The sequence below is a fragment of the Miniopterus schreibersii genome, assembly GCF_964146895.1.
Source record: "Miniopterus schreibersii genome assembly, chromosome: 1".
NCBI lineage: Eukaryota > Metazoa > Chordata > Mammalia > Chiroptera > Miniopteridae > Miniopterus > Miniopterus schreibersii.
Window position 1 is genome coordinate 50,878,736 of NC_138101.1, and position 576,716 is coordinate 51,455,451.

Consider the following 576,716-nt stretch of genomic DNA (forward strand, 5'->3'; position numbering starts at 1 on the left):
AAAGTTGCCACCAGGGGAGGGGAGGGGACCTTCTCCAATGTGGAACTGGGACAGGATGTGGGGTTATCACACATGGCTAATTGTGATCTCTCCGGCACAAAGGGCCCAGGGTTGTGGGAGGCTGGAGTTGTATAGTATGAGGAGGAGGCTGGACACCTGGCCAGGGAGCCACAGCAAAAGTTCCAGCATATAATATAGAACAGCTCTATAGATATAGAAGACATATGTAGATCGATATAGACATAGATGATAGAGATATAGATAGATATAGATATAGATATGTAGTATAGAGATATAGAGGTAGAAACTGGGCTCCTCCTACTGTTTCTACTGTTCACAAATAGTAGAAAACACATTTATAGAGAACCCATGAGGCCACCAACTAGTCAGACAAGTCCAAACAGAAAATGAAAACAGCTAAATTACATCTGCTTTATGACTAATATAGATATCATTTTTTATAGAAGCACCAGCTTCTGTGATTCGAAGAAAAAGAAATTATGTTTGTTGCCCTTATGTTAAGTAACTTGTTCGGGATTTCACAGGAGAAAATATGCAGAAGGGTGATTCATTCCTCAGAGTTTCTTTCTTTCTTTCTTTCTTTCTTTCTTTCTTTCTTTCTTTCTTTCTTTCTTTCTTTCTTTCTTTCTTTCTTTCTTTCTTTCTTTCTTTCTTTCTTTCTTTCTTTCTTTCTTCTTTCTTCCTAGCCTTTGTGAGCTGCCACTGAAAGACTACTGGCATGTAAAGACGGGTAATCTGGTGTCAGGTTTCTCTTCAAATTCTTCCGTCTCGTCCAGGCCTAGGAGAGAAATGCCTTTGGTTACCTCATCACCTCAACGTTGGAATAACTCCCCCACTCGTCAACTGCCTCCCTTTTCCCTACTCATTCATATCAGATTAGTCTTCCTAAATTATAGCCTTGACCATTTCACCCCATTCTCCCATCTAAAACCCTTGATCTAATACCATAGCATTCAAAGGATGTTTACTGAGGAACTAAGAAGTTCAGGACGTTGTGCTTACACTCTGAGGGACACGAGCGTGAATCTAACAGCTCTGCCTTCAGGCAGTTTATATTTTCATAGGAGATACAGACATTTCCCAACCTACTATAAGGGAAAGTATACTAACTGTTCTCATTAAGGTCAAGATTAAGGCTTAGAAGTCAAGGCAAAGGAAAGAATAAAGCTGGCTCCTTTTATGATAATGTCCATTGCTTACAAAATAATTTTAACCATTTATCTGGCAATAGCTGCACTCTGCAAACCGATACCATCAGCCTACTCCTATCTCCTTCTGCATTGCATACAAACCTACAGATTCAGCCAGACTGGTCTATTCAGATCCAAAAGCATCTTGCAGTTTCCACCTCTCTCTCTTAATGCCCCTTCCTCTGAGTAGATCACCACCTGAGTTCTCTCTGCCTGTCCAAATGCTACCCACTTTATATACTATCTTTTTGCATGAAAACTTGCCTACATCAACCAGCCGGAGTGGCCTCTCCCTCCTTGGCACCTGAGTCACTAACTGGAGTCTTTCCCTCCACCTTCCTGAATCTAGCGTCACCCGCATATACACGAGGGCTCTGGGGCTCACAGGATTCGGGGTCCTTCCTGTCTGATTCCTCTGCCCCAGTCCAGCATCCTAGCCTTGCCCCACTGGCCTCGGCCTTGTGGTGCAGTGAGTTGCTGCCCACATCCCAGTGCTAGGCCTGGTCCTCAGTCTCCAACTCTGCCTCCAAAGTGGGGTCCCAGTTTTAGCTACCTCAGCTTCCTGTCCCTCCTGTGGATGCTACACACCCTTCTCCTCCAACACGTGCTTCGTGTGTCTTCCAGTTCACCTCAGCCTAAGAAACTGCCTGAGGGAGAAAAAACAAATAATTAAAGTGTTCCTACTTTAGCAGTGAAAGTATAGCACCACGACATGGATGAACCCTGACAAACATTACGCCAGGCGAAACAGCCCTACACTAAAGGTCAGACATTGCACGCGTCTACCTCGATGAGGCACCTAAAGCCACCAGATACACAGAGACAGAAGGTAGAAGAGTGGTGACCAGGGGCTGGGGTGGAGAGGGGAACGGAAGGTTAATGTTTAAGGGGTACGGGGCTTCAGGGTGGAATGAAGAGTAAGTCCTGGAGATGAGTGTGGTGATGGTTACACAGCAATGTGAATGTCCTTAATACCGCTCAACTCCACACTTGAAAATAATTAAAACGGTAAGTTGTACGTTATGTCTATTTTACCGTGATAAAACAAATACATAAAAATTTTAAATGAACCAGCCACACATGAAAAAAGTACATCACCAAGAGTCTGGTAGAAAATCAAAATACAGATCTGCACCAGCCCACGTTCTCTCAAGCTTCCTAACTAGCTGGCCGGATGCTTCCCCCACAAAGATTTCATCAGACCGAGTATTTGCTCTGGATGTACCTTTGTTCTTTCTCGTTCTTGGCTCTAGTTTCTTCTAGGCCACTTTGTGGCCTGATTCTGAATAATGTACTTTAAAATGATGTGTAAAGAGGTTTAAAGCCAAGGGTTACTGAACAAATGTATTTCGCCGAGGCCCTGCTTCCTGCTCACGGTCCTACTGTTTGATCTTCTCACCCCCTACGGACTTCATGCCCCATGGACTCAACCTCATTTGCTCCCTGACTAGTAAGCATGTTTCTCCCATGGGCGAGAGGAACCAGCCTCCTCCACCACCTCAGTGCTTCTTCCCATCCCATCCCACACACGCACCCCCCCCAACCCCGGCTTAGAAGCACGAGCCCTTGGTGCCTCTAAACACACAGCCCTCTACAGCCTCCTCGGGGACCCTGTTCTCATAGCCACTGAATGTACTACCTCACAGCACCCAAGGCTCTTCATTAAAACTTCTCTTTCCTGCTACATAATGTTTCCTTGAGTTACTTACCTCCCTGAAAGGCAGGGACACTGTCTTATATATGTCTTTATATTTTTTATAGTGCCTTTGACTATACATGCCACATGTATATATATAAATATAATACTACATATAAATATAAAACTAGGTGTGTGTGTGTGTGTGTGTATATATACATAAAACTAGAATGTCAAAGTTTGTGCCTGCTGGTCTCAGAGTCCACCGAACCCCACTGCAGTGCCTCTCAGGCATGAATCACAGAGACTGGCTATGCTGTCAGTTTGATAAATCCGGCTCACTCTCAAGAAAATTTCCAAGACTATATGAGCATTGTTCTTCAGTCTTATATCTCACTTGTTTGCCTTTGGTGTAATTTTCATAAAAATTCCTCAGTTGGGTAATTTCTGGTAAAATTCCCAGACTTTGGATCATGCCATGGATCACTGTTGTGAAAATTATCGGAGCTCTACCTGCCCAAGCCTACCTAGACTGTAATGCATTACAAAAATTCATCCAAACATCATTCTCTGGTAAATAACCAGGACTTCTCAGAGAATACTGATTTTAGGGCTGGGGTAGGACAAATATAAGATGAGCTCAGAGCATCGTGTGCCAAAAAGCTCAAAACCCAAAAGGATGGGGCATGTCAAAGGTACATAGAAACCAGCCTGAAAGAGTTCCCAAAAGCAGGAACAATTTTGCAACAAATTAACAGAGCACTCAATTATAATCCAAAGTTAAAATACAAGAGTCTATACTAATATAAATGAGTGAGTGAATAAATAAATGGAAAAGAGATGAATTTTTCTTACATATGACTTCCAAATATATGTAAATACTCTCCCTTCTGGGAGGTAAAGATTAATTTCCCACACTCTCCCTCCCTCTTGAGTGTGAACTAAACTTGGTGACTTGCTTCCAAATGGTAGGGTTTGGAAATGGAAAAATAGTAACTTTCCAATGGAGAAACCTGGCAAACAACTGATATAGTTAGCATCACCGGGATTAGTCATGATGATTGCATGTACTCCTGATAAACTGTGATGAGAAGGATGCTTCATGCATTATATTCTTTCCAAAAACCTATAACCTCAATCTAATCATGAAAAAACATCAAATGAACTCAGATTAAGAGATATTCTACAAAATACCTGACTGATGCACCACAAAACTGCCCAGTTCTTGAAAAACAAGGAAAATTTGAGAAGTTAGCACAGGGCAGAGGCTTATGGAGACACGATGATTGAATGTAATGTGGTAACCCTAAACACATTTGCCAAGGATGTATCTGCTAAGGGGCTAATTTCCAAAGTGTACAAAGAACTCACACTACTCAGTAAGAGGAAGACAAACAACCCAATTAAGAAATGGGAAAAGGACCTGAATAGACACTTCTCCAAAGAGGACATACAGATGGCCAAGAGACACATGAGAAAATGCTCAACATCGCTAATCGTCAGAGAGATGCAAATTAAAAGCACAATGAGGTATCACTTCACACATGTCAGAATGGCTCCATCAACAAATCAACAAATGACATGTGCTGGCGAGGGTGTGGAGAAAGGGGAACCCTAGTGCCCTGCTGGTGGGAATGCAGACTGGGGCAGCCACTATGGAAACAGTATGGAGGTTCCTCAAAAAATTAAAAATGGAGCTGCCGTTTGACCCAGTGATCCCACTGCTAGGAATGTATCCTAAGAATCCTGAAACATTCATCAGAAAGAATATATGTACCCCGATGTTCATAGCAGCGCAGTTTACAATAGCTGAGATCTGGAAACAGCCCAAGTGCCCATCAGTAGATGAGCGGATAAAAAAGCTGTGAGACATTCACACCATGGAATACTACGCAGCTGTAAAGAAGGATCTCGTACCCTTTGGGACAGTATGGATGGACCTGGAGAATATTATGCTAAGTGAAATAAGCCAGGCAGCGAAAGACAAACATCACATGATCTCGCTTATATGTGGAATCTGAAGAACTTAATAAACTGATGAACAGAATAGATTCAATGACATGGAAGCATGGATGAGTCTGACGAATGTCAGAGGGATGGAGGAGGGCGGGAGGGGGAGGGGGAGAGAGTAACCGAAGAATTTATGTGCATATATGCACAACCCAAGGACACGGACAATGGTGGGGAGAGGGACTGGGGAGGGGGAAGGAACGGGTGGAACGGGTCATTGGGGAGAAAAAGGGACATCTGTAATATTTTAAACAAAAATAAAATTTAAAAAAAAAAGTAATGTGGTGTTCCAGATTAGAACCTGGAACAGAAAAAAGATATTACTGGGAAAACTAGTGAATTCACACAAAGTATGAAGTTTAATAAATAGTGATGTACTGACGCTGGCATCTTCGCTGTGACATGTCCAATGGTGCTGTAAGATATTATCATTAAGGGGAACTGACGGGGAGTATATGCGAACCCTGCATTATCTTTGCAACTCTGTGAATCTAAAATTATTTCACAATAAGAAGCTAAATCTAAAAAATTTACTAGTACTTGCTCGAGTCATCTTCAGAAGCAAATGGAAGAGTTTCTGAGCCTGCTCATGGGAGAGGCCCCTTTACTATCCTGCAGCTTACAAAACCAACATGACAGAATCGCGCCCATCTGTACATATGGCTTAATATGTTCTCCCAACATTATCATAACTGGCTTTTTGGGTCTTTGTTTCCATCTTGAGTTTTCTTGGTGACTAAAAAGAAATGGTCCCTTCAACTTTGTATCTGAGAAGTGAGCACTGGAGTTTCTTCTGCCAAAGCTGGCAAATTCCAGAAGTTCACAAAATTCCAAAATGGACTAGAAAATAATTTAAGCTAATTACCGCCTAAACAGATTTAATGACTTATTCAGAATGGACAATCCAAGAATCACTTGAAAACACAATTTAAGTTAACTATATTCTTTTCTATCACTAATATAATTAATTAATCCAAGAATACATTTAAATGTATGTACTCGTCACACTGTGAGATAGCCATGACTCCATAAACTCTTTAATCTACCTTGGAAGTAAAACAATTCTCAAAGGGGAAAATGCAAAACAGGCTGAGCTAAAAGAAGACCTGTCAAATTCCCAGAACGGAATTTTTGAAGTGTGTGTTTGTTATAATATAGTGGAAAACACTTCAAAACATTTTACCAAATATGATCAACATAATCCCAGGAAATTGTTATCAGGTCCATGGCCATTTACCCTTAGGAATAAAGTATACCCAAGAGAGTCACGGGCTGCATCCCAGAAGTTCACAGGGAGTCCACAGTAATGCAATAAGGAAGAATTGTAATAGGGACATTTAATTTCCCCATGTCCTCAGAGATTGTCAACTGTGAGGGTCTAGTCAATGGAAAATTGACGTAGGAAAACTAGAGGAGACAGTCTGGCTCAAGGCAAGACTGAGGCAATAACAGCATCTACTAAATAATTTAGGGATATATAGAAGAGTGTAATCTACACTAAAAAGCTCTCGAACACGCAGCAAACAGTCTTCTTACATAATACTTACCATAGTAAATATGCTCGTATAAATCCATGCTTTCTTTGGACAGTTTTTGGTTTTCCAATGTTTAATTTTACTTGACATAATTCAAAGAAGTGGAGCCAAGGGTAAGAGAGGGCTTTTTTGTTTATTTTTCTAGATGGAAACAGATGTGTATTAGAGAACAATCCCTTGTGAGCAACTAATGTACTGCAGTCCCAGAGCCCCAGACATGATTACATTTATTCATCCTGAGGTTTCACATTTTAGTGGATAGCTTTCTCTATTTAATTTTAACTTTAAAACTTTCTTAAGTTGACTTTATATATTGTCTTCTTAAAACAAAAATTCAACCTTGTTAAAATTCAACTTTTTTTTTCCCTTCAGTAGATGAAATCTCAAACAAATTAGCTTTCTTGCTCCCAGGGTTGTCTTTCAACCATGCTCCTAGGGTTGTCTTTCAACCACTGTCTTCAAACATAAAAGTTTTCATTTATTTCAACATTGTATATCAAACTAATCAAAAATATATTTATATGGAATACAATTATATAGTAAATAATGGTTTGATACAAGTAAAATTAACTTTAAATCATACTATATTTCTATGGATTAAAGAGGTAATTATATAAAAAACACAAACACATGAAACCATAAAGATCTAGAAGTGCCTTAGCCAGGCAGCAAAGTTGGTTGGAGACTCATCTTAATTCAACAAGGTTGCCAGTTCGATCCCTGGTCAGGGCACATGCAATTATCAACCAATGAAAGCATAAATAAGTACAGCAACAAATCGATGTTTCTCTCTCTCTCTCCCCCCCCCCTGCTTCCTCTCTCTCTAAAATCAATCAATTTAAAAAAGTAAAATTATAAAGAATTTAAAAAAGTAAAATTTAAAACAATTTAAAAAAGTAAAATTATAAAGTTCTTCTTTCCTCCTTCCTCTTCTCTTCTTTTCCAGAACAACTAAGTCATAAAACTATTAGGTAGAGAAAAGCAGTAGGCATTGCACCAGGACAGGGAAAGCCGTGGTGGCCCAGAATGAGGTAAGATGAGCGTCTGCACAGGAGGAAAGCCTGGCACAGGTACTGGAGACTGAGCAGGGTGAGGAGGGTGCCCATGCATGAGGGTAGCCAGGCACAGGTGTTGGAGACTGGGTAGGATGAAGAGGCAGTCCATGTGGTGGCACCCAACTGCACCAGCCCTGCAGTCCAAGTGGGGTAAGGCAGTCATCGTGGTAAAGAAGGTGGTTGTGGTGGCAAAGAGACATTGGTGCGTATAAGGGAACTGATTAAATAAGTAAAGGTATTAAGGATAATGAGATCCAGGGAGGAAAAACAGATTGAACTTTGTGGTGATGAATTGGAATTGGAGGTTTCAGTTTGAACATAATAGTTTTCAATATTATAGGTATATATGGACATAAACATAGATGCAACGTGTATGTGTATATACATGCATGTATGTGTGTGTATGTGTATGTAAATATTTTCTACCTCTGTCCACAGAGAGGAAATGGGACCAACCACACCACGACAGTAATATTTGCACCTTGCACACAGATCTTGGTTCCAAATACAATTCTCCCCTAAAAGGAGTCAAGGATCCTTGGAGAAATGGTTAATTCTATGGCGGAGAAAGAAAAAGTGCAAATGAGCTTGGAACATCTTTTTGTGGAATTAATAAGGAAGTGCTCAAACAATGATGGGTGACATGTTAAAAGGACAGAGAAGCCAGCTTATAGGGACTCAAGCCTCCCTAAGAAATACAGTTTCTATCTGTTGTTTAATTTCCTATAAGGTTGTCTGTGTCTTTACCATATTGCTTTTGAGATACTTTCTGTAAGCCATTTCTTTCTAGATTATACATACAGAAAATGTCTTCTCATTTGTGACTTATCTGGTCACTATCTTTTTATAAAAAGCCATTTTTTAATTTTAATATGGTTGAATCTATCAGTTTTTTTCTTTCTGTTTTGTGTTTTGTGGACCTTGTTTTATAAATTTTTTCCTACCCATATTCATAAAGATAGTGAACTAGACTGTCTTCTAAGTTTAAGTTTTTACCTTTCATAGATGGGTCTTTAATCACACAGAATCTTTGTTTATATATGGAGCAATTAGAGACATAATTCCTTTATTTGCATAAGGATGACCCATTAATTATCCAAGCACCATTTACTATTCACTCTAAGGAATAGGAACCCCTTTTCCCACCTGACTGTTCTATCCCAACACCAACTCTACACTGTTTTCATTACTATAACCTTATAATAAATCTTACTTTTGGTAAAGCAAATCTCCCTGTTTTGCTTATTTACTTTTAGTATATTTTGGATAATTTTAGTTCTTTCCTCTTCCATATAAATTTTAGAAGAAAATTGTAAGGTGTCACATACAATCTTTTTAGATTTTGGTTGTCACTGCATTGGATCCACAAACTAAATTGGCAATAGAGATGTGTTCACATATTCACTGTTCCTATCCATGAACATGGTACTTCACATAAATGTTAAAACTTGGTACATATAAAGATAAAATGAAAGAAAGGGGGAGGCACAGCCAGTGTGGCTCAGTGGTTGAGCATCGACCTATGAGCCAGGAGATCACGGTTCTATCTCCAGTCAGGTCACATGCCTGGGTTTGGGCTTGGTTCCCAGTGGGGGGAGTGCAAGGGGCAGTAGTGACTCTCTCATCATTGATGTTTCTATCTCTCTCTCCCTCTCCCTTTCTCTCTCTGAAATCAATAAAGTGTTGTGTTTTTTTCTAAAAAGGGGAAACTATTTCTAACAAATATGGTAGTTCAAAGGTTTATACATCAAATATTTTTTAATCTCCTATGAAAACACCACGGGATAATGAGAAGGGATTTGACCAGACAATTTGTCAGAAAGAAACACAAATTAGAAATAAGCATATAGAAAAATGTTTGGCTTAATTAATAGTAAATAAATGCAAATTTAAATACCCACAAGATACTATTTCACCTATCAAATTAACAACCTTTTTTAAAAAATCTATAATAAACACATCAGCTTGAGTCTAAGTGAAAATTAGCTCCCATCAGGGTCCAGGTCATGGGGTGAGCTTGCTAAAAACCTATTTATATGCAAATTGAAGAGCCTCTCTGAAAAGAACACATTGGAAGAAAGAAATTAGGAATAATGAGTTTATTCCAGTAAGACAGCAGTTGTCACTGGTACAATCTGGTCTTTCTTTCAGATCTGTCTTCTAGTCCAGTTCCCCCAATGCATTCCTTCAGAGGAAGTGAGAGAGGCCATGGGGGGTGAGGGGAAGAAGAACAGAGCAATTTCATCATTTTGAAGCTGGAATCTCCAGCACAGCTTAGGGCCTGTTAGTGACACACTGCAGGAGGCATCATCCTGCACTTTGCACAGAACACTCTGAAGCCCCAAACCTCAGCCACTGGGCTGAGGCAAAGCCAGTCACAAGGAGACTGGTGTGTGAGCACAAGAGTGAAGCCCCCGGCACTTGTAGAAAAACTTGATCACGGGATTTAAGGAGAATTTTCAAAAGCACCAGAAGCCCCACATCAACCAGCAAGGGGGGAAAAAAGCAATATTGAAGTTACTAGTTTTTAATATGGCCCTCTTCTGTTCCCATAAGCAAGTGAGGGCTGGGAGAAGCTAAAATTAAACCTTTATTCAAAATCAGAAAGTATGTAATAAGTCACATACCATCATATACTGTTGGTAAGTGTAGAAATGAGAAACTTTATGGGATAACATTTTGCAAAATATATCAAGATTATTTTTAAACATTTAACTTTTTGACCCAAACATTGTCCCACTAAAAATCATGTCCAATAAAATAAGTAAAGAGACATACATAAATGTATGTCCAGGAATATTTGTTGTAGTATTAAAGACAATAATAAAATCTCAAAATAATCTAAATATTTAACGATAGGAGAAAGGTTAAATGAGTTCTGGAATAACTAAACAAATGGGTAGACGATTAAATACTATGCAGCTCTGTATTAGAAAATTCTTTTGACAGCAGAAAACACAGGGGATCAAATTGAATGTACAAAGATAAACCTATAGTTGGAAATTTTAAACTGAAGTGTTGTTGTTTTTTCTTTCACTAAAGTATTTCTTTTGCCCTGCAGCTCTCTCCACCTATTGGACCAATCGGAACCACTGCCTTGGAGAGCAGGAACCCACTGGCGTGCTTGAATGCATTTGTGACTCACAGCAGACTTACCACTCTAAAGCAAGCACCTTTGATGCTTAAGAACTAGGCCACTGAGAGAGATTTAATTTTATTTTGAATTAATAAAAAGGACATGATTGGAATATTGAGGCAGGATCTAGAAGACTAGCACATAGAAATGATAAAAGTTAATCACAAATGAAAATAATGCCATTTTTAACACAAAGTCAGTTTCCTGCCTGGTAGGAAGGAAGAAGAAAAATTCCCTCCTGGGCTGCAGGGAAGAGACTGGAGGAAGAGGGAAAGAGGAGAAGAAAAGCCAGATGTGAGACGAGTCCCTGGGGGGACTGCCCCCCTTCCTGGGCTGAAATTCAAGATGGATACTAACGCTCCAAATAAGCTTTAGGATTTGAGAAAAGTAAGTACTTTTGTTCCACTTCCTCCATAAAATCGGAGAGAAGCCACTTTCAGAAGGCCCATGAGAACGTAAAGTGGCTGCAGGAGGGTATGAATGGCAGCGGGTCAGGACTAGGGACAGAGGTGGCCTGAGAGAGCCACCCGCCCCCACAATCCCCATGGCTCCCGAGAGGGGAATGGAAGGGAGCTGGGAACAGTGGGACAGCCAGCATGGGGGGGGGGACCACAGCAGGGGATAAGAAGGCCCCATACTAAAGCCTGGGGCAGTTGGCTCTAAGCAGCGGCAGGAAGATGACAAAACTCCCAGCAGCAATCACCCTGCAAGGCACTGCCCATGCCCAGGGCATAAAGAACGGGCTAGTTAGCAGCGGACCAGTGGGGCCAGGGACCCACAGGCAAAATCCACACAAGGCAAGACCACAACCAAAAGGGTCTGGAGAGTAACACAAGGACCAGATACCCATCCCCTGCTGGCAGGATGGCAGCAAGAACTTCCTCTGCTCCCAGAGGCTGCCGCAGGCGGTGAGGAAGGCCGGGTGGAAAGGAAGGTGGAGGGAGCCTGAACTTGGAATGTAACAATAACCTAGAAGGAAGTTACCCTCAACTGGCAACAAATTGACTTCAGTTACGGAGAAATTTAAAGTTATTCTTTACTCACCCCAGATGCAACTACACATTTCAAAAGTAGGACATCTACATTCAGTGCTATTTTGGCCTCTTCTGAGAAAAGCAGGTGCATTCCCTGGGTCCTATCTTTCCAAAGCCTAGGTGTTTCTTTGGTTTTATAACCTGCCAGGAAATTCCTTTCCTTCCTTAAATTTCAAATGAGGTTAGTTTGTTTTATTTGCAACCAAAGAACTCCACCTGATACAAAATATATAATCCCAATTTTGTGAACACACAAAATAACATTGGTGCGTTCAGGCACACACACACACACACACATACATCTATATGTGGAAAAAGATCAGAGGGAAATGAAATGTTAATAGTGATCATCTCTGGGTGTCAAGATTACAAAATATTTTTTTTTTCTCCCTGCATTTCTAAATTTTCTATTCTCCACAATGAGCATGTATTATATTGCTATTCAGAATATGGAGAGATAAAGGTATTATCCACGGTGTCCAGAGAAAAAGCATTAGGAAGCCCAATTACATCAAAAAGTCTTGGCCTCCCGAGCCCGCCAGCAGCTGCAGGCCAAGAACTACAACAACAATAGCTGACTATTTTCCATCTTGCTTACATGGCATCTCTGTCAGAAAGGACACTTTACAACCCAGACTTGCCGGTCACCAGCACGATCTGAGGCTGGTGTCAGGGCCAGACACTAGCTGTGGCACCGTCCTGACCACCGCCATGCCGGAGGGTGCCACAGCTCCTCCTACCCTTAGCATGCTGCCTGGCTCCTCATGAAGTCTGTCGTCGGGCCCAAGCCCACAGGGATGGCCTCCCAAGGGACCCAGTGAGAGGAGGGTTCACTGCTGCTGCCTCCGTCCAGGAAATCGCAAAGCCAAGGAAACCCAGAGGGGTGTGCTGCAATTGTCGCTCCACAGCCTCAGTTAGCGGTGGTCTTTCTTGGGTGGGCACCTAGATGGAGCCCAGATGAAGTAGGTGCCCACAGAGTGGTGCAGCAGGGACTGGAGCTGTAAGAACAAAGACCGAACTCACAACTCCTACATCTGTTCTAAACGAACCATGACTTCACCAAACTAATTTCTCAGCCTTTCTTCCCTTCTTCTATACTTACATCCACGCCTTGCATCTTCCTCTGGGAATTTTCTTCCTCTCCCATATATAATGTCTAAACGTCCTCTTTGGCTTATTGGGGACAAACTCCCCATTCACCAGAGTGATGCTTGACCTGAGATTCTCAGTCATGTCTCGGGGGACAACTAACTCACAGGGTTCTAAGGAAGATGTAAGCCCTAAACACTTTAACTCTGTAAACACCCACTGCCCTTTTTTCCTGTTCATCTTAATTTCTAACCTAAGAGAAGAAAATAGAAATGGAAATGGGCTGGGTAACCTTTTCCAAGAAAAACTTGAATTTTTTTAAACACTTAAAAAGAGAGGAACGAAAAATTGAATGTAGAAAAGATATAATTAAGGACACTTGCAACCTCGGCAAGTTAAGTACATTAAGGGGAGTGTAAAGGGAATTAGACTGTGTGGGAGTCGGGCTCAGTCCAAAGAAAACAGGCCCAGGAATGTTTCAAGATGGGATCTGAAGAGATGGAGTGAGTCACTAAGTGAAGAAGGGAAAGGCGAACGGAAAACACCAGAAGACGCCGTCCTTCCGGCGAAAGAAACCCCGTAACTAGCAGCGAGGAGGCTTCAAGGGTAGAAACATCCTTTAAACTAAGACTGGAGAAAAGCAAAGAGGGAGAAATGGTGATGTATCTCCTTGGCAAATTCAACGTTGCTGATGGGGAGGGAAGAGAACAGGGAATGTGGGAGGAATTGAGGAATGCTAATAAGAAGGTTATCTCCCCCAAAGAATGCCTGAGGAGGGTTTTTTCCGTGAGAGATTAAGTCATTCCTAAATAACCCAAGAGGTCATGTGTTGCCTTTCTGGTGCTACCAGTATAATCCCTGAGCAGAAAGCAATTTTCTAATATGAAGTAAGGGTAACGCAGGAGGTAACGCAGAAAAGATAAAGATACCTTAAATTAAAAACAAGAAGGCATTTAAATGGTTTACAGTTAAAAAAAAAAATGTTAAGAGAAACTGCTGAGTGCAGGCGAGGCTGACACTCCAGACTGCATCATGGCTAACTGCCTACCAACTGCTCTTGCTGAAGATGCCGCAGCCTAGGAAGCCGCCAACATCTAAATAGTCATCTCTCCCTCTCTGTCTCTCTCGTAAACTGCTTCAAGTCATAAATGTAGTTTTAACTCAGAGAATCAAAGCATCACCTGCTTGCAGTCTCTCCAGTTTCAAATCATCAAAATTACTGAGCGATGCAAGCTAATGTGATAAACAGAGGCCGTGAATAACACAGAATGTAGCCACTTGGAAAGAAGTTTGGTGTGGTGATTATAAAAAAGATCGTTTCTTTGTTGCTGCCAATGGGGATTTCTGGTAGCGGGTCCATCTGATAAGCCTCAGAGACAATAGCTCCATTGAAGGGCTGAAAAGGAAGTTGTTGTGACCGGATTGCTTCCTGTGGTGAACAAAGGGCTTCTGCTGACATAGCAGCTTGGTGGTGACGGAGCCGAGCCCACAAGCTTGGTCTTTCTAAACTGAAAGTTGTGGGGTTCTGTGTGTGTGTTTTTAATTTCACTATTTCAAAAGGAAACAAAACCTTTAGACTTGCTTCCTAAGGAAGCATTTTAAAAAGAAGAGTAGAAGGAAGGGACAAAGGGAGGGTTAGGGTAAGAAGGAAAGAATGAAGAGAGCAAAGCAGCAGCCAAACGATGGCACCATCGTGTTTCTGAGTGTTGTTTTTTTCTGTAACAAAATATTAAGATGTTGGATACTAAAGGGGCCAAAAAATGTTACAAGGCTCATGTGTGTACCATGATAAGACTAAGAGTGAGAATACAGTCCTAGCCAGTTTGGTTAGAGCGTCAGCCTGAGGACTGAAGGGTCCTGGGTTCGAGTCCCACCAAGGGCACGTACCTCGGTTGCAGGCTTGACCCCCAGCCCCGATTGGGGCTCGTGCAGGAGGCAACCAACCTACGTGTCTCTCCCACATCGATGTTTCTCTCTCTCCCTCTCCCTTCCACTCTTTCTGAAAAGCAATGGAAAAAATATCCTTGGGTGAGGATTCAAAAAAAAAAAATATATATATATATATACACACACATATACATATACATATACATATACACATACACATACATATACATATACATATACACATACACATACACATATACATATACATATACATATTATATATACACATACACATACACATACAAGGCAAGGCCCCCAGGGCCAAGGATACAGTTTTGAAATGACTGCTAGGATTGGTTCACCTGAAAACTTTAATGAGCAGAATGGGCGTGTCATGTTAAAAGGCTAAACCCTGGGAATGAGCGCCTTGAGAAACAGGACACCTTCGTGGCCTTCATTTCCTTCCCCCTTCCTTGCTGTGGAGGGGTCTTTGGTAAGACAATAAAGGAGGCCACTTCAGTGAGGACCAGGGGAGCCCTGAGGCAGGTGTGCCCTCCCCTGAGCACTTTCTCCAGATCAAACACCTTTTCCGTGGCCGTTAAGGCCGTGATGAAAAGACCTCAGAGGAATTACTGAAATACCATCTGAGGTTGCTTTCCAATAGCACTGTGTAGGTCTCTACGGTAATGGAAGAGAAAGCAACTAATGTCTTGAATGTCTCTAAATGGAAAAATATATACAGGGTGGGGCAAGAGTAGGTTTACATTTGTGAGTACGCGAAACAATGAGATAGCTCAAAGGACATCACTTATAGCTCTCAGGTATGCCAAAGGTTGAAAACATGCTCTGCATAGTTTGGTTTCTTTGAAATAGCTTTATATCCTTGTAATACTGTCAGGCCCAACAAAAACTATGCTTTCTCTGTTATGGTTTAATGATTTCTGTTCTGGAACAAAGTGAAAATACCACTGGTAATCCACTGTTTATGTCATGTAATGCTAAAATACCGGTATCAAAATTTAAAAATCAGTGAAACAAAACCTTTAATACATTTAAAATATAAAAGTTTATAAATATATTGTAAAACATCAAATAAAAATATAAATGTTAACCACTTATTACCATTCTGATAAAAATTATCCATAAATGAAATTACTTAAAATATTCAAAAATGTATTAAGCACTGTTCGAATTAAAATAATTGAATTAACCATAAAAAGCTGGAAATGAAACAATACACTTTTAATTAAATGCAGTATAAAAGCAAAGTCATCAATTTTGTCATGATTAATCCTTGAGCAAAATTTTGTGCAATTTCTTCCACCTGCTAAAAAAGTATTCTGACTATATATTAGGTGGAGGACTGCTGAGAAATAATTTCATGTAATAACTCCAAATAATTTCCTCTGGCCTTCATTTTCAATTAAGTATATTTATTATTTGATAACTTTGAGATGAACTTTGGGACAACTTTTTTTCAGGGACTACAATGTTTTGATTGATAATGATTGTTTTGTTTTATTAATATTTTAAAAGAATTAAAGTTCATTTTCATTTTCTTCTATTTTATCATCTATAAATGAACACTCTGAAGCAGAGTTAGCTACATCACTTTTAAAACTATTTATTTTTATATTCCACCTGTCTAGAAAAATCTTTAAACTGGTGTGAATATTAATTTCACAACAGACACTTTGCAATACCACACTATGGTTGCTCACTGAGACTCACATAAATTCATACCTGTCTAAAGTAGAAGGATTGAGAAAAAAAGGGAAAAAAAAAAGAGAGAGAAAGAACTCATGGACACATAAAACAGTACGGTGATTGCAGGGGATGGGGGTATAGTGGAGATCTATGGTGGTGGAACAAATAAAATAAAATATACAAGAAGTAAATAAATAAATACCATCAGACTAATTGATTTCCAAAAAAAAGAAAAAAAGTAGAGTTACCTTTCTGTATAAATTGAATTGGGTCATTGATCTTGATCTCCAATCACAAATGACTCAGACTTCAATTTTTTTAAAATAATAAAATAATGGTATTACATTAGCAAAAATATCAGTATGTAGGGAATTACAAATGTCACTACAGAGAAAAGTAGCAGGTTGCCAAACTCCAGTTTTGCCATCATTATTATGGTTCACTTGCTTTTGTAATCCAGTCCTTCACGGATACACAAAAGTTCACTTTATTTTGAAAATTTCAAGGTTATGCTTGAGAAAAGTACAGCTATTCTGTAGAAAAAAAAAAAAAGCAAAACAAAACTCAGAGGTTAGAATTATCACAATGGAATTTCAGATCAACAAGCAATTAATAAATATTTCTGTTTTAAGACAGGCACAGTGTGACAAAGGGCACAACGCAGACAATCGCCACCGCCAACCTATTTCTCATTCTTTGACAGTAGCCAGCTTGGCCTGTGAGGTAACCTTGGGAACAGAGGCGCACTCACCACGGAACAAGATAGAAGGACCTTGGATCCCCCACGCTGCGGAGTGCCAAACCAGCCTTGTACTAACTACTTCAGGACGTTTACAACAAAGAAAAAACTATTTTTAGCCCACTATTATTTGAGATTTTCTGCCACTCAGAGTCCAATCTAATACAAAATTCTGTGTACAAAATGGGCTGTTTCACATACAGACCCTAAAATATGTGACACTGGCTCAATGAAAGAGGTCGGAATTCTTTCCTAAGAGCTAGAAAGGTAGCAACTCTTCTTATGTCTTAAAGAAAACATTTAATAAAACTGTTACCTATGATAACTTGGAAGGCAGACCACTCACAAACTAAGAATGTAGTACTTGGGAAATGATTAGAAAAAATCAGAGTACTGGTACTTGTTGACCGCATCAGATTCCTACGGGCTTGAGCTAGCGCTGGCCATACCTGCAGCAAAGGTGGAGAGGGCTGCAGGTCTGCCGAGAGGCCTGCTCTGCCTGCAACCTGCAATCAAAGGGAACTGGACATCTAATGAATTAGGGCCTCCCCAGATTTCAAAAGCCACGACTTCTATCCCCCAACCAAAGCAGTTTTAAGCAGTATTTTAGAAACTACAATCTTAACAGTATATATGCCCCATATTATACCAAGGATGCTTAAAGAGCTGGATTTAAGATTTTGCCTTCTCCAGCTGGCCCATTGCTTTAGTTGATTTCATAGCCACCGTTAAGCTGAGCGATGGGAATGAGCTGAACTATACCAACAGAAACCAGAATCTTCATGCAAAAAATTATGTCTAGACAAGTAGTATTTTGGTTGTGGTTACTGGCCTATGAAGCTGACCAGTAGCAAACTGATTAGAAGTCTACTAAATTGTTGAGAATTTTTTTTTTTACCAAAAAAATTCCCACAAGTCTAGCCTGCAAAAGGCTGTGATTATTCAACTGCTAAAGCACACTGGACATCTAATTCTGAACCAGCCGAAAGTAACGAATATGCTCTCCAACGCCTACCTCATTGCGGCCGTGGAGGATAACAAACAAGGAAGACTCTCCAGAGGGCAGTGATGGGGCTCCAGAGGGTGATCGGCAGGGGACCTTTTCCAAGGGAGCAGAATCAGGGCTTCCAATAGAGGGCAGGGGGCAGGGGGCAGGGGGCAGGGGGCAGGGGGCAGGGGGCAGGGGGCAGGGGGCAGGGGACAAGGGATGGGGTGGGAGGAGAGAACGTGGGCTAACTCAGAAGCTTACTCTACTCTCAGGGAAGACAGCCCTCCCTCTTTCTGCATATTGGGATCTGGGCACCACCCGTTCCCTCCTTTCCCAAATGGGTGTTTCTATTTTAGTTACCCTGTTCCCGTACAACTGTAGTATAGGAAAAGGGAAGCAAAAAACCTTATCTGTTATGGGTCACGGGTGATTTGTACCCCGTGGGTTCTGCAGCAATAGAACTCCTGACTTATATCTAGTCACACAGCCACCTGAACTAAAAGCTACATTTCCCCACCTCCCTACAGTTAACTGTCTGGTCTTCAAGTCATATGGCCAAATCCTGACCAAGAGGATGCAGATAAAGGCGGTAGATACATTTCCAGGAAGTAGCCTTGAAAGGGAAAAACCATAGCTTTCTCTTTCCCTGTCTTCCTCTCTGCTAACGGGAAGGCAGCCGTGATCGACGGAGCTGCATCAGCCACTCTAGACTAAGAAGTGACCTTGTAAGTGGAGGCCACACGGAAGAAGCCCGGGTCTCTGATACTTCAAAATGCTCCGTCAGCCCCAGGCCTCCCGCCTTTAGACTTGTGCTGTTCCGCATAGTGCCTCTCAACCATACGTAGCTATTGAACATTTGAAATATGGCTAGTCCAGGCTGAGCTGTGCTCAGCATGTATAAATTACACATCAGGTTTTGAAGACAGTGTGAGAAAAGAAGTAAAACAGCTCATTAATAACTTTATATTGATTACATGTCCAGTCATACACTTTGTGTATATACACTCTGTATATATTGGGTAAAGTAAAGTACATTATTATAATTAATTTCAACTGTTTCTTTTCCTTTTTTAACATGGCTAATTAAAATTTTTTAATTACATATATGGCTCACATTGTATTTCTGTTGGACAGCACTGTTCTAAACTTTTATGTGGGAAAAATCTTCTTAAGCTCTTGATATTTTGGATTTTCTCTCATTTGCAGTTGAACTTAATCTTAATGAATTATCTTCAAATACATTTTTTAAAATTCTATCTCAAGTCTTTGATCTCTCATCTGAACTCCAAATATATATTCTCAAATGTTTACTTAACATTTCCCTTGAATAACTCAAAGGCATTTCAAACCTACAAATCTCAGGCTGAATTCATGATCCTTTCCTACATACACCCCGTTCACACCAGTTTCTTTTCCACTGTAACCTCAATGAAAATGATCACCATCCATTCAGTAATGCAAGTCAGGGAACTGGGAGTCTTCCTTGAGAGCCACTGTTCGTTCCCTCACCCAGGATACTTCATGAAGTGCTAGAAACTGAATCTGCAGTGTGCCCCTAGCAGTCCACCACCGGTGGCTGCCACGGCACTAGTCCTACCACCTCCGCTTCTTCCCTGGCCCACCACGACAGTCCCTTAACTGGTCTCCTCGACCACGCAGCCCGGGCCCCTCCCAGGACATTTTCATGCTGCCAACAGAACGCCCTTTTCAAAAACTTAATCTAGTCCCGTTAGCCTCAGGTTTAAGATATTTCAATGACTTCTTAATTACTCTTAAGATAAAGACCAATCTCCATTAAAAAGGCCCTAGAACGCTATGTGCCCGGTGCGCTCTTCCCTCACTCCTGCGTTCCCGCTTCTTGGACGGCGCCTGGCTCTCCGAGGGCCTCTGCCTGCACTGTTCCCCCAGCCCAGAACCTGCTTCCAAGCCTCTTCTTCATCTTCCGTTTGCCTAGCGGACTCATTCGTACTGTGGAAATCAGGAAAACCATTTCTTACCTACAGTCTAGGTTAGCTCTCTTCATTATATGTCCTCACAGAACTGGGTAACTCTCTCAGACTACAGTCTCAGTTTATAATTATATATTCACTATGATGACGATGATGATTTATGTCTGGCTGCCTGAAAACTGGAACTGTGTCTGGTTTTATTCTCTATTATATTCCGAGTGCTTGGCACAGTTTGTGTGTGTGTGTGTGTGTAACTGATTTGAGAGAGAGAGACAGAGAGAGAGAGAGAAGCTGATTTGTCGTTCCACTTACTCAAGCACTCATCATTTGATTCTTGTATGGCCCTCACCATGATCAAACTCACAACCTTGGTATGTCAGGGTGATGTCCCAACCAAAGGAGCTACCTGGCCAGGGCCTTAGCACAGTTTTCAGTAGAAAATAGGCACTTGATAAATATTAGGTGAAAGAATTAATGAATTTTCATTTAGTATTCCCATTCATAAACATTTTATTTTAAATACAATGGGACAAAAGGACCAAAAACATTATAACACGTCATTTCAAATTCATTTAAGTTTATTTAAATAAAATAGCTTTCTTGAAACTATATCCCCATCAAAGAAGAGCACCTTGGGGGGGAAAAAAGACATAAGGCATATTACACCCTAAAAGTCAGGCTGCTCAGAACTTCTCAGGGCAGAAATGAAATAAATCTCACAAGTGATCTGTAAGTTACTATGTATTACTATCAGTGCCTTTCAATGCAGCTTTCAAGCCACCACAACTGCCTGATGTATAGATTTTCCATCTGCTTCAAGGAAAAAAAAACTTTTCCATGTAAATACATACTAAGAGACATCTTTCTCACAAACATTTTGAGCTTATACCCAAGGTGCACTAGTTCATTCAGAACACAAGAGCACACGGATAGAGCTAATATCCACAGCCCCTGAGGAGACTAGATCCTACAAGGAGATCTGAGATCCATGGCATAAAGTATGACAAATTAAAAGGTGCAGTAGCATCATTATAAAGTGGAGCTTTGGTTAAAAAAAAAGAAGAAAAAAAGCAAAACCCCAAATAGAATTAACGGAATTAAGTCAAGCTTCATTCTTGCTCACGTGAAGTCCTCTGAGGCTCGCTTTCTTTGTGTGCTGGTCCACTTTCTAGGCTGTTTTGGTATTATAGCACCTCCCACTCAGCCCATGTTTCCATAACACTGGTAATAAACGCTTCCTCCTGAAAGTGACACGCAATTTACAGGCCAAAGCTCCCACGTGGCTACGCCTCACTTCAAGGAGGAGGGTAAGCACAAAACTCTTATTAACCAGAAAACAGAGGAAAAGAAGAACGAAGGGAACAGCAATAATGCTGCCCACAGTGCACTGTAGTCATCCAGACTTACGGCAGTTTGTACAGTTTGACCGCAATCTTCTAAAATTTATAGTAAAAATAATGGGCATTAAACAAACTGTATGTGTATGTGTTAGACCATCAAACGAAACTACTTCATTCATATTATTTTACAGAAATTTATTTTTTTACTATTTAATGATCACATTATTTATGCTAGATTCACTCATGTCAGTTTTTAAATGTTTAAATTTTCTAATTTAAAATGAAATTTCTAACTAAGCAAAAACAGATTTTAAAAAATTGTTGTGATTATAGAAATTGCTTTTACTCAGTGAATAATTGTGATCAAGCTTATCTCATAACCAGTGCGTGAAATCTTACCAGAAATATCATTCTTGATTTTTATTTTTTGTTAAGGTTACTAAAATTAATACTTTAAAAATACAGCCTAAGTTTTCCTTTTTCTGAGTATTCTCTTTTAACTTCTTGCTGCCATAACAGTTTGGGCCTGAATTTTATTTTCATAGATTTAAAGATAGATTTTTATTTCTGCTGAATTTTTTCATTAGAGGATACCTATTTTTAAAAAACAATTTTAGTAGATTAAACTGTATCTTAAAAGGAAACAAAGAGGAAGAAATAAGAAACACAAAACAAGATGGTTTATCAGAGGAAGAAAGAACACACAGAACCTACTTCTTGGGAAACAGTTCTCCATGGGTCTCTCGCATTTCTGCACGTCGCGCAGGCAGAGGCACTGACTTGTTTTCTGGATAATGTTTTAAAGGATGTTTGTATAGAGAACAACCTTGAGAGACAGAAGAGTATCTCTTGGGAGCAGAGGGCAGGTTTGTTTGCTGCACAGTATAATTAAGATAATGTTTCCCACTGGGGCAAAGGTTGGACAGGCTTGCTTGCAGCCCCTCATAATTGGGGTTTCCTGAACTCCGGGGTACTCAGTTACATGTGTAGCACTCATGTGAGCTATTGCACATCACTTCCATGAGACTCATGGGAGCATGAATGACACGATGCTTGATGTGTTATGAGAACAAAGTCCTTTTTCTCTGACATAGGAGTCTCATATTTTTTGCCAGCACCCACAAAGCTATGGCAAGCTAATTTGACAGATTTTGGAAACAAGAATGGAATATTGACCAACATGGCTTTCTGGAAGGGAAAGAAAAGGATCTTAGGACTGAATTAGGGATTATAAGAAGAACACCCAGGACCCACTAGTGAAGTTCTTGCCCAGACAGTAAGCAAAGGCAGATGGGCCGGGGGTGGAGTCTCCTACTGTCCTACCTGGTCATGAATATTTACAGTCTGAGTGGCAAAAGGTAGGATTGAAACAAGTCTCCTAAATGATGCTTTAGTCTCTGCTCACTCTTCTCTAGTAGGGAGGGGAAAGGGTCAAGGAACCACCAAACTGATAGAGGGCATTGGGTGGTCGGCAAACATTGGAACTGTGCCCTGAGCAGTCTCTCGGTCACTCAAAATGGAAAGCAAACATACTTTAACTACTGGCGTGTAACCACTCTCTCCCTACACACCCCCAGATTCCTCCCTGGATTCCTTCTACTCTGACCTCAGCTGCTTTCAAGAGAAAGATAACAAGAGGTGGGGTTGAGTCTCCCTGTCCCCAAGAAGGAATAAAAACTATATGCACACTTCCAAGTATGCTGGGGAAGTCAAGGGAGGGGAAGACTCAAACCTCTGTGGCTCTGTTGGACATAGGTACCCAAGTCACCCACTCTACCCAGTTCCAAGGGGAAAGACAGTGTCCACATTCAATTTATATGACTTGTTCAGGGTTCGCAGTAGGAGGTGAAGCCAACATGAACTTGTCTTCTAAGACATTATTTACTCCTGGTTTTCCTTCTACTTCTCTAAGAGGCCCTCGGTCTTCTTCAACGGTTCCTTCTTCAGACCACTGCTTCAATTAGAAATTCTTAAAAGAAATAGAAGTCGGAAGAGTTTAGGAAGAGGGGGCTGTATCAGTCTTTAAGGAAAAATATCTGAATTTCCATGATTAGAGGTAAGCTGAAATATTTATATTTTCACAGAGGCATGGGTTAAAAGTGAATGCTGGACATTGTCATTAATGCCCATGTTTTCCAGTTTCATCTTTGGTGGCCTTTCTTTCTACACTATTAGATATATGATTTCATCCACATTGTAGAATCGATTTATATGCTTATGGTTCTCAAGTCTGTACCTCCAGTTCTAACATATCAACTTCCAAATCAGCTTTTTCAAATGCTTATCAACTTGGTTTTTCCACAGGCACGTCAACCTAATACATTTAAAAAAACCTGAAATAATCCTTATCTGCCTTTCCCAGCACATTTAATAGAGTCAATATCCTCTAATCTCCCCAGTAAGAGATTTATTCTGGAGTCCCTCCTCTTCTTAACCATCCATACCCAAATCCTATCCATTTTCTTTCAAAAATATATCCAAAATATGGCCATTCTTCCCCATTTCCCCATTTCTACTGCCTGATTCAACTCAGCCTCTTATGATTTCTATCCAAGACTAACGACACAGTGCCCTAGCTGGTCCCTCAGCCCATCATTCTCCTCTATAATCCATTTCTACCCTCCTGCCATGATTATCTTCTTATCAAATAAATATGATTATGCCCGTCTCTCTTTCTCTCTCTCTCTCCCCCCCTTTAATAATTTCTCCCTATTTCCCACTAGCTGCCCTATAAAGGCCAAGTTCTTTTGTCTGAGTACAGTGCTTCATGATGTAACCCTAATATACTCTTCCAATTTCATTTCCTTCTACTCCCCACCACAATCCTAAGCTCCAAACCACAATGAACTTCTCACATATCTTTTCAAAACTCTATGCCTTTGCACATTTTATTCTCTTTGCCTGAAATGCCCTTTCTTCCTCTTCTGCATATAGCAAATTCCCATTCTGTATTCAAGACTGCCCAGAGCTTACCTCCTCTGTCACGCTTTCTCTGATGCTTCCAGCTTCTACCACAGTGCTTATTTCTGTGTATCCAGTTCATTTCTCCCTGTGTTCACCTCTTCCACTAGACTGAATTCATTAAGAGTAAGGATCACAGGTTTTTCATTTTTGAGTCCTGGATGCCTGGGCAAGGTCTTGAATATGTATGAACAAATGCTTATTGACTTAGTAACCTAATGTCCCATGGCAAGTCAGAATCCAGTGAATGCCTTGGCCTGGAATTATTCTTGAACAACCGAATGCTGATATTTTCAATATTTTCCATATTCTATACATTTTATTCATTGAAAACTTCATTCCTTGACAACCTACATTTTGGTAATTTTTTTCTTTTTCCTTTTTTTAAACTTTGAGAAAGAGCGAGATCAAATTGTTGTTTGATTTATTTATGCATTCACTGTTTGTTTATTGTATGTGCCCTGACCAGGGATCAAACCCGCAGCCTTGTGTATGGGGGTGACACTCCAACCAACTGAGCTACCCAGCCAGGGTGGTTATTTTTTTCTATTTTTATTTACATTTTTTCTTCTTTTAAAATTAAGGTATAATTGATGCTTAACAAATGAGGGGCAAGACGCAATTCATGAAGAGGGGGAGGAAATACCAACGCAACATGTGTTTTTACATTTAATGTGACCTGGTCCGTATCCCATAGGTTGATGAAACGTGAAGAAATCTGAGTTTTAGCTGCATTAGCTATCCTAGGAAATCACAAGTTCCTTGAGGACAGACAGCTTTTACTCATCTCGCCTTTTCTCCAGGTAAAACATTCTGAATAATTTGCAGAATTGTATTAAATGGAATGCTTTACTCTTTCCTTACAAAACTTTAGATGATTTTCTAATAAAGCATACTCATCTGTTGTCTGATATAATAAAATATAACACATGTGCATCAAAAAGAATGAAAAGAATTGCTTTTACTCTTATGTAATATTTAACAGAAATAGGGAAATATTTTTAGACAGTCTTGGGACAGAGGAACCTGCAAAGTGATTGCTGATTCAGTCACTGAAGATGAAAAGAGTTTATTTCTGTCAACTAAAAGAGATAGTACGTAAAGCAGACCCCAGGGAAAGGAGAATATTTTGTTTCACTGAACAGAGAGCTGTGGCTGCAGAGTGAATGAGTTGGGGAGGAAAGCGACACGATCGTGTTTGTTTATGGCAGAGCCCTTGTAAGGCTGAGATGCAAGAAGAATAACTAAACCGAAATAACTTGGAAAATACCTTCTAAAGCCTCCTAAAATTTAACAATGTGAAAAAGGAGAACCATTCTTACAACATTGGAAAGAAAATCAAGTTATAAGATGGCCTCACAATTTCATGCCCAGTCTGTACAACTTTTGTTTTTTCTGAGCGGGCTGGGCAGTGACACCCGTAAGGTTCGCCCTCTGGAGCGGAGCCATTTTCAATACAGTGCGCGGCCTGCTCCTCAGACACAAAAAAGCAGTGAATCATTCATCTTCTAACCAAAAGTAAGCTGGTTAATTGCATAGCTATCAACCCTGACAGTTAATGTTTACATTCAAAATTTGGGGTAAAAGATAAATGAGTTTTTAACAAAAAAATATGAAGTGGACCATTAATGAAATTCTAACTAGAGTGAAACTAAATCTCTCTCTTTCTCTCTCTCTCTTTAAAAATAGCAGTAGTCAATGTTTTAAAGATGTATTGCTTCTTGTTTTCCAGTCTGTATTTTTCTTGACCACAACCAGTGTAGGATATAATAATTCTAAAATAACAACCTCCTAAGTTATGTTATTGTAGAGTCGTTTTAGAGCCCAACCCAAGGCAAAATAAACATCAGTAATGAATTGTTCCCATGAACTGACCTAAGGAAAGACTGTCACTAAAAACTAGTACATTTTGAAAAGCCTAAGCAAGGTAGAAATCTGAGATATGATAGTTTCATTGCTAATTTATGTCATCCAAGATTTCATCCCACTAAGGGCAATTATTTAATTAGGAAATAATATCTCAAGAATCATACTGACTCTAGATGTAATCATTTACAAACTACTGATAAACTTAGTAATATTTCAAAGAGTAAAATTGTTCGTTTATTCAGCAATAGCTGTTGAAATTTAATGAAACCAAGATCCTGTTTAGTTTCAGCCAAAAGTAGGTGACAAATATTTTTCCTTATTACAGAGCATAGAGGTGACTGATTCATCACAATGGTTTTTTTGTTTTGTTTTCATATTAGTCATTTGAAATCCAAGAAACTCAGTATGTCATAGGGGAAGGGGTGCAATAGGAGTCATATCTGAAAATGAAATTGCTATTTTTACATACTCGTTCTGTTGGCTCCTAAATTCAGGCATTTAGAGAAACATACTACCCTTGGTTAAGTGACCTGACTTGTGTAGAATTTAATAACGTTTATTCTAAACTGAATTGTATTACCTTGATGCTAAATGTTGGCAGCAAATTAAATGTTTTGTTCTTTCGTGTACCCCCAAGAAGCGTTTCTAGACTCAGTCATTCTTTGGAAACAAATACCTGATTAGCTTATTGATGAAATACCGAGGTGAACTAAAAAGTAAATTAAATATATACTTTTTATTCTAAATGGCTATATTTTCTATTTTCAAACTAGGATTCTCTTAAATTCTTCATTAGCCTAGGTTGAAAAATTAAATATAGAGTACCAAATAAAACATTTATGAAGCAATTCATAAATTTAAGTCACATAAATCAGGAAAGTGCATTCTTATTTGATGTTTTAGAATTTTTCTATCAATAAATGAGTTTTTATAGTCCATTCACTTCAGGGCTAAGGATGAGACTTTGTACTTAGTATGGTGTCTTTCATCTTTGGCCTTTGAGTCCCTTTACGGGCCTTAATTAATTCTCACCACACCCCTCTGAGACAGGTTGGTGTCATTATCCCCTTTTTATAGTTGAGGAAACAAAGACAAAGAGAGATTAGTGTGAGGCCTGCTCAGGGACATAGAATAAACCAGGAACTCATTCGCTGAGCTACAAAACTCAACAGACAACCATGCTGTTAGCCTCTTCCTTTCTCCTTCCCATCAGCATCAATGTTTCAACATCCTCAACAGAAAAAGTTTCTCATTTAGCAACATAGTTAAGTTGAGTTACTTTCTCACTCTGAAAAATTTACATTGCCTCTCTGAAGATGTATTTTATTGCTCTCTCTTTGCTACAAAATGGATTTTTGACATTTCATAATAAAATGTACAAGCTGGTGCCCTGAGGAAACTAGATTATGCATTACTTACAGTTATACAGAAAACTTTTAGGAAATGTCTAGCACACAGTATCAGATCATTTATAAGAACATCTTAGAGTCCACATAGGCCATTCACCCAGAAATCCTTATGGTAATATTCTTATGATACAACCTCCTGAAGTGACTCGTGTTGGCTTGTTCAGGCTTGTGCTCTTCGTGAACTGAAGACCTGCCACAAACCCAGTTACAACTAGTTTGTCTGCTATTGCATTATGTCTCACATTGACAGAGAAAGTAAACCGGCATCTCCATTTTCTATCTGAGTTCAATGGCAAATGTCTGCTACTGAAGAAAAATGAAAAGAAAAAAACAACACTTTTTCTATCACTTGCCTCTCCCTCCCTCCCTCTCTCTCTCCTTCTCTCTCTCAGTTGAAACATCCCAAAAAGTTAATTTTAAGGCTTAACCAAATCCAGTGACTTTGTTTTTCTACCTTCACATGACTAACATCTCTTATTAAAAGGGAAAATGCCATTTTTCATAAAATTATTAATCATCACAGGATTTTAAAAATTATATTTTAATTGCCTTGTCTAGATGAAAATGCTTATTGGGAGATGTCTCTATTATTAGATTTATTCTAAGTTTGGTTTGTTTATGCTGCTTGGTTACAATGTCCTACTAATCCATTAACTCTATCAGATCATGCCACCAACAAATGGTCTCTCTCTCTCTTCACAATAATGAACTTTTCCTTCTTGCCCCTGGTCTACTTTGAATAATTTGTATAAAATACAATGCAATGATTACCTTTGTGGAAAAGGTAAAAAAAGGAAAGGCAAAACAACACCATTTTAATTTTGAAACTACACTATTCAAATATTTTATTCTTCACCCTTCATGCCCATTCACCTGCCTTATATAAAACCAACGATTTTTAAATTTAGGATATTATTAGTCATACGATTTCAGCAGTAAAATATTTTGTTTTAAACTTCTGCTATACTAAATTAAATCATAGTATAGTTAAAGTTCACCATCATATATAAAGTTCACTATATATGGTTTAAGAAAAAATAGCAAGGCTTTTCAATATGAATGAATTACTCCAAGTCTCAGGGTCAGAATGAGCCCTGTTAAGCAAATCTCAATCGCTGGATATTTTAAATATTTTCCAAAGTCCACCAGTGCCCACATAGCTTGGACATGTTAAAAAATCACTTCCTCTTAAAATAGAAATATGTTCTATTTTCCTCAAATGAGAGTTTTCAAAAGAAGGACACATCTTTTGATGTTTATTGCAACTTATAATGGAATTCTTATTCTAAGGTTTGGATAGAATCAGTTATACTTATTTGTCATAGACTTCCAAATATTTATTTTAGGGAGTAGTTGATAAACCTGCCTGTTCTATCTGGTAGCTTAAAACTGGGTCAATTTCACCATTTGGTGCTAAGAACCATTCATCACCCTTATCTCTCTAACAGCTAATCTAAAGTAGTTAAGTAGTAATATATTAGCATTCCCCCTTTTAACTCAGGTAGCAAGCCATACACTCAGCATTGCAAAACAGAAAGAAAGAGAGAAAAACTGCAATAACCCTTACTGATTTCGGGGTAGAAGGCTTGGTAAACTATTTTCAATTCAAAATAGAGTCTTAAAATCATTTCCATACAGTTAGATTCTTTCCTGAGCAATACTAGGGCATCATAGAGTACAGTGAGCTGCGCAAGGAATGAAGCCTTTTTTGCTCTTTCAAAGTTCATGTCAGAGATAGAGCAGAGCACACTGAATTCTCACATTGCAGTCAAAGCCCTGTTCAGTGTCCTAGATGAGCGTCAGTTAATGTGTACCGTGACTTTTTACGAACAATGTGAACCTGCAGTCGTGGTAGTATTTCTAATAAACATTCTATCTGCCTTAGTACACTAGACTCTCGTGTGCTTCGGGCATATTCGAGCTCACTCTCAAAAGCTCTTTCAGTTTTTACTGAATGCAATTCACCAAAACCTCCTCCCTCTTTTCCAGAATCAACTCTTCATTGTTGCTTCTCTTGTTGACTTACAGTGAATGAAAACCTGCCCTGGTATCCTTGAAGTCTGCTTTTACGGAAAATTAGCTGTGTTGAGTATAGATATACATGTATACTTAGTTGAAATATATTATGAAGATATATATACTTATTTACTAGAAAGCTGACAATATGAAAGTGGATGTAGATAATAAATGAAAGTATTCATCATAAAACATTTCTCTGTGCCAAGCAATGTACCGGAGAGACAAGATGCAGACACAATCCTTGCTCTCAGAAAACTGACAATCTAGTTAGAACAGAAACTGTTTTTCTTCCTTTGCAATTCATGACAGACCATTCATTTCCCACCCACCCACTCCCTTCTAATTTTTATCTCCCTAGTTTGGGCACTGGCCACTTTGTTTTAGATCACTACAGTAGCCTCCTCTAAAAGGTCTTCCAGTCTCTGGTAAATCCATCGTCTTGATCTTCCTGGACTGATTACTCATCCTAACTTCTACTTTGATCCTACTCCTACAGGTTTGAAAAATTCAAGAATCAATGCCTTTGGAATAAAGTTTTAATTTCTTAGTCTAGCCTCAACCTCAATGCTTTTAAAATCAGATTCCAGTCTACCCAGTTTCCTATATATGACACATACTTTCCCATATTTCCACCCTGAATTATACTGTTCCCAGCATTCAGAGGTCCTTCTATTGAGATCCTATCCATTAAAGGCAAGTTCCTATGCTGCTTCTTCCATGAAGCCTACCGAGAATCCTCAGCAGAAACTGATCTCTCTCTCTCTCAATCTCATCTAAGTGCTTTAAGTTCTTTCTTTGTATCACTCTTGTGGCGCCAGTCAAATACTACCTTGTATTATTATGTTTACTTCTTTCTTCCTTACAAGCATATAAAACCACCACATAACTCTTGGCCTGTGTCATACTTACTGAGCACTCAGTAAACACGTGTGAGGTGTTGAATGAATACAGTAAGAGGAACAAGCAGAGATGAGAGTAAGTGTGTAGGTGGAGATAAATGCAATGGAAAGCCGTGTTAAAGTAAAAGAAGTGAAACTTTAATATTAAAGAGAGGAATTTTGTTCATAATTGTATCTTGATTTATAGTTCCCATACAACAAATTTCCAATTTGTCACATAAACAGTTCATTGTTTTACAAAATATGGGGAAGGTTCAAAAAGGTGTTGAGGTCAGTGGGTAAAACCACTGTGAAAATTCCAGGAGAGAGGAAAATCAGAACATCTCATGAAGAGCTTGCTCAAATTGGCAGCAATTTTTGTATCCAGACAACAAATGGCCAGACTGTGCTGAAATACCTAATCACCTTTGTCTTCTACGTTTATGGTGTCATTGTGGTAAGTAGGCCCATTTGAGATTGGAGTAACTTTTTTGATTACTTGATACACATAGTCACATACCTTTGGTTCACATAGCTTTGAGGTGAACAGTCTTCTGACCACTAAAAGGCATTGGATGTATAGTGTTTTGAAAAGCATATACAAGGAGAGGACAGGAAAGAGACTGCAACTGTTGTAAGTACTACAGGTGTTGCCTCCTCCTAAAAGCAACTAGTTTCTGAGCCTTTTGCCAACTTCCTCAGTGCAGTCTTTCTTCCTTCCCTCTCTTAAGATATAGTACATGATTCAAAAGGGATGCTAGGAGGTAATAAACAGTGTATAAAGCATTTACTTGCCTATAGAAGGAGAAATGCTGAGATACTACCAAATTAATCCCACTCTCCCCCTCTCCACTCTGCAAGAGAGAGGAGTCTGTGTGATCCTGCCCAGGTATAAAGCCATGAGAGAAGGTCCTTCCCCTCTCCCACCACCATTCTAAGGAGATGAAACAAGTAAATGTCCTTTAGTCTGTACTTAGGCCTCAAAACTCTGAAAAGGGTGGATTTCTGGTAGGGCAAGATAGTCTTGGGGAGGAATTATTCAAGCATAAAGGTCAAAATACTCCAGAGAATAACACAATAAAGTATTTGCCTAGGCTTGTGGAACAATTTGCATTTATTCAAGCAGGAGATAATGGGGGAGGTTCGAGAGCCTCCCACACTGGAAAGTGTGCTTAATGACTTGGCATCCTGAGAACTCATCCAGACTAGCGGGAGGATGTCAAACTCTACAAATGAGCTTCTGTGAGGATTCTTTTTACATTTCCCATGTTGAGAATGGAGCTGGCTGCACATGTGGCAGCCAGATGGCCCCCCAGTTCACTCAAAAGATTAGGTGGCTGGGACACAACGGAAGATGGGTCAGCCTCCTACTGTATGCTAACACAAAGCCAAATATACAACTTCATTTTTTAATAGCTTGGAGTAATACCTTTTTATTGATGAAATTCAGAGTACTGTATATTTTCAAATTACACATACACTCATTTCACACTCTGCTCAGAAGAATAAATCCATGTTAAAATAAACTAAAAGTTTCAGGCCCTGGCCAGGTAGCTCAGTTGGTTAGAGAGTCATCCCGATAGGCCAAGGTTGTGGGTTCAATCCCAAGGCAAGGCACATACAAGAGTCAACCAATGAATGCATAAATAAGTGGAACAACAAATCAATGTCTCTCTCTCTTCTTCTCTCTCTCTCTAAAGTCAATTTTAAAAAGATTAACTAATTTATTTTTAAGTCCTGGCATTTTTATTATGTTGTAATGATTTTAAAACAGTAGACAGGATACACAAATTTTAAATATTTCTGAACACTATGACAGACTATAAAGAAGGTTTCAAACACACAAATTTTCTCTAAAAGTTAGTACTTCAGCTCATCCACAATAATTAATCCAAAACTAGTCAACATAGTTGAAGCACTGAAATGATTCAAGTTCCTTCTGAATCATTAGAGGTAAACTTATGTTTAGTTTTTTGAAAACCAATTTTAAGGGAAATAAAGCAAAATGAAAAACAAGTACACGGATGTAACATTTTTATGCACCACACTTTGTGTTACAAAAATAATCCAGTATTTCGTGCTTCAGCCCAGGAATAGTTGAGATTCGGCATGCCCACAACACTTGTTGTCTATTCCATCCCCATATTCCTGTTTAAATTCCTTTGACAGCCCACCATTTTCTACATTAAACTTTCAAGCTCCTTTACCTGGCATTTCTCCTCATAATCCTTCATAACACTGCAACTGTATCTAGTCATTTCCTCACCTAGAATTCCTGCTCAAGATAAACTGGTCTATTTATTGTTTCTTGAACACATCAGTCACATTCTTTCTACCTTCATGATTTAACTCAAACCCTTCCATAAGTATTTTCTCACTTCTCTGTTATCTTTCTTGAAGATGTAGTTTAAGGGCTACCTCTTCCAGGAAGCCTTTTCCAACCAACTCCCTGCCAACAGATCCACACACATCCATACTCCATGGAACCCCCGTCCCTGTACTCCTCTGGCAAGTACTGTCTGCACTGTCATTGGGCCTTTACTAAATGCCTCCATCCATTGCTATACTGCAGATATTTATTCCCTTTCCCAAGATCAAGGTTCAGGTCTACTGTCTATTTTATTCCCAGAAAGTAGAACTTAAAAGTGCTCAAATACTGTTGCTGATAATAATGTTGATGGGATGATAATGGACCTATGGAAAACAAAGACTAGGGTGGAATCTCTTAGGAAATTATTGGCCACACACACACACGAGTTTACCTCAGTGAAAACACCCTGCTCCTTTCCTAAATTCAACAGACATAAAAGTAACTTATACTATGTTTTGATCAATAATCACCTATACATCTTTTAAGACTGCATTTAAAAATTACCTATATTGAACACTATACATAAAAATGTTATTCGAAAGTAGTGTCTCACACTTGAAAACTCAGTAGAGAACACTATTTCTAGGGATTTTGTTTCAGTCAAATTTTTATTGTTTTCCCCCCCGCATGTGCTATAGTAATTTCCTTATCTATGTCAACCCATAATGGTTTACTTACACCTCTGAGTTGTCTGATAATTCACAATTCTTGAAATGGACAAGAGACATATATACCTGAGAATGTGATCTGTCACCCTTTGAAAACCCTCTCTCTGAGGACCAGAATTCCTTAATTCTAGTCTTGGCTCTACTATTATGTCACTTTCTTATCAGTAAAATGGGAATAAGAACATCAATCCTTTTCTTATTACATATTAGATAATAGATATGAGGTAACTGATCTGAAGATCCTTATAGGAAAGGTAGTATATGAAGTCAAGGTATTAGCCATTAAGATGAAAGTATAAGATAACCAAGAATCAAATCTCTTCATTGCTTGACAAAAACTTTTTAAAAGTTACTAAGCACCTATAATGTGCCACGTAGAGTGTTGCCTGGGAATTCAAAGATAAATAAGACCCAGGACAGATCCCAGATCGCAAAATATAGTAGAGACAAAAGAGTTAAACAAATAGATCAAAGGTCAGCAAATTACACTGCCTGTCTTTGTAAGGTTCGTGAGCTAAGAATGTTTTTACAGGTAAACTTTGGCAGTCAGTTTGATGAATGGGCACACTAACTTTGAACCATAGTTAAGAGAATTGTTATCTTCTCCAAAAGAATTCCATTCTTCTGATGAGTTTATCTGTATTACAAAAAATTGTACTCAATTGTTATTAAATTTTTAATTTTGTCAATAAAAAATAATTGAAATTTGTTTTCTTTCTTATTATATAAGTTGTGGTTACATGCCATTGAGTCAGTTCCTACTCCTGGTGATTCTATGAATGAATAAAGTCCACCAGGCCCTGTCCTCAACACTCCTCAGCTACTGCAGCCTCATGCCTATGGCTTCTTTTATGGAGTCAATTCATCTCATATTTGGTCTTCCTCTCTTTCTGCTGCCTTTTATTTTTCCCAGCATTATTGTCTTTTCTAAACAATACTGCCTTCTCATGATGAGCCCAAAGTAGGATGCAACCTTTCCTCCTCATGATGTGTGCAAAGTAGGACACCTACATAATATTCTTGATTTGCCTATTGACCTGCAAAGCCTAAAATATTTACTAACTGTAAACTTTACAGAAAATGTACGCTAACCCCTAAAATTAAACATATAATTAAAATATAATGTGGTAAATACAGTGACAGAGAATATAACTTGAGAATTATGGTTATTATGAAAATATTGGGGAGTAACAGCTAAGTAAGTCAGCTTGGTGTGACGGTCAGAAGTCAGCTTGACCTACTCCCAGAGCAGGCTTCTGGGAACAGATGGCATCAGAAAGAGTCTGAAAAGCTAACTAGGAGTAAACAAAACAAGGGGGATGGGCAGAGGGGTCACCAAGGGTTGCTGGGGTAATTTTAGTCACCCATGGTCAGTTCAGGTCCTCAGATAAGCAGATGTTCAGATGGGATCAGATATTATTAGTTTCAGGTGCTGGCGACTCTTAAGTCTATACTCCTACCATAGACTCAATTCCAATTACAACCAGCTACCTGATGGTGCTCTGTGAGTAGGGCTAGAGATCTCCACTGAGAGGACACTATAACCACTATTCCTCCTATGGACAGGGGTCCTTGTTACATATTCTCTTATCTCTGCGGCCTGTCCTGCCCTCAGTGTGTTCACTATTCACTTGTTAAAGTTGCACTGTCTTATATAAAAGGATAAAATACTTAATCTTTTGTGATAGAAGTGTGTAGAAAATAAAATAAACTTTAAAAAAAAACACATAAAGTCTTTGCCATGACATACAAATTTTAAATATATATATCCAATAACAGATAAAACATAGTTATCCCCTCTCCCTCTCAAAACATCACAAAAAAATGGCAGGAAAGGGATTTTTAAATATATAAAACCTCAAAGAAAAGAAGAACTGGAGAGAAAATAGCAGAGAGAACTGTCAAACATAACTTGAAAGCTGAAAAGCATATGATAAAGTAAGTAGTAATTGACGTCTTAGCAAACAAGAGGAACTGAAAGTGCTTGTCCCTGGGAAAGTCAAGAAGCAAAGTATTCCCAGAAAAGAAAAATAGCTGAAGGAGTTCATCACCACCAAACCAGTATTACTAGAAATGTTAAAGGAACTTCTTTAAGAAGAAGAAAAGAAAATCAAAAACATGACTAAGAAAATAGCACAAAGAAAAAATATTCCCACTGACAAAGGCAAACATAATAAAAGCAGTGGATCAAACACCGTTAAAGTTAGTACAAAGGTAAAAGGCAAAATAGGGAGGTCATGTGTAGTAACAAAAGTAAATCAAGAGATACACACAAACACATACACAGAAGTAGTAAAAAATAATGACAAAAACATAAACATAGAGGGGTGAGTAAAAATGGTAGTGATCTGAGAATGTGTTCAAACTCAAGCGACCATCAACCTAGACTGCTATAAAATAGCTTGGTGTGCATGAAGCTACATGTGCGTTCTGGGATACCTGGCTGGGTATCTCTTGGTAATCCTACATTAAAGCGCAACAATTGTTTTATTGGTCATATGGTAAGTGTACAATTTAAGTTATATGCTTTTAAGCATATAATTTAAATGTATAATCAATTTATACAGGGTCAGCTATATAATGTGTCAGGCTCCTTGTTCAAAAACAGGAAAATGTGTCATTAAAAAACACAGGGACATATCTTGAAAGTATTATGCTAAGTGAAATAAGCCAGACAGAAAAGGGCAAAAACTATATGATTTCACTCATACGTGGAATATAAAACAAAAAGTAACAAACTAATGAAACAAAGAAAAACAAACTCATAAATATGGACAACAGAATGTGGTTAACAGAATGGAAGAGGGGGAGGGAAGGGGAAATGGATAAACGGGGTCAAATATATGGTAATAGGAGACTGGATTTTGGGTGGGGAGAATACAATAGAGTACACAAATGTTGAATTATCACCTTGTACACCTGAAAATTATGTATTTATTAACCCATGTTACCCCAATAAATTTAATTTTAAAAAAATATTAAAATATAAAGCCGTTTCCTTTCTTTCTCAGTCACTCTTTTGACTTGCAATGGTGGTTTACTTATTTATTTATTTGCTATTTAATATTTTTCTAAGAAAAGAAAAATTTTAAATTTAAATTACTACCCCAAATTTCACCTTTCATCTTTATATTGTGTAATGCCAGTTTTAAATGCAAATATGAGAGCATTTACTTAACATACAGAATAATTAAAATATACAATTCATATTTTGTAGCTCATACATGCATATGTATTTTGTTTTTACCAAAACAGTAGAACACTACATAAAGCTAATTAAGTTGTTTATTTCATCTTTTTTTAATTGATTTTTTTTTTTTTAAGAGAGAAAGAGGGAGGGAGGGAGAGAAACATCAATTTGTTGTTCCGCTTATTTATGCATTCATTGGTTGCTTTTTGTGAGCCCTGACAGGGGATGAAACCTGCAACCCTGGTGCATTGGGACAATGCTCCAACCAACTGAGCTAGCCGGGCAGGGCTATTTCATCTTGATAAGCACACAATCTACCAACACTTTCTACTTTTGCCTTATTGGCATCATCATTTTCAGCATCAGTGATTGGCAAGTACTGGGAAGTAACAGAAGTGATTCTTAGACTGCCATTGCCTTCCTTCTACATTAGAAGCAATTCTGGCTCAAGCAGAAAATGTGGCCTCTAGGGTTTGTCTGCCTGCTTACTCAATTGTAAATGTAACCTACTTACCTTGTACTGCCTTTGAGTCTCAATAAACACTCATGCATCATGGGTCTACTGGAGTTATGTGTTTATGGGACATCTTGAACACTATATTCTAATGAGGCAACAAGTACTGGCAGATATACTGAGCATGTTCCAGTATTTCAACGAACTTTAATTACAAAACCTAAGTTCAAAGATAAAATTACTAAGAATTTCAAGATAGCAACAGTACAATATTTAAGCAACAGTACAATATTCTGAGTATGAGGCCTTATTTGTTGCACCCGTCTCATCTCCATGAAGCTGGGTCTAACTTTATGAGAAAGTGTCAAGTTGTCTTCCAACAACGTTGAACCATATTGCATTTCAATCCATAATGTTTGAAAATTACAGTGATCTGCATCCTTGCCAGTAATGAGTTGAGGCAAAGGTGATATTTTAACAATTCTCAGAAAATAGAGGGGAAATAACAGAGAAAAAAATTAAGGTGGGGAGATAGAGGCATAAGAAACATAGAGGTTCAGCATATGATTAATGGTGGCTCCACAAAAAGAAAGCAGAGATATTGGAAGGGTGGGGACAGGCAGAGAAATTAATGAAGCTATATTACAAGAAAATTTCCCTTAAAAGCCTGAATTTCCAGTACCCAGCATATCTATATCAAAAAGACCTATACTATGCTTGTTATTGTAGAATTTCAGAGCTCCAAGGACAAAATAAACAAAGATCCCAAATATTTTCCACTGAGGGAAAACAATTTACATACAAAGCCTCAGGAATTGCAATAACATCAAACTTTTCAACTGTAACACTGCAAGTTAAGAGACAATGGAACAACACCTTTAATATTTTTAAGGGGAAAATTTTTCAACATTATATTTAGAATAAATATACTTTTAGACACTCAAAGGGTCTACTGGAGGGTGCATTCCATAAAAATCAAGGGAGTAAACTAGAGAGAAAAAGGTATAAGATACAGAAATAAGGGATTGACACATAATAAAGGTAAGGGACATCCTAGGACAATGCTGCAAAGAAATTCCAGATACAATCTATGCAGCAGGCCTAGAGAACAACAAGTCCATATAACTCCATATGGGAGCAGAGAATGTAAAGCTCTAGGAAGAATGTCTCCAAGGGGGGGAAATTATGTAAATTTGCCACATGTGCCCAGTCTTATTGACTGCAGATGTATGTTTCTAATAGACAGTTTAGGGATAGTTAGCTACACAGAAAACTAAGCAAACAAAAAAGAGACAATTATTTTCTCTAGGAGGAAAAAAAAACAGTACAAAAAAATGAATATACTGAATATAAATGAAGATACTAATACACTATGTGACTCAGTTAAGTAATTACATGGTAATAATCATTATAAAGGCTGAATATTGACATACAGAAATTGTTATGATTGCATTGGGGAGATGGGAGGAATTGAAGTCTAATGGATAAAACAGAAAGCTGAAAAATGAAAGATATAATTGTATTTATTTAGCAAATATTTCTAGAATTCTTACTGTGTGCTAAGCAGTAAGTGCTTCACAAATGGTATTTATTTAAAACTCATGTTGGTTCTATTTAAAACTCATAATGGTTCTATGAGTTGGTACTATTATTAATTCCAATTTGCTGATGAGAGAACAAAGTCACAGAAAACTTAGTTAACTTCCCCAAGAGCAGGGATTTCCAATAGGGGGTAATTTTGTTCCTCCAGGGGACATTTGGCAATTCCTGGAGGCATTTTTAGTTGTTAAAGCTGGGGGGAGGGGGTGCACTACTGGCATCCAATGAGTCAAAACCAGGGATACTGGTACACATTCTACAATGCACAAGACAACTTCTTACAATAAAAAATTATCTGTCACTAAATGTCAATTCTGCCTGTTAAGAAACACTGCCCAAGATAAACAGAAATGGTGAGTGGCACAGCTGGGATGTGAATCCCAGCGGCTCTTGACCATCTTACTATGCTGCTTCTCAATAGCAACCTAAGGATGTCATTTACAAACACAAAGGTTAATATCAGAAGAAAGAGCTAGAAAAGTTTAAAGTAGTTGCCTCTACAGAGAGAGAACACGGGAGGGAGAATGAAGGCTACAGGGCTATTTTTTTTAGTGGACTATTTCTTTTTTTAATATATCTTTATTGATTTCAGAGAGAGGAAGGGAGAGGGAGAGAGAGAAACATCAATGATGAGAGTCATTGACTGAGCCCACAACCCGGGCATGTGCTCTGACCAGGAATCAAACCCCGATCGCCTGGATCCTAGGTCGACGCTCAACCGCTGAGCCACGCCCGGCCGGGCATTTTTTTTTTATGTGTTGTTTGTTGTTGTTGTTTTGTTTTTGCTGTTCTTGTAAAAGACTTGAAGAACTATTTGGATTATAATATATTTATTTTTAAATGTTAAAGTAATTTTGAACATTCAAATCATAGATTATTTTCAGCTTAATCACTATTTCCCATATTTTAGAAGTGTTAGTAAAATGCACTTTATAACAGCTGACTCGGTAAATTTTGGTTGATTGAATGAAAAGAAGAAAAAATGTTCATAAAGGACAGAATATACAAAAAGAAAAGTTCTGTCTTGATTGTCATCTTGCACATCAAGTTCCAACTTGCAACATAATAAAGCATTTCAGACAGAAAATCTTGAAGATCCAGATTCCTAACAGAAAAGCTATTTCAGGCCTTATTATAGGCAAACAAGAAAAAATGCCTTTACTAGATAATGACAGATTGCCAACTCTATCATTACATATATATAAAAATCCATATTGGAGTAACAATTAAGTTACTTTTAAAAACATTGACAACAAGTGAAATGACACTGTTATTCTTAGTAACTTTTTAAAGTCTCAAATATCACACAATGTTTAAAAACCCATATAGAAAATACAAATCTAACTTGAAAATTCATCCAACTTCCAATATCCTGTGCCAGTAACAATATATCTTTAATAGGATATACTGCAGAGAAAAGGAAGAAAGATACCTAGTTTATGTCATCACTACAGCAATACATTGGATCAGCAGATTATCTCCCTCTTGACTCTCAGAGAAACAAGCCATATGCATGAATCTTCCCCATCTCTCTTTTTCCCCCTCAGGTATCCTGTTTAAGGTTTTTCTATATATGCCATGTTATAATAATTATTTAATAATTTTTAAAGTCTTTCAGTTCTTAGGTACACCAAAAGAAAAATATTTTTTAAATCAAGTGTATATTTTCTATGTTTTTAGGATGTTTTTAAGAGTTTCTAGTTAAGCCAACTTGAAGAAAATTCACAACTAAACAAATAGTATGTTTGGAAACAAATTCATAGTAAGACCTAACAGTACCCTTTGTATAAAAGTAAATCAGTAGATTTGACTAAATTTTGTATCATTTTCTGTACTGCTAAACAGTAATTACTCAAATTTTAAATAATATGCTGCTTTATGGAATATTTTAATTTCCCATATTTAGAAATTATAATTTCAGTATAGTCAAAGATAACAGAACAAATGCTAAAAGTCTAAATAATCACATAAAATAATTTTTTTTTCCAATAAGATTTTAATGGTAAGCTAAGAGTCTTGGAATTGTGTAAATAATTAAACCCTTCCATCTTTCTTTCCACCACCTATTTCCCATCCTCCAACCCAATGCGACCTGGACAGCTCATTTCTTTGAGTAGCACTCAGAATGGGGGCTTGGTAGAGGAGAGAAAGAAAAATGCAGCACACGGCAACGTTCCCCCAAATTAACCCAGGAACACCCCTCTTCACGGGGCTTCACAGTCAGGCTAACTTGGCCTGGATTTGTGAAATCAAAGGAAAGTGTGAGTTTCTCCAAGACCCTCCCCCTTTTTTTCAATTACAGTTGACATTCAAAATTATATTAGTTTCAGGTGTACAACATAGTGGTTAGACATTTATATAACTTATGATGTGATCCACCCAATAAGTCTAGTGCCCACCTGGCACCGACATAGTTATTACAATATTGTTGACTGTATTCCCTATACTGTACTTTACATCCCCGTGACTATTTCCTAACTGCCAATTTGTACTTCTTTCTCCCTTTACCTTTTACACCTAGCCCCAAGACCACGACCCATCTGGCAAACATCAGTTTTTTCTCTGTATCTATAAGTCTGTTTCTGTTTTGTTTGTTCATTTATTTTGTTTTTCAGATTCCATATATAAGTGAAATCATATGGTATTTGTCTTTCTCTGTCTGACTTATATCACTTAGCATAATACTCTCTAGGTCTATCCATGTTGTCACAAATGGAAAGATTCCATTCGTTTTTATGGCCAAGTAATATTCCATTGTATATATGTATCTCATCTTCTTTAACCAATTGTCTGTCGATAGACACTTAGGTTCTCTGTGGCCCTTTTAAGATTCTTCCCAAGAAAAAAGACTATTCTATATCCATAGGTAAATCACTATTCTATGGTCAATGGTTTTTTTACTCCAAATTAATATAATCTTTAGGGAGGTGAACATTAAATTTTCTAGCCCTTTTCTATTTCAAGTGAGAAAAAAATTACTTTGACTTTTATGGATTCAACATACTTCCCAGAACATAGGGAGAATGACCTAGCAGAGAGTCAGAAGGCATTGCACCATGTCTGTTTAAATTTCTTAAGGTATATGGACATAACCTCACCTCAGATAAAAGACTACAGAAAGGCCAAGCACACCAAGCTAGAATTATCATTCCATGTATAATTTACTGCCCTTCTAGAAAGCAAACTCCTAGAAGGTACGAGTATACACCAATACTGCAGCGGCACCAGGAGCTAACAGTTACACAGAGTTTAAATTGCCAGGGACCCTGGCAAATCACAGCCTCTTCTTCATTTAATCCTCACAATAACTCTATAAGATAGGTACTGTTATAGCATTCATTTTATAAATGAGGAAACTGGGGCACAAGAAGGCTGAAGTGATTTGTCCAGGGTCACATCACCAGTTTAAGAAAAAAAAAAAAAAAAAAAAGTGTACAGAAAGGTAAAGATCAGCTGCGTACCTCAAAATGGGGAGAGAGAAAAATTCAACATGTGTAAAATAATTAGAAGTTACATATCTATTGAATAACTACCATAAGCAAAGAAGGCATTTGCTCCTTCCAGCCTTCCACAGGTAAAAAATAATAATGTGCTATCAGAAATATGATGAAAAACTGTCAAATACAGATTATATCAGCTCTCTAAGAAAACTAAATCAAGACTCTGCCATGAAAATTATGTATACTCACAAGCAGGAAGAGAAAAACAGTAAGCGCTTCATCAAAACTCCACCAATGATATTTCAGTGCTATCAAATCCTCCCAGTGGGTGTTCTGGCTGAGTGAATTTGTATGTCTACTCTTGCTCAGTTTTGCAGAGCCAAGTTATCTTTCTTTGAGTTGTTTGTTATTGTGTGTATGTTTGCTGCTTTTTGACAAAGATATGGAATAAGAACTTGAAATTCTTTATACAATCCCTATCCATGCATCTTTGAATAGAATATCAATTTTAAAAACATTAATAGGAATAAAAGCACAACATAACAGTTTAATTGCATGTTCTTGCTTGTTATTAGCTGGCAATGAGAAGTTTCTAGAAATTATGAGAACATGGTAAGTCGTTCATGCATATCTTCAAACACTGAGGTGGCATGTGTATGAAGTGATAGGCAGAACTGATACCCAAATAGGAATTTATTTTCTGTTAAAATATTATTAGTCAGGTGCCAAGTATAATAGGAATTCTCAAGAGCTTCACAGTAAATCTATAGGCTTTTTTTCTTTGTCTTCAAAATTACAAGAAATATTTATCACCTGTAAATATGAAAGTAATAACAAATATCAAATCCATTTATGAAAGAATAGAAAAGATAAGCCAAAAGTAATCTCCAATTCTTTCAAAGAATTGTTCTTGTCAATTTGTTCTTGTCAAAAACCCTTTGGGGAAGAAGAAATTTAAAAGTTTAAGGTTAATTAGCTAATATATTTTTCTTTAGAAGTACGGTATAAAATTATATTATTTTCAAGGGCCAGCTGCCATATTATCAATATAAATACATGCTTTTCAGAGGATGAATACAATAGTAGTATGAAACAGAATTAAGCAAGACTTTTTGTCCATTTCATGCAAATATAAATTCAGAACTTTTATCAAAAATATAAAAATGTTACCCTCATTAACGATCATATCCAATTAACTAGTTTAGCACTTGTTTTCCATTCCAAAATACAACTCTTGCACCTTAGAGCTATTACATTTTACTTGGCTTAATCTATAACTAGAGAAAGGCTAAAATAATCATCTGTGTCATCTGCAAACACACAATTATACGACACTGTGGGGGAAGAGGGAGGCAGTGGCTCGGCGCTGACGACCATCAAAAAGAAATTGGGAACTAAACCGATGGACCTTGAAAAGATTAGTAATTTGATAGGAAACTTTCCATAGTAACTAGAAACCAATGGTATTTTACACAAAATGTAATCCCTTTTTATAAGACTTTTGCATTTTAGTTGATGACTTACATTTATATTTTCATCTTACCACTGTGGTTATAGTTGAACATGTTACTCATACAATTGTTTAGGTGATGTTAAAAATTAATACATTTTTAATGAAAATATTGTATTATATTAAAAATAATTCATTTAAAATTTGTTTCAACTTGAAATAGTGTATGAAGTTCTTGTTTGTTTCCTTAAAGATTCCATGGAAAAAGTTATCCATATAACCTGTTCACCCTGCTCTCACCACCCCCTGAGCCTTAACTCTGCTCATAGTACCCATGCTGGGGATAATCAAGTGTAGACACTGATGACTGCCTAAATAAACCAATATACATTTCCAAACCCTATTTTCTGTGCCTCCCTTCACTAGAGACTAGAAAAGCTAACTACTTTCTTCCCTGTTTTCCTTGTAATTAGAAGGACACAATTCTGGCCTATTACTTGTAGGTGAAAGAATACTGAAGCAAAGTCTTTTGGGAAAAGTTTTACATATACCTATTTACATATATGTATAAAATACATATAAATATGTGAACAACCAAGTGTGACCCCACACTTCTCCATCTTCCTTTTGGTCTTAAAAGAGAACCGGATGTCTGGAGTTGCAGCAGTCCTCTTATAGATTATACGAGGGAGGCAAAGAGAATTGCAATGGCCCTGACTTGGACATCAGAAGCAGTTGCCTATCACCTGATTTCCTGTGTGAGAAAATAACCCTTTCTGTTTAGCTGCTGCTTATCAGCTATTCTAGTACTTGAAGCCGATAGCCTTTTTGATGCACTGCCTTCAAAGAGTTCATACTCTACTGAGAAAAACACGGTCAGATGCCCAAATGACTATCTTTATAAGATAGCTCTCTTATCCTAATTAATACCCACCCATTGCATCTTCCTGCTATATTCTGATTATCAGAGCCTGGTTGTAATAAAAGAAAGGGCTGGTAACCTCTCAAAGCATCTATATGAATAAGTTTATGCATAGAAGTGCTTTTCCTTTTGGCTGAAGAAAACAGGGAAAGAGTATGTGTGTTAATGTGAGTGTGAGTATGTGCATGTGTGTGTGTATTTGGTGACGACAGTAAAAGAAAAAGCATGGCATCGAGACTGTCTTCCTTCACCTTCATTCACTTAAAATAGTTAATTTCATCTGAAACTTTGTGACATAATAGTGAACACAAGCTGCGCTGCTCCGAGAACCAGGTGACGAAAGCAGCCGTGGCCTTGCTTCTGCAGTGGGGCCCAGCCAGCTCTGACTCATGGCGGGCAGCTGTGAGAGCACCGAGAGGCAACCCCTGGATACTAACATCGTTTCTCTCATGGAGGGTATGAGCAGCAGCGAAAGTGACAAGCTCCTGACTGTAAGTGATGCTCAGCCATTAGATTTTCAGGAAAGGTGTGAGTACTAGAACAAAGACCAACATTACAGAGCACACATGAACTATCCCTTGAGGAATCCTGGAAATCCGGGGAGTAGGTGAGAAATTATTAGGAGTCTGGAGGTCCTATGGGAGCAGATGAGGCTAAATTTGAATTATTAATGTAATTGGAATCTAGTCTGTTGCTCAAACTGGCAAGAGTTCTAAAGGTGGTGATTTCTGGGTAACAGAGGTTTGTGGCTAACTGTAACTCTGCATTTAATTCAAGTTGCCATTAGTGGTATTGAGAAGACTTTCCCATTTAGAGAACTAGACAAGAGAAAGAAGGATTATTCAAACAACAATGAAGCAAGAGAATGCTTATTGCAAGCTGAGTACTTGGAATACATTCTCTGATCAAAGGGAATAGAGTTCATTCTGCTTTGAATTCATATTATTCACATAACTTAGAACTGTTTTGAGAGGGTAGAAAATTCTCTTTTCCCCTCCACACTCCCAGACTGTGTATGCAACATTAAAAGCTCTTCTTTTTGCCCTTCCTCTTTCCTTCTCTCTCTCCCTCTTAAACTCCTTCCCACTTGCTCTCTCCTTCCCTCCCTCAACAGAGTAACAAGAACAAAGAAATCAACCAACAGCCCTGGCACAGTGTGGCTCAGTTGGTGGGGTGTCATCTCATGCACCAAAAGGTCACTCAATTCCCTGTCAGGGCACATGCCTAGGTTGTGGCTTGATCCCCAGCAGGACGGAGCCCATCTTCTCTCTCTCTCCCACTCCCTTCCTCTCTCTCTAAAATCAATAAAAACATATTTTTAGAAAAGAAATCAATCAACAATCAACAAAGATTAATATTTACAGAACATGAATTGTGCATAAGGCTTGCTAAGCAGCATATGGGGATTTTTCTAAATAAAATAGAAGCTCTATTAAATGAATTCCACTTAATCAAACCACTAGATTTTATAGAGGGAATGTTCTCCATTCCCTCTATAAGACACACAGATGAATGCTCATAGTCTCTGAACACTTACCGATGGGCTATATCATAATATACCTGCACACTTATGCTTCCTCCCTCTGAGTTATAACTACCAAGAGCCATTTATTCCCTTAATAGTGTCTGAGCACCTACTATGTGACAGGTGCTGTTCTAGGAGCTAAGGACATAGCAGTGAATAAAAAACAATCTTGTCCTTATAAAACTTACATAAAAATCAATCGTTTTAATTTTCCAAACTCTTAATGTTATTATTACAAATGTAATCAGGTAATTTAATTTTTATATACTTTATTAAAAATAACTACAGGGGGAGAAACAAGCTGGCGGCGTAGGTAACAGCTGCACCCGCTGCCTCCCGCAACCACATCAAAATTACAACTAAAATACAGAACCACCATCACTCAGAACCTCCTGAAATCTGGCTGAACAGAAGCCCCACAACCAGGGACCTGAAGAACCATGGAGGCAGTAGGAGGGGCGGACACACGGGAAGATCGGGGTGAATCCCAGAGATGCGGCTGCAGGCCCACACCCGGTGCCACGGGTTAAACCCAGGAGGGTATTTCGGCGGCAGAGGTTTCTCAGAGGAGTGAGGGTTCCCAGCCCCACATCAGGCCCGCAGCCCAGGGCTCCATGGCCAGGAAGAGAAGTCCCCACACTTTCGGGGTGTGAAAACCAGTGGGGACTGTCCCTGAGGGTCGCGGAGGCTGCGGGAGCCCCAGCAGCTCCTCTCAAAGGGCCCGGCACGGACTCACTCAGACGCGCTTCCTCTGAGCCCCAGCACCAGGCAGCAGCTTAAATGGAACTTGGGACATTTGGGGAGGAACTAACCTGCCTGAAGTTGGGGCGAGAGGTAGAGGGAAGCTTTCTCTCAGGCAGAAGAGCTGGCAGAGGCCATGGCTCCTGTGGCGAGTCCTCCCTACACACAGCCGGCAGGCAGGCGCTATATTTGAATCCCCTGCACCTCACACCTTTGGCCCCGCCCCGTGATTTCAGGAGGCCCTGCCCCTCCCCACCTGCAGGCTCATCCAGGCCATTTCCAGTGGCTTTTCTATGCAAGTGGCCTCTCGAGCCTTATGCTTAGGACTTTCCTAAACTCTCTCAAACAAGCAGCAGCGTGCCCCACAGGGCTTGATAAGGGGCCCCAGACCTGGCACTAGTGACAGCCTGCATTGGTTCATAGCTTGGCCTCTCCTGGGCACCTCTAAGCCCAGCACAAGTAGCAGCCAACTAAGGTTTGCTGAGTAGTTCATGCTGGGTGTCCACGGGCAAGGCACTGGCAGAGGCTGACTCTGCACCTCGCTGGAGGCCCCAGAGACAGTGCACCTAGTGGTCAGACTCCACCACGCTGGATTACAACCCTACCACATCCACGAGTGACACACTCAAGGGGCGCACTTGGTGAACACCAAAGCTCCACTGAAGTAAATCCTGCTCAACAGAGGTGTCTCCAGCACAGCAGGTCTTTGGCTGTAGTTGCAGCTGGTCCTCACAGCTGATTGACCTGGGGGTCAATTCCTCCCAGTGATGCTAACAGTAATCAAGGCTCAACTACAACAGGACAGAGCACACAGCTCACACAGGGGAGCACCTAAAAGGCCCAGCTCAGGTGACTGGGGAGGCTGAGCCACTGGACCATACGGGACACTTACTGCACAAAGCCACTCTACAAATTCCAGGAGATATAGCAGCTCTACCTAATACATAACACCTGGAAACAGGCAAAATGTGGAGGCAAAGAAACATGTCACAAAGGAAAGAACAGAAGAAATATCCAGAAAAGGAACTAAATGAAATAGAACCAAGCAAGCTACTAGATACAGAGTGCAGAATTATGGTTATAAGGATGCTCAAGCATATTAGTAAGAGTATTCCGAAAACAAGTGAGACCACCAATGACATAATAAAGTACCAATCAGAAGTGAAGGCTAAATGAATTGAAATGAAGAATAATTTACAAGGAATCAACAGTACAGTAGAGGATGCTGAGAATCAAATCAGCAATTTGGAATATGAGGAAACAAAAAACACCCAACCAGAAGAGCAAAAAGAAAAAAGAATCCAGAAACATGAAGATAGTATAAGGAGCCTCTGGGACAACTTCAAGTGGCTCAACATTCGTATTATTTGGGAGCCAGAAGGAGAAGAAATAGAGCAAGAAATTGAAAACCTATTTGAAAAAATAATTACAGAAAACTTCCCCTACCTGGGGAAAGAAATAGACTTACAAGTCCAGAAAGAACAGAGAGTTTCAAACAAGAGGAACCCAAAGAGGCCCACAGCAAGACACATCATAATTAAAATGCCAAAAGTTAAAGACAAAGAGAGAATCTTAAAAGCAGCAAGAGAAAAGCAATTAGTTACCCACACGGGAGCACCCATATGACTGTCAGCTGATTTCTCAACAGAAACTTGGCAGGCCAGCAGGGAGTGGCAAGAAATATTCAAAGTGATGAAAAACAAGGACATATAACCAAAGGACCTACAACCAAGGTTGCTCTACCCAGCAAAGCTATCATTTAGAACTGAAGGTCAGATAAAGAGCTTCACAATAAGAAAAAAAGAATTCATCACCACCAGATCAGCACCACATGAAATGTTGAAGGGTCTTCTTTAAGAAGAAGCAAATGAACAAAAGAATCTGACAAACTAAACAGATCCAGAGACATTGAAGCATACAACAGACGGTCCTATCTCAGAAGGAAGAGGGAAGGGGGGGTGGAGGGTGGGAAGAGATTAACCAAAGAAGTTATATGCATATATGCATAACCCATGGACACAGTAAATAACAGGGTGAAGGCCTGGGGAGAGGGTGGGAGCAAGGTGGAAGGGGTTAATTGGGGGGGAAAATGGGATACCTGTAATACTTTCAATAATAAAGATAAATTTTTTTATTTTTTTATTTTTTTAAAATATATCTTTATTGATTTCAGAGAGAGGAAAGGAGAGGGAGAGAGGGAGATAGAAACATCAATGATGAGAGTCATTGATCAAGCCCACAACCCGGGCATGTGCCCTGACCAGGAATCAAACCCCGATCACCTGGATCCTAGGTCACCGCTCAACCGCTGAGCCACGCCCGGCCGCGCTAGATAAATTTTTTTAAAAGGTACAAAATATATTTTTCCTGTTGAAAATGAAATTGAAACTTTAAAATGGCTAAAGTGGTACTTTTTTAAAAAAAATGTTTTTATTGATTTTTTTAGAGAGTGAGATGGAGAGGGAAAAAGAAATATCAATTAGCTGCCTCCTATTGGGGATTGAGCCCACATAGAGCTGAACCTGCAACCCAGGCATGTGCTCTGACCGGGAATGTCTCCACGCACAGGACAACGCTCAACCAACTGAGCCACACCAGCTGGGACCTAAAGTGATAAATTTTATGTTATATATGTTTTACCACAATTGTTATTTTATTTTATTATTGATTATTAGAAGTGGGGGGGGAGAAAGAGAAACATCAATGTGAGAGTGATCAGCTGTCTCCTGCATGCTCCCTCCCGGGGATCAAGCCCACAAACCGGGCATGTGCCCCGACCGGGATTTAAACTAGTGACTTTTCACTGCACTGGAGGATGCCCAACCAACTAAACCACACCAGCCAGAGCCATTGGTTGATTCTTGTATGTGTCCTGATTAGGGATAGAACCTGTAACCTTGGTATACAGGGATGATGCTCCAACCAACTGAGCTACCCAACCAAGGCTTGATTTAACCACACTTTTTAAAAAGTGGAGTTGAGTGTTGTGGAAAGACAAATTACTGCCACCAATTATCATGGGCAAGAAAACTGGAATATATTACACAAATGTAGAAGTATTCTAAACTTATATTATTTTATATACGTCCTCTAGTTCTGGGTTTCCTTTAACAAAAACCAAAACAGAACATTGTACATTTTGCACCGGGGAGGGGTTTATGTAAAAAAGACAACCTGGAACTCTCAACAGCAGACTCACAGATGGGCCCAGCATGGAAAGATTGGCTAATAAATGCATGATAGGTTTTTAGTAAAAACAAAATACTTGTTACATGTGTATAATTTTTTATAGTTCTCTATTGTAACTTTTTAGATGCGCCAAAGAACTACTCATCCTAACAGCTTAAATTCTCTAAGACATATTCCCTCTCTTCATGTGATTATAAAAAGCATTTTTTGCATTTATATGAATATCATCTATCAGGATTTGGCTCTAAACTGATAATCGGTTTCTATAAATAAGATCATTTTTCTCCTAAGTTTTCCATTAGACATTATAGAGGAAAATGCAAAATCAAGGCACTCAACTCTTAAGAAATATTTCACAAAGTAATGCTTTGTTTTATTTAGCACTCCAACTCCACTTAAAGCCTTTAATGATCAACTTTCTTGCACAGCAGCTCACTCAGTGTGAAATCACCCTCTTTAAAACGGAACATTAACTAGAAAGCTTAACTTCTGATTTGACCTCCATTTCTGAGGACACTTAAAAATTCAACATTAGCAGTCATGGACCCTAAGGCAAATCCCTGTAGGTCAGATTTAGATGACAGCATATTCATATTAAATTACTCTGTGTATGTTCGAACATGGCAAAGTTTCAAACAACAGAAGGGTTATGCTTATTTGCCATACTCCCTTCATCCAAATTGAATAGGCGGTTACATAACTTGCCAGGACAAGTAGTAAAATGAGTCAGACCGAACCAGCCCTAGTAAAAATTGTGAATTAGGCAGTTTGATTTCAGTGCCACACCCCTTTAGTACTACATAGACTTCCCTGATCCTCTCCCGTGGTATCATCGCCCTGAGGGTCAACCTCATTCCGCATACCTTTCCCCATCAAATACCTCTCTTTCCCTGTTTCTGTTCCACTCACACCGAAACTAGCTTTCCCTCTCTCGTCTTTCCCCGTCATTAATTAAAATTTACCTCTCCAGTATCTCTGGCCCTCAGGGTTTAAAGTGACAACTACCTAATCTGATAAACCTATCTCTGTTCAAAGAGAGAAAGCTGAAAGGTAAAGTGAATTTAAGCCTCCACCTTCTAAAGTTAACACCTTTGGAGATTAACTCATTGGTGACTAAAAGTGAGAGTTTCCAGCAGCAGCATTCGGGAGAAACATTTCGGTTCAGGTACAGCCCCGAAGCACCTGGCAAATCAAGTGGGAGTAGATAAGTGCTTTTAGCCTAACAGGCAGCCAGCCCTGTTCTGAGTAACTAACAGGCCCTAGCTAGTTTGGGGTCAGTAGGGGGGAACTGGGAAAGAGCTAAGAATCTTTGGTTGGCTAAGAAAGTGAAAGTGACAGGAGCACCACAATTAAAATTTTCTGACTTAACCTTTCATAGGACTAGCTAGCCTTGGTACCTAATAACTATTTTTTAAAGTTTCTCCTCAGAATAAAAGAATTTGAAAAAAATTTTCTCAAGTCTAAAACACTGATTCCAAAAATCTGTATAGCTATTGTTGTTGCTGCTGTTGTTTAATTTTTTTAAATAATGCTTTAAAGTTTATAAATAACCCTGGCCAGTTTGGCTCAGCCGTGAGAGCGTCAGCCTGTGGACTGAAGGGTCCCAGGTTCGATTCCAGCCAATCAATGTCTCTCACATCGATGCCTCTCTCTCTCTCCCCCTCTCTCCCTCTCTCCCCCTTCCACTCTCTCTGAAAAGCTATGGAAAAAATATCTGCAGGTGAGGATAAAAGAAATAAATAAATGAAGTTTATAAATAGTCTTCATTTACATATTTCATTTAATCTTGTTGAATACTGAAAGAACATTACCAGCTATTTTTATTTTTTTCACTTTATAAATGAGGAAAATGATGCTCAAAGAAGTGTCTTGTCAAGATTTGTACTTGGGTCTTCTGAGTGCAGATACTTTGCTCTTTCATTGTCCTGAGCTACCAGGCTGCCTCCCAACATTTAGAGTTATCTGTGCCATTGCTGTCATGTAACTCCACATCCTAGGGGAATTCTCACATTTTAAAGAGAGTTCAGCTACCTCCAAAAGAAAATAACCTGTTTATTCAATGGGCCTGAGGGTAATTGTAGTCCTATCTGGTTTCCATCGCTGCATTTTTTCCCTAGCTAATTCTTGGTTCACTTGGAAGTGTTACCATTGCCTCACAAAGTCTTCCTTAAGCACTTGTCAGAGTTTGTGCTCCAATTACCTGCTCATGTTTTGGTGGATTACTTATCTGGCTTCTGCTCTCACCTGGGCAAAGTTCCCATCATAGTCCTTATTCTGTAAGCAAGAAAGGATAACATGTTTCTGGGCTTAAAGGGGAGAAAACACTAACATAGTTGGTACAAGCCAGAATACAAATATTTCACATTGAGACGAACACAAGAAGCCAGCTGGGAAAACATTGCTATTTACAGATTAAATTAGCCCAGAATTCGTTTCACCCTTTGAGGTAAAAAGTGGTATTTTTAAATCACTGGCATTTAAAGAACACAATCTCACCATTTTGGAGAGATATAAACCCCTTTCTGAGTTTATTGAAACATATAGATGATCTCTCTAGAAAACTGCACAAACACACATACTTGGAATATAGTTTCAAGGGGTCCATTATGGGGTGATCCATGGGTTCTACATAAAATATTCCTGACTTAGAGTGTGTCACAAGTATGGCCCCTAAGTGATGAACATTCTGAAGCCCATGGACCACTTGGGAGCCCAACTAAATTTGTGTTATGGTAAGCTATCTAATTTTTTTATTATTAGTAGTAAAAATCTACGCTGACCTTTTATAACAAAAGTAACACATGCTTGTTATAAGGATTCTAAATAAAAACATTTCAGAAATGCCATATTTTCTGTAATTCTAATCCTCTGAGAAACCATTGTTAACAGTATAAATATTGTCATATACATAGGTATATGAACTTTTGAATAGAAATCAGATCATACTGTACTACAACATGGTTTTGTCATAGATAATATATATGAATAGACCATAGTTTATGTAATCATTTCACTATTATGGACATTTATTTTTTTAATATTATAATTGCCAATAATACTGCAATAAATATTCTTGATCATATCTCTGGGTATGTATGTAAATATTTCTTTAGGATAAATTTCTAAAATGTAATAAGTTAAAGGATATAAACATTATGAATTATGAAAGACATTGCAATTGCACTCCCAAATGAAAGAAGCCGACCTACAATCTTACCAACAATCATGGGGTATTAGCTATTTCACATATTTTCACCATTAGCAGATATTATAAGTCTTTAAAAATATGTTTCCAATTTGATAACTATATATAATAGTTCATTTTTATTTTAATTTTAATTTACACACTTGTTTTACTTTCAAATATTAGTTGCTTTTCTGAATTTCTTCTTTTGTAAATTTCCTAATCATTTTTATTACTATATAAAAGCTTTATATTTTATGAAGTAAAACTTACAAATTCTTTTAAGGTTTGTGGGGACAACTGGGTAGCTGTTGCTACAACCAAAATAAATTCCATGTGAATCAAAGAATAAAATGTAAAACACAAAGCCATAAAAGTTCTAGAAGAAAACGTGAGAGAATATTTTTAGTAGTGGAAAACAAATGGCTTGTAAGCATACAAAAAGATATTCATAATAGAAATGAAAATTATTCCTGTAATGAGATAGCATTTTGTACCTACTAGATTGGCAAAGGTCAATTGACATACCATTTGTAATGTAGTTCTGGGTTCTATTTGTTAGTATTGTATTTTAATTTTATATTATATCTGAAAGGAGATTAACCAGTAGATTTCTCTTTTGTGTATTCTTTATCAAGTTTTAGTATCATAGCCTTTTTTTTTTAAAAAAAAACAGCCTTTCAGCTCATAGAAAACCGAAGGACTATTGGTGAAAAAGCTTTGAAGGCAACCACTTGAAATGACCCAAAAGAAAGGGGGGGGGGAGAGAAGAGAGAAAGAAAGATGCTCACAATCCTGTGGTTTGTCTACTTTTGTGAAAATATCAAACAAAATACTCTTTATACCTCCTTCCTGACATGAACTCATAAGCCATTCCAAGTATTACGGACATGGCTCTTCTTTCCAATAAATACATGAACTCCCAGTGGCAAACAGAAGCAGATGTTCCATGAAGGTTTTTCTTCTCACAAACCTACCTCACCTCCCTATCTTACCAGCCCGATACCTAAACAAGAACATTTAAAAACTCCTATTTCAGAAAATGGGGAAAGGCTAGGAAATGAGCACCAAGCCTTCGCCTCTGTCTCCAGTTCAGCTAGGCCGGTCTCCTCGCTGTTACTTATTTCCGCCGCTCTATTCCTGCTCTCTGACTGTATAACCTGAGAATGTGCCTGTTCTTTCCTTCAAGTGTCTGTCCCCATCTTTGATTCATTTAGCCCACCACCTGCCCTTCAAAACCCAATTTAAATTTCCTTCCTCCATAATCCGTCTAATCCTGCCCATCCCACATACCGCAGACTTCCATTTGTTAATGTACTTCAAGTTTGGCTGTCCATTCCAGCTATAGTGTCCTCAAATTGTTTCTAAGAGTGCTAGTTTTCTCTCTTAGGCTTTGTGGTTAGCTCCTCCAGGGCAGGGACCTTATCTGAAAATTCTGCTGGCATTTCTCACTGTGTTTAGCACTGTGAGTAAATGCATTCAATGCAGACTTGCAAGGCCTATCTGACTGACGACATCCATCCCAGTTATTTATTTAGTAAATGAGATAATGAAAATTCAAGTGCTAGCCAAAGGTAAATCATTACTATTAATTCCCCCATTCATCATACAGGTACCTGAGCCTCAGGGGCTAGGGAACCTAGGATTGCAGCTCTAACTTTTGTCTCAGATCTCCGCCTTTTGGAGCCAACCATGCAGTTTAGATTTACTTAGGGCCCAACACGAAGGGTCTAGGACTCCATTTACCCCCCCCCCCCCCAAAGTGGACCAGGTAACCTTGGATCTCTCAGAATAAACCCAAACAACCGAAACTCAAATGACAAGATGCCACTGTCTCCTGAGCTCAGCGGGATTTCCTCGTGAATTGCTGAGACCCTCATCTTTCCGCCTGCGGGAGGTGGGCCGGCTGCTGGGACACAGCTTGGCCGAGCTGCAACGCGCAGTCCTACACAGAGAAGTGGACGGTCTTCATTTTATTCGATGACGGTCCATGTTTTACTTACATTTTTAATCTTTAAGATCGCTTTCTCTTCAGAAGGGAAAATAACAGGGCAAAAAACTTACATACTTTTTTCAAAAATATGAAAATCTGAGTTTTCCAGAGGGCATTCGGGGTTGACGAGTGTCGCCACCGCACCTTCTAAGGTGACTTTCCAAGTGTGGGGAGGCTCGCCCAGCTGTGTGCGCCAGGTCCCAGCGGCTATACTGCTGGGGGAGCGGGCACAGCCCTGCTGGTTCCCTCGCCTCTCCTCCCCGCCCCTGCAAAGCCAAATCCGCCCGGTGAGAATTTGGAAACGGGGCTGGAGACCAGAGAGGGCAAGGGGGGAGGGGCTCTTTCGACCGAGAGGGGCCGAGCAACCGGTTAGGCATTGTTCACGTTCCCTCACGCTCCCCGGAGCCTTCGGGTTCTGTTTCCGAAGGTGCAAGTGTGGGGGCGGCTTGCTGCCTTCTCACCTGGGCCTGCAGCGAGGGGAGCGCGCCCCGCAGGGGCCCAGAACGTCGCGGCGCGGCCATCAACCTGAGCCGCCGGCTCGTCGGAAGAACGCGAGAGCCAGGCCCCGGGCACCGGTTGTCATGGGAACCGGAGCGCCGGTCTCCCCGGCGACCTCGTCCCCAGGGAGAGGGCGGGGCCGGAGGCCTAGCGCGCCAATCAGGCGGAGGGGAGCGCAGGGGTTAGAGAGCCGCGCTCCTCCTGGAGCTCGGGACGGGTTGAGTGACAGGAGCGGGGGGCGGGGCCGACGCGGCCGCCTGAGGTGGAGCCGAAGTTTTGTGAATACCTCTCGCGGCCGCGGCGCGGCGAGGGTGACACACCATGGTCGCGGCCCCTGGAGACCGTCGTGCTGGCGAGCAGCACTCCCTGGCTGCCCCGTCCGCCTCAGCCATCTCGGCAGCGCTCGGAGCCGGCTGCAGGAGCTGAGCCACCCCCGCCGGAGGGGTCTGGCGGAGCGTGTGGCGCCGCGCCGAGCACCGGAGGGCGGAGAGGCTGCGCGAGCGCTCCGCGGTCGGGCGGTCGGCCGGGGTCGCCGCTGGAGGGGAGTTTCCGAGGCGCGGAGGAGGAGGAGGAGATGCTGCTCCCCCTCTGCCGCTGCTCAGGCTCCTGCTCCGGCTCCTTCGGCCCACGCCCGCAGCCGCTTGGGGGAGAGGAGGTGGTGGCTCTCGGCGCCCACGGCGGCTGCCGGCGGCCCGCCCCGTCGCCGCGTCCCGGCCGCGCGCCGCAGTAGCTGGACCCGGTCTGCAGCCGAGCCGGTAAGGACGGGGGCGGCCCTGGGCTCGGGCGGGATGTGCAGAAGTGCCAAGCGGAGCACCCCGCGCTCGCCCTCTCTCTGCTCGCTCTGCTTTTTCCTCCAGCCCCTACCGCCAGCTCCTCTGTTGCCCTGGTGGAAGAAACTTTCCTTTGGTTTTCGCGGTGGGGCGTGTTTGTATGTTAGAGTGGGGGCAGGGGCAGGATGAGATGAAATTTCATTTTGAGCGCGGTAGATCCACCTCTTCCGCGGAGGAAAGCCGGGTTCTTGGGAATGAAACCCGCCGAGGGCGAGTCGGAGACGGCGGGGTGCTAGGGAGTGACATTGTCCCATCCTGCTAGCGCTGCTCTGCCCCGTGCGTGCTAAGGGGAGGGCTCCCGGAGTCTGTTTCTAATTTTTGTAAATGATTGTGGACATGGTGTGGTTAGAGGCCGCCCAGAAGAATGTGTGTGTGTAAGGGCTCGGGGAAGAGGGGGTGGGGGTGGGGGGTGGGACCTGGGGCGGTGGGGGCAGAGGGAGACACCGCCTGATGCAAGCTCTTACTGCTGTTCTTCTTCGTGCGCGAGTTAGCACCCCCTCCCCCTCCGCTCATTACTTGATCTTGTAGCACGGGAAGCTGGAAGGCTAAAGTTTGGTCAAGTCGAGCAAGTTCTTGCGACGTTTAATTTCCTTCTGTTGTGAATATATTAGAGGAGGGGAAATGGGGGGAAAATGTTACCACTCAAATAGACTTAACAGCAGGCAGTACAGGTTTCATTGGCCTTACACGTCCAGGAGCGACCCCCCCACGCACGTCGAGCTAATCTCTAAGGCAGCCTTGTGTCATTTTCGTTTAATTGCATCTCTGAAACAACAAACGCGGTGACTTCATAGGGAGCTGCCCCGAGCTGAGTTTACCTCTCAGAAAATGGGGCAATCGGGTTTGTTTTCAAGGCGGGGACCTAAACAAAATGTAGGACACCTGATCTGTGGGTTGAAGGGCGCTGGTAACTAATTAGCAAGGTTTTAAAATTTAGATCCACAGAGTTTACTAAAAGATTGGGGCGGGGGGGGGGGAGTTGCTGTATTATGAAACAAGCGTTGGTATTTTCCCAAGTTCTTGATGACTGGGGTTCCCAGGGTCCAAATGAAAACTTGCTTCATGCTCATTGGTGGCTTGTGGTAGTGCTATGATATAAATTATTTCTTGTTTTAATGTCATTAGCATTTTTAAGTTAAATGCATGCATACGTTGGTTCAGTACATTCATACAGAGGCAAGTTGAATGCTTTATCATCCAATCCTAAATTTATTATACTTTTTCATAATAACATTGTGTTCTAACTTTGATGTTGTAGAGGCTTTGTGGGAGTATGTGTGGGGGAGAGGGTAGGATGGAAGCTGGAATTAAAAATAGAAAAGTAACTAAGGTTAGTTATTAAGAAAAGAGACTGATTTATAGCATCTTTCACTTTTACAATTGCAGAATTATGACTTCCTCTACCATTATGTAGGATTGTCTTTTGAATTTACATTTGTCCCACCAAAATTTTTACTTGCATGTAAAGCCTGCTTAATTTTTGCAGGGTGATTACCAGCATCCAAAAATATTTATAAATAGCTTTTCATGTCACCTGTAACACACATATACACAAACCATTGAAACCAGTGTCAATTTAAAGGATAGATTTCGATACTATGGTAGGAGTCAAAAGCTGTAAATACTTACATTGTCTTTTTCTGTAGGTGTGCCTCATAAATGCAGGACATGAATTTGAGAATTGTATAATCAGTTTTTGGGTCAATGATAGGTGTCAATCTTTAAATGAATGGAATTTATGTGTTATTTATTATTAAGGAAAACAGGTCAAATCCTCGCTTTATTTCACTTTCATAGGTTAAGAATTAGATGGAAGAGCATTGTAGCTTCTCCAATGTCAATTGAATATATATTTTTCCAGCTCATCTTATTGCCCAGCCCCAAACATAATGGAGAAAAGGACTGTTGGGGGTAAGCTGCCACTGCTTCGTCTGCTTTTTTGACAGAGTTTGTAATTTTTAAATAAGTTACAAAAGATTTTTGGGGGTATAATTAAACTGAATTTAATACCATTTGAAATAGAAAAGAAACACTACCCCACTCCAAGTCAGTGCGTTGAGTTGCTCCTGTCAATATACTCTTATTTGGCATATACTTTGTGCTATTAATTAGAGTAGTACATTGAAGGTATTCTGTCTGGCCTCTGATTTAACCAAGTGTGACTCATTTGTGTTAATGTCACTTTACAAGGTAGGGGCCTGAAAAAGGAGAAAAGATATTGGGTCTCAAGACAGAAGGATTAGTGCTGATGCGGAAGGGTGAGGGTTCATTGCTCTGGATTTCCCCATTTTTCTCTGAGAACCTTTCTCTTTTAATTTGAAAATTAAGATGGGTTGAACAACTCAGGAACTGGATTTTAAAATTTTTAATGAGTAAATTAATATAGGACTTTAAATGACCTAAGTTAAAGTTTCATATTCACTGTAAGAAATGAGTGTACCTACGAGCAAAGAAATGTCTTTGGCTGCATACTGCATCTATGCCTAATAAACAGTTTTCCTATCTTATTTCTGGTTGAGTGGCTGTACATTAGAATCAACCTGAGTAGCTTTGATATATCTTTATGCCCAGGACTCAACCCAGACCAGTTAAACCAGAATCTTTAGGGGGGTAGGGTGGGGGCAGGGGATGAGACCCATGCATCCATATTTTTGGAAGCTCCCTAAGAAATTAAACGTAGAGCCAACTTGTGGACCAATATTCTAGTCCTCTCTTGAAGGTCAGTATTAGAAAACTGTACTCCCACAAATGCAACAACATTTTTATATTGAGTTATAGTTCTTCCTTCAATATAAATCACAAGTATTTTTTTAAAAAGTCTCAGAAGCATCTATATATATGCCCATATATAGGACTTTTTATTATTTGAATCAAAATTTAAGATACAAATACTTACCTCCAGTTTCTTAATGCTGCACTCTCCAGTGCAGTAGTCTCAGCCATAAGTGGCTAAATTTAAATTAATTAGATAATAATTTAAAACAGTTCCTTTTTCCCACTAGCCATATTTTATTTTAATTTTTATTTATTTTTTTAAAAGATATGCTCTATTTATTTTTATTTTTTAAAATGTTTTCATTGATTTTTAGAGAGAGAGAAAGGGAGAGGAAGAGAGAGAGAAACCGATGGGATTAGCAGCCTCCTGCATGCCCCTCACTGGGGATGGAACCTGCAACCCGGCCATGTGCTATGCCCAGGAATCGAGCCAGTGACCTTCCGGTGCATGGGACAGTGCTCAACCAGCTGAGCCACACAGGCAGCCTGCCATATTGTAAATGTTCAATAGCCACTTGTGGCTAGTAGCTACTATATTGGATATCATCGCAGAAAATTCTGTATTATCTATAGGTTTTAAAATTTGTATTCCAATTTCTCATCACCTGAAATAGAATATATATATATTCATTTCCTTCAGATTTACAGTTTAAAAGTATGTATTTTTTTTTTTAATATATCTTTATTGATTTCAGAGAGAGGAAAGGAGAGGGAGAGAGAGAGAGAGAAACATCAATGATGAGTGAGTCATTGATGGGCTGCCTCCTGCACATCCGGGATCGAACCCACAACCCGGACAGGTGCCCTGACTGGGAATTGAATCGGGATCTCCTGTATCATAGGTTGATGCTCAACCTCTGAGCCATGCTGGCCAGGTGGGAATTTTTTTTAAAATAAGGGAACCCTTTTAAAAAATTTTGTTCCTCTTAGCACTGCTTAAGTATTACTTAAGCACTATTTCTATAAAAGTGTAATTTTAAAAATAAACATTTAAACTATTAAGGAATGATTAATTGTTTTACATCTTAATGTAGTCAAATGTCTCTTCTGGAAAATATAATGTAATTCAGTTTTTGAAGTGAAAAGAAATGATTAGTATTTGGGTACAGGAATTCCCCTTTTTATAAAGTTCTGAATAATAGATTCATTTCCTCCTTGTTATCTTTCATATTCTTGATTTGTGCTGAGATGTAATTTCATGGAATTATCTGAACATAATGTTGATTAAATTCATTCTTTACACAATCTGTTCTAATTTTACTCTGATGATAGCTTCTGCGCTTAAAGAATGAGCTTGAAGCATGAGTCAAATGTAACACATCTCAATTTCCTATGCACTATATGAAAACTCACCAAAGCTAAAGTGTATCCCGATAGCTGAACTTGAAAACTGGAATAGCTGTTTTGTTAAAATAAAACAAGCCCTGGCTGGTGTGGCTCAGTTGGTTGAGCATCGACCTGTGAACCAGGAGGTCAACGTTCGGTTCCTGGTCAGGGCACAAGCCTGGATTTCAGGCTCAATCCCTAGTAGGGAGCATGCAGGAGGCAGCCGATCAATGACTCTCTCATCATTGAAGTTTCTGTCTCTCTCTTCCTCTCCCTTCCTCTCTCTGAAATCAGTAAAAACATATTTCTTAAAAAAAACAAAACCTAAAAATTTAAAAAATAATAAATATAACAGAAACTGTAGTTCTGGAATCTTCAGTTATTAAATCAAAACTAGATAATGCTATATTGTAGATATATACCATTTGGTTGAGTTCAATTGGAACTTTGAAATTCTGGCACTGCTTTGAGGTGTATGGAAATGAATAAAAAATAGGATATAGTACTTGGCAATACTGTTACTTCACTTATAATTCAAGTCAACATATCCTCCAATGTTTATAGTTATAGAATTCTTCTAGTTACAATTTAAAAATGTAGACTGTGTTATTCTCTGTTATTAAAAGTTAGTGGGGATCTCCTTCAGCTTTTAAATAAAAGAAAATATTTTAATGTGGTCACATAATATATCACACCCATTGTGTAACTGAAGACCAAACTGAGCTGTTTTTAAAATTTTTATCTGAATCTTTCTCATTATGTTAGTACATCAAGATTTCTAACTACAAAGGGATTTTAAGATTGTACTGAGAAACTAAAATTTAATTGACAAATGGATAATACTGTTCTTCCACCTAAAGGGATACTAACAAATCACTTTTGGTGAGCCAAACCAATTAGTTGGCTGTTTTTTAGTAGCAGTAGTGATGAATCTGAACTGATCTATCCACATCCTGATGCCCAGCTCCCTTTTTGATTGTTCTGTGTTCTGTAAATATGCAATGAATTCCTAAATTCTTACAGGCACTTTACTAGGCACTGGTGATTCATAGAGAGGACACATTTCCAAGACAGCAGATAAATCAAATAGTCTCTGGCCACATAGCTTTTATCATCTGAGTTCATGCCAAGTAAATCGATCTATTGACAGGATATATTGACACAGAACAGTTGTGAAGAGAAAAATAAATAACTTGTAAACTTGTAAAACTTGACAAACACTCAGGTAACTATCTGAATGTGTATGAATTGTTTTTAGACGCAGCTGCACATGGTGTTTGACCACTCTTATTTGATTTAGAGAGACAGGTATAGCATGGTAGTTAGAGCATAGACTCTGGAGCCAGGCTCCCTGGGTTTTGATTTCTGACTCTGATTGACCAACTCTCTGACCTTGTATAAGTCTCTTAAGCACCTCACTGTGCTTTAGTTTCTTCATCTGCAAAATGAGTATAATAACCAGTCTTCTTTTATTTTTAATATATATTTTTATTGATTTTGGAGAGAGGAAGGGGGAGAGAGAGAAACATGGATTTGTTGTTCCACTTATTTATGCAATCATTGGTTGATTCTTGTATGTGTCCTGACTGGGGACCAAACCTGCAATCTTGGTGCATCAGGACGATGCTCTAACCAGCTGAGCTACTAAGCCGGGGCTAACCAGTCTTTTTTTATGGGATTGCTATAAGGACCAAATGAGTTAATACATATAAAGCACTTATAGTAGTACCTAGTACATACCAAGTATTTGATAAATATTAGCTATTATTATTTTTGGTATGTGTTTGATTTGTAACAGGTTTTTTTAAAAAACACTACCACCACACTGGGTAAAGGTAATATATGAACTTAAATGTGTGGTTTTTGTTTCAAAGTTATGACTCTACTTTGTTCTTTGGGCTACATGTTTCTTCTACTCATTACTTGGGCTCCTTGATATATGTAATGTGTTCCTGATTTTGAGATATTTCATGGAACTTGTGAAAATAAATGTCCTCTTCAAACTACTCATTTTAAGAACAGTTCATCTCCTGTTTTGGAGTTACTTTTAGACTCTAAAGCATATGGGATGTTGTTTTGAATATCTTTTCTAGTGGCACACCTGTTCTTTGAGAGTGGGTTTGATTCAATTAAATGATGTATTTATTCATGTTTTAGAAAGGTGAGTGCTTAAGTTGTATACTTTGAATTAAAGTGAAAAATGATTATAAAGTAAAAGGAGTTATTTTAAAAATACGACTAAACATAATTAGAAAAGACAGTCCCAGAAATGTTTTTGAGAATATTGTGTTTGAGGACATGGGTATGTATCCTCCCAAAGTGTCTATTTTGAAAGATAACACTCCCAGAGTTATAAATTCTAGTATATTTAAATACACATGGTCACAATTTAACAAACACAGAGATATTATTTAATATTTATGAATCTTAGGTTGCTATGCCTCTGGGAGTAAGTATTGTGTATCATAACCTAAAATTTTTTAGAAAGTATTTGTGGCACATTTCCCAACAGATCCCATGCACACTTTAGAACCTTTGGTATGTTAACATACCTTGTGAATCTTCAAGATGATGTCGTATATATCACTTTTCATTTATTTGACAATTTAGCTACAGAATTCATAGTAGATCTTCTAACATGTCTTATAATAGGGGCACTGATCTGGGGATGCTGCTCGAGATATTGTGTGTGTGTACCCTTTCCAAGACCATTGCAATGACTTGTTCTACTTCTTCCAGTTAGAAATTGCATTGGGCTGCCAATACAAGAGACCTAGCATGACAAGGGACTAAAAGAAAGTAGGGATTTATTTTTCCTATAACATGTCATGAAGTACAGGCATAATTCTCCAGAGCCGACCCGGATGTCTTCTAGTGTTCTCCTCCACCTGCTTAGTGCATGGCTTTTGTCCTCAAGGTGGCCTCGGGTCACAAAGGCTCCTCACATTCCATTCAGAGTGTCCTTGCAGGCAGACAGAATATGGAAGAAATTGGGAAAATGGCAAAAATGGTGTGCCTTCCAGCTGAGTCAGATCCTTTTAAAGAATTTTCTTAAGAGCCTTACCCAATGACTTCTGTTTACATTAAAGAGAAGCACTTCAGAAAGTGCTTTTGAAGGAGGCAAGATTATCTGCTTTTAAGTACGATTTGGGTAAAGAATTGGAGGTTTGAGGAGCGAGGTGAAGGTTGGAAGTCATCGCTGTTGAGAAAGGAAAGGGAGAGTGATGACGGGCTTACAGGCCTTATCAGTTTGAAACTGAATAATTTGAAGCTGGGAATTATAGTTCTTTATTGGGCACTTGATTGTCCCAAAACTAATTGAAGAGAGTATATATTAGGGATCTGATTATTTTCTCTCCAGACTTCTTAATATCTGATCTCCATTTGTTTCCAGTTTAGTGAAATTTCATTGTGATACCCATAGATGGGGGGTTGGTGTTATTGACTTCCCACTTGCTAGGTAACACATAAATGATGCTGAATAAAGTGTCATGCCTAGAGGATATTTAAGAAGCTGGATTCACTTCCTGTGGAGGCTGATTAATGGCCATTAAAATTATACTTTGCATGGTTTGACACTTAATTCTTTGAAATAATATGCCTCATTTATACAATTAAAAAAACAGTATTCAGTCTACCATTGAAAAATTAAATTGAGTTATTGTTAACCTTTAACAAGAGAAAATTAATCTATTTATATCCATTCTTAAATGTTAGTGTTTGTGAAAACTAAATCTAGATAGTATTATGATTTGTTTACTTTCATTCAAACATAAATTAGGAAGCATAGTGTATTAGAAAGAACACAGGTTTTGAATTTAGATACTTTTTGGGTTGTGCTTTAGCTCTTTTAGTAATTAGTGTCATTCTGGATAAGTCATCTAATCACTCTGTGTCTAATCTTTAAAATGGAAGTGATAATACCTACCATACGGTTTTGTGAGCTTTATTCCTAAATTACTACACATATAAAATTATTGGACACAGCCCACTGATCCAATTTATAAGAATTCTTTACCTTTCACTTCTCTCTTCAGCTGTGTATATTAGGGGAAATAGTAACCTAAGAAATACGATTAGTGATACTGAGACAACAGCATTTACTACTTTCTCTAGTATACATTGTTTTGATTAGGTCACGGACTGCTTTTATTAGACTGTTATATATGTAAGATCTTTTTAGACGTGGTAGCTACATATGGGCCACTTTAAGACTAAAATGTTTGAAATTTTAAAGGAAATAAAATGGGCTAATCTGCCATGACCTCTTGAATATGTGAAAAATATAGAAATTGGTAAAAAAATATCCATAGGATTATTTTACTGTAGTTAAAATAGCAACAATTAGAAATGTTTTACGAGCAATATAAATTTATTTTTGTTTTGAATGTCTTTTGTTTCTTGTCTAAACTAATTATACAGCTTATAGTCTTTGTTCAGAATTGTATTCTGTATTTTAAGAAAAACTGAAAAATAAAAGGAAAGTGCTTTTTTACCAAGAAACTTTAAATCTAGGTTTAAAAAAGACAGATAAGAAAGATAGGAAACCACTATATATTACAAAACAGTGAATAAGTGCAATAAAACTTTTAAGGAAGTGTAAAGAGTAAAAGAAACAGGAAAGTATATGTGAAAGAAAGTGTTTTAGGAGAGTCTGTCAAGGAGTATGTGACCAATAGTGCCAGATGCCACAGGGAGCCAAAGAAAGGTGACTAAAGAAAATAGAAGGCCCTGACCAGGTAGCTCAGTTGGTTAGAGCATTGTCCCAATACGCCACGGTTGTGGGTTCAACCTCCAGTCAGGGCACATACAAGAATCAACCAGTGAATGCATAAATAAGTGGAACAGAAAATCGATGTTTTTCTCTTTCTCCCTAACTTTCTTTCTAAAATCAATAAATAAATTTTAAAAAAGAAAGAAAAGTAGAAGTAACAGAACAGCGTGATCAGTTGAATGTTATTACCATTAAAATGGAGGATGGTATTTGGTTGCAAAATAGATGAGATTTCATAGGTCAGAGGAAAAACTTTTTAAGATTAAAGATAGTGAAAGAACAGATTCTATGAGATTAAGAGATTTAAAATGCCAGAAGAGTGAAAAAGGGTCATCTCCTTTTACGGGGCTCGCTCTGGATGTGAAGGAATGAGCCCTAGGTAAGGTTGCTAGCTGCAGCCATGAGGAAAGCAACATTTTTCTGTAAGATTGAAGTGAAGTCCACAAAGATAGATACGGGCCTGCTGATGAATACAAATGAAAATAAGGTTTTGTAAGACAAATACACGCTTAATGCTGTTATCTTCAGAAGGTGCTGTCGGAGGAGGCAAGATTATCTGCTTTTAAGTATGATTTTGGTAGCGGTGAAGACTTGGAAGGTTGAGGAGCGGAGCAAGTTAAGGTTAGAAGTGGGATAATTGGAACAGTGATGGCCTAAATCCACATCTGCAGAAAACGAAGAGTAAGGTGTAGGGGTTATTGCAACCTGTGGTGGGCAAGTGAAACATGCGGCCTCCAGGAAGGAGGAAGCCTCACTGAGGCAGGGAGGATTGGATGAAGTGGGAAGTGATTTTATTCAGCACTTTCTGAGTTTGCTTCATTAGCCAGCTATTGATTGAGTCAAAGATATTTATCATTTGCTGCTCTCTGCCACTTTGTCAGAACAAGCTGACAAAGGATCTTGACTCTAAGTAGTGTGTGTGATATTTGTTCAACTGAAAATACTATGTGGATTATTTACTTCTTGGTTTACTTAATCTGGAGTTGAGGGTTATAGTTAAAAGGAGCCATCTAAACTATACATTCAGGAAAAGTGTTTAAGTAAAAATCTCATCCTGTTGTGTATTACTCTGTTATGGTAGTTGGGTATTTTATTTGCCACTCGTGTGACTTTACTGTCATCCTTTATACATATTTAGTCTTGTGATAGTTATCACTAGGATTTAGAATTTAAAATTAATTGGGAATGTTTTCTACAAATTGCTTTGGCTACAAAATAATTTCCTACCCTCTTCTTAGATGTTGGCATTATACTGGGCAGATAAAAAGTTTTGAAATGAACCCCATCCTTCCATTTTTAATTCAATAAGTGTTTTATCTACTATACCTAGTAGGATGTAAGAAGTACAATTCACAAATATACATTATTTTACCAATTCAGGACTTGATGTATTTTTTGATTCCTGAAACAGCATGTTACGAAACTTGTTGGCTATCTACAAATAATGGTGGATTGCTTAAAGTCACCTACTTGAATGTTAAGTAACAGCAAATCTAGTGTAGAACTCTAAAAATAGTGTCTTAGCTGACCAAATCTTCTAAAGGATTAACTGCCATTGCCTTGATTAATCAAGTGTACATAATGGTGGCTGGTATATTTTTCTTTTCTGCTACTTTTTATATTACCACATACTTCTAAGCAAACAAAAAACAAGAAACATCTAGAAGAAAGAATGTTACTCTAGCTTATAAATTACTCCTAGTTCACTTAGAGAGCATGCTGTTAAATATACTTGTCCTTGCTCTGGCCAGTGTGGCTCAGTTGGGTGTTGTCCCATTCACCAAGAGGTTGCTGGTTCAATTCCCCATCAGGGCACATGCCCCAGCTGTAGGCTTGATCCCTGGGGGGGGGGGGGGGGGCGCGCAGTTTCTCTCTCTCATTGATGTTTCTCTCTCTTGCTCCCTCTCTTTAAAATCAATAAAATCATATTTTAAATAAATTTGACACGTAGGATATCATTTATCTTCACAACAGTCCTGTGAGATAGATGCTATTTTTTTTTTTTTTACAGGTGACAAAACTGAGGCTTAGTGAGTTACAGTAAGTCACACAGCTAGTTGGTGGTGGAGCAGAGATTTTGAATCCATGTCTGACTTCAAAGTCAGTTGTCTTAACCATAACTTCTCATGTGAATAGTATCTTTTAAAATGAGCAGTATCTCTGTTCTGTTCCATTGATCTATATGCCTGTTGTTGTACCAATACCAGGCCGTTTTGATTACAATGGCTTTGTAATACAGTTTGAAGTCTGGTAATGTGATCCCTCCCACTCCGTTCTTTTTTCTCAAGATGGCTGCAGCTATTTGGGGTCTTTTTTGGTTCCATATAAATTTTCAAAATGTTTGTTCTAGGTCTGTGAAATATGCTGTTGGTATTTTCATAGGAATTGCATTAAATTTATAAATTGCTTTGGGTAGTATAGACATTTTAGGGATGGAGGAGGGCAGGTGGGTGGAGGGGGAGAGAGTAACCAAAGAATTTATGTGCATATATACACAACCCAAGGACATGGACAATGGTGGGGAGAGGGACTGGGGAGGGGGAAGGAACGGGGTGGAACAGGTCATTGGGGAGAAAAAGGGACATCTGTAATATTTTAAACAATAATAAAATTAAAAAAAAAATTGTTCAAGAAAAAATAAAAAGTAAAAAAAATAAAATAAAATGAGCAGTATCAAGGAGGAGCAAAATATTACCTCAGTTTACACAGCAAATATGAAAGAGAACTCAACAGGTTATGTTGGAATTGTCATGAGCTTCTTAAATAATTGTTCTTGCAAAGGTGGTGTATTTTCAACTCCCCCCCAGCCCCCCACACAAATTCTCCCTCTGCTAACCTGTGGTCTTCATAGCATCAAGTTACTATAAACTGTTGAGTAAAGATAATAAAGTGTCCTTTTGAAAATCTTTAAAAGATGTTTAAGTGCTCATCACAGCATTATTTGTAATGGTATAAAGTTGGAAGCAACACAAATAGTTCACAGAAGAGGAGTGGTTTAAAATATTCTAAATCTTTACAATAGAGGGTGTGAAAAAAAATTAGGTTGATGAGAGGTTTTTTATAATGTGGAAATATATTAAATAGAAAAAAGATAAAACAGGAAATAAAGCATGATTATAACCATAGTTTACGTTTTGCTCTATTTTTAATGAAGACTTTTTTTAAAAAAAGGCCAAAAAGAAACAAAAGTGCCCAAAATGGTGATACATAAGGGAAAACTAACCTGTTTTAGGAGTAGAAGGATTAGATTATGAAGAATTCATGACATATAGAATCTATTCTGTTGAGCGGAGAAACAGATTATGATATTTTGCCTGAAGATCTTTTTAAAAAATATGGGCGAACCAGCATTTTAGATGTAATTATGCTGTCTGGTTCCAAAGTTCCCAAAGCCTGTGTAATCACTACACACTATATATTTTAATTGTGAAAATCATCTATATAACTTTTAGTTCAGGGTTAGAAGTAATGATCTTATGAAGGTGTGGTCATTAGGAATAGTTATGACCAACTCTCCTTTCCATTCTTAATGCATTAAAAAAAAAGTCCTTTGGTTTGGTTGACAGCTGTTATTTACAGAACCCCAAACTGTTGGTAACTCCTAACAAAGTTTCTTTTCTTCTCCTCTGAATCAACTCTTTGAGTAGGCTTAGATGCTTTGTATGTGGTGGTATAAAGAGTGTCTGATAGGAGAACTACATAAGTTTCTAAATTTTAGTTCATCATATGGTTTTAAAATTCATTTGCAATATAATTAGTTGCCATTTGCTTTTATTTGGAGAAGTGGGATTTATTTCCTAGAGTTCTTTGAGACATAAAATTAAAATCAGTATTAACCCTTTTCCTTAACTGTCTTCAGTTCCTTTTTTTTCCACTTACGAATTGTATTCTCATGTAGATAGTTTAGATGATTATGCAGTTCTTTTGTTAAGTAAACAGTTTTGTTGCCCTCAGAAGGGGATGGGTTGTGCAGACTTTAATTATTATATCAGGTAGTTTGTTTTCTTATTTTTAAGTATCTTATTTTTTCATTGAAAAGTCATCTTTCTATTCCTACTTCCAGCTCCCCTCCATGGGATGCTCTTCTGTAACCTTCAATAATATTACCATATCCAGGAGGAAACATTAATGAATAATAATAATGATGCCAAACTGATGTGAAACTTTGCATGTCCTTATTAGTTTGCAAAAAAAAGTTCTTTGCTTTTGAAAAAAATAGTGCATAAAATATTTTTTATATAATGAAGTATATCTTCATATTTCTGATTTTCTTTCCCCCCCTCAAATTACCTAGTTAGACATTTCTCACACTTTTGACCTGTTAATCTCCACTTTTTTTATTAGCAGTTAAAAATCTGTTAATAATAAAAGCAAACATGGATGTCTTATACTGTTTTGTTTGTGAAGTTGAAAAAACTTTTTAACTGAAGTTGACAAATATTGGGTATAGCTGAAGTTGGTTCATCTATTTTATAGAGCACTGGGGTACAAATTAACCTCAATATACAGAAATTTTTGGTGTATAACATTGTTTTAAAACATGTTTGCTGTTCCGATTTTCCTTTCTTGGCTTAATAATGAATACTGAAGACTAAATACAGAGTAACTCTTATTGTGTACCTAAAGTTTAGATTTTTTTCCTACTTAAATAGAGTGCATTGGGAGGAAAAGTGTGCCAGAGCATAATATTCTAATAACATTGTTTTAGCTCTTTCTAATTATGCTTCCTTTTATGTGTATTTTTTTAAATGTAGGCAAAGGTACAGTACGTTGTGGTTTCCAAAGTGAGTTATATCCAAATTACCTATGAATTTGTTAAAAATAAGCATTTTGAGATACTTCCTAGATCCCCAGGAACCTATAGTTAAAAATGTGCCCCAAATACAGTGTTCATACAATTAGTAGAAAATAAGTACTCTTTTCAATGTATCTTTCTAGAAATCCTATCTTCCCTTTAGAAAATAATAGATATTTTGGTAATGATTTTATACATTTGTTCTGTAAGTTGGGCTGTTATTATATGTACCCTTGGTCAGTTGTCACTAGCCTAAAAATACCTATAGGGGCAGGAAGGGCAAGGGGTAGTTGAGGAGGGAGGAAAACAATAATAATAGACACTGTAGTCGACAAGGACTCAGACTCTGCTACCCACTTGGACCACTGTTATACCTCCTTTTTCTTCAAGATTTTTATATGAAATCTCTCCAATTTGTGAAATCTAATTTATAAATATTAGCCACTAATTCACACCTTTGTAAAATATGCTGTGGGCCATCACTCTATAGGCCAAATACAACATGACTGCAAGCCAAGTAAAGCCCGTGGGCCACCAGTAAGCAACCTGTGCCATAGATTATTATCTTAACTACCTTACACTTGCGTGAACTTGCCATATTTTCTTTTGACATTTATTAAGGGATAATAATGATAATGCTTTCCAGCTGTCTGCTTTGATTAATACTTCACCTTAGCATATTAGTTAAGCAAACATTGGATTTTTGTGTAGGAAGAAAGAAAAGAACAAAATGTATAGAGAGAATGTCTTATGTGTAAATATCTCAGACTTGGCTCCCGTGAGTTTTCTTAGAAAAATTTTTATTCTCAGTTCCTTTCTTTCTCAAGATCTGCCATTTTTCCTTTTCCTGCCTACACATTCAATATCTCCCATGAATGTTCTTTTCATTTGCAAGAATTAATAAAAGAGAAATCTTTCTTATAGAAACTCTATAGAATGAAAATCACTTTGTGACTTACTAAGCTGCACAAACTTTAAGCTATGCTTCCCCATAGCATTAAAATTCCTTAGCCTTAATACTGTTTCTTTCAAATGTGCTTTTTAAACAGAAGAATGACTGCCTTTAAGATGGTTAGTGAAAAGACCCACACAGAAACAATCTTGAGGGGCAGCTTCATAACCATGTAAGATTTGACCCCAATCCATCAGGGATGATTGAATGAGATGCCATTCACAGTGGTTCAGTACAGAAAAAAATAAACAAAATAAGCAAGCAAAACTTCTAGCCAGGTTGAAGTAACAGAGACAAGATTTACCCTCCTGCCCACAACTAAAAAATGGACAAAAATATGTGAAGCAACAATTTTCAAGACCCTGGAGATCAAGCAATGAAACACAGTGATATCCCTGAGAGATGAAAACAAAGTGAGCCTTATGATTGCCCATCTTACTAAGTTGAAGAGATTTTCTAGACTGTTGGTGCATGCAGGCTGTGGGAAACCAGGTGAAGAATGGTAGACTTTCTGAATTTAGGAGATGTTGCTTAAAGCCTAGGGAGACACAGGCAGCTAGAGTTAACAGGTCAGAGTACTGGAGATGTAAGAACACGGAGAGAGAACCCTGGAGATCTATAGAGTTCCCTTTTGAGTATTCAGCTGAGTACTCAGTAGCACTTACATGTGAGGAAACTTCTTGAGCTGGATTAGAGGGAACAGTATTTTTGTATGCAGGGCCAGGAATAGTTCCTGTTTCCACAAACCACACTGGAAAACCTCAAGATTCATGAGACACTAGGTAGAGTACACAGGATAATTTTCCCCCAGTATTGAGAAATAATTAGCCCAAGACTGAGCATTGTTCTGGACCAGCCTAACAAATCTTAAAAGCTAGACCCAAAAGGATCAAACTTCCAAGTTTTCAAATAATTTAACTTCATCCATGAGCAAAATTCAACTATATTTATAAACATATAAACATAAGCATCTAGCCCTGGCTGGTGTGGCTTGGTTGGTTGGAATATCATCCTGTGCACCAAAGGGTCGTGGGTTTGGTTCTGGGTCAGGGCATGTGCCCAGGTCGTGGGTTCTATCCCTGGTTGGGGCATATAAGGGAGGCAAAATTCACAACATATGGCATCCAATAAAAAATTTCCAGGTATGCAAAGATGCAGGAAAATGTTACCTATAATGATAAATCAATCAAAATGATGTACAACTAACAGATTGAAATTAGCAGATAAGTGTATTAAAATTACTTTTATAAGTGATTTCCAAATGTTCAAAAGTTAAATAGGAACACATTGAACTTCTAAAGATGAAAACTATAATGTCTAAGATGAAAATTACACTGGATGGAATTAATAGCAGATTAACCATTATGGAAGAAAAGGTTAGTGAACTTGAAGACATACTAACATAAATTATTCAAAATTAAACAAAAAAATAATTTTTAAAATGAATAGTACATCAATGAATTTTGGAATAACACGTGCCTAATATATATGACATTTGAGTCACTAGAGGAGAGGAGAAAGAAGGCATGATGGAAAAGATATTTGAATAAATAATGGCTGAAGCTTTTCCAAATTTGATGAAAACTATAAACCCACAAATTCGGTGAACTCCAAGCATAAGAAATGTGAAGAAAATTACACCAAGGCACTGTTCAAAACCTGTAATAAAAAGAAAACCTTAAAGGCAGCCAAAGAATAAAAGATCATGTAAAGAGGAAGATAAGGATGACTTTATATTTCTTGTCAGAAACAATGCATACAAGAAAACAATGCAGCAATATCTTTAAAGTACTGAAACTGTCAACCTAGAATTCTCTACCCACTGAAAACATCTTTTAAAAACTAGGTGAAATTAAGACTTTTTCAGAGATAGAATAGCTGAAAGAATTCAGTAGAAGACCTGCAGTACAAGAAATGTTGAAATCCTTAAGGCAAAAGGGAAATGATGCTAAATGGACCTTCACAACAAAATGAAAAATACTGGAAATGCTAACTACATTGGTAAATATATATGATATTTTTCTTACTATTTACATGTCTTTAAAAGGGAATTGATAAAAGGCTGAGAAAAGTAGATTAATAGGCCCACTTTACAAGAATCTCAAGATGCAATAATGAAATAATAATGACTAACGTTTTGACCACTATTATGGGCAAGGAGTTTCACCTATATCATTTCACTTAATCCATCTAACAACCCTATGATTAAGTACCATTATTTTTCTATTACAAAGGAGGAAAGTAAGCTATAGGAAGGTGAAATAACTAGTTCAAGATTACACAACTATTAAGTGGATGGGCTGGGCTTAAACTCATTCTGCCTGACTCTAAATCTTAGGTACTTTACTATTTTTCTACACTTCCATCAGAGAAGTAGGAAATAGCATAGAACAGGTGCTAAGTCCACGAGGATCAAGTCAAGAGTCAAGGAGGAGGAAATAAAGAAGAGTTGGCAGACGCCTGGCAGATGTCATCAGTTCCTCACATGTATCATAGATTGTTTTCAGTTGGATGGTCAAGGCCATTCAAGTTGTCACTTTTAACTGTGATATTCTTTTAATTCAAAATTTACACAGATGTGGGAGCGAATGAGTCCAGATCTCCTTTTCTAGCTTAACGTAGTCCAGAATGTGCCTTCTTCAGTTATGAAATGGGGAAAAACATATGCTCATCTGTTCCTGGGGGTGATGAACCCTCTCCTCAGGGAGCCAGCCCTTGTATCACCTCAGCCAGGTCTCTTACCAGTTGGTTGGACTATAGACCTAAGTGATTTAACAACTTTTCTCTTTCATATTTAATAACAGCTGTAACATTTTATGACTTGACTTACAAGATCAGCTAACTGGGAAAAAAAGGTTAAGTTTGGGTAATTTGACTTGTACTACTACTAATGTTGAAATCACATAGGAATGGTTTAAAAAACACCTATGGGTAAAGATTGGTACTTTTTAAAAGTATATATGTATTTTTATTTTTAGAGAGAGAGGAGGAAGGGAGAGGGAGAGAGAAACATTGAAGTGAGGCTGCCTCCTGCACACCCTCTCCCAGGGAATCAAGCCCATAATCTGGGTATGTACCCCAACTTGAAACCTTTGGGTACACGGGACAACACCTAATCAACTGAGCCACACCGGCCAAGGATAAGATTGTTACTTTTTAATGAGCTTATATTTTCTTATTTACAGTAAACTTTTTTAAAAAGATAATTGACTTTAAACAAAAATAACACTGCAGTATGGCAGTTATAACACATGTAAAAGTAAAATGCATGGCAATGGCACAAAGGTTGGGAAGGGATAAATGGAAGAATAGAATTATAGGTTCTTATATGAAGTGGTATATCACTTGAAGGTAGACTATGATAAGTTAAAGTGTATACTATAAACCCTATAATAATGACTATCAAAACAGTTATAGCTAAAAGCTAACAAAGAAGATAAAATGGAATTACAAAAATTACTATTAGGGCAGAAAAAGAAAAAATGGGAAAAATCAGTAGGGACAAATAAAAAATAGCAAAATGATAAAACCAACTATATCAATAATTACATTTAGCCCGGCTGGGCGTGGAGATCACGGTTCAATTCCTGGTCCGTCAGGGCACATGCCTGGGTTGTGGGCTCGATCCCCAGTCAGGGGCATGCAGGAGGCAGCCAGTGAATGACTCTCTCATCATTGATGTTTCTGTTTCTTTCTTCCTCTCCCTTCCTCTCTCTGAAATCAATAAAGATATATTAAAAAAATAATAATTACATTTACTGTAAGTTGCTTAAATGCCCCAATGAAATGGCAGAACTTGTCAGGTTAGATTAAAAAATCAAAACTCAACTATGTACAATCTTGGTTAAAAGTAAAAGGATGGAAACGATCTACTATGTTAACACTAATTTTTTAAAAAGAAAAAACTGTGTTAATATCAGACAAAGCATATCTCAGAACGAAGAATATTGCCAGGGTAAAAAAATATTTCATAATGACAGTGGGGTCAATTCATCAAGATGTAATAATTCTAAATATTTATTCCCCTATAAAAAAGTGCACAAAGAAAATAACTGTAAGGAGACATTTTCAAATCCACAAATGTAGTTGGAGATTTCAATATGTTTCTCTAAATAGTTGACAGAAGAACTAGAAAATCAGTAAGTTATAGAAGACTTGAACAACACAATCAACTAACTTGACCTAATATCTATAGAACACTCCACCCAACAACAGCAGAGTGCACTTTCTTTTCCACTGTACACAGAATATTTACCAAGATAGTTCATATTCTGGGCCATAAAACAAGGTTAATGCATTTAAATATATTTATGTCATAAAAAGCATCTCTGGGAAATCCTCAAATATTTGAAAACTAAATAACACATGGCTCAAAAAGGAAATGAGAAAGTATATTGTTTGGGATACAAATGAAAACACAATATATCAATGTGTGGGATGCAAGCTGCTAAAGCAAGACTTAGGGAAAATCTTATAGCACTAAAGTTCTCAAACCAGTGACCTAGGTTTTCACCTAGAAAAAGATCAAAGTAGAAATTAGTAGAAAAGTAAGTAGAAAATGTATAAAGATCAGAGGACAAATCAAATAGAAAACAGAAGAAAAAAAAGAAAGAAAATTAATGAAACCAAAAGCCGATTCTTTGAGAGAAGCAATTAGTATAAACCTCTAGGAAGACTGATTAGGAAAAAGAGAAGACACTAATTACCAATATCAGGAATGAGAGAGGTAACATCACTACAGATTCTGCACTTATTAAAAAAATAATAAAGGACTTAGAAATGATGTTATGCTCACCCTGGCCATTGTGGCTCAGTTGGGTGAGCATCATCCCATGCACCAAAAGGCTGACTGTTTGATTCCCAGTCAGGGCACATAACCAAGTTTTGGGTTCTTCCCTGGTTGGGGTATGTATGGGAGGCAGCCGAATGGTGTTTCTCTCTCACATAGATGTTTCTCTCTCTCTCCCTTTCCCTTCCTCTCTAAAAATGAATAAAAACATTTAAATTTTTTTTTTAAATGCTTATATGCCAACAAATTCAGTGACTTTGATGAAATGGACAGTGCTTTGAATAACTTAATGAAATATAGGCACTCTCCAACCTTAGATAGTACTATATAAAGAGGTGTTAAGAAATAAAAAATTGCCCTGGCTGCTGTGGCTCAGTGGATAGAGCATTGGCCTGCACACCAGTGGGTCCCAGGTTCGATTCCCAGTCAAGGGCATGTACCTGGGTTGCAGGTTTGACCCCCAGCCCCCATTGGGGTGTATGCGGGAGGCAACCAATCGATGTCTCTCTCACATTGATGTTTCTCTCTCCTTACTTCTCTCCAATCTGATTACTAGATTAGATAATCTAGTACTTGCTTTTTTCCTACTATTCTTCTGTATCTTGAATCTTTTAGGTTTATCCTCTAGTATTTGCAAGAAATATGGCTGCCACAGCTCCAGATATCGCCCATATGTAGCCCACTGGCTAGTGTGTTGGGGCTCCCAAGACCAATAGAGGTTCCATGATTTGCTAGGACTCATAGGACTCAACACAGTAGATCTATTAGGACAAAAGGATACACAGCAAAATCAATGGGCAGAAGGCAACCATGCGAATCCTGGCGGAAACCAGGTGCAAACTTCTAAGAGTCCTCTTTCCGTAGATTCATGTAGGAGGTAATTCCCTCAGCAGTGAGTTGTTACAACAGGTGTGAAATGTTGTCTATCAGGGAAGCTCATTAGAGACTCAGGCTCGAGGTTTTTAGTGGGGCTTGATTATGTGGCTAACTCAGACTAACATGTACCAAAATTCCAGACTCCCAGAAGAAAAGCAGATGTTCATCATAAACCACACTGTGTGCACAGTTTAGATATAGTAAGACACTCTTATGAGTTCTGGGAATGATGGGAATCCTCCTGCAATCTAAGTTCCCAGACTCTAGCCAAAGGCTATCTTTTCCAGCAGGCTGGTTATGTTAACTCTTTTTCTGAGTAGCTAGACCAAGATAAAAAACATTTCATGTATCTTTTTATTAGGAAGAAAAATCTTTCCTGTTTCCCTCTCACTGGAATCTGTCTTGGTACCATTAGCTAGGTTGGGTTGTTGCCTATATCCTAACTGCAGTGAGGCTGGGGTGTTAAATATCTGGATTTTCCAGCCTTTATAGTGGAAAACAGATTCTTCCAAGAAGGAAGAGGATCAGTGGGAGTGTGGGGGGCATGTTAGAAAGTTGAATGTTTTTCTGACTCATAATCGTCAATCCTAGTTTTTTTAAGAGTAAGATACTAAGAGACATATGGCTAGGAAAAGTAAGTGCTGTGGCCATTTACTTTTATTTTGAAGGATAATAGTAACAAATTTTTAGTTATTAAGAGTAGTTTTTGTTGTATTTTAATGTTCAAGACAGATATGTATACAAGACAAATTAAGACAAAATCTTTACTCTTTTTAATGAAACCTTAGTAGGTAAATCAAGAAACCAAGGCATAAGTGTGTTATTATTCTAATGGTAACTGTTACGGGCTAAATTGTATCTCTCCAAAATTCATATGTTGACTTCCTAAACCCCAGTACCTGAGAGTGTGACTACATTGGAACTTAGGGCTTTTAAAGAGTTAATTAAGTTAAAACTGGTTTCAGGGTGAGCCCTAATCCAGTATGATTGGTGTCCTTTTATAAGAAGATATTAGGACACAGACAATATAGACAGAAAGAAACCACATGAAGACAGCTATCTATAAGTCAAGAAGAGAGACTTCAGAAGAAATCAACCCTTCCAACCTCTTGATTTTGGATTTCTACTCTCCAGAACTAGGAGAAAATAAATTTCTGTTGTTTAAGCCACCCAATCTGAGAGATTTATTATGGCAATCCTAGCAAGCTAATACAGTAACTAAACTCAGAACCTTAATGTTCAACCTCACTAGTCATTACAAAAATGTAAATTGCAACTATAGGGTAATACCATTTCATATCCATCAGTTTGATATAAAAAACTCTGAATATCTAGTCCTGGAATTTTTATAACAAAGTCTCTTATGCTACTTGTTGGAATACAAATGGATATAATCACTTTGAAAAGCAACTTGCTTTTTCCAAATGTCAAAGATATGCATACTTTATTATTAAAAAATTTGATTTTTTTAGAGAGAGGAAGGGAGAGATACATACACACATAAATTTGTTGTTCCACTTATTTATGCACTCATTGGTTGAATTTTTTTTTAAGAAAAAAATTTTTTAATATATCTTTATTGATTTCAGAGAGAGGAAAAGAGAAGGAGATAGAAACATCAATGATGAGAGTCATTGATCGGCTGCCTCCTGCATGCCCCCACTGGGGATTGAGCCTGTAACCCAGGCATGTGCCTGACCAGGAATGGAACAGCAATCCCCTGGATCATACATAGGTTGACACTAACCCACTGAGCTATGCTGGCCCGGCTCATTGGTTGATTCTTGTATGTGCCCTGACTGGAAATCGAACTCACAGCCTTGGTGTATCAAGATGATACTCTAACCAACTGAACTACCTGGCTAGGGCCAAGATGTGCATACTTTATAACCAAGACTTTCTATTCAATTTATGCACACAGGTACAAATATATTTATAGCAACATTATTTTTATTAACAAAGAAGCACCTAGAAACAACCCAAATACCAACAATGGAATCCTAATCAACAGTGAAAGTGAATAAGCAACACAAGTGAACATGGATCAATCTCATGATATCATTTGAGGTGAAGAAAGCAAGTCATGGAAGCATATTTGCAGAATAATTACTATTTTTTTAAATCCTCAAAAATATTTATATATACAAAATGAGGAGAAGAAATGGATTACAGAGAAAGTGAGACTTGAAAGATGAATTTGAGAAAAGATTAAGAATGAATAAGCAGCCCAGCTGGCGTGGCTCAGCGGTTGAGCATCAACCTAGGATCCAGGAGATCAAGGTTCAATTCCTGGTCAGGGCACATGCCCAGCTTGTGGGCTCGGTCTCCAGCAGGGGGCATGCAGGAGGCAGCTGATCAATGACTCTCTCATCATTGATGTTTCTCTCTCTTTCTCTCCCTCTCCCTTCCTCTCTCTGAAATCAATAAAGATGTACTTTTTAAAAAAATGAATAAGCAACAGTTCTTAGTGACAAGGCTAAGGGGGGGGGGGGGGGAGAAATTAAAGAAGAGGGACTTTGAGCCTGGTACTTAGAGGAATAGTGGTCCCATTAATCGTTTGGAACAGTGAGCGTGGCTAATTAGGAGAAATGATTCTCCCCTCCTCCCCCAGATTTATTGAATTTGATATAAGAGGACATTATCTATCCAGGCAAAAATGTACAGTACATAGTTAAAATTGAAAATAGAGACTTTGAAGCAAGGCTATCTCAGGGCTGGAGATAGATTTAGGAATAATCCACCCTCAGGTGATTAGGTAAACTCTTGGTGGTAGATGAATTCTCCTATAGAAACTGGATATAGAGAACACTAGCTTCATGAGAATGGATGGAAAATGTGTAACTAAAAATTAATTTTGACTTGACAGTGATTAGAGTTAAAGAAGATGGTGTGAGGTAATCAGAAATTCATAATTTTGATAAGTGAGTTGTAGAGAAGTACATTATTCCACTTTTTCTAATCTGTAATACTTTAATATTAAATTTGAATATCCAAAATGATTTTGTCATTATCTGTCTATAAGCCAGAATTCCTTTATCTTCTGATGTGAAAACGGCTCCAGTACTTTTACATATTAGTCATTCTTACTTATGACAGTTGCATGCAGTGCTGTGTAATTAATTAAAATGAAAATTGTAGATATAACTATACCTTGAGAAACACATCTTTATAGAGTTAGTTGGGTTGCCACAAAATAAGGGAGTAGCCCAAGCCACATGGTTTGAGATTAGGTTTATTAGTTCTTGCAAGTTGTCATTATTTAAATTATAGGCAATAATCTAATTTTGTTGTCACAATGATATGTGAAATAATATGAAAATGGCATATGAACAACAGTATTCAATATTAATGTTTCTTGTGTAGCTGCTTATATATAAAATTAGATATTTTAAAAATTGAAATGTAATAAAATATTTCAAAATGCAAATTGTTAACAAAAAAAATCATTTTTAGAATAGAACAGTTTGAGTAGAAATTTTGACTGTCTCCAAATATTGAAACTATTCTTGCAATCACTGAAGTATGCCTAGATTTATTATGCTTCATCTATCACTTATAAAGTTATTTGGGCTTCCTCTTTTCATTTGTTTTCTGTGGAATCAGAGTTGATTTTGTCCCACATTAATATGAATGATACCTGCTACTTTATTTTACCACAATATAAATTTACCAAAAACATTTTAGATTTAGTAGACTTGTAAGAAAGAACAAGAGGAGAAGACAGAATATTTGAAGTATTGAAGGTTTAACTAACCTTCAGTATTTCAACTTCTAGTATTTGCTGAGTAGATAGTGTTTGTTGCCTTCTGCTTTCTAATACCTATAATAGCTGGCTTCTTATTTATCAGTTAGATCATGACCTCAGAAATATTGCCTGATCTTGGGAACACTAAATGGTGGAAAATCAGAAAAGTGGCAGGAAACTCTCTAATAGACTGTCACTGTTTGTCTTGCTTATTTAGTTACTTTACCTTTGCCTGGAGTGAGTTTTTGTCAACCTTTCTGGACCATCTAACCTGACATCCCAAACGGAAAGACAATGATTGATTACCCAGAATGTTCCCAGTCTTAGAAGATCCTTTTTAATGGTCTGAAAGCATTATCCAGAAAACCTGGATAAAGAGTAGAAGTATAATAAGAGGGCTTACTTTGGTATATTTTCTTCAAAATCTATACTCTGTATTTGTTTTCTATTGCTATATAACAAGTTATCACAAAGTTAGTAGCTTAAAACAACACAAATTTATTATCTTACAGTTCCTGTGGGTCAAAAGTCCAGGTGCGTGTTAACTGGATCCTTGGATTAGGGTTGTAGCGGACATAAATCAGGGTGTTTACCAGAACAGAAATCTCATCTGAGTTTACAGTCTTTTTCTAAACTGGTTATTGGCAGGATTTAGTTCCTTGCAGCCATAGGTCTGAAGTTCCCATTTTCTTGCTGGCTATCAGCTTGGGTATGTTCTCAGCTCATCAATGCTATTATCAGGTCACTGGTTTTGAGTCTTTCCTGTCAGCTGCAACAGTCTTTTATAACATAACCTAACCAAGTGAGTAACTATTCCTTGATATTTACAAGTTCTACCCACATTCAAGGGGAGGAGATTACTCAGGACTGTTGTACCAGTGGGCAGGAATCTTGGGGGCCATCCCAGAATTTTGCCAACCACAATAATTAGCCATTCACACACACACACACACACGTCCGTCCCCCGCCCCACATGCAAGCAAAGTATTCCTATAGTTTTCAGGGTTCTCATCCCATTAAAGCATCAGTTTAAAGTCCAAAATCTTATCTAAATCATCTAAATTAGGTGTGTTTTATCTATCTGTGAATCTGTAAAACTATAGAGACTGCCCCAACATTCTCAGCATAAAATGGTGGGACAGGCATGGGATAACTATTACATACATCTCGTTCAAAAGGGAGAAGGGAAGACTTAAAAGTAAAAAGAGGAGTCACTGGTCCATAACAATTTTGAAATCCAGGTTGGCAGACTCCAGCTGGAGTTTTTAATTAAAAATAATCCTTCATGACTGTTGACTCTGCCATCTGAGTCTTGGTTCTGTCCCCTGAACCCTTTTTCCTTTTTCAAGGAAGATGGCACGTGTTTGGTGATGAATAGTTTTATCAGCCTTCTTCCTGCCAATAGAATTTGGGAGGGTCCAAATTCTGTTTCCTTTTAGTCCAAGTTGGAAGTGTTTATGCTAAAGCAATTAAGATAATAGTTTTTCTGGTTCCTTTGTCTTTAATAGCTCTTTCCTCAACTTACCTCTGTCTTCTTGCATTTTACCCTAAGAAGCAAGAGGAAATAGTGTTAAGGTATCACCCTTAACACTATATTTGGAAGTCTCCTTAGCTATATATACAGCCTTGTCACTTATAAGTTGTTTTCCATGTAACTACAGGACATAATGTTACCAAGCTTTCTGCTGCTATATAACAAAGATCCCCCTTCACTTTCTAGGGGCGTGTCCCTCATTTCCTTTGAGCCCTCACCAGTTTCATCTATATTAAAGTTCAAATGTCTATTAAAAATCTGCTGAAGGCAAGTTTGGCTTTCTCTATTATTATTATTAAAATTTTTTCCAGTTTTTGCTTGCTATGTAATTCCAAAGCCATGCTCACATTTTTAGTTACTGTTATAGGAGCATTCCGCTTTCAGGTACCAAAATCTGTACTAGTTTTTTATTGCTATGTGACAAATTACCACAAATTTACTGGTTTAAATCAACACAAATTTATTGTCTTACACTTCTTTTTGCTCAGGAGCCTGGGTTCAGATTAGCTGGTTCCCCTTTTCAGGATCTCACCAGGCTGAAATCAAGATGTCATCTGGAACTGTGATATTATCTGAGGCTCACAATTATATGCCAAGCTCATTGGTTGTTGGTAGAATTCAGTTCCTTGTGGTTGTAGGATCATTTTCTTGCTGGTTGTTGGCTAGGGTACACTGTCTGCTCCTAGAGGTCACCCTCAGGTCCTTGCCATGTGCCCTTCTACTTAGGCAACATGGAAGGAATCTTCAGGGCAATCCCAGAATTCTGTCTATCACCCTAATTTGTTTACCACAATATAAAGGACAAATATGAAATGTTTTACTTGGTCTTCTGTGCTTTATACATATTTATTTCCTTTCATACTTGTCCACTCTGAGATATTTTAAGTCTATATTTCTTGAGGAAGACCAACAAGTTTCCTAAAATTGATCTTAATAAAAGTCAGTGGGTGTAGAGGAGGAGTTGCTGTAGAAAGACAATTCTCAAAATCAAAATTCTACCATTACATTGTTCTGTTGGTACCTCTCAGTCGGTGAAGAGAAATATAACAAATGTGAAATTCAGAATTTTACTTTATTCCTCAGTTTAAATGATACAGAGAGGGACTGAAGAATTCCAGAGTTTTTCTTCTGGTTTTTTGAAGCTGTCCTTTGAAAGCAAGGAGCAGGCATATATGATTTCTATTTAGATAAGTAGTTGACATGAGCCAGAGACCCAGAAAGGCAATTTAGACTTGTATTTGTTTTAGTTTCTTTTCTCTCACTGAGAAAGTACAATGGAAAAGTTGACAAATATTATGCATTGCTCCAACTTCAATAAAAATATTTAGACACATGCTGTTTTCTACCTTGAGCAATGTCCAGTTAAAACACTGTTTTCTCTCTTTTTCTCCTTAAAAATTCCAGTTCTTTCCAAGTCCTTCCTAACTATATTAGGCAATAATGTTTTTTTCTCTACCTGATCTCTATACCTTTCCCTAAAGGAAAAAAATATTAATATATTTATTTTATCAGAGAGATTAGCTTTAGTCTTTTAGAGCTCTAATAGCGCTTTTAGTATTTCTACTTTGTATACATCTGTCTTTGTGTTGATAATTCTGGGTCAAAATTTAAAAGGTAGAAATAACATCACGTTATTTAAATTGTCCTGGAATTATTGTAGTTATTTTATCTTTAAATGCTTTGGGAAATTAGAAATTAAGAGAAAAACAAGAGATTGCTGTCTTGAGTAATGGATTTTAAAAAAAGATTGTGTCACCAATGCACAAATTCTAACTTTATAAACATAAGCTACATGGCATCTTAAATATGCTTTGACCGTCTAAGGAGGGAAAATCTTATACCTTCGCCATGAATTTTGGTTTCTTTAGTTTTATAATTGTTGTTTTTTTAATGGGAAAAGTTAACTTTTAAAAAACAAATTTAAAAAACAATTAAAACAAACAAAACCTGTGTATTACCTGAAGTTGGGGCTTGGTTTCTTCTGACAATTAAAAAAAAAATCCAGACAGGTTCATGGGACAAAGAAAAGGAATGCTTCTCTGGCTTTGGTCTGTTTCAGTTTTTGTTTTCTCTTTTTAATAGCTTTATTGGGACATAGTTGACATAAAATACACTGTATATATTTAAAGTGTACAATTTAGTAAATTTTGACATACGTATGCACTGTGAAACCATTATCACAATCGAGGTAATGAATATATTCATCGTTCCCAGACCTTTTCTCATGCCCCTTTGTAATCACTCTCATAGGCCTCTCCATAGGACAGTGCCACTCTCAGATAACTGATCTGCGCTCTGTAACTACAAATCAGTTTGCATTTTTTATAGTTTTGTACAAATGTAATCATAAAGCATATACTTTTGTCTAGCTTCCTTTACTCAGCATAATTATTTTGAGATCCATATTTTTTATGTATCAATAATAGTTTATTTCTTTTTATTGCTTAGTATCCCACTGTGGAAGTATACTAAAATCTACTTATCCATTCACCTGTTAATAGACATTTGCTTATTTCTAGTTTTTCTCAGTTACAAATAAAGCTGCTATGAACATTTGTGTATAAGTCTGTATGGCTATGTGCTTTAATTTCTGGTGGAAAAATACCTTGAAGTGGAATGCCTAGCTCATATCATAGGCTTATATTTAGCTTTTTAAGAAACTCTTTAAACAAGCAGTTTTACAAAGAGTACCATTTTATATCCCCACTAGCAATGTATGGATTCATCCTTGTCAACACTTCGTATGGTCAGTCTTTTTTCATTTTAACTATTCTGATAGCTCTGTATTTGTGTGTCATTATTTTAATTTTTATTTGTTTGATGACTAGTAATGTTGAGCATCTTTTCACGTGCTCATTTGCCATTTCTATATCTTCTTTGATGAAGTGTCTATTCAAATCTTTTGCCCGTTTAAAAAACTGGGATTGTTTATTTTCCTATAATTGAGTTTTGGGGAGTTCTTTATATATTCTGGATACAAGTCCTTCATCAGTTATGTGATCCAAAAATATTTTCCTTTAATTTATGGGCTGTCTTTTCAATCTTTTGACAGTTCTTTTTAAAGAATAGAAGTTTTAATTTTGAAGAAGCTCAATTTGTCTTTTTTTCTTTTATTGTTCACACATTTAGTGCTGTATCTAAGAAATTTGTCTAGTCAGGATTTCAATGATTTTTCTCCTAACTTAAGAAAAAAGGCCTCCGAGGTATTACACATGTAAAAGTTTAATTTAAAAATATTTAAAAATAAATATTCTTAATGAAAAATTCTCAGACCTGGTTCTTAAGCTGTTATGGTCAATTTTATTATTTTATTCTACTTGTATATAATTTTAAGTCAGTTTGAAAGGGTGTTTTTGATTGAGTGTATTATCCAATTCTCAAACTTTGTTAATTAAAATCCCTTAAATATTTTTAAACTGCCTTTGTATAATTTAAAACCTATTTTTAAAGTGTGCAGTAGTCTGACCAAAAAAACCTTCCCAAATACTTAAGTAAATCTTCTAATGAATGAAAATTTATAAGTATGTTAAGACTTAAATTCTCATATATATATGTTTCAGTGGTATTTTACACATTTTAAAATATTTCATTTTCTTAATTAACATTATTTAATTTGGAATCACAAGGCTAATCCATTATTCTAACTGACCTTATTCTAAAATATCAAATATGTACAGATTCTTTAATTACTAATATATGTGTTTGCTTCTCATAAACTTTTATAAACTTAATTGTGAATCATCCTGGGTAAAAGATGCTTACAATTTGGGGGGTTGCCTTCTCAACTCACTATGGTTTCTTACTGCTTAGTAAGAAGTCCTTAGCTAGGATGGTGATCTTTGCCCAAAACTAGTGGCCACACAAGAGCTCTATTTTATAGTAGCTTTGTTCTTGAAACAGGGTACTCGTATGGCCCTATTTCCTTAAAATCAATTTAAACATTTCTAATTCATTAGTTTACTCCTGGGCAGGTTGTTATACCACTTGATTGGATTCAGTTAATCTGTTTACTATTTCATTCTGTTATAATTACTTATGTACTTTCTATCTGTGAATGCCACAAATCCTTCAGGATTAAAATGACATCTGTTAGAATCCCTTTGTGGCTCTAAATGTAGGCACAGTTTTAGGATCATGACAATAATAGGTATGTTAACCAAAAACATAATAATGATTCTGGTTATGTAATGTAAATATTTTTTCTTATTTGAAAGTCCAAAAACTGTCTAGTTACCACATAGCCCACAACTTTCAAGGAAATAAAAGTAAATGATATGGTTATGTTTATTGTAAAGCAGGACCATTTTGATAATAAAATATGACAGTCATATATCTGTACCCAAAGTTATCTAGTGCTGTGTCTAAAGGAAATAATTGAAATAATAGACTTAAGAATTGTTTCCCTCATCTGTTGGTTGACTTCAAGCTATTTTTTCTCCACTTTTTTTTTTTTTTGCATCCCTTTTCCACTTCTACATCTTTCATTCCCTTGTCTTCTTTTTTATTTGGAGGTAATGATCTGGAGAGCTATAATAAAAGTGAATAAAAATAATGGAGAGAAATGATAATGGTAGGTAATTGCCAAAGATAGTGATGGAGGACAACTTATAAAGTATAGTTTTGTTGTTTGATTTTTAGAAAGTTGCTTTAACATCACATTAAATCTTGAGATTAAGTGGTTACAGGGGTATGGCAGTTTTTTAAAATCTTAAACATATTTTCTAGCGTAGCTAGCTATAAATTAAAAGTATCAAATCTATCATTAGATGACATTGCTTTACAAAAAGAAATGTTCCTTCTGTGTTTCAGAATTCTAACAAGTTTCAACCAGAGATGCATAAAGATCCTTTACTGAATAGACAAAAATTTTTATAAATAGAAGTTAACAGAAGATTAATAAAACATAATTAAGACCTGATTGAATCAAGCAATGAAAAATTGTGTTAAGAATCCTGAAACATTAATCAGAAAGAATATATGTACCCCGATGTTCATAGCAGCACAGTTTACAATAGCCAAGATCTGGAAACAGCCCAAGTGCCCATCAGTAGATGAGTGGATAAAAAAGCTATGGGACATTTACACCATGGAATACTACGCAGCTGTAAAGAGGAAGGATCTCGTACCCTTTGGGACAGTATGGATAGACCTGGAGAATATTATGCTAAGTGAAATAAGCCAGGCAGAGAAAGACAAACATCACATGATCTCGCTTATACGTGGAATCTAAAGAACTTAATAAACTGATGAACAGAATAAATTCAATGACATGGAAGCATAGATGAGACTGATGAATGTCAGAGGGATGGAGGAGGGCAGGTGGGTGGAGGGGGAAAGAGTAACCAAGGACTTTATATGCATATATGCACAACCCAAGGACACGGACAGTGGTGGGGAGAGGGACTGGGGAGGGGGAAGGGACGGGGTGGGATGGGTCATTGGGGAGAAAAAGGGACATCTATAATATTTTAAACAAAAATAAAATTTAAAAAAATAATTTTTTTTTTTAAAAAGTTACTTTTTCATTTTCTTATAGAAAAAATAATATTTGAAAAACCTATTTCTTTAAAAATAAGTAAAACCTATATATTAAGATTTTAAACTTTGTGTATGTACAGGGTGGGGCAAAAGTGGGTTTATAGTTGTTTGAATGGAAAATAATACAATAATTAAAAAATAGTAATACAAGAATAAACTATTTCACGTACTCACAACTGTAAATGTACTTTTGCCCCACCCTGTATATTATCATTTGCTTTACAATACAATACAGAAGATATAATCAAAAAGCAATTTACTTGCCCATCAGTCTTTCTTTCCTCCTTCCTTCCTCCTTCCTTCCTCCTCCCTCCCTCCCTCCCTCCCTCCCTCCCTCCCTCCCTCCCTCCCTTCCTTCCTTCCTTCCTTCCTTCCTTCCTTCCTTCCTAGTTGTCCCCTTGCTTCTATGTGAAAACTCATGCCCATAATTTTTTTTTTACCCTTTTATAATAATAACTATAGTCACTTAACTACAAACGCAATGTCAATTCCATAATGAAAAGTGCCTAGTCAGTATATTAACCAACACTGCAACCTCCACTCAAAACTAAAACTTCCCTTTCCTTAGCTGGGATTAGCTGTAGGAGGGCGCCGGTGGGGTTGGCGTCTCTTTTTCTTGCCTCTCTCCTCACCCATGTGCAAGTTGCTGTCTCACCCCCCAGGACTTAACCTGCGAGAAGGAAGGAAGGTAGAAGGCTAGCTATTTTGTACCTGATTCCTGTTGTAAACTGGCTTCATTCGTTTTGAACTTGATATGTGCTGCAGGGTGGCTCTTTTACTTGTACTTTTCTGGGTTCTTCAGAATTCTTCACTCAAACCAAAATACCTGTGAGACTTAATTTTTCCCCTCCTCCTCCTCTTCCTCTCCCTTCATTCTTCCTCCCCCCCATCCTCCCCCTCCCCCATTCTCCTTCTGTTGGTACTCTGGGAACCTTGAGTGGTACCCTGGTTAGGATTTTTAAAAACAACTTTATTGAAATGTAATTCACATACCATAAAATTCAGTCTTTTAAAATGTACCTTTAGTGTTTTTTAGTGTAAGCACAGAGCTATAGATCAATTACCGCAGTATAAATTTTTGGGACCTTTTGAATCATCTGGATAGGATTTCATAGCTCCAGGCTGACCCTCTGTATAGCCCTGCTTCTTGCCCCACCCCACTAATGAAAGAGTAGTAGGAGGTTTTGACTAGCTGCATTTCTCCCTTCCAAAATGAAAATAGGATTATTGAGACCCATAGAAAACCCATAGATTACCTACTTAGTTGAATACCACTGAAAAAATTAACCCTACAAAAATGTTACCACGAAGGCACCTTTCTGAATTTTTGTACTTAGATTATGAAACATGCTTATAGGCATAACCTGTTTCCTTGTCATAGTCACCCCAAAGTAGCATTATTATTATTATTCCTATGTCACAAATGGGAAACTGAGGTTTAGAGGTGAAATGACTTTCCCAGGGGCAAATGGTAAATTGGCAGTTTGGGGGAGGAAGAAACTTCCCTTTGTTCTTTAAGGTTTTTTTCCATTAGTCTAATAATTAAATCTACATGAGACAGATTAACAAGAGAAAATAAACCAATTTAATTACATATGTACATATGGGAACCTCGCACACATGAGAGAGTCAGAGACAGAAAGTTAAGATGAGGTATATATGGCATTCTGAACTCAGGATGAGGTAAGGCAACTTGGGGCTTCAGAGGGGAAGAAGGTCATTTAAAGGACAATAAGAACAGATGTTCAGTAATTAGATGTTTGCCCTGCCCTCTAAATAGCTCAAAAAAAGTAATCTCTAGTAATAACTCTTTCTATGGGCAAAGCTCCAAATTTAAATTCTTTAAGGAGAAGTAAAAGTTTCTCGGGCTTAAAGGGTCTCAGTTTGCCATCAGCTCAAAATAATTCACATGCCAAAGTGGCACATTTTGGGGAGCAAAGCTGGTTCTAGAAATAGTTAAGTCCATTCAGTATACAATTTATAGTTATAGTATATATATATTGGAGATACGGAATCCGTCAATGATATATTCCATCTTATTCGCAACTTCTCCCACTATGAGTATAGGGTCTTCTCTTTACTCCTCGTACTCTTTTTACCTGGATGGGAAGGGTGAAGCCTGGAACTGTGATCTGAAAGGCCTTCAATTTAGTCTGGCTGCTTTGATTTAATCATCTGCACTTTGGCCTTTTGAGACCCTGCGATCTCTCTGTCTTCTCCCATGAAACAGTCAGCACCACTATTCTGTAGTCCTGTCTCTGAGGTTGACACTGTTGTGCTAGGGAAAGTGGTTGCTTTGAGGTTTTTCCCCCCTTCAATTCTTTTACCCTCTATGAGTTTAAATGTAAGATTATATTTAGATAGAAAACCATATTGAAAAATTAGGTAGACAGGAACCTCATAGTCTCTCATCACTGATGTAGAACTTTCACTACAGCAAGTGCAGTAAAGTTGATGATGGGTAGATCATCTTTACCTTTGTTTCCTAGGTAATATGCACGTGTCACTAGCTGAGGCCCTGGAGGTTCGTGGTGGACCCCTGCAGGAGGAAGAAATATGGGCTGTATTAAATCAAAGTGCTGAAAGTCTCCAAGAATTATTCAGGAAAGGTAAGTCTTTTTTTTTCTTTCCTAATTTTGAATATTGGGTAGCTGAAAATCCGTAAAGGGGAAGAGTATAGAAGAGTACTTTCTCTTACCTCTCTTAGGGCTAAAAAAGCTCAGATCTTGTCTGCCTTTATTCGAACATCTTTGATATGCCTGATATTGTGCTAGGGACTGGAAATATAATGATGATTAAAAACATTCTTTGTAGGGAGCTTGTTGTCCAGTGTAGAAAACTGCTATTAATAAAATATTTATATAAATAAATGTAAAAAATTCAAGCATGACAAGGACTACACAGGAGGGGATTCAGGGACTCTATGAGAACCCATAGTAGGAAGGTTTGACATGGTCATGAGGAAGAAATGGAACGCCACCTTGCATAAGTCGCCCCTAAGCTAAGACCTGAAAGAAAAGGTGAAGTTAACCAGGTAAGAGGGAGGGGAAAACATTCCTGGCAGAGAGAATAGTATGTGCATCTCTGTAATAAATTAAGATAATGTATACTGAATAACTTCTTTGGTGCTTCCCTGTAGAGGTAGTCGCCTGCTCCAAATGGTTGTGTGGCATTTTGGAGCTGGAAAAATTAAGGAGTCACCCCTTGGTTACCCAAAAACATTTGATTTCATGCTGAAAACCTCCACACAAAGATGATGTTTGCCATTTACACCATATGACCAACACCTGTTTAGAACAGTAGGTAAAGAAACCAAGCTTCATCTAAAAAGGAAGAATAAATCTTTGATATGAATGAATTAATCAGGCACAATAAACATAACAAAAATAGATGAAGTAGTAGTTCTCAAAGTATGGTCCCCGGATGAGTGGCATCAGCATCACCTGCAAATATGTTAGAAATGCAAATACTTAGGCCCACTGTAGACCTAATTGAATAAGAAACTCTTAGGGGCACAGCCCAGCAATTTGTGTTTTAACAAGTTTTTAAGGATGTTCTGATGCATAAGTTTGAATTGCTTAAGACCAAGAACATGGGAACCTTTTAGAAGTTGTAGGAGTGACCACTGATTGAGTACAGATTGGGACAAATGGTAAGCTTTGTCATCGTTCTTGTTGTTGCTGTAGTTTTCCCATTCAGGGACTGGAACTTAAACAAAACAGTGTTAGGTCCCACCCAATTCTGCTATAACCTAGGTATTTGAAGACTTTTGATTAGAATTAGGATAAATCTAAAGAAAAGTAATTCATTTTATTTAATGCCACTTACCTAAAATCTAGCTATTTTAATAGACCTTATAGTTTTGTTTGCTTTATTTTAGTGTTTCAGAACATTTGAAAGTATAGGCACTCTAGAATTTAAAACAGTTAGCCATGCTGCAGAGGTGATGTTGAAGAAAGGATATGCTTGGTGGCATTACTAAGTTAATTAACAATAGTCAATATTTAAGAAACATCTAGTTGTGAAGTAGTGTATGAAAGATCCTAATAAGAAGATGTCACTGTTGCCCTAAAGGGATTTATTCAGATCAGAAGCATGTGTGAAAAGTTTACTATTTCAAAACTGTGTGCCAAATGAGTGACAGCAACAAGAAGTACCACAGATGTTCATTCAGAGGAGGGAGAGATAATACTTTTTTATTGTACGAATGGCAAGGTAACTGCCCTAGCCATGACTCAGAGAATATAAAGCATCTTGCACACTCTGAGTACCTCAGGGTTTTCTTTCTTTCAAATATCACAATTTTAATAGAGATTGAATGTCTAAATATAAAGTACTTGTCATTGAGATGTAATTATTGCATAATGTATTGGCACATTACAATAAAGAGACTTACTGGCTGTGTTATAAAATTAATTGTAAGGCAGCTATGCCTTAAACACTGTCCAATGGGAGCTGGTTACCAGAAGGCCTTCAATCCAATTCACAGAGGAGCATCAGTAATATAGACATACTGAATTTGGATTCTTTGACGGTCTGGAGATTATCAGCTCTTATAATTGCCAATTAGAAATTTCTATTTATTTGGAGAAAAATTATGCTTATTTGATTTTGTTTATCTGAAATATATGATTTTTTATTTCTTGTATTTGATAGCACACTATCTTTTTTTGCCACAAGTTTTTTTTCTTACTCTTATAACAAAATGAAATAAAATAATGACAGGTTTCCCCTTCTGTACGAAAGCAAAGCGTTCCTCTGAAACTTTGTGTTAAGACAAAAATGCATAAATCGAAGAAGCTGGTGCTATTAATTAGTAAGGAAACATTTCTGAGTTATTCCCGGATCCCCCAAATAACCTACAAGATCATACCAAATGTGCTTAGTTGCATCTTGTTCCTTGGGGAGTGTTAAGTAACACCTTTACAGGCTCTCCTAGGCTTTTCTCATTACCTGAGGACACACTTTTGTAGCAGATACACAAAGTAAATGGAGGTAAAGCTCAGATGTTCAAAGACACAGTTAAGAGCTATGGGACCGTGATATTGAGTGTGGTTCCCAGGTGTTCTAGAATAGAAAGAGTTCATCCAAAGGGCACTAACAGAGCCAAACTCTAAACATTGAGAATTGCAGTGGAGACGCCATGCAGGAGAATAGGAAGTTGATTCTCTAAAGCCCAAACTCCCCAATGACGTGTAACTTAGAGTATATAGTGCAAAATCACAAGACACTGTGGGTTAGGAGGGTGGGTTCATGCTGGGAACTGATTGGTTAGAGGTGAGGAAGAGTAATAAATCATTTATTTTGGTCTTGAGAACAGTTTTGAGATCTGTTCCCTTGTCCTTCTGTCCAGTCTCATGGGAAAGTAGCCAGGGGGCCCTTCCACCTTAGGACTAAGGCACTGAAACATAACTTTGGTCAAGATGTTATCTTTAGCCTGCCAGAGGTCCAGACTTTGTGACCATTAGTCAGATCCAGGCTACTGTCTTCTGCTGCCTCCAGGGTTGCTGATTACCCAGGGAGAAGGCTAGGTCTTGAGGGGTAGAGAGATAGATGATTTCTAGAGCTAGGATTTAAAGCTAAATTTAATCAATGTCATAAGGACCCTCAGTTTCACTGGGAAGAGCTTGGCAGTGCCATTCTCACTGCCCCAGATGCACTGCCCCTATAATGGCTCTCTGCAGAACAAATGCTGAATGCTATATTTTCGCCTTTTTTTGTAAAAGTGAAAATCTCTTTGGATTTCTTTCAGTCAGCGAAAACAAGTATTAATATAGATCTTTAATAAAAGCCAAGTGGAGTAAAACAGATTTTCAAAAAGCAGGGGATACCTGTATTAGTTTGCTTATTTTGTGGTTTTCTAGTAAACACCTTTATGAATAGTGTTCTTAGGGGGGAAAAAACAGTTAAAATGGTCTCTAAGAAGTTTGTTTTTCTAAAATGTGTTTTCTTCTCCTTTCTGTGTCTTAGTTTTTGTCCTTATGAATGGCTTTTTCTTCCTATCTTTTTGAACCTGTATATTGTTCCTGTGTGTTTTTCAGTATTTAAGTGAAAGTTGACATTCCTATGAATAAAAGACTGGTAATAAACATTTCTGCTGGGGGAGGGGTCAAGAAAATTATTACTTCATCGTTTTGAGCCTCCTTGAAATTTTAGCCTTTTTTTTTTTTTTAAATAAACTTGTGGTTATTATTTATAGGATAATCATACTTAAGCTTGACTTTGTTGAAAGACACCATATTCAAACAATTTCTCTTTAGAGGAGGAAAAGTAAAACTTTTTTCAAATGTATAATTCTAAACTTTTAGATGATAGTGATAATAATCGATTTTCTTTGTGTTATATATAAGTTTCTTAGTTTTATTGTCTTGTGATTATTAAAATGTGTGATCTATGTGATTAGGTTTTAGAATTTTTTGAGATTTGGTTGTGGTCTTTCACCTGGTCTAATTTTGTAAATAATCTGTGGGAATTTGGAAAGAATATATTTTCTGTTTCTAGGGTATGACTTAAGCCTGTTCATGCAGGTGCTTTGAAATTTTCTCTAGGTTTTTATTACTTTGTATACTTGATCTGTCAGATCCTTAGGGAAAGTTAAAATCTTCTACTAGAATGATGTTTTTGTCTGTCTTACTACTGTCATCATGTGTTTTATGCAGTTTTGTGTGATGTGTATAATGGCTAATGACTAATATAAATAGATTGGATCTTTTATCAATATAAATTAAGCCTTTCTTTTCTTTTTACTCTTCTCCTTAAATTGTATGTAGTCTGCTCTTAACATTGCTACCTCTGCTTCCTTTTCCTTGCCATTTACTAGAATATCTTTCCTCCTTCATCTTCAAATGATCCGTGTTGAAACTTAGGTATTTCTTATAAACAGTAGATAGCTGGATTTCACTTTTTTGCCCAGCTGAGGAGATGCTGTTTGTTAATTTGAAAATTAAATGTGGCCATTGAAATAAAAATTCTGGAGAAATTTTATTGAGTGTCCTCCCTTCCTAATTATATGCTTCTTATTCCATGTTATTAACCTATTAGAAAGCCTAGCTTATGACAGAATGCATACACATTTAAGATTTTAGCTTTCACATTATGGATGAACTCATGCAGAGGCTTAGTGGTCCTAGAAAATAAAAATGTCATTCTCATACACATTCTGGATAGTCTTTAAAACTGAAATTGTTGTGCCCTTGGAAAAATAAACTTACAATTATATTAGTTGCCCAAAACAGTAATTTTTTAAAAAATTATGGAACTATCGCTCTTTGCAAAATATAGATCTTTTGAATCTGAGATTTTAAGGTATTAGAATTGATTGGTTGTTGTGAAAATTGCCTCTTCATAACTAAAAAGAGGAAAAAACCCCAATCTCCTTTGCTTAGGCAAGGATATAAATCCCTTTTACTATGTCTGTGGTCATTTCTGTTTCCCTGTTTAATAAATAAAATAATAAATTCATGAAATTAGTAAATGAAACAGATAAAAAGATAATAGAATGAAGCATTTTGATAAAGAGAAGTACCAAAAAAAAAAAAAGCAAAGTTGCTGTAACTCCAAATTTAAAAAATTCAGCGTTACCAGCAAGTGTCCTGGGAAAATTGAGAAGACCATGTCACATTTCTTATTGTTTTTGGAAAAAAATTTGGGTATGGTTGCAGAGAACAGGGCATATAGAATCCTTTGGCCGTATTTCGTTATAAATACTTTTTATATGCGTGAGTGAAAACTACAAGTTACTACAGATAGCTAGGACAGATATAAAATAAATGTCTCTGCTCTTCACTCATTAAGAAGTGTTTCAAAATTAGAATTTGTAGGTACCCGTTTAAACAAACAATTTTACTAGAGAATAAATGGTCTATTATTTTTTATCAGCAGAATTATATGAAATATTAAGTTCTTCCTGTTTTTGTTGTATAGAATTGCTTTCATTGAATAAATACTTTCATGGAAATACCCTTGCTATTGAAACAGAAAAAATATGTAAAGAATATATAAACTCAGAACCACACATACACATATATTTTTATTTATGAAATGAAACTCTTTGAGCTGGAAAGATCTTAATCCATTTGACCTAATAATTTTTAGAAATAAGGAAACAAGGCCTAGTTTAAATGACTTATAAGAATTAATATTGGCAGAACAGAAATGATATAACTATTTTAAAGTAAGTCTTTATGAGCAATACCTATTTAGAGCTGTAAAGTCACTTTATGTATACATTACAATAAACTATTAAAATTGATAGCTTCACAGGATTTTAGAAAAATATCTGGTGACAAAGTGCCATCACTTTGTATTATACAGATATTAAAAATAATAAGGAAAAGTTATTAAGTTATTGGAAAATTTAATAACTTACATGAAATGGATACCTGAAAAGACATAAATTACCAAAAGCTTACTCACCAAAAAACAGACAACCTGAATTGCCTATATCTATTAAGATGATTGCATATAGTTTTAAATGTCCCACGAAGAAAACTCTAGGCCCATATTGCTTCACTAGGGAATTTTAAAAATTTAAAGAAGAAAAGGCAATTCTCTCTCAAATGCTTGAAGAAGATTGAAAATGAGAAAATACTTCTGAACTAACTCTATGAGGTCAACAGTACTGTAATATAAAAAATCAGACAAAGACAGGGAAAACAAAACTATAAGTCAATATACTTTATGAGCATTAATGCAAAAGTCATTAATAAAACTTTTAACAAATTGAATCCAACAATATATAAAAGGGATAATACACTATAATTAAGTAGATCATAGGAGTACAAGATTTGTTTAACATTCATAAATCAATCAGTATCATTCACTGTGCTTATAAACTAAATAGAAGCAAAATCATACGATCATCTCAGTAGATACAGAAGAAACATTTAATAAAATCCAACATCCGTTCCTGATTTTTTTAAAACCTGCCAATAAAAAAGAACTATCTCTACCTGATAAAGGGTACATACAAAAAACTTATAGGTAACATCATACTTAGTGGTGAAACATTAAACCTTTCCCCCTAAGAGCATAGTAAGGATTTCTGCTCTTGTTACTTATATTCAGCATTGTACTCAAAGGTCTGAACAGTGTAATAAGGCAAGAAGAAGAAATAAAAGGCATCCGGATTACAAAGAAAGCAGTTAAACAGTATTTATTTGAAAATTACATAAATGCTTACATAGAAAATTTGATGGAATCCACAAAAAGAAGTCTCTGGAACTGAGTTCAGCAAGTTGCAGAATACAAGATCAATATACAAAAGTCAGCTGTATTCATACATAGTAGCAATGAACAGTTGGAAACTGAAATTTTAAAATGCCATTTCATTTTATTTTTTTTAATTATTTTTGAATTCTTATAAGAGTTTATTTGAGTGAAACATATGCCGAGGAGCAAGATCTCAAATGCTCCCAAGAATAACAGTTTTGCAGCTCCTTTTATGTATTTGAAATTAAGGAGGGAAATAAGGAAGGTTGCATGAAGGCTAGGAAGGCGACAGGAAGCAGTTTGGGAATGGGACTGCAAAATAATTAAAATTATGGGCTGTCTTGGGGTGGTCATGTGAAGATTGGATTACAGGGTAGTTAAGATTATGTGCTCTCTTGAGGGGCCTGAAAGGGGGCATTTCAAAGGTTTGTTAACCTAGATGCACAGAAGCAATGTACAGGGCTGCTTAGGAAAAGATAAACCTTTTAGTAAAGTTGTATGCCTGGGGCATGACTACCCACCATGACCTGCCCAGATAGGAATTTATAATCAGATCACCCTGTGAGGCTACTTTCTATAGAACCCCTTTCTTTTGTCCACAAGAAAACAACCTATCCAGATAAAGCAAAATTATTCTTTGCTATAGGTACACACATGGCCTGCTCCCCCACCAGAAATTTCAAATCAGTTCTCAAGGTCCATTAGTAGAAGAATGAGAAGTGAAATTGAATTATACTCTGAGAGCTGAGTTTTGGGTCTTGAGTTGCTTTTAGTGATTGGTTTCTGAAAAGTCTTCTATTCTCTGAGCTGCAGAACAACTCTGGTCTTCTCCTTGGTCATATGAGGGTTATGACCCCCAGTGAGGAAACTTGCCTTCTGCTAAGGAAGAAGCTTGAGATTTTTTCCACAGGTAGTACAGAGGAATCAGGAAGCAGGAGTGGGGAATGTCCCCTTGACCTGTGATATAAAGAAACAAACAAAGCTATCCGAGGCAGGAATGGCATACCTCTGATGCCTAATTTTAGAAGCAGAATATGAGGAGATGAGTTGGAGCACACATGAGCAACTCCAATAAAAAGCTGAGATAGAAGATTCTTTCTCTAGCTGTGAATGATGGGCTGTGGAACCAAAGTGCACAGGGTTTTTCAAACATAATTGCTGAGAAATCATAGTTTTCTACTAGAAGATCTGAGATAGTCTAGCTGGCTCTCTGTGAACAAGGAAATAGACTTGGTAGGAACTGAAAGATTAAAAGTAACTTTTTGTAGCCCTGGTGGATGGCTCAGGTGGTTGGAGCATTGACCTGTACACCAAAAAAGGTTGTGGGTTCAGGGCGTGTGCGGGAGGCAACTGCTCGATGTTTCTCTCTCTCATCAGTGTTTGTCTCTCTCTCTCTCTCTCTCTCAAAATCAATAAAAACACATCCTCGAGTAAGGATTAAAAAAAAGAAAAGGTAACTTTTCATACATTAGTCATCCAGGAAGCAAAAGGAAGTGGAAAACCCCCAGAGGATGACTCCCTTGATTGAATCTTCATGATGCTCTGTAATTAGGAACCCTAAAGAGGTTTCTGCACATTAAAACAAAACAAAACTGGAAGACTAAAAGCTGTCTAGATTAGGGATGGCAGATACATAGCATATATGCCATCCTCTGCCTCCCCATGCCATGACAAACATCACCAGTTAATCATTGTACTTTTTCCTGATAAGATTGCAATTTTTCTTATGTTGAGATCTACAAAATTGTGAAGGCCACCTCTCCCTGTCTGAGATCTCACTTTATCCTTTCAGTTGAAATATTACTGGACAGGGACAGGTCCCAGAATGGGTCTGCCTCGGGTCAGCCTATAGCGTGTGGGTTTTTGACTTCGTGCAGCAAAGATTTCACAAACAAGTCCAGATGATTTTGAGAGTACATTTATTAAAGCTAAGGACAGTGAAACAAAGAAGGGCTTAGGATAGAAGAAGCAACATAGAGCCTAGGCTGGGCTGCTTTGGCTCACTGAGAAGTAAGAAAAAAAGGGTTTCTTGGAGACAGGTTCAGGGGGTTAGCCCCAGGATGAGCTGCCACTATCCATTGCTCCCCTGTAAAATACCATTTTAAATTGGTAAAAATGTAGAGTACAAATTATGAAATAATTTGGAATAAATCTGACAAAAGATGTGAAGATCTGTATAATGAAAACTAAAAAACAATGCTGAGAGAAAATAAAGAAGACCTAAAAAAATGGGAGGGCTATGTTGTGCTCCTGGATCAGAAGACTCAATATTGTTGTCAATATTCTCTAAATCCTTTATATATCCAATTGTAATCCCAATGGTTGTTTTTTTTTTTTGTAGAATTTGTGGATTGATTCTAAAGTCCATAAGGCAATTCAGTGGATTTAGACTAGATAAAACAACATTGAAATAGAAAAAGTTTGACGGCTCACATTAGTTTATTTCAACATTTATTATAAAGCTACATTAATCAAAATAGACAAATAGATCAATGGAACATTAGAGAGTCCAAAAGAGATCCACATTTATATGGTCAATTGATTTTTGAGAAAGATGCAAAGGATAGTCTTTTCCAGGAATGGTACAGTGATAATTGGGTATCTCTATACTAAAAAAAATGTTTTAAATAATTTTGATTATTACTCCACAGTACATACAAAAATTAATTCAAAATGGGTCATAGATTTAAATATAAAACTTAAAATTGTAAAAGTTCTAGAGGAAAGCATAGGAGATAATAATTGTGACCATGGGTTAGTGAAATAGTTCTTAGGATACCAAATGCATGATTCATAAAACAAAAAAAATGATAAAATGGACTTGATTCAACTTAGAAACATCTCTTCTAAACACATTAAGAGAATGAAAGGAGGAGTCAAAGGGTGGGAGAAATATTTGCAATTTATATAATGGATAAAGGACTTATATCCAGAATATATAAAGAACTCTTAAAACTCAGTAGTAAGAAACAACCCCCAAAAAATTGGGCAAAAGATTGGAACAGATACTTTATCAAAGAAGATATACAAATTTCAGATTTCAAATAACAACATGAAACTATTAGTCATGGGGGAAATACAGAAGTCTTAATATCATCAATCATCAACAAGATGCAAATTAAAACCTCAGCAGCTAGCACTAGAATGTTTAAAATTAGAATGTTTAAGCATTAGAATGTTTAAAATTTAAGAGACTGACCATACCAAGAATTAGCAAAGATTTGGTTGCAATTAGAACTTTCTACATGGCTGGTGAGAATGTAAAATGGTATGGTTTTTACATTTTGGAAACTGTTTAGCAGTTTCTTAAAAAGTTAAATATACATATACCACCCAAAAGAAATGAAAATATATGTCCATACAAAGACTTGTACATGAATGTTCATTGCAACTTTATTTGCAGTAGCCAAAAGCTATAAACAAACCAAATATCTATCAACAGGTGAATGGATAAACAAATTGTGATAATTCCATGTAATGAATCACTATACAGCAATAAAAATTAGTGAACTGTTGATTCATGCAACAACATAATTTCAAAATAATGAATTACACTGAGTGAAGGAAATCAGACAAAAATAATACATGTTGTATGATTCTAATCTAAAATTCTAAAAAATGCAAACTGAATTAAAATGATAAAGGTGATCAATGGTTACTTGGGGATGAGAGTTACACAAGGGGCTAGAAGCTGGGATGACAGGAGCGTATGAGGGCCTGTCTGTGTGGCTCAGTGGGCTGAGCATCGTCCATGCCCCAGGAGGTCGCCGGTTTGCTTCCCAGTCAGAGCACATGCCCAGGTTTCGGGTTCAATTCCCAGTAGGGGGCATGCAGGAGGCAGCAGATCAATGATTCTCTCTCACTGATATTTTTCCCTCCCCCTTCCTCTTTTTCTCCAAATCAATAAAAACATTTTTTTGTTTTAAAGTGTATGAGGAAAGGTTTGGGTGGTGGATATGTTTATTATCTTGATTGTGGTAATAGTTTCACAGGTATATTCTATCAGAACATCAGATTGCACTCTTTTAGTATGTGCAGTTATGCCTTAATTAAAGCTGCTTTTAAAAATATATCAAATATTTTCCAAAAATTGTTTAGTTTTTAAATTCAGAGCTTGACCTTTTTCCTTATTAATTTGAAACTCTTTGTTTTTTAAAAAATGTTTTCCAATCAAAAGTCACATGTGGCTAATGGCTACTGCACTGGAATGCGCAGATAGAATTTGATGTTTTGCTAAATTACAGTTCAAGAAAAAAGTCAAGCCCGGCAGGGCGTGGCTCAGCGGTTGAGCATCGACCTAGGATCCGGGCGATTGGGGTTCGATTCCCGGTCAGGGCACATGCCCGGGTTGCGGGATCGATCAATGACTCTCTCATCATTGATGTTTCTGTCTCTCTCCCTCTCCTTTCCTCTCTCTGAAATCAATAAAGATATATTTTTTTAAAAAAATCAAAACAACACATTTTCATATGAAAACTGAGAGTATTTATTATCAGGGAAGCCCTCATTGAACAAATTAGTAAAAGATGTATTTTAGGCAGCAGGAAGAAGGAATGATAAGCAGACGAATCAGTCAGCATGATGGTAAATCTAAACAGTCATTAGCTGTATAAAAGCTTGATAATAATGACGTAACTTCAAAACTATAAATAAAATAACGTTTAGATTGGTGTAAATGATAGGAGTTAAAACAGTTTAAGGGTTTGACTCCGTTCATGAGAATGGTAGAGACGTTGACTTTAGAGTTATCATCGTCAAATATCCTTAAAGTTGGTAAGGATCATCATAAAACCAAAGAAGGAAAATGTAAAACTTTCAATCTGGTGGAACCAAAGGAGAGTAACTAACTCAGTGCATTAGAAGGGATACACAGCACTGAACTTAAAATTTAATTCCTGATTTTTTTAAAGCCTTTATAGGAAATATAGAAAGTTCTTACGGTGTAAAAGCTTCGCATAAATATTTGTATAGTGTATGCAGCTTTTAAAAGACCTAAACCTAACTCATCTATATTACATTTCTAATTACCTACAATCATAATTTTGTTGTTTAACAGGGTGCATCAGTTGTCTTTGACATGCTACATCTTGCCCTGCTTTTATTAGGCCAGAATTAACAGGTTCTTCAAGTTACATGTGTTTGAACCTGATAAAATTACCCTATTTGTCCCCTAGAAACAAACTATAAAACATGAAATTAATTTAATCTCTAGCATTTTAAAAATGAATAATGTGGGTTGTTTAACAAATGTTTAAAACAGAGTAAACATCTCCTGTCCCACAAATACACAGTAAATATACTTGTTTTGATTTGAAATTATTTGGCTCTAGATTTTACACACAGACCATTTTATAAATTTAAAGAGTCATACATTTAGAAGGGAAAGTTGCTACGGGTCATGCTCTCTACCTCTAGTGCCATACTTGCTGATATCTGTAATTTTACTCTAATTTTACTGTATTTATTGTTTTAATTTATATACTTATAGAGATTTTTTAAAATATTGAGATATAATGTATACTGTAAAAAGCATTATTCCTAATTGCACAACTTGATGAATTTTATGAATGTATACACTCATATAACCACCACCATCTGACCACTGGGTGCTAGAACATTTCTAGCACCCAGGAAGGCCCCCTCATGTTCCATTGTAGTCAGTCAATTCTGAGTTACCAAAGGTAATCTTTATTATGACGTATCATGTAGATTAAGTTTTGCCTAAAAATAAACATCACACAAATAGAATAATACAATGTGAACTCTTTAGTGTTGTCTGCCTTCTTTCACTCAACATTCTGAGATTTACCCACTTTATGTAACCAAGCTTTTTAAAGAATACATATCATAATTACTTCACTCTTTTCTCAAATAAAGGAATTAAAAGGTGGCTTTGTGCCTTGTATCATTTAGTAACAATTAAGATTTTTACTTTTTTAGGGTTATGTGCAGTGGCCATGGTTAACATTTTTATGAGAAATGTATCCTTAATTTTTCTTTTTGAAAAATGAAATTGTTTATCACTCAAATTAGCCTCCTTTCCCCTTTTTGCTTTGAGAAGGAAAATTTCTTTACAGTGTAAACAGGGGGGTGATATATGATGATCAGGAGAGAATAGTATTAGTGATCACAAAAATATTTTTCATAAGTAGTTACAGGTCAAGATTATGTGGAATCATGTCATCATAAGTAAAGCAACTTCCTTTCTAGAAAGTTGTATATTTTCTTCCCCTCTGAAAGCTGAATATAGATACTGATCTTCACTGACCTTTCATCCAGTTCTTTGAAAATGAGATAAATGCTAGTCGCCCCTGGCTATTACTGGGTTTTCAGTCTTTATATAGATTCCAGGGCCTTAAAAGTAAAGAGAAGTTGCTAAGATCATTTTTTAAATTTTGTTTTCTTTTTTCCCCTGGCTTTATGCAGATAGCAGGGGTCAAAGAAGATCTCCTTTAACTTGAAGCTTCATACTGAATAACAAAAACCTGCGGCTTTATTAAAGGCCTTTACCATAAAACTTACTTCTGGTTTATTTTGTCTGGCAAAATATAATGTGGCAGCTGTGTGATCTACAGAGGCTGTCATGAAGTTGTTAGGTGGCAAAATAAGTGCCAGTGCTTTAAGAAGTTTAGTACTTGGTTCCAAAGTTGCTTCAACAAAATTGATAAGCCAGCAATAAAATCATGTTTTTAAATAGACTTTACCATTCACAATTAACATTTTTACTACTGCTTGAATAGGATGGTCAAATAAGATATGACTGGTGTATTTTAAGAAAGAAGCTACCTTAGAGCAAATTCTTTTAGAAGTCTGCTGCCTAAAATATTACATTTATGTGGAATAATTTTGCTCTCAAAGTTTGGATGTTCCCTGGAAAAATAGAAATTGGTATTAATCCCAGGCTCTTTTCTAGGTGCTGGCTTTATGTGTAATGATATATTCATCCATCAGACAGGGTGGAAGAGACCAAAGGTGCTCACTCCAGGGCTTGAGGAGATACAGTATAGATATTAGTGGGATTTATAGAAAGTGTCAGAGAAGAAACAAAATGTGTAGGCAGTTATTTGTAGTTGGCTTTATTTTAGGAGTGTGATTTTTTTTTTTTAAGCCAAATAAAGATACTATTTTAGGTGGGTAAGGCAATTTATTTCTAAATCCATAGTCAGTGACATCCTGAGTTTGGTGTGATTTATTCAGCTTCCTCCTTATAAACAGAGAACTATTTAGGTCTCACTTCTAGTTTAAAATTATTTTGGATAGTCATTTTGACTTTCTAATAGGAAATGACTTTATTATAATTTGTATAAAACAGTTACTTGTAACACTTTCTGGCTTGCCACAACTCTTGTAAAATGCCTCCCTGGTGAAAAAGAAATTTTTTTAAGCATTAGGGAAGGATATAAGTCATAAATACTGTGTTTCATGATATTCTTAGTATCAGTCCATTGGCATAGAAATGGAACAAGTACAAGTTCAAGAAGCAAGTTAATTGAGCCGTGATACCATTTTATTAGTGGTCCATATGTGTGTGTTGGATAGATTGGTATGCACATCTAAATCCCCAGGAAGCTTTAAAAAAAATACTGTGCAGCCTGGTCAGGTGTGGCTCAGCAGTTGAGCATCGACCTAGGATCCAGGAGATCGTGATTCGATTCCCAGTCAGGGCACATGCCCGGGTTGCAGGCTCGATCCCCAGTTGGGCACGTGCAGGAGGTAGCCGATCAGTGACGACTCTCTCATCATTGCCTTTTCTATCTTCCTCCCTCTCCCTTCCTCTATTTGAAATCAATAAAGATATATTAAAAAAAAAAAAAATACTGTGCAGAATGTTGTGCCCCTTCTCCAGAATTGACATAAAAGTTCTCAGTGATTTGGGAGACAGAAGGCCTGTGTGCTTTCTTAATTACCCCAAAGCCCAAAGTCAGATGCTTTGGGAATAACTTTGTTTCAATATTACAATTAACAAAGTTGACACTTCCTTTGACTCATACTTGAAAAAATAACTAAAAGTAATAGAGACTGGAGAATAAAATTAAAGATCCAGAATATACTCTGGTTGAATAATTTAGAGATCTTAGTATTTGAAAGTTGAAAGAAAATTTTGTTTTCTTCATAATAGAGCTCTAAAATAACCTTTTTGTGTGTGTATAACCAGCACAATCTAAATTGTTAAGTTATCGTCAGAGCAGAGTGGAGCAGAAGGACACCTTTAAAAGGTTACAGACCTATGGAATATAGTTGGAATTGTAAACATTTATTATTTTCAAGTATTTCAATTACATTATTATAATGGCATTGTACCTGATTTAGGAAATTCATAATTCCTATCCTTAGGCCACTTGTATTCTAGAAAAAATATGTGAAAACAGAGTTACAAAAGCATTTTGGCATGTAATTTTTGGGTGTGTACTTTTTACTGTTGAGGATAAAGAAGGTTGCTGAGAAAGGTGGAAACCAAAGGAAAAACAAAGAGGAGGAACTTAATATATCAAAGGAGTAAAGTGGGCATATTCCTCAGAATATCACTCGTTAAACTCAGATCTCATTAGTGTTTTGTTACCAGGATGCGTGGTTTGGAATTGCCTTGAGTCTTACATGTATGTAACAAAATAAAAACTACTAGCAACCTAATTGATCAGAAGCCATACCAAGATGCCAGGGTTTGTGGCTTGGTTGGATTGGTGACTTGAATGTGTTTAGTGTTTAGGAAAAAAAGGAATAAAAATTAAAATATTATGTGTGTTTCTGCAGCAAAGGATCATTACTAAGAAATAAAAATATATTTTGTCTTCTATTCTAGTGAAGAAAAACTCATAAAATATCAATTTGGAATGACAAGTTTGCATAATTTCATGTTAATCAAAATGCTATAACTTCTATTATAAATAACATTTTTCTAAAAGTATATGCTGACATTAATATATTAATATACAGGGTGTTTCAAAAAAGTGTATACACATTTTAACAGCTAAAAGCTCAGTTTTGAAAACGAAATGTATTTTAATAAACACTGCCTTTATAATTATTCAAAGTGTGTGTATACATTTTGGGGGTACACCCTGTATAGTACATTCAAATAAATATCTTCATTTGCTAATTTGTGTTATACCTAAAGATAATGACTAAATATAGTAAAATACCTATTTCATATGTGTAGATACTCAATAAGTATTAATTGGCTTGATTGTAAAATTTTAAACCAGTTTTTCTAAATTGGGGATCTAGGTTAACTAGGAATAACGTGTAATAAATAGAACACTTATAGAAGTATATTCCCCCCAAGGAATTAAAGTAAAAATTAGTACTATTTAAGGATACTTTGTACTTTAAATCATCTGTATTTATAATAGGACTTCTAGGTAAGAAATCTGTATGATAAGCAAGGTCTGGAAACCTACTACATCGGGAAGTAAGTTCTTGGGGACAAAAGGCTTACAAATGCTTGGCTATATCAAGAAAATTTACATGAAGTAAAATGTCTTTGAAGAGACTATCATCAATTTACATTGTATAGATGTCTTAATTTCAATCATTAACACAATGTTATTTTCAAAAAGGGATTGTTCTTCTGTTTTGTTTCATATTAGAGAAACTGAAGTTTTAAAAATGGAGTAACAATTTTTATGAGGAATTAATAAAATTTGAGTTGGGAATCAATCTGTAGCATATATTATAATTTTCAGTGAGCCTTCAATAATTTATCACAAAGTTTTACTATCAAGCAGGGGAAATATTCTAAACAATTTATTTTTGTTTATTTGTGCATTTATATACCAGATGATTGATTTAACTACAGATATATTTTTATGCCCACATGAACTAAATGTTTTAGAGAATTCTGTATTATAGTGTGACTTCATCAAATCCTTCAGAGTTTGAAACTGGCCTCTGCATAGATTTTTGCCAAGAGCCCTGATATATAAAACGGGAAGACTACTACAAGTTCTCTATTTGTGCCTGCATAGCAAAGGGATTTTCTGATGCTTTTGATTAGTATTCCCTTATCATGTTTGATACCCAGTTCTGATCATTTCCCTAATTTTCATACCATAAGTGGAAAGCCAAGAAAATAAATTGAAGAGAGCCATTTAAAGGACATGGTGAGATCTCTGAAGAAAAAAATGCATAGAGCTGTGTCTTAGTTGAAGGGAACGATGGAAGGAAGCTCTAAGACCTTCCTTTGCATATCAAATTTCTGTTTATTTCTAACTTTGCTTCTAGCTGCTTGAAATTCTGTTTAAGCAACTCTTTCTGTGGAATGTTGGTAAAGTCTATAAATAGGATCATTTGACTACTGGAATCAGTTCACATCAGATTTACTCTTTCATAATAATAGCATTCTTGAGGGCAATCATCACACAACTAAAATATTATAGGACATTAAATTACAAGCTTCTGACTTTCCATTTTTAAATATTCTTTTGTTAGCATTCTTTGAAGGATTTTGAATACATTTGCTTGAAATTCCTTCCTTTTAGTTAGACAATGAGAGTAAATTAGACTGATTCTAGCCATGATTCTAAATGTCCTCACTTGTACATCTGCATAACACTTTACAATTATTTAAAAATATATTTTGTGGTTTAATTGTTTTCTAAAGAATTCAGTACTTAAAGTTGTGTGTGTGTGTAGGGAATTTGACAGCAATGTAATTTGTTGTCACAGGTGCTTTTAGCTTTATTACAAGACATTTAAAATCATATATGAAGACAATGAAAATATTTGTGCCTAGTATGTGTTTTTTAACAAGCAGAAATATGATCAACCTTGGCAATTGTTTCTCATGTTCTTCTCCACCATCCCTCTGTCCCAAATCCCTGCCCTCCCAGGTACAAACTTAATAATTTCCTGTCTGCATGCCTTTGCTTTGGCAGTTTCTTCTCTTTGGAATCCTCCCTTAACCATGGTCAAATCTTAACTCATCTAAAGGGCCACATATAAAAAAAGAAATTATTTCTCTTTTCATTGTAGTTGAGGTAATTTTGCTATCATCTAAATCACTTTTATATTCTTTTTTTTTCTATATATACATTTAATCTCCTGAATAGTACTATGGACTCTGTGAGCAAATGACCTGTATGTAATGTTTGTAAGATTATGTTTAAATAGGTATAGTGCTTAAATGATGGTTTACTGTAGATGTTCAGTAAAAACAAACACACAAACAAATACCTACTATACAAAGCAAAAGTTAAAGATACAGTTCTTGCCAGGTAATAGTTTTGCTGACCTTGGTTGTGCTGGTAAGTGACTAAATCCCTTAGCCATTTCAGAGTGATAAGCAAGTATGGATTACTTTCACCCTCAGCAGTTTCTGTTGCCTGCCACCCTGTCAGGGAGGGTATAGTCCGTGGCCAGGGATAAGAAGTGTACAAACTCTTTTCTGGTCTGGGTAAGTACCAGCATCTAGGATGGCCCGATAGGACATAGCATTTAGACTTTTGGAAGGCATCCATGCCTCTGTTACCTGTGATTCCCAATAATTTATAAATTCAAATGGTAATAGAGATACCAGAAACCATAGTTCTGTCCCCAAATAAGGAATTAAGCATGAGCGTTAGAATCCCAGCCTCCTATCCTAGGTTCAGGGGTGGATACTGGGGAACTTGATAGAAAGGCTAATAAAAAGATTTAATTAAAATAGCAGGGTGGAGGTTGATGGTGGTGAGTGAAAGTGTGATAGGGAGATTACAGCAGGATACTTGCGCGGGTACCTGAGAGAAGAACCACATGGGAGAAAGGACTGAGAAGGAACAGTCTTAATGTTGGTGTACACCAGGGCTCAGTCTTTGCTCTTGATTTCTTTTCAGTCATAACTCACTTTTTGGTGATCTCATCCACTCACAGGGTTTTAAATAGCATCTATTAGTCCATTTACTTCCAAAATATGCTTCTTGACACCTTTTCTAAAACTCCAGATCCAGCTGCCCAGCTTGACACCCCATTTGAGTGTCTGACAGGTATCTTAAACTTAATAAGTTCCAAAGTAAAGTTCTAATTCCAACCACCATCTCCCAGCCGCTACCTCCGCAACCTGCATTATCTGTAGTCTCTTCTGTCTCAGTTAATGGTTCTCCGTTCTTTCCGTTACTGAGACCAAAATCTTGGAGTCATCCTGATTCCTCTCTTTCTCATTCCACATCCAGTCTGTCAGAAAATCCTGTTGTCACTGCCTCTACTGCTCTATCTCCACAAAAATACATCGCGTTTCCAGCAGGTTCTCACTACCTCTGCCGCGGCCATTCTGGTTGCAGGCCATCATCGCCTCATACCAGATATTAATGCACTGCCTTTCTGACTGGTCTCCTAGTGTTTGTTCCCTTTAGTTGCTAATTTGAAAGGAATGTATTGTAGACTCCTTTATAATGCTATGACATGTGATATCTCAATATTTTGGAGAGCAGTCTTTGGCAAAGAAAAGATTGTTCTGCCTTGTTCTGCTGAGTTCTCTGGCTAGATTGTATGGTACTTGTTCTTGAGATACCTAAGAATTGTTTAACATAAAATGCATAAAGTGGCTGCGAAAGGCAACAGTCTACCTAGGTTTACCAGCTGGGATTATTCATTGAACTATATTTTGCCATAAGACTTGTGGACCATATTTTTTAGCAGCCTAATGTGTGGATGGGTGGGACTGTGAGGACCATTGGTCTGTAACTCAGCTCCAATGCAACGTAAGATGTTCTGACTGATTAAAAGATGTGCTCAAACACATGTTTCTTCCTCGACATAGTTATTCAAGACCTATTTGAGGTTCATAAAAATACAAGAGAATATATAGAGTTGGCTTTTTAATCTTCAAAGGAGGAATTAATTTTAATAGTTTACTTTTTTATTGACATAAAGATCAGAATCTTGGCCATAAGAGGTTAAAAACTCAGAAAGGATAAATGATTCCGTTCCAATAAAAGTCATTTTCAGGAATACATAGGTACTGTATGTGTGGAAAACTGTTGCGTAGACTTTTGTCAGTGTCTTATGGTTTGGCCTGGATATCTGTATGCCCGTTCAGATTGAATAATGATGGCATTGGCAGTTACAGGCCTTTCATGACTTTCCTGTAGCAGCTTCTTGAGTCTATATTCCAGTCCACTTAGCAGTTACCTTAAAACCTATAGGAACTTGTTTTTGAAATGGGAAGACAAAGTAAAATTTCCTTTAATAAGCCTGTTTTGTTTAGCCTAATAGCTTTACTTTTGGAAGGGGAACTGCTGAAATCTTAAGGAATTTTTTTAATACTTCTATACATGAGCTCTTAGGCATCCATACAGGTAAACATTAAAATAAAAGTAGAGACCCATTATCACATTCGATAATATACAAGCTGCCTGAAATTCTAGTGAAACAGTGAACAAATGCTAACAAAACCAAATCCAAGTTGAGATAAAGATATCGTTTGACACAAAAAAGAGACTTTCATTGTACTTGAAAGCTTTACTAATCCAAATCTGATGAATTAGCAAATGAATTATTTTCTATCAGTTTCAGACCACTATAATCTAAATCAGGGAATCTTAACCTGGAGTCAACAGATGGGCTACAAGAAGGTCTATGAACCCCTTTTGTATACAGAGTTTTGTTTTTATAGGCAGTTTCCTTGAAAGGGAGATCGTAGTGTTCACCATATTCTCAAAGGAATCCATGATCCCCTGCAAAAAAAAAGCTTAAGAACTACTGATCCTTATCCCTCTCTGTCTGTCTGTCTATCATCTATCTATCTGTCTCACTGTGATGAAGTGCTTAAACCAGTTTAGTCTTAGGACTGACAGTGAAATTTCTCTATAATTTCTAAGATCTACCATCTAGGTTTTTGAAAGATAAGCCAAATCAAGGCATTGTTAGTAATGCTAGCAGTGATTGATATATGAAGCTCTCCTTTGACTTGGTGTATGTAACTATAGTTGCCCTATAATATAAATAGGCTGGGATACTCATTTAAGTGATCTGTAGTGCCTCTGATTATAATTTTAAGCAATTTTCTTTCCTTTTTTCTTTTATTTTGTGTGGTTACAAACCAGTAAGCATAGCTGATCCTGCTGCCCTTGGCTTTATCATTTCTCCATGGTCCCTGCTGTTGCTGCCATCTGGTAGTGTGTCATTTACAGATGAAAATATTTCCAATCAGGACCTTCGAGCATTCACTGCACCAGAGGTTCTTCAAAATCAATCACTAACTTCTCTCTCAGATGTTGAAAAGGTAACTGTTAAGTCTATTATGCTTGATTTTGTTTTTTATTTTGTTGGGGTAGGAAAAATAAAGACACTTGGCTACCCTACCTCCACCCTTTGATGAACAATGCATTGATTTTAAAATGATCGTGTGTTTTGAGAAGTTCATATTTATATTAATAATTCAAAATTGTTTTATAAAACTTTATGGATCTAAGAAACATGAAAAAATGTGAGCCATTATTAACTGACGTTTACAAATACTTATTAAATACCCTCTGTGTATAAAACATTGTGCTCATAAGGAAGGTAAAAAGTAACTACTGAATCAATCCTGGTAACATGTATAGAACAATCTGTAATATACGGTGGAATGAAGTAAATGCTGTATAGAGGTATAAAGTATTTGAGAATCTAGAGGAGGAACAACTTTTAGTGTAGAACGAAATCACAGCAAAGGTGGTATTTATGATGGGCTTTGTAGAATGATTAGAAATTAGAAAAGTGAAAATAGGTAGACATGGTCATTTCACCCAGGGTTATTAGTATGAGAATGACAGGTAAGAAATTATCCGCTGTGATGGGGGGATATTTGGTGGAACCAAGTAGGCTAGAGTGTTAGCTACCTGGAAGGCTGTGGTTAGGGAAAGAAAGGTGAGCTATAGGTCTGAGTAAGGAAGACTCCAAATGCCAGAACTTGAGACTTTCTTCTGAGGCAGTGGCGAGCTGTCCTAATTTTAGGAGAGTAATATGATGGGATTTCTTATTTCAGAGGGTAAGTGTGGGAAAAGTGGATAACTAGGTGCGATGAAAGACAGTGTAGGAATCTAACTGAAGAGTTTAGTAATATAGGGAAAATAACTGAATACAGGATACAGTACAGTGGAAGCAAAGCCAACAGAGTGTGTCAATTCATTTGATGGAATAATGAAGAAGGAAAAGTTTAATGATAGAAATATTCAGTCTGAGGATGGTGATGCCATTGGCATCAGAAGAAGATCTGATTTTATTGTCAAGGCTATTAAAAGAACTGGGGACAAATATAGTATATGTAGCAGGCTGTAATAATTTAGATATGGAACCTTGGAGAATTCAGTATTGGCTATGAATATCATTTCTCATACAACATTCCACAGAAGTGTAAAAATTAACATAATAAATTGCTAGTAGTAAAATTGTTAAATCAAAAAGTGTGAAATCTTGTTTTGACCCTGCTTTGTTCTCCATCTACTACCCTCATGCATTCACAGTAAGAAAAAAATGCTAATCAAAACAGTGAGATTTTTTTCTCACTTTTCAGATTGTCAAAAATCCAAATATTTGTAACACATTCTTTGGACAAGGCTTGTGAAAAACCTCATATTTGCTGGTAGAAATACAAAACAATACAACTTCTGTGTAGGGAAATCTGACACCATGTATCAGAACTGCAGACGATTTACCCTTTATCCATAATTTCAGAAAATCATTTCAAGAGAAATACCTGCAGGTACAAAATGACATATCACAATACTGTTTGCTGAAACATTATTTATAATAGCAAAAGTCTGGGAAAATCCTAATTGCCTATTAATAACAGTGCTACAGCCACAGAATGGAGTTCTATGCAATACTGAAAAAGGATGAGACGATTTCTAAGCATTGATATGGAAATATCTCTCTTATTAAATTAAAAATGCAAGTAATTTTTAAAGTTTCTGACCTTTTGTAAAAGAAGGTGAAAATAAGAATGTATATTCCTTTTTGCTTGAGTTTGTTTAAAGAAGCTTTTTAATAAGAACTAATAAAAATGGTTGCTCATAGAGGATGGGCTGGGGAATTGGGGTGGGGGGAAGTCTTCCATTAATTTCTAGTCTTATTTCCTATTTCAGAAGCTCACACTTTTATAAAAAATACAAAATGATTTTCTTAAATCATGTGTTATACTTTCTTTGGAACAAATGATCATGAATATATAGTACTTGCCAAATTTTAAAATTTTGTTTTACCATAAAATGACTTTTTTTAAAACTTCTCTTCTCTAGATCCATATTTATTCTCTTGGAATGACATTGTATTGGGGGGCTGATCATGAAGTACCTCAGAGCCAAGTAAGTCAAGTCATCACATTTGTGCAACTTTACACTTTTTACAAAGCTCTTTTATATATTCATTGCAGTGTTGTTTACAATAGCCAAGATATGGAAGCAACCCAAGTGCTCATCAGTAGACCAGTGGATAAAAAAGCTGTGGTACATATATACAATGAAATATTACTTGGCCATGAAAAAGAATGAAATCTTACCATTTGCAACAGCATAGATGGACCTAGATAATATTATGCTAAGTGAAATAAGTCAGTCAAAGGAAGACAAATACGATTTCATTTATATGTGGAATCTAAAGAACTATAAAAATGAACAAACAAAACAGAAATAGACTCATAGATACAGAGAAGAGTCTGATGGTTGCTAGAGGGGAGGAGGAGTGGGGGACTAGGTGAAAAATATAAGGGATTAAGAAGTACAGATTGGCAGTTACAAAATAGTCACAGGGATATAAAGTACAGCATAGGGAAATATAGTCAATAATAATTGTAATAACTATGTATGGTGCAGGTGGGTACCAGAAATATCAGGGAAAACATTTTTGTAAAGTATATGATTGTCTAATCACTATACTGTACACCTGAAACTAATACAAAATAACATTGAAGGTAAACTGTAATTGAAAAAATAAAATAAAATTTTCAAAAAAGCTCTTAAACACATTTATGTGTTCTACAGCATACTGTCAGGCACACCAGCTTTTCTATGCTGGTCATTCACATTAATAATGTCACAAAATAAAAAGCTTCTGCACAGCAGTAGAAACCATCAACAAAACGAAAAGGGAGCCCACTGTATGGGAGAACATATTTGCCAATGACACATCGGATAAAGGGTTAATATCCAAAATATATAAGGAACTCATACAATTTAACAAAAGGAAGACAAACAATCCAATTGAAAAATGGGCAAAGGACCTAAATAGACACTTCTCCAAAGAGGACATACAAATGGCTAAGAGACATATGAAAAAATGCTCAACATCGCTAATAATCAGAGAGATGCAAATTAAAACCACAGTGAGGTATCACTTCACACCTGTAGGAATGGCTGCCATCAAGTCAACAAACAAGTGCTGGCAAAGGTGTGGAGAGAGGGGAACCCTAGTACACTGCTGGTGGGAATGCAGACTGGTGCAGCCTCTATGGAAAACAGTATGGAGTTTCCTCAAAAGATTAAAAATTGACCTGCGATTTGACCCAATGATCCCACTTCTAGGAATATATCCTAAGGAATCCGAAACACCAATCAGAAAGGACTTATGCACCCCTATGTGCATAGCAGCACAATTCACAATAGCTAAGATTTGGAAACAGCCCAAGTGCCCATGAGTAGATGAGTGGATAAAAAAGCTGTGGCATATTTACGCCATGGAATACTATGCAGCTGTAAAGAGGAAAGACCTTTTATCCTTTGGCACAGCATGGGGGGAACTAGAAAGTATTATGCTAAGTGAAATAAGCCAGTCAGAGAAAGACAAGTACCACATGATCTCACTTATATGTGGAATGTAATAAAATAAACTGATGAACAAAGTGGATCCAGAGACATAGAAGCATGGAACAGACTGAGGGATCTCAGAGGGAAGGTGGGGGTGAGGGAGGAAAAAAATAAAAAATAAAGCACACGTGTTTTATATATAAAAATATAAAAATAAATAATGTTACACTCTCAGAGCAAAATAACAATAAAGTACTAAAGAAATTATTTTTTTTAGAATGTTCTTAGAATTATAGCAGTCATTAAGCAGGTTTCAATAATTCAGTCTCTTCAAAAATTATAGCAAGAGAAACAGGAGTGTACTTTGTTTTTCTAATTTAATTACTGATAAAGAAGGATTGTAAATGTCTTTGATAATTCATTCTTGTGCTGAAAGTGATAATCTTTTTTGGTGCAAAAACTGTATGAATACTAACTCTGAGTATCAGAGGATGATTACTACTCCATTGCTTTTTCTCTTTTCACATTAAAAATTATACTTCACTGCCCCTTCGGCAGCAGACACAGATACTAAAGTAACACTGAGATCTCAGATTCTGATGACAATTGGGCTGCTTTTAGTTTTTATTTTCTACAATAATCCTAATTCCTAAAAACCCTATGGAAACATAGTAGTAAATAGTAATTGAAAATTATTAAATCACTATATTTCATCAAAGCAGAGATGTAGCATATTAGAATTGGGTTTTATTATGCACATTTAGAAGTCAAAAACAAAAATAACTAGGTGTGTCTTTCATTAAATTAAGAAGTTAGAAACATTCTGTATTTTATTCTAAAATGTATACATCTTAAGGTGTATGAAAGAGGAATGATAGTCTTCAACTTGATTGGGTCTCAGTTTACATCATGGAAAATACTGTGTATTTGAGAAAGTTAAATTATTACTGGATATATTGGTGTCATATATTAAATAACTTAACTTGCATGTAAAATGTGATCACAGCCTATAACTAACACTTTATACTCTTTTCTGGTAACTGAAAATAAAGTCAATATCAATAATGCATAAGTTGGAGGGGAAGTATAAACTTTCATTTGTATTTTCCTATCAGAAATAATAATTATTTTGGAAATATTTAATATTAATTCAAAAGTATTGATTAAATGCCTACCTGTTTTAGACACTGTACTAGACACTAGGAATATACTGGCCCATGCCTATAGAATTCATTCATGGGTACAGATAACTAAACCAATTACAACACAGTGTGGTGAATGCTATGTTAGGGGAAATGAAGGGTGCTATGGAAAACCAGAACTAGAGCCTCTAACTAGACTTGCAGGGTTAGAATATAAAAGAGATCCCATCTAAGCTGTATCTAAAATATGACATAATGTCCAAATGGAGGAGAGGTGAAAGGGTCACAGGGAAAGCATATGTTTAAACCGGAGTGGATGCATCAGTTTTAACATCCGTCGGTAATGCTCCAGTCCTCCAATACTTCTTTTATCAGCCTTTTTATTTTTAATCATTCTGTCAAGTGTGTAATAGTTTCTTTTTGTGATTTTAATTTGCATTTCTTGGTATGCTTATTGGACATTTGAATATAATCTACAAATTATGTCAGCTAATTAAAAGTATCACATTTTGTCTTGTCTGTTTCACCAGCATAATGAAAACGTATTTAAATGATCTTTAGTCACTGCAATAGTTGAAATCTCTTCTAAGTATCAATTTATACTAAATATATATTGAGTATATTACATTTTATTGAATATTAGGAAATTGTTTATTCCCCCAAAGTGGTATATATACATTAAATGCTGACCAAAATACTTGAATAAAGAATTCCATTTTTTTATATACAGAAAAAAACCAGTTTTTCTGTAATACTTCCTATGTTAGAAGATGTATATTAACAATCTTCTGCTAATAATTTTTTTTGAATATCAAAAGGTAAAGTGCAGTAAAATATATACACGACTAGATAAGGAGCTACTTTCCTCCAAGTATTTGAAGTATGTGTGTTGTGGTTCCTATGACTCCTAGAATTCTTGTCTCATTAGATTTGTAAGATTTACTCACACCTGTCAATGTGACTTATCTTTTTTTTATATTCAGCCTATCAAGCTTGGAGATCATCTCAACAGCATACTGCTTGGCATGTGTGAGGATGTTATCTATGCTCGTGTTTCTGTTCGGACTGTGCTGGATGCCTGCAGTGCCCACATTAGAAATAGCAATTGTGCACCTTCGTTTTCCTACGTGAAACAGTTGGTAAAACTGGTTCTGGGAAATATTTCTGGGGTAAGCTATAGTTCCAGTTGGTACATATAGTCATATTTTTAAATTTAGCATATCACAAAATTTCCTTTGAAGATATTTTATAGGTAGCATTTTCTCATTGAGGACTAGCAACAGGAGATTGAATTTCTTTTCCTAATGTTAAGTGTTTATTTGAAACAATAATTAAAATTTACAAGCCTAGTGCAATAACTTAGTCTCCTAGATTTTACAGGAGCTAGTCTTTACTTAGACCTTTAATTCAGCAGGTGTCATAGAATCACAGCATATTAGAGCTGAAAACGTCTGCTCTTGCCTCTTGGTTCTGTATATTGTGAAAAACGCATTGATATGCAAAATGAGTTTTAGAATTATTTAAATGTACTTTCTGTTACTTAATTCTTTCTTGACCACTTATTTGTCCAGGCCCTTTAGGTATTCCCAAACCTCTCCCCTCCTTTGCTGGACACTGGCACCTGGTGTGTGTGTGTAGGGGGGGGTATATGCATATACAGTGTTCCTGCCATGTTGCCCCAAACCTTCCCTCTTCCACTGTCCCTCTTGTCTTGGATATGAAGAATCCCAAGAATGACAAACTGTACCTAGTAGTCCCCCCCTGCATTTCCTAGGCCATATTCTGTCCTATTTGCCTAGTTTGGATACACCTTGGGTTTTGATACCTGATCTAGATCTAAACTTTATCTGTCCTCACCCTTTAGGGTTATTGTCCCTGAGTAGGGCCCTGTCCTTTGTGTGAGCTACTCATTTACCACCTTCACACGTGTTCCTGCTGGCTTCCTCTCGCTAGGGGTTTAGTTCTGCCGTCTTAACCAGGATGTGTATGGCTGGCAGGAGTATACCCACATTCCACATTCTTTGTCAGTTGATAAGAAACAGGTTCAGAGATTCTTCTGGGTAAATGGTTTTTAAACTGTACCCCATGGACATGCCTTTACGATTCTGTAATGAAAGGGAATGCAGGTAATAGAGGCTGAGTGAATGGGGTTCTTAGCTGCTTACTTCCCCTCCTTAACTACAGCTGCTCCACTTTTATTTGATTTACTTGTTTGTATCCCTGCATGTCATTTTTTGAACAAAGGTAAAGTTACTAAAAATCTATGAATGCCCTCTATCTAAACCAAAGTTTCCTACATATTTTCAAGCATATTTTTGTTTTTTAAAAATCCTTTATGATTATATAAGCTTGAGGAAAAACTATTTAAGGGAAATTGTGTTTTCACTGCACAACTTCTCAGAGCCTTTATTACACTAGACTTATTATTAACCCTCAAGGGAGATGGGCATGTAAGTGAAACATATCCCAAACTTACTTGGATCTTTTTTCAGATATTCTCATAACAATCCCTTTGAGAAACATTTATCAACATTAATTCCTTCACTTTATAAATAAGAAAACTGAAACAAAGAAACACTGCTTATGGGACTTAATGTTTCTTATTAGTCAGTCCAGGGATCTTTCTGTTCTCCCATACCTCCCCTAAGACTTTTGTCCTGTTTGCTGACTTTACTCCTACAGTAAAATTGCTGACAATATTTTTCCTTCTATTTCCATGAAGAAATGTTTCTCCATGAAGTTCTTTTCCATCCAGTAATTGCCCATATTAGATAAAAGACTCCATCCCTTTTAGTATTTAGTTCAGTTTATTATAGTAGCTGTATATTGCTCATCTACTTATGAAACCTGTGCTGGATACTATATGAGAAACAAATTTGAATAGAATATGCTCTACCTTCTAAGGGCTCTTACTTAAAGTCCTACAACCATTTGCTTAATTATAAAATGCAAAAGTAAGAAAAGTAACATAGTAAAAATTATCAAAATTATGAGAGCTTGAGGGGAAGGGATACAAGTTATGACCGCATTGAAAAATAGCACTTTGCCCGGCCGGGCGTGGCTTAGCGGTTGAGCATCGACCTAGGATCCAGACGATCGGGGTTCGATTCCCGGTCAGGGCGCATGCCCGGGTTGCGGGCTCGATCAATGACTCTCTCATCATTGATGTTTCTCTCTCTCTCTCTCCTTCTCCTTTCCTCTCTCTGAATTCAATAAAGATATATATTTTTTAAAAATAAAAAGAAAAATAGCACTTTGAACTAGATCCCATAGACCAGGTAGAAAGAGTAATCCCAGCAGAAGGAAGCAAACTTGAATAAATGCCGTGGAATGGGAAAGAGCAGGGTGTGTTTGAGGAACAGTAATAAGTCTGGTATGGGGTGTGGGGGGGTTGTTTAGTGGGAGAGAATAGGAGGGTCAGTTGGACTCAGTATATAGTTTCTACCAAGTAGAAATAACAGTGCTCCCCTCACCTTTCCAGTGCTCTTGCTTATCTCCTGGACGTCACTGGACAGCAGTAACCGACAGTGACCATTTTCTAAGGGTTTACTTGGTGCCAGGCACTGTGCTAAATGGCTTATGTGCTTTTCCCATCTAGTCGTCATAACAACCCAGGTTACAAGAGATCATTTTAATTTTATCCTCATGTTGGAGATAATGAAACTAAAGCTCAGAGAGATTAAGTAACCTGCCCATGGCTACATACATGGTAAATGAGAGACACAGTTGGAACCTGGATTTCAGCGACCCCAAGCCCTGCTGTTAGCTGTTACGCATCTCTGCCGCTGTTGTTGCATCCAGTTGCTGGTAGAATGAGTTAGTCTCTCACTCATTGTGAGATTAATTATAAGTGACCATAATTCTTACTTAAAATTAATTATCATAGAGTAAAAGTCAGCAGGCTAGCTTACTTGTCCTGGTTCTTCCACTAGTTTAATGTTATATTTTTGCCTCAATTTTACTTCTCTCTAAAATAGGAAAAGTAATACATACCATCCACCCATATTACTGAACAGTTGTAATGATAATTATTTCAGTGTTAATGAGCTGCTTGAAGGTTCTTAGAAATTTTCTTGCTATTATAAGAGAATAATTGTCCTCAAAAAACTGCTACCACATGAGGTGTTGTTTTTTTTTTAATATGTTTTTATTGATTTTTGGAGAGAGAGGAAGGGAGAGGAATAGAGAGATAGAAGCATCGACAAGATTGGCTGCCTCCTGCATGCCCTCTGCTGAGCATGTGCCCTGGCCAGGAATCACACTGGTGACCTCTTGGTTCCTGGGTCGACACTCAACTGCTGAGCCACACTGGCTGGGCTACCACAGGAGGTTTTTTGAGGACTAAATAACAAAGTATGTAACGCACTAAGGTAGGCCTCCCTGATAGTAATTGCTCAGTGAATGACAGCAGGGATTCCCAAAGATGCAGGATGTTCTTTATCTCTTTAGTTACTGACAGTAGAGTGCAATCTGGACTAACATCATTTATGTAACTTAAATGATAACATCATTTCAGAAATATATTCATTTAAATCTTCCTATAGATAGGAAACATAATGCCTTGAATATACCACCTTAAGCAGTTTTTTAATTCATACTCAAAAAAGTTTCACTAGAGGAATGTTGGGGGGGGGGGGGTGTATGTGTAAACAGATGTGTGTATATGTTCTTGGTGCCAGATCTAAGTAATTTCTCTTCACCATTCTCTCTCCTTCCATTTATTTCTTGAAATTTTTACTCTAATAATCATCTAAATAAACCCAGTGTTCTAACTTTTCATCTCTTATAATGTGGAATATGATCCGATTTGACATGCTTTATTTTAAACCAAGTACCCTTGGTTAAAATTACTGAGGTTTAAGACTACTAAAACATTTTGTTATAAAGGTTACTCAAAAGAGCATTGATTTAAATTAAATTGCCATCCCTTAATATGTCCGTTTACTTTTTTTTTTTTTAATATATCTTTATTGATTTCAGAGAGAGAAAGGGAGAGGGAGAGAGAAAGAAACATCAATGATGAGAATCATTGATCGTCTGCCTCCTGCACACCCCCTGTTGGGGATCGAGCCTTAAACCCGGGCATGTGCTGTGACTGGGAATTGAACCTGGATCATAGGTCATTGCTCAACTGCTGAGCCAGCACTGGCAGGGCTGTCCATTTATTTTACATTTCTCAAATGTAATTCCTGGCAGGGAAAGTCTAGAAAATTATTTTGGAAAATAATTCATTTCCATACCCTCAGTGCATAGTTACAATCAGGTGAAAGCTTTATTATACCAGAATTAATACAGTTTTAAAATTGTAATCTTACTTGAGAGATGAACGTAGTTATCAGTTTTTAGAAAAAAGAACTCTTCAAGTTGACTGTTTTCAAATGGAACTCATTTTAACTACTTTAATTTGGCTAACTTTGTTCCTTAGTTAGCAGATTAGTCTTTGATAACTGTTTCTTGACTTGTATTTCCTGAGGATGAATTGGCCAGAACTGAGCTACATAAATCTTACCCAAGGAATACAGATTAACAGTAGCAAATGTGAAGTGTCTTTACTTAATGCTACACCCTCCAAATATTGTCTAACTAGTGTCATTCTGTAGCCAGTTACCAAGAAAAAAAATGATTCTTTTGTCAAACTTAACTTTTGATTACCTGCGTACAGACGGATCAGCTTTGCTGTAACAGTGAACAAAAGCCTGATCGAAGCCAGGCTATTCGAGACCGATTGAGAGGAAAAGGATTACCAACAGGTAAGAGTATAATATTAGGAAGTTTTTTGGCTTAAACCTTATTTTATGGTTTCCTTTACAAAATCATACTTACCTGGCTTGAAAATCTGGTAATTGTGACCATAATTAGAATATAGGTATGCAAAATAGAGGCAGGGAACAGATAGGAATGGTACCCTTATTAATGTATCAATTCATTAAAGTTATGCATAAAGCATAATTAATGTACTCAAGACTCCCACAGTAAGTCATTTCATTTCGCATGTTTTTATTATAGCAGTAATATCAATTATTTACTTTATCATGGTATTTTACATTAAAAATGCATTTTAAAGCACAATGAAAACTACACATTTATGAATATAAACCTACTGAAACAAGAGTTTTGGAGAACAACATTATTCTTACTACACTTCATTTTCTATTTCTTTTTTTAATGCTAGTCACAGCCCACTAAATTGATTTCATGACCCACTAATTTTGTGACTTGCAGTTATAAATACTGTCTTAGGTTATATGATACTTAGTAAAAAAAAAAAAAAATGATGAAGAATGATTCTGCTGTTTGCCAGTAGCATTAGATAATTATGGGTTCTATATAATCATTGAATATATTTTTTAAGGAAATGAATAGAAATTCCAAACATGCGAAATTAAAGTTAAGTTTTGGGCTTGGCTTATTTATAAAATGAACTTCTGTTTTCTTTTATTATCTTTGTTCTCTATTTCTTATCAAGCAGTATTGATAATTATGATAATCTACACATTAACAAAGATATTTTGTGGATGAAATATTTTGTCTTATGGGGGTCTGGGAAGAAGTAAATATAAAAATGGCTTAAATATATTCTGATAAAACATTCTAATTGATGCCGTCAGATTAGAAAGCTAAGACACCTAACTTTTCAGTTTAATCACTTAATCAGAGCCCAGCTATCTTATTTAAAACCCATGAGAAACTCTAATTGTGAAAACTAAATATAGATGATTTGCTTTCTGGACCAAGTGTTTGCAGAGTTCAGAACTCTCATGTATCTGAGAGGGAGGGATGTGCCCTCAGCAAGTGCACTGTTCTTGTAGAAGTCAAAGAAAAGCAACAAAATGATTCTAATGGAGTGGTTCCGTAATGATGCAGTTAGCTAAGTGTCTATTTTGGTACTTTTATTTTATTTATTGTGAATAACGACTGCTTTTCTGAAAAGTTATCTTAGCTTTCACGTCATCACTGTAGTCAGTTTATTTCTGGTTGCATACGGTTACTTTCCTAATATGTATACTATTAGTTTATGTGGAAGTTAAAAAGAAGCAAAACAGAAGGCAGACTTTAACTTAGTTCTGACAGTGCTTTGATGGTAATTCAAAAAGAACTTTTAACCCTTTCCTGTGTTTCTTCAATGTACTTATATTCCCATATTAGAGACACACCTTCTTGTAGGTAAAAATCTGTTCCCCTTTATTTTAAAACTATACTAGGATTTGAAATGCGATATAGTGTGAAACGTGGTGCTAAGAATAGCAGCACTTTGTTAATTCATCAAATTTCCAGTCAGTCTCCTGTTTTAGAACTGAAGGATGGCGGAAAATTACAGCGGGGTGTCAACGGCAAGCTGAAGGTCTTTTTCAGGATGACATAATGAATACTTTAGCAACTGAAACTTTACATTTAAAAGAAATGATTTCTTTTCTCTAATGTATTCTCTTTCTAGTTTGTTACCCTCTCCTCTCCTCCTTGCTTCCTTATTTCTTTTCTGTACTTTAATCTCTTTCTAGAATTCCTTTCTATCATCTACTATCAGTTAAGCCGCCATGTTATGAAATCAGGTTTTTTCTTGTTTGTTACATGTTTACTTAATAAATATTATATTATTAATTTTTAATTTTTAAAGACAGTTTGTCTTTTCTGACAATAAAAATGTTCTCTATAGGAGAACCTTGTTTCATCCCTATCCATTATGAATCTATAGAAAAGAGAAAAATCACCCTACCATAGTTAGTTTATTAAGTTTAAACACTCTCCAGTGTTAATATAGTTTAGATTACATTACCTTCGGTGATTCAATCTTATTACAGATATTAATTATTACATAATATTTTAGAGGTAGGAACTAGAGATTGAACTGAATATATACCTACTATATAACATACCTTAAATAGCAGGGTATTTATTTGTCATTTACATATATACATGCATTTTTTAATAAAAAGTAAATAAAAGTAAAGCTTACTAGACATGTAGATGTTAAGGACAGGGAAAACCTACTATATTAAATACATTAGTTTTTGTAGGTATTTAATGAATATTTGTTGATTGGGTGTGAAAAAAGTTTAAAAATTATTAGAATAATATATTTGTAATATAATTTTTAATGGTTGCATGAAGAAAATATATTACTATCATTTATTTTTTTAGATAATCTGTTTTAAACCTTACGTTGTACAAAGTAAAAAGAGAAACTATAGTTCACCATATTGACTCATATTTTTAGACTGTTTTCTTATTATAACAACAAATATATCATAAGTTTTAAACATAGTTATTATTGTCTTTTACTTGTGACTTTATTTTTATACTATTGAGAAAGATTTAGTATTATTGTCCAACAGTTCTTTAAAATTCTATGACTAACAGACTGTCCAAATGCAGATAATCTAGGATTAACAGTAATGACTTAAAAAAATTAACACATCTTCAAATAGACTCTCCATTGATTTTATTCTCTAACAGTCCTGTCTCTTTTTTGGAGAATAAAATCTCCCTTAAATGTAACTCAAGGGAACTTGTAAGGAATTAGGTGTCACTCAGAATAAACCAAATTTTGTTTACATTTGTATTTTGGGTAGAATTAGATCCCCTGATGCTTAAAGAAACAATAGTCTTTGGGATGGAGTGTAATGTAAGAAAATTCCTCAGCTTGTCTTAGCCATAGCTTTCCACAATAGTACTGCTCAAGGGCTTTCTTAATTTACCTTTATCAAATTTATAAAACCACATCTCAAAAACAGAATCAAAATAGTATACCAGTTATAACCATTGCCAGACAGAAGCAATGAGCAGCTAAGAGTCAGTGGTGTATAATATAAAAGCTTTAAGATTAAGAAAAAATTTCCTCATGAAGGAGGAAATACTCCTAGAGTATTTCTGGTGTCACCCTGGGCAGTGCCGCTTCTCAGCTGTCAGTGGTCACTTGCAGCAGAGCAACCTTGTCACACCACATTAGTAGGAAGGCATTCTCTTTGATGTGAACCAACCTAAAACCTCTGTGTAGTGACAGCTTTAGTTTTTTAATTAGACTCCTGATCACAATTTTTAATAAAGAAAATGTCAAAATGGACAGTGGGGTACAGATTTAGATTAAGAGAAGTAAACAATTTTAGGGACAATGCCTTGTATCTATGTGATTTGATTGTTTAAAACTTAACAATAACATTTTTCATCTATGAGTAAATGACCTTTAAAGGTCCCTCCTTATATCTTACCTCTGAGATCTGTCAAAGAAGCTAAAGCCCAAACTAGTGGGCTGTCTGCCCCCACTTTGTTATTTAATACTGCCAATGCCGATAAAATGGCTTCACTAAGCAGAAAGAAAGCAAACATTTCCTGCCAAGCTTACAGTGGAAACCTACACCATGATCAGATCAGCATGATATAGCTTCAGAACTTCGGCGTATTGATAATATCATGTTTCTTTTTTTATGTTCTTGAACATGTTTGTAAGTACAGACAGATGGGGAATCGAGGAGCCTCTTTTAATACTGAAATGTCATTTTGAAGTTAGCTTCTAAGAGATGCTGTGAGTTTTTTGAGTGTGTGAGGGGAAAGGTAAATGATGATATGATATCCAATTAGAGATAATGTTAATCATTTATAACCAAAATAGTTAAAATACAATGTACTTTACAAGGAAGATTTTTTTCAACTTAACTAAAATGGAATGTGTTTTATTATGAAAATCTTTTATGTTCTTAAAATTCTTTGTTCATAGCTCTTCAAAGTGTATTCATTGTTCCCCTTTTAGTATTTAGCAAGCCGTGTGCTCTCCAAAAGGAAAATGTTTATGGTTTCATTTTAAATTTGGGTGCTTGTAATTATATATAATCTAATGTTGTCTGTAACCTCTCTATGAACTCAGAGCCTCCTTAAGAAATAGAAAGTCAACCTATAGTCACTATTCTATTTTAAATAATGTGATTTTTTAAAATTGTAGAATAAACCTAAAATTTTTGTAGGAGATCTTTTGATTTTCAGTTTTGTGATTTCTTTTCAAAAGAACTTTTAAGTTCCCCCTCAGGAGACTATTATATGCTGAGGAGAATAAAGCAGAAACAAAAGGAAGGCAAAATTAGAATTTTATGTTGCCCTTGTTCAGAAGAGCTCATAATAAATAGTTCATATGAGTTAGTTCATTTATTCTGTCATCTCCAAGAAGAAGGCATAACAAATTATGTCCACATTTTTGTAGATGAAGGAAGTGCTAAACATGGGTATTAAGTGGCTTGCCCAAGCTCATGGATTGAATGGTAAAGCTAGAATTGAAACCCAGGGTTTTTTTTACAGTAATCCTTCTAGTAGATTAAGCTTTTGCTTTAAAGGTTTCAAAAAGCTGTGATCAATCCATTCTACAAGCATTCTTTTGAAATCTCTGTTATCGGGAACTGGAAATACAAAAACAGATAAGACATGTTCCCTTATATTATTGTTCCAATTGGGGGTGGAGAAATGAGTGGGAGTGATGACAGATATATAATATAAAGGATAATTTTAATACAGCGAAAGAAATGTCCAAATAGAGGTCTAGCATGCCCTGTGAGTATAGTGGAAGAAGGTGCTAACTCTACTAGGATGGGGAAATATCAGGGAAGTTTTCACCTGAAATCTTTTAAGAGTAGCTCCAAAGTCATTGCTTTGAGAAATAACATTCCTTCTAATCAAAATGGATAGTAAGCAGTCATTAGGTGTACTTAATGATTTCAGTGTTGTCTATTGCCTGTTACATAAAATAATTATAATAGCCTGGGATATGTTTAGAAAGATCTGGAAAGCAGTTGAAGACATTGCATTTTCTCTTGTCTCAGATGCTGTTATTTAGTAAGTAGCACTAGTGTTAACAGTACATGGTTTCACTGGTCTAGTGGACTCAAGCATCTAATAAATGAGCCTAAAATTCCGTGTTTCTCATTTATATGGCCAGATTCTATATTTGCACTTCATTTTGAGTTTTCAGATTAGTGAAATTTTTTCCCTAGTGCCTCAGCAACTTGAAGCAACCATGATACTGTATTACAACATGTGATACTATATGTAGTATTCACCTATGACGTGTTAGGCAAGTACATAACTGGTTGTGTAGTTAAAGATAGTGAGTATCATTAACATGACAATAAAAACCTAGCATTTATAAAGAAGTAGTTATCCAAGAGCCACCTTATTAGCAGTTATTCTTAGGCCTCATGGCTAGTGAGAAGACATGGCTTTCTTAGGATACCATGGTCCACTGATACATTGTTAGTAAATACTAATGACCTGAAAGAGAATGATAAATGTACCTATTACAAATGGAATAGACTTATGGTACATTTGGAAAGTGCTCTGTTTCAGTAGTGGTCGGGGTAGGCTTCACTAAAGAAGTCATGTTTAAAATAAAACTCTATGCAAAGCCCATGGACACAGTAGTGTGGTGGAGGCCTGGGGGGTGGGGGCTAGGTGGAGGGTGGGGAGGAGGAAGATGGGAGACATCTACATCTGTAAGACTGTCAGCAATAAAAATATATTTAAAAAGAAAGAAACACCTAACCATGAGAAAGGTCAGGAATAGACCATTCCAGGACAGAGAGAAAAGTATGTACAAAGGCCCTAACATACAGGAGAGCTTAACAGAGAAAAACTTGTGGCCTGGATGGAATAAGGGAAGTGGAGATGAAATGGAAAAGGGTTCAAGTGGCACATCAGAAAGGAGTCCAGATTTTATTTAGAGGCAGTCTTATGCCTTTGAGATTTACAGAGCAGGGTAGTGGCATCATGGGATTTATATTTTGAAAAGATAATTCTGTCTGCTGAGTAAAGTTGGATGAAGGAAATAAAAGCAGCAGGGAGGCCTATTCAGAAGCCATTGCAATTATCTAGTCAAGTGATGATGTTAATTGGGAATGGGGTGATGATAGGAATTGGAAGGAATCACGTGGAGTAAGATATCTTCGAGATTTAAGTAGCCAGCACACTCTGATGGATTTGATATGGGGAAGAAGGATGACGAAGGATTTCAGGATGGTGCCCATACTTCTGTTTTGAGTAGTTGGTTTGTTACTGGTGCCACTGATTTATTGGGAGGACGGGGGGTAGAATGGACATCTGTGGATGTGGGAAGTAAAAGATTAGTTTTAAGCATGTTCAGTTTGAGGTGCTTCTGATCTATACCAACAGCAGTTCCAATTGTAGAAGGTTAGAGCTCCCAGAAGAGATCAGTACCAAGAATATAAATTTGGGAGATGTTAGTATGTAGATAATATTTAGAAGCCTTGTTAATGATGAAATTATATAAAGAAAGAATGAAAAGATAGGGCTCTAAAACTGGTCCCTGAGGAAACCCAACATTTGGATATCCAGTAGAGGAAGAGAAAAAATCAGAGATTGAGGATGAGCTGTCTGAGAAGTCAGAGGAAGCCAGGCTTGTAAGGAGAGAAGTGATTCGCACAGGGGTTGCCATCACTGACAGTTGTTGCTGGTAAGTAAGATATGGATAGAAAAGTGTCCATTAGATCTGGCAATATGGTGGTCATTAGTGATACATGACAAAGGCTTCCAGGTGTGGGGGAGTTGGAAGTTGACTAAAGTAGGCAGAATAACAAATGGGAGGTGAGAAATTGGAGAGAGCAATCACTAGAGGGAAGAACATGGGTGGGCAAAAGCAGATTTACATTTGTAATACAAATAAATAATAGAATGAACAATAAATAATACAAAAATAAACTCTGTTTTGTGTACTCAGAACTGTAAGCCTATTTTTGCCCACCCCTGTATTGTGACTTAGGGAGAGGTTTCTTTAGTTTGATTTTTTTAATGTAGATATTAGAGCATGTTTGTGTACTCATGGGAAGGACTCAGTAGAAAGGGAGAGTAATAAAGATGTAAGCAGAGAGGGGAGAAGTTAACCCAAGAAGCGAAATCTTTGATAAAGTAAAGGAGGGGGGATTGAACAGGTATTGGGAACCGGCCCTCGAATGGTAGGAAATGCCATCCTTTGAGACTACAGGGAAAAGATTTGCAGGCCCACGTAGACATGTAGAATTAGCTGTGGGGAAATGAGGAAGCTCTCTTCTGACAGCTTCTCTCCTTTTTTGGTGGAATGTGAGATAGACTATCAGGTAAAAGAGGAGTTGATGTGGGAAATCTGAAGAATGAGGAAAAGTGAAACAGTCGCTGTGGAGAGTAGGTGACATACCGTAACATGTAGTGCGAAGTGTCCGAAGGCTCACCGGGCATCATGGCGCTGCCAGAATATCCGCTTACCTGATCTTCTCCATTTGACTGCCTGTTGGTAGTAGGATAGTAAAAGAAGACAGATTGTTGAGCTTACCTGTGGTTGTATGAGCCTTAAGCCCTTTCAATTCCTATTTTTTATCGAATGTATTCTATTAAATGTCTGTATTTTTAATAAAATTTTAAATGAATGAGTTTCAATATGTGGTTTGTCTAAGAATGTAATTTACCCCTAAAATACTGTAATACAGGCTGTTACAGACTCTAGCTTCTAATTTAACTTTAAAATTATAAACATATGTCTGTGTGTCTGGATGTGGTATGTTTCTCCGTATTCTTTACATGGCATGCCCCAGATGCTGTTATCCTCATTAGCACTCAAGTGGACATGTGCAGGAAAGGATGAGTTGCGTGAAAAGCAAAACGTTTGAACCTAATTCTCAAGTAAGCAAGTACTTGTTTCCATTCTGAAATGAATTCACTTTTCTAAGATTTTTAAGGTAAATTTTGTGGTCAGGGAATTAAAGGTTATAGCTGTTACCCTGAAGAGGCAATTGACTTTTTCAAACGAATTAATAAGCAATTTATTACTCGGAAGGTTTTAGTCATTATTTTATACTGGATATATAGCAACAAGGTAATCAAAGAGGCATCACAGATGGCCACATGGGAAATCTTCAGTGTTTATGAGCTATTGGGTTAGTAAACATAAAGTATTCTTCAGTGTTTCTTTTTTCAGTAGTAGAACAGTATATGTGATTGTTTTGTTCTTGAACTATGAATTCAAAAAATTAATTTCTGGTTGGGCATTTTTGCCATGTCTCAATGCATTTACAGACCACTGCCTTAAAAAATTAGAATGGCTTGCTGGTTTGAACTACAGGGACTAAAGAATAAATAAGAATTGGCATTTTATTCCAATTAATAAATATTGCTACATTATGTTTGAGAGTAAAAAGTATCTTAGTACATGATAGTCTGTCATGAAAAAAATTAAGTTTTTTACATAACTGAAACACAATCATATTATCTGGATTTCAAACACAATGAAATTTTCCGAAAATATATCTAATCATAATAAAACTTTGATGCTGAAGAATTCCAAATACTACAATCTTTTTATTCCATTCAGAATATAGCAGGGATTTATTGTTTCTTCTTTAAACATATTTATTTAAATGACCAGAGAATAATTCCAGGGCTTTGTGTTGAAGTAACATATGTTTGAAGTAATAGTGTTTGAAGTTAGAGTAAACTATACGTTCTATTATTACTCTCAGTCGTTTCATGGATAATTAATATTCTGCTAAACTGGATAGTATCAGACATGTTTGTCCATTTTTAAAAACCAGTAATTCACCTCTAATGAATATCAAATGTTACTACTCAAAAAATAAAATTGAAAATATTGATTTCATTAGATAAGAAATACTGGACTATGAAAAGTTAAACATCACATCTCTTTTCACTTCCACCGTCACCACCACCATGACCATTGCGTTCCGCCCTATTCCATCTCTGATCCTCCATGTGGAGCATTCAGAGCATTTTCACCACTTTCATTGTCAATAGTAAGGTTACATTCTAGTTATTTTCTAAAAATTCTGTGCATACATGATAGATTCTTATCATTCCAGGAAGAAGCTCTACTTCTGATGCACTAGACATACACAAGTCTCCATTCTCTCATCAGACCTTTCTAAACAAAGGGCTTAGTAAATCTATGGGATTTCTGTCCATCAGAGACACACAAGATGAGGAAGATTATTTCAAGGACATTTTATCAGATAATAATTCTGGACACGAAGAGTCTGAAAATACCTGCTCTCCTTACCAGTTCAAAACTAGTAGCCCAGAAAAAAAAGCTATCCCTGGCATTGATGTGCTTCCCAAGAAGAAGATTTGGGCTTCCTCCATGGACTTGCTCTGCACAGCCGACAGGGACTGCTGTCCCGGGGAGGCCGGCGGGCCCCCTCGCTGTCCCCCGGGGGCAGTAACGGCGCGGACCGCCACGGCGCCCAGGAGAAAGGAGGCCAGGTACTCGGATGGAAGCGTGGCCTTGGATATCTTTGGCCCTCAGAAGATGGAGCCTGTGTTTCACACGCGAGAGTCGCCCACCTCCTCAGCAATATCAAGCGCTTTGGACCGAATCCGAGAGAGGCAAAAGAAGCTTCAGGTTCTGAGAGAAGCCATGAATGTAGAAGGTTAGTAATTCTGTGTGTGTGTGAGGGAGAAGTGAATTGAAACATTTAAAAATGTGTTTTGAAATAAAGAAGGGTTATTCAACAATTCCCCCAGTCTTGTTTCCACTGCCAAGCCGTAGCACTCGGGTTAGCCTCACTTCTCTATGAGTTTCTGCTCTGCTGTCTACCCAAAGCCTAACAGAATCGTCCCTACCAAACACACCCCATCCGGTCACTTTCCTGTCTCAATATCTGGGGTACTGTACTTTTAGATTGTAAGCTTCTCAGGGGCAGGCGCCATGTGTCCTACTTCTTTTTAATCCTGCAGTACCGTGTGTCACGCCCTGTCTTGTGGAACCGTGTGTCACACTCAGCCTTGTGGGACCGTGTGTCATGCTCTGTGTTGTGGAACCGTGTGTCACGCTCAGCCTTGTGGGACCGTGTGTCACGCCCTGTCTTGTGGAACTGTGTGTCACGCTCAGCCTTGTGGGACCGTGTGTCACGCTCAGCCTTGTGGGACCGTGTGTCACGCTCAGCCTTGTGGGAGTCTTCCGTCAAGGACTGGTTCCTAGAAGTGAGGCGCAGGCAGGGTAGTGGAGGTAGTGCAGTGGTTCCCAAACCACCAGCTTCAAAAAACAAAACTGGGGACACAGCTCCTGGAGATTTTGTTTGCTCTGGAATGAAGTTTTCAATCTATATTTTAAAAATCATAGTATTTAACTTTATAGATTTAGAGTCAGACAGCCTAGGTGTGAATTATTTACTCCATTCAATAGCTATGTGATCCTTCAGCAGTTGGACTTAATCATTCTTAAGTTACCCCATTTGTAAAATGTTAACAAAAATGGATTAATTGGGTAATGAATGTAAAGTGATTAATAAATCAGATTTTTACATTATTAGTGTGAAGGCATAAAATAACATTATAAATGATAAATTCTTATTATTTGCTGGAAAAACCTTTGTTTCCACAATACCCAATTCACATACAAAGCTCAGTATATTGAATGGGATAAAGTTGTGTTCTAGGCATGGATAGAGGCTATTTTTTAAAAATTTATCTTTATTGTTGAGAGTATTACAACTGTCTCCCATTACCCCACCCACCCTGCTCCTGCCCCACCCCAGGCCTTCACCAAGACAGAGGCTATTTTTAATATAAATAAATGAAAGAGAAAACAAAATAAGATAGAGTTGTTTATCTAATCCCCTGCATTTTTGAGAATTAAACTTTTATAACTACACTTTGCCTTCTAGACAAATCCTGGGACATAGCTGATGAAGGGGAACCTAAAGGAGCTTTCTAGTTTAATGAGATTAGTCACATCATCAAGGGTCATATTCATTTTTAAGGTCATTATTCTAGTAGAATATTTTGGAATCATAGACTGCCCTTAAAGTACTCTGTCTTTAAAGGTTTATTTGTTCCTTAAGTTTTAAGCAGAGTTCTGGAACTGAACATATTTTCTATGTTGTACTTCTAGTAAAAGAAGTTTCACAATTTTTTTTTTAATTCAGGAATTGCAAATAGTAAATAATTTGAAATTCCTGAGGAAATTATTGAACACTTAACTGATATTAAGGGTGTATATACATGCATTTTCAAAAAACATTAGCTATCTTTATGAGATGGTCATATGTAACCTTGATCTGAAAACTTTTACATACAGAAAATAAAAACTTAAAAATTTGTTTTATGCATGATTTCACTGTTTAACTTCGATAAGTAAATTTTTAGAGTTTTGACAGCAAAGCATAGGCACTTCCTGCAGCTTAAAATACTCTCCCCTTTCAGAAGTTTTATTCCATGACTATTTAGTGTTGCACAACAGCTAGCATTTGAATAGTAGTTTAGCCTGACCTTCTTATGAGCATGCCTTCAAGGATACATTAATGTAAAGAAATCTTGCTCGTTTGTGGAATAAAAAACCAAAACCCAGATTATTCAAATCGATAAGCCATGATAGTCTCAGAATGTAAATAGTGAAGATAGATGCCAATATAGATGACTGTGTCTGACATTTAAGAGGTTGAATAATTTCTTAACATGAGAATATTACAAATAAAGTAATTTATAATGTTCTCAAAAGACTGACATAATGTTTGATAAATTAGTAGTGTGGATTAGTGACACTGGAGAAAGTGCTTTTTACACTTGACCTTTTGTTCGAAAGTTAAACAGTAAAGATATCAAACATTAATGAAAATATATTTAATCTGTTAAATTATGCTACAGTATTCTATTTAATATATATTGTTTGAATAGGTGATTTTGTTTTGATTGCCTGTAAAATAAATATTAAGCCAAATTATATCTTGGTTTGCATATGAGCCATTTATCTTCTCAGGCAATGTGTGTATGGCATGTGTGTTAAGGAAACTCAAAGAGACCAAATTATTTCCAAACGTGTATATATTTGCAAAGATGATGTATAATCTTTGTAGACCCTTATTTGTTAAAAATGGTATTGTTATAAAACACAATTTTCAGTTTTAGAAATTTTAGATTCATTACAAGAGGTACAAGAAAAGGAAAAAATCCTTTTAAAAATTAAATGTGCTTTGAATTGTTTGACACAGGACAGTTTTCATCCTGAAATCTTTCTTTGCTATTGAAGAGTTTTCAAAAGCATTTGCTCCCACAAAGAACCTACGTATTTTTCCCCAGAGAATATTTTATAACCAAGTTAAATAAAACACCTTAAAAATGTTGCTTTTTTATGGAAACGCTTACACCACTTTAAGTAAACTCCATTATTATATACTAACTTGCAAGTAATAATAAATTATATTTGTTTTAGACTAAAAGCATTATTTGAAAGGAATGTTTGATGTTTGGAATTCAAAAGCAATAATTCTCTAGTTATTTAGTTGAGTAACTTGTTGGTTTTGTACTGTGGTGTCTTTTTCTAAAGGTGAGATAATTTATTAGCTGTGCAAACAAAAGTACAGATTGCTAATAGAAGATTTTAGCTAGTATACAAAACATAAAGAACAGAAAATAATATAAATCCCGTGTATCTCATTTAATTCTCATGAAAAGCAGGCTCCACAAATCCCTTTTATGTGGGACAAATCAAGCAGAACAGTAGATGTTGTTAATGTGCACATTTTCTTATGTACATTTCTTTTAAAAATTCTTGTTGATTCATAAATACAGGGAACAAACTCATAGTTGCCACAGGGTTGGGTGGTGGGAGGATTGGCAAAAAGATGAAGGAGATTAAGAAGTACAAGACTTACAGTTATAGCTTAAGTCAGTCACAGGGATGTGTAGTGTACAACATAGGGAATGCTGTCAGTAATGCCGTAGTAAGCTTGTGTGGTGGTAGATGGTTACTAGACTTCTCGTGGTGATCACTTTGGAAGGTATATAAATGTCAGATCACTATTTTGTACACCTGAAAGTAATGTAATATTGTTTGTCAGCTACACTTTAATTAAAAAGAGCTTTGCATTCCAGAATGAAGATTTAAAACTATATATTCTTGTTTTAAAGCATTTTAAAATCTTGCTAATGCTCTGTAGAATTTTTGTGATTTTTAAATTTGGCATTTGCTACCAGGCATGAGTAATTTTAGAAGTAGAAGAGGTCTTAGAGTACATGTTCTTGGGCTTGTGAAGATTTAATAATGTACCCAAGATTACATAACAAGCTCATGATAGAGTTTTCATCATTATAGGAGATTGTAGATTTCCATCATCAATTTCAGAGTTCCAGTCTAAGGATTTCCCACTACATGTCACTTCCTAATATTTTTAAATTTCAAGTTTTAAATTACAGTTGGCGTTCAATATTATATTAGTTTCAGGTGTACAGCATAGTGGTTAGACATTTATATAACTTACAAAGTGATTTCCCTTCCCAATAAGTCTTGCACCCACCTGAAACTATATATGGTGATTAAAATATTATTGACAAAGGTGCACTTTACATCCCCATGACTATTTTGTAACTGCCGATTTATACTTCTTAATCCCTTCACCTTTTACACCCAGCCCCCCAACCTCCCGTCTGGCAACCATCAGTTTGTTCTATGTATGTATGAGTTTGTTCCTGTTCTGTTTGTTCATTTATTTTGGTTTTTTACATTCCACATACAAGTGAAATAATATGGTATTTGTCTTTCTCTGACATTTCACTTAGCATAATACCAGTGTTCACTGGCTTAATATAACAATCGGAAGAAAAGAAATTACTGAATTTCAGTTTGTCCTTTTGGGACTTCAAGGAAACTCATTGAACTATAGGAAAGACAGCTGTCCTTCAACCTCAGACGTATAGCCCTTTCCTTAGCCCATCCTCTTGAAAGGAGACTTTACCTAAATCACCTCCACAGCTTCTCCTCAGCTGACATCAACGAGCCAACATCACAGGGAGAACAAACCTTGAAATCATGGAGTTAGGTACTGGAAGGAATCTGGATACCATTTAAACCAAACATCTCATTTTCAGAGGCCCAGAGTAAACTAGTTTGCCAAAGGAGATGCATAATTCATAACAGAGCTGTATTTAGAATGCAGGTCTCTTGAGCCCCAGAATAAGATTTTTTTCCACTGCTATTCTGATTTCAAGCAGAAACCAGATACATTGTCAGGAAAACTTTTTTACTGCCAGAGAAGTTGGACATTCAACTAACTGCCTCACAAACCTCTTCAGTCTCTTTCTGACCTAATAAAATTATATCTCTCTTAATACAGGAAAACATGATAGTATTGTACAAGAAAGGTTGAAAATGAGGCACTTTTGGTTCTTTCTACAGTAAATCGCACTGGGAGGGGGTTAAGATGAAGCTCCATTGTGGCACATGCTCTGTTGTAGGGGATGGTGTTTTGTTGGGGCTTTGCTAAGGTAGGTTCTGTAAGGTGGGCATCCTGTAACTGACCAGAAAAGGGAGGAAGCTCTCAGAAAGCAGTGGTTGCCACTGAGTGCTCTGATCTTTCTTTCTTTCTTTTTCTTCCTTCCTTCCTTCCTTCCTTCCTTCCTTTCTTTCTTTCTTTCTTTCTTTCTTTCTTTCTTTCTTTCTTTCTTTCTTTCTTTCTTTCTTTCTTTCTTTCTTTCTCTCTCTCTCTCTCTCTCTCTCTCTCTCTCTCTCTCTCTCTCTCTCTCTTTCTCTTTCTCTCTCTCTTTCTCTCTCTCTCTCTCTCTCTCTCTCTTTCTCTTTCTCTTCCCTCCCTCCCTCCCTCCCTCCCTCCCTCCCTCCCTCCCTCCCTCCCTCCCTTCCTTCCTTCCTTCCTTCCTTCCTTCCTTCCTTCCTTCCTTCCTTCCTTCCTTCCTTCCTTCCTTCCTTCCTTTGAAATATGTTTTTTACTGAATTTTAGAGAGAGAGGAAGGGAGAGGAAGAGAGAGATGGAAATATTGATGAGAGAGAAACACAAGCGGCTGCCTCCTTCATGCCCCCACCGGGGATCAAGCCGGTTACTTCCTGGCTCGTGGTGGACGCTCAGCCACTGAGCAGCACCAGCCGCGCTGAGTGCTCTGTTCTTTGTGAACAAAATAACAAAGTTAGGAACAAAAAGGATCCCAGGAAAGAAACTATAGTTTAAGTTTACAAATTATAAATATAAGATTATTACCATGATTATTAAGTTAACACCTAAACTTCCAGATACTTCTCTGTATACATAAAGCAGTAGGAAAGGGGCAGGAAGAAACATAACCAATTTCTCTTGTGAAACTAATTTTTAAAATTTGATGTCACTCTCTTTTATTGCTTTATTCTTTTCATTCCACTTTTCTCACCTCACCATAGTACTCTCCTCTTCTACTCTTTTATTTTTCCTTCCTTGTTCTCTGTATTTTCCTTTCTACCTTTCTCTACTTCATCTCAAGATCTGAGACAGTTGTCTATTTTCTAACAGGAGTATTTGTTGTCATCTCTCTTATGATATAATCACCGCACATTCCCCATTCTTTACTCTCGGGGCTGGCAGCACATTCCTGATTATGAGACAGTGACTTGGAACCAGTGCTGTGAGTGTAGATGAACAGCACTCCACACCCTGGGTGGGGACCATGAATAGCATTTTGCTTCCAACAGTCAAAACTCCTCTGTATTCTGTATAATACTAGAAGCAAAAGTATGAAGAACAGATATAATTAAATCCTACAAAAGTGACTGTTGTGAAATATTACTTATTTAAGGAGTCTTAAGTCAATCTACTTTACATCAAATTCAATATTGTTTCCTTTCTTTCAACACTGTGCCCTCTCGTCCAGCCTAGTTTGCTGTTCTGTGACTGCCCCGTGAATACAGATTGAAGTCTTGAGCTCTGCAGCTAGAATATGTAAACACTCAAGTATGTGAGCCTCTTCTCATTTTTGAGGTGCCTTAATGTTTCATTTCCATAAGAAGATTGAATTTGGAAGTTCAGATATGATTGAGTTGTTATTTAGATACTCCAAGAACTAAATTAAATATTATTAATACTCAGTTTTTATTTTGCTCAGTTCCACAGAACTAAATATGAATAAGCAGGGATTTTATGTGCTGTTGGTTAAATAACACATTTTTTTAGGTATTAATGACTTAATTATTATACTACTAAGATACAAATATATTTTGTGTCTCCAAAGAGCACACTCTCACAGATGAATCCCTCTTAGCCAGAAGGAAGCAAGTGCCTATTGTGTTTCCAGGCTGAGTTATAAAGAGATTTATATTTTAGACCAGCATTGTCCAGTAGGACTTCTTCAGTGGAGGAAATGTTCTCTATCTACAGAGCCCAATTCAGTAGTTACAAGTCACATGTGACTATTGAGTGCTTGCATTTTGGCTAATGCAACTGAGGAACCGAGTATTTTATTTAAGTTTACATAGCTACATGTGGCTAGTGGCTACTGTATTAGAATAGTGCAGTTTCAGACCATTCTAATATAAAGCTAGTCCAGTATAAGATGCTAATTAGTGTTCAACTGAGGAAAGATTGGTTTGAGGAGAGTTGTACAATAAGTTATTTTTTAGTTAAAATACAAATGAGAACAGACATTTACTACTTTTGATTTATCCAAGGGGGGGGAAAGAAAGTGTATTTTTAAACACCAAGGAAAGTTAAAAGTGAAACTAATACTGATTTTGGAATCCACAGGAATAGACTACTTTATCATAAATTAGGGACCTAATTTAAATCTAACTCATACATAGTTAACATAGACCCATTTTGGCTTCAACAGTGACACCTTCTGGGAAGCATGGGTTGATATGCTTTATTTAAGAAAGGTTTAAAATGGATCTCACTAGCACTGGATATCCTTGTGATTTTTAAGACCCAACAGTTGTAACCTCCAAAATGTTTTTTATTCCATCCCAGTCAATACCTTCTTGTCCCTGGACTAGGGAAATCGCTTTCTAAACTGACCTCATAGCTGCCTTGTCCTCCACTTCCCTGCCATTCGTTCTTCTCTTCCTTCAGCCATTTAATCACTTGCCGTGATCTGAGCAGGATAGAATTTTAGCCCCTTTTAGATCATGGCATATGAGGCTCTCCATGACTGTCTCTCGAATCTCATCCTTTAGCACTTCCCATCTCGCACCTCACTCCAACACCAGGTACATGTTCTGTCATCTGTCTCCCTATCCCCACCTCTTTTCCCCCCCTCTCCCTCCCTTCAGACAGGCAACTTTATATTTCTATGCCTTTATCCATGCAGCTTTCTGCCTGGAGACTATCAAAGCTTTCAGTCATTGCCTGGTTCAGGAAGCTTTCTCTCAGCTTCCTAGTTTAGGACGATGGCTTGTGTTTTTCACTGAAATTATTTGTTTGGAAGAGCTTGTTTCTCCTCTTGTAGGACATCAATTTTTTGGCCTAGTCTAATTCATAACTGTATCCTTAGCATCTACCTATAATAGACAGTCATAATTGTTTGTTAATCTAAACTGAGTATTGCATTGTGGCTATTAATATTACATATTTAGTCTATTCAGGCGTGCTGTTTCTGATATTGGATACAACAGTGTTCTCTGATGAATTATAGTGAGGAGAAATCCGCTTCCTTCTCTGTTTTGTCCGACTCTAGGTGAAAGTCACATACTTGTCAGTCATAGCCTGACCAACAAATGTAATCATTTTCCTTTAGAGCACTATACTGTTTGAAAGCTTTAGAACAGGTGGTGCAGGATCCTGGAGGGTGTTGGAAGAGTGGTACAGCCAAGGCAGATACAAGTCATAGCCCAGATTTGTGGTTGCTGCATTACACAAGACCCCCACAGAGGAGAGGAAATTGGAGGCTATTCATTCCTATTCTGCACAAATTTTACATCTATAAAGTATGGTTCTGAGCATTTCCCATATAATCTTCCTCATTTACATATATTCATGCTTGCATAATTTATGTTCCTGGTTAAAATTTTTATTGATCATGCCTAGCTCTCAAGGAATTAGAATATATTCTATTCCTATATTTTGCAGCATGCTATAATATAGAATGCAGTGGACTCCAGTGAACATCTAAAAGGCACAATGTCTAATCTCCCGAGATTAATTCCTTGAAAAGAAAGCATAGAGAAAAACACTTCATACGTGAATACATAACGCTATTATTTTTGTTTCTCCACTTTATTTGAAAATTGAAATATTTTTATTTGTTAGGGCCCATAACCTTAAAAATGCAGGGTTTTAAAATTTTGTAGTTCTGAGCTACAAAACCAGTCATTTGGGTCATTTCTCTTTGAATCTTGTATCTATAATTTGAGTCATGTATTAAAGGTAAATAAGCGCCAAGCAAAAAGTGGTTATTTAATTCTTGATGTTGCAGTTGGCTGAGTTTTACGTTGCTTGTCTGAGCTTGAACATGTGTCCCCTGTAAATGGTGTTTTTAGATTGCAGTTTGTGCCAGCTTAGATTCCTCTTAGTGTGAAGACTGTAGATGTGAGTATTTCATCTGAAGTAGCTCAGAATATCATGCAAATCCTTATAACTTCCCAACCATTAAAAATATAGTGTTCATAATCACATGCCATGGCTTTATATGTTTCAAGTATGTTCAGTGGTGATGGAAATTGTGACTCTTAGTTGTCAAGAACCCAGAACAAACATTCTAGCCTATTGAAAAGCTGCTTTTTATTGTTACTACTTAAGTGACTTTTGTTTAAAGAATCAGATTGCAGTTAAAGGGTAACAAAATGTTTGTCTTGTATTTGACAAAAAAATAGTATACTCTTAATTAGGAGATATTAATAGAAATTTAAAGATATCTTTAAATGTCAAAGTATGTATAATTATGAAATCTCTATAACTAGATTTCTATCCAAATATTAATTCTTTAATCCATTCTTCTGTAGTCCCTATTCCTCTCACCACTGTTCCACAAAATGTATTTTGGAGAGCATATATTCCCAAATGTTTTATGTATTTATATACATACATACGCACACACCCAATTTGGTTCTTCTGGTTTGGAGATATGTGCCCAGGCTGATTTTATGTACCCATTTGTACTTATTATTATTTCTACACTAGGATTCCTTCCTACCACTTCATTTTCCACATCTGTAAACTAAGTACTCTTTTGAAGTCAGAGAAGGAAATTTTCTAGTGATACAAGGAAAATGGACCCTGGTACACTTATGTGTACAATGTACGTTTCATCAAAATATTTACTAGCTGAGATTAGAAATTTGCAAACCAAAAATTAGATATTAAAAGTCTAATTTTATCCCACAAAGGGCAAATAAATTATTGTAATAGTGAAAGCTTAAATTTATAAAGCATGTATTTGAATATTCTTAATAGGTCCATTGCACATGATTTAAGAATTTTGGCATTCAAAAAAACCTTGTAATATATAAATACTTAGGAGCACCTCTTTGTTTAAAAAATAGTCTGACACTTTCTAATTAAAATAACAATCACTAGGTTTTGTTCATGCTAGGAGATTGCTACACAAGGACTTTATTCTGTTTTCTTGTCTGTTCAGAAGTTTTCATAATAAGAAATTTGGTTTTTTTAATCACACAGTTAATACCACATTCCTGGGATCTGGACCAAATCTAAAGTGCTAATATTATACATTTAAATATAAATAGAAAACATTGTGGTATCTGGGTCTTCCAAAAAGAAAAGTTGTTAATAATGTTAGGACAGCTCATGGAAAATGAGGGATTTTGCAGACCAGAACAGGGGGAAAACTGCTCTCTTTCTACTTAATATCTACAGGTTGCCTTTATGTAGGTCATCTCAAAAAGCCAGTAATTTTTCTTGCCCAAATGATCTGTAAGCATGGTAAATGTTGCCACTTTGTATACACCAATAATGCAAGATACTCATAAAAGACTTGTAATTTTATAATAATTTCTGAAATTATTAAAGTTGCTATTTAATTCAGAAATGGAAAGTCTGTACTTACAAGGGCTAACCTTTCTTGTAAGCGTAAGTAGTAAATTTTGGCTGAGAACTTTAATCTGATTATAACCTTCTTATAAGCATGACTTGAATAGTAACTATGGCCTGGGAACTTTAATCTGGTTATATCTGCTGTGCCATTACATGAAAGGAACATGGATAACAACATTTCAATAGATACAGTTCAGAATACAGAAGCTCACAAAAAGCATCCCTACTGCTTTAATTAACGTAGATACCCACCCCTACCCCAATTTAGGGAAAAAGGATCTCCTTACCCCTAACAGTGCTGCCAAGCTAGTCATCTAGTTTGTGTTTCTGGATGCTAGCGCCCTATTTCTATAAAGCGGTAAAGCATCATTAAGGCAGTTCCTTTCTGCCCCCAGGTGTGGTACTGAGAACATTTACAAACCAATAGTTCATAAAGGGAAGATGATTTATTGCTATATTTTAAAAAGGGGATCATCAGAGTTACCTTAATTTGTCTCACAGAAGGAGCCCAAGAATTTAAAAAGTTTACTAGTATTGTCAGAGTAAACTAAAAAAGGAAACAAAACATCGGCTAGCAGAGGAGAGGGAATACGGGCGCATAAAATAGTATAAGAACAGCTATAAAGTGCCACTGAACAATGGAAATTAATTTACTTACTATTTTACAGCCACTTTGCAGAAATAGTAATGAAACAGCAAATTAGCATGGCGTGTGAAATTATGATTGCATGGTACAACATCCAAGTGACAGAAGTGCTGTACTTCAGTCCTACAATAGGCTTATTGTGACTTCCTGTTTTTCTTTGTAAGGTAGAACTTGCCTCTGTACATCTGGGCCCTCTCCTTGGCCTTGTTCATTTTACTGCCCTGTCTGTTGCAATGCTGGGTCCGTAATTTGGTCAAGTTACCTTGGGAAAATTTTAGCATGGGAGTTCTATAAAAGTAAACAAAAAATTCTTTGGTACCCCTTGAAAAAAATAACCATTCTTCTTAAGTAATAATTTAACTATGCTTATTAAAGTTAAACAGTACTAGATAAAATTGTTTGTCGTCTTCTGCAATCCTTTCAAATCACATTAATCTTAAACCAGAGGATTTTTAAAATATTATATATTTTTTCATAAGATTTCCCTGTGTGGTACAATGGAATCATTTTGGGGGGAAAAAACAACCAAACACTGGTAAATACTTGGATTATCAATTCCAAAACTCTTTGCATTTATTTTAGTATTATCTGATAGTCATGTTCACTATATACAAAGCTGGACAAAGGAGGAGTCTGCTGTATTATTCCTACTTTTCCAGGTAAACGTAGCCATAGAACAATTCTCAGCTTCCTCTTCACCAGGCCCACGGCCAGTCATTTCTTCTCCTCTTATTTAAAGCTTTGTTTCAGCCTGATCTCCCAGTTCTCCCAGCCATTCTTTCAGTTCTGTCCCACAAGCCTCATTCTTAGGGTGCCGTTTAACTAGCTTGCGCTCGCTCTCGCTCTCTCTCTCCCTCTCTCATTCATTCATTCATTCATTCATTCATTCATTCATTCATTCATCTCTTTTTCTCTTAACATCCTCTATTGAACAACTTGTAGCACAAGGAATAATTCATTTTGTGATATCCCTGTTCTCAAGTTTGCTAACTAGTGAAACAGACTCCCTCACATACCTTGGTTATCTGCCTCCATACATTCCATGGCACGCCTCAAATCTAGATAGTTCCCATGGTCTACTTTCTCTAGTGCCAAGAAAAAGCCACAAAACCATTCTGATTGGTTCCAGTACATTGCCTGCTTTCTAGCCTAATCCAAACTCTCATGGCTACATGGAAGCTTTCGTGCGGCTTTTGCTGACTTACCACACTTTACAGCAGAATTTCCTTTCAGGCTCCCAGCTAAACAGGCTCCCAGGAAGTGAGTCACTTTTTATTACCAGGAATAAGTCAACTTCCTGATAAGGGTATCTTGGAATTCCCTCTGTATTTTCACTTTTTCTTGTCCATCATTTCTTTCTCCTAAGAAGAAAAGGTTCTTTCCCCTTGCCAGACTAACCATCCCATGTGTATTAGGTTTTTTCCATCTCTTCCTTTTCTCCTCAGCATAGTTTTTCATCAGTTTTCCCCACTGTCCTTTACAACGTCAGTCTTTTCCAATCACCAGGCTTATTATCCGCTGCCTAAAGTCATGCTCAGGCATCCCACTCTTCCCAAAAGACCCTGGTTCAGTCTTTTTAAAAATTTCAGTCTTTTTAAAATTTTTCTTCTCTCAAACCCCTATAGTAATTGAAAGAATAGCCTACTCATTTTCTCCATTCCTTCCCTGCTGGTCCTTCTTTAACCCTTTCTGATTTGGCCTCTGACTTGCCTGTACAATGGAACTAGCCCTCTCAAAGGTCATTAGTGACCTCTGTGTGACATTTATATTCATCCACTCCTCCATGTTCATTCAGAAAATGTTTATTTTTGTGCTTGCTAGCAGACACTTGGTAGATACTAGAGAGACATCTAAAAAAGACACAGTCCTTTTTGTCAGAGAGTTTATAATTTAGGTAGAGGAAACAAGTAGAGAATTATTAGGCAGTGGAAGAGTTGCAACTAGTTATGTGTAAAACAATATGAAAGTAAGGGAAGCATTGTCCAACTTGGCCTGTAGGTGGTCATGAAAGCTTTTATGTTGAAGCTAAGGCTTCTCTTACAAGAAAAGGAAAAGTACCCAAGTTAAAAAAAAAGTTGGGGTGCAACAGCATTACTAGCAGGGACAGTATCTTATAGGAAGGAGCCTAAAAGTTTATATGCTTTTGGTTATAAATTTGCAAATTTGGAATATGAGTGCAGAATTTGGGGAAGTGGATGGCAGAGACCGTTGGAACAAGGGTTTTACCTGCATTGAGTTTTTAAAGTTGTACTTAAATGTTTGTGTATATGCATGTTTTGGGGAGTGGGAAGAAAGAGGTCTATACTTTTCATCTGTTTCTAACGTAAATCTGACTTTTCGGTATCCATAGCCACTGCTCTAAATGTAGTTGAAGATCAGGTTATAAAAGCTTTGACTGTCAAGCTAAGGAGTTTTCAATTGTACCTTAAAGACTCTAGTTTGAAAAAGTTTAAGAAATATAACAATATGCTCAGATTTTTGTTTCTGAAAACTTTACTCTCTGTAATGTGAATTATAAATATGGGATGTGCAAGACTGCAGAAAGGGAATCTGGGACACACGAAGTAGTCTAGGCATGAGGTGAATGGTGATCTGTGATAGCTGTGGTGAGTCTGAAGGAGAGGGGGCAAGTAAGAAACATTTTGAAGGGAGAATTTAGATTTGAGTGGGGTCCTGCACCCCCGGCATACAGCGCACACTGCACAACCCTACACAGTCTCCCCACTCTTAATGCTTACTCATCTCATTCTGGTGGAACTAAACATCCTTTCTTGAATTAAGTATTCTGTACTTCTACATTTAAAATTATTTGAGCTGGGACTATGTCTTTGGATTTTCTATCCCTAATAGCACCTACCAGAGAGAATTATACATAGTAAGCATTCAAAACTGGTTATTAAAGATTATTTTTATATAACATCTACTTTGTTCTAAGAGCTTTGTGTATATTATTACTTCACTTAATGCTCACAACAACCCTACAAGGTGTACGCTATTGTTATGCCCCCTTTTCAGATAAAGAAGATGAGTCACAGGAAGGTTAAATTACCTGCCTAAGGTCACACACCCTGCAGTTAGTGGAACTGAGATTCAAACCCATGAAGTCAGGCATCAGAGTCCCAGCTGTTAACCAGTATGCCAGACTGCCTCAAAATTGGAATCACATTGTTTGAATACCATCCAGCAATCTGTAAATTTAAAGCATTATATAAAATGTTCTAGTCTCACAAGAATAAATGTAATATTTTATTTGATTTGTGTGGAACAGCTAATGAGTTTGCTTTCTAATGTTTTTTGTTTTAATCCTTTTAGAACCAATTCGAAGATACAAAACTTACCACAGTGATATCTTTAGTACCTCCAGTGAAAGTCCATCCATTATTTCCTCTGACTCAGACTTCAGACAAGGTGAGAAGCATCTCAAAAAGCAAAATGTTTTTAAGAAACCATGATTGTTGTTCTTTTTCAATAGCACTTAGATACGAGGTGGCAAAAGAATAATTCTATATAAAATCTAAGAATTATAATATTTAACAATATTATAAGAGCTTAATAGCAGTTTCATCAAAACAATGTAGTCATTTTCATAACAGAAAATAATTCAGTCTTTTAAAATAACATATGACTTACCTCTAGAGTGTAAGGACATTGTCATTAATTTGATTATATGAATATGATTTGAATATTAATTTGTATCTGCTAAATCCTTGAGTTTTAAATAAGATCACTTCATATTATTATCATCTATGCTATTATTCCTTTTTCATTTACAATTAGTGAGAAAAAGTGAAGCTTCAAAGAGGTTTGAATCTAACAGTGGCCTCCCAGGATTAGATGAAACTCCAAGTCAAGGCCATTCACACAGACCAAGGTAATGCAACCTGAAAAAGTAATAATAGTATGTTTCCAGTTACAGGTTTTTCTGTTTTTGTTTTTATTAGAATCAAGTAGAATTAAAAAAAAATTATCCTATTTTCTCCATTTTCCTTTTCCTTTCCCTCCTCTTTAAGTTCTCACAAATTTATTCAGTCATTTGAAAGACTTTGTAGTAGTTCAAGTTTGAGTTCTTGGAATCTTTTAAAATTAGAGTTGGCTCTGATTATTTATAGTTAGTTTGTTCTTTTTTTTTTGGAATTGTCGGTAACTTATTAACAGGAAATTCTGAAGGTATGGCATTAAAAGTGTGAGAAGGTAAAGAGTAATACCTCTTTTGAAAGGTTGAACAGGTTCAACAAGCAGGGTTTCACTAAGTATTATTTGTTGAATGAATAATGAGTAGGTTACTACTGAGTAACCTGTTATGTAAAAAGTTAATTATTCACTCCATTTTTCCTGGTTTAAAAGAGGTTATCTTGTATTTTTTTAAAGCCCAATTGGGGCTGTTTAGAGTTCATTTTCATACTGAAATACTCAGCTTTCTTATAAGGTATTAAGTACTATTCTTGTTCCAGACTTAGGATGGTGGTATTATAGCTATGTATGGATTTACTCTGTTAAACTGAAAAGTGTCAAGGGAGTAATGAATATATTGATGTGTATTCTTTATGTGTGTGCACAGGTCTCTTATGTAAACAAAAGCATGTTGCTAATATTAAGCATTAATTTGAAATTTGTAATATGATTCTAGAAAACCAAAGGTTGCTTCAGAATTTACGCCCAAAGTACGAGAATCCTTTTAAATTCATTATCTCAGTTTGTTTCATTCAAGTGCCACCATATACAAAAGAATCATTTGGAAATTAACAAAAACTTGCCCCTTAGCTAATTAATTCTAGCAGACACCTGTAAACTATTAATAGCCCAGGTAACCCTAGCCTTGTGATTAAAGGTGTAGACTCTGAGTAATTAAATACATTGCACTAAAATTATCTTTAATGTTTCAACTTTTATTAAATTTATGTAATTCTCTCTTCTCTCTTGTACCTTTTTAAAATAGTCCATGATGTTTCATTTTACTCAGGGAAAGCTCTAATAAGTATTCATTTACCTCAAGTGAAGTTATATTTGCATAGTAGCATTTTATATTACTATAACCCCCCTGTGGTAATAGTGATTGTGATGATCCCATTTTGGTTATTTTGAACAAAGAGATAAGAGACAAAGTCAGATATATGCTTGGTATTACACAGTTTTCTTAAAGAAGCAAAAGTGTTTGGGTATGAACACCAGGAAGAAGCAGATATTGAATTGCACTAGGCTTTGTGTTGAACTGAGGAAGTCACTCTTCTCTGTAATTTGGAGAGAACATATAAATAGTTAATATATTGCCCTTTTAACTTGATCAAAAGTATAAGTAGAGCCCAGCCTGGTGTGGCTCAGTGGTTGACCATCAACCTAAGATCCAGGAGATTGAGGTTCATTTCCCGGTTAAGATACATGCCCAGGTTGCGGGCTCCATCCCCAGTTGGGGGTGTGCAGGAGGCAACTGATCAGTGACTCTCTCATTACTGATGTTTCTATCTCTTTCTCCCTCTCCCTCTCTCTGAAATCAATAAAAATATATTTTTTTAAAAGGAGTAGAAAAAACAATTTGAAAAATTATCAGGATTGTGTATTAGATTGATTTTATGGTCAGTTTGTTAGTCATATAAAAACATATTCCTCCAAATAAAATTAAATCATTTTGTGTGTCATATTTCAATCTTCTTGATGGGGTACCTCAAAAGTATCAAGATTATGAGAGTATCTTAGTTTTGACCAAGTTTTATATAGGCAACATTAACTCATCAAATCATATTTTAGTGATAAACTATCTTTTACTTCATCCTTTAAGAGGAAAAATACCCAGTGTGGTGTTGATAATATCTGCATTAGATAAAAGTTATAGGTGAAAGAAAAATATTTCAAGAAGCAGATTGTTAGGCCTGTTTATATGTTATATTTAATATAAGATGCTACACTCTACTTCTTTTAGAATGGGACTATCCATCTCCTTTATTTGTGCACAGAACAACATATTAACTAAAATACTGTCCAAATTCCTTATTCAAGCGCAGAATTTCCTGAATTTGTACAAAGTTTCCGATAACATCCTTAACATGCTGGTACACAATCAGGAGATCTTGTTTTATCGTTGAGGTCACATATTTGTGAGCACTATAAATAGTATTTAAACACTTTTGCAAGGTTCTTTATAAAAATTTCCACTCGCTTTAGTTAGAATGAAGTGGAAAAACAGATCCAGACAGTGCTATTGATTTGTAAAATGGGGTGGGGGGGAGATTAACAGGAAATTATGAGTCAGATGCCACAGAATGAGTCATTTTTGAATTCTGAGCTATCAAAAGTGTCTTTCAGTGATCAAAAAGGATATTCACAGCTGTTTGCCAAAGATCATGCCTAAGTTTTTTTCTGTGTTAACTTTGAAGTACGGTTTATACATAGTACAATTCCCATTGCTTCTGTGCCTATCTGCTTAATGAGGTAACTTTTTTTTCTGACTCAAAACAACCTATTTATTTATTCCTAAATGATTCAGGTTTTCTGAGTTTTTTGTTTGTTTTGTCTCTTTGTTTTGTTTATCACTCTAACTTTTCAGTCATTATAGGAACTTCTACCAAATATTGTGTTGGGACAGATAAAATGATAATCAGTTTTTTGCTTCTTATTTGTAGCTCTGGTATAAAATAATTTGAAAGAAGGCTAATATATTTGATGAAAAATAACAAATGTGAACTAAATATATACATTGAAATTCTTTTCATTTTCCTTGACTCTCATTAAGTGAGATTCATGAGCTGAAAATTATATTCAATCATTTGCCCAATAAATGATTGTTGAGCACCTACCATGTACTGAGCACTTCTAGATACTGGAGATAGAGTCATGAACAAGACCAAAAACCCCTCATGGATCGTTCTGGAGCTGAGAGATTGCCAATAAACGTAAAACACTTAGTGGCATATTAAGTAATGCACCATTAGAGAGTGATACTGCTCTAAAGAAAAATAAAGCAGGCTAAAGGGATAGAGAGTGCAGGGATATGATACCCAAGTGCTGTGTTGTATAGGTAGGGTGATCAGAGGAGGCATCTCCCAAGAGGTGATATTTGAACAGAAAACTACTTGAAATGAGGGAATGAACCATGCAGATATCAGGAGCGAGAGGGTTCCAGACAAAATGAACAGGAGGAGAGGCCATGAGGAAGATGTATTACATGTTAGAGGAACAGCAAGAAGGTCAGTGTGGCTGCATCAGAGTGAGTGAAGGGCAGAGTGGATGGTAACTAGGACCCAAATTGTGTCAGACCTCAGAAACTGAAGTGAGCACTTTGGATGTTATTCTAAGTATAATCAGAAGCCATTGGGTGGTTGAAAGCATAGAGAGCCAGGATCTAATTTACATTTTAATGGGATTACATAGGTCTGTTCTGTGAAGAACAGATTTACAGGAGCAAGAGACCAGTTAGGAGGCAGTTACAGCACTCCACATCAGATGGATACAGCACAGGTTGTTAGTGATAGTCAAATATAAATATATTTAAGGTTGTGCCTTCAGGATTTGCTGCTCTATTGGATATGGGATTTGCAAGAAAGAGGAATCAAGAATGACTCCAAGCCCCAGCGCCTATACTAATGCACAGTTTCATAAACCGTACTGCTACCGTTAAAAAAAAAGAATGACTCCAAGTTGTTTGCCAAGCAATCAGAGTGATTGAGAGAAGGGTTGGATGTGATGGGGGGAAGTATCAAGAATTTGGTTTTGGACATAGCAGGCTAAGATGCATATTAACATCCAAGTCACACACTCACCTACGCAGGTAAATAGAATTAGAACTCAGGGGAGAGACTGGAATTATAGGAACATATAACGTCACCAAGGCCATGTGACTAGATGAGATATAGGTACGGAGTACATAAGGAGACTAGAAAAAGCTGGAGATCTGAGCATTGTTGTAGTCTAACATTAAGAGATTAGAAATGAAGGAGGATCCAGCAAAAGACATGAAGAAGGAGGAGCCAGTGATGCAGAAGGAAAATAAAAAGAACGTGATTTCCAAGAGTAACTGTTTCAAGAACAGGAAGGATTGAACAGCTATGGCACATGGTGCTTAGAGGTCAAGTAAAATGAAAATTAAAAATTATCATTTGGCTCTGAAGAGGTCAGTCATTTTTGTGACTAGTTTTGGTAGAATAAAAGGGACTAAAACTATTGGTCAGAGTCTAAGAGAGTGGTAGATGAAGTAGAGGTAAAATTTATTTATTTTATTATTTATTTATTTATCTTTCTTGTTGACAGTATCATAGATGTCCCCTTCTCCCCCACACTGATCCCCTCCATCCTGCATCCGTGCTCCCCTCCCCCCCAGGCCTTCACCACAATATTGTCTGTGTCCATGGGTTATGCATTTATGCATTTAATTTCTTTGACTTCTCTCTCCCCACCCACTCCCCCCCCCCCACCTTCCCACTGAGATTCATCAGTCTGTTCCATGCTTTTGTCTCTGGGTCTATTTTGTTCCTCAGTCTATTTTATTTATTAGATTCCACATATGAGTGAGATCATGTAAAACTGAATCAGGAAGAATCAGAAAACCTGAATAGGCTAATAACAACTGATGAAATTGAAGCTGTAATCAAAAAACTCCCAGCAAACAAATGCCCTGGTCTGGACAGCTTCATAGGGGAGCTTTCTAATTCTTTAAGTTATAGGGTTAGATAGTTTATTAAAATTTTTTATTGCTTTTTGAGATAGGCCTGTAGTGCTATGAACTTCCCTCTGAGGACTGCTTTTGCTGTCTCCCATAGATTTTGGGTTGTTGTGTGTTCATTTTCATTTTTTCCAGGAAGTTTTTGATTTCTTTCTTGATCTTACTGGTAACTTATTCATTGTTTAATGAGGTAAAATTTAAATGACAGTTTTGAGGGTTTACTCTAAATAACAGCAGGAAAATGGGATAGAGTCTAAAAGAGGATTTGGAAACAAAGGAGGATATTTTATTCTTAGTAAGAAATAGCACAGCATGTTTTTTGTGCTGAGAGTAACCTAGTATGCCAGACTATTGATGCATGTGAGAAGATAACAGCAGGAGCAAAGTCTTTGAGTAGGGGAAGCGGTAGAATCCCATGCACAGTAGAGGTTTTGAGCCTAGATGAGTGTGCAGAACATCTACTCACTGTAACAGAAAAGGCAGAACATAATGAATGTAGATTTGGAAAGTTTGATGGTATAAGGATGAGGAAGTTATTTTCTGATTGCATTTGTTTTGTACCGAGAAAACTTGAGAAAAGTCATCAAAACTGGAGAAAAGTCATCAGGTGAGAGAGGACAAGGGAGGGAGTATTGGAGCTTTGAAAAGAAAACAAAACAAAAGACAATATTAAATAGTTCTCTAAGAAAATGAGTCACAGGCAGTGCTTGAGAGCCAAGTGAGATCAGTAGGCATGGTTCTGCAGTTTCATGAGAGTTCAGGTTTATGCAAAGGAGTGATTTTTAATGATGGGCCTTAGAGGTCAAGCAATGCAAGGGCAAGAAAGAGGTAATAGCCAGAGAGAAAGTGGTGGAGTCAATGGATTAAAATTCCTGATAGAGTCAATGAATTATTTGAAGAAGACTGTTAGAGGAAATGAGCTAGACAAAACATATTATATAGAGATGGTATTGGAACATAGAAATAGGAAATTTCAGAGGTGGTGTGGTTATTGTTAACATCCAGTATAGGTAGTGGAGGAGTCCAGAGGATTGGACTCCTCAATCCCTGTGTATAACACCACCATGAATTATGACAGAAGCAGAGATGAAGAAAAAGACTGAGTCAGGAGTTTAAATATTTAAGGAATAAGGGGAGAGTCGACCAATAGGACAATAAATGTCTAGAGCAAAGCAGAGCAGTGGATGCTATGATTTCATGTACTTCGGGGAAGCTAGGGCTACCAGAGGAAGATCATCAATCATCTGGAAGCTGAAATTAGTATTAAGAGGAATCTCAATGCCATCTCTAGGCCTAGTCTTTCAGGATTATAAGAATAAAACAGCTTAGTTAGAGCATGTCCCATGCACCGAGAGGTTGCTTGTTCAGTTTTAGGTCAGGGCACATGCCAGGGTTGCAGGCTTGATCCCCAGTAGGGGGCATGCAGGAGACAGCTGATTGATGTTTCTCCTTCTCCCTTCCTCTTTCTCTAAAAAAGCAATTTAAAAACATATTTTCTTAAAAAAGAAGAAGAGTGAGATCCAAGTTGGCGGCAGATTGGATGGAAGCCACACTGACACTCTCCCAGGACCAAACTGGAGTTACAACTAAAATGTAGAAAAAACACCCTGAATAATCAACTGCAACTGAAGACAAGCTAGAGACCCTCATAACCAAGGACAAAAAGTGGAGACCACATAGAGACTGGTAGGAAGTGCAAAGGTGTGAGAGGGCTGGCTGGGCTCCCACAGGCAGCAGCTGAAAGTCCAGAAGGATATCTCAACTCTTGGGGATTCCCACTGAGAACTATGGAGTCTAAACCCCAAGCTGGGTTCCCCAGCCCAGAGCACCAAAACTGAGAAAGGTACCCACATAACATCTGGTTGTGAAAATCAGCAGGATTTCTGTGCCAGGGAGAGGTGGCTAGAAATGCAGACACCCTCTTAAAGGGGAAATGGATGGTTTTGGGTGCAGCCACTCACCTTGGGCTCTGGCGAAGGGAAGGCAAAGTGGACTAGAGCAGCGTGAGGAGAACCCAGGGGGTTTGCTGGGGGAATAGATCTCAGAGGGCACCCATCTAGACCCCAGTGCTGACTCATTCCCCCATGGGAAAGAGGATATCTCTCAGGCAGACATTTACCTTCCAAGCAGCTTTTGTCTGGGGGAGAAACAATTGCCCCACCCAGCTAGAAAACCTCTGGCCCCACCCTATGGAGTTTCTACAGCCTGAGGCTCATTAAAAGACTGGATGACAGCCTCTGTGTGTTTTGAATCTTTGCCTGATTTGCTTCTGGACCCAGGGCTTGGAAAAGCAGACCTTGGTGCACATCTTGGTCCTGTCCAAACACACTCAGTTCCAGCAGAGAAAACCAGAAGCTGTGGAGTGTGGCAAACTTCAAACAGGGTACTCAAGGCCAGTCACAAACAGTGTCTGACATTGGCCTGCATCATAGACCATCCAAAAGTCTGAGAGTCCTAGCAGATCTACCTGATACATAGAACCAAATCCAAACAGGCAGTCAAAATGGGGAGACAAAAAAAACAAGCCCCAAATGAAAGAACAAAAGAATTCTCCAGAAAAAGAACGAAATGAAATGGAGATAAGCAGTCTGTCAGACATAGAGTTCAGAATACTGATCATAAAGATGCTCAACAGCATGAAGAAAGATATAGAAACTATGAAGGAAATTAAGAACAACATAGTAGAAATAAATAATACATTGGAAGGAGTGAACAGCAGATTAGGGGAAGCTGAGGATCAGATCAGTGAATTAGAAGACAGGGTAGAAAAAATCACTCAATCAGAGATCCAAAAAGAAAAAACAATGAAAAAACAGGAGGACAGTTTAAGGGAGCTGTGGGACAACATGAAATGTAACAATATTCACATCATAGGAGTGCCACAAGAGGTCGAAAGTAAGCAAGGGTTAGAGAACCTGTTTGAAGAGGTCATGGCCGAAAACTTCCCTAATCTGGTCAAGGAAAAAGTCACACGAGTTCAGAAGGCCACAGAGAGTCCCAAGCAAGAAGAACCCAAAGAGGCCCATACCCAGACACATCATAATTAAAATACCAAAAATTCAACATAGAGAGAATCTTAAAGGCAGCAAGAGAAAAGCAAGCTGTTACCTAGAAAGGAGCTCCCATAAGGCTGTCAGCTGATTTCTCATCTCTGATGAGAAACTACAGACCAGAAGGGAATGGCTGAAGTATTCAAGGTAATGCAAAACAAGAATCTGAAACCAAGACTACTGTATCCAGCAATGCTTTCATTCAAAATAGATGGTGAAATAAACAACTTTCCAGATAAAAAAAGGCCAAAGTAATTTATCACCACCAAACCAGCATTGCAAGAAATGTTAAAGGGACTGCGGTAATAAGAAGTTGAAATAGAGAGAATGAGAAACATGGGCATAAAGAAATAAAATGGCAATAGATAAGTGCCTATCAATAATAACCTTAAATATAAATGGATTAATTGTCCCAATCAAAAGACATAGGGTACATGAATGGATAAAGAAACAAGACTCAAATATATACTGTCTACAAGAGACCCACCTCAGAACAAAAGACTGATAGGCTAAAAAAAAGAAACTTCTGGAGGACTTTGAAGGAGAGATTGACAGCAATACTGTCATAGTAGGGGACTTCAACACCCCACTGACTTTACTGGATAGATCTTCCAGACAAAACATCAACAAGGAAACAGTAACTCAAAATGACTAGATCAGATGGATTGAATTGACATTTATAGAACATTCCACTCCAAAGCTGCAGAATAGGCATTCTCCTCAAGTGCACATGGGACATTCTCAAAGATAGACCACATTAGGACACAAAACAAGTCTCTACAAGTTCAAGACTGAAATCATATCAAGCATCTTCTTGGACATTTACAGAATGGAATACTATGCAGTTATAAAAACAAAGAATCCCTTACTCTTTGAGAAAGCATGGTGGGACCTAGAGAGTATTATGCTAAGCAAAATAAGCCAGAGAAAGACAAGTGTCACATGATCTTACTCATATGTGGAATCTAATGAACAAAATAAACCAATGAACAAAATAGATCCAGAGACATAGAAGCAAGGAACAGACTGGCGAATCTCAGAGGGAAGGCAGGAGTGGGTGGGTGGGTGGGTGGGTAGGGAGGGAGAGATTAACATGAGGTTTTATATGCATATATGCATAACACATGAATACAGACAATAGTGGGGTGAAGGCCTGGGGGGAGGGGTACGGGGGGGTGAGGATCAATGGGGGCAAAAGGAGGACATTTGTAATACTTTCAACAATAAAAGAAATTTTAAAAAGGAAGAAAAAGGAAAACAGCCCCAAGATAAGAGAACTGCAAGAGAAACAGTTTTCATAGGATGCTGAATATTCAGAGAAGTGGAAGAAATAGACCTACCCACAGAAAGTGGGACAGCATATTATACCAATTCATTAAAAGTAGAACTGGCCCGGCCGGGCGTGGCTCAGCAATTGAGCATCAACCTATGATCCAGGAGATCACAGTTCGATTCCTGGTCAGGGCACATGCCTGGGCTGGGGCTCAGTCCCCAGTGTGGTGTGTGCAGGAGGCAGCCAATCAGTGACTCATCATTGATGTTTCTATCTCTCTCTTCCTCTCCCTTTCTCTCTCTCTGAAATCAATAAAGATATATATATATACATATATGTATATATGTATATATATGTATATATATGTATATATATAAAATATATAACTGAAATTTTACAGCAAGTGTTCTTCTGAGATGACAAAATTAAAATTTGTTTAAATTCTTGATCCCTTACTTAATGTGGTTTTTTTCTTGATTAGACTTAAAATAATTATTTTCTTCCCAACCCTTACTTTTCTCCTCTTTTTTATATAGCAGACAATATGAAACACCCCTTGAAGGCAACTTAATTAATCAAGAGATTATGCTAAAACGGCAAGAAGAAGAAATGATGCAGCTCCAAGCTAGAATGGCCCTTAGACAGTCTCGGTTGAGCCTGTATCCAGGAGACACAATAAAAGCTTCCATGCTTGACATCACTAGGGATCCTTTAAGAGAAATGGCCCTCGAAACAGCCATGACCCAAAGAAAACTGAGGGTAAGTTGATTCTCAGATTATTGCATCTAAACTTGGTCTCACATGGAAATGTTATACAAAGAACTTTCAAATGTTCTATAGGTATCCTAAAATTTCCTATAGATGATATTGAAATCTCATGTTAGTTTTCATAGGTGTTAAATATCTTTTGGTTGATACTGAAATAAATATCTAGCTGTTTTTATGATTTCATTTTAAAAATAACATTAGATGGGTTTAGAGTATCTTAACTGTATATTTTAAAAATATATGTGTGATCCTTAAAGTCAACTGGCTTTATTCAGTATTGCAGGGATCATTTTTTAATAAGGAATTTATTATCCCAAAAACCATGAAGATCAGAGATAGACATTCAAGGTTGGGTCAGAAGCTCAAGAGTGTTATCGAGAATATTCCATCTTTCTACTCTGTCCTCAGAATTATGTCAGTAATTCACTTTATAGTCATGTTTGCTCCCAGCATGTATCCTCATATTACAATATCCAAACACAAAGAGTAACAAATGTGCATCTTATATCAGTGGGGGATTTTTTTTATGTGTTTAGTTTATTTTTGTTTCAGTATATGTCATCTATTTTTATAAACATAAGCTCAAAATGATCAGACTTCTTATTTCATGTAAAATATCTTAAACATTTTACAGCTTCTATAATATTATTGTTAAGGGCAGTGAAGTACTGCATTATGCAAATTTACCATGTACCATAATTTCTTTAATAAGTTTCCAGTTATTGGGCATTTAAATTTTTCTTTTTTGTTGTTGTTGTTTTTGTTGCTGTTGCAAGCATTGCTCTGATGAACATCCCTATAGCTAAATCTTTGCAGATACCTTCCTCCAAGTAGATTAGCCAAGTCAAAGGCAAACAATTTTTAAGACATTTGACACATATTCTCAAATTGGTCTTCAAAAAGTTTGTACCAATTTATGCTTTTATGATCATGCCTGTTTCACCATATTCTTACCTATTCTGGCTATTATTATTCTTTTCTCTTATTGTCACCAATTATAGTAGGTGAGGCAGCCTCTCATTTATTTGTATTTGCAAAATAAATACTAGTAAAAGTGATAAAATCTAGAATGATTTTTTTCTTTCTTATTCTGCATTAAGAAAGTATATTACCCTCTTCTGTTTTGTTTTTTGTTACTTGTTTCAATGAATTATCTGAAAAACATTTATATGCCCTGAAGCTGGTAGAATTCACATTTCTCTCATAGTTCTCTAAACAGAAGAAAGAGTATTGGGTGGTGAAAACTGCATTGAAACTACAAATTAGAACACTTGAATTCTGTTGCTAATATGCTATTTTATGACTTTATGTAAACTTTTAAACCTCTTTGTGCCTCAATGTGCTAACTTTTAAAATGTGGAATTGGGTTGTAATTTATAAGACACTGTCCAGTTTTAAAGTTATTAAATTCCAATAAAACATACTGAATTTGTTTTAAGCTGAAAGGAAGATGCTCAATAAGGCTTCGTCAATTTATTATTATAAACATTATCTTTGTCAAAGTTAGGCAATAGGTAGGATATCATACTAAATAGCATGGGCTTCTAGTAATTAAAGGCACACATAAAGTATAAAAGGCACACATCTTTTTTCTAAATCAGAATTAATGCAGAACTGTGGCTCATTAGAGGCTCATATAAATGGTAGTCTGTACCTTTACAATATGCCACTATTCTGTGTCATCTCATTAAATACGTGAGCTTTCTTACAGGCAGCCAGTGTCTGGCTATTTCAAAAACACACACTTTATTAGACACCTGCTTTATCAATGACTAGAGAATTTGAACTACTGATCATTAAAGGGTCACATAGTGATGTGTTTTTTGTTGATTTTTCCTGAAAAGAGCAGGAAGGACATATTTTAGGGGCTGAAGAAGAATACTAATATTTGGAGGAACAGTTTCACAATTGAATTAATGTTCTTTCTCAAAACATAAATTTTTAGTTAATTTTTTTTCTATATTATTTTTGGTGTAGGCACTTTTTAACTTGTTCATACCCTGTTAGCGTAGTTGATCTATGTTAGATTCTGTGTTTCTCATGGCAGACCATTCTCAGTTCTTCTGCTCTACTTCTGTTCTTGTTTAAAATGTGTCCTATTGGTTCGTTGATTATTAACAAGCCCATAATGTTAAACTTTTACTTAAATGGTATCTGTCACATGTTCCACACTTGGTTAATTGGACAGAATTCCCACACCAAGCAACCAAATGAGCTGTACAGCCAAATGCAAAGAAGGAACATAAAAATAAAACTTTAGTAACTTTCTTTTGTTTAAACCTACACCCCAGCTGCCTTTGGCCTCAAGATTAACCCTGTTTTTCTTCTCTTTCCCCATTTTGACATAATCTTTCAATTTATTCTGAACCTGCTCCCACCTGGGGTCTATCTTGTTTTAAGTTATCTCTTCGACCAGTTCTTCCCTCTTGGCAGAAACCTCTGGATATACAGGTCAAGGGAAAGTAGATTGAGAAGCAGTAAATGTAGTGTGTGGACTCTACTTTTTCTCACTCCTGAGTCCCCTCAGCTCCTAAGATATTGTTTTCTTACTTGAGGCAGCGGGGGGGGGGGGGGGGTCAGAGACTGTGATACTTATACTATCCCTAGATGTCACAATTTCAAACAAAAGAATACAGTGTCACAGGGTTCCAACTTAATTATAGACAGATACGTATATTTTGTAATCATAAAATCACAAGTATGTATTTTTACAATCACAATATTTTATATATTTTGTTTTTTAATTATGACTTGTTTAGGACAAATTCAATATTACTCTAAAACATTGAAATTCTGTTCAATCCCTTCACACATTAGCAATATTAAATCCTCCCTATTACTTCAACAATTAAGACTTCTGTTGTTCTTTTGAGAGTCTAGCCATTCTGGAGTCCGAAAATGAAAAACTGGTAAAACAGTATAAAACAAGGCTTTACATTTGGCATCACTGGCAGAAAACAGAGCTGAGGAAAAGCTTCTGTTCACACTTAGTGTAAGGCACCTTCCATTCCTGTTCCTGGTAAATTCCACTCCACTTTTCTATTGCAAGTTTCTACATTTGTTTCAGGTCACCTAGTTCTAATCAGGTCGCTTTATGTGTGGTTTATTTTTATTATTACATTCTTTCCTTTTAAGGAAAGAGCTAGAATACATAGTAAAAACTATTAATTTTACTTATGTGATTTGCAGAATTTCTTTGGCCCTGAGTTTGTGAAAATGACGATAGAACCTTTTATATCTTTGGATTTGCCACGGTCTATCCTTGTAAGTAATAAAATCAATTTGTGTCACTCTTAGAAAATAATTTCAGTCATGATTTAAAGAAAAAAAAATTGAAATTCTTATAAAGTTTACTTCAACAGATGCCATTCTTTTTTTTTTCTTTCATTTGTAGACAAAGAAAGGGAAGAATGAGGATAACCGAAGAAAAGTAAACGTGATGCTCCTGAGCGGGCAGAGACTGGAACTGACTTGTGATACCAAAACCATATGTAAAGATGTGTTTGATATGGTTGTGGCCCATATTGGCTTAGTGGAGCATCATTTGTTTGCTTTAGCTACCCTCAAAGGTACCAAGTCGCTTTAAATTCAGGTTACAATATGAAAGCTTGGCAACAGGTTGACTTCCTATACCTTTTATGCCCAACCTTGTTTTGAGTAGTAGTCAGGTACATGAACATTCAGCGTGCAGAAGTAGGAGTTAGGAACTCCCTCCCTTCTTCTAACTAGGTACATTGTTTTAGTAGCTGTGTCTTTTTGCATCTTCTTCACTTGACCAGGAATATTTTTTTTTGGCTTTGGCTATATAAAAATAGCTTTTAATTGTTATATTTTGAGTACCATTATATATGTCAGTTGCCTACCTATGTACTCTAGAAGTTAGTATCCTGCTAATATGAATTTGAATATATAGCAGGACACTATTTCTGAATCATCACATCAGCTTTTTTAGTCTACTGTCCTAAAACATACAGTGTATTTTTAAGATATTTTCAGTCGATGACTGAAAATATCATTTCACATATTTTCTCAGCATCACATCCACTGAACTCTGTGACTTTCACATCTACAGTGGCCTTAGCACAGCTTCATTGGAAGCCACTCCTGTTGGTGAACTAGAATTTCCATAGCAATAAGAAGCCCTTTGGAGTTGGGCTTAATAAATCTCTTTAAATCATTATATTTATACCTTACTCTTTAATATTTCAGATTCCTGTTTACCTCAGAATTTAACTGAGAAAGCTTAGGCAACAACAAAGTACCATAAATTATAATTGCAGGATCAGATCATCCTGCAACCATACAGATCAGGATAATGTCTTTTTTTGTCACAAGAGAAATATTTCCTTCAATTTAGTTTATTGAATTCTTTTCTTAAAAACTAATAATTCATTTTGTAGAGTCATTCAATAGATATTCATTTAGTGCCTACTGTTGTCCTATCACTTTACTAATTACAATTTTGCAGTTAACAAGTATTACTAATTAAATAAAGGTACTCAATTAATTAGAATTTCTATTTATAATATACCTAATTTCATAAACATTCTCGATAAGTCAAATTTTACTGAATATCATTTAGAGAGAGTAATAGTACGTAAGTGATTACATTAAAAAATAAAAATAAAATGATAGCTATTATTCTTCCTAGGTTTCAGCCAATAGCTCAATAATGATAAATAATAGCTAATATTTATTGAATGCTTACCATGTGCCATACTTTGCCAAATGTTTTATTATCCATTATGTCATTTGATCCCTACAGCAACCTTATGAGGCAGGAATTACAGGAAATAGCTTTATCCTCATTTTACAGATAAGAAAATTGATGTCTAGAGAGGTTAAATTTATTCATTGTTACACAGATAGTAAATGATGTGGCCAGTAGTTGAATCCAGGTCTGCCTGTCTTCAGGTCCCTCATTCTTAAAAGACTGAGCCCTGTTGCCTCCCATCCATATCCAGTGCCTCAAAGCTCCCTGTCATAATCTTATTTTATTCTCAGGTGAAAGTATTTTGTGCAAGTCTGACCAGAAATAAAAGAAGAAATTGAAAGAAAACATTAAAGTATTTTTATTTTATCTGAACATTTTCTTATTCTGTTTTAGATAATGAATATTTCTTTGTTGATACTGATTTAAAATTAACCAAAGTGGCCCCAGAAGGATGGAAAGAAGAACCAAAGAAAAAGAACAAAGCCACTGTTAATTTTACTTTGTTTTTTCGAATTAAATTTTTCATGGATGATGTTAGTCTAATACAGTGAGTACACAAGAGTTTCTGTTTTTCTCTTTTTGACCCCTGGGCCTTTGACCCTTTAGTTTACTGATACTTAATTATTTGATCTGATCAGTGATAATACCTTCTTTATCATAAAAGAAATAATTCCTTCAGCATAGTTTATTAAATTATTGTGGTTTAAAAGCTTCATAATTAACTATCTTGGAAACTAAATTTATCTCTCAATAATAAAAATTACCTCAAGACTGAAGATGAAGCCTAGATGTCTTGTATTTATTTTCCAGACATACTCTGACTTGTCATCAGTATTATCTTCAGCTGCGAAAAGATATTTTGGAGGAGAGGATGCACTGTGATGATGAGACCTCTTTGTTGTTGGCGTCCTTGGCTCTCCAGGCTGAGTATGGAGATTATCAAGCAGAGGTGGGATTGATTTTCCCCCAGAGTCACTTTGGCATTGTTGTTCTTAGCCTCAGCATAGTTAAAGACAACCTGGTTGGGATGTTTGCTGTTTAGATCTAGAGATTTTTTGAGGCTAGTTTGGTACTTACTTCACAATGATCAAGTTCCCTATATACATTGCTTGTATACAGTCACACAATGTGGGATTTATTTCTTTCTTTTTTTAATTATCCTATTTCAGAGTTTTGGACTATCTAGCACTTACCCTTCCTTTTCCCAGTTTCTAACTGATAGATACTGGACACGGGCTTACCAGTAAAATCTGAATCAAAGGGGTCTTCTACTTTCCACATGGATTCATGCAGTGATCTGAGAATTTAGCAGAGTTCACTGTGTGGAGAATAGATGTTCAAGGACACATGTTCTGGAATTTAAGTGGAGCTAAGAGGAAGCAAGGGCAGGAGACTATGCCACTCAAGCAGCATCCTCCACAGCATTAACCCTTAACTACCATGACATTTGGCCCCGCATTGTCAGTCTCTCCCCAAGTTTGCCAGTCAGTTCAGTCACACTACCTCACTGAATAAAAGAGAGAGACTGATGCATTTCCTCTAAAACTCACTTCTCAAAGAGAAGTACAAATAGAGGCATCTTATGTCTTGGGTGAGGCAAGACCTTTTAAGATAGGAGGAAGAGGCCAAACAGAATTGCTTACAAAAACATTCTCCTTTCTAGGTTCATGGCATGTCTTATTTTAGACTGGAGCACTATTTGCCTCCCAGAGTGATGGAGAAACTTGATTTATCCTATATTAAAGAAGAGTTGCCCAAATTGCATAATACCTACGCAGGAGCTTCTGAAAAAGAGACAGAGTTAGAATTTTTAAAGGTAAGCATGCAAAACTACAAATGATAAGCTTTGTATCTTTTTCAAAGTAAGCAAGATGCCAAGAAATGATACTATGCATTATCTCATTTTATTTATTCCAGACTAAATCCATGTTATTTTAATTCTCATTTTGTAAAAGAGGGAACTGAGGCTCAAAGAGGAAATGTAATGTTCCCAAAGTCAGTGGCAGTTATGTGGGGCAGAACTGTGATGTGAACCATTGTCTGTCTGGCTATGGATTCTCTGCTTCATGCTTTTTATGTTCCATCTAAGAAATCTTTGTCTAACCCACAGTGATAAAGATTTTCTAAGTTTTATAGTTTTAGCTCCTATATGTAGGTCTGTGGTTTATTTTGGGTTAATTTTCATATATTGGATGTAATAAGGGTCAAGATTCATTTTCTTGGCATGTGAAATCCAGCAACATTTGTTGAAAAGACTATCCTTTCTATATTTAACTACATTGGTACAAGTTCTGTATCTTTTTGTCACCTTTTAGCAAGGTGTATGGTATTGTTCCAACAGGTCTGCCAAAGACTGACTGAATATGGAGTTCATTTTCACCGGGTGCACCCTGAGAAAAAGTCACAAACTGGAATATTACTAGGAGTCTGTTCTAAAGGTGTCCTTGTGTTTGAGGTTCACAATGGAATTCGCACGTTGGTTCTTCGTTTTCCATGGAGGGAAACCAAAAAGATTTCTTTTTCGGTAGGTCCAGTTTAACCCCATTTGATTATATTTTAAAATAGGTGTTGTCATTTTCAAATGTAACATATTAATTGACTTTACTTAAGTAAACTTTCAGTCCTACCATTCAGTAGGGCTAATATGTCTTAATACTTTTTCATTCTTCTTCCTTAGCTGTAGGAACTATTACTGAGGTTTATTTGTTTTCAGTTTTGTCAGGAAGTGAGTTTTTTAAAAATAGTATACATTCCTAGCTGGTTATATGCTCAATTAACTTTAGTTAAATTACAACCTAGTTGACTTCTCTGTTAATTCAGACCTTATTCTAAGGTACTAACTTCTCACATGGAGAAACCCCTTTAATGTATTTAAGATAGATAACTATCTTCACCACAGTGAACTTTGTCTTGCTCAATAATAGTTCCTTCACAGCAACTGTATTTGAATCTCAGTGGTTTAGAGATTTACTTGGTTTTATGAACTAACTCCAGAACTTCATGCAGTTTTAAGTTTTAGTGTATACTCCTTATAGATACAAAGCTAGAAAAGTGAATTTTAGAAAATCATGTTTATGCAAGATAATGAGCTATAAAGGCATATTTTGATTCTGAACATAGTTGGAGTATCTGAACATTGAAATTCAATTGGCAAACCCCAGAGGTGAATCAAAAATATATTCAGGTATTTGATATCCTAATGCTATTCAGGAACTACTGGCATCTTTAGTTTATGTCTGAGCTGAAATATGGTCTCACTCAAACAATGTTTACAAAAATATCAATATCAAGGCCCAAACTGATTCTGGATAACCTTCAACCTAGAGATTTTTGAAATCAGTTCTAGACCTAATGGTGAGTTGAATGGTTTCCTCTGAAACCCAGTGGTACCACTAAGATTACCAGATAATATGTTCTCTCAGGAAAGCCAGGACCATCCTCATCTTCTTAAGATTGTCAAGACCAGAAATTTACCTGGATTTAATTTACTAATTAAATTGATTAGTGAATATTGCACCAACCTTGCATCCCCTAAATAAAACCCACTTGATCATGGTGTTGGTGTGTGATCTTTTTAATGTATAGCTGGATCTGTTTGCTAATATTTTGTTCCAGGTTTTAGCATCTATATTCATCAGGGATATTGGCCTATAGTTTTCTTTCTTTGGTTTTGGAATTAGGATAATGTTGGCCTTGTAAAAAGAGCTTGAAAGTCTTCCCTCCTACTGAGTTTTTTGGAATAGTTTGAGGAGGATGTGTTAGCTCTTTGAATGTTTGGTAAAATACACCTGTGAAGCCAATCGGTACAAGATTTTTGTTTGCTGAGAGGTTGTTTTTTTTTATTACTGCTTCTATTTCATTCGTCGTAATCAGTCTATTCAGATTTCCTGATTCTTTCTGATTTACTTTTGGAAGATTGTATGTTTCTAGGAATTTGTCCATTTTGCCCAGGTTGTCCAGTTTGTTGGCATAGAGTTGTTCATAGTATTTTCTTATAGTCGTTTGTATTTCTGTGGTGTCGGTTATTACTTCTCCTCTTTCATGTCTGTCTTTATTTATTTGAGTCCTCTCTCTTTTTTTCTTGATGAGTTTGGTTAAAGATTCACCAGTCTAATTTATCTTTTCAAAAGCCAGTTCTTGGTTTCATTGATCTTTTGAATTTTTTTTTTTTTAGTCTCTATGTCATTTACTTATGCTCTGATTTTTATGATTTCCTTCCTTCTACAGGAAGGAAACAAAGGCCTTACTCTGGGCTTTGTTTGTTGTTCTTTTTCTAGTTCTTCTGTTCTAGTTGTTCTGTAGGTTTAGATTGTTTATTTGAGACTTATCTTGCTTCTTGAGTTGGGCCTGTAGTGCTATGAACTTCCCTCGTAGGACTGCTTTCGCTGTGTCTCATAGATTTGGGGGTGTTGTGTGTTCATTTTAATTTGTTTCAGGTCATTTTTTATTTCTTCCTTGATCTCCTTGTTAACCCACTCATTGTTTAATAACATGCTGTTTAGCCTCCATGTATTTTAATGTTTTTCAGTTTGGTTTTTTTGATTCTTAGTTTCATATTGTAGTCAGAGAACATGCTTGATGTGATTTCAGTCATCTTGAATTTGTTAAGATTCATTTTGTGTCCTAACATGTGGTGTGTCTTTAGAATGTTACGTGTGCACTTGAAAAGAATGTATATTCTGCTGCTCTGGGATGAAATATTCCGTAAATATCAATTAAATCCGTCTGATCCAGTGTGTTATTTAAGGTCTCCATTGCCTTGTTGATTTTTGTCTGGAAGATCTGTCCATTGATGATAGTGGGGTGTTAAGAATCCTACTGTGACTGTATTGCTGTCAATCTCTCCCTTAATGTCCACCAAGATTTTCTTTATATATTTAATTGCTCCTATGTTTACAAGGGTTATAACCTCTTATTGGATCAATTCCTTTAGTATTATATAGTGATCTTCTTTTTCTCTTGTTATGGCCTTTGCTTTGAAGTCTATTTTGTCAGATATAAGTATTACTACCTCAGTTTTTTGTTTGTTTCCATTTGCATGTAATATTTTTTTCCATCTCTTTGTTTTTAGAATGTGTCTTTTGTTCTGAGGTGGATCTCTTGTAGACAGCATGTATATGGGTCATTTTTCTTTTCTTTTTTTTTTTAATCTTCACCTGAGGATATGTTTTTATTGATTTTAGAGAGAGAAAAAGGGAGGGAAAGAGAGAAAAATCTATTGGTTGCCTCCATATGTGCCCTGACCAAGGATGAAACCACAGCCTAGGTATGTGCCCTGACTGGGAATCGAACCCTTAACCTTTTGGTGTATGAGACGATGCTCTAACCAACTGAGCCACCAGCCAGGGCCTGGGTCATGTTTTCTTATCCATTCAGCTACCCTATGTCTTTTGATTGGAGCATTTATTCCATTTATATATAAGGTTATTATTGATAGGTACTTATTTATTGCCATTTTATTCTTTATACCTATGTTCCCCTCTCTCTATATTTCTTTTTTTCTTGTCCTTAAAATATGCCCTTTAACATTTCTTGCAATACTGGTTTGATGGTAATGAACTCCTTTAGCTTTTTTTTTTTTTTATCTGGGAAACTCCTTATTTTGCCTTTATTCTTAAATGATACCCTTGCTGCATAGAGTAGTTTTGCTTGTAGGTCCTTGCTTTTCATCACTTTTAATGTTTCATGCTAGTCTCTTCTGGCCTGAAGTGTTTCTGTTGAGAAATCAGCTGATAGCCCTATGGGATCTCCTTTGTAAGTACTAAATGCTTTTCTCTTGCTGCTTTTAAGGTTCACTCTTTGTCTTTAATCTTTGGCATTTTAATTATGGTATGTCTTGGTGTGGGCCTCTTTGGGTTCATCTTGATTGGGACTCTCTGCGCTTCCTGTACTTGTGTGACTTTTTTCTTCACCAGGTTAAGGAAGTTTTCAGCCATTGTCTCTTCAAACAGGTTCTCTGTCTCTTGCTCACTTTGTTCTTCTGGTACCCCTATGATGCAGGTGTTGTTATGCTTGACATTGTCCCAGAGGTCCCTTAGGCTTTCCTCATTAAAAAAAAATTTTTTTTCTTTTTGATGTTCTGCTTGGGTACTTACTGTTACCCTCTAAATCGCTGATTCGATCATCTGCTTCATCTAACCTGCTGTTGATTCCTTCTAGTGTATTCTTCATTTCATGTATTGTATTCTTCATTTCTGACTGGTTCTTTTTTATGGTTTCTGTGTCCTTTTTAATTCTCACAATTTCTTTGTTTAAGTTCTCACTGAGATCACCCATTCTTCCCCTAAGGTCCCTGAGCATTCTTAAAACCATTGTTTTAAACTCTATATCTGTTACTTTGGTTGCTTCCATTTCATTTGATTTTCTTTCAGGGGATTTCTATTCTTTCTTTTGGGGCACATTTCTTTGTCTCCTCATTTTGTCTCTGTGTATTAGGTAGGTCTGCTATGACTCCCAAACTTGTTATGATGGCTTTATAATGAAGGCATCTTGTTGGGCTCAGTGGCACAGTCTTCTAGATCTCCTGAACCCTGAGCTCCAGGAATGTTTCTTGTGGATTATGTGCACTCTCCTGTTGTAGTTGAGTCTTTAATGCTATTGGCCGTTTTGTGGCTGAAGTTAACCCTTCAGGCTGATTGATTATATATGAATAACCCTTCATCACCATGTATGGAGTTGCTGTACAGGGGCTGCCCCTGGAGGCAGAGTTGTTCCCAGCAGGGTCTGGTGCCTGCTGGAATCTCCCTTTGGGTATGCTTCTTGTGTGTCTAGTTGGGCTGAGCTCTGGTGTGGTCTGAAGCCCACCACTAGCTGTGTTGGTTCTCGGACCACTCCTGGGCCTATAAAGGGGGAGGGCAATCTGTGTATAAGAGTTGGCTTCCTGCAACTTAGAGTTGGGGGCAAATCTATAAGAGGATCAAGGTTCCCTGAGGTCCACCTTTACCTTTCAGCTATTCTGCCTGCCACTGAAGTTGCCTGGTCTTCCTCCAAAGCCTTCTGAAGAAAGACTAAAGAGTGGGCCCAGGCTGACCATAACCAATAGACCATTCCACAGGTTGCAAGCTTGGTAGTGCAGGGCAACTGTGGTTAGGAGGACAAGACTAGTGGGTCCTCTACTTGGGTGTCACTTAGGCACTCAGTGATGGGAAAGTGGCCCTACTCCAGAGTCAAACCACTCATTCCCTACCAGAGTCTCCAACTCTAGTTTCCCCAGCAGGGGCTCACTGCAAGTTCAGGTTGGGTGCAGCAAACTGTCCCCTCTGCAGGAGCCAGCTCAGCCTGACAGAGTCACCAGGCTCAGAGAGACAGGTCAAAAGAGTCCTCGTTTTGGGTGATGAAGGTCTAGCCCAGAGAAGAGGACCAAGCACTTTGTCCTGTTCCCAGACAATAGTCTCCGAGGCACTCACACTCTGAATGTCCTGGCTCTGAACAGCTCCGTGAAACTGAGCTCAACAGGGCAAGGTATCTGGGACTTGGAAGAGCAGATCCAAACAGTCTCCCTTTGTGGGGGGTGCCTACAAGCCTTAGGAGGGGTTCAGGCACTTCTTCCCCTTCCCAAGGTAGCATCTGGGTTTATAGCAGACTCCCTTCTTTCCCACTTGGATTGAATCCCCGCTGATTTTCACCACCAGATGCTATCACCACCAGGGCTCCTCCTCCCATCTCTGTTGATCTGGGTTGGGGATTCCTGCATAGGGTTAAGACCCCACACTCTGAGGGGGAGGGAGTTTAGCAGCTGAGATCCCTCTGGCTTCTCAGGTGGTGCACCTGGGTGCGGGGGTTAACCCTTTCTACATTTCTACCCTTCTTACCAGTCTCTTTGTGGCTTCTTCTGTAAATCCTTGGTTATAATGTTTCAGTTCAGCTAGCTTGCAGTTGGTTATTCAGGTTGATTGCTCTATAATTTAGCTGTAAATTCTTGTTTGGGGCTGGGAGCAGATGAGTGTAGCTTCCACCTGCTCTGCAGCCATCTTGGAATGCTGGTTTTCTTTTTAACAAAGAGAACAGAGTCCCAGAGATTTCATTGGCAATAGCATCTTATTTTGTTTTTATTGAATTAATTACATATTTTTATAGCTGGATTCTATTTATGGCAAGTTGTACTGATTTTCTCTTTTCAGTTGTGATATAAAGTTTCTTTAAGTGAATTTATGTAAGTAAGCAAAATCAATATAAAAATTTATAAACAAGACCAGAAATTATGAAAATGTCACCTGCATGAGTGAAAGTTGAGTAGTACTCTGTTATTATATCTATATCTTTTATGAGCCTACCAAATTTGACTTTTCTATGCTTATTTCTGCATTTGAAGTAAAGACAAGGGACATGAAGTACTAGAGAGAATAATTTGCACTATAGAAGAAGCCAAGAGGTAGTGTAAAATCTAATTGGACTTAATCAGTTCTCTAGAGACATTAGTTTTAGATCCAGCATATTGAATGCTAGTCTTTTAAAGCACACTGATCACCTTCAAGCCTCGCCACAGAGGTCGAAACATTTTAGGATGCCCGCTTACACAAGAGAGATTCGTTTTTCAAGAAACTTTAGAGTGATAAGAATAATTTATGGTTCTCCTTCTGTCCCTGAATTTGAGAAGAATCACTGTCTCTAAATATTGATGTGTTCATTTTTCAGCCCAGTAGTATCGCTATCCAGTGTCTCTCAACTCCAAAATTTTCTTTTAACTTCCTGTAGCTTTCATCCCAGGCTTCATACCACCAAGATTCTCCTTGACTGAATCACAGCTCTTATTATTATATATTAACAGATCAACTTTTGTTGAATTTCATTTTCTGTATCCAAGAGAGTAGAACATATATTTCTTGTACTTTCTTTTTCAAATAGTTTTGGTGTTTATAAACATTGCAGTAAACTAAAAATATCAATCTCATTAAAGGAAACTATGTTTTCCTTGCTGGTGGCTAGTGGATAGTCTGATTTAGGCTATTATTTCTGAAAGTGGCAAATAATATTAATTTCACTTATTTTCTGAATTTGCAATAATACAGGTTTTTATTTTTCAATACTTGTATTAAATGTAAGTCAAGGAATACTCATGCCTAGTAATGTGAAATAAAAATGACATTTATATATTAATTACTGTTTACAGAATTGAGTCATGTAATAAAGAGATAGAAAAATATCCTAATTATTAATACCCCTCATTAATATTGTAGAAGAAGAAAATCACATTGCAGAATACATCAGATGGAATAAAACATGCCTTCCAGACAGACAACAGTAAGGTATGCCAGTACCTACTGCACCTCTGCTCTTCCCAGCATAAGTTCCAGCTGCAGATGAGAGCAAGACAGAGCAACCAAGACGCCCAGGATATTGGTAAGGAGATGCAAACTATGACAGAGGACTCCAGGGTATACACGTGGTTTTTTCCACAAATTTTAAAAGAACTTCCATGTTTAGGATAAAAATTACAATATAGATAGATGTTAAATGACTAAGTTAAGTTTAGAAAGGTGTCGAAATGAAGCTGAGATTTCAACTTAACATTCATTTTGAAAGCAGCACCCTAGATCAGTCAGGGAATACCTGTTGAAATGTCTATTTTTTGCTTATCACTGGGGTTGCTGATGTAAATATTATAAAAGTTTGGATTATATTCTCTATAAATAGTAAACTTAAGCACTATTTGATAAGATAAAATTAATATACATAAAACAATAAATAGTACACAATAGAGGGTCTTGGTTTGAAATACAGATTATATCGCACAGACTATGATTGCTACATGAAGAAGGGGAGATCGGAGACTAGGGTTCTTGAGTGGTGGCACTTAAATTGTAATTCTGAAGGACAAAAATAGTTAAGTCGTTTGAACCTAAATGGAGAGGCTTTCCAGATGAGGGAACGAGCATGGGAAACAAGGCAGGGGGCATATGCACCCAGCACAGTGAAGTTACAAACCATAACAGTTTGAGGGTGGCACGTTTCCCAACTGTTATTTTTACTAAGGTGTGTCCCTGTTCTGAGACTGAGATGAATCATCACAGTACCCCAAATAAATGGTCAGGAGGGTGGTTTCAGTTTCTTTTGAAAAGCAACCAGCAGGACAGACTAATTCAGCTCTGAAAAAATATCTGTCAGAACCGAAATACTTAAAGGTTACTTTCAAGACCACATGTAGAAATTAAATTTATACAAAATCTAGTTCTGCATAGTATATTTTTAGAGACTTTAAGTTAAATTCTCTGAAGACTTTGTTTAAAAAATTTAATGGAATAGCACTCATGACCTTGTACAACAGAGCTCTATGAATTCTTTATCCAAACTTTCTCACATCCTGAAATCTTACAGAAAATATATCCCCCGTGGGATCAGAATGGGGTGATGGCAACCTATGAATAGATGTTTCTCAGCCTTTCAAAATCAAGACGGTAGGGGCTGTATGCTTATTAAAAATGAAGATTTCAGAAACCTACCTGAAACATGGTGAATCCCAATCTTCAGGCTTTGGGTTCCTGGAATCTGTATTTTAACAGGCTTTCCTCAGTAATGATGTTTATGCATGCTAAAATATGATAACTGCTGCTATAATCTTATTCCTTTTCTTTCCCTGCTTTGCTCTGCCAAAAAACTTGTCTGCTCTTATATATTTTCAAAGTATAGTGAAATATCAGACTTATTAGGGCTGTCAGTATTTCCACTTGGACTCATATTCTGTTAAGTACAATTCTGTTAAGAATTAGACAACTGAAGGTTACATCATTATAGATGTGGTCTAGTGTGCTATAGTAGAAAAGAGTCAGGAGACCAGCTATGAAAGCTAGCCTTCCACCCTCAACATTTCTTATACTGAAGAACAATATAGTGTAGATCTTAACAATATATTTAAGATCACAAACTATGGAGCCAGATGTCAGAGTTCAAACCTCACTCTATTACTATAAATACTCAGTCTCAGCAGGCTACTTAAACTCTTTGCTTTAGTTCCCCATCTATAAAATGATTATCATAATGGTAATACCTACATCATAAGGTTGTTCTGAAGATGAACATACTATAAAGCACTTTAAAAGTGCCTGGCATAGTGTAACTATTGAATAAATATTTATTATTATCATGCACCACTATTACTAATAGTAGTAGTAGAATATGACTTTTTAGAGTCTCAGTTGCTTCATCCATGAAGTGGGATTGCCTTCTGTATCTCACAGGTTTGCCCCCGGGAACACAACAGCTGTGAATCCTCGAACTCATATGTGAAAGCGTTTTAAAATGGTATTATCTACATTTCCCCCTAGATTTTGTTAAACCATCAAAGGAATTGTTTCCAGGTTAGAATTGGCTTAGAAATAACTGCCTGCCCACTTAACTATCTGTACTAGACAAGTGAAGATAACTGATGTTATCTATAGGATGTTGAAGGGCTAACAAATGCATGATACTTCTTTAAAGTTATAGAATATTGGTGAGAAAGAACCTTCGAGGCCAGTAATTCTGAAATTTTACTAATAAGGAAACAGGTTCAGAGAAGCTAGCTTTCTCACCTAACCTTAGAGTTAGAGGTCAAACAAGGCTGGAACCCTGATCTCTTAAGTCCTAATCCAATAATCTTTCTATTTTGATGAGTTTCCAAAGAACTAATTTGCATGGAATTAAATTAAGATTAATAATAATTTATTGAGCACTTACTACTTGTAACACGCCATGCTAGGTACTGTGGGATAACAAAAATGGCTGAAGTCCCTCTCCTCAAAAAGCATACAGTTAAGTTGATGTATAAGGAATTACAGAGCAGCAGAAGGGACTAAACAGTAGCACCAAGATTCGGAAGTGTGGAGTGCAGACTGAGTGGGAACTAGCAGGCCTTTGAGTTCAAATTTGAAACATTAGTATTAGGATATAAGCTCATTCTAATGTTGTATCCCATCCTGGCTATGTTAGAGATTTTTTTCCAGGTGAAAAGCAGTAGAATAGACCAGCTAACTGGATAGTTTATGATTCCATCCCATAAATATATGCACTATTTTAAGTCCTACCCAGGAGTAGTATATGAGTGGATTTGAGTAGCATAATCCTTAATGTTTACAAAACTGAACTGAACTGGCTGTCCCTATTCCTGCCAAAGTTTCGTCTACATTTGCCTTAAGGGTGAAGAATCGATTGAATGTAAAGGTATTTCCTGGTAATTGAGTCTGTGTAAGACTCAGTTTTGTGTCTTTTATTAAAGAAAATAGAAATGCTATCTTCTCTAATAAAAACTCTGTATTTTAGGCTGAAGAACATTCTGGGAATTTTTAAACCAAAGTCTTTTATTATTATTATTATTATCATCGTGTTTTAACTTGGTATCCACTTCTACTTCAGAGAAAGAACATTACATTTTTCTGATGACAGTGAGATGTGTTTATTTAAACTTCATCCTGATGCATGACTATTACAAACCTTCAATGTTTTCCTGTCTGTTTACACCTGCGATGAAATATTCATTATTAATCTTCCTAGGAATTAGAAGATAATGAAACAATCTAGAGATCTAAGTCAGCAACAGTTGACATTTTCTTTTTAAAAGGAAGTTTCACAGCTGTTTTACATAGTAGTCAAGCTATATTCTTTAGAGTGCTGCAGAGGGTTGGTACTTTACATGGGGTTGGAAAATGGGGTGTCTTGTGATGTGGATTACTAATGCATGAACAACTGAATCATTAAAAATTCTGTGCTCCTTGTCCTATTTACATGGAAGGACTTTGATACAAAAATTCTGTGATGCAGTGCTTTTGTTAATAGCCTCATATATTCAGATACTTCCATGACATTGGTTCTCCAAAATAGAATAGCCAAGCCCTTGTTATAAGGTCTCTCTCAATTTAGCCTCTAAAAGAAGATTTTGGATATGTATTTAGGAGGGAAAGGAATTTAAGCATGAAGAGAGCCCCAGATCCTTGATCACGTTAATTAACAGAAACCAAGAGAGAGAAGACAAGTAATATTTGATTCTCCCATGACTCCTGTGCCTCATTTAAATCATGAAAAGTCAGCAAGGTTATATGGTGGGAATGACATAGTAATGAAACAACAAAAGAACAAGTTACCATAAAATCCTTTTTTGGGGGGGTAACAATTTTATTGAGATATAATTCACACACAATTTACGTACTTAAAGTGGACAAATCAATGGTTTTTAGTATATTTAGGGTTGTACAACCATCACCACAATCTACCTTAAGCTTTTAAAAATGTAATAATCAAGAACTTTTTCTCTAGGCAAAACTTCTCTGCACAGCTTCTTTTTTAGGCATGATCTCACCACGTTGGCCTATCCCAGTTTCACCTCTCTCTCTCCCCATCCTTGGTTTGCTAGTATTTTAGCAGACACACTACTAGGGTTGAAAATTTCACTGTTAAATGTCATTCTCATTTCTAACTGAAACCCGTAATTGGGAATTTGGGGTCAGCAAGCATGAAGCCCAAACATTATTGGATCCAAGGGAATCATTAGATGCTGTAGGAAATGCTGACCAGGTCCTGGATGTGAGAAAGCTACAAGGATGGAGAGACGGTATGAAAACCAAGATCTTCCAACCTCCTTTTTAAAATCCTGGATTGCCACACTTTGAAAGCTTTCTACTTACACTGGCAATCAAGACGATTAAAAACTGCATGCTGTATTTTGTTTATTAAAATAACTCTTCTCATAAAGGTACTGCGGTGTTTCCATCGTGTAAAGCCATCCTATTTCCTTGTAGAGAGAGCTTCGTTTAGGAGCCTGAATCTCCAAGCGGAATCCGTTAGAGGATTTACTATGGGACGAGCAGTCAGCACTGGCAGTCTGGCCAGCAGCACCCTGAACAAACTTGCCGTTCGACCTCTGTCAGTTCAAGCTGAGATTCTGAAGAGGCTGTCCTGCTCGGAGCTGTCGCTTTACCAGCCATTGCAAAAAAGTGCAAAGGAGAGGAGTGGCAAAGCTCCATGCGAGGAAAAGCCTAGAGAGATGAGTAAATCGTACCACGATCTCAGTCAGGCTTCTCTCTATCCTCACCGGAAAAGTGTCATTGTTAACATGGAATCCCCATCGCAAACGATTGCGGAGTTGGTAGGAAAACCATTTCACCAGATGGCAAGATCTGATACAGAATCTCTGACAGGAGTCACAAAACTTAATAAGTAAGAACATAATTAACTAACCCAAACTACATATTTGTAAATTCTACATTTCATACATTTGCTTTTGTTTTGACGTTTTATTATTTTCACTTTTTTTTTTTTACATTGACACTTCCCCCTCCTACCTTCCTTTTCCCTCTTTAGTTCAAAGTCTGTTGCAAGTTTAAATAGAAGTCCTGAAAGAAGGAAACATGAATCAGACTCCTCATCTTTTGAAGACCCTGGTCAAGCATATGTTATAGGTCAGCATAAACAAGCTTACCGTTTTTTCCCCTGTACCTGGTGCTCATAGTGAAGTGAAAGAGATAATGTAATTTACCAAGAAATTATTTTTCGTCCTATGTCCTAATTGCCAAAACTGTTTGTGAATATAAAATTTTAGGTTACTTAAAATGCACCAAGTCAAATCAAAAAATGATTTAACAAGTGATTGCTTCCTGCACAGATTATTAAGTTTCTCTTTGTGGCAATTAAAAGCCATGATGGTCTTACCAAGATAACCCATGGCTTTGGATATCTTTCTTTTGGGTTTTCCTCGTAAGCCTGTGAGAGTAGACTCCACTAATGCTGTATTTTTTCAAGAAAGGTTTATTTAGGGTACTTACAGCTTAGCATGAATGGAATTGTCTCTAAAAACAGATAATTTTATGAATGTGCTGTGGTTGATAGGTAGAAATTCCTAGTTGATTAAAGTTTTTCAAATTCTCCCGCTAGCTGGGGCCTATTAATATAAGTATAGAAGTTGTGTGTTTATAAACATGCACTACCTTATAAGGTAAATAGTTCGGGTTTCCTGTTGCTTCATGCACCTTAAAAGGGACATGCACAGAATCGATCTTTCAGAAGCATAGATATTTAAGCACAGAGGTCTGAAAGATTTCTCAAAATAGGAAACAGCTGGGGAGACCAAAGGCAAACAAGAATAACCCTCTCCTGCTGTTGTTCACCAAATAATACTAATTATCTCTCCCTTTGACCAAAGTTTGATCATTTAACTCCAGTTACACAGTTAGAAAGTATTTTCTCATCCTGTAATTGGATTGGGGATATGTGAAGGAGGTGAAGTTAAAAACGAACTCTACACTATAGTTGATAAATACTTGTGGAAAGCAACATTATTTATATAGGCTTCCACAACTTTCAGAGATTATACAATCATTAATATTTGGTGAATTGGTTAAAAAGAACTTGAAACAGATAAAAGGCAAGATTTCATCCTACAGGTCATTTTATGTGTTAAAAATAGCTTAAGAAGACACTGATTCAATCTTTTAGAAAACACTTTTCAAAGTACATTCACTATAATAGGATCTCTTATAGAGTCTAAGCTATTTTCATTAGGAAGGCTTTGGTCTACATAAAAATCCATCACATACCAGGTTCTGGTAGAGTAGTAAATATTCCATAGACAAACACAGATAAAATAAAACCCATCCATGAAAGAAAATTTATTTTCTGCATCTTTTTATTAAGATTATTCATTCTTATTGAATATTGGATTTTCTTTTAACATTTGAACATATGTTTTTAAAACTCATTTCAGTTTCATCATTTCATATTTGGCATATCAAAATGTCATTGTCAGAAACAGTGCATTTGTGTTTAAATTTATTCTACAAAACAAGTTGATATGCTTAATTTGAACATTAAAAATAGTAAATAAGCCCATTGTGGACTTATTTTTCTGAGTATAAATAAAAGAAAATGTTGCTACCTTAATGTTTTATTGCTTTTTATGAATTTATCAGAAGAAATTACTTTTATATCTAGTATCTGATCATTTTATAAACTGTCTAATAATTTAATTTATACCACAGGAATGACTTTGCATAGTTCTGGAAATTCTTCATCCCAAGTACCCTTAAAAGAAAATGGTAGGTTTATACAATGTTTTTCCCCTCATTTCCATCGTATCTTTTCTCTTGTACCTTTTGAGCTGGTCTTTGACCTAATAACTAAGTGTCTCCAAATCCATGCCAAGAATTTTAGGCCTTATATTGGAGTCAAAGGAGAATTGTATTTGTAGCATCATAGTAATGTAGCATCATAGTGATGTGATGGGACCTGTAATTTAGGCTAATGTTGATGAACTAGACAAATTACAAATTAAAGATATGGACACTAAATGGGGAGCAAAGATAATTCAGGTGAGAGAGAATTTTGATTTAAAAGAGTTTTAACTGAGGTGGTTATTTTAAAGAGATGCTTGAGCTGAATCTTGAAATAAAAGGATTTGTTCAAGTAGATTGATGTGAATAAGCATTCCAGACATAGGGCATAGTATAGTCAGAGACGTGGAGACATGTGAAAAGGTAACAGATTCAAGGAACTACATGAATCTCAGCATGGAGGCATGTGAGGACAAGTTTGAAGCTCAAGACCTAGATAGAGGCTAGCTTTGAGTCTTATCCTAAGTATTATGGGAAGAATTTGAAGACTTAAAGTGTTGAGATTTATAGTTTATAAGTCTAAGAAGAAAACAAAGTTTATGGGAAGAAACTTTGTGCAGTGCTTCAAACTCAGTGGATTCAGAATTTTTAGACTTAGGTTACAAAATACTTTCATGGGCATTATCTTATTTGATCTTTCTAGCACCTTTCATGGGTAGAAAGAATGTTTTACTGTGCATACACTACTTTCCTCCAAAAATGCTTCAGTCTTACCCTCAAACTCTTGAAGTTGAAATCAGAAATCTGATGAGAAAGAAGCAAATATAGTAATCAGATGTTTTTTGTTGTTTGTTTGTTTTTAAATAAGTTTTCATTGATTTCAGAGAGAGGAAGGGAGAGAGAGACAGAAACATCAGTGATGCGAGAGAGTTATTGATCAACTGCCTCCTGCATTCCCCCCTCCTAGGGTTCGAGCCTGCAACCCAGGCTTGTGCCCTGACCAGGAATCAAACTGTCACCTCCTGGTTCATAAGTCGATGCTTAACCATTGAGCCATGCCAGCCAGGCAGTAATCAGATGTTTTAATATAGTTAATCTTGATGAAGATTTATTTGCCTGAAATCCAACATAAAAATGAAGGCATAAGAGTAGGTTGAACCATATGAAGCTGCTGTTTTTGTAGGTCAAAACTTTCAAACACCAAAGTGCTATTTTCTATAATTCTCATTCTCGAACAGAAATATGCATACCAGGTCTTTGAGAGAGGGAAATTTTCCTTGGAAGTAAAATTGTGTCATAATATAAAAAACACACAATATATTTTTTATATAATATTTTAAATACTCATCACAAATGTAGGATTTTTTCCATCTTACCTTTTAAAAAATATATCAATCTTGAAAAATCGGAGGGCATTTTATTGAAGAAAAGTTAAGTTACTAAGACCCTGGTATATGTCTTTATGATGATCGAGTATCTTACATGGACTGAATTTAGAATACCTCTGTGCCTAAGTAGCTCAATTATTAAAATGACCATAATGGGGGTAATTATTGACTAATAGCTTTTTGAGTGCTTACTGTTTACCAAACACTTTATGTTTAGGTCTCATTTAATCTCTACAACAACCCTATGAGGTGGGTGCTAATATTACTTCCTTTTCACAAATGAGAAACCAAACCATAGAGAGGCTGAATTGCACAGAAGGTCATGGAGCTAGCAAGTGCCCGTGCCATGATTTGAATGGAGGAAGTCTGTTTCCAGAGCCCATGCTCTAATCCACTCTTTAAACTGTTTCCTAGCGTAGTAATGCCTAATTATATTCATAGGTATTATTTCTACCAGCTAAACTTCTTAAAGAAGCTATATAATAATTTATCCAAGAATAAGAACTTAAAGTGTGTTTTAACCTAGCTTCTGATGGAAAAGAATATGAATTTACATTGGATACCACAGGAGCAGCATGTGCAGGGCAGTTTCTCTCTTTAAACCTTTTGAAACTTCATCTTCCCACCTGTCCCCTATGGAAGAAGGGTCAGTCCACCTTCCTATGGATGTGTGCCCCAGTTGCCCTGCAGACAAGTGTGTGATTTCTTCAATTTCTCCTTGAGTCTGCCCAGTTAGCCCTGAAATCAGTGCTCTGTTGAGAATTGAGTTTTCACATAATAAAGCATGGCAAACATGTTTTTCCAAATAAGCTAACTGATGATCAAAAAATTAAGTACTTGCCTATGAGTCAAATATATGACCTCTTATCTAATTTCAATGTTCTCCTTGCTGATCAAGATTATTAGAAGACAATTAGAAATGAGCATCAATTATTATTGAATTACTCATCTCTTAATACAAGGACCAACAAATAAAATTTAATATTAACCTTTTAAGACTTTCTGAGACCCTTTAAGAAGGTGAACCTTGAAAGAAAAGATAAAAGAAAAAAGGCATGAATCATCTAGTCTTATGAAAGAGATATAGAAAGGATTCTAATTTTTTATTGTAATTTCAAAAAATAAATAAGATTGCTTAACCTTTCAAACAGTACACTTCTTACAGTATTTCTTCCTAAGAGAGTAAAAACAAAAATATAGAACTTATGCAAGAATTATGTAAAATTGGTTTTCAATGTTTCTCAATTTATTATAATTCAGGATTATTATACAATTGAAAAGTAACTTTTATCTAGATTCATCACCTTCCTTCCCATCCAAACCACAAAAATGGGGTAAAACACCCTTTAACAAAAACAAAATGCAAAAAACAATGTCATGTGAAATAGGTTGTTCTGGTGCAGAGCAACTTGGTACAGACAGTAAAATAAGCTTTTTTACCCCAATATTAAAACCAATTACTGTATTGTTTTTATGGGCAATCTTAATTTCAAGTAATAAAATGTACAAACAGAAGTAAGATTTTAAAACAAACTTTGTTAATCTTTTAGTTTAACCTAAAAACATGTCCATATATGCACAATCCATGGATACAGACAACACTGTGGTGAAGGTCTCAGGGAAGGGGTACAGGGGGGAGGGGATCAATGGGGGAAAAGGAGGGGCATTTGTAATACTTTCATCAATAAAGATAAATTTTTTAAAAGTAAAAATAAAACAAACTTTGTTTACTCAGATGTCAAGGACCAATGTAATTTTAAATGCTAGTGGTTTTTCCACCTAAGGTTTAATTAGAATACATATAAAGTTGAAAATTACAATAAAGATAAAAGTCCAAAATGCTCACAAAGGATTCAACAGATATGAGAATTAACCAAAAGTAAAAAAATGGATTCAACTAAATTGAAGAACAAAAGGAACTTAAAAGTTCATCCAAACCAAATCTTTCTGGATAAATTAAGCAAGTCCTCAAGATGTTATGTGGCCCCAAACACTCAGCTGTTTAGTACTGGCACAGAAATGCAACACCAAAGTTTCCATTATGATCCCCCTTACCTACCAGTGGAGCAGTTATTATATTGGTAGGATAGCGATGAAAAGTACCTCTCTTTGTTTTTATACCTGTCTGGTGCTATTGACCCATCGTCCCAGGGTTTGAAATGGGTCTCTTTCCCTAGGATGAATGATGGATTTATCCAGGGTCTTCTCTACCTGTAGTACAGTTAATTTTAAAATCTATGGTATGGAGCTGCCCTGTTGACAAGGGTCTATGTCTATAACCAAGAAATTAGTGTTTCTTGCAGAAAAAAATTGTCGACTCATACTTAGATTGATTATACAGGGTGGGGCAAAAGTAGGTTTACAGTTGTGAGTACACAAAACAAAGTTTATTATTGCATTATTATTTATTAATTATTATTATTATATTGCTTTCCATACAACTGTAAACCTACTTTTGCCCCACCTTGTATGGCTCTGGCCTTATTAGAAATAATGATCTTACTGGGAAATTCAGTTAGTTTACTCAGACTTATATCTATCATTAGTATCTACAGTTTATTCTTGTTGGGGACTATAGATGTCCAGGTGAACCTTATGAGAGATGAGAAAGGCAGCATTGGAACAACAGTCTCTAATGCAGAAAGGATGTACATTTTATTTCTAAATTATGCATTTATTTTATTAAGATCTTTTCCAGGTAAACATTATTGAGAATGACACTAATGGTTACTGATGTGATAATACAGCATGTATTACTCAGAGTAGTAGAAATTTCAAGTTGAGGCCCCTTTTCACTTTAAAATATTTGCAGCATTTGCTTGGTCATAGAGCACATTCTTTTAAGGATTTAAAGATAAGTACTCCTTGGATATTAATGCTTGTTCCTTATAGTAATTAACTCAGAAATGTCTTGGTACTTGAAATATGTAGCTACCTCACTTTCAGAGATTCATAAATTCTGTTCAGTCCTCACTAAAGTCTATAAATACCTTTAAATTTAATTGTCATGTATTAGATACCCTCAGACACTTCCTCCTCCCTCTTTTTTAAACCAATGGAAGAGTATTTGAACATCTATGTGAATAGAATACAAAGATAAATAAAAACTTGGCGTGTGCACACAACTATAGTGACATGTACTTGCACACCAACAATAGGTTTCCTTCCTTCTGTCCTCACGATAATAAGTTGCTTTATATGGGTGTAGGCAGGCCGGGGAGGGAGAGGACATCACTGTTAAAAAGAGTGGGTGAGCAAAGCTTCCCTTTCCAAAAGAATATTCAGCTCCGCCCTACTCAAGTCTTCTACTCTAGCCAAACTGATCTGTGGCATTTCCCCAGAACTCTTTCTGCCTCCTTTCCATCTCAGCATCTGCTAATGCCATACTTGCTGTATAACCGTCTCCATAATCCACTTACTAAAATCCTGCCCCATTTCCTTAAAGCCTTCTTTATTTCTGGCAGGAAGAAGCCCCTCCTTTCTTATAGGTCTGGCTCATGCCTTTGCTATGCAGCATTTTCACTGACAGCCTTAACAACATTCTCTTTATCAGTCAGGCTAGATCTTTACTCCTTTAGCAAAGATTTGGTCTAATTCAGCTCACATTTACTATGCTAGCGGCTTTCATATACATTATCTCATTTTATGTTCCCTAATTGCCTAGTGAGGGACTTTGACAGGAAAATTGTTCAGTAAACATTTGAAGGATGAAAGACTAATTGAATAAATGAATGCTCAAATCTCACTGGTGAATCCTTGAATATAGAGAGCTTAATCTGTTGCTTTTAGTTAGGAAAGTAAATACGCAAAAATACTGCAAATTTAGCAGTGTGGGTGGGTGTGTAATCCAGTAATGTTTACCTAGGAAATATCTTAACATACACATTAGCCTAATAAGTAGTATAAATAACCAGTCTTGTTAGTGCATGTGTTAGAAATGAAAATAAAGAAAATGGCATTTGTATTCTTTGAATCAATCTCTCTGACTTCTAGCAGATACTCCCTAGAGTATCAGTTTCATAAGTGAAGGCAAAAACATTGCATAAAGTCAATGGACTTTGTCTTCACAATGTTGACAGAAGTTTACATTTAAATACCTAATATGACCTTTTTTATTTTATTTTATGGATTTTGTTCTGTATTTTGTTTGATTCTAGCTGAAAATTAGAGGTAATTGTCTATTTTAGGATAAAAGCATCATAGATGCTTAGATAATGATATTAAGCTAAGCATTAGCTAACACATGGAGTTCATACTTATACATATATACCTAATGGATATGTTAAGTCTCTTCACATCATTGTCCAGTGATTTAGGGGAGGGGTTTCAATCAGTTAGGAATACTGAATTAATATACTCTTAGTGATTATAATTAAGTTTATAACTGAGTTTTGGTCAAAAGAGAAACAATAAAATGGGCATGTCTGCTACGGGGAGCTGGCAAACTTGCACTAATACTTGTGTTTAAGGGACAAGGTTAATTTACTTCAGAGAGCAAATGATTGTTTTTATTGTTTTCTGAAATTAAAGGAGTTTATTTGTAGAATATGGAGTATCACATATACATCATTTAAGCATTAATACATGTTATATGATAAAGTTATTGTTTTATAACAATACAGTTTTAAACCCATGGGTAAGTCATATGTTGGCAGGTAATCTCTAACTTTCAAAAACTCCAATATGCTTAAGAACTGTGTAGAGATGAATTGACTTTTAAGAAGTGTATTAATTTGCTAGAGCTGCCATAACAAGGTCCCATAAATTAGGTGGCTTAAACAACAAAGTTATTGTCTCACAGTCCTGGAGGCTAGTAGTCTGAGATCAAGGTAATAACAACATTGATTTCTTCTGAGGCGCGTCTGCTTGGCTTGTAGGTGGCGGTCTTTTCTCTCTGTCTTCACATGATCTTCCTTCTGGGTGTCTGTATTCAAATTCCCTCTTATAAAAATACAAGTCATATTGGATTAGGGCCTGCCCTAAAGACTTTGTTGTAACTTAATGATCTCTTTAAAAACCTATCTCCAAATATGGTTAAATTCTGAAGTTCTGAGAGTTAGGGCTTCAACCATATAAATTGGGGGTGGGCTGGGGAGAAGGGTCACAATTCAGCTCATAACAAAGAGAAAGAGTTGTGTGTGTATATGTGTTTCAAATGATTGGATTGCAAGTAAATGAAGTAATGTTTGTTATTAAAATGACAATTAAATGGCATTTATTGGTTTAATTTAGGAGATATTTGTGAATGATCATCCTATGTAAAAAATAACCCAAGTGGAAATAAAAAGTTAATTATAGTATTTAACTAGTATTTATCAAGCACTGACTTACAACATTTTGTTGGGTAGTGATCCTAGTTGTAATGTTCCTCATCCACAAAGCCATGATTAAAAATCTCTTCACCTACCTCATGAGGTTGTTCCACAAATAAAATAAGAAATAAACAACAGTCCTTTGAGAATGTAAATGTGCTAGCCAAGTCATTATTAATGAGATTTTAAAAAATAAATCATTTCTTTCTGTTGCTATTTTAACTCTAGAACTTACCATGAATATTTTACTCATTATAAATAAAAATGTCAACCACTTAGTAGGAAATTCTTAACATATTGAGCATTGTCAAATTCAGGAAGTCAACGGTGAAGCAACAGAAAGACATGGAGTCAGAAAACCTAAGTTTAAGATTCAGCTCTTCCCAGTGCTAGCTGAGTAAACCTGTTCAAATGATTTAACTTCTTGAAATTTAAGTACTAATTTCTAACTGAAATACACTTATTTCACAGAGAATCATTTATAAGGAATAAATGTGATAATATACAGTCATTTTGTAAACTGTAAATCACTACCAAAACATACAGTGATGGCATTGTATTATTTAAAATATAATTTTATAGTGACCAAGCAGTCTATTAATAAGCTTTGTTAACATTTAAATTAAAACAAGTAGATAGTCTTAATGTCTCAGTATGTTATGTATATCTTAAAATTATACGTTTTCAATAGATGTACTACACAAAAGATGGAGCATAGTGTCTTCACCAGAAAGGGAGATCACCTTGGTGAACCTGAAAAAAGACGCAAAGTATGGCTTAGGTAAGTCACTGTGAGATTCTTAAAGTCTATAGCATAGCATTGGCATTGAGGCACAACCTACTTCTCTGATGAGGACACTGGCTGCCCACCCACAGCCCTCATCCTACCCATCCAGTCAGGAAATGCCAAAGATGAAATGCTTATAAGCAATACTTCCACCAAGTTTAACAGTCCCATCTCACAGGTGTTACCTATTAATCATATGACAGTCTCCACACTTCTGTGTGTCAGCAGGCTAATCATTAGTCATTGAAAGTACCAGTATAATGAAGATCTTTTTAAAATGTGCTATTTCACAGGATTTCAAATTATTGGTGGGGAGAAGATGGGAAGACTGGACCTGGGTGTATTTATTAGTTCAATTACTCCTGGAGGACCAGCTGACTTGGATGGATGCTTAAAGCCAGGTACTTTGCGTTTACTGATTGGCACGAATTTGCACAGATGTCAAAAGTGGAACTTGGGCAAAACAAAAATATGGGAGGGATGACATTTCTGCTATTTAGCATAAATTTATCTTTGTCATTGAAACTCCTGGATTGTCTGGTTTTTACAGGAGACCGTTTGATATCTGTAAACAGTGTGAGCTTAGAAGGGGTCAGCCACCATGCTGCAATTGAAATTTTGCAAAATGCACCAGAAGATGTGACACTTGTTATCTCTCAGCCAAAAGAAAAGATATCCAAAGGTAGTACAAATGTCTCTTAGCTGTTCTGTTTCATTTTTACATGAACTTCAATACCTTGGCCTAATAAATCAGATTTAAGCTCCTTATTTCCTTTCTGGAAATTTTAAATGTGTAGTTCTGATTGTTTTGATTTTATGAATCAGTATAACTTTTTTATTTTTTACTTTGAAGGTTTTCTATCTTGTTCCTCTTAAGCAATACAGTTGACCCTTGAACAACCTGGGTTTAGGGGTGCTGACCACCCACACAGTTTAAAATCCTTGTCTAACTTTTGACTCTCGAAAAACTTAAGTTGTCTCTCCATAGGGGATTGGTTCCAGAGCCCCTCCATGTAGACCAAAATTTGTGTATGCTAAATCCCCTTTATAATATTGCATAGATCAATGCATACAGTCAGCCCTCCACATCTACAGAGTCCCAACCATGGATCAAAAATAGTATATACAGGTGTTTATTGGGGGGGGGGATTGTGTATAAGTGAACCCATGCAGTTCAGACCTGTGTTGTTCAAGGGTCTAATGTATCTGAATAAAAATGGACTTGTGCAAAATTGATGTCACATAATTTCTTCTGAGTACCTGGTGTTTTGTATCACTTAGGCCATATGAGAAATGAAATTCTTTGTCATTACCTATATAATATAAAACACAAAAGATAGAAATATAGTATCTATGAAGTACTATTCTGAATCAGATTATAAAAAGGAAAAAATAGCAACATAGTAGAAATTTAAAAACAAGACCATATCATTTTGTCTCAATCCTGCCATTAGCATGTTGTGGGAGAAAACCCACTTGACAAAGATCAGATGACTTAAGCTTGAGCTGTGCCTGAGCCACTTACCAGGGTCAGATTTCATCTCCACTGCTTAACACTGTGTGCCTTGAGTAAATGCTTGAACTTGCTAAGCCTCACTCTGTTTGTTTTGCAAATGGTGAATATAAAAGTGCTTATCTTGTAGATTGTGAAAAGTAAGTAAGATAATGCATGTGAAGAATTAGCACATCACTGGATATATACTAAGCACTTAAATGTAAGTTTTAGTTGTCATTATTAACAGTATTTATCAAAAACATAATGTGCTAGGTACATGTAAATTGCTTTCATCCCAAAGGTACTGGGAAATATATAAAATAATTAGTAACATATTAGCTGAAAATCAAGTTTAGATACAGATGACTGGTTTCTTCTCTTATTCACTTAATAATCTATGTATGTTGTGTGTATATATATATAATACATACACATATAAGTAATATTTTCAGCACTTGTTTACTGGGAATAAACACAACAGATAAAAAAACACCACCACTGCCCAAAAGAGCCTTATAACCTAAATGTAGTCCAGTCACCTTAGGCAAAGGAAGGTGATTGCAGTTGAAAATGTTGTAGCATGCCTCTAAGTTTCAAGCAACCAAGACCCCCAAAAAAGCAGAACATTAGGTTCCATTACTCACCATTATTTTGACAAAAGAAACATAAATTCAGAAGAAACTCATTTTCTCCCTGAATAAAGCTCTAAGACTCTCATCTTAATTTTGTTTTCAATAGATGTTTTATAGAAAATGTATTCAGCCTGGCCGGTGTGGCTCAGTGGTTGAGCATCAACCCATGAACCAGGAGATTAAGGTTTGATTCTTGGTCAGGGCACATGCCCGCTTTCAGGCTCAATCCCCAGTAGGGGGCACACAGGAGGCAGCCGATTAATGATTCTCTCTCATTGATGTTTCTCTCTCTCCGCCTCCCTTTCTCTCTCTGAAATCAATAAAAATGTATTTTTTTTTACAATAAAATGTATTCATTTGTTCAACAAATATTTATTGAGTGCCTGTGATGTACAAGACGCAGAACATCTACCCTCATGGAACTTACACTTTATCAGGGAACACAGTTGTTGATCAGCTGTAACTATGATAATGTTAGGAAGAAGTCTGAGGTTCCAAGAGAGCATTTAACAGAGGAACCTAGTATGGAATCAGTAAAGCTTTCTTCTCAGCAGACTTTCATGTTATTATTTTATCTTTTACTATCGATTCTCAATAAATGTTAAAAGAGTAAGTATAGTTCTGTGAAATTATTTCTTCAGAAAGCCAGATTAATCTTATTACAGTGTGTAGCTATACTGTAGTCTAACTTGAAAAGAGCTAAAACTCAAAAAACATAGATCATTACCAGTACGTACCTCAGGCTATCCTTCCCAATTATCAATTACCAAAGAAGAGGTTTGTATTTTTTGTCTGCTTGCTAATTTTTTTTAGCTATAGAATGTGTACTAGTTTATGTAAATGAATCCAATATATACAGAAACCTATGAAGTAAAAACTAAAAGTCCTCTTACCCTTTTTCCTAGGGAAACTATTTGGTATGTATATAGCCTTGTATAGATTATAGATACAGTATATATTTTTTAAAATAGTGCATACACATACTTACATGCTTACACACTTTTTTTTACAAAAATATAATTTTTTATACTCTGAGAATCAGTCTGTAACTTGTTCTGAATACATACCCTTTTAATGTGGCATTTTATGTTAGTGGGCATATCAAAATTGATTTAATTTTTTCTTTTGTTGTGCATCCAGGTTAGCTAGAATTCTATTACATATGTTGCTGCAACAAATACACTCGTTTACATGCCACTTCAGATCTATGTATTTCTAGAGATTAGATACCTAGAGGTAGATTAAGGAATATGCACATTTAAATTTTTGACAAATGTTACCAGTTTGTACGAGTTTTATCGTCAACCAAAGTGCTCTTCACACCATCAGTGGCATGAGAAATTGTTGTTCTCGTTTTTGTCAGGAAGATAGGTAGAAAAACATTAAATTGCATATCCCTAATCAACAATGAGAATGTCTTTTCATATAGTTATTAGTTATGAGGATTTTACCACTGATTTCCAATCTGCATATCATACCCTTGTTCCACAGGAGTTCTAAACTTTTTATTTAAAAAAAGTGGTGTTTTTTAAATTCTCACCGAAGATATGTTGTGGTAGGTGTTTTTTTTTATTGATTTTAGAGAGAGGAAGGGCAAGGAGGAGAGAGTGATTTAAAAAACATTGATTGGTTGCCTCCCATATGCTCCCTGACGGGGGATCAGACCCACAACCTGTGTATAAGTGCTGACCGAGAATTTAACCCGTGACCCTTCGGTGCATGGACAACACTCCTCCCAACTGAGCCACACGGGCCAGGGCTAAACATTTTCTTACTGACTTTTAGAAACTCTTTGTATATTAATGGTATTAACTGTTTGATTATTTTTTGTTATTGTTCCAAATATTTTTTCTCCAGCTGCTCATTACTCTTCAGTTTTCCTTGGCTTTGCTTGCTACATAAAACTTCTAGTGTCTTATAAATTTGCATCTGCAATTCCTTGGCAAATGTCTCATGTGGTTTGTGTCTTACTTAGGAAAGCTTTCTTAAGTAAGCTTTTGATAAGGACTATATATAAAACTTTCGGAGTTGCCTTTCTTGGTAATTACTTGGAGTAACTGGTAGGACAGTATAAAGCAAGTGTATGAATAACTAAGAACAAGGATTGTTGGAGACCCAAACTAGCTCTAGTTAGGGAATCAAAAAAGTCGTCACAGAGGAGACTCACTGGAAACAGGTCTTACAGAATGGACATGGGGAGCTAAGGTGAAAGGGTACACATTTCCATAGACGTTGCCTCAAGAATGACAGAGAGTGGAGCAAAGGAAACAGAACGTATTTACATTTGTTGGGTTCTTGTCATGGTTCCAGGCCCCCCGGGTCAGCTGTGGTGTACGTGTTATCCTGTGTGAAACCCTCCCAGCAGTCATCAGGGAACATCGTGCATGTGTGTAGGCCCAGGCATGTGTGTCACTAACCTGTTATTTTCACTGCTGGATTTTGACTTTTAGTGCCTTCTACTCCTGTGCACGTTGCCAATGGCATGAAAAATTACATGAAGAAACCTTCCTACATGCAAGGCAGTGCTATAGATTCCTCTGAGGATCACCGCTGGCCACGTGGTACCCTGAGGCATATCTCAGAGAGCTCGTTTGGGCTGCCTGGGGGGCTGCGGGAAGGAAGCCTGAGTTCTCAAGATTCCAGGACTGAAAGTGCCAGTTTGTCCCAGAGCCAGGTCAACGGTTTCTTTGCCAGCCATGTAGGTGACCGAACCTGGCAGGAATCACAGCATGGCAGCCCTTCCCCATCTGTGATATCCAAAGCCACTGAGAAGAAGAGGACTTCTACTGACAGTAACCAAAGCAAAGCTAAAAAACCAGGCATTTCTGATACAACAGATTACTCCGACCGTGGAGACTCGGACATGGATGAAGCCACTTACTCCAGCAGTCAGGATCATCAGACGCCAAAAAAGGCATGGTTTCATTTTAGTCTTTGTTGTTTTTTTAATTTAACAACGCAAACAACAGCAAATATATTATAGAGCAGAATAATCTGTGAACTACTTGCATTATTCCGGAAAGGAGGAATAATTTAAATATTATGCTACTAACTGCTACTGCATTTGATGCTTTCAGAGAAATAAGCAGCTTTAAATACTAACTCTAAAATGGCTATTATTCTGGGAACTTGTTACCTGATGACACAAAGGAATTAATAATCAGGTTATGATTGTTCTCTATAAATTGTTCACCTCTTGCATACCTCATGTTATAAGAGAATTTAATATCTGAAAAATATTGTTCCTAAATAGTTCATGGAATGACATTTGACTTATTGATAACCAAATTCTTGTGAAGTTCTGGGTATACAACAATAAGAACAACAACAATATAGAAAATTGCTCATTTCCTAGAAATGATATAAAGTTAAGCTCACATTCACAAGCAAATTCAGGAAAGAACCTTAAGCCCTTTTTTTACTAAAAAGCCAACATTCCTCTTAGAGGGTATGCCCTTATAAAAGGAGCTCAGCTGTTGTGCCTGTGTTTGTATTGGGTTTGTAAACATAAGCAGAGTAAAGATGAAGCTTACTCATCTTAATAACTTCTAAGTTAAAAGCTACTGCTTAATATATGTTGATTTTTCTTTTTTAAGGAAATGGGCATACTTTCTAAATTTGGGAGTCTAAAAAGCATTGAACAAGGATGATGTAAAAGCCAGGTCTGAACTGGGTGCAGGGCTTCCCTCTACCATATCTAGCTGTTTGGCCCGAAGCAAGCCCTTTAATCTCTAGACCTCAATTTCCTCAACCATAAAATATGAAAGCACTGGATTAGATGATCTCAAAGATCTCTTCCAACCCTCATGATATTTGAATCCACTCTATCCCTTAATATCTTGCTTTTTCTTAGTTTTTCTAAAAAATTCATATTGCATCTTCCAGTAGTAATTCATTTTGAGTCTAACAAGAAATCCTTTTGTTTGTTTTTCTTTGTTAAGGAATCTTCCTCCTCAGTGAATACATCCAACAAAATGAATTTTAAAACTTTTCCTTCATCACTTCCTAAACCTGGAGATATCTTTGAGGTTGAACTGGCTAAAAATGATAACAGCTTGGGGATAAGTGTCACGGTACTGTTTGACAAGGTTTTCAAATGTTTTCTCTTCTCCATTTCCAGCAGCCTATTGTATTCCAGTTTATTAACTGAATTGTTTTGCTTCAAAAAGGGAACTTGTCAAATACTTCCAAAATTAAAAATTGGACCAAATACTTCCAAACTTGAAAATTGGACCATATCTTAAAACTTTTTTAAAACTTGAGTGTACTAGTCATTTTTTCCTGTGGTTTAAAAGAAATTAGACAAATGATACATTTTCCCCATAAATTTCATATTTGCTTAATCTGACATAAGACCTGAAAAATATAAAATTAATGAGTATGCTTTGTACACATTTGATAGCTTCTGCATGAGCATGGAATAATACATTTTAACCTACATCATAAATAATTTAAGTCTAATGTATATTCCCTTTCTCTCCATAATGTATCTTAACTTATAAACATGATTAGTATTTTAAAATTACAGGTTCCCAAGGAATATATGTTCTTTTAAGGTAGTTAACATATGAGCATAGGCTACTTGCTAAAATTACTTTAGAGTTCTATTCATGAATATACTTTACCCTAAATGATAACATTATCATTTATGATATTTGAAGGATATTAGTTATGAAAAGTGGTTTAGAAATATAGAAATAGCACTATTAACATATCAATATCAAAAAGACCTAGTTTTATAGCACTTTTAAAAATTGATAACTCTTTTCCTTTTGCCTTTAACTTTAGAATTTTATCTTCCTATTGTAAAGGGAAATAAAAGCTGTATACCCATATGAGATGGATAATCTACTCATTACCTCTCATCTCCACTATAACCAAACTTCTCTACCAAAACCTTTCAAAACGAAAAAAAGAAAATTTTCCTTGACTTATGAGATTTGCTTTCAGAATAGCAAATATGATCAGAAGTATATTATTCCATCTGCTTTTTTTTTTCTCTGACAGTTAAATTCTCACACTAATTTTATATAGGTGGATTTTGTTTTCTGCTTGCTCATAATGCATGGTGCAGACTTACAAAGGAAGAGTAATTCTTCATATAGTCAAGGTCTGGCATGTTGTTATTTTCTGAATAAAGAGTTTTCCTGCAAAGTAATTGCTTTAACATTTGGAAAACAGCTAGAAATATTCTTGGGTATTGAAGTAATTGCATGTGCTGACATGCTGCGGGTGCTTTGGCTGATTAATTGAATGCTTTCTGGATCTCAGGTTTGACAAATGGGGTGGGAACTGTTTTGTATTACAAAACATTATTTTATTTGTCTTTTTCCACTTAGGGAGGTGTGAATACCAGTGTCAGGCATGGCGGCATTTACGTGAAAGCTGTTCTTCCCAAGGGAGCAGCCGAGCTGGATGGTAGAATTCACAAAGGTAGGGTATTGGGGGGAGGGGATTATATAGAGGATTATCACTTCAACAAATAAATAAGAAATTAGAAAGTTGATGTAAACCTTCAAAGTATTCATAACATAAAATAAGAGCGTACACCATTATTTTAAGATTTCAGCATTAAAACACTCCTTGATATCATTCCAAAAACTCTTTTTTTCCAGCTTATTCTCTAATATGAAAAAAATATCTTGGCAGTGTTTTAATTCATGTTTTGACACAAAATATCTTGACAGTGTTTAATTCACTTCCTAAGAAGCAAATTACCAGAGAATAGGAACAGGGTAGTACCCTTGTAAAAACACTGACATCTACATTTCTAATAAAAACTAACTAGGTTAGTTCCCTCCAGTTGCTCTACATTTGTAGTTCAATTTATCTTATACCATGATTTAAATCTGTTTTACAATATAAACAATATCCTGTTCTAAAATGTACCTAAGATTAGCCATAGAATTGGGAAAGAAATTAAATACACATTAAAGAAACTGACAGTTTCATCCAGAATTTGTCTGAGTCTCTCCTCAACAAATTAATACAAAACAAGACCCCAAGCTATTATAGAGCATGATTATATTTTATGATTTGCTTTTTTCAAAATGACTGCCTAATTTATAGGTGATCGTGTCCTAGCTGTCAATGGAGTTAGTCTGGAAGGAGCTACCCATAAGCAAGCTGTGGAAACACTGAGAAATACAGGACAGGTAATAGATCGTTATGCCAAATTTTTAAGATAACCTTAGAAGAACATACTAATGTGTGAATAATACCAATTTCATTGAGATCTCCAAATTTGTTAGTCAAGAATCCAAGCCTGATTTATATAAACATCCTAGTATTTTTTTCTTCCAAATTAAGAAGGAAGTATTATGACAAGAAGTTGTTTTGTTTTTACTGAGGAAACTGGCTTTCTATATCACATTTAGCCCTAGTATTACCAGAGATCTGACAAGAAGAATGGTGGAGATTGCATTTTTAAATTTTTTCATCGGCATCTACAAATATCTAGTGATTTTCACTTCTAGACTTGCTTTATCTTAAAGGATACAGTGGTTAGAGCATCAGCCAGTAGACTGAAGGGTCCCTGGTTCAATTCTGGCCAAGAGTACTTCCTTGGTTGCAGGCTGGATCCCTAGCCCTGGTCCGGGCACATGCAGGAGGCAGCCAATTGATGTGTCTCCCTCACATCGATGTTTTCCTCCCTCTCCCCCTCCCCCTCCCCCCTCCCTCTTCCCCTCCCCTGCCCCTCCCCCTCCCTCTCCCTCTCCCTCTCCCCTCCCTCTCCCCCCCTTTCCACTCTCTCTGAAAAGCTATGGAAAAAATATCCTCAAATGAGGATTAAAAAATAATAATAATAAAAATAAAGGATAAATTCATTTCGCTCAAATACATTTTGAGTCAAGGAGTTTACCAAATTATTTACAATGCCTTTATATTATTGTACAGTGGTGATTTTATTCTAATAGCCAAATTTTTTATAACATGTTTGTGTGGTTTTTTTAATCCTCACCCAAGGATATGTTTTTATCGATATTCAGAGAGAGAGGAAGGGGGGGGAGAGAGAGAAACATCGATGTGAGAGAGAAACATCGATGGGTTGCCTCTCACATGCACCCAACTGGGGATCGAACCCACAGCCTAGTTATGTACCCTAGCCAGGAATCAATCCCACAGCCTTTTGATGTACAGGACGATGCTCCAACTGAGCCACCCGGCCAGGGCATGTTGTTATTTTTATAATAGAATATTTTTCTCTTTAATCATCTTTTTATACAGAAAATTTTAAAAACTTGATTTTGAAATTTTCAGTCCCTTGCTTTTCTCCCTCTCTTTATTTTTCTCTCTGCGTATATTTTGGTAGACCAGGTATCTAACTTGAAATGATTTTGTACCATCAATTATATAAAGTCCTGAAAATGTATCTACTTTCTTATAATTTTTTTTAGTTAATAAAATACTTTTTCATTTCTTCAGTTGGTTCACCTGTTGTTAGAAAAGGGACAGTCTCCAGCATCCAAAGAACATGCTCCGGTAACCCCGCAGTGCACCCTTCCAGATGCGGATGGCCAAGGTCAGGTTCCAGAAAAAGTGGTGAAGAAAAAGGTTCCCGTCAAAGACTACAGCTTTGTCACTGAAGGTCAGGCCTTGGGGCACTTCCGCCTCAGCTTTCACTTATTCCTGCCTTATTCACTATTTGAGTTTTGCATGTTGGACCACAATTCATGCCTGAGTCTCTTTAATTATTCTTGTCAAGTGTAAATAATCTGGTGCATCAATACACTGAATTTTGAAAAGGGCATACAGTGGTACCTGGGTTTTTTAATGTAATCTGTTCTGGGAGACCGTTCAAGTTCTGAAACGTTTGAAAAGTGAGGGATCCACAGCCGACAGCTAGGCCTCAGGACCTTGCCCTCAGTGGAAGCCATGGGGCATGTTCGACTCCCGAGACGTGTTCGTAAACAGAAGCATTTCCTTCCGGGCTTACGGCTTTCCAAACCCGAAATGTTCGTCAGCAGAGACATTCAAAAACCGAGGCACCACTGTATTTGCAGCTTTTAGAGTCCAAAAGACTTTGGATAATGAAGTCATGTATGAAACAGATTATGGTCATATAATAGTGCCTTAAGTAGTTATAAAATTCAAAATCATATTTGTAAGAGGAAAAAAATATAAAATAATTGCTGAAAATGACTTTAAATGTATATGAAACCTAGACTCTTACATTTTCTATATTTGCATTTAATTTTATGGACTTTTCAAGCTAACCATGAGTAGAAATTTACCTAATAGATCCCAGATACTGCTCTTTCTTACAAACTTTGACAGCCCTTGGACATACCACTAATAGGTAGTAAAATAAGAAAATTAAGACTGATATCGTAGTGAACTTTTCCTAAGGCTACATGTGTTTATAATACAGGAGCCCCCTTTCTTCTCAGGTTCCACTTATCATCCTTTTAAGGGGCATAAATGTCCTTTACTTTATAAATGATAGTGGTGGTGTATAGTCATTGTTTGTCTTTTACTTTAAATTCTTATTTGATTACACAAATGTTATCAACTCTAAATTAGTCCCAAAGATAAGGAGAAAAAAATAACTTGGCCTATATTTTTCCTGATTATGAAAGTAAAATTACTATACACAGTTGATCTCACTGCCCTATTATATTCTTCATTTCTTCCGTCATTCTTCATTTAAATATATTTTTTTAAATTCTTTTCTGGTAATTGTTTTTAAATTTTTTGTTGTTGTTGGTGAGGATTTTCTCATAATGTCATTACAGTTTATTGGATTATGTTACACTGTACCAAACCTCAGAATGCCACCTTCCCCATGCCTCCTCTAACGTTTGTTGTGCTCTTGCCATTTCTCCCCCATTGCATACCTGACTTCCTCTTATTCTCCTCCTCTCTTGGATTTTTTCCTTCTTTTTCTGTTATTCTACAGTCTTTTAAAACACATGGGATTAAAGCATAATTTCATTTTCATAACCTTGATTTCAAAATCCTCTTTTCTGTTCAAGCAGTTGGTTCATACAGGTTAGTTGATTAGGTTTAGTTTTCTTATTGATAGAGAGTGTGAAGTAGGATTTGATTATAGACTAAGAGGGCAGTGAGTGTATATAAAGCTGTAAATATGGTGGGAAAATGGGCTTTTAAAAAAATGTGCCTAAAAGTATTTAAGTTTGTATGTTCATATGTATACATGTTAAGAATATTTAAATTTTTTAATTTTTTTTTTTCTGCAGAGAATACATTTGAGGTAAAATTGTTTAAAAATAGCTCAGGCCTAGGATTTAGTTTTTCTCGAGAAGATAATCTTATACCTGAGCAAATGAATACCAGCATAGTAAGGGTTAAGAAGCTTTTTCCTGGACAGCCAGCAGCAGAAAGTGGAAAAATTGATGTGGGAGATGTGATCTTGAAAGTGAATGGAGCCTCTTTGAAAGGACTGTCTCAGCAGGTGAGCCCCCAATATGTGAAGTGTGGCATTTTCAATGGTGAGATAGATTGACCTTTCAGGATGATTTGGCATGGTGGTTTAACTATAACTTCATTTGTCATTAATGGTCTCCCCAGGAAGTTATATCCGCCCTCAGAGGAACATCTCCAGAGGTGTCCTTGCTTCTCTGTAGACCTCCACCTGGTGTACTACCGGACATTGACCCTGCTCTTTTGGTAAGACCTCTGAAAAGTAACGCATATTTTTATAGACTATCAATTGAGTGGTTAATTCAGTTGCAGTGATTTCATATCTGCATGATCTGGATTTTATCCTAGTTACCTCAGCTAAGAGTATTATCTTGTGTGTGTCACTTAACCTCTGAGTGCATTCTGCATTTGCAATGTAAAGTAATTCAATTCACCTTTTCTTTTCTCCCGTCCAGTTCTAGAATTCTAGGATTTTAGGAATTTGTTTTCTAACCATAACTAGAAAAAGACATAAAATAATGGTTACCAAAACCTTCTGTTTATTTCTTCATTTAACCAAATTGGGAAACATAATCCTCATTTTGAGCTAGATTAGATAAAAATGAGAATTATTTAAGATATTTTGCCTTTGTTTTTAATACTGAAATCACAGAGTAGGCAATATGTTTGTTCATTTCCCTTTCGTATGTTAAGGAATAGCCAAAGGATCCAAAATCTATTTTGGTGTTATTTATAAATTGCATACTGATAGGTAAAAATCTGTACATAAATGCATAATAATGCAAATGAAGAAAGAAAGCCTTTGTCCTATCTACTTAAAATAGTGTTCCACCCTGGCTGAGTGGCTCAGCTGGTTAGAGCATTGTCTGTACATCAAAGAGGTTGCAGGCTCAATTCCAGTCAGGGCACATACCTAGGTTTCACGTTCAATCCCCAGTCGGGGTGTGTACGGGAGGCAACCAATCGACATTTCTCTCTCTCTCTCTCTCTCTCTCTCTCTCTCTCTCTCTCTCCCCCTCTCCCTCCCCCTCTCCCTCTCCCTCTCCCTCTCCCTCCCTCCCTCCCTCCCTCCTTCTCCCCCTCCACCCCCCCTCCCATTTTCCCTCCCTTCCTCTCTCTTTAAAATAAATAAACATATCCTTGGGTGATGATTATAAAAAGAGATAGTGTTCCACTACCAGTTAACGTGACCCCTAGGTATGAAAGGCAGGAGTATCTGGCCCAAAAAACTTTAACCTTTGTATCAGAGAGAAGAGGAGTGTGAGAAGGCTATTAATAGGAAAGTAACATTTCCATAAGTTGTGTTATAAATAGCATTTTAAAAGACTACGTTGATTTGGGGCACCAGATAGGAACTGGTAGAACTCTTGATGAGTATATAAATTGATATAATCTTTCTGGAAAGCAGTCTGGAAATATTTAACAAGGCCTTTAAAAACATCATCTGTGTTGATTATAGAAAATTCTATTTCTTTTATATAGAAAATTGCAAGGAAATAACGAGAAACCCAGGTGAAAGTCTACATATAAAGAAGTTTTCCTAGATTTCTATTAATAGTGTAAAGCTAGAAACAGCTCTGTATCCAATAAAAGGAGAATTCTGAAATCAATTAAAGGTATAGACATCTGTAGAATTATTATACAGTTTTATGTGGTGGTTTTCAAAGCATATTTAAGGACCTCAGAAAACACTCATGAAAACCTAAATTTTGAAAGTAGAATACAAAGTAAAATATATACTATAACTCTAATTCAGATTTAAGGTATAAGTCATACAATATTAATAGTTGTGGGGGGTTTTGTTTGTTTTTTTATTTATATTTTTATTGATATCAGAAAGAGGAAGGGAGAGGGAGAGACAGGGATAGAAACATCAATGATGAGAGAGTCATTGATCGACTGCCTCCTACACGTCCCCCGCTGGGGATCGAGCCCGCAACCCAGGCATTTTCCCTGACCGGGAGTCCAACCACGACCTCCTCGATCCTAGATCGATGCTCAACTGCTGAGCCATGCCTGGCTGGGCAACAGTTGTTATTTTTATGTATGTTTTTTTCTCTAGTGAGTGTAATTAGTTTAATTATCAAAAAAAATAATTGAATATTTGAATAGAAAGTGCTGTTGTTCAACATGTCCGCTTTCAATTCAGTGTTCTAAAGTGAACGTGAGCTGTCACATTCTGATCTCCATACATGTGTCTGTTGCAGACCCCACTGCATTCTCCAGCACAAGTGCTTCCAAACAGCAGCAAAGACCTTTCTCAGCCAGCATGTGCAGGGCAAGGCACCAGCTCAGACGGAAACGAGCTGCCTGACAGAAGCAAGAACGAATGCCCGTCCTCGTCCAGGAGGGACAGTTACAGTGACAGCAGTGGGAGTGGAGAAGACTCAGTGAAAGCTCCTGCAGAAGTTCCCGATATGAGCTGGAGTTCAGCTTTGCATCAGACTCTCAGCAACGTGCTGCCACAGGCACAAAATCAACACGAGGCGACCAAGAGTCAAGAAGATTCCATATGTACCATGTTTTACTATCCTCAGAAAATGCCCAATAAACCAGGGTTCGAGCACAGGTATTGTCAATATTTTAATGCGCAACACCCAGAGCAACTGGTGGTTGTTAGTAACAGGAGGAGCAACCTACGTTTTTCTAAGAATGAAATGTGCCTGTATGTGAACTTGACGATGATTAAGTAGATGATGACTCTGTAGGCTATCTAACTGTTGTGACTGTCCGTTTTAGTTAGCGAACCAGTAAGCTCTCTAGCCATTCAGCCTGAGCCTTGCTGCTCTCTTGAGCATATTTACTAAAAATTGGGAAAGTTTTTGTTTGTATCTCACCATCATTCATATTACTTAACAGAAAGAGAAGAAACCTATTTAGACAGGGATGGGGTGGGAGAGTAGAGAGTAGAAATGTAAAACGAAGTGGTGTGGAGGAAAGGGTAGAGAGTTTGCATAAGGTAGGATATAAAAGAGTACATAAGATGGGGAAAGGAGAAATAATTGAAAACATAGAGTCATAAAAAGAAAACTACAGCCCTAACTGGTTTTCTCAGTGGTTAGAGCATTGTCCCACGGACTGAAGGGTCCCGGGTTTGATTCCGGCCAAGGGCACGTATCTTGGTTGCAATTTCAATCCTCAGCCTGATCAAGACACGTGCAGGAGGCAACCAGTAGATGTTTCTCTCTGTCTCTCCCTTCCACTCTCTCTCTGAAAAGCAATGGAAAAAATAACCTCGGGTGAGGATTTTAAAAAAAAAACAGAAAACTACATCTATACCTTTAATAGTTACTCATACATTTTACTGTTTGGTTATATCTTTGTATATATCCAAGTCCAACCATATTTATTCAAGTGTTTTTTTTTCCTGTTGTATCATCCAAAATAACCAAAGGAATAAGACTTATTTTTTTTTTCTTCTCCTTCTAATTATATTGAAACACACATGGGGCTTCTGATAACATTAGCCTCAGCCTTGAATTAACAACTAGGAATCAAAAGTATACTTATTTAATCTGTCTAACTGATTTGTGTATCTTAAAGAGCTTCAAAATAGAACCTAGACAGAGAATAAAAATTGGTAACATTGGCATATAACAGATGTGAAATAAATTCATTGTCCAGAGTCAAATAAAAAGTAGCTGGATCTCAATCCAAAGCAGACATGAATATTTATTGAAATTTTCTCTTTGCAGCACCAACTTACTATATTGACATTGAAATGTAGTTTTAAAATCCTTGCTTCTTTGTCTCTGTAGTAATCCTCCTTCCCCTCTGCCACTGGATGTGACTCCTGGGCCACCCCAAACAGACTCTGTTTCCACTAATTTAATAGATAAATACCATATACGTCACAATTCTGAACCAACTAGACAAGAAAGCTTGACATCTTTGAAAAATGATTTGGAAAACCACCTTGAAGACTTAGAACCGGTGAGTTGTTTCCTCTGTATAAGAAAATTCCAAATACAAAAAGAAAATTCCATAGTAGTCACACAATCTCCCTTTAAGAAGAAGACTGTCTTTTAGAGTATTTTCATATTCATGCCCAGTAAATAGATAACATATCTGGTATGTTTCTCTGCTGAGAATTCGGGGAAAAAGCAAAAAGATTTAGGTGCAAATTCTGTTTCTACCACTGACTTGCTGCTACTTAACAGGTGCCTGTGGAAAAATTACTTAATTCTTCTGAGTTTTAGAGTTTTAGCTATAAAATGGGGATAGTAAACTCATACAGTTGTGGTGGGGATTAAGTGGAATAATAGACATAGAGCATCTGATTCAGTATCTGTTACTTGCTAAATTATGATGAATCACCTATTTAATTTTTAATCAAGACTGAATAAATTTTTTCTCCTCCATACTTGTTTTTGTGCGCTCAGATGGATTCCTTTACATTGTACTAATAGCTCTAGAACTTCTAAGCCTACAAATTCAGTTTGGAAGCCAAAATTTCAAGAATAATATCCTTTACATTGATTGAAAGTCAGTCTTTTTCAATACTATTTTTATTATTCGTGTAATATATATTTATTGTAGGAAAATTAGAAAACTGAGAAAAAGATTAAAACTATTATCTCACCACCCAAAAGCCATAAACATTTGGGAGTTAATCTTTCCAAATACTTTGTTTGCCTATAATTGTGTGAGTGTGTGTGTGTGTGTGTGTAGCATCTATATCTTCAGTTTCATTCTCAGCAATAGAGTGAAAATAGTCTTTGAATGATTCCCTTAGAAATCTATCATCACCCCAATAAGCTATAAGAAACCTTTATGTGTCAGCTGGAATCTTTTTAAAAATTTTCATACAACTAAATACATGTGATATTTAATCACCCAAAGACTTCATATTAAAAAAACAAAACAAAAAACTTATTTTGTGGCTCTTGGCATCTATCTAGGTTTTCTAGAAATATATGAAGGATTTTCTGAACCTTCTCTTCTGAAAGTATTTTTTGATGATCAGGATATAGCCACTAATGTGTCCTTGTTTGTTCTGAAAATACAAGAATTGGAGCATGAGTAAGTTCTGTCTCAGATACCTCCAGACAAACACATAATGTATTTAAACCCAACTTTTACATTGGGGGGCATTCTATCTGGAGTTGAATAGACCTGGCTTCTTTATTTGGAGAAAATAAGTAACCTTTTAAGGTTTGGTTTCCCCCTCTGTTATTCAGTGGAAATAATAGTCATCTTTCTGTTTGTCTGTAAGGCAGAATAGATGTCCTAAAGGAATCACTGTTTTCTTCCCTCAGGAAGTAGAGCTCGTCATTACCCTAATTAAATCGGAAAAAGGAAGCCTGGGTTTTACAGTAACCAAAGGTAATCAGAGTATTGGTTGTTATGTTCATGATGTCATTCAGGATCCAGCCAAAAGTGATGGAAGGCTAAAACCCGGGGACCGGCTCATAAAGGTGAGACTTTACGTGGAATGAATTTGTGCAAATGGGGCCAAAGAGCAAGCCAGGGCTGGAGAAGGAAGAACAAGAAGGCTGAGTCACTGTAACATTCTGTTTCTCTTTGGTTTATGTTTCCCCTCTTCACCTCTTAAAAGTAAAGGCCTTTATATAGTTAACAGTTTGAGAAATGCTTACAAATTCTCTTTTTAATTTGGAAGTCCCTTTAATCTCAGTTAAAGCATTAAACAAGCTATCTTGGGTTTCAGGGACAAAGTTTCTTAAATTACTATAAGGATAATTGTCCTATATTAACAAAAAAATGATACATTTGTTAAGTATTTTACATTATTATTTCACTTATAATTACTTGATCATTGTGTTTATAATTTCCACAGTACAGGGTATTACCAATAATTAGAGACCATTCTTTTTTTTAATAGTTGGTTGAATTTTTTTGTTGTTTTAAAGAGAGAGGAAGGGAGAGGGAAAGAGAGAGAAACATCTATGTGAGAGTACAACATCATTCATCTGCCCCCTGCATGCTCCCTACCAGAGATCAAGCCTTCAACCCAGACATGCCCTTGACTGGGAATCAAACCGGCAACCTCCTGGTGCACGGGACAATGCCCAGCCAACTGAGCCACATTGGCCAGGGCTAGAGACCATTCTTTATTGTGAATCTCTTACTGGCTAATATATATTTTATAAGAAAAAGTCAGGGCAGTGACCTTCAACCTCTTTCATCTCTTGGCACACATAAACTAATTGCTAAAATTCTGTGGCACACCAAAATATATTTTTTTCCCATCTGACCAAAAAAGTACGTATATAATTTTGTTTCATTCACACTGGACAACTATCTTGTTGGCTATTGTCATTTTTTTATTTGATAATCTAAGGGAAAAGAGGTTAGTACCCCTGAATAAATAGTCAGGTATTGCATGTTTTAAAAATTCTTGTGACACACAGGTTGAAAATCACTGAGTTAAGGGGTTTGCTATATTTTCTTGGCAACTTCTCTGTTCCAAAAATTATAATCTTACTTTTCCGCTTTCTCATTTTTGTAGGTTAATGATACAGATGTTACAAACATGACTCACACAGATGCAGTGAATCTGCTCCGAGCTGCACCCAAGACAGTCAGATTAGTTCTTGGAAGAGTTCTAGAATTACCCAGGATGCCAGTGCCACCTCACTTGCTACCTGACATTACATTAACGTGCAACAAGGAGGAGTTGGGTAATGCAAATTCAGGCTTTGTGCAGTGTAATTTTTCTTGGCTAGACTAAAAGTAAGTACTCTTAAGGCTAAGAAAACAAAATTTTTTCATTCCCTGCAGGTTTTTCCTTATCTGGAGGTCACAGCAGCCTTCATCAAGTGGTATATATTAGTGATATCAATCCGAGGTCAATCGCAGCAATTGAGGGTAATCTTCAGCTATTAGACATCATCCACTATGTGAATGGAGTCAGCACACAAGGCATGACCTTGGAAGAAGCTGAGAGAACATTAGACATGTCGCTTCCTTCACTGGTGTTAAAAGCAACAAGGTACTGCTCTGCAATTATTAGTGGGTTTTATTTGTGTGTGCAGATGCATTTCAGGCTGTTGATTTTATTTATGTTCTCTTAAAAAGATATTCCTGAATTAGTAATTCACAGACTAAACTGGAAGAATTTAATCAAGTTAAACAGACTTCCTGATGACATGAGATTCTCAGAGCACTTTAAGCAGATTCCTGTTGAGATACGTGTTCGCAGTTATTAATAGGGTGGCTACCACATTTGTCAGTTAGGATGTTTTCAGTTGCAAGTAACAGAAAATACCACTCAACTTGGTTTAAATAAGAAAGGGAATTTACTGCCTTATATGTTTAAAAAGATTGTGTAGTCATCACGTAAAATTTGATTAGGCCTCTGGCTCCATTTCTTTGCTGTCTTCATTTATTCTCTATTCTGTATATATGTTTCCTGCATGATAGTCATGTGTGTGTCAGGTTCATGCCACACACCTGCATACTACACCATCCAGAGCAGTCTCCAGAAGTGTCATCAATCACAGTGGTAAAGCAAAGACTATGTGCTGACTCTTAGACCTAAATTAAGGCCAGGCTCTGACTTGAAGCAAAGGACAAGAACGTATTGATTGGTCTGGGCCAGTCGTGGCCCACTCCCAGTGTTGGGACAGTTAGCCCTTCCTACATCTCATGTCTGCAACCAAAGAGGCATAGAATCACCACATCCACTATACTCATAACAACTTCATGTGATAAGAAATGCTAATAGCAACTTTTCTTTCACTTAAAAATAAAATAAATTGAAAAAATATATGCATTACTTTCCAATTACTACAAATATAGTGGCTTAAAACAACAGAAGTTTATTGTCTTAATGGTCCTGGGGGTCAGAAATGCCAAGTGGGTCTCAATGGGCTGAAATCAAGGCAGAGCTGCACTCCTGCAGGCTCCAGGAGATAATCCATTTCCCTGCCTTTTCCACCTTCTAAAGATTATGGTATTCTTTGGCTCATGGCCCTCTTCTGTCTTCAAAACCAGCGATCACAGTGCTCTGCTCTGTCCTTACATCTCTTTCTCTGACTTTCTGCCTCACTCTACCATCTATAAGGACCCCTGTGATTACATCGAGCCCTGCCAGATAATCCTAAGTAATCTTCTCGTCTCTAGATCCTTAATTTACTCACATCTGCAAAATCCCTTTTGCCTTGTAAGGATCCATATTCACAGGTTCTGAGGATTACAATATACACGTTGTCGGCGGGGAGCATTATCCTGCCTCCCACATGTTCATAAATCCAGGCTTTCTAGATGACAGGCTTATATTATATGAAGGGAAGCTTTACATTTATATCTGTGATACATGATATGCCTTTCAAAATATAGGAACTATTAATTTAATCATTTGATAGTAAACTTATTTGTTCCTTCTAAACCTTTAAGTCAGAATGTGTACTTTTTTCTTGAATGTAATACCTGACCATTTTCTCTCATATATTTCTAAAAGTTAAATTGGGCATAGTTATCTTCATAGATGCAGCTAAATGTTGCTTAGTGGGGAAGGAAAGGGTTCAAACAACCTGGAAAATATTGTTGTGAAAATTAACATCTCTCTTAACCATAGAACTAGTGAATTTTTTCCCCTCAAAATCAGTACAGCATCTGTACTTTAGCTTTGAAATTACTTTCTTTTTTCTTCTACTATTATCTTTTTGGAGTCACTAAAGGTCTGTAGTAGTGGTAGTCCCAATTGCTTTCCCCTCTGTGCTTCGTCTAGCTCTCTCTGCACTGTTGTATATGTCTACTGTCTTTAACATCCACAGGGTAGCAGTAATGGAGGGATGTGTGTTTATGGTAATTATCTGTATGTCAGGAACTGTAAAGGGTCTGTGATTCTGCTCTACTTGCAGGCTAATAAGTTAGCCAGTTATTGTTCCTTGCATGCTGGTCGGAGATGTGAAACTCCAGGATTAGAGACAAAATACTTAATGCAAATGGTATTGGTGTCAGTTCCAAACATCCTCTGAGTGCCACGGAGATGACATATGTGGGTCTAGTGGATTCCTGCACGTGCAGTGGGTTGTATCATAGGAGAGGAATACTTTAAGAAGAGCCTGGGAACCTGCATCTTTATGGTGGCCTGATGAAAGCCTACTTTTTGTTCGGGAAAAGAGGTTATGTCATCCCTCAAGCTTGCTCCCACAAACAACCTTGAAAACTGGCCCAGATAACAAGTGGTCATGGCCTTGCATTTCTGGTTCACCCAGGAAGAATATGCAGGGATGCTTAGGGCCCAAGGCAGATTGCCTCTCTCAATTCTGCATACCTTAGGCAACCTCCCTTTTTTCTCAAATATTGAGAACAGTAATATTGCATACGAATCCTGTTTCCAAGGTGCTGTCTTTTTTTACTGTTTTTCACATTGGGTGGTATTACTCTTCTTATAATCCTTTGAATATACATATTTTATCTAGATTTTCACTATAAATAACTTAAAAGCAAAAAACATACCAAGGGCTTAAGAGTCATAAAACAGTGATCTATGATTTCTAAGTTATCTTCGAACTATCACTTGAGTGACAGAGAACCAAGTTATTAGATCATGAATATTACCAGTGTTTGAAATGAGAGAGGAAATAAAATGATATGTTGAACTGAAACCCAAAGAGAGATTATATAAAGAAGTGATTCTTAATCATTTTGGGGTCAAGAATATTTCCCTTCAGAAAATACGTAGATGAAGACTGATAAAATTTTGTCTTCAGCTTTAGGGGGTGCCTAGACCCCCTGAAGCCCATCCAAAATAAAAATCTGTAGTCTGATTAACAGATGGTTCAAAGGATATTTAAGCAAGTATCTTTAGTAATTTGCAATTGCCTTCTCATTTTTTTACAACACAGAGATGGTCAGCCAGTGATCCCAAGTTCCAAGAAGTCTGCCATTTCAACTCCAAAGTCAACCAAAGCCAATGGTAAGAGCACATTCATTTTATGATACACGTAGTTATGGAGAAGTAACTGTCTTTTTCCCAGAAGCACGTATGGTGACTATCACTAAAATGTTTTTATTGCCTTTGCAGAGTGTTTTGCAGGATCTCTGTCTACCTTGTAAGGTTATAATGAGCATTAATACAATAATATATGTGGAACATCACATTGATTGTCACATAATAATTTATTCACACAGTTATTTAGTATCTGTGCTGAGCACTGTTCTGGGAATTGTGAATATGGCAGTGAGAAAACAAAGTATCTGTCTTACATTTTAGCATCATAGTATAAATTGTAGAACTAGTGGTTGTGGCAACAGTTAACCTTGATTTAATGCTATTCTGCACTAAGTATTCTAAGTGCTTTAGTCCCAACAACAACCACCCTGTCACACTAGTGTTGTTATTATCCTCATTTTACAGAAGGGGAAATGGACGCACCAAGAAGTTTGATAACTTGCCTAAGCTCATAGAGCTCACTTCATATATAACTAAACTTTTAGGTTATCAGGTAGTAGTACCTAAGTACGAAAAGTAGCTAAAAGAAACCTCACTAAGATTGCAGACGTAGTTTATCTTCTAAAAGCTAGCAGATCTGTTACTTTCCTCCTCTGTTGTTATCTTGAATACCTTCCTTCTATCTACTCTCTAATAGTCCCAGTTCACATTAGAGTCAGACTATCTTCTAGAACAGCACAGAGAGCATTTTTCTAGTGACCCCTGGGAAGACTCCTGTTTGTAACTTTCAAAGCTAATGAGAGTAGCTATTCCCTGCCCCCGTTGTAGAAACTGCCTAGTGATCTGTCTTTATGGGTTTCTCTTACTTGAATCCCATAGAACTAACTCCTTTATGAATCTGAAAAATCATATAGTACCAATAATAACTGTCTTGTCATGAGGGGAATGTAAAATGGTAAAACCATTTTGGAAAACAGTTTGATAATTTCTTAAAAATTTAAATGTACACCTACCATATGATCCCACCATTCCACTCCTATTTGTTCACTCAAGAGAAAAGAAAGCATTTATCTTGTAAATGCTTTTCTTTGTAGTAGCCAAAATTGTAAACCACTCAAAGTCCAAAAATTGTTGAATGAATAAACCAGTTGTAATATATCCAAACAACGAAATACTATTTAGCAATAAAAATGGTCTGTTGATGCATACGGGAACATAATTAAAATAACCTCAGATAAGTCTGTTGAGTGAAAGAAGCCACATAAAAAAGAGTTCACACTGTATTATTCCATTTATTCAAAATTATAGAAAATGCAAATTAATCTATAGTGATAGAAAGCAGGTCAGTGGTTGCCTGGAGACATGGGGAGAGGGCAGTTCGGGGAACCGGAGGGAGCAATTGCAAATAATAAACTATTGTGTTTTATGCTATTCTATTGGATTATTTTGAACTAGTGGTTTGTTATTAGTATGCTTTCTTCATTATTTTTCCTAGAAGTTTAATAATGTAGTATATCTTCTGTAAATAACATTAAAAGACATTCTTGGGCTCTTTCTAACATCATCCACAAGATTATAGAAATTTATCCCTAAAAATTTATTGCATCTTTCTAGGTGGAATTATTTTTAGATCATTCTCAAATAGAAGTCCTTGAATACACTTAACCTGTATTTTTCTTTTTTCTTTTCTTTCTTTTTAACTTTTCCAAACTCTACCGTATCTCTTTAAATCTCTTGAAAATATAATTTAATGAATCACATTATTTTTAAATATGACTTTAATTGTAAGAGAAACAATCTTATTTTAATATATGTATTGAATTTTTATACTGACAACTAAGAGTTCAAATTAACATTTAGTTTGGACATTCAAAACTTGTTTTACTGTGTTAAATCGGTAGTCTGAACAGCTTGCTATCTTCTCTTAAATAGTAAAGTGAATCTAGTTCATGACCTGTGATGTGTCTCCCATTTGGTTGGGATAATTCATATTCAGTACCTCACACTAGAACCGTTCAGCCTGAACTGAGCTTTTATGCAGGCTATTTTCTTTTAAGAAACTGGCTTTTTCCTTGGGATAGATAAGTCCTTCGCTAATATTAGATTCCATCTAATTGGTAAATCACTTTGTGACATAACCTCTTTTAATGTACTAATAAATAAGAGCATGTACAGGTATGTGGGTTTTCTTTCATCATTTTGATGCTCCTACTGTGGTTCTGACTGACTCATCCCTTAATCTTTACGTTGTCCCTTTGAGGTCACCACAGTGTGGAGCCTTGTGGCAAGCCTGCCCTCACTCCTAATGATTCGTTCTCTAAGGTAAGTAAGAGGCTGCCTTCTTCATGTCCTACTCCCTTATCTAAATAACCAGCTGGTTTGTGTCTTGAACCAAACTGATTTCACATTTAAATATTTGCCTTTTTAAGAAACATATGCTGATAATAGGAATATATATCAGTGAGCAAATAGGCCTTGCTAAGTAAAGCTCACATCGTCACGCCCCCCCATAAGTAACTCTACTTTATTTGGCACATGCTCGGCTTCTAAATAAGCTAATTACTTAAGTAGATAGCTTTAGCACCGGGATTTTTATTAATGTGCACAATTCCTTTGGTTGTCTTAGATACCCAGAAAAGAAGCTTGTAGTTAAGAGTGAAATTGGTCCTCTGGGTTAATGTTGACCAGCAGTGACTCGCAATGACAAATCTCTGATGCGACTGAGGAAAAACAGTAGTGGCAAAAGACAAAGGCTTACTTGCTTCTTGAAGGACATAGGAAAGGCTTTGCCAATAATAAAAAAAAGACCCTGAATCATTTAAGATTAGCACAGAGAAACCTGGTGGTGATTTAACTAACTATTTCATCACATAACTAAATTCCACTTTAGGCTCTCTCGTTAAGGCTACATGTATGCCCATTTGTTTGACTAACATTTTGTTTAATAGTTTTCTTTTGGCATGTAATGTATGTTCTAAAGTAGTGACAGCCAGCCCTGGCCTGTGTGGCTCAGTGGGCTGGAGCATCGCCGCGTACACCAAAGGGTGGCAGGTTCGGTTCCTGGTCAGGGTACATACCTAGGTTACAGGCTCAACCCCCATTCGGGGTGCAGATGACTGTTGTTTCTCTTTCTCCCCTCCCCCTCTCTGAAGTCAGTAGGAAACATATCCTTGGGTTAGGATTAAAAATAAAGTAAAATAATCACAGTGGGATCTTCATTCTGTGAGGGGGTTTGATCCCACACACGGCCTGCAGTCTTTCTGAACCTCACTATTTGAATGTCTTTCCGTGTAAAGTCCAGAGCTGAGGCATTACTCTTCTTGTAAGCTGAAAGTCTTATCCTCTCAACAAAATTTCTGGACGCGAACTAGACCGAGTGCAGGAGGAGAAAATGGATTTAGCACCAGAAGCCCACAACTCTGTGCCTTTCGTCTCGCTTTGTTATCGCAGACTTGCGACACGGTTTGTCAAGGCCTGAAAGATAGTGTGCAGAAGAATGATTAGGCAGAAAGGCCCAGAACACAACAATAGACGTTCCTCGGCATTTGTATTTTGCGGCTGGAACGCAGCGGCGTTCACTGCTCTGTTTATTCACTACTTCAGTTGCACGTAGCTGAAGCAGCTGAACTGGTGCGTGTTGAGTGTTCGTCATGCTGTGTGTAGTGCTTATTTTCTTTTTAGATATCACCATGTTGTTGAAAGGGAGAAGGGTAGAGTTTCTGTTTATATTAACATAAAACTCTAGAAACTACGACTTCTGTTATTCATAGCTGCAAACACTTTTGGTTGGAGCTAAAATCTTCCAGAAAGCTGCTCAAACAATATTCTGTCCTTGAATACGAATGTCTGTCCTATGAATTTGTTATAAAGTTTGGGGTTTCACAATCCAATGAAACTTTTTGACGTCATGTAACTGCTATTTATGAAGAAATGATTTTATTTCATCTATCATCTCTACTTTTTATCTTTACAGAGTAAAAATCTTCAGAGCAAATATCTTTTTTTGCATAAAGTTATTTAATTTATTCTGATTATTTAACTTTGCATTTTTGCCAATTCATTTTTTGTCAGTAGTCTACCCACCATGAATCGCTTCACAATTTACCCTTGAATTAAAAAGTTACATTTTATTATAAATAATTTATAGTTATGAGCCCATTGTTATTTTTCTTAAATTGAGATGAGATTTAGACTAGATCTGAAAGTCTTTATACCTAACTGTTGACCGGGGCACTAAACTGGAATTTATGCCCATGTAACAGCTTCACAGATACTTAAAAGGTGGATTTTCCCTCTCTTTCCCTCAACTTCTAAGTTTAGTAGTCCTATTAAACTTTTCTGAAAAGTTCTGTGAATGACAAGCCATATAAAATATGCCTCAAAAAAGAGATTTCCACAGTCAAATAAGTTTAGGAAATTCAGCATTATAGATTTCTCTTATGGCAACTCAGAATTTCTATTAGTAAGCATTGTGAGAATTCTTAGAATAAAAATACTGATTTAATGTTTAATCTCAGGTTTCCAGACTTGATGATGGGAAGTTCCATCCCCTTTACACAGTTTATAGCACTGGTATTTTCTAAAAACATGTCTAAGGTGGGGAGATATAAAATGGATTTTGTACTAAGAAAGGGGGATCCCCGAAGGACATCGAAGGGCAATGTACAGTCCTCCCTAACCCTGGAAGCTAATAAAACAGTGAACTAACGAGTTGCTTTGGTTTTATGCTTTAGGTTAATGGGGAAGAAATAATTGAAGTTTTGTACCCTGAAGGAAAATGTTCTACTGATCAGATGAAGGGATCAGCAAATTTGATTCTGTCCAAAGGTAGTTTTCCAAATCAGTCATCCAGTTTCTCTAAATGCCCTAATAATTCAGGTAATAAAGAAATATTAGGTCCCTTCTCTTATTTGCCTTACTTGTTCCTGTAGTTGGTTTTATTTTTTTATAGTTGGTTTTAAAAGGGCAGATTGTTGTTCAAAGAAATAGAAGAACAATATAAAATTAATTATTGTTAGCTATATTACTGTACCAATATCCAGGATTCATTCTCATCTCTAAGGTTAAAACTATTTTTAAATGATTGAAAAGATAGCTGTTTTATTTGATAGTATTCCTCATATTCTTGGAGAAACAATTTACAGGCTACTTAATAATTGAGAAATTTTTTCTTGGGTACATTTGGGGCGCTCTATCATATCCTTAATCTTTGTAACATAATTTGAGTTTCTTTCAAGAATTAACAATTTTGGATTAACTTAGGAAAATAAGCATTAAATTATTAATGTCTCCTAAAAAGGCGTATCACAGACATCGACGCTGGTTGACTTTGTAAGTTGCGTTTGTGTGGTCTTTTGTCAGAGCAGCCAGAGTAGTTCTAGGTCTAAAAACGATAACCCCCGTTAGTGTGATCCATTCGTCTAGTCACGGCCACTTTTCAAAGTGGATGCTTCAAATTATATCAGTATTTTAAAAGTAAAACCCCATGTGAATTGCTGTTTTTCAAGAGCCTGATGCGCAGGAGGATGATATCTATGACGACCCTCAGGAAGCCGAGGTGATCCAGTCCCTGCTGGATGTCGTGGACGAGGAAGCCCAGAACCTCCTAACCCAAACCAGCGCGGCGGGCAACGCCTGTGCCCCAGGTAGCGGAGCGAGGGAAGCAGCTGGCCCTGGGGACGGGCAGGCCGCTGGGCTGCGTGTTAACCCCTCCCGGCTTCTTTACTTCTCTCCCAGGCGCACTGCGAGCCAATGGGAAGCTATCTGAAGAGAGAGCAGAAGACACAGACTGTGGTGGATCGCCTTTACCTGAGGATTTTACGGAGGTGAGGGTCGCACCTCCCTAGGTCAGCACTGTGGGAAGCCGCACCGAGTAGAATTCTCTGTCTCCTTCCTTTAAAACGCGCTTTCTCTGCCCAGGCCTTACCTCTCCCTTACTCCCAGTTTCCCTTTTGGACATGAGGTAAAGATAATATCCTGATGGCTGCTTAGTGTAACCGCAGTAAGAATGACAACTCATGTCATTTACTCATTTGGGAGAAACTTATCTTTAAGTCTTTTAACTTCTTTTGGTGAAATTTTCCATTCAAGAAAAAAGGTATAAAAAAAAAACAACCATGTGATTTTTTCTTTTTCTTTTTGGATATCTTTTTTTTTTTTTTTAATTTATTTTTAGAGAGAGGAAGGGAGAGGGAAAGAGAGAGAGAGAAACATCAATGTGAGAGCAGAACATCGAAAAGCTGGCTCCTGCACGCCCCCTAGCAAGGATCAAGCCCACAACCCCAGGCATGTGCCCTGACCAGGAATTGAACCAGCAACCCTTCGGTGCATAGGATAATGCCTAACCAACTGAGCCACACCAGCTAGAACTGGGTGTTATCTTTTTTTCCTCATTCATTTTTTTTTTAATATATCTTTATTGATTTCAGAGAAAAGAAGGGAGAGAGAGAGAGAGAGAGAGACAGAGACACATCAATGATGAGAGAGTCATTGATCGGCTGCCTCCTGTATTCCTGCTGCTGGGGATCGAGTCCGCAACCCTGGCATGTGCCCTGACCGGGAATCGAACCTCGATTTCCTGGATCATAGGTCAATGCTCAACCACTGAGCCACGCCAGCTGGGCTGGATGTTATTATTTTTACACCAAATAAAAGTTGAGGCCCTGGGCATATAGCTCAGTTGGTTAAGGGCATTGTCCCGATGTGCTGAGGTTGTGGGTTTGATCCCCGGTCAAGGCACATACAAGAATCAACCAATGAATGCATAATAAATGGACAACATATCGATGTTTATGTTTCCCTCTCTCTCCCCCCCCACACACTTCTCTCTTAAAAAATAAAAAAAAATGTTGAGAATTCCAAGATCCCATTCCAGTTAATACCTAACCTTGGTAGAAAATGTGGCTTTTATCTTTGAGTGCTCCCTCCTGTCCCTCATGGATTCTTGGTCTTTTAATTACCATAGAAAAATTGAATTCTTCCAATTATTTCATGGGTTTGCCATGATTACTTTGAGATTTCATTTAAGACTTGTTTAAAAAGACTCGACATCATCTGAAGTTATTGCCTGTTTTACTGAAATATTACATTTAGGGTGAAAATTGAGGTTAATTTCATTTTTTACATTTAAGCATCATCCTATCCCAGTGAAAGAATCATTACTCAAGTTTCTGCAAATCAAAAAAGAAAGAAAGAGAGAGAGGTGATTTTTTTTAAATATAAATTATAATGCATGGTTCTAAATTTGGTTCTCTACTATTATTATCCTCTTTCCACAGTAGTACATAAAAATCCACCTCATGATTTCTAATACCTTTCCAATATTCTATTACATGGATATACCTTTGTTAAATTGGCTCTTAATGAATTTTATTTTTCATATTTATTATAAACGACAATCCACAAAGATTCCTATTTCTTTATACTATAAACTCTCAGGATTCACAAGACAAAATTAAAGTTCAAAACTTAAATTACTTGTATGCTATGACTATTTCTCTACAGACCCCACCATTTTCTATTTTGCAACCCTACTCACCATCACCACTCCAAACCCCAGCATTTCAGAGGTTTTTATTTGTCTGGTCCCTGCAGGCACTTGAGTTTGAAATCCATCCTAATCTGCTTGGGCCATATAACAAAATGCCATAAACTGGGTGGCTTTAAAGAACAGAAATTTAATTTCTCATAGTTTTGCAAGCTAGAAATACAAGATCAAGGTGCCAGCAGGTTGGTTTCTTGTGAGACCTCTCTCCTTGGCTTGTAGACGGCCACCTTCTCACTGTGACCCCATACATGGCCATTCCTCTGTGTGTGTGCATTCCTGGTGTCTCTTTCTCTTCTTGTAAGAAACCAGTCCCTTTAGATTAGAGCACCATCCCTATGACCTCATTTAGCCTTAATTAACTTCATAAATATGGCACTGTCTCCAAACATAGTCACAGTGGGGGTTAGGTCTTTGGCCTATGGATTTTGAGGGGACACAATTCAGTCCATAACACAGTCTTTGCTTTAACCAGTTACAAAATATAATTAAAGAAAATTTCCTTCACAATAGTTGCAAAACAAATAGAAGCTGTAGGCATAAATTCAACCAAAAGTGTACATGATCTGTATTAGGAAAACTTTAAAACTCCACAAAGAAGCATCAAAGAAGTATTAAAGAAAACCAGTCCTTGTTCTTTGATAGAAAAACCCAAAAGTTAAGTTCTTCCTAGCCCTGGCTGGTGTGGCTCAGTTTGTTGAGCACTGTCCCATGCACCAAGAGGTCACTGGTTTGATTCCCAGTCAGGACACAAGAGATGCCACAATATCATTTGGCACTGGGCACTATAAAATATGTAGCTGGTTCTGGATCTCCTCTACTCAAGTTGCTGGATTTGGATTCTTTGAGCAGAGGATTACAACTAACCTCTTGTGGTAAAAATCTTAAATCTTTTCCTTGAGGCAATACTACAGCTGCCTCTTCCAAAGAACCTGTTCATAATGAGAAGAGAGACTGAAGGTCAGTCCCTTAACCCAACCCTACCCCTACTACATACAGGTGAACTTTGCAAAAATAGTAGGAAATTGCTTAATACAAGTATCACTATAGGGTTTTACTTTTTCCAGTTGGGTTTTATCTTACCACTTTACTGTTAATAATAGCACTTGACTGTTATATAAGGCTTTATACTTTCAAAAGTATACGCAGTAGATTCTTAGACCTGGATTATGATGGAGAATCAGAAATTCAAAAGACTTTACTTGGGAAGGAGTTATCAATTTCTAAGAACAGATACGGTCTAAGAAGCTTCCTTTTAGTTGTCAGTGGATAAAAACAACCTTTTTCTCCTAGAAGTTCTGCATTTTCCTCAAATAAATTGAAATAGATATCAGAATAACATAGATACGTTTTAACTCTACAAAATCTGTAACTGAAAGGTCTCATTAGAGTTTTTGTATAGTTTCATTACCTAAGTGAGACAACTGCCTGTGTCTCAGGCATGAGCGTGTGTGGGCATGCGGTGGTGGACAGACAGGGTTCCTGCCTCACAGAGCTTACAGTCTAATGGAGAAGAAAAGAATGAGATAAACACACAGATAAACATGCTATTACAGCATGATACGGTCCATGGAGGGTTTTTAAGTGCTAAAAAAGAGAGAACAAGGAGACCTACTGTAGATGGGGTGCTTAGGGAACAGTCTCAGAAGGAAAAGACACTTACATTGAATGAAGAAAAAGTACCTTCCATAGCAGGAACTTCATGGTGAAAAGAGATGAGCAATTGTGAAGACCTAAGAGAAGCCTCATAAGTGAGGGGGAGAGTACAACCAGATGAAGGTAGAGGTAGACAGGGCCTGATAATCCAGGGCCTTGAAACGAAAGGACTTTCCCACTTGTTAAGATCATCTGTCCTGATAAAGATTGGAATGTAAGATTTATTATCCATGTAGGAATGCAACTGAACATCTTCTGATTGTATCAAACTGTTCCCGCAGTATTTGGGTCTCAGAGACACCATATTCGATTATAGTGGGTACTGATTGATCTGTGTTCCCTATGGAAAGACCCCTCACTTCAATAATAAAAAGGCAGGACAGTTTAACACATTAGAAATTACCAAGATTTTTTTGGATAGCCCATTTTTCAGATTTTAAAATTTAAGTTGTGTAAAAACATATGCCACATATGCACATCTCAATCATCATTACTTTAGATTTTCATCTTGCTTTCTCCTTACGTCTATATCATTAATATCCCATATATAAAAAATGAAAAGCCAAGATGAGTGTGAAGGTCAGTAAGTGGTACCAGCAAAATTTCTCGGGCCACTGAAAATGCCTCAGCCACAGTTTGGCATGTATTAATTGAATGTCATAAGTGACTTTGTAATAGGAATATGAACTATAACAGTACATATAGGAAAATTTTGAACATTATGAGATTTTTTTTTTTACAATGGGCTAATTTGATTTTGATTTCTCTTTATTGTAGTCTACCAAAATGAATGGCTGTGAAGAATATTGTGAAGAAAAAGAAAAAAGTGAAAAGTAAGAGAATAAATTTTTAAGTATTTATAACAATTCCATTCTTTTTTTGAGAAGTGCTCTAAAGATTTCCTTCTAGATGTTTTAAAATTGATTTGTTCTTTTCCAATAAAATGAGAATTGTGTAAATTATGGAACTATGGCTGAATATTAAGAATGTTTTTAAAATATTATTACAAGCCCAGGTCGAGTGGCTCAGTTGGTTGGAGCTCCATCCCATCCACCAGAAGGCTTCAGGTTTGATTCCCAGTCACACACAGCACAAACCTAGGCTGCGGGTTCCATCCCCAGCTGGGGCATGTGCGGGAGGCAACCAGTTGATGTTTCTCTTTCCTTCCCTTCCTCTCTCTCTAAAAAACAAAAGCAAAATAAAACATATCCTCAGGTGATGATAAATAAATAAATGAATAATAGTGTTACAAGGAGATTCTAGTGACATATGACAATGTGTTTGTTATAACATTGCTCCAAAAAAGCAGTATTCTCTTAAGCATGTGAAGAAAAGTGGAAAAAAGGTCTTTAAAAATGTGCCAACAATGATGACATTGATTTTCTTCTCCTGGTGGGATTATAGGTAACTTATCTTTCTGTTTCTCATATTTTTCTATACTTTATACATTATTTTCTTTAATAAGAAAATAAAACCATAGAAGGAACATTTAAAAACTCCACTAATTTTTTTCTTTTTGAAAACAACTTCTAATATAAAATAAGATTTTTTTGTAACACTAAATGATGGATCAATAAAAGCTGTGTATGCCGTTGGCCAACAGAGAGGTTATACGTGAATTTTGCTTCATGTTAGATGATAACCAAACAGCCAACGGGAGCTATTTGCATTTTCCTAGAAAAGCAAATTGATAGGGAATATTTCACTATATAAAGTTAGACAAGGGGTACATATTAATGTAGAAATGCATATAGTTTTATACTTAATTGATGAGCAAATATCTGGGACAGCTGCCAATCATTGGAAAGAGACCAGCTCTACCCTGCAGGGCAGGACAGGGGGAGGAAATTGTAAAGTAAATTAATGTATTTTAGGTAGCAGTTGGAAACAGTGTTATAACTTTTATTTGCATGTTACTAATTCTTGGATACACTTTTTTCCCAAGACAACTGTATTATTTTATTTTATTATTTTATTTTATTTTATTTATTTTATTATTTTATTTTATTTTATTATTTTATTTTTAATCCTTGCCCAAGGATATTTTTTCCATTGCTTTTTCAAAGAGAGTGGGAGAGAGAGAAAGAGAAATATCGATGTGAGAGAGACACATCAACCAGTTGCCTCCCACACATACTCCGACCGGGGCCAGGGATCGAGCCTGCAACCATGGTACATGACGTTGGCCCTAATCGAACCCGGGACCCATTAGTCCATGGGCCAGCACTCTAACCACTGAGCTAAACCAGCTAGGGCTACTTATTTTTTTAATATCTCTAAAATCAGGACAAGTCCTACTGTTATAATAATCAATATTATTTCTTTCTTAATGCCTACAAAATAATAGTGTATTTTATAATGATGGGTGTCACAAATTCAAAGAAACCTGGTACATACCCCTCAACCTAGCAATTTTATTTCTAAGAATTGGTCCCACTACCAATTTGTGTGCAAAGACATTTCTATAAGAATATTCATTGCAACATTGTTTATAGTGGTAAAAACCCATAATAGACACAAAATAAATTAGGGTATACTCCACAATGAAGTACTAAGGAGCTGTTCAAAAGAATGGGAAAGAAGAGAACAGAATGCCTGTTGGAAAAATCTCCAAAATACATCCTTGAAGACAAAGTACACTGACTAGGAGACAAAAACAGCCTCCTGCATGCAGAACTTACACATTCAATGTTAATGTGACCCACATTTATTGAAGCAGAGGGAAACATCCACCCGAAACAGCACACCTGCCCAGTCACTGACGTTGTGGGAGCTCTGGGCAAATGTACTTTGCTCTGTTCAGGCTTTTACAATGTCCTTTCCATCGTACCTCAGCACTGAGCATTATTCTTCTGCCTGGTTTGCTTTTCTAGCCATTTGCCTTACCAGGGAGGTGGTGTCTGCTCTGCACCCCTAGAACAATGAGAACTGTACTGAGTTTTAGCACGTTGAGCGAGTGCCAGGCGTGAGAGACAGGCGTGTCCTTCCGGCAAAAGAATCATGTCCATCAGTAGGGACTCCTGTAAGTAATGGAAGGTGCATCCGTACAGTCCAGTAGTGGGCAGCTGTTGGAAAACGAGAGAGCTGTACTGACACAGATGTGCTCAGTCATCCAGGCGAAACAAAGCACCACCTCCTCTATCCCCAAGAGGATGCCTTTAGTCTGAGGTTCAAAGACTTGGGATTTGTTTGAGGGGAAATTTTAAGAATTATTGATTTGTGTTTTTTAATCAGATAGTCTATTTTTAACTACCATAATTATGGAGGAAATAAGTGGTTCTAGGACATAATACTTACATTTATTTTGGGACAGAATTGAAGAAAATATTGCAAATGTGTGTTTATTTTCATAGATTAATTCAAAAGTCACAAGAAAGGAGAACTGATGATGATGAAATAACATGGGGGAGTGATGAACTGCCAATAGAGACAACAAACCACGAAGATTCCAATAAAGGCAAGAATTTTAGCAATTTTTTCATCAAAAACAATGGATAGAAAAAATAAGTGATTGAAAATTGTAACTTTCAGAATATATGGATATGTTATTTCACCATATGTGTACATTATTTGATACATAAAGTTAAATCACAGAGGCAAACATCAACATTCATTTATATAGCCAGAAGTTTGCGCAGTTATAGGCTAAAATTCTCAGTGGCTTAGAGTAAAACAAAAAAATAAATGTATAACTACTTTAAATGGAAACACAAAGTCAGTTTTGCCACTCTGTAATGAGAAGTCAAGGAGCACCTTTTATTTACAGTGAAATAGGTAGAATAGCTCCAAGATAGGACTTTATTACCTTGAATCTCAGCCTCATTTTTTAAGAGCTAGAGTCAGTTGGTCTTTCCTTCCATTACTGCCCCTCTCGTTTTGTAACAGAGCCAGTGAGGAATGAAGTTTTTATCCAGTTTCATTCCTCTTTTTTCACAAAAGGAAATGTTATACTAATGCAGTGAAAGAACATGTTTTCATAACTTGAAGTCTTCGATTAAAGAAAGTAAAGAAGTGGAATAAATGCTTTTTGGATTCAGGTAGACTGTTGTCAGTGACAGTGCTCAGCAACTCCTGTAGCCCCTGCTCTTTAGCCTTAAGCTCCTGTTGCATTCACACTGGGCCCTGTAAAAGTTTATGGTTATCTCATATGAGTGAATTTTGTACTCAGAACTAGCTTTCACCCCAGCCGGATGTTAAGCTTCTTTAGGTATCTTGGTATCTTGTACAGTTTGTGTCCCCAGTGGAGCCTGGCATTACTATTGCCTGTGTAGTAGCTGCATCATCAGAATACCTTAATCAACTGATTGGCGTAATTAAAGCTACATTTGTGTAGGCCGTAGCAAGGTATCTCACCAACTTTTTTTCAGGATAATAATTACCTTCTGTTATAAGCAGTTTCCATCGAGCAGGTACTAAATTAGACACATATCTGTTCTAAGGCACTGGTATCACTTGTTTCATAAACCCCTGAAGACCCCAAGGGCTTCATATGCATGGAGAAAACTATCAAATACCAGAGATAGTGACACTGAGTACACAGAGTGTGTGGTGGATAAGAGGGAGATGGTGCATTGCCCATCGTAAGGAATTTCTGAAGCATCTCCCTTCTTTTTTCCCCATGTGCTTGGAAACTCATTTAAATGAAAAGTAATAGTAGGACTAGATACATTTTCCTCAAGAAAACAGTGCCATTTGAGTCAAGCACCTTAAGAATTTCTGAAGTCAGTGTGGTGTTTCCTTGAAAGTTGAGTACAAGGGCCTTTCCTGTGTTGATTGTACTTATGTGCCTACCTATTCATTCTAGTGCCTTATTTATCCTAAAGACTCTCTCACTCTTGTAAAAATAGATGAGATGAGAATAGACTAAATTTAGTTTCCTTATTGGCTAAGTTTTGTGTTGATTAAATTTTTTTTAATCAACTGCTGACTTCTTGTTAGATTATGCCTTTCTGACAAATGAGGAGCTCACTGCACTTCCCATCGTCAATGTGCTTCCCTCTGGTAAATACACTGGTACCAAGTTGAAATCAGTCATTCGAATGTTGCGGGGTTTGCTAGATCAAGGAATTCCTTCCAAGGAGCTGGAGGTAAGTAGCTTCTGCAGATGGTTTTTATTTCTCAAACAAAATTTTATTCAAGGTTAGAAGAAATTTTGAAGATTTTGAAAATGTCTATTACTTTACAACTTAACTTCCAACTATAAAAGCACCACCATCTCATCATATCCAGCAGTAAATTATTTTTTTAATTAGGATCCTAAAACATAGTGTTGATTTAAAGGGATCTCTTTAGCCACTTTGGAGCTTGATAAATGTCCCTGAAGATTATTCTCCCTGCCTCATCTGTAGGAATAAAGCATTTGGGGGGGAGGGAGGGTTAAGTCAACTATCTGTTCCAACTATCCACTAGACTTCATAATTAATACTTTAGATGTGGTTCATCTTTAGCAATAGTTTGTAATTTAACACAGCTCTAAGAATATACTGTTCCTCTTCATTTTGCAGAAATGGTTTCTTTTTTAAGGTCTTAAGTAAGTTTAAATGTTACAGACCTTGCCCTTGCTGGTGTGGCTCAGTTGGTTGGAGCATCACCCAGAACACTGAAAGGCAGCAGGTTCCATCTCCAGTCAAGGCACATGTGGGAGGCAACCGATCAGTGTTTCGCTCTCTCCCTTCCTTCCTCTCTCTAAGATAAAATTTTTTTTAATATGTCTTTTTTGATTTCAGGAAGAGGAAGGGAGAGAGAGAGAAACCAGTGATGAGAGAGTTATTGATCAGCTACCTCCTGCATTCCTCCTACTGGGGATCAAGCCCACAACCTTGGCATGTGCCCTGACTGGGAATCGTGCCTCGATCACCTGGATCATAGGTCGATGCTCAACTACTGAGCCAATCCAGCTGGGCTAAGATAAATTTTTTTTTTTTTAATAAAGAATAAATAAAAAAATGTTAGAGACCTTCCATCACAACCCTTTATAACATAAATCTTTTCTTTTTCTCTGTTGCCTGTTAATTTCTTCAAAGCATATATCACAATATTTGCTTGTTTACTTCTTTACTGCCTCTTTCTCCCAATAGGGTGTAAGCTCCAGGAGAGCCAGAATCATATTTTTTTTCTCACAACTGTATTCCCAACACATTTTACAGTGCCTTGCATATGTAGTCGGCATTTTCAGTATATATTTGTTGAGTGAGTGGTAGATGGGTGGATGGATGATGGATGGATGGAATGAAAAGTGAGTTGACTTTAGAACATGATACTGTCTAACTACAACTCTACCACATGGAATAGTCTATGACCCCATAGACAATATTGTCAAGAAATTCTGCTCCACCTTATTACTTTAAGCCAAAGTTGGTTTTATAAGTTGTATTTTTTTCTATATTATAATTATAGACATCTTTAAACTGAATTTAAAATTAAGGTACAGAGTGCTACCTCACAAAGTTAGTTAACTACAACATGAAAAAGATATTTGAAACAATATATTTTAACAACTGGTGTATAAATTAGTATTGGGAATTTAGGCTGATTTATCTTGACAAGACATAGCTATTTCTTAACACTCAAAGTCTTTCCTGATCAATAGCCAGTTTTACACCCTGAACATTTAAAGCATTTGCAGTTATTGGTATTACTGAATTACTGCTTATCTCAGCAAATTTAACTTTATTTCCATTTTTGCTTACAGAATCTTCAAGAATTAAAACCTTTGGATCAGTGTCTAATTGGACAAACGAAGGAAAACAGAAGGAAGAACCGATATAAAAATATACTTCCCTGTAAGTTCCAATTTGGCTTGAAGTTATCCTACCTATCTCTCACATAAATGCACATTCAAAGATTTACATTAGTAACAAATAAATTTAGGTATACAGTGTGAATTCCTTTTAAAATAATCTATTCTGAAAATCAGTTAGAAGAATATTAAATATTTCTTCAGACATTCATGAATTATTGCTGACAGTGTATTAGAAATTAATCAGTGATGCCAAATCAGTATTTTTAAAGTCTTTTTAACAATACGAATTTTCTTCTGGCTGAGCACTTTTTTAGTTCATATGTCACAACCAACAGCTACTTATTCCACTCATTATAAGTTTAGAGAAATGTCTTTGGTACATAACAGCTATGTACATGCATGTGGCTACAGTGGTACCACCAGGTTGCATTATACTCTGAGTTATTTCAGGTACCAGAAAGAAAAGAAAAACTCTTTTTACCCATGTTTTACCTATATTACCAAACATTTGATTTTTTAAAAATTATATATGAATATATGTACATAGCCAAAATATTCATGTCTAGCAACTTATAAAAATTATCAGCTAAATTTGTATATATATTAGCACAATGGACTATACCATATGACATACTGATCCTGTCTTTGCCACGAAGTCATGAATCCAAAGAAAAATAACAACCAGTAGTGACATCATGCAATAAACAATAATACAGTTGCATTTTTTCAATCAAGATGGAAAACAAAATTCATTTTGGAAAACTTCTTGTAAGAAGTGAATCTTAGCGTTTTTAAATGGATTGAATTATGGTTTGGCATAAAGTAGATGGGAATTATTTCAGGTAAAAAAAAAAAAAAAGAAAATGGCCAGGCTATTATCTCAGGGTCCAAGTGGGATAAGCCATGAATCCAAAACCATTGAGCAGGTTTGTTTCTGTGGACTAAGAGATACAGTCAAGTAGCAGAAGAGCAATCAATGGAGGATTTTGAAACCTATTATTAAAAGTCATAATTTGGTAATCACAGAAATTACCAGTTAAGTGTATAAATATTTGAAATAGAAAGGACTTCTGATGTGTAAGTGCATACAAAGTAATTCTCTTGGATAGGACGGCTTATGTATATTTTTCACTGGAGCAACCTGTTTTGAAAATTTATATTTTGACTATATAAAATTTACAATTAGACAAAGACAAGAGTCCGTATGCGTAGAGAATAAAGTGAGCTCCCTTTTTATTTATTGTGTTTATTATTTTGGCTGCTTATTAAAAAGAGTATAACTTAATTAGATGAGCAAGAGTTAATTATTCCAATTATGTTTGTAATAAGTACTTTAATAGTTTCACTGTGATACTAATTTTTGTTTTATGAAATAATTTTTCTGCATTGCCATTCATTATTAAATTCATTATTTTTGTCATCATTAGAAATAAGGATGGCAAAGAAGTAACAAAGTTGTATTTGATTTTCTAGTTATTAAGAACTTCTAAGGGCATTTATTAACTTATTAATTTTAATATCTTCAGCCAGATCTGTGTAAATAGTATCAGTCAGAAATGGACTTGCCATCTTAGATCACTTGTCACACGAATGGGATGAGTAAATAGAAAATGATTTACACTATAATCTGAAAAGATGCCTTTGTTAAAATGTTTGTGATTTCATCTGTGGTTATGAGGAATTTCTCATCACCCTGTTTATAAAGCTTTGTTTGAAAATGCATGAGGTAGACAGCTCTGTTTTGTGGTGGGAAATTCACAGATGATGCTACAAGGGTGCCTCTCGGAGATGAAGGCGGATATATCAACGCCAGCTTCATTAGGATACCAGTAGGGAAAGAAGAGTTCGTTTACATCGCCTGCCAGGGGCCTCTCCCTACAACTGTTGGCGACTTCTGGCAGATGATTTGGGAACAGAATTCCACAGTGATAGCCATGATGACCCAAGAAGTAGAGGGGGGAAAAGTCAAATGCCAGCGCTACTGGCCTAACATCCTCGGGAGAACGACCATGGTCAACAACAGGCTTCGGCTGGCGCTGGTGAAAATGCAGCCGCTGAAGGGCTTTGTAGTGAGAGCACTGACCCTGGAAGATATTCAGGTAAGGGGATTAAATCTTCCCTTTCTAAGGCTTATCTCCTAGCTGGAAAGCAGCCTGGACTGTTTCCATGATTGTGTCAATGTGTTTCTCAGAAAAAGCCAGTGATTTCTTGGTTCCCATTTCAGTGGGGCTAATGCCACCTATTATTTTTTATCTGATATAAGTTTAAATGTGACCCTCTTCTTAAATTCTGCCAGTGTTCTCCAGTACGTACTGTGTTAAAATGAAAATGAGAGTGCAGGGCTTTTAATATGATCATCCATCCTTTGCTTAGTGATAGCACAGAGTGGCTCAGAGGCTGTGTGCTGGAAACTCATTTTTTTAAAAATCAAACCTCTAAGTAGACTCAATAAAACTGTTTTATAAAAACCTTTGAGTAGAAGATATTCCTCCATAAAGACGACACCTTTGGTAATACGTGGACAATTGCAGCATAAACATTTGTCATTCAAGGAGTTCCTGCTGTGGCCACCTAAGCACTGAATAAGCTTAGCCTGAATTAGACAGTTGGGTGTATCTTAAGGCTGCCGTTTCCTCAGCCCCACACTTTATTCCCCCTCCCCCAGTGACACTAGCTAGGTGTGAGGGATGGGTTTCCTGTCGGAGTTGTAGCTCTCTTGAAGAAAAAGAGTAATGCTACTTTCACAGAAACAAAGCACACTCACTCACTTCTACTGGAGGCGTAGAAACATAGCCTGAGAATTTCCTTCCTGGTTTTTTATTGGAAAAAAATGTGAAGGTGTTGAATGACCCACATGGATCTCGGGGGGCGGGGGGGCATTTCAGTCAGGAAGAGTGAGGCAAAGGCCCTGAGGCTGAATTGTGCCCGTTGTTATTATTTTTGTTTTTGTTTTTATTTTTTAAATAAGTTTTTGTTTTTTTAAAATATGTATTTATTTCAGAGAGAGGAAAGGAGAAGGGGAGAGAGAGAGAAACATCAAAGATGAGTGAGTGAGTCATTGATCGGCTGCCTCCTGCACGGACCCTGCTGGGAATCGAGCCCACAACCCGGGCATGTGCCTGGACCGGGAATCGAACCTTGATCTCCTGGATCCTAGGTCAATGCTCAACTGCTGAGCCACACTGGCCAGGCTGCCCATTGTTTTTAAAGAGCCACAGAGAGATCCCCGTGGCTAGAGCAGGATGGCCAAGAGGAGGAGGTTAGGTCTGAGAGGTAGCTGAGCCAAATGATGTAGGGTGTTTAAGCCATTGCAGTGAACTCTGGCTTTTCTCTGGAGTGAATATGAAATAGGGTCATTAAAAAAAGGTCGTTATCAAAGCACTTTTCTTTTAGGATTTCCAAAAAGTAGTTTTTACTGCTATTTAAAATGTGGACCTAGCAGCCTCCTTACTAAAGGCCCTCCATGTGTGTGTTGTTTGATGGAGTCTTTTTGTCTCTTTTACTTTTCATTTGATTTGATCTGATGGAAAAGCTAAAATTTGAAAGGACAAAATATTAAGAATTACATGTGAGCAATATAGTATTCCTTTATATTCTTATTCTGTTGTATAATTTCAGACACGAGAGGTGCGACACATTTCACATCTGAATTTCACCGCCTGGCCGGACCATGATACCCCTTCGCAGCCAGACGACTTGCTCACCTTCATCTCTTACATGAGACACGTTCACAGGTCAGGGCCAATCATCGCCCACTGCAGCGCTGGCATCGGGCGTTCGGGGACCCTGATATGCATAGATGTGGTTCTAGGACTAATCGGTCAAGATCTTGAGGTGAGTGCAAGGGTAGGCTGAGTGAGCATTCGACCAAAAGTAACAGTGGAATCTAATTTTTAATAACATGTTGAGATCTTGGGAATTTTTTCATCAGTTTGTATGAATGCCTTAATTTTGTTACTACAGATTATAGAATTGTATTTTTGTAAGCATTCAAAACTGCATAGACTGTAATGAAAAAGAAATAATACCTCAAATTTATATTTTTCTTAGTGGGTTTCTTTAGCCATGTGCTCAGAAGTCCCTTATGCAGCATTGCATTTTACTCTTCATAGTCTTTAGACTTGTATAAGAGCAAGTAAATATTGTTATTATACTTTCAGGGATAGAAACACTGAAGCACAAAAGAAAGTCCATTTTGAAATGAACAGGCTTATATTCTTTTTTGTTATTGTTGCCTGTAGGTGGGCAGTGTGTATTTTGTTAAACAAATTGATGCTAGTCTATCTCTAAACAATTACTCCCAATTTAAAAATCATTAATAAACGAAGCTAATGAGTGTAATGTTACTTAAAACCTAAATTAGTATAAACATTACTTAAAATGTTAGAATATTGAACTATATGTAATATGTAATTAAAATATTTGTCTTTTAAAGAATTTTAGTGACAACAGTTCTATCTGCACTTCACACTCTTACATCTACCATAATAATTTAGGTGGGACAAAAACAAAATAGCCTGCTTCTCCCTTGTTTCCTACTGTTACATATCAGTGAAAATAAAAAGATCAGGCATTTTATTCTGAAAAGCAAAGCATAGGAAAATTCATTTTCCTCGTGTGTTGTTTTTTTTTAATTAGAAATTAGTCAAATTTCAGAGGGGACAAGATTTTTTAAATTTATTTTTATTGTTGGCAGTATTACAGATGTCCCCCATTTTCCTCCCTTTGCCCACCTCCTCCTGGCCCCCGCCCCACCCCAGGCCTTCACTGCACTGTGTGTGTCCATGGGCTGTGCAGACATGCATATAAGCTCTTTGGTTAATCTCTTCCTGCCAGAAGGAAAAGAATTTCTGTTAGGGATCTTCAAGTAGAATAACCTTCCTTAATTCTTGAAAGATCATAAATAGAATTATCAAATGATGGCAAAGTCATCATTTTGTCCAGACTAGTTTCGTCTGCTAGAAGGGGAAGGAGAATGGGGTACAGAAGTCTGTATACGCCACGGCTCTGTGAATCTTTGGGGTTAAACTGGACTGTACTTTTTACCTAACATGTAGACTCTGCTTTGCTTTGTTTTTGGTAGTTTGACATCTCTGATTTAGTACGCTGCATGAGACTACAGAGGCATGGGATGGTTCAGACAGAGGTGAGTCTCGGTGTCTTCTAATGAGGATTTTCTTGAAGATTTGGATATTTTAAAAGTTCCAGTTAAACCATTTCTCTTTTGAGGATTCCCACATTATTGCATAAATCCAAAGATTTATGGTAAAGAGGGACTTTTTTTTAAGCATAAGGACTAATTCAGAAAACAAAAAGTATTTCTAAAAGTATTTCTTTTTTTTTTAAATGTTGCCTTTTAATTTTAAAAATGAAGAAACACAATATTTCCACTGAATAGATTACAGAGCGTGGGTTGGTATGTTGGCCCCAGACATGGGGGTTGGTGCAAAATAGCATGTAATTAGTGCCCTTCCTTCCCGATATCCAACCAAAAAGATAGAAGGGAATGTTCTCGCAACAGAAATGCCCCAGGAGGGAGTGGATTCAGCAGCATCAGCAGGAAGGCAGCAAGGTGGGCCGGGTGCTGGACTTGGACGAGGCGTCCTTGGGCAGAGAGAATGGGTGGGTCTGTCTGTCCTCTGTTTTGATCACTTTCATTTCACTCACCTGAAATCAGACCAGTTTCTCACCACTGCCCTGCAGCCTCGTGTCCCTCACAGGGACAGCATTACTTAGTGTCCGTCTGCTTTGAGCAGGTCCACTCTCCTCTTTGTTCTGGGGGGAGGGATGCGGAAGCCGTTTTCATATAAATTCACATTTCCTTACCTCTTGGAGTATATAGAAGTTTACTATCTTTAAAATTAGAAGTTTCCTACTTTCCTCTCTATATACCTTTTTAATTCGAATTAAGTCTAAATATTCAGCTACTTCACAGTCATTTTTTTTAGGTAAAGCAAGCATATTGCTCTGTAGCAGCAGCTTAGACCCAGAGAGGGCACTGGTTGGGCAGGTGCTCCGCCAGGCGCTCAGCGCACCAGGGACTAGGCAGGGCCCTGCTGGAGCAGCACAGCCTTCCAGTGGGGTGGTGGGGAAGGCACACAATGGACCCATTAAGTAATCAGACAGGGTATTTGAAGTGATACGTGCTTTGGAGAGAACACAGGGCAGGGTGAAGAGGGTGCATCGCAGCATGTTGAGGTGCTATTTTAAGCAGATGGCACCGCTGAGAATAACACTTGAGCAGAGATCTGGAGGTGAAGGAGGGGGTCGTGTAGATTCTTGGGAGTAAAAGCCTTTCAGGCAGAAAGAACCACCTGCGCGCAAGCCCAAGGTAAGGGTGGGTCTTACGTGCTTAAGAAAGGTCATGGCGAGCGCAGCTGAGGTAGAGGGAGGAGGGGGAGGTGATGGGACCAGGGCTTAGGCTTTGCTCTGAGTGAAATGGCGACATGACAGGGTTGTCAGTGTGGAGTGACATGATCTGACTCACATTTTAAAGGACCAGTCTGGCTGCGTGACTCTGGTTGAGCATTGACTCGCGAACCTGAAGGTCACACGGTTCGATTCCTAGTCAGGGCACGTGCCCAGGTTGCGGGCTCGATCCCCGGTGGGGGGCGTGCAGGAAGCAGCCAAACAATGTTTCTCTCTCCCTCTCCCTCTCTAAAAATCAGTAAAAAATCTTAAAAAGAAGGGAGGCAGGGAGGGAGGGAGAAGGAAGGTGGGTTTGCTAATGAATTGTTTGGGGTGTGAGAGAAGGTTAAAGGTGAACATGTAGAAAATAGGGGAAAGGTAAATGACAGGTGAGCAAAAAGTAAATAAAGGGTTACTTATATTCCTCCACTTCAGAGCTGTTACCGTTTTTGGCAACATTCTTAGATTCCTCAGTCACAGGGGTGCATGCTCACACACATGCAACTATTTTCAATGCGATAGTTACTGTTTTATTACTTTCCATTTAGTATATTGTGAATTTTTCAACTTATTTTCAGACTCATTCATTCCTTGTCAAATAAGAAAACTCAGACCAAGGCACCATCAACTTAATAGAGAATAATTTCACCAAAAAAGTTAACTTTCAAAAAACTTTTATTTCCATATTCTTGTTCCAGATATTTAAAGAAAAGTATTTTGTGTAGCTTCTTTGATGTTAATTTCTTGATATTTCAAAACACCAAGATGAGTTCAATAAATCTAGAATAAATTTTTTACAAAGTTTATTTTTGCATTATAAAAACAAATCACAAAAATATAGAAGTAGCTCACCAATCAGAGACAGCTTCACTTAGCACTCTGGGTATTTCTGTCCCTTCCCCCCACCCCACCCCAAGGCTTTTTCCTTTCTCATTTTATCAGTCTGGTTTCTGTTTTTTACCATTTTTATGACACTGCACAATTCTACATCTTGCTTCTCACATTAAATATTTCCCATATTTTCAAAATTACTCAAACATCAGATGGTGAAGCTATATTTATAAAACATTCACATTCTACATCTAAAGTCCTCTCTCTCCTCTCCCCTCCCTCCTATAGGATCAATATATTTTCTGCTACCAAGTCATCCTTTATGTGCTGACACGTCTTCAAGCTGAAGAAGAACAGAAAGAGCAGCCGCAGCCTCTGAAATGACCTGGGAAGATCAGCCTCCTGGACCCTTTCTGGCCCTCGCCTTAGCTTCCAGCAGATTCTGATTCGTCACGAACGGAGACGGCGCAGCAGGTCCGCACAGTATCATGTTCATTCTCCTCTACCTTGGAGGGGCGTCATCCCTGACAGTGCGATGTCGAAATGCTGTATTTTTACAGCTACTTTAACACGATAATTATTTTTTAAAATGTTAACACTAAGTGAATAATGCAGCTCTTAGGGTCAGTTAAGGCAGCATTTGATTATAGTGGACATTCTTACAGGGACACACTGAGTCTATTTTTAATGTACCAATCTTGTTTATAGAAAAATTCTTTTCCAGTATTTTAATAAAGTAGTTATTTTATAGGGGATACTTAAAACCAGTATTTAAGCTTTAAATGGCAGTAGTGTTGGCATAGAAAAAAAGTAGCAAATGTTTACTGTATCAATTTCTAATGTTTACTATATAGAATTTACTGTAATATATTTATATACTTTTTCATGAAAATTGGAGTGCTCAGATTATTTGTAACTGCATCACCTCTTTGTTATGTATCATCTCACTTTGTAAATAAAAATACACCTTAAAACATGAACAAGCCAAAAGTGTGTGTGGACTAATTAAACATCTTCAGTGTGTAATTTAACAACACCCAGGTACCTAGGAAGGCAAGGACTTCTGGACCCCAAATTTCCATTTCCCGACTTGGGCCCAGTGGTGCCAGCCACAGGGACCCGAGCGTCGTCAGGAACCCGACAGGTCTTCAGCAAGCCTGCCGTGAGGGGCAGGTACCGACGGACAGTGGCTGAGAAAGTCAGCTCCCTTCCCGCTGCCCCGTGAGGGGCGCCAGCTGGCCTGAGAGGCGCCTGTGTCAGAATATCTTCAGGTTCCGGTTGTGGTAAAGCTCAGTCTCTCTCAGATACGAGGAGTAATAAAAGATGACACTGTCCCCCTACCCGGGAGATTCATATTTGGTTTTGCCTGAAGGGAAGGAGATCCGCCTCAGGAGCTGGCTTCCGATTCTCATCAGTGGGCGCGTTTTGCAGCACCCTGATCCTGGCGGCCGCCCCTTCACCGTGAGCGGCTGCCTGTCGAGCCCCAGGAAGCTGCTTGGCTCACCCTCACGGGCTGACCGACTCTGAGCCAGTTCACTTGCATTTCTGGTCATGCCCAAGTGCAGCGGTTTGCCGGGGCCTATTCCTTTGTATATGAGGCTACATGAGCGCAGGAGACATCAGTCAATGCCCGAAGCCCCGCGGTGATGGTTGACTCCTCACCAGGTAGTGGGTTTCAACCCTCACCCCAGAAGTGGCTTCAGATCTGGCAAAAGCAGCATCACCACCACTATGTCCCTCTCATTAAGAATAGTTTTTATAGCTTGGGCTGTAGCTGAAGATTTCGTTTTAAAGGTTTCTGTGGCTTTAAAAGATATTTGGAGCCCTGGCCACTGTGTCTCGGTTGGTTGGGCGTCGTCCTGTTTGCTGGTTCAATTTCCGATCAGGGCACATGCCTGGGTTTTGGGCTCGATCCCTAGTGTGGGATGTTCAGGAGGCAGCCGATCGATGTTTCTCCCCGCCTTCCCTCTTCCTTCCCTCTCTCTCAAAATCAATTAAAAAAATCTTTAAAAATATATATATATTTGGAAACCCCTGCTTTGAGTGAGCTGGAATCCTGAGGCCTTGTTTCCCTGTCATAAGCACAGGAAACCAGGCCAGCCAGGCACTAGGAGCCAGTGCAGCTGGAGGTGATTATCCACCATCTGAAGTCAGCAGAGATGGGAGAGGGGAGAGCTGAGGCAAGATCCCTCTTCTGGGAAGAGCGTAGCTAGGAAATGGAAAGTGGGAGGAAAATGCAGTTTTCGGTTTACAGCCCCTGGAAACTTCATTACAGTAAACACGTTACCGCCCTTCTCTGGGCCCTGGCTCCACTGTAACCAAATGGGATGAACCATTTGCTAGGGCCACACTAGTTCAAAAGCACGGCAGGCCACAGAGCCAGGGTGGCACATGGAGGCATTCAAATATCAAGGGAAAGAATAAATACAAGTGGGCTCTTACCCACATTAGATAACTGAGCACTCTAAAATATATGCCCAAACACATAATGGCTCAAACAATCATTTCCAGTCTAACAGTTCTGGGCAGAAGAAGAGCTCAGCCAACAGCTCTCCTCTGACAGAGGCTCTGTAGTCAGCATATAGCTTCCAAGGTCATCCCGGGGTCACCTCCATGCCCCCAGCCGGAACGGGGAGAGCATGGAGGGCCACCTGCGGGAGGATTGTGTGGACAGGGCAGGCCTGGAGGCAAAGCACATGACTGCCACTCATTCGTCAGCCGGAACTGTCAGTGTCCCCGGGTACCAGGAAGCTGGGAAGTGAGTTGGGCGACCAGGTGTTTCCCTGTCACAGGCCACTCTGTGCTGTAGAAGGGGAAACGCAAATTGTGATGGAATAATTTATGAAACTGAACAAAAGTGCTGTTTTCTAAAAGAATGGTATCTTATAGTCCTAAGCATTGCAGGATCAGAAACATTGTCTCCAAATAAAAACTTTGGTAGATGTCATTAGTAGAAATATTTATGAATTAAAAAGGAGAGAATTGGCTGCTGAGAGGAAAATCGGGTGTTCACATCTGTGGTTTCTGATACCCTGCTAGATCTCTTGGGTTTTTGTTTTTAATTCTCACCTAGGGATATGCTTTTTATTGATTTTAAAGAGAGAGGGAAAGAGAGACATGGACATGAGAAATGTGATCAGCTGCCTCCCACACTCGCCCTGACTGGGAATCGAACCCTAAACCTTTTGGTGCATGGGATGGCACTCCAACCAAGTGAGTCGCCCGAGCAGGACAGATCACTTGGTTTTAACATGACTAATTATCCAAATGCAAAGTGATCAACGTAAGCAATTAAAAAGGACAGCTCACCAAAGCTATCCTCTGGTCACAGTTACCTAGACAGTAAGAGATTGTGTTCCCGTTTTACACAATTCAGAAACATTCAAGGTACCTTGTGATGGTGGGGGAATATGTAACAAATTCTGCATTGACCTGCATGATATTTTTAATCTAATTTAAATGTTAACATATTAATTTGGGATTGCATTTGATTGCAAGTAACCAAAAACCAACCAAATGGTCTTACACAAATTAGAGATCTCTTTCCTTTAAAAAAGGAGGTTTAGAAGTAGGCGGTTTCTGGGATTGATTCTACAGTTCAAGAATATCAACAGATACATAATTATCCTGGCCTTTCCTCCATGGTCTAGAAATGGCTGCTGCAGCTCCAGCTATTATGTCCACATTCCAGAAAGGAAATAGGAAGAATGACAGGAGAAAGGGTTAGTTAGTGCCTAGTTAGGGCAAGAAAACAAAATTTTCCAGAAATCACAAGTAGACTTCCACTTCTTATTAGCAAGAACTATGTCACATGGCCCTCTCTAGCTTCAAAAAAGTTATTTGTATTCAGGCATATTGCTGCCCTGAGCAAAATCTTGGTTTTGTTAATAAAGACAAAGATAACAATAGATATTGGGGAGCCGCAAGCAGTGTGTGCCTTCCGGTTCTGCCAGTTTCCACCATTTCCTTAGTAGCTAGCACTGGATCAATCTTTAAAAATCTTCCTGACCCCAGAACTATCTAGAAAGTATTTGAAAGTAGTCTTCAGCTTTGCAAGTTTAGAAACATAATTTTATCCATTCACCCAAAATGAGGTATATTCTAAAGGTCGGGCTAAGCAAACTCAGCACACTCGCTGATAGACCACGTGGCTAATTTTTTTAGCTTAGGCCTCTAGCAGAATGACCAAGCCCGACATTCGGCAGCTCCTCCAGGTAGGAAAGTACGTGCACACAAAGGCCGGTCGGGAGGTGGTTAGAGGCCAAGATGTGATTCATTAAACTGGATTAGAATGAATTACTCTTTCTACACCGAGACTTATTGTTACCACACAAGGGAGAAAAGGGGACAGGACGCTCACCACTCACTTCCCATGAGTCATAACAGGTGTTTTCCCACTGCCTACCTTTCCCGGTATTTAGGATTGAATGTTATCTTTCTTATATTTTTCAGAGAGGAAACTGAAGCGCAGAGGGACTGTCACTTGCCCAAGTTGCCCAAATGACAGCTGGGATTCAGCTCCAGGTCTGCCTGACTTCAACCCATGACTCCAGAGGCGGGCCAGCTCTGCAGGTGGAGCCCAGCCAGCAGCGCGGCCAGCCCCGCGCCCGCACCGCAGCACGCCGCCCGGCTACGCACCCGGCTCCTCCGGACAGAGCCCCACTCGCTCCGCTTGACCTTATTTCTCGGGCCCCACCGCTCCTGAGCTTCGCGTAGGCCCTGGCTTCGGTCAACCCTTACTCAGATCAGTTAGAATGCAGCTGATTCAGGTCGAGCCTTTCCAAGTTATATTCTTCATCCTAAAGCAAACGCATGGCCTCTGGGCTACTCGACTGTGGCCAGACCTTCTCAGCAACACATTTACAAACCGTCTCTGGAGATGGCAGTCCTCTGACCCACGTGGCTGCTTTCAGACCCTTACAGTGATTGTCATTGTTTCTGTCTTAAAGAATGGCTTTCGGTGGACTAGTCCGCAGACTGTCCTGACTGTGGTAAATGCTGACTGATGAGCAGTGTTGGATTTTACCATTTTATTTTAAGTTCCTCCATAGAGAAACAGGTTAGAAATTCATTTTCTGGTGGAGTCTTTAAAACTCCTGGTAATCCTCATTTTCGACCTGGGGTGTCTGTGCCAGCACAACTGGACCGCTCCCTGCCGTGGTCTCTCCCCATTAAACTGGAAAGCTCCGGGCAGGAGCCCTTCCCGCCCCACTGCTGCTGGGCCGTGTGGCTACGCGGCGCGGGCCGGCTCCCCAAACACTCCCCTTAGCAGGGGCACGGGTGGGAGCCACCAAGGGGTCAGCGCCAGAGGATTAACGTCCTGTCCCAAGTCGGTGGCACTCTCGTCCATGTAAATATACCTGTGCCGCCTCCTGGGGCTCTTTCTGGACTCCCGCAAAGGCGTGCTTCATTGCTGTGAAAATAGCGTAATCATCACTGTCGTCATTTAACCCACAAGTTCTTGGGAATACTTAGAAAATAAAATTGTAAAGATTTATCTCAGACAATACACTTCCTCACACTTTGTAAGTTTCAAAACTTACAAATAAGAATAGACCGGGGGGGAAAATGGAACCCAATGGAGTCCTGACAAAATCCCATTATGTAGGAAGTTAGGTGATAAAGGTGGGATTTCAAATCAGTACAGAGACAAATGAGTCAAGATGTGATGTTGGAACGATGAGCCGTAAAAAATCAGATTCTCAGCACACCGTACAGAAAAATAAATTCAAAATGGAACACAACATGTACACACTTAGTTCATAAAAGCAAGAGAAAAGCATATGGGACATATTTTTAATGTAAGGATGGAGGAGGGGAGGGGTTTTACAGTGCCAGGCAGTACACACAGCAGCTCGTAAGCACGTCGTGGAGACCCCCAAGATCTCCCGAAAAGGGGCAAATACATTCTCACAAAGGAATCCTTTCACAATTCACAATCCACATAAAAATATAAGTGTTCTAACAATGGATAGATATCAAGATCAGAAACATATTTTAAAAGACTAATATGGCTAAGTATGTAAAAAATCTAAAACTCCTGTTCAGCAAAAGACATTATAGAAAAAAAAAAGATAAAACATAGGGCAAAGGGTCACTCTCCATAATATATCAATCAAAAAAGGGAAAAATTAAAAAGAAGGCAAAGGACAAGAATAGGCAAGTGGTCATGAAAAAATCCTTTACTCATAATTTTTTAAAATCAATTTTAAGTGGGATATTTTCACAAAACAAAATTGATGATCCTTTAGCTGGTCCGACTGTGGGAAACCAGGCCCTGTCGGGCACTGCTCTGCACACAGCGTTGTGGGGAGCAACCCGCCAACGTTTTAATGCGCAGTTGGCCTGGCGATTCAAGTTTAGGAAGTGATCCTACAGAGACGCTCGCGGCAGGGCACAGCGTTTGTAGCAGCATCGCAATACCAATACTTGAAAGCTCTCTGAATGTCCGTGAATAAGGAAGGGTTACGTAAACTAGCCCTTCCCTGCAGTGAAATACTTCTACGAAGCCACTGTTCCAAAGCATGAGGTAAGGTGAACCAGACTGACGTGAAGGTGCTCCATAGCGTGTCATTAGGTGACTTACGAAGCAGCATATATGGGGTAGTCCCAATGTTTTTAAAGTGACATAACGTGTAAACAAAAATTAGAAGGATATACAAGAGCCTGTCACTGGGGAGTGAAAATATGGGGCATTCACCTTTTAACCTCAAATGTTCGTTAAATTTCCTCGAAATATGTATTACATCCATAATCCAAAAAGACTTTCAAGCTGTTACAAATTAACAGTCATTTGAGAAAAGGCCCCATTTTTTAAATAAAAGCAGTATGCTTCCTCCCCAGTGTTCCAAAGGACCTTCCCAAAGTGTGAGTTCAGATTGTCCTTACCCTGAAGCATGAGATGACATCGCTACAGAGTCCCTCCTCTCGTGAGGTTAAAATCCACAACGTGAGGGCGACTTCACACAGCAATGGGCACTACCCTTCACTGCGCCAAAGGGGAGAGCAGGGCAGCTAGTAAATACGTTGTGTAAACCCCAAAAGGACTCCCTGAAATAGGCAGAATACATTCTCAAAAAGGGATCCTCAGACAACTTACAATCCACACAAAGACAGTGCGTCAGCCCTGCACTATCTTTACTGGCTGCGGAGGAGGCCAGCAAGCCCCTACTGTGCGCATGAAGAGACGCGGCCCGTCGGCTTGAGAGCTGCGTGGGGAGCCGTCGGCTCCGACGAGCCAGGAGTGACAGCGACTTCTTCATTCACCTCCAAGAAGGCGCTGGTCTCTTTGGGAGAGGTGGATCTCTTGTCACGGCAGCCTTCTGCACAACCTGGCTTTTCGCTGTGTTTATTCTTCAATCTCCTCTTGTACAACTTATATGCTAGATGTTAAAACATGCAAGTATTAAAAAGTCACTTTGGTAAGGATTATAATTTGGTGACCGTGTGCACTTGTCTACACTTTGGGAAGTTGTTTGCTTTGGGTCCATAGGTATAAACACACAGGAAAAAAGGAGAGGAGAGGAAATCAAGAGGAAACTATGAAACAAAATAATTCAGTGTACCAAAATGGCAATGTCTGTCTGAAATGGACCATTTGTGAATGAGCCTTAGTCGTCAGGTCACTGACGGCTCATCCATTTATTCCATCAGTCTGTCAGCAACTCCTGTGGAGTGACAGCTTCCATGAGTCAGGTGCTCCCCTGGGTGCTGGAAGATAGCTGGGGATGGCAGGTTACTTTCCTCACAGTCTCACCATGAGAAGGAATTCAAACTTGAGTCTAAGACCAGGAGTTTTATTGTTAGGATTTCTCTTATTTTATAGGAAAATTAAACCCCAAGTATTCCTTATGTTTTTATATCAGTAGTTAGTATATAATCAGTTATATCAGCAATCACTGAGACTTACTCAGAGTCTGTTCCCCTGACAACAGTAAAAATTGACTATGGGCCCTGGCCGGTGTGGCTCAGTTGGTTGGGCATCTTCCCATGCACCAAAAGGTTACCAGTTCGGTTACTGGTCAGGGCACATGCCTAGGTTGTGGGCTCAGTCCCTGGTAGGGGGTGTGCAGGAGGCAGTGATCAATATTCTGCTCTCACATGGATGTTTCTCTCTCTCTCCCTCTCACCTCCTCTCTCTCTAAAATCAAACAAGTATACCCAATGGGGCTCAACCCACCTGCAACAATGAGAATTCCATCCAACATCTGGAAGAGTCCATAGGTCAATGGGAAGCTAATCATCTGGACCAGCTGCTGGGTACTGAAAGATAACTGGAGCATGGTGAGGCACATCTGAATATTCTGAGCTCCAGTTTCTAAGGAAATTGTCCTGCACCTACAATGAAAAATTTTTTCAAGAGTTACATTTCAGTAAAAACTATTCTTAAGTGTTCTCTTACAAATAGCAATAAATGTAAGCTATGAGCTTAGGCCACTAAACATAGTTACTGGTTCAATAATTACTTGCTGAGTGCCTACTTTGTAGGTGGTCTCCTGAGAGGCGTTGGGAGTAGGGCCCTATGAACCCTGCCCTGGGAATCTGCTTGAGAAGCCAAGATATACACACAGGAAAAGTTCGACAACCAGACATATCAGGGAGATGCTGTAGAAATTTAGAAAAGGGGCCTCAATGGTTAGAGAAGGCTTCACAGAGGAAGAGTGGGATTAAAGGATGGAGAGAGAGGAAGAGGCATTTCATGTGGGACAGCGATTGAGATTAAAGTTCCAGGGACGGGTGTGAGCTTGGCCTGTCAGGAGGCACTGCACGTGCTGTAAGCCAATCTGTGCAGAGCGGAGGCTTGGAGGAGGTGAGAAGGGAAGTTGAGTTAGAGAACATGAAACAGTATAAACTGAACAACACTTGAAAGTAAACAGAAAGACCTTAAATAAAAACCAAATGTCTACAATCGTTTCTTTGGTGAAAGGTTTAGTAATACTTTCTCTCCAGGTCCAATTATATTTCAACCACTCAACCATCTGTGTTCCTAACTTTGGAAACAAACCCAGGTCCAAATCCTAACTCTATTGGTTTTCTAACTGCAAAAAATAAAATAAACCTCACTTGAAAAAGAAAAAGCAGGAGGGAGAAAAAGGAAGACATAGGCAGGACCTTGGGGGCTGAGGTAAGCATTTCATCTGTCCCCAGGCCTCCCTGAGAGAGAAGACCAAGGGAGTCTTCGGGTTTTTATGGATGGAGGTGAAGAGAGGCGTTCTGGAAGGTAAGCTGGGCTGGAATGCGGCGTGGAACGTGGGAGTTAAAATGTCGTCACTGGTGCAAGACAAGTTCTGTGGCTCTTGTTTTATTTCTAGTGACCTTGTTGCTTGCTATGCTTTTTTTCAGACGACCTTAACTTCTTTCAGACCCCTGTCGATAACTTGATATGATTAAGCTACAAGCTGGACCTCGCACCTGGACCATTCACTGGGCACATGCAGTTTCTCAGTCCCAATCTTTCTTAAACCATCAGGCGTGGAAAAAACGAGAATGTTGACTACACTTTGCTATAGGAATACTTTCTCTCCAGATCCAATTATATTTCAACCACTCAACAGTCTATGTTCCCAACTTTGGAAACAAACCCAGGTCCAAATCCTAACTCTACCACATTCTGGATCAATGAACTTGGTTGAGTTGCTTAACTTCTCTGAAGGGTTTGCTCATCTCAAAATGTGGGTGCTGATAATATCTACCTCTCAGGCTTGTAGTAAATGAGATACTCTTGGTGGAGCCTCACCCAGTACTTGGTACAGTCCTAAATGTTCCCAAGTGAGCTAGAAACAGCATAAAGTCAATTAAAATTTTCCCAAACTCCACCTTTGGAATTCAACTACATAATTTACTTTTCTTCAATAATTCTTTTCTGATTTTAAAGGTAGTACATGCTCAATGAAAAACATAAAATATATACCAAAATATATTACACAACTAAGATTAGTCTGAATCCCACTACTCAGAATACCCTATTAGCATATGGTGTATTTCTTCCAGTATTTCTCCATGCATAAAATTCTTTTTCTCCCTTCTGCAAGATGGGAATCAAAATGCATACTGTTTTCCGTTCTTTTTTAAATCAAATTTATCTCTTAAGTGTTTTCCAAAAGCATTAAAATTGGTACATCATAGTCCATCACATAGCCACATCATGAATTAAGTCTGCAATTAACATCCCTGCCATCAATATTCATGCATCTATCTGATAGCTTCAGGACAGACTTCTAGAGGTAAAACCACTGCTTTAGCTATAAGTATTTATAAGGCTGTTGATATGACTTGTCTTTTAGAGAGTTTATGCCAATTTATGTTACCCCCAATAGTTTATAATAATGCTCATCTCATCTATTCCAATAACATGGAATAGTATCATTTTTAATATTTCACAGCACTTATAAATTATATTCCCCAACTTGTAATGATAATATTTAAGATAAATTTCTATTTTATTTCTCAAGTTTTCCCTTTCTCTTCTTGCCCCTCATAAGTGGCACTTTTTTAAAAATTGGCACAAACAATGCATATATGCTTAATCTCTTGAACTTGCTCATGTCCTAGAATGATCTCTGTATTTAGTGAAACCATCTCAGCCCTCCTATTTAACTACTAGAATGTGAAGAGAAAGGTGTTCAGATTACAAGTGGTCTCAACAATCCAACCCTAATTTCACAGATCACAACTTCCATCAATTTGGCCTTTGCTTTCATTTACATAAAGAATTATTATGATCCTTTCACCCTCTTTACGATGAGCCGTCCTGTTCCATCCACCTTGTAAGTCAAAACCCTTTGTGCTCCCAGACACAACCAGACAGCTAAGCCTTCCAGTGGCCGTGTGTCTAAGTTATTCTTCCCAACAAAGTTTATGGATAAATTAACTGTACCTCTGCCAAGAGTGGTGGGTAAGCAGTGCCAGCAGAAAGCCTGCGATGTAGCCAATCAGGGGAAAGATGAAACTGATGGTCAGGAGCGTGATGTCTGGATTCCAAGACTCTCTCGAAAGCACCACACCAGCAACTGTGACCACCAAAAGGAGGAGCCCACCAATGATGGCCCCAATCTAAAGCAAACCAACAAAGTAAGCACATGTACACATCATGGTCTTTATGTTCTACAATGCAAAGTCCGTCACTGCGCGAAAAAGCTTGGAACCTAGACGTTTTCGAACAAAGAGAGGGCTTAGAGACCACCGAACCCAATCTCACTTTACGGAGAATACACCTGAGATCCAAAGAGGTCAAGTAACTTGGCTAAGCTAGAAACTGGTAAGGCTCAACACAAATAAGTTTTCTTGTTTTATGACCAGTATCTTTTCCCTGCAAGTAGAGGATTTGGCCAGAAGGCTTGGGTAGCAGTTTTCATGCATAGGACATATTTGTAAAATAAGTGAAACCTGACAATAAGCATCCAACACCCCTACACACGCCTCTTAGACACCTCGCTGGTAACCTCTTGTCTGAGATCTTTCCTGCCTGACCCCCTGCCACTCTCTTCCCACCCCCCCTTCAACCACCAATGACTTCTCCTGCTTTAATCCCTGCCCTGTTCTCCTCCAAATGAAATTTACCCAATTGTCACGAAACACTCTGAGTTAATTAATGTAATGTGAGAGGTACTGACCAATACCTCTGTCCTCTCCCAAATGAATACTGTCTCTTTCTTTTGTTGTTTAGCAGGAAGAAAAAAAAATCAGCAAAGAAATTTCCAGTAGTTTGAGTTTTAGATCAGATAGGAAAGAAGCAAGACCTAGAATATTTGGGGAAGATCAGGATCTTGGCAAGCTCCCGTTCATGCCAGGTGACAGCAAACTATGTACCTAGTTACAGCATCCGCCTTGATGTGCAGTGATTCAGGCTGTGCAGGCAGGTAGCCATGGGTACCCAAAACAAAACAAAAGCAGCTCAGTGAACCATAGGTGTGTTCTCGGGGTCACTTTTACTCCCAAACACAAGGATAGACTGGGCCCCGCCGCGATGGAAGGTGCTGGAATATACGGAGAAGGCCTGTGACTATAAAAATCCTCTGAATCTTTCTACCAAAAGGGGGACTTAAAAGTTTAAAGCTCACCGAAAGCAATTTGTTTAGAAAATGAATCATAAAGTTAAAACAGGATTAGGAACAGAGATTGAAGATACGTCAAAATAGTGATTAAAGCATCCTAGTCTTTCTACAAAGCCTCTCGAGAATATTTATGCATATTATTAAATATTTTCTGCCACAAATCCTATGGAATAGCTAAGGGAAAGGGGTTCTAAATCTGCTCTTTACAGAAATAAAACTGAACTACAGAAAATGTATCTGATTTCCCCATTGGCACCAACAGACTATTAGAGGGTCTGGAAACACCAAAATCATGATTTGTTGTTGTTGCTAAATGCCCTTTCAAGAAAATAACAAAGGCGGAGTACTTGAAGAGAGGTTCCCATGATCCTATTTTATTCTCTTGTTTTATAAACAACACACCCCACCTCCCCGCCTTTCCCATGTTCATCTCACTGGAGGAATGGCCGGAATGGTGGGGACTGTAAGGCCCGAAAGCAGCCTCCGTTCGTGGTTTGTGTGGCCAATGGAGTGGCCACGTTCTGTCCGGCAGAGCCGAATAGCAAGAGCTTAAACTGGCCCAAACCACAAACTCCAAACTAAAATGAACTCACATGTATTTGCTAAACTTCTGGTTAGCCCCAAATGTTTATTTCTTTATACATGTAAAATATAACTAAACCATTTTTAAACTCTTCATGAAAGTAGCACATAATACAATCCTCTCCCTTCTAAACTGGTATATAACTGGAAGGTCAGAAAGCATCCCAGGAGATCAGCCCCCTTCTTGAGAATGTCTTCTCTAGGTATTTTAAAAGCCATGGAACAGGGACGTGTGCTTGACTCTCGGGCAGCATGGGACAGCCCTGCAAGGCCGGGGGGGGGGCAGGAGCTCCGTTACCATCACCATGGCCAGGCCCCTCCGTGCGCGCCGGCTGTTTCACTGTGACAGTTCTTCACACCGTGGGGAGCCCCTGCCCGTGTGTACAAACTGCGACTTTAGAAGGTCCCCAGGAATGTTCCTGAGAGGCAGCCCTTGTCCTGCTTGTGAAGGAGACTAGCTTCGCCCCTAACCCCCGGAGCCGCTGCACAGGAGACCAGCTTCGCCCTGACCCCTGGCACCGCTGCACAGGAGACCAGCTTCGCCCTGACCCCTGGCACCGCTGCACAGGAGACCAGCTATGCCCCTAACCCCTGGCACCGCTGCACAGGAGACCAGCTACGCCCCGACCCCTGGCACCGCTGCACAGGAGACCAGCTTCGCCCCTGACCCCTGGCACCGCTGCACAGGAGACCAGCTTCGCCCCTGACCCCTGGCACCGCTGCACAGGAGACCAGCTTCGCCCCTGACCCCTGGCACCGCTGCACAGGAGACCAGCTTCGCCCCGACCCCTGGCACCGCTGCACGCGGCCTGCGCGCCTGTGGCCCTGAGCACGCTCTGACCACGCACAGGCCTGAGCTTTTCTGTCCCTCCAGCAAGAGCCCCACACTTTCCAGGGTGTCGTAAGCCTCAGTGGATGAGTCTGGGGGAGTGGCAGAGCAAGGCTTAGGGAGGCGGAGGAAATATGGAGGTGGGATCCAAAGCCGTAGGGCACGTGGGTAAGCTTGCCGGGTGTGGGACTGTTTGTCCGTCCTGTTTGTCCCAGTCGTGGCCACACCCGCCCGTCACAGCTCTGGTCCGAGGCTGTGCTGCCTGCCAGGCGGAGCTGCTCACCTTGAGAATGATTCTGGATTGTTTGGGGCACCTGTAATTCACATAGACACCGAAGGCCACCGGGACGGTCAGGCACACGAGGGAGATTCCTGAAGGGAAGAAAAAGCCGTGAGACGGCACCCCTCACCCGCACCTCCCAGCCCACAGCTGCTTCTGCTCATGTGGATAAAAGCTTTCATTAAAGCTGCATTTCGTTTCTGCGTCTACTCCGCCTTTTCTTTTTAATCTTTGGAAGACAACGTGTGAAGGGTGTGTGATGCTGCTGGACACTGCCACGCTTGGTCCACCACCTCTCTCAGAATCCCCGACAGTCACACGGGGTTTCCGAGCCAACTGGCAACGTGCCGGCGGCCACCGGGGGGCCGCTTTAGTCCGGGGTCACCCCTGGTGCTATGCGCGGCGCCCCCACCACAGCCACTATTCCCTGTTTCAAGCCAACGGGTCACTTGCTTCACAAAGTGAGAATACCTATTTCAGACATAAAAACAGCAGGTATTACACATACCAAAGCAATTTCTCGTATTCTCCAAGTGCAGCTGGGTAACCCTAAGGCAAGTAGGACAAAATGCCTTTTAATTAACACAAGTGAATGAGGGCATTGAAGGCAGGCTCAGCGGGGCCGGGGTCATCTTGCTGACATTTCCAGAGCCACGTTCCAAATCCGGCCCAATGCCTGCAATACCGGCTCCAAAGTTATACGAATTGCTCATAAAATTTTGGGTTTTAATTATTTATGCATGTCTTTCAGAATATGTTATCAAAACAGGCTATATTGAGTAACTTACTGATCAGCAACGGTTGCACATAAAAATCATGATTTCTAAATTAAGATTTCACTCAAATTTTCACAGATTCAGTGGTCTCCAGCTGTTACCAGGAGATGGCTCTGGTCATGGTTTTGAAATATGAACTGTCGGTTGTAAGCCCTCCAAGTGCTTACTTGAGACCCCAAATTGACACTTCGGAGTTTTAAGAATCACAGTTTCTACCAGTTCTCCAAAGACTCTGAGCAAATGAGAAGAAGCAGATCGTTTTGCCAAGTTTTTCTTCCAAGCCTAGAGAGTTCACAGGGATTTCTGGGAAAAGGGCAGAGTTTAATGAAAAATAATATTCAGGAAAGGAGATAATGAAAAAGATATGGGTAACAGTTGTGACATGTGGACACACTTTAATAATCAATAGAAATCATTTGTGCTAATCAGTAAAGTAGTCAAAGGCTCACAGGCAATGTGAAGGTGGAGTTGTGGGAACTAAGGTCTCACTAGAGCCACTGCCACCCAGTTAACTTTTTTGGTCATGATGAATCCAATTGCTTTATAGTAAATTATAATAGATATTTTTAATAAGTAAGTTTTCTGGTCTTATTTTCAAAAGTGAACTCAAGTAGGGGTTAAGAGCTTGGGCTTCGCAGTCAGATTCCTGAGTCAGAACACTAGTTGTCTTTACCAGCTGAACAAACTTGGTCGAGTTACTTAACCTCCCTAATCCTAAAAATCTAGGAAATGGAACTGGTAATAGAATCTGTACTGTAGGTTACTTGGAGAATTAAATTAGGTAACATAACAACCCCGGCATAAAGGAGACACATAGTAAACAACAGCTATTATTCTTACCATCCCCATTCCTGTAACTTTCCTTTCCCAAACTCATACAGACCTATGTTCTGATACGGAATGGTGAAATAATTCTTCTCATAATTCCAGGACAAGGTGTAGAGATAAAGGCAGAGTGGCATCATTCCCAGGGCAGCCACCGTGGAACAGGTTGTCATACTGATGCTGAAAGTAAAATTAAAATAATGCATAAGATAGAGAGTTTGAAATGAAGAAGTTAGTTCCCTAACCAAAAGCAACTCCCAGACACAACTTCTTAGAGATTACACGGGGTAACCTACTTGAAGCTCACTCCTGTCCTATTACTCAACAAATGATGGCTGCACTTGTGGTCTAGAAAAAGATTTCCAGCTGTTCTTGACATCCATCAATTAACTCTTATTTACTTAAGGATATAGTTGCCCTAAATAATCTGCTAATTATAATAATAAGGATATTTTTCCTTATACAGTTCTTTTCTATTGAAATATAATTTACAGACCATACAATTCATCATTTTAAAGTGTTTTAGACAGACCTATACATCAATTCAACAGGACAGAGAACCCAGATATCAACTCACACCTATATTGCCAATTAATATTTGATAAAGGAGGCAAGAGCATACAATGGAGTCAAGACAGTCTCTTCAATAAATGGTGTTGGGAAAATTGGGCAGGTACCTGCAAAAAAATGCAACTAGACAACCAACTTACACCATACACAAGAATAAACTCAAAATGGATAAAAGACTTAAATGTAAGTCTTGAAACCATGAAAATCCTAGAAGAAAACATAGACAGTAAAATCTCAGACATCTCTCAAAACAATATGTTTGCCAATACATCTCCTAGGACATGGGAAACAAAGGGAAAAATAAACAAATGGGACTACATCAAACTAAAAAGCTTCTGCACAGCAAAAGAAATCAGCCTCAAAATACAAAGAAACCCCACTGTATGGGATATTTGCCAATGATATATCTAATAAGGGGTTAATCTCCAAAATATATAAAGAACTTGTACAGCTCAACACCAGGAAGACAAACAATCCAATTAAAAAGTTGGCAAAGGACCTGAATAGATACTTCTCCAAAGAGGACATGAGACATATGAAAAAATGCTCAACATCGCTAATTATCAGAGAGATACAAATTAAAACCACAATGAGATATCACCTCACACCTGTCAGAATGGCTCCATCAACAAATCAACAAACAAATGCTGGCAAGGGTGTGGAGAAAGGGGAATCCTTGTGCACTGTTGGAGGGAATGAAGATTGGTGCAGCCACTGTGGAAAACAGTATGGAGTTCCTCAGAAAATTAAAATGAAACTGCCTTTCGACCCAGTGATCCCACTTCTGGGAATATATCCTAAGAATTCTGAAACACCAATTCGAAAGAATATATGCACCCCTATGTTCATAGCAGCATTATTTACGATAGCCAAGATCTGGAAACAGCCCAAGTGCCCATCAGTAGATGAATGGGTAAAAAAGAGCTGTGGGACATTTACACCCTGGAATACTACTTGGCCATAAAAAAGGAAATCTTACCTTTTGCAACGGCATGGATGGTCCTACAGACTATTATGCTAAGTGAAATAAGCGAGTCAGAGAAAGACAAATACCATTATCTCACTTATATGTGGAATCCAATCAACAAAATAAACTGACAAAATAGAAACAGAGGCCTGGCTACATGGAACAGACTGAGAGCTGTAGAGGGGAGTGGGGTGGGGGGACTGGATGAAAGAAGGTGAAGGGATTAGCCAAAGAACATATATGCATAACCCATAGACACAGACAAAGGTGTGGTGAGGGCCAGAGGGAAGAGACGGGGGCAGGGTGGGGAAAATGAGAACATCTGTAATAGTGTCAACAACAAAAATGTTAAAAAATAAAACTAAAATTTAAAAAAATTAAGTGTTTTTCATATATTCACAAGATTGTGCAACAGCACTATTTCCAGAATATTTTCATCGAACAAAACAAACAAAAAAACCCAGCCCATTAGCAGTGACTCTCTATTCCCTTCTTCCTCCAGCCCCTGGCAACCAATACTCAACCTACTTTCTGTCTTTACAGGATTGCCTACTCTGGATATTTCTTATAAAGAGAATTATATGCGTGTCCGGCTTCTTTCACTTGGTATGTTTTCAAGGTTCATCTGCGGTTTAGCATGTATCAGTAGTTGTCCTTTTTCCCACTGAATGTTATCTTGATTACTGTGCTTTTATTACACTGTATGAAATAAGTTATTGCTTTATAAATTTCATAACACATTGTTTTTATTTTTTCCAAATATGTGCGGTCTTATTTTTTGTCGTTACTTATTTTAATTGGGGAAAAGCACTTGGTTACACATTAAAATATATAAGCAAGTGTAATGAGAGACCAGGAGCTGGGGAGCAGCGCTTGGGAAGGGCCCCCTGCTGCGACCTGGGGAGAGGGAGCAGAGCGCGTGGCACGCTGGGAAAGCTCAGACAGAGACCTGGTGGAGGACCAGGGGGCACCTTCCATGAAAGCTAAGAAAAGAGAGCTTCCAACTGAAGGCAAAACGCCAACAAGAGATCAGGGAGAAGGAGCACCCAAGAAAGCACCATGCAACTTGCCCCCAACTTCTTGTGTTTCCACCCCAAACCAACGCTTCCCGTCTCCTACCTCCTCCCCAGCCCCCAAGCTGTTTTTCCTCCCTATCTGGGTGATGGAAGCAGCGAAAGAATAAATCAGTAGAATTATAGGAAATAAGGTCAATGGAAATGAGATATCCTCCAGGCCAACTATTTTATCTTTAAATTGCTGGGGGAAATTACGCAACCTGTTCAAGCACGCACAAACTATTTATGGACTGTGAATGCTGCTCTGCCTGATGAGCGGGGCAAACAGCACACGGCGCGCGGCCCGGGGAAAAGCAAGACTTCCCTCCTCCGGCGCCAGGCCCCTAAAGTCCGGGGGGGTCAGGAGCGGAGATGAAATGAGTGGCTCATAGGTTGGCAACTGCTGAAGCCGGGCGAAGTGTAGAGGGGGTTCACTATGCTACTCTTCTACTTGTATACACATTTGAAGTTTTCTACAATTAAAAAAATAAATAAGTGTCCCTTCTTCTTTGCTGGGTACTGTGCAGCACTGCTTCCGGTCGGGTTAGGTGAGGTTTTCTGTCCTATTTTACCTGCATGGGCTTTGCCCTAGAGCCAGCATTATCCATGCACCGCATAGGGGCATCTAACGCATCTCCTGGCCAACCCCGGGGCCATGGGATTCCCATCCTCAGCCCTACTGTGTGCCACCTAAATGCTCTTGGAGGGCCCAGTCCCGGGGGCGGCTGCCATTGCCCTCTGGACGCACTTTCATTGGCATTACCTCATTTGATGCGCACATACAGCACCCTGCATGAGAGCCGTGTCCCTGTCGCTGCGACCCAGACTGGGAGCTGTTAGAGGGCAAGGGCCTTACTGACCTGGCAGAGCCTCATGCCACAGAACACTGGAGAAGCTCATTATATCCCTGTTCAATAAATACATGAATCAAAGGCTGAACCAATATGACAATACTCTGGTGCTAGAAAAATGTTCTTTCTGCCTTGTTGATGGGTCATGTGACTGCAGGTGAGCCGAGAAAATCTTAGTGACATGACCCTTTTACACTGAATTCAAATGGTAGATATCCTCTATAGCAATCCCGAGGAATGGAGACTTTCCGTTAAAACATAATGAAAATCATGCTCCTCCAAGTACAAATGTAATATTTTAAGGAGCAGCTATTTATCTGATTGGTGCCCTTTTCAGAAATCCAGACTTAGGTAATTTACATCCCTTCCCCTTTTTTATTTTTCTATTCAGAAGTCCTGTTTCATACACGCTTGTTCAATGAGTAGAGGTTTATTCTTTGTTTTTTCTTTTTGAAGTAATCACACAATACATGTCACTCTGCAAGTTGGTTGCTTTTTTTCCTCCTCTTAATATCATAGACATCCTTTTACGACATCACATATAGATTAAGTTCATTTTTAAAAATTGCCGAGTACACCATACTATAAATATGCCATAATTTCTTCAGTCACTTTGTTAATGATCAATAAAGGGCTTTGAGTGTTTTCCCATTGTAAACAATGTTGTAATAAACATTCTCTTACATATTTCACTTGAAATAATTCTTTTATTTCTGTGGAATAGATTTCCAAAAGTGGAATTGCTATGTCAAAAGTCTGTTTTTTATTTTAAGATAGTACCAGATTATTTTCCAAAAAGACTGTTGCATTTCACAATCTTGCCTACACTGGATGACTAATCCCTTTTAAATCTCGTGAGAATGTTGAAGAATGCATCTCGATGTTATTTTGTTACACACCCAACTCTGAATGAGGTCGTGTTTGCTTTCATGTTTGCTGGCCTCTTGGGGGTCCTCTCTAAACAGCCTTGATCCTCTGATATTTTCTTTTCTCAGCTCATAGGAGCTCCTTTAAAATTAGGCTACATGTCATCATGTGTAAACAAATGTCTTTGCCAGGTTTATTGGATATTTTTCACTATGCTTGTGACTTTTGCCATAATAAATAGTTAACACTGAGACAGTCAAATCTGTCCATTTTGTACGCTTCTGAGCTCCTTGTCTTGTTAAAGATTTCCCCCTATCCTGAGGTTATTCAAACATCCCCCCACTTTTTACTTTTTTATAGGTTGATCTTTTATTAACTCATCTAAAATATATATTATATGGTGTAAGGTATGAAGCTAATCTATTATTTTCTATATTGAGAGGCAAGTGTGTCTATACTATTTACTAAATAAACAATTTTCCGCCAACTTCATTAGACATTAAATGTTTGAGTATATTCAAAATATCCTTTTTCCTTAGCAAATACCAAATCGTTTAAATTTTGGTGTTTTCATATATGACGGAGCAGACACTCCTATATAAGTTTTGTGGAAGTTAAGTAAGCAAAGACTGCTTCCTAGCTAACGAGCAGGTAAAGGAAGGGAAGCAATTTGCCACAGCTCTCAAACCTCTGGAGCCATGAAGACAGTGTGGCTGGGAAGAGTGTGGCTGGGAAGCTTTTGCTAATTCTTGGTCTGTGACAGTGCCACATCCCTTAGCTCTTCATTTGTCCAAGTCTTGTCAAGAATTCCATATGACATCGCTTTACTCTCGAACTTCTGGGGGAACTTGCACAGCCTGTCCCCCTGCGTGGTTTTGGCTCAAACAGCAGAAAGGTAAGATTCATGACTGTGGAAAGCAAAGTGTGAGATTTATATCAGCCGGTTCTATGTCCTTGAGTACATGGGTTATGCCTCCATCCTTGCGCAATTGTTCAAGCCTGTGATGCTCATGGGAATGGTCAAGGGTGGCGATAGAGGATCCGGGTGCTCTGCCAACGGTTATAAATGACAACACAGCTGGAAAGGCACACAGTGAGCATGTGTGAGTGCAGTGCAAAGTCACACCTTCTGATCGACTGCCATGAAATCCCAACATAGTTTAAACAAAGGACGTGGCTAACTGGGTTTCTTGGCTGTTCACATAGACAAAACTTGTTTGCAAAATCTTACTTTAAAAAACAAGATTCCACTTGCACGAAGAATGGCATCACCATCCTCAAACTATTACAGAGAATAAATAATGAGACAGATTCAGCAAGTCTGGACAAACAAGGAAATCCTGAGCCTCGCTTAAAACATGGAAATTAGATATACACACATTATGTTAAAATGTGGTGTCAATAAGTATACCATTTCGCAATTGGGGTTTCAATTATTAAGATGATTTTGTTTTCAACCAATAAAATAAGAAACTCTGAACTTCAAAACTATAAAAATACATGCTTACTTCCCCACTGAAAAAAAATTTTAATTATCTGTTAGCCAGATGGAAATGGAGTATGCTATAAGGTGGGGGGAACAGACTTGGCCCTAGAAAAGAATTCAAGGCCAGGTTTTCCATCCCCAAATATACGTGTTACTCCTATCTGCTGCCTCTCAATAACAATAACTTATGTACTGAGCACTGCCTGCCAAGTATTATACCTCATGCTTTGAGATACATTTTCTCTTTTTATCTATACAATAACCTGATGTGGAGGTATTATTTCCATTGTATAGACTAAGAAACTAAGACACAGAGAGTTACAGAAACTTACACGAAGTCACATGGATTCCATCTAAGTCCTGTCCCTTGAGATGATCAGTCCTCCACCAGGCATGTCAGAAAAACCTGAAGAATCTGAGGTCCTATTTCCAGAGTCTCTGCTGAAGAACCAAGACACTCCTCAAAGTTCAAAGGTCAAAATTGGCCACTGACCCCCTCAGGCTCCACCACCACGAGTGGTCAGAATCCTTTCTCTGCAGGTGACGACAAAAATACATCCTCAGGGGAAAGGGACCTCGCATGTCAAACATCATCAAGCTAAGGACATAGGAGCTGTCTCGAGCGCACAGCTGCAAACAGCAAACCGGTGGCACTGCAAGAGGAGTTTGTGGAACACACACCGGCAGCCAGAAACCTTCCTTCAGTCATTCACTCAGTTTACCGAGCACCTACCCCCACCACAGGGCTGGCACTGAGCCCAGAGATGAACAAGGCCTCAGGGAACTTACAGACCTAGTGGGTGAGGCACATAAGCAGCCCAACTATTGCACCACTTTCCAACAGGCGACAAGAAAGACTTACATATTTGGTGCTATGGGGACAGAGGGGAGAGGCATCTCTGTCAAATAGTTTCAAGAGAAACATTCAAAACTGGGGTGGAGAGAGGGGGACACTTGGACTTTATAATTTGCTTTGCATTTCTTATTGTCACAAGATACTTAAAACTTAAAAGGACCTCAGATCCACTTCTCGTTTATACACAAAAGAACTGAAAGCAGGGATTTCAACAGGTTCTTCCACACCCATGTTCATAGCAGCATTATTCACAAAAGCCAAGAGGTGGAAGCAACCCAAGTGTCCAAGAACAGGAGAATGGGTAAACAAAATGTGATACGTACATGCAATGGATTATTCAGCCTTTTTTAAACAAAGGAAGTTGTGACATGCTACAACACTGATGAAGACGTTATGCTAAGTGAAATAAGCCAGACACAAAAGACAAATATTTTATGACTTCATTTATATGAGATACCTACAGTAGTCAAGTTCACAGAGACAGAAAGTAGAATGGTGGTTGCCAGGGGCTGAAGGGAAGGGGGGGCTATTGTTTAATGGATAGAGTTTCAGTTTGGGAAGATGAAAAAGTTCTAGAAATGGATGGTGGTGATGATTGTACAGCAATGTGAATGTACTTAATGCCACTGAACTGTGTACTTAATGCCACTGAACTGTACACTTAAAATGATTAAAATAATCCGGCCGGGCGTGGCTCAGCAGTTGAGCACTGACCTAGGATCCAGGAGAATGAGATTCAATTCCCGGTCAGGGCACATGCCCGGGTTGCGGGCTCGATCCCCAGTCGGGGGCGTGCAGGAGGCAGCCGATCAATGACTCTCTCATCATTGATGTTTCTCTCTCTCCCTCTCTCTTCCTCTCTCTGAAATCAATAAAGATATATACATATTTTTTTAAATGATTAAAATAGCCCTGGCCGGTGTGGCTTACTTGGTTAGAGCACCGTCCTGTGCACCAGAAGGTTGTGGGTTTGGTTCCTGGTCAGGGCACATACCCAGGTTTTGGGTTAGATCCCTGGTGGGGACACATGCAAGAGGCAACCAATCAATGTTTCTGTCTTTCTTTTTCTCTCTCTCTCCTTCCTCTTCACTAAAATAATTTAAAATACATATATTTTTAATGGTTAAAATAGTAAATTTCATGGTATGTATATTTTACCATAATGGGGGGGGAAAGGGGCCTCAGACAGTGCAACCCATTGATTTCAGAAATGAGGAAACTGTTATCCAGAGAGGTAAATTGCTCAAAGTTACACAGCTCTTTGAGCAGAGATTAAAACAGACCCTTACTACAGTGCCCTTTTGCCTACCCCACATACTAACTCATACAGTATTTTGTGCCAGGTAAGCTTCTAAGCACTTTATATATATTAACTCATTCAATCCCCACAACAATCCATAAGGTAGGTTATGTTTCTCCCTATTTTATTTTATTTATTCATTTATTTATTTATTTATTTTAAATATATCTTTATTGATTTCAGAGAGAAGAAGGGAGAGGGAGAGAGAGATAGAAACATCAATGATGAGAGGGTTATTGACTGGCTGCCTCCTGCATGCCCCCCACTGGGGATCGAACCCACAACCAGGCATGTGTCCTGACCAGGAATCGAACCACAATCTCCTGGATCATAGGTCGGATGCTTAACTGCTGAGCCACGCTAACTTGGCTGTTTCTTCCTATTTTAGAAGTGAGGAAACTGAGGCATAGAGAATTTACATAATCTACAGAGATGACCCCGTGAGTGACAGATTTGCTTACTGGTTCCTGAGTGCTACTCGTAACTACTACAGCGCACCGCCAGATTTTAGTTTTCATGTTCTACCCTCAAAGGCAAGAATTCTGTCCATCCTTAGTACAACAGACTGCAAAAATGGCCCCAAATGTTCATTCCTCTCTCTTCCATGCCCTCTGCAGTGTGACTTTGCAGCTTACCTCATCAAGAGGCAGAATCAACTTCTTCATTCTGGTCTGGCCTTGAAATTTGCATTGGCCAATGGAATGCAACAAAAGTAATGATAAATGGTTCCAAGCCAAGGCCTCAAGAGGTCTTGTATGCTTCCTCTTTTTCAGACCCCTGCCACAGTCTTGTGATTAGGTCTAGGCCAGCCTGCCAGAGGATGAGAGAACACATGGAGGAGAGCCCTGTTGCCCAACTGAGGCCATCTAAGACCAGTCAACATTTAGCCAGTGGCCAAGCATGTAAGAGAGCCCAGCAAGATCAGCTGAGCTCAGTCCAGCGGGAAAATAATTTCTTATGTTCTCCATACATATGGGCCAGTTGCTTTCCAGAACAGTTATAATGAAGGAAACATTTGACTTGAGATAGAATCAGGTCAGTTGGCCTTCCAGGCTGTGGGAACAACATAGGCAAAAGAAAGATGGAAAAGTGTGGGGTGTGTTTAGAGAACAGTGAGTAGCCCATTAAACTAGAGATAAATTATGTTTAAGAGGTTAATGAGAAATAAACCTGGAGAATGGTGAATAAACCTGAAGTAGGTTAGACCTGGCTTAGTTTCTACCTAACTTAGTAGATGTTGAGAAGCCTTTATATGTATCACATGTTCATTTTCTCCTTACGCCATAAAGAAAGTACTATGACTTCCAGTTACAGAAAAGAGGTCCCAAGTCAGGATTTCAATATAGGCCATCTGAGCCCAGAGCCTGTCTTACTAACTTTCTACAAAACCATGATGGAGAGACCAAAGGTGGAGAGAACATTGTAAAGATACTGCAACTGGCCAATAAAGAAATTGAGAGGCCCTGACCTCAGGCAATGGCAGTGAGAAGGGATGGGAAACAATAGCTATGGGTGGCATTCGAGGGGATGCACTACAGGGCTGACAGAAGATCAAGTGAACAAGGTGGTCCCAGGGGGTGTCACAGAGGAATGCTCAGATGATGAGCAGCCCGGGCGACTAGGAAAATGAGTGGATCATGACACTCAGGATGCAGAAAGTGGTTCAGACACGTTGATTCTGAAAGGCCCTGCCTGGGGTGAACACATGGAGAACTGCAAGTAGACTGGGAGCAGAGTTAGGGCATGAGAAACATGTTTGGGGTCCTCTGCAGAGAGCTAAGTCTCAATGTCCTCATTTGTAAAATGACGTTGTGGTTCTAAATGCTGACTTCTATCCAGCATGAAAAACAGAATTCCTATCTATGAAAATCTATTGAGTTTTGCTGAAAAGTCATTTTTGTTGGTGGAAGAAACGTAATGAATTTGGATGTTATTTCACGCAATAATACTGAATTTTCTCCTTTTTGCCATTTTTACTAAAATTTAAGATTTTATTACTCTTGTATCTGTAAGCTTTTGAAAATGTAATACATAGTCCCCATTTTTAAATGTCATTTCTTACAGAATATTTTTTGCTTGTTTTTTTGTTTTGTATTGTTTGAGACCCAAAATCAAAATTTTAAAAGAAAAAGGGTAAAGCAGCTTATATTTATTGCATAATATTTATTGTGTCTGGCATTCTACATGTATATTTCCTCTTTAAAATATAGTCTTGTGAAGAATAAATTTTAACCCCATTTTAGAGATGAGGAGATGAGGCTTATAGGTTAAATAATTTGATTACAGTTAAAGCTAATTAAGGGAAGTAAAATGAGCTTTATCTTTTATAGACTTCCTACTCATTGGCGTTTTTATCACAATGTCCGCTAATAAGAGATGGTGGTAATAAATATTCTTTCACAGGACAGAAGTGGTTGAGAACACTGTTTAAAGCTTTATGCTCCTATTCAGAACAGAAGACCTGGTGTGTTAGTAAATGGCACGGAAGAAAGTGCCTCAACTACAGCCTGGTGAGAAACAGACGTGAATCCAAATCCGAGCTCTGCCTTACTCATTTGCAGCACCTGGCAACCTCTTAACCCATCTGAATCACAATTTTCTCAGCTGTAAAGCTCAGAATAATAAAAGGTCATGTATAAGGTTATTATGAGAGCCCAGAAAAAAGAAAAAGGGGTCAATGATGAGAATTCATATTGTATTGAAGAGAGATGGTGACTTGAAAACATACACACACACACACACACACACACACACACACACAAGGAGAGAATATGTGAAAGCGTCTACCTCACGCCTAATCAGGGGACTCAATAAATATGTTTCCTTTTTCTTTCCAAAAACTTTCAGATCCCAAAATTTATGGCTGACATACAGACTTTGTATAAAGAATATTTATCATTTCCCAATGCTTACGTTAATGACCATCTTAATTGAATCTGAGTTAGCAATGCATTGAGTGATTCTTTTCAAATCTCTGATAAATGGGTCACTAAAACATTGCCATATCAAAATTAATTATTGGTCTGCACTCATTAAAATTTATAGGTGAAATATGTACCACATGTTGCACATTCAGCACATGCAGGAAACCGGAAACTCATCCGTGCAGCTGACTCACCAAAGTCAACTCCCAGCACAGTCAGCACCTGATTCATTCATTCATCGAATAATAAATCTCAACTATACGACATGCACATCAAACCAAGATTTAAATGTGTAAGTAGTTCTTTCCCTGGGCAGAACATAAAACAGTTTGTTCACCAGTAAGCAAAGGATCTAGAAAGACCACTGTTTTTATTCCTTTCATTTTTCCCATTGTGACTCCTCTATTCTTTCCCCAAATGCTCTCTTTTCTCCCCCTCACATGTATGTGATTAATTCACCCTCATTAAAGCATAAATGAGTGACAGAGCCTAACGTCTCCAAGGGGTATTTGTTTACACCATAATTGGGAATAAGCTCACTGGCTTAAGTGAAAGAAATGGGATTCTCCTGATGAATGTTAAGCATGTGAAAAGCAACGAGAAAGAACGTTTTTAGTCATGTCTTTATGTGGCTCTCCAAGTCACCTCGGTAGGCCACCCCTGGTGCTTAAAACAGGATTCCTAAATCACATAGCCCTAAACTCCTTCATTCAGTCACCAAAGCACTGACTTCGCATAGTAGGTGCACAGGTGACATTTGCTGCGGAACTACAAGGCCTCTGTCACTGGCTTCCTGGGATCCCCAGCCTACGTCCTGGGAGATATAAACCAAACCCCACCACTCGGAAAGGCAGTTGCCAGTCAAACAGAGGTGCAATCCCAGCGAAGGCAATTTTGAGCTCAGAAAGGAAAGTCTTCCCAGGACTGAACAAGTCTCTGCAAAATGTTTCCCGCTTGGATCTCCACCTGAAAATTGGCAGAGTTTTCAACATGAAAAAATGTCAGTCAGCTCCCACCCCCAGGCAAAGTGCTATCCGGGGAAGACTGAGCTGGGGGGGAGAGGAGAGGGGTAACTTACCTGAGATCCATATCTCCATCAACCCAGAAGGTAAGGATGTTGGAGCTGGCTCCCCCCGGGCAGCAGCCCATGATAAGAACAGCAATAGCTTGGGCTGTCTTCAGAGAAAAGCTGATGGCCAGGAGATAGGCTATAAGAGGCATGAGCCCGAACTGGCAGAGCAGCCCCACAGCAATGCCCCAGGGCCTCCTGATGTGCGACCACAGCTTCCGGACCTCCACGGAGCACCCCAGCGAGAACATGATCAGGCCCATCATCACGGCGGACACCACGGTGAAGACCAGCCTCAGGTTCCCCGGCGGCAGCAGCGCCACCGGCAGCTCCTGTGAACTGTTCGCAGGGCAGGCGGAGCCGTTGGAGCAGTTGGCTCTCATCTCATCTCCTTAAGGCAGCATCACGAGTGAACATCTGCCGAGGTGCCTCGCAGGTGGATCCTGCCACGGTTTGCAATAAGGCAACGAAGTCACGCGTGCAGGATCCTTCCGACAGCCACTGGCCAGCCAGGTGACTCACCCTGATCTGATCAATTTCCTGACGACACCATACAAGCAATTAGCTTGGCCCCGGAACGTATAATAAACTGCGGGAAGCAAGGCTCCCCTCCTCTTCTCCTCGCCACTGAATCTTAAAGAGGAATGAGACAAACAGGCTCATTGTCAAGTGAGCGATCGGGCTGTGTCGTCAGCATCACATTGTGTTCCAGGAAAGTAGGGTGGATGCCAAGACATAATTTCCTCAAATTCAGCAGGGATTTCAACGAGCCAGGATGCGACGTTTCAGAGAGAGAGAGAGGCTAATTCTGGGGGGAAAGGGGGTGGGGGGGAAGCAATTAAGCCAAAGCCCTGTGTCAAAGCATTAGCAAAGAATTTCTGTTGGAAATATTAACGTGAAGGGCTGCCAATTAAGGCAATGGCAGGGGGAACTAAGGATAATTTCAAGAGAGCTTCAGAATGAGTCTCCATTTTCCCTCTTCCCACTTCCCTTAGAGTCTGTGTCTAAAGTCGGTAATGAAACACCTGTAAGAATGTGATAGAAAGCACCTGGTTACGCCTCATGAAACATGTGGAAACTCATTTCTGTGCCCAAATAATTCAAGGGAGCTGTCACTTTCCTTTGGAAGATAGTGTTGGCTTTGTGAGGCCACACCCTGGGGCGGCCTGGGATTCCGCAGGGAACGTAGCAAAGAGCTTGTCTGAAGCCTGGGAACGGGCTGAGGTCAGCCCCTGACCGCAGTGGCCCGGGGCCCCCTGTGCTCTAACCAGGCACCGCTGGCGAAACCAGACGAGGAACGCACGGGTCTGTGAAACGAAACCTCCAAAAACGCAGAGGCCCCACCCTTTCCCACAGACAGCAGGAAGGTTATTTGTGGGACAAAGGTTGGGGACAAGGTACACTTTTATAAGTGCCTCGGCCTTATAAAGGGAAGACTAGCATGCATTGTTCATGGTTTGATTAGCAAATTATTCTTCAGGACAAGATGGCCATGTTTACTGTGTAAAAATACAAGTTGAATACAAATGTAAAATAGCATCTAACTATTTGAAGAAAGTATAAACTGCCTTAGGCCAACACATCCCAAAGCAGCTCTGAAGGCAGAACCCTGCTGGAGGCCACCAGAGGTCAGCGTGACAACCTGCGGCCACCAACCTGTTTTGTGCCTGAGAACAAGCCAGGGTTTACCACAAGCTTGCAGGGCCCGTCAGAAGCAACCCAGCGCCACCTGTAGTATGTTTACGCAGAGCCAGCTGGAGAACGGACACTCAGAAACCGGCTGTGTCTCTGGAAAGCTACGTGTGCCCAGCCTGAATAGTGCAGAGGTGTGGTGGAGTGAAGGGGGAATGCACGAGGGAGAGAACTGATTTTCTGGGTACCTACTGGGTGACAAGGGTATGCTAGGTGCTTTATGCATATGTGGCTATGTCTGATGAAGCAGAACTTTTTAAATAAAGTTATTAGTAAAGTTATTTAGTAAGAGAAGGTATCAGACATTTCTTTCTGGATAAAATCAAAAAGTTCCTTGGCAGACCTTCTTTGTTCCTGGAAGAGTCACTTAAATTTATTAGCTTAGTAAGTAACCTCCATTCCTGATTAAGGAGATGTAATAGCAGATGCTCAGCGCCGATGCTGGAGGAGGGACCTAAATTTGCACACGGCACTGGAAGAGCCTCCTACAAGGAAATGTGACCTTGGCCACTACCCTTTTGAAATTTATTGTAATCAGAATTTCTCAACTGAATTAGGATGATTCCAACTGATATCCACTGGCAGGAAAGAATACCAAGGTCCAATAACCCACCCTGAAAGGGATGTCTGAACAACTGACAAGTTGCTCTGGATCCAGTCACCCTGGCACAGGTGTCACACGATGACCGAGTTTGTGGTTGTGACCTGAAGAGAAGTAACCTTGAGAGGCCAGATCCTAGCAAACAGTCGTGTGTGCTAGGATCAGAACGAGAAGGCACAGTGGGTAAGGGCCTGTTGGACTGGGTGGGGGCAAAAGGTCCCAACAAAAACAATAGCAGCTGAAACCAGGGCCTCCTGGTGACTGGTCAGACTTTTCCAAGTTTCTCTCCATCTGGGGTTGGGAAGGAGACTCCTTTGGAAGAGTAAGCCCCTGGGGTTCTTGCTTCATTTGTAAAAGACACTTTCCACAGGTGATTCTAAACTTAGTGGCATGTAGGAATTCAACAATTAATTGGAAAATTTTAAAAGGTATGACCAAACCTATACACCAAGGTAGGGAGGCGGGTCCCGGGGTCCCGTTTCATCTTCTCATCCATTCTGCGAGGTGAATGCTATCAGTCCCCACTCTGCAGGTAAGGAAACAAAGGCCTAGTGGGGCTGTGTAGTTTGTCCAAGGTTACTAACAAGTAAATGTAATGCCAGGATTGAAATCCAGACTAATTCTCAGCCTGTTTTCACTTCTCTGGAGCACATGAAGTGGGAGCAATGGAAAACAGTCTAACATGATCATGCCAACGACTGAACCACACAGGCGTAGCTCAGGGATAAAACACTATTCCCCATAAAGATGAAGACAAAAACCAGCTAATCCCTAACCTTTCATTTTATCTCATATGCTCATAAATGTATAAGGCACCTGAACATGTTCAACATATATGCACCTTAATTTTGAGATCCAGTTCTATAAATCACAGGAAGTATTTCATGTATTTCTGTTCTCTGCAAATAGAACCAGGGGTGGAAGGTAGTTTTCAGCAAAACCAGCGGAAAGGCCTATGCTCCTCAGTCTGGGAATGTAAATGCTGAAGGGAAAGCACCGAAAGGAAAGGTAATGAAACGTGGCTGCGGAAATGTTCTCCAAACTGAAAATCACCACAAGGGGAAACTTCTAAAAGCTTGTAGGACATAAAAAATCCTATAGGGTCCCAAAGAGTTTAGGCAAATTCATAAGAAATGGATCCAAAACAAGCTTAAAGAAATTGGTGGTAAGGAAGCAGACTGTTTATTCATAACAAAAGGTAAAAAGCCTAATTCTATATTTTTAAAAATCAAGCTTCAAAAATAAAAACACTATTACCTCACAGGAAAAAAGAAAAAGAAAGAGGGCAATCATTGAAAAGAAAATTTACTAAGTCATTAATAGGCATAGAACTCAATGTCACTAATGATTTTTTAAAGTACATTAAAAATATGTGTTGCCTATCAGGAAGAAAAAAATTTTAAGGTGAATACCCCTTGTTGATAAGTGTTGAGTGAGAGACACATTCTCATATACTGCAGGTAAGAATGAAAATTCCCACAACCTTTCTGGAAAAATCTGGCAATCTGTACTAATAACCCTGTCACGATAAGCCCAAGAAGCTCTCTTAAAAAATAAGCTGCAATACTGGCAAAGATGTATTATTTATTTGGGGCAGATGTCCCTATACATAAAGGCATTGTTATTTATAAATATATTGTTATTTATAATAGCAGTATTATTTATAAAAGCAGAAAACTGGGAACAACTTAAATGTCCAAAGTGAGACTGATTTAAATAAAGTATGGTAAAACCATACAATGAAATATTATGGAGTTATTTAAAATGTAAACATTTTAACAAAGAGAAATGTTCATGTTAGAAGGTTAAGCAAAAAGAAAGTCAAGATCAAATGGTATAGATGGAATTCTCACCCTGGCCGGTGTGGCTCAGTTGGTTGGAGTGTCATCCTGCACAACAAAAGGCTGCGAGTTTGATTTCCAGTCAGGGCACAAAACCAGGTTGCAGGTTCGATCCCCCGTCGGGGCACATACAGGAGGCAACCAATCGATGTTTCTCTCTCACATCAATATTTCTCTCTCTCTCTCTCTTCCCCTCTTCCTTCCTCTCTAAAAACATATCTTCAGGTGAGGGTTAAAAATTAATAAATTGCATTCTCCTAGCCATGTTAAAATAATCAGCACAGAAAGAGACTAAATGGAAAGACTACAAAATTTTCATAGTGATTGCTTCTGTAGATAGGACTATGAATGATTTTTTCTTTTTTATATTTTTTGTACAGTCTAGTATCTTTGAAATGGTTGTGTATTACTCAACTATTTTTATTATAATTATGTAATCATATAATAATTTATACTATTTTTATAAGGAAAAGGGGTAAAGAGAGAGGAAGTTGTGGTTATTTCAAGCAGCTCCCTAAATGTTGATAACAACCCGATGACTCCATGGGGAGCTAGACTATTGAGATGGCTCAACCATTGTCTCTGTTCCTCTGCTTTCATAAGGTAGCCTAATAAATTCCAAAGCTTCCAGGTAAGAGGCACCTGCAGAAGATGGAATGCAGGGGCGTGAGAAGGGCTGACCGGCCTAGTCAGGGCCTTCTCACTGGATGGTGGGAAATGGGCTCACACAGTGTTTAGCCTGACACGGCACCTGCTCCACCTTCAGGATAAAATAAATGGAAAGGAAAACCAAGTGCCATGTCAACAAAACCAACTGGAAAGGCCTGTTTACCCTTCTCAGGTGGCGTGCTATTTATATCAGTATTCGTGGTCCTTTTCCCAACAATCTCTTTTTGGCCTCAGCTCAGCAGATCAAATGTTATTAAGATTATAACCATAAATTCTCATAGCCTTTTAAATCCCAGAATTCCGAGAAGAAAATCTACAAGTTATGATAAATGAGGGTTTGTCAGCCATGACAGCAAATTACTGACACTGATTTTTCTATGATGATAACAGTAACAGCAACTATCATTTATTGAGATTTCCTCTGTACCAGGTCCCGGGATAGGCCCCTTGCCACTTGGTTTATGGATTACTTCAAGCGGAAGGCCACTGAGAAGCCATAAGCCTCCTATCTGTGTAAAAGCAGGATGCAAATTTGTAAAGCTGTCTCCCCACTGCTCTCCGCCAGGTAGGACAGAAGTTAATCACGGAGCACGTGTCTACACCCTTATCAGACCGAAGGAATCTACATAACGAACCTGGCTAAAGCTAGCCCTTATCTACCACTAGATTTGTCTTCCCATAGATTTGTCTTCCCACCATCTGCCCCCCGCAGAAGCTCAAACACCTTTTCCTTTGTCTTGTCACTTCTCTAAAAATGTATTGTTCTTTTGTTAACCAAAGAACTTATATGCATATCCCAAGGACAGGACAATGGGTGGAGAGGGACTGGGGAGGGGGCTGGGATGGGGTGGAATGGGTCAGTGGGAGAAAAAGAGACATCTGTAATATTTTGAACAAAAATAAAAAATAAATTAAATTAAATAAAAAGGTGCTATGTAAACCCAGGTTGTAACTGCCTCGGGCGTTACTCATCTCTGAGTGCTCCCATGTGTATATGCGATGCACATGGTAATAAACTCCTGCTTGTTTTTCTCCTATCAATCTGTCTTTTAGTCTAATTTACAGGGCCCCAGGGGGAGGAGGAAAAAGATTTCTTTTCCTCCCCTACTTGTATCTCATTTAATCCTCTCAATAACCCTATTCTGCAGGTACCATTATTACCCTCATTTACCCAGGAGTGGAGAGGCTTATAGAGGTTAAATAACTTACCAGGGTCTAAGCTAGTAAATGACAAGGCAACATGGCTGGAAGTCAACTCCAGAGTCTGTTCTACCTATGAACAATAAATAAAATAATAAAAGTTCATGAGTTTCATTCATGAATAATAACAAAGAATACTAATAACACATTATTCTTGCTACTCAAACCAAATATCACATCCTGGTCGCTACTGTTCACCTACTTAAGCCTCTAAATCACCTGCCTTACCAGATGCTGAAATATAGGTGCCATTCAATATAGTGGCCATTCTTCCCGTCCTTATATACTTTTGACAGAGCTTAAACCCCAAAGCCATGGCCAGAAAGGCTCAGAAGCAGTTTTTTTCTCCGCCCTCAACTGCTAGGCCAGGAGGACATGCACCTAGTACACTAGCCAAAACTCATTAAAGTAAAGGGGGCTACTGAGCTCAAGCACCTAGTATAAACTTACAGCTTTTTCATCTGAGCTTTTCTAGCTACCCTGCCTGAGACATTGGAAGTGCTCAATAAATATCATCTATTTTGTTGTTATTTTTGTTATTATTATTATTAATAACATTTGCATCTAACCCCAAAAATTAACAATGTCATTATCAAAAATAAATAAATAAATTTTCCTTTACTCCTGCTGCCAATTTTTGAATTTTTCTCCGAGCTTTTTGTTAATAAAACTTAGAAATGTCTTCCAAATACTGAAAGTTATGAGGAAAAAAAATATGTATATATACTTGTCATATGATTCCACAATCAAAGGAGACCACATTAGGAAATAACCCTCCTCTTGAAGAAAATTATGTCAACTATTTCCACTACTTTTGTAATTTCAGTGTTGTTTAACTACAGTGCTAGAGTTTCTGCCAGTCACTCTCCTGGGAGCCTTGGTGCAACAGATCTGGGAAAAGAGATGGTGCGGGTAATACCACCCAGGAAATGTTGGGTCATTTGTTGGATTCAGGTTATGCTTTATCTTACTTGCTCTACATACTTGAAGAGAGCACGAGACTAAATTCCAACAGGACACACCCATATGGTGAGCTATCTCTAAAAGAATGAGCGAGGGAGTCTGCTTCTGGCAATTGGAAAAAGTTGCTTTGACAGAAAGTTGATCTGACATAGAAAAGAAATGGCACCTGCCCCTGACATCCATGAAGGAGATCATACCTACATTCCAATGCTGTGAAAGCTGCAAAGTGAAAAGCAAGTCCTTAGGGTGGAGGCAGATGATGTGAAGATGAGAGAGATGGACACTGAAAGAAGCACGTGAATGGAGGGTAAGAACCTATTAGTAGAAAATTCCAAAAGAAAGTCTGAGACTCCTGGTACACTGGCAACATTTTCCTTCTTTAGGGATCAATTAAGAATAATAGATTATGCCCATAATTACAAATAAAGTAAGCCAAGGTCACTAGGTTTTTTTCATAGATTATGTCTATGCTGAGGGACCATGAAAACATCTCTAAACCTTCCTGTCAATGTCCCTGTTGTCTTGTTTCTATCCCTTTGTCTCCCAAAGGAAGCAAAAGAAAATTATAATTGGATTTCACTGGGCTCCATCATGGTGGATTGGTGGCTAAGTGAAGTCTGAGTAGATTCAGCAACCCCTCTCCACCCCTAAAAATCAAGGAAGAAATTGCCAGCTCTGTGGCCAAAGACCATCTGCAGGACTAGAGAGCCCAACCTTTTCATTGTATATATCTAGCCTGTTCTATCTCCATCATGTATATCAATCATGTTAGGGTTAATGGCATATTATTTAATCATTGTTTGCAAGATACAGACTAAAGACAAGGACTGTGTATCACCCTGACATCCTGGACTTGACCTGATTAGAAACTAGATACAATTTTGAGAAATCACTGAGTGGGTTTGTAGATATGGAAAAATGGGTGTGAGTGAATGTGAGTAGCCAAAAGGTACTGGAGAAATCTGTTCGTTGCTACCCAGCATTCGTTCTCCTCCTGTCATGCTAGAAACAGTCTGCATTTCTTGATTCCCAGCCGTGCAATTTGACCCAACCTTCTGTTTTAGCAATGTGTCCTGAGTAGCTTAAACCAATCAGTTAAATCAGGGTTTCTCAGCCTTGGCACTATTGATATTAGGAGCTGGAAAACTCTTGTTCGTGCAGAGCTGTCCTGTGTATTGTCTATTTAGCAACATCCATGGATTCTACCCACTAGATGCCTTTATGATACCCCACAGTTAAGGTAACCAAAAACATTTCCAGGCATGGCCAAGTATCCCCCGAAGGGCAGGGGGAGGCAAAGTCATTCCTCATGGAGAACCACTGAGCTAAACTCAGCCCTCATTTTACTGGTCAAGGTGTTTTTTTAATATTCTTTATTTTCCCATTTTTATTGAAAATAATTGATGTATATTACTGTACACGTTGAAGGTGTACAGCATGATTCGATGTGCATATATTGTGCAATGATTACAATAGGTTTAGCTAACATCCATCTTCTCATAGAGATACAATAATAGGAAAAGAAAAGATAAGAGGGACAAAAATGTTCTCCTTGTGATGAGAACTCTTAGGATTTACTCCCAGCTTTCCTACATATCATACAGCAGGATTAGGGATAGCCATCATGTTGTACCTCACATCCCTAGTACTTACTACCCTATAACTGGAAGTTTGTACCTTTAGACCACCTTCCTCCAACTAAGGTTCTTGATTTCAAAAACAGTCTTATGAGGTATATTTTATTAGTGCTTATTATTCACCACGAATTGCTGTGATAAACCTCAACAGCTCTCTGAGGCAGTGTATTAGTTAGTGTAAAGATGAAATTAATGTAATAAAGAGATCCCAAAATGCAGTGGCTTAGAAAGCAAAGACATTTTTCTCATATTCAACAGTCTTGATGTGAATAGTTCAGGTTGGGGGAACTCCACATAGTCATTCAACGATCCAGACCCCTTCTGTCTTGCTCCACCATCACTGTCTACAAGGTTTACATCATCACTGTTTATGTGGTCAGGCTGAAGGACCACCCCATCAGGGTTCCACCCACCAGTAAAAGGTAATGGAGGAGGCAGACACAATGCCTTTTCAGGTTCAGATTTGAAAGCAATGCACATCGCTACTACACGTTCCATTAGCAAGAACTTAGCCACACAATTATAAGTAACAAATGTGTCCTGCACAGGCATATGCTCAGCTACAACACTACTATGGACTGGATGTTTGTGTCCCCAAAAATTCATGTTGAAGTCCTAATCCCCAATGTGATGGTATCTGGAGGCAAGGCCTTTGAAAGGCATTTAGGTCATGAGGGTGGAGCCCCTATGAATGGAATTAGTGCTCTTATAAGAAGAGACACGGGAGCCCTGTTTGGATGGCTCAGTTGGCTGGGTGTTGTCCCATACACCAAAAGGTTGTGGGTTTGATTCCTGGTCAGGACACATACCTAGGTTGCAGGTTCAAATTCAGGTCGGGGCGCATATGGGAGGCAACCAATCAATGTTTCTCTCGTTCTCTCTCTTTGCCTTCCTCGCTCTCTAAAATAAATAAAAAAGTTATCCTTGGCTGAAGATTAAAAAAGGAGACACACGCAGGAGAGATGATCTCTCTCTCTGCCATGTGAGAGCACAGCAAGAAGGCTGTGGTCTTTAAACCAGGAACAGGGCCCTCACTAAGAACCTGACCCTGATCTTGGACTTCCAGCCTCCAGAAATGTGAGAAATAAATGTTTGTTTAAGCCACCCAATCTTTGGTGTTCTTCTAGAGCAGCATGAACTAAGACTAACACTGTAGTTATAAAAGAGGAAATAATTTTGGAAGAAAACTAGCAGTCCCCACATATTATCATGTTACAAATGAGGAAGGCAAGGTACAGAGCTCAAGTAGCTTGCCCAGGGTTATATGGCTGGCAAGTGGGACTGGAATGCAAGCAGTCTAATTGCAGAGCCCATGCTCTTAAACACTGTATCAACACTTTTCAAATGTATGAACCATAACCTAATATAAGAAAAGCATTTTACCTCACAATCTGGTACACATATGCTTATCTCTATGTATGTTCGTATGTGCGTATGTTCCATGAAATAATCCTTACACTGAATACAGTCAATGAACTCTGATATTTCTATTCTATTTCATTTTTTTAATGTAGATCTACAAGACTGATTTCATAGCCCTCCAATGTGCTGTGATTGACAGTATGAAAGGAATGCACTGGGCTCAGTTCCAGGAGGAGAATCAGAAGTCACTGGGCGGCTCTCGGGGAGCTCTCAGTATAAACTGTGCGAATGAAGAGGCTAGAGAGTGAGGTTCAGCAAGCAGGTGGGCCTGGAGACTGCAGGGCACCCAGAATCGCAGCTAAAATCCTGTCGTGGGAAGGGTCTATTGAGACGCACCCGCCACCACCACGATGCTGCTCCCACCCCTGCCGCTGGGAGCCGGGTGCCATGACCATTATGACTGAAATGAGTTCCAACCAGCTTGGGGTCTGCGTCTCTCTCCCTCCAGAGTCAGAGTCCCAGGAGGAAGCGGCCAGTTGGCTTGCCTTGACCACGTACTTGTGCCCAGGTTTTGAGGATCAGGCAGAGCAAAAACATGGCTTTTTGACTCACAAAACCACAGAAATGAGATTAAACTCTGAGAAGCCCAAAAATGAACAAACAAAAAGACAAATGTCTACTATACTCATAAACCACTGGAAGAAGCATACCTTGGTACAGCCACTTTGGAGAGCAATTTGGCAGCATTTTGTAGAAATAAAATACGTATCCTATGACACAGAAATTTCTTTTCTAGGCCTAGAGTCTGAGTTGAAGTTCCCACACAGTGTGCTTAAAGAGACTTGTTTAAGCCTGTTCACAGAAGCATTGTAATAATGAAAACTGGAAACAACATAAAGGTTTATCATTAAAAAATGAATAGGACGGGGTCCATTGTTGATCTTTAGATCCCAGCACCAGGCACTGCTGGCAGATCATCAGAACCAAATAAATTCTTGTTGAAATGAATTGTAATTAAATGAACTCTCCATCAGCAATTATCCGGTGAGTGATATGCGGGGCCAAAACAAAATGTTCAGAGGACTGATAGCAGCAAGGATCATGTAGTGCAAAGACTGTGGGCTTTAGATTAAGAAAAAGCTCAGTTTGACACTAGGTTCTGCTTGTGCAACCTAAAGCAAGTTTCTTAACCTATGAGCCTCAATTCCCTTGTCTATAAGTGAGAGGATGAATGGGATAAGGGCTCCCCAACCATGGTGGCTCAGTGCTGTGCTGTGCATGAGTGATGGCTGTGCCGTGGAGGTGAGCCCTCCGCCTTTGGGTGGGTCAGAGCCCCGGGCCAGTCACCTCTGGCCTTCAGCATCCTTGTTTCTCTTTTACTCCAGTAAGCCATATGAATATTATACTTTTCCACGTGTGCCATGATGTGACAAACACTGGGAAGCACTCGCACAGTGCAGTCCCCGGCCCACAGAATGCTCTCGTCCTTGCCAGTTCCCTCTACTTACGGATGGAATGTGGGGCTCTCAGGATTTCTTACACCGGAATTGCAGGGGACCTAAAATATATGGGCCCTGCCAGATCTCCTGGGAGCCACTCTCCTAAAAAATCACAAAGGGTTTAACAATGCCCTCTACATGTCTTCACAGAAAACCACCCAGAGTAGGAAATGCCCACACATACAGCTGAAAGTCCAGGGGTCTCAAGTGAGTCAGATGAGGGAATGAAAAGAAAGGTCCTTCAATCTTACCTCCTGAACTTCCTTAACTCAGGCCATCTATTTTCCTAGTCTGTCTGGAGGATCTTTACGTCTTGTATGTCATCACATGTAAAGGTGTTGAGAAGGAACCCTTCTCTAGGGTGGTGTTTCCTTTCTTGTGAAGTGTGTGCTAACAGTGTCACATCCCCGGCCTCTTCGGGCCCCTGGTTCACTCCACGCCAAGGGGAGCGAGCTGATCAATAAGTCTGGAAGGAGAAAGTGAGCACACGTGGCTCGATTCCTTCCTCTTTCTTCCTCGTGGGAGCTGACATCCTACAGAAACCAGGTGTTCTTAACTCAACAAACAGAACACTTGCTGGAAATTACCCTGCTGCTCAGAAGGCCTGCGGTGGCCCAGGGCTGCTGGTGATTAGAGGGGAAAATCCATCACATTCCAAATTTTAGAATAGTCCCTCCCTGCCCCGTAACAGCCACAACTCCAGCTTCCTCAATAGGCCATACGCACAGGCAGCCAGGCTGAAGGTGGCCAAGCAGGTGGCTAAACAACATGGGTTTTGGGAAAAGGCCAGACCTTGAGTTCACACAGATCAACATTGTTGGTAGTGTCTTAATTTCTTAAAAATTGCATTTACATAAGACAGTAGTAGAAAGAAAATTCTAGGTTTTAGTTAATAAGTCTGGGTTCCAGTCCTCTCCCCCTCTTTCCCTGACTGGGTGTGTGTCCTTGAGAAATTTTCTTAATTTTCTTAATAAAATAAACTCACTTTGTTTCTCTTTTTAAAAATTACCAGTTGTAAATGTATATTAAAGGGTAGGATAAAGTTTTATTTTAAAAACAGTAGTTCTATGTATCCCTGCCACTCATTTTCACCTCTACAGAGGCAACTAATTTCACCTTTTTCACCTATTTTGTTATTTGCCTCCATGTCTCTAAGTAACACTTTGGTATTGCTACTTCTTGGCTTTTCCTTTTTAGGCGTAATCTATTGACCTCCCCGTAGAGAAGATAGCATTTTGTTTCTGTTCTTTCCTCCATTGTCAGCACACATGCATACCATTTCCATGTGTACTTTCTAATGTGAACTTTTGACCATATGGAAATTTTCAATCAACAATTAATAAATGCATATTGAGTGCCTACATGATTTAGGCATTAGGGTAGGCCTGAAGTGCTAACATAAGAAACCAGCCAGCCAGGTCTAAAGTATATATCTTAAACACTCTGCAACAATGCCTTTCATGGTGAGGTTAAGATACCAGAAGCACCTAAAATGCCTACTGATTCATCTAACACACGTAAACACTACATTGTGCTTAAATATAACTTTCACATCCAAGTATACTTCATTGAATTCAAATTCTAGGAAAATTGGTTCATGCCAATTCAGCACTTTCCAGTAAATCATTCCTCATTCTCTAGCTACTCTGTACAAATAAGAGTTTTCCTCATAATAAGGCCTTTGTATTTTCATGTCACTTTCACACATGTGTGTTCCACATGCTCCAAGGCATCCCACACACACAATATGAAATCAGGCAGAAGGAGAAAGACAATTTTTTTAGGAGAACAAAACCTAAACAAGTTCTACGTGCTGCTTCAAAGCTCTACATGAGAATAATAAATGAGATTTTACTGAAAATTGGGAACTGGGGAACTACTAACAAGAAATCTACAATTTTTCTTACCCAAACAAAAGTTTTCAGTTTATTATTTTTAAAAGAATTACTCACCTTGGCCAGTGTGGCTCAGCTGATTGGGCATCCATGCACCATAAGGTTGCCAGTTTGATTCCCAATCAGAGCACAAGCCTGGGTTTTGGGCTCAATCCCAGAAGGGGCTGTGCAGGAGGCAGCCAATCAATGTTCCGCTCTCACATCAATGTTTCTCTCTCTCCCCCCTCTCCCTTTCTCTCTCTCTAAAAATCAATAAAAATATTTTTTTAAAATAATTTCTCCCCTTTTTTGGTGATTACTTAGGATCTCATAGATGCAAATTTTAAATGTTCTTCAAAATAATGTCTCTGACTAGGAGTTTCCTCTTCCCTTAGTGCAAATTTACAAGAATCAAAATGCATAGCACAAATGACTCCATTCCAGATGCATTTTTCATCTACTTACCGTGGTTTTGCTTGTGATACAATGGAACAAGAGGGTGGTGGGGACGTAGAAGATCTGTCGGAGCTGTCCTCTAACCCACCCCAGCTGCCTCGTCCACAGTGGCATTCGGATGCCTGCACAGAACTTCACACAGAGGAAGGTGGCAGCCCTTCATCCCCTTCAGACGCAGAAAGCGCAGAATACAGGTTTGATTATGAAGCGATTGTCACTTAGGAGGAAGCGGTCTTCTCAAACCAACTGGCTTTCCCTTTAGGGCAAGCTGAATTTCCTCGGCTACTTTTTCCTGACATTTCAGGTTGTTCAGGCGCTTTATTTCATATTCCCTTTCAAGTTTGACTTCTAAAAAATAAAATACATGAAGCAATCCAACTGACATTTTTCACCAGGTATAATTTAGTCAAAACTGAATATTTATCACACAGCACAATTCACACTCTTGAATACTAAACAAGGAGAGAGGGCTACATATATAGGGGGTAAGGAAGACTTTTTAAATATGTTTTTATTGATTTTTTTAAGAGAGAGAGGAAGGGAGAGGGAGAAATAGAAACATCAGTGAGGGAGAATCAGCGATCGGCTGCCTCCTGCATGCCCCCTACTGGGGACTGAGCCTGCAACCCAGGCATGTGCTCAGACTGGGAATCAAACCAGTGCTCAACCACTGAGCCGCACCAGCCCGGCCAAATGAATATATTTAAACATGTATCTGATAATAAGCAAAAGACATAACATTTGCAACTTATTAAAGCGGTTCTTATTGAACATACCTTCTGCAGAAGGGAGCAGACAATCCTTATTGGTTCTATACTTTTTGAGGTATATAGGACCACCAAATGTAATTTCTTCCAAGAAAGGAAACCTGATTTTGGTTATGTTTGTGTACCAGGTCTCTGTAAGCAGTGCAAGATCCCAAGGTTGCTGTCTGGAGCAAAAATTCATTAATTCACTCAACAGATATCTATTAAGCATCTACTATGGAATATACAGAAGACATCTAATTAATTATCAGTTCTGTTTTCCACTATACATTTTGGTTTACTGGAGAGGATTCAGGATTTTTCAGAGTTGTAAATCTAGCCAGGAGAAGGAACCTTATATTAACTAATGTAAAGATATATTTAAAAATTACCATAAACTACAATGACAGGAACTTTTATTCATGATACAGCCTCTCTGGAGTCAATACAATCTTCTTATGTCTTTTAGAATAATGTAGTGTTTTATGGCTGATCAGAAATATGGTCATATTAGGGAAGGAACAAAGGGACTAGTCATGCACTGAGCAGGGTGCTCAACATACACTGAGACTTTGAGTGTGTGATCTTATTTTATCCTTGCAGCCACGACATAGGCAGACAAGGAAATTGAGACTCACACGTTAATTAAGAATCAGAGCTGGTAGTCAGCCTAGGTATATTCATTTAGAAGCACTAGTACCAAGAGAATCCTTAGAAAATTGGAGAAGGAGATGAAATCCCAAACTACAATACTTAAAATAATCACTATGGATTTTAAATGGATTGTTTTTTGTATCCTAATGAAAAAATGTCAAATAGCAGCTACTGGCCAAGAGATGTTTCTCATCTGCAGTCACTGTGAGCTCACGTGCATGGGGAAGGGGAGCGACCTGCTCTGGTATGAGTGAGGGAAGTGAGGGTGTGACACACATGCCATCCTTTGGTTTTCCACCTCCAGCTTCCGTGCTGCTTTACCACCTAAAGTTAAGGAGTGACTTGCATTCTGCAATTATTATAGATGTACTTGAACACGTACACTAAGGTATTTACAAGAATACTCACTGAAGCACTGTTTGTCAAAAAACAAAAAACAAAAAAACCCACAGAAATAGCTTTAATGTCTATCCAAGAGCCTGGTTAACAAATATGTAATGTGGTACATACATGTAATGAAAGAATAAGGTTTATCTTTATATGCTGATTTGGAAAGATGAGCAGTAAATCAGCTAATACGTATCTAGCACTTATTACATGCGAGGCCTTGCTTAAATCGCTTTACACATATGAACTCATTTAATTACCACAGTAACCCTACGAAATGGGCAGGCACTGTTACTCTCCTCATTTTACAGATTAGGAAGCAAGTACAGAGAATGACTTGCCCAGTGTCACAAGACTGTTGGTCACGGGCTGGAATTTGAACAAGGGAAGCCAGGCTTTAGAATCTGTGCTCTTGATCACTAGGATTTACAAGGTGGAGTGGGGTAGGGAGAGAAGTTCAATACAATCCCATGTGTACAAATGTGTGTATCTTGTATAACAGACAAATTCTAGAAAAATATAAACCGTTTTACCCCTGAGTGGGACTGGGGTATGGGGTGGGAATAGGGATATGAGAAATAGCCTGTTTATTTTCCTTTCAAATGCTTCTATACTGTATGTTTTTAGTGTTTTTTAAATAATCTTATAAAAATACTTCGCCGAAAAAGGCCAAAGTGAGGAGTTGCCTTAGCAAATGAACTCCAAAGAGTGCTTCTACCATCTGTGCCTCTTAACCTAGCTGCTTTTATAAATAGTGTGATATAAAATACTTTCTTGGGAGAATCATAGAGAAGGCACCTGTTTTGCAGAGAGGATTCCACATTGCCTGCCAAAGTACACAGGGTGAAAACCTGACCAGCCAACCAAGTGCTCTTGTTAGGATGCATTTTCGAGGCATTTTCGCATCGATGTGCACTACCTGCAGGGGTATTAAGGCGGTGGGCAATAGTAGCAGAACATTGCTTCAGAAGAGTAAGGAGACTTCCAACCTACGTCACAAGGCTGTTGGTCATGGGCTGGAATTTGAACAAGGAAAGATATATATTTTTTAATATATCTTTATTGATTTCGGAGAGAGGAACGGAGAGGGAGAGAGAAACATCAGTGATGAGAGTCACTGATCCGCTGCCTCCTGCGCGCCCCCGACTGGGGATGGGCCGCCACCCGGGCATGTGCCCTGACCGGGAATCAACTGCGATCTCCTGGATCCCAGGTCGATCCTCAGCCGCTGAGCCACGCCCGGCGGCCGGGCTAACCCTGTTCCTTTACTGCATGACTGTGTCTTTCATGGAACCATTTTTCCGAACCCCCGTTTTCTCATTTGAAAGTGTTCTTTTGTTGTAAAGATCAAGTAAGATCATTTACAAATTCCTGTAAAAGCAGTTGCCTTAAAAAAAAGCACAGTATCCAGACACCGGTCATACAGGGTAGTTATCTATCTCCCGGGGAACATAAGGGTGTCCCGTATTTTTCATTTTAGCCAGGACGCCCCCACCGCAAGCCGACGTACCCGATAAAAACACTTACACTGTGTAGCTGCCCCGCAGGACGCTTTCCACGGTGTTCTTCCTGGGCAGCCCATAAGCCATGGTCGCCGGCCACCGCCCGGCTTCCCCGCACCCGCGGCTTTTGTGATAACGCCTCGGATGCTCTGTTCCCTTTGCCTGAAACGATTGCAACACACCTAATGAAATGGCTTTCAGCTGACTATTTTTTAATGCTCAAATAACAAAAAGATCAGAAAAAGCCTTTCTGGCCGCCAGCACGTCCCTAATAAAATGCTCAGTGGGGCCCAACTCCGAGGTAGAGCTGCCGTCCCCTTTATTTTCCAGGAGCTCGTTTTATCACTTCCTGTCGTGTAAGGGGAAAAAAAAAAAAATGCCAGGTCCACAGCCTTGCTTTTCCACGGTGCTGCGAGCCCGCCAAACCCGCTCGAACCCGCAGCACCAAAAGCGCGGCAGGCGGGGCAACGCTACTGGGCAAACGGACGTGCGGAGAACGTCCCGTGCCCCGCCCCAGCCCTTTAGAGAAACGTCAACTTCCCCAGACTTGCCCTCTTTGAAACATCTGAGCTTCAAAAGTGTCAACTTGAAGCCCCGCCCCCACTCGCTCTCCCACGCGCGCGGGGAGGCAGGTGGCCCGCGGCCCGCGGCCCGGCCCCCGTCCCGTCCGCGGTTCCTCGCGCGAACCAGCTCCGCGGGCCGGGCGGAGGCCTCGGGCGGCGGGTCCTCGCTGCGCACCCCCTTCCCACGCCCGCGCCCCGCTCCTCCCACCATCCGCGGGCGAGCCGGCTGCGCCGGAGCCCCGGGGGCGCGTCCCCGAAGAGGGCGCCCGCGCCCGCGCCCGCCTACCAGCCCTCGGAGGGGGGCGGGTCGCGATCCCGCGGCCCCAGGGCAGAGCTCGCCCCCACCTAGGCGCCTCCTACCTGCTCGCGCGGGGAGCCCAATAAAGGGCTTGGGGGGGCCGCGCGCGAGGGGTCCGGGGCGAGCCGGGGACACGCGCCCCGCGGGGTCCCCTAGGGGCGGGGACCGCTGGGACACACAGCTGAGGACCTGCTCCTGATGAGGGAACAAAGCCCCCTAGCGAAGGAGGGCTGTAAACCAGGCCTTTCCCTGGAGACGACACGCTTGGGTCAGGATGTTACATTGAAGCCACTCGGCGATTTGGTTGAGGTACCATTTGGGGGCCCCACTTAATTCTGACGTGTTCACTGTGACCGAGTCTCACTGTGATGCTTGAGGAGCGCAAGCATTTCTGTTACATGTTCACGCGCCCTAGTGGGTCGGGACAGGTTTAAAGCCTGAAACTCAAAACCCAGCCGTGGTCTGTAACGCGCTCCTGTGAGGTGCACGATCGCATCAGAAAAGCTGGCCAGTTTCTGAAGTCATTGCACGGTGGGGGTTCAGGATGCATCGATATATTTTAATACATCCGATGATCACAACTGAATGGCACATGAAACAGTTTCCTTTTCCGTTTTGCGTGAGGGATTTGGAGTCAGACCTGGTTTGGAATTCTAGTTCTGCCGCTTGCTGACTTTAAGGTCTTGCCTAAGTCACTTCTCTAAGCCTCAGTTTCTTCTATCAAACATGCATAATGCTCTATCTCTCTTGTAGGGCTGTTGAGAGGATTAAAGATCGTGTCGATAAATTCTCTGTACCTAATTATCTAATTTTGAGCCTAGACACAACTTTATGAGATAGGCAAGGGATACTTATGACTCCAGTTTTATAGAGGGAGAAGGAACTGAGAGGTTAAAGGACTGCTCAGGGTCGCATGGCTTAGTAAGTTGCAGGGCCAACTTTTAAAACTAAAACACAGTGCCCTTTTGGCCCTGACACAGCCTCTGATACTAGCTCCTGCCTAATTAGAAGAGGCTCTTAGGTTTGGCCCACCTTGAAAAGGTGCTTTTGTCCCTCCCAGGAACTAGAAGGTGAGGACTCGCTTGCTCTTTAACATTTCTATTCCAGTACCCCTGGAAAAGGAGCAGTGAGGAGTGAAGGTGGTGTTAGCATTTAACATAAAGAATGCTGAAGCCATTAATGGAGTGTGAGATCCACGTAGATTTTGACCTTAACCAGTAGAGCTTGAATTTTCAAATAAATTAACATAGAATGGCAGGGGGGAGGAGGTGAGAGTACATCACGCAAATAAGTGTAAGTATTGTTTGTGGAACTTTCATTTCTATTATACATATGCACTCATACACATATGTGTGTATGTGCGATTTCAATGCAAAATATAGTTCTCACAGTGGGTCTAAAAAGTTTGAAAGCCACTGTGTAAGATCATTTCATTTTAGAGGTGAAAAAACAGAGACCAAGTTGCTGAGGCCACAAACAGGTGGGGCAGAAACAGGTCACCTGAGAGTTGAAGTGGCACATGGATCCATGGCTTGTTCTCTCTTTACAGATGAAGAAATTAAGACCCAGGGAGAGGATGTGGCCAGTCCAGGCCACACTGAGAGAGATGGGATAGCCTGTGATTTCTCCTTGTGAGAACTCCAATTATACGTATACAGTTCCTGACAAGTGTTTAGTTATTTCCTATATGGCTCACTTTGAACAAATATGGGGGAAGTTACAGACTATGACTTCTGAGATGAGGTCATAAAAGATATGGGGGCTTCCTTCTTTAGTCTCTCGGCTCACTTACCCTGGAGGAGGTCGGCTGCCCTTTGAGAAGGCAATCAAGACACCTTTTGGAGAAATTTATCTGCAAAGGAATGGAGGTCTCTAGCCAACAACTGGTGAAGAACTGAGGCCTCTTGCCACGAACCATAGGAGTAGGATCTTGGAAGCAGATCAAGGCTAGGTCAAACCTTCAGATGATCACAGCTCCAGCTTCTAAACTGAAACTTCATGGAAGGCCCTGAGCCAGCCCACCTAGCTAAACCACTCCAGGGTTCCTGGTCCTCAGAAAATAAAAGATAATTGTCTATTGTTTTAAGCCACTAACCTTTGGAGTATTCATAAAAGAACAATAGATAACTAATATACCATTGTGCCTTACTGTAGAAGGAATATTTTGCACAGAGGAAAATAGTCATATTTTTATAATTTTGAGATTAATAGTTTGGTTAAACTGAACAGTAAAACACATTATGCTTTACATTTTCTGGGCAGCAGCTCGTTTTACTAAATCTCATCTAGAACTAGTTAAGATCCTTAAAAACTGTCAACAGAGAAAATGTAGCCACCACTCCCCTACATGTATTTAAAAACAAAACACTAAATCCTACAAAGGTAGAAGAATATCCAAGAAAGACCTAGTTTTCCCCTTCATAATGACTACTTCAGTATTTTCTTTTGAAATATTAAATTATTTCTAAACCTACCTACACTTCTCTCTCCTTCTCTCCTTCTCTCCTTTCCCTCCCTCCTTCCTTCTCCCTTCCCTCCCTTTCTCTATTTCTATTTATGATCTCTCTCCCCATGCTTTTCTGGTGACTTACACATATCTTCCTATTGTGTAAACCTTCACTTATTTCATCCATTCCAGTTAGCAAGTTTCATTTAAATTGCTTAAGAGAGCATTGCTGCCACCTAGTGTTAAAACTAAGGTACAAGGAGAAATGCAAAAGCGACAACAATGGTAACAAAAAACAACAGTAGTGTGGTAACATTTACTGTGCTTTGGGGCCCTAGTCAAGGTACTTCATATACTTTTTCCCATTTAAGTATCACAACAGTAGATGCTATGATTAATTTAGTGATGTGAGTTTAGGGATATTAGAGAAGAAAAATCTGAGGCAGCTCAAGCGTGAATAACTTTATCTGGGTCATAGAACTTGACCCAAGACTGATTCTGATATTTTGCTCTCTCCTCAACACTATACATCCTCTCAGGATTGTAATTAGGGCAAGGTTTTAGAGTACGTGTTTGTAAATATTTTTGCGGCTGCCTGTTTCTAATATATTGTTAATTCCTCATCATATATAAATACTCATTCTAATTTCAAAGTGATGTTTTGTTTCTTTTAATCAGTAAATCACAGATGCAGCCGAAACTTTTTTCATGGCTTCATCCATAACTTCTCTAGTACTGATACCGACTCTAAGGTAATGATAAAGCAATTCACCTGCAAAAACTTTTAAATCACCAAAAAACTTAGCACCGAAAGCCCTAAGAAGTTTCAACCCTTCTGTACTAGCACCTTCCTAATTATCTCACATCTCTAGCCACTCTTTTGCTACCAGATTGACCTGAGGATCAGCCACTTGGTGGTTGTCAGCCAAAAGAACACACCGAGTTGATTTTGTGAGTAGGAACTTTGTTACAAGCCAGCAATCAAGGGGCTCACTGGCGATGTTCCAAAGCAGCGCCTCTCCTAACAGGACCTCAGGGCTCTACAGGGCTCGTTGCTTCATCATAGAGCGCTGAGGTATGTTTGGGGGTAAACATGCACAGTAAGTGAACATAGCTATACATACATCGCATGTATAGAAAAAAACGGCACATAACCTGTGCCCCAAGTGGAGATTTCAGTATTATAATGAGGGTGTAATGAGAAAAGTTCCTGCTGGGGTCACCAGAGGGGTTTTCAGGCAGCTTTAATGGGTCTCAGGCAGTTTCAGGTGGTTTCCTAATCTTTACCTTTTCACCCTGAAGCAAAACATCTCAGGCAAGCATTGTTAGTGTTCAGGCAAGCAAGCAAGCCCAGTAAATGTTTACATAATTACATAGAATTCCTCCAAGTGCTCAACCCTTCTGTACAACCAAGGGAGGCCACCCCTCACTCTCTCCCTACCCCTCTTTAAATTTGGGTATGCCCAGTTGTGCGCCCTTCTTCCTCTGTTCGTTCTACTCCAGTTCTCCCAGTGGCTCTGCTCTCACTACTGTTAGTATCGCTTCTCTTTGGATGGCCCCCAAATCAGATTCTCTAGCCAGCCTTGCCTTTTTTCCTGGATTCACAGCCTGCATTCCCATTGGTTTGTGGGACCTTCCTGGCCGACTCTCCTGTTCAGACAGAAGTGTCAACATATACATAATGTCATTTCATCACCTACTCCCTACACCATCTCTTCTGTTTCTATCCCTGGGAATGGTCCCGTGAGCCAGGCTCCGAGCACCGAACCATTTTTGAAGCATATTGTTGGGCACCTACCCACCACCAGCCGTCATTCTCGGCCGCCTTACATGACATCTGATCCTCACAGCTTAGGAGGGATGAAGATAATAGTTTCCCTCATACAGTTAAGGAAAAAAGCTTATAAGGCTACATACAAAATGACTTGCTTACAATTACATAACTACAGTCATGAGCCACTTCACGACTATCAGGGATACGTTCTGAGAAATGCATCCTTAGGCAATTCCGCCGTTGTGCAAACATAGGACGGGAGAGTGACTTGCACACACCTAGATGGTGTGGCCTACTACACGCCTAGGCCACGTGGTATATAGCCTGTTGCTCTGTAGGAAAGGAAAAGTGATTTTTCCTCTACCTTTTGAGTAGACAAAAGGTACCTGAGACATCCCTGTAACAAAAAGAGTAACAGGAGAAAAACAAACAAATGTTAAATAACATGTGTATATCCTTTATTGGTTGGTGTTGGCGAGAACAGCACCAGGTGTTAGACGGGTGGGGTCAGACTGGACCTGGGTTCAGCAACCTCAGTACTTGAGTTCTGGCTAAGAAAGAATTCAGAGACAAGACTCAAACTATAAGAGAAAGTTTATTTAGAAAGAGAGGTAGAAGAAGTGAGCCATAGAAGAAATGGGCTCAGGAGACAAATTACAGAGGCAAAAGAAGGGCCCTTGGAGCTTAAGAGAAAAAAAGGGGATGGGGGAAGGAAAGGGGGAGGAGAAAGGTGCAGGCATGCTCCCTGGAGGGAGGGAGCGCTGGGTCCTCCCTTCTAAGGGCTTCTAAGGTTGGAGATCTTAGCAGAGCTCCTAGGGGATGATCTCAATAGAATATTCAACAGCTTTCCAGGTGTGTCCTTTCAGGGTCTAGGTCTCCACTGATTTATTGGTCAGCACCAGGGCAAGGGGGTCATTATTCACTGCAGCTGGTCCTGAGGTCAGTCTATGGGGTCATGGTTTTGCTGCTTTTCTGGGGCTCAAGCTGAACTACAACTGAGGCCTAGATATTATCTCTAGGGAAGAAAGGTCACAGGGTCTAAACTACATGACCAGCAATATAAAAGGTCAGGGGTCTAAACCGCATGACCAACAATATGCTAGGGGAAGAAATGTTCCCCTGGGGCCAAGGTCCTTGCTTCCCCAGTTTTGCCTGTTGCTAGACACCTGGGGCTTTCCACCCTGGTGACCTTCCGTACCTGGCCCATCATCCTTGCTCTGCCCATGTGTGTCTAACTGCCTACCACATATTCATGGGAGATACCCAGAAAAACTGAGTAATTTGCCAAAATTGATAAAGTCACCACCTTAAATATCTTTAGCTGAAGACAGAAGACAGTCAGTTATGGGAGATTACCAGGAAATGCTCAGTGAACCAGGGTAAGGTGACTATGCATATTTAAGTAGTTCTCTTCTGTATTAATAAGAGTTTCTAGAGGTCTGGCCATCTCCTTCTTCCAGGCACTTGGAGGGAGACACCCTCACAAATGGAGATTTCCCTTACACATGTAAATGTCTTTTACAAAGAAAAGCTTCTACTTGGTTTTCAGAGCTCCTCCCATGTCTGTTGTTTCTTAAAATTAATCAGCCTAAAATAACCCTTATGCCAAATAGACAAAAGGTGGAAAATCCCGTTCCACTTCAGCTCCTAGGCTACAAACCTGTACAACATGTCACTGTACTGAACACTGTAGCAATTACAACACAATGGTATTTGTGTACTGTGTTGTGGCATAGCAGTAAGACAGCTATGATGTCACTAATTTTCAGCTTCATTAGAATCTTATGAGTCCATATATACCATCCATTGTTGACTGAAAGGTCATTTTGCAGTGCGTCACTGTGGTAAGTTGCAGAGCCAAATTTAATCCAGGTCAGTCTTACTCCTGATATACCTGAATGAAAAAAAGGGGGTTCTGTGGAAAGTGACCTCACAGAGTGATCTCTAAATTCCTAACTGGGTAGGTCATGATGGGTAGCCACGCCCCAGGCCTATAACCTTTTTTAACTCTCACCCAAGGATATGTTTTTATTAGAGAGAGAGAGAGAGAGAGAGAAAGAAACATTGATCGGTTGTTTCCTATACATGCCCAACCAGGGATTGAGCCCATGTTTTTTGGTGTACCAGCCCTGTGCATTTTTCTTGTGCATCTAGGTTAACACACCTTTGAAATACCAGAAATAATACCCCTGAAAAGGGGATTAACCCTCAAAAAAGTAGATAATCTTTTACCCATCATCCAATCGCTGCCTTGCTTTCTCCCATCTTCCTTAGGTCTCCTCCTTAACCTCAAATGCATAAAAGGAGCTGAAAAACATGTTATCTGGAGCATTTGAGATCTTGCCCCCTGGTGTATGTCATCAGTTTGGCTCAAATAAACTCTTACTGAATTTCTCTACAGGCTCAGACGTTTCTCATTTTGACACCTGCCTCCTTTGAGTTCCCTGGATCCCCTGCTAGACTATATATCCCTCTGTCCATGAGTTCTCCACTGCTTTTTTACAAGAACATTCACTGTCCGCCCATTTTATTTGAGGTTGATAGAATAGCTTTCTGTACCTTAAGCACATTATTGCCAGACCAGAACAGAAAACAGCTGCAGCTAGTGTCCGGGTCCCTCTGCTCTCCTCAGAAGCAGACGTTACAATGTCCCAGGTGTCCAGCTGACAGTACTCCTGTTCTTTCGGAGCCAAAGCAGATCAGAATCCATGATGCTGATTCAAGATCAGGGCATGTGATGTACAGCCTAGGATTCTGCCCCAAGACAAAATCTAGAGCACTGGGGATCCTTGGCTGGCTCTCAGGTGGGCGCCACAAATCTATCTCTACCAGGGAGCGGTTTACACAGGACAGTAAACTTGAATTCCTCCACTGTGCAAGCATAAAGCATTAGTTATAAAAATAGGAAGAAAGGTCTTTCTTTATACATCTTAATATATAAGGTCATTGGAGTTTTATAGTGACGACCTGTAAAGCACAATTGAAACGAAGGATTTATCTGCTTCTAGTTTGACATTTCAATATCATGCTAATTTATAATAAATTACTTTAGAAGTAACTAGAAAAGTAGGAGCCATTAGATCATTAAGATGATATCTCTAGCTATTCATTAAATATTTGTTAAAATGAATCACATTTTATTGACTTTTCAAATATATTGTAAATCATATCAGTTGAACTCTTTTCCTGGGGGGACAGAGACCAGATGGAGGCAGTGTGATCTGATAAAAATGGTCTAACTGGGAATCCAAACCCTGAACTGTACACTCTTTTCATAAATATGAAAAGCTTCTAAGCCTCTGTATCGGTTATAAAAGCTAATATATTGTTCTCAAAAATATTTTTATGATAGATTCCACAGATTTGTCTAATCTTCCACATAAATATTACAGTGTTAAGTCTTTAATAAGTTAGTGACTTTTAATAATTTTACATTTTGGTATATTTATGTAAAGAATTCATTAAAGTGAATGTATAAAAAGATATAAAAAATGTTTTCTAAATATATTTTTTATTGATTTTAGAGAGAGAGGAAGGCAGAGGGAGAGAGAGATAGAAACACCAATGACGAGAGAAAGTCATTGATCCGCTGCCTCCTGCTTGCCCCCTGCTGGGGACTGAGCCCCAAACCAACCAGATCTCCTGGATCATAGGTTGATACTCAACCGCTGAGCCACGCCACCCAGACATAAACTTTATTTGTCCTAAAACTTCTTCTGAAGATTTATATCCCTGGTTTATCATATTCATATACTCTTTTTAATTTTATTCATTTCAGTGATTCATACTTCTTCATCTTAAGCTTTAATTCAGTGAGATTCAAGGCAATTTAACACACACCTATTGAGCACTTTCTAGATGTAAGGCTCTCTGATTTGGCCTCTTCAGTCTAAAATTTGTTCCCCTTTCTCCCCTCCTCCCATATGCAAGAAAAGCACTTTTTCCCCTTGATGATTTAAGTGAATTATAAAATGTATATATTCTCAGCTTGGAGAAATGTGGAAAAAGAAATGATCACCTCTTCTTCAGTCAGTTGTGAAAGCTGTCTTGAAAGAATTAAGATTCCTTTTTAAAGCCAAAATCTAAAATTAGAATGCATATAAATCCCAAATAAATATCAGTGTACTTAAATTCAGAATTTAAAAACAAAGAATTATTTCAAAGTGTAGAACTTCGTGTATTTGCTCAAATACTGAATTTCTAATGATAAACCTGTCTGAATTCCAATCCTTAATTCTTTTTTGTCAGCTTGATCTTCTAAAGCAAATTCTTTTTTAAAACTCTTTTTATATTCATATACATTATAAAATGATTACCAAAACCAAGATAATAAACACATTGAAGAGGAGCACAATTTGCCATCCCCAAAATATGCCTTTTGGGAGGATATTGATTGTCTTATGCTGTTTATTTTTTAGAAACAAAAGATTCAGGAAAAACCTTCAACCTTCCTCCTAACTGCCTAAAGGAATTTAGATAGAGGACCTGCTCCAGGAAGGGAGCTATCACCACAGATAACTATAGTTTTTAATATGAATTAGTATGTAACCTAACAAGGCCCATTTGATTAAAGTCCCGTCTGTGTCCCATGGTTAAAGGTGGCCCAGCAAACATTTGTTTACCAAACATTTTATTTTTATCTCCATGTGAATTGCCTTCCTACTCTTTGAAGTCCTAACCCCCCCCCCACACACACACACACACCACCACTTTCTCCTTAGCTCAAGATGGCACATTAGCCTCAACTGCCTGATTTATCCTCAGGTTCCATATTCTTATGGGCCCCCTCTACATGCATGCGTAATAAATTTGGTTATTTTCTCCCGTTAATCTGTCTCATGTCAATTTGGTTATTAGACCAGGAAGAAAAACTCAGAGGAGAAAAGGGGAGAAATTCCCCATCCCCTCTCACAACATCCATCACCCCACATAGTTGAACATAGTTAACTCCGTGTATGTGTGTTGAGAATGATTAAGATTTACTCTCCTTAACGTTCAAGCATACAGTATTATTATAGTCCCCAATTCTTTTTTTTAAATATGTTTTTATTGATTTTAGAGAGAAGAAGGGAGAGAGAGGGAGAGAGAGAGAAAAACATCACCGATGAGTCATTGATCGACTACCTCCTGCATGCCCCCTACTGGGGATGAACCCAGGCATGTGTCCTGACAGGGAATGGAACCCTGACCTCCTGGTTCATAGGCCGATGCTCAACCACTGGGCCACACCAGCCGGGCACCAATTCTTTTTTAATTGAATTTATTGGGGTGACATTGGTTATACAATTCTTTTTTTTTTAAACACTTATCTTTATTGTTGAAAGTATTACAGATGTCCCCTTTTTCCCCCATTGATCTCCTCCGCCCTACACCTGCCCCAGGCCTTCACCACACTATTGTCTGTGTCCATGGGTTATGCATATATGCATATAAGCTCTTTGATTAATTAATCTCTCCCCTCCCACTCCCCTACCCCCACCTTCCCTCTGAGATTCATCAGTCTGTTCCGTGCTTCTATGTCTCTAGATCTATTCTGTTTATCAGTTTATTTTTTTCATTAGATTCCACATATGAGTGAGATCATGTAAAACTGAATCAGGAAGAATCAGAAAACATGAATAGGCCAATAACAACTGATGAAACAGAAGCAGTAACAAAAAAAAAAACTCCCAGCAAACAAAAGCCCTGGACTGGACAGCTTCACAGGGGAGCTTCACCAAGCATTCTACTTTTTTTTTTTTTAATTTTTTTAAATTTATCTTTATTGTTGAGAGTATTATAGGTGTCCCATTTTCTCCCCCCAATTACCCCCTCCACTTAGCTCCCACCCCCTACCCAGGCCTTCACCCCGTTATTAACTGTGTCCATGGGTTATGCACATATGCATATAACTTCTTTGGTTAATCTCTTCCCACCCTCCACCCCCCTTCCCTCTTTCCTCTGAAATATGATCATCTGTTGCATGCGTCAATGTCTCTGGATCTATTTAGTTCATCAGATTCTTTTGTTCATTAGCTTCTTCTTAAAGAAGACCCTTCAACTTTTCCAGTAGTGCTGGTCTGGTGGTGATGAACTCCTTTAGCTTTTTCTTATCTGTGAAGCTCTTTATCTGACCTTCAATTCTAAATGATAGCAATCTTGGTTGTAGTTCCATGTTTTTCATCACTTTGAATATCTCTTGCCACTCCCTTCTGGCCTGCAAAGTTCCTGTTGAGAAATCAGCTGACAGTCGTATGGGTGCTCCCTTGTAGGTAACTAACAGTTTTTCTCTTGCTGCTTTTAAGATTCTCTTTGTCTTTAACCTTTGGCATTTTAATTATGATGTGTCTTGCTGTGGGCCTCTTTGGGTTCCTCTTGTTTAGGACCCTCTGTGCGTCCTGGACTTGTAAGTCTATTTCTTTCCCCAGGTAGGGGAAGTTTTCTGTCATTATTTTTTCAAATAGGTTTTCAATTTCTTGGTCTCTTTCTTCCCCTTCTGGCACCCCAAAAATACAAATGTTGGGCCTCTTGAAGTTGTCCCAGAGGCTCCTTATACTATTTTCATATTTTTGGATTCTTTTTTCATTTTGCTCTTCTGGTTGGGTGTTTTTTATTTCCTCATGTTCCAAATTGCTGATTTGATTCTCAGCGTCCTCTACTGTTGACTCCCTGTAAATTATTCATTTCAGTTCCTGTAGCCTTCATTTCAAATTGGTACTTTATTATGTTATCGATTTTCTCAGTTATTTCCCCAATAGTCTGCTTAAACATCCTTATAAACAAAATTCTGAACTCAGTGTCTGTTAGCTTGCATGGATCTATTTCATTTAGTTCCTCTTCTAGAGATTTTTTCTGTTCTTTCCTTTGTGACATGTTTCTTTGCCTCCTCATTTTGGCTGCTTCCAGGTGTTTGTTTCTATGTATTAGGTAGAGCTGCTATGTCTCCTGGAATTGGTAGAGTGGCTTTGTATAGTAGGTGTCCTGTGGGGTCCAGTGGCTCAGCCTCCCAGTCACCTGAGCTGGGCCTTCTAGGTGCTCCCCTGTGTGGGCTGTGTGCACTGTCCTGTTGTAGTTGAGCCTTGGTTGCTGTTAGCATCCCTGGGAGGAATTGACCCCCAGGCCAATTGGCTGTGAGGACCAGCTGCAACTACAGCCAGAGAGCTGCTGTGCTGGAGACACCCCTACGGAGCAGGATTTACTTCAGAGGGGCTTTGGTGTTCACCAAGTGTGCCCCTTGAGTATGTCACTCGTGGATGTGGTAGGGTTGTAACCCAGCGTGGTCGAGTCTGCTCACCAGGTGCACTGTCTCTGGGGCCTCCAGTGAAATGCAAAGTCAGCCTGTGCCAGTTCCTTGCCCAGGGCCCCCCAGCATGAGCTGCACAGCAAACCGTAGTTGGCTGCTACTTGTGCTGGGCTTGGAGGAGCCCAGGAGAGGCCCAGCTATGAGCCAATGCAGCTGCCGCTAGTGCCAGGCCTGGGGCCACTTATCAAATTGTATGGGGCCCACTGCTGCTTGTTTGAGAGATTTTAGGAAAGTCCTAAGCATGAGGCTCGAGAGGCCACTTGCACAGAAAAGCCCCTGGAAATGGCCTGGATGAGCTGCAGGTGGGGGGGGCGGGACCTCCGGGAATCCCGGGGCGGGGCCAAAGGTGTGAGTCAGGTGCTGGCGACTCAAACATGGCGCCTGCCTGCCGGCTGTGTGCGGGGAGGACTCGCCACAGGAGCCATGGCTTCTGCCAGCCCTTCTGCCCGGGAGGAAGCCGCCCCTCCAGCTCTCGCCCGGATCTCAGGCAGGTTAGTTCCCCCCGAGTGTCCCGGGTCCTTTCAGGCTGCTGCCCGGCGCTGGGCTCAGAGGGAGCGTCCGAGTGAGTCCGTGCCGGGCCCTTTAGAGGAGCTGCTGGGGCTCCCGCAGCCTCGGTGACCCTCAGGGACAGTCCCCGCTGGTTTCACAGCCCGGAGTTGTGGGGACGTCTCTTCCCAGCCCTGGAGCCCTGGGCTGGGGGCTGCTGTGGGGCTGGGACCCCTTGCTCCTCCGGGAAACCCCCATGCTGAGGTGTCCCTCCCAGGTTTAACCCGCGGCACCGGGTGTGGGCCCGCGGCACGTCTCTGATTTAGCTCCGATCCGCCCGTGTCTCCGCCCCTCCTACCGGTCTTGGTGCCTCTTCAGCTCCCTGGTTGTGAGGCTTCTGTTCAGCCAGATCTCAGGAGGCTCTGAGTGATGGTGGTTCTGGATTTTAGTTGTAATTTTAATGTGATTGCGGGGGGCAGCGGGTACAGCTGTTGCTTGCGCTGCCAGCTTGTTTCTCTACCTACAATTGTTAATTTTCATCTCAGCTTCCGTTTCTGCTTTCAAGGTATGAACAGTAAATCAAAGTCCACCCCGTGCTGCTCATTAGTGGGCATTGCAACCTAATGTGCTTTTTATTTTTAACGTTGATCCCATATATCCTGCATAATTGAGAAAGGAAAGAACACAGATAAAACACTGCTAGAACAAACTCATTTCTACCCCAAAGTAAAGCAAAGTTTCTAAAATGTACTTAAGTAGCTTTATAGAGTTTTCCTGAATATCTAAAACAGGTATTTCACTCTAAATCTCAGGAAATTTGGAATGTTCAAAATAAAACTTCATATTCCTGGGTATGCTTTACATTTTGTAAGTTTTTGAAAAAAAGACTTGAAACCCCACACGAGAATGTGACAGTGACTTTCTAGTAATTTTCATAAGAGCCAACATTGACCTTATAACTCCAGCCAGAACGTATGTGTGTGGGAGGCAGAATTCTAAGATGAGTCCAGCTGTGGGCTGAATTATGTTCCCTCAAATTTCATATGTTGAGCTCCTAACCGCCGCCGCTCAGAATGACTGTATTTACAGATAGGGCTTTAAAAAGGTAACTAGCCCAGCCAGACTGGCTCAGTGGTTGAGCATCGACCTATGAACCAGGAGGTCACGGTTCAATTCTCAGTCAGGGCACATGCCCGGGTTGAGGGCTCGATCCCCAGTATGGGACATGCAGGAGGCAGCTGATCAATGACTCTCTCTCATCATTGATGTTTCCCTCTCTCTCTCCCTCTCCTTTCCTCTCTCTGAAGTCAATAAAGATATATTTTTTTAAAAAATAATTAATTAATTAATTTTTAAAAATTAAAATTAAAAAAAGGTAACTAAGGTAAAATGAGGTCATATGGGTGGGCTCTGTTCCAATGCAACCAGTGTCTTATAAGAAGAGGGGATTAGAACACAGACATGCACAGAGGGAAGACCATGTGAGGACACAGGGAGGAGGTGACGGGCATCTACAGGCAAAGGAGAGAGGCCTCAGAATAAAACCAACTCTGCCGACAACTCGATCTCAGACTTCTAGCCTTGAGAATGGCAAGGATGTACATTTCTGTCATTTGTTTAAGCCACAGAGTCTGTGGTACTTTGCTGTGGCAGATCTAGTAAACTAATGCAGCTCCCAAAGTTACCAACTACCTGTGTACACACCCTGTATAAGCTGCCATAGAAGTCAGCAGCCACGTTGTGGCTAGAACCTGAGGCTGGCCTCTAGGCGCCAAGGGCAACCACCTCCGACAGGCAGCAAGGTAACAGGACCTCAGTCCCATAACTGGGAGGAACTGAATTCTGCCAACAGCCTCTATGAGCTTGGAGGAGGTCTCTGGAGAGAGAGTGTGCTCTGATAGAAACTGTGGATCAGATGAGAATGCAGCCCAGCTGATACCTTCATTTCAACCTTGTGAGGCTCCAAGCGGAGAACCCAGCTCTGCCAGGCCCAAACTTCTGATCTGTGAGATAATCAGGTGAGGTTATAAACTGATACAGTTTGTGGTACTGATTTGCAGCACAGAAATCAGTACAAACATAACTGCAAACCCAAGAGTTGGGTTGGGTCATCACTGTGTACGATTCAAGGTTACTTAATTTATAACATCTCTGAGAAGACCCAGCACCCAGAAAAAATTTTCCCTGTAATGTCTTAATAAGTCCCTGATATTTTTAAATTGGAATTCTAGGTTGAAATTTCCCATTCCCTTTTCAAACACTACACTGTTCATTTAGAATTATAGTGCACAGTTTTCATTTTTTTGGCTGCCCAAGATCTGATCTCCTTCCTTTTTGGAGAATGTGCCTGTGTGAGTTTTGAGGGGAAACAGGGCTCGCCTTGCACTGCAAAAAGACCAAACTCCTCTTTCTCTGGCCTCAACGGTCAGGACACAGGCTCTCCTCCTGTTCTTGGCTGCCTCCTTGGTTTTGGAATCTAAAGCAGGTAATTCAAAGAAGCAGGGAGAGCATTACTCTGCCAGTAGTTCCTGAGGGAAACATCAGGGTTAACAGCAGGAGCAGAGGTGTTCTGCGGGGAGCAGCACCGTGGAGGTACATGCACGGGTCCTGTTACTAGACTGCTTGGCTTTGAATCCTTCCTCTGCATATGATTAGCTGGGTATCAGTCAATTTCTCTAGTTCCACTAGCAAAATCAGACCTATGAATCTTGGACATTACAGTTTTTTCTCAACACAGCAGCCAGAATGATCTGTTTAAAATTAGTATTGTAGGGCGAACACAGGATGGAGGGCATCAATGGGGAGGGGAGAGAAAGGGAACATCTGTAATATTTTCAACAATAAAGATTAACTTTAAAAAATTAAATAAAATTAGTATTATATCATTAACTAGAATTCCCAATTCTTAATTGTTTCTCAGCTTCCGTTTCTACTTTCAGTGTACCAACAGTAGATCAAAGGACACTCCTTTAACTCATTAGTTGGCATTGTAATTTAACGTGCTTTTCTTTTTTTTTTTAAAAGGTTAATTTTTTTTTAATGTTTCTTTATCTTTATTGTTGAGACCATTACAGATGTCCCCCTTTTAACCCCACTGATCCCCTCCACCCCACATCCATCCCATCCCCAGGCCCTCCCCACACCAATGTCCACGCCCATGGGCCGTGCCCATAAACACACAAGTTCCCTGATTAATCTCTCCCCACCCACACCCCCCTCCCCGCCTTCCCTCTGAGATCCCTCAGTTTGTTCCAAGCTTCTATGTCTCTGGATCCACTTTGTTCATCAGTTTATTTTGTTTATTATATTCCACATATAAGTGAGATCATGTGGTACTTGTCCTTCTCTGACTGGTTGATCCCATATATACTGTATATTTGAGAAGGAAATAACAGAGATAGAACAACGCTAAACAAATTCCTTTCTATCCCAAACTTAAGCAGAGTTTCTCAAATGTATCTAAGTAGCTATAACCTCCCTCGCTTCCTTGTTATTGTCCAAGCCAACCTATTCCTACCTGTCATAAGTTGAATTGTGTCCCCCAAAAAGAGACGTTATAGTCCTAACTCCTATTGTGACCGTATTTGGAAATAGTCACAGAAACACCAAAGGAGAATACCATGTGATGATGGAGGCTAAGATTGGAATGATACGCCTACAAACCAAGAAAGGCCAAGGGTTTCTAGCAAGGATCAGAAGCTAAAAGAAACAAGGAACGCCCAGCCGGCAAGGCTCAGTGGTTGAGTGTCAACCTATGAACCAGGAGGTCATGGTTAGATTCCCAGTCAGGGCACATGCCTGGGTTGCAGGCTCAATCCTCAGTAGGGGGCGTGCAGGAGGCAGGAGATCAATAACTCTCTCTTATCAATGATGTTTCTATCTCTCTTTCTCCCTCTCCCTTCCTCTCTCTGAAATCAGTAAAAATATTTTTTTTAAAAAGAGAAGAAACAAGGAACAGATTCTTCCTGAAAGCCTCCAAAAAGGACCCAACCCTGCCAACACCTTGACTTTAGACTTCTGGCACCCTTAGGTCCAAGGGAACAGATTTCTGTCTTAGCCACCCAGTTTGTAGAACATTGTCAGAGCAGCCCCATAAAATGAATGCACCGCCTTAGGCCTTTAAACTAGCTTCTGCCTGGAATAGTCTTCCTCCAGACAGTGGTAAGTCTTTCACCTCCATCAAGTCTTTGCTCACTGAGGCTTTTCCTAACACTCTAGTCAAAATTACCACCTCTCTACAGCACGGGGAATATAGTCAATAAGGTCATAATAACTTTCTACAGTGATAGATGTTTACTAGACTTATCATGGTGATCACATCGGAAGGTATATAAATGTCAAATCACTATGTTGTACACTTGAAACTAATGTAACATTGTTTGCCAAGTACACTTTAATAAAAAATTTTAAAAAACAACTGCCACCCCTCATCCTTGAACTGCCAATCCCCTTACCCTGCTCTGCTTTTTTTTTTTTTAAGAAAACTGCTATATTAATAGTTGATAGTTCTTACATGCAGGCATGTTGCATAGCCCAGTCATCTATTATGGGCTCTAAAATATCCATCTCTAAAACAATTGCTTAAATTTTGTACAGATATTAAGGAATAATTCCATGCAAGCTAGGTTTTAGCTTACGTAGAATAAATTTATATTAAACGAGTAGAAAAAAATGTGGAAAACAGGACATTGCCCTCTGTGATTAAGAATTTAGTACAGCAAGTCCTCATTTAGAGTCATCAATAGGTTCTTGGATCTGTGGCCAAACAACAATTTTACTATGTGCTAACTGATGTAAACAAGTTCCTACAGCATCTCATAACATTATAACAAAATGAAACGACATTATTAGGGGACCTGCTGACTCCCTTAGCAGACTGTGACTAAGGCAGTTCCCACTCAGGGCCTTTGCAGGAACCCTCAAGCCGCAGGAGAGCTTTTCCCATCCCACTCATCCTTTTCTATCTCATTCTCATTTTCCCTTCTCTTTTCTTAACATCTGTTCTATTTTCTCTTTTTTTTTTTTTAATCGTCACCCAAGGATACGTTTTTCATTGCTTTTCAGAGAGAGTGGGAGAGAGAGAGAAACATCGATGTGAGGGAGACACATCGATTGGTTGCCTCCCGCACGCGCTTTAGCCGGCCCAGGATCCAGCCTCAACCGAAACACGTGCCCTTGACGGGAACCCGACCCAAGGCCCTTCAGTCCCAGGGCCGATGCGCTAACCACTGAGACACCGGCCAGGGCTCCAATTGACATTCCATTTCTCCTTCCTCTGCTGTTTCCTCTTCTCTTTTTTCCCCTTATTCTTTCCTTCTTTTCATTTACTTCCTTCCATCCATACTTCCAATTCTCCCGTCTGAGGCTGAAATAATTCCATGCTAATAGAGCCAAGTAAATTCCAGTTCTGCTTCTTTTTTTTTTCCTGCATGTATCACTTTCTAACATCCCATATAGTTTATTATGTTTATTGTTTATTATGTGATCACCAATTAGTATCAGAATGTAAACTGCTGAACTCCATAAGGGCAAAGAATTTCTGTTTATTTCACTGCTGTATCCTTAGGGCCTTGAAGGCTCAATAAGAATGCATGTTTCTGTAGTAAAAAATAAAGAACGGCAAGGAAGTGAAAGCCATGCAAGTCTGCACGGTAGTTACCTTTGGAGGAAGAGGGGAGGTTACAATTTGGAAAGTACATACAGGGGACTTCTAACCTGCAGGTGTTCTGTGTCTTAACCTGGTGGGCAGTTAAGGGATAATTGCTCTCTCATGATTTGTTAAATTGACATTTATGGTTTTTTATGCATCACTCTACATGAGCTTTTTTTCACAATAAAAAGATGCTTAAGAATTACTCTTTTTTTTTTCCTATGGAGAAAGATTATTGCTTTAAAATATTGTTTATAAAAATGTTGTAACTTTAATGATTATATTAAGTAGTACAATATATAGGGTATCCCCCCAAAAATGTATACACACAGTTTACATTATAAAGGCAGTGTTTATTAAAATACATTTTGTTTTCAAAATTGAGTTATCAGCTATTAAAGTGTGTATATATTTGGAGGGACAACCTGTATTTATAATGGCCCAAAAGCCACAGAACCATTTTATTTTAAAATATGACCGTAATAGAATGTGCAAAGCAGCAACATGCCACACGTATCTACTGTCATGGACTGAACTATGTCCCCTAAATCCACGTGTTGAAGCTCCAATCCCCAAATGTAAATGTAACTAAATTTGAAAAGAGGACTTAAGGAGATAATTAAACAAGGTCATAAGGGTGAGGCCCTGATCCAATAGAACTGGTGTACTTAGAAGAAGAGATACCAAGAGTGTGTGGGCACAGAGGAAAGGCCATGTGAGGACACGGCAAGAGAGGGGCATCTGGAAAACAAGGAGAGAGGCCTCACCAGAAAGCAACCTGCTGGCACCTCGACCTTGGACTTCCAGCCTCTAGAAATGTGAGAAAATAAATTTCTGTTGTTTAAGCCACCCAGTCTGTTACGTTTTGTTATGGCAGCTCTAGAAGACTAATATAGCTACCAACCCATAGTCCCTTTGTTCCCATTTCTCTATACCTTCTTTCCCTTGTCCCTCCTCTAAAAACAAACAAACGAAAACAAAAAGCCTGAGGTATAGTAAAGAAATTAAGTGATCTATAGATGTGGTGGTTTAAAAAACATGTCCACAAATCTTTGCTACATCTCCTTTCAAGAACTTAATTCCCCTCCCCTTGAGCTTGGGTTGGACTTGGTGACTCCCTTCTAATGAGTAAAGTAGAAGTGACAGTGTGACTCGGAGACTCTGTCATAAAGGATATTGTGACTACCTGTGTGTTCTCTCTCTCAGATCACTCACTTTGGGGGAAGTCAGTCACCACTCTGAACAGTCTGATGGAGTGAGGAGCTAAGGCCTCGAGTCAACAGTCATATGAGGGAGCAAGCCGTCTTAGAAGTGGGTCTTCCAGCCCGTCAAGCTTTCGGATTACTGCAGTCCTTGACTACACCCTCATGAGGGAGGTTTATGTTGAGGCTTCTGTGCCTCAGGAATTTGACAGCAACTTAGTTGGATGTTTATGGCCCAATCCTGGGTAGGACCCTACACAAAGTTGCTCTCAAATTCCTGAGGCACAGAAATTGAGATAACATATTTATTTTAAGCCACAAAATTTGGAATAATTTGTTACTCTGATAACTAACACAATAGGCTAGGTTCCTCATCTAAGAGAGATAAAAAGACATAGAAGGAAAGTCCTGGAAATGAGGAGTTAGGAGGAAAAAGCGAATAGAGTGAGGAGAATTCCAAAGTGTTCCCTCTTTTGGAGAAACAGGATGAGATGAAGGCAACTGACATAACAACTGGGACTTTGGGGACAGACAGTAAAAGATATGTTTAGGAAACTCTGCTGTGCTAAGTGATATAAATCTTTCCCCTGTGTTCCTGAAAAAATTTAAGAAAAGAGCTATATATTTTTAAAATAATCAACACTTTTCAGTGATTTGATATGTCCATAGGCTCATGGCCCACTTACCTAAGTCAACCCCAGTAACCTTTCCCTTCTTTACTAGACCCTCATTTCCCAGTTTTTCTATAGGTGGGTGTTCAGAGACAAAGCTCTGGCTAAAGAGACCTAAGAGGATGTGTACTAGGAGCTTCTGGGAAACATTTTGTTTCCTGCTGAGGAGAGAAACACGCTTAAAAATTCTCTAGCACTGCTCCTGACCTTCCTTTCCATCTTAAAAGGTTGTGTGAGGCCCTGGCCAATGTCTCAGTCGGTTGGAGCATTGTCCTGTACACCAAAAAGGCTGTGGGTTTGATTCCCTGTCAGGGAACATACCAAGGTTGCAGGTTTGATCCCCAATTGGGGAACCAATCAATGTATCTCTCTCACATCAATGTTTCCCTCTCTCTCTCTCTTACTCCCCCCACTCTCTCTAAAATCAATAAACATATCAGGTGAAAATTAAAAAAGAAAAAAGATTGTGTGAGGCCACTATCTTGTACCAATAAGAAGATAAGCCTAAAGATTAAAAAATGTGGATGGAAAAGGGTGTTGCAACTCATCTAACCAAAAGTAATCTCACAGTGATCTGATCATAAATTTCTAACAGGGCAGGTCATGATGGGTAGTCACATTCCAGGCATATAACTTCCCTAGTAAAAGGCTTATCTTTGCCTTAAGGTAGACCTGTCCATTGTTTTTGTGCATCTAGGTTAACACCTTGAAAATGCTATTTTTTCAGACCCTTTGAAAGTGTAACCACCCTCAGACCAGCGTAATCTTAACTATCCTGTAATCCAATCCCCATCTTGCTTTCTCCCATCTTCATGTAATCTTCCTTAGTTCCCTCCTTAATTCCAAATGTATAAAAGAAACTGCAGAACTGTCATTCTCCAGAGCATTTGAGATCTTGCTTCCCAGCATTGTCATCAGTTTGGCTCAAATAAACTCTTACAAAAACTCTCTACAGTTTTGGACATTACATTGACGAAAGGTATCAAGAGGAGGATGGCTAAGCATAAGGATAGAAATCGCCTGGAACCTTGGGGACATGACTGAGCAGCTGCATCAAACCTGGAATGCTTCCTCCCAATCTTCTCCTTAGGTGAGAGTATTAACATTCTTTATTGCTTAAGCCACCTAAGCTACGATTAGTATGGTTTTCTGTATTTGTGATAAAAACCATTCTTAAATGATACTTAAAATGAATATTTGCTTAAAGGTGGTGTCCTCAAGTGGGGCAACATAATATGTGTGGACCCGAGACAAACCCCCTGAGTTCAAAATCTTCCATCCCAGCTGGGAGTCCTCCAGTCAAGAAGTTACCCTGATGCCTTGGTTTTTCAGCTGCAAGGTGAAAATAATTATATTTACATGAGAGAACTGTCATGGCCATCATTTGAGAACACTTACTAAGTACTAAAAAGAGCACCTTGCCTGTATCATACAATAAACATAAATTCTCATTATTTTGAGAGTTTAAGAAGTAAAAAAACATAGTATTCTTAAAAACAACAGGATCCTCACAAAATGCCTGTCTATCCACTACAGATTTAGGGTCTACAGAGATTCTGCTACTGTAATCAGTAGATCTTGGGCAGATGTGGAATGAAATTGGTTTTTAACTCTTCAGTGAAGAAAATTTCATACAAAAGCAGAGACTCATATATTGAATCTGAATCTATCCTTCACCCAATGTCAGCAACTGTCACTACATTTCCAATCTTGTTTAATCTGTCACTTTCCCCATAAATACTGGGTAACTTTTTTTAAAATGTAAATTATTATTTATTTTTCAGTTACCATTGACATACAATATTATATTATTTTCAGGTATATACCCCAGTGATTAGACATTACATATCTTACTAAGTGATCATCTGACACCATACATAATTAATAGAATATTATTGACTATATTCCCTATGCTTTACTTTACATCTCCATGACTATTCTGTAACAACCAATTTGCACTTCTTAATCCCTTCACCTTTTTCACCCATCTCCCTAACCTCCCATCTGGCAATCATAAAAATGTTCTTTGTATCTATGAGTCTATTTCTGTTCTGCTAGTTCATTTATTGTGTTTTTTAGATTCAATTGTTGATAGATATGTATTTGTTGCCACTTTACTTTTGATCTTTTTTTCCTTCTTATTCTTAAAGAAGACCTTTTAATATTTCATATAATACTGGTTTAGTGGTGATAAACTCCTTTAGCTTTTTCTTGTCTGGGAATCTCTTTATCTGACCTTCAATTCTAAATGATAGCTTTGCTAGGTAGAGTAATCTTGGTTGTAGGTCCTTGCTTTTCATCACTTTGACTATTTCTTGCCAATCCCTTCTGGCCTGCAAAGTTTATGTTGAGAAATCAGCTGACAGTTGTATGGGAGCTCCCTTGTAGGTAACTAACTGCTTTTCTCTTACTACTTTTAAGATTCTCTCTTTGTCCTTAAACTTTGACACTTTAATTATGATGTGTCTTGGTGTGGGCCTCTTTGGGTTCATCTTGTTTGGGACAATCTGCACTTCCTGGACTTGTATGTTTATGTCCTTCACCAGGTTAGGGAAGTTTTCTGTCATTATTTTTCATATAGGCTTTTGATTTCTTGCTCTCTCTCTTCTCCTTCCAGTACTCCCATGATGCAAATGTTGGTACACTTAAAGTTTTCCCAGATACTCTTATATTATCTTCATTTTATTGAATTCTTTCTTTTTGCAGTTCTGATTGGGTACTTTTGCTTCCTTATATTCCAAATCACTGATTTGATTCTTGGCCTCACCTACTGTACTGTTGATTCCCTGTAAATTATTCTTCATATCAGTTAGTGTATCCTTCATTTCTGACTGGTTATTTTTTATCATGTTGAAGTTCTCACTAAGTTCATTGAGCATCCTTATAGCCGGTGTTTTCAACTCTGCATCTAGTAGATTGCTTGTCTCCATTTTGTTTAGTTTTTTTTTCTGGAATTTTGTTCTGTTCTTTCATTTGGGACATGTTTCTTTGTCTCTTCTATGTATTAGGTAGAGATGTTGCATCTCTCTGGGCTTGGTAGAATGGCCTTATGTAGTAGGTGTCCTTTAGACTCCAGTGGCACAGCCTCCCCATTCACCTGAGTTGGGCGCTCCAGGTGCACCCCCTCCCCCCATGTGAGCAGTGTACACCCTTCTGTTGTAGTTGAGCCTTGATTGCTGTTGGTACAACAATGGATTTACCCCCAGGAAGACTGACTGTGACCACCATGGAGGATCAGCTGTACAATGGCCTGCCCCACAGAGCAAGACTTACTTCATTGGGCCTCTGGTGCCCATTGAGTCTGCCCCTTGAATGTGTCACCAGTGGAGGTGGTTGGGTGGTGCTTTCATGTAGTCTGAAGCTGTACACTGGGTGCACTGACTATGGGGCCTTTTGGGAGGTGCAGGTCAAGGCCGGCCACCACCTGTGTTCTGCCTGGGGCCACCTGGCATGACCTGTAAGTTGATCAACAGATGGTTACTACTTGTGCTGGGCTTGGAGGTACCCAGGAGAGGCTAAGCTGCAAACCAGGCCTGGCTGCTAGTGCCAGGCCTGGGGCCACTTAGTGAGAGGTATGGGGCATGCCAAGGCCAGATGCTGTTTGTTTGAGAGATTTTAGGAAAGTCTGAAATGTGAGCCAAGACAGGCCATTTGTATTGAAAAGCACTGGAAACAGGTTGGGTGGGCCAGCAAGTTGGATGGGGTGGGGTCTCAGGAAATCACCAGGACTGAGTGAACAGTGATAGATGGAGACTTGATATAGCACCCACCTGTCAGCTCTGTAGGGGAAGGTCTCATAAAAGAAACAATGGCCTCTGCCAACACTTTTGTCTGACAGAAAGCTGTTCCACCATCTCTTGCCCTGATGCCAGACACTTCAGTTCCTCCCTGTTTGTCCCTGGTGCCTTTCAAGCTGCTGCCCCAGAGCTGGAGCTCAGAGGGAGTAAGTCAGAGTTAAGTCCATGCACAGGCCTTTTAAGAGGTGCTGCCTGGGACGCCCGCAGCTTTTGTCTCAGTTAGCCACAATTCCCACTGGTTTTTACAGCCAGAAGTTATAGGGACTTTTCTTCCTGGGACTGGAACCCTAGGCTGGAGGGCCTGGTATGGGGCTGGGACCCCTAGGTCCTCCTCAGGGACCTATGCAGCCAAAATATCCCTACCAATTTTTATCCACCCCATGTGGGACCAGCCCGTTCCTCACCTCCACTCCTCCTGCCAGTCTTAATGTGGCTTCTTCTTTAAATCCCTAGTTGTAGGATTTCCATTCAGCTTGGTTTCAGGTGGTTCTGAATGATGGTTGTTCTATAGCTTAGTTGTAATTTTGATGTGGCTAGGGAAGGATGTGAGTACCGTATTTACCTAATTCACCATCTTGACCGGAAGTCTCTGGGTAACTTTTTTGAAGTCATCTAATTTCACACACACACACACAAAAATTAAATAGAACTAGTAGATTTTTTTTAAAGTTTTTCTATATTTATTCTGAATGTAAAACCTCAAACAGAGGTCTTATTAATTGCACATGAAAAAGTATTAGTTTTGGATCTGTCTAGAGACTGGGTTAAAATTCCAGTTCCACCACTTCCTAGCTCTGTGATCAGGAGCAATTGACTTACTTTCTCTGAGGCCCAGTTATTTTCACCTGCAAAAAGGAGCAGATCAGCAGTCAGGACCCACTCTCCATGCTTATTCTAAGAAATAAATAGCAGAGCAATGGTGAGCAACAGCTATAATTTACTAAACAAGCCAGGCACTGCCCTAAGCACTTTTCCTGTAGTATCTTTAGTCCTTGGCACTTGGCACTTGCCCAGTGCTCAGCAAACGTTCCCTTTCAGTCCCAGAGGCAGGTTTTACAGCGGTAAAGATGACGAAGTGGCAGCTGTGGTTATGGGAGGCTGGTGAGAGAAAGCAGTATCTATGGGGCAGAGTCATTCACAAAGTGGGGACAGGGAGTGGCTGAAAAAAGCCTCAGATTTACAAAGGAGTCCCCAGTGTTGGGAGCAGGCAGGGTGACGGATGGAGTGGAGAGGAAGGAGTGAGATTAAAAGGAAGAGTGTAGTGAGGAAGAAAGGAAAGTGCCTGTCTTGTGCCCCTTTGAGTGCTCTGCACCGATCCTGACTCCACACGGCTCCTCCCAGCAGTTACCACTGCACTTACCCTTGGAGCCCAGCAGCTGGTCCAAACTCAGACCTAGCAAAGGGCAGCCAAGATTCAAACCCACATTGGTCTCAGCGTGCTTGCTTCCTTCCACGTGGCCACATCATGCCCTTTTCAAATGATCTGAATGACAGTTCTTTTTAATGTGTGTTTTTTAAACAAAACTGGTATGTGATATGACATGTTGGACACCTTGGGAATGGGGGGCTTGGGGGTGGGGGTGGGGGTGGGAAGCAAGAGGTGACCTGAGGTTGGCCGCAGAAAGACCATAGCCCCCATTATCCAAGAAGAGTTCCCAACACCCCCTAGGCCTCTGAGATTTCCATTACTGTTTGATGAGCCTGCAAATAATGTTTGGTCTGCAAATCAGGGCTAGCTCCATGGGCTCATCAGCAGTCCTCACCAGCTCAGAGGGTGTGAGGGCTGCCTGACCTTGGGAACCCAGCCACTTCCCAGGAAATGCTCAGATCAGCAATTATCTAGGAACAGATCCTAAGAGTTAGGAAGGGATGATTCTAAAATCAATGTTAATTAGAGAGAAAGGCCTTCCCTCCTTTCTATTTTTCTCTCCAGAGGGCTTTGTGTCTAAACTGGGCTTAAATGTACAGTAGGAGCTCTAAAAATACTTTTCAAAGGGGGGCCTGTGAACTCATAAGAATTAAGTGGGGAGTAATTTTAAAATGCATATTCCCAGGCCCTGCTACCAAAATTCTAATTCAGATGGTCTGGGGGTAGGGATCAAGAACCAGCTTTTTAAAAATAAGTGCCCAGCCTGGCTGGTGTGGCTTGGTGGTTGAGTGCTTACCTATGAACCAGGAGGTCACGGTTTAATTCCTGGTCAGGGTACATGCTCGGGTTTCAGGCTCAACCCCAGTAAGGGGCATGCAGGAGGCAGCCAATCAATGACTCACATCACTGATGTTTCTACCTCTCTCTCCCTCTCTCTTCCTCTCTCTGAAGTCAATAGAAATGTTAAAAATTAATAAAAATAAAAATAAGTGCCCATCATTATAACTGTATACGGTGACAGATGATTGCCAGACTTATTGTGATGATCACTTTATAAGGTATATAAATGTTGAATCACTATGTTGTACCTGAAACCAATATAATACGGTATGTCAACTATAATTAAAATAAATAAATAAATACAAACAAAAGTAAGTGCCCAGGTGATTCTCCTTCAGGTGTTTTTGGACATTTCCTCAAGAACGGCCTGAAAACCATTGCATCAGATGAGCCCATGGAGTCTCATGAAAAACACAGATTCCACTGACATCCTGAATTTATCTGTATGGGCAGAGTTGGGAGGCATGAGGAAGGAAGCCCGGGACTCTGCCTTTTAAAGGGGCTCCCCGGGTAAAGGTTTACTGGTAAATTTTAAGAACCACCTCCCTAGGGAATAAATGAAATGTTCCCTGTGTTGGGCCATGACCTGTAGCATCTGTTGCTGTGGAATCTCATTGAGCTACCTTGGGCGTATGTTCTTGAGGAAACCTCAACCCCAAGAGGCAAGTGACAAATGAGAAAAGATGGGGCACTGAGAATAGGAAGTAATAACCAACAATGCTTACACATCAAAGAATTTTATAGTTCCTCCAGTAGGAACACCACAACACACCTGCCCTCCATCCGCACTTGGCCTGCAGCACAAGTTTTCTTACATAAAGATGCTCAATAAATACCTGTAAAATTGACTTGAATGTATTCCCCTTTGGGGAGCCATACTGTCAACGAGTAATTTCTTTTCTTTTCTTTCTTTTTTTTTTTTACTAGTGGTGGTTAGACAAGCATACATGTGTTAAGGGGCAGGAGAGGTGGTGGTGAGCAAAAGTGGGTTTGATAAAGGAAGGGAGATAAAAAACTCACTGAGTTGCTGAGAGTAGACTTAAGTCGTAGTTAGGGAAAACATAACTATAAGTTCTAATTTTAGTTTACTTCCTCTTGCCCCGGGATCTTAAGCAAGCTATTCTCATTTCTCTATTTCAACCATGCCTCCTTTTTTTTTTTTTAAAGGAATATGCCTTGTGGAATTATTTTGAGAAATAAGTAATACGAGATAGGAAAGCACCTTGTCCTCTCAGCCAAAATTGTGCAGAAGAGTACCTTCACCATCTGGGCCAGTTCAATGAGAAAAGTACTTTCTTTCTCTCTTTCCTTCTTTCTTGCTTTCTCTTTCTTTCCTTTTTTCTATAAACTAAAGAGTATTTGTTTAATAAATGTTTACTGAGAATTCATTATATGCTAGAAACTATGACGACATCCGGGAGAGCAAACAAGACATAGTTACCACCCACTATTGTTGGAGAAGCTGGGGAATTAAGGGTCTGAAAGCAGTTGAAGGATCAGAGAAAAGTCACTAACCAGCCCTCCTTTAGTGCTGGCACAGGTGGGCAAGACAGAGCTTGCAAAGTCACCTGGGAAGCCAGGCACTTCAGCTGTCGGGTGGAGCCGCCCAGACTCAGTCACTGTTGATCAGCAGGGCCTGCCCTTGAGAGAAGAGTTAAGTGTGGAGCAGGGGAGAGCAAGCACATGTGGAACCTGCTGTCACCTGTCTGGCTCTCAGTATGGAGGAAGGCGGGGACACGCTGGGATATGCCATTCTCTCTGAGTATGGCTGCTGTTTCACTTCTACCTACCAAATCTCATGCCAGCTTCTTCTTCTTCTTCTTTTTTAATGTTTTTATTGATTTCAGAGAGAGGGAGAGAGAGATGGAAACATCAATGATGAGAGACACATTGATCGGCTGCCTCCTGCACGCTCCCCTACTGGGGATCACACCTGCAACCCTGGCATGTGCCCTGACTGGGAATCAAACCGTGACCTCCTGCTTCATAGGTTGACGCTCAACCATTGAGCCACGCTGGCCAGGCATGCCAGCTTCTTTCTTATTCAACTCACACAAGGAAGGGGATTCTGCGAACTACAGTTCCAACTTGTCCAAATTAACACCATACATATAAGGAGTTGATTTGAGAAGTGATAAAAAGTGGCCAGAAGGTGGCCAAGTCAATGCAAAGATTCTGAGAAAAAATGCTTGTTTGGGTCCCAAGCTGTTTGCAACTCCTCAAGATTGCTCTAAGTGGTCTCCTGGGTCAGCGCTAGAACTGTCCCACCCACAGCAGACGGGCTGCATATGGAAGGTAGAAGTCAGCTGGTAACTGGGAGGCCGATGCCCCAACACAGCAACCACAGGTGCAACGATTAAGGATGATCACTGAGTTTTTATATCTCGGTGTGACACAACAGCTATTAGCAATCACTTCACATTTTAATTTTTTATCAGATTCAGATTTATGAGATATAGAATGCTCATCTGTTCAAATATTTGTTAATGTTTACTGTATGCCACATGAAAGAAAATGGAAATATCCTACTAGTCTCTGCACGAACCAAACACACACCCTTCTACCAGTTCTTGCTAACCACACCTCAGATCCCCTTCCCAACCATACCAGACTCCCCACAAGGTCTCCAATAAATAAAACCTGCTGATAAGGGAGAGAGAAAGTCCCCGTACCACATGAAAGTCCCCGTACCACAAGCTCTGAGGTTTCATAGCCCTAGTCCAGACGGATTGGTCATAACTCCTTAAATTAAGGTGATTTGGTTAAAAACAGAAGAACTTCCAGGGAACTAGTTTAAATTTAAAAAGGGGCAGTAATAATGAGGATACTGGCTCATCTCAGGAGACTCCAGGGTAGGAGTGTGGCCAGCCCTCAGGCAGGGACTGAACTCCAGAAGCGGGAAGGCAGGAGCCCTCCACGCCCGCTCTCCAGCTCATTTCCGCTCCTCTCTGTGCATTTGCTGCTGCTGCTCTGCAAGCTGAGCTCTCTGTTCCTCGAAGTATAACGTAGGAGTTATACTCTTGAGTTTGAAGTCATAGTTTGAAGCAAATGGAGACTGTCTTTCAGTCCTCATACCAAATAAGGAGAGAATCTGATTGGTTAAACTTGGGTTTGTTGGTCACAAAATGACACCAAAGGTTAGACCTCTGTTCAGCAACCTCAGTACTTCAGTTCTGGCTAAGAATTTAGAGCCAAGACTCCAATTATAAGAGAAAGTTTATTTAGAAAATCACAGAGGTAGAAAAGGCGAGCCAGTTGGGTTGTGTGGGCTCAGGAAATAAGTTACAAAGGCAATAGAAGGGCGCTCAGAGCTTAGGAGAGAGAAAGGCAAAGGTAACGCATCTGGGGAAAGAAGAGGGGGAAGAGAAAGGTGCCGGCACACTCCAGAGAGAGCACACCAAGGAAAAAAGGGAGGATGCACAGGTGTGCTCCAGAGGGCAGAGCGCACTCTGGGTTAGATAACCCTGAGTAGGGTAATGTGAGCTATTTACCCTCTGGCTGGGAGGAGATGTGTAGACCATTTATTCTTAAGTGTTGGTTAAGGAAGATAGTATTCTGCAACTTACTAGATGGCTGTAAACTGGCTGGCCATTTTACGATCTCTCTCTGTTTCCTTATGTCCCTTGTCCTGGCTTACTAACCTGTCTCAGGGTCAGCATCCTCTCCTTGAACCAATTAGTCTTGGTGGTAGTGGGAGAAGGGGGGAGCTTCAGTACAAAGCTGCATGCAGGGCCTCACATCAATGGGTAGGGAGCACCTAGTGCCAACACTCTGATTTTACTTATAGAGAATACAAGGTTAATATAATGCCGGTCAAGTGTATAGAGATGAATGACTTCCTAGAGAGACTCCAAAAATTAAGCCTATTTTTCAACGTTCTACAGGATGTTGACAGGAGCAACAGGAGCCAATGCAAAGTCAGAGGCCTAAAAAGGTGAACATTGAGAGAACTCCATATTTTTCATTTCCATATGAACTCTGTATCTCACTGTTATAAAGTCAGGACCAATCAAGCAAAGTATGTCCAAGAGTATAGTAGACACTGCTGATTGCCTTCCAAAGCCATTTGCCATTGCTGTTACAGCTCTGGTTTTATTCAGCTATCATGTGTTTGTGTGGATGCTGGCTACCTCCTGAGGCTGGCTAAGCTCCTGAGGGTGAGTCCTGATTAAGCCAATCGGTGTAGTACCCTTCTCTTTATTATTGACTTAGTCTTAGGCTGGCAATATAGTCTCACTGATGAGACTGGGTAAAAGGGACTGGGAGTTTCTGGGAAAGGTTTTCTCAGAAAAGACATGGATGCAGAGATTATCTCATTTCTGGGTAATGGATACACCCTGAAACTGTGCAGCCATCGTGTGACCACAAGGAGGGCATCTAAGGGGAAAAAGAGAGGAGGGAAGAGCTAATAAATGGAAAGACTAGGGTCAATGATAATGTCATTTGTCAATGAATTAACTGTCTTGGGGTCTGTCCTACATTTGGACTTCTTATATGAAGTAAATTTTCTTATTTTTTTAAGCCACTCTGAGTTGATTTTCATTCACTTGTTGCAGAAGGCATTCTAGCTAAAACAGCATATGGTAGGAATTAAGGCTAAAAAGGCAAGCAAATCAGATCCCACATACAGAATCAGTAGTTAGAATGGAGTCAGAGTTCTCAGCAACAACGCTGAAAGCTCAAGATGAAATTAAGAAGGAAGCCCTGGCCAGAGTGGGTCAGTTGATTGCCAATTCAATTCCCAGTCAGAGAATATGGCTGGGTTGCAGGCTAGATCCCAGTAGGAGGTGTGCAGGAGGCAGCTGATTGATGTTTCACTCTCACATCGATGTTTCTATCTTTCTCTCCCTTCCCCTCTCTCTAAAAATTAATAAAATCTTTTTTTAAAAAGAAATTATGAAGGAAAACATTTTCCAATATAGAATTTTCTGCCCAGCCAAATTATCATTCAAGTGTGAATTTATTTTAATACACAAAAGGCCTCAAAAATATATATCTACACTGAATTCTCTCTAAGAACCTAGAAAGAATGCTTCTTCAAAAATGAGGGAGTAAACCAAAAAGGAGGAAGATGTGGGATCCAATAGACAAGACCCCCATTATGAGAAGTGAAGGGTGTACAGTGGAAAAATTTTGAGGGCACTTCTGTAAGGGACAATGCACAAGGATACAGAGAAGATTGCTTCAAGAACATAAAAATGATTAAAAACAAACAGAAATCTGTCCTCACTGGTTTAGTTCAGTGGTTAGAGTGTCAGCCTGCAGACTGAAGAGTCCTGAGTTCAATTCTGACCAAGGGCACGTTCCTCAGTTGCAGGCTCGATTCCCCTGGCCCAGGTTGGGGAGCAATGGAAAAAGTATCCTCAGATGAGCATTAAAAAAAACAAGCATCTGATGCATCTGAATATAAGGGAAGAAATTTTGCAAAACTTACAGAAATTTTGAGGAAATGGGGGGGTTAAGCAGAAAGGGAAAAATTGTCATTATAGTCATAATATACTACATAACTCAAATTGGATTAGTATTTACATGAATATTTATTTGTGCAAAATTATGATATACTTTTACTGGTAGGATGTGTGGACAGAGAAGGGTATATGAGTGTATATAAAAGTGAAATTTTCAGTGCTACGAAGTGTATAGATAATACCCCAATTTTTTTTGTTTTAATTCTCACCTGAGGAAAGGCTTTTTCATTGATTCCAGAGAGAGAAGGGACAGAGATAGAGAAACATCAGCTGATTGCCAATGTATGCGCCCTAACCAGAAATCGAAACTTTGGCACATGAGACGATGCTCTAACCAATTGAGCCACACTGGCCAGGGCTAACACCTAAAATTTTCAAACTGAGTAGGAACATAAGTGTTTTATTTAGAGAGATGGAGGAAGGTATGAAACTCCTCTCCATGAGTGAAAGTTATAACCCCTGAGGAAAAGGGAAATTGTGATGGGTAGGGGACAGGAAATTGATGCTTACTTAACCTTTTAGACTCTGTTTTTCTGTGGGCATTTTAAATTGTGCTTTAAAATATTTTAGTAGCAGGATATAAAAAGAAACAATCACTGCAAAAAAAAAAGAAGACAGGTAAAAAATGTAGAAAGAAATGTGAAAACATCATCCCAAAGAACAAGGATTGAATGGCTCTGTGGGTTGTACCTCATGTCTGCCAGGAGGCCCTTGAATACCACCTAAAAAACGTAAAGTTTATCCTGAAAGAAATAGGATTTGAGAAGTTTCAGTGTGAGCATGACATAATCGGATTAATCCTCGGGGAAAAAAGAAATCACTGCATGGCAAGATGAAGATTGGTTTGGGGAACATAAAAACTAGAGGCAGGAAGACCAGTTAGAAAGTTTTGCACAAATTAACCAAGTCAGAATTGAGGGCTGGATCCAAAGAGTGAGGTGCAGAGAAGCAGAGGTGGGGAAGCTGAAGAGGAAGCCTTGGTGACACCCCGATGGAAGGGCTGCTGGGGGAGGGAGGAAACTGAGCAGTGGTGATAGCTCAGTGGCAGCCATTTCCATTGGAATTTCCCAGCTCATTAGTTTTGTGGGATAAAATCAAATTGGCATAATTTCTCTTATCCCACCTCACTCCTGGGACTATCCAACACACAGCTCAGATCTCTTACCAGAGGTTTTATTAATAGGCTCAATTAACACAAAAGTGTTACATATTTATTTCATGGCTGATATATGGACTGGAAAGCCCCTGGAACTCCACCAAGGTCCTGGCCTTCTGCACTTAGATGAAGATTTTGGGAAAGTTTTCACAGGTTTTTTGTTTGTTTGTTTTTTGGTTTTTGCTGCTATAACATGCCTTCCTGGTGTAACCACTGAAAATGAGGGCTCACACCACGCCAGGCATTTGACTTACGTTGTCCCTTTCAAACCTTATACTATGTTAAATGTTAAGAAACCCATTGCCAATACATTACTAGTAAATCCAGAACTGGGATCCAACTCACTCTTGGTGTGGATTCAAAACCTGATCCCCAAACCACTACAGGCCCCTGTACTTTCACTGTAAGAATCTCCACCCTCTGCCTTCCTGGGATGAACAGGTCTCCTGACAGTTAATGCCTGCCTTCATCTATGAGCCAACTGCTTTGCCTGCTCTCAAAATGGTATTTAAAAACCAATATCTGGGTACCAGTTTTACTCATTGTTATTGAGATGTCACTACTCCCACGTTCAGTTCTTTCAGGGGACAGATCTAATCAATATATGTGTGTATGTATGTATTTATACATATAGGGACATGAATATATGAATACATATATGTAAGTTTGTGTGCATGTACTTACATCTATATTTTCATATCTATCTCTACATATTAAAAATGATGAGTTCACACCAATACCTCCAATTCTAATCCTCCACAATAAGGTTCATTCTAGTTTTCTTTCTTTCTATAGTTTTAATCCCTTCTCCAATAGTGAGAAACCTGTAGGAGTTTTATGGTTTCAGGCCTTACATTTAAGTCTTTAACCTATTTTTATTTTATTTTTGTTTATTTTTATCCTCACCAGAGGATTTTTTTTTTCCATTGCTTTCTCAGAGAGAGTGGAAGGGAGAGAGAGACACGTTGATGTGAGAGAGACACATCGATCGGTTGCCTCCCGCACTTGACAAGGGCAGGGATTGAGCCTGCAACTGAAGTATGTGCCCTTGGCTGAAATCGAACCCAGGACCCTTCAGTCCATGGACCAACACTCTAACCACTGTACCAAACCGACCAGGGCTTGATTTCATTTTTGTATTTTGTATAAGAAAGTGGTCCGGTTTCATTTTTTTGCATGTATCTGTCCAGTTGTTGAAGAGGTTGTTGTTATTCCAGTTTATAGTTTTACCTCCTTTGTCATAAATTAGTTCACCATATGTGTGAGGGTTTATTTCTGGCTCTCTATTCTGTTCCATTGATCTATGTGTCTGTTTTTGTGCCAGCACCATACTTAAAACTATCTTATTTCTTAATAAAATATCTAATTATAATTTTGTCTCTAAGAAGTGCTTTAGCTGTTATCATTTATTTCTAAGTATTAATTTACTTTGCACTCTTCTTTTTAACAAAAAGGCTATTTAGTAATATATAAATTAATTTTCAAATATGTAAAGTTGTATCTATCCTTTTGTAATTAAATTTTAACTTTACTGTGGATGGCAAACCCTCCTTCTCCAGACAGTAAGGATTGTGTATGCTGACTCGACAGGCCCGTGAACAAAATGGTCGTGGAAGGGTTAGAGAGCAGACGTGGACCCAACAACATGGACTCCTCCCTCCTTTCCACTCTCTCTAAAATCAATGGAAAAAATATCATCAGGTGAGTATTAACAACAACAACAAAAAGGGTAAAGGTTTAGCCCTGGTTGGTGTGGCTCAGTGGGTTGGAGCATTGTCCCATACACCAAAGGGTGGTGGGTTCAAGTCCCTGTGGGGGCACATACCCGGGTGTCGGGCTCGATCCCCAGTCAGGGGGAGTGCGGGAGGCAACCGATTGATGATTCTCTCTCACATCAATGTCTCTCTCTCTCTCTCTCTCTCTCTCTCTCTCTCTCTCTCCCTCTCCCTCTCCCTCTCCCTCCCTCCCTTCCTCTCTCTTAAGGTCACACACACACACACACACACACACACAACTTTGAAGAACGAAGGTTTAGGTCACTTCACTGGAAACGGACTGGCTGAGCTAGCTGAGAGCCAGGCAGTGTGGAATAGGCAATGGGCAGAGGGGCGTCGTACGTATCAACAGCGGCCTCACGACCAGTTACAAAAACAAGGGCCGTTGTAGCTCTGCATGTTTTCTCTTTGTTTGTTATGGGTTTGTGCTTATTTTTAAATATTAACCCCCATCTTCTTCCCATTATTATTTCATATTCGAGGTGGTGGAGGTTAACTTTACAAGTTAGTCTTCAGTCTTTAGGTAGTAGAATATTTTGTAGAATTGTCTCTCAATTTGAGAAGCAATTAATATAGCCAACATGAAAGTGTAATTTCTTGATTTTAATTTTTTAAATTGTGGTAAAATATGAATGACAAATTTAGCATTTTAACCATTTTTAAGCGTACAGTTCAGTGGCATTGAGTACATTCACAGTGTTGTGCACCCATCATCAGCACCGTCCATCTCCAGAGCTTGTTCTTCTTCTCAAGCTGATACTTCAAACCTGTTAAATAACAACCCCTTGTCCTCCTCTCGCCAGGCCCTGGCAACTACCATTCTACTTTCTGTCTCTGTGAATTTGACTACTCTAGGTCTGACTTACTTAAGACACATATATTTTTTGAAGGTTAAGATCCTAACTCTCATACAAATATAAAATGAATATGTGGAGACCATATGAGATCTTGCTCCATGGCATGTATGGTCAGTTTGGCTCAAATAAACTCTTATTTAAATACTCTAAAAATAAATAAGTAAAATAAAATAAAAATTGAGAAAAATAAAAGGAACACGTGTCACAGGTTTTATTTACCTCATGAATTAATAAGGAAACCAGTAAGGTGTTACTACTAGACCAAAGGGGAACTCAAACAACCACACACAGGCAACAAGGAATGCTAGAACGAATTTACAAAGAGATACAAAATGGCCTAACTGCAGGGAAATAATCAATCGTATTCTACAAGACACAATTCATTTCCATTTCCATGGACTTAAATTAGTTGCATTATTAGTTTCCTACAGCTTACAGAACTGTAAAATAGCCCAAAAACAATGAAAGGAAAAGACAACCAGGAATTGTGCTCAAGACAGAATATTCAGTGACTATATACATGGAGCATGGGTGAAGATGGGCAATATTGCACTGAGTGGGGAAACGAATCGGGGAGGACTGTGACAAGTATCAATGTATTGCTTGTCAGCTCTAAAGCCACCGGGAGCTAGACCTTAGGAACATTCTCATTTGCCGGCTGGTGCAACGTTAGGCTTTATCAGCAGAGGGCATCGGAGGGACACTGCAAGCGCACGGAGGAGGCGGCCTCCCTTCCTAGATCTTCCCGTTCCCGTGATGACACCTACGGAGACCCAGGGCACTGGCTGCCCAGCTTCACCACCACCCTAGAGGGTGGCCTTCCAGCTGACCGACCCCGCCTTCGGGCTCTGGGCCGCAGCGAGCCAGCGAACTCCTGTCTTCCACTGGGCTGCGCCTACTCCAAGGGAGTCCCCGGCCTTGGGGATGGGGTCTGTTCCCAGTTTTTTCCTCCCTGGGTAGCGCCCCTCAACCTTAGAGGCTGTAGTAGTGCTTCTTACATTTGCTGTTCTGTAGAGTTAGCCTTTACCTCTCTTTAGAGTTAATCGCCGTTTATTCATTCATAACTCTTACATTACATTTCCCCGGATAAAACACTGGTGTGGTTTCTGGGTCCTGATGGATGCAACTGTAGCTTCATTCTCCCCTATTCATTGCTTACACTTGTCGTATCTGTGTTAGTATCCTAGGATTTCAGTTCTGAACGTAATGGATATATTTTTCTCTTTTCTTCGGTTTAACATTTTTATTTGTTTATTTATTTATTTATTTATTTATTTATTTATTTATTTATTGAGAGAAAGAGAGGGAGGGAGGGAGAGAGAAGCATTGATCGGATGCATTCATTAGTTGGGTCTTGTATGGGAGATCGAATCCACAACCTTGGTGTATCAGGACGATGCTCTAACCAACTGACTTACCTTTGGCACTTTTCTTTGGTTTTAGTTGCTTTTTCTTTTTTAAGGCTATAACAAACTTTATTTAAATATTTGATACCCTACTTCTGATCTCTTAAAGCACACCTGGATTTTTTTTCTTTTTCTTCTCAGTTCTGTATGTCTTCAGACCCACAATGTCCTAACTGTCGGATATCAGGCAAGTTGCTCAGTCTTCCTGAGTTTCAGTTTCGTCATCTGTAAAATATGGTGATTCAGTGAGGATCCAATTAGGAAAATAATACTCATGCCAGATAATTCAACAGAGAGGATTTAATAAGGGAACTAGTTAAAAGGTTCGGGAAAAGGGCCGAAAGACCAAATAGGGGAAGGTAAGGCTACCCAGGGATTAAGCAACTATAGGAAGCAACAGCCACCCCCAAGGCTGGATCTAAGGAGACAAAGCATTACAAGGGCCCAGGAGTCAGAGCCACTGGTCAGGACCTGTGGGATCCAGGGCAGGGCCGGAGGTGCAGTCACTGGGTCAGAGCTATCGCCCAGAGCAAAGAGAGAACGGAAACAGCCTGGCGTTTTCTCTCTTCCTGTGTCCAGTCTCCCCCTCCTCTCCATCCATTGCCCAAACCCAGCCAGAAGCCAGTTTCCCAGCAAAAAAGCCTGAGAAAAGTGTTTGGCAAGAATTAACCCCTTGCGGTTCACAGCAGAGTAAAGGAAGAGCAGGGACTGGATCTGAGGCAAACAAAAAACTCACCAGTGCACATGGACCTATCGCTTGGGTTTACTGTGAACACCTCAGTTGAGATTACACACTGGGCTACTACATAGTGTACAGTCAGGAATAGTGTTATTTTTTAATCCTTTCTTACATCTCTATCTTCATCTTCTACCATTCTTCCCAAAATTTCAGACATATTGAAATAATTCTAGTTTTTAAAATTCACCGTGAACTCTATGACTTTGGGACTTGTGCGGAGTTAGCGCCCTCTGCCCACACAGCGTTAAATCCTCCCCGATCACACACATTTCCCCCAAGTCTCTCTTTGCCTTTAGGATTCATTTTAGGTTCTACTTCTAGCAGGAGGCCTTCCTTGAGTCCATCAGTGTTAGATGCCCCTATCTGGGCTCTGATGGCTCCCTACGTATGCCTCTCTCGTAGCACTAAGCAGGCTCCATGACAACGATCTATTCTTTTCTCTCCATATTAGTTTTCTATTGCTGCATAACAAATTTCCACAAACCCAGCAGTCTAAAACAACATCCATTTATTACCTCACAGTTTCTGTTAGTCAGAAGACCAGAGCACACTTTCCCTGGGTCCTCCGTTCAGGATCTCACCAGGCTGAAATCAAGGTGTTGGCCAGCTGTAGCCTCATCTGGAGGCTTGACTAGGGAAAGATCCATTTCCAAGTCCCCTTGGCAGAATTCATTTCCTTGCAGTTGTATGACTGAGGTTCCTATTTTTTTTAACACCTACTGGCCAAAGACCACTTTCAGCTCCTAGAGGCCACCCACAGGTTCTTGTCATAGGGCCCTTTCCACAATGTGATAATTGGCTACTTCAAGGTCAATAAAAGAACATCTGCTGTAGCTTCAGGTCTCTCTGACTTCCTCCCTCTTTGGCCCCTAGATCCTTTTTGGGGGAAAAATGGTCACCTGATTAGGTCAGGCTCACCCCCACACAAGGAAAGGTAGTTAAATTAGCAAATACACACCAGGAGTGGGAATCTTGGGGGCCTGCTAGATAAAAACTCTCCAAGAACAAGGCCAGTCTCTTCTTTGTCCTTATGTCCTCAGAATGGAGTAGAATTAGTACCTGACACATAGTAGCTATTCAATGAAGAAATAAAAAAAGGGACGGGAATTTGTAGGGAGGGAAATATTTAAAAGGAAACTTAGATATGACTTGGTAGGCAATGGGCATTTGAACCTGAAGCCTGGGTCTATAATGGTGCCATTAAAAAGTTGGAAACCAAGTAGGAGGAACTGGGTTGGGTGGGCTGTGGAAGAATGGGTGGACAGAGTGAAAAACTCTGTTTCATACTGGATATGCTGAGTTTGTTTTGCTGATGGGAGAACCATGTGGAAATTTCTTGCAACAAACAAATGAGGGTGACAGTCTGAAACTCAGAAGAGAGATATGGGTTGAGGAGAATCGTCCTGTTGAGTGCTTGAAGTTATACCTTCATCTTCAGGGTGCTCTTACCTTACTCCTGTTCCCTTTGGGGCACCATAACTTGGCTCGTGTATTCTGCTCTGCCTGTTATTTCTTTCCCTTTTCCACTTCCCACCTATTTGGTTTTCCCCAAATCACTCCGTTTTCCTTATCTTCTTCCTATTTAACCCTCCAGATGTAACTATCAGAATGAAAACTCATGGCCAACTCCCTTGGGCCTGCCGATGTGGATTTAGCTGTAGTAGACATTAGTTGGGACATTTATACTAATCTAAGTCTGTGTATATTGGTAAGAGCATGACCACCACAGAAGAGCTGAGTCTAAATACTGCCTCTATTATTTACTTGCTGTACAATCATGATCCAGATGAATGATTCTGTGAGCTTATTTCTTCTTTTCACGTGAACTATAGATACACATATTTTCAAGGCGATTACATAAAATCATGTGTGTAAAATGTCCAGTAAGTTGTAGAAATGCATTGAAATCCCTACATTAATTTGTTTTTAGAGAAAAATGTAGATGTTGTGCTCATATTTTTTGGTTCCAGATTCATTGGGATTTTCCAAATTACTACTTTAAATATGAAGTCAATCTAACAAGACGATAACAGGACTTAAAAACATTTATAATCCTCACTGGGATTGGGAAGTACTGTGTAGCAGCAATGAGTAAAAACTCACACACACGAAGAAACTCATATTGAACTTATTACAAAAACGATGTCAGATCACTAGGAACCATGTTTTCTGCAAAGCGTTCATGATAAAATTACGACAGTTATTTTAACTTTAATCAGTGTGCACCTAGTTCTTCTTATAGCAAAAGGCAGCAGATTTATTTGGGATGCCTGCCTGCCAGGTAGAGAAGAAAAGCAAGGAATTTCTGCACCTGCCTGCAATCTCTGCCAGCTCTCAGCACACTTTCTGCCCTGGCCTCAGGGATTAGGACTGCAGCCTGGCTGTCTCCTACTCTTACGGCAGCCACAGTAAACTTTCCAAAATGCAACCTGAGCGAATCAATCTCCTACCCACTGCACTTAGCATGAAAGGAAAACCCCCTAGGTTGGCATGTAGGGCCCTTCACCACCGGTTTCCAGTCGAACTTTTCTGTTTTATCACTGCCCCTCATAATCTTTGCCCTGATGTCCTACTCCCCCCTCTTGATTGTGGTGGTTGTTTTTTCGGGGGGGCGGGGGGCTGGCTCTTCTTCCACTTCCCTTTACCTAGTTTAGGCTAATCCTGCCTCTTTCCTCATTGCTTCCCTGTCCCCCTCTCCTCATCTGCACGACCTTCCCCCAGCTCTGGGTTAGCTGTTTTCTTTCACAAGGGTATGCTCAGTTCTCAGATAAGATTTATTTACACTGTGAAGAAGTTGATGCCCTTTGAAATATACATGCAGTCTTTTGGGAGTAGCATAATTTAAACTGCTGGTGTAAAATGCTTGGGTCTTGCAGAGTTTAGGACTTCAGACTGGCCAAGCAAAAAGCCGTTTCTGTTAGGATGTCGGCACATTTTGCAACAGTTTCAATCTCAACGTCCTCATGTTCCCAACAGTTTGAGTCTTAACGTCCTGTTCCCTTCCCCTTGCACAGGTGCTCTGAGAATACAGCCCATTAGCTTCTGTGAGCCCCAGGGGGTTTACTTGTTTTGTCTTTAAATTTTTTTAAATTACATTTATTGGGGTGACATTGGCTAATAAAATTATATAAGTTTCAAGTGTACAGTTCTATAATATATCATGTGTCTATTGCATTGTGTTTACCACCCAAAATCAAAAATTTCAAGTAAAATCACGGCTGAAAATTGTCAGGTAACATCCCAAAAGTTCTCACATGAAGAGGCAGCTAAAAAAGTACCATTAATGTATTAAAAAGGGAAACTTTTTTTTTCCAGTTCTGTTTAAAAAAAGATCACTGATGTCAGAGACCTGCCTCACCTTAACAGAAACATAATCACATAATCAGAAATATATGTGACTAGGTTGTCAAGGCTAAGAAAGTGCTAGAATAGCATTGAGTGAGCTAAAAATATAATTTAAGAATCCCTATAATGAAGAAGATAGAGGAAAGGTAGCTAAAAAGTGGAATATCTGCGTCTCTATTGCATAATTTCTTTTGTTTATGTCATAATTTTTTTTAAAAAATAGAGTATAACTATTTAAAATAGTCTGCTTATTAACCATTGACATAATGTGATCTTGAGAAAAGGCAGAAAGCCAACTTAAAAATTCACCGGAGTGACTATCCTGCATTTTCTTTATTATGAAAAAATTAATTTTGATCTTGGTTTTTAAATCACCTACCACCTTTCTGGAAATTAATCAGTAGAAGTGTGCTTTTTTTACACTTTTATTTACTGGCTTGTTTCTGCTAGGCACTGGAGCCTCATGGTAACAGGGGCTCCGTCTTTGTCATTGATCTAGCCCCTCGCCAAGCCCACTGCCTTAAGAATACTCGTATAAATGGAATGAATACTCTCTGAACCAAAGCTACATGATCTTCAACAGAAATTTTTGCAAAATTACATCCCTCAGCTTCAAAAGCGGGAAAATAAAATTATCAAATCTGCACTGTCAACATCACCCACTAAGTTGATTACAGTTGGAAAGTATTAGGCGATATTATGGGATGATAAAAAGGAAGACAACGAAAGAAAAGGTTTTAAATAGAGATAAAACCTATAGAATACGTATTACTATACATGTATATTTTTATAATGAAATATATTTGTTACATAACAAAATATTAAAATATTTGTTATGATTAGTATAGATCTCAATCTCTATTAGAAACTTATAAGAAGTTGCACAGGCCTGGCCAGTGTGGTTCAGTTGGTTGGCGTAGCGTTCTGTAAACCAAAAGATTGCAGGTTCAATTCTGGTCAGGGCACATACCTAGGTTGAGGGTTCGATCCCTGTAGCTAGTAACTTTGGGCAACACTACCCATTTGCAGCACTTTGTTTTGGTGTTCGTATGTGAAGCAACCAGTCAATGTTTCTCCCTCTCTCTCTCTCGCTAATCAAACAAACACCCATCTGTTGGAGGTGACTCCTTTCCCACCCTGCTCAGGGGTGACCTCCAAAACTTTCATGTAGAGTGACACCAGATTTCATCAAGGACACCTTAATTGTTTTAGCTGTTCAGATAAATCAAATCAATATATTATGGGAGCATCAGGAGTAGGGAGAAGAATTATATTTTGGAAAACAATTCATGGGAAATTAAGTCAAGTAGCCAAGAGTTTTAGAAGTGCAAATATGTATTGATTGGGTTTTCAATAAAACACTATTCATGTGGACAATAAGGGGGGCAAAGCAACAGGGACAAAAAATTTTTTTTTTTTAGTTTAAAAAATAAAATTAAAAGGAAAGAACACAGATGGCAAGGGGAGTACTTTTATATTAATTTACATTTACATCATATTACATTTGAGTAAGGTGACTTTCTCCATCCAAATAATTTCACCTACTTTAAACCATTAAGCCAGCAATTTTCAACCAGCGTGCCTCAAGAATTTTTAGAACATGCAATACCTGACTAATTTAGTCAGGGGCACTGACCTCTTTTCTCTTAGATTGTCAAATAAAAAAAAAAAGACAACAGCCAACGCAACAAGAGCTGTCAGGTGTAAATGAAACAAAATTATACCTTTTTTTTTTTGTAGGATCAGCAAAAAAAATATTTTTGTGTGTGCCACAGAATTTTAGAAATTAGTTTATGTGTGCCATGAGATGAAAAGGTTGAAAATTGCTGCATTAAGCTATTGGAAAAGACCCATCTGGGCCATTGGATGGACTCTTTCTGCATCTCTTTAAGGGAGGAAGGCGAGGAGGCAAAGAAGAAAGCTTGATGCTTTTCTTTGGGGTCCGCAGAAGGGTCCGCAGCAAGCTGACCAGATGCTGTCAGCTCTCTTCTTTCCTTGGGCCGGTCTCCCAGCGCCCGTGCATCCACTAGGATTCCCTGGGAGTGGGCTGGCGAGAGCAAGGCCCTGGAGCTGGGCCAGGAACACCTGGGTTCCCATGCCACTCTGTAGCTAGCAACAATACCCATTTTCAGCGCTTTGTTTTTATTATTTAGGTAACGGCAACAATAATTTATATGTTATAAGGTTGCTGTGAAGATGCGACAGGCCCGCGTATGAAAAGCCCTTTAGAAACTGCCAAACTCTCCTCAGAAGTTACTCTCTCCTCCGAAAAGGGCACCGGCTGTTTCCATTGTATAGGAGGCTTCTCGCAAAGGGGCTTCTTGACACTTTCAGGCAGAACTTGACCCTGAGCTTCATCTCGTTGTGAAGCAAGAAGGCTTTGGTGCCCCACACCAGCCCGGGCAGGGTCACCCACGCTGCGGGGGCCGCCCTGCGGCGCTCCGCCCGGAGCTCCCGCGGCGCCCCGCGCCCTCCCACGGGTCTCGGGCCCAGGGCCGCGGCTTCCTCGCCGTTCGGGCGGCGCCGGGCGGAGCGGCTGCGGGGAGAAGGGCGGGGCGCGGGGGCGGGGCCTCCAGAGGGGCGGGGCCTCGCCTTCCAGGCGTTCCGGGGCGACCGGCGCGCCGAGTCGCGAGCCTGGAGCTGATGAGCGCGCGACCCCGGCGCGCTCTCCGGTCGCCCGCGCGCCGCGAGCACAGCTGCGTCCTCCCCGCCGCGGCTCGGGAGCCGCGTCCCCGGCGAGCCGCCGCTGCGCCCTTTGCACCCGCGCCCCTTCCCCACCGCAACAGGTCAGGGGAGGGCGGAGGCGGCGCGAGCTCCGCGACTCCGAGGCTGAAGGACGAAAGGTCTGGAAGGTAAGCGGAGCCCTGCGCCCCCGGGTTGGGGGTTAGCCTGGCCTCGACCCGCGGGCGCGGGCTGCCGGGAAGCCCGGGCTCTCCCCCGCCGGGCCGCCGGCTTCCCGGCGCGCTGACTCAAGTCGCTGGTGGCCTTCCCACTTTTCCGGTGGGAACCTCTGGAGACGCGGAGCCTGCACCGCCCTGACTTGCAAACGCGCGGCAGGTACCGTCTAGAAAAACCGGGGAGGGGGGTCCCAGGGAGAGACCCAGCCTTCTCCCCCACTCCCACCTCCCTAAACCAGACATCTGCCGGAGCGCCCGGCGGCTAGCGGATAGGTGTCCGGTCGTTTGAACCTGGTCCCAGGGTTGCGTAATAGAAGAGTCCCAGAAGTTTCTCGAGGGGTGAAAGCGGGGCTTTTCTCTGCCCCATCCCAGGCCCCCCCCTTCCCGGAATTGTCACCCCTCCCCCCGCGCGTAGCGAGGTTAGCGGTTCCAGTCCCAGCTGCTGGCGATCGAGGCGGAGGCGCGTCCGCGCTCGGGGCCCGCAGCCCCTGGAGAGGCGGGGAAAGTTGGAGGCGTCCCCGGGACACGCACCTGGGGCGCAGGGACGCGGCGCGTGCGGAGCGCGGGACTGGCTGATGTATTCTGGTCGTTCTCTCGGGTGTGGGAGCCTCGGTGACTGTCGCAGGCGACTTTGCGAGCGCCGGGGCGGGCGAATTGAAAGGGAGAGGACTCGGAGGGGCGTCTGAGTCGTCCGTTCCCTTATTGTACTGTTAGCTGGAGACGCCGCGGGGGGGGGGGGGGGTGGAGCTTTGAGGGTCTTGATACTTTCCCAGTCGGTTTGTCTCCGAAGACTTTCCACACCCCCGTATTGTTACGCAAATTGTCCCAGGTTGACCCTTGGCTTTGGAGGGGCAGGTGTGTGCCCTCCAAGGGGGGGTGGGGGGGAGCTTGCAGACACAATGTTTTGTTTTGTATTTTAAGGGTGGGACGGGGTGCTGTTGGCCCCGCGGGCGCACGTCGGAGGCCGGATGCGGAGGGTGTGTGATGTACCTTCCAGGAACCGGACGGATTTTAAACCTTCCCCAGGCGAAACCGTGAATTAAAGCGGAGACCTAGTCAGTGTTCCCTGGAGCAGCTGCGAAGTGAGAGGAGCTCGGGCCTTGAGGCCCGAAGAGGTCCGGCGAGGGCCTGCCCGAGAGGTGTGGGGGTTCCGCTGGTGCGAGGTCCTTCCAGAGAGAAGGGCCTGCAGCCGGTGGGAGGTGGGCGGCGGCCTCGCCCAGGCCCAGGCGCTGTCCGACCCCGAGCGGGACCGAAGGCACCGCAGAGAAAAAGACCTTTGGACCCGGGAGACTAGTGCTGCTAAGAGGCTTAAGAATACCTAGGCATGGCCCTGTTTCAATGTTTACTTCCTCTGTCTAATGTATTTCCTTAGCTTGCCTTTCATCTTGAGTGGAAAGGAGTCCTTGAGTGGATATTCTGGAAATAAATTCCCAGGAGAGTTGAAAATTCTGGATGATTCCGCCTGCTTTAATTTAAAGGTGTCTCTTGCCAGTGTCGGGAAGTATTGTGTTTGAAGATACGTTTGCAGAAAAGGAATGGAGAGAACTAAGGGATCAATGACCCAGGAGAATGAAAGGAGTCTAGGAGAGAAAGCAGGAAAGTAGATAACTAGTACTTAAAACAGGGAAAACCAATTTGAATTCAACTAATTGAGGAGAGAGGGAACCAAGGAAAGGATTTGGGACAGATTTGGTCACTTTAAGGCAAAGAGGTGTTGAAGAGTGGGACACGAGGCTTTGAAAAAAATGAGTTTAGATATTGGGAACCCGCCCCCACCCTTCTTTTCTTTTTCTAAATATAACTTACAGGCTTGATGAGGCTGGGGATGTGAGACTTGCAGGTATATTATTGGGATCTCTTTGCTTTCCACTTGCAGGAAGAAAATGAAGTGTTACGTATCAGAGTTAATATGGATTATTCATCTACTGCAGCAATTGAATTTCTGTACTGTCTTTGGCATTTGCCTTTGCCTAACTCTTCAACTTTGTACAAATACAAGTTCAAAGAATCATAATGTGTTAAGTTAGAATTCAAAAATCATCCAGAGACAGAGAATTTATGGCAAGAGTAAAGCCCAGGTGATTTTACACATTGCTTTTTCCAACCAAATGCACAATGTGTATGTATTTTTTTGCCACCAGAAGTCACTGTTTCACTGGGGTTATAAAACAGTAGTAAGTAGACTACGTCAAACTGGCTATTCCTATCTGGTTTAACTGAATTTTGTAACAAGTTGGTTGAACTAAAAGTTACTTTTTTATTGAGCTATACAAAGCACTGTATATTGCCTTGGGAGTTGAAAAGATGGGTAAAAACTTGTTTTCAATATGTTTAAAGAAGTAAGTGAAAGAAGTTTCATGTTCAACTCCGTAATTTGTGCTCTTTTATAAAAAATTTGCATAATCCTTTCTGAAGTTAGTTGACTGTTCCAAGTCTTGAGATGGACTTATGCTTTCACTTTTTAAAATGTATTTATATTTACGTATAAATATTAGGATCATACACAGGGAACAGTATACCCTGTAGATCTCTCTCAAGGTATGGCAACGCAACAGAGATATCCACCTTACTGTTAAAGCCCTACACTGAAAACTGTCCTTCAACTTGAATCCATTTGCTACCTTATCTTAGATATGTCTGTTGAAGCTAAAAGCCCAGAGTTCCCCTATTTCAAGACTAGACCGTTAACGAATTTTTCAGGAGATTGAGAAAGTATGTTGGAAAGAGTACAAATTAAGGAACTCCATTCACCATAAACATACAAAGCTTTGTAAATAAATTATATTTCCCCGGTTAAGTTATAAATTCAACAGTGGTTTCTGTTCCAAATGATATCTAATTGGCAATGGTTTTTTAGCAGTCTCTCTTTTATATACAGCTTATTTAATATTTGCTGAATTTAATCTCAGATTTTATTAAAATAGGTTACATAAACCCTGTAATCTATTTATTAAAATTCTGTCCTAGTGCACAAATAAATGTGAACTATGTAGTTCTTTGTAGGTACACACCCTTTATTCCTGTCTGTTTATATGTGTACAACAGTTTGTTACAGACTTGAAGCCACGAGGCCGTAAGGCCATCAGGGTTGCTAATAGCAGTTTCTGTCTTATCCTTAGGACAGAACTCCTTCACTCGTGTTCTCCAGGGTAAGAAAATCAGCTGATTTTCTTAAATTATCTGGCCCATTTTAAACATGACTAAGGATTTCTTGTTAGAGCAGCTTTTTCCTATTAAAAGACAGATTATTGTGAAAAGTGGAGCCCAGAGGAATCAATTACATCATTAATATAATACCTCATATTCATTCCTAATACCTCACAAGTACTGAGCATCTTCTAGGTGCCAGACAGTCCTCTAAGCATTGAAGAAACTGATAACACCATGATCAAGAAAGAGAAAGAGCTCCGTGCAGGTGGAGTTTAGATTCACGTAGCGCAAAAGCTGTTTGCCGGCGCTCACATGACATATCACTGAAGTCTAATTGTAACTCAGAAGTTGGAGTTCATTTTCCATTTGAAAATCAGGAAATTGAGTTGAAGAAGTGGCTTGACTGTGACTCAAAGCCTTGTGCCCTTTCTGCAGGGTATACTGCATTGGCTGTGTTGATATGTGGTTTCCTGTTTTTCAGGAATTACAGCTTGATCTAAATAAAATATAAACAGTGTTTCTTCTTGGCTAAGTAATTCTTTCTGATCATTATGGGAATGAGAAAGGAGGTATTTTCATTTAGCATTCTTGACATATGTTTGTGACTCCAAAGGAAAATATTATGCAGACCTATTCATCAGACATGTGTTTATTTGCACCAGATAAAGATCCTTACCTTCCTAAAAATGAAATGCAAGGGCTTCTAAACCATCTTCCTTAGTGCTTGAAATCTGTTACTCAGGTTTTGAAAAGTCAATTCACAGTCCTATGTAAATCAGGACATACTCATACCATTCCCTTCAACCTTGTAGATTCAGTGGATATATACAGTCTAGTGGTGGTTCCTAAACTTAGAGTGAGAATTAGAATCTCCTGGAAGGCTTGTTGAAACACAGATGTGTCTCTACTCTCCCCCGAGTTTCTGATTCAGTGGGTCTGCGGTAATGCCCAAGAATTTGCATTTGTAGCATGTTCGCAGGTGATGTGGATGCTGCTGGTTCTGGAACTACACTTTGAGAACTACTGAAGTATAGCAGAGCATTTGAAAGTATGGTTGCTGAGCCAGACAGCTTGGGCTTGAATCTTGGGTATGCTACCCACTAGCTGTCAGGCCTTAGGCAAATTACTTAACTTCTTGTTAAGAACTGTGAAGGCTCTGAGATTTTACCCTACTTTCAAGCTAACAGAGTTCACCTGCCACAGTTTCATGGACTCCTGGGAATGACTTTATTCCTCATAATAACTATAGCCAGAGTATCTACATTTTCTTACACTGGTTCCCTAAGCCCCAGTTTCCAAAGGGGGATGTGGAGAGAACCGGGTGACACCTTCAAACACAGTGGGTTGCATTACAGGAGAGGAATCCTGAGTTTAGGGAATCCTAATCTTTTTTAATGGGCAGTAAGCATGCCTGCCCATTGCTCCAGAGGGAAACATTATGTTGATGACACTGGACCGTCAACATGCTGCCTTTGCTCTAGAAGGAGACACCCACCGTCTCTGTTCTCCAAGGCTGTTCTCTGTGCAAGCATCCTTAAAGATTGTCTGGAACAATGGCATTTGTGCCTTTGCTTATACAATGTGCAGAAATGCCATAGGCCCAAGGAGGCTTGGCTCTCATTATAAAATGGGGTTAACAGTGCAGTAGTGTCTCCCCCCTTGGGGAGTTGGGTAGATGAAAGGTACTAAGATTTAGCAAGTACTTGGAGCAGAGCTTAAGTGCTACATAAATATTTCCTATTATTACTCCTGAAGGACAAAAAAATGTGTTTTTAAATGGTAAGCGTTGCCTTATAAGATGAAATAATTGATTTACTGAGTATCCCTAACTTGGAGTTTGTTCCAAGAAACTTCTTTAATGGCTCTAAATTCTAAGATGGGGGTGATGCATCATATGACATTTTACCAGCCCCTGGGGGATGAGGCAGTAACATTTAACTACTAATATGCATGTGTTCTCCCATGTTTTTCTACCTCACAGTTACACAGAATTATGTGACTAATTCTGTCCAGTAGGCCGTCTGTGGGAGTAGCGTGTATTTCTGGGCCGAGGCATTTAAGTGGCTCTTATGAGACACCCCCCCCAACTGTCTCTCTTTAGAGTAGGAAAATGCCCATTCCCTTTTTGTTTTTGTTGTTGTTGCTAAGAGAACCTTAATTGTGTGTGGGACTACACTGAACCCACTGTACCCTCAGGTGACAGATCACGTTTGTTCTCAGCCAGTGATGACAGTTTGTGTCCTGATTTCTGTCTTCCCTGCAGCTCGAGGCCATGTGACCTAGTTCTGTTTTTTCGATAGCCAAAGTTTTGGGGAAAGATATTCCTTTTCTGACAGAAGAAGGCCTAACCACAACATCCTCTCATTTTCTTCCTGCCTGGAATGTAGATAAGATGTCAGGTTAGGACAGCAACCTTTTTGCACCATGAGGTGACAAGCATAAAGGCAGTGTGCGGAATAGAGCACAGCAGGAGACAGAGCTCCTGGTGGCCTCCCTGAACAGCTAAACCTTTATCAGGAGCTACCGTCTTCTCTAGACTTCCTGTAAGAGAAATATAAACCTCTATTAATTAAGCAATTGTTACTCGCAGTGAGATACACTTCTATATAGCGTCTAATGGGATGGAGAGAGTGTGCTCGAGGACACAACTGTACTGTTAGCTGTTAGGATCAGGGAAGGCCTCTGAGAACGTGTCATTGAGCTGAGACCCGAATGATGAGAGGGGGCCTACAAGATATGGGGTGTGTACTTGGGTTTGGGGTAATGCCAGAGCTCCCTTGGACAAATATTTGAAGTGGAGAAGAGATGGTTGGGGAAACTGTGTTCCATTTTGGATTTCTAAGCTCGAGGGCTCCATGTGGCATTGGAAAGCTCAGGGACCTGGAGGCGATCTGTCTGTTTGGGACCCCGGGGAGATTATGATCTACATGGGGTAGAGTTCTGGAGAATTCAGATGAAAACAGAGTGTGTGACCCTTGACTCACCTCTGACACATTGCCTGTTGCAAAGAGACTGTTCTTCCTGGAGGGGAAGGGGAGGGGAGTGCGGCTGATCAGGGACTGCTGACAAGCCCAGGCATCCTCTAGCCTCCAGACTGAGCTCTTTCCCTCATATTCTCCTTAGGAAACTGGGTCACGGTCATGGGGCTTTGAGACCTGCGTAACTGTCCAGTGGAAAAGCTTCTCTAATGTATGAATTCTCTGGAGCGTGTGCTTCGGTTGACAAAAATAACCAGCACAACTACTACTATTTATTGAGTGCTTACCATGAGCTGGACATTATGCTAAAACTACTACAGGCATTTTATTTCACCCTACAGAATCCCCGTATTACTGATGAATGAAGCTGAGACCTTAGAGAAGAGCAGTATTTTCTTGAGTAACTCTGTAAAATAGGAGCCGGAAGGTTGCAAAGCAGGCCTTTTAACTAGCATGTCATTAAAAAAAAAAAAAAAAAAAAAAAAGACTCCTGAGAGGTGGTTGCCTGGAATGTGCTAGGTTTTGGAAGCGCATAATGACCTAGAACAGAATATTTGAAAATATCCTGAGTCATATTTTGTATTTCTTCTTCCCTTTTTTTTTAAAAAAATGTTTTTGTTGATTTTAGAGAGGAAGGGAGAGGAGAGAGAGAGAAAGAGAAATATTGATGAGAGAGAAACATTGATTGGTTTCTTCCCGTACGCACCCCAGCCGAGAATTGAACCAGCAGCCTGGATATGTGTCCTGACCTGGAATCGAACTGGCGACCTTTCAGTGCACAGACGACACTCAACCAACTGAGCCACACCAGCCAGGCCTCTTTTTTCTTTCCTTGTAATTATATGGGGGTATGGTGTGTTTGTAACACTAAAAATTTTTTTTTTTTTTTTTTACTTGAACTGTTTTACCTGCTTTTTTGGGAGAAGAGCAGTTTGATATACATAACATTTTTATTTCTAAATAAGTTTGTTTTGCAAGAGACTGGAAGGACTAAAGAAGGGTCACTTAAATAGACCTGGCAGGTACATTTCTAAATGAGACATAGCCTGTGTTATGTACATGAAATTGAACATAGACATTGCTGACTTAAATAACAAGAGCTGTTATGTATTGAATGCCTGTGATGTGTCAGTGTGCTAGGTGTTTTAGCTAGGTCATATAATTCACTCTTCTCAGTAACTCTGTAAAATAGGCAATTTTCTATTTTACAGAGGGTAGCACTGAGGCTGGTAGGGCTTAGTTTGCCCAAAGTGATCACCTGTCTCACTTGAACCTGGTCTCTTTCTGCTATCCAGCACCGCTCCATTTTAATAAGGAGCCATGCTGCCCTGGCCGGTGTGGCCTAGTTGGTTGAGCATTGTCCCATGCCCTGAGAGCTAGCCAGTTCGATTCCCAGTCAGGCACATGCCCAGGTTGCTGGCTTGATCCCCAGTGAGGGGTGTGCAGGAGGCAGCCCATGATGTTTCTCTCTCTCTTTCCCTCTTCCTTCCTCTCTCAAATCAATAAAAACATATTTAAAAATAAACAAAACAGAGCTGTGTTGTTATCTTCCCTGCTCCTTTTAATGGGAGGGTTTAAACACCCCTCCATTTATTATTCCATTTTGTCTTTATAATTTTGTGGAAATAATACAAAATATATGAAAATTTCAGGAAGACCTTCTGATTTCAATATTTATAGACCAGTGCATTTTCCCCCCAACCCCCAGATTTAGAGAAAAAAAATGTTTACACAGGTAATAAAGGATTCATCGCGTAAAGAATGAAAGGTGCCAGTGCCCTTTTTCAGAAAAGCTGCTCCTAGCAGTGTGGTACATGTGCATGCACACCGTGTGTATTATCATGAATAAGTATGACGCCTTTTCTTTTTAACCAAAGTGGCTCACATTGTGCTTTTTTTTCACATTGTGCATTTTGTTCAGCATCTTGTTTGCATAAACCTATTCTTTTGATGTTACATTGCATTAGGATACATCACAACATGCAATGTAACATCAAAAGATGTATCCATTAGGATACATCACATTTCTGTGTTGGTTTGTATTAGGTTGTTACCAGTTTACTTCTTCTTTAAACAGCATATTATTGCACATACCTCCTTGTAGGTATCTGACTATATATATGTTGTTCTTTTAATCCTCACTGGAGGATATGTTCAGAGAGAGAGAGAGAGAGAGAAATACTGGTGGGTTGCCTCCCACTCCCCAACCAGGGATTGAACCCCGGCACCTAGGTATGTGCCCCGACGGGAATTGAGCTTGCAACCTTTTGGTGCATGGGACAAATGATGTTCCAACTAACTGAGCCACCCAGCCAGGGCATGACTATATTTTAAAGAAAGATCCTCTGAAGGAGAACTGCTAAACAGAATCATGTACTAATTTCCTCTCTTAGCAGTGGTTCAGGATAATACCTTCCTGACCACAGCAGGCCTCCATTGTTACCTGACCCCATAGCTGACTTGCATGGCTCCTCCGTGCAGCTGAGCAGATCATACACCTGAATAGCCTTTCCTGGGCTGATTGGCCTTACTGTGAGACATAACTGAGATAGTCAATAATCTGGTGACTCAGCCTCCTTGCCCCTGCCTCTCTGGAAAGGACCGTGCCTCCCAGCCAACTTGTGAAGTTTAGTTGCACAGACAAGTCCCTAGCTGTGCCCAGGGGCCAGATCCCTCAGAAAATGTCTCTTTCATTTCGTACTCTACCCACCACCCAACAAGCCAGTGATGACACCCAGGAGTTCGACTGAATTCTTCAGTCAGTCTTAGATTTGTCAGTCTCTAGGACCACTTTTTTGAAAGAGACTTTGGGAGCACTTTCAGGTTCACAGCAAATTTGAGCTGAAGGCACAGACTTCTCATGGATCTCCCCACCCCTACACGCACATCTTCCCGCATAATCAGCATCTTCCACCAGAGTGTTGTATTTGTTACAGTTGATGAGCCTACAGGGACACATTATTATCACCAAAGTCTTTGCTCAAATGTTACATTCTGTGACCACCCTATATAAAATTGCAACGCCTTACCTCACTTCCTCCCTGGCACTTTATACTTTCTCTTTGTTTTTCTCTCTAGCATCTTTTAATATTTAACATCTGTGTACTGTGTTTTGTTTTTGCCTCCTATAGTTTGTAAACTCAGATGATAGCAAGAGTCTGTTTCCTTTACTCTCCTATTCTCAGTACCTGCCTTAGAGTAGATGCTCAAGAAATATTTGTTGGCTCAGTGAGTAAATGACCAAAGAGGGAACTCAGGACCACTCTTTCAGGTTGGCAGCCCCCAACAGCCCAAACTGCCCTCTCTCTGTCCTAGGGGTGAATGCTGTGGGGCTACAGGCAGGTGGGGCATCTTCACTGGGAAGGGGATGGCCATCACAGATTCTTCAAAAGCCTTTACAGCATTAGAAAGGTTAATGCCAAAATGAATGCCTATTTTATTGATCACTTACTATGTGCCAGTCCTGCATGCCAAGAGAAAGTGAGAGAACAGCAAAAGGTCAGGAGGGGAAGGAAGGGCTCGAGGGGAAAGAGAGAAGATGGTGGGGATGGGGGAGGGAGGAGGAAAGGCAGGATAGAAAAAGAGACAGGGAGAAAGAGAAAAGTGTTTGAGAGAGAGGGAAAGTGAGAGAGAATAAGGTGGTATTGGGGGCGGGGTGGGGGAGATCGTGATTTGAATTTGGAGAATTTAGGAAACTTGCCTAGGGCCACTGTAGCTGGTTGGAGGAGAGACCAACTGCAAAGCATAGTTGACCCTGAAAAACTTAGAGCTCTACCAGTGTGTTTAATCAGAATATTTGCAGCATCCATGTTTCATTCTTTTGGGGGAAGAGAGAGGAGTGACAGATTATGTCTACTCATATGGAAACATTGTGGTCTTCAAGTCAGCAATTTTCATTTCATAGAGGGTGAGATAAAAGACCTTATCAGGAGTCAGAGTGGAGCTGAAGGACTATATTCAGTGTTTAAACTTCAGCCAAAAGTGTAACAGCCTCTTAAACAAGCAGGCAGCTAAAATTGTTACAAGTTTAATGTAGCATTTCCATTTGTATCAAATAGTTTGTTCAATCTGTACTAAGATAATATATTAACATACCTTTTTCCTTAAGGATGTTTGAAAAATAGAAACTATTTAAAGCAAGTTAGGATAAGTGCAATAAATTTACAAACACACAAGAAAGGAAAAAGGAAACAGCTGTTGATAGTGTTAACCATAGAAAGAGAGGTTGTTTCTAGAGAAACATAAGATAGTAGGAGTGCCATCTGCCCACATTGAATAACACACACATGCACGCACACTACCCAGTACTGTTACGAGAGAATGCTCAAGAATTGCCGTGGGGATTAATTAAGTACCTTTTATGAGTGGAAGTAAAATCTTAAGATTGGGTTTTACTGGGGCGCGCTTTAAAAATTCTTTTTATTAAGTGTTGAATTCTTGTATATAAAGATCAATGTTGATTTCCTTTCTCTTGCATACTCTACCTTTCTTCCTCCTGATTCTAGTGAGGACACTGACGTAACCTGTTATCTCAGGCAAATTACTTAAAACTGAGTTATAGTTTTCTTATCTGTACAACAGGGCATTAATATCTACCTTGCACGTTTATTGTAATGTTTACGTGAACTGTCATTTAAAAAAGTATTTAACACAATGCTTGGCACATAGTAGACACTGGGGAAATGTTATTTCCTTTCTTCTCATGATAAACTTGTGCACATTTTTTTCTTCTTGCTGAAATGGCTTTGAGTAGCAGCTTTAAAATTAAAAGTGCATTTTGTCTTTCATATATGCTAGTCAGTTTATTCATGCAACTTGGGAATTGGTAAAGAACCATTCTCTAATTCAAATGAGGACTTTGAATTCTGTCTCCAGTAAAATTTCTTACAGGTCAGACATGCCTATGAGTTTTACTGATAGACTGATATTCACAAGCTCTTTCTCTTTCAGATGAATAGACTTGTCACTTTCCACTGACTGGCAGCAATGGCGTTTACTGAAAGAGTCAACAGCAGCAGCAACAGGTAACCATGAAATCTATGACTCAAAAATAAAGTGATATTTTAATTTTATAATCTATTTTTGAAAGAACAAATTAGCTCCTTTTCATTTTTGCAACTTATGAACTCTCTGGTCCATGAAAATGTGTGAACATTTTAGTTTCTCTACATGAAGTCAAACCTGCTAGACTGGTTACATACTTTCTTTAAATCTAGTACTTTCTGAGTCTCACCTCATTTCTTTAAACATGTGGATGTTACCTTAGATCAGCATCCTAATTCAGTGTTCAAGATACTGGTCCATATTGCACTGATTTGGTAAAATGTGTGCATATTCAGCATGTGCTGAAATGAATACCGTGATGAAATCCACCTTATCATGAGAGCCCTGAAGAAAGAAATTCTGTCATCATTACATTTTCTGACTTTTACATTTCTCCCTCCAACTCTGCACATGCAGTGACCTGCCTTCTTACATATACTACATGGCCAGTGTTGTTGAGGGTCCATATTCACATTCTGAAGCAGTTATTAAGAATAACTCATTTGATAGCCAGGAAGAATTCTTTTTTTTTCTTTTCTTTTTTTTAAATATATCTTTATTGATTTCAGAGAGAGGAAAGGAGAGGGAGAGAGAGAGATAGAAACATCAATGATGAGAGAGTCATTGATCGGCTGCAGCCCGCAACCCGGGCATGTGCCCCGACCGGGAATCGAACCCTGATCGCCTGGATCCTAGGTCGACGCTTTAACCGCTGAGCCACGCCCGGCCAGGCAGGAAGAATTCTTAATATCACTGATTAGTTTTTTATTTTTGTTTTTAACACTAGTCGATATTAAAAAACATATTCAAGTATGAGACATGTAGATTCAAACTTAATATTTTTTGAGTAATAGATGATGGCGCTTGTCCATCCTGGATGTTTTCCTGCTTCCTCCCCGTTTCTGTTCAAGTAAGAAACTCTTTGTTCCAGGTGGTTCTGGTACTGCTCTTAAACATGGTATACTCTCCTCCCCCACGGAGAAGGCATGTGACCCAGGCTGCAACACTCCTCACTCTGCTGGAGCCCCGGGGGAGACTGTTGTCTTCTGTCTTTAGGCTTGTTTAGTTACACATAAGTTTTAAATTTTTATGTAGTTAACTGTCTTGTCCTTTATGTATTCTGGTTTTGATTGTGCTTAGGTCTTTCCTGCTCCAGGATTGTGAAAATAATGTCATGTGTTCTCTGCAGCTCTTGAATGGTTTTGTGTTTTGCATTTAAATCAGAATTTGTAAGCCGGTGGCCTAGGGGATAGATCTGGCCAACAGATGGGCTTTGCCCGGCCCCTCATAGTATTCTAAAAGGTCTGTCTGCCTGTGTTTTTTAATAACAATCTAGACTTTTATCTTCTCTTGAAAAATTTAAGGTTTAATAGCATCTGTCGAGCATCAGTCGAGCATTGCCGTATCTGAAGAGCTACCGCTCTTTTAGACCAGGCACGAGCTTTCTAATTCAGAACTTTCCAAGTGGTGTGTCATCAGTACTTCTCAGGTGTGCGAGGATGCTGAATCCCCTCAGGCTACAGGTCAGCCAGAACTCCCAGCCTACGTCTTCCTTCAGACATCCACTGCGTCAGCCTGCCCCAGAGAGATCTGGTATTAAAAAAAAAAAGTTGGGAATGCGCAGATGTTTTCTAGTTTACTGCAGTCCCCACACAGTTGGATTCACACATTTAGTTAGCTGCTTAGGCCTCTTAACTTGCCTTTGACTGCGTAGTATTTTGATCCATCTGTAATTACTTTTCGTGTAAAGTATGTGTTGTAAATTTCCATATAAATAAGAAAATGAAAAAGTCCAGGAGATGTTAGGGAGGCTTTATTCATTTTTTTAAAGCAGAGGTCTAACCAATTGTTTTAACATAATTTATTAAATCACTATCTTTTGCCTACTGATTTGAGTGCTGTGTCTAAATTCCATCACATTCTTGAGTCTATTGTTGGACTATTGTTCCATCGATTGTTTCTTCTGCCAACAGTGCCATACTATTTTACTGTATTTTTATAGATCCTAACAATCAGATTCTTTGTCATTACTTTTCATTTTTAAGATTTTTCATAGATATTCACATCTGGTTACATTTTTACATGCGTTCTAAAGTTCTTAGTTATTTTCTAGAAAAATTATTGTTGACATTTTGATTGAGGTCTCTTTAAATTCATCAATTAGGGAGTGTTGAATTCTATAGAATATTAAAACTGGGCCTTCCTACAAAAGAACCTAAATATCAGATTGGTAAAAATTAAAGGGAATGAAGACATTTTAAATTTTAATTTTAAGATTTTGTGGAGATCTGATTTTTTCAGAAATTTCTAGTAGTTGACATTATATCCAGTATAATTTCTGGTATTATCAGTGGCAAGATTAAAAAGATATTTTGCATTCTATTATTTACATGTTTCCTGTTGTTGCTAATTAAATTAGGATGGGTGACTGCCCTTTGCCAGTAACATTCTAGCAGTTGTTTTTATTATTTGTTACATTTTTATCTTTCTAGTTTCTCCTCTCCCTGAAGTGCTGCTTTTAATTTTAATACCCAGTACACGTGATAAGCGAGGGGGAATCCTAAATGGAGCTCTGTTTTTAATATATAGCAACAGCTCACTTGTTTGAATGCTGAATCATGATAGGCTTTAATCTTTTAGTAGTACAGAAGAAAACATCAGATTCATGTGGCACTGGTCCAGGACTAGCACACACTTTAAAGGAAACAGATGTGTATCGAGTGTGGAGCTCTAATCACTCAAACTAAATAGAAGTCTGAGTGTGAACCCTCCCTTTGCTCAGGGCTATCAGAAGTCATACGCGTGGACAGACTATGAATATAACATGTAAAGACAATACTTTTTTCAGTTCTTATAAATAATAGGCCTTTCCTGTGATTTCCGGTTTTATCAGTAGTAGACACTAATGAATCTGAGCTCGCTTATGTTTTCTGCCCTCTTCCTCTCCTTCCCCTTTCTTTTTGTTCTTTCTAAAAATTGTTTTTGGAGGTATAAAAGACTGAAAAGGGCAGATACTATTAGTACAGTTAATGCATTTTCACAAAGTGAACACACTTGTGTAACCAATCAAGTGACACTTCAGAAACCCTGGCTTGTCCCCTTTCAGCTACTACCTCCCTCAAAGGCTGGCACTGTTCTGACTTGTAGTACCATGGGTTTGTTTTGCTTGTTTTTGAATTTTATTTAAATATACAGTAGACTCTTTTAGGTTTTCAATTCCGTTTTGATGTTTTTTTTTATTTCATAAATTTAAATACCTTTAACATTTAAAAAATCTTTATAACGATGTGTTCTGCATTAACCTACTATATTCGTTATATGTTATGTAACCAATATTAAATATTTTTTACTTTTTCCATCAATTTTTAATTTTTTCCTGTAGTCTCATGTGATAACGTAATTATTCTTACTCTTTCCACTTCTCTCTCTTTCTTGCCCAACTACTAGCTCTGCATTTAGTTTTAAGCTGTCCAGGTTGATAGCACATTTTATTTTATAATTACCTGTGCCCTTGTAAGCTTTGTCTTTAAACTGACAATAACAGTTGAAAAACCAACCAGCCTTATTTACATTATTTTGAACAGTAAGGAAAAGAATGGTTAGCGCTTCATTTCTCCTCTGTAGGTTCAAAGTCAGCCCAAGTACCACTTGAAAGAGAAGGTTCATATTGATCAGGACAAATGAACTCTTATCTTTTGCTGGGTACACTGTTGAAATTCATGCCACATTTTACATCGCTTTATCTTGGAAAGGTGCTTTTATTTTTCCTGGAGCTTTTGTTGTTGTCAAAGGATCTTTAAATATTTCCCTTTGTACTTCTTAACTAGCTGGACATCCCACTGCACCACTGCCGATGTCATCTATGATGTCATGAGGATGGCAGCCATCACACGGCAGCCCACGGACTGGGCAGGCCCCAAAAATCTCTTTAATGGTTCCAGAGAGTTCTTTAGCTAACGATCGTTGCTGCAGCAGGCTGATGTGGCTCAGTGATTGAGCATCGACTTATGATCCAGGAGATCGCAGTTCAGTTCCCGGTCAGGGCACGTGCCAGGGTTGCAGGCTCGATCCCCAGCAGGGGGCGTGCAGGAGGCAGCTGGTCGATGACTCTCATCATTGATGTTTCTCTCTCTCTCCCCCTCTCCCTTCCTCTCTTTGAAATCAATAAAGATAAATTTTTAAAAAAGAAAAAGATCGGTACCTCATCTGTCGGTCAGTGTTGACAGTCTCATCAGAAGTGGTGTTTTCACTCTGCTTAATGTGTTTTGTTTGTTTCTGGCTTGTGGCAGTTCTTTGAGGGCTTTGACGGTCAGGGCAGGGCCAGAAGGCAGTACCTCACGCAGGGCCTGTCTGTTCTGAGTGGTCAGTTTCACCTAAACCTCAGACCCTCTCAGTCCCCTGTTGCCTTGGCTGTGTCCTCACCAACCTGTTTTGGAGGCAGACCCTGGGGACTGATCGAGGGGCCAGGGCAGCTGTGGCACTGACTTTCCGCCCATGCACCTCGGGTATACGACTGTTGGGGTCAAACTTCAGTGGCATAGTGGAGGCGACTGGTGTCGGATGAACCTGGATTCGGGACAACTGAAGAAAGCAGCACCTAGGCCGCCTCCGAGCCAAAAGCCAAAAGATTTCCTGGAGTTTTTAATTCCTTTCTTTTTCTTTGTTGAAAGAGAGAACCTGGCTTTTTGCCACTAACTGGTTCTCCTTACCCTTCTGAACCTATTGCTTGAAATCTCTCACTTTCTTCTTGGAATCCCGAAACTAAAATTAAATTTAAAAAAATTATTTTTTTCAATTAGCTTATATTCAACATTATTTTCAAAGTTAGTTTTTACAGAGTGTGTGCTAAATTACATTCTTCTGAAATTGGGACCAGGTAAGTGAAGCCAGAGAGGAAAGCTGGGGTAGATGCCGGGAAATTTTACTTGATGGGGGAAAACATGTTGAGATAAAACATGTTGAGAAATTTATTTCAGGCCATGTCCCCAGATTTTGGGGACATCATTTTATTGTTTTCTGCCCTTAGGGTGGCTACTTCTTATAAATGTCTTAGGAGATCTGCTGATAGCTTTCTCAGTAGTGGGGGAGGTTTGAGGGATTGAATTTGTCAACCCTGAACCATATTATAGGTAGTCCTGGTAGCTCTCCTTCCCAGGAGAGTCTGAAATAATGTGTAACTCTAGCTAATTGAGGAGAGTCCTCAATTAGTGAGGAAGCTACAAGGTGTTAAGCTGATTAACACCTGTAATATGGACAGATTTTCCTGTGTGTGAGTAAATCAGGGACCTGACTTCCAGATGCTTACTGGAGAGATTGATGGCTGGAGGCCGTGTTTTCCTGAAGCCGGGGCTTGGCCTGGGCAGTGTAAATAATCCACACCTGGAATTGTGAACGGGAAATAGAGAGGTTTCCTGTATTTCCCAAGAAAGTTGTTTTAGGCCTGATTTACAAGTGCAATAATGTTTTGTATACAGAACTCATTGTTTCCCTTCATTTTATGTAGTTTGAATCACTCAGTTTCATCGGCTTAGAAAAGTTTGATTTTAAACTTTTTATCCCGAGAAAATCTTTTTCAGAATTAGTTACTTCCCAAGGAACAGTTAAATTTTGGGAAGTTTAGACTACACTGCAGGAATGTTGAGTAATTTTTACCAGTAAAGCCCACTTCATGTATGATTTCCCATGTGATCTGTTATCATGTGTGCGGCTTGTGTTTCCATCTCTGACACTTTGGGTACCTGGGCAGATCGCCCCACTCTTAAAGCCTCATCAAAATGGGGATAAAGGAGAATAATGCGTGTAAAGTGTTTATCACCGTGCCTGGTACATCCTCGGTCCTCGCTAGATAAATTATTGAAGTGAACCGCTCTGGTGATGCTGGCAGAGTGGTAGGTTTCAGGGGAGTTAAGTAGGTTCCTTAATTCTACTTTGAGGAGAGAGGCATTTAGCGGCAGCTCTGGATGGAAGGAAATCCTCAGTGAGCTGCTGCAGGAGTGGTATTCATAAGGAGCGGGACGTTAGAGGTAGCAGACCTTTCAAAACAAAACGCAGAGTGTGTGCATTTGCAGGGCATGTGGATGCACTTAAAGTTTTACTGTGGTCTGCTTATGTTTATTATTGGCTGTGGGGTTGTCCTAAATTACAAAGTATAAGAAAACACTGCTGCATAGTATTGTCTTTTTTATAGGTAGCATAGTCTTTATTTTTTTAAACTTCTTCATTGGATATAATTTCTGCGCCATTTTAAGCGTACACTTTAATGATAGTCAATTTGCTGACTTGTGCAGCCATCTCTGCAGCCCAATTTCAGAATTGTACCCTGAATAGATACAACTGTCTATTTCCTGCCTTCAACTCCAGGCAGCATTAATCTGCTTAATATTTATGCCCATCCTGGACGTTTCCTGTCAATGCAACCGTATAATACGTGGTTGGTTGTGACTGGCTTCTTTCACTTCGAGTAAGCTTTTCTAGATTTGCCTGTGTTGTAGCATGTGTCAATATTTCATTTCTTTTTTTTGACAAATAATATTCCATTGTATGGATATTTCAGTATTTTGTTTACTATTCACCAGCTGATGGGCATTTGGGTTGTGTCCACTCTTTGGCTGTTATGGATTATGTGTTTTCATTCATTCACATGTTTTTATTTCTTTGAGGTAGGTATTTAGGAGTGGAATTGTTTTCTGGTAAGGCAGACAGATTTATGTGTAGAGTCATCTTCCGATTATTCAAAGTTCACAAGTCATTGTGCCCATGGGTTGGTTTCAGATTTATTTGCATATGGTTTTTCTCTTTGCCTTCAGCCCTGAACTCTCTACTAATGTTGAGAGTTGGAAGAGAATGAATTAGTATTTATATAGCACCTTCAGGTGCTATATACTAGTCCAGGCAGTTGGCATTCTGTCGGTGTAGGTGACACTTTGGCCCATGGTGGTGGATCAGAAGGACAGTGAGCTCAATTGTTTAGATTGCACCGTCTTTGTTAGGGGTACTACTTTTATACTATTCTGGTTTGGGGAAGAGCTTTTCCCTTTTAGGAGGGCTTCAGCTGTAAATCTTTTTCTTCTGAAGCTGTGGCAATCAGGCCCATTTGGAGTCTGTGGGGCAGAGTTGGGAAAAAGAGAATTTCAGTTCCTGTTTCCCCTATTTTTCAGAAGTGTGGAGGATGTCATTTCAGAATCTGAGTTTTTTTTTCTGTACCTTATGATAACCCTGTAAAGGGGTCACATTAGGTGGTCATCAGCCTCCCTGTACTGCAGGAAGCAAAAGCTTGGCCAGGTTAATAGCTGGAGGTGTTAAGCAGAGTGTAGGGAATCATGGGGCAATGAGTTTGCTTTGGTCGGGAAAATTTTTTAACTGCTACACTAACATTTAACATGCGAGGCATCGTGCGGTTTCATTTCTGCTTTTGACTAACAGGTTCCAGTGCCTTCACAGATGATGCCGCCTTCATAACCTGCAGTGCAGAGTGCCTCCATTTCTGTTGCTTTGAATTGATTTTAAAACAGTAGATGTTGGATTGTATATCTTTACATAGGTAAGATGATGTTAATAGATATAGTGAGGTCTTATTATAGCTATAGAAAGCATGCGGTGTTGTCCAAGACATGTTAGGGAGAAGAGGGAATCTGAAGGGAGAGAGAGAAAAAGAGAGAAGTAATTAATATAGGGCCTGATTGGTCATGATAACCTAATTTAGTATAGGCTTAATTATAGTTCTGGCCTACTCTCTCCTTTTGTCTTCTTTAAAAGAAATTTTTTAATCATAGAAATAGTCAGACTTTAGTAGAAGTAGGGAGAATATTTCATTAACTTTCAAATACCCTTTCCCCAGATTTCACATTTCTCAGTATTGTGCCACACTTTTAAAGTCTATTCTGCTTCTTATTTTTCTTTGCTGAAATAGTTTAAAGCAAATCCCAGACATCTATTTTTCATTTCTGCACGCTTTATGTGCATCTCTTAAAAATGTGTGGTTATTTTCCTACATACCTGCACACCAGTTTTGGACCTAATAAAATTAACATTTTGGATGCTTCCTCTTGTTTTCTTAATGTTTAAATTTATTTATTGATTTTTAGAGAGAGAGGAATGGGGGCGAGAGATAGAAACATAGATTTATTGTCCCACTTGTTTATGCATTCATTGGTTGCTTGTATGTGCCTTGACTCAGTGTATCGGGATGATGCTCTAACCAACTGAGCTACCTGGCCCGGACCTGTTTGCTTCCTTTTAATGTGTTTAATTGTTCTTATATACCAGTGGTTCTCAGCCAGGATTTTATTTATTTATTTTGCAGCAAAGAAAATAAGGGTTTTCTTTTAGGAAGTGGCCCATGCCAGGAGACAGGTTAGCTAATGCCCAAAGACCTGACTCCCGGATGGCTTCCAGGGGATGGATTATATAGGAGGAAAATCATTAATCATGAGTTAGAGTCCTGGTCTCTGCTGATTGGTTGAAGCTAGGGTAGAGGGTAGTTGATCAGGGCATTCAATCAGGGATAATTTTATCCTGTGGAGTTGGGGTGGGGGGGGGAGCGCTGCCTTTGAGAATGTCTGGAGAGACTCAGGTGTCATAATCCGGTGGGTGGGGTCAGTGATGCTGCTAAACATCCTACAGGGCACAGGATGGCCCATCACAAAGAATTTTCTGACTCCAAAAGTCAGCACTGCTGAGGTTAAAAATCCCTGTTTCTCTGCCAGGTATTTCCTGCAGAATAGAATTAAACTCTAAAGCTCGGTTAGATTCAAGAATAAGTCTTTCTGCTAATGGTAGTTTAATAGTCGACAGTGCTGGTGGTGTACCGAATTTTGACCTGGGTGCTGGTTACAAGAGCATGTCACTTTGTGAAAATGCGTGTGTGAGCTGTGTCCTTTCAAAAGTAATATTCCTATTTCTAACGTTTCCTTTAAAATATCTCCCTAGTCCAGCTGTATACCCTCCTCTTTTTGACTATCACCTTGATTTTTAGATCCATCAAGAAATCTTTAAATCATCTTTCCTTGCCAACATCCTTAACATTCAATTCCTTGTCATGCGAGAGACTGGTAAAGATGTGGGGATACGGGTGTCTTGTGACCTCACTATTAGGACCAAGTCAGAGTGCTGGCATATTCCTTGCTCTGGAGAGGTGCCCTCAGGGACAGACACCCAAACAATAAGTAATGTTTAGCCGCTTGTGCTTTCTATGAAAGCTTAAAGGGGAGAGGGAGAGAAAGTCCTTCCAGATGGGATGGCTTTAAGTGGGAGGTTGTGTTTCAGGAGCAGTGGGATTTGGGAAAAGGGGCATTTTGGGCAAACACAGGCCGCCTGCGAAGGTCGGGAGTGCATTAGGTGTGAGCTGGGGACCCTGGCTGCGAAGTTGTCTTAAAGCCAGCTCTCTCCCCACCTCTGATAAATCATTGGAGGGAAAGGCAATGGATTTTTTCTGACAGTTGGTTCTTACTGGGGGCCAAGGCTTTCGTTTGCAAATAAAAGGACTGCTGTTGGAGTAGTCACAAAGGGCCCTGACTCTTTTCACATCAAAGTGAAAAAGAATCTCCAGGGGTGATAAATGGGGGCTGCTGGACTCATTACTTGTAAACAAAGCTGAGGGATGACCTCTAAATTTTTTTTAATTAAAAGAAAACAGGGTTTACTCACGGTGAGCGTGGGGCTGCGCTTCGTTGGAGTTTTGACTGCTTACAGTGGAGAAGATCTTTGTTATGGTTACCGGGAGGCGGCCGCTGTTACCCTGGTTTGCCCGGACTCCCGTGCGGGGTAAATGTGTGCTGCCCGGGTGGCCCCGCAGGTAGCCTGAAGGGCTGAGAATTGAAGAGCACTGAGTTCAGCTGTGTTTTTGTTGTAATGAGGGGGAATGGGGCAGAATTTTTGAGTCCTGTTCCTCTGGGAAGACTGAGGGCTTAGCCCCCTCCGCTCCTTTCCTCACCCAACATCAAGAGAAAAACTCCCTTAGTGTGCAGTGCAGAAAGAGGTCAGTTTTTAAGTAAATTCTTAGAACTTTGTAAAGAAGTCCAAAGGCTGTTTGCAAGTTTACATTTGAAGTCTAAAGTTAGTATTCCTATTATTTGTGTAGTACAGGGCTTTGCATATGATCAAAACCTTTGACCAAAATTACAGTGTTTGAACACTGTATATTCAGTGTTTATGTAGAAAGCAACACTGTTATTAACCCTAATAATCTAGCATCTTACTGAATGAAGACTTGGTAACTGCTCTCTAAATTCAACCCTGCAATCAAAGGCCTGTCTACCTTCGTCCACTCCCCTTCCTTGGACACCCAGCTCCCCAGCACGCTTTATCTCGCTGTTTTCTCACGTTGCTCCTTGGTTGCTGTCAGTCCAAGTCCTGACCAGATTTTAAACAACTGGAGGTCAGAAGCTGCCCTTTGTAACCCAAATGGAGCTGGTAAGGCACTGGGCACCGAAGAATTCTAATGTGTTTACTGACTTTCCAAATGTTTGGTAATCACCTTCTGAGTGTATATTCTAAACCAGTTGTGAGACTTGAGAAAGGAGCAGAGGTCACAGCTGGAGGGGAGCCTGCCCCTGGATGGTGGGTAGAGAGATGCTGTCCTTCAGTTAGGTGTTTTCAGCTACGGATAAGAGAGTATTGAGAGCCTTCCATTCCCTTGGTGAGAACGTGGGAGACATTACCGCGTGACACTGCTTTGTGAGTTCAGATGCCAATAGCAGCTAATGTATAAAGAGCACAGGGACCCGATTTTGTGCTAAGAAGTATTTTATAGGCGTGATTTCATTTCCACTGCCCCGCTTCCTAAGAGGCTCTCTTTTACAGGCGAAAAAAGGAAAGGTTAGCAGACTCACCAGTGGCAGATATTTAAGCCACCTTCCTTCTGTCGCCCAGACCCCAAGTCCTTGACCCCTGTCCCATGTTGTCTTGGCAGAAGCTGGTGGCAGGAAAGCACTTTCTGAGTTCTGGTTTGAAACTCAGGCCTGGGTCTGAGATCCTGAGCCGACTGTTCTTTTCTGCTATGGTAAAGGAGTGTTAGGTGAAAGCTTGCTCCTGGGAGGTTGCTTCATGGCTCCAGCGGTCAGAGGAACGCACGTGTTCTTTAGTGAAGGAACGAGGCTGATGTCTGTACACTGGGGTGTGGAAGGTGGGTGGGGACAAGAAAGGCTGGGAGGGGGCAGGGTGACTAAGCTGATGATGGAAGGGAAAGATGAGGCGGTGCCCACCTGAGCTCAGTAGGTTAGAGTCTCGCCAGTTGCCTGTTTCAGAGCTGTTTTTATCCTTGCGGTGAGATCATGTGTGCTCTCTCGGAGAGCATTTTGCAGCCTGGAGAGCACCGCACAGATGTCAGGTGGTGGCCCTGGTAATAAATCAAGCTCTCAACGGTTAGGAGTTGTAGCAGTTCTCATTTTAGATTATCTTTCGACATCCGGCAGAGACGTACTTTCCTCCAGTGAGCACTTGATGACTGAGATAGGAAATTGTCCTTAATTTAAAAATGGAGGTGTTGATGTGCAGCTAGGACAGAGAGCAGAGAATATATCTTGTCTGAAAAATACATTTAAAGAAAAATATGTGTTTCTCAGCTTGAAAAGGACCAAAGAGTTGAGAGCGAAGGCAACGAATGGGGTGAGATGGGAGGCTGTTTGAGTCAGTCCTTACTGTCACTGTGACTTTCCCATTCTGTCCTCATATCCTCCACCTACGGTGGTGACTCGGGTGAGTAGGACGGTCCGCACTGGCTCTCTGAGGCCCTGGAGAGGCAGCCTGCCTTCAAAGAGAGAGAGTTGGCTTTGAAATCAGTGAGACTGGGCTTGAATTCTGGCCCCACTGGACTGTGTAATGCTGGCAGGATACTCAGCCTTTCCAAATTCCACTTCCTTTACCTGAAAATAATAAGAATTACATGAGATAATGAATTTTTAAAACCCCAGCTGAGTGCCGGCACTGAGTTGAGATTTAATAAATAGGGTGGGGCAAACGCAGGTTTACAGTTGTGAGTATGTGACACGGTTTATTCTTATATTATTATTATTAATTATTGTATTCCACATGGACAACTGTAAACCTACGTTTGCCCCACCCTGTATTTTCTTCCACTTCTGTTGACCTGCCTTTGATCATTTTAGTGTTTAGGGCCTGGAGAATTTGAACTCGGTGGTGTTCCTAAAGCCTCTAGTAGGTTTAAAAGTTTGGGCCCGATTGGGCAGTAGCCTTCCTGTGCTCTGAGACCCAGTCTGTAACAGCGCCTGGCAGCCTGCGGACCGTGGGCTCAGGTAATTATTCTGATTTCTGTTTGTTGTTATGGAATTTATATTATTAAGAGTTTGGGTAGGTGGTGCTATGCATTCATTGTTCAATAAAATCCTTATTAATTTCTTTTTCCTATTATATTACATTAAGATTAAGTTTAGGGTTTGCATCAAGATACGTGTGCCTAATTATGGGTAGAGAAAGTAGATATTTAATATACTTTTTAACCTTTTAAGTCAATAAGAAATCATGTATTTTCTTCAGGTTAGCTAAGTGGAGGGTCTTCTCTGTTCTTGTGGTAATCCAAGATTCACTCATTCATTCAGCACTGACTTGTGGGGAGTTTTGATGTCACAGTGTCGCCTAGGATGTGTGTGGGGAGAGGCTGGGGAGAGGAGGGACTGTAGGTTGGCAGGAGCTCACACTAGAGCTTGCACTCTAGTTGATGGGTTTGAGTGCTGGTTTCAGCTCATGGGTGTTGCATCTCCACTGTGTAAAGGTATTACCATTATGTGCTCATCTAATGCTTTCAACTTTTTTCAAAGTGTTATTCACCATCTACTGTTGCATTTTAACCTCACAGGGGTCTTATAAGGTAGGTAGGCTATAAGAAGTTAAATGGTTTGCCCACGGTCCCAGAATTAATAATAAAACTGTCCTTTCAACCTGGAATGAGTTTTCTCTCGCTTTCCCAGCCTCCCTCCCTCCCCCAGTCTATCAAAATCTTACTCATCTTTGAAGGTTCCACCAAAATAACACCTCTTTTAAAACTCCGATCACCCAAGAAATTCATTTGTCCTTTTGTGTACTCCCATCTTTGCCTTTACCTCTGCCAAATTTCAACTAATGCTTCTCTTTTCTACATTCACCCTTCAGTACCACCTCTGCTGTAATGGACTTGGAGCATTCCTCCTTTGTAGTGAGCGCAGTGTTAAAGTTGGTCAGTAGAAGGTGCTGGAGGGACATTGCTTGAGTCAGGGAAATTCTCTTTCTGGTTGTGGTTGCTGCTTTTGTTTACCCCTTTACACAGCAAGCATGCACTGTGTGTGTGTGTTCCTGTCCCCAGAGGTGCCCTGCCCTAGCCAGGTACCCCAGAGCATGAAGTCACTTGGCAACTTTGCAGCCCTCGCTGTGGTTCTCTCTGTGCAGACACTGGCACACACCAGGCCTAATGCAGACAGAGGGACACCCAGCTCCCTCACACACCTGCCATCAGCCTCGACTTGCTTGCACCCCAAAGGATTGTTTCCTGCTGCCCAGCCAGCGAGGACCAGTCCCAGGGAACTTCTCTGACATCCAGCGAGCTGCAGCCATAGCCTTGCCAATAATAACATCTCAACTCCGGTTTGCGGGAGAGACCCCTCTTCAAAGTTTGTCCTTTCTTGGTTACCCACTCTCAGCCCTTTAGAGTTTTCTTTGTGTCTTTATAGTTATTCCTTTATCATAAATGCTTTTTATATTAAACATTGTTCATAATATTGTGTGGCTTCTCTCTCCTGATTAGACCTAAACTGATACAACCTCTGGTGCTCACTTCCCTCAGTATCAGTGTTTACACGTATGTGTAAATTGTAAACTTTTTTTACACTGGAGGCCTGTTTAATCCTTCAGCATCATCTCTGTGCTTTGCCAATAACCGGTGATTACTGAATGATTGAGTTTGCTGCTGTAGTTGTTACTGTCATGGAGAGATGGAGGGTGGAGGGTGGTTCTAATGGGTATTTATTTGCCCTTTCTTAGAAAAACAACCCAAAGTTCTTGTTCTATTATTAATGGGTTACCTTCATGTTTCTGTGAAATCCTGTAACTTTGAGGCAATTACTGTTGACCCAACTGTTAAAGACTTTATTTTAGGGCCTGTGTATAAAGTCTTCAGAATTGTGTCAACAGTGATTTACTGCTACCTATTTGTCTTCATTGACCTTTTAAAAACAAATTGCTTTTAAGTACAGCAAGCCTGATAGCCAGCGGTGCTTAGAAATCACCTGTATTTCACTTTTCAGGCTAATTTGTCAGTGTCATCTCCCAATGGCTTTTTTAGCCAGAGTGTGAGCCTTGGGTTAATGTTCAGGTTCTACACACATACTTGCTAAGCTTTTCCTCTCACCGATCCATGAGCAAAAGAGGCTGACGGGTATGGCCCATAGGGAAAAAACGTTTGTCTTCATTTAGCATTCTAAGCCTATATCTAGGAAAGTACAGCCAGAAAAGCAGGAATGGTGCCTGTCTCTTGAAGATGGGTGCTCCCTTTTGACACATAAAAAGGAAATATTGATACTTGGTATCATTGTGAGGCTAACAGCCATTTTTGAAACCTTAAGAGTTAACTTGGTTCAACCAGTCTGCCGTTTGATCCTTTAAGACATGCTGATTTCAGCTCGTAGGTATTTGCATATGACTTCCCTTCCCCAAGGCTGACCTCCTCCATCGGTGCTCAGCTGTCATTGCCCAATCCTTTGCACCCCTCCCCCACCCCACCCAGTCAGATGACCTTTTCACACCAAAGAGAAATTTCTCTCCTCTATGAAGATAGGAGACATTAAAAGCCCCCAATTTGAAAAATTGGAGGGTAATTCTTTGTATGAAGAAAATGTTTCTTTTCGAAAGGACTCACACCTGGCATCCATAGATTCAGGGGGTGGGTGCGGTACTTTTGAAATACCATCCCAGGTTCGTGTGCTGTATCGTCCCCACCTTCCCCCAGGTGACAGTTTCTGGTATTGGGCTAGGAGGTTTCTTTAGGTTAATTTTGCTCCTCTACTTTAAAAACTTCCAGCGCTGCCCTGGCCGGTGTGGCTCAGTTAGTTGAGCATTGCCCTGTGCGCCCAGAGATCACTGGTTCGATTCCCAGTCAGGGCACATGCCTGGTTTTGGGCCTTGATCCCCAGTAGGGGGCGCACAGGAGGCAGCTGATTCATGTTTCTCTCACACATCAATGTTTCTCTCTCTCTTCCCCCCCCCCTTTCTCTCTCTCTAAAATCAATTAAAAAAAATATTTAAAAACCAACAATAAAAATTTCCAGGGCTCATAATTTACAGTTTAGAGTTGGATACCCTCAATGTGGCATTCAAACCCTTTCTCGCCTGGATCTCAGCCTTTTCTTCAAGTCGCATCTCCCAACTCCTGCCCTTCCACCAACCCTGGTGCCTAGCAGTGCAGAAGTTTTCACAATTCATTATTCAGGCTTTTGTCTTTCAAATCCCATGCCTGGCATATGCTGTGCCTGCCTCCCATCTCTGCTTCATTCATTCATTCCTTCTACTGTCAGAGGAGCACAGGGCTTCACAGGAGCATACAGGAAGGGCACCGAAATGCAGATTGGGGGAATAATCAGGGAAGACTTCTTGGAGGGAGAGGTGGCTAGCCAGAAAATTAATGTGTTTATGAGTTAAACAATTAAAAAAGTTGGGTGGTGGAATGGAGAGAAGAAAAATATATTTCAGGTAACAGGGAACATATTTGTGAAGATTTTGGTTAAAAAAACAAACATAGGGCCCTTTTGAGGAACTGAATGGACTTCAGTATAGCCCTGGAGCATAGAACACCAGGCCAGGAAATGATCTGGTGGGCCAAGCTAAGAAATTTAACTTTATATTTAAGGGAATGGGAAACCATCAAAGAATTTTAAGTAGGTTAACGGTTGACATGAGTTTAGAAGATCATCTATCAGGTGGAGAATGGAGTCTAGTGGGCAGAAGTGGAAGCAGAGAAACCAGTTGGGGGACTATTAAGCAGTCCATGGAGAGCTGGAAAGAACCGAACGGCTTCTGGATAATTTTGGAGAAATAGTGAAAATTTGTAGGTAGGTTGAATGTAAAGAATGTGTAAAAGAGAAGGGTCACAGACAATTCCTCGTCATTTGACTTTGTGACTGGGAGCTCCTGTTGTCAGGATGGGGAAGTCTGGAGGTGGTACAAGTACTCTGGGGAGAGTTTGGGTTTGGGATACCTCTGAAAATCCTCGCAAGTGGAGATGGCAGGTAGGCCATTGGTTACCTAAGAACAGAGCTCACTGGGGAAGGTCTGGGCTTAAGTTAGTAGAAACTGAATTGCAGTTGTACACGGCATTTCCCTATGTGCGTGAGAAGATGAGAATGCTAGGAAGAGGAAACTTAAGTAGCAAGAGCTGCCAAAGAAGTGAGAGGAAAACCGGGAGAGTGCTATCTTGGGGGCCAAGCGAAGAGAGCGTAGAAGGAATGGTTCAGAGCATCAAATGTTCAAATACTGGGTCAGTCGCCTCTTCTGTGACACTTCCCCTCTCACTCTCAGGCAGTAAAGGTCTCTGGCCTCTCAAAGATGCAATCTTTTATTATGACAGTTAACTTTCTTAACACCTTGCTGACAAGTCACCAATATTCCTGTTTCCATGTCCGAACATTGCTGAGCGGTCACGAGTTAACTCGTGTCTGTACTTATATTAATTTAAGTAATTTTAAACACCTTGCTGACCGGTCACAAGTATTCATCAAGTGTGGTCAAGTAGGCGGCCTCACGGGCAAGTTCTGGCTCGAAATAGCCGGTCAGCAAGGTGGTTTTTACGTTTATTTTCCTCACAAGATCTGTCATTGGACAGCTGATTAAGAGCCGCTACCTCTGTGTCTCCAGAGGCTGGCACTGTACCTGGACTTCAGATATTCAGTGGATTAATAAATTAAATAACTTAAAGATGATTGAGAATTGTCCTCTGCCATCAAGAGATGGTTATGTCCTCCTACTGATTTGCCTGATTTTTATCTCTCTGGGTTTAGGATATATTTTTTAAAATATGTCAACATTCCGTCAGGGCCCCTTGTGTAAATTTCTGCACCAACTATGGCAGACGTGGGACAGTTTGTGCCCTATTGTTGTGATGGGCCAAGACCTCAGGCACAACACTTTCGTGACCTTACATGGGGGCGTACACTAGGGGCGCATGGGAAATGGCAACTCTTGTAAAAATAAGCTGGTCCGTGGGTGGTAGTACACTGAGGGCAAAGATTTATGAGCAACATCCTGTTCTGGGATCACTGCTGGGGACAGAAGAGGGGGAGAGACTGCTGTATAAATCATGAGGGCAGCTCAGGAAATAAAGGGTCTCCAGGGTACCCTTTGAGGGTATCTTTGTATAACACATGGGTAAAGAAGAATGGGTAGGTGGTACTCGTCTTAAATCTGCGCGGGTTAGCACTGGGTTGAGGTTATCCGTGTTTCAGAAGGGGGAAAAAGAGCCGGAGAAGCAGAGAGAATGGCACAGTGGGCCCGAGAATCATCTGTAGTCTTATAAGGGCTTGCTGAATTGTGAAGAAAAAGAGAGTGAAGGGGCCGTTCGGTGGGGGGCAGAAGACTGCATGCCTTGGCCTCGGGTCTCACAGGGCACCTTCTGCATGGAGTGCCTCCCTGTCCCTTCATTAATCTACGTTGGTTTCTGCTCTAGTTCACAATGTGTGAGTGGGATTCCGGTGTCTTGGCCAGAAGAGTGCATTACTGGGCCTGAGAGCGTTTTGTTTTTCATCTTTTCAAATGAAAGACACTGGAATCAGTACATCAAAAGGGATTAAGATTCAACATTAGGATATACCTACAAAGTAGAGAATGAAGTGGCTATTTAAAAGCATAAGATAATTCTGTATCTACATGGCATGATATTGTGTACAAATCACAGAATAGAATCAAAGGTCTGATTCTGTTTTTATGGGCAGGAATATGGAACTATATCTGTCTAAACAAACATAAAATGGATCTGAAAGAATTTACCAACCGTTGCAAAATTGATTTTCTTACAATTGTTTGGGATGCTTAGTAGGGTTTTATTTTTCAAATTTATACACTGAAGGGTGGTATTTTTTCATGATGTGTATGCATTAATTTCATAGTTAGGTTTAAGATATTAAAATGAAAACATTTTCTAGAATATTTGAAAAAGCAAAGAATGATTCTTCATTCTGCTACTTCCTTAAGAAAATGAACGCATTGCTCATTCACTTATTCAGTCGATAAACATTTGTGTTCCTGTTGCATTTCAGGCATTGTCCTATGCAGCAAGGATATAGCAGCAAGGAAAAAAAATCCAACAAGGTCCTCCTTTCCTGGAGCTTCAGTCCAGTGTAGGGGTGGATGTGTAACATGTGACAGGTCAGGGTTACAAAGCAGGATTGGTGGAGGTAAACAGTGTCAGGGATGTGAGGGAAAAGTCAGCTCTTTTATATCTAGTTATCAGGAAAGGCCTCTCTGGTAAGGTTATCTTTGAACAGAGACCTGAAGGAAGTATAAGCCAGACAGATGACTGGAGGTGGGGGTGGGGCTAACTTTTCAGGCCAAGGGAGCCTGTGCAAAGGCCCTGAGTCAGTGTGTGCTTTGTGCTTTAGATAAACAACTAGGCAGCCTGTGAGGTTGGAGCAATGATGAGGGGGAGAGTGGTTGGGATGAGGTCCAGAGAGCTAGCAAGAGTTTAGATTATTGGGGGGGGGTGTAGCAAGGCTCATAGGCCATTAGAAAGCTGTTGGAGTGAGGCGGAAAGCCATTAGAGGGTTTTGACCAGAGGAGTGGCACTATCTGAATGTCCTTTTAACAGGGTCACCTGGGAAGCTTAGTGGAGTTTACACTGTGGTGAACATGAGCAAAAGCAGTTTAAGGGAAACTATCCCTGCAGTTGGTAGGGATTATTCTTCCCTTACATTTAGACAAACAGCAAAGTCAAAGGTTTGGTACAGGAACATGAGGCATTACAGGATCTGGATTTTCCTGCTGGTCACTTTAGTGCTTGCTCTGTTGTACAGATAAGAGTATCTAATCTGGAAATTTACATTTCTTAGCATGTTGTTATAGCATGTTCCTTTATTTATTTATTTGTTACTTTTAATAGTTAGATCTCTGATGAATTATTATGAACGTGGCTCATGGGGGTCTGGCCTCAGTTCTCCTCTTACATGCAGATGATACTTCTAATCTATGACATTTTCTAAAATTCTGGGTCAGTGTGTGTCACTTTTTCCATGACAGGGTTGGGATGCACCCACACATTTAGTCCTTGCATTGCCTGTGGGTATGAGACAGTGCTTAGTTTACCTTGGAACCACCTGTACCTTGGGCATGCATTCACATTGAGGGTGCACTTGTCTATCATAAGGCTGGTAAATTACAGGGTTCACTTCATCAGAGGTTTATCGAGTGCTGCTGGCTACGTGCAAAGCACTAGGCTGTGACATTCTCTGAGAACGTAAATACCAATATGTACCATCCTTTAAGGAGTTTACAATCTGTTGGGTACAACAGGCAAAGGGATTAATGTTATTATAGAATTGCAAGATGATATGGAAGTACAAAGGAGGTGGAGATGAATTATGGGGGGTGGTTATGGGCGAGGCTTCATGAACGAGTATTGAAGTTTGGAGAAGGGCAGAAAAGGCATTTCATTCTTAAGGGACGGCAGAAGGGTGACATGGGAGGACATGGCTATAGGGAATGGTCTATTACAACTGGATTAAAGCATTTTCAAGGGGAGAGAAGAAGAGGCAGTAGGTACAGTGGGGCCATTTCATCCTAAGCCCAAACTGTAGTTCAGTGCACAAGCCACTTGCCACATGCGGCTGTGGAGCACTTGAAATGGGACTGGTCTGACTTGAAATGTGCTGTTAAGATACAGTGCACACAGATTTCAAAGACTTGGTGTGGAGAAAATGTAAAATATCTCATCAGTAACTTTATATTGATTATAAGTTAAACAGTAAAGATACTTTTTGGATATATCGGTTTTAAATAAAAGATTATTAGAATGTATTGCACTGGTCTCTTTTTAATGTGTCTACTGGCAAATTTAAAATTATATCTGTAGTTCCCATTGTATTTCTATTGGTCATAGCTAATCTAGGCTAAGGCTAGTATCCCTAGGAGATGGTGTGAAAACAGGGTGAATGAAAAGAAGGAAAAACACAGAAGTAAACTGGGAATGGGATGGAAGAGGTATCAGAGACACCCTAGAGGCTTCTGGTCTTGGTGTTGAAATCCCTGCTGCTGCATGGAGGCAGTGGAGGGCGGGGGACAATGATGGTTTCATTTTGGGCCAGTCGATCACAGGCTGTACTGTAGGGAGATTAATTTGGCAGCAAAATGTGGAGCTGGCAGAGGCTGGAGGTGGGGAGACCAGTTAGGTTGGGTCCCAGACCCAGCACACCTGGTTGCTGCAGCTTCTTGCAGGGGGCGGGGTGAGAACGTGATGTACTATAGAAATAGTCAGCAGAATTGCATGGTAGTTTATGCTGAATTTTACATTGAACTTCCCAGTTCTTCCTCAAAAGGTCCCTGATTTTTTTTTTTTTTTTCTTAAATTACCATATTTTTGTAGTAAGGAGAAAGGGAAGTGTACAAGTTATAGTGTGGCCAAAGAATTTTAATGCAAATATTTTAGACTAGTATAGCAGCTTCTTACTGGTAGCATATTGATTTGGTAGAGAGAAAGGAAGTATCCAAATGACAGATTTGGTGAGCTTTATTTTCTAGAATCAGAATGGTGACTAAGAAAGTTTTTATTTTGAAAGCCCTCTTTTTGAGATTTTTTTTTCATTCATCCAGCAAGCGCTTACCAAACAGTTACTAAGTCAAATAAAATCAAGGGGCCCTGTGTGTTTAACCAGGGAGATAGACATAGATAAATAATGAAACTGTGTCATAAATGCTCTAATGGACATGCCAATAAAGCGTTAGAGTCCTAGAAGGCAGTGATACATCCTGAGTAAGATCTTTCTGGTGAGAACCATGGTTCTGATTCTTTTTCACTTTCTTCTGGGGTCCTTGGGGTCCCCATTTTGCTCGAACCAGCACCATGGCAGAATTAAATTATTCTGTTTAAATTTTGTCCTTAAATTTTTGAGTTTGTGTTAATGCAGTGATTTATGTTAAATATATTCTCCTTCTTGTGGCTGTTCCGCCATTATTTTCATTACTATGAAGTTGCTTTTCTTCTAAGATTTTAAGTGTAGATGTAGGTATTAGACAGGAAATGCCATCAAGAATTACTGACTTGTGTCTTGGCCTGTGTGGCTCAGTTGGTTGAGCTTTGTCCCATGCAGTGAGAGGTCGCCGGTTCCATTCCTGGTCAGGGCACATGCCCGGGTTGTGGGCTCAATCCCCAGTAGGGGGCATGCAGGAGGCAGCCGATCTGATGTTTCTTTCTCATTGATGTTTCTATCTCTCTCTCTCCCCCTCTCCCTTCCTCTCTCTCTAAAATAAAAAAAATCAATTTTTTTCATAATTTAAAAAATGCTTTAAAAAAAAGAATTACTTGTGATTTCCTGAAAGGATGATATTTCTTCTAATTAGCAGTTTTTATACAAAATATCTTAAAAGGCTAAGTATGTGAAACCACAGGAAAGTGTTTAATATCCACTTAAAAAGCTGGACTTAATGTTTTGGTCACAAGTTAAGTTCTTAAAAGAACTTTGGTGACTTGCAAAGCATGGGGTCATGATACAAGGAACGAGCTCTCAGGTTGTGGTCTAGGAGACCCTGCCCTTCTCTCTGCTCTCAGGTTCCAGGCCTCTTTCTTTTGCTTTCATATGCTGTTGATATACTGCCTGGGTTTTCACAACCGGTTCTAGTTCCCTGTCCCTCCAGCTAACTGCTGCCTCCTCCGTCTTCCAGAATGATCTTTCTAAAACCACAGCTGCTTATGAAACTCTGCTGGATCATTGCTGCCTAAAGAAAAATATTGCAAGTGCCTTTGCAGCCCGGTGTGCACTCACTTCCTCAGACGTTCCCGACTTCTCTCTTGTATGTCCTGTAGCGCTACGCAAGGTTTCACTGTTCAGCCCCCACCCCCCACCAAAGCCATGTCTTCCGTGCCTCTGTGTTTCTGACCATGTTGGCCCCATGCCTGGAATGGCTTTCCAACACTACTTTATTTTCCTGGGGAAATCCTATTTGTCCCACCTTAACCTTTATTTGGTTTCAATTCAACAAACATTTTTTGAGCTCTCCCACGCACTGCGTGTTGGGGACATAAAACACATTAACACAGTCTCTTTCTCTTTTTTTTAAGGAACTAATAGTATTAGGAGGTAGGCATACAAATACTGATTAATATTCCTATGTATTAGGTTTAGGTGTTGAAAATATGATGACAAAGCAGACCGTTATACTTGCTGCCCGCACAAAGGATATATTCTGGTGGGGGAGACAGATATGAAATTTTAAAGATTGATCTGGGAGAAGTACTGTGAGGGGGAAAAACAAAACTCTTTGATCTGAGAAAGCAAGTGACTTGGGAGGGGAGGAAAATCGATTTTAGATTAAAAAAAAAAAGGAGGGTCACGATTGGCCTCTGAGAAAGTGACATTTTAAAAAAGACATTTAAACAAGTGATTCTAGTGAAGTGTTACAAAGGTTAGTTATCATAGGGTAAGTGAGTATAGGAGACCTATGTGTAGAAATGTAAATGCAAATGAATAGTTCTAATGCAGTGTGATGAATTCAGTGATCAGGGGACGTAACAGGACACTTGCGTAGTGGGAGAGGCACGGTTTCTGTTGCCAGGCTGTGGAAGGGTTTGGTTAGGGGTGGCTGAAGGGCTTTCCATGAGGAAGCACTGAGGTTTAGAACAATTTGAGTGGTGTTCACAGAACTTAAAGTAGTTTGGAATTACTAAAGTTTTATAGGGCAAGGAACCCAGAGGCAGGAAATGAGGCTGAGAAGTGGGTGGTCAAACGGGGGCCTCTGGAGCCAGAGCTGGACTCATGGCTCAGCCTCTGGCGTTCTCATGCCCAGTATCTAGGTCGAGGTTTTCTTTAAAAAACAACAACAAAAAAGAAAACCCTTCCTGCGCCTTTTTCTTCATCTGTAAAACTGAGGTGATGATAGCATCAACCTCATCAGGTTATCGTAAGGGTTAAATAAATTAATACTTACCAAGTGTTGGGTACAGTGGCTTGCACACAGCGGGTGCCCACTCACTGCACGTGGTGGCGGTTGTGGACACGGTGTGGCGTGGAGATAAACTTTGACCTGTTGTAGACCCGTGAAGGGTGATTTGCAGTGGAATAGCTTGGTCATGCTTCTGATTTTCAAATATCGTCTTAGAGTAAGTGTGAGCATGTGTGTTGGGGAGGAGGGGGCTGGAATTGTATTTTTGTGGCTTCTCTCACCTTCCCCTTCCCCCTCATTTCCCTGCATAATTCCTGTTCCTTCGCCTGTGTTCCCACATCATTTTATCTGCGCTGTGGCATTTTCTCATTGTATTTTATAGCTTGTGTTTCCCACAAAAGACCGAGCTCCCTCAGGCTGTTGAGGCCCGTGTGCTACTCCTCTTCACGCACCAGTGCCAAGAACGGTGCCCAACTCTGGCACACACTGGGCGAGAAGTGTTTGTTGAATTTATTTGAAAGGTTTGCTAGGGAGTTGCCCTAACTTATAATTCAGGAGAAAGGTCCTCCCATGGAAATGCCTGGGCATGTTGCTATGGGAGGGTGTTTTCATTCTTTCACACACCAAGTTTTTATTGACTGCCTACTGCACACGGTGTTGCAGGGGATACAGAGATGAATCAGCCGTGGACTCTGCCCTGGGTTGTGTGGACTCTCACAGTCATAATCGTGGGTGTGAGGGAAAAGGTAAATGACTGCTGATGGGTTTAATGAGTCCTAAGCTGTGACGTGGTTTAGTTGTATTGGGGTTTTTGTTTAGATGTGTAATTACTCCGATCAAAGAATCTCAGAATTATTTTCTTAATGAGGTCTCATCAGTGGTAGCTTATTTCTCATTGTTATATTTCATCTTTATATCATGACGGAATCTGTTTAGTCAATTGCATGGTATAAAGTTTCGCAGATTTTAGTCCTGAGTAGAAATGATTCTGCCCATGTGAGAGGGGCCTGGATCCTTGTCCTTGGACACAGTGCCTTTCCAGGCTCTTGTTCTTGAGCGTGCTCCCGAATTAGTGTGGATTTTTACGGCCGATTAGAGGTAGCTGGTTGCAGATTTTTATTACAGCTGTAGTTTTAAGTTTTGAGTTTTATCTATCTCTACTTTTCTTACCATACTTTTGGCACCTGTAGCCTGTCCCACTGGCTGCTGTTCTTTGTTTACTTTTTATAAAAAAGGCAGACTTGTTCTCTTGTGACCATTTCCAGTTCTTTGCTTAGACCATCTCTAAGGCCCAGGAAACCCGTTCTCTTTTTGCCCAGTAAACTGCTCCTTATTGAAGGTTTGCCTCAGATACTCTCAATTCCAGTGACCTTGAAACTACTGGGACCCCCTGCTGAGCACTTGGTGTTCCTACTCCCTTTGTCCTGTGCCTGTTAGCACACTGTTAGCACATTGCTGCAGGCCCTGTGCACCCAAGCCCTCAAATATGTGTGGATTAGATGAACTGATATGAAAAAAGCTTATGTGGGGTTGGGAGGGTATTTAAATCACTCAGATTTTTAAGAAGTGTGTTTAGCAGTTCTTTTATCTTTGTGAAAAGTTGATTTTAAAACTGATAACTGTATTATTCCAAAATATTAAACCTGTCTAAGCAAATATCCCTTTAATATGAAGAGATGCTCAATCATGCGTAATAAGAGAGAGACAAATGAAAACTGGTACCCTAAGCTGTCATATCTTGTCTATCAGTGGTGAAAACTTGCGAACGTGTTTTGTTGATAAGACTGTAGGGGGAAAAATACTGTACTCATCCATAGTTGGTGGGAAATGCAAAATGGTGTAAGCCCTATAAGGGGAATTTGGGAGGGGTAGGTAGCAAAATTACATTGGCATTTACCCTTTGATCCAGCGAGCTTACTTCTAGGAATTTACCCCCAAGATACACTAGCAAAAATAAGATATCTGCAGCTTTATTCATTACGGACTATATGGAATAGCAAAAGACTGGAAAGAGTCCAACTATCAATAGGGAGTTGGTTTTTTAAAAATCTGATACTTAACACAGTGGAGCATTGTACAGCTATCAGAGGAAATGAGGACTCTTCTATTGTGTGATCTCTAGGACATAGTATTTTTAAAAATAAGTTGCAGAATAGTATGTGTAATTATGCTATCTTTTATTTAGTAAAAGAAGAATATGAAAATGTGTGTTTGCTAATACTTAAAGAATATGTAACAGAAGAATAAACAAGTGGCGGGACATAAAAAGAAGCCAGGCTGCCGTGAATATGCCTTGCTTTGCGGCTCACTTTGGAGCCACTAAATGTTATAAATAATTATAACACAATTACATAAAAATGTTTTATGAATAATTATAAAACAATTAAATCAAAATGTTAAGTGTTCCTTAAAAATGGAAAGCTACAGTGAACAAGTGAATTTAATAGTTTCTCAAGTTGGGGGTTTATATTTACCGAGAGGAATTACAGTCAGTCCCTTGCTCTGCACAGTTCCAACACCCATAAATTTAAGTTTTTATTACGGTTTAAATAACACCAGTCCCCCAACACGATGGTTCGTATTTCAGTTAGCACAGCCATTTCATAAAGCACGAACTTTTCGGCTAGCTCGTTCCTCCACAAATCGATATCTAAATAGCAGCAGATGGCATCGTGACCAGTAAGCAGTCTCGTCACTCCTTTTCAGGCCGTCGGCGATTCGTCACGGCCATTGCGCTCAGGCGGAGATGGCAAGCCGCCCTTGTGCTGTCTTCTTGTTTCCCAATGATAAACCCACGGGACGTTTCACATACATGGTTCATCATCAGAAGAGAGACTTGGCCACGAAGATGAAAGTGCAGGAAAGAGAAACAAAGTCACAATGCTGAAGTGGGATTCTAATAGAGCGCGAGCGACGCAGAAGAAACAGCAGGCGGCGGGAGTGTGCAGCCCAGGAGCGCGGGCGTGAGTTCACAGCCGTACGTGAAGAGCGGTTGTGATGAGAACCGTGACCGTGGCCCAGAGCAAGCCGTGCCTCAGCAGCTCGCCCACTAGAGCAGCTCTCGGAGATACTTCACCGCGTGGAAAGAGCAAAGGACAAGATGTTGGAAGCCGATCCTTGTTAGAAAGGAGCGTGACAGTTGGCCAAGGCTTAGAGAAGATGTTTGCTTTGTGTCCTAAGTTATGTAGCAAGGAGGAGGAAAGCCCTGTTCAGAGAACTCTTAGGAAGATTTAATAACAGAAATAAAATCCTTTATTTCTTAATGTGTCTAATGTTTTAAATCACAGCATATTAAATAAATATTAGTTTTACTATTTTTGTTCATTTCCCTATAAATTGATAACTGTTATTTATGTTATTTATTATATATATAATTTGTTACTTACATATAACTTTTATATAACATGTTAATCCCCTACAGACCAATAGATTTATAACTTAGAAGTTTTTAGAGTTTTGACAAAAATTTGTCAAGGACATGGAGCAATTATAATTTTCCCCATTGATTTTCAAGCTTGTCTTGCAGAGTTTCAGCCTGCTCCGTCTTTTTTATGGTCCTGCAAAGTGAGGATTATCTGTATGTCAAGTGACTTAAATGGCAAAGAAGCCTTAAACTGTTCTCAGCAAGCATTTTTAGTAATGATATAGGTATTATATTTATCAGGAAACAAAAATTTCAGTGTAAGAGAAAAGAGATACAAACAAAAACAAAAAGATTAAGCAAAAACACTGTCTTCCTAAATTTAATTGAAAATATCAGTGGAAATTAATGATGTATATTATCTTTTTAAAAATCACATTTACTCTTCTGTCCCTTTAAAAAGAAAGTGTAATAATGGCCCGCCCAACAGCAGGGCACGCTCCCAGCCCCCTACAGCGTGGATGCTACATGCTTTTTCCCACTAAAAGGAACCAGGGTCTTGGAGTAATGACTGATTCTGGGTCTGGGTCTGAAAACGCACAAGATGAGCCTAGAATTTCTCATCCTCACCAGGAAGCAAAGTGCTATCAAGGACTATTGGAGTGACAGAAACCAGACTCCAGAAACAACGTGAAGCATTTCCCAGCAGCCAGTAGTCAGTCAATGGGGGCATAAAGTAAAAATTGTCGTGGATTAAAACACCTCAAATATGTTTAAACCCATGGATTTAAAAATGATACTAGAGTTGCGCAGTGGAAGCGTGCTGGGTCCACATAAAAATGATACTAAAACAACAAAATCTTTTAGTCACCTTTGGAAAATGGTAGAGAACCGATTCATCATTTTTAAAAATGAAAATAAAAGAATTAAGCGCTTATCCTAGTTTCCTGAACAAACTGATAACCACATTTTTAGAGAGGAAAAATGATGTACAGGAAAAAAGTAGCAAATAAAGAGTGATGGCATTGGAATATTATCATTCTAACATTTGTGTTCTACAACTGGTCAGTGATTACCACTAGCTGATAATAAATACTATTAGTTTAAAAGAAGGTGAGGAGCTTTTTGATGGGAAGGTTTAGGGTGGCTGATAACATCTGATCGATCCATTACTTGATGTTAAGATGGAAAAAAAAAAGATTTCTATTGTGCAATCTGATGTGATTCAGTAGAATGTAAACAAAACCACCTATGAAATAGTCTTTCCGAGAGTTTGGACAGAAATCTGATCAAGCCGGTTTGTAGCAACTGCACTGGACTGAGACGCATGTTAAAGGACAATCACTGCGAGCTATGAGCAAAATCCATAATGTGAGAACTCTACAGAAAATAATACCCCCTCCCCCCAACAAATCTTAAGAAAAAAAACACAGATTATTAAAAAAACCTAAAGACATATCAATCCTGTAATGAGAGGATCCTGTTTGGATCTGAGCACACCAATTACATTTGAAGATTAACTGGATATTTGATGCTATTAAAGGAAAATTTTGTTAATATTAAATAATAATGAACATATTAACACCAAAGGAAAATGTTTAGGTGGGATAATAGTATTTTGGTTATGCTTTTTATTTTTTAATCTTCATCCTAAAGTCTGCTTAAACTTGGAAAACCCTAGTACTTGTACTTGAATTTTTTTTTTTTTAAATATATCTTTATTGATTTCAGAGAGAGTACAGGAGAGGGAGAGAGAGAGAGATAGAAACATCAATGATGAGAGAGTCACTGATCGAGCCCACAACCCAGGCATGTGCCCTGACCGGGAATCAAACCCCGATCTTCTGGATCCTAGGTCGATACTCAATAGCTGAGCCACGCCCGGCAGGCAGTACTTGAATTTCTTACCTATTAGATATCTTTTCTTTTTTCTCTCTGCTCCTTCTGTAATAGCTACGCCCTCTCATTTTCCTTCTCAGAATCTAATACGTGCTATTATGTGCAAGCAGTGGTGTTGCTTGTGGATAAGGCTTTACTTAATCAGCGTACCTCTGAGGGCAGAAACTCCAGGGCTCAGGCTGAAAGGCCTGATTGACCAGAGGAAGCTGCTCTGTGCTCTTTTCCTGGCCATCCACTCCCTCCAGAGCCGGGTCTGAACACAACAGTTCTGAACCTTGAATTAGGGGGTTGCCAGGGGCTTGACAACAGTTTATAGGCTGGACTGAGTCGGACTTGGCCGATCGCAAGCCCTCTGCGTGGAATTCCTCATTCCTCCGGAGGCGATTACTGACTAATGCCCGTGCGGAAACCAGAGGCAGTAACCATTGTAGAGTAGTAATGACTTAGCACTGAAGGCCGCACAACTTACTGGAGACAGTAGGACCCCTTCAAGGGTTGCCACAGCCACTTGCTTTGCTACCATCCAGAGAGCCTTGGTTTAGCCGTTGACATCGAAGAGGTATGAAGAAGACAGGAGGCCGTGGGCTCCATCTCCAGAGGCTGTACACTAGAGCTTGTGTACAACGCAGCTGCTTGAAACCCAGTCCCCCAGGCGGCCCCCAAGGAGCAGGTTCATACTGTCCGCGGACAGGGTGCCGCCCACGAGCAGCGGTGCTCGCCACCAGCGGGGAGCTCGAGGAGGCACTTTCACAGAGGTTCCTTGGGTAGCATGCTTATTGGTGTTACCAAGGTTTATAGAAAAGCTAGGGCTGTAGTATTGCGTGTAGGCACTATGGGGCTGTCTAAATGGGGCGGTTCCCAGGAACGTGCTTCAACTCTGAGGATAAATGTAGGTAGGAAAATTGTGTGGGCAGAAAATAATTTTTTGTTTCTTTATTATTTTATCTTGGTCTCTCAGCTGTGAATCACTTCGTTAAGGTTGTTGGAAATACGTAACCTACATATGTGGCCCCCAGCAACTCTACATTTGTTAAAGGAGAGAGAGAAATGCTGTTAGTTGAGATGGTTTCAGCCAAGTTAGCTCTTTTTCTGAAACCACTTTCTATTCATAAAATGATTGTCCTAGATGACACTCCCATCAATAACTGTTACTATTACTCCTCAGACTCACGAACATGAACTTACAGCTCTAAAGATTTTCTGTTGCATATTTTCTGAAGGATGGAGGTGGGCAAATGGCACCTGAGACATCAGATGAAAAAAGGACGGGAGTTCCACGTTTACTTCAAATTGCTTTTTAAAAAAATAATCCTTATCTGTAGTCACTGAAACATGGTAGACACACTGGTCCCAGATACTGAATTTTTTTCAAACCCCGAGCATTCCTAGAGAAATCCAAACCACCCAACTATGATAATAAATCACTGTTTGCCTTTTGCAGAAAAGCTGAGCTTAAAAGTGATGTCAAATTCAGGAGAGCTGTGATGAAACATAGCTAGATATCAGGAAAAATGATTTTCTAAAAGACTGTAAAAGCAATCTTATTGACTGATTTTTCAAGAGGGTAACAGTACCTTCTCCAAAGAGGCTGCCTGGTTTAGTGATTGAGAGCATGGACTCGGACCATAACGCAGTCTCACCACTTACCAGCTACATGACTTCCAGAAGAGTATCCAGCCCTAGCCACTCTTCAAACTGCAGACTGAAGGGTGCTGGGTTTGATTCTGGCCAACGAACGGCATGTACCTTGGTTGCAGGCTCATCCCAGGCCCTGGTCGGGGCACAAGTGGGAGGCAACCAATTGATGTGTTTCTTTCACATCGATGTTTCTCCCCTCTCTCTCTCTCTTTCTCTCTCTCTCTCTCTTCCTTCCACTCTTCGAAAAGCAACAGGGAAAAAATATCCTTGGGTGAGGATATTTTTTTTAAAAAAAGAGAAGTGTCCAACCTCTTGGGCCCCACTTTTCTTACCTACATGCAGAGATGGTAATCCTGTACTTGGCTTAAAGACTGTGGTAGGAATTAATTTAATGCAAGCAAAGCACTTAGAACAGGGACAGGTATATTATGGGTGGTCAGTAGATGTTTGCAGCTAATAGCGCTCACAAAATATTCCCACCACCTTGCTTGCTGGGCTGTGAAATTTAAGACTTACTAAATGTCTCCAGCATGTGGGCTGAGGGAACATTATCATATTTGGGAGAAAGTAATCTTTCTGTGAATTTCCAAGTGGAAATGCAGGAGCCTGTTCAGTTGTTAAGCATTTTAAGGCAATGGGCTGGCTTTAAGGCGTTAGGGGCACTAACAAGTCTGTCAGCTGGGAGCTGTGTTCCCAACCGAGAGTTTTCACCTTGGCTGTGTTAGAATTGGATGAGTTCTGATTGTATTAGCTGGGGAAGCCCCCTCATTTCTGAGAACCAGACAAAATATTCTGTGAACTAAAGTGGCTGTAATTTTCTTAAATGAATCCTTAAACATAATGCTTAAAAATAATTATTTAATTCGCCCAATAGATCCTTGATCATGAAAAGGTTTAGTTGGTTATTAACCAATTTTTTGTTATGTAGATTTGTTATATTTTCAAGATATTCAGGATTTAGAAAATGGAGTAAACCTTTCTCTGAGTTAGTAAGTGCTTAGAAGATAAGGAATATTAAAATCTCTGTACGGTTGCACAGGAATACAGAGCAAGAGCAGAGTGGAATTTTTGGACACCTTTGGACAATCTCATATGGAGTCACTGTCAGCCATGGCAGTTAGGTCAAGTAGCAATATGTCCAAGACTGAGCTAATGGGGTGTAACAGGAACGCCCTTGGGAGGGGCCTGGGATGACCCAAACCACAAGTCTGGACACTTGGATAAGGACTCCATCTGGGCACTGATATGAATGGGACCATCACCCATTGTGGGCCGTAAGAACTCAGAGCTTCATCCATTTGACGCTCAAGCTTGGCTTTGAGCCTCGCTTTGAGTTCAGTGGGATTTCTGCTCCACTGGACTAGTGCTCCCAATGGAGACTCACACTCACTTCTCCATCCATGGATGCTCCAGTGATTGGGACTTTGTACCTACCCTTGCTCTGCTTGCTTTGTTGCATTAGCTCCCTCTTTCTGCATGTAACCTGCATGTAACCCTATTGGTTTATTGGGGAGGTCTCCCCTAATAAATCTGGCATTGTGGAAAGACAAACGTGTGTGAGTGACTCCTTTCGAGGATGCTCACAACAATAGGGCTTAATAGCCCCAACATAGTAGGGGCTTAATAAATGTTGATTGATTTCATTTTAATCTTCCATTTTTGCATTGTGACTTGGATAGGAAGCAGAGCTCATGACAAATAAACCTCAAACAAAACTCTACTGACTTTGGAGCAACCTTCAAATAGAATGTAAAATTTGTACCCCAAATTAGGTTTTCATTGGTTTAGGCTCAATAATTTGCTAGGAATGAAAACAGCCCATTTAGGACAGGCCTAGGTATCACAGAAATTCTTATTAGTTGATATAACTTCTTTTATGTGTGAGGAGACAAGATCTTATGTAATTTATATGCTGTAATAACTGATCATTGTGGCTTGTCTGTATATGTAAAAAAAAAATTGTCCACAACAGAAAAAACATCCCTGCGAAGGCTGGGAAATACTTCTTCTTTTCCAGTTTTTCAATCCTTCCCCTTTTCTTATGTGTTTCCAGGAAAATTTGGGGGTAGCTTGAAGGGGTGGAAAAGCCCCTAACAGACTGAGGACTTCACCAAAACACTGTTTAAAGATTAATGTTAGAGACTGAATATTGGTCACCTGTCTTTGAGAGTTTAATGAATTCTTTTTTTTTTCTTCTTAATACATCATTATTGACTTCAGAGAGAGGAAGGGAGAGGGAGAGAGAGAGAGAAACGTCAATGATGGGAGAGTCATTGATCAGCTGCCTCCTGCACGCCCCCGACTGGGGATCGAGCCCGCAACCCGGGCATGTGCCCTGACTAGGAATTGAACCCCGATCGCCTGGATCCTAGGTCGACGCTCAGCCGCTGAGCCACGCCCGGCTGGGCGAGAATTTAATGAATTCTTAAGTGTTCTGTATTTTACAGTGCAGTGCTTCTCAGACTTTAACGGGCATGTGAATCACCCAGGACTTTTGTTAAGATGCAGATTCTGATGTGGTGGCTCTGGACCAGAACCTGAGACTGTGCGTTTCCTACAAACCTCCCATGGAGGGTAGCTGCTGCTTCCACCACTGGTGCTGCGGCCGCCGCTGGCACCACCACTCCTGGGCCCTCATTTGGAGTATTTTCTCTTTGTTGGAATGCTCAAAAGCAGAGGTTCTCCAACTTCACTGCACATTAAGTCCCCTGAGGACATTTTAAAATAGCGATGCTTGGGTCCCATCCCCAGGGGTTAATTGGCCTGGGGTGTGACCTGTCAGGAATTTATAAATCTCCCCAGGCGATTTTCCTATGTAGGCCAGGTGCTGAGCGCTGGGTCCGAAGGATCGGAATTATTGTCACTAGTTCACACCAGTGGGGAAGCACCTGTCTTCAAAATGATGTCCTCTGTGTGTGTTTTAAATTATTATTTTCTATTATTTTTTTCCTTCTTCTTTGGATCCCATGTTTTGAAAGAGTCCCTCTACTAAACAAACTACATTTAAACAGCTTTGTTTGTTTCCATATTTTTAAATTAACCAAACCATGAACAGTTGTCAGTTAGACTTCCTGATCAGGGTGAGCTGACTGGTGTTACCACATTCAGTTGGCATAAGTTCCAGAAAGGCCCAAAGCAGAGCCTTCCCACACTTTCCATGGGCAAATATGTGATGTCTTTGGACTTTTTGAAATGTTGAGAATAGTCCCCTGAGCTCTACTTACTTCATTTGTGGACCCAGGTCAGAGTCCATTGATAACATAATGAGAGAACTCCCCAGAGTCCTGGTCTGGGGACATCTCTCCCTTTAATTCATGCGTAGGAGGAGTCTTGCCAGCTGCACCCCCAGTGGAGTTCTTCACAGTCCTCTGTTTCAGCGATTATCTCTTGGCTGCCTTTCTGCCCAAACAAGCAAACATTCCTTTAATCCCATCCAACCTCATGACTTGATGTACCTGAGAGCTAGGAGCTCCTGGCAGGCAAGGAGTGATGCTTAAGACATCAGAGAAGGCTTCTGAGAAGAGCTGCAATTGGTTGGGGTTTGAATAGTGGTTGTGGGTCTCCAGCTGGAGAGAGGGGAACAGACACTCCAACAAAGAGAAAATACTCTGTGCAGAGATGGGGGGCATGAGACAAGAAGTGTCTCGCCGGAGGGTGTTGGTGTTCGGTGGGGAGAGGTCGAGGTGAAGGCTACTGAAGTTGGGCCAAGCTGGGGAAGGATATCGGATGCCCCTTGAAGAAATTTGGTCTTCATTCTGGAGGCGGTAGGGAATGTACTTTTTTTTTTTTTTTTTGGTAAGAGAGTAATATCTGATGTATATTTTAAAAATGGTAGCATCATTGATGTCTCCTCCCCTCCCTCTCCTCCCTCTCTCCCTCTCTGAAACCAATAAAGACATTAAAAAAATGGTATATTCTATATTCTGGCAGTAGTGTTGAAGGTTGGGTGAGGAGAGATGGTAAGATAAATAATTAGAATGGAAGATTTTTATGATGATTAATTAATTAATTAATCCTCACCAGAGGATATATTTTTATTAATCTGAGAGAGGAAGGGAGAGGGAGAGAGAGACATCGACCAGGGATGGAACCCACAAATCCACAACCTGTGTATGCACCCTGACCGGGAATCAAACCTGAGACCCTTAGGTGTACAGGACAACGCTCTAACCAACTGAGCCACACCAGCCAGGGCTATGATTATTTTTAATTTCAAAAAGGAATTAGAAGGTGGAAGTGTCAGCTGTGAATTGGTACAATATTGACTCTAAATAGAATTTGGTAAATTAAGGATGTTAGCCCTAGAGCAGCAGTTTCTAAACTTTAGTGCACAGTAGAATTACCTGGAGGGCTTGTTGAAACTAATTGCTGGCGCCCTAGCCGGTTTGGTTCAGTGGTTAGAGCGCCGACCTGTAGACGGAAGGGTCCCGGGTTTGATTTTGGCCAAGGGCACGCCCTTGGTTGCAGGCTCATCCCAGCTCTGGTCGGGGTTCGTGCAGGAGGCAACCAATCCATGCACCTCTCTCACATTGGTGTTTCTCTCCCCCTTCCACTCTCTGAAAAGCAATGGAAAAAATATCCTGGGTGAGGTATAGAAAACAATAACAAACAAACAAAAAAGAAACTAATTGCTGGACCCCACCCATAGAGTTTCTGATTGTGTGAGTTTGGATAGGGTCTGAAAATTTGCCGAAGAATGCAGGAAAGAAGCAACACAGGAAAACACCCCAAAGGAATAAATGGACTACAGATACAAAGTTGGTAGAACTTAAACCCAACCATGTCAATAATTAAAATAAATGACTAAGCATTTCAATTACAAGGTAGAGATCTTGCAGACTGGGTCTTACTCAACATCATAATGTGCTTACAATAAATACATTTTAAATGCAAAAACATGCGTAGGTATAAGGGAAAAAGATAGAAAAAGATAACACCATCAAACAGCGTAAGAAAGCTATTTGGTGCCCAGAATGTAGAGACCTGAACCCAACTGTCAGCCTGGGGTCCAATCCCAGGCAGCCAAGCCCAGGCGAGCCCACAGCCCACTCGGCCCAGCTGCACCCAATCCCTCTGCAGACCCATGAGGGAGAAAAATAAATGTTGATGGAATCCCCTTAAAAAAAATAAAGCTAACTGGCCCTGGCCGGTGTTTCCAGTGGTTAGAGCATAGGCCTGAGCACCAAAGGGTTGTGGGTTAGATTCCGAGTCAAGGATGCTTACCCGGGCTGTGGGTTCTCTCTCTGCTTCCCGATCAGGGCGAGTGCACGAGGCAACCAGTGGAAGTGTCTCTCTCACATCCATGCCCCCCCCTTTCCCCTCCCTCCCTCCCTCCCTCCCTCCCTCCCTCCCTCCCTCCCTCCCTCCCTCCCTCCCTCCCTCCCTCCCTTCTCTGAAAAGCAATAAAAAAAAATATCCTCAGGTGGGGATTAAGAACAACAAAGAAAGCTAGATAGCTATACATTAGGTTCAAGAGGGCAGAAGTAGAATCCACGTATGAGAACTGCAGGAAAGCCAGCGTTAGCTCTGTGGAGCGTAGAACTTTCCGGTGCTCCTCACTTGCTAGCAGTGGAAGGGGCTGCCCTGTAATCACAGTAGACGTCCCTGGAGATAGGCAAACAGGCCAGTCTAGGTAGAGGAAGAGCATTCTTGCGTGGAGAAATGGATTAGATGACCTCTGCTTCCTTTCTGGAGCTAAGATGTTATTACACAGTCATCCACTCTCTGCATAACTACAAACTACAGTGATTCCATAGTACTGGAGTTGAAAAATTCCTATTGCCTGGTGATATCATAGCCATGGAGATGTCATAGCTCATCGAGTAGCTCACGTGTTTGTGGTGATGCTGGTGTAAACAAACCCACTGTGCTGCCTGTTGGATAAAAGCACAGCACAGACAATTTTGTACCGTACGTAATACTTGATAATGATAATAAATGGCTATGTTACTGGTTTATATATTTACTGTACTGTACTATTTATCCTTAGAGTGTATTCTTTCTACTTACTAAAAAAGTTTGCTATAAAACAGTATTGTGTTCTCCCAGCAGCAGGCTTACACATCTCTTGTTTACCGAGTCCCCTGATTGCATCATTTTCTCTCGTGCTTGATTTAATCTCGCGTTTTATACAGTCACAGGCTGTATAGGCTGGTAGCCTAGGAGCACTAGGCTGTGCCATAGAGCCTCTGTGTGCAGTCGGCTCAGCATCGAGGTCTGAATACGTGCGCTCTATGATGTTTGCACAATCGCCTACGGACATATTTCTCAGAATGTGTCCCCGTCATTAAGCAGCACATAACTCTAGTTCATTTTTTACAATTGTATCACTACAAAAGCAGGTATATGTTCATTTTATAATATTTAGAAAATTTTTAAATGCCCAGACTAGGATAAGACATCCGATCCTGCCATCCAGGAATCCCTACTTGTCAGCACTTTCATAAAGAGGCTCCATTTTTTAATATGTATATTTAATCAATTTTGATGAAGTGGAATCATACCAAATGCAGCATATTGTAACAGCTTTTGAAAAAAACCTTATGCTGTATTATATATTTCCATGCTGTTAAATACCTTTGCAAAACAGGCGGGTGAAAGCAGTCTTTACTCTGTCGAGCATGCTGGGATTTTGGTGGTGACTGACATGTGGAGAAAGGGCCAGGAAAAGGAGTGAGTGCCTGATCTTTAATTTGGGTGATTGGTGACTGTTGGGTAACCAAGGACCAAGGGGAGAGGGGAGAGGAGTAAACTGGATTTGGGGCCAATCAGATTCATTCTGGCCGTGTAGCGTTGGAGTTGCTGGGGGTCACCGCCTGGCCTGGCATCCTTTCTCAGGCTGACTGTGTCTCTTTCCCTCGCCCACTCGCCTTTCCTTTTTAATAGCATCACTACTGCCACTCTGCGTTCTTGTTGTTGGGCATACTCCCTGGGTTTTGCTATTCTAAAACTTAAGGAGGCAGGTCCAATTTCAAGGGGTTTATTGCTAATCATTCCAGGTAAAAACATTATAGAGCTATGGAATTTAAGTTTTCAACTAAATGCACATGTATTGCACCACCGTTCCCCTTTCCCATTCTGTCTTTGGTGATGATCCTCTCCTTCCTCTAAGGAGAAACCGCCCGTGGGGACCCGAGCAGTATGCAGGCTGAACCGATAGGGTTTTCTTGGCATCTCCAGTGTGATACACTTTTCACTAAGTGAATGATTTATTTTAGACGACCTCCCAAGTGCCTTTTCACATCCAGGAAGGTGTTTGGGGCAGCTGAAAAGACAAGATTTGGAGTTGGTTTGGAGGGACACTTTGGGAGAGTCACTGATGATATTGTCCAAGGAAGCGTTTAGATTGAGAGGTAGGTGAAGTTTTCTGGTACTTTATATTGGATCCTGGATTTGTGAGCAGAAAGAATTACAAAATTAAATGAGTTGCTCCCTGAAAAGAACAGGATCTCGAAAATTCACAGAGGGAGAGCTTCAAGGAGGACGGTCACTGTCATTACAAAGGAAGCAGACTGTTTAGAAAGTCCAGCGGTGGTGGCAGAAGGAGATTGGGATGTGGCTTTTAAGGGGAGGAGACTGATAGTGGGAGAAATGGCTGATTGTAGAACTGGGGTAGAGAAAATACAAGATGAGCCTGGAGCTTCTTGTAGTCCCAGAAAGGAAGGAAGTGCTTCAAAGATGAGTCAAAGACAATGGGAGCAAGTCAAAGGAGCAAAGAGCTAACCTGAAAGAGCTCCCAACGGCCAAGGCCAGAACAACTTGAGCAACAAAATACATCATGTAGTATTGGGTTATAACCCAAAATATAAAATAAGTATCCATGAGTCCATACTAATACAAATAAATGGCTAAATGAATCACTGGAGAAGGAAATCTTACAGAAGAATTCCGAATAATATGTACGGATACTACCACCCTGCAGGAAGTGGAATATAGTTTCCTCCCTCTCCGACAGGCCCAGGTAGGGCGACATTCTGCAGGATACCTGTCTGAAGGCTAAACTGTCAAGGCCTTAAGAAATTAGGAGAGACCGAGAAAACGTCACAGACATAGTGCGGTGATGCCCTGGGTTGGATCTCGGAACAGAAAGAGAACATTAATAGAAAAACTGATGAAATCAAAATAAAGTCTGGAGTTTGGTTCCTCGTAATATAAAATGTTGATTTCTCGGTTTGACAAGTAGCAAATGGTATTGTAAGATGTGAAAATGGGGGAACTGGTTGGGTTAGGATATGGGAGTTCTTCACAACTTTTCTGTAAATCTAAAATTATTCCAAAAAAAGTCTAAAAAAGTTGTGCATGTGTGGGGGGGGATGGGGGGATGAGAGAATGCGTGTTGGGATGAGGGGTTGAGGGAACTTGAGCTTGTTTGTAGGCTGAAAATAGGTTATTGGTACAGATGGGCAAGGGTATTTGGGAGGGGAAGGAGGAATGTTTTATCAGGGCACAATAGAAGGAGATACGGAAAAGTGCAGACCGGAAGCAGAGAAAAAGAAAAGAGGTGAAGAAAGAGATGAAGTTGGGCAATAGTCTTTAAACATCTTTGTGTACTCCAAACAGAACGTTGAAAAATTGCAAGTCTTCTTTCTCAGACCTAACATCTGAGATGTATCAGAGAAAATCTGACTTCTGATGGCCCTGGCCATCTCATTTCATAATCCTAATATGTAGCTAGATAGGTAAGACATGGGGTTAACTGAATGTCTTCAATGGGAAGCCACCATTCATATTTCCTGACTTGAGCTCAGGGACTCAAATCATAGAACTGTTCCCTTGGGGTCTCAGAGATATTTATACCCTGGGGCAGTGTACCCTTTTAAGCTTGATTTGGGATGGATGAGAGGCCTGCTTTCTTGCTGAAGATGGGAAAGGCAAGCGGGAAGTGAAAGGAAAGCCCGAACCCTGGTTTTAGGAAAGGGATTTGGAAATTAAGGACGTGGTGATAGATTTACTTAAAACCTTTGCCCTCTTACTTCTTGGGAATTTCCATGCGCCCCTATTTTGAAGACCATGGTGTGGAGGATCTGAGAGGTAGGGAGTAGAGTTTGGAATGCTGCCTGGGGAAGAGAACTTTCTCAGGACTGCTCTGTTGAGGGCACAGCTGGAGGGGGATGGAGCCAGTTAATTTTCAGTGATGCTTATGACACTCTTTTCCCTGCTGTCTCTCCCCTCCCGGGACTGCTCAGCTTTTCTCCTCCTTTGTGTCTCCTCCCTTTTCCTGTGCCTGATTTACCTGAGGTCTCCCCGTGGCAACCTTGAGCACCCTTCTCTTGGTGAGGTGATTTTTGTAGTGTCCTCATTAAACAACATTCCATTGAAATGAAGTAGCAGTTCTTAGATCTGACCTGTGTATTTTTTCAACTGAAAGTGTTACTAAAGACTAGGATCACTGAATAACTGTCATGGTACAAATGTATACATTGAATGAAGTATTTTATAGTTCTGATTAAGGCGACCTGTTAACATTTTTTAAAAATTTTAAGGTATGTTAGAAAGATTTTGTTTTCTATTTCTTAAATTTAAAAGAGTTAAAAAATGTAAATATATATATTTAAACATATGCCTATCCATATTTTGCCAAATAAATGATGGCTCACTTAAAGGTTATTCTGTTTTCACTCTAGGATAACAGTATCTAGGATAACAGCATTTGTGATTATAGTGTGTTACATATGTCACATATATTGTTGCCACTAAAGCCCATTGATTTAAAGAGCCAATAAAAAGAAATTCTTGTGATTCAAGAACCCATTTCAGATAGAATGGTCTAAATTCTGCCCTATTTATTAAATTTTTATAAATTCTGCCCTATTTACTAAGTCACACACCTTACTTTTTTTGGTTTTAGAATACCTGGTCACTAGGATTAATGAAGTCAGGAAATATAGAAGTGATTAGCATATTCTCACTGTGCAAAAAAACTTATTTTATTAGGATAGATGATGTTTGCCTTTTACGTAACATCTTTCCACTATTTTCATTAGAAATTCTTCACCGTAATGGGCACTTATTAATATAATCCTAATTTTTTAAAGGGGCTGTAAAGATTGGCAGGTGATCTTACCCTTATTTGTAAGGTAAGTTGGATGTATTAGTTGGTCCAGTTTGAGCATACTCTACTGCCCAGGAATTCTCCCGAAGTTTATAGAGCCTCAGGTCCTTACTAAGTGGATTGCAGGGTATCATGAACCACATCAAACTATAACAGATGTTGTATGTGTGGTCCTGTGTCCTCAAATTTCATCAGAAAGCTGAAGAATTCTGAGCCACCAAAAAGTTAAGAATGCCTTTTTGTTCCGTTTCACTGCTGAACAAGTCTGTGGGTCGGATACAATGGCATTTTCAGAACACGTGGAAATAACAACACCCATGTTTGTATTGCAGTACTGCTTCAGCCACATAGAGTGTTTAGTTACAGAATTTCTCCTACATTTTCCTGTAGTATTTTTAGAATTATTACAAATCTAGTGTAATCCCACTTCTGTTTTATATCACCCTCAGTAATTTACATTACAAATGATCTTGAGAGCCAGGGAATCTCAGTTGTAATATTTCCTTTTGGGTAAATATTTGCTCTGTTTCATTTCTTCATAGTATTTAAGTAATTCCAGGACAGTTGACACAGTTCATAGAGGAAAAATTTAATTTTAATATTAGTGTTGTTAAATTTCTAGCCCGTAGTAAATGAAAAATTTGTGAGTAAATGCTATTATGAAATATTGTTTCAGTTTATATGTCTGATACTAATTTGTTTAAAGCATAAATGATCATATTTGGCATTTAAAATAGCAAGAGAAGAATGTGGGGAAATGGCAAGCAAAACATTTCTGGGAGGAGACTTTTGCCTGAATTTATACTTTGTTGTCCTGAAGGCTTAACACTCTACTATTGCAACAGAATATACAGGGTGTCCCCCCAAAATGTATACACACTTTACAGCTGATAGCTCAATTTTGAAAATGAAATGTATTTTAATAAACACTGCCTTTATAATTGTTCAAAGTGTGTGTGTACATGTTTTTTGGACACTCTGTATGTGTCCAACAGTATTTTATTGTTCAATAGAAATCTCTTAGGAATGAAAATAAATGCTGTCTAACTATGATCTTTAAAATGATTGAGGGATTATAAACCAACACTGAATCAAAAAGTTCTTAACATTATTTTCTAAATATGCATGATCTAAGTAAGTGGTTCAGATATAAGCAGACAAGCAAGCATTAGCTGGAGAATTTGTTGAAATACACATGCCTGGGACCTCACCTCTTGAGAACTTTCACTCAGTTGTTCTGGAGTCCATGTTCTAGGTGATTTGACCACGTTTTGTCAAGGCTGATCTAGGTGCTAAGAGGTTTCATCGGAATAGCTATAATAATAATAATAATAATAATAATAATAACTTTAATATAAGAGGAGCCATGATTAATATGGAGAGGTGAGGGAGACATGGAAGTATTAGCAAAGGACATGGAATAATTTTGTGCCCCCAAATTCATTAAAATACTCCACTATTTCCAAAATTGAAAAAATTAGTGAGAGGAGTGGTGTTATTTTACATGTATGCAGATATCTTTATTGTCTAGCTTATAGATGACACCTGGAATCTCATATCTGTTTTCTGTATTCAGTCTGTTAGTGTTTTGGTTAAAGTCTATGAAGAAGATTTAGTCTTACACAGAAAATACCTTTTTCTTTTATATATGCCCAAACCCCCCCACAAGTCATAGTTTCTTAACAGTTGGTTATAATGTGGAATCTGAAATCATATCATTGAGCTTTTTTTTTTTTTTACTTTGATACATTAAAATCCATTGGTCTGTCTTGCACTTTCAGTGGATCTTTTACCGTGCATGATTTTGTGTCATTCAGAAAATACTGGTAACTAAGTTATGCAGATCTTCTAAAATCACATTTATTGCTGTCCTCATTGGAAAAGTCTTTAAGTATTGGGAAGCCTTCAAGCTCAGTGACAGATGTGAAGTGTTACCCAAAATGCTTGAAAGCTCAAAATTTGTTATTGACAGTAAATACTGTCAGTTGTTTTCCTTGAAGAAACAGACTCATTTTGTTCATTTTTGAGAAAATGACTGCCAAATACCCAAGTCAGGGCACCCACATTTTGTCAATTGTTCTTTCAAGGAAAAATGGTAGTCCATGAAAAAGCAGCCAGTGCAGCTTGCAGCTCAATTACACAAGAGCCTTTTTGCTAGATACCCATTGTAATTGTACTTCACTCTGCAGCAGCCGAGTGCTTCCTGTGTACTTCCATTCTGTCACAAAGAACATCAAAATGACCTGTACGCAGGGGTCAAGATTTAATAAAGTAGTAATTCCTACTGCTTGCTTCCTTAAGGGCTTTCGTAAAGGAAACTGGTGTGTGTGTGTTTTTCGTTTTTTATTGCTCATATGCGGTGAAGAAGAATGCAGTGACTACCAGTTCCATTTGCTGCCACTGCCTTGATTGGTGCTCAGGCGACAGCAGTTTCCCCACAATTGCTTTTGCACCATGAGTGCAAATGTCAGCATAGTGAAAAGACAAATAATGTCTTTGTGTTATTCTAAAAATAGTTTTGACCTCTGAGAAGGTCTTGGGGACTCTCAGGAGTCCACTAATCACACTTTGAGAACCAGGAGTAGAGATGCATTGGGCCTTCCCCCCCCTCCCCCCCCCAGCCGTCTAGTTTTATATTTTTTGTGCCAGACATCAACATGTCTGTTCCACGGCTTCTTAGTAATACAGTCTGGAGTATCTCCATGAGATGGGCAACACTGTCACAATTCTAGCTGGAGTGGGGAGTGCACAGCACAGGCATTCAGTTAAGAATGTCCAGCTCCTACGGGGTGCTGCGGTCCCCATGAGAGCTGAAGCACCACCTCCCTCCATCTCTACCCATACAAGTTTTTTCCCTGCTTAGCTTTAGGAACAGTTTACATTTAAATGCCTTCCCGTGCCCCCTTACTAGGACGCGATTTCGTTTGTTCTTATGTTTACTATATTGTTCGTTTTTCATCCTCAGTAATTTCGAAGATTTTGTCAATCCCTTAATTACTTCAAGAACCAAAATGAGTTTGTTTCCTTTGTAATCTGCATGTTGTCGTTCCACCCCCCCCCCCAAAGAGGGCGATTTGTAAATATTTGTCTCAATATAAAATGAAATCAAAACTGAAAGCGAGCAAAGCAAAACAAGTGTGCGTTAGTTGCACATTTCCTGACTGCAAACATTGCAGTGATCAAAAGTGGCGAACGTGGTTTGCTGCTGCGGTTGTATTCCTTGCTCGCTGCGGCCTCTCGGGGCTCAGTATTCCACAAATACTCCAGCCGGAGCTGGCGTTCTGCGCGGCCGGGTACCTTGTGTTCTGGCCGTGTGTTTGTACATTGTTAAAACCTGGCAAGAGCGCTCGCCCGGCGCCCGCAGGCGGGGCTCCCCGCGAACGTCCGCGCGGGGCTGCGTCGGCGCTCAGCCCGCGCCCCCGCCTGCCGCCGCGCAGCCCGGGGCTCGGAGTGGCCGAGCGCCGTGCCCATTTAAGGAGCAGGACCGTACCACCAGAACTTTCTTGACGGGGGGTGGGTTCAGGCGAACTCGGACAACTTGAAGTGAGCCGAAGGACCGTTTCCTTTCCCTCCCAACGCTAGCCCGAGTTCTAGCGCGGGTCGGTGGGAGCTGCGACCCGGTGGCCTTCGGGCGTCGGCCCCCTTCGTTTCCTTGCTCCGAAGCCCCCCTGCGGGATGCTGCTCGCTCCGAATTCGGACGTGGTGCTCCCCCGGCCCGGCCCGAGTGTGGTTGGTCTGCGGAGGCCTCAGTGCCCGGATGTCCATCAGGATTAGTGCGAGCCAATACGCTCGGAGCCGCAGGCTGTGCGAGGGCGCCGGGGCTCGGGCGCAGGTAGTCCCGCAGCCTGGGAGTCGCGCAGGGGAGCCGTCCCCGCCCGGCTCCGGCAGATGGTGAGCGCGGCGCTGGCAGCACGGCCGCGGCTGGAAGGCGCTGATGGACAGGAGACCCTGAGCTCCAGCGACTGAATTATGGCAGCCCAGTCCAGGTAAGCCGGGCGCGGGGAGAAACTTTTACAGTAGGTTGGTGGCCAGGGGAACTGAAGGTTGCGGGGGAAGGGTTGGGTGCCGCGGAGGAGACGGGCAGGAAGCAGCTTTGTCATCGCTTTCTCGTCGTTCCCGATGCGGGGGGTGGGGGGTGGGTCGTTATTTACTGTCAGATAAAAAACGGTTTGGAGAACATAGTAGACAGTTCCCGTAGAGGGAGGAGACCACAGCGACTGGGTTCAAGTCAGGATAAAAGTTAAATTTCCCCCCTCTTCCGAAAGCAATCGCTAATTTCAGAGAAATCAAGTTGATTGAACTTGTCTGCCTTTGCCCAAATGTTCATTTAGTTTCTTTGTGCGTCTCCCTTTGGTTCTCTTGATTTTTTTTTTTCTTTTCTTCTCTTTAGTGTCGGGAGCAGAGTTTTATAAACCAATTAATGTAAAACAGTTCACCTTGGAGCGGGGGGGGGGGGGTTGAGAATTTGCCTGGTGAGTGATTGTAAATGTTCCTGCTGAAATGTACGATTCCACCTAAAACGCCCCAGCGCGAATGTGCTGAGCAGGCGGAGCGCGGGGCGCACCGGCCCCGCAGAGGGTAACGAGCTGCAGGGGTGTCGGGGAGACGCTGCTGCTACTGTAACAGCCCAGGCTCCGGCTTTCGTGGTTTCTTATTTTGTAATATGAGCGTGAAAGACGGATGATGACAAGGCATTAGTGATTATTATGAGGTTCGGGCTGTCGTGTGATTTCATTTTAGTTGTGACAGCCATTGGCTCTAGGGGAAACTTAGGAGTTAGGTGCACATTCTTTTTTTTTTTTTTTTTAACTGTTTTACTAGAAAGCAGTTTAGTGTCACAGATGTAAAATATTAGGAGGGCTCTTCAGGGTTGATACTTATGGTATAGTGATTTGGGGCTATCTTAGAAGGCTAACCAATCGCATTTCACTTCTGAAGGCACCCAGATAGATCGCTGAGAAAAAAAAAATAGAGGTTTTGATGTTGAAGTTTGGGCTACGTGAGTCTTTGAAAAATTTCCCTGGTTAGGTAGACCTTTCTAGGAAGAAAACGAACTTGTCTACATCGAGCACCTCCTAGGTGCTACCCAGTTGGTGTATTGAATCCTTTCAACTCACTGTTTTAATCCCTGCCCCCATTTCCTTGATTGTCCTTAGGAAAGGGGTTCTCAACTTGGGGCCAAGTTGTAGAAAAACTTGGATGAGAAACCAAAGTTGCCTCTTTGTTTTTGCTGACCTCTACTGAAATTTAACTGCCAGAGGGGTCTGTGGCATAAAACCTTAGGTCTAGATATCTTGATCTGAGAAGTTCATTAAGTTCTATCCAGTAGAGCTGGGATTTGAACTCAGGTGTGAGTGATTTCAATGCCTGAGCCCTTAAACTAATTAGGAATAAATGGATTTAATAGCTACGTTGGACACTGTTGTGTGCCAGGCACGTCGACTTTAATTGGATTACCGCTGACTCTCCTCAGTCACTTCAGTAGGCAAGTGATTTTATTTTCACAAGAGGTTAGTTGAGGAAACTGAGGCCCAGCCAGCCTGTTTCTTGCCTGAGGTCACACAGGTAAGAGTTTCCTTCCTTTCAGGCTGCCTCAAATGCTGAGGTGAGGTGTTACAAGGGAGCTGCATAGCCTCAGTTTAAGTGTACAAAAAGCAATTTCTGCTAAAAGTGCTTTGCTCCAAGATGTAATAATCTGAGTTATTAGTGTGGTGGTTCAACTTGTCAGCAGTTGAAATAGGAGAACTGTACATATTTCATTCTACCTGGCCTTCGGACATGCCCTTGAACTAGGAACAAAGCCATAAGGCCTATGTTGCGTGTTTTCTTAGCCTGCATAGTGGGAGTATCTCTCACAAATTGTAAATGTCCATTTTCTTCAGTTACATCTGGAATGTGGTCCAAGCTCATTTAGACACGGTGCTTTGTGGAAGAGTGGGTAACCTTTAAGATCCAAAGAGGGACTGTGTGGAGAAGGTTGCAGATATTTGCGGATTGCAGGGAAACCTCAAAGCTGAGCCAAGTTGCCCTGAGTAGTCCTGAGTGAAACTGAACCGTCATCTATGATATATAATCTGGGGTAGGAAAATCTTGCCCATGTGCCACACACAGTATCTGCTTGCTCTTGAAACAAGTAATTTAGATGGCTGCACTCATTGGACCTAACAATTCATAGCTCAGTTTGTTCTAATCACAGTAGTTTCATTGTGTGGTGTTTAAATTTGATTTTTTTTCCTTCCTTCCTTCCTTCCTTCCTTCCTTCCTTCCTTCCTTCCTTCCTTCCTTCCTTCCTTCCTCCTTCCTTCCCTCCTTCCTTCCCCCCCTTCCTTCCCCACCTTCCTTCCCCCCCCTTTTAGTGGAAGAGGTAGGTGGGAATTTAGACAAAACTGAATTTTGTAGGACTGATAGTGAATACATGAGCTTACCATGACACTTTCCTCTCATTATTTGGCATTGCTGTAAGGTAATATTTTTGGTTTTTACTGATGGGTGATATATGACTAATTTTTCATGTGCTTAGGCTAGATAGTATATTCCTTTTCAATAGTCAGCTCCTTAAGGCAAAAATATCTCATGTTTTTTAGTATCCCTGCATAAGCTAGGAGTACTTTGAATAAGGGAAGGACCTACCTAAGTATTTCTTGGCTTGTGAGTTTTTATAAATTGTATATTCCTCTTCCTTATTTTAAAACCTGAAAGTAGGAAATTATTTTGTTTTGCTTTGTTGACATCTTCTCTAGAAAAGGAAGACATTTATTGTAGGAGGTGACTTGCCTACGTTTTAAGAATTAGGGTCAATACTTTGAAAACATTGAATATTTGGTTTGAGATATCAGAGTTGTGGAGAAAGGCAATTACTTAGAAATGGAATATTAGTTACAGCAGGAGTGTGCTGTGCCTCAGCTCTCAGATTAGTGTGTGCTTTTTCTCTTGAATTTATAAGCAGGACAGATACATTGATTATACTTCCTTATGGGAACTGTAACAAACTTACTTTCCCTAATATGAAATAGTTACAGATTCTGGCTTGTGTTTCCAAATCCTGATTTAAAGCACATAGAGACTATATTTTTATAGAAGTATACAACCTGGCATGCCCTCTTTTGAGAACTAGTAAGCCTATGATAGGTAGGGATGGGCATGGAATTCCAACAGTTTGCTGATCTGTCTTTTTCTCTGAGGGTTAGCTTGCTTTATATATAGGAGTATGTCGATGGATAAAATAGGAGGGCTTTGTGTGGTTCCCCATCTCCGCTCACCCCCACATCGAAGCAACTCCTGAATTCTAGGAAGGAATATATACATACCTTCAACTACCATCAGGGATTAACTGGTTTTAAAATACACCCTGTGCTACCTGAGAAGCTCTAGCCCACCCCCACCTGGGGGGGGCGGGTGTGTAGGGGTGGGAGTGGGGGAGTTGAACTGCCTCTCTAGGAGAGTAGCATCTGGTGACTGAGAACATCTCTAAAGAAAGCAGTTTCACACAGACAGCAAAAGGAAATTAGGTTGCCCCAGCCGGGTGGCTCGGTTGGGGCATTGCCTTGTACACCAAAAAGGTTGTGGGTTTGATTCCCAGTCAGGGCACATATCTAGGTTTGATCCCTGGTTGGGGAACCTTCAGGAGGCAACTGATCGATGTTTCTCTCTCTCTTTCTCCCCCTTCCCTCTGTCTCTCTCAAATCAATAAACATATTCTCAAGTGAGGATTATAAAAAGAAAATTAGGTTTATCAACTCTCCCACAGGTTTTTTGTTTGTTTGGATTTGACTACTTAATGAAGTTTTTTTAAAAAAAAAGAAATCAAAATCCAATTGTTCCTAAGATGATTATGAAGCCAGTTATTGGTGGCTCCCTTTGACTTTGGTGAGAGAAATTTTTCCATTGCGGAAAAGGCAATGCTGTTAAACTGGTACAGAACCAGTTTTGCTCCGCTCTCTGCCCCCACCCCTGATTTGTGAACTACTGATACCTTGGAAGAGAATTCCTGAAACCAAAGAAACTCTGAATAAATATGAGCAGCTATCAAAGACTATTGCTATGGTATTTTGGAAAGTACAGTTTGAGGAAGTGATTTCAAGAGGGAAATAATTTATGCACTATTCTGACTCAGTGAATGTCTTCATTTCCCCCCCCCCCACGATACCATTGTAAACAGTGTCCTTGACAGAAGAGAAACACAGACAGGCCTCTTAAATGATTTCCTTTTCGTTCATCCTGAGAGCTCTGCCGAGCTTCCTGACTCACGGAGCTCCTTCCATGATGAACGGGAAGAAGGACTGAGTCATTTTTTTCAGTCGTCTGGTTTATGGGGATGCTCTTTGGCAAAATTAACTAAGTGATCCCTTGAGAGATTTAGGGGATTTCTTACTAGACCATGAAAAGGTATTCAACAGCTGGTTCTGTGTTCTTTCTTTTTAAGATAGTTTATTGATTTTTAGAGATAGAGGAAGGGAGGAAGGGAGGGAGAGAAACATTGATGTGAGTGCAACATCGATCCATTGGCTGTCTCCTGCACACACCCTCGTGGGGATCGGCCTGAAGACCGGGAATCAAACTGCGACCTTTCAGTGCACAGGACAACGCCCAGCTGAGCCACACAGGCCAGGGCTGGTTCTATATTCTTTTCCAAATGGAACTTGGTGAATGCTGTATTTAAACAATTTGAGTGTCAAATATACTTGGTAATGAAAAAAGCCTCTTAATCATGGATAAGAGAAATCTATTCACTACTATCATTTATTTGTTGTGGGCGTCCAAATCTATGTATTACCCAGTAGTAAAATGGAGCACTTAGAAAGCTTCACTACTGCTTTGAGGTATAGAACAAAACTTAATTGCTTCTAAATATATAAACTTAGTTTTCTAAGTTCAGCAAATTTTTCCATTTTGTTTGTTTTCCAAGATTGGCAAATACATTTAATTCCAAAATCTCCTTTCTTCTAAAAAGGAAAGTCCTGCGTGTGAGAGAGGACTGCAGGCAACTGTGTATTCTGATTTTCTCTTTGTCCTACTTGGAAATATGGTCTGCACCTTTAGGACAGAATTTCTTGGCTCAGAATTATAAACATAGCAAGCTTGGGTATCAGTCTCTTTGTTGTGGTTCAGTTACATTTTATTGATAGAGGGTGTGTGCATAACTTATACAGTTAAAATGATTACCTATGTGAAAAAAGATGGGACTATAAACTTGTGCTATTTTACCTCTGCTTCAGGGTGTTATGAATATAGCATATTCATTTGCTCAAAATAGTACAGTAAGTAGAATGCACAACGTCTTGCACGAATATATCCGATGGGATTAAGCTTTAGACCTCAGTGGGAAAAGTAAGATTGATACCTTTTGGTGGTAATGCCCTGGAGACTCAGGAGTAAAAATTAACTTTAAAACTATCCAGGTGCTGACTTCTTGTGTCTTGGCGGTGACTGGCGTTGAGAATCCTTCCTGTGTGCCAACTTTTTCCTTTTTGTATCTATCCGCAGTGAGTTAAAGCTTAACCAACCTGACGGCCACACAGCCAACAGACTCAATATCCTGAAAGTCTTTTTCTCTGGTGTATGTCTTGTTGTTTATTGGCTTTGTTTTTTATTTAACCAGATTGAACTCCTATCAGATTCTTAAGGCTGTTCCTCAAAGCAGTAATTGGGTGTCAGACTTAACATATTAAGAAGAAATCCCAAGTGCAGTCTTGTGAAAGGGAACTGATACAAACAGAAAGGGGAAAGTATGTTGTATTTCTATTGACATCTAAATTGTCTTTATTTTGGTATTAGGTCTTACATTTCCCAAGTTTGGCCACATTCTGAAAGCACCGAGAATTGTTCTTCCTGCCTATTGGCTCCTGATCATGACCACTTGGAGATCTGTAGGCCACCTGACCCTTTGGGTAGGCCGGGGAGAGCTAAGGATGTTCTTGAGTCACTAGCTTACCTTTACACTTTATCCAAAAGGATATTGCCTTTCTTTTCAGTATTGCTTACTGCTGGATGGGCAGTTAAACAAAAGTAAAAGAATATTTTAGGAGCAGTGTGGTCATATTAAGTTCAGGGTTTCAAAGTTGGTTAGACTTAAGAATCATCATGAGTGCTTGTTTACATAGTCTGGTCTCCACCCCCCCCCCTCCCAAGATTCTGATGGGCAGGTCCAGGGTGGAGCTTGGGTGGAGCCCTGCTGGCTCTGAGGCCGGAGGCCTATGCACCACACTTTGAAATGCGGTGTGTTTGAGGGAGAGACATAAACTACAGTATATATTGTGCAGTGCAATTACATTTTATTTAACATATACTCATATATGTACAACATGTTTTTCCCCCCTCTGTTGATATAGACATGAGGTTGATGGAGAAGGTAGATACCTACTTACATTTATGTGTCTGTTACAAACTGTATTTGTTGAAATGACCAAGTGCACCTATATTTAAAAAATAAAAAAAAATAAAGGTACCAAGAAATAATGCCCCGTGTTTAATCATGCAGCACTTTCCCATGACCTGTTTCTTCTCAAGGGCCTGGATATTTAATTTACCCTTTCCTATCCACTCTGGGCTCCCTCCCAAAACAACTCACTCTCTACTCGCCTTCCCTCCCCCAGTTCATCAGGTGGCGGTTGGTTTTCTTCCCAGGGAAAAGTTGTTACTGTGAATTGGTCAATTATATCTAAACTTTATGAAGCTGAAATGAAAGTTTGATGTTTCATTTGTTGTGTTTTTTTTTAAACAAAAGTACTGTTGTTGAACAAGTAATATTCAACAAAACATTTTAAATGGGACTCCTACTGGGAAGTAAATGTTAAAATTATAGCAGATGTCGGTTCCTGCAACAAATTCAGGAAACACTTTCTGGTATGTGGGTGTTGTAACTTCAGTTCTTGGAACTTTCCTTCAGGAAACTGTCCTGTCAAAAGCAGAGCAGTCGAAAAAAATATGAAGCACAATTCACAAACTATGTTGTGCAGTGTAATTAAATTTTGATTTGGTGCATATGTTTTTTGTGGTTGTGACAGAGCTGAGACCGTCACGTGACCGTTATCCTGGATAATGTGCATCTGGATAACTTGTTAAATTGCTTCTTTCCCCTCCCCCTCAGGCTCTGCTTCAGAAATACAGGTGTATCTGATTTACTCTAGATTGTGGGTTTATGGAAAGTGGTATAAGATTAACCAGTTCCCATTGTTTTGTACAGAGTATGAAACCTGTTTTCTACCCAGCTTTGCAGAAATAACATGATAACAGCAAGCACAACAATAGCCATCCGGTGTGAATGAATCAAAATTACACCTATTTTTTGGTCAGATTGGCAAAAAATATTATATATTTTTTGGTGTGCTGCAGAATTTTAGTAATTAGTTTCCGTGTGCTATGAGATGGGAAAGGTAAAACTCTGATTTAAAGGAAAACAGAACCTCTTAATTAATATGCTATGTTTAAAATAGTTTTAAAAATTCATTAAAAAGGGATATTCATTGGTACAAAGTTCTGGCCAGTAACACAAAGGTAAAGCTGTCATTTTATTTATTTATCTTTTCCAGTAACCTTGATCTAGCAGTTACACTTTTAGGAATTAGGTTTTTCTGTGTTTCTTTTACAGCCCCTTCCCCCCTCAGTCCCCTTTTAGAGTTAGACCATACTTGTGCTAACTCTCCACTTAAAAAAGCTGTGTAAATATAAACTTGTACCACATGGAAAAAATTAGGCAGCAGCATTTCCTAACATTAGCATAGTGAGAAAAATAAAAGCCAGTATGTTGCATTTGTTTCAAAACGAAGTTCTGCTACCTGAAAATGTGGGAAAGAATAATGAGATTAGTGTTGTCTGCTTTGTCACATCACTGGGTTTTTTTGAGAAATTCAGAGTAAACCAATTAAAACTTAGTTTTTGTTTTTAAATGGGATTGTGCCCAGAAGACAAAGAAGCCCTAGGTTAAAAGGTTTAAAAGATTGAATTTGATCATCACATCATTTTGCCACTAGTGTTGATAGAGTAGGGTTTTTGTTTTAAATAGGCCCTCACTATGGGCCTATTCTTACAAACAGACATCTTCATCTTTTTCTTATTTTAGCAATAATGTTTTTCTACAGATAAAGTGAAAGTCATTAGGTTTACTTACTGCGGAGTTTAATTTGTAGGTTTAAAAAAAAATCATGACAGTTCTCATGATAAGCCTAGAATAAAACTTGGTTCCTTCCTGAGATACCCATATTCTGTGGTGACACCCCTAGAGTATGGTATTATCCATTATTTTAAGAGTGAAGTGGAAGCTACACTCCAACTTGGTCTTTTTGGTAGCTTGGTAAATGACCTTCCCTTTTTTTGGTTGAGGGACTAGAGTAGTTAGCTTTACTATCACCTAGATCTTTTATCTTCTGTTATTTCTTATTTTATGAATGTTTCTTCCCAGCCCAAGTTGTTTTTCTTTTCTTTTTTTCTTTGACAACTTTGAAGTGTATTTTACGTGTCATAAAAGTCACCCATTTCAAATGTACAATTCAGTGATTTTTATTTACTTTATTGAGTGATTCAACCATCGCCATAAATAAGTTTTAGAACATTTTGTCCCACCATTAAGATCCCTCATGCCCATTTTTAAGTAATCCCTGTTCCCAGCCCTATGCAACCACTAATCTACTTTCTGTGTGTAAATTTGCCTTTTGTGGGCACTTCACGTACATGGAATCTTGTGGTTTCTTGCATAATTTTTGAGGTTCACCTATGGCATAGCATGTGCCAGTAGCTCTGTCCTTTCCATTGCTGGATAGTATTTCGTTGTCTAGCTGTGACAGACTGGTTGTTTCCAGTGGGTTTGGTGGGGTGAGGGCATTATGAATAATGGTACTATGAACATGTAAGTCTTCATGTAGACATATGTTTTTCCTTTTTCTTGGTTAGGTGCCCTAGGAGTGGAATTGTTGGATTCTGTGATAGTTTTATGCTTAACTTTTGAGAAATCACCAAACTGTTTTCCAAACTATATGCCCACTGTAGCCCATGTTTAAACTGACCTGATTTAGTCAGCTTCTTGTAAGTTACTTATGTCTTCATACTCAGCTGGGCTGTGAAAGTAATAGTTCTGAGGTCTGATCAATTTTTCATTTGATTATTAAAAATTAAAAAATAATGTGAGCCCCGGCCAGGTGGCTCAGTTGGTTGGAGCATCATCCTGTACACCAAAAGGTTTCGAGGCAACCCATTGATGTTTCTCTCTCTCTCTCTCTCTCTCTCTGTCTCTCTCAAATCAAACATATCCACAGGCGAGGATTAAAAAAATAATAATAATATGATGTTTTAAATTTTTTCCTCACTCACCTGAGGATATTTTTCCAGTTGCTTTTCAGAGAGAGTGGAAGGGGGAGAGAGAAAAATCGATGGTAGAGAGACACATCTACTGGTTGCCTCCCGCATGCGCCCCGACCAGGGCCGGGGATGGAGCCTGCAACTGAGGTATTGTGCCCTTAGCCAGAATCTCAGGCCAATGCTCTAGCACTGAGCCATTCTGGCTAGGGCTTGATGTTTTAAATATATGTGACTTAAAAACACAACTCTCTTTTCTCATAAAATACCTTTTATAGTATTTCTTAAGTTGATTGGGCTTTTTTGTGCAGAAACTTCTATCAAGGAATGTTTGAAGAAAACCAAATTAAAATTTAAAGTATCGATGCATGCTGTTGTCAAAATAGCAAACAAAAGTCCCAATTTATAATTCATAAACCCCTCAAATAGCAGACATATTAGTAAACATAGATCCTTTACTTCGTAACTGTTAAATGGTCTAGAAGTTATTTCAGTGTGCTTTTTAATAAAAACATTTAGGCCAAAACTACTGTTCTCATTCACTACAGCCTTATATGCAAAGATATGTTATCTAAGTGAAGCTTATGGAAATTATCATTAAAACTTGGGTCCTACCACGGGAAGGCGGTGACCATGTGCCCCCAATTGGTGGTATGCTCCAAACTTAAGGAAAAGATAGATCTATTTTATGAACAGAATTGTCTTATGAAGTGCTTTGAAATGATCTTTGGGTGCGTGTGTAATGGTAGTGAAAGCGAAGTACCTTTTCAGCACTCTGTTGCTATTTGCAGAAAAGCTTTGAGGCCTGGGTTGTCTCATCCCCGCTGCCCGGTGTGCTTCAGCTTTGGGGCCTCAGTGCACTATGGCATGTTATTGGAGTTCCCTGCTTCTGGGTATTACTTTACCTGCTTAAAGACTGTATCAGTATTAATGGATTTGTGACAATGGCAGATTCACATGCATGAACAGTGCATTTAATTTTAGTTACTGAAGAATGCCGCAGTGCTCGCGAGGAGCTAGCCACGCAGGGCGCGCAGGTTTCTCAGTCAGTTACGATAGTCCAGTGTCTTCCTCCCCACAAGGCGCGGAGCTCATGGTCTGGTGGGGGAGGCAGGCAAACAAGCTGTCAGCTGAACAGCTGAAACTTGCCCTAAGTGCTGTGAGAGAGAATGTGCGGTGTGAGGAGCTTGGTCTCACGTGGGCCATGAGGACCCCTGCGGAAGCTGACCTGAGCTGGACAGAAAGCAAGTCATGACGTGTTAGAGTTAGTTCTTTCAGGATGTGCATGCAAGTAAGTGATGATGGTGGGAAGGGTGACATTTTTAAACAGGGCAAATAGGTTTTTGGAGATAACCATCATGTGACAGTTTTTCAAAATAAAAAATTTAATTGGTTTTGTGGATTAATTCTACCGAAGCTCAGCTCTTTTGTTTTTTATTTTAATGAAGGAAAAATGAGTTCCATAACAGTATAACTTGAACTTTTAAAATAGAGACTATATTTTCTTTTTTCTGTTGCAGTTTACATTCAATATTATTTTGTATTATTTCAGGTGTACAGCATAGTGGTTAGACAGTCATGAGACTCTAGAAGTTAGCCTTAATTGGTGCATAACTGTAAACAGGCGAGTGCAAAGGGAATTGGAGGGGACATTTTTCGCAGTGTGGAAGCCGTCAGGTAAAGGATGCGATAGGGTTAGAGACAGTCGGGCTCGGTGGGCACAGCACACGGAAGTGAGTGCAGGTTAGACCGTAAGGAGGGTATTTAGTAAAGCACCCTTTCCTACATGTGAAAGACTGTTTTTGGGAAGTGGGGTGAAAGGTGGCCTCCATCTCTGCCAAAAACATCTTGAAGAAATAATTTATATATGTTAGAGTTAAACAAAGCCCAGGAGTGAACTTATCCCTGAGGATAATTAAACATGAAATCACAGTAGAAGGTTGTGTTCTTTTAGTATTTTTAGAAATAGAGAATAGATAATCTTCTACCTTGGATATTTCAGGAAGTAGCAGGTGGTTTAAGGACCTTTTTCTCAAGGGAGCCTGTGGCTTCTTGAAAAAAAATTGTGATCACAACAAACTAGTACTACAGGAACTGAAAGTTCTCATCTCTGCACGCATCGGGGCATATTTGATTACAGTGCTTCAAGGACTGTTCATTATCACCTCATCTCTTTAGTACCTGTTTACAGTTATTTTCAAATAAGTGTATTTGTTATAAACCTTTTGTGACATAATATATGATAATTTTTATGACTGCATTGTGAACATATAAAAGAAAGCACATTTATTTTCAGAGTACAGAGTTACGTGTGCATTTTTGTTAGATCTGTCTTACATTATTTCTGTGTTTGTCCATTCTGTCATGTACTGAGAGGTGAGTAAGTGCCTCACACAAATAAGTTTCTATTTCTTCTAGTATCTTAAGATTTTGCTTTATGAATGTTGATGCAGTGTGGTTATGCATAAATACTCATAATTATGTCTTTACTTTAAAATTGCCTCCCCCGAAGTAATTAGTTTATTATGGATTGTTCCAGAAGGTTTTTTTGAGTATTGGTGAAAAAAGATAAATCTTTAAAAATTTTATCCATGTGGATTTTTTTGGTTTTGTTTTGTTTTTTAAGGGAAGGGAAGGTTTCCAGAACTCTCCCTCTCCCTCGAAACTAGCCATTTCTGTTCTCTGTGTTCAGTCAAGAGCCATCACGGTACCTTTATAAATGTGCTCTAATAAGTGACAGAGCTACTTTCCCTTCTTTACTCTTTGTGCTTTTAGATTCACGGATATTTTCTCAGGTATATATTTTCAAGATCAACTTGAGTATTTTGTTAAAAGCTGGTGGCGTTTTAATAGGATGACTTCCTAACTTACAAACCTCATCCTGTTTTTCAGAAGTGTGAAAGTTTTGAACAGGATTACTGTGTTCTTTGTAGAATTTCATGGAATGGAAAACATAAGTTAGAGTGCCAGGGACTCCTGAATCACTAGCCAGACACCACTCGTCTATCTTGGAGACATTTGGGAAATCCTGTTTGCCTCAGTTTCTCCAGAATGAAGTGAAAATGTACATTTGCTCTCGTCATAAGTGAATATTATTACTATAACTCTCTAAGAGTGGAATCCTATTTCTGTAGGTGATTTACATCTGGCTTTAGGCAGAAGGAGCACTTTGCAGTCTTTGTATTGCTGTGGATAGTATCTCACTTTCTAGGAGACTGTTTCTTCATTCACTTTTTCTTGATCAATGGATATAATTTAGTCTCTTTAAAACCTTTTTGTAGTTCAGTAAAATGAAAGCAACAGCATATTAATGCTAATTGTAATTAAAAATGAAAGTGAACTGTCTTCGTTAATCTCAACAACTTGACCAAACATTTTCTTTTTGTTGCTTTTCAGCTTTTTCTTTACACATTAAATATTTTCACATAATTGAATCATTCTTTGTATATGTTTGGTAAGTGATTGAGTCAGTGGATAGGGGGAAAGATGAGGTCAGATTACTTTAGGCTGTTGTGACCTTTGAGATTGTCACTATGTTTTAAATCTGAAGAGGAAAAGACATTCAGATCTTTTATGCTTAAAAATGCAATGCTAAGAATACATTTTTAAAAGTGAAAAGTAGCCCAATAATATTGATTAGTCAAGGTGTTATTTTATACATTGTGCTAGGAGCCATGATATGGTCTGTGTGTGATACCGGTTAAGGAAACTACAGGCGCATCCTATTTATGAGCTTCATTCACTCATATTTACTTATAAAACTGCCATAGTTGAAGAACTAGTATAGCCTACAAGCTCCTAATAATTGAAGACCCCTAGGATTTTTTCTTTTTTGTTCACACATGCAGGTATATGTACATGCATGCCCACACAGAACCCAAACATTGCCTCAGTAGGACTAGTTGGAATCATACGTGCAGACTGAAATCATTATCTTTAACTGTGCTTTTAACTATTAGTTTAAAATTAGCTTGTGAGAAATTGCATCCTCTGTTTTTGTTTTTGCTATCAGTCTTATTTAAAAAATGACAAGGAAGTGACTTTTTTCTTTTTTTTTTGGCAGTTGTCTTTAACTTTGTAAATTTTAATCTAATTTATGTTAGTTTAAGTGATCAGGAATGGAAAATTCAGCCACTTTCATATTTATAGGATTCCTTTAAAAATTGTGCCCAAACTGTAGGACAGCAAGAGCCCCTGAATTTATTCATATATTTGAGGGAAACATTTCTGATTTAAGTAAAAAATGCTTTTTTCACTATACTTTCATAGTTGTACTGGTAAGAGTGGGTGGCTGTTTCAGTAGGTGCTCCTTGGTTTACTAATGGATGGAGAAGATGGAGCATGAGCGTGTGTTGTGATGTCTGTCTTTCAGTTGAACTGTGACTGTGAAGCGGGAAAGGGGAAGGAGAGCAGGGAAACATGGTATGTGTAAAATTCCTCTCAGGGTGAAGAATCGTGCAGAAGAAAGGTGAAGTCTGTGTTTCCTAATGCCCAGCACTGGGAAGTGCCTTCTCCCCTCCACTTGGCCACCACAGGAGAAATTAGAAATGATGTAGCTATTTGAAGTTGTGGAGTATTTGTAACTCAGGGAACTCCTGTAATACTTGGAAAGGAAGCTATATGTGGGTGGAACCTTCCTGGATAAACCACCTTCAGGATGCTGCTTCCTTATGAGAAACTCATTTTGGAATGAAACAGACATCCTTCTGCCTCTTCCTTTTTAGTATGAAATGCAAACGCCCCTTTGCCTCTGGTGCAAGACACCACGCTTTTTCTACCATCCTTGGATTCGCCTTTCTTCTGCTGGTCTCTTACCCTTTTCATGTGCTGTTAGCTCTAGGGACCATTGTACTGTGTTTAGTACTGAATTATCTTTCTCCTGGGGGAGGAGACGGGTGGGAGAAGCATAGAAAGAATGGGGAGGTGGGTGGGAACCAATACCAGAGTTGCTTTCCCCAGCCCTTGGACTCCAGCCGTATACATTTATTAAAAGCTCACAGCTATTGAATACTTACTATGTGCCAGGCACTGGGCCAAGCGCTGTGTATGCATTAGTTAATTTAATTTTTCCCACTGTCCTAAGCCTTTGGTACTATTATCTCCATTTTAGAAAAGAGGAAACCAGAGCTTAGAGAGTTTGTGACTTACCCTGTCGGCAGTAGCTGGTAGTGACAGTCCCGAATGTGCCTGTCACAAATGTAGCTATTAGGAAAGATTTCCCATGTCTTGTTTTCAACCTGTTCCATTGTGATGTCCGCTGTCTGAGTAGAAAAGTGACACAGGGACTTGGGGAATATTTCTCATGCTCTACAGCAGTGGTTCTCAACACGGGGGGAGGATTTTACCACCACCACACCCCACCTATGAGGATATTTAGCATTGTCTAAAAACATAGTTGATTGTCACAGTTGGCGGGGGAGGGTGTGCTACCGTCATCTAAGATAGAAAGAAGCCAGGGATCCTGCTAAACATCCTACAATGCACAGGACAGCCTCCATCACAAAGAATTATTGGGCTCAATGTGTCAGCAGTGCCATGGTTGAGAACCTCTGCTCTGCAGGTTCCCCTAGTTCATAGGTGTGGGGATGTTTGTGTTTCCGAGGACACCTGTACATTGTAATCAGACCGAAGCTCAGTCAGGGCTGGCCCCAGGTTTAGTTATTTATCTTGTTTGTTTGGGACAGAATGTGTGCAAAAACAGTGCTGGGTACCTGTGTGGTTACACAGCCCTATAGAAAACCAAGAGTGGCAAAACTTTTCTTAAAAGCTAGGAAAATGGAAGAAGCGCTCTGTGGTAGTGAGGAAAGGATTTGTTGAAATAGAAGGAATCTGGGGTTGGCAGAGGCTTGGATGGATACAGGCTGCGAATTTGAAAAGCGTAAGACCTGAGTGGGGTGGATTAAGAGCTCAGTATTCTTTTCAGGGCTGGAGGTGCGCTGGGGGACACTTTCAGACTTCTGTTTTCTTATGCACTTGAGTGCTCTCTGTACACTGTACACTTTAACAGTCGTTAACTCAGTTAATCCTCGCCTTAATCTTAGGGAATTTGTACTATTATTTGTCACTGCCCCCTTTAATGGCAGGTGTAATTGAGACTCAGGTTAAATGTTGCGCTAGAAGGATCACAGATAGGAAGGGGTAGAAGCCAGGATTGGGCCCTTCACTAGCTCCAGGGACCATGCTCTCAGCAAGCTCACCTGCGGGCAAGCAGAATGCTCCATCCTGTTGTGTGCTGCTCGGCCGCCCCTCCACCTTCCAGAAATTCAGCAGAGCCGTGGTTGAAGACTAACGAACAGTAGTCTCCGTTTGGGGACCTTAAGTGGACATCCAGCTGCTCTGTAGAGCAGGGGGTGATAGAGGGGTCAGAGGGGAGGAGGGCCCATTAGCAGAGAGCCTTCTAAAGGTGCAGGGAAAGAATTCTGAGTGACAAGGGGCCTTAACGGACCTGGCAGGGAAGAAGTTTATTGCAGCAGCATTTTGAACTAGTTCAAGGGAGAAAACATGCAGGAAGGGAGATTGCTAGGTATAAGGTAACCACCTATTGTATTACAGATTCACTTGTGTAAAATGTGTTTCTGAAATCTGGGCCTTTTGTATATCAGATACAGCTCAAACTAGGAAAAACAGAACGAGGCCCTCCTTAAAGCCCAGAGCTTTCTGGCCTAGAAATTCCGCAGGGAAGGACCTACAGGAAAAACACTTTGAAATATGAAGAAGGAAATGTGGTTCTGGAGGTGGTACTAAATCAGTACACGAAGAAATAGGGCAAGAATCAGAGAAGATTACTTTTCCAAAACCTTACAGCCTAGTTCTCAAATAGGAAAGAGCAACTATTTATTTTTAAAGATGAAGATTGGCCCTGGCGGTGTGGCTCAGTGGCTAGGGGGTCTTGGGTTTGATTCCCCATCAAGGGCACGTGTCTGGATTGCAGGTTCCAGCCCCAGCCCCAGCCCGGGCTCCTTCGGGAGGCAACCAGTGGATGTGTCTCTTTCACATCGATGTTTCTCTCCCTCCCTGCTACTCTCTCTAAAAAGCAATGGGAAAAAATATCCTCGAATGAGGATTAAAATATAATAATAATAATAATAGATGAAGATTGGAGGAGGGAGGAGGGAAAGATGAATTAAGTCTTCACGGTGGCTGCTAAGGGGATTGCCCTGAAAGCTCTCCAGACTTCAAGTGTGCATACCCGCTGGGTCACTTGCAGTTTCTCAGTAGAGCACAAAGCAGAAGCCAGAGCAGGATTCGAAAGGAGCGAGGTGAGGTTTTGCCCAGGGTGCATGCACACGCCCAGGCTGTTTCAGTTCTGCCAGCAGCAGATGCGGTCGTGCAGCTCCCAAGTTCGGAACGGCTCTTTAGCTCCTTTCCGTCCCATGGTCCACTGTGCTGCTTGATAGATGAATGTGTGCTTCCAAGCTAACCCTTTCTGATAAAACTTCAGATTTAACCAGAAGCGTCTAGATGTGTCGGATGGAAAGATGGGCAAGCCCCCAGTGTGTGACATCCTCTCAGATCCTGCTGTGTTTACTAGTTTATTCCTGTGGTTATTTTTCCTAACATTGTGTTACGAAAATGTTCAAACATTCAGAAAAGTTGAAAGAAGAATATCACATCTAAACGCTTTGTTCCCAGATTATGTTACTAATGCTTTGTGTACTTGTGTTACCATGTATCTGTTCATCTCCTCACTGTTGTGTTCACCCATCAGTCTCTCTTCTGTGCTGCTTATGTAAGTTGCAGAAATCATTGTGCTTTTCCCACTTCACCTTGTATGTCATTAAAGTTAAGTGTTTATTTACAGGTTTTTTTCCCCATTGCCATAAAATTTATGTGCCACGAAATGCACAAACCTTAGGTGTACTTGTAACCTTTTGACGGTGTGTACATCTATGTGACCTAAACCCCTGTGACGATATAGAAGTCATCTCAGGGTTATTCTTGGGTGTGTATGTGGGAAGATGATTAGAAGATAAGTGAATACACACATTCCTGTTTTTCTCCATATAAGGTGTCATTTCTATTTTTAAAAAATTGTAAGATGAGTTGTGGGTGCTTGATAATATCTCATTTTGTAGAGATTATTTAGGTAATTTTCAGACCGGTACCTCTGAATTAAGTATGCTTTTGTTTACCCAAGTTGTCTCCTGCTGAGAATTCTCCTGGGTTGCTTTATTGGGTGCCTGGGATTTTTGACCCTCCTAAGGTATGTTGAGTATTGTTTTTAAAAATGGCAGCCCTCACAACTATCACAAACTAAAATTTCTTCTTTCTGTGACCAGGGGTATGGTGACTGCCTTCTTTAAAACAAGCAAAACTTCTTTCAAAGTGCTTGGAACACTTGAGTCTGACTCCAGAATTGTCAGTGATGCACTTTGGGGAGGAATTAACCCTTCCTCCAGTGAAGACACTTTGTGAGGAGTAGAGACCCCTGTCTATTTTTCAAGACCTTCCTTTTTTTGTTTAACAGTAAAATGCATGTGATAATATAACTAAGCCACCCCCTGCTACTTTAAGAGTGCATATATTAGAGGAATGCTAAGAGAATTGGGTTGCTTTTTCCAGGTTATGCTGTAATAGGGGTAGGGAGGCTGGGTCTCTCCTAAGAGGTGGACTTGGATGACGTCGCTCATCCTGCATGGGGGAGGGGGCAGGTTTCTCAGAGCCCCTCTCTTGGACCAGCATAGGGAGAAGTCTGGGGGTGATGGAATGTCTTCCTAAGTAACCTTGCTGTCAGTGGAGTAACCAGGGGCCCCAAGCTGAAGTGGGTAAATTGCAACTTGTTAGTCAAATTATCCTGTTGCATGTTACCTGTTTATTTCTATTCTGATCCTGAAGCTTTTGGTAAAGTCTGATGTAAATGTTCCAGCCCTTTCTCAGCTATTTTATTTTAAGGTAATAGTTGAGTCTGATTGGGCCAGAGTTGTAAGGGAAGCAGCATCCTCTGAGGGCAGAGTGGGGTTAGCAGCCTTAATTAGTGAGAGGTCCCCCTAGGAGGTCTTAAATTCTAAGGAATAAGACGTAACTATGTGTCAGAGGTTCACTGTACCTCCATGTGAAGATCCCAGTTTAATTGTATCAATGTCGTCAGCCTGTTTCCCTGTCAACCTGACAGATGTCCTTTATTTCAATAAAGGTATCAAGTATAGTGAGTGGTGCAATCTCCCACAGACTTCTAAAGAACCAGGACATTTCAGGAACAGTAAGTTCTGACCTTTAATAGCAGCCACAGGCTTAATTCTTCATATTTTCCGAAAACCACACCCGCCTGCTGGAGTAGATAGCTCAGGGAAATTGGATGGACTCACTGTGCCTTGGGAGTGTTTCATCCCAGAGCTTCTCCTAATGTTTTCTCTGCTCTGCCATCTCCCTCATGTCCTGTTCTTTTCCATTTATTTCATGCTACAATTATGAAGATTTGTGGTGTGAGGCCATGATTCCATTTAAGGTGCAGCTGGAGCCAGTGACTGGAATGGTTTTTATGCTTCACACATCTCCCGAACTTCCACCAACAAACTCATTTATTTATTTATTTATTTATTTATTATTTATTTATTTATTCATCCACCCATCATCTGTCTGTCTATTATCTATCTATCTATCTATCTATCTATCTATCTATCTATCTATCTATCTATCTATCATCTATCTATCTATCTATCATCTATCTATCTATCATCTATCTATCTATCATCTATCTATCTATCATCTATCTATCATATCTATCTATCATCTATCTATCTATCTATCTATCTATCTATCTATCTATCTATCTATCTATCTATCATCATCTATCTATCTTGTCCTCACCCAAGGAAATGCTTAGAGAGAGGAAGGGAAAAAGAGAGAAACATCAGTGTGAGAGAGAAACATTGATTGCAACCTGCTAACCCAGGTATGTGCACTACTGGGAATCGAACCAGCAACCTTTTGGTGCACAGGACAACACTCAACCAACTGAGCCACTCTGGCTGGACCCAACACACGCATTTTATAGCCCTTCTGATGCTGTTGGCTGTTAGGCCAGGCAAGGTATTAGAGATGGGGAAGTTGAGTTCTATAGTTACTAGGTAATATATAGAGAGTGCCACTGGAACCTGAAGGCTGCCAGGTTGGCACACTATTCACCGCACACTGTATTATACCAGTCTTTTGGAATAAGAGAGGAAGGCATTAAAATGAGATAATTAGGGATAAGAGTGGAGATTTTTCATCTCCCCACCTGTCAGGAAAGCTGATAAGAGAGAAATTTGTTATTACTGAAACTGATATATTCCTGCAGAAATGAAATCAGAAGCAGTATGTGCTCTACTCCTTTAAAATGAAACACTTCAAAATGAACTTTAAAATTCACCCTATATTTTTCTTTCTTAATAATATAAGGCCTAGTCGAGGGTTGACAGACCTTTTCTGTGGAGGGCCAGATGGTAAATATTTTAGGCTTCACCGCCCGTGGGTCTTTGTTGCAACTACTCAGCTTTGCTACTATTCAACTCTGCAGATCTGGAACCAAAGCACCCGTAGACAGCATGTAAACGAATAGGCAGAGCTGGGATCCAATAAATGTTTATTTACAAAAACAGTTGGGGCAGATTTGGCCCAGAGGCTGTTGTTTGCCACCCCTGGTCTAGTCCATTTTTCTGTTTCGTTTCACGTACATTTTTGTATCTATCAAATTGGAAATGTGAAATTTAAGTATCGATCAATATTAACTTAAACAGGAATGTTTAAAAAATTGTTTCCCTCTTTGTCACTGGTAGCCTTATCCCCCTTTAACTAGTGTTACTTATGAGTGAAATTTCTCGACTAAGCATGTCAGGAAATTAAAAAGCAGTTTTGGAGTGGGGCTGTTCCACTAAATGTTTCTTTTAAATTTACTACTGAACTTTTTTTAATCATGGAATTTTGAGTGATGCTTCAGCAAATGGAGTGATACATAGAGGTCATGAAATAGTGATTTTACATCATTTGAATTAGAAAGTCAGGCCAGACATTGCACAGCGAGAATCCGTGATGAGTGGGCTAGTGCTCTGGGCAGCAAGACTGTGCTCTTTGGGGCAGTGAGGAGGAAAGGAGGCTTGGGAGGAAGGGTTAGTTTTGCCTTAGTGATTATCCAAGGCCAGAGTTAAGTCCATTTGCATTCTAAACTTTGACATCCCCACTGTGTTCATTTTCTAAAATTGACAGTTTTCCACATGCAGAGTAATTTGAGATCATTGTTTCAGGCTGAGGAAAGTCCACAGACCATTATCAGGTGATTGCTGTCCTAAAAGACCATTGAGCCTCTAGGCCAGCCCAGTGGAGCTGATGGCTGCAAAAGACCGTCATCCCCACACATTAGCAAGGATTCTTTGGAGAAGTTTGGAGTTTGAGTTGGGCGGTGAGGTAAAATGGGTGCAAACAACCCATGGTGCTTGGTCACTCCTCTCTGACTTAAAAGCTTTCTCAGCAGGGGCCGCCCTCTTCCTCTCATCCAAACTCTGCTCATCCTTCAAGCCCAGATGTCATGTCACCGCTCTTAATTAAATCATCCCATGGTCCTCCATTTAGACTTGGTGTTTTTCTCTACTGATTCTCTTTAAGCACTTGTAACCAACCTCTACAATCACTCTTAGAAGCCTCCCCGCCCCCCTTTGTGTTTTTCTCCCACTAGATTGTGGACTCTCCTTAGATCTAGCACATACATAGGAGGGCGTCAATATTTACTGGAAACAAACAGATTTTCTGCTTTCCTCCTCTGAGGCTTAAAATCTTGAGTTAGGCTATAAAAAACTATAGATTATTCGTGCCCTTAAATAACTTTTAAGTGGCATAAATAATATTTAAAATTCACTTTTAATGTTTGAAGAAAATATTTATAATCAGTGGCCTTGTCTAATATAAATTGTCATTGTAGTCGGTAATTTTGAATGTTTGCTTATTGTTTCTTTACAATATATGTATTAGCCTCTGCTTTTCAAAGAGTTAAAAATGAAAATTTGGAAGCATTATAAAGACACAATCTCTAAAAATCCCAAAGTTTATTTTTTGTCTTTTTAAATTAAACTCTCAGATTCTAGTTATTAGTGTTGAAAAAGGTGGAGGAATACTTTATTAAACTGGATAAGTACTCTTTGTTTTATGCAGGCAAACTGCCTGTTGGCAGTGATGGGGAAAAGATAATATATTCTTCATATAAATATTCATGGCTGGGCCAAAATCCAGCCCAGAGAATCCTGACAAGCTTTGTAAGGCTCATAACACTGCTTAGCAGAGGTCAAAATGAAGGAAGACTTCTCCAGAAAACAATGACTTACTGTTTAGCTTTCAGGAGAAGCCAGTTATAGTGAGTGGTAGGAGGTGAGCTGGGGTTATGATGAAAATGAGAATATTTAGAAACATGTAATTGTTACTTGTTGCCATATAAAATACCAATACATGTTTCCAGCTTTCCTCTCCTAGAACAGTCTCCCTGTTCTTCCAACTTGAAATGTCTGTGGGATGAAATAGAATAGAATAATGAGGCTGCCTCTACTTTTTATGACATTAAGCTTTCTTTCTGTGGAAACAAGTGTGACGTGCAGTTGAGAGAGAACTGTAAGTCAGGATGTAAAGAAAAAGTGCTGATAATTCGGTAAAAACATATGAACAGTTTGTTCTTGCAATTTGTCTGTTTTGTGTGAGATGCAAATAAGATTAGATATCTGTGTTTTTTTATGTTCATGTTTTTGTTAGAGCCTGAAAAAAATCTTTTCAGTTGCAGAAAGTGTGTGTGTCCACAGCAGCTTATTTCATTGTGTTTAAAATATAATTGGCAGTGGTTTCTACTGCTAGAGGCTGTGTGTTGATTGGGGAATGGAGAATCCTTGAATTTGGTTTTAGATATGTATATGCTCCCATAATGAATGGAATGAGCTTCATTAAATGGATAGAGGAGGAGCCCTACAACTTTTTGTTTGTTTGTTCAGTCACTGAAAAATGTGTTGATGGGTCTCTGTGCGCTCATTTCAAGAAAAAATGTTTCTTAATGTTTTCTTCTTTAGAGAAATAAGTTGCATCTTGCAGTTTCCTTCTTATCCTATTATTCCCCACTATTCTTATCAATATACAGACATTCCTTTTCCTTTCATTTTCCAAGTGTAAGCCTTTTCCTGTTGCTTTTTGCTGTTGGTTAGCAAGTCTAAATGCTGAGCGTTTGTTCTAGCTGAAGCTGTGCTTGGTACATTGGCCCAGTTTCAAACGGTTCTTCTTATCGTTCGTGGTACAATTGGTTCTCTGGAATGTGTGTTAGAAGTTCAGGCAGTGGGAGGGACCCTTCCTTTTGGAATGTTAAATCCTCTACAGGTTTCCAAGCTGTTCTATAGGATAGAATTTATTCGGTTTGGTGTATGTTGGGCATTATTTGGTGCTTAAAGCTGTTGACAAAATCCACTTAGGTTTTATTTCTTATGACTGTAGAGTTAGTCCCTTCTTTTAAAAAAAATTAACCCCAACTTGCTCCTGAATAATTCCTTTTTTTTTTTTTTTTTTAAAGAGACAGAGAGAAACATTGATCTGTTGTTCCACTTATTTATGCATTTATTGGTTGCTTCTTGTATGTGCCCCCTGACCTGGGATCGAACCCACAACCTTGGGATAGCTGGATGACACTCTAACCAACTGAGCTGCCCCATCAGGGTCTTGAATAATTTCTTGAGAGAAGAATTGCCCTTTTTTTCCTTCTTCTTTTAATCCCCTTAGGGACATTTCAGCAGTCTCATGAGACATGAAATGAATTTGGAAGTGATTTGTCTTTCTCTTGCTTTCTGTGTGGCAACTGAAAATTTGATGTATTAATCAGTTATTTACAGGATGTTCATAACTGCCTAGTTTTTTTAAAACAATAATACTATCTTTTGAAAATGCTTCTGTTAACTACTAATTGTATGACCTAAAAAAAGAAACCACTACTTGAGTCTCTGCCTCTGTATGCAGAATTCCATCCATTTAACCAATATCCTTTTAGCCTAATGGGTTAATGTTTCTCAAATAGTGAGGAGCAAGACAGAAAAGGTAACTGATCTTCTGCAGAATGTAAATTCTTCCTAGAGGTGAGTGTGGGGAGCCAGTCATAATTAAAGATATAAATGAATAGCCAAGATAATTTTAGATGCGATAAAGAGAAATAAAGCAGGGTAAAATGTTAGACAGCTCCTGCTGTTGGGGCAAAGTGGCCATTGAGCTCTGGGAGCTCCCCGAGGAGTTGATTTTTATAACCTGAGATATTAGTGATGATATCCTCAGCTGTAAGGACAGAGCATCCAGGCCGGGATCAGCAGCACACGGCCTGCACAGTTCAACCTCTTCCAGGCATGAAAAGACCAGTGTCGCTAGTATTTGAGGAAGGGCAAGGGGAAGGGAATATATTTGGGAGGTAGCAATTAGGAGGAAGTGTGCTGGGGATGGGGCCTTACAGGCCACGCTTCTGAGTTTGAATCTTAAATGCTAAGGGAAGCCTATGGAGGGCTTTCAGCAGTGCAGGAAGCAATATAATCTGATGTGCATTTTAAATTCTTTCTAGATCTTGTGGTTTCTTGTTTTTCCCTTCAGTGCACTTATAGCTGTACATAGAGAGTTTTCATTGTGGGATTTTTCTTGAAGTTTTAGTTCTAGAGGCAGCTTATTAGGATCCTTCTGAATTTTTTTGATTTAAAATTAAATGTGTATTTGCTATAAATGTTGCCCAAACTTTGTGTGTGTGTGTGTGTGTGTGTGTGTGTGTGTAGTATACTTGGGCTTTTATGACTAATAAGTATGGCAAACTGAAGAGTAAAACCTGTAGCATTAGCTGGTAAACATACGTTGTTATTAATAAAGCAGCTTTCATGGCTGATCTAGGAGAGATGTCAGCTTCCTTCTAGGTTTGAGTCATTTGATGAGTACAAAGTCTGGTAAAGTCAGCTTTAAGTATGAGACAATGAATCATATTTTGTCATCAAATAATAAGACTTGCAAGATTCAGGAGAATTCTGGGTTGTTTGAAATTGAGTACTTCTTGAATATGTAGTTGGCCCTTGAACATTATGGGGATTTGAGGTGCCAACCTCCTGAGTCGTCAAAAATGACGTGTAACTTTTGACTTCCTCAAAATTTAGTTGTTCCTTGGTATCTGTGAGGAATTGGTTCCTGGAAACCCCGTGGATACCAAAATCCACTGAGTCTGAAATCCCCTATATAAAAAGGGGTTGAGCAATGCATGCGCTCAGCCTTGCGCATCTGTGGCCTCCCAACCAAGAATAAAAAATAGGTATTAATGGAAAAAAAAACTGCATGTAAGTGGACCCACGCAGTTCCAACCCGTGTTGTTGAAGGGTCAAACTGTCGTCATTTCAGTCAAAGATGTATATAAAGCATCACTTTTTGCTAAACTCTGCTCTCGGGAATAGTCCTTGCCTTTACGAAGCTCACATCACAGTCCCATAAGGAAAATTGTAGGCACTTGTATAGTCCGTCTCGTTTTTGTAAATGTAAACATGGATGGATCTCTAAGAACAGATATATCCCAGAGAAAGAAATCATTCACAGCGGAGGATGGAAGCTGAGAGTAGAGGTTTGGGTTAGAGGCAGTGATATTTTGGGAAATTTTGAAAGTCAAGCTAGGAATTCATTAGGGAACTGGCAGAGAGAAGGGCTGTGTTTTCCCCGGCGTCCCAGTTCCTTGTGCTCAAAGTGTCGAGAGGTGAGGCAATGCGTGGACTCTCCGTGAGGGTTAGGTAAGTGGAAGCCAGGTGGTGGAGGGGGTTGCTTGACATACTCACCCGTCAGCTTTAATCTTGTAGGCAGCAGCGGCCTCAGAAACATTGTAAATAGGTGTATAACAAGATAAGATTCATGATTTTTAGAAAAATCAGTGAGGCAGCTGTGTGGAGCTAGGTAGCCCAGGATAAGGAGCCTGTTGGGGCCACCATTCTCCCAGTGAGAAGTGTCCACACAACCCTGTTTGAATTTTGGTTGCTTGCTGGATTTAATGCCAAAAGCATTTATAAAAGTTGAGTACAAATTAAATAAGGCAAGCCTTTAAAAAAACAAAACTTGAAGCTTGCTTGTCTACATTTGTTCTTAGTCTGCGGCCACAGCTCTCTAATGAGACTGGATTTCACCAGCCTCAGTATTCTGTAGGTATGTGGTGCGGCCCCTCAGGTCAGCGGCCTGCGCATTAAGGATGCCGCGGTAATGAGCCCAGTGCTCTGGCTGAGCCCCCGCAGGCCAGACTTGCAGGGGAAGAGCCAGCAGCTTCTGCCCATGTTTCTGGTTGGTGCCAAGTGAGCAGTGCCAGCAGAGCAGGCAGTCAGAGGTGGCTCTGACCACCAGGGACCTTTATAACTAAAGGGGGGGACATCAGTAACTATTCAGGTGGCAGATTTATCTCTAGTGAGCCTGTTTCCACTATAGGGGGTAATTTCTGTATGTCCTTTCAAGTAACTGCCAGTAAGTACTGTCAGCATTTTAGGGAACACTTCTCAGGGACTGGATTTTCTGAAATTTGTCAGTAACATTATGTTCTCATTTCAGGTTACATTAAAAACAAGTATTTTATTAACTCCTAGCTACAGACTGTCAGATCCTTGAGGTTGAGAGTGATTTCTTCTCACTGGTGTGCTTTGTGTAATTGTGTCATTTGCATGCTGTGCTTCCTCAGTCAGCACTGGGTTTTTATGCTTAGAATGTGCTTGGATGGTGAGGGACTTGGTGTCCTGCACACGGGAATGCATTAGCTCATCGGACTCCTTTCCCCTCATCCGCTTTTGTTGGAGCTGCGTCCCCACCCACACATTCTCCCCCACTCCCCTTTAAGACCAACTAATGAGGAAGACAAGTTCTTGTCCTTTTCCATCTAGAGGGTAAAAAATGCCTCTCAACATATATTTCTATGTTCTAGTAAGAGAAACAAAATGGGCTATAGTGAGACTACACCAGTAGAAAAGCAGCAGTGGCTGGTGTTTGAATTTTGGAACATAGTCACTAATGCACTGCTTTATGCAGGTGGGTCTGTTATTATTTAGTAAGGATCTAATACTGAGTCCAGGGTCCAAAATCAGTTTTCAGAGGTTCCCGTGAGAGTTATTGCCAAATGACCAACATTGCAATATTTCTCTACCCCTGATTTTGATGATATATGCATATGAGGCTTTTTTGGTTTGTTTTTAATTGGAACTTTTAACTACACAGATAACAAGTGAATACTTTTTTGTGAAAAAAATTGTTAAAATAGAATGTTTAAACAAAATAATCCCTAAACCACCACACCTAATCTGGTACTCCTTGATAGATTTTTGCACAGTGTATCCTTTCAGACCTTTGCTCCATAGTAACATATAGTCATTAGTACCAGGCAGGTTCATTTTGAAAGGTAAGTTAACACATCTCTTGTTATAATTAGACTGACGTACTTTTTATTCAAGTTTGCCCAGGTAGATAGAGGCTGTCTCAATTAAAAAAAAAAAAAGAAGAAAAAAAAAAAATATATATATATATATATATATATATATATATGCCTTTCAGGTATGTAGAATATCTTAAAGACTGATTTTATTTTGCAAAATGGAGTCCCATACAACTATTTCAGGATTATCACAAGGCTGAGCCGTCAGTGACAAACTCTCTCTGCTACTTTGAGATGATCCCCTGGGAGCTCCTCCAGGAAAACAACTGTGACATAATGCTATTTTGTCATTTGACTTGGCTGATAGTTATTTTCTAAATAAAATCAGATATTGTGTTAGGGTTAAGTCTCTTGCTTTTCTTTTTGTACAGAGTGATGCAAAAGTAGGTTTACAGTTGTGAGTACACGAAACACAGTTTATTCTGTTATTTATTAACCATTGTATTATTTTTTATATGAACAACTAAACCTCCTTTTGCCCCACTCTGTATTTATTCTGTGTTAGGTGATGGGAGAGGTAATGAAGGTGAAATCACTGGAAGATTTAGCTGAATGATTTTTATTATGAGAAAGCCTGTTGCGAATTCTTACACACACAGAGCAAGAGAGGGGGAAGTTCTTCATTTGTTTGAAGCAACATTTCTCTGCCTTCAGACACAGAGCCACTTTTATTTCTTATGTTTAAATTGTATTTATGAGTCATGCAGTTTAATGACAAAACTAATTTTGTGCTTTGAAGTACATTGACATTTTTTCATAAAGCCAACGTGTGAGAAATGTTCTCTGGATGTTAGATTGTGGGAATAGAGGAACATGGAAACAAAAGGCCTGAAGATAGACTTAAAAAGTCAACAGGGGTGGCTTCCAAAATAAAAAAGTCACTTGCGCAACAAGAACCCAAGCCTGCTGTCCTTTTGCGACACTTCTATCACTGCTCTCTAAGCCAGGGTTGCCCAACTTTTGTGAGCAGTAGTGTGAGTTTTATGTTTTGGTCTCTCCTTTGTGTGTTCAAATCAGAATGACATATGCCTCTAAAACAGTAAAAAGACTCATTCTTTTCCATAATTAATGTGCACTGGTGATTTTAAGGTATTCCCTTTCCTTCCCCCCAATGTCTCTTCCATGCTTCCAAAGATAAATACACAGGAGAAATTACACTCTATCCTCCAAGAGAGAATTACACACACACACACACACACACACACACACACACACACACACACACACGTGTTTTAGAATTAAACTTTTAAATGTGAGTTCTAGAGAGAGCTGGTCACATCTATCAGAGCAGGGTCTGTGTGGAGTGGCCAGTCAAGGGAGATAAATGGGTAGTCAGCTGTGTGCAGCCTGCCCCGTGGGCCGGAGTTGCCATGGAAGCGCCCAGTGGCATTCAGCGGCCCGGCATGACTAACCTAGATTAGCAGCAGGCCCGCAGGCTCCAGCCTGGAGGAAGGTGCTCCCAGCCCAGCGCACTGCCCCACACCTGAGGCCCGGTGCAGGCCTTCCTGTTACTGCCTTCTCCTGCCGCATGGGTTCTTTCCTTTTTAGTGCAAGGGACAGAGAAGAGTGAGGCCCACTCTCGCTAATCCTTACAGAGCTTTGATTCTTCATCTTACCAGTGTTTTCACACATCCTCCCAGAGCATTTGAAAAGCCCCAGTAAATGTGCCCTGACAGGTCCCAGCATGGGGCTGACTAAATGACTGCATTCAGGGGCTGAATGGACAGCTCGGAATTCCTCAGGAGTTTCACCACCTCTCTGAATGTGAGAGCATCCTGGCATGTTTTAGATTTCCAGGCTCCCGTGCTGAGTTACAGAGTGGTGGGATTCTGTCTGCAAAAACATCTGTGGTGCAGTCCACCTTAGTAATGGTGTGTGCATTTGTGCTCTGCAGGGTGAGTCTCACATGCCACTGCTCTCACCAGGGACTGGAAACAAGTCTGTGGTCTTTCTAGTCATTTAATTAAAAAAAAAAAAAAATGTGGTGAAGGAGGTGGTTTGATGCATTTTGCAGAGATCTTTTTGATGCATTAGTGTTGAACTTTGCAGATGGTGGACAGTAGTTTATGATCCAAAAGCAAGAACTTGGCTACTGAAAGATATTCTCTAAAAATATTTTTGCAAACTTCTGGGGGTACTCATGGATGTCTACTGGGTGGTCAGACTTTGCACCCTCCCCTGGGGCACATCAACACGTGGACTTGTTTTGTAGGCAGTCAGCTGCTTTGGATTACCACGTGACTTGATGTTTTTGCTCCCCAGGTGGGGACTCCTGGACTGAGCAGAAAGCTGGCACTGAAGCCCTAGGAACATGGCCTTTGTCAGCCAGCCAGATGTTAATGGGAGCAGAGCCCAATATTGGGCATATAATGGCTACTTTGGTGCAAGTTTATTTATAGACTGTCCTTGAAAGAAATGAATGTGAAGAGCCCCTTTGCACATTAGAAGTGACTTGTGAATTCAGAGGTTATTAGGGGGTCACTGACCTGAAATCTGTAAATTTTTTAAAAAGACTAAAATAAGCATTATAAGGCCCTGGCCCAGCAGCTTAGTTAGTTAGACGGTTGTTGCAATATGCCAAGGTTGCTGGTTTGATACCCGGTCAGGGCACATGCAAGAGTCAAGCAGTGAACACATAAGTAAGTGGAACAACAAATTGATGTCTTTCCTTTTCTCCTTTCTATTTCCCCCTTCCTCCCTCTCTCTCTAAAATCAATAAAAAATAAAATAAAGATTTTTAGCGCAGTTTTTATAAGCTGATGAGCAATTTCACACTATGGGCCATCCCTCTCAAAGGGCCCTCTGTTAGGTCCTTAGGCAAGGACAGACCTGTGTGGATACACTTAACCATATATGTTATGCTCTGAGATTGCTCCGCTGGCAAGGCTACTACCTGAATTATGGCTGTGTGCCTTCTTGGGAATAAGGAATCATAAGGAATTATGAGTGATTGCAAATTAATGCACTTAGCACACCTTCTTTGTTGTCATCCTATTTAACACAGCCTGAAAGCTGTGTTTGCAGACTGTGATTGAGAACACAAGCTTGGGTGCCAGGCAAACCTGCCTTTGAATTTTTAGATTTGCCATTTACTTCCAGATTAATTTCTGAGGTTTTTTTTGTTTGTTTTGTTTTCCCCCACCTGGAAAATGGAGTTAATAATCTCCATTTCACAGAGACATGAAAATTAAATTGGACACTGTGATGTGCCTAAATCAGGGCCAGCTGAGTAACAGATGCTAAGTGGTGGCAGGCCTTGGCCGGGCCGCTGCTGTCATCATTGCTGTTGTGTTTTGGTAAGCCTAAAGTGACCCATACTGCCCAGAAAGAGTGTGCTCTTTTGTACTTCTCAGAATCGCTTAGACACTTGTTGAACATGCAGATCTCAGGCCCCACGTCGGATCTACTGAATCAGAAACTTTGGGGGTGGGTCTCTATAGTCCTGTTTTAATAAGCCCCGTAGCTGATTCTGACGCTTACTGAAGGTTGATAACCTTCTTACCTAACACACAGTGCTGTATAGAAATCAGCACATGGAGAACTTGTAACGCACTGCGGTCTCTGTAGAACAGTGAGAGGGCCTGACAAGGCTGATGTTGGGGTGAGATTATCCTGTGAGCGCTAGAATGAATTTTTTCCTCTACACCGGAAAAAAAGTGCCTTTAATTAAGTGAAGCGATAGTCAACTTGTAATTATTCAAAGGTAATTACAGAGTCTGTGAATCATGTAGGACATTTACTGCTTCCTAAAATCCCCCATTTAAAATTTTTCCATCCACCCCCTCCTTGCTTGCACCTTGTTTTAAAAACAATGATGTGCATGTAGAGGTTGAACAATGGTTTACTCATGCTATGAATTGTGTTCATGTTTTTTAAAATGTACGTTTCCTCTGGTTTCAAAATGGAACCAAGAAAAGGAAAATATTTGTGAACATACTTGCCTAGTCACTTTAACAAACCATATCTTAAGCTATTGCAAACTTAGAAATAAGTAAAGCCAAATAAATCCGAAAACTACCCAGTACAGCTGGCCAAACCCCGTTAGTTATAAGGAGAAGTTAGGCAGCCCAGGCGAAGGAGTGCTCACAGCCTGCCTTCTATAGGCCTGGGCTCTGTGGACGTCCTGTTCTGCCTCCTCTGCCCTGCCCAGGAGCCCTGGTGAGGGAGTTGCCCATCAGACAGTGTGGGTGAGAGTGAGTTTCTCTCAAAGCCCAGACCTCATAAAACTCGTCCTGCCAGTGACACTCATGCTGCCTTTCCTCACCTGACTACTTTTGGGATTTTCAGTTCTTGTCTTAAAATTTGTATAGTATTCATTACGTGTCTGCCAATAAAATCCTGGAGTGGGTTAAAAATTTTTTTAAACTAATGAAGTAAAACCTTAATTAACTAGAATCCTTAATTTAAAAGGATTTCCTCCCTATGATAGGCATGATTTTTGAATCACATAGCAAGAAAGACAGTGTTAGGAATTTTGTAAAATTGATGTTTTGTCGTTATTTCCATAGCAGTTTTTATTATTTTAGAATGAATATCTAGAAGTGTGGTAAAACCTAAACCTAGGTGATTTAGAAACTTTAAATTTAGGAATTTTAAATCAGTGTAGCTTTTCTTAAAGATGTGTGTGAAGGTGACAAGAAAATTATGTGAGGACTCCAAGCAGTGGCATAGTTGAGGTGCTCAGTTTTCAGTCTGGAACTGAGAATTTTGCCATTTGGGGTTCCCTTTTCTGAGACAAGGTAGCAGTTCCTCAGCAGTGGGAAAAACTACTTTATAAAGTAGAACGAAAGGCTGTGAACAGTCGCTCTGGGGACTCCTCTGTTGTAACCAGCAGAATCGGGGAAGAGCAAAGCAGATGCCTTCTCTGGTCCAGGTCCAGGTAGGTAGCTTTGGAAAAGAGAAGCTTGGGAGTTCAGGTTGCTCAGACACAGTTGCATGCCCCACCCCTCCCTGCAAACAAAGTGGCTGAAAAGCAAGTTTAAAGGAAAAAAGTTATTTTCTGATCAGCCCTCCTACTTGGCTGCCGTGGTTATATGTTAATATCACGTTATTTTTTTGACCAAACGAGTAATTACCAAAATTATAAAATAATTATAAGGAATTCTTGAATGGTCATCAAGTCCATTGTGCTGTTATGGACCAGCAATCTGTCTATCTGAAGCATGTGAGATTTCTGACTATTAAAAACTACTCTCAGTAGCCAGTGTCTGGTTTAGTTTTTCCTCAACTTTTTCATTATGTTGATTAACATAAGTTGTTCACTTTAAGAGTTTTCCTAAAGTCTGATATTGAGATATTTATCGTCTAGGCATATATATATATTTTTTAACATTATTTTATAATTGATTGTAGAGAGAGGAAGGGAGAGAAAGAGAAACATCAGTGTGAGAGAGAAACATCAGCCAGTTACTTCCGTATATGCCCCAATCAGGGATTGAACCCTCTACTCCGTGGCGTGCAGGACTCAGCTCCGACCAACTGAGCCACACTGGTCAAGGCTAGGCAAATTTTTGATACAATTGTCTAAGCAGATAATTATTTACCACGCCACAGTGAATTTGGCCTGGTAGCCTAACCTCTCCCACCTTTAGATTATCTTTCAGAGTGAATTTTTTTGTTTTGGTTTGTTAATTCTCATCTGAGGATATTTTTTCCATTGATTTTTAGATAGAGTGGAAGGCAGGGAGTTTTTCCATTGATTTTTAGAGTGGAAGGCAGGGAGGGAGGGAGAGAGAGAGAGACATTGATTGGTTGCCTCCCACATGTGCCCAACCGGGGTGGGGATTGAAGCTGCAACCCAGGTACGAGCCCCTGACTGGGAATCGAACCTGAGACCTTTCTGTGCATAGGCCAGCACTCTATCCACTGAGTCACACCAGCCAGGGCCAGAGTGAATATTTTTTTTAAAATACTCTGAATTTGAGGAAACCTTTAGAGTGGGTGACATTGGAATCACTGCAGAAATTTGCTGGTAGCTGAAAATTGGGAATGTGGGTGTATAGTTGAGAGAGGCAAAGGAAATGTGTGTGAGTAGAAGGAAAGCATTAAAGTTGAGGATGTCACTGAGGAGCAGCAGGGCATAGGCTGGTGTGACTGGAATATTGAGGTGGTTTACAGGAGAATCATACTTGCTAGCTAAGCTGGACCTGGAAGAATCGGTGATCTTTCAGTAAACGGGGGTTCTGGGATAGAGATTAGAGCAGGAGGCTGACCTTTACAGAATATATTTGAGAAGTACTGTCAAGTGGAGTGCATGTGGCAGGCTTGCAGGGAGACAGTGGGATAATTTCTAGTGTGGATCTGTACCAGAGTATGGGGGGCATTTTAATGTCAAAGTAAGGATTTAAAGTTTATTCTGCCCTGGCTGGGTAGTTGTTTGTTAGAGCGTCATCCCAGTACAGCAAGGATGTGGGTTTGATCTCCCGTGAGGGCACATACAAGAATCAACCAATGAATGTATAAGTGGAACAACAAATCAATGTGTTTTTCTCTTTCTGTGTATGTCTCTCCCTTTCTCTCTAAAATTAATAAATAAATAAAAAATTAAAAATAATAGTTTATTTTGCAGCAGTAAAGAGCCATCAAACAATTATTTTAAAATATGGATAGTGACATGAGAACCACGTCCGTCAATCGGATTTCTTTCCACAAGAAGGCTAAATTAGAGGGACAAGATGCCAGGGAGGCAGGGGGACCAGTAAGTAGGCTCTTGTCAGAAGAAATAAGAGAAAATCATGAGAGCCAAGAGGCTAGGATATGGGGTCAGGGAGGGTGTCTAACATCACAGCTAGAATTTCTGAAGGTACTAATAGTCTCAATGAGAAAACTGAATATTTTCCTACTTATTTATTCAAGTAATATGGGGAAAGATTCAGTAGATACCTAAAAGCAAGTCTGTGGAGCCAAGGTTGTTCTTATTTTCATTATTATATCTCATGTTTGGGTTGGCAGGGAGTAGCTTGTGTTTCTGACATATGGGGCAAGCCCACTTTTGGTTTAGATGCTAGCTAAAACTGCGTACTTTCTGATTTCCATCTCTGTGTTTTGCTTGTTAGTGAATACATTTTAACCTTTTTGGTGCCAGGGCTCATGATTTAGGGTCCATTTTTATGTGGTTTAAGTAGGGCAATTAGATTATAAGACTTCTCAGTAGGTAGAGCTTACATCTAAATTTTCATTTTCCCATCTCTGGCATTTGAAATGAGAAATAGAAATGATCTTCTTGAGTTTACGTGCCAGGACACTCCCAGTAGAATAGGCTGAGAATAAAATAAATGCTGTTTTGGGTGCCTGGTAATCTTTTAATTATGAAATGAGCCTTTTGATTTTAATCTTCCAAAATGTATAATACTGATCCAGGAAAACAGCTTTTTTAAAGTTCACATCCTGCTGACTCTTTCAGATGAAAAGCTTCCACCTCTACTCCATATTTTGCAAGCTGAAAGTAAAAATATCATTAATCTTGTCTCAGTTCCACCACTGCCTATAAAAGACTCCGGTTTGGAGTCTGTCCTGAGCCACGAAGGCAGTCGCCCAGAGTGAGTGCTTAGGTTTCTGGAGCCAGAACTGAGGCTGGAGGGTCACAGCCCCGTTGACTGAGCTTTAGTCCAGGAGTGAGTAGAGAGATTTATGCTTTCTTTACATCGTCTTCCCTGTCATCGCTTCATCTTGACCTATGCTTGCCTCCCTCAAACATGGACATATGCATAGCAAAATGTGGATACTGATATGTTTTATTGTTTTTGTTCTTTTGTGGCATCTGAAACAGCTTGTACAATGAAGACAGAAACCTGCTTCGAATTAGAGAGAAGGAAAGACGCAACCAGGAAGCTCACCAGGAGAAAGAGACATTTTCTGAAAAGATTCCCCTTTTTGGAGAGCCCTACAAGGTATTTATTGTATGTTAGAAAGTCTGAGTTATCATAATATTTAAGTGTGTTGAAAGTGAGTTTGAACAAGGACCACAACTGTAAAATAAGACAATTTATCCTAGAGATTGTTACTGAAAACAAAATATGAAAATTCTCTGAACCTTGTTAATCAAAATTGCCCAAGTTTGTGGTTTTCTTTTGTAATGTTAGTCTTCTGTATGTAGTAATATTTGTCCATGACAGGCTTCTCAACAGGGAGTTTAGTTTAAATTGCACGTTAAATTCTGTTACACATTAAATCGAGGTGTTTCCTTTTTAATGGTGTTATATAACATGGTTTATTAAATGTTGGGTTTTCTTAGATTTTTTTCCCCCTCAGTATCTAACTTTGCTGTTTTCCTTTTCTCTTTCTCAGACAGTAAAAGGTGATGAGCTATCCAGTCGAATACAGAACATGTTGGGAAACTATGAAGAAGTAAAGGAGTTACTTAGTACCAAGTCCCACACTCATCACTTGGATGCTTCTGAAAATAGGCCAGGAAAGCCGAGATATCCTTTGTTTCCTGAGAAGGGGAGCAGCATTCCACCCCACTCCTTCAACACTAGTGTCCGTCACCAGCCTGTTAGCGCTCCTGCCTCTGGACCACTTCCTGTTGGTAACATTAGCCACAATCCAAAGATGGCACAGCCAAGAATGGAACCAGTCCCAGGTCTCCATGTGAAAAGCTATGGCGCCCCAGACAGCCAGCACCTGACCCAGGATCGCCTTGGTCAGGAGGGGTACAGCTCTAGTCATCACAAAAACGGTGACCGCAGAACCGATGGAGACCACTGTGCTTCGGTCACAGGCTCAGCCCCAGAGAAGGAGCTTTCTCCCCTACTCTCCTCTTTACCGTCCCCAGTGCCCCCTTTGTCACCTCTACATTCCAGCCAGCAGACTCTTCCCAGGACACAAGGAAGCAACAAGGTTCACAGCAGTAGCAATAACAGTAAAGGCTACTGCCCCGCCAAATCTCCCAAGGACCTGGCCCTAAAGGTCCGAGATAAAGAGACCCCTCAGGACAGTTTAGTGGCAGTCTGCAGCCTTGGGGCAGCCCCTCCCCAGCCACCTTCTCAGTCTTTCCCCCCACCTTCCCTCCCCTCTAAAAGCGTTGCAATGCAGCAGAAGCCCACGGCTTATGTCCGGCCCATGGACGGTCAAGATCAGGCTCCTAGCGAGTCTCCCGAACTGAAACCACTGCCGGAGGATTACCGGCAACAGACCTTTGAAAAAACTGACTTAAAAGTGCCTGCCAAAGCTAAGCTCACCAAGCTGAAAATGCCTTCTCAGTCAGTTGAGGTGAGTGGAATTTCATATCTGGGGTACTTCCAGTGCGAAGAAAGGTTTTATAGATGGAAGTTCTGGAGAGCTGGGGGCAGGGGTGTCAGTAGCTTTTGGGTAAGGTATTTCCGTTTTGGCCTTAGGATCTTGTTGACCTACAAAAAATTCAAGCCTCAGATGGAATACTGATAGAAGATATTGAAATGTGATTTACAGAGATTTTTTTTGGGAAATCTTTTTATTAAGCCATAATTTACATATGGTATATATAAATATAGAGATCGTAAGAGTACGGTTCATTGTGTTTTGAGAAGGGTGTACACCTGTATAACCCACAACCTAAGAAGTTAGAGGACATTTCTATCATGAGGAAATTTCAAAGAATGATTTGAGCTGTCTTGTTTTTGTTTGTTTCAGGGAACACTGGCTTCTTTAACATTGTAAAGAAAATAAATTTTTTGGTTCCTCAGCCCCAGTTAGTTTTACTTGAGGTCCAAACCATAAAAAAAGTCAAAACAAGGTCAAAATGTTGAAGGCAAAGTATTAATTTTTAAAGATTTGTTCCATGTAAATTGTAAGAAACTTTGAGATGGAAGTTCTGTTCTAATATATTTTATTTACCACCTAAGAAAGAAGAGTGGGGGTGTGGTGACATTCGAGAGTGAGTTACAAATATAATACAGAATGTTTTTCAACTATGGCTTTTTCAAGTTACCAAAATACTGTATCTTCTTAAACAAAGAAAAAAATTCCTTTTTCTGCCCCTTAGATAAGTGGCAGCATTGTGTTTGAATGAGGTGAGTCAGATCACACATCTGATCACTGAAATTCTAAATTAGTGCCAGTGACTCCAAAATTCAGATCAGTAGTGTAAAGTAAGTGTTTGAAGTGAATTTTTAAAGCTTATCTGTGAAAGTCTGTGGTTTTGTTACATCTGTTGTATAAACAGTCTAATGTGCGTATCCATTGCTCAAAAATGTGTGTGCACCTAGATAGCAGTCTTACATATTGCTAGAAGGTAAAATTCCTCAAGGTTAAAAAAAAAAGCAGATTCCAAGATCCTTAGCTGGAAAGATAACCCTTATCTTTAAGGAGAACAATCTGTTCCTTGGTTTAGAAGAGGTTAGGATTCTGTCTACAGTCTGTTCTCGAGCTAGAATATCCCCAGACGTCTTCAGAATGTGTCTTGTTTGGTGGCTGAGGAAAAGTGAGAAAGGGGCTAATAAAGCAAATGGCAGAAATGACCAAGTTGGCAGGACCCTGCCTTTCACTCCAGTTTACGGAGATTCATCAGAATGAGCCATTTATTGCACATTTTGTGCTTTGATGGGATTTAGGGGAAGGGAGCAGAATGACGGCTGGGAAGAATAAATCGGGATCCTCCCTCTTCAAAAGCAGGGCCAGTCAGCCTGCCTTATTATTAAGACAGTAAAGAACTTGATGGGATTTGCTTTGCTTTATTTGTCAAATAGAATCTGTTCTATTTTCCTAGTTAAAAAACAAACAAAGATAAGGGGGCAGTTTAATATTCATTCTTTGAAAAAACAAAACTAAGCAACTAAAAATTGCCTAAAAACAATTTTAAGACAAAATAGTAAATATTTGTATTGTCCACCAAATGCCCAGCCATATGCTTAAGTGCAGGGTAGGATGCCAAAGAAGTATTGGTCTCTGTGCAGGAGAGATGACAGCCTGCACACATGAAACAATTGGAGGACAGTTGAGTACAAACTACCTGCTACTGGGTGGGTGAGCAGGTTTCACGTGCCAGCCTCAGGATAGTGAACATGTGCAAAGTCAACCAATAGGCTTCCCAGTAGCTTTTCAGGAAAGAGGATCCTAGTTTACTTTTTGCTTTCTTGGTGAAAGAAAAAGATAAGCTGAGTTGAGATTTTTCCAAGGTCTTATTTCATATATAATTTCAAACATGGGACTATGTTAGATGGCCCTTGCATGGTTTCTGAGTAGATATTTGAAATGAAAATCTTCCATAAGTTTGGTGATTGGAGAATGGGGTTTTCTTGCCCCAAATACACCTTCTATCAACAATTGAGTAGATATAAACTTCATTTTTGGCCTGTGTTTGCAATCAGCATTTGTTTTAATTCTGTGGCACTCTGGTTTCTGCTCAGGGTTCTCATGTCAGTGCAGCTACAGTGCCAGCCCCCTTGGAGGCCCTGGGCAGTGCTGGTTTGGGGAGGGGGGTGAAACAGGGCTCAGGATGTCCTTTGTGAGGAGAATTAGGAGCAAAGAGCTTGGAATGAAAGGGAACTGAATCTGTGCTGCAGGGGTCTTGGTACTCTCTGGCTAGGTTTTGGATTTGATTTAGCTTCTAAACTAAGATCTCACATTTTACATACTTCGCATTAATTTTCTTTTCACACACCCAGTTAAATGGGTATGTTTTTATGCTTTTAAGAAACTGTAGATTGAATTTAAAAATCTTAAATTTAATATTCTGATAACTCCAAGGAAAGGATAGAGATGGGGAACAAAAAGCGAGGAGTTAAATGTAAAGCAGGTGAACTCTGAATATAGAACCAGAATATTAGCAGTATCCTGGGCTATTTGTAGCATTGGAGCAGAAGGACGGAGGAGAGGCAGAAGAGGAAGTTGGCTGTTGGTAGAGTGGTGAGGAGGGGCTGTGGTAGCTGATTGGTTTTTCTTTATTTGTTTAATTTGTCCTAAGGCAAATCAGAAGAGGTTTTCTTTCTGTCTTCTGAATGTGAGGGTTCTGTGGTTTACTTCACTGCTCTCTCTTCCCCACTGCTTCCTTGAAACTGTATTTTAGAAAATGAACTGAAATGGGAAAGTCATCTTGTCTCTTTGGTGTGCCTCTATACTCAAGCTACACAAGTGTGACTCCTTCCACAGTTTCCATCCTTTCACTTCATGGGAAGTACTTGGTTTGTATATTTTAGTTGGTTTTCCTAAAAAATTATGTTATTTTCTGGGATAAGCCATCCTTTTTTTTTTTTTTTAGAGTTTTAAATTGATTTTTAGAGAGAGGGGAAGGGAGAGGGAGAGAGAAACATTGATGTGAGAGTGAAACATCAATTGGCTGCCTCCTGCATGCTCCCTACTGGGGGTCGAGGCTGCAACCTGGGCATGTGCCCTGACTGGGAATCGAACTGACAACCTTTCGGTGCATGGACGATGCACAGTCAGTTGAGCCACACCAGCCAGGGCAGGGATAAGTCGTTCTTACATTTAAAACTTAATCTTTCCTAAAATCCTGGAGGAAAAAATGATCAAAAGGTCAGTATTCTGACTACACAGAGGCCTGGCCTGCAAGAATCTGCGTTCGGTTTTCTGTGGGTGTGTTAGTTTTAGTTTTGTGTCAGCTGAAAGATGTATAGTAGCTTAAAATGACCCATTTGAGGGCACAGCCCATACTTGCTGGTCTCATGGGGATAAGTCCCAGCTGTAGAGTTGTACATCGTAGATGGACCTGCCCAAGTGAAACGTTGAGATCCCTTTGTATTTTTCTTTTCTGCCTAAAGGTAGCAAAGGAAATGAGAGGAGAACCATGGCATCCTGTGTGAGTGTTCATGAGCATGGACCCTGGAAGGGAGGGAGCCCTTAGATACAGGACTTATGAAATTAGCCATTTATTGAAAGGGAGAAATGGAATAAGCTGAGATAGGTATATCAAATTATATACTGGATTTAGAATATTAAAATTTTAAAGTTAAACAGACAGCCCTTTCATTTTGCAAATAGGGCCCAAGAGGGTGAGGTCACTTCATTTTGCTAAAATTTATACTTAGTAGCAGAGCCAGAGCCAGAACTCCCAGTTCTGTGACCTTTGTACTATTGCTTGTTGTTAACTATGGCTGAAGACCATCAGAGGATTTTTAGCAGGAAAGTGATCTTGTCTTTGAAAAATATCATTCTGGCTCCTTGGTGGAGCATGACTGGGAGGGGCAGGGGTGAGCAGAAACGGAGAACGGTAGGGGTGAGTGATGATGGTGATGGTGGCCAGGAGTTAGGATGGTAGCAGTGGACACAGTGAGAAGAGGAAAAATTCCAGACAGATTTGGCAGGTAACTAACTGATAGGACTTTGTGATTGATTGGAGATGGGAGTGGGCCTGAGGTGAGGGACAGTAACGCTTCAAGTGAGGCGTGTAAGTTTTTTTTATTTGAAAGGTAGAGATGGTGGAATGATACTAGCTACTCGAGATGGAGTTGACTTGGGTGGAGCAGGTTTGGAATAGACCGTGTATTAAGTTTGAGATGCCGTTATATATCCAGGTAAGATTTGACAGTTGGCAGTCTTAAGTAGTAGACCAGCTCAGAGAAAATGTTAAGACTGGAAATAATAAATTCGGGATGTGTTTGCATGTAGTATTTAAGGCTTTAGGTGGAAAGAAGTGACCTGCTAGATCTTAAGAAGTAAAAACTGGAGCTCATCTGGGAAACTTGAGAATCTGTCCATTAATTTGGAAATTGCAGAGTTCTGTGTGTGTGTTACTTGTTTAGGGTTTGAAGTATAAATGGAAATGGTACAATTATCTTAATTTACATCCCAAATAGCTCACTGGAACCTAGCAGAATTTACTATCAAATTGCCATTATTTCTGTCTCCTTATATGGTCCTACTCTATTTTGTTCCAGGTAAATCTGGCTTTAAGTCCTGATGGTCTCTGATTTCCACAACTCATTGCTCTTTTCCTTGTGGCCTTTCAGGACGTCATTTAGGAACTTTTTCTGTTACCAAATGCCTCCACCTGATTTCCAAGACTTACGTGTCACCTGCAGCTGTGAGTTCCTTGTTGGACCACTTTGACTTGTGGCAGCTCTTAAATGGAGCCTTCCGTTTTCAATAAACTGCCAGTGATTCACTTTTCATTTATATGCGCATACAATCTTTCCTACTTCCACATTTAGCTCTCTCATCTTAAACCTAGAAAGAGGAACTGCCCTATTATGAAATGATCTAACCCTGCAGGCAGCTAACTTTCGGTCTGTCAGTGGTGTGTATCCTGCTGGTGCACCACTGAAAATGCAATTAGAAGCCCCCTGTCTTCCCATATACATCGTCAGTTCATCAACTTTTAACTCAAATATCTTGAGTACCTAGTGTTTGCCAGGCCTAGTGCTAGGGAAGGGGTTACAGTGGTGAGCAAAGCCAGGTGGTTCTGGTCCTATTGGACCTTAACTATCTAGTTAGAAACTGACATTATTCAAATAACCACTCAGATCAATGTGTGAGAACTTTGACAAGTTCTATAAAGGAATTTATACATTATTTTAGGATTGATAAAGGAGACTGTGACTTAGAATGAAGGAGCTCAGAGAATTCTCTGAGGAAGTACTATTTGAGCAAGACCTGAACATTGAGTAGAAGTGACAAAAGTGAGGGGCTATCTTAGCCCCCCCGCACTGCTATAACAAAATACCGCGGACTAGGTGGCTTATAAACAACGGAGACTTACTTCTCACAGTTCTGGAGGCTGGAAGTCCAAGATCAGGGCACCAGAATGGTCACGTTCTCTTGAGGGACCCTCTTTCTGGTTTTCAGCTGGCACCTTCTCATTGTGTCTTCACAGGGGTGAAGGGGTAGGGATGGCTCTGGAACTCCTTTTACAAGGCACTAACCCCATTCATGAGGACTCTACCGTCATGACTTAATCATTTCTGCAAAGCCCCACCTTTTACTATTATTACTTTTGCAGTTTAGGATTTCAACATGAACATAACCATTCATACTATAGCATAGCAGGTGTGTTAGGGGTTAAGCAGCATCAGTGTTGCAAGCAGAGGGAACAGTATGTGCCAGTGGCTTATGCCACGTGATGTACAGATACCTTTACAAGTCCTCTTGAGTTATAAGCCCAGTATTGTAGATCAAAGGGAAGTTTTGCATTCATTCTGGAACTTGGCAGCACATCATAATCACCTAGGGAAGCCTGTTAAAAATACAAATTGGTAAAAAAAAATTCCCTAGGAGATTGGTTTGGTGGCTATAACAGGTAGGCTCATGGATCTGTATCTGTGCTTCTTATGAGGTTTGTTCTAGAGCCTGGAAATGAAAACTGTTCCAGAAGAGCTGATAACAGGCCACAAAGGAGTGAGATGAAGGCCCCTTCCTACTGGTCCCAGTCTTCCAAGTGGGTCTTGGGCAAAAGGATTACACGGAATTGATGGGGATTTTGTCCTAAGTAGGACATAAGAGTAGCTTTAGGGAAGAAGTGGGAGGCCAAGACGACACTCTTCTTTCTCTACAGTTTATGTTTTCTTTTCTTATGCCCCCAGTATTTTCATGCTCATGGGGAAAGTAAGAGTCTGATACAACCTTATCTAGCTTTCCTCAGTTTTCTAAAAATGTTTTATTATAGTAACTTTAATAGCAAATTTAAATTAGATTCCACGAGCTAGTTCTTAGTTAATTTGGACAGACCTACGCGACTTAAATGTTTTGTCAGGAAAATGACAAAGTGAAATGAAAGCAAAGCAAAAAGGTTATTTGTGTACACAGTTACCTAATGTTGGTTGACTGGAGAATACTTCCAATCTGTGAGAAATAATGAATAGTAAGTAGCCTGTATCAGCTTAGAAACTGGCTAAATTTTAGACCCCAAAATATATAAATATATAGAGATTAAAAAGTAGTAGCAAGTGACAAATTTTATTGCAGAAGCTGCAAACAGCCAGAGGGCTGGATTGGGCCTGTAAGTGCTTTTGTTTTGCCCATACAGTGCGCCCCTACCCCCCTTTGAGCCAATATTTACAAACTGGAGCATCCTAGTAAAAATTCACATTTTCAGTTTCACCAGCTAGAGCTGAGTAGAAACTGCCATCTTTAATTTCCTAATCTTGGCAAAAATTTTTTTAATCCTCAGTTGAGGATATGTTTTCATTGATTTTTTTTTAGAGAGGAGGGGGGGAGAGAGAGAGACAGAGACAGACAGACAGACATCAATGTGAGAGAAACATCGATGGGTTGCCTTCTGTACACACCCTGACCAGAGATCGAATCCACAGCCTTTTTGATGTACTGGACAACACTCCAGCCAGCTGAGCCACCCAACCAGAGTTAATCCTGGCAACTTTTTGAGTTTGAAGAAATACTTTAAATTCTGAAGGAAACATTTTAAATAACACAGGCAAAAAAATATTTATTTTTTTTAAAGCTCTAAAACTGCTAGAAGTGAGTTAGTGCAAAGAATAGAATTGCTTATAGTAGCCCAAGAAAAAAGCCCACAGTTGAAGCTAGAAAATCTTTTTTGGGTGGTATTAATTAGAGTTTTCTTTTGTACGTTTTACTTTCTATTCCTTCGCAAAATGCCAGAAGTACATTTGGTACCAGGATAAGAAATTCCTGTTCCTCCTTGTTGTTTTCACACTTGAGATGTTTGTGGAGGGTTATTGGATCCCCCCTGGGTCTCTAATGTTGTGCCTTTGCCAAGATGTAGACATTCAGCTCTTTAGAATCTTTCCAGGCTGTGCACTCTCCCAGGCTCTCACGTAGCCACCCGAGTCATTTTAGCTCTTCTCTAGATTAATTGTTTTTTATTTGGAGCCAACTGATAATCTTCAGGGACAGAAAACCAGATATTCCACCGGGAGTCCTGTGGATGACTTGAGTTCATGGTTTTGGTTTTGGCTATTTTGGTAGGGGGTGACCAATACTCAGGAGATACTGAAGCAGAGTTCCTTTTAAGAGAGGATTCTGGTTCATGTTATTATAACAAGTTTATTTTTTGACCTTGTGTCTCTCCTCTCCAGTTGCCAAGGTCTATTTGAAAATCATTATTTTCCAAGGTTAACTTTGCTGCACATTCACATTTTCCAAGAACTTTATAAGCAGCTATTTTTATATTGATGTTGCTCCTTTCTTTAATTGTTGAAATCACCAGGTTGGCAATTTTTTCTCCCTACAGAGATTCAGCGTCCACACACACCATTAGTTTTCTCTTGAACTTTATTTAATTCTCTGTTTAAGCTTGGCCTATTTTCTTTCCACATTCCCCCCCCCCCCCCGTGGTAATTTGTCAAGTCCTTTCTAATCTTCTTAATCTCTTTGGCTAAAGGGTTTTGAGGTTTAATGTTTTAATCTAGGGGCCTCAATATTTAAGTAATTAGAGGTCCTATTTCTAGCTGTGTCCCTTAGATAAATCACCTTAGGGGTTTTTTTGTGGTTGTTGTTTTGATTACAAATAATAGGACTCTGAAAATTCTTATTGGCAAGAATTTAAAGCTTTGAATCGAACTGCATGAATTTAGAAAGGAAAGCATTCTATGGTTTTCAGATTTCTTGCTGTCATTCTTAGAAGCTCAAGCTTTATGGATTCTCCTTTTCCTTACAGCTCAATTTTAAAATACTCTACCCTAAAGCAAATATTTGCTATAACATTTTAGAAAAAAATTTTTAATAGAATTTTATGCTGTAATTAGAATTTCTTCCAACATTTTTCATGCTTGAGAACATGTTAGCTGGTGAAAAAATTCTTTTGCCTATTATCAATTGATCTGGAACAGTTTGGTCATAGGAAAATTCACATTTTTTACATTCTGGATTTCTGCCTTTTCAGTCAACAAATATATGAATATCCACTAGTCATAAAAGGATCTAATGAGAGAGAAAGACACTTGCACACTGAATTTATTACGCAGTGTAAAAAATAAAGTATAATCAGTCTGGAACTATTAATCATAGAAAGCTCACACTGTTCTCTTGTTCTCTTTGTGGTGGGAAGTGTTCCACATGCTTCATGTGTATTATCTCATTGATCCTCACAACCCTCCCATGTGATAGACACTTGGCGATTATTGCTGTTTTACTGAGAGTCTTACAGAGGTACAGGGAGATTCATTTGTCTAAGCTTACTGAGGCCTCGTGCTGGATGAATCCAGATCCAAGTATTCTGGCTCTAGTCACACCCTTAACTATGACACCTGCATTATGTTGCCTTTCAAAAGAGGACACAGCACATATTTTTAGAGTTCACTTTTTAAGTACTTGGATATTGGCAAGAAAATTAGATAAAGAAGAGACACGGAGGCAAGACAGCGTGAGAAGTCCAGTAGGAATAGCTGGGCCTGTGGTTCAAGGAGATGGGTGGAGACAAAGCAGAGCAGTGGGGAGGTGAGCCCCATGGCGAGCATGGAGCTAGCTTCTGAATTTCTGTAATTGTTTACTGGGCAATTTATCCAGGAACTAGAGTCATTAATGAAAAGGAGAAATTGCTTTGGCTTCACGGCAGACATCTTGGTGTTACAACTCTGTAACCTTGCTGTGTTGTCAGCTTATTCATGTGGACAGTGAGGCTACTGGACTGAGGTATTCTATATGAAGTGCCTAGGACAGTGTTCAGTAGGTGGTGGTAGGCATGATTAGAGTTAAAATTTGAACTGGGCTTTAAGGAAAAGAGTGGGATTTTACAGACTCTGAATATATTAACTTGTTCATTGGAGTATACTTGAGAAATGCAGGTGGGGTCAGATCCAAGGGACCAGGAATTCCCAGTTTAGATGTTCTAGGTGAATAAAGCCCTAAAAATTTGATTTTTAAGCGTTAAAAATAAGCAAATGAAAAGCCTAGGGAAAGAAAGCATTTGCTTAGGGGTTATCAAGCCTTTAAAAACTGGTTTACCAAGATGAGGGCACCAGTACCCTCAGCAGTTTTCACTTCCCACCCCCGCCTGATGGCATAGGGGCTGCAGGCTCACTCCTGAAGAGCAGCATCCTCCTAGTTTGGCAATCCCTGGTATAGATGTGTCAGTTTATAAAGATGTGCGCACTGGGAAATATTTTACTGCTCCCCCCCGCCCCCATTTAATTTCCAAAGCACTTGCTTATTTGTTTCTCTCTCTATTGTCACAGCAACCTTGTGCATTAGGCGGGGTAGTTGGCACAAATCACCATTTTATATGCCATGGAACTGAGTCTCTAAGAAGTTTAATGATTTAAGCTTGTTAGTGGCAGAGACGGTGCACAAAACCAGGACCCTTGGCTGCTAGTTTTCATGCCCTTTCTACCACAAAAAATGGTTTCTGTGGAGTAATGATCATTTGTGTAACACTTTTATTTATTTAATTTATTGGGGGGTGACATTGAATAATAAAATTATATAGGTTTACCCTGGCTGGGACTCAGTTGGTTGGAGCATTATCCTATACACCAAAGTTTCCAGGTTTGATTCCCAGTCTGGACACATTACTAGGTTTCGGGTTTGGTCCCTGATGGGGCCCATACAGGAAACAACCAATCAATGTTTATGTCTCTCCATCTCTCTGAAAATCAATAAACGTATCCCTGGGACAGGATTATAGGTGTACAATTCTATAATACATCATCTGTATATTGTATTGTGTGTTCACCTCCTGTGTAACACTTTTTTTGAAAGTGTCAGGAGCTCTCTGTTTTTCTGCGTGGCCTTCCCGTCATGTCGGCACCTGATAAATCATGCAGATGTTAGGTGTACAGATGACTCAAATGAGAGGAAGGTTAAAACTCAGTTTTGGTCGTGGTGGTCATATGCCACCAGGTATGTGACTTTTCAGCTCTCTCCACCTATGATGACTCAAAAAAAATTCTTGTCTACACCTACCAATTACCTCTTTCCCTTTGATCTCAGAGAAGGCGGTGCTCCTCCTGCCCTTCCACCGGCACACCTTTTTTGGTTACCTTAACCTTTCTCCCATCACTTGGCTGTTTTCTAGCAGTCCATACTTAAGAGTCAGGCGTTTCCTAGCTGAAAGGGCAGAACAAACTCTTTCTCACTCCTTTGTCTTCCTCTGATCACATCTTTCTTCTTCCCTTCACAGCCAAAGCTCTGGAAACCGGAGGTACACACTCTGTGCCTGCTTCCTCTCCTCTCCTCCCCCCATGCACGTGCTGAACCCGTGCTGGCTGGCTTGTGCCTCCACCACTCCGTTGCGCTGCTCCCAGAGCCCCCAGTGGACTAAGTCAAGGAATGCTTTTGAGTGAAGCCTATTTTGACCCTCTGTGGCATCTGGTGGTCTTGCCCATCTTCCCCTAAACACTGCCCTCCTTTGTTGTCTGGGTTTCTCCTACCCCTTGGAACATCCTTTAATCTCCTTTGGAGGCTGCCTTCCCCCTCTTTCCCCAGGGCTCCGCTTTCAACCATCCTCTCTCCTGCAGCTTTACCTGGTGCTTTCATGTGCACTTGGGGCTTCAACTACGGAAATACTGATGGCCACCAAATTGATTTTTCTAGCCTAAAACTCCCAAGTTTTCTGAGCTCTAGATCTTTTATCCAGCTGCCTACTGGACTTTTCTTATAGATGTTGCACAGGAACCCAAATTCAGCCTACCTACAGCAGATTTAATGATGTCTGCCTTCCTCTGTACCTCTTCACACACAGCATTCTTCCCCTCCTGGTCATCAGCATCAGTTCCTTTCTGTCCCCTATTTTATCTACTTGGTAACCCTGACCTGTGGAGATTACTTGGTAAGTATCTGTTGGAAGCTCCTTTCCCTTTCTCACTGCCCCTTCTTTAGTTCAGTTTTTTATTACTTTCTGGAACAATTACAACTTCTTTCTAACCTGTCTTCCTCCCTTTTGTGGAACAGATCTACCACTCTGTTCCACACAGCCTGACAGATCTACCACTCTGTTCCACACAGCCTGACAGATCTACCACTCTGTTCCACACAGCCTGACAGATCTACCACTCTGTTCCACGCAGCCTGACAGATCTACCACTCTGTTCCACGCAGCCTGACAGATCTACCACTCTGTTCCTCACAGCCTGACAGATCTACCACTCTGTTCCTCACAGCCTGACAGATCTACCACTCTGTTCCACACAGCCTGACAGATCTACCACTCTGTTTCACAAAGGAGTGATTTTTATTGTGTGAAAACCTGATCAAGTTATCCTAGTTTAAGATCCTTTAGCACCTTTACATTACCTACAGGATAAAAATCCCGATTATCTCCAGTTGCCCCCCTTTTTTTTTTTGGTTGCCTCTCGCACACGCCCCAACTGGGGATCAGGGATTGAATCTCCCACCTTTTGGTGTAGGCAGGACTGAGCCACACCGGCCAGGTCCATTTGCCTTCTTGATGAGATTCTTGCCTGTCTCTCCAGGCTTGGGCTGTGGCCTTCCTGCTGATGTTTGTATTGTAGTCCCTGCTGTAGCCATGCAAGCTTTTAAAGCCGACTTTCCCCAGTCTTCCTGATGTCCAGACCTCTAGTCTCAGCACTTCCCCTTGGTATCATGCCCTATGTTTTTCTTCAGCTGGTAACATTTTGAAGGTGGGATCATTTGTCACATGCTTGTTTCCTGTAGCACAGGTGGGGACTGGGGCAAAATGGGGCTTTTCCCTGCGCTCCCTGCGCTGTGCTCAGCTCGAGTTGTTCTTTCACAATTCACTTTGATCTGGAGTCTGAAAGATAACTTCTTATCAGTGTTTGTCAGAGCAGGGGGGGAAATTGATTCGATACAGGACTGAATTTCCTACTTTGGACACTTGGATGGGAAGCTGGCATTAAGTTCAATAATTTTTTGAAGGAATTGTTTGACATACCATTTTCAGCCTAAGTGCTTCCCAGGTCATTTTAGGCATTGTTGCTTGTGGATTTGAAAATAAGCAGCCTAATCTGATCATTAGGTGTTCTTAGTGGAGTTTCAGCCTCATAATTACTGTACTTCTCAGTATTGAGTGTGGAGATTAATCAGGTAGTTTTATAACTAAGAAAATATAGGTGCTTTTCTCTGTATTAAATAAGACCCTAGATTTCCTTTAGTATATTTTGGGGCTTATTAATATAAGTGTTACATATAATAAAGTTGCTGTTAATCTCAAAGGATTCTCAATTTTAAACATTTGCCATTGGATGAATCACTTGGGAGGAATGAGCCAACCATTTGGGGTAGGGGCATTAACTCTTCTAGACCACTTGGGTATCATTAATTGGTATCCTGGTAGCTTAAGAATTATTGACCCTGAAAATGCCCATCTGGCAGCCTGGGTTTAATTTTTTAGTAAGATTAATTATCTTCCAGTAAAGGGTAAAACAGAGATACCAGAGTCCTTTATGTCCCTTATATTCTTTCAAGATTCCAGTGAACTAGTTGCTAAGACGAGGGAAAACACTGGTGTGTTGTTCTGAACCTAATTGAGCCCTTTATTATGTTATGACTCACCTATAGTTCACAGATTTATTCCATGCAAGTCATGTAAAATAACTACACTGTGGTCTGTTTTGCTTACTTGGTTCATGTTTTTAGTGATCTGTCAGGCAGTGTTTGCCAATCGCTGAAGCAGGCTTTGGCAGGAGCTGGCACAGCAAAGAGGAGACATCACAGTGCAGCAGAGGCTGCCTCGTACTTTATGTTCCCACCCGCCCGGCCAAAGGCCTTTTTCTTTTCCTTTTCTTTCCTTTCCTTTTCTTTCGATTCTCACCCAAGGATATTTTTTCCATTGGTTTTCAGAGAGAGTGGAGGGGGGAGAAACATCGATGTGAGACACACATTGATTGGTTGCCTCCCACATGCACTCTGACCAGGCTGGGGATCAAGCCTGCAAGCGAGGTACGTGTCCCTGGCTGGAATCGAACCGAGGACCCTTAAGTCCGTGGGCCAGTGCTCTAACCACTGAGCCAAACCAGCTAGGGCCTGGCCAAAGACCTTTTTAGAATCTCTTTGAGGCGACTGAAGATGTCCATGTGTACATGGGGCTGCACTTAGCCGTAAAAAGAGACTCTTTTCTTCAAAGTGAGCATGCTCCCCAGTCTCATTTCCCCACCCCAGTTGGGAGAGGAGAAGGCATGGAAGCCAGCATTGGAGGCGCTCACCCACAGAGGGGCCGGGTCTTGCATGGTGTATTGATTTAGTTGCCACCATCTAAAAGTACTAGGTTTCACGTTGAAATTTTGATTTTAATTTTTTTTCTTAAAAAAACAAAGCACTGTGAACATAGGGCTTGCATTTCTGCAAAGCAGCAATTGCCTGACCTCTCAGACTGGGCACACACCCTGGCTGTCCCAGTCCTCGCTGGGCCTTTGTGCCCTGTAGGTGTTGGTGTTTCCTCCTTGTGAATTCCTGTGAGTTTCTATGTCCTTGTGATTATTCCTTCTTTTAGGCACATCCAAGGGATGAGAACCCAAACACGCCAAAGATGTTTTCTTTCAGAAGGATGTATAGCAAAGTGTGTGTAATGGTATCTAGTTAGAGTAAAAAGTGATTAATTTCCGAATTTTTAAAAGAAATGTAAAGTAGGTCCTACTTTGCTGCTTTATATTTCGCCCTTATTTCCAAATATGGAGATGTTTTCCTATAAGCCTAAAATTGTGTGTGATTCAGGCACTTGTTCATATTTTAATTAAAGAAAAAACCCACAGTTTTAACCTACTGCTAAGTTGTTAAACTTGTTGGTTTTCAGGTTTTTGCCACTACCAAAAACCGTGGAACATGGCTTTTTACCTCCTTGTCACCAAGTAGAAATGTGCCGCTTAGTTTTCCTGTGTGTGTAAGAAGGGGATGGATAGTCAGTCATGCTCTTTCAGCTCTAAATATTATGGTTCTTTTCTAAAAAGGAGTTGGAATTCTAGCAGCTGGCCTCTGATGTTGTTTCCTATACCAAGTCCAGTAGCATATCTTTTAATACCTTTTGTTCTAAATCACTTTTCTTGTTTTTATAGTGAATAATAGGAAGTTGGTTTTCAACATCCATTCAGCAAAGAAGAGCTCCTTTCCTTCCTTTGATCTTAGCAACATATAGGTCCTCAAATACAGCAGGTCCTTGAACAGTGTCACTTCGTTCGGTGTCGTTTTGTCGTAACATTGATAAAAAAAAATTATTCCGCATCAGGGACACTGTCTGTGTGGGGCTTGCACGTACTCCCCATGTTGGCATGGGTTTTCTCCAGGGACTCCGATTTCCTCTCACGCCCCAGAGATGTGCGCTTTAGGTGAACTGGTGTGTCTGCATTGTCCCGGTGTGCGTGGGCGTGCGTGGGTGTGGGTGGCCCTGAGATGGAAGGGTGACCTCTGCAGGGTGGGTTCCTGCCTTGTGCCCTGAGCTGCCAGTTGAGGCTCCAGCCACCCTCAACCCTGAACTGAAATAAGCGGGCTGGAAAATAATGATTTTAGTTGTTTTTATTGACCTTTATTAAATGTACGTATAGTTCACATTTATTTTAGTATTTAATATGAGAAGTGTTTGGGGTCTTTATTTAGAAGTCTGCTAATGTTTTTGTGACCAGAGTATGCCACTCTTGTTTATATCAGTGAGCCTCTGATAAAATTGGTTTTGTTACGCGTCATTTCACTTAAAGTCATAGTTTCCAGGAACCTATCAACGACGTTAAGTGAGGACTTACATATATGTACATTTTGTTCTTTACTGTATGAACAGCCTTTATTGGTTGCAACTGGAAGTGGAAGAGAGGAGGGGATATGACAGTTCCAGCTCATGGGGTGGATCCAGAAACTACCCCTGCCACCCCCCTCCCCCCCAAAATCCTGATCTTAGCAATGTTGATCCTGTAGTTATATAGACAACTCATGCTTGTGTGTGTAAGGTACAGGTTCCTCTACAAGTGTGCTTAATTAGTAGGGTATGAATGTGACTGTTTTGGAGAATTTCCAAACTATTTTTCTTGCTGGATGTCATTTTTTTCCTTTAGCATTTGTCATGCTGAGAATTTTGATGTGTTAACACTTAGTTACAACTAGGGATGAATAATAAGTATATAATAGAATATGTAATCCATGGACCGCTAAAAATACTTTGGATGTTGTTGGAGGGAAGGAGTGTTGTCCTATGAACCAAAAGGTTGCTGGTTCGATCCCCAGTCAGGGTGTGTATGGGAGGCAACCCATCAATGTTTCTCTCTCACATAGATGATCCCCCCCACCCCCACCCCCACCCTCACCCCCCACTCAACAACAACAACAAAATCAATAAAAGAGAATAAAAGTATGAGTAAATGTAGTAGATTCACTCTTTGCCTTGACTTAGGACCTGAAATTTAGGTAGTTTTAATAGATTTGAATGTTAAGGCTTAAAGAAATATAAGTGGGGGGTAATGTTCCTAGTGGATAATGCTGTGGAGTCAGAATACTTGGGTTCATTTTCCTCCACTTTTAAATGGTACAATTCTACCTGAGCTACCAGGCTGTTGTGAAAATGAAGTGAGATCTATTTGCCTAGCATATAGTAGATGGTGGGATGCCCCTCCTTCCCTTGACATGCATGATAGTGAAAGCATATTCACACACTAGGAAAATTGTATGTTACCTGTCTTCAAGTTGTCTGTATTGACTTTACCACTGTGTTTAGACATCACCAGGACACTAAGAAGTGTCCTGAAGTTCTGGATTGGTTTGATGGTGTTTCTCAGTTGTTGGTAAAATCATGAATTTCTGTGTCAGGTTTAATTTCACTAAAGATTTAAAACATGATGCTTTTTAAAACAACAGACTTTAATAAATATTTTATGACACTAATAAAGTATTGAGTACCTGCTGTATTTTCAGGATTCTAGAATTGTATCAGTTGTGAGGACTGCATGGGGCTAGTTCGAGCTTTTAGTTGTCTTTGGGCATCATGACACAAAATGGAAAAAACAGCGATGGTTCAGAACCGCAGGTCATAGAGCATTAATTTTGTGGTCTCGGTCACAAATCCAGAAAGACAGGCATGAGTAGGCATATTTTCATATGATTTGTGAAGGCTTCCTAAATCGGATACAGAAGATGGTGACACTTTTATAAACTAGTGAAGCAGGATGATTTTACGAGATAGGGGAGTCAAATACCCAATTCATCTTTTGGATCAAAGAGTATTGATTAGTATGTGAACTTCCAAGAGTGTAGGGCACCAATCTTTATTTTAAGTGACTTAATGTATGTTAGGAAAAATATATACTAAAACATGAAACCCATGATTTCATATATTTTGTGGCCTAGAATGAGGCTAAGTGAAAACGTGAGTTGATCATAAGATGATATAAATAAACTAGTACAGGTAGTATTACAGTAAGGCATCACTGTCAAGGTAGTGTGAAAATGACTGAAGTTTGGATAAAACTGCTTTAGACTATATTTTGAGTCATGGAGGAAAACATTTCAAGTTCGGTTGGAGATGGAGCAGTGTCATAGAAGAAAGATAAACTTGAGGTGTAGAGGTGACTTAAAGCTCTTCCTTGCCTTCACTAATGAAGGACCTCTCCATGTTTGACGAACTTTCCTCAGTTCAGAACTAAATTTCTCCATTATTTTCTTTCCCCCCTACCTCAGTCCAACTGGTGGTTCTTAATAATGTTTTTACTACTGACAGCTGCTACTGCTACTACTGTTACAAGTACCATGCTGTGGAAAGTTTTCTGGAGTCAGGAATATCTTTTAGAAGGCTTTTATAATAATACTTCTTGAAATTTATTTCTGACTGTGCCAGCAGATTGTTCTGCAAGTTGTTATGTGGTATACAGGATTTGAAGGAGACTTGGGTTGAACTCTATCTGAACATTTTCAGAGGTGAAAACAGTACCAGGGGCCATAGATTTTTTTCAGGCTATCAGAAGAGGGTAGAGCATCACTATATGGTAATGCTAAGATATAGCTGATTTAGATAAGAGTATTACAACCTGTGTTTTAATTTCCTTGCTTGCTGACCTAATTATTTGTTGATTGTCACTGTGGAATAGCTCATGGCATTCATCCTTAAGAGCAGGTCTTATACCAGAAGCCTCAGAATGGAGAAATTCTCAATATTGCTCTAGTAGTTGATTAAGTAACCCCCCCCCCCCAGGGTTTGGCTTTCCAGTGGCCCATCATTGCCCTGTTGATTTTCAACCTTTTACACATAAACTAATTACTAAAATTCTGCAGCACACCAAAAATATTTTTTGCCGATCTAACTAAAAGAATAGGTATGATTTTGATTCATTCACACCCAACAGCTATTGTGTTGGCTGCTGTTGTCATTTTTTTTCTTTGACAATCTAAGGGAAAAGAGGTCAGTGCCCCTGACTAAATAGTCGGGTATTGCATGTTTTAAAATTCTTCCTGCACACCTATTGAAAATCACTACTGTAGACTCTTCAGGAACGCTTACGGAGAAGAGCAGTGTTGACATGACCAGTCTTTGCTTTCCCCTCCTAGCTGTGCAACTTTTCTCAGGGGAAGCCTTTTTGCTTTCTCTTTGTCCAACATATGGCTTCATATGGGGGTATCCTGCAGGGCAGAACCCTCCAGGTTGATCAGCACTGGCCTGGTGGACAGCACCACAGCCCCTGCCCTGGCTCCCTCCCTCCTAGTCCTCAGGGCCCAGGATTCCACCTCTACATACTATGTTTTCTCTACATTAATTAATTCAGAATTCATTAGAAACATATTGCATCCACCAGTGTTCAGTAGGTGGTGGCTTCCTCAGAGCTGGAGAGACTTTTCCTGTTGCTGGGTAAGTCAGGGTGAGGTGCGAGCAAGGTTTGTACTATACGGTTATTAAAAGATATGAAATTTGTTGTCATTCATTCCTTCAGCATTCCCTTCCCCATTCCAGAGGAAGTTTTCATAGACATTCATTAAGAAAAAGTTGTGTTTAGGTGATGATGTGGAGAAGTGGAAAAGCTTAGAATGGAAGAAAGGGGGGAAGAAAGACAGACTTATGTGTCATGGTAGGATAGTATAATAATAAAAGCGCTGTCTATATTTTATGGAGAATGTACTGTGTACCAGGCACTGGGCTTAAGCTCTTTCCATGCAGTGAGCTTAATAGTTGGTCCCTGGTAGAGTCATGTCTGGAAGCTGTTGTGTCAGACTCAGAACCTAGCTAGCTCATAAGTACTACCCTGAAAGGTCAGAACCACTGGGGATGACTTGGAGGAACATCTGAGATTTTTGAGAATCCCCCAATTTGCAGAGTGTGCTCAAGTTTCTTCCATAAACTGCAATGAGAAGCTTAAACTTCACAAGAATTACTGTGTGCTTCTGGGCAAGTAGAGAGTGATGAGCTACAGTGAGAAGTGGATCCTAGGGTATTGAATTCACGTTTGTGGCATAGCAGGATTCCAAATCCATGCATGCTGTAAACTATCAGGGCTATTGATAAATCCACAGAGTCAAGGACCTTTTGGATGTATATTTAGTGACCATAAGTATCACCCAATCTTTTCTGCTTCTATAAGCTTTGCGTAAAGACTTGATGAAAGCAATAGGTCAGCCTTCCTTCCCTTTGTAGCTGGAACTCAGTTCCTATAGAATGTCTTTGAAAACATGTATTTGTAATATGTCAAGGTTGATTTGGCCACAACAACAAACATTTGAACACACTGAGTATTTTTCAATACTTAGTTGACTATTATGATTTTATGACTCTGATTTTTATTTCCCATTGATGTGCTAGATAAAAAGTAATTATATAGAGAACATATATACCCATAAAAAGTTTTTTTTTAATGTTAGGTTTTTTTCTTATGCATAAAATTGCAGTATTATGAACTGCTTTAGTGTTAATGAGTAACCTCAATAAAATATTAAGATGACTATATTGAGGGATAAATTTTAAAAATTTAGAAAACTAAGATAATTTGTTTTAAAATTCATAGTGTTGCAATTACTTAAATGATTTTCCCCCCCTCTAGATTGTCATAAGTTCCTTTGCCATTAATCTGTGTGTGTGTGGGAGCATGCGTGCATGCATTTATGAGGTCGGGCTATAAGGTGAGCATGAGAATTCCCTTACCTGCTCCATGAATAAGTTGCCTTTATACTTTGTCTTACTGATATGTATTTACACACAATACCTAGTGATAGAATTAGTTATATAGAAGATTGTAAACTAAATGGGGTTTTTAGTTGACACATCCTCAGGTGTAATTGTGCAGACACACCACTTATTAGGTGGGGTTTAATAGGAACTCCCACTGGTGCCTGAAAGATTTTCCTTATGTACTATCAGCTGCCTTAAATCCAGTACGTTTTTATATCGACCTGTATAAGCAAAGATTAAACAATTTGGGGGTTTTGCAGGGAGATGGGAAGAGTTGAGGACTGCCCATTTCTTAAAGCTGTATGTTTTTAAACTATGAGCGTGGTGCTTTGCACAAGTCAAAACTGCCAAAGGGACAGATGTTGCCAATTTCAAATGTACAGGGGGAAGGCAAATATTGCTAAGCAACGGTGTACTTGCGAGAGCATTTTAGGAGCAGAGCCAGGGGAGTTATGCTTGGGAGCACTCATTGCTGCTTATGGCTCAGTACTAGGGAAGAGATTAAAAGTTCTTCCCTGTCAGGGCCTCCATTGCAGCCGCCAGCACAAAAGACAGTGGCCTAGTGACAGCCATTAGGGCTGCCAAAGGGATGTATGAAAACAGGAAAGCTTGTTTGCCATGTAGGAAGGCAGTAAGACATGCTCACAAAGGTAAGTGCCCCACAGTGACCAGGAAGCGCAAGCCTGAAGTTCAGGCGGGGAAGGAGGAGGCAGGAGCGGGCCTCAGGAAAGCCTCCTTCCCCTGTCTTTCCCCAGCCCTCTTCCTCTCCCCTCTCCGGTCCCTGTCCCTTATTTCTCCCTCTCCCCTCCTTTTTCCCTCTTTTGCCTCCAGTTAGGGGCTAACATCAAAGAAGGATCAAAGTAACCTGCAGTTTAGTGCTGCTGTGCGTGTGACCTTATGAACAAGGTAAATACGCTTTCCAGCCACAGGTATTCGGCCCCTCCCACGGCCCCTCCCTTGGTACACCCTTGAGAGGCAGCAGGCAGGTGGCGTGAGGTTTTTTCTCTCAGCTGCCCCTGGAGACTTGGAATACCTCTTGAGGTTTGCATGGTTGTTGGTTTGGATTATGGATTTTTCCTCTCTTCTCTGTTTCTGTCTCTTACTAATGAAATAATGGAGTAAGAATAGAGAAAATATACTGTTATAGTTTTGTTTTTTTAAAATTTATCTCTGTTGTTGAAAGTATTGCAGATGCCCCCCCTTATCCTTCATTGCCCCCTTCCACCCTGCACTCCCCTCCCCCAGGCCTTCAGCACACTATTGTCTGTGTCCATGGGTTATAATGTTATAGTTTTGTACCTGTGCAAAATCACAGCATAGTTTTGGAAAATGTGTTTTAAGGAAATTAAAAACATTTTTAAATGAGCAGTTCCTTACCACTCAGATTTTTTTTGTCCAGCTTTCAAGCTCTGGTCTGGAACTTCTGGACATCTCGGCAAATGTTGATGGCTTCTTTTGTCCTCTTAAAGTAAAGGTATAAATCGAAGATATCGTCAGTTTAAAAGCTTAAATATGTGTGTGCACACGCTTGTGCACTGGCTTGCACCCGTCTGCCCCACCCTCTCCACCCTCCTCCACCCTTCTCGCTTCTCCCCTCCCCCCAGCTTTTATTGCTTTGTTTTTGTTTTTCAGCAGACAAATAGAATTTAAGTCAAATGTAAAAGATTGTACAGCTCCTACCCAAATATAACAAGTATTGATTTCTCCTGGTCTGGGAATATTCCAAAGTGATCATGCTTCAGTATGGGCAAGTGCAGCAGACAACTTCTAATGTGCTTGTAGCTTTACGGTTCTCATTTATTCAGCATACTTTGTGGTCACATACCTGCATGTATGCCGGGTGTTAGTTTATGTGATGAAGGTCTAGTTGGAGAAGATGACAGTGTTTCCATTTTCCCCTCAGAGGATAAAATGTGCTTACTCTAAGGTTAAGCAGCAGTGAGTCTTCTATCCAGCCATGGGAGAGCTAAGAAACTGGGCAGAAATAATGAGAAAAGAGGGAGAACCCTAGCATTATTATATTGCAAACTCTTACTTGATTAATTTGAATTCAGTTGTACCTTTTTGGCTTTTTTTTTTTTTTTTTTAAATTAGGAAGTATGTCATAAAATGCCTTGGAGAACCGTTAACCCCAGACTTGGGAAGCATTAGAGTTTTCTAGTGGCTTAAGTCCCTCTCAAGTAATTTATTTTAAAAGACAGTGTTCTAGTTAAGTCCAGGAGAAACTGGTTTATTTTGTTCTACAAACACCTTTCAAGAGAATTTTATTAAGGAAATAACTTTTTGACATTGAGATTCCTCTTAAAAGTTTACCTAAAAGAGAGTAAAACAGATAAGACTTACCTGCTCAGGAGCCAGTCTAAAACTTTCAGTTAGCCTTATTGTGGTAATATACATAATACTGCTTATTTTTACCGAGGATTTGGCTGTCTACCTATTAAAGATCTTCAAGTTGAAAGAAGAATCTCTCTTTTTTTAATGGCACATGCCCCTCCCCTTCACAAACTGGCACTGATTATGATAATGTCAGGAAGGTGAATTAGGCTCCAGGAGCATTTTCCCAGCGGTGTGCCAGGTGTATGGAAGCCAGGAGGCAGGCCACAGCTGGATTTATGTACCACTGAGATACAATTTACTCCTGCTAGTTTGAACCTCCCATCTTTTAAAGGCAATTTTCAAGGGGAATTGCTTTTGTTACTATTAGAATAATTGCTTATTTTTCTTATTTTCTCTGGCACCTAGATTCTGTATCCTAGAAGAGTTTAGAAGGAAAGGGAGAAAGCAGGAACTACAGTCCGTGCGAGAACATTTGGGAGTTATGACAAATGTGGTTGAGTTACACTGTCTGTGCCTTAAAACTCTCAAAAAGTTGGAGTCTTGGGCCAGGGCTCTGGATTAAAGGCAACATTTTGAGTACTTTCAAAACTTGTTCGTTGCATGCGTGTGTCAGTGTGAGGGGACAAGAAGGGTCACAAAAGAGTGAGAGAAATATATTGAGATGGAGAGAGATGCAAGGAGAGCCACTGACGGCTTCATGTCTTCAAAATGGGCATAAACCCAGCGTTCTCTCCTATAACTTTAAGAATTTTCGTCATATATACTCTGGATGCTCACAGCTTTAAATTCAGCAGGTATTAGAGGACATTTACTTTTATTATTATCTCTTAATCCTCACCCTAAGATACATTTTAGAGAGAGAGAGAGAGAGAGAAACATGGACAATCAGTTGCCTTCTGTACAAGCCCCAACTGCAAATCGAACCCGCAACCTTTTGGTTTACTGGATGGTGCTCCAACCATTGAGCAACCCAGCCAGGGCTAGAGTGTATTTAATCAGATCAGTTTTGCTGAAAGTCTGATGTAATTTGTCAGTACTTTCAGACCAAACTTACATACAAAGATAATGCAGGAAAAAGAAAAAAATATTGTCTATAAGAGATTTGGTGGAATTAGTAAGCTTTTTCTCTTCCTAAAAAGAATAACTGAATCTGGTTCTCAATAGATTATAGAAAAGCAAAATAGCCTCTTAAATGTAGGTGCTCTTTGATGATAGGATTAAATAAACTTTATAACCATTCATAAATTTTAATATTAAATAAATTGTACTTTCCCAGAATGCCCTTTGGCCCTTTTATAGACCCTGGCAAGTAACCTGCTTGGTGGTTATCCAACATTAAAGCCAAAAGAAAGGGAAATTTACTTGTTCAGAATTAAGACATAAAGGGCAAGGCCATCTTTATTTGCCTTCTCTCTTCTGTGTTTATTATAGTATCAGTAATCCCCAGGGTAGTTTGAAGCTCAGATCGTTTCCTCAGAGTATATATCCCTCTAGCTTATTGCTTCGGTAACTTTCTTTACTTTTTTTTCTTTCCTGGGTTCTGTTTTTTTATTTTTAAAAATTACCGATGCCAGGAGACAGACAACAAACACCTAGCCCAGAGGGGACTGTTGAGATTACCGCTGGAATAAGCCCAGGATAAAAATCTTTATGTCTTTTCAGACAAAGGGTGGATTAAATGGCTTATCTTATTCATGTGACTTCAGCTTCTTTCAACCTCATCCAGAAACTGATGGAAAGTTTTTCTTCTTGTGACTCTAGTCTTAGCTTATGCCCAGCTCGGGGGGGGGGGGGCGGGGGGGGGGTAGAATGTCCAGGCACCTTATGAAATATAGAATTAGACTGGTTCCTGAACATTGTTTGCCCTTAAATGTGGTAGAGATGTGCATTCAAAAAAGGAGCAGTGATACAGGTTTATGTATCTATAAATCTGGTCATGGTCGACGTAGTAATTTAATAGTGTTGCTTTAGACTCAGAACCATCAGTTAATACGATTTTCGAGAGAACAGGTGTCTGTGTGAGGAAGTGGGTGGAGAGAGACGGAGGTAGAGGCTAGATGGGGGTGTGGCAAGCCTGGTGACAGAACACCATCAGTCTGCAGTTTAGCACCTTTGCAGTGATATATTTTAGTTGAAAGGGTACTCATGCTTTGCAAATTAATGCACCCACTCAAAAATAAAAATTGTTTCAGTAAGAATTGGTTATGGAAGGGGAGATAGATCATATAGTTGGACCATTTGAAAGAACTCATTAGTTTATCTTCACTGGAATGGAACCAGTATCTAGACTTGTTTTTTGTGGTGCCTTTTTTTTTTTTAAAGCAGTTCTTTTTAGCCAGTCTTAATAAATCATTTTTGGTTGCTGGGCCCACAGTGGGCTTCATGGGGTCTCATGATCTTTCATCAAAGGCACAGTATTTTAGAGACTTAGACCAGTGGTTTTTCAGTCTTTTTCATTTCATGGCACATATAACCTAATTACTAAAATTCTGTGGCACACCAAAAAATGTATTTTTTGCCGATCTGACAAAAAAATAGGTATGACTTTGATTCATTCACACCAAATGGCTATTGTGTTGGCTGTTATCATTTTTATTATTTGACAATCTAAGGGAAAAGAGGCCAGTGCCCCTGACTGAATAGTTAGGTATTGTCTGTTTTAAACATTCTTGCAGCACACCGCTGAAAATTGCTGCCTTAGACCACTGAGGATTTCTGGTGAATGGTAATGGTTCACCGCCAAAAGTTAGAAAGTTGATGAATAACTGAGATTAGACATTTTACTGTCTAACAATGGTAATTTTTTTACATTTGTTTTTCATCCAGGTACTTTAAGTCCATTCAAACCTATCTCAGGTATATCCCTCACCCCACCCCTCTTAACTTTTACACCAAGAAGCTAGTTGACATATCATACATAATATCTAGTGAAAAGATTTCTGTGCATCTGTATCAGCTTTAAATAGCATTATTTTTAAAAAATAGCTGTTTCATGTGACTCTACAGAAGCTTTGCAGATATATTAAAATTTACACACTCATGTGATCTCTGGAAATATAGTAATAAAATAAACCAGCCCTTTTATTACTCTCCTTATATTTGTTTATATATTTATATCAAGTAAGTGTTTGCAGTTATATATGTGAACAACTAATCATTGTTCTTATTTATTTAAACCAGGTCTTAAGAACTAGATCCTAGGTTCCATAATTAAAAGATGCCTTCTTTTACTAAACATCAGAACAGAACTACCAGAATATTTTAAGCAATTCAGTTAATATAAATTCTGAGCTATTATAAGTATTTATATACTTTAGAAAAATAATCTGACACTAATTAAAGCAAATCACTTCGCTGATATCCACATGACTAGAAATGAACAAACTATTCATATTGATCTTTAAAGTACTGATAGTTCAAAACCCTTCCGTGTAGTTTTTTTTAAGATTCAGCAGTGATATTCAGGATTGTGGTGTTTTTTCTTTAATTTTTAGATTGTTTTTCTTTTGTTGGTGAAAAACAGACAAGGAGGTGATATAGTTTGCCTATATAAGAACAGTTTATGTAAAGGTGAAGTTTAAAAATATTAAGGATATTAGCTCTCATTTAAAAAAATTTTTTATTGAATCTGTTGGGGTGATATTGGTTAATAAAATTATATAGGTTTCGGGTGTACAAATCTATAATACATCATCTGTATATTGTACTGTGTGTTTACCACCCCAAGTCAAGTCTCCTTCCATCACTATTTATCTCTTCTTATCCTCTTCTACCTCCCCCCACCTCCCTTTCTCGTTTTTAATAAGGGAATTGGAGTGCTAGGACATCTTCCAAGCTTCCAGTATTCTCTTTCAGTGTTTATCCTGGAGTATTGCTCAATCGCCTGTCTCAAGGACACATATACCCTTCCCAACCCAAGCATGCCTGAGGTGTTCCCTCTCCCACCAGTCATGATCTCATGTAACTTTCACATCTGAAACTTTGCTCTCTGAGAAACTCATGTCCTTAAACTGCACTTGGGCAACTATTCCTTGGGTGAAAAACATCTGATTGGGTTGTTGATGGTAATGGAATGTAGTCATAATAAAGAGAACTCTTTTTTTCAAATTGAGGATTTCTCTATCTTAAAAAATACTGTTCTGTGAAGTTGTCTGGAGTTTTACAAACATGAATGAACATTGCTTCCAAAATACAGAAAAAAATTCAGAATTCACTTACTCCATAATTGCTTTTTGGCAAGCTCATGTTTCTGGTTTTGTTGGAAATACCACGAGATGACAAAATCAAATTCATTTATTTCACAAATATTACTTGCATATTATTTCACAAATATTACTTGCATAATCCAGAATTATGCTAAGGCCCTTGGAGATTCAGAGATGAATTAACCCCAGGCCCCACTGCAGGAAGCTGGTCTGGAGAAGACAGATTAGAATACTATGACCTACCATTCAGAGTTGAAGGTCACTGGACAGTCAGGTTGAAGAAGACTTCCAGAGAAGGGCAGCTTGTGTATGTGGCACCCCTGCTTCCACACTGTCTGCTCTTTTCTAGATGCCTTTGTATGCGTAGAATTGCTTGGTCTTTTCATAATAAACTTTTGTTGGATGATCACTGTAGGTGACCTATAGATTGCTCATCATTTTAAATCATCTTGTCCTTTATCAATCTCTTTCCTCCTCTCCTTGAAAAATTTATTTGGAGAACTATAGAGACTTCTAAAATTAGCATAACATTGTGTTAGCCTTCACATCTGGCAGATAGTTTCATGTTTAAAAGAGGCTTCCAGGAACCAAGCAACTAACACTTTGCTGCATATTGGGAGTTTATCACCTTTAAAAACTATAGAAAACCTTTCCATATTTGAAAATATCTGGGAAGGGCCCTGGCTGGTGTGGCTCAGTTGGTTGAGCATCTTCCCATGCACCAAAAGGTTGCCTGTTCGATTCCCAGTCGGCACATGCCCAGGTTGCAGGTTCTGTCCCTGGTTGGGGTGTGTACAGGAGGAGGCAACTGATAGATGCTTCTCTCTCACATTGATGTTTTTCTCTCTCTCCCTTCTTCTTTCTCTAAAATCAATAAAAACATTAAAAAAAAAAAAGAAAATATCTGAAGAGAGATGGAAGATGTTTGTTGTTTTTTTAAATTCTCACCCAAGGATATGTTCATTGATTTTAGAGAGAGGAAGGGACAGAGAGAGAGAGAAACATTGATCGGCTGCCTCCCACACGTGTCCTGACCAGAGATCGAACCCGTAATCCAGTCATGTGCCCTGACTGGGAATCGAACCTGCAACCCTCCTGGTGCAGGGGACGATACCCCAACCAGCTGAGCCACCCGGCTGGGTGGATGTTTAATTTTTGGAAGGGATAGTTTAACAAAGTTGGTTTGTAACTTATATAATAATACTATTTATTATTTGTTCTTTAAGAAAACTGTTAAGAGTATATTATTTTGTTTTCTAACTCATCCCACCTTACATATTAACAACCTATAGATTTCTTTTTAAAAGGAAATGCGTACTATGATGTGCCCATAAATCTGTCCAGGGATTTTAAACCTTCTTACCCTAAAATTCCGGGTGTGGATAGTTTAGGTAGTTGCCCAAAGGGCATGATACTTCTGAAGTAATACTCCTAGCACCTTTATTCCTTTTCCAGCCAAGGTAGGCACACCCAGGCAGCATGAGTGTTCTTGGAGTCGGCCTAGCTGTCTAAGTAATTTACTGTGTGTTCAGGGAATAACGTTAATTTTATGTCAAAACCTTGTTGAGGCAGGCCTTCTGGTTTCCTCCTCTAATCTGTCTCTTGGAAATACCGATTATGGCACCTTAATGATAAATGCTTGAATTTATTTGTAAGGCATTAGCTTTAATGTGTATTATCTTCTTCCTCAGAACAATCTTACGAGGCTTTGTGTGCTTCATGTGACCGCTCAGTATTTAAATGTGACTGACCAAAAACGACACCCCCCCCAAAAAAAAACCACCCACCCTACCCCTTTCTTTCAAGAACTATATTATCTAGTCTAGGAAACGAGTGAACTGGCGGACAAACAATGTGTCAGTCTCGATAGCATGGTTCCCAGGAGCACCTCACGGTCCGTGAGGGCAGGCTGGCTGCATCTGTGCGCAGTTCGGTGCTGTTAGAGGGGCCACCAGAACGCCGGGAGGAACTGGGGCACAGTGGGGTGTCTTTGGGAGAAGGAAGGTCACATAGAGGAGGCTAAGAGAAAATAAAGCAAACGGGGCAGAAGACATTTAGGTGTCTTTGTTATCTCATTCTGATTTTTTATTTTATTTATGAATTGATAATATATTTCATGATTCTGAATTTAAAAGGTAAAAAGATATACAGTGAAAATCTTCCTCCTACTCTTACCGCCCAACCACCTAGTTCTACTTTCTATAAACGATTGATGGTATGGGTTTCTAGTTTGTTGTTCCCGGTGGTATTTTATGCATAGTAAGTAATTCTACAGACATGTTGTTTTCTCACTGTTATTTTTTCATTTATAGCAGTATTGGCACAGACCTCACCTTGCTTTCCCCCTCCTGCTTAACAAATCTTAGAGATGACTTCGAGTCAGTACACGAAGAGCTTCCTCCTCCTTGTCATGGCTGCATGGTATTTCTGTGTAAGCGGCATGTACCACGGTTCTCCTAGCCAGTTTCCTGTAGATGGGCATTTAGATGGTTTTCAGTATCTTCCTATTTACAAACTAGGCTGAAGTGAACAATTTATACGTATGTCTTTTCATACATGTAGGAGTTGGTGTTAGCAGTCAGATTGCTGGGTCAGATGCTGAGAAATTAGAATTTGGTAACTGTTGCCAAGTTTCTGTCTTCAGAAGCTGTGCCACGTTACCCTCATACCAACCACCGCGTTCAAGTGCCTGTTTCCCCACGTCTATCTCATAGACATACTCAGTATTGTCAGTACTTTGTTTTTTGGTTTGCCAATCTGATATGCGAAAATAGTTTCTAAAAGTATCTCAAAGCTTTTAAGGAGAAAACAATGCAAAACAATTTCCTCTTTGTCCCTAATATGCTTATTTCCATGTGGTTTGCTAATTAAGATGTTGGCTTATAATTCAGACAAGGAGCAACGTTTAGTAAGTCTTTGAAGCTCTTATTTTTCATATTTGAGTTCTGAGACTGAACACATACCAGCAGGCAGCGTGTGCTTGGTGATTCAACAAGGTGGAACAGTTCCCTGCTCTTACAGAACTTGTAATCTGGAAGCAGCAGAGAGAAAACGTGGGGTGCTTTGACCGGAAAGCGCATACAGCTGTGGGAGCACATGCAGTTTCAGGAGGAAGGAATCAGGGATGTTAAAGTTCTTCATACCAATTCTGTGGAGCGATTCGGATTGGTAATGTTATGCCTTCACCATGAGGAAGCAGTCCAAACAAGTTGAATCTTATCCAGGGCTGCAGAGTCGGAACTAGAATCCAAGATCTTTTGGCGCCCTTCCTCAGGGTGCTGCCTTGGTGCTCCCTGCAGTGCCTGGTTAGTGATAACTAAGCCTTTTTGAGAATCACATTGTTATAAAAGTGCTGCCCTGTTGAAACTTGAGAGACTTAAAACACAGTATTGCGAGAGCCTCCTAGTCTCAGTGGTGAGATATATTTCTTCCGTCCAGCTCTTTTTAGCTTATTAAAACAAACCATGTCATGCTTAGAAGACATTTACTAACATTTTATTTTGGTATCAGTGCATTTCCTTATGATGACACAATGTCACCCCAAGAGGAGTGAGGAATCGGACCAAGGCCAACACTGCTGCCTTTCCTGGTCTGAAGTTTCTGTATAAGGGGTGGGTCTAGGGTTGATGGGTGCCTTTAGTGCCGTAGCTTTCTTCCCCTGTCAAGCTAACGATGGTGCATCTTACAATAGATGATACCAAATGGAGGAAATAATAGTCTGTAGAGTTTAGTGCTATATCAAGTACAATATATTCAATAAATAGCTGTTTTTAAAATTTATTTTTATTGATTTGAGTGAGAAACAAACATAAACATCAATTTGTTGTTCCACTTACTTAAGCATTTATTGGTTGATCCTTATATGTGCCCTGACCAGGGATTGAACCCACAACCTGTGAGTATCAGGACAACGCTTTAACCAACTGAGCTGCCTGGCCAGGGCCACCGCTATTATTTTTAAAAGTTGAATGAATTTTGGTTCTTTTGTTAAGGCCATACCCCAGTAGGGAAGTGAGGTCTCTACTGGGAGGTCTGTCTACATACAGGGCACCGGGAGGGGAATGCTATCTCCTCTAGGCACCTAGATATTGAGAGAGAGACAACAGTGAGATTTGCAGTTTTAAGTGCCCTGCAAACTAGAGCTTCCTGGTTCCTGCAGCTAGCTTAGGTCTTTGAGGACGTCTGACCTGAAGATCTTCAGCCTTAACTCTGCTGTGCTTCAGGCTGATTGTTTACTCTTTGGCCTCAGTGTTAAAGGGTGAGAGCCTGAGCAGCAGTGGCAGTGCTCAGCTGGAGAACCCGTGGGGAAAGTGGATTTTATGGAAGGGATTAGGCCATAATGGTTTGTTGAACCACCCCTCCCTTTTTGGAAAGTCTCCTCCCAGTGGCAGACTTGGAGGTGCCAAGTTGTACTTGATTAAACAAGGCAGCCTGTCTTTCCAGATCTTTCTCTGCAAACACATCTGAAATACCTGTACTCTAGTTTCAGTCTCTAATTTGGGTTGGGGGAAGAGTGGAGCTACGAGTCTCCGGTAGGTGGAACATAAAATGGGCTACTGCTATACAGATTGTATTCTTACCTCCCCTCTTTTAATTGCAGTTTTAAAATGTATCTTGGTACACACAGAAGTATTTAGGGGTAAAGGGGCATTAACTCTAATTCTCTAACTTACTTTCAGACAGTTCAGTGTAGATGTGGGAGAGGGGGTGCAGGGTGGGCTTTAGAGAAAACTATAAAGCAAACATGTTAGAATGCCTACATCTGGGGAATCTGAATGAAGGGTTTGTAGGAATTTGTTTTACTGTTTTTGAATTTTTCTGTAAGTATGAAGTTTCTAAAGAAAAAGTTAAATGCATATCTTAGCATCTTTCCATGCAAACACATATATTTACATTATTATTTGAGGTCTGCATGACGTGCTGCTGGTCGTACTGCAAAGGTCCTTAGCTGGACTCCTGTTGTTGGTCATTGATCATTTCTGGTTATTTGCCATTGTAAACAGTGCTGCTTAGAGATCTGTAAATATGATATATTCTCAGGTATTTGAAATGGCATCCCCAAGCCCCTTTGAAACATTCCCACTTCCATAATGAATCTTATAGGAAAGTTCGCAGTAAATTAACCAATTAATGCTTGAAGCTAAGACTTTATTTAGAGTTTTTAATAGGTTATATGGTGATTGTTTAGCAATTTGTATCTTACCCTGATACTAATAAACAATAAGCTATAGAAAAATTTCTTCAGTCTTGGTTCATCTAAAGTTATAAAAATTTAGAAAAAAATGAACCTTTTAATGACATGAAACATCTTCGCTATGCGTTGACCACTTGAGTAATTATGAAGATTAGAAAATCTTTTAGTGTTCTGAAGTTGTAGCTTTTTTACCTCATTCTGTTGGAAGCAGTGGGCAAATCTTTTTTGCCCTAATTCCGACATGCTTCACTTTTTCATTGATTGCCAGATTTTTAAAAATAAATTTTTAAAAATTGATTTGAGAGAGAGAGAGAGATTTGTTGTTCCACTTTTTTTTTTTCTAATCCTCACCTGAGGACATTTTCTCCATTGCTCTTCAGAGAGAGTGGGAGAGAGAGAGAGAGAGAGACAGACTCAGAGACACAGTGATGTGAGAGAGACACATCAATCGGCTGCCTCCCGCATGCACCCAGACCTGGCTGGGGATCAAGCCTGCAACCGAGGTACGTGCCCTTGACCAGAATCGAACCAAGACCTGGGCCAGTGCTCCAACCACTGAGTCAAACCGGCTAGGGCTGTTGTTCCACTTATTTATGCATTCATTGGTTGATTCTTGTATGTGTCCTTAACGGGGATCAAACCTGCAACCTTGATTGCCACATATTTTAATCGGACTCCCCTTCTCATTCCAGCAACAGATAGGATGAGGGGACTATTTGACCAGAGTCAGCGCAGTCATATGCTCTGTTCTGTTGATTCACCTTCAACTCCTAATTGTTATTTTTCCTAATGATGCATGCGAAAAGTTGAGACCATAGAATATAATTACATTTTACCCTTAGGTCAAAACAGCATTCATTTCTCTAAAATATTTGACATTTTAGCAGAAATGATAAAACAGTATGACATTCCTGCTACAATGTTTGGTTACTAATGTTTGATTCAGTTTTTAGGCATCCCCTAATGATTTTGAAAATGGAAAGTTGGGTAAGCAGGTCTAGTTGTTGACGCGCATAATGTCTAAAGTCAGGCTAGGTGGACCAGCAGATAAAAGGGAGACCCGTGATTCTTTGCTTATACTTCCAGACCCCACCTCAAAAATAACAGACTGCAAACATTTCAATAAAACCTGTTCCGTGAAACGCACATGCTTTAAAACCAGACCCAGGCAGGTCAGATCACATTGGAATTTTGACATGCCCACTGGATTCAGTTCCAGGACAGTGTGAATGTTATATATGTTCTTTTCTTTCTTTTTCCTTCCTTCCTTTGAATAGACTGGAATTAGGGAAACAGGTTTATAAACTCTAATTCATGCACTAGCAGTCAGTGCTGTATTAAATTACACTCATTAGAAACAAGAGCCAGGAAAAGAGCTCTTTTCCATCTACTTTAGCTGTGAGTCAGATACTGCACCAAATTGACGAGCAGACTAGCGCTTTCTACACGGCAGTGGCTGCAACGGGAGGGGTGTTTGTTGTCTGGAACTTGCCCAGGCACTTGGCTCATGAATTGACACACACTAGAAGTTACTGTTCCTTTGAAAACCATGATGTTATGGGTTTTGTTTCATGTCCCTAGTTAAGGAAAGGTTTGGTTTTTTTAAAAAGGAAAAAAAAAAAGATTTAACTTTTCCATTTTCTTTGCACTTAAAAATATAAAGACCGTAAAATGATGTTTCCTAGATATAGTCTGACAGCAGCAGCCATCATATGTTTAGCTGGGGATAGCAAAGAGGTGTAAGTAGTGGACCTGTTCCCCAACACACCAGGTAATCTCTCTCCTTAGGGTCTTTCTCTGGGGAAATACTCTGTGTGTGTGTGTGTGTGTGTGTGTGTGTGTGTGTGTGTGTGTCTGCATATTTGTGTGTATATAGTGTGCATATAAAAGGTCAAAATGCTGACTCAAAGTAGGGCTAGAGACATTTAGCTTTAAAATGAATCTTTGGTAGGTTAAAATAGTGCCAAGAAATCTCTCCTTAATTGGATGTTGGCCTCCTTACTGTGTGGGCGTATGCTAAGGTGTTCAGGTCATTGCCATCTTTGTGTTCATTTAATTTGGCTCACTGAACAGATGTTGCTATGAAGGAGCAAACTGTGACACTGGTTTTATCTCCTTCTGCCTATCTCTACTTTGGTTATATTCGTTATTCCCCTAGATTTAAGAATATACTAATTTTCTTAACTATGTACATTTTCCATTGGAAACTTTTGACCTGGGGGTCATAATTTGTCCCCCACGATTAGGTCCAGTTAATCTCTCTGTCTTATTTCATCCAGAATGTGAAGTTCCTAATATTTAGCTAGTAAAAGGTAGGCCGACGTGATTTTACTTATGAGAGTTGCTATATTAATACCAGCATGGAATACTCTAGTTGTGTGTGTTTTGTTTTTGTTTGTGTATACTAATATTTTCTTCCTCCTTTTCACTTTCAGCAGACCTACTCCAGTGAAGTCCATTGTGTTGAAGAGATTCTGAAGGTGATTTCTTGTTTTTGTTTCTCACTTGAAGAAATATTTAAGTAGGCAGGCATATATCTATTTACTTTGACTTTAGTGAAAAGTTGCCATTCCAAACCCCTTTACACAGCCCCCGCCTCCACCCCAGACACTTCCAAAAGCAAAATTAACTAGAGCAGTAACAGAGGCAGTCTAAGAACATCATCGAACTCTCTGGCAGATTTTATTAATAAAAATGAAGTCTTCAAACTGCAAGCCATCTGGACCAGAGTTTTGAGACCTCTCTCCAGTTTTGCTTGTTGACCATGAACACCCAGGAGAGAGTTGCCCACTTCTCAAGGGGGGCCCCCTGCATAGATGCAGTCAGGGAGGCACCAGCTCCTCAGTGGTGCTTGACCTACACCTCTTGGTGGTTCGTAGGTCGCACCTCATATTTGTAGCCGCATCTTCAGTGAGACTGAGTTTGGGGGTGTGTGGCAGCAAACAGAAAGTAAATGAAATCTTGAGACCTACGAGCAAGGCTTATTTTTTGCTCTTGGTTATTGAGTATGCCGTGAACATTTGTGCTGGTTCTACAAATACATCACTGAATCCGTTATCCATTTGTTCGAGTTTTCTTCCACAAGGATGACATGTTCTTTCTAGAATTTAGTTCCAAGGGGGCAAATTCCTCTCATGAACCAGCATGCTTTCTTTTTATCAGAAAAGAATTGTATGTACGGTTATGTTTCCCATTTTGGCTTTAATTTTCAGGAAATCTAGAGCTAAATTTAATGCTCAGCAGTAGTAATGGTAATAATCGAGGGTTTGTTTGTTCCTCATGCTCCCTCTGTGGCTTTTAATTATATTCTTTATCTTTTGCTGTAAGTTTTCTAATTTTTTTTTTGAAAGTACGAGAGAAATATACCTGACACATGTACCTATTAATTTATATCTCTCCTGCTCACTTTTTCCTCAAAAATATATGTTTACCCAATTTTTTCTTTAATTTTTAATCGTAAAGTATTAAGTGAGGTGGATCTGAAACCAGTAATTAAGTATATTGGTTACCTTCTCACTTGTGAGATTTTAATAAAAGTAGTGTCTAACCAGGTGTTTGGGAAATATTTTTGTTTTACAATCTTTTGTCCCCTACTTTTGTAGTTAGGATTTTCCGAGAAAGAAATACCTTTAAGAAAATATACTTTGTCCTGCTAAAAACAGGAAATATATTTGTCAACCAGCAAGTAAGATTAATAATAAACAACTTATCTTGATCACGTTTTGTCTCCCTCTGGTAGTTCTGAAACACTTGGATATGGTGAGGCATAAAGACAACAAATGACTTAGTTAGAAAGTATGGCCTAGCATTTTCTCTGAAGTTGTGGGATTTGTTCTGTAGTTATTTCCAAGGTAGATGCACAATGTAGATTCGTTGTCTCTGCACATGCCCAGCGCTAGGCTTTGATGTGTGTGATGTACAACTGTCGGATCCTCTATGTAGGGTGATGGCATTAGAGCAGCGAGCACCTTTAATTAGCTCGTCCGTCCTCCCCCTCCTCCACCCAGCGTCACGTTAATGAGGTCGTCCTTGGAAACGCCTGGAAGTAAGTGGTTACTATAAGCAACAAGTGAGGACTTTTACTTAGAAATTATAAACAGACCAACTAGAAGCATGTCCCTGCCTAAAGACGGCATAGGCTTTTTGCATAGTGGGGACTTGGTCTGTCCCCTTCTCTTCTCCTCTGTTTGTGGCCTCAGTTAAGCTGTGTGTCCTCCCTGAGCCTCAGTTTCCTTATCGCTAAAATGAGGTCCCTGGGCTGGCAGATGATCCCCGGGGTTCATTCCAGCTCTCCCTGTCTGATGATCCCCGGGGGTCATTCCAGCTCACACTGTCTGATGTCCACCCATATGCTTTCCTCTTCCTCATGGTTCCCATTCTTACCTGTACCAGCAATATATGAAGATGGCCAGGAATCCTAACACAAATCTTCTGATGGGCAACAGAGGCAGTAAATAGTCTCTAACAGAGGAAAATCAATCATGGAAGATACTGTTTTGTTCTCTAGGGGAAATATTAAGGGTGGAAGTGTTTTAATGAAGGGGAAATGGTAGCCTATATTCTACAGGCTGATGGAGTAGGAAGACAGCAGACAGACACTGCTGGAAACCAGGAATTGGTCATCAAGTACAAGGATCCAGACAGGGCAACGTACCCTTAGGGGGTGAATGGAAATAGCTCATATTTTCTGCTTACAGTGGCATGGCTTCTTCAGCCTCTTGGGGGAATAATGCAGTACTTGTGGATGTTACATTAGTGCAATATTCCAGTCACATCGGTACAATGAGTGGTAACCGTATTGTGTGTTTGTTCATGCATTCGTTTACTCAGCAAATATCCATTAAGCTTCAAATACTTTTTAAGGCACTGGGGATGCCATATGAATAAGAAAGAGTCCTTGCTCTCATGGAGGTCATAGTAGGGAAGAGGAATACATAATAAAATGCCAGATATTGGTAAGTGGTATGAGTCATAGCAGGCAAATGAACAGATGACTAGGCAGAAGAAAGAGTGCAAAAACTTTGAGATGGGAACAGGCTGGTGTGTTACAGAACGGGAAGGACTAGACAGTGTGTCTAGAGCAAAATGAGCGAGGTGGAGTCAGCAGCTGTGTCACCCAGAAGGCCAGAGCTGAGGCAGTGCCAAGTATTTTACCCCCACTGATGTGATAAGTCATTGTTGAGGCTGGGAGCAAATTCATGACCTTGTGATTCTGGGCAGCTTCCTCTCCTTATGGCCCCAATTCTCTTAAGGCCTAAATCTCTGTCCTAAACCAGACATTCAGGGGAATACATCAATTCTTTCAGACTACCAGCAAACCACTCAGGGCCTGAAAGAGTTTATGCACATTCCATCTGCGGAATTCAATAGCCAGGACAGCCTTGGGCATTGAGAGTACAATGGATGTTTTCTGGGAATAATTGGTGACTAAGAGTCATAGATTGGAATTCTAAAGAAATTGGAATTTTAAACAATTCTAAAGAAATTCTTGGAATTCTAAAGAAATCCTGGAAAACTTAAGGATGATACTTTCAAACACCTTCTCAGTTATTACATGTTTTACATTGTAGCATTACAGTGGTCCCATAGTTTAAAGTGTAGTCAAATAAAACAGCAAGGAGCTCTCTTTGGTGCAGTATTGAAGTTCTTTAAAAGCTAGACTTTTAATTAAAATTGTAATGTTTTAAATTTTCTAAGTGCCTTCCATGCACCATGTAGTCAAGCATTTTACATAAATTACCCATAACACTTTGGAAAATAAGTGGTTTTAGTCTACCTGTTATTGAGAACTGAGGCTCAGAGAACTTGGGCTCACATGGCTGGTGAGGGTCAGAGTTAGGATTCCCACCTGGGTCTCTGGCTCCAGAGCTCTTAGTGTTTCCAGTATGTTTTAGTACAGAACTTCTCCTTTTTCCTGAACTAAGCCAATGGCTAAACAAGGGGATGCTTTCACCTGTAAAAAAATTTACTCACAAAAGCCAGCATCAGTTATTCTGCTTGTTACCGTGCCAGGCCATTTATGTCGAACCTGGGCTGTAGCAACCCAGAGAGTGACTATGGGGACAGGCCAGGAAAGATGTGAACCGAGGTTGGGATTGGAAATTACCTGCAGACCTCTGTGTCCAGCCTTTTGGAGGATCAGTGGGTGTTTCTTTGGTCATAGAGAGGTTGGTCAGCACTCTGAAAAGAATGAGTGTTACAATACACAATGCATTGTACAGGGGAGGTACTCCAGCCTGATCTGGGGTCGTCAGCTTGCTGGTAGAGAGTTGCCTGTCGATCTTTAAGCCAGTTTGCCAGGCAGGTCTGACACATGTATCGTGATCAAGGAAGCATCCCCTAAAGGAGTCACTCACACATGTTTGTGTCTTTCCACAATGCCAAGTTTATTAGGGGAGACCTCTCCAGTAAGCCAGTAAAGCCACACACAGGTAGAAGTGAGAGTAAGCGTCCAGTGCAAAGTTCCATTCACTGGCATCGGCAGGTAGAGAAGCAGGCATTGGTCTCAGGCCAGACAGCTACAGTGGTGCACGAGTTGGGTGGAGTGGGAGTTCAGTAGGGCTCCGGGCATGGCCTCTGGCAGCTGAGCTCGACCACCAGGCAGTCAGAGCTCTGAGTTCTTATAGCCCCCAGTGGGCGGGGGTCCCACCCATATCAATGTCCAGATGAAGTCTTTATTCGAGTGTCCAGACTTGTGATTTTGAGCATTCCGGGCCCCTCCTAAGGGCTTTCACGTATACTCCATTACCTCAGTCTTGACATAGCACTTGACATAACTGTCATGGCTGATAGTGACTCCATATTGGGTTGTCAAAAGTGTTCAAAGCATCCACTCTGTTCTTGCTCAATACATGTGGGGATAGATGTTTTTCTCTTAGACTGGAAAGGCAGGAGGCCCATACCCTGTGCTCTCAGCCACTGGCTTCCTGGGCACGCAGTCCAGTCGTTTTGGATCTCAGTTTTCTCATCTGTAGAACAGAAGGGTTGAAACTAATGATCTCTGGTGCCACTTTAGCTCTTTAACAAAGTGTGTGTGTGCACATGCACATATTTGTGATTGGGCACCTTTAATTTGACATTGTTTCCCAATAATTTTTTTTAGCAAAGTAAAATGTAATTTATGAATGTGCTTAGAAAAAAAGATATCATCAAGATAAATATATTAATTTGTAAGATTTAGAAACCTTGCCTCTATGAAGAGTAAGTAGAAATTAAATTTCTGTTAATGGAAGGGAGGGTAATTTTTTAAGGCTCTCTCTTCCAAACAGTTCTTACGTACTAATAGTGTAGATCAGGGAAGGGTCAAATCCATTAAAACTCTCCCAAGAGGAACAAGTGACCTGAATTACTTGTTTGCTTAAGTCAAACAGGAAAGTTCTTCTTTCTTTGAACTTAAATAATTCCAGGAAATGCAATAAAGAAGCTGAGGGAGAAAGAAAGCATTGAGCAGAGACTGTTTTCATAGTTATATAAGCTCTGGTAAGACCTATTACCCTTTATACTCTTTATAATATTCAGTGTTACGATCATTCCTGTTCTATGCTCTTATTTTTTTTCAATCTGATTTCCCCCCCTCAATTTTGTAAGTTGGACATCTTCAGCTTTTGAACATAGCGCATTAAGTAGGACTTTTTAAAAAAATAAATGAAATAACTTTTAAAGTTTCACTTTTCATTTACCATCAATCCATTCTACATTGTTTAGAAAGTTAACTTAAGTAGTAATGAATGTTCTATTTATAATTGACTTTCTTCCCTTCCCAAATCTCTTTTCAGGAAATGACCCACTCATGGCCTCCTCCTTTGACAGCAATACATACGCCTGGTACAGCTGAGCCCTCCAAATTTCCTTTTCCCACAAAGGTAATTCCTTACAGTTAGCAGGCACTGCATGCACAGTGAAAAAGTCTGAGGCATGATTGCAGTGACCCAGATTAGTCAGTTATTGTTGAACTCTTTGGTGATTAGGTTAATATTGCAATTAATTTGACTTTTAAAGTGTTTCATAATGCTTTCAAACACTTATTTTCCAAAATTATGTCAGTAAGAACATCTTACATTTGTATACGGTTTTGTAGCTTATGAAAGCATTCAGGAGTTTCCAATAAATTCTCTCATTTGAGGTCATTACCTGGAGATGGGAAAACAGGTACAGGAAAGTTTAGTGAGTTAGGTTGTGTGATTCCTAGTTTAGAATTTAGATATATACGTATACATACATACATCTTATACTACTCACACTTAAATTTTCTTAAAGTTTAACGTGATCAGCTATACTTGTGCTTTTTTTTTAAAATATATCTTTTTTTTTTTTTATAATATATATTGATTTCAGAGAGAAGAAAGGGGGGGGGGGGAGAGAAACATCAATAATGAGAGAGTCATTGATCGGCTGCCTCCCGCATACCCCTGACTGGGAATCGAGCCCACAACCCAGGCATGTGCCCTGACTGGGAATCGAACCCTGATCGCCTGGATCCCAGGTTAATGCTCAACTGCTGAGCCACGCCCAGCCAGGCTTTTAAAATATATCTTTATTGATTTCAGAGAGAAAGGAGAGAGAGATAGAAACATCAGTGATGAGAGAGTTGTCATTGATTGGTTGCCTCCTGCATGCCCCCGACTGGGGATCCAGCCTGCAACCCAAACCTTGATCTCCTGGATCCTAGATCGATGCTCAACCGCTGAGCCATGCCCAGCTGGGCTTGTGCTGGTTTTCATAACAAGCATTATCACTAGCTGACTTACATGTTTCTGTTGTAGTATTTGTGAGTAGTGTATTAAAAATAAAAACATTACCATTTTTCTTTTTTGGGGGGTGTTGTACTTTAGGATAGCCTTCAGAATATAGAAATATTATCTTCAGATCGGTGTTCTGTCTAGCCTGGTGTATACATGTACACTGTTAATAAATTGTAGCTATTCCTTTCAATAATGTTTTCAAAAGAGATTATGTCTACCCAAATCAGTATTTGCCACATTTGATACTTTACATATTTTCTAATGGTAGTTTTTTTAAAAAGATGATTCATTATTACTGATTTTAAGGTAAAACGTTATATATACGTTGTTATTTTTTTAAAAAATCTTTACTCACCAAAGGAAAAATAAACTCTAGGAAAGAAGGGAAGCAATAAAACCTACTTTATGTAAAAATTAGATTTATCAGTGGTGAATAGATTTAGACGTGATGCAACCTTAGATTTATAAATCTTAATAAGTGGAGATTTTTATTTTTATTTCTAGGATTCTCAGCACATCAGTTCTGCAACCCAAAACCAAAGTAAGTAAATATGTGGAACTGATTATTGCACTGAAGAACAAAGCTTTGTTTTGACTGGCTTAATATTTTAAAAAAACACACACAGCAACACCGAAAGAAACAATGAAAAATACCCAGCAGAGATGAAGGCTTCCTGTGTTGAAAGGGAAGGCAGGGCAGGGCAAATATAGAGCTGCTCTTTAGATGGAATTTCAAGTTGTTGCAGAGTTCATGAAGCTGTCTTAGTAAAGTCCTTAACAAATATAATTTACTATTACCTGACACATGGTCAACATCTTGAATGAGACTCTCAAGCATTGTAATCCAGGAATTGTATGCAAGGGTGGGCAGAAGTAGGTTTACAGTTGTGAGTGACTTTCTTTTTCGTTAATAAAGCTATTGTAATAATCATAATCTGCATGCCTTTTTCCAGTCAAACAGCAGTTAACCTACTTTTGCTCACCCCTGTGTAAGAATGGGTTGGGATATTTTGTGCGGTTCTTGTATTATTATTACAAAAAAGTAAGAAACTTTTATGAAGAATACAGCACACAGCTTCTTTAGCCCCGTTATATGTATTTGCTATATAATTCAATTTTGAGCCCCATTTATGGATTGTAAGTACTTAAAAATTCAGGGGGAAACAGAAGAAAGCTAACTGTATCTAGTTTTTCTCTTCAGTAACCCTGATAAATTCTTTCTGTCCCAACTACATGCAAGGCATTTCAGGCCTTACAAAATTGACTAGACTATTTGCGGTCATTTAATTCATTAATACTGTGTGGTAAATGCCCAGGTTATGAAGTTTTAATCTTCAAAGGATGGGGAGGACCACAGTAGGTTGTATGTTGTATGTCAGGAGAGGGAGGTCAGAGGTAGATGTCCCATGGAGGTGACTCTTCCTTCACATCTCCCACCTCATTCTTTTCCCTTACTTACATTTTCCCCCCTTGATTATTCTATTATTTAAATTGGATGTGAGGAGAGTAAAAAGATGAGAAAAGCAAGAAACAGAGCATCCTTCCTCTAGAGCAGAGCTGGGCAGACTAGAGCCTGCAAACTCAACCTGCTCTGCAGCTAGTTTTTTTAATAGACAAAGCCATACCCGCGCACTTATTAAGATATAGCATGCAAAGTGTAAAATGTACTTCTGACTTTTACAGAAAAACTTTGCTGCCCTCTGCTCTAGGGATACTAGATAAGGTCTGGCAAAAAACTAACTAAATTTCCCCCAAATACAGAGAAATAAGCCTGGGCATCTTGTCACAGTAAGTTGTGTAAGTGGCAAGGTAAAATGAACAGAAATCGATGGCTGCTCGAGGAGATTGGAAAGTCTTTCTTTCCCAGCACCTTGGCAGCCTGTACAGAGACAGCGCCCGGGTGGAGTGGCGTGGGTCTGCGGGGGGCCCAGCTCAGCGGGCTGGACTGCGGGTGCTCCTGTACCTTCACTTGCTGGGCCACCAGCTGTGCAGATCCTGTGCCTCCCACTGGGTTACAGCTTGATGGCAGCTCCTGGTGTAGAAAGGCTTTCTCATCCTGTAAACTGATCTCCCCTGTTAGCAAATGTAGTTGAAGATGGACTGGTAAGTGCTCCTTGTCCAGGTATGGGTCGTGGTCCTCTCAGCCTGTGGAGTCATGGGGGCCAATTCTTGTTGCTCTGACGAGAAGTTTCACTCGCCGGCAGGTCTCCTGTAGGTCTTGGCTCACCCGACGGTTACCCTGGGGTCTTACACGCTGCCTCCGCTTTGTCCATGTTCTGTGGAACCTTTTTACCTTGGTGGGAAATGTGGTCTGCATGGGGCCTAGTTGGACCCTAAAGAGGTCTAGTTGTATGTTGGATGAAGAGGGAATAGAGTTTATGTGGGTACAGCTTTCAGAAAGGTGGAGCTTGACACATATTCTCAAAGTATGCCCAGCAAGAGAATTCAGATGTTTTGAAACAGGGTCTATGGTTTTGGGGGTCTGTAGAGTCCAGAGAGTAAAGTACAGGGATTTTATTTGTGTGTCCCAGTGTTCACGTCCATGTGTGCAAACATGTCTGGCTGCGGGTAACAGAGCCTCATGGGGCTGAGGGCCGGCCAGGATGTCTGGGGGTCCGTGAGTGGTCAGGGGGTGACTCTAGCCCCTTTGCAGCCCTGGCCCTAGCTTCCAAGCTGGAAGGGAAGCAGTCTAAAAGCATCATGTAAGAGCTGCTGCCACCATGAGGATAAAGCGATTAATTGCAGATATTCAGGGGTCTCCACATGACATTTGTGAAAAATGTCACCACCCTTGCCTAAAAGGCATCCGTATTTCCAGTCTACCCTGAATTCTGTCTCCGGTCCCTGTCACCTCATGCTCAAGCAAAACCAGCAGCCTTCGCCCTGATTTGCTGCCTCCACAGTTCACGGTTCCTGCTCCCTTCTAGGTTACCCCAGGCTGCACTCCACGGTACTGTTCCTGAGGGGTAGCTGCTCGAGGCCCTGGGGAGGCCTTGGGTGTGTCTCATTGCCAACAAATAGTCATAACTTCCCACCCTGGCACCCAGAGCCCTCCAAAGCCTTTCTTCCACCTGGCTCTCCATGCCGATCGCCACAGATTCTGCTCCCCAGCCTCACCCTTTCCAAACCTGTGCCGCTTTAACTCCTCCCCCTCTAACCTTCACACGGTCTCATCTGTGCAAAGACCTTCCTCACCCTCCTGCCAGAGTCGTTCTGTCAGAACCTCGCCCATCCGTTGTGATGCAGTGCATTTGTTCCCTTTCTAATTTGCCGCCTCTAATCATTACCAACGGAGGGACCATTCTCTAGATTCCTGGGACAGTTAATTTACGATCAATCTGTGGACTAATTTCACACTGCCTAGGGTTGTAGGTATGTGCCCTGTTGATGTCCCTCAGTCAACTGTAAGCTCATTGAGGACAGGGTCAAAAATCTTGAACATCTTATCTACCAGGCAGTTTATAAATAGCTGTTGAATATAAATTGTGGAGAGTGTTGAATAATGGAGGGACAGGTGGTAGGGAGAGCAGGTTTGGCCAAGGACAGAGGCTGCAGATGGAGTGCTAGCAAATCACTGATAGATACCTGAGGTCAAATGAGGAGGAGGTGAGAGCAGCCCTGACATGGTGCTTCCACGTGCACCTCCCCACCTCCTGCACCAAGGAAAGTCTCCAGTTCCCAGGAGCGTTCCCTGTGGTGTGGTGGGGCCTTCTGCAGGCAGTGCGCTCAGAGTGCTCTTGCTCTGTTAAGGGTTTTTAATTCTGAGCAAGCCCTTTCTCTAGAAGTAACGTAAATAATGGTGAGATTATACCAAGCGCAGTGTTTAGCACTGTGGTGGACAGAATTTACATGTACAGAGTGTTTAGGTGTAAAGGGGGTGGTGGGGGGGGCACAGCAAAAAAGAGTTTATAACTAAAAATCTCATGAATATATGTCACTGTGCTGCTCTAATAATCATTTTTTCCCTCCCCCATAGAACAATATGATACATCTTCAAAGACCCACCCTCATTCTCAGCAGGGCACATCGTAAGTAAAATGCTTTTGTTTATTAAAAGTTTATTTAAAAAAAAAAAAAGTAATTTCCCATGTAAATGTATTGCTTGGATTTCCCCCCCTGCTTTCAAGTGATGACTTTCATCAAATACTGCTGTGTTGTAGAGGGAAGAAATGACCTACATTTATATTTGGATTAAGTTCTGTTGCAGGTTTAGGCACCATAGGAGAGTTAGCTAAGGAGTTTTTTCAAAAGAAAGGCATTTGAGCTATTATTAACATGTTAACTGTGGGAGATAAAGATTTTAGCTTTATGAATTTTAATCTTAAGTAGTTTCACCTTTTGGAAACATCTTGAGGGGTGTGTACAATTAAAGGTTTTCTGCCACCTTTTTGGCCTAGTTTTAAAGAATGAGTCCTGTTGCCCAGCTCTTCTTTATTAAGGCCAAGTAAGTCCGGATATATTTTGGGTTTTTGGAACAGTTTAAACTACATAATAAAGATTTTTAAATCAGCATTTTGACCCAGTTTGTCATTTCTTGATGGTATTGAACTAATAGGTCTTTCTTTTCACACACTTAGAAGTGGTGTTTAGGGACTAAATGAGAAGGCCTTTCTCTCCTTCAGCATCTAATCAGTTACTGAGGTGGAGTGGCTGTCTCAGGCTCCGGCTCCAGCCTTCTGCTATTTTCTAGACATAATATTTGTTCCATGTATAGGGAGGGGGGGATTGCTGTGGATCGAATATTTTAAAAACTATAGTTGAGGTAAAGAGGTAATTTTGTCTTCTTACCATGACTGAATGTGGGACAAGTTAGATCACCACTCCCCAGTGCCACCATTCTCTTGGTGCAATTTGTTTTCCTTTCTTCATAGCAAAATAAGAAAAAAAGAACAATATAAGGAGATTTTTGAAAAAGTAAATTTATTACAGTTTAAGGGATGGATTTTTGTGTGTAATAAAACCCTATTTCATCTGTGGCACTGGCAGATGGTGAGCTTTTGCTTGTTTTTATTGTCCTTCACTAGGAAAATGTAACCATATGCCAGTTAGCCGCCTCCTTTTTGTTTTGTGCCTCTTCTTTTTCCCTTTTTTTCCCCTTAAAAAAAAAAAAATTCCTGGCTCTCAGATTTTGAAAGTCTAGAATCATCTGCTTAGATTAATTACACGCAAAGAAGGTTTGTTAAGCCAGGTGATGGCTGCTGGTTCAGGACAGAAACCACAGCTCCAAAGACCACAATTGCAGTAACTCTGAAAGTGCTGTAACATCCCCAGGGTTGTACGTACACACCTTGTGTTCCTTACAAGGAACACAAGTGGTTGGCAGTAGAGCCCTTTAGACCATAAAACGCCCTGGCCACTGTCTTTGGAGGCCATGAGGAAGGGGGATTGAAGAGCTTGCCTCCCACTTGGCAGCAAGAATAGAAGGGAGGAGCTCTGCAAGGAGGGGAGTGGGGGGAGGCGCAGCACCAGAAGGAAGCAGCTGTGTCCCTGGCCTGTGAGTAGAGGAAGAAAGGCAGTGAGGTCAGATCTAGGCTTGAGAAGTAGCTTCAGTGGAGCAGGTTAGAGTTGCGCCCTCCCATCAGCTTTCAGGCTTAGGTAGTTGGTCAGGACTTGGACCATTTTCTGTGACAATTTTGCTACTTAAAGAAATGGGTACTTCTGATTAGTGAGTTAAACCATGAAATCAGAGGTGCCTGGAAGTTTCTAACAGGTACACTTATATCTTGTGACGTATGTAGTGTTTTCTCTATAAAAACTATTTATTTGCTATATGTAAATTGATTGAGGGAAGGGATGAAAGTAGGGCCTAATGGAGGTGAAGAGGAAGTGGGGAGAGGTCCAGGAGAGAAAGTAGTACTGAGCCTGGGTAGATAAGGGGGGCTGTATGGTTGTGGGGGTTGGGGGTGGTATTAGTGATGTAATTTACCTGCAGGATATAGGAATCACATTTATGGAGACTGGATGAAAGCAGTGTCCCAATTAATTTGTAAAGTGCAGTCATTGTTTCAAATTTAGTACAGTAAACCTCTTAGTGCTCACAGGTTAATTTGATCTGCTGTCAGCATTAGGGTTCTTTGACATGCAGTTAAACTGTTTGAGTGGCGCATACAGTGCCTGGGAGATAGTCTAATGCACTTTGAATGTCAGGAAAAAAATGTTAATTACCGGGTCATTTGTACTTTGGTTTTAAAAATCAACCTAGGTCATAATGCTTTTTCTTTCAGAGCTACCAGTCCTTGGGAATCCTTAGAAAAGTGGAATAGTGTATGGAGGAAAACAGAAGGGCCTTGCACTAGAGAATTAGCTATGGAGAATCTATCTTCTATCTGTCCAGACTTTGATTGGGGGGGAAGGGGGTTAGCAGGTCGTAGAAAGATGTGAGTGTGAAAGAAATATGTGCAGAATCCCTTGTTTTTACTTTCTGTAGTTGAAGCTCTAGTTAGTTCTCAAATGATGAATTCCTCTGCCAAACTCTGCAGGGAAGTGATTAGCTAGGATATCAGTGCTATTTCCCTAAGTTTAGGGGAGGGGATGTTGCTGTAAGGGCTCTTGGTTTTGGAATCCTCCTCTTTTCCGAGTCTTAGATCGGTGGCATTCTCGGGGTAAAGTACAAAGTCTTTACTTTTTTTATATAGTTATTATGTCCTTTTATATAATTGTGGACAGTTCCCTTTCTCTGCAGCCAGATACAGTTTACGGGTATCAGTTCCCTTATTGGCCTCTCAAAAAGGACAATCTGTTCATGTTTAAGAAACTATAAAGCAGTTGATAGGTGTTATTGTGGCTTTCTTCTCCCTTCCCACCCCTACCCCCAAATTGTCAAGTCCTCACTAGAAAGTACCCTCCTTTATTTTTCTTGTTTTGTCTCAGAAATTGTCAGTACTTATTTAGACTAAGAGACAGAAATTAGCCATTCTAAGCAATTTGCAGTTTTTATTTAGGTACGTGGAAAGTTTCTTTTGAAATGAGGGAAATAACTGGACATAAAAGCTGGGATTGGGATCATTCCAGAAGTTTGGTGTGAGGAAATGGTACAAAGTTCGTAAAGGCTGGGCAGAGGCTGATACCTGTTTAAATGAGCCTGAGTTTTCAACTTTTACTCAAAACATTATTGGTTTTCAAACTAAACCTTGGCAAAGGACTAAGGAAGCCCCATTATTTCAGTTTATTGTAATATAAAATCATCCCATCAGGACACGTGTCAGCTGAAATGTCCTAGAATTAAGTCTGAAGAAGTGACTGACTTGGACCAGTTCATTTAAATTTTATTTAGCCTAAGGAAATTATTCGAAATTCTCCTTTTTAAGATACATCTTTTTGCCTTTAAATGTTAGCTTATATTATGTGAAAGTGGCTTTTTTTTGTTACTCCTCACCCAAGGATATTTTTTCCATTGATTTTTAGGGGTGTCGGGGGAGAAACATTGATGTGAGAGAGACACATCGATTGGTTGCCTCCCGAACATGCCCTGACCAGGGCTGGGGATCGAACTTGCAACCCAGGTATATGCCCTTGACTGGGGATCCAACCGGAGACGCTTTGGTGTGCGGGCCTTCGCTCTGAGCCACACTGGCCAGGGCCTGGGTCCTTTATTTTAATGGCAGCTCTAACTTAGGGTGCCATTTGCTGATAAATATTATGGAAGAAGTGGTAGAAATCAGCGTAATGTACAAAGCTGGCGAATTACTTGTCGCCAAGATCATCCCCCATCTCCTGTAAACAAGGAATGAACCTCTGTGCTGTGTTAAACATCGGTGGATCGACATTAAGCCTTCAGCATCACGGGGTGTAAGTGGCGATCCGGTTTTTGCTAATTCTCAGTACTCAGTACCAGGCATCGCTGGAGACGGGTACTCCTTGTTTCACTTCTAACTTACCTGATCACATTGAGGATCCAGGGTTGTTGGTGTTTATAACTATGGTAGTAACCTAGATAGGTTAGGAATGGTTTGTTTGTGCTCATGAAGAAAGGTAGAGGTGTAAAATGAAAGATAGCTTTTTTTTTTTAAGTGAGTTAATGTTAGCCATGCTGTTGAGAAATGAGAGTTTGTAAGATCGAGTATTGAAGATTTCTGTTCTTAACTAAAAGCAAACAAAAAGAATCATTCTGTGCAGTGTGTTTGTTTTTTTAAGTCTGCTTATTTCAGAATTATAATCACTAGGGCACATTAAACCAATATTTAGAAAATGCTACAACTCTCAAATGTAGAATCACCTCTTTTCCCCATCTGCACTGGGCTGTGATGAGCTCATGGTAGAATTATAGTCCCTTGGAATAGTCAGGTTAACTCTTGGACTTTCAACTTTACTACACAATATTCCTAGAACACTCTTGCAGCACAGTGTTTGACTTAACACTGTATATGAGTTCATGCTTGAAACTTGAGTAATGTTGAAGGGATATTCTGATGAGGCTATGAAATGAAGCATATTTTAAATAATTATAAAAAGACTGCTAAGGAGCTGGCTGGGTCATCCTCTTCAAAGTATTCACCTTGGAGCTATACTTTCTCAAATGATGCAACTATGGCTTGTAGCACTCCTTTAGGATAATTCCTACTCCCATATTCGGTCCTAGACCAAAGGTCAAATAAAATGGAAAAGAAGAGTTGATTTTGCTGTATAATAGGTAAGTGTTAAGTAGATAAACCTCTTTGTGTCCTACAGAAGAAAGTGTTCTCAGTATTCTTTAACATTTCTTTGACTTCAATTATATAAATTATTCTCTGGGCTTGGCTCTAGCTGACAATATTTCCAAAAGTTGCCATTATCCATTCAGTGCATAATTACTGAACACAGGCTGTGTACCTAGTGTTGCTTTAGGTACTTGAGGAAACAGTGGCCAATAAGATGAAATTCTTGTCTTCCACTTCTTGTAACTTAAGGAGGGTGGCATGCAATGCAGACTAGGTGATATGATGGTGACAAGCTTCGGGAGGAGTTTCCTTGGGTGGTGGTGATACTTCTGGAGGGAGGTCAGAAAAGGTCTCTCAGAGGAGGTGACATTTGATCTGGAGCCTGAATGGAGGGGAAGGCAGAAAATGCTTGCTACCTTTAAAGGGGCTTGATAAATTATGCTGCAAGCTGTAAGGCATTTGAAGACATCAGGAAATAATTCTTATTGGAAGTGACTACTTTGAAGTAGTTCCTTTGCATATGCAAAACGTGGTTTTTAAAGGAGCCTCTAAGGGTCCACTTAAGTCTCACTTTTAATCATAACTGCTAATTTACTACAGTAAGTAGCCCTAGATGAATTTAAACATGAGTTCAATAATTGAATAAAATATGTTTTACATTTCTAAGAATCCATTAGGCCTAAACCCTGGGATACTGGGCTGTTAAACCAGCAAGTTACGGTTTACTTCCATGAGAGCTCATATTCTTTCTTTCTCACCCCTCCCCCCCACAAGGCCTCCAAGGCCTCCATAACCTCTCCCTGTGCCTCCTCCCCTACCACCCTCTTCCTCCCCATATGCAACTACACTTTCCATTCTGGTCACAGTGACCTCCTTGCTGTTTTCTATGCCCTGATTAGTCTCCCCCCAATTCCTCTCAGGTCTCTCCTTAGATGTCATCCCCTTATCAACACAGTCTTGCCTAATTACCCCATGGAGAAGAGCAACCCACACTCATCTTTTCTCTTTTATACTCTTGTTCACTTCCGTAGGCTTCTTACTCATTGAGAAAGGATATCTTTTAGTTGTTTATCGCTTTCCTCTAGGCCAGCAATTTTCAACCTTTTTTGTCTCATGGTACACACAAACTAATTACTAAAATTCAGCATACCAAAAAATATATTTTTTTGCTGATCTGACAAAAGGTATAATTTTGATTCATTCATACCAGACAGCTATTGTTATGTTGGCTCTTGTTTTTTTATTTGACAGTCTAGGGGAAAAGATATCAGTGCCCCTGACTAAACTGACAGGTATTGCATGTTTTAAAAATTCTTTTGGCACACTAGTTGCAAATTGCTGCTTTAGACTATAAATGCCTCAAGAGAAGAGATTTTTGTCTGTTTAGAATCTAGAGTAGGGCCTGGATTATAGAAGTAAGTACCCAGAATAAATGTGGGAGGAAAACTATTACACATAAACTTGATTAAATACCTATGAGCAATATTTAATAAAACATGATTTTCAGCAATAATTTTTTTAGATTTTGTTTTTAGTCGTCCAGTGTTACCTTTGTACTAGTATCTTGTCATCCTTACTGATTTAATCTTATTTATTATTTCACATTTTCCCTGATTTATAGTCTTACGATTTTTCTCATCCTTACGTGACCTCAGATAATCTTCACTCCCATCCATGGAGTTTGAATAATTTTTTACACCTCTGACAACAGTTTTTACCATATCAACCATAAAGCTCAGTTACTATATTAAATCATGTACTGAGTCACTTTCCCCTCTGTCGTTGTTAGTCCGTAATCTCCCATAAAAGTCTGTCCACGAATTTGAATCCCGCCAACTACTCTCACCATTTGGAGAGTTCCCCTTACATGCTGTGTCACAACTGCTTAAGACCTGCTTTTTTGTTTTGTTTTTTTCACTTATTGTATGTGCAGTCCTCTTCATAATTTGTAGCCTTCCACCATCTTGTACAAAACATTTGTAGTCCTTGTTTCTGCCCTTTATCAAAAAAGGAATCAAAGCCTGATTGAATTTAAAATTTGTGGAATTATGTATCTGCTTTGGCTCCCAACCTCTTTCTTCTCTCCCTGCAATCCATTGCCTATTCTGTCCCCAACTCAATTTTTGGCTTGTGAGATTGTGCAAGTTTATGCATTCTTACACGTTCATTAGCAGTTTCTGAAAAGCATTTAAGCAAACCTAAACCAGGGTTGTGACTTAATCATTACTGTGATCTTGCTTTCACTTGCTCTTTCCCAAATAAAATGTATGACCTGATCATAGGAAAAGTTAAGCCAAGAAATCAGTTTGAGTATTTTGGGGGTTTGGAACTGAGGTGTTACAGAGTATTAGTAGTGAAATCTTTGGCAATTCCAGCCTTAGGAATGGAAAGGGAATAAAGGCCTGTCCTGTGTCTCACACAGTAATAACAGTTGGACTCTGAGTCACTGAAGCACGCCTGCCGGGACCTGTTCTTGGCTCTAAGCTTTGCAGAACAGCTGCCAGAAGAATGCGTTTGTGCAGAGGGGTTTGAGGATTGTTTGTAACCCCTGGGTCAGAAGTTTACCTAGCCAGCAGTGTAGATGTGGTTAAACCTACATGGTAGTTCAAAGAGCTGCTTTACCTGAGCACTGGTCTGTCTTGACCTCTGCCAAGGTTGCCCGCATGGTGCCGTGTACTCTGAAATAACTGCTTCGTCTGAGAGTTTGAAAGTGAAATTAGTTATTTGACCAGTTTAAAAAGTATATAAGGTTTAAGATTGATTGACTTTTCATGAAGGAAAAATAGTATGTTTATTTTATTCCAACGAGATAGTTATTTATTTGTCCTCTTTCATGAAAGTTCTTAATTTATTAATCTTCTCACGAAAAGTCTGCACAGTCCCCACAGGTAGTCACTGAAAAGTCTTCCCTCCTTCTGTTGCGCCGTCTGCAGCTCGCTGTTGCCAGCATCAGCCTTTGCAGCCCCCTGACTGTCTTCGTTCTGTTCTTTGTGTTCCCCTCGCTGTTTCCTCCAGGCTTCGTCTCATACAGACCAAGTCTTATGTTTGGGTTCATTTTTCTTTCCCTAATCTAAGGAACCCATAAATTGTGCCAAAGCCAGTTGTCTCACTACCACCACCAAAATGGGTTCTGAATCCAAGCACATCTGCTGTGGTCTTGTACATTTTGGCTAGTTTTTCCCGAATTTCTATCTTGGGCACTATTGCTTTCCCAGGGCGAAGGACATCGGTGGCCGTTTGTTTTCCTGCAAGTAGTCTGTTGATCACGAACTTCCTTGTCTGGCTAGTTACCGTGTTGTTCAGGATGGCGGCTAATCCTCAAACAGCCAGGGAGGAAAATCCTCTCTCTTTCTTGATAGTTATTTTCTTTTAAATCGAAGTTTTCTCTCCGTAGGTACCAGAACTTAGGTTTCTTTGCATCAGTTAGGTTTTCTAGCCATTGGGTCCTGCACGGGCCAGAGCAAGGGGATCAGATCCGACGGAATGGCTTTTGCATCCTGGCTCCAGCATGTACCAGCTCAGGGCCTTAGAAAGTCAGGCGCCAGCTCTGCGCTGTTTCCTCACCCCTGGAGTGCGGGGGGGTGATCAGAACCAGCCCACGAGGCGGTGAGGACAGAAAGTGCCCGTGAGGTCCTGATCACAGAGTAGGTGCGGCTGTGTGGTCCTGCTACTCATTCAGAAAACGGGGTGCTATTCATGCAGCCAGTTTTTTGGGTACCTGCCAAAATCGAGATACAGAATCATGAAGGTACAAATGACTTGCTCCTGCGCCAGAAAACCTTACAGTTGAATACGTCCCTTGGGCCTTCTGTTCTCTTGACCCAGATTTTGTTGGTGTGAATGGGACCGGGTCTGAGAGATTTGATTCTCTTAGTGGGTATGAAGATGCTCGCCCAGAGGTGCTGGAATTAATTCTGTCATTCTTCACATTCAGGGCCAGTCCTTTCACGTGTAATACGCGAAGTGCTGTATGGAACGCTATGCTAACGTCCTTGGCCTCAGATATATTTGTTTGTGAGATAAATAGGGGCTTTAGCAGCTGATTTCTTTAACAAATTCCTATCTCTAAAAATGAAAACTTCACCTGTCACCAGGTTACATTTTCCCCAACAATATAGATTTTTTTAAAAATCACAGTGGCATGTTAGCAAAACTTAGTTATGGTTTTTAAGTAACTTTTTCTTACTAGAGATGCAATACGTACATGTTTGTTATCAAAAACTTTAGAAAAAAAATTCCCCCCACTAAGAGCATGTGCCATCTCTGGTGATAGAAGCTGGCTTCTGGACGATTCTGTGGTTGGTTACTGTTGGCTGAATTGGCAAACACGGACGATTGCTATGTGCACCAATTATTCTCATGCCAGATAAATGATACCCATGAATTCTGATTAAATGAAATGCCATGTGCAAATCCCTAGTACACCCCACAGAATTGATAGATTTTGTTTGACCTTACTGGTTTACATTGCTTTTTTTTGAATGAGTGTTTCTTTGACAGCCTTCCTTCAGTGGTCACTGTCCCTCCTCTCTTCGGTCCTGAGTGAGTTTCTTACCCGCAGGCTTGTTTCGTTGTCTGCCTAATACTCTGAAGAGGGAAATTTCAGAACCCGGAACAGCATTTTTTATAGTCCCTTTTATTCCTTAACAGCAAGCAGAGCTGAACGTCATAACATACACTTTCTGACTTAGTATATCTTACGTACTTTCTTACTGACTCTAGGAAAATATATTCGTGAAGCTGGGCATTCAGTAGCTAGGCCGACAACTTCCTGCTTACAACGGGACGCACGGTTGGATTACATGGTCATTGACGGTTCAGGGAATTAAGGCAAATCAGTTCTATACAAAACAAGCCCAATGACTAAGAAACAGAGGTTCATTTACTGTGGTTTTGTTGGTGGTGGTTAATATTGAATACACTTTGTCAGATTTCCCCCCCTTACATTTATTCTATATCTTTTATCTTTTGCTTGTGTGTACCCCAGCCAAGCCACCATTCAGCAATAAACCTGTTGAGTGACTTTTTCTTAATGTACCATTACTTGGCTACTGCCAAACGATACAACTGAAGGCTGTGATTTCTAGCCTTGCTAAAATAAGAATTTAGCTTTCTTTAGATAAATATTGAGTGAGATCTATATTTACAAGCTAACAGTTTTCATGTTTTTCAGAAACTTGTCACAGGATGTTGTTAGTACATTTGTTGGTGAAAATACTTGGCAGAATTACAGTGTTGCTTGTAGGCAGTCATTATGAAAGAGCCAAGTTTTATCATTTGTTTTCATTAGAAAATACAGTAATTTTTACCAAGAATCCCAAAACAATGATGCCTGCTTACTTCAGTGGCAGGTAGTGGGTTTGCAATAAAAAGTGTTGAAGTTATTGAAGAGGTATTTTTAGAAATACTGAAGGATTATAACCTCTAATTTGCTTTTTGGAGCATCAATAATACTCAAGCAGACTTGTATTTTTCACTTTCATTTATAACATTTCCTCAAATAGTCATGCTCATAAGTTGGGGGGAAGAGGAGGGAGCATTTACTGATTCATTCCTTTGCTATTTGGGTATCTCCATGGAAGAAGGTAAAGGGGAAGAGATCAGAAAGGGGCTAAGATTTGAGTACATGTACAGATTGGAAAACATTCACTTTTAATATTTAGGTTGATCATAAACTACACTGCCTAGAGATCAGAATTGCTGTAATTTTGAGGAAGTGAACTGAGTTTTTAAAAAATTTATTTTAGTCAGACGAAGGCGATGGGGGGGGGCAAGGGGGAGCTATGAAAGAGAAACATCACATCAACTGGTTGCCTCCCATATGCACCCCAACCGGGGAATCAAACCCACAACCTGGGTGTGTGCCCTGATTGGGAATTGAACCTACCACCTTTTGGTGAATGGGCTGATGCCCAACCAAATGAGCCACCTGGCTAGGGCTTCAGATACAGCACTTAAGTGCGTGGCACTGTTTTAAGCATTGTACAAATATTCGTTCATCTACTGTTATTTAATGGTTAATCATTCTAGTTGTTAGAGAATATAGAAGGAAATTATTTGAGTGTATCTATTGTCTCCCCCCCCCCCCCCACACCATTTGGACCTGGGAACTTTAGTCTTGGGACTGGCAACAAATTCTGTCTTGTGGTAGTTCTGCTTTTAATGCTCAGACCTGTGAAAGATTCAGTTTTGAGATAGTAAGGAGCTTGGACTGAACTAGTTTCTTTGTTAACAATCGTAAAACATATTTCCGTGAAATAAAGCATTAGATGAATAGATAAAACCTCTACCTATCCCATCCCTTTTTAAATCATTCAGTATATTTTATATTTATATATTAAAAGAGGTTATTAGAAATCATTGTAAATTCTCCGCGCTCTGTGCCCCGCCCATTCCAGCATGCTCGAAGATGACCTTCAGCTCAGTGACAGTGAGGACAGTGAGACCGAGCAAGTAAGTTTTGTTCATCCCGTGACTCCAGGACTCCTTTTAAGCCCATCTGACGTTTCTGAACTGCTATCCTAACCTGTCTTTTGTTCTTTTCCTTCCCCTTCTTCCCCGTACCGTGAATGCCCAGGCCCCAGAGAAGCCTCCTTCCACGTCTGCACCGCCAAGGTACCGTGTGCGGGTTTCCCCCATCTGTACAAACGTTTGCCTTTTTCTACCAAATGGGAAAAATACAACCTGGTGCTTTCATAACTTCATGGGGAAGGAGGTGGAGGATCACAGTTCAAAGAAAGTATCTGTTTAATATTTTGGAAGCTTTAGTCCGCCTAAGAAAGGTGGTTAACTCTATAAAAAGAAAACCCCTGCACCCACCGAAATCAGGAGTTTGGGTAATTAAAATTTTTGAGAGTTTAAAATAAGCCTGAATCACTTTCATCAGTATTATGTAACCAGTATTTGAAAAGTTATGCTGCAGAACCCAGTGTTTCTATGAAAGTGACAGATCTGTATTTTCAAAAATTATAAAGCTGCAGTTTCCATAGTGCCTGTTTTCTTAGTCATATGAATTTTCTAATTGTTTCAGTTGCTTTTTAAAATGGCCTGCAGCACATTTTAGTGTGGTGTAAAATGGCACTGTTGTCATTTTGTAAACAGTTTAGCCATGTTTTAAAAACATATGCTTTAATTTTTGGAAATGGGAACTATCGACACTGCCTCTGGGACTGAATTTCATGATTTTGTATGCCAGTGCTTGACCTCCATGGACAAGGAAAAGTTAAATTACACTGTAGCTGACTCCCTTGAGATGTGTCGTCCATTCGGAGACAAGCTCAGCAATAGAAACCTTCCTTGCAAACCTGTGATGTTATAGTTAGCAGGGTCTTATGGGTTCTATGGGTTCATAAGCTCTGCTCATTTATTTGTATCCCATTTTGTCCAGTAACTACTATTGGCTCTAAATGACTCATAAAATATGACAAACTAGCCTAACTTAAAAATGGAAGGAAAAGTAGAAAAATAAAATGGGGACAAATCAGAGGGAGAAATAACACTGAAAGTGTATCTCATTCTAATCATCTCTGGCTTCAGCTCTTCGGCTACCAGTGTGAAAGTGATCACAAACCTGATGCAGCATTTTATCTGTGGAAATTATGTCATGGTGCAGTGTTTGCTTTAAAATGACCTCAACTAGTGATTTTATTTGTTACAATTTTTTAATTCTTCTAATATAATTTGATTTAATAAATTCATTACTTAATATTTTAGGTAGATTTGGAGACTTTCAAGAGTTTAGGTATTGATTTATTGCTTTGGCTAGTTCCACTGAAGGCAAGGTTTTAAGATAGTGTTTTGAAATTCTGTATATGCCCAGCAGTGTTTTCTCACTGACCTTGAGTGACTGTCATGTTCATAAAACTTGCAGTAGTTAATCTCTATTTCAGCTGATACTTGGGGATCATCCTAAGCTACTCATAAACAATGGCCTGTTTTATTCTGCCCTAGAGCATGATGGGCTTGCCTTTGAAGTCACTTTGCAAAGGAACACCATTTATATTCAGTAGTCTTTTGCTGCCATACAGTTAGTTCTCATAGAGAGTAGAGAGAGATTTTAATGTATTGGCTGTTTTTCATAAATGAATTTGTTTGGATTATATATAGCAGGGATCAACAAACTTAAAGGGCCAGAAAGTAAACATTTTAGGCTTTGTGGGCCATACAGTCTGTGTTGAAGCTAGTCAGGTCTGCTTTTACAGTATTAAAAGCAGACAAAGACAGTACATAAAATAGGTCTGAATAATGGATGTGAATGTGTTTCAATAAAACTTTATTTAAAAAAAAAACAGGCAGCCAGCCCAGGCCATGGTTTACCAACCCCTGACATAAAGTACCCCACATCTAAGTTAAATTTGTTTAGCTTGAAATGCTTTCAGGAGCAAAATTCCACAGGCTTCTTTTACTTAGTTATCTGGTGAGCTATTTTAAGGGTTTTTTGCTGATTTTTGAGCCATTGTAGAATTTCTCTCAACTGGGTGATACGGTAATTTACTAATGTTAGGTAATATTGAGGCCGTTTCTTTTGAGTAGCAGGAAAATGGGCAAAGCAGGAAATGAGTAAAGGGGGAAGTCCACCGTGTGTAGTGTCTTCAGATGATCTCTTGGTTGCTTTGCAGCGCTCCGCAGTCGCTTCCAGAAGTAGCGGCTTCAGCACATTCCAGTGGTGCGGAGTCAGAGAGCACCAGTGACTCAGACAGCTCCTCAGACTCAGAGAGCGAGAGCAGCTCAAGTGACAGCGAGGAGAATGAGCCCCATGAAGCTCCGGCTCCCGAGGTACCGTGTCCCCTCCAGGAGACCGTCTGGGACGGCAGCGTTCGGGGGCTGGAGTCTGCTGTGGGCCAGACCATGGGACTGAGTGGCTTTGTTCCCTGGGCATTGCTTTCCTGCCCCTACGTTGTATAGAACAGGGTGTTTCTATTTACTTATTTCTTACCAAACATTTGGCAGTAGAGGTTTGGGAGAGAGGTCTTCTCTCTCCTGTTTAAAACGATAGGTTCTTCTCTGTTATTGCTAGTGTGTTTTGAAGAGCAACTCAATAAGGATGTTTGCACACCATTTTCTTTTCCCTTCTCTCGAAAAAGAAAACTCGTTTTTAGTAGGCTGCTGTTTTAATATTAATGGGAATTCTTTTTGAATTTTCAGGAATGCATGAATTAAGGAAATCAAAAGGAGACAGCCTGATTTAGCAAAGGGCAGGAATGTGAACTAGAAATAAGTCATCAGAGGTTCTATTTTTGAATCACTAAAAGCCATGCATTAAATGGATGGTGAAGTGATTTTGCTAGAGCTGTGTTTCTGCGCCCTCTGCCCCATGTAAAACAGGCATAATTGTGTTTGCCTGTCACCACCCCTGGGAAATATTGTAAAGATAAACAGATGAGATTGAAAATCTTAAACACTGCATTTATCTAGAGGATTTATGCTACTTACTGGATTGTCGAGCACAGGAAATTTAGTAACAACTAATGAGGTTGCCAGATGCCCTCAAAACTTTGAGTAGCAATGTAAAAATTGTGCTGGAAAAGGATTCTTAGTGAAAAGGGAAGGGGTTTTTGGTGAACTAGACCAGTTTGTATAGAGAGAATTATTCCACATATTTAAGATGGGAATTCTGGGAAATGAGATTTTCTGATTAAGGAAATGTTCGAGCTCTCAGTGTTCATCTCTGCTGTTTAGAAAGCAAGGCAGTTAGTTCCACTAGAGCATTAACTGAATCCATCTGGAGATCACATAGGGAGACTTAAGAGCCATGTCTGAGGGCAAAGGAGGCTGAGAAAATTACTGAGTGTCATTTTTTGTTAGATGTGAATTTGTGTCTGGCACAGAGTAAGTGCTCAATAAATATTTTTTTGGAGTGAGTAAACATAGATCAGCATTAACTGCATTTGGAATGCCTTTCAGGTTTTAGAAACTACTCTCTGTGTTCCTGGGGGTTCTTTGTTTCCTTGTGAGATACTAATTGCTGTTGAGATAATTTTTCTATGCCCCAGGGAAAAAGATAGTGAATATGCTTTGCAGACAAATTATGTGGTTGTTCACTGTTAATGTTTGTAAGATCTTTGCTTTGTGTTTCACCTTGTTCACAAAGAAAAATCTGCGTGCTACTTACGCTGATGGAATAGAATCCAGTTAAATAGTAAAATTCAATTCAAGTAAGTAGAAATGGCACAGATTTGACTGAATAGTTGAAATTTTAAAGAAAGATTAATCTAGTATTTGATTTAATGAAACAGTTATGTCTTGTTGCACAAGAGGTTACTGAAATAGAGTTAGAGACTTAGATAAAAAAGTAAATGTTCCCATCCTACTTTATTTTTTAAATTTTATTTATTTACTTATTTAAATGTTAGTTCAGGTCTTATCCCACCCACATACAACCTCTTCTGGTTTGTGGAAGCAGTAGGTCAGACGTTTGCACCCTGCTGGCCGTAGACTCCAGCACCACACCCACCTGAGGGCTCTCCGACGAAGGGACGGACATTGCCCTTGGCGTCCCCTGTGTGCGCCTGGGGACAGCGGCTTAGCTTCTCTCATGCTCCCTCTCCTGGGGAGTGGTATAAGACTTCTTCCTTTTCTTAGCACCACCCGAAGCGCCTACACTAGATGGAGAGTGGACTCCTTTTGAATGTTGTAGTCAGACAAAGTACGTGCACGTCCAGTTGCCTGCAGCAAGGATCAGTCTTGGCTGATCGGGAGGAAGTCCTCCCTTATCCTGGATCTTGGCCTTTCCATTTCTGTTGTATCTGAGGGCTCAACCTGGAGAGTGAGTGACGGTCTTCCCCATAAGGGCTTTCTCTTGGCGGCGGTTCCCACCACAGATGGCCAGTCGGGGGGAAAAGCCTACTTTATTTTTTTAATCACTTTACTAAATAGGCTCATACTTGTACTTTTGTGTTGCTGTGCAAATCTAGATCTGGTACTGTTTATATGGTATACACTGAGGTTCAACTTCCCCAGAAATACAGGGTGTTCCATTATTTACAATAATGCAAGTATTTTTATTTTTTTTTAAAAAGAAAAGTAGTTAAATACTTTGGGGAAAATTAGAGGTTTAAAATCTAGGCAAGGACAAAATATAGGGTGTCCTCCAAAAATGTATACACACTTTAATAGCTGATAGCTCAATTTTGAAAATGAAATGTATTTTAATAAACATTGCCTTTGTAATTATTCAGAGTGTATGTTTACATTTTTTTGGGACACCATATATTTTGTCTTTGCCTAGATTTTAAACCTCTAATTTTCCCCAAAGTATTTAGCTACATTTCTTTTTCTTTTTTCTTTTTTTAAATAAATACCTGCATTATTGTAAATCTCCTGTGTTAGTTGAGAGTAACACGAATTCCATACCTAACAGGTTATAATTACTAGTTATTACTTTCCCTTTTTTAAATTCTATTTTTAATGTTGAAAAATTTGCTTTTTATGGCCCTGTTTTAAATTCATTTGATGAAGTAGTTTAATAATCTTCTGAGAATCTGAAATCTGTATGCCCACCACACGAGCTGGTGGTGAACTTGGGAAAAAGCAGATCTCAGTGTTTGCTTTACATTGGGGATCAAAATATAAACCTCAGCTTTTCAAAATATACAGGACACCTCACCTTTTTACCATTTAAGTAAAGTTCGGGGGGGGTGGGGTGGGAAGGAACGATTCTATTCTTGGTTATTCAGGGATCTGCTTAGGTTTCTAAGCTATTTATTGTCCATTTCGTTGGTAGTTAATACCTTGGTTGATTGCCTGTGAGGCTCTTAACCCTCCCTCAACCCTAAAAGGTTGGTAGCTTTCTTTTCACCTCTAAAGAAAGCAGCACTGAAGATTCGAACCCATAGCCCTTTAACTCGGAAGCCTTTTGATTTCCTCCTACATCACGCTGCTTCTCTCCTTCCTCCTTTGCTTTTCTTTTTCTTCTAATTTTTGGCTGCATACCCCCTCACAACTATGTTTTGCTGGAAAAGTAGGCATATATTATACATCACTCAAAACTTTTTATTCAAAAGCATAATTCATTCTAAAATATATGAACTTTTGCCAATTTGAAAAGTTAGGAGAGATAAAGGGACAGAGGTAAATGATCAAGCATTTATTAAAATGCTTAATGAAAATCAATCGTATTTTTTCACTTCCAATGTGCAGTGTTAGGGTTACTCCAGCCCTGGGAGGCTGGGGCATGGGGCACAAGGAATGGCAAAGGAAGAAATGGAAGCTGAAACCTTGGTCCTATCCAGCATTTACACTCTTAAAATTCATTTTGAAATAGATTTTTAATTGACCCCTTATGTAAAAGTTTCCCCCACCCCAACAGCCAAATAATATCCAATCTTGAAGGAATTCTATCCATTTTACATCTTTATAGTAGATATACAGGAATGATTGCCCCTTCCCCTCTATCTGGGCACACGAGCTCAGTTTTACCCTGCAATTGGGCCATATGTCTCCCTTCTGGACATTTTAGGACTGCAGTGGAAGAAAATGTGTTTTATTTTCGAAACCAGGACATTCCTTTAGGGACTGCTAAATGTATCTTATACTGTCCCGTTTTGGGAGAGAAAAGGCAGATGATAGCTATACCAGGATTGACTTTTCTTTTGGGTTCCTGCATAAGTACTTTTCGGTATAGCTTGCCAGTGACTGGAGTACAGTTATAAACATTGCCCAGGTGAGACATAGCCATACCTTTCCCAGGAAAGGGTTTGAGGGTTTGATTGATAAGTGACTAATGCCTTGTCCCCAGTTAACCCACTAGTATTACCACACCCTCAAGTCTTTGCAGGAAATAATGTTTGACAAGTAGGTATTGTGTGCTAATCTCTTCTCTACCCTTAACAGTCATCCTGTCTTGTTAGAATATTGAATGCAGTTTTAGATGACATGTGACAAAATTCCTAGCACATGAGTAGTTTCCATCTTCTCTCCCTCCCTGCTCTGAAAAGTCAAATGTGAGCCTGGGTATAGAGCTGATGTAGGTAAAGGGAACTGTAAAGGAGGTGTGGTATCTTAAGCAGCAGAAAAAGGCAATTATGCAGCCTTCTTTCTGCTGAAGCATCATCCTATCGTGTTCCTTAAGGTTACTTTTAGTTCTAGTCTGTTTCAATCATACTAAGTCCAAACTAACTGCCTTGTCATTTTATTACCTAACCTTTTTCATGTGGACATAATGTAAGATACATTACACTATAACCACATATCTTCCATGTATTAGATTCACACGTTTTTATAGAGTTAAGTTATTGGGGATATTTCACTTGGAAAAATTGTTAGCAATCTTCCCTGTAAAATACTGTCCATCTACTGGAGTGATCTTCGTATCCACAATCAAATCAGTTACATCCCAGGTGGAATATCTTTCAGCTAACTTCCTGGTGCATTGTGTGTGTTAGTCATTCATACAAGCCACCTGTCAGATGAATCTTAAAGGAAAACATGTGGCATGAAGTGATGTGCTGCCCCGTAAAAAAGTGTAATCACTGCTCACTCTATTAGGCACTAATTTTTTTATATGGCATATTTATGGGCGCGGTGGGGCACCCATAGTAATGCTCAAATGAACATCTCAGTGTACACCACCATATGGACTTGGAGATGCAAAGGTCTCTGCCATTCTGTTAATAAGATCTAACTCCTAGTTGGAGAGAAAGAGTAGGATGCACCAGCCATCAGTTAGCAACAGAGATTGAATCAACAGTTGAGATAACGGGATGTCAGGAACTTCTGTTCATTTGCCAAATCAGTTCATAGATAATCAGTGAAATCTCATTGCTCTGAATTGTATGCTTTGGAGCCTCCCTGTGTGTCTTAGAAAAAATAGGTACTATTTCAGTTCAGGTCATCTGTAATAAGAGACTTAATGCTTGATTTTTTAAGAATTCAAATGGGACTGATAGTCATCTAATGTGACCTCACTTGACTCTTTTTTTTTTTTTTTAATGTTTTATTTTATTAACAGAGAGTGAGAAACATTGATTGATTGCCTCCCACACGTGTCCCAACTGGGGATCAAATACAAAACCTGGATGTGTGCCCTGAGTGGGAATCAAACCCGAAACCTTTTGGTGTGCGGGCTGATATTCCAACCGACCGAGCCGCGCCGGCCGGGCAACCTCACTTGACTCTCTTTATCGGAGTGTAAAATTTGAAAATCAGTGTGTGTCTGTGACACTGAAAACCTTTTCAGAGATAAATGTTTATAATGTTTTTAAGTAAATAAGAGAAATGATATGTAGTCTTGAAGAAAGTAATTTTTAGTCAAAAAGTATGTCAAGAAAAGGGTGAAGCATGAAACCCAGAGGTAATCACCAAGATGTAGTTTATTTGCCTTTTTCTGAAAATAGCTTCATAAAGGGATTCTTTTTGCTCCCTATTATTTTCTGATAGAATCGTTTACAAGCCAAAAATGTGTCAATTCTGTTTGAATTAATACTGTAATTACCATTGAACAAAATATTTATGTTGCAAAGATTTCTCAGCAGTTGTCGATGGTCTACATTGGACAATATGTAACAGTCAGTATCCACTAAAGCAAAATTCCCGTAGCACAAGGCAACTGGAAAATTGCTTTAAGAGTCAGTTGTTACAGAATTTGCCCAGGAATTAATTAGAGGAGGATTGAACAGGCCTGAATTCTTAGGTTTGGGTTGATGGTGCCATAGGATTGGGCGAGTAACACAGGGAAGAATTGATCATCTTTGGTAAGGTAACATTTTTCTCTTTTTCCTTGTTTTTAGCCTGAGCCTCCTACAACAAACAAATGGCAGCTAGACAACTGGCTGACCAAAGTCAGCCAGCCGGCAGCCCCACCAGAGGCCCTGGGGAGTGCAGAGCCCCCACCTCTGCACCCAGACGGGAAGGGCAAGGGTGGTGACGGTGGCACCACTAGTCACGAGCATTCAGAACCCAAAGATCCTCCCCCCAAAAGCTCTGGCAGAGCCCCCCGGGTCCCTCCCGAAGGCTCCCACTCTGGCAAGAGGAGCTGTCAGAAGTCCCCTGCCCAACAGGAGCCGCAGAGGCAAACCGTTGGAACCAAACAACCCAAAAAACCTGTCAAGGCCTCGGCCCCGGTGGACTCTCGGGCCACCTTGCAGGTGGAGAGCGAGCCAGGACTTCCCCACGGCTCCAAGGACCAGCCTTCCAAAGACAAGCCCAAGGTGAAGACGAAAGGGAGGCCACGTGCTGGAGACAGCAGGGAGCCCAAGCCAGCCGTGCCCGCCGCCGGCGAGAAGAAGAAGCACAGGGGCGGGCCCCCGGCCCCCGCGAAGGCGCTCGCAGGCCCGGAGCCCACGAGGGACAGTGTGGAGGACAGGAGCCCTGAGCACCTGGCCCTTGTGCCCCTGACTCACAGCCAGGGCCCCAAGCACGACAGTGGCAGCAGCGGTGGCAGGACTAGTGGCTGTCGCCGGGCTGTGGTGGTGCAGGACGACCACGGGAAGGACAGACTTCCGGTGCCTTTGAGAGACGCCAAGTTGCTCTCCCCGCTCAGGGACACCCCTCCCCCACAGAGCTTGATGGTGAAGATAACCCTTGACCTGCTCTCTTGGGTACCCCAGCCACCCGGGAAGGGGGGCCGCCAGAAGAAAGCGGAGGACAAACAGCCACCAGCCGGGAGGAAGCTGGATTCTGAGAAGAGAAGCTCGGACAACTCGAGCAAGTTGGCCAAGAAGAGGAAGGTGAGTGAGGGGCCTGGCCTGCGCCTGCTGCTGGCCTAGGGCTTTGATGGGCCCTTGGTTACAGCCCTGAGTGGTCTTAGAGGAGGAGGCTAGAAGTGTTTGGATTTGATCCAGGCTTTGCTCCTAAACCAGAGTTACTCCTCCATTGCAGAGTTGGGTGCTCCTCGCTCCGCAGACGGAGATTACCAGGTGCCAGATCCCTTTAGCAGTCTCGCTAGTTAGGGAAAAAATGAGGCAATCATTGAAAAGGATATCTCATTTTAGGATAATGTAGCATTGGGGGTGCATTTTTATATTTATTGTGAGAACATTGATATTTACCACCTGGCCCATTAGATAGATTATGCCGTAGAAATTACAGCCTCACATGAATTGAAGTGTTAATTAGTATTCTGAATTCCTGAAAGCACCGTTGTACACTGAATTTTACTCCTGTAGTATGATCTTTTTGATACCGATATCACATCCACATTTTAGCTCATGGCCACATAATACCTCATTAATTTGAACATAACAGATTTAGACTCTGTGATCTCCATTACTGACTTTTACTAATAAGCAGAACGTTATTTAAAAAGGTTTTAAAGCTTATTAAACTTATGGTTAAGACATCTTGTTGACTAATATAGGCTAGAATAGTACCTTGTAAAGTATAAAATCTGTCAGTTTCATTTTTATTACAATGTTTGGGAGTTTCACTTAAGGAATGAACATAGTGGAGAAAGAAAAAGTCTCTGCATTAAAACCCTCAGTTATGTGGACACATCACTATTTTGAACAGTTTCCTTCCTTTATTCTTAATCATTGAGCTCTGATAGATTTTTTTTGCTGCTGCTCAGTGATGAAAGATGAGTGTTTCCCCCAGTGGCATTCCCAAGCCAGCCTGCCCTGGATTCGGGGTGAAAGGCACTGGAAGAGCCAGCTCTTTCCTGCGGAGAAGGAGTCAAAAGTTTAACACTCTTTTAAGTACAGAACCTTCTTACTCAGTTGTGGAAGTTGAGCTAAGAATAACAAAGGACAAAGAGATCATGAAGCCCGCTGTCATGTCTGGGATTCAGCCGATTACTCCACTAGGTTAAAAATAAAACATGACTTTAACAAGTAGTACGGGAGACATTTCTCCAGAGCCTTGTCTAATGGGTCAGGAGGTGTTGCCACCATGGTTGCAGCGGGCAAGTCGCGTGGGGTGGGGTCAGGTGCTAACTGGCCGTGCTGTTTCAGCTAGAAGAGGGCATATTCTCTCTGCCTGAAAACCACTGAAACAATGTTCATGTGTTAAAGGTGTGAAACTTAATGGAGGGAATTGTGGTCGACCTGGCTAGGAAAAAGGTACCTGCATTTAATATACCTGAAAAGACTTCAAACACACCCATTTCCCTCCTCCTGGGAATTCTTTTTATCACTTATCCCTGCAGCTACCATGGCCTTGTCTAGTTTCCTTCTGTATTCACTGGAGTGAGAAGTATTAGCTGCTGAAATGCTTACTAACCAGGTGAAAATGTTAGACATTGGAGGTTCCCCCAGACAGTTCTCAGCCCAGTCCATACTCTGTGCAAACCTAGAAGCTCTACTCGCAGCTCCAGAAAGGGAGTCTCAGTTCTCCCTGTTGAGGATGTGAACTGTGCCCTCTAAAAGCCGTTCCCAGCCCTTGGCTGAGCTCCACTGGGGCAGCTCATTTGTCTTTCTGTTGAGAGGATGGGGAAACAGTCACCCCCTCATCCTAGTCAAGTGTGTGCTTTCTTTACTGCCTGCAAGCAGCTGAGAGCTCTGGCCCTGGGAACAGTCTGCCTCTCTGCTGGGACACTGATAGAATCAGGGTCCAAACTGGTGGTTCCAAACCCTGGCTGCTCATTGCGGTCACCTGAGGAGCCTTCGTACTGGTGGCGGGGTGTGCACCCTCAAACGCCTCGCCCCCATTGGTGTTTTTAAATTCTCAGTTAATCATAATGCCTAGGGGTCCAGGAACCCCTGCAGCAGAGCCTTACTATTGTACAGAGCTAGTTCTTTGGGTTGGAGAAATTCCTCCATGTGCTGTGTTAAGACTTCATGGATCTTGACAACCAGGAATTCCTTGCTTTAAGTATGTCACTAGTTAAAAACATTACTTAGAAGCTTTTGGATAAATAAATACAAAAATCAGCTCGCTGTATACTTATTTCATGATCAGAGAATTGTGTGTCATTTGGTCTTCCTGCTGAATTCCAGGTATAATTAACATTGAGCATTGCTAACCTCAGGTCCTTCCCTGTGTGGGGCGGGCACCCCCTGTCCTGTCAGGACCCTGACTCCTTTGGTCAGGGCATCAGCTGCTCCTGTGGGCAGCCCCGCACATGGGCCCGGGCCCTGCGGCAGAGGCAGGGCCATCTTCTCTAAGCTTGGTCACTTTTCCCTGAATTTGGGTAGTGGAGATTTGTTCTTGTTCTTTAAGTGTGATCACTAGAAAAAGCTCTCTGAGGATGTAGTGAGAGCAGTTGAAGACTGTGCCTGATATTTCACATTAGTGGAATTCAGTATTTTTACTTAAAGGCCCTTTAGGGTCTGTTCCTCTCCCGGTGAAAAATTTAGCAAGTATTTTCAGGAGTAAGCAGATTCTTGAAGCCATTTTAGTCTTAAAAGTGTGGGAAGATCATAGAGTTCATGGTGATTAACAGCTGTGATGAAGCCATCAGGTGTGGCACCTATAGAAATATATGTACAAATAGATGTGTATATAATTTTACTACGTTAAGGAGTGGGTAGGGAACAATCCATGAGGGAAAGTAGAGAAAATTGTGAGGGTAAATAGGCACAGTGTTCTAAAATAAACTACAGAAATTCATCATCCGATTATAGTTTAGAATTTAAAATACAACTTATTTTTTATTTTGAATAATTTTTAAACCAAGCTTATGTTTTTCCAGCTTAATAGTCATTTCAATAAATAACAGAACAGGGTGGTACATTCATTCAAATCTTTCCCTTTTTCTAAATAATTGCTTTACTGACCAAGAAGCGTTGACATTTTTGGAAACAAATTTCAGTGCCATCATTTAGGTGTGCTTTGAGGCATAGAGAAAGGGAAGTTATGGGATATGGTGGGGAAACATGCGTTTTTATTGCTTGAGGATGGTTGTTGGGTCTGTCCTTCCCCTCTAGCCAAGATCTGTCTTTTCTTGAGTTGTTTCTCCAGAACAACATTCTCAGTTATTATCTTTCAAAGTCAAGGGTTTGGAAAGTCATTCCTTATAATTTCCTGAAGCCACTTCAACCTAATTTATTCATGCTCATTAGTTATTCTAAGAACATTGTAACCACATGCATGTTAAAACCATTTTAAGCCATTCTATTCCTTCACCACAAAGAAGAAAAGTGGATTGATTTTCCTTTTCTAGAGTGCTTCTCCCAGTGACTACAACCTGTCTTCTCAGTAAGTCCTGCCCTCTCTCTTGGTGCCGACTTGGACTTGGCATCCGCTCTGTCATCTTCGTGTTGAGCCTCCTCCTGCAGAGGCACATCCCAGAGAAGTCCCTGAATTTCCCAGCAGGCTGCTCCTCCACTTCCTTTGCTCTGCGTGCCACCCAGCTCATGTGCTGCCCCGTGGGAGAAGATGACGGAGTCTTAGAATTTGAGTGCTGAGACCTTATAGGTCACTTGTTCAGCTGCTCCCTTATATGGGTAAGATCCAGAGAGGCTCTGACATCACTTGGCTGCTTGGTAAAAGTAGATTTGGAGCTCAGGTATGCTGACTCCACCCAATCCAGTGATCTTTCTTTTCTTTCACAAATGTCTAGTGGGGAGTCTCTTGGAGACAGTCACAAGGTCATAGTTCAAGATCAGTGTACTGACTCTGGCGGTTATAATGTCATCCCTGGCTCTATCCCTCTATTGCTCACACCTGCCACCCCCACACTCGTCTTCAGTTTTCCTTTCAGATGCCCCTCATCTCTCCCCATCACAGCCAAGCTCCCTGTTCACTCTCTTAACACCTTTTAGAAACACTGTGGCCCCAAATGAGTGTCAGTTCTGAAAAAGCCACCTTCCTTTCCCCGCTGCGTACAGGCACCTAGATGGCGGGCCAGGTGCCGGCGGGAGCAGGCTGCCCCGCAGCATTCTCTTCCAGAAACCACCGTGGTCTCGCAGTCCCGGCTCTTCCTTTTATGGCCTTCATTCTTGCCCTTTGCTCTGCGCTGGGTGGAGCAGCATTTGGCAGCTAATCCATGGCTGCCTGACCCGGCAGGTTAAGGAAAGCAGACAAGTCACCAGCCTCCTTTTGTTGTAGGTGCAGCACCACTGAGACATTTATCCTTCTGGGAAAGGGGACCTTCTGACCCCCAGACCTCAGACAGGATTCCCTGACATGGAGGCTGACCTGGTCTAAGTCTCAGGGCAGAGAAGACTTCTTTTTCCTCTTTAAGAAAGAGTACATCACCCTCATCTCATTTTCAAATGGTTCCTTGATCTAGAAAAACCTCAAAGACTCCTCGCCTCCTGTTTTCCAGTCTTGAAATTCAAGTCTGCGTTTCCTGCCACCCAGTATTGCAAGGCTCCCTTCCTACATCCGTCCACTTCAAGTGCAGTGCAGTCTTGCCTCCAGGGACCTCAGCTGCTAAACTTAATTTCCGTGCCAGTGAACAGATACTTGCTGAGTGCCTGCTCCGGGGAAGCCGCTGTGACTGTTCTAGGAAGAAGATGACAGGGTTCCAAGTGCACAGTGTACAGAAATACTAACCTCAAACCCACGGGCTCAAACTCCGTCAAGCAAACAAAGTGAACAGAGGGGGATGTTTGCTTGACTTGGTTTAATGGCTTACTCTCTACCAGCTTACAGAATATTACAGAGTTGTTAATGCCAGCCTTGATATTGCACTTGATCTTAGCCAAAGGCCGAAAAGCTTAACGCTAGCCTTGAAATCAGTACTTGCTGATTTCTTGTTTTTTGGCTGTTCTTCTCTTGAGTCACTGATTGGCACAAGCCAGGGATATAACAACCAGCTTGTGAGGACTGACTCACTGGGAATCTTATTTTCATATGTGGTTTAGAAGGTCTGCTACTTTGGTTTACAGTCATAACTAGCAAGTGCTAAGCAGCATGAAAATATACAAACAAAAATTAACGCTCATTCCACCTCCAGGGTCTGGTGTTTTCTTTAAGACGTAACCTTGCGGGTGGTTTATGCTTAGTTTGCCTTGGGGACTTATCCTGTGTCTCATTAACTGTCTAGAAATACCTTTCATTGCAAAAAGCATATATTACTACCTCATGTACATTATCTGTCTGGGTATTTTAGCAAAATGTGGCTTTTCCCAAAGATAAGTTTTCCATCTGCCCGCTTCTGTGGCCTGTGCTGAACGTCACTCGAGAAACAGCTGGGCAGAATGTCTTCTTGCGTTTCAGTTGTGCCATTAGGTTAGGATGTGCTTATTTATGTCACAAATTATCCTTATTACATCCCTCAAGATACTTTTACTCTAGTCTTCTGTAATGAAGGGTTATATTTCTGAGGAACTGATTTGTTTTTATGTTATCTCACCTGTACATTTTATAATTCCTTCTTTGCATTGGCTCACGGGGAGTTCAGAGCCCCGTTTGCAGATTACATCTAGAGAAGTGTGTAGAACAGCACTGCTCACTAGAAGTAAAATAAAAATTTCTAGCAACCACATTAAAAATATGTAATATATATATTTAAAAAAAGTTAAATTTTAATTTATTTTACCTAATATATCGAAAATATCACTTTAACATTTAATCAAAATTATTGCATTTCCCTTTTTGCTCTAAGCCTTCAAAGTCACTTGTCACTTCAGACTGGCCATGTCCAGGCACTCCTGGGTGTGAGGCTATTGAGTGGGAATGTGCCAGACAGTGCAGAATTGATGGTCTCTGGAGGCCCAAGCCTTCCCTTGGGTTTAATTTCTCTCCCTACCCATATTTTCCCTTCTTAATGTTCTCACTTGTGCACACAACAAGACATTAAAAACAAGTATCTTTGTAAGCTACCTGGAATCCATTTTGAGACAAGAAATAAAATGTGTTCCCCAAGAAGCTGACGAAGGGCTGAATGGAAGTGTGTGCTCTGACACGTCTGTTTGCAGGGTGCCAGGAGGAGGGCATGTTTTTTTTCTATTTCCTGTTCTTTGGAGCAGGGCCAGGTTGCTATTAGTGTCTGGGCAGAGCTTGAGCCTACACATCTTAATTTATTCATTTTTCTTGGAGGCATTCAGGGAACAGGAGAGAGACAGTAGTGAAAGCTGGGGCTTCCTGCAGTCAGTTAATTTGAAGAATGTTTTTTCCCCTTTAATGCTTTAAGGGAGGATTTTTGTTTTTTAAGGGATTGTCCTAGATTGGTGGTGTCCCAGATTTCTATCTCGGTGAACTGACAGTTGGAGGAGTTTAATTCTAAATGCACATCAGAGTTAATTGAAAGACTTGAACCAATCCCTTGACTGTCACTTGCTAGAGAGGTAGTGGCTCCTTCCCATGGGGTGTTTCCTGGGCCTAGACCAGTGGGTAGGAGGCCCCTATGAAGTCGCTGGCTCGACATGGTAGACTTTTTGTAAACTTGGTGTACACGTTGACAGGTGAGCACAAGAACATGGAAGACGTTTGCCATGAAGAATTCTTCTCTTAATGTGTGTGTGTGTGTGTGTGTGTGTATATATATCACACTTTAGTTGGTACAAAGGGATGTTTTGATGTACTTATAACCCTGGTAGAATTAAATATTCCTTCTTATCACTCTTCCCTCACTTAACTTATATTTATAATTCCTCGTTTTCTATCAAATTTCTTGAAAAATAAAACAAAACATGACTCTATATATGTAGAGAAAGATATAAAGACAATATTTTTTTTAAATGGCATCACCTGCCCGGCCGGGCATGGCTCAGCGGTTGAGCATCGACCTAGGATCCAGGTGATCGAGGTTCGATTCCCGGTCAGGGCACATGCCCGGGTTGCGGGCTCGATCCCTAGTCGGTGGCGTGCAGGAGGCAGACGATCAGTGACTCTCATCATTGATGTTTCTCTCTCTCTCTCTATCCCTCTCCTTTCCTCTCTGAAATCAGTAAAGATATTTTTTTTTTAAAAAATGGCATCACCTTAGCTAGTGTGTCTCAGTGGTTAAAGCATCAGCCCACACACCAAAGGGTTGCAGGTTTGAGCCCCACCCCTGTCGGGGGCTTCAGTGGGAGGCGACCTATCCATGTGTCTCTCTCACATTGATATTTCTCCTGCTCCATCTCTCTCTCTCCCTCCCTCCTCCCACTTCCACTCTCTCTAAGAATCAATAGAAATAATATCCTTGGCTGAGGGTTAACGAAAAATAAAAAATGTTATCAATAGAAGAGAAAGTTAGATGGAATCCCAAAGCAACTATTCTTACTTTGTTACATCTTTCTGGTTTTGTCTATAAGACATCTGGACAGAGGATTTTGTAGCCTGTTTCATTTTCAGCAAGATACTTGTTTTTTCATTAAGAAGAAAAGCTAAGCTTTAAGTACTCCACTCCTAATTTTATATGACCAATAAATTAGTGGATATAAGTGGATGATTCTTTTGAAAGAAATGGGGGGGAACCTTACTCATAAAATTATCTGTTGCTACTTGGTGTGAATCAGCATGTTTTATTGGTTCTTTTATATTTAGGAAATCACCAATGATTTGTTGAAGTCTACTGCTTAGTCTTGTAGCCAGCTGTTACTTAGATGTCCTCCCCTTCCTGAGTATGAAGAACGCAAAACTTGGTCTCCACACAGATCACGTCAAATCTAGATTGCCTGCCTTCTTCACCACCCCCTCCCCACGGTATAGGAACTTAGAAAGCTGCTGTCTGTATAGATGTCTAATTGTTCTCGTTGCCTTTGCTGTGTATTTTTTCTATTTTGCCTGTACAATTATGTTTGTAATGATTTACCTTGTTGTACTACAATTGTAGGGTGAAGCAGAAAGAGACCACGATAGCAAGAAAGTCAGACTGGAGAAAGAGATTAAATCGCAGTCATCTTCGTCATCCTCCCACAAAGAATCTTCTAAAGCAAAGTGAGTATAGAGATTAGGAACAGCCTAGGAAGGTAGTCGAGTCTTGGGTCTTAACTTGGCAAAACCCTTTCTGTCCTGCAGTAGGAGTGGAGTGACACCGGGTCTGGCTCACTCTGATGATGTGCTAAGTTTGTTTCATTTGCTTTCATCCTTGAGGACCTTGTAGGAATTAACAGTTCATTGGGCAGCAAACTTGGACTTATCACAAGTATTTTAACTGGAAAGTTTCCTGAAAACCTGGAATCGATTTCTTTCTAAAGGAATTTTTACATAAAAATAAAGGTGCTGTTATTATCCCTACTTTGCCGAGGCACAGAGAGATTAAAATGACTTGTCCAAAGCCCCAAAAAGTAACTATCATTTTCTGTGATTTGTTCAAGAAATCGCTTCACAAATGACGTGGTAAAACAAGTGCAGAGCGTCGCCATGTAGGAGGGATTTGGGAGAAGGAATCAGTGTGAAGGTGGCAGCTGGCTTGCCTGCTTGTCAGAGGAAGGGACAGGTTGGGGAGTAGCTAATGCAGACTGACTTGTTAGGAAACGCCAGGACTTCTGGTAGGTTCTGCAAGCTTAGAGACAAATATAACTTCATTTATCACTCAGCATAGGACTTGATTTTTCAAAGGCATCGAAGGTCCGTGAAATTTGGCCTTTCTACAAAAATGGATTTCACACTTTGTGACAGCTTAGTCTTTGTCAGCAGCCATTGTGTCCTTTTAACTGAACAACTAAGTTACATGGTTCATGTTCTACCTCAACTTAGTTTTGTATGATGTTTCTTTGATTCCAGAACACCCAGGCCCTCCTCTGAGCCCTCAAAGAAGGAAATGCTTCCCCCGACACCCGTGGCACCGTCGTCGTCATCCTCCCAGAAGCCAGCCAAACCTGCGCAGAAGAGGCCGCGGCGGGAAGCGCATCCCTGCAGCCAGGACCCTCCCAAAAGTGCTAGTGGTACCAAGGGCAGCCATAAGGACTCTCCCATCCCCAAGCGCAGAAAAGCAGAGGGGAAGGGCTCTGGAAGCTCCACAGAACACAAAGTAAGTCGGGGAAGCCGCAGTTGTATAAAATGGGATGTGTTGATTCACCTTTACTTTAAATTCCCAAATTGGATAAGCTCCTAGTGATGATACTTCAGAGTTATTCATTACTTTTAATAAGGCAATAAGAGTTGTTTGTGGTTGAAGTTCTACGTAGAGGGAGAGTAAAAGGTAGTTAATAGTATATGAACATTTAGGTGTCGGTTTATTCTTAAAGTGATTGAAAAGTGAAATATCAGAATAGATGTTTTGTGTTAATTTTCTATCAGGTGTTTTGTAGTAAGAAATGGTTACTCTGAAAAAAAAAGAAAAAAGAAAAGAAATGGTTACTCTGGTTAGTTCTTGGTTTGAATGTTTGATCTCAGGTACTTTCTTTTCGTTATTGATTGTAATGGGGAAAAGTTATCCACTTTTCTCAAATACAGGTTCCTCTTCCTGTTTGCCCGGGTGCATGTGGACATGGTGTGCATGTTCACTGGCTAAAAGAAAGTGCGACATTGGGCTCTGTTGGTTATCTAGTCTCGTGGACAGTTTTGTCTTCCACCTTTTTCAGTTCCAGTGCAGTCAGAACCTGCAGTTTCAGTTAATCCTGCTGGGAAAATGCCAAACTAAATCGTGCAGTGTTAGATTTCCTTTTGGGGGGAACTATTTCGGGCCAATTTAAAGGGATGATATATTTAGGTCAATGATCTTAAATGTTAGAGAGTGATCTGTATAATGATTTTTTAAAAGGGATCTTCTGGAGATACTGCAAGTCCTTTTCCAGTGCCTTCTTTGCCAAATGGTAACTCGAAACCAGGGAAGCCTCAAGTGAAGCTTGACAAGTAAGCCCCGGGTGCTGCGGCGCTTTGCTTGCCCAGCTCTCTCCCGCCCCCGCCCGCGCCCCTCCTCTGTCTTCTTCAGTCATCTTGCTCCAGTCTAGTGATTTTAGGTTCACGTGACCCACCCCTGATCTTTTCTTCTCTTTCAGACAAGCAGATCTTCACATGAAGGAGGCGAAAAAGCTGAAGCAAAAGGCAGAGCTAATGGTCAGTCTTGGCTCTTCACCCGTTTGGGAGAGTGCTTCCTGGGCATGTTTGTGGTCTCATTCCGCCATGTCCCACGTCGCTAAGCACGGCGTGTGCAGGGTGCCCACAGTGGCCCACGGAAGCAGGATCCGCAGGATCTTAATGAGTGAGGGATACAGGATTCTTAGTGAAATTATTTTCTTTGACTCCATTAATTGATCATGGGCAAATAGACAGAGTACCTAGTCGTCACACGTTTTATGTCTAAATGAAGAAAGTTGATCTGCCTGGTAGTGTTTTATTTAACACGAGTGCTTCCTTGTCCCACTGAATCAATTCTTTAGATATGAAAATTGAGTCCTGCTATTGGAAGTCGCTCTGTGTTTACCCTGAAATCTTTTGAAAGGTGAGGTAGCCTATTTGCATTCCAGAATGATCTTCAAGCCCTTGAGACTGACCTGAGGGAGCAGTGGAGCAGTAGAGCAGTGCCATTAGATGAAGTTTTAAGATGAAGGCAGTGATTGCACTGTGGGTAAACATGCTTTGAAACAGTGAACTCTACCTAGTGCTGTTGGACTTTCTGGAAGGTGGTGGTTTTGTTAATTGCATACATAATTAAATATGCTTTTGCATCTCTACTGCACTATAGAGAATGTGTGCCCTTTGTCATAGTTAAACATTTAAACTTAATGTATTCCCCAGACCTAAACCCTGACACACACCATATGTTGAAGTTTGTACCACACGAGAAGAGTGTGGGCTGCCTTTATTCCCCCACATGCAAACCTAACCGCACACTCTGGAGGCCCACAGGGACCTGAATCGGATCCGTCCACAGTGGCCATCAGGCTGTGGCCTGGCGTCTGTTCTCAGGCAGGCTGAGGGGGGCTGGACTGAGACCCTTTTATCAGGCCCCCATTTGTTGGCATACAATATTGGAGCCCTTACGATGCTGGGTACTATAAAGGGGTCAAAGACAAGCCCCTTTAGTCCTGTCCCTGAAGCGACCTGCACAGGATGGCCTGAGTCGGACTAAGAGGACTAAGACGGTGCCAAGCAGGGGTGTCTTTTCAGTCGTCTTCTTCTAGCCTCCCAAGGTTGTTGCTAGGACTCTATGAATCTTTGAGTTATGGAAAAGTAAATAGTCAGTACTTTGTCAGCCAGTTATCTAAAACTTACCTTGACATGGGACACTTTCAGCACTAGATTTCCTCAGTATTCAGACAAGGAAGTATTCTCCAGGGAACTTGGACGAAACCTGAATGGACAGCCGCGAGATGGACACCTTTAAGACACTGCAACTAAAGGACGTATTACAAAGCGGCTGTCCATTTCAGGTTTCTGTCCAAACTGGCACATTTTGAGACTAAAATGAGACATTATTACAATGGGATTCAACAGGCATAGATCAGGACTGTCCTGGACACACTGGGACGTATGTTCATCTTAGGTAGGGAGACGATGTCCCCACGTACAGATTAAAAGCAAAATGAACACCAAGTTCCCTGGGATCGACAGTAAAAAACAATAAAAATAAATAAATAAATAAAAAGGTAAAAAGGTTTATTTTGTCTGATTAAAAAGAGAGAGAGAGAGAGTAGGATTTTATCCCTGTAGGCCCAGGGGGTAACCTTATACACTTAGCCCCGACTTCCAAAGCAGACTAGGCTATCTACTGGGCTCTAAGATACATAAAACAATTATTGTCTGAGATCATATCTAAGATGCTCATAAACCAAAACGTTTTCTACTTACTATAAGATATACTTCAACACACAGAAAGAAATGTGTGTCTGCATTATCCGAGGTGTGTAGAACAATCTCCTCAGGAGAATTATGTAATGAGTAATTAGTGACACTAGCAACAAGGGGACTGCGGACTCATTGCCTTAGTGTGAATGTGTGCTTTAAGGTTTTGAGAGCATCATCCTAATACAAAATTGTTTTCTTTTTCCTACTGAATTCGTGCTAAAAGAACACCGTCAGCAGTCAGAGCCAACAGGCTTTGTCGGTCATTGAGAGTGGGTTTGCTCTCACACGTCTCTGTAGCCAGAATTAAGCGCTGACCGTGGAGGGATGTGACAGTGAGGCATGTGGGTGAGAAACGAGGTAAAAGGCTGTTTTCGGCCTAACAGTGACCATGCTCTTCCACAGACGGACAAGGTTGGGAAGGCTTTTAAGTACTTGGAAGCTGCCTTGTCCTTCATTGAGTGTGGGATTGCCATGGAGTCTGAGAGCCCGGTGTCCAGGTCGGCGTCCAAGTCGGCGTACTCGGTGTACTCAGAAACCGAAGACCTCATTAAGTAAGTGCCAAGTCATTTTGCCGTCCTCTTAAGTGCTTCTCTTTCCTCACCTTTACTGCTGCAATCCGTGCGAACCGTAGTATAAAGACAGCTTAGTAAAGGGGAGCCTTAAAAAAGCTACTGATCCAGGAACTTTTTTTGGCCTGAACTAAAATTATATTCTAGGTGAACGCGAGAGCAGGGGAGCTGCCCCCAACTCCATCCTGTGCCAGGTGCGCTGTGAAATGCCAGACCTTTCAGGGAGAGGTTGGTTTTTCCAGTTTGGCTTTCTTATCAGATGCCCTTTCGTCTCAGTTTAAGCTCCTGTCTTTATTATCTGCGTTTCAACAAGGGGCTCAGTCAGGACACCGGTCTACTTGGGTTCAGGCAGGTGACAGGCCAGAGGAGAGACATGTCCTCACCTAGTTTTCTGAATGCCTTGAATTGTGGCTCTAAAGTTTCATTTTTTTTCTTGCATTGCTCTCATCTCCACATCTTCAAGAAAAATCAATATAAACCGAGACAAATATAATGTCTTTGTGTTGGGGATTTTCCAACTGCTTTTGTTTAACCTGATCTATTTTTATATTTTCCTGTAGATTCATAATGTCATTAAAGTCCTTCTCAGACCCCACAGCACCAACACAAGAGAAAATATTTGCTGTTTTATGGTGAGTACTTTTTTCTTTGTCTAAATAGTATCACATTTGCATTTACATATATATTTTTTTGCTTTTGTATCTTTTGATGTTACAAAAAAGATTTTGAAATTTGTTTGCTTAGCTTGAAAATTACAGTGAAAGGTGATCAATAGAAGATTAAGTTCAAGGGGTTAATCCCACTGATCGTTAAGTATCATGAAATGGCACCATTTTGCTGATGACTCAGTAAGGCTTCGGTCTGGTGGCTCAAGTTATGTCCTTGTGTATTTGTGTTTTTCTGATGACAGTGAAGAGCGCAGTAAGATTAAGATACCCTTCCTCACGTAGAGGAGGAAGCCCAGGGTATCTATCGGTCGGGGTGCGAGGGGTCAGGCGCTGTCCGTGGGGGGGTGACACCCAGCCTCTCTGCCCGTAGCATGCGCTGCCAGTCCGTTCTGAACATGGCCATGTTCCGCTGCAAGAAGGACAGAGCGATGAAGTTCTCCCGCACCCTCAGCGAGCACTTCCAGGGATCCTCCAGGGCCGCGCGGGCGCCTTCCCCGTGCGTGGCAAGGTAACGGGAGTCGGGCTGCAGTCATTGTCAGTATTGGGTCGTTATTTGCCTCTTGCTTTTGCAACCATTTGTGTGTACATGTGACTTTGCCTTTTCAAAAATTGTATCCATCTATGTGCTGACTTGCTCCCTAACTAAATCATTTGCTTATTTCTGTTTGTTTGAGGAATAATTTAGATCAAGATGTTTGCTGATTGGGTAACATAACAAGATAATTGCAAAAACGATCTGCATGGTCAAAAGCTATCTATATGGTCAAAATGTCAAAAGTTTGAGGGTCCTTAGATATGCCCGACACCACAAAACAACTGGGGGCAAAGCCAGGGAAACCAGAGTCCAAGTCCCTTTTCCCTCTGGACATGTCATCTTGGAGCTTTAGTAAACAAGAACTTTCCAGAAACGTGCCCTCAGCCTTTTCCAGGGTCCGTAACAGCGATACTAAGAATGAAAATTATTTTCTCTAGTTAAATTTCCCCCCCACTTTTTGAACTGAAATTGTTCATCTGTACCATAAGACGGTGAAAAACAGTCCTTGTGCAAGTGAAGATAGAATTTCCTTCCCTATAGGACTTGCCTAGTATTGTTTTAATTTGGTTATACTCCTTGAAGGTTCCCTGTTTGACAGGCTTTGCTATTTTAAGAATATCACCCAGAAGACTGCCCCATTTCCAGTACATTCAAAGGAAGCGATTTCCGTCTGGCTTCTCTGATTGAGAAGTAACTGCCTTCCTCTGAAGTTTTTCACTTACTCCCACCTCAGAGAGATTATTCTAAACTAACACATTGTCAGTCTCATCATTTTAGGTAACTCCTTTATTCTTTGTCCAGCCAGTCAACACCACTTTTGTACCAAACCTTGTTTTAGGTACAGAGGATACAGCAGTAAACTGCGCAGGTGGGACTCGCTGTCCTTACGGTGCTTCCACTCTGGTCCTTCGGCATGTCCGTTCTGCTGGGCACACTTAGGGTTCACGCAGCCCAGAGGGCACGTGTGGGCGCAGCCGGGGCTTACGGCGGCTGACCCGCCTTCCCATTTTATATCCGTGAGGTCTAAGTGGTTCACGTGTGTTTCTCTCTTGACCACGTCGAGGTGCTTGTTGGCTCGCATGCGCCGGCGCACAGTCAGGAGGGGCGGAGAGAAGGCCCGAGTCCCTGGTGCGCGTCCGCCCTCCCCAGGCTCTCCGAAGGCTGCGCTGCCATCATTCGTTGACTCAGCAGATGCTTATCAAGGGCCTCCTCTTAGCACCCACTCTGCTCAGCGCTAGAAGTGCAGAGATTAGTAAGAAATGGTCCCTACCTGCCAGGGGCTTGTGACCCAGGAAAAGGAATTAGCGGAAGTGTGAAGTGTGAGAAATGCAATAGATAAGTTAATAAATAAATCAAGTTCAGCGGCAGCCGGGAAGCCCTGATGTACCCCGGGGTCTAGAAGAGTGTCAGTTGCAGAGCAGGTGGCTCCGTTCATGGTCACTGAGTGGATGTGTCAGAGGCGATGGCCAGTGGACAGGGCGCTCTTCCTAGGAGACGCCGGGTGCGTGGAGAGGGAAGGACTCCAGGCCCAGGGAGTAGACGTGAGCGGTGTGGGCAGGCAGGTTTGGAATACAGACTTGCCCCCCTCGTTCTGTGTCCAGTGAAGGACACCTGCCTCCATCTGTTTGGTGGGTCCCATCTCACTGTGTTTGATGAAATAAATTCCCAAACTCCTGGAGGTGCAGGGTGTCTCTTTGACCTTATAGAAGTGATTGTCATTTTGGCTAGGACATTCTGAAACTTTGTGGCTTGGCCTACAGTTCCAGAAACCGGAAATCAGTAATTTGGGTTTAGTGATTAACCAATTCTCTCTGATCTTCCACTTTCCAGAAGCACAGGTACACCATCTCCTCTCTCTCCAGTGCCTTCCGCCAGCTCCGTGGGCTCCCAGTCGAGCGCTGGCAGTGTGGGGAGCAGCGGGATGCCTGCCACCATCCAAAACATGACATCTTCCTACATCACCATTACTTCCCACATCCTTACCGCCTTTGATCTTTGGGAACAGGCCGAGGTCCTTACGAGGAAGAATAAAGGTGAATGGCTCTGTGGTGATGATTACTGGGGCCTGGGGATTGGGAGGGAATAGTGCTGTTTGTGTTTTGTGTTCTGTTTTTTAAAGAACAGGAAATTTGTACCTATCTGCTCTTCTCAAATTTTCTCCGTGCCACCTCATAACCGAGATGTGATTCTTTCCTGAGCTCTGTGGCATGGAGCTGAGTTTCTGTCACTAGATCTTAGCAAAATTGAATTAGACGTGGCTTCAGCGCCTGGCCTCTTCAGAAGTTCTGGCGTCGTCATCTCAGTCCAGGGCGAAACGGCGGCACAAGGGCAAGGCGGCCGACGGGAAAGCAGGGCAGTGCCTGTCCCTGGGCACAGCAGCGTGAGATAGGAAGGAGCGTGGCCTAAAGGCCGGGTGTAATGTTTGTTTCCAGTGTGAGGAAAGATGGTTCTGACAGTGCAGGAGATGCGGTGTAAGTAGCCTTCTTGAAACCTGCGAGACGAAGGTCTTGGAGAAATCCGAGGTTTAGGAGAGGGCGGGGCACGCTCTCGGGAACCGCTGCATGTCAGGCGGTGACCACCACGTGAGCGCTGGGGTGGGAATGCCAGGTTCATGCCGTTAACATAGTTTTTCCCGGCTCTGGCCACTTAATTTCTTCACAGCCTCTTAGAACTTAATTTCTTAGCAAATTAATGATGCTTTTTAAACATGTTGGGTTTTGGGTTTGTTTTTTTTCTTTCATGCATCCATTGATCCAAGAGTATACATTGGGTTTTCTCCAGTGCCAGCCATTATGGATTCAACTCTGAAATAAAACCCAGTTCCTGCCCTTCTGGGCTGGTGGTGTGGAAATGAGCGGGCCGTTACAGTAGACTATGATGTTTTGCTGTGATAGATGAAGTATAGGCTATTTGGGGGTCGTTTCTGGAACCAACCCAAAACAATGACTCTATTGCCATTTTTATTTTCGTGTGTGCAAGTGTGTTTACTCGGTTGTGGTTTTGCTTTGTTTGCAGAGTTCTTTGCTCAGCTCAGCACAAGCGTGTGCACCTTGGCCCTCAATAGTAGCTTGGCAGACCTGGTGCACTACATGAGACAGGGTTTCCAGTGGCTGAAACAAGGAACCAGAACACCCTAACGGAGGCCCAGGCTGATTCGATGCCTTGGGAACTATTTTGCACATTGGAAGCCTCAGAAACAGTCCAGACGTTTGTCTCATCAGGACACGAAACTTGAGAAGCACCATGTGATGGCCAGGACATTTGTCCACTTAAACTCTCAAGAATTGTGTGGTCATCGGTTGCGCGCGATGGTTACGCAGCAGTAGAAATGAGGCTGGCTTCAGAGATGATCGTCGCCTTTCCTAACTGAAGGACGCAGTGCAATGTAGCCTCAAAGGGGTCTATGAATGGTCTAGAAACATTTCCGTATTTTTTAACCAGCAGGATGCGAGTTGCAAATGAAATGAGGAGAAGCAATTTCAGCTCTGAAAGCAAGTTCCCATCATCTCAGCAGCCACACTAGTCCATTCCCAGAAGAAAATATTTTTAACAATGAATTTTGGTGTAGGGTTTTGGGATGATTTTTCTTCTTCTAAGTTTTTGGGAAAATATTTGTTTTGTAAATTCTAGCAGTCATCTATAAAACCTAAATTGTGAAGGACTCCACTGTACCCCACTTTCTGCCAGTGAACAGTTGCTTTGATAATACCAAGTATTGTCATAACTTATGGAATTGAGGGCAGCCCCCGTCGCCCGGAGTACTGCACGCTCCCCCAGCTCTGATTCTTCGCCACCAAGTTGGAAGTCCGCCCAGCTGGAGCAGTGGGAGAGGAGGGGCCGCGGAAGGCAGTCACCAGTGACCGTATTCTGGATTTTCTACCTTGGGGAAGAAGGGAACCAACATTTATGACCAGTTGGCTGAAGGGCTTTCTCATTTGTGTTTAAGTAGAGCTGGAATTTGAGGTGCTGGTCTGTGGTCTACAGTTATGTGGTAACTCCTGTTGTCTAACCAACTCAGAGTTTTGTCAGTGAACAAATGAAATCTACTTAGAGAGGCTATATTTTTGTGCTAAGAATTATTTTATATTTATAGCAAAACTAGACTTTCAGAGCCCTTAATTATCTAGGGGAAATTAACTCCCTGAAAGGATGTGGAGATTGGGGTGATTGATTAGACTTAGAAAAAGTCATCGCCACCTGCCTTCACTCCAGTGTTCTCGGTCAGCTCGTTTTGATGGACTGAGGAGGAACTGTGGCCTCCCCAGACATTGTTATTGCCATATTGTAGACAGTAAGCCAAGTTCGTTTTGAATGATCTCAAAGAACACATCTGAATTCCCACGTACGCATAAGCACAGATTTTCTTTTTTGTTGACACTTTGAAGGTTATTACTGGAAGCATTATTTTGAGTGCAGTGTTTTTAAAAGCCAATTCCTCATCCCTTTTAGAAGTAGAATTTGCACACATTAAAATTGAGGAGTGTGGTCTCTACAGTTGGTTTATTTTCCTCCCTCACCCATTCTGCCCCCGACACGTTTCCTACAAGCATGCTGACGTTTTCCTGTTAGTGGGGAAGGGGGTGAACACCACCTTTACTTATAGTGAAGGCTGAGGTCCACGTGGTGACTGTCAGAACCTTCTTGGTAATCTGGCTGATGCAAAAGGAGACGTGCAAAAGACGGGGTGAAGCTGTGCAGACCGTGCGAAGCTGTCTTTCACCGTCTACCCAGCCTGCTCTTTTGTCATCACGGACTAGCTAGGGCAGAGGCCTGTTACCTCGTGTTTAGGTTAAAGCCAGAGAATTAACAGCAGTAGTAATATCTGAGCATGAACTTCATGTGTGGTCTTGATGTTCTAGAGCAAAGCCATGGTCCTTTTTAAATTACTCATTTAAAAAGCACCCTGTTGTTAAATGAACAGTAATTGCCTGGTAGGTTGTATGCTTGTGACATCGTGTGTCCTCTTATGTGTAGGAGACAAGGTCCCAGAATCAGATGTGTCTAATTATTTAACATCACCTTTTTCTCCCTTGGCCAGTTCCTGCCCCCCCACCCCCCCGGCACCACTCCCCAGTGTAAGCCCCCCCCCCCCCCCCCCCCCGTCAGTTTGGAAGGACACCTTCTCTGCGACGGGTCCTGATCTGGGAAGACTGTTGCCAGAGTGAGCGTGTCCTGTCAGCAAGTCACGGGCTCCCTTGACTGAGGGCATTTCCAGCTTGAGTTCTGAGCAATGCTGAAACAAGTGATTGCTGTTTGAGAATAAGTGGCCTTATTCTTTGTGATTTTCCCCCCCCAACTTTTATATTAAAATTGTACTTGCCCCTTGAAAAACTAACAGTTTTGCAGAGATCAGTTTGTACTGTTTTGATCATGGACTGTTCTGATTCTTACTGCAATGTGCACTGTTCCTGAAAGAGAATCCCTGGTGCCCACTCTTTAAACAGTGTGTGTAAAAGGTAGTGGCTCGATGAATCCTTCACGTTCATCAGATCTCTTGGCTGTTACAGTTGTATATAGAAATCAAAAGGCTTTGTAAAACCTTTGCACTTTTTTGCTACATGCTTAAATTCCGAAAGGCCAAAATTTGTAATGAGGTAGATAAATTGAAAGGACTGGGTCTAAAATTAAGCCTTTGAATGTGTGATAACAGCATAGTACGCACTTCGCAGTGAGACGTACAAAACGTCCTGAGTGAAAGCTGAGTGGGAAATCTCACCTTTGGCTCTACAGTTCATGTGTGTTTCTTAGGAAACCGACGAACACTGTTTTCTTTTTAAAATGTTGACTGTTCCTGCCCTGTCTGGAGGTGCCGACTGAACTTGATGTTTTACTGAGGGCCCTGCTAAACGGTGGGAGACCCTTCCCTGAGATTCAGATTGCAGCGGGGTCAGAGCGGGGAGGTGCGGGCCACGTGCCAGCGTGGTGCGGTCGGCCCACGGGGCTGGAGCCGCAGCGGGAGAGGGACGTCCGGTAATCTAATTCATCACATATTGAAGGGGGAAAGCATCTGATTGCTCTGAACAAATGGACCTTTATTTTATAGATCTGTTTTGACCAAAATGTTTATTTCCCTCAGACAAATGCGACCACATTTATCTCCCTTGTTCTATATCCTTTAATTCCCGATCTCAGGATATTTAAAAGCTAAAAAACCACCTCCTCCTGACTGAAAATTTGCCTTAATTGGAACCTTAAATATTAATGTTAGTAAGATCAGGAGCTTACTATTTTATTATGATTCTTGTTCAGTAATTTTTAGCCGTAAAAGACACTCTCTGCTCTGATACATGAAAGGAGGTGTGCGTGTGTGTGCGTGTACATACACACACACACACTAGGAGGCTGCTCGAATTGGACGTATCTATTGTGCCTTTCGGTGACCAAACCTAATTTGGGAATAGTGCTGTGTTTGTTTTGCCGTGGCTCTGCGAGATGTTCCGTGGGTCTCACACCTTTTTTTCTTCTGCTTCATGAAGTTTGAGGTGTATTTGTGCATCTTACGGTGAATGAATCCAATGAGGCTTGATTCCCGACGCCCACCACAGAGTGTACTTCCTTCTTAAGGTTTCCTTTCCCAGACACTACACAGAACCTTTGAGAAGCTCTGCCACCCCCCCCCCCCGGCCCTCCCCCCGCTGGCCCGCAGTGTTGAAGTCCGCGGAACATCTGCGCTTCTTTCCGAAACACACACCAGCACTTGCTGGCCGGGAAGTGAGCTGCACGCGGTGCGGAGGGGCCAGGACGAGGGCAGAACCTGCTCCTTTCCCGCCTCCAGTGGGCTGCCGCTTTGTTCTTGGTCCTGTTTAGAATTTATGGATGTAGGTTTTCCTGTGCCTTTTTTTTTTTTTCATCTTTTGTCATTTTGTTTGTGGGAGGTGGAGTGACAGGTTAGCGTGGTGTTGGGGATTTTCCTCCAAACATCGGAAGCGGTGTTTCTACCATATAAATCTCAAATGCACAATCTAGTTGTGTTGGTTTCTTAGTCACTGAGAATGGATTGTGACCGCTGGCCACGTTCTTTAGTTTTTATTTATGATGAGTTGACAAGCACCATCTACCACCTTTCTCAAGGTGGCTGTAAATTGCCTGTTGTCCTGGAGAGAGATCACTCCATATTCTGTCCCCCCGTGCGCCAGAGATCAACAGGTACTGTGATGGGTAGAGAAGGGCCTGCGTTTCTGCACCCAAAGGGCAGGAAGGAGACACACAGCTCTCCGTGGGCCTGGCTGGCACCCGGCCGGGAAGGGCAAGGGAATGAGACCACTGGCAGTGAGGCGGCCCCGCTGCGCCGGGCGGACCGGCGGCGGCCGGCCTGGGAAGGTAACTTGCTTTGCTTAAAAGTAGATGTTTAAGCGACGCTTAACACGGGCAGTATTAACTTCGCCTCCTGGTCAGGCCGTCAACATGTATTGTTAAAATTACTGCACATCCCCCTCAGATAACAAGTATACACTGTTCATGTCGGTGTGTGTGTGTGTGTGTTTATACGCGTGCGTCCCAAATCTTGTTTCAATTTTTTTTTTTTCCTGAATGTGATTACGTTTTGGATGATAACCTGAGCAGGGTTGCCTTTTTTTTTTTATTTATTGCCATTATATATTATATTATATTATATTTTTTGCTTTCTTATAACTTTAGAGTAAAGTCAAATCTTGGTATTATTAAAGTTGTTTTAAAAATAAATAAATTGTCCAGTTGGTCAGTGAAGATCACTGGTCTGTCTCTAAAATAATATGATCTTTTCTTTGATTATTGTGGAATAATGTGCCAGCTGTGTAGTCCACACAGTGACTGTATGTCGGGTAGGGAAGCAGCGATGCTCTCCACGGGAAGTTGTGCAACACGGATAAAGGAGACTCCATGCGTTTTATCTATTTCAGCAATGGAACTGCAGCCTGGGGCTTTTGTGAATACAATTTAGCTGCCTTGTATAGTCCTTTGAAAGAGACGTGATCTGTGAGAATTATAGTTTTATAGTTTGTTTTCTTTTTTTAGAAGAAAAATTTGCAAAAGATCTTTCCAAAGAGAATGTGCCACAGATCTTTTGTTTGTTCTCTGTAATGAGGATTAATTGCTGTTTAAAAAAAAGTGTAATTGATTTGTTCACTTTCAAATTCTTTCCTTTTCACAAGAGGATCGAGCTGTAAAAAAAAAAAAAAAAATTAATAAAAATTTAGAGAAATCATTGGGGTTGAATCATGCTTCTATTTTGCATGAATAAAAATTTTCTAAAATCATTATTTTATCATCTGTAGCCAAGGAGAGTCTCCCTTGGGGTAAGGTACCCTCATTCACAATACGTATTTATTGTTAAAATGGGAAAAGTATGGTCAGAGGGTCGCTCGCCCTGCTGTCCAGTTGGCTTTTAAGCTCTTGCCGGGTGTGACAGCGCGGCCTTTTCCCCTCTAACATCTGCCGGGCACGCCGTGAGCGGCCTGCCCGGTGCCCGCTTCCCGGCCGCGTGGACACATTTGTAGGAGGCTGGTATTGAAAGGGCCGGGAAGGCCCGTGGCCGCGCCCCGCTCTGCCCCTCAGAGAAATGCGCTACCTCGGTGGCCTTGAGCGTCAGGAAGGACCTGGCTTCCCGAACTTGAATCCTGGCTCTCCAGGTTGCTGGGTGGCATCCCTGGGTGTCTTTTCTCATTTACCAGCTGTTGATTTGGTACCTACCCAGGAAACGTGAGGATGCACTAGGCGATGTGTGGAAAGCGCTCAGCGCCGTGCCTGGCACCAACCCCAGAACTGCTGCTGGCTGTTGTAACGGACCCCTCACTGCTCCGTGATGTCCTCCCGCCTCTGACACCGAGAAGGACCCCACTTCTTCCTCTTTAGTTTGTTCCCCCTTACGTGGGGGTGGCTTCTACTTAAATCAGTCCCAGTGATCAAGTGGGGCGCGGGCTCGCAGTAAGTAAAGCAGCAGTAACTGGTGAGCAGGCAGAGGTGACGGGGGAAGGGGGAGTTTGGTCTTGAAGCTATAGGGGGGAGAGACCTGAAAGATGGGTTGCAAAAATCTCTTCTGGGCTTGCATCTTTCTCACAAAAACGTTTGTGCCTTCCCTTGTTTGCTGCGAACTTTCAGTAGTAGTTGCCCATTGTGTAGTTGTACCAGTTTTAACCAACCCCCTAGTTAGACACTGAGATTGTTTCTAATTTGGAGACATTTTAAATATATATATATATCTTTATTGATTTCAGAGAGAGAGAGGGAGGGAGAGAGAAACATCAACCATGAGAGTCATTGATTGGCTGCAGCCCGCAACCCGGGCATGTGCCCTGACCGGGAATCGAACCCTGACCGCCTGGATCCCAGGTGGACGCTCAACCGCTGAGCCACGCCCGGCTGGGTTAATCTGGGGACATTTTAAAGAATGCTTCCACCACCATCCCTGAAGCAAACCACTTGAGCAGATTGAATAATATTTCACCTTATTTTCTTTATGTAAATGTGCGCATGTGCATGTTTATGCTGAGCTCTAGCTTGCCCCTAAAACTTCATGCATTTCCTAGGACATTTTCCAACACACCACCATATGGTCTAAGAAAATTTCTCAACATCTCATATTTAGTCTGTATTCAAACTTCTGCAACTGTCCCCCCACAGGTCTTGCAGCTTGCTTTTTGGAGCAGAATGCAGTCATTTCGTGCATTACATTTAGCTGTTATGTCTCTTTAGTCTTAATCTAGAACAAAACAAAAAACTTTTTTTTTTTTAACTATAATCTACATGTTGGATTTCTGTTTCCCTAAGTGTTCCCTAATACATTCTTCTGTCTCCTGTATTTCCTGCAAACTGGGTTAGGTTAGAGGCTTGATGGTATTTGGCAAGAGTCCTTCAGAGGGGATGCTGTGTACTCTGTCGCATCGCATCGGGGGCACCGAAATCCCTGTTAATGCTGAGTCTTGGGTTGAGGTGATCAGCAGAGCGCTGTGCACAGGCTCGTCCCTGTTCCAGCAGCCTCTTCAGGCGGCGATTCCAGCACCAGCCATGACCGTGCCTTTGCGAGCCGCGCTGTTGTTCAGGAAATGCAAAGGGGAAGAATCGCCCCACTTGACAGGTGGGAAACGGTGTCTTCTGATGTTTTCATTTACATTTTTATTTCTGTGGTACCGAGTCTGTTTTTTTGTCAGATACCACGTTGCGGTTTGCGTGCGTGGGTTATGTGCCCGTGTGGCAGGCCCGGAGTGCCCGACTTGATGCTGGGAGGTCTTCACCTCAGTCACGAACACACTGGGGAGGTCCTGTTAATGAAAAGGGACGCTGAGCGGGGGAGAGGTGATGATTCTTCCAGGCTCTTCGTCTTTGTCCTCCTGACTTATGTATTCAGGACAGTAACTCTATTGTAACTATTTCTCTCCAGATTTTTTGCTTTTCATGACGGCATTTTTTGAGTTTGTTATGTAGCCGACCTCTATCAATGGCTCTGCAGTTTGTTTTTGGTGTCTCAAGTGGGAAAGGGCCGTGAGTCGGGTTTACTGCCACTGAGGAACGGCAGCAACTCGGAGGTGAGCAGTAATTTCCCGTCGTGTCCTGTCCTCGGTCGTTTTATAAGCAAGTATTGAGGCACTTTGGAGCCTGGATTATTTAAATAGATACTTGCTCACTATTTGCCAGGGTTGTTGGGATCATGAATTGTCACAATCCAGGTTACTTTTAATCAGAACATCTAGGTGGCACTTAGAACCCTCCAGTCTGGTCCAAACAACTTTGCTGTTACTTTGGTTGTGGCAAGAGAAGTATACACGTCTAGAACAGGACTAATTCAGTGTCTGTGGCTTCCCTGTTCTATTGATTTTAGAAAGGAAGCGGGGAGGGGGGAAGAGAGAAACATTGATGAGAGAGAATCATCGATCGGCTGCCTCCTGCACGTCCCCGCCTGGGGATCGAGCCTGAAACTCGGGCATGTGCCCTGACCAGGAATCAAATTGGTGACCTCTTGGTGCATGGGTCACTACTCAACCACTGAGCAACACCAGCCCGGTGGTTTCCCTGTTTGAATCTGGCTGAAAGCAAGACTGTAGTGAGACACCATGACTCTGATAATAAAGACCTGTATCCTTCTCATAGACTGGAGGGCGGACCTTGAAGTACTTTCCAAACAGATGATTCCATTTTAGATTGAGAAGACTGTGTGCCTGCCTGGGATAAGTGCTTTAAATCACCCTTCTCTACAACTGGGGCCCAGGCTTAACGTCTCATTTACCTTATTTCCTGTGTGGGAGGCAGAAAGAATTACACGTTTGTATTTCCACTGGTGAATATTCCTGTAAGTTACCACCTAAGCAACAACGCACACACTGGTACGTGCACACATATATTTCTACATCTGTGGGTACTACTGGACATGGAAAACCAACTGTACGCGACAGCATGGGCTTTAGAAAAATGTCTTTAATTAACTACCCAAATCCATGCTTTTCCATCTTTGTCCTGCAGTCTTCAGAGAAGCTCCTCCTGCAGGTAGGGCTGGTACCCAGGATTGCCACGGAGGAACTAACCAGCGTCTCAAGGGAGCAAGTAAGTCACCTGGCGGGCGGTGTGCAGAGGCTCCAAGCCTACATATACATGAGAATCATTTTGGAATAAAAAAAAAATACTGTTTTCAAATTGATTTACAAATAGTTTAGTTTTAAAAAGAATCAAATGACACAAAAGCATATAGAGCAAAAGGTACAGAGTAAGTCAGTCCCCTTCCTTCCCCTCCCCCCAGAATTAACAGCCATTGAGTTCGGTGCATCTTCTTCAGAACTTCTGTGCACTTAGCATTGTTTTTCCCTTTTTATTTCCCTACTTTCCTACTGCTTTTAGCAATTTCAATGTTTCTTTTTTTAGTCAATCTAGCTAAAGGTTTGTCACTTACGTTGCTTTTTTCAAAGAACCGACTTTTATTGATTCCTGTTTTTTCTGTCCGCTTTTCGCCACTCTAACCTTTATTTCCTGCCATCTGCTAGCTGAGTTTAGCTTGCTCTCCTTTTCTAGCTCCTTAAGATCTAGTTAGGTTACTGATTTGAGATCTTTTTTCTTAATGTGTGCATTTATATTTACAAGTTTCCCTCTTAGCACTGCTTTCACTATATCCCATGTTGTGCTGTGTTTTTACCATTTGTCTCCAGGTATTTTCACATTTCCCTTGGCTGAAAGCAGTCGACTGGTGCCTTACATGGGTAGGGCTCAGATTAGGAGGAACCGTGAAACCCAGAGCTTGAGACTTTGTACTATAAGCAGTGCACTTTGCTTTAAAAAGATGTGTTTATACATATATGCATAACCCATGGACACAGACAATAGTGTGGTGAAGGCCCGAGGGGGCTTATGCGGGGTGGAGGGGATCAATAGGGGAAAAGGGGGGGCATCTGTATGTTTTCAACAATAAAGATATTTTTAAAAAGTGTGTTCATATGAAATTTTAAAACCCATATGAGGTTTTAAAATTTTGTGTTCGTGTTCCCCCAAAATTCGTATGTTAAACCGTAACCCCCAATGGGATGGGATTAGAAGGTGTGATCTTTGGGATATAATTAGGTTTAGATGAGGGTGGAGGCCCCATAATGAGACTTGTGTCCTTTATAAGAAGAGCAAGAGCCTGGAGCGCTCTGCCCCCAGGTGTAAGGCAGTCTGGAAGAGGGCCCTCTGGAGAACCTGACCGTGCTGGCACCCTGATCTGGGACTCCCAAGCCTCCAGGACTATGAGAAATAAATATTCATCGTTTAAGCCACCCAATCAATGGTATTTCGTTACAGCAGTTTCCCAAACTAAGACATCTTGGAAATGTCTCTTCCCCCAGTGTCAAATACAAACATTCTCTTCAAACCATGAACTAGGAAACTGACCAGATATAATAAGAAATATGTTCAAAAAGTGCCATCTCCTCCCAGCGCAGACCTCATGCCTGGAGACACTGGGTGTGTGCTCTCGGGGCTCAGTCCCCCCACAGGCCCAGAGTCCCTCTGCCATTGGCCTCAGGCAGCTTTGTGATGAATGATGGGAACAAGAATCAGGAAAAATCCCAAATAATCTAAAGCTACACCTAAAGGAACAATCAAAACCCAAAGTAACTAGAAGGAAGGAAAGATCAGAGCAGAAAAATGAGTGAAACTAAGCTGGCTCCTTGAAAGAATTAAAAAAATTGACCAGCTTTTAGCAAGACTCATCAAGCAAAAAGAACACAAAATCCGAAATGAAAAGAGATTACAACATCACAGAAATACAAAAGATTACTAAAGAGTGCTGTGAACAATTATATGCCAGCAAACTGGACCATCTAGAAGAAACAGGTACATTTCTAGAAAACTTCCAAGACTAAACAAGCAAGAAACTGAGAATCTGAACAGCATTTACCAGCAATGAAATTAAAGCAGTAATCAAAACCCATAGACACAGACAAGTGTGGTGACGGCCAGAGGGAAGGGGGCCTGGGCTGGGTGGAGGAGAGGGTGGTGAGATAGATGATAAAGGTGAGGGGGACTGAAGTCAATAACAGTGATAAGACTGCAGAATGACAGAGGTTCCTAGAATTCGTGCGTGATCACACTGTAAGGTATAAGAATGTCAAATCACTATACTGAACACCTGAAACTAACATAACTGATACAGTATTGTATGCCAGCTATGCTTAAATTAAAAAGAAACATTTAACCATTCTTAATTATGCTTGAGACAATTAGTAAAACTGGATTGTGAATAGGAATTAGAAAGGTTTTATAAAATGGAACTTGAGAAGCCCTGAGAATCTGCAATCACTAGAAACTTAGTGACTAAGCACAATGGGGGGGGGTGTCCTTGTCTGGTGCTGCCTGACGGGATGCCCTGTAGATTTCCTCCATTTACCCACACTGATTAGTTCACTAATGAACGAAGATACTAGTTCACGCTAGTGACTGCTGAAATTGACAGATTTTTTCCCTTATTTGTATTTTCTTCATGAGGGCATTCTTTAAAGAAAAGTTTAATAAATATAAAAGTAAGATTTAGTGTGATAAACCTGGAAAGAAACTAGCATAAAACAATTTTTTAAGTAAAAAACAAGGTAAACTTTAAAAGTTGAATTCTTAGCCTATACAAAATAACAGGCAACAGCACGAATTCCCCCAGGGTCTCCTCCAAGTTGGAGAGTAGAGGACTGAACAAAACTTTAGCTCAGAAACTGGTGACTTTGAAGGCTGAATGTCTTGGCCCGGCTGCACGCCTATCACTTTCACAACAGCGTCTGAACAATACAACAAACCAGAAGTCAAAACAGCAATCAACTTCTACCTGGAGCAAGGTACCTGAATGTCTGGTGCTGTATTTCCTCACCTGTAACAAAAAGGAAGGAGTTGGCATGGCCGGCGTGGCTCAGCGGTTGACCGTCAACCTAGGATCCAGGAGATTGTGGTTCGATTCCCGGTCAGGGCACATATCCTGGTTGCTGGCTTGACCCCCAGGAGGGGGTGTGCAGGAGGCAGCCCATCAGTGACTCCCATCATTGATGTTTCTCTCTCTCTACCTTTAAAATCAAGAAAACATTTTGAAAGAATTCATCTAAAAAAAACGGAAGGAGTTGGAATATATGTTATCCTAAAGTCTATGTAGTAAAAATATTTGCAATCAAATATCTCCCTATTAAATATATGTTAAAGGGATACACAGAACTTACTAAAAAGACCACTCTTTCAATTATTTGGGATAGGGAGGAGGGGCTCTAAGCATTTGTTACCATTGTTCAAAACATTTATAACTGTCCTTAAGTCTATTTGCAGAACTAGATGTGCAAGCATACAGACTCCTCCTTACTAGTTGTCCCTATTAAACAATTCCAGTATCTTCCTAAATTGTTTTGTTTTGGCAACACTGGTAGAATCGCTGGGTTAATCAAAATCTCCACTTTAAAAAGCAATGTTTATCATAGCAACATTTTAAAAGTTCTGATACATGTTAAAAATTATTTTAACCTTAGAATAACTCAGTTTTCTCTCATATCCAATGCTTATCCTGAAGTTGAATAAACTTCCTCCTGTCCAAACCCTGTACCTCTTTACCCACCATACTTACTATGGGGCAGAATTACGTGTACCAAAATGCCACAGAGATGGGTGACGTGGCCCGCTTCCTCTGCCTCGATATGACTGGAGCAGGAAATCAGCTGTGGCCAGGTCCATCCTTCATGCTCTCTGCTGTTGTGCTCAAGCATTTGAATGTGGATATATTTGTGTGTATGGGTACATACACATCTATACATGGTCATTTGATAGACGTATGTCAGGACAGTAAAACACATTGCTAAGACACAGGAAGTCAGGAAAACTTCACTCACACACATTTTCTCCACTTTCTAAAAAACAAGTGAGATATCCTGTTTAAAGCAGAACTTGTAAATTCTTACTTTAGACCATTAAATATTTTATTTTACTACCCTAATTTCCTGAAGCCACATCTTTTACTTACCCTTTTGCATTCCTTAAGGAGTAAATGCCTGGCCAGGTTCCTTCCTTGCTCACTTCCTCACTGTTTCTAATGTGCACTGCGCTCTCCACGTTCCGCAGAGCCCTAGGAGCCTGGGGGCAGCTGAGAGCCATTCTCCTAAATTTTCACCTCTCTGCAGGCACATTTACAGAGCGTTAGCTAGGAATACCAAAGAGCCACCAGACATTCCATTTGTGTGCAATTCATTAAAAAAGAATTTACATTCATTTCACTCTTAAGAACTATTTACCCTTCTGGTTCTGGTTTGTTTGAAAGGATGTGATAGGTTTAAGTCAAAAGCTTCTCTCCCCGTTTCCTCCCCTTCATAGGCCTTAGCCACTCCACAGGTGTAAACCCTTCTACCAAGATCTAAGTGCACGAAGTGGATGGGATCTGAGGCACCAAAGCTTTGCTTGGACTATAATGCACCTCCAGGGATTCAATAAAAGCCACAGCAAACAAGCCAGCTCCTGAGGATTATTAACAGTGGTAATAAGGAAAACATTTTGGCCCCAGGGCCTCATAGTGTGCCCCGTGTGCTAACTAGCGCAGGCACAACGTGAAATGAATGTAAATTTTAACAAGCTTTAGCTTTAGGCTTCTCATTAGTGCCCTCGTTCCAAGTGTAATGTGCGGAATGCACCACTAGAGAGCAACCATTCCTTTAGGCAAAAAATACTGCAGGAAACATTGATTTAACTACAGTAAGAGACGCCTCGCACCCAGGAGAAAGGCTGTAGGTAAAGGAAATGAAGCAAAACCAGAAACCTCACAGTGTACTGATAGGAATATAACAGCATTAAGCTTGGTGCTTTCTTTAAAAGTCTGTTACAACCCAGCAATTCCACCGGTATGGATCTTTACGGAAACTAAATGAAAACATGCTCACATTAAGACATGTTCATGCCTGGCTGGAGTGGCTCAGCGGTTGAGCATCAACCTAGGATGCAGGAGATCCCTGTTCGATTCCCAGTCACGGCACATGCCCAGGTTGTGGGCTTGTCCCCAGTGGGGGGCGTGCAGGAGGCAGCAGATCAATGACTCATCATTGATGTTTCTGTCTCTCTTCCTCCCTCCCTCCCTCCCTCTGAAATCAACAAAGATATACTAAAAAGAAAAAAAAGTTCATGAACATTCCTGGCAGCATTAGGCATAACAGCTCAAAACTAGATGCAATCCAAGTGACCACTTGGTGAACAGATAAACAAAATGTGGTTTGTGCACAGGATGGAATACTATTCAGCAATAAAAATGCTACAGTATGGATGAAATGAACCTCAAAACATTATGCTAAGTGAAAGTAGCCAGATGCAAAAGATACGGAGTCTGATTTCACTTATGAACTACCCAGAAAAGGTACATTTATAGACAGAAAGCACATGGATGGTTGCCTGGACCGAGATAGGGAGGGGAGAGGTGGAGGCCAACTGTCAGAAGGGCTGTAGAGTGTTGAGGGGTCGGTGAAAATGCCCTAAATCTGGATTAGAGTGATGCTGGCACAGCTCTGTAAGCTTACTAAGTCATGAATTGCAAACACAGTGGTGCATTTTATATAAATTATACCCCATAATAAAGATGACTTCCAAAACAGCACACTGAGTTAGTACTGCATTAGAGTAAGTGTTGAGAAATGAAGTGAACCAATTAGAAGGAAAACTATAGCACCGCCTTAGAATGCAATACAAGTAGCCACTGTGTCATTCAGGCCTGAGCTCTGGTTTCCACACAGGAAAAAGGATCATTGTTTGCAGACGAATAGCGGGAAATCAGGGAATTTATGGTCAGGTTAAAATGTTATTACTTTTGGCCAAAGGCCAAAACAACCTTTTTTAAAATTTTTTTATTTAAAGAAAAAGTTTCAGGCAAACAATTATTTCCTGAACCTACATCAGTACACAGGAGTCATGTTTAAGAAGGGATTTATAACATGTCAGTGTGCTCAGGGACGGGTGTGTATAAAATAACTGATACTTGAGACAGAGGGCAGGAGTGATCCACATATCTATGCCAAGTAATCTTACATTTCATGAATTACCCTTTTATAAACTCGTTTAAATTTACTCAAGGCTTCAGGTATGAGAAATATATGGGACCACTCTGCTAAGGTCTACTAAGACTCTCACCAAATAGATTTTACAGGGCCATCTTTCAGTCCATAAAAGAAAGGCAGGTGAATGTTAAAGTAAAACTACTCTTTTATCTTTTTTTCCCCTCTACAATGAATGATGGTAGCAACGTTCTGCTCTGGGGTTTATGAAACACTAGATAATATGAAGGGCTGTCCTACTACTATTAGTTCTCAGATAAATTATAGGCAACATGTTTGTTAAATGCTTTACTGAATTCCCATGGAAACAAGGACACCCCCAGGCCAACTGACACATCAGCTGGAACCTGAGCAGGAGTGGTGAGTAAACAGAAGCACTGCGGTTGCTCTGAGGACAAATGCCGTTACCGGCACTGGGGCTGGGAGACTAAGCACTGGGCCCACAGTGAGGGTGAGGAGTCAAACCTGAGCCCCCTGAATTACGCCAGGAGAGAGCTAAAACGTCCCGGGGGTAGTTCCTGGCCTGGAAAAGTAAAACCTCTCAGAGAACATGCCCAATTTAGAACCTCTGGATTCCCACAGGTCCAACTAAGTATGAGTTTACAAAATAAAATCACCAAACTTAAGGGAAAATTCAGAGACAATAAATAGACTTAGGCTCCCAAAGACAAGATACTGGACTTACCCAGTCACAGGATATAAAGTATTATGAAAATACCCAAAGAATGAGAGAGAGAAACAAAAGAAATTAAGACTAAGAATCCACACGTGGCTCAGCGGTTGAGCACTGACCTGTATGACCCAGGAGATGGCGGTTCAATTCCCGGTAAAGGCACATGCCCCGGTTGCAGGCTCGATCCCCAGTACAGGGCATGCAGGAGGCAGCCAATCCATGGTTCATCCTTGATGTTTCTATCCCTCCCTTCCTCTGAAATGAGTAAAGATATATTAAATAAATAAAAATAAGTCCATCAAAATGACCAAGATTATCTAAAAGAAAATGAAATAAGACTTTTGGAAACGAAAGAGTAACTGAAATGAAAAATTCAATGATTTAACAGCAGGTTACACAGAAATACAGTGAAGTTTACAAAATAGAAAGACAAAGTCCCAGAAGAAGAGAGCAAAAGTAATAGAGTCCACGGCACAAAATTTCAGAGCAGAAAACATTGCAAATATGAGAGTTACAATGTATACTAGCAGGACAAATAGACACATGACACATCTAGATGGCCTTATAGTGAAACTACAGAACAAGGGAGGAGGTCCTAAAAGCAGCAGAGAGAAAAGGGAATCATCCACAGGGAGCAGCTGACTTGAAATACAAAGGAAACCATGACGGTGGAAAAACAAAATGCTGAGAGAAAACGAGCTAGAACTGTGTCTAGTAAAACTATCAAGAGTAATAGTAAGTGCTGTGGGCTCAGAATTTGCTGAGTAAACTTTAAGCATTCTTACCACACAAAGAACTATGACGTGATGGAAGTTAATTAACTTGTAATAATCATTTCACAAAGTATTCATATGTCAAATCATCACATTGTACACTTGAAACATAAACAATTTTGCCAATTATACTTTAACAAAGCTGAAAAAATTTTAAATACATATATATATGAATGACAGTGAAATAAATTCTCAGTTGTAATTCACCACATAACCAAAGTAGAAAAACCAGGTTTACCTCAATATGAAAAAAAGTATTTTATAAAATTCAACTCCTACAGTAAAAGCTTAGCAAACTAAGAAGGAAATTTCCTTGCCCTGATTAAGGAGCAAAACCTAGGAGAAGAGTCAATATTGTAGAGCTGTCAATACTCCAGTTAATCTATATGTTAAATGTGATTCTAGTTTCTCTTTAAAAAACCCAAAATTGCTTTTTCCCCAAAGAACTTGACAAACTAATTCTAATATTTAATGAAAGAGCAAAAAACCAAGACTCCTTAAGAAAAATGAGGGAAGACTTGCTCTTCCAGGTTTTCAGACCTTTAAATCAAATTAACAGCAATTAAAATAATGTCACTTACCCTTGTTAGACAAATTGACCAATGGAATAGAACAGAAAGTCCCCAAATAGATGTTTACTTATGTGGAAATTAGCCATCTAGAAGAAGTCTCTGAGGAAAGGATGAATTAGTCACTAACTTGGTTATCTATATAGTTAAATTGTACTTTTCCTATCTCACACTTACACAAAGCAATTCCAGGTAGACTGAAGACTTATATGACTTTCTAACTTTTACTTTTGGTCTCCATATGCTTTATTGAAGAATAACATATAGCTCAATGAGATATCACAAAATAAACACATCTGTATAACCACCACCCATTTCAGAAAAAATAATACATTACAGGCTTACGCAAAAGCCCACTTACTAATTCCTCACCACTGTCCTTTCTCTCTGCTCCCCAAACTGTTTAACCACTCTCCCAACTGTTCTAATAGAGTGAATAGTTTTGCCTGTTTTATAAACTTGGATAAATTGATTCATTCATAACATACTATTTTTATTTCTGGGTTGTTTTGCTCAATATTACATGTGTGAGGTTCCTACATATTTTGTGTAGCAATACTTCATGTTCCTGGTTGCATAGTATTCCATTGTATGACCATACCACGGTGTATTTAACCTTTTTATATTGAGGGAAATTTGAGTTAGTACTATGATTAGTGCACATGTGAATGAATTCTACTGAGTATATACTGAGAAGAATTTCTGGATCACAGGTTCAATTTATGACTTTGACTTTTAGAAGAGACAGTAAGAAATTTCTTAAGACACAAAATTTTAACATTTGGATATGTTAAAATTAACTTACCAAAAAAACATAAAAAGATAAGCCACAAGCCACAAACTGGACAAAGATATACGCAATAAAAATAAATGGAAATATTAGTATACTATTATGAACTCCTAAGTAAATACCAAACAAAGAAAAACAGTAGAAAAATGGACAAAAGTCATCAAAGTATTTCATAGGAGAAACAGGAATGACTAATAATCATGGAAATATGTTCAATAAGGAAAAAATTAAAGCCACAATAAAGTATCGTTTTATACCTACCAGACTGGCAAGCATTAGGTCTTACAATAGCAAGTAAATGATAAACCGTATTGTAAAAGCTGGCACACCATTGGAAAAACTGCATTACTTATAAAACTAATATAGAGCTGACCAGCCACATAAACCTACAACCAAGTCTACTTCTAGGTATATACTCTAAAAAAAACTCTTGCACATGTGTACCAAGAAACTACATGAAATATTAATGTTCACTTTAGTACTATAAAAACCAAAAAAAACCCAACTGTATGCAACATAAATTAGTTTTACTTGAGCGCCACCTACACTAGCGCCGCCCTCGTCTCCTCCTAGCCACCATCAAGGTCATCTACCGGGGCCTCATCAGTTATGGTGAGATGTTCTCCTGTATCTGCAAGATCTGAGAAATCAGTGACTCAGCCGGGCTGTGCCTGGAGGTGGAGGGGAAGATGGTCGTTGAGGAAATGCCTCCACTGAAGGCCCCGAGGGTGAAGGTACCGAAAGCACAGTCATCGCTCATGTTGATACTGTCATCAACCATCATTTGCAGGAAACCAGCTTCACAAAAGCCTGCAAGGAGTGTATAAAGATGACATGTAATCAACCAAAGGGAAACCTGAACAGAGACCAGCAAGAGTAAAACCCTCTTTCATGACAGGGCAGCAGAACCAACCCAGCACACCCTTGCTAATTTCCAGACTACCAGCTCTGCACTGGTGACACAAGTCCAGAAGGCACGCTTGCTCTGCTGGACCACGTGAGGATGGTGTGACCCACATATGATTTCCTGTAGGGACAGTTCAGAAGTGGAAAAGTGTTAACAACCTGGCAATTTGATCTATCACCTGACATCATAACTGGCTGCTGCTTTTCATCCACACACCAGGACTAGACAAATGGGACTGATGGTATCTGGAGCTCTTCATTTATTTTGACCTTGATTTATTTGGAGTGGAGGCATTGTTTTTAAGAAAAACATGCCATGTAGGTTGTCTAAAAATAAAATCATATAAACTCATTTGAGAGAATGCCTTAGTTTAATACATTATTTAAAAGCAACCTGTATAGTGTTCCTGGAGAAACTAGAGCCTGGTTATACACCACTCTAAAGCATAAGACTGTCTTCAGATAACTTCTACCATGAAAACTATTTCAGGGGCTGGAATATAAAAAAACAAGGACCAAGAGTCTGAATTGAGTTGAAGTAGAGAAAGAGCATGCTCACAGCAGAGCCAACACTTGAACTGGACTCCTTAGACATTTCATCACCCACAAACAGAAGTAGCTGACTGGAAGAGATTACCAAAAACATACAGAGAATACAGTTGGGGAAAAAATTACAAAAATGAATCTGTTGAATGAAAAGATCAAATTACGTAAACTATATACCAGTATGATACTCTTTCTTATAAAGCTCACCAACAAAAGTAAACAATATGTAGCTTAGGGATCTGTACACAAAAACAAAGAAAAAAGCAAGGAATGATTGACTCAGGATACTTACCTCTTGCAGACAAGGTAGGCTGGGAATTGAAATTGAGAAGGAACACTTAATGTAGAGTCAGTCTTACCAGGAATGTCCTAGTTCTCACTTAGGGAGCAGGTACATAGGTGTTTTATTAGTATACTCAATAACTTCCACTTTGCATATATTTTTATATATGTACCAAATACTACATACAGAAAGATAGTGACCAGCGGCTACCAGTGACAGATGTAGGGAGTGGGTGAAATGGGTGAAGGAAGTAAAGGTAAAACTTCGTTATAAAATAAGTCCTGGGGATGTTATGTATAGCGTTGGGACTATAGTTAATAATACTGTATTATATATTATATATTTGAAAGTTGCTATGGGTGGTGATGGACATTTAATTAGACTTACTGCAGTGATCACTTCACAAAATGCACATATATCAAATCATTATGTTGTACACCTGAAACTAATATGTTATATGTCAATTATATCTTAATAAAAAAAAAGTGGCAAAAAAGGAAATATAGTGACCAGAAATACTTTTATACTGCCAAGAAGAGACTTTGAAAAAGAAAATCCCTTAAATATATATATACTATCTTGTGAAAAAGGAGGTAGTTGGTTAGGTGGAACAGTGAAAATTTTCAGTCATAAAAAACACTAGTCAACCACTGATTTGTTGTGGATCTTGGGCTACTTAACATCTTTGAATCTGTTTTTTAACTGTAATATGCAGAATTATAGAGATTAAAATATTTAAAATGTTATTATAAAATGACTGGGTACAGACTACACATTTTAAAAAGTATACTTATTAATGCTCCCCATGACTGACTATTCAAATATAAGAAATCCCTTATACTCTAAAGAGTTTGTTTAGGTAGACTGAATTTAGCCTCAACCATTCAGATAATGGCAGAGTGATTTGTTAAAATAGCAACAAAAACCACCATAATTTTTGCATTCAAATAAGGTTTCCCCTCAAAGAAGCTCCATACTTCCTTCACTGAAGTTGCTATTGCTCAGGACAGTATTAGTAATCTTCCTCTAAAACTGCTTGCTTCTGGAGAAATTTTTTCCCAGGGGAGGAAAACATTCTTTGAGGATAGACTTCACCTGTGATGAGCATAAAATATTTCGAATGAAGTCCGATGAATAAAGCACATGGAGCCATAATCAAGTTAAGACCCTGCTCAAAATTAACATATGACTCTCATGAGGCCAGTTCTCTTAGATGACTTACAAATGGATTCTTTGGGCTGTTTTTTCAAAGAGAAGTTTCAGAAATGTTTTTAGCAATGGCACATAGCTAAAAACCAAAAAACCCCAAAATTACAGCTTCACAAGGTTACTACTTGGAAGGGCAATATTATCTTAGTGCATAAAGAATCTCACTTCTATATAGTACACGTCTGCAACTGCTGAAGAGACAACTGCTTAATCAGTCACTGAACAGTTAGTGAAACTACTTACAACAGTTACCTTTAACTTTTTTAAGGGTAACAAAAATCTTCCTATTTCCAGTTCAACAGAAAGATCCTTTTTATAAGAAAAGTATTATAGCCAACCTACTAAATTGACTTGTATTTGAGATGGAGAACAATTACATCATCTTGATAAGGTTCTATAAATGGAATCAAACAATGAGAAGCAAAGTTATATTGACCGTACAGAAAGAAGTTCCTATTTCTAATATATGCATGCAATATATTTAATCAATAAATAGCACTGATATGAACCCAACTCTTTGATCTCAGTACTTGATAGTGTATATGATAATTTATTATTTTGATTTGCTCTGGAGTATTACCACACAAATATACATACAATTTTAAGAAAAAGAGAGCCAACAACATCCCCAATAATAATTCTTTAAAAGTCTGATATGAGAAACCACAGAAAACATTCTTAACTGATAAGACATGAATTAGATTCCAAATGCATTCTCTACCATATAACACATGGAGAAAAAAGGAACAAAAATGTTTTTCATGTTTACCATTTGCAAGAGCAGTTTATGCAACTTCAACAATCTCTTAACTGGCATTTAACAGCATTTTAAGTTCAAAATACATTTGGGAATTAAAACAATGAATAATACTCCTTAGAAGGAATACAAAATTTATTCAAATATTTAAAAAATAATTAGTAACACAGAATATAGTGAAATTAGTCAAAAACAGTATCAAGTAATTTGTTCTTAAAGTGGCAGTGCAATACAGTAAAGCAGTGGCTTTAGTGACTAATGGGAGACTCACACAAAAGCACCTAGAAATATATCTTGAAAAAATAATATGCAAGTTTTCACTTTTTCTTTTTCCCATTTACAATTTCAAAATTTAGCTCTACTTTATATCACTTTCTGGTAGGCGCTATTAACATCTGAGGTTAAAGTAACAGGCCTCACAATTAAGGAGCCATCTCTGAATATTTCATCTCTTTACACTTATGAACATAATCATCGTTCAACTGCATGATTCCTTTGGCCTGATTCTCATTTCATATCTCAAAGAATGTGTTTTTAATAAAGAGACTGTGCATACTGATTCCACTATTTGTCTTTTCATGCCACCGTCAGGTCCCTCGAGGCTATGCTGACTGCCCACACACAATGTAACCGCCAGCCACATGTCCTGTTTGCTTCACCTGCCTTCTCTTATGAGCAGTTCCTATTTTATGGGTGCCTGGGATACCAACTTAGCACGTTAGATGACTAGTGTATAATAAAAACGAGAATTGGAAATGTAACAACTTTATGTTCCTATACTCTATACACATGACAAAGGCAGAAATGTTAAAGAAAAAGACATTTTAAATTATCTTAGAAATAAGATCAAAAGCCCCTTCACCACAAAATAAACAGCAGACTACTGGCCATACCTAGACAAGCACTGTGATACAAGAACAGCATTAGATATGAAAAGTACACAGTTGAAGCCAGGTTTTGAGACTTAGTCTCTACATCCAGCCAGTTGTAGCCAGTTTAGAAAGTGCTGTAGAGTTAAATGCTTTCGGGATTGACTGAAATATGGTTTTAGTTATATATGAGACCACTGGTTCAGATCCAGCTGTGACAAAGGAACTCACTTACAGGTTGATAGCAAAAAATGGCATAATTTGGGAACTTTTAAATCTGCTTCATGAAAGACCTTTTTCTGCCAGCCTGAGCCTTCTTACAATTTTTTCTTTTTGAGGGGATGGTCCACTATACCCAATATGCACTGGCTTTTGTAATGAGGCTTTTTGACCTACTGCACTGACAAGCCCACGCTGCCATTTAATGAAGACCACAGAGTGACTAGGCAATGAACTTCAGGTGGGCTTAGTGTTCCTCCTTGTGAACCAGATGACTGACCAGCAGCAAATTATACTAAATTCTAAGGCATGACTAAAGGAAAATTTAGGAAGACCAAAGGAAAATTTAGGAAGACCTAGAAAAGAGGTGCCAAACTACATTGCAAATACAAGATATTCCTCATAAATATGTATAAAAATATATGCATATGATGGAATAGGCCATTTTATAATGCTGGTTAAAACCATGAAGAGCTATTAAATCAGTAGGTGTGTGATTTAAATCCTGGCTTCAAATTAATGTACAGAAATATTTTCAATTCAAGTTAAATAAATATACTGAAGGGAATTAAATAAAATGGGGAAAAAGTAGTTTAAATCTTTCTCTTGTTTCTACCAATAGTATCTTTTACTGGTAGTGATGGATGTGAACTAATCAGTTAACTAGAGTCTATATAAGATTTATGTAAAAATGCATTCATTTTCATTCATAATAAATTAACCCAGATTCTGTACAGTTAGAAACACCAGAATGGTGGCAAGTAGCAAAATAGGAAGTTCAAAATCAAGTAATTAAATCAAAAAAAGAGTGTCGAACACATTTTCAGGCTCCCCTCATTAAGGAGTCACATAATCAGTGCCGTTCTTTCTCAAGGTCTCTTGACTGGGCACTAGAATAACATCAGCCCTAAAGCCTTCCTCTAATATTTACACTGGTTCAATTTTTGATTATGAAAAAATTCCTTTGTTGTATAAGATGAAAAGATAAAAGTGTACATTCGTTCAGATGGATAGTTCAGCTAGGTCTTTGGTGTCCTAACAATTCAAACTGAAATTAAGACCTCATAACACTCCTATAAGCTTTGAGCCAAGTGGCATGCAGAGACATCAAACATTTGTTTCTATTTCTGTCAATATCCAAGAAATTGAAAAATCAACACCTAGAAAAAAGCAAGGCATAAATTCATCAGCACTAAGTAGAACTGATCTTCAAAAAGAGGTCTCTTCTATATCCTGGTGTTGATGAATATATTGTAATCTCCCCTCTAGGAAAAATCCACTGCCTAAGGTTAACACCTTTAGGCACACACACACGCACAAAGTAAAACTCAGCAAGTGACTGTTTTACATTTTGATTCATCCACAATCTTTTAAATGGCAATTTCAACATTTGGCACTACTTTAAACATTTTTCAGAGAAGGTATGGTTCCAGGTTCAAATGTCCTCCTTCCCTACTCAATTATTTGCTAAAGTGGGAAGTATAAAATTTAACTTTATTACTAATAATTCTTTATCTACTATTCCAAAAGTTGCACTTAGTCACAATACAACAAGTTTACATTTAAATAAGACTCTATAATAGTAGTTAAAACTGTTCATACAAAATCCTGGTCTTCTTTCTTGACTATCAGAGATGACTAAATTGTCGATGGCTGGAACTCAGATCACATACAGTCAACCACATTATTGGGTCCATGACCTACATCTCGAATTTGGCTAGTTAAACAGGCACACACAGCTACGCCTGCTCCAGCTCTGCAGTGAGACACAGATCCAACAAGCTCCCACCTGAAAAGATAGAGGAGAGAGAATGTTATCTTAAAACAAAGCATGATTTACTTTACTCAAAGTACCAACGAAGATAAAAACTGCCTATTATGGGACTGGTTTTGAAAGACACCAAGCTTCCTAAGGGTGGTAAGATATCCTAAATGTTTTATATTAATCTACATCTAGCAGCAGTTTAGCACCAGTTACTGAAAGATCCCATTAAGTCAGAGAGAAAACGAAAATTACCTGTTCAGCACTGGATCAAATGCTTCTACTGTATTTAGGTATGCATTGCCATTATGACCACCAACTGCAAAGATTTTGCCCATCACTGTTGCGATCCCCACTCCACCCCTGGGAGTGGTAAGTGCTGCTACATAATCCCACTTGTTGCTTCGAGGGTCATACCGCTCAACTGAACTTAGAGGAGAATTATCATCAAAACCACCTATATGGAGAAAAAAATTTAAAAAGCATTACATTTCATAGACATTAACTGCTAAGTCTCAATTCAATAGCTTCTACAAACCCAATCTTTTAAAAACATTTTAGAAAACAGAAAATCAGAAACAAAAATTCATCTCAACACCTATCACCACTACATCTCCTATTAGACATTTTCTATAATTCACAGTAACTGAAATAGTATTTTACCTCAATACTAGGAGTAAAAATCTTAAAGTAGGAAAAACTGGAGTCTCTGTATCTAAGCAGATAACTTAAGACAAAAAAAACAACAGGCCTTCATATAATTTTCCCTTAGCTTCCTAGGGGCAAGCAAGACAGCACCGAGATTCCCCTCTGTGTGTACATGTGTAAATTATATTTTTAAACAGTAACAGGGCTTGAGAAGAGAATAAACTACACTGTCATTTGACTCATTCAGATATGTTAGTTTTCTGTTTCCCTTAATACTATAATTGCCATCATAATTAGGGGTGATAAGCTGACTGAATTCTTACCAGTTTTTGCCAAAACTATATCTTCATGCAACATGCTCTCGGTGATGACCGTCCTCTCTATAAATCATTCTAACAATGTTACTTTAATATTCCTGAGGGTTAGACAGAGACTGTTATTTTAACAGTGCCCTTTCCTTTAAAAATAAATGTATCTCTTTTTATGCTCCAGCTCAGTCTCCATGAGTAATAGTTCTCTTTGGTGACTAAATCTATTCTTGTAAGGACAGGAAGTGTCGATACTATGATTAGTCTATTTAGAAACAAGGTCGGTAAAAATAATATCAACAGAATCAATGTCTCTAATGGGTTTAACTTGATTTAATCAATGCAACTGAGGCAAAATTCACGGATTTTACATGCATAACTTGATGAATTTAAACAAATGTATACAGTACTGTCATCACAACCATGATAAAAACCATTTTTTTCTTTATAATAAAGGGTTTAGTTTTAATTACTGCTCATGCTAATGTAGAGGATTACATTTTTAATAGTTATATTTTTCATAGCCCTCCTTTGTACTAGCTCCCTATCATTTCCTTAGGCAATGCTTATAAATTTATAAGAAAGAATTCAAAACAGAGGAAAAGAGGGTGCAACTAGCGTATGATATATGTGCATACAGTTATCTCCAAAGCTTTCTTATTCAAATCATACCTTTTTAAAGTAGGATATGAAGACTAAGAGGGGATTTTTTAATGGTCAGTCAGTCTTCTTTTTACCATACCTCTTCTAACTATAGGTTAGATTTAAAAGTAACAGCAACAATGATACTCTATTGACATAACATATATCAATGCCTATGCTGGACAGGAAGCTGTGAGAGAGAGCAACAGTGTACTGTAAACTCTGGTTTCTCATAGACCAGAGTTCAAGTTCCAGCTTTGTCACTTGTTTAGGCTTGTGACTATGAGTAAATTATTCACCCTCTCTGAGTTTGACTACTTTATAGAACTGCTGTGATCAGGCAAGATCTAAAGGTAAATTATGTTATTTCTCTTCCTCTTTAATACATGTAAGCACTAGAAGATTCAGCATTACTTCTATTACTTGCAGATATTTAAACACTAACAGTATCTCCCTCTCTCATCAAAAACTCTAAGTTATGTAACACCAAACATTTTACATCAACATAAGTATGACACGTGCTACTGACCTCTCTGAACTCATTTCTTCCTCTGCAGAGGAAGGGATTACTAATCCCAATGCAGCTACTTATTTATTGGGTAACTACAAAATACCAGATGCAGTGTGAGATGCTTAACATATATTATCTCTAATTCTTAAAACAATTCTGAAAGATAGGCATTATTACTCTCATCTCTTGGTCGTTTTAAAGCCTTATAACTGGAAGTGGGTGGACCAGAAGCAGCATCAATTATCTCCTGGGAACTGTTAGAAACACATAATCTGGGCTCCTCCTGTGCAGCCTGACAGTATCTCCATCTTACTCACTTGCATACAAAAGTTTGAGAAAGCACTGCCCTATGGTTCCTTCCAATTCTTCAATTCACTAAGTCAAAGAGCAATATAAAGATGCCCAATACCCATTATGCATATGAAATACCTATTGGTTTGTTTCAAGTAGTCAACATAATTCCCTTGAGAAAAACACGTCTTTGATCTTTAAAAATTTTAGCAAAGCAGATTCAATTTGTGACCTTAGATTAAAAATATTTATCTCATTTAAACGTAATCCCTTACTTTAGATACACTTGCTACCCCGAGGAATAATATGGAGGTAGAAGTTTTAACCATGAAAGAGGAAGATGTAAACAAAAAAGCATGAATGTGAACCCTAAGAATTCGAAAGCAAACCTTAGGACTGATTCCACGTGAACCTAAGTGAAAGTAATTTGTGTGATTGTGTTGTTTTATAACACTGTCACTGTACGTCCTGTAATAAATTAGACCAGAGAAAAATCATCCACTCACCAACAACGTATAAGCAACCATGGAGCTCACTAACTCCATTGCCTGCTCTTCGCTGACCCATCTCTTTAACTTCTATCCACTTGTCCAGATGTGGATCATACCTCTCCACACTAGATAAAGAAGCTACTCCATCATTGCCACCTACTGCATAAACATGGTTCTAAGTAAAGAGAAAATAAAAACATATCATATTAGATTTTGAATTGATTTATATATTATCCTAATGGTAAATCAGAATCTTGAAAGCAAGCAGCATTTCGTGAAATAATAGGGCATATAATCAATATGTGCATCCTGGAGATATGAATATCCCAGATCTTTCCTTATTTGGTTAGGGCTGTGACACAATGCAGTCCAATGAGCAAATTGCCATATAACTTACCACCAGAGCCACAGAGCCAACTCCTCCACGGGGAGTAATCATTGATGCCACTGTACTCCACTGATCACACTCTATGTCATATCTCTCCACATAGTTGAAGCAAGTGTTGTCATCTAACCCTCCAATTGCATAAATTGGGCCTCCTAAGGAGGCCAAGGCAATTCCTCGCCTGCAGAGAGAATAAAACTTTAGCATCTGGATTTGTTTTCAGAAAACAGGTAGCAAAAAAAATAATTGTGCTAATGCAAGTCATACATCATGTTAAACTTCAATGTGTTTTTCCCCCATTACATTTAGATTTATCCAAGCTTCAGAATTAGATGGCTACAGGGTTGCCAAACGTGCAAGTACGTGTGAACAGTGCCCTCTGGAGTTTGTGCATAGCTTACACAGGTTAATAAAGTAAAACCCAACAAATACTATAAATAGAGTCAAAAACATTCAGTTAGTGAAACACAGCTGCATAACTGAGAAATTGATGAACTGACAGATTGTTTACTATGGAAGTCAGAAGTCAACATCACTTCTAAATTCATATGTAATCTGCAGAGCATGCTTTGTTGCAGGGTTTCATTATATCACATAAAAGAACATCAATTTTTATATTACAAATTTTATATCAAATTGCTTTACTTATGTAGGGCATTTATATCTCTTCTTGGAAAGGAAGAGATTTAGCTCATGTTAAAAGCCAATTCACTATAATGATAATCAAAAAAAGATTATATAAATTTCTTGAAGGGGAACACTTGGAAAAAACCTGAGAGTGGTCTGTAGGAGCTGAGAGTAAGCCCTGGCCAACAGCCAGTAAAAATGAGAAACCCAGTCCTACAATCACAAGGAACAGACTTCTGTCAATAACCTAAATGACCTTGGAAGGAGTTTCTTCCCCAGAGCCTCCAGATAAAGAGCCTAGCCCAGCCTACACCTTGATTTTGGCTTGTGAGATCCTAAGTGGAAACCTCAGTCAAACCTGCTGGACATCTGAACCGTGGAACTGTGAGCCAATAAATGAATGCGGTTTTATGCTGCTAACTTTAGAAGACTAACAAACCCATCACAAGACAAACAAAAATTTCGTTCTGTTCACTGTCTTGTTCTGCCTAAAACAGAAAATCACATCACTATACGTATCAGATGCTTAAGCCAGGAACTGAAGGACCATCCTTGCCTCCGCCTTAGTGGTCTTTCTAGCTCCCACCAAATTCATCATTAAATCCTGACAGTATACTTGTGAACTCTCTCTCAAATATGTGCTCTTTTCTCTACCCCAACTTCTACTACTTTAGTCCAAGGCACCATTCTTTCTTGGCTGAAATATTACAATAATCCTTTTGGTCTCCCAGACAGTTTTCACTCTGGTCCTTCTCAAATTTCTTCCCCATTTCATATGCAGAGGATCTTAGAAATGAGAAATGTGAATCTACCATTCCCCTGCTATTAAAAGCACATGTGTGTATTTCAAAGCCCACTAGATAAAGTAAATCCCGGCAAACCTGAAATGCCCTCAATCTTTGCCTACTGTTTCAGTCTTATTTCCTGACACGACTCCCTTTGATCTCTCACCCATACTTGACGTCTTTCATGCTCTCAGCTCTCCTTCACCTCCAGATTTTCAAAGATTCTTCATCTCTTTCCACCCACCATACTTAACTAAATTATTCTATCCCTTCAGATTTTAGGTCAAACAGGACTTCATTAAGATCTTTTCCACTCGCCAGCACTTTTACTTACCCTGTGCTCACGTTACCACTACCCTTGTAGTCATGTCTTTATTTGTATTTTCCCTTCTAGAATGTAAGCTCTATGAAGTAGGGACATTGGCTGTCTAATTTATTACTGTATCTTCAACACTTGGTGTGTCTAGCAGTGGTCACTTAACTGGTGTTTATTGAATAAATAAATCAACCCCTAGAGATGCTCTGTTAGGATGAGGGGTCTCAATAGAACTACAGATTAAATAAACACCAGTGTCCATCATAGTGGAAAGATGAAAAAGAAAGGGGGAAAAGTAAAGAAAACCAGAAATTTTCCATGTGAATATGACCGTAAAATGCATACTGAAAAAATGATTTGGGGGAATGCACATTATAAGCAAATAATATGACAAAATAACTGCAGTTCTATTATTTTTTATATAGTTGATAGTTATTGTAAAGTGCTCAGGGCATATTTTAAAAGATTAAAGAAATTCAACTGCTATTTTGCTAGAAGTTTCACTCAATTCTTGGCTAAAAACTAGAAAACTCCCTCATTTTAATTAATGAACTACAATCTAAACTATTTATCTGTAGTTACCATGTAGCATAAATCAAACTATTAAAGTATTAAAATGTCACTTGTAGATAAGTGGGAGGTAATAGCATATTTTAAGGTCAGCTTTTTCCCCTAAGATTTTTTTGTCCTCATGAGAAAGTAATTATGCACCATAATTTCTTTCACATTATAAACATGTATTAATTACTATGCTAACAGTTTATGTTCATTGTAAAACATCCACTCAGAATAAATTTAAAAGGATTAAATAAAATGTACCGAGAGTGAAAAATCTTTTTAGAAGAACTCTTTTCACAGTTCCATCTGATCTTTCATATTTATAACACACGAAGAAAACTCAGGTTTTTAAAACTCGTAAGAGTTAAATTGATAGAGAATAGAAAATTAGATGGCAATGTATCCCACGTGCAATTCAACTTAAAACTGCTTATTTGGGTAACAAGTCATTTTTAACTTTTACAGAATGTTGCTAAAGCTTACAAACCATACAAGCCATAATGTTTGAAGTTAGGTTTTGTTTGTTTGGGTTGGTTTGTTTTTTAAAATAAAATTGCAATAGAGATGTTTTGATTTTCTTTCTCTACACAAAGCTACTCTTAAGCAGTATTTTGAATACTTATTCAGAGAGCCCCCTTTCTTTCCTTTATCACATTTTCACTCTGAAACAAAGAGGCAGAATTATTGTAATATCCATAATAATTATGTAAATTATTAAGCTCAGTCTTTGAAATCCTCACCCTATTTGCTCAATTTTAAATTTAAAAAAGAAAAATAGGTAATCTAATTTAATCTTCCATTTGGTGCAAACATATATGTTCCCTTTATGACATATAAATATATAATTCTATCATTGGGAGGCATTAGAGTACGCTCCATTAGTATTATATTGAACTATAAATAAATATTTATTCCTTCCGTCTAAAGCATCATACATCTCTTTCAACATCTTGATATTCTCTTAAGTGCTCACGTCTCCAGACCAAAACCCTTCAACAATTTTTTATATGGCACGGATTTCAGATCTCTTACTAGCTCCTAGTCTGTACTTAGATGCAGCCCACATTTACAACAATTTTTGTGCACCCCTATGCACCATAATTACTTTCAAATTATAAACATGTATTAATTACTATGCTAACAGTTTATGTTCATTATAAAACATCCACTCAGAATAAATTTAAAAGGATTAAATAAAAATGCACAGAGAGTCTCATTTTTTATTCCTACACCCCAACTGACAGGGCATATCCCACTTTGAGATGACAGCTATAGATATGGACAGATCAGCATACAGAACAGAACTACAATATCCCTTGATCTAAAGACTTCAATTCTCTAAAAAAAATCAATAGAAAAAATATCCTTGAGTGAGGGCTAACAAACAAACAACAACAAAAGATTAAAGGCTTCAATTCTATTAATGTAGACAACTATTTTATATTAGCTTTTTTTTTTTTTTTTTTTTTTTTAAGAGCTGCGCTTTATTTTGGGGTTCAGGTACTTTTCCCATGTGAAGCGTAATCACAAACCTGACTTCCCACTATGTTGTATTGGTGTAATTGATTTTTTAAAAATGCATCATGCAAGTTTTACCTATAACTCCAATTTTAGTATTTTTAGGTTTTGCCTCTAGATCTAGAGTAGGTGTGGTCTACTACAATTTTGAATCCTGATTTTATCACATGTTAGCTATCCTTCTACTTTAGAATATCTAAAAATTGGGTATTCGAGTCATTTAAAAAATTCTGAACAGGCTAGTAAACATTTACTAAGTCATGTTACTAAAAACCTTCCTCCCCTTTAGACTGATCTATTTATCAACATATATTTCAATTTACTGTAGATGAAGATTATAAATATTAACACTCATAGTGATTAAAAATAATGAATAGAAATTGTGGGATATTTTCTTATCATGTTAAAATACATATCTCTTAGTCCTAAAGCCATTATCTTAATAGGGAAACACTAGAGACATTTCCATTAAAATAAGGAACAAGGCAAAAACACCTATCTTTGTTACTATTCACATTATATTAGATTATTAGCCAATACAATTAGAAAAGAAAAACCAATTAGAAGACTAAGAATGTGTGGGAAAACTGGCAAAAGTTGAATAAGGTCTACAGATTAATTAATAGTTTTGCACTGATGTTAATTTCCTGGTTTCAATCACTGTACTATGATGGTGTAAGATGTCAACATTATGGGATCTGGGTGAAGGGTACACAGCAGGATTTCTCTGTCTCCTCACTCCTGACACTTGGGGCCAGATTGCCTGTGCTGTGGGAGACTTTTCTGTGTATTACAGGGTCTTTAGTGGCATCCTTGGCCTCTTCCCAATGAGATGCCAGCCCCAACTCCTCCAAGGTCCCTACCCCCAACCCAAGCTGTGACAACCAAAAATGCCCCCAGATATTACCAAGTGTTTCACAGAGGGAGCAAAATCACCTCCAGTTGAGAATCATGGGTACCAGAAATTCCACTATTTTTGCAATTTTTCCAAGTCTAAAATTATTTCAAAATAAAAAGTTTTGTTTTTTTTAAAAAAAATCAATGCTCAGGTGTAAGTGAAAACTATAGACTTTATCATTATCACACTCTAATATACGATTCCATTTTTAATTCTCAAGAAAATATTTTTAAAGCATCACATTGGACACTTTTAACAAAATCTGTTTAAGAAGATACTTAAAGGTTATAAAAATGTAAAAAGGAAAAAATTAGCCCTTTGGATCATAGGAAGCTTTCTTTATTTTCTATCAACAAATCAAAATAAATTTCTGTGCTCATTTACCTCTTTGTGTTCATTGATGCCTTCATCATCCATTTATTGGTGAGAGGGTCAAACATCTCCATGCTACCTAAATGTTCATTTCCATCATGTCCACCCACGGCATACACTTTACCTGTCGAGCAGAGAAGTATTTTCATTTGATTCCAAGTAAACTGACAGTTGCTTACATATATAGTCAACATATAATTAGGACAGCATAATAATTTTCAACAAGTATTCTTCTGTTCAACATTATGATCATGTAACTTCCATAGCCAAATGGAAATAAACATCAGCTTTTACTTAATAAAATGTCTGGAATGTGCTGTTCTACATGAAGTTATTTAAACACTAAACACTATCCCTCCCTTAGGTTTCCCAACTTTTTATTACTTAGTAGATGAGATCACTAATCATGCTTTCAAAGAATGTTTTGTAAAATGAAAAAAATGCTATGTTACATAAAGGAAATGTAAAATTTAACACAATATGATCAAACTTATTCTAAATAAATAAAAACACACAAAAAATTGGAAAGATTACATATCAAAATGTTAACTGTAACAATTTTGGGGTGTTTGAGTTACAGGTGATTTTTATTAAAATGTTTTCATATTTTCCAAAAGAAGCATTTATGTTTATAATCAGAATAAAAGTGATTTTTTAAAAGTCTCCTAACAATTTATCCATGATTTTCTGCAATTATTTTCAGTAACCAGTAAAAAAAGGTCTCATTTCAATAATTAGATGGGTATAGAAAAAAGCTGGTATATATTTATTATTTGGGTTCAATAAACATTTTTCTTTAGTTTAATTCTTTTGAAAATATAACTCACAATAGTTTATTTTAACTCCGTTTTCCCTGAACTCATCTCCTACAAAGCCACCATATGCAAGAGATTGTACACTGAGCATCACTGGGCATCAAAGTAAATAATCACCACCCAAATATTTTATTGATATACTGAAACACACTTTATCACTTAGCAATTTTCTTATAGAAAGAATTCTCAAAGTTCAAATATTTTAAAAGGCCATTATGATCACATGATGTGACTTAAAACAACAGTGAACCCACCTTCGACAGAGATTACACCCACATGTCGCCTTCGACTATTCATTTCTGGTCCAAAGAACCAACTGTTCTTGTTGATAGAATAGCATTCAATACTGCGAAAAGGGTCACCAGATCCACCTCGACCACCCACACAAAACAGCACACCTAAAGGCAAAGCCACAAAACACAGGTCAAAATCATTTCCCTAATTTTTAAAAAATTAATATGGAAAAAATATTTAGGAAGTTAAAATTTTGATTAATGGCAAAGGAAATGAGTTATTTGGGTACCAATGTTACTACATTACTAGAAATTGAATTCTTTTTCGTTTTCCCTCATTTGAATTTCTCAAAGAATAGGATACATTAGCTACCTCTACTTCCTAACATCCCATTACAATAGTTTAGATCCTCACCCACTATGTAAATTTGCTCTTGCTAAGGTCATAACAAGATCCAGGGAACTCTGAAGTTAATTTCTTACTGAACACAATGGCAACATTTGATCACTCTGATTTTTGAGAAACTCCTTAACTCTCTTGGTTTCCTTAATATCGAAGTCTCCTTTTGTGTCTGATCATGTCTCTCTTTCCTATGTTTTCCATGTTTCATCCTTAGCCTACTTCTTACATACTTCATGCTCATACATGAAGTTTATTCCTTTATTTTAAATTCCATCTGTATGATAGTGCCTTCCAACTTATATTTCTAAGTCACATTTCCACTTGATGTCCTATAAGCATCCAAACCCAACGTGTTCAAAAGGGTCTCCCTTCCTCACCTACCTTATCTTCTTCCTTCCCTGAGGTGTCCCTTCCTCCCCCTTGCTATTCCCACTGCCACTGTCCTGGTCCAGGCCCTCATCAGCTGTTACCCAACTACTGCAAAATCCTGTCCTCTCTTATCACTTCGTAGCCTTTTTCATATCAGACTGCCATTGGAGCAATCTAATTAAAAGGTTCTTTCAACAACTTTTCATTACCTATTGCCTTTTCAGAAAGGGGGGGGGGAGGGAGGGGGGGAAGGGAGGGGGGGAGAGAGAAACATCGATGTGAGAGAGACACATCAATTGATTGCCTCCTGCACTTGGCCAGGGCCAGGGATCATGCCTGCAACTGAGGTATGTGACTTTGGCTGCAATTGAACCCGGAACCCTTCAGTCCGAGAACCAACACTCTAACCACTGAACCAAACTGGTTAGGGCAGTAGTTTATAATTTTGCAATGCGTGTAAATTGTACATTTAAAAATGGCAATTTTAGTGTTATACAGGCATAACTCCAAGATATTGCGGGTCTAGTTCCAGACCACCACAACAAAGCCAGTATCACAATAAAGCCAATCACATGAATTTTGTTTCCCAATGCATAGAAAAGTTACGTTTACATAGTACTGTAGTCTATTAAGTGTGCAATAGCATTATGCCTAAAAAATGCACACAACTAAATTTAAAAATACTTTACTGCTAAAAATGCTATCATTGGAGCCTTCAGCAAGTCATAATTTTTTTTCTGGTGGAGGGTCTTACCTTAATTTTAAGAGGGAAAAAAAGCAATATCAGAGAAGCACAATAAAATGGGGTGTGCCTATATATATTTTACCACCATTAACAAGAAACCGAAATTTTAGTGTGGTCCAGAACCACCCCAAAGGCATAAAACACTGATTGTGGCCTGATCCCCGGAGCTTCTGATTCAGCAGGTTTGTGGTAGGTCCAAGATTGTATTTCTAAGAAGTTCTCAAGTGAATGCTGACGCTACTGGTCCAGGGCCAACACTTCCTTCACACAGAATCGCTGCCCTGCAAGATAAAGCCCTCGCATAGCATAAAGGCTTGCAGGGTCCACCTGATCATCTCCTTTTCTTTCTCTTAAAAACTTCAAGCTCCTGCAATAGGCGTGTAGTTTGTGTTCATCCTTGATGTTCTGATAGCAACTTTTTGGTAACTATCATTCACTTAATATACAGTATTGAAATGATGTATTATGCTGATATTTGTCACCAGAAGCTAAGCTAGGTTAAGACTGTGTACTAAGTATTTATACACTAATGAGGACTAGCACAGTGCCTGGCATGTACTAGGTTTTCAATAAATGTAACATGAACAGAATACCCCTTTCCCTAACTGGCACCCAGAAACACACCTATTTATTATTGTAAACTAAGACTGAGGTTTACTTTATAAAACCTTTTCTGACCCTTGCAAGGTAAAAATAACCACTATTTTCTTTGTGCTTCCCACTATATGTTATGATTGTATCCAAGTATTTGTAATACTTTATATTTATTTATTTATAGGTCTGGTTCCCTAGATCAAACTGCAAGTTCTATCAAGACAGGGCTGGCTATTTGTGTTTGCATTTCTAATGCTTAACCTAGAAGCCAGCACATGTAGACACTTAATAAATGTTGCTGAATGATTGCATAAATGAATGACCAGTACTGCTTGTGCTATCTTCTCCAACTAATTCAATATTTTAAGTCAGAGAAATTTAAAGTTGAAAGAGACTTTAAAAATCACACAGTCAAAATAGTTTATAAATAAATCGAGGCCTTCAGAGATTAAGAAAACTGCCCAGCCTTGTTCGGTGTGGCTCAGTTGACTGAGCATCATCCTGTACCCCAAAAGGCTGCTCGGGTTCAATTTCCAGTCAGGGCACATACCCAAGTTGCGGGTTTGATTGGGGTGCACACAGAAGGCGAGTGATCAATGTTCCTCTCTCACACCAATGTTTCTCTATCTCCTTTCCTCTCTCTAAACTCAATAAAAAAATATTTTTTAAAAATAAATCTGCCCAAACTACAGGTGTTTAATGGCACTGCATGGAATTATAATCCCAGAAAGTCAACCCAACAATTGATATTTTCTTTAAATGGAAATCAGTATTTCAGCTACATAGGTCACCTAGGAACATGACATGGAAGAAAACTAAGAATGAAGCAAAAAGATCAGGATGCAGATCTTCTCTCTGCTATTTCTCTCTGTGGCCTTGAGCATATTTCACCCTCTCTGATTCTTAGTTTCCTCATCCATTAAATGGAATAACACCAACTATCTCATAATGAGGGCTGAATCCTTCACTAAAACTTGCTTCATTAAGTTCTTGCAATCATGTAAGGGATCACATATATGAGGGTCTAGTATATGTTTGGCATATAACCTAGACTGCCAAGATGCTGTCCGAATTTAAATTTAAGAATTTCATTAAATAATTTGACATCTTGAAACAGGATTCACAAATAAAAGAAATCTACACTTTAAAATAATTTAATTGAAATCAACCTATAAAACAGGTAAAATAAATCAGCAGTCCTTTTCCTGTTAAAATTATTTAGAACCACTTCTTCATTGGCAGATCTATGACTTTCAAACTTTCTTTATGCTACCTAGATAAAATCCCACTATGCACAATCAAATATTGCCTTCTGTTGTTGTTTTTAAGCTATTCCATAGGTGTCTTTTTTAATAACTCTATTAGGTAGCAGCAAATTTAGAGGAAGTCTCTGTTCAGAGTACTAACACCTGAATTCCTGGACCTCATTTATTTTCCCTCTTTCCTCGTATATGCTCTACATTTATAAAGAGTAATAACATAAGTGAATATAAACTTGGGAAAAGATAAAGTCTGAACATTATGGCAAATAAAGGCAAAACTGCATGCTTCCTCAAAAATAAGAGTTTTAGATTCTAAGAGTTTAACATGGTCTGTTATACAAATATCAGATTTGGTACCTTTCTTTTGATTTGATAAAATGCACAAAACAAGTATTTAATCATGCAATATGTTGTCAAGCTCCATGCTTGGCACTATGGATACAAAACTAAATAAGATACTTACCTGTCTGAGGAGGGCTCAAAATACATCCAATAAATAAATTTCAATGCAATATAGTAAAATAAAGTAAGCGCAAAAGTGTTCTAAAAGCAGAAATGACAGGAACTAATTCTGCCCAGAAGAATTAAAAAGACCTCAAAATAAGATATTTCAGCAGGCTCTTCAGAGTGTTTAAGACTTATAAATGGCTTTTTTATTTTTATTTTTATATTTTTCATTGAATTTATTGGGGTGACACAGGTTAATAAAATTATATAGGTTTCAGGTGTACAATTCTATAGTATATCATCTATATAGTATATTGTATTTTGGCTTTTTAAAAAAACTGGCATATTGGTAAAACTCTGAGTCATGCACAGTAAGAATTCATAAATAACCTTATTTACCGATTATTACTCTAAGGCAGGGATGAGGAATGTCCGGACCGCAGGCCATACAAGGCCTTTGAAATCATTTGATCTGGCCCTGCCAAGGCAACCATAGGCAGGGCTTGAAATTCAATAAATCTAGGAGCTTTTTTCATAGCTAATTTTTAAGTTGATAATTTTGTATGGCCCCAGAATGATGTTATAAATATTCAAATGGCCCTTGGCAGAAAAAAGTTTCCCCACCCCAGCTCTAAGGCAATCAGAGACTAATCATCTTACAATTAAGTCCAGCAGAGTTGACAAACAAGTAATTTAATTACCAGCAGTATGCTTCCTTGGTGTAGTCCGAACAGAGTATTCAAAGTCAGGCACCGCTCTGCTACTCAAGTGAAGGTGGTAATTTCTTGCTTCATCCAATAAATCTCTACATTTTAGATTTTGCTTGACAATCTGTTCTTTTGCCACAACACCCATAAGAAAATCCACTGGCAAAAGCGGCAAACGAACCTAAGATCATAAATAGATGCGGGTATAAAATTTAAGTTGTAACTGAATAGCTCAGCATATTACCTTTTTAAAACTCACTCACTTCATAAAGACTTAAGTACAATGTGCCAAGTTCTAAAGCAATTTCCAGTACTGGTCCGTACTAATGAAATCAGATTATATGCTAAATATATCCTCCCTGTTTAAATACAGGTTTAAGTAAACTAAATAAAGTAATTCAGTTGTCTTCATCCAAGTTTCTTCCTTCCAAAATAGTTGTCACGTAGAAGGCCCCTTGCTGCTTTATTATTCTGCCCCTTAAAGCTAAGACTGAACATATGAAATTCGATTTTCTTCTGAAACACATTCAGATCTGAAACAAAGAGGTGTTGTTTTCTTCAAATCAATCACCTAGGAAGATTACATACTAACTCAAGGATGCATCCCCTCTTCTAGGAGAGACACTCGCCTTTCCTCTCTTAAAAGCAGCATTGATTTTCTAGTGGGTTAACAGGATTATCAAACCAGGTAATACAATTTTGAGTTAAAAGCATGCACACACACGTACAAAAATAAGATATAGCTGCAAGATAATGAAACTTTTTGTTTGCTTTTGTTGAAACTTATTTTCAAAGTAATTCTAAGGCCTATTTATTATCTTCCTATCTAAGTAATGCCAGTTGAAAGTAAAAATAAATGATTAAAATAGAGATACATTTCTGAGATTTAAAAAATAAAACTGTGGTGAGGGAAGAAAACAGGAAGTGATATCTGGTAGTTCTTTCCAGAACAAATCTATATGCATTAGGAATAAATGTACTTTCATCAGGAAAGTAATTCAGTAAAATTTAGAAACTTCATTAAAAACAATAGTTATAAATTAATTTTGAGCTGTCTCCTCGGAACCATTTTCTACTAGCATAAATGAAATATTCATTACTACTCTCTCAAAGGGACATTTTAAATTAGTTTTTTAAAAAGCAGGGAATGATAGTTCTAATTCAAATGTAACAAATTCAAACCTATCCTTAAGTACTACAGTGAGTAAATAGGAAAGTAAGAGTCAAAGCCATTTTCACATCGTATTACCTCAGTTGATAATTTACACCTTTCATGACAAATGCAACATGTTGATTTGCTTCCATATGGTTCATTTCTATACACAATCTTATTTCAGTCCGTACCTGTGCAAGTGTTTCATCCAACCATTTGGAATGATGCTGAGGATTGGCAAGAAGCCACTTGATGGCTGCATTATAGACCTGTTTTTCATTTTCAATATTTAGATCACTGGAAGACAAAAGTTTATGGAGATGCTGGGGTGACACACTTACAAAGTCTTCACACTCCACTACTTCAGTAAAATGCTCACAGGTATACTGATCCGCCATGTCCATTAAGTCTATTCGATTGTGACTTTCGGCAAAGGCTCTTACTGCCAAACAATTGGAGGGATGAAAATGTAACTTCATGTATTCACAACAAGCTCTGGCCACCAGTTCAACCTGCAGAATACAGGCCGCATATAAGAGAGGCTGGACGTTGTCAACAGTCAGAGTGAGACGTGAAGAGTACACAAACTTGACCAGGTCTTCTATTGCATCACCGTCAAAATCTCTGATCTCAATCACTGCCTGCTTGGCTTCAGCCATTTCAGAGAGAAACATGGCCCTGAAGTAGGGAATAACACAAGCCAATGCCAGTTTGTGACAAGAGATTAACTTTGAGCCAACCTGTTAAAAACCAACAGAAAGGGATTCAGTCTAATATCACAATTAGTTTTAGATCAGCATCAAGCATGTGCTACAGCAGGGACAATAACTCCAGACAAATTTAGTATATTTGTTTTAACAATGTAATCCTTTGGTCACTTACTTTTAATTTAGGCCAATTTCTTAAAATCAGGTAACTTTCTTCTTCCAAATTAGCCACTGAAATTTTTACATGTATCTATGCATATATAATGTATATACAACAAACTATGACACATAACACTGTTAAGTTTAAGGTATACAATATGATTTGATATATGTAATGATTATGAAGTGATTACCAAAAGTTTAGTAAACATCCATTGCCTCACATAATGACATTTTTTCCCCTTATGATGAGACGATCTTAGCCACTTTCAAATATACCATCCAGTATTATTAACTATAGTCATGTCAAGCACTGTTCTAAGTACTTTTCATATATTAACAAGTTGTCCCAATGCCCTATGATTATGTACTATTATTATCCACAATTTCTCAGTGAGGAAATTGAGGCACAGAGTAAATAAATCAGTATTTAGCAGTATTTATTATGACTTAACTGAGGTTAAATTAGAATTAAGAAACCAATCCAATAACAGACCTAATAAAACATTAAGTTATAATTCTTTCTAATGAATAGGAAGAGAATATACCATAAGAGAATTATATAATACTCTTGGACACCAATAGTAGTACACATAATGATCCTAATAGCTGATATGTACTGATTATTAGGTGGCAAGACTTGTCACAAAGATTCTACACATCTCAATTCTCTTATTCCTCACAAAAATCTAATCATTATCATTCTTTTACAGTTGAAGAAAATAATGATAGTCCCTTTACATTAGCGAAATTTCTCATTCCTAAATGACCTCTGTTACTGCTTCGAACAGTATTTTAATCTCCCACCACAAATTCTTCTGAAGTTTTATTTCAACCTACTGCTGAAGTTACCCAATAAACAAATAAAAGTTATGACTTTAGTTATTACTTGCCCTAAAATGGATGTATCCTTATTTTTCATTTAACAAAATTAATATGCAATAGCTTGCAAAAATTATTCTAAAATCTAATTGGGTGGTGGAGGGTAAAGGGGGCCAAATATATGGTGACAGACGATGTTTTGACTTTAGATGCTGGTGACACGGTGCAGTGCATACATCACGTATCATAGAGATATACACTTGTAGCCTATATGATCCTATTAACCAATATCACCCCAATAAATTTAATTTAAAAACTTTTTAAAATAAATGGCTACACAGTAAATAACAAAATCTACATAAACAAAATCTACATAAACAATCTAATTAAAAATTTATAAAATCAGTAATATTATAATTATTTTCCATCCATATATTGATATGCTGACTTGATAATTGATTAAATTAAAATAATCTATTTTATACTTTTTGTTTTTGCCAAAGCCAGCGTAGGTCACTGAATAATAACATACTAAGATTAAAAATCAGAACAATTGTGTGGGATTAAAACATAATACAGCGTATGGATCAAAGTGTTCCTTCATTAAAATAAATGCATTGCGCCCTGGCCACTGTGGCCCGTTGTGACAAAGAGGTCTCTGGTCCAATTCCAGGTGAGGACATGCGCCTGGGGTGCCGGCTCAATCCACAGTAGGGAGCCTGCAGATCAATGTTTCTTCTCAATGTTGTTCTCTCTCTCTCAGAATCAATAGAAACATTTATTTATTTATATATATATATATATATATATATATATATATATGCGCGCACATCACTAATTTTCACACAGAGCAGAATTATATAATGATTTTCTTCTCAAAATCTTAGGGCCTAGAAACATGTAAGGACACTAAAAGTTTAAGTAAAGAGAATATAGATCATTTATTCACAGTGTAACACTATACTCTTGGACATTCTGGGCCTGAAACTCAAAGATTATTCTTTCAGTTATAGACTTTTGCTGAGTGTACCTCTCATATGATTTTCCAAGTAGGCCCTCAATCCCTACAACTATAAACCCAATGAACCTATCTGATCAGGAACAGAAAACAAAATCTAAGAGATCCCAAAGTGGAAAATCTTACGTGGAAAATGCTGCATAGATATACATACTCACTAAAAACTTTTAATACTACACTGAGAGATAACAATAAGAAAGTACCTTAAACAAATAATGAAAAACAATTAGAAAACAGGCTCTTCCACACTACTTGATCACTTTTCCAATTACCAACATGATCCTATAAACCATAGACTCAAAGTTTACTTAAGACTTTTTCATCCAAGTCTAAATAGACTCTACTTCACTATCAGGTGTAGATAAACTTAACAGAGGATAGTATTGAAGCAGAGATTAAATTACCAGGATAAAGTAAAACACTAGTGCCATTGAGTAAACAACCAAGAATTCTTGACTTCCAACCAAAATCAAGAGTAAGTGAATACATCCAGTTCTTAAATTCACAAATTAAAAGTTTACCTGGTAAACAGCAAGTTGTTGATTTTACTAATAGTAACTATTCGTTGTTTCAGAATTCAAGAACTCTCAGAAGTTAAACTAAGAAATAATGACTATCAACATTTAATTAGTACCCTTTATTTACCCTCCCTTATGTCCTTTCCCCTTCAATAAAAAGAAGTGAAACTAAAATCATTCTAAGTACAGCACCAAAAATTTGCTGATGTGGTTATAGAAACCCCCATTTTTCATAATACTCTGAAAAAACAAGAAAAGAAAAAAATAGTCTCACCTTTAGTGTGACATCACAGAGTTCTCCACTTTCATAAAACCGAAGAAGAGACCCATGGAAATCTTTCCAAGCTTCCTGTGCTTCGAAGATAAAGGAGTCGTCGCCATCGCCATCGCCATCGCCGACTAAAGATCTGTTCTTTATCTGCTGGTGCTGTTGCCTTTTCCCCTTTGTGAAGTGATTCCTAGCTTGTTTTGCACTCATAGAGTCTGAAGCCATTTGCAACACTCTTCTTTTAAAACAGCTGTCTTCTCAAACATCCCATTTATTCTTTTGTAAACTGTAGAGCGAAAGCAGAAGGTACATGCAGCCCACTAAACTTAAGATATTTTCAAAACCCACTCAGCTGCCATTGTCCAATTTGCTGAAACTGAAAAATGAACAACAAAATACATGTGGAAACACGCCAAAAGAAAAAAGTCAGCAATAGCTATAGTTTACTAATATTATATATGTAAAAAGACTATATAAATCAAAAAAGAACAAGTAACTTTGGTGATCTTTTGCTAAATGTCACACAAATTACCTCAGCAAAATACAGGTGACCCTTGAGCAATGCAGAGGGTAAGGTACACCAACCCCATGTGCAGTTGAAAATCCACATATAATTCTACAGTTGGCCCTCTGTGTTCATGGAGTCAATCCATCAGATAAACAGTATTTTCAATTCACAGTTGGAAATGCACGGCTGGGAATTCATGGTTGAGAATCAGTAAATACTGTTTTTGATTCGTGGCTGGTTTGAATCCACAGATGTGAAAGCCTTGGGTACAAAGGGCTGACTATAAAAAAAATCCATATATAAGTGGAACAACGTAGACCAAACCCATGTTTTGAAGTGTCAACTGTATTTTACATCAGTGAAGAAACTTTTTAAAAAATATATGTATCTTTATTAACTTCAGAGAAAGGAAGGGAGAGGGAGAGCGATAGAAACATCAATGATGAGTCACTGATCAGCTGTCTCCTGCACGCCCCCCACTGGGGATTGAGCCTGCAACCTGGGCGTGTGCCCTGCCGGGGAATCGAACTGCAATCTCCTGGATCTTGATGCTTAACTGCTTAGCCACACCCAGCCGGGCAGTGAAGAAACTCCTTTAAAATCTAATTTGAAAATTCTGGGAAGAAGGTGAAATAGAAAGCACCAGGAATTTGTCTTCCCACCTAGACAACCACTGCAGTGGCAGAATCTGTCTGGCGTCACTATTTTGGAACTCGAGTGTTGAAGGCTTACAACTTCCAGAAGACTTGGATGGTAAATTATGGTTAATATTTGACAATTTCAGCTCTTAGTACAGTAGCAGCTGTCCACCCCACAACCCCAGCTGCTGTGCATGTCACAAGCAGCTGTGCATGTGTTCCTGAAGCAGCTTGCACACAATTTGCAAGAGCCACGGCAGGCAAAAAGGACCCTGTCCTCCTAATATCAGGGATCTCTGCTCTGCTTGCTGACTGCTGTTTCTGCTCACAGAGATGTAGACAGAGTGGGCAGCCATTTTTGTCATACCTCCTCCCACTATTGCAAGTCTCTCCCTCTCAGCTGAAGTAACTTCCAGAGGATTTGAAAGGCTGGTGTCCTTTACCCCCCCTACATTTTATGTCTTTTCTCCTTTAGGGAGCAAGACATGAAAGATTAAGACATTAAAAAATAATTGTATATACAAGGAATATTAGGAAGTCACAGTGCATGCCCAGGGAAAGGCTCAGAAAAGACCTGAGCAACCTTAAGCTTACACCTCAGGGTTATCTTCAGCAGAGACAGCTTACAATTAAAAAAAAGCAAAAAACAATGACAGCCTTGGCCAGTGTGGCTCAATTGGTTGGGCGTTGTCCCGTGCACCAAGACACCTCAGGTTTGATTCCTGGGTTGCGGCTTGATCCCCAGCAGGGTGGATGTGCAGGAGGCAGTCGATCAACGGTTCTCTCTCACTGATGTTTCTCTCTGTCACTGTTGTCTATCTCTCTCCACCTCCCTCCCTCCCTCCCTTCCACTCTTTCTACAAATCAATGGAAAAAAATATCCTTGGGTGAGGATTAAAAAAAGGGGGGTGAAAAAGACAATGCGATCATGGTAAATTGATAGACCAGTGATTTTCAACCTTTTTCATCTCATGGCATACATAAACTAATTAATAAAATTCTGCAGCACACCAAAAAATATATTTTGCTGATCTAGCAAAAAAAGAGGTATGATTTTGATTCATTCACATCAAACAGCCAGCTATTATTGTATTGGCTGTTGTCATTTTTTTATTTGACAATCTAAGGGAAAAGAGGTCAGTGCCCCTGACTTAATAGTTAGGTATTGCATGTTTTAAAAATTGTTGTGGCACACCAGCTAAAATCACTGGGATAGACACATATAGTAATAGAACAGAATAGACAGTTAAAAAATAGACCCACACAAATATGGTCAATTGATTTTTGACAAGGTACAAAAGCAGTTCAATGGAGAAAAGACAGTCTTTTAAAAAATGATGGTGAAGCAATTGGACATCCATATACAATGGATCAGAGACTGCATATATATATATATAAAACTTTTAGAAGAAAACATAGGAGAAAAACTTCATGACTGAGGTTAGGCCACTAGTCCTTAGAAAAGAATTCTTAGCTACATTAAAATTTAAAAATTGATAAAATGTACTTTATCAAAATTTAAAGCTTTGCTAAGAAAAAGATACTGTAAAAGAATAAAAAAGATAAGCTACAGACTAGGAGAAAATGTTTGCAAGTAAAACATCTGACAAAAGACTTGTATCCCAAATATACAGGGGTGGGCAAAAGTAGGTTTATACTTGTGAGTACTCGAAACAGAGTTTATTCTTCTATTATTATTTATTATTGTACTACTTTCCATATGAGCTGTAAACCTACTACTGCCCATCCCTGTATAAAGAACTTTCAAAACTCAGCAGTAAGAAAACAACTACTAAATTAATTATGAGCGAAAGACTTAAGACATTTCAACAGTGGAGATATACAAATAGCAAACAGCACACAAAAGATGTTCAACAAAATCACCATTAGGGAAATGAAAATTAAAATCAGAATGAAATACCACTGCACACCTATCACATACACATATTTTGGAAATATGTGTATGTGATAGTTTTCCAACTGCAATTGCTGTTTTGTAATCAATTAATGAAATGATTCCAAAAGCCTCTTTATTACAGAGAAATTTGTGGAAGAAAATAAGGAGACATAAGTTTAAAGTGGACCACAAAACTTTAAGGCATGGGCCATACAATGTATATTCCCAAAGCTCTTCAAATTGTAAGGAAAGAGAAATGACTGTTTACTGTTATTATGAATAGCATGTCAATTTTAACTAGGTTATATATTCTTTCTTTTTTAAAATATATTTGTATTGATCTTAGAGAGAGAGAAAGGGAGAGGGATAGAGATTTCTGAAACATCAATGTGAGAGAGAAATATCCACTGGCTGACTCCTGCACGCCCCTATTGGGGATTGAGCCCTCGAACCAGTGATCTGTTGGTTCATGGGTCAACACTCAACCACTGAGTCACATTGGCCGGGCAGTTAAAAGTCATTCTATGATGTTCACACTAGGACAAATATGCCTAAGGATGCATTTTTCAGAATGTATCCAGGACATTCAGTGGCACATGACTATATATCATAAACATTTTATGATACTTTAAAGTCTCATATAATGATCACATGGTAGGTACACTTGTGGATTTTATAGAATGTACAAGTTAGCATGGTATAGCAGAAGTAACAGTTTAGTTAGGTAACAGGGGAATTAGAATTTAACTAATTACATAATAGGGAAATGAATCTCTCCAAGTCTCAGTTTCTTCATTTATAAAAGAATAGAGGTGGTCTAGGACAGGAGTCAGCAATCTTTTTCTGTAAAGGGCCGGATAGTAAATACTTTAGGCTTTGTGGGCCATCTGGACTCTGTCACTACAGTTGACCCTTGAACAACATGGGTTTTGAAATACTCCATTTAAGGGAGGATTTTATTTTCAACTGATCTGGATTAAATCTATATAGTTCAAAGGTCAACTCCATAACTCCATGGATGGGAACCTGCATATGCATCCACACAGTAAACGCAGATTTTCCACTTCAGAGAAGTCTGTGCCTCTACCTCTCACCCCTGTCAACTGTACTCAACTATGACACTGTAGCAGGAAAGCAGCCACAGACATATCTAAAGTAATGCGTGTGGTTGTGTTCCAATAAAACTTTATTTTACAAAACCAGCAGCAAGCTGGGTTTTGCCTATGAGATCTTAGTTTTAGGTAATCTCTGTTTACTTCAGGGTCTAAACTAGGAGTACTTTTTTTTCTATTTAAAATTACTTAAGGTGTTGCCTTGCTCTTTAGAGACATGTTAACCGTATCTAACACAAGGTACATAAACTAGTAGTAGCAGACTTGAGAGTCAGATAGTTTGGGGATTGCCTATTAGCTGAGTACCCTTGGGCAAGTCACTTGAAAAAGTGAGTCTCAGCTCTAGCCAGTTTGGCTCAGTGGTTAGAGCGTCGGCCTGCAGTCTGAAGAGTCCTGGGTTCAATACCAGCCAAGGACATATGCCTCGGTTGCAGGCTCCACCTCTGGCCCCGATCGGGGCGTGTGCGGGAGGCAACCAATCGATGTGTCTCTCTCACATCGATGTTTCTCTCTCTTGCTCTCTCTCTCTCCCTTTCACTCTCTCTGAAAAGCAATGAAAAAAATATCCTCCAGGTAAGGATTAAAAAAAAAAGTCTCAGCTTTTTTGTAAGGCTGTTGTAAAGGTTAAATGAGGTAATATATAAAAAGTACTTAACCCTATATCTAGTACATGGCAAGCATTCAATAAATGGACATTAATACTTTTATAAATTATGAAATCTTGAGTCATTGATCAGAAACACAATCCTCCAATCAACATTTTTTTTTAATGAAACCAGTCAGCATTAGTTGAATGCCTGAATGCTTACTATCAACTTACTAGCTATATGACCTTGGTTAAGTTACATAACCTTTCATTAACCTCAGTTTCTTCATCTATAAAAATGAAAAGAGCAGTACTAACTTCATAGGATTGTTATAAGGATTAAATGAGTTAGTAAATTGTCTGGCACATAAACTTATATATAAGTAAACTGCTATTATTTCAGTTAGATACTTCACATTTATTCGTTTCAATCCTCAGGACAACCCAAAACAGTATCATTACTACATTTTCATATAGGAATAGAGATGAGGCTCAGAGAAGTTAAGAAACCTACCCAAGGTCACACAGCTATTAAGTGGCAATGCCCAGGACTCAACATAGGCTTGCCTGACTACAAAGTCAAAATTCTTATTACAAAGATGGCATTAATTATATCTCTGTATAAATTATGAGAACTAAAATACAGGTATAAAATTCTGCCCATACAAAAAATGTTTTTGAATTTTTAAAAGCTCAAGAGTAAGAGAATACACACAAAATCACTGATCTTCTTAAAATGATAGTATTCCCACAGGTAAACTTTTTGCTAAAATGATTCCTCTTTGCTTTCCATATCCAATTATTTTAACTCAAACTTTCATTATTAAAGAAATAAACAATGCTATGCACTAAAAATGCAGCACACTGACTTATCTTTCATACATAAAGTACTTTGCAAATGCTGGCATTCACCTCTAATTAATCTTTGAGATCTATGTAGACCTGTCATACTATTTTTGTAAAGAACAAATCTAGAGAGAGAAAAACAGTTCTGTTACTATAAATCCCCAAGTATTGATTTAGAACCTTGAACTTTGAGAAGCATTTAGATTTCAAATGAAAAAACTCACCAATACCAAAGGGAAAAAGAAAAAAAGATCCAAGGAAAAAGACAAAATGACATTACTCTGATGGTCAGATTCATTCATAAGCTTCTATAACATCACTTGATCCACTTCACACTCTTCAGACCTTGTGAATGCTACTGGTAACTGACCCAGAAACAGAAGTTGGTTTCACATTAGAAAGCCTTATAGCCCAGCAACCTATCAGTTACAAGGAAAACAGGGCAGTGTGATACAGCTTACTTCCAACTCTTATTATAAGAACTAACTCAACCTTAGAACTGTAACCTAATTCTGAAACTCCCCAAATGCAAATAAGATTAATTTTAAATGTTCTAAATTCAAATTACAAATTATAGTCTAATTTACATAAGATTGTAAATTCTTTTCTAACCAGCAATACTGAAAGTCAAAATGATCAATTAGGGTTTAGTATAACTTTCCACTCTGTGCTATATAAGACATACAACACATATACTATGTAAATATCATCTAGTCTGGAAGATAAAATACTTAAATTTCTTTAGCATTTGGTGTTTTGTTGACAAAAGAAAAAACATCCAACTTTTAGAACAAACCAAATTATCTTACAGCATTTCAAAATAATATTCTAACATGCTGGACTGTATTAGGGTGTCATTCTTTGCCATGCATTCTATTACGCATCAAGCCTGGGGAGGGGAGGAGTGGACAGTGTCTGCCTAATGATAATGGATAAATCAGCGGGGTCATCTCCAGGTCTAAGAAGCAGCACTGTTATTCATATGAACATATTGTATCAATCTCTAATTCTGGTAGAAAACAGGCACTGATGGTGCTTCAAAAATTACCTGTTTCACTTTCTTTTCTCAAAAAGCTATAGTGACCCTAGCCGGTTTGGCTCAGTGGTTAGAGTGTCGGCCCAATGACTGAAGGGTCCCGGGTTCGATACCAGTCAAAGGAATATACCGAGGTTGCCCAAGTCTCTATCCCCGGCCCTGGTTGGAATGCGTGCAGGAGGTAACCAGTCCATGTGTCTCTCTCACATTGATGTTTCTCTCTCTCCCCCCTACTTCCACTCTCTCTGAAAACCAACGGAAAAAAATATCCTTAGATGAGGATTAAAAATAAATTAAAAATTTTTAAAAACTATGTTAAAAAATATCTGCAAAATATCTAATAAAACAAACACACACACACAAAAAACCCTGCCTAGATAACTGAAGCTGGGGGGAGGATGGTCATGAACCCCTTTCGAACATGTTGAAAGCTATAAGTCTTCTTCCCAGAAAACTATTGTATACATATACACAGAGTTCATACTCTTGGAAGACCATTTATGGGCACACCCACAGGTCAGGTTAAGAACCAGTGAGATGACATAATTCTGTACAGCAATGTACTCTCACTCAATATGGTGATACTACTATATTTAAGTGCTTTTATGATTCATCACATTGTAAAATGGGTCATTTTTTAACTTATTAATCAGTCCATGGGTTCTAGATATCAAGTATATTGGTTGAAGTTTGCTTTCCAACTATTTTGAAGCATTAATGACCTTGTACAGAAAATAGTGCAGTATAGTTCCACCCTCCCTTCCACTGTTCTTTATATAGTTCTATAAATAGAATGATTATATCTTTTCACCCATAACTTAGAAAAGATGTGATACTGACTGTTGGAGAATGGGCGCAGCCTGTGTCAAAGCCCTGACTATACAGAGAGTGGCAGAAATATCATATAATGTGGTTACTGGGAACATGGGACCCCAGCCCACAAGACTAGAAAAACTATGGTTCAACCAGGTCTGGTTTTGAAGACTGAAAGGTGCGTGGGTGGGTGGGTGGTGTGTATGTGTAGGTGACTGCTATTGTTGAAAACAGTAAAAAGGTTTCATAGATTATTAACTTCTAACTGTTGGAGATTTTTATGTGGAAAGATTCCTGGGAGACGCAATCTTGCCATCTCACTGAAGGTATGAAATTTCTTCTTTATAATGTTCAACAGCAGAGGTCAGCAAACCTTTTCTCAAAAGAGCCAGACAAATAAATATCTTAGGCTGTCAAGGTAGATGTCTCTGTCTCAGCGACTTAACTCTAGTGTTTATGCAAATTGGCCATAAACAATATGTAAATAAATGAGCATAATTGTGTTCCAATAAACTTTTATTTATGGACACACACACAAAAAAAAGAAGATAAAGAAGAACCAGCAAGACAAAGTATAAATTTTCCCAAGGTCCCTTGACCCTCTTCCAGTTTTACCTCTGACTCACAAGAATTATGCATGACCAGACAATGAACTCTCTTGTACAACCACCCCTTAAAAAAAAGGTTTGACAGTATTTACATAAGCCACATTTACCAAAAAATAAACTACACTGGCAGCATTTTAAAAAACAGTAGGTTATTAATGATATCAATGAATACTATAGTGCTTACTATTTATAAAATTATCTCACATAGTAAAAAAATTTGACCCCCTTTTTATTTCTAAGAAACAGAGGTTCAGAAAATAACTCGCCATGGTCACACAGCCAGCAAGTTGAGTCTCTTCAGTTCTTAATATACAAAAACAAATAACTGATGACAGTTCAAATATAAGAACCAAAGCTTAAACATCCAATTTTTTAAAACAGAAAAGCTATTTAAAATTAATTTTTAGGATGTTTACAATATTCTCTTTAATCTTCTAAAAATGACAATATCCATATCAGTTCTCTACAACTCTTAAAAGTTCTTGATTTTTTTTTTTTTTAAAGGAGTCATTTATCTAAACCCATTGTACAACACTGCCAGGTGGCGTGGCTCAGCTGATTGAGCACCATCCCATGCACCACGAGGATGCCAGTTTGACTCTGGGTCAGGGCACATGTCCAGGTTGTAGGCTCGATCCTCAGTAGGGGGTGTGCAGGAGGCAGCCAATTAATGTTCTGCTGTCACATTGATGTCTCTCTCTCTCCCCACCCCCAGAAATCAAGAAAAACATATATTTTTTAAAAAGAATGTACAAGACCAAGGAGTGAACTGTAATGTAAACTCTGTACTTTGAGTGATAATGTATCAATGTAGATTCATCAGTTACCACAAATTTACCATTCCACTGTGGGGATTTTGATAGTTGGGGAGAATGACCATATATGGGGCAGAACAGAGTGCTTATGGGAACAGAAAATATATGAGAAATCTCTGTACCTTCCAACTCAATTTTACTATGATCCTAAAACTGCTCTAAATATAAACTTTATTTTGAAAAGAGGGGGGCAGTGTCAAATTTTACCTACCTCACTTTCTTCTTAAAGTAAAGAAATACTGTTTTTTCTTAATTACACTCACTGTGAATTAAGTTTCCTGCCAGGATACAGAACATGCAATTATTATAGAATATAACATCTTAAAAGACAATAATAGTAATTTTATAAAATAATAAATGAGTTAGTAGCTTTACATGTTAATATGATGAAGCTGTTACCAGAAAGAGGACCAGCCAGAGCAGGTCTGCCTAGGGCCAGCTAGTAGTGTATTGTTTCTTGACTTCATGCAGAAAGATTTCATAACACAAGTCCAGGAGATTCTGAGAGTATGTTTATTAAAGCTGGAGACAGTGAAACAAGGGCTTAGGATAAGAAGCAACTGGAGAGCCTACGCAGGGCTGCTTTGGCTCATGGAGAAATCAGAGAAATGGGGGCTTTGAAGACAGGTTCGGGGGATTAGCAAGGGTGTGCTCCCTGGAGAGTGAGTATACCCTGGGACCTTCATTTTGAAGGTTTTTAAAGGCTGGGAGTTTAGGGGAGGTCTAGGAGAGGATCTCAATAGAATATTTATTAGTTTTATGCAGATGTGCCAAAATGAGATTTATTCCTTTAATTCCATCATTCCTTAGGTGTGGTTGACACAAATGGCACTAATTGGATTTCTGCTCGCTCTCCCTCTGAGTAGGGTCATTTAAGCTATTTACCCTCTGATTGGAGAGAAGCGTCCTAGGTTACAGAGCACAGGCTTTTGCAATTTACTAGATGGCTGTAAACTGGTTGGCTATTTAACTATCTGTCTGTTTCCCTATTCCACTTGCCTTGGCTTACTGGCCTGTCTCAAAGCTAAATGCAATAGTTGAGGTACAGTATCCTGAAATTTCTTCTTATATTTATCTTAATACTACTTGGTATCTTAAAGGCAATCTATAAAGTGACTAAAAGTTTGAAGTGGGTCAAGGGTTGACTGAACTAATAGGGGTGGCAGTAAAAAGAAGAAAAGCAACAACCACCAGGCAGAGGTCCCCTGCTCATCCAAGTGTACTCTCTGGCAGGGTTAAGACAAGAGTGAGATAGACAAAGAGGATTTTCTCACAGTGTGAGAATGAAGAACACCAAGAGCTTAGCAATTACCAATTTACACACGAGGAAAGTGTGGACGAAAGAAAACAGCGGGGGGCATGCACCACATACTAAACCTGACAAGCTGGTGGGGGGGGGATGGGGGGGCAGCCTTGCAAACTCAGAGACGGAAAATAACCACACAGGATGGTCTGAAATTAAAACTTTCTAACTAAAAGCAGTTCATGGTGGGTAGTCAAGTCCTGGGGCAGCATTTTTCCCTAACAAAGGTCATCTTCACCTTAACTGAGCCTGTCTGTTGTCTTTACTGCAACTACAAGAACATGCGTGATAATATGCTTTTGGAATATCAAAATTTCCTTTTTTCTGGACCCTTCAAAGCACAGCCACCACACCAGAGCAGAGACTGCAAATCCCCATTGCTGTTATCATGTTAACTGTTAACTATCCTACATCCACCTGTGTCAAAGCGTCTATTCCTTTTACTTTTTTTTATCTAATCCCAGAGACCTCTCCCCCACCCCCCATTTTGCTTTTCTCCCACCTCCCTAATCTATCACCAATGAATTTCATGTAACCTGTTTAAGTCTTCCCCTTTGATTCTGATGTATAAACAGGCCATAAAACTGTCATTTTCCAAAGCATTTTCTCAATCTGAATAATGAGAAAGGTTCAATTTTCAATCCGTTGAGATTTTGCTTCCGGGCAACCGTGATCATTATGGTTCAACTAAATTCACAAAAATTCTCTACAGGTTTGAATGTTTCTTACGTTGACAAAAGCAATGCAAAAAAAAGAAAGAAAGGAAGAAAGAAAAGGTGCAACCAGCAGATAAAATATAAAATACTTCTCAGTCCAAGTTCTTCCAAAAACCTTTTCCCAAAGAATTCTTCCAAAGTGGTACCATCAGTGAAGGGAACCAAAGTTTTGGCCCCCTGAAGCTACCTTTTGAGGATGTTGATTTTAAGCTGTTTATTAAGAAACAAGACACAGGACGAACATTTGGCCCTCCCCCCTTTCCTGCCCAAGACATTTGGACAGACAAACCTGCTTCGGGAAGACATTATCTTAAGACGTCACCTTAACCTAACTTGAATTATGTATGGTAAGCAGGGCTTCAGGCAGACGCCTGTTATCTACCCCCCGGGGTTGCATTGTTTGAGTTGCCTAGCAAGGTCTTTCCAGCCGAGTACGTTCTGCTCTTCAACCACCTGTAAATCGCCCATTCCCCACCTTCTTTTTTTCCTGTATCCAAAATGTCTTACATACTCAATGCTGCCTCACTATCTCTGGAATGTTTCTGCTTACGTGAAGTCCTCGTGCGTACACATTAAAAATTGTGGCTTTTCTCCTGTTAACCTCTCTGTTAATTTGAAGAGCAGCCCGGCCAGAAGAACTTAAAAAGGTGGGAGAAAAAGTAGTAACACTTTCTTAGCCTCCACATTAGCATAGGGGGAAAGGGTCCGGCGCCCTTATGCTTTCATTACAAAGAATGAGAAAGGTTCAATTTTCTACGAAAAGTCATCTGATTAAACACTGCCCAGTGGGGGAAGATATAAAAAGCTTTTCAAACCCAGGCGCCCGGGAGCATGCGAGTCCAGTAAAGGGCGAGCCCCAGGCTAGGACACTCCAACTATGTAGACAAGTCACCCTCGGGAGACCAGCAAGCCAGCGAAGCCCAGGGCGCAGGGGAACGAGGAGAGCGACTGCCCCTGAGCGGCTGCGCGCTGAGAAAGGCTGCGGTTTCTGGGGTCACAGCAGGAGGCACCGCGCCACCGGGTCTCCGCAGCCCCGAGAGAGGGACACTTGTTGCGGGCAGAAGCCCCGGATACCAGCAATGAGGACGCGAGGGGCATGTCCGCGAGGGGCGACTAATAGCCCCCATCCCAGTGCCCGCAAGCCCGGGCCAGGCAACGTGCCCCCTGAGCTGGCCCGGGCCAGGCGGCTAAGCCCCGCAGCCGGCTGCGAGTCCTGGGTGTGCGGGGCCGGGAGACGGCCCACCCGCCCCGCCCCCACAGCCAGGGTTCCCAGGGGCGTCTCGTGCCCCGCCCCCGACACCCGACCCCCCGACCCCGCGCCAGCCGCGCTGCTCAAATACTGGACCCCGCAAGCACCTGCCCGGCTCTCCAGGAGCGCGGCAGGTGGCCGACGACACCGACAGAGCCAGAGGCTCGGGTTCCCTTCGGGGAACGCGACCCTGCTCCTCCCGCCAAGGAGGGCGACAGAAACCGTGCCGCGCTTAAAGGGGCCCGGCACCCCCGGCTGTGGAGTTGGGGCTCCTGCTCGCAGGGCTGGAGTTTCCCGGCGCCGGCTTTCAGCTCTGCAGCGGGGGTGAGAGGGCTTCGCGCGAGCGCGGGCTACCGCACAAAGGCGCCGGGAGCGCTGAGGAGGGAGCACCCAGTTACCTCGGTCCTCCGCTCGTCCGCCCGCTCGCTTCCTTCTGGCCGCGCCGACACTGCAGCGACCAGACCTCCGCGGCTGCGAGCGCCGGCCCCGCGCGAGCGCCGCACCGCCCGCCCGACGCGCGCCGTCCCCCGCGCTCAGCCCCCCGGAGCGGCGCCTCAGGGGCGGGGCGAGGAGCACGCCCCCGGCCTGCGCGCTGCACTCTGGGAAGTGTGGTTTACGGCTCCCTCCCCCGGGCGGCCGCCCCCGCGTCCCCGCCGCCCCCGCCGACTCCCGGGCCGCGGGCGCCCCGGGGGAGCGCGCGCTGCAGACCCGCGGCGGTCGGGCCCGCCGGGGCCTAGCCCAGCCCTCGAAACGCGTATTTGGATGGGGCGCTTATGTAAATACCGCCGGAGCGTCTGCATTTCACTGGCCCTGCAAAAGTTAGGTGGTTTTCATATCCAACCAAGTTGCCTCATGCGCGCGGTGTTCTTAGGGTTTATGCCTTAAAAAAAAGAAAAAAATAGGAAGAAAGGCTTCTACTTTTATTCCTGTATCATTTTCTCCGCGTGCTCTGCAAAGGGTATACCAGACAGCGCGTTTATAAATACCCACAGCTTACAAGGAAGCAGTGTATTGCCCTAAGAATTCTCTGCTAAAAGCCATTGCAAGTAAAAAAGATGTTGAAGTAAACCAGCTTTTCAATAAAGTGATGGAGTGTCGGAGGGTAGAGATTAAGAGAAAGCAAAGAAAAAATTTTAAACGAAGGATATTCCCCTAAATGTGTCTTTTGTTAGAGCAACCTCAGGCTTCTACAACCGTGGGAATCTATTTCAGAATAAATGCAACCCTAGGTACCTTTCTGAATGTTAACAGATGTTGCATTATGCTAGAAAAGAGCTTTTATTTTTACATTAGCATATTATGTAAAAACCCAAAAGTGACTACTTGCATTTGAAATTTCATTTCTAGAAAAAAAAAGTCACTTTGTTTTACATAGCAGAAATAGAAACAATTCTTAATATTTCAAAATATTTCTCTTCAGAGCATATTTTGCAAATTTCATGCAAATACCCTTGGAAAAATAGAGCAAGACTGGTTTTAAAGTGTGCACACAAAAAATGTAAAATTTGGAAGCATGATGTAATACAATGTATATTTAATAAGACCGTGTTCTAATAGAATTTTTTTTTTAATAACCTGAACTTTTTTTTTAGTCAGGTATGCAGTGTTTCCTAAAAAATGTTTATGGAGCAGATCTTTTTCTCTGCTAATTGACAAATGCAAACAATAGAATGCTTGTAGTTACTAACTACATTGAAGAAATATACACAATGTTTCCATATTATTATTTATTTGTTCAGGAATATTTATTGAGTATCTACTATATTGCCAGACCCTGAGCTGGGAACGGGGAAATACATGGTGAACAAAACTGAAATCCCTGCACTGATAGAGATTTAAGATCTAGTAGAGGAGACAGAGAACTAAGCAGATTATGAGAAATAAAAAGATATGCATAGGGTGGCAGGGGAGGGGGAACATATAAAGTACAGCAATGGAGAGCTATTTTTTGGGATGGGGGCAGGCAAAAATTCTGAAAATTAAATGAAATTCTCAAAGCAAATGACAAACTGGGGGAAAAAGTCCTTCCCTAAAAAATGATATATCCACAACAATGCTCTCAAATAATTACTTTTTAAAATATATATCTCACAAAACAAGCTATACCTTGATGTGGTTCAGGACATGCTATCCCAAAATAAGGCAGCTGGGCACATTGAATATATTAAGCGGAAGGAATTTGATAACAGAAAGAGGAATGTCACTCTCCCTCCTTCCCCCCCACCTCACTCCTCCACCTTTGCCCAATAGGTCGTAAGACCCCTATGTAAAAGGTGCTCTCCCTGTACCAGTAGGAAAAAAGACATTCTTATCACCAGAGAGGGAATTTAGGGCTGAAAAGGCCATATAAACAAACCTTGTTAAACTGACCCTTGTCTTCCTAGATACTCACCGTTTACTACCCCTAGCCCATACCCCTCTGTCCTGTCAATTCATCACAAATTTGTTTCTTTGTATAAAAGCTTCCTGCTCCCGTCACTTCTTTGGGTCTTCCTTCTCTTGTAGAAGGCTCCCATGTACATGTAAAAATTCAATAAAACTTGTATGATTTCATCCTGCTAATCTGTCTTTGTCAGTTTAAATTTCAGATCCAGCCAGGAACCTTAGGAGGGTCAAAGAAAACTTTTTTCTCTCCTACAATCTCAACTGAAAGAAAAAAACACACCTTTTCTAAATTTAACAAAGAGTATCTTCTTCGCTTTTACTCATTGCTCTCTGGCTCTGTTGGAGAATAAGCAGCACAGGCCCTTCATAAGTAAGGATCTTTCATTAAACACGACTGCTCTTCCCTAAAATCCCATAAATTAAAACTGGAAAGGATCTGACTGATATCTGTTGCCTCATTGTCTGATGGACTTTGGTCCAAAATAAATTGCACTATTTTAACCTCAATTGATATTTGCATTTTAAATCTTTATCCCTAATCCCGGAATAAAAGGCTTTATAATCTCCAAAAGAATTTCAGATGTGGCCTGCAGAGAGATTTGGAAAGATTAATAAAGAGGACAATTTTACCTGGATTTGCAGCGGAGGCAAAGCTTGCAACTAGAGGGCAGTCCTCTGGGCAGCTGCCAGTCTGTGAAAGCTTCCTTAAAGAGCCTCAACACCACCAGCAAGTCCACCCCTCCTGTCCAGGTCAGAGTCCTGTCCAGGTCAGTCACTGGCCCGCAGCTAACCTTTCTTCCCATTCCTCTCCTGTCTTATCTGGGTCCTCTACAGCCACCCTTCAGTGTGAGGCTTCAGCTTCCCTTAACAACAATCACTTCCTGCCTTCTGCTCCACTACAAACTATTTTCTGGCCTTGGTCCAGCGGCCCAGCTTATGCTATTTTAGTTAGTTTAGGACAGTTCTTTCATCCACTGCCCTCGCTAACAACCTGACATAAATATCTCTAAACTTTTCCTTGATGACCTTTTTTCACTCTCACCTCTGAAATATTTGAATTTCCCTAATCTCTCTCTGGGCCTTGGTAATCGCTGTGCCTGCTCCCTCTTTGTGTGGCTAACTCCTCCTCAGTATCCAATATCAACTTGGATACTGTTTTCATCAGGAAGTCTTCCCAGGTTACAATGCCCCTCTATTCTGGGTTAATGCCTCCTATATATGCTATATGCAAACTATTTTTGCCCCTAAGGTAGCACTTATCAGTAAACATTTTAATTAGTTATCTACTCTTTCATTTGTCTGAGAGCTTCTTAAATAGAAAGTAGGAGCACAGCACTTAATATATAATAGCTGTTTAATAAATATAATAGCTGTTTAATAAATAAATAATAAATGAATGCATGTTAACTTTATGCAATAAAGAAGGACTCAGCAAATATTTTCTGTAAAGGACTAGATACTAAGTATTTTAGGTTTGAGGACCATAAGATCTGTGTTGCAACTATTCAACTCTGCTTCCAAAAAACGATGGCTAGTTCTCTCCAGAATATCTATACAAGACAGAATTTAAGTTTAAAATCTGAGTGGAAGGAGAGGGGGTGCAGCTATGGGCTAAAGGACAAAACTTGAGGGTATGTTTCCATAACTGGTATATTGTTCTTGTTTGGGGTTGGGTGGGTGGATGGAACTAAAAGAGAAGGTATCCTTAGCCTATGGCCACTGCTAGTTTCGTTTGCACACGAAATTCTTTTGAAAATTACTTGTGTTGGTGAGTTTTTTTAATTTATCATTTAATCTGAGGTGGTTGTTGTTTTTTCATTTTTAACATTTCAGTTTTGCTGTTCCACCTTGCCCAAGTCAAATCACTTTCCATTTCCCATGAACTTGCCTAGATGTGGTTGAGCTTTCCTGCTGCACAGGTGGGGATCTGTGGAATTCTCTCTAGGGCAGTATGTGAAATGACAGGATGAGAGCAATGTCTCCATCCCTGTCACACTCCAGAAGTGTTAGGACTTTAGTTATCAGTAAAATACATGGAGAGAAACTTTGTTTTCCAATCTCCATATTTGAAATATGTGCAACACACTTCTGAGCAAAATTGTATCCATACATATGGTAGAAACTGGCACAGTGAAACAAATGCAGTCGTGTTTCACTTCCAATATGTATTATAAATGTATGATGTTTCATTAAGATGTAAATCTATATTACTTTAGCTTTCTGATATCATCTTCATGTTCTCATAATGGAATCTACCTCCGAAAAGTTTATTTTTTTAATAATAATTTTTAAAAAGCAGCATGGCAGATACTGCTAGCTGCTTAAACAGTATCTTCTTGCTTCTTCAGTAATAATAAAACAACCCCAGTTTTTGTGGAGGGTGACTATGTACCCAGATAACAGATTATTTTTCATCTTCCCTGACAGACTAAGTTCTATCCATGAGATATAAGTACAGTGTTGCATGGACTTTGGCCATGGCTGCCTAAAGGAATTGATTCAGCTGGGAGGTAGCTCTCTCATCTTTATTCTTTCTTTTTGGAAGTAATGACTTAAATCTTAGCAGTTGTCTTGGACTATGAGAAAGGAAAGGGTGTCTAAGCTGCTGCTCCAACTTGATCAGTAACAAGGGAACACAATAAATTCCTAACCACGGCCTTCAGTGGGGCTAGCTAACAGTTCCAAAAAAAAAAAAAAAGATAAATAATTATGGAAGACAGTGACTGTTCTTTACACAGCCTGATAAAAATGTAAAAATAATTGTTACCAGACCCCTCCCACCCTCCTGCCTCCAGGTGCTTGATGACCTCTCCTTATCTGTATATTCCCTCCACCTGATGTAAAACTGTTACTCTTTGAATGTAACTAACTAAAACTGCTGATGCATAGTTGTATTTTCTTTGTCTTCCTCCCTATATAAACATCCCCTCACTTTCCTAAACTTAGGGCACTATTTCAAGTCTTCTTGGAACTCTGCTCTTGAGCAATGTCCTCAGATGGGCCCAAATAAAAACCTCTTTTCTAAGTCTACAGAGTTTCCAGTCTTCTTTTCATTGAAAATTATGAGGTTATTTGAAGGTAGAAGTGATCTATAGGTTGGTGGAAGAATGACACAAGACGACTGAGTACCTGATAAGCATTGAACCAGCAAAACAGTCTCACTACAGGCCTTGAGGGGTTAGGATTTAGAGTTGCCAAAGGATAATATTTGTCTCTGATAAACAAAATGTTCTGCTTCCAAAATTTAGAACTGGCACAGTGGCCTGCCCTGGCTTGCAGGCTTTCTTATTAATTAGCAATTTAGGACTGCTCTTTCACTGGGTCAGTGGAGAAAGAAAGCATGCCAGTCAGGAGCCAAGAAGAGATCAGCAGATGAAAATCACTGATTGAAAGAGAGAAACAAGTGTGAAGGAGAGACTGTTCCATGACAGGGCTGCTGTCCTACCAAGCAAGCTGGACTAGGGCCAAATCAGAGGTTGGGAGTGCTTACAGAAAACCACCTCAGAGACTGACTGATAAAAATCGATGTCCATTCTGAGATAAACCCTTTCCATGCTTCCTGCTCCGAGCTGGATCCCGGAACAGGCCATTTTCCTGACCTGGTCAAGCATGTAATTTCCTATGCCTGGTGACATTCTAGTACCCGAGGCTATCCCCCACCTTTACCCTATGTAATTCTCTGGTGCCTCTTAAGCATTTCAGGGATCTATTTCATCTTGCAGCCACCCAAGACAAGCCTTATATATAAGTTTCCCATAATAAACTCAACTGATTACCGCGTTGGAGTAGCCAGCCTCTATCTTCCGTCTTTCCCTGCCCTCCAGTCATGGAGGTAGATTTTTAGTCATAGGACGTTTCCCTGAGTCTTTGTGCACCAACAACCAGGGAAGTGTCAGAGAAGGTATGTGAATTTACTTGACTAGGCCTTGACGTGTTTGCACAGAAACTTAAAGACAATACTTTGAGGTTATGGTGTTGCAACCTATTGAAGATGATGTAATTCTTTTAGCTAAGTGGTTGCTGTCTGTCCTGTCAGCACAATCTGGAACTCAGGCACCACGCACGAATGGTGCAGGAAGAAGCTCAAATGTTCAGATCCTCTTTGTGAGCGAGTCTCTTTGGGAGTTTATAAGCTAGCATTGAAAAGGAGAAGTTGTTTTAGAAAAAAAGAGAAATTGTTTTAATTAATTGCATTCCTTTTTTCAAGGAAGTAGAACTAGTAAGAAAAACTTTCAGTTGATTTCCTCGGAGGCAAAATTGGCTTATAGAATAGAGCAGCCTGTTGTTCAGCTTCTTTGGAAGGTTTCAGTTGCTACTCTTTCAGCAGCTGAGACTGGAATCATAGAAACCCCGACGGTAATTGAATATGTGCCTACCTGCTGGAGGTCCCACACAAACACTCGCCCTTTACGTAGACAACAGGGGAGGCCCAAAAACGCTCACGATAGAAGATATGTAATCACCTTTGCTACCCGCTCTTTGGCAATTTACGTGTCAGTTAAGAATTTCTCAACTTCATTTTGAATATTGTCCTCAAATCTGGACAAAAAAATATTTTTTTAGAAAAAAAAATAAAAGCACTGTCCATCTTATCTGCCTCTGCTTCTCTGCATGAGCACTTTCCTCAAACTCCGCCAAACATTTCGGTCTCCTCTCCTCTTGTGGAGCCCATTCCCACCCTGTCATTCTGGCTGTAGATGGAAAACTCCTGGTACATTTAAGGAGCAATTTGAGGAGAATTCAACAAAGGTGTGGACAAGTTCTAGGAAGCACTGCAAGGAACAGTGCAGTACACCTGGGCTAGTAAGAGAGCAGTTACCAGACCTGGCGAGGAAAGAAAGCTGTGAGGAGAGGCCTGCTGGCTGTAGTAAAACCTTGACCAAAAAAAGCAGATAGCATGGCCGGCATGGCTCAGTGGTCGAGTGTCCATCCATGCACCAAGAGGTCGCTGGTTTGATTCCTAGTCAGGGTACGTGCTGGGGTTGCAGGCTCGATCCCTAATAGGGGGTGTGGAGGAGGCAGCCAATCGATGTTTCTCTCTCATCGATGTTTCTCTCTCTCCCTCACCCTTCCTTTCTCTCTAAAAATCAATAAAAACATTTTAAAAAAACAAAAAACAGGCATGGCTATGTCCCAAGAAAACTTTATAAGACAAAAAAAAAAAAAGCAGCTAACTTGCAGTAACCGTGCAAGAAGGGAACTGGGATAGAAATACCCCAAACTCCCTCTCCTTCCCTTTGACCTCGAGTGACAGCCTGCCAAAGGCAGTTGCTGGAAGTCAGAGTTCAAGGAAGTTGGTTAATCTTGTTCGTGAGGGTCAGCTGTAAAAGTACGCTGGAAAGGTCAGCCTGCCTGGCACACAGCAGGATAGAGCCGGGCGAAGGGGAATCTGGAGGCAATGGAAAGACATCGGCACACCTGTTAGTACATTTTTGCTCATGCTGGGCTTCTCATCTAGAACACTCATTTTCAACTGTCATATAATCCTCTGGCGTGGTGTAGGATTCGGTGTATGACCTATTTTTAAACACAGAAATGCCTCTCTCCTCAGCATTTTTATCTTTATCACTCGCTCTGACAATTATATATATTCTTTATTGCCACTAAACTGTTTTGTATGTATATATGTCTTCTCTTATATTGTAAGCTCTGTGGACCAGAACTTATGAGTTACACTTTTTTCCCATTTCCACAGCACCTAACACAGTGTTCAGCACAGACCAGTTGAAGCAAATTGTCATCTTCTTAATTCCCTTCCTGTTTTTATCCCCACGCCCTACCTGCTCCAGAGGAGGCTTATTCCTTCACAGCATCATGTGGGCCCTCAAGGGGGAAAAATCATTTAAAGTCAGTACTGGGAAGCACAAGAGGCCTGGGCATTAGGGCTTTTACAGCTGTGTCAGTAGGGGTGTTCCTGCAGCGGGGCGGTGGAGTGTGCAGGTGGCACCCAGGCTTCCATCTGCAGGCACCTGCAATTCTTTACTTGAGGGTTTCTTTCTATCTGCCTGCGCCACCCAAAGGCAGGGGAGGCTAGAAGTTCTGGGAAGTTTGCTGCCTTCCCTCTCCCTGCAAGCAGCTCTCCACCAGTGACTGAAAGGAGCTGGTGACTAAAAATCACAGCAACCTAGTTGGGGCACCTCTTCTGCACAGTTCCCCAGAATTCCCCAGGGGATGGAGCCCACATGGGTGATCTGCATGAAGATGCACCTAAGCTTAATTAGCTTTCTTCCCCTTCTTTCTTGCTCTACCTCTGTGTTGCCACTGCTTCCAGGAATCACCTCTCCAGTGAAATACTGACTTACGTTCTTCAGGTTTCCTTCTAGGGTAGGATGGTGTGATGCCACCAATGATATTTAACCCACTTTTGGCAGGAATATACAAGGATCTGCTTTGCTCAATATAACTTCTTTATCCTGATATCTTTCCTCTTGCTTAACATATTTTTGATCAGCCTGAGAAAAATTACAGACTTTTTTTTAAAAACTAAAAGTAAATGCTAGTGTTATTTTATCTTGTAAAAGCAATATATGCTTATTTATGATTGAAAAATTAGAAAATAAAGATACCATCGCTTCTAAAATAACAACGGCTAATATCTTGCCGTGTATTCTTTTGAATCATTTACTTCACATGAATTGTTTTTTTAAATTTCTGTTGCTTCTTTCCCCACTTAAGAATATACGCTGATGCCCAGTTGGACGTGGCTCAGCAGTTGAGCGTCGACCTAGGATCCAGGCGATCAGGGTTCGATTCCCGGTCAGGGCACATGCCCGGGTTGCGGGCCCAATCAATGACTCTCTCATCATTGATGTTTCTATCTCTCTCTCTCCCTCTCCCTTCCTCTCTCTGAAATCAATAAAGATATATTAAAAATAAAAGAATATACACTGAATAACTTGCAAAGTCAAGACATATTTATATTTAACAATATTTAAAAATGATTGCAGAATGTTCCACAGTATGGACTTGCTACTACTATTCCTTTAATCAAGCTTTCTTTTTTTTTTTTCTTTAAATTTTTCAGTTAAAAAAACACAAAACTAGGTTGTATAAGTTGTAGCTAAATCATGAAGATATTTCCCCAGAAGTGAAACTGCTATCTCAGAGAGCACGTAAATTCAAAAGATTCCAGATATCTTACCTGAGTGGCCCCGAGGAAGGTTTATACCAGAGAAATATAAGATTATTTATTTCTTGACTTTATCGACTCCATTTTCTTTTTAAAGTCTTGGCCAATATTTTATTTCTTTGATTAATAATAAAGATACACTTTCGGCCATTCTTTGTCTTTTCGTGTGAACTGCCTTGCTTCTGTAGAGGACAGTGGTAGGGAGACGCTGCGCTGTGCCCCCAGCTGAAGGTCATGCTGCTGTTGCTGTTTGTTACTCACTCGGTTGCTCCTGCTCCCAGAACAAGCCCAACAGGCCCTTGAGAGCTCCCTGCTTCAGGTGTCTCATTCCCACTCAAGCTTAGCCTTGACCCCTGTACCAGTGACCTCACACATCAGGCCTTCCCGTAACCTACTGGATCTCTCCATTGGCTTAGCCGTCAGTGCTGAATTTCAGCATGTTGAGTGCCGACTTCCAGTCTGTTAACTATTGCCAGCTTCCTCAGTGCCACCCAAATTCTCTTGGCCTCCAAAATTTGAAATTGTGTGACTTCTTTTAATTTTTTGTACCCAAATCCAATCAAATACGATTTCGCAGTTTCTTTGGTCACAACATCTCACAGATTTTCTCCTAACCCTTTATCTATACAACCATGACTCTAATTTAAACCTATCACATTCCGTTGGAATGCCGTCTCTCAATTCAGAGCTAATAGAGCTTTAAACATAAAAATTTTAATATTTTAAAATAACTAAATTTATCTGGTACCTAATGGCACATGTGTATACGTAAGATAGAAAAGATAATTAAATAAAACTCTGTACTAAACCTCTATGGGCTCCTTTAAAAACATGTTCCTCCCTCTGTCTCCCACAAAGGCAAACACTATCCCAAATGTAATGTGTATCATTCCCATATATTTCTTGTAGTTTTACCCTATCTGCATTTATTTTGTATGTTCTTTTAGAAAACATTTTTTATTGATTGATTGATTTTTAGAGAGAGAGAAACATCTATTTGTTGTTCCCCTTATTTATGCACTCGGTTAATTCCTGTGTGTGTCCTGATGAGGGCTCAAACCCACAACCTCAGCATATCAGGATCATATTCCAACCAACTGAGCTGCCTGGGCAGGGCTTGCATGGTTTTGAACTTTAAACAGTCTCATATTATATGTATTTTTCTGCACCTTGCTTTTTTTGCTCAACATTATATTTGTAAGATTTGTCTTGGTGTATTTGGCTATGGTTTATTCTTTTTTTGCTGCATATACCGTAATTTACTTTCTATCCTGTTGATGGGTAAATTGTTTCCAGTTTTTTACTGTTACAGACAACGCTGCTATGAACACTTGTGGCATGTACAAGTTAACATAGCAAATGCAAGAGTTTCTTTAGAAGTGGAATTGCTGATTTCACAGTATTTATGCTTTGATGTCACTAAATAATGTCAAATTGTCTTCCAAGATGGCTATATCAATTTATACTTTTAAGAAAAGTTTTTGAGGATTCCACTTTTACCACATCTGGCCAGCATTTAGTTTTGTCAGACTTTAAAATTTGTGTCAATCTGGTGTATATAAAATAGGCTCCTGGTTTTAATTTGCAGTTATCTGGTTATGAATGAGGTTTTAATGTTTCATATGTTTATTACTAATTCAGATTTACTTTTCTGCAAAATTCCTGTTTAATTTTTCCCCCACTTTTGTATTGGTTTTTTGTCTCTTACTGATTAGTTTTTTTAGGAGTGATTTTTTTTATATTCTAAATAGTAATATCTCTGTTCTTTATATAAGTATTAAGTTTATTCTTCCATTTTGTGGCTTGTCTTCTTTTTAATGTTATCTTTTGATAATCAGAAGTTCTTAATTAGAATGTAATACAATTATCAGTGTTTACCTAATGGGCTAAACTTTTTACATCATCTTTAAGAAACACTTTCCTGTTCCTGAGACATAAAGATATTTTCTTCTAAAACTTTTGAGTTTTACCTTTTATATTCAAATTCTTAGTCTGCCTGAATTGATTTTTATAAATGAAAATTTTATCATTTTACTATTTATGCCTAAATCCTAGCAACCTGTAGAAGATATTTAATATTTTCTACTCTTTTTTCAGTTCTTTTTTAAAATTTTTATTTATTGATTTTAGAGAAAGAGAGGAAGGGAGAGAGAGAAAAAGAAACATCGATTTGTTGTTCCACTTATTTATGCATTCATTGGTTGATTCTTGTATGTGCCGTCAGGGGATCAAACTTGAAACCTTGGCATATCAGGACAATGCTCTAACGAACTGAGCTACTCAGCCAGGGCTTTTTTCAGTTTTGGATTTATTATTTTAAATAAATGTTTTTAAAAAAATGCTTATTCCAAGCTAAATGTATCTTAGAAGCACTCCACAGTGCATTCTTTGTCATTGTTTTACTTTAGATGTTGCATAAGCTACCAAAAGCACAAGCAAGCCAAAAATTTGCCACAATCAGCATTCAATTCTTAGATGAATCACTAGATTTAGAGTAAGGTGAGTTCTGGGTCCGTATGATAGATGTAGAGTTATTTTTAAGTATCCTTTGAGATGAATTGGATATGCTACATCTTTTTTGGGAGTGCGGAGGGGAAGCATGGTTGCTGTCATTTAATCATCTGTCACGATCTCTAGCTATATAGCAAATCGAGCATTGAAAAGTATGCTCTCTTCTTCATATGGTATGTTTAAGTATGACCTCCTTAATGGAATGTGGAGGCGTGTGATAAAATACTGAGTCTCTCTCGTCAGGTTTTTAAACCCTACCAGCTCCTACTGTAACCTTAGGGGAAAGCCAGGCCCGTCCAATGACTTGGCACCAGAATTAGGCCCAAACTTGTCTTTGGGTTAAGTGGAGAGGGAGGAAGTGAAGGCGTGATAGTGATGTGTGGGTAGTTATAAAACAGTGGAAGCTCCCTCTGTTGGAATATGTTGTCCAAGGAGCAGAGGTCACGGAAGAGCTCTTTCTCCAGATGGAGGGAATGGAAACACAAGGAAACGAACTGTTCTCTCTGTTAGCTTTGCCTCTAGGTTAAAGGGAAAGTTTGAAACAACAGTAGGCTTTCTTCTGGGCTTGTATGTAGAATTGGTCAGTTTTCCTTTTACTTAAGGGCTATTTGCCTTAGAGTAGGAGAAAGCATGAGCTTGCTTCATTAATTGACACCTTACAGGAGCAGCCTCAGGAAAGAGCACAGCATCACTTTTGGGAGCTGATGACTGAACATCAGGGTTTTAAACTTTATTTACAGCCTAGACTTTCATTCCCTATGAAACTTTTGGAGAGTCATTTAACTTCTCTATACTGTGTCTTTCTAATTTTAAAGTAAAGATGACGATAACAGTCCCAAACAACTTGATAATGGGAGGGTAACCGAGAGGGCAACAGATGTGAAGCAGACTTCCGAAGTGCCACAAAAGCTCGTGGCTAACCTCCCAGAACTTGCTGGTAACCGTGTTCCCGGATGAACACAGTGTTGCGCCCAGGCATTGAGTCAGGCCCGGTGCTGCAGTGATGGGTGAAGCACGCTCCTCGCCCTCCCAGATCTCAGTTTAACAGCGTGCTGGAAAGGCACCATAATGACACGAACAATAACAATGAAACATGGCAAACCCTATGATAATGTTTCTGGAAGACGATGGAGACATAATTTTCTGGATGATCGTTGTGCAATGATGAAAATGCTCTGGCATTGGGTTCTGGTGATGGTTGCACAACTCTTTTTTATTTTATTTTTTATTGATTGATTGATTTGAGAGAGAGAAAGAGAGAAGAAGGAGGAGGAGGAGAAAGAGAGAGAGCAAAACACTGATTTGCTGTTCCACTTAGTGATGCCTCATTGGTTGCTTCTTGCATGTGCCCTGACTGGGGATGAGGAGCCCGCAACCGTGGCATGTTGGGACGACGCTCTAACCAACTGAGCTACCCATCCAGGGCATGCTTGCACAACTTTGTGAATATGCCCAAAACCACTGAATTGTGCACTTAAACAAACTAAAAAAAAGAAAGAAAAAATAGAATCCTAGCCTGGACATTTTTAAGTTGTGGTAGGAGCTAATACCTAACGTTTTATAGCACTACCTATTGTTAGTGTTTAAAATCTATTACAGATGCTAACTTCTTTAGTCTTCATTACAAGCCTATGACTAGGCCTATTACTATATCCACTTTTTAGAGGCAGAAACCTGAACTCAGAGAGGTTAAGTAAGTTGTCTAAGGTTGCACAATGAAGAAAGGGATGGAGCTGAGATCCAAACCCAAGCAGTCTGCCATGGACGTCTACTCAACCAGTACATTATTTGCCTTGTCATTATGACTGTGCAGCAAGGTTCTGAAGGAACTGATAAACAGGAAATAATTTTATAAAAAATAACTTACAGTGACAGAAAGTCTTGTGCCTTCTAGAGGATATTGAATAATTTAATCTTTTTAAACAGAAGAATAAAACATTTTTTTATTTTCCCGAGTTAGAAAAGCCACTTTCCTGGCACTTATATTTCAGATGTTATTGGCAGCACACAAGCCCAAAGCGTCCATATTAATTCTCTTTGAAAGGTGTGTTTTATTAAAGCTTTGAGTTCATTTGCAGCACTTAATAGAATAAGAATATTCAATTTATTTTGAAGTGGAAGTTGGAAAAAACAGGCTCTCATAATTAACAAGGGCCGAGTTTCTTTTAATGCTGCCAACTCAAGCAGACTCAGTGATGGCTGTGCCTCAAGCTGCTAACAGTGGGACTCAGTTCGCACTGGCGAGTCGGGCCAAGGTCCACTTTGTCTCTGCACAGAGGGGAGCACTTCAGAGCAAATGAGGGCTTATTCTCTGCCATGCCCAGATTGATCTGTTGTATGTGCGCTCACGTTCATTATAAAAAACCATGAAAAGAAAGCTGTCTCTTGTCCCAAAGAGAGCTTTTTGGTAGAATATGTCTACACCCAATGTAGTCATCGATTATCCTGAAAAACAGAACAATCTTCATGTGAAGTGGTAAGTTAGGGACACAAGACTAAGGGGAGTGCCTAAGAACTGGAGATGGCAAAGAGTCTGCCTGTTTCCACTCTTGCCCACAATAATTCATTGTCCACACCGTAGCAAGAATGAGAATTTAAAAACTGAGATCACAATATTTTACTTTCCTAATGGCTTTTGATTGCACTTAAAACCAAAGTTCTTACATATCTGATCTCCATTCCTACTTCTAGTTTCTTCAGCAAAAAATGTCAAAGAAACAAAGAGTTGCAGGGAGAACTATTAAGACACCTATATACTACCTGCAATGTGTGAATTCTGGTTGGATTCTGAATTGAACAAGACAACTATAAAAATTATGAGGCAACTGGAGTCACTTGAACAGGGAGTGAATATTTGTATTAGGAATTATTGATAATTTTTCAGGTGTAATAATGGTTTTGTGATTATGGTTTTTTAAAAGACCCTGATCTTTTAGAGATATGTACTAAAATCCAGGTAAAATAATATGATTTCTGAGATTGCTTCAAAATAGTCTAATGAGTGGGGGAGGAGTGTGGAGGTGTAGATTAAACAAGATCAGTTATGAGGAGATAATTATTGAAGAAGGACCATGAGAACTTGGTAGTTTATTATGTAATCCTCTCTACTTTCCCAAGGGTCCTTGCCTTTTCTACTCACTTGCCATTTTTATTAGTTATCTCCAAACTCAGAATACTATCATTTTTCTTTTTATTTATCCTAAAGCATATAAAACCCTTTTGATTGGTATTGCTACAAACTTCCTCTTGATCACTTGCATGTCTTCTTAAATTATTCTCACTTCCTCCATTGTGGTTCTCCAAAATTTTCCCGCTTCTAGGAATATATTCTAAGAAGCCCAAAACACTGACCAGAAAGAATATATGCACCCCTATGTTCATAGCAGTGTTATTTACAATATCTAAGATCTGGATACAGCCCAAGTGCCCATCAGTAGATGAGTGGATAAAAAAGCTGTGGCACATTTACACCATGGAATACTATGCAGCTGTGAAAAGAAAGGATCTGTTATCCTTTGAGACAGCATGGAGGGGCCTGGAGATTATTATGCTAAGCGAAAGAAGCCACGCAGTGAAAAATAAGTGTCACATGATCTCACTTATATGTGGAATCTAATGAACAAAATAAGTCGATGAACAAAATAGAACCAGTGGCATGGAAACATGGAACAGACTGAGGAATCTCAGAGGAAAGGTGGGGTGGAGGGTGGGGGGGAAGAAATTAACCAAAGCACTTATATGTATATATGCATTGCCCATGGATACAGACCATAGGGTGGTGAAGGACTGGGGTGGGATGGGAACCAGGCAGAGGGGGTCGATGGGGGGAAAAGGGGACATCTGTAATACTCTCAACAATAAAGATTTTTTAAAAAGAGAGACCCCACAGAGCTCCCTTATGCCTTCTACAATATGAGGACATAATGAGAAGATGGCCCTCTAAGAACCAGGTAGCAGACCCTCACCAGGCACTGAACCTGCTGGCACCTTGATCTTGGATTTTCCAGTCTCCCAAACCATGAGAAATAAATTTCTGTTGTTTATAAGCTGATAGATAGATTAATAGTCAGAGCATTCTATAGGAGACAATTGTAGAATCAAGTATTGATAAATATCCAAGTAGATTACAAATAAAATATATTTTGACACTTTATATTTGTAATTATAAATCAGTGAACAATAAACATAAGATAATAATCAGAGAACTACAAATATTTTGCAGAGTTTTTTGTTTAAAAAAACCATGTTGGCAAGGATTTAAATAAAATAATAATGCCTAGTTCATGAAGGTGTAGAAAAATATATATATACACAAATATAGTAAAATACCATGCAATGACTATAAAAATGAAGCAGATCCATATGTAATGACACAGGATTATGCCCACAATCTATTCTTGAACTGAAAAAAGCAATGCCAGAATATGATCTTATGTTTGTAAAAATAATAATGGATGAGTATGTATTTGGATCTGCATAGACAATGACACCTCTCAGTGAGGCCTGCTCTGGACTCCCTGTTTAAAATTTCACACACACACCCCCAGCTTACACTCCTAACCCTTCCTTTTTCACTTGCCCTGTTTTGATTTTTCCATAGCACTGAGCATCTTCTAACATACCACATACTTTAAATGTGTTATTTGTTGACTTTCTCTCTTTAGAATGTAAAATCAGTAAGAATAAGGATATTAGTCTATTTTGTTCATGGATTACCCAAGAGTCTAGGTAAGACATTGCTTGGCACATGGTAAGTACTCAGTAAAAATCTGTTGAATAATGGACGAATGTAAGGATTCCAGGGAAGTAAGATTAAGGGGAGGAGTGGCTTTTACTTTATGCTTTATAAATTGTTTTATTGTTAGAATTTTTTATGATTATGTTTTACCTTTAGTATTTAAAATTACATGTAACAGAATTATAAATTCTGTTTTTAATCTTATGAACAGCCTCAAACAGAATTCTGAAGAGAGTATCTTTGGCCCATTGAGTTATTAGAACCCTACTTTTGACTTTGTAAAAAAAACGAAGAGTGTGTTCAGTAGGAGTCAGCTGTCATTAAGAACCCTGCCTGAGGCCAAACCCAACTACTTACCGAAGCGTAGAACCCATGTTTGAGTTGTGTGAACAAAAATTAATTACATTCTAAATGTCTTTATCCTGTATAAACATCCATTGGTTTACAACTTTCTCGAACATTAGCTCACTATGTGCAAGGGTTGAACCTTACTTTAGAGTCCTTTAGGCATAGCTCAAATCTCATCCCTTTCATGAAAACTTCCTGCCTATCCATTAAGTAATCTTTCATTTTTTACACATGGACGATGAACAGAAAGCACAAATTGTCCTGAATAATTCAGATTTCAAATTCTTGGACCATTTTTCCTCTCATGAAATTCTCAAGATGTCCTAGCAATTCCAGAATTCAGTATCCAAGTTACATCTCCTAAATATCTCTGTAGCTCCAAGAAGAGACACAAGCATACTTTATAAATGTTTTAAAAAGGAGACAGCATGACATCTTGGAAAGAGTGTAATCTTTGAAGTGAGACATCTGGAGTCCTAAACTTCATCTTTTAGTAATAGCATCATGTCTAATAACCTCTCTGGGTATCTGTTTTCTTTTCAAGAAAACTAAGGATTGTAAAACCTAATTTGAAGCAAAGTTGTGAGAACTAAATGAAATCATGTACCGAAACCACCTACTACAGACCTAGCCAGTTTGGCTCTGTAGTTAGAGGCTTGGCCCTAGGACTGAAGGGTCCTGGGTTCGATTCTGACCAAGGGCACATACCTTGGTTGCAGGCTCAGCCCTGTTTGGGGTGCATGCGGGAGGCAACCAATTGGTGTGTCTCTTTCACATTGATGTTTCTCTCTCTCTGTCCCTTCCACTTCTTCTGAAAAGCAAGGACAAAAATATCCTCTTGTGAGGATTAAAAATAATAAAAATTTAAAAATAAATAAACCACCTACCACAGTGTCTAGCACATAGAAAATTCTTAATCAGTGGCATCTTTTACTATTTATCAAGAAACAGGCATAGAAGTACAGCAGCTTATTCCTATATGACTCAGTTCTTATTTCTCTGTACTGTTATTTAACATTTCCAATCTGAGCATTTTTTTCTTGCAGACAGGAGCTTATGTTCATAAGCTGCTTAAGGAAGCTGAAATTATTTTTAAAATATTGTCTATTGTATCTAGAACAATGATGGACATAATAAACGATTACTGACTGAACAAAGCAAAACAAGATGCTTGGCCTCTGAGTTTGGGCATCAAGAACTGATAGTGAATCATTAATATTAACAAGGTCTGTGGAACATCAACAGGTGTATTTTTATTAGCTAGAGTTATTAAACATATATATATCGAGTGCCCAATATGGGCCAAGCTCTGTTCTAGGCACAAGAGAGGAGTGTAAGTTAAAAAGAAGAAAATTTTCAAACACTGGTTAACACAGATTAATTGTATATATATTTTTCTCTTATTTTTGTTGATGTAAATGGCAGCACTCACTTTCATCCACTTGCTGCAGTTCTGACATGTTTTGTATTAAGACCAATGTACTTGACATCGTATGTGCTTGGCATTAAAAACAGGATAAGAATTCTATTTTCAAAAGGGGCATAGTTAACTGTGAGACTCTCTGCCAAAGCAATTTCCCCTCCCTCCCTTTAAGCTCCCAGAGAGACAATTGGCTACATTCTAAGCAGATGCTTGCTCAGAGAGTGGGCAGCAAGCGTGGGCAGCCTGCTCGCTTAATGTTAAGCAAGATCTTTGTGTGTTTTATTATATTAATTAGTGTATTGGCAAGGTCAAATGGGATTTTTAAACCAACAGGGGTTTTGCTGATCCCTTAATTTGCACTTTGTGATGGCTCTTTTGTTTTTGTTTTTGTTTAATTCTTCCACTCATTAAACACTTCAATCTAGCATGAGCTATAACTCCCTGTAACGCTAGAGCTTTGGGGAGTGCTGATGAAGACGCTGGAGGCCGCGGTGAGGAGGGCAAAGGGCATTTTCTCTTTGGTTTGAGTGTGGGCAGCTACTCTTATTTTATGCACGTTGGCATTTAACTCTAGGAGCGAGCTCTGAGAGAGACGATGCCATGTTGTATGTGCTTTTTAGTGATGTGTAGAAAAATTCAACCTTTCATTCAGGGTTAGATTACACAAATAAAAACCACCTGATTTAGACATCCTGGGCCAGTGGAGAGCAGACTGGATGAAATGCACCAGGAAGGGATGTGTTTGTGGATTTGCATAATTGAATGTTGAGGGAGATTTTCCTGTTGCCCTTGAGCTAATTACTTGTCTTCTCATCACTGTTTGAGGGCAAAGATGTTCCATGTGTTACCTCATCTAATTCGCACTATACTTATCGTAGTTAAAATTCAGTCCAGTCCAGCGCTGGCTGGTGTGGCTTAGTTGGCTGGGCATCATCTTGTGCACCAAGAGGTCACCAGTTTGATTCGTGGACAGGGCATGTGCCCTGATTTTGGGCTTGATCCCCAGTGGGGCATGCAGGAGGCAGCTGATTGACGATGCTCCCTCACATCAATATTTCGCTCCCTCCCCCTTCCTCACTCTCTCTAAAATCAATAACAACATATTTTAAAAAATCAAGTCCAGTCCAGTTTAATGCTTCATTCTAAAATTCTATATAAATCTGCTTTCTTACTCCCCCTTCAGGGCAGGCTTGACCCATGGCTTTGAGGGGAAAACCACATGGTGAGCTCTCATACCCTTCTGTCCAGCACCTATTAAATGGAGGAAATTGTTTATTACTTAAATACATTTTGTTAAATATTTTTTAAAAATTTAAATGGGAACTTGGTGGAGGTAGGGGAGAAATACAAAGGAGTTCTTGTTGAGGAAAATTTGAGAATTAAGGAGTGAATCAGTGAATAGATGCTTTATGGTTAATTTGGCAGAATAATAAAACATCTCATTTTAGGGCAGATTTCTTTTGTATCTTCTTAAATATATTTTGATAAAGTCCCAATGGAACAGGGAAAGTACATGTAAAAAGATCATATGGCCCGGCCGGCATGGCTCAGTGGTTGAGCACTGGCCTATATGATCCAGGAGATCGAGGTTTGATTCTTGGTCAGGGCACATGCCCAGGTTGTGGCTTAATCCCCAGCAGGGAGCCTGAAGGAGGCAGTTGATCATTGACTCTCTCATTCTTTCTCGCTTTCCCTTCCTCTCTCTGAATCAATATAGACATTAAAAAAAAAAAAATCATGTGGACCCTGAGAAGAAGATACAAAGAAGAACACTTGGTGGCTTACTGGGTTCAAAAACAAAAACAAAAACACAACAAAAAAACACCAGAGCCTAGCTAGCACCCACTTCTATACAGAAGCCTCTCACCCAAACTGCACTTTAGGAACAAGCCTATACTGAATTACCCGCCTACAGCGTCCTGCCAGCTGACCCAGCCCTTATAAAGAGTTTCTGGAATCCTGTGTCAACCAATAGGACTGAGCCTTCCCCATCCACTTGGAGCTGTGCAGCCTCATCCCCCATCAGCATCTTCACCAACCAATCGGTGGCTCCACCCTGCCCCATCAAGACAGTAACTTTTGGACCAATCAAACTCTGAAGATTTGAAGTCCTCATTTGCATGAGAACAGATTCATCAGGAACCAGGGGTGGGGACTTCTGTGTAAGCCAGCTTCCCACTGGCTCAGAGAACTTACTTTTCCTTTCCATCAAGGACGAAGGCTGCATTTCCCCTGCTAGAACTAAAACACCAAGGACATCTCCCTGGACTAGAGTGGAAAAGAATGGGCAGAGCAGAGCAGAGCAGTCTAGCCAGAGAGGGCCCTGGAAACACACTGTAAAGTATATGATTGTCTAACCATTTTATTATTCACTGTTTTGTTTTGCTTTCTCTTTTTCTTTTTAAAATTTTTTAAAATATATTTTTATTGATTTCAGAGGGAAGAAGGGAGAGGGAGAGAGAGAAACATCAATGATGAGAATCACTGGTCTGCTGCCTCCAGCATGCCCCCTATGGGGGATCGAGCCCAAAACCCAGGCATGTGCTCTGACTGGGAATCGAACAGTGACCCCCTGGTTCATTGATTGATGCTCAACCACTGAGCCACACTGGCTGGGCTCTATTTTTATTTACTTTTCAAAGGAAATTATGCTTAAAAGGGTACATGGCATATTTTTTGTTTCTGTTTCTGTTTTTCTTTCTCAGTGCCCTTACTTTTAAACATGAGGGAAAAATCGTACAGGAATACATGAAAAAGACAGACATGATCACAGGTAAAAGCGAAGACAATCAAACCAGAAAGCTTTAACGCCTATCAGCTGTTGAGCCTGAAGTTCTAAGTATGACATGTTGCAGGGCTGAAAGGAGTGGTAATTAGCATTCCTCTCCTCCTTCCTCACCCTCTCCTTCAACAGAATCCACACCAACCTCCTCATAATCCTTCTCAAGGGCAGCCATGTTCTCATGGGCTTCAGAAAACCCTCCTTCCTCCATGCCCTCACCCACGGACAAAGGCACACCTGGCATACACCAGGTTAAACTGTAGTTCAGGTGAGCCCAGGCCTCAGCAATAGCTGTGGTATTGCTCAGCATGCACACAGCTCGCTGTATTTTGGCCTGGTCTCCACCAGGTACCGCAGTGGGAGGCTGGTAATTAATGCCAACTTTGAAGCCAGGGGGGCACTAGTCCACAAACTGGATGGTGCGCTTGGTCTGGATGGTGGCAATGGCAGGATTGACATCTTTGAGGACCACGTCACCACTGTACATCGGGCAGCAAGCTATGTATTTACTGTGGCGAGGGTCACATTTCACCATCTGGTCTGTTGGCTCAAAGCATGCATGGGTGATCTTTTCTACAGAAAGGTGTTCATGGTGGGCTTTCTCTGCAGAGATAGCAGGGGCATATGCGGCCAGAGGGAAGTGCATGCGGGGATAGGGCACCAGGTTGGTCTGGAATTCCTTCAGGTCAACATTCAGGGCTCCATCTGACCTGAGGGAAGCTGCGATATGGGACACAATCTGGCTAATAAGGCGGTTAAGGGGAGTGTACGTTGGGCGCTCAGTATCAAGTTTTCTACGACAGCTGTTGTAGACGGCCTCGTTGTCAACCATGAAGGCACCGTCAGAGTGCTCCAGAGTGTGTGGGTGGTGAGGATGGAGCTGTAAGGCTCAACTACAGCTGTGGAAACCTGGGAAGCTGGGTAAGTGGAGAACTCCAGGTTGGACTTCTTGCCATAATCGACAGAGACACTCCATCAACAGGGAGGTGAACCCAGAACCTGTTCCCCCACCAAAGCTGTGGCAAACCAAGAAGCCCTGAAGAGCTGTGCACTGGCCAGCAGGTTTCTGAATTTGGTCCAGGATGAGGGTAATGATCTCCTTGCCAATGGTATAGTGTCCACGGGCATAGTTATTGGCAGCATCTTCCTTGCCTGTGATGAGCCACTCAGGGTGGAAGAGCTGGGGGTAGGAAGAGCTGCCAACTTCATCAATAACTGTGGGTTCCAGTTCTACAAACACTGCCCTGGGCACATGCTTGCCAGTGCCTGTCCACTGAAGATGGTGTAAAAGGCGTCATCTCCTTCCCAAATGGTCTTGTCACTTGGCATCTGGCTGGATGCCATGTTCCAGGCAGTAGAGCTCCCAGCAGGCGTTGCCAATCTGGACACCAGCCTGGCCAACGTGGATTGAGATGCACTCACCATGGCTCTGGGGCAGCAGGTGCAGACAATAGTAGTCACCGGGTCCCGGTTACTGTCCCCGACAAGCTAAGAGTTGAGGTAAGTAACACTCTCTACATGACATATTTTTTGAAGTGTAATCTTCGGTCACTGATAATGAAAAATGGTAGAAGGACACAGAAAATGAGAAATGTATGGTATTGAAAACTATGACTGGGACTGCTGGAACCTTTTGAAGGCCATCTAGGTTCTGAAAAGTGTAATGATTTTGGAAAAGTCAACAGTGTTCTGAGGAAGACTTGTGTAAGGTGTTTGTAAAGTGTCTGAATATGTTTTTTCTGAGACATGGTCTAGCGTAGGTAAGACATATTAATCACAATTTATACCTGAGAAGGGATGTTTGCATTATAGTTTGATGTTAAAACTTCCCTTTAAATGTTACTATGTAGTATTTATTCTGGCTGGGCATTCATCAATGAATTGTTGATTGTAGAAGGTTAGTCATTGAGTATCCATGTGACTTATTTCCTTATAGAGGAAGAACTTTTTCTCTAAAGCAACACATGGCTTCTGCTGTTCCCAAACTCTTCCTTTGAATATCCTTGTAAGGAAATAACTCATCCCAGAAAGTGATGTAGAATGAATGGCACAGAATTAGAAACAAAACAATGCTCCTTGGAGTCAGATAAACTTGGCTTTGAGTCCAAGCTCCACAACCTACTGGGTATTGCACTTTGAACAAGTTACCGAACCTCTTTTAACCTAAATTTTCTAATCTATAAAATGGGAATTATAATGGTACTTACATCTTATAGTTGTGTGGAGCATAGGAGAAACTGCACATAGACGTGCTTAGCACGTACGTTGTCTGGTACATAGTGACACCAGAAGTGTGCAACATAATTATTTCTTCAAAGGTGTCACTTGTAAAAATAGGCCTCTATCTCTTCAAGAAACAAAGGCACATCTCTGCTTTATATACAATGTACTCTCACCGAAAGTACATAGACCATTAAATTGAGTTGAAAATCATAGATTAGGAATTGGATCCAAGTTCTTATAAATGATAAAGAGGATAAGGCTTTCCAAGTTTCAGCAGAACAAAAAGAAATCAGTGGGAGGGATCTGGAAATAAAAACAAAAGCACACCAAACTAAACTGCTGGGTGGAAAAAAATCAACAACATGTCATAGCATAGTGATAAGAGTAGAGGCTGTCACCAGCCTGCCTGGGTTCAAATTCTAGCTTTGCTACTCACTAATGTGATAATTGGCAAGTTACTTAACCTCTCTGTGCCTCAGTTTCTTCTAAAACGAGGTAAATGAAAATACCTGAAAGGGTTGTTGAGATGATTCCTTGATGGAATATTCATAAAATGCTTAGAACAGTGCCTGGCATATGGTGAAAGCCATGTAAGTATTTGTTCAATAAATAAATATGACAGTTTTCTTATTACCTTAAAACAAATCTATATTTAGATTGTCAGGGTAACTTAGTATGAAGAGACTCTCAGAAGAAATACTTGTAATTTATGCAAGACTCACTTTTGCATTGTCACTATGTCTTCCAGTCTTCTTTTCCTCAAAAGGGGCATTATTTTGATCCATATAATTGTGTGGGAAGGAGAGCGATGATTTAGTCATAAATCTTATTAAAACTTTTTTTGGTGTGTGAATTTGATTTGTTGGACACAAAATTTGGTGTCCAGCCTTAAGGCTTCCACCAGCATTTTTGGATTGGGCCGTAAGGCCATGGGAAAGTTATGAAAGAACTGACCTTGGCAGTGTTTTTATTTTTCCCTCTAGCTCAGATGAACAAAGGGACCAATATGAACAGAGCATGCTCCAAGATGGGTAGTGAGCCCCTGCCTCCCCAAAACACTAGCATGCTTTTAAAACTTGGAAGCTTTTCATTTTAGATAAGGCTGTAGCCAATTTTTATTTTGAAGCAGAAAACTTTCATTCTTGATAAAGATGTGCTTCTTGCTCATTAGCATCATTATTTTTGGCTCTGAAGTAATATTTAGGGAAAAACATATCTCCGGTTTTCCTTCTGGGAGCAGTTTACTAGATCCCAAAGCATGGATTTTAAACGCATGGCTTAGTTCTAATTAAAAAATATTTTTACTTATTAAATCCAATTTGTTTTTCTGACATCTATTTTTGTTCGTTTACTAATTACAGAGTCACTACACCCAAAACAATTCCAAACTCAGTAACTATATAAAACAATCTCCCTGAGAAGGAAGTTTCTTGTACTAACAGTCCTCTGTCCAGTACTATGGGGCCATGAAAACGACTCTGCAAGCTGAAACCATGCGAGGAAATCTTAACCAATGGGGAGAATTACAATTATTCAGTGCCCTTTGGTGAAATATTAAGGACTGTTTTACTGTTGGTTATGAATGTATAAGGAAATGAAAAAATAGTAAAACCAATATTTATTTAGTACACTGTGATTTAAAACACTAGACACATTGAAAATTAAAATGTTTGTTTGTTAAAAAACTTACTGCTAAGAGCCAGTTAGAATAGGGGGGAAAGGCGTCAAGCTCCCTCCCTCCCCTCGCCAGCCTGGCTGGGACGCTGCAGACTGGCCACCTGTTCCCCCGCTTTCCCCTCTCAGTGTCCTACAGTTAAGACAAATGAAAACTGGTCTCTGGTCTCAACTAGATTTGGCAGCCCTATTGACCTAAAAGTGACCAACAGGGGCATTATAATATCATTATAATAAATTTGCATTGCGGTTTCGGAACCACTCTGCCTCCTGAGTCACCATGACAGTTCCAGGAGGACAAAGAAATTGCTATCTGGAGAGGGACAAGGTCAGCTGCATCAGCAGTCACCCCGCCAGCATCGGAAGCTGAGGACCACCCTATCTCCCCTCTTTGCCTGCATTTAATAAAAACCTCTACCCAGACCCCCTGGGACGTCTTGTCCTCTGACTTTTCCTGCTCTCACTTCTTGAGTGAATACTTTCACTTTAATAAATTTACTGTGCTTTGCTGAATCGTTCTGTCTTGTCTGCGAATTCTTTCTTGTGTGGTGACAAGGACCTGGACCCTGCTATCAGGTTGAGGCCTCCTTTGGCCTCCCCAGATGCCCGCCCGCATTACATGTGGTTTAAATAGTGCTTGCCTTCTCATTGTATACTTATGATGTATAGAGAGAGCATAGTTTCTGTGCCCTGGCTAATTCTCACAGTCCTTTCTAAGTTTGGATCAGCTTCCAGCATTTTATTCTTTGTGCTTTAAATGTAGTAAAATATCTCGGAGAGTTGTTGGTTTATTTTTTAGAGATGCTTTAATGTAAAGTTTTTTTGCTGTTGTCATTTCCCATGGAACATCTTTATCCTTTTACAGCTGCTTTCCTCATTTATAAGGATAAATTTCCTCATGATAAGTTTGCCTTCACTAAGTTCCTCTGGCTGCATAGTCAACAGTCCCATTTGAATTTCACAAATAGCATTACCACTTTTTGTTTCTTTGCTGTACTTTCATGTTTCTTGGCCAGTTCCCTCTTTTAGTGAAACATTTTTGTAAAATGTCACATGGGTTTGTCACTGGGAGACAGGAAAGCACCACATCTCCATGCTTTGCTGTGTGTGAACTGAATTATAGATGTGCAGAGACCAGACTTTGAAAGGAGTGATGTGATTGATCTCTGATCAGCATGTGTATCTGTTATTTACATAGTGATTTATGGACTAAAGAGCAAGCAGTAAAGTTGATACTTTATATAATCATTCAGTTACCATACCGTGATACACAGGGATTGGAACTATGTTGTTGGGGGATAGTGCTATTTAACTAAGCCTGTAGTAACTGAATTTCATGCATATCAGAGCCATGCAAAGTGAAGACTATATAACTTCTACGTTCTCTGTAGTATAAGTTGAGGAGTGTTAAAGCAATGGCTCTCAACATATTTCCAAGTGATCATTCTAGAACACTTATTTGATTACATCATACCTGTGCTACAGATCCTTCAGTGACTTTCTGTACAAGATTGTGAAAATGACAACAATCCTTCCCTCCTCCCTGTACCTAGGCCCTTTTCAATGTGACTTTTTTACTCCTGTGATCAAGAGGTGAAGTCTATTTCCCCCGTCCTGGAATCTTGATTGCCTTGTGACTTGCCTTGGCTGATAGGATGCAGGGATGGTGTGCCAGTGCTTTGCACACTTCCTCTCTATTGGGACCCTCTTCTCTGCTGTGGGAAGCTAGCCTGCTTCAGGATAGATGTACCTGCAAAGGCCAGTTTCCAGCTGACCCAGCAGTTGGCTGTAGATATATGAATGAACCTACCCAATATTAGAATTGTCCCGCTACACTTCCCCTGAAGTGCTGAACCACGGGGATCATGTGCTAACTAAATAGCTTTGTTTTAAGCCCTTAAACTTTGGAGTGGTTTGTTATGTAGCAATATCTAACCGATATTCTTCCCAGAGCTAATAGGGACAAATCTGACCAGGAGGCCTTCCAGCCATGACTTGGACACCCCTAGCGACAGGGAACCCCTACCTTTAATAGTAACCTTTTCTGCTTTTGTGTGTTTTGAAATTAAAAACAAAACATAAACCAAACAATGTGGCTCTAATTATGGTTACCAAAAAAAAAATGAATAACACTGAGTACTCCTAAAACTTATTTCTTTATAATAAATGAAATCTGTTGCCCTGCAGTTTCTATTCATTGAACCTAGTTGTACTTCTTAGGGATAAATAAAACAATCTAAATCTCTCTTCCAAATGGATGTTCTTAAAATACTTGAAGATAGCAATTATGTGCCTCATGGGCCCGTCCTTCATGGTAATTATCTCCAATTCTAGCTGAAATAATTTTCCCCCAAGAGTCATGTCATTTCCACTTCACCAATAAATTCCTCCCCATTGGTCAGAGTTTGCCACAGAGCAGAAATTCCCCTAGTCACTTCCTCTACATGATAAAACTGTCAGGCAAGCAGGAAATGTTCAGATCACTGCTTTGCAGCTGATTCATATGTAGCCATTTTATAATCTGCATTAGGAAGGCAGCTTCTTCCTCCCCCTCTCCCCCCCTCCATCTGGCCTGCCATATCAGGAACTCTTTGGAAATGATACTGAAACTGTTTCAAGGACAGAAAAAAATTAGAAGAGACTAGGATTCAAGTAATTACACTTGCTAGTCACAGGTTGGGACCATTCTAGAATCTTTTGTATCTAGTGTTCTTGTTTTAGGTGTGTTCCTTGGACATTTATCCTTTCAGGTGTTGGAACCTTGGAGAACGACTTGTTATGCCTTCCATGTTTCTGATGTTTATTTGGCTTTGCTGTTCGGGCCTCTAAGGCCATAAATACTGATTTTCATTTGGATGACTTCTCTTTGCATCTTGGGTCCAGGAGCAAGAGTGTGGATTCTCACCTAAGATAATAGGAACTGCTTCTCCCTGAAAGCTTGCATAGCAAGCAATGTGCTCACACCAGGATAGAATGCCAGAGTGGAGGCCAGAAGTAGGGACCAAAGTTTGCTGAATATGTGGAGAGCCAAGAATCAAATCTGGAAATATGTGGGTTCTCTCGGGTGAATGATTTGTATATCGGAACACCATTTATTGGTTAGAGAGTATATAATACATGGATGTGTAATCAATCACTAGGGTCCAGAGTGAACAATGTGAAGTGAGTTACATCTGTACATTTTAACTCTCAGTGGGGGGAAGGGAGGAGGCCCTTGAATTTGATTTTTCACAATAATTTTTTGCTTAGATTACTATTGAAGCAATGTCTTCCAACTGGCCCTGTTTTCCAAATTGTGTTCCCTACCACTGTGTTGCATCTTTCATGGTAAAAAATCCTTTGAATATTAACACGTATGCGGAGGTATTTCCAGATTCTCATTTGTACATAGCCTCAAAATTGGGCTATGAATTACCTTTTGAACTCTGGCAAGCATTTTGTCATCAATATAAATGGATTGATGCCTTCAAGTCTATGCCAGTTCCCAACGCTGGACCCTGCACATTTTATATTAATTGCCACCTTCTCTATGTCAGTGGTATTCTACTTACAACCCAAAATCCTCTTCTTCCATCCCTGATTTCTTCCAAATGTCTGTTGTTACTGGTAACATGCAGCCTAGACCAGGGTTCCCCATATCTTCCATGATCACCAGCCCCACAGAAGCCATTGTGAACCCTGAGAAAGAAGACGCCTACTAAGAAGGGCTCCTTGGGGCTACCTGGGCTTAAAACTTTTAAAACAGAGCCTAGCATCCATTTCTACACAGGGGTCTCTCACACAAACTGCACTTTAGGGAGACGCCCGCCCTGAGCTGCCTTCCTGCACTGTGATTCTGCCACCTGAGCCGCGCTTATAAAGAGTTCCTGGAGTCCTATTCAACCAACAGGACTGAGGCTTTCCCATCCAATCAGAGCTGTATAGCTCTGACCAACCAGACTGACCCTATTCTGACCCATCAGGACAGTGCTTTTTAGACCAATCAAACTGTGAGTATTTGGAGTCCTCATGTGCATGAGGACACACCAATGGGACCAGGGGCAGGGATTTCTGTCCATATAAGCCAGCTCACCTCAGGCTTACAGAGCACCGTCCCTTTGCACTGAGGCCGGAAGACTGAGTCTGCCTGGCTGATCTGAAACACTGAAGCCCTCTCTGTAGAGCAGAGTGGAGCAGACCAGTGCAGGTCGGAGCAGACTGGCACAGAATGGAGCAGACCAAGCAGAGTGGGGCAACCAGGGCAGCACAGTGCTGATCCGTAAGGAGCAGGGCAGAGCTGCCTACCTGGAGAGGGGCCTGGCCCTAGGGCTGCCTGGCCCCAGGGGTGCCTCACGGCCGTGCTGTATTATAATTGAGTTGTTTTGCACTGAATAAAGTTTCCTTCTTCACTGCACCCCAAATTGGGGATTCCTTTTGGTGTTGAATTGGTGCCCATGACCATTGGTTGGCACCATTAAGTCTTTAGAAATTCCTTCTGAGGTAGGTAAAGTAGGTAAGGGCTGGGGTGAATATCATCCAGCCTGCTAGCCATCAGGATTTTCTTGGACTTTCACATTCCCAAAAGCTCCTATGGCGTGGAGTATGCCTGGGTCTCTGAGACATTCTCTCTTAAATTCCCTCTCCTTTAACCCTCACTCCCCCACCCCAGTCTGCAATCACCATCCCAGCAGTTTCCCTAACTGCCCTGTGCCACTGATGTTGAATCCCAAAGGCCCTCACAACTCATGCCATGTTCAGGTCTCTTCTTTCTTCACAAGGAGTCTAATAATTTGGTGAGGGACATACCTACTTCTAAAATGATGATTTCATCTGAGATCAAACTGGGTTTTCCACTTTAGTTCACAGCAGCCTGGATAAATTGAAAAACAAAATGACAAAATAAAACAAAAAACTTGTTACCTGTATGTCGTTTGGGCACCCGGTCCCTCAAAGAGTTGGCTAAACTTGGCTCCAAAGCCCACTATCATGCTCTGTGAGGGTCCAACATCATGCTTCTCTCTGCCTTCACCATTCCCCTTCCCTTCAGCTGTCTCTGATCAGCCCCATGGGATCTTGGAGATGAAATCTCTATAGTCATTATTTTCTACTCACCAACCTTGGAGCTTCCATGATTTTTTCTTGTAGGCCTGCATGAAGAGTGGTGGTGGTGGTCTCAGAGCGATGCCATATTGTAGGATTTGCCATTCTCTTTCCATCACCCCACCTCCTCCTTTTTCTTCTGAAATACCACAGGATCCATCCCCTTGTCCCACATAGAACATTCTACCCTCATTCAGACCCTCTCGGTTTCTTGGCTTCCAACACATACACACAGGTTTGGTAAGGCGTTTCTGTACAACTACAGCACTCCCCTTGAAGGAGATTCTGGTGAATTCAATTTTTCCACTTGATTACACTAGAAAAACAGATTTTGAAAGGTCCTGCTATGGCAGGAACTACTTAAAGCCATGTACTGGGAGGAGGTAATAGTTCATCTTTAGTTTTGTAGTCTATTTCTTTTTTAGTTGATTTTTGCCAAATAGCTTCAAACAGCACAAGCTAGAATAATTTTTACAGGCCTGAGACAAAGAAATACTTCACCCTAGACCCACATATTGTTGATTTGGTAATCCTTTCAATTTGGGTCTCCTTTCCTTGAGACTAACTTGATGCAGGATCTGAGCTAGCGTTATTAACTGTTTTTTCTTTATTTCAGTGAGATACTCCATGCCCTCCTCCCTCACCATTCTCCTTATTCCAGTTTATCAGTTCGCCCCTGTTTAAGTAGATTGTTTGAAAAGAGGGAGGTAGGGGAAAAGAGGAACAGGAGGAGGGGCGGGGAGGGAAACAGGAGGGGCAGAAGGGCTGCTTAATCATTACTGCTATTTTCCCTTGTTTGCTCCAAAGGCAGTCTGAGCCCTGGAGGTCTTTTCCAGTGGAAGACAGTGCACATTCTCTGAAAGAAAATTTTCATTTGATATAGATTATTACGCAGGATTTTAGTAAATGAAAGAGAGTAAAGCTATTAAGGAGGCACATGGCCAAGAACACATGACAAGGAAATGCATTTTTCATCTTTATTGTATTATTAATCATTAAGGGGGGGAAGGACTGTTTCATCCTTTTGTTTATGCCACTATTTCTCTTTCTTGGAGAGTCTTTGTGTTTTACTTATTTTGTCAATTTAAATGAAGAAAGTTGAAGCCTCCTTTTTACTTTAAATACTTAGGGAATTTACAGTTATTTTTCTGGCCTGATATTAAATCCATCTCAGATGGCACTTCAGAGAGTCATTTGCTCATAATTTATTTGATAGTATAACAAAAATGTTCACGTCATACATTTCTGTTTGATGCGATCTTTCCCTCTCTCCATATATATCCATCCTTAGCGCTCTGTCTTTTTTTTCCAGTTTTATTCTCCTTTTAAAATATTCTACAAATAGTTAACATTGTTTCTTGTTGCTTCTTTTGACGCTGAGAATTTTATGCTACTTCCCCTTTAGGAAGAAAGGAGAATGTGAGTCCTAATGCTGCTGCAAAATGACTCCGTTACTTTACAAACACAATTTCCATGAAAATCAGAAATGGTGAACAGAAGGCCCATCAGAACCTGAGGACTGCGTAGGGACTTACCGCAGTAGTAACCCGGCCTAAACTGCTCTAGGCCTTTCCTGACTTCTTTTTGTTCCAGGGTCATGGACCAGCAGAGATGACTTGTTCCTGTACTCTTCCTTCAGATTCAGGAGCGCCTGAACGAGCCGAAATAGTCCACTTCTTTTTATTTGTTAAATAAAATAGATTTACTGAGCAATTATTTTTATATTTTTGTTTGACAACTGCTCTAAATAGTATCAACATTTAACTATCTGCCTTTTTATAATTTAATTTAAATTTTTATCAGAGAAATGCATGTACTCAGATTTTAACAAGGCTTGCAATGAAAAACAGGAATCTTCTCAACAGAAGAGACATTTACTAGTTTCAACTAGCTCTTTGGCTGTTTATTTCCAAATTTCTAAATAACCATGTCCATACTACTACTTTTTTCTCCAATTTTCCGTATTCCTAATTACTTCCTACGAATTAGCCACCGTGTACTGCCAACAGCTCCTCTCCAAACTTGCACAGTCTTCCACCCTCTATCCCCTCAACAGTCATCCGATCCTTTCGGGGGCAATTGTTCCGTGTATAGCTCTAATTCAGTGTGTCCCTCAGAGCAGGTGAGTTCAGGATGGCCCTCCGTTGCCACCTTGAACTGGAACCCACAATCCCTTTTCATGAACTAGCTGCTTGGAGTTCACCTTATTATGCCTGTGGAAGCGTTATCCACGGGTGAGCCACAGAGTGCATATGGTGATGTTTCCTTTCCATACAATGTCCCCCGAGGTGATACTTGTCTTTCCTTTTCTTAGCTAAGTCTTTCTTTACCCAGGCATCCTTTATTCGTTTATAACTCTCCGGAGCAGGGTGGATGGCTCCTGAAGGCATACCTAAGTATCAGGTAAGACAGGGCTCCCGCCCAGGCCCCTCCGCCCTCCCCTCGCCCCCGCAAACAGCGCCCCCTGGAGCTCTCTGCCCTCTGTTCCACCTGGGCTGAGCCCCAGCTCCTGTCCTAGGGCTGCCTTTGCCTCCCTGTGTCGCATTCCCTATTTCCTAGATCCTACATCTTTTTTAGTTTACTTTCCATTGTGTGGAGAACCTCTTCCAGTAGCTTCCCAAGAAAGGATGAAGTTTCTGAAAACTTGAAATGTTCTGAAAATGACTGTACTGCGCCCTCACCTTGATTAATAGTTTGGCCGGGAATTTAATTCCAGGTAGAAAATAATTTCCCCTGGGATCGTGAAGACATTGTTCCATTGTTTGTTGAGACGCCCATCTTTTCCATTCCCGTCTTCTGTATGTGTATAAACTATTTTCTTTTTTCCGGAAGATTTTAGGAG

General features: G+C 39.7%; 5 protein-coding genes, 2 long non-coding RNA genes and 1 pseudogene across 29 annotated transcripts; 2 read left to right on the top strand and 6 right to left on the bottom strand.

The window, feature by feature from the left end:
- Nucleotides 1–408: 408 nt before the first annotated feature.
- On the bottom strand, nucleotides 409–55,750 carry LOC308567572. 4 transcript variants are annotated; one of them, XR_014000339.1, is made up of 5 exons: nucleotides 55,640–55,750; nucleotides 16,549–16,833; nucleotides 6,405–6,533; nucleotides 1,765–1,858; nucleotides 409–799 (listed from the first exon to the last, which is right to left on the bottom strand). It is a non-coding gene; the product is annotated as an uncharacterized lncRNA (long non-coding RNA). The 4 variants fall into 4 exon arrangements; XR_014000342.1 differs by lacking the exon at nucleotides 16,549–16,833 and adding an exon at nucleotides 52,202–52,275 and having other exon boundaries at nucleotides 55,640–55,743; XR_014000341.1 differs by lacking the exon at nucleotides 16,549–16,833 and having other exon boundaries at nucleotides 55,640–55,743.
- A 181-nt stretch (nucleotides 55,751–55,931) lies between these two features.
- On the top strand, nucleotides 55,932–229,516 carry PTPN13 (protein tyrosine phosphatase non-receptor type 13). Of its 11 annotated transcripts, none has more exons than XM_081127218.1 (48): nucleotides 55,932–56,431; nucleotides 90,100–90,219; nucleotides 110,839–111,017; nucleotides 113,014–113,079; nucleotides 116,642–116,827; nucleotides 121,321–121,408; nucleotides 130,499–131,065; nucleotides 145,335–145,430; nucleotides 145,800–145,893; nucleotides 155,532–155,754; nucleotides 158,953–159,027; nucleotides 159,158–159,332; nucleotides 160,871–161,024; nucleotides 161,288–161,426; nucleotides 162,141–162,293; nucleotides 162,819–163,001; nucleotides 169,654–169,816; nucleotides 174,184–174,601; nucleotides 174,746–174,843; nucleotides 176,419–176,475; nucleotides 183,882–183,971; nucleotides 184,271–184,378; nucleotides 184,528–184,659; nucleotides 188,555–189,018; nucleotides 190,046–190,192; nucleotides 191,444–191,537; nucleotides 192,174–192,259; nucleotides 193,530–193,692; nucleotides 195,305–195,519; nucleotides 195,636–195,734; nucleotides 197,696–198,057; nucleotides 199,247–199,421; nucleotides 200,747–200,905; nucleotides 201,958–202,129; nucleotides 202,230–202,440; nucleotides 205,304–205,374; nucleotides 207,611–207,672; nucleotides 210,084–210,177; nucleotides 210,858–210,995; nucleotides 211,087–211,175; nucleotides 215,327–215,382; nucleotides 217,903–218,006; nucleotides 219,488–219,636; nucleotides 221,241–221,331; nucleotides 223,053–223,390; nucleotides 224,910–225,125; nucleotides 226,375–226,437; nucleotides 228,819–229,516. In XM_081127218.1, the coding sequence occupies exons 2-48, from the start codon at nucleotides 90,105–90,107 to the stop codon at nucleotides 228,912–228,914; spliced, it is 7,473 nt and encodes a 2,490-aa protein (XP_080983344.1). In that variant the 5' UTR covers nucleotides 55,932–56,431; nucleotides 90,100–90,104; the 3' UTR covers nucleotides 228,915–229,516. The 11 variants fall into 11 exon arrangements, with proteins under 11 accessions (XP_080983344.1, XP_080983348.1, XP_080983350.1 ...); XM_081127222.1 differs by having other exon boundaries at nucleotides 190,046–190,177; XM_081127221.1 differs by having other exon boundaries at nucleotides 55,936–56,431; nucleotides 155,535–155,754.
- A 3,472-nt stretch (nucleotides 229,517–232,988) lies between these two features.
- Nucleotides 232,989–256,489, bottom strand: SLC10A6 (solute carrier family 10 member 6). The gene is made up of 6 exons (XM_081128032.1): nucleotides 255,830–256,489; nucleotides 243,934–244,055; nucleotides 242,278–242,366; nucleotides 239,407–239,582; nucleotides 236,710–236,867; nucleotides 232,989–235,912 (listed from the first exon to the last, which is right to left on the bottom strand). Exons 1-6 carry the CDS (start codon nucleotides 256,201–256,203, stop codon nucleotides 235,698–235,700), a joined length of 1,134 nt encoding a protein of 377 aa, XP_080984158.1. The 5' UTR covers nucleotides 256,204–256,489; the 3' UTR covers nucleotides 232,989–235,697.
- Nucleotides 256,490–269,828: 13,339 nt separating this feature from the next.
- LOC308559542 (uncharacterized protein C4orf36) lies at nucleotides 269,829–272,990 on the bottom strand (the record flags this gene model as incomplete). The annotated part of the gene is made up of 3 exons (XM_081142373.1): nucleotides 269,829–269,962; nucleotides 270,391–270,545; nucleotides 272,929–272,990. The coding sequence occupies 3 exons, from the start codon at nucleotides 272,988–272,990 to the stop codon at nucleotides 269,829–269,831; spliced, it is 351 nt and encodes a 116-aa protein (XP_080998499.1).
- Nucleotides 272,991–316,602: 43,612 nt separating this feature from the next.
- AFF1 (ALF transcription elongation factor 1) lies at nucleotides 316,603–499,241 on the top strand. Of its 4 annotated transcripts, none has more exons than XR_014000042.1 (22): nucleotides 316,603–316,879; nucleotides 328,003–328,076; nucleotides 406,559–406,679; nucleotides 407,077–408,000; nucleotides 441,850–441,894; nucleotides 447,190–447,276; nucleotides 448,660–448,696; nucleotides 452,132–452,183; nucleotides 463,190–463,244; nucleotides 463,369–463,406; nucleotides 465,410–465,566; nucleotides 471,518–472,456; nucleotides 480,373–480,476; nucleotides 481,266–481,512; nucleotides 482,245–482,336; nucleotides 482,483–482,540; nucleotides 484,674–484,822; nucleotides 485,401–485,472; nucleotides 485,879–486,016; nucleotides 487,874–488,076; nucleotides 489,059–491,080; nucleotides 491,124–499,241. XR_014000042.1 is itself a non-coding variant. In XM_081154619.1 (21 exons), exons 2-21 carry the CDS (start codon nucleotides 328,039–328,041, stop codon nucleotides 489,178–489,180), a joined length of 3,678 nt encoding a protein of 1,225 aa, XP_081010745.1. In that variant the 5' UTR covers nucleotides 316,603–316,879; nucleotides 328,003–328,038; the 3' UTR covers nucleotides 489,181–491,095. The 4 variants fall into 4 exon arrangements, 1 of the variants encoding a protein (XP_081010745.1); XR_014000043.1 differs by having other exon boundaries at nucleotides 316,629–316,879; nucleotides 441,853–441,894; XM_081154619.1 differs by lacking the exon at nucleotides 491,124–499,241 and having other exon boundaries at nucleotides 489,059–491,095.
- On the bottom strand, nucleotides 497,414–501,186 carry LOC308565471. Its single transcript, XR_014000052.1, has 3 exons — nucleotides 501,072–501,186; nucleotides 500,337–500,526; nucleotides 497,414–497,595 (listed from the first exon to the last, which is right to left on the bottom strand). It is a non-coding gene; the product is annotated as an uncharacterized lncRNA (long non-coding RNA).
- An 8,611-nt stretch (nucleotides 501,187–509,797) lies between these two features.
- On the bottom strand, nucleotides 509,798–546,757 carry KLHL8 (kelch like family member 8). 6 transcript variants are annotated; one of them, XM_081154648.1, is made up of 10 exons: nucleotides 546,598–546,757; nucleotides 531,462–531,741; nucleotides 528,155–528,703; nucleotides 526,805–526,991; nucleotides 522,305–522,448; nucleotides 521,248–521,359; nucleotides 516,174–516,342; nucleotides 515,792–515,951; nucleotides 513,141–513,342; nucleotides 509,798–512,912 (listed from the first exon to the last, which is right to left on the bottom strand). In XM_081154648.1, the coding sequence occupies exons 2-10, from the start codon at nucleotides 531,678–531,680 to the stop codon at nucleotides 512,789–512,791; spliced, it is 1,866 nt and encodes a 621-aa protein (XP_081010774.1). In that variant the 5' UTR covers nucleotides 531,681–531,741; nucleotides 546,598–546,757; the 3' UTR covers nucleotides 509,798–512,788. The 6 variants fall into 6 exon arrangements, with proteins under 6 accessions (XP_081010774.1, XP_081010773.1, XP_081010771.1 ...); XM_081154647.1 differs by having other exon boundaries at nucleotides 531,462–531,831; XM_081154645.1 differs by lacking the exon at nucleotides 546,598–546,757 and adding an exon at nucleotides 543,981–544,167.
- Nucleotides 546,758–564,989: 18,232 nt separating this feature from the next.
- LOC308564456 (tubulin alpha chain pseudogene) lies at nucleotides 564,990–567,906 on the bottom strand (annotated as a pseudogene). Its single transcript has 2 exons — nucleotides 567,844–567,906; nucleotides 564,990–566,327 (listed from the first exon to the last, which is right to left on the bottom strand). The product of its transcript is annotated as a tubulin alpha chain pseudogene (transcript).
- Nucleotides 567,907–576,716: the final 8,810 nt, after the last annotated feature.

Bases quoted from the DNA above. Each gene is read 5' to 3' on its own strand.
- AFF1 (XM_081154619.1), top strand. From the start codon at position 328,039: ATGGCGTTTACTGAAAGAGTCAACAGCAGCAGCAACAG. The intron at 481,513-482,244 runs GTAAGTCGGGGA...ATTTTTTAAAAG, and splicing joins GAAGCTCCACAGAACACAAA to GGATCTTCTGGAGATACTGC. The intron at 488,077-489,058 runs GTGAATGGCTCT...CTTTGTTTGCAG, and splicing joins CCTTACGAGGAAGAATAAAG to AGTTCTTTGCTCAGCTCAGC.
- KLHL8 (XM_081154648.1), bottom strand. From the start codon at position 531,680: ATGGCTTCAGACTCTATGAGTGCAAAACAAGCTAGGAATCACTTCACA. The intron at 528,704-531,461 runs GTGAGACTATTT...GGTTTTTAACAG, and splicing joins TCTGTGATGTCACACTAAAG to GTTGGCTCAAAGTTAATCTC. The intron at 522,449-526,804 runs GTAATTAAATTA...CTTTGCCTTTAG, and splicing joins ACCAAGGAAGCATACTGCTG to GTGTGCTGTTTTGTGTGGGT.
- PTPN13 (XM_081127218.1), top strand. From the start codon at position 90,105: ATGCACGTGTCACTAGCTGAGGCCCTGGAGGTTCGTGGTGGACCCCTG. The intron at 184,379-184,527 runs GTACTTTGCGTT...TGGTTTTTACAG, and splicing joins GGATGGATGCTTAAAGCCAG to GAGACCGTTTGATATCTGTA. The intron at 202,441-205,303 runs GTACTGCTCTGC...TTTACAACACAG, and splicing joins CTGGTGTTAAAAGCAACAAG to AGATGGTCAGCCAGTGATCC.
- SLC10A6 (XM_081128032.1), bottom strand. From the start codon at position 256,203: ATGAGAGCCAACTGCTCCAACGGCTCCGCCTGCCCTGCGAACAGTTCA. The intron at 244,056-255,829 runs GTAAGTTACCCC...TTTTACTTTCAG, and splicing joins GATGGAGATATGGATCTCAG to CATCAGTATGACAACCTGTT. The intron at 242,367-243,933 runs GTCTGTATGAGT...TCTTCCCTTCAG, and splicing joins CATTCCGTATCAGAACATAG to GAATCTCCCTCGTGTGCCTG.